This window comes from Tachypleus tridentatus, chromosome 3 (genome assembly GCF_004210375.1).
Source record: "Tachypleus tridentatus isolate NWPU-2018 chromosome 3, ASM421037v1, whole genome shotgun sequence".
Taxonomy (NCBI): Eukaryota; Metazoa; Arthropoda; class Merostomata; order Xiphosura; family Limulidae; genus Tachypleus; species Tachypleus tridentatus.
Window position 1 is genome coordinate 95,209,163 of NC_134827.1, and position 576,716 is coordinate 95,785,878.

General features: G+C 33.7%; 7 protein-coding genes and 1 long non-coding RNA gene across 17 annotated transcripts; 4 read left to right on the top strand and 4 right to left on the bottom strand.

The window, feature by feature from the left end:
- Window positions 1–16,475: 16,475 nt before the first annotated feature.
- LOC143247507 (extracellular matrix protein 3-like) lies at window positions 16,476–138,357 on the bottom strand. Its single transcript, XM_076495750.1, has 9 exons — window positions 133,149–138,357; window positions 86,478–86,567; window positions 29,714–29,860; window positions 25,269–25,499; window positions 21,958–22,083; window positions 20,824–21,072; window positions 20,407–20,556; window positions 17,163–17,373; window positions 16,476–16,615 (listed from the first exon to the last, which is right to left on the bottom strand). The coding sequence occupies exons 1-8, from the start codon at window positions 138,103–138,105 to the stop codon at window positions 17,246–17,248; spliced, it is 6,078 nt and encodes a 2,025-aa protein (XP_076351865.1). The 5' UTR covers window positions 138,106–138,357; the 3' UTR covers window positions 16,476–16,615; window positions 17,163–17,245.
- On the top strand, window positions 112,794–161,212 carry LOC143247509 (uncharacterized). Its single transcript, XR_013026594.1, has 2 exons — window positions 112,794–113,521; window positions 160,470–161,212. It is a non-coding gene; the product is annotated as an uncharacterized LOC143247509 (long non-coding RNA).
- Window positions 147,109–249,686, bottom strand: LOC143247508 (F-BAR and double SH3 domains protein 2-like). 5 transcript variants are annotated; one of them, XR_013026592.1, is made up of 23 exons: window positions 249,535–249,686; window positions 247,584–247,681; window positions 233,716–233,761; window positions 213,384–213,469; window positions 212,010–212,151; window positions 205,204–205,319; window positions 204,363–204,426; window positions 204,074–204,202; window positions 201,503–201,625; window positions 195,424–195,519; window positions 193,741–193,893; window positions 186,968–187,060; window positions 181,322–181,373; window positions 170,389–170,504; window positions 167,199–167,504; window positions 165,280–165,363; window positions 164,149–164,377; window positions 163,365–163,573; window positions 162,684–162,825; window positions 161,738–161,854; window positions 158,574–158,635; window positions 156,436–157,636; window positions 147,109–151,142 (listed from the first exon to the last, which is right to left on the bottom strand). XR_013026592.1 is itself a non-coding variant. In XM_076495754.1 (23 exons), the coding sequence occupies exons 4-23, from the start codon at window positions 233,752–233,754 to the stop codon at window positions 156,530–156,532; spliced, it is 3,465 nt and encodes a 1,154-aa protein (XP_076351869.1). In that variant the 5' UTR covers window positions 233,755–233,761; window positions 234,649–234,811; window positions 247,584–247,681; window positions 247,793–249,285; the 3' UTR covers window positions 147,109–156,529. The 5 variants fall into 5 exon arrangements, 4 of the variants coding, with proteins under 4 accessions (XP_076351869.1, XP_076351866.1, XP_076351868.1 ...); XM_076495754.1 differs by lacking the exon at window positions 249,535–249,686 and adding exons at window positions 234,649–234,811; window positions 247,793–249,285 and having other exon boundaries at window positions 147,109–157,636; XM_076495751.1 differs by having other exon boundaries at window positions 147,109–157,636.
- A 4,983-nt stretch (window positions 249,687–254,669) lies between these two features.
- LOC143247510 (PHD finger protein rhinoceros-like) lies at window positions 254,670–293,680 on the bottom strand. 3 transcript variants are annotated; one of them, XM_076495755.1, is made up of 18 exons: window positions 293,484–293,680; window positions 290,425–290,513; window positions 289,826–289,932; window positions 287,664–287,729; window positions 286,528–286,622; window positions 285,072–285,229; window positions 284,303–284,341; window positions 282,081–282,241; window positions 276,037–276,095; window positions 273,201–273,290; window positions 270,881–271,062; window positions 270,388–270,490; window positions 267,718–267,783; window positions 267,232–267,339; window positions 263,864–264,012; window positions 263,080–263,200; window positions 258,926–259,051; window positions 254,670–258,482 (listed from the first exon to the last, which is right to left on the bottom strand). In XM_076495755.1, the coding sequence occupies exons 3-18, from the start codon at window positions 289,878–289,880 to the stop codon at window positions 256,734–256,736; spliced, it is 3,327 nt and encodes a 1,108-aa protein (XP_076351870.1). In that variant the 5' UTR covers window positions 289,881–289,932; window positions 290,425–290,513; window positions 293,484–293,680; the 3' UTR covers window positions 254,670–256,733. The 3 variants fall into 3 exon arrangements, with proteins under 3 accessions (XP_076351870.1, XP_076351871.1, XP_076351872.1); XM_076495756.1 differs by lacking the exon at window positions 290,425–290,513 and having other exon boundaries at window positions 293,484–293,651; XM_076495757.1 differs by lacking the exons at window positions 289,826–289,932; window positions 290,425–290,513; window positions 293,484–293,680 and adding an exon at window positions 288,000–288,100.
- Window positions 293,681–311,253: 17,573 nt separating this feature from the next.
- Window positions 311,254–374,649, top strand: Sfmbt (Scm-related gene containing four mbt domains). Of its 2 annotated transcripts, none has more exons than XM_076495758.1 (19): window positions 311,254–311,420; window positions 315,427–315,557; window positions 322,207–322,411; window positions 325,525–325,637; window positions 328,468–328,546; window positions 329,517–329,596; window positions 330,425–330,554; window positions 333,626–333,760; window positions 335,176–335,264; window positions 338,070–338,307; window positions 342,704–342,783; window positions 346,829–347,078; window positions 348,767–348,846; window positions 350,922–351,156; window positions 354,895–354,945; window positions 356,879–356,983; window positions 359,221–359,314; window positions 359,865–360,075; window positions 372,182–374,649. In XM_076495758.1, exons 1-19 carry the CDS (start codon window positions 311,405–311,407, stop codon window positions 372,320–372,322), a joined length of 2,463 nt encoding a protein of 820 aa, XP_076351873.1. In that variant the 5' UTR covers window positions 311,254–311,404; the 3' UTR covers window positions 372,323–374,649. The 2 variants fall into 2 exon arrangements, with proteins under 2 accessions (XP_076351873.1, XP_076351874.1); XM_076495759.1 differs by having other exon boundaries at window positions 322,244–322,411.
- Window positions 374,650–375,655: 1,006 nt separating this feature from the next.
- Window positions 375,656–385,495, bottom strand: LOC143247512 (uncharacterized protein F10E9.5-like). The gene is made up of 3 exons (XM_076495760.1): window positions 385,000–385,495; window positions 383,710–383,769; window positions 375,656–376,037 (listed from the first exon to the last, which is right to left on the bottom strand). The coding sequence occupies exons 1-3, from the start codon at window positions 385,493–385,495 to the stop codon at window positions 375,835–375,837; spliced, it is 759 nt and encodes a 252-aa protein (XP_076351875.1). The 3' UTR covers window positions 375,656–375,834.
- An 8,708-nt stretch (window positions 385,496–394,203) lies between these two features.
- RpS3 (ribosomal protein S3) lies at window positions 394,204–404,348 on the top strand. The gene is made up of 5 exons (XM_076495762.1): window positions 394,204–394,359; window positions 396,457–396,681; window positions 398,210–398,304; window positions 400,897–401,084; window positions 404,126–404,348. Exons 1-5 carry the CDS (start codon window positions 394,330–394,332, stop codon window positions 404,296–404,298), a joined length of 711 nt encoding a protein of 236 aa, XP_076351877.1. The 5' UTR covers window positions 394,204–394,329; the 3' UTR covers window positions 404,299–404,348.
- Window positions 404,349–450,050: 45,702 nt separating this feature from the next.
- On the top strand, window positions 450,051–537,067 carry LOC143247514 (rho guanine nucleotide exchange factor osg-1-like). Of its 3 annotated transcripts, XM_076495764.1 has the most exons (4): window positions 450,051–452,653; window positions 490,093–490,170; window positions 510,101–510,283; window positions 536,774–537,067. In XM_076495764.1, exons 1-4 carry the CDS (start codon window positions 452,522–452,524, stop codon window positions 536,777–536,779), a joined length of 399 nt encoding a protein of 132 aa, XP_076351879.1. In that variant the 5' UTR covers window positions 450,051–452,521; the 3' UTR covers window positions 536,780–537,067. The 3 variants fall into 3 exon arrangements, 2 of the variants coding, with proteins under 2 accessions (XP_076351879.1, XP_076351878.1); XM_076495763.1 differs by lacking the exon at window positions 536,774–537,067 and having other exon boundaries at window positions 510,101–510,690; XR_013026597.1 differs by lacking the exons at window positions 450,051–452,653; window positions 536,774–537,067 and adding an exon at window positions 474,402–474,593 and having other exon boundaries at window positions 510,101–510,690.
- The last annotated feature ends 39,649 nt before the right edge of the window (window positions 537,068–576,716 follow it).

Below are 576,716 nucleotides of genomic sequence, written 5' to 3' on the forward strand. Positions count from 1 at the left end.
TTCAACGTTTATGGGACAGTGAACCACAGTACGACAAAAACAGTTCCACTAATACCATAAATATGGGGGAAGAGGAAGTAGAATTATTTTAACAGTCCTACGAAAAGTGGGGCCTAATAGGCCCCAGAGCAACTTGAAAGGTTATTAATATTAGGCTAATAATTTTGTATTTAAATGAAATTGCCAATTAATTCCATTAATGAATGGATTAACGAGATTCCCACTGTCCCTATCTACTATCTAGCGAAACCACAGCCAGGGGAACGGGCTTGGAGAAATAAGGACTAGAAACGTCTTTTCGTAGGAGTGTTAAACAGGGGTGGTTGGGTGGACTCGAGCTCCTACTTTTCTTGTCTTATCGTTCCATTCCTTAGTTATAAAAAGTGTCCATTACTACTGAAAGACGTGCCTCAAAGTACAGTTAGCTTGCTGCGAGTTATTATGGAAAAGCTTTAAAATGAAGGGCACATTCTAACTTATAGGTCGTTACAGGAAAAATAATGAAGTAAAATAACTGTAATGTGTTGATAAATATGCAGGGTATCTAACTTATCGGTCGTTACAGGAAAAATAATGAAGTAAAATAACTGTGATGTGTTGATAAATATGCAGGGTATCTAACTTACAGGTCGTTACAGGTAAAATAACGAAGTAAAATAACTGTAATGTGTTGATAAATATGCAAGATATCTAACTTATCGGTCGTTACAGGAAAAATAATGAAGTAAAATAACTGTGATGTGTTGATAAATATGCAAGATATCTAACTTACAGGTCGTTACAGGTAAAATAACGAAGTAAAATAACTGTGATGTGTCGATAAATATGCAAGATATCTAACTTATAGGTCGTTACAGGTAAAATAACGAAGTAAAATAACTAATGTGTTGATAAATATGCAAGATATCTAACTTACAGGTCGTTACAGGTAAAATAACGAAGTAAAATAACTGTAATGTGTTGATAAATATGCAAGATATCTAACTTACAGGTCATTACAGGTAAAATAACGAAGTAAAATAACTGTGATGTGTTGATAAATATGCAAGATATCTAACTTATAGGTCATTACAGGTAAAATAACGAAGTAAAATAACTGTGATGTGTTGATAAATATGCAAGATATCTAACTTACAGGTCGTTACAGGTAAAATAACGAAGTAAAATAACTGTGATGTGTTGATAAATATGCAGGATATCTAACTTATAGGTCGTTACAGGTAAAATAACGAAGTAAAATAACTAATGTGTTGATAAATATGCAAGATATCTAACTTACAGGTCGTTACAGGTAAAATAACGAAGTAAAATAACTGTGATGTGTTGATAAATATGCAAGATATCTAACTTATAGGTCATTACTGGTAAAATAACGAAGTAAAATAACTGTGATGTGTCGATAAATATGCAAGATATCTAACTTATAGGTCGTTACAGGTAAAATAACGAAGTAAAATAACTGTGATGTGTTGATAAATATGCAGGATATCTAACTTATAGGTCGTTACAGGTAAAGTAACGAAGTAAAATAACTGTAATGTGTTGATAAATATGCAAGATATCTAACTTACAGGTCGTTACAGGAAAAATAACGAAGTAAAATAACTGTGATGTGTTGATAAATATGCAAGATATCTAACTTACAGGTCGTTACAGGTAAAATAACGAAGTAAAATAACTGTGATGTGTTGATAAATATGCAGGATATCTAACTTATAGGTCGTTACAGGTAAAATAACGAAGTAAAATAACTAATGTGTTGATAAATATGCAAGATATCTAACTTACAGGTCGTTACAGGTAAAATAACGAAGTAAAATAACTGTGATGTGTTGATAAATATGCAAGATATATAACTTACAGGTCGTTACAGGTAAAATAACGAAGTAAAATAACTGTGATGTGTTGATAAATATGCAGGATATCTAACTTATAGGTCGTTACAGGTAAAATAACGAAGTAAAATAACTAATGTGTTGATAAATATGCAAGATATCTAACTTACAGGTCGTTACAGGTAAAATAACGAAGTAAAATAACTAATGTGTTGATAAATATGCAAGATATCTAACTTACAGGTCGTTACAGGTAAAATAACGAAGTAAAATAACTGTGATGTGTTGATAAATATGCAAGATATCTAACTTATAGGTCGTTACAGGTAAAATAACGAAGTAAAATAACTGTGATGTGTTGATAAATATTCAAGATATCTAACTTACAGGTCGTTACTGGTAAAATAACGAAGTAAAATAACTGTGATGTGTCGATAAATATGCAAGATATCTAACTTACAGGTCGTTACTGGTAAAATAACGAAGTAAAATAACTGTGATGTGTCGATAAATATTCAAGATATCTAACTTACAGGTCGTTACAGGTAAAATAACGAAGTAAAATAACTGTGATGTGTTGATAAATATTCAAGATATCTAACTTACAGGTCGTTACTGGTAAAATAACGAAGTAAAATAACTGTGATGTGTTGATAAATATGCAAGATATCTAACTTACAGGTCGTTACAGGTAAAATAACGAAGTAAAATAACTGTGATGTGTCGATAAATATGCAAGATATCTAACTTACAGGTCGTTACAGGTAAAATAACGAAGTAAAATAACTGTAATGTGTTGATAAATATGCAAGATATCTAACTTACAGGTCGTTACAGGTAAAATAACAAAGTAAAATAACTGTAATGTGTTGATAAATATGCAAGATATCTAACTTATAGGTCGTTACAGGTAAAATAACGAAGTAAAATAACTGTGATGTGTTGATAAATATGCAAGATATCTAACTTATAGGTCATTACAGGTAAAATAACGAAGTAAAATAACTGTGATGTGTCGATAAATATGCAAGATATCTAACTTATAGGTCGTTACAGGTAAAATAACGAAGTAAAAAAACTAATGTGTTGATAAATATGCAAGATATCTAACTTACAGGTCGTTACAGGAAAAATAACGAAGTAAAATAACTGTAATGTGTTGATAAATATGCAAGATATCTAACTTATAGGTCGTTACACGTAAAATAACGAAGTAAAATAACTAATGTGTTGATAAATATGCAAGATATCTAACTTACAGGTGGTTACAGGTAAAGTAACGAAGTAAAATAACTGTAATGTGTTGATAAATATGCAAGATATCTAACTTATAGGTCGTTACAGGTAAAATAACGAAGTAAAATAACTAATGTGTTGATAAATATGCAAGATATCTAACTTACAGGTCGTTACAGGTAAAATAACGAAGTAAAATAACTGTAATGTGTTGATAAATATGCAAGATATCTAACTTATAGGTCGTTACAGGTAAAATAATGAAGTAAAATAACTGTGATGTGTTGATAAATATGCAGGGTATCTAACTTATAGGTCGTTACAGGTAAAGTAACGAAGTAAAATAACTGTAATGTGTTGATAAATATGCAAGATATCTAACTTATAGGTCGTTACAGGTAAAATAACGAAGTAAAATAACTAATGTGTTGATAAATATGCAAGATATCTAACTTACAGGTCGTTACAGGTAAAATAACGAAGTAAAATAACTGTGATGTGTTGATAAATATGCAAGATATCTATCTAACTTATAGGTCGTTACAGGAAAAATAACGAAGTAAAATAACTGTAATGTGTTGATAAATATGCAAGATATCTAACTTACAGGTCGTTACAGGTAAAATAACGAAGTAAAATAACTGTGATGTGTTGATAAATATGCAAGATATCTAACTTATAGGTCATTACAGGTAAAATAACGAAGTAAAATAACTGTGATGTGTTGATAAATATGCAAGATATCTAACTTATAGGTCATTACAGGTAAAATAACGAAGTAAAATAACTGTGATGTGTCGATAAATATGCAAGATATCTAACTTATAGGTCGTTACAGGTAAAATAACGAAGTAAAATAACTAATGTTTTGATAAATATGCAAGATATCTAACTTACAGGTCGTTACAGGTAAAATAACGAAGTAAAATAACTGTGATGTGTTGATAAATATGCAAGATATCTAACTTACAGGTCGTTACAGGTAAAATAACGAAGTAAAATAACTGTAATGTGTTGATAAATATGCAAGATATCTAACTTATAGGTCATTACAGGTAAAATAACGAAGTAAAATAACTGTGATGTGTCGATAAATATGCAAGATATCTAACTTATAGGTCGTTACAGGTAAAATAACGAAGTAAAATAACTAATGTGTTGATAAATATGCAAGATATCTAACTTACAGGTCGTTACAGGTAAAATAACGAAGTAAAATAACTGTGATGTGTCGATAAATATGCAAGATATCTAACTTATAGGTCGTCACAGGTAAAATAACGAAGTAAAATAACTGTGATGTGTTGATAAATATGCAGGGTATCTAACTTACAGGTCGTTACAGGTAAAATAACGAAGTAAAATAACTGCAATGTGTTGATAAATATGCAGGATGTTTAAAACAGGATCCATTTGTTTTTCACAACTTTCTACCCTATGTGGAAGAAATTCATTGTCCTCATAATTTCTTGAAAAGTGCCACACTTTCTTATACTGTCAATGAGTCCTTGTTATTTTAATGTCCTGTGCCCGTTCATGATATCAAGCAACGAAACTCGGATCAAACTTTGTACCTTTAATAGAGTACTTTATAAAAGTTTTTATGTCGTGTTTGCTGTTTATGTTGGAGGTTGTAATATGCTTATGAATAATGTGTAACAAAGTAAATAAAAATATATCTGGATTTCCCCAAAAACAAAATACCTTAATATTTTCGCAAGGTCACTAATAGGCCATTAAAAATATGTTCTACGCTTTCAACTGTGAGCGTAGAGCAAGCAGTTCATTCTATTTATAGAACACTTGTGTAAATTGAGAGAACTGCTGACTGGCTCGTTTCTCTATAGCAGGGGTTCTTAACCAGGGGTGCCCGCACCCCTAGGGGGTGCGAAGATGATTCCCAAGGGGTGCGAGGATGGCCATGAATAATTAAAGCAAATCTATATTTTTACATAAGAGTATGCTTTACATTTCTCCTAAGAAGAAACATTGAAATTAATTTTTCATTATGTACCCTGAATTTTTGTCTTGAAAAAAGGTATGCTGTATGTATGAAGATTAAAAAAAATTTTTTGATTACATCAACTTTGTATTTTTAGCTTTTTTTATATTTAAGTTTCCAGGGGGTGCGAGAAATGATTACTGATTTGAAAGGGGTGCAAACACTAAAAAAGGTTAAGAACCACTGCTTTATAGTGAACTGTTTACATAATTACCAACGACTGTGTTTGAACTTTGGGGGATCTGACCTGGCCGTTTAGCCAATGTAACACATTAGGTGTCGTTCAAATATCTTAACTATTTGAATCTTGGGGTCTCTGACCTGAACTTTTAGCCAATGTGATATATTTTAGGTCTCGTCCAATTATCTTAATACCTATTTGAATTTTTGGGGTCTCTGACCTGACTGTTTAGCCAATGTAACACATTAGGTGTCGTTCAAATATCTTAATAACTGTATTTGAATCTTGGGGTCTCTAACCTGGACTTTTAACCAGTGTGATATATTTTAGGTGTCGTTCAAATATCTTACCTCTGTTTGAACCTTGAGGTCTGCAACCTGGCCGTTTAGCCAATGTGACGCATTAGGTGTCGATCAAATAAATACCTTAATAACTATTATAAACTACAGGAATTGAAAGCGTATACTAACAAGGTTAAACTGATATTTTTGAGATTAGACTTACGCCAGCTTTTTGTAAAGACAAAAACATTAGATCACACGAAAATGCTTATACCAGTAACTAGATGTGATATGTTGTACCACGACTTACCGTAATACAAACAACTGGATATCCTGGGATTGGACTTACGGCATCGGCAGCATTGTCGTAGTCTTTCAAGGACACAACCACCGGTTTCGATGGGAAAGTGACATCAGCAACAATGTTAACTTCTTGAATGTAAATTATTGCCTTGTTATCCTGTCAAAATCAAAATTTATTAGAACTTAAGATAACAGAAGCATATCATCTAATAACCTCTAGAAAAAGAAAACATTCCATGATGCCATCCAACAACGACAATTACCCAATGATATGTCAAAACATCATCAGTTCGGAGGCACTGATTATAGAAATCATTATCTTGTGAAGATTTGAGAAGAAAACACAGGGGATTGGCGTGGAAAACTCAGGAAATTTGACAACACATGAATCTGATAAGAATAAAACAATTTGACAGGATACAAGGGATTTAAATGGAAATCCAGGGGATCCGACAGGAAACACGGGGGATTTGACGAGTCCTCCTAAACAGACTCACTATTATCATACAGCTTACTAGCTGAAGTATCCGGTGACGGATATTAGATGTCTCCTTTTTGCTTGACGTACCTGTATGTCAGCAATCATGTCTCTGTCTGGTCGAAGATGAACAGTGAAGGCCTCACGGTGTTCCTTTTCTTTACTGTAAAGAATCTCTATCTTTATAATTATCTTGCTTACGTTCTGTCCGAACTCCAGTTCTACAGGAAGAAAATAAAACATCTTCTTAATTTTGTACACTTCTATCTTTTGGTACCAATTTCAAACATACGTTATTGTTATGAGAACCGGATATCTGTATGACCGCTTAAAAACAAACAAAAATAATAACAGGTATGATGTTCGTGACTGATTTAAATATTCGTTACCTTCCACACAGAATTCTGAATTTTAAATGTTCACTTAAACTCGAAGATTTTTTACTTAAAGCCGACGCTGTAACTTAACAATAGACATCCCAGTTTTTACGATTAAACACAGTAAAAAAAAAAAAGTCCAGACTTACCTTTCGAGAAAGGACTGTAGTCTTTACCAGATTTTGCTGAACCATCCTTCGTGTGAACCCTGACATGCGATGATTTACTTAGGTCGCCATTTCGAATCACTGGAACTTCTACCACTGTAACCTCTCCCGGTTGCAGAGGCTCTTTGACGTTATATCTCACCTTTTCGAACTTGATTATAGGTTCTGAAGAAAGAAAATCGAAATATAATTCGTAATTATGTTGCACTAGTTTGGAAACAGATGTTTAAGCTAGAGGTCACACTTGAAACAATATATTCCGTTGGAAGTCAACTTAAAACACTACATATTCGTTTGAGGTCAAACTGAAAACATAATATATTCCATTGAAGGTCAACCTTGAAACATGATATATTCATTTGAGGTTACACTTGAAACATAACATTTCGCTGGAGGTCGAACTTAAAGCATAATATATGCGTTGGAATTCAAATTTAAAACTTAATATATCCGTAATCAAACCTACAATCTAACACTTTCCGTTGGAGATCAATCTTTAAACATAATATATTCGTTTGAGGTAAAAGTTAAAATATAATATAGCCATTTGAAATGTTTGGTTTGTTTTGAAATTTCACGCAGAGCTATACGAGGGCTATCTGCGCTAGCCGTCCCTAATTTTGAAGTGTAAGACTAGAGGGAAGGCAGCTAGTCATCACCACCCACCGCCAACTCTTGGGCTACTCTTTTGCCAACGAATAGTGGGATTTACCGTAACATTATAACGCCCCCACTACTGAAAGGGCGAGCATCTTTGCTATGACAGGGATTTGAAGCCGAGACCCTCATATTACGAGTCAAGTGCCCTAACCGACCTGACCATGCCGGCCCATACCAAATAGGTAACCCTCAGATTACGAGTCGAGTGCCTTAAGCACCTGACCTTGCCGGGTCAAATGTAAAAGGGAGAAACAATTTAGCCGGTGATGTCCAAAATAGACCATTGTATTGTCAATATCACAGAACTATCAGTTTGTTTTGGAATTTCGCACAAAGCTACGCGAGGGCTATCTGTGCTAGCCGTCCCTAATTTAGCAGTGTAATACTAGAGGGAAGGCAGCTAGTCATCACCACCCACCGCCAACTCTTGGGCTACTCTTTTACCAACGAATAGTGGGATTGACCGTCACATTATAACGCCCCCACGGCTGGGAGGGCGAGCATGTTTGGCGCGACTCGGGCGCGAACCCGCGACCCTCAGATTACGAAGCGCACGCCTTAACGCACTAGGCCATGCCGGGCCTCAGAACTATCAGCCTCTTAAAAATAAATAAGAACGACTGTAATAAAGCAAGTGTAACTGATAAAGCATATATGTTATAAAACTAATTTTAACAGAAATCAGATCATTACAAACAATAAGTTCATTATTCACGAATGATCTTTCTTTTCTATTTCAAATATAATATCTTAAGATTTATCTGATACCTTTGACAGTAAAACTCTAATAACAATAACGACCTTTTTCATTTTTTACTGATAGTTGGCAGACGATTCTTTCTGTGTGAAAGGACACCTGGCGGTGAAATTAATTAACCATTACAGTATTCCGAAGCGATAGTTTACTTCCACCCCTCTAAATCAAGTATTCGAACGTTCTCCAGTTTGATTAAATGAACTATAAATACTGAATAATACACAGAAAGTGATCCAGTTTAGCTAAAGAAGGTTCATAATGATTATATTACATAAATTATTTAAAATTGAGAGAATCAGATTAAACAACAGAAAGGATAATCGAACTGTAGGGGCCGGCCCGGCATGGCCTAGCGCGTAAGGCGTGCGACTCGTAATCCGAGGGTCGCGGGTTCGCGCCCGCGTCGCGCTAAACATGCTCGCCCTCCCAGCCGTGGGGGTGTATAATGTGACGGTCAATCCCACTTTTCGTTGGTAAAAGAGTAGCCCAAGAGTTGGCGGTGGGTGGTGATGACTAGCTGCCTTCCCTCTAGTCTTACACTGCAAAATTAGGGACGGCTAGCACAGATAGCCCTCGAGTAGCTTTGTGCGAAATTTCCAAACAAACAAACAAACAAACAAACAAACAAACGAACTGTAGGGGTGACCGCGGTTGGCTGACAATGTTGATAACTTCCACATGTTGAAGATGGTAGCCACCATATTAAGACAATTAACATATTCAAACAACGTCATGTAGTTAGTTACCTTGCACTCGAAAACCTCCGTGATGTGCAGGAATAAAAACTGATATTTTGAAAAACGTAAGCAAATAACATCCTATTGAATATTTTGTTAAGATAATCTAAATTACACAGTACCTGAAAGTGTATTCGTTTAGCTATATTATGATATATGGGTTTTGTTTGATAACCCTGATTGGGAGGGTACACACAAGTAACTTGTACCAAAATTTTTTTTTTTCTAAACGTTGAATTTCAAACTATATTTAAAAGCATTATGGTGATAAACAACTGTTATGTTCCTTTTATTTATATGTGAAATAAAGACATTAATATAAACAAAATGTTGTACTTTTTTAAAATTAAATTTCATCTGAGTTAACTTACTCCAGAACACGTGTCAACTTACCCGAGTATGGAGCAAGTTGACACGTGTTCATTTCTGGATAAATTAGCAGAGTTAATTGATTTTTTGTGTTAGGTAAGAGCGGAATAGTTATGTTGGTATATAAATTTCTTACCTTTATTATACAAATATACATTTAATTTTTTCTAACAATAACTCATACATATCACTAGTGTATCAATACTATAAAAATAGTTGTAACTGAAGGTTTCGAACTTATATTAATACCTGTTTCCTGAAGCATTATTATATTCACCACTACTTGTAATAGGGTATTCACTACGTAAATTAATCTCTTCATTAATTAAGTTTTGTTTGGTTTGTTTTGAATTTCACGCAAAGCTACACGAGGGCTATCTGCGCTAGCAGTCCCTAATTTAACAGTGTAAGCCGAGAGGGAAGGCAGCTAGTCATCACCACCCACTGCCACTCTTGGGCTACTCTTTTACCAGCAAATAGTCACATCATAACGCCCCCACGACTGAAAGGGCGCGCATGTTTGGTGTGACAAGGATTCGAACCCGTTACACTCAGAAATGAGTGCCTTAACCACGTGGACATGCCGGGCTCTTTATTAATTAAAGTACTATTATACCCACCAGTACTGGCGACTAAATATTCAGTATTTAAATTAGTATCTGTTTAATGAAGTACAGTGCTATTATTCACAACAGTACTGGTATCTCAGAGTTTAATACTTAAATTAATATCTGCTGAATACAATACTATTTATTACTCACACCACTACTGCTACTTGAGGATTCATAACTTCGATTAATATATATTTACCAAAGTACTGTTATCTATACCAGTACCGGAAACTAAAAATTCTGTTTACTTTATCCAGACAAATCACGGGTCAAAAGCCATGTCATCGCGTTTGTTGACTTGCAATCGCAATTTTAATGATATAAATTCATGAGATCGAAGTTCAATATGCTTGATATAAAACTGTAGATTATATTTTAAATTTTCATATTACATAATTTATTTTCTTTAATTTAAAATTAACTATTAAAAACGCATCTAAATATCAATTTTGTGTGTCACGAGGTATGTTGAACAACAGTAGTTGAAATTGCATCGTGTTGGTTGAAGGATTTACTATTATATATCTATTTTAATATTGATGTTTAAGTTAAACTTATATTTAGAAATGTATGCAGATTATATTGTTAAACTGTGTTTCAAAGTTTCCGTCTAATCACTAAAGTTGAAGAAGATTCTCTACTGTAATATTGAACAATATACGTGTGTACGTAAACACTAGCGTAGTTTCGGTATTGTTGTGCAGGCTGAAATTTCTAGAAACTCTTAGCGTCCATAAACGTTACCAACGCGACCCATCAAGAGAAGAATAAATTGTTGGTTTGCTACAAATGGTATACTGTAAACCTCGAAAGCTATAGCTGTGATTAACGCATATTAATGGGGAACTTCAAATATTTGACTTGAAACGTTTGTAAATTTTGAGTATTACAGACGGTTTAACTACAGTGGATTCACATCGGGCATTAGTGTTTTTCCGAAAACATTATATAACTTAATCGGTGGAAAAATTTGACGTGAGATCTGCGAAAACAGAAGAATGCCGAGCTAGCTAGCTTCCTGTTAAGTGAATTGTACCTACATCAACACAAAATTAATTCGCTCGTCGTGAACCGTCAACAAGATATCCAGATCAGATAAGACTCATTATTCTTTGTAAGTCTGTAAAATTTTTGTATGGCCTGGCATGGCCAAGCGTGTCAAGGCGTTCGACTCGTAATAAGAAGGTCGCGGTTTCGAATCCCGGTCGCACCAAAAACATGCTCGCCCTCCCAACCGTGGAGGCGTTATAATGTGCTGTCAATCACACTGTTCGTTGGTAAAAGAGTAGCCCAAGAGTTGGCGTTGGGTGGTGATGACTAGCTGCTTTTCCTCTAGTCTTACACTGCTAAATTAGGGACGGCTAGCACAGATAGCCCTCGAGTAGCTTTGCGCGAAATTCAAAAACAAACAAAATTTTTGTATATAAATCATTATTTGTAATAACAATTGTCATAAGTTATTTGTTTGTATATTAACACATATTTGTATTAAGAAGGAAAACTGTGTATCAAACGTGTTAACAAATGTCATTAATTTGATACATTTCAACATTTAATAAACTTCTAAATTTAAATTATCATTTAACTCAGTTTCAGGCATTTACAAATTGTAATATGTAACAATAATCTGGAGGCTCATCCGGGATCAATCGTAATAAGAAACATGTCAAAATAGAAAATTTATTATTTTGTACGAATTAGAAACTCAAATTACCAATATGGAGAAGCTATAACATGCTCCCCAGTGGCTCAGTTGAATGTCTACAGACTTAAAACGCTAAAAACCGGGTTTCGATATCCGTGGTGGGCAGAGCACAAATAGCCCATTGTGTAGCTTAGTGCTTAATTCAAAACAACAACAGCTGTAACATACAAATAAGAATCTTCCATTTTTCCTATTTGCTGAGATATTGCTCATGTACTGAATCAAACCCAGTGACCTCTCGCTAACTTCTTTCCATTTTTGGAAACTGTCCCTAACATAACTTAATTCTATATAAGACATGTGAATAACCAATCGAAAGCTCAGAATGTTCCCCTAGTGGATCTCTCAGCCATTTTCAAATATAACGGCGTCATCTTTCTTCTAAGACAGGGGTTCCCAACCTTTTGGCACTCGTGACCCCTTATCTAAAAGTTTGAAACCCATGTGACCCCCTACTTAGGGCTTACTATCAGCAGCTTAATTTTTCTTTTATTTTCTGTGAAGGAGAGGGAAAGAAACATCTAAAAAATATTTAAAAATTCTGTAATTATTTATTAGCAAATTAAATCACATTGGTCCAACCTGAATTCACAAAAAGAACATATATTTCTTAAAATAATATTAGCATAGTTTTGAACAGCTATCCAACCCAGCTAGTGAGATGCCTGATGTTGCATTTCAGCAGCAGGCTTTGAAATTCGTGGCCGAGCGTTTGTTAGAGCCAGTCTCATGTCATCTCCAACATCCAATCTGTTCCTATTCTTTGTTTTTATATTGACAAGAGTGGAAAATCCTGCCTCACACAAGTAGGTAGAAGCAAATGGAACAAGGACACGTAAAGCTATCATGCTGACTTTGGAGTATGACTGATACATAGCGCACGCACCAGAACTGAGTCACGGATTTCACCTTGAAGAGATCACGAGCTGGAGAGTCGTTCCTTAGATCCAGAAATTCATCTTGGATATTATCTGAGATGCTGGATACATCAAGTTCAGTACAAAATGGGTTCCTTACCAGGGTCTCCTGTTCCTGTGATAGCTCAGGGAAGTAACGCTCGACTTCCTTTTCTAGAGACTGAAGATGTTCGGTAATCTCATCCTTGAAGAACTGATCCAGTTGGATCTGAGACTCATCCGTCACTTCACAAAGTTTTTCAAACATAGCGATGTTTTCAAGATTGGTTTTCCGACGCCAATTCTGCAGTTTGGAAACAAAGGCCCGAAGACTATCTTGAAATCTTAGAATCTAAGATAAACTTTCGTGTTGGTAAGTTAAGTCTTTAGCATGTTGGAAATTTCATATTTTTAGACTCAAATACAGTTTAGTTGCTAAAGTTGATAAATTATAATGGAGTTCTATGGTATCAATGAAGTAATCTATGATTTTTTAGCAATTTAATTCCCAAAAATAACTTCGTTTCACATCCAATAGATGGGAAATTTGTTGAGGCGAAGCACTCTACGACAGGCAGCAAGAGTATAAGAGTCGTAAGTGGAAGAGAATTGTTTATTTTACTTCTTTATTTACTGTTCAAAGTTTTAAAGAAAATAAGTTTAAAAATATGCTTGCAACTAGAAACAATATATAGACATATATAATTTATAATATATAACTTAAATGTGATATATTTTACAAAAAATAGTAGGTCACTTTGTAAAGACTAAAAGTCAATCTTACATTAATGGATACTGTAACAAGAGTGCACGTGCGCCGCGTCATGATTAGTTCTGTATTCTTAGCTAGACACGTTTGAAAGGTCAGTATAACAAACATATACATCTATATCTGTAATGTTATACGATTTAAGCTATTTAGTATAAACATTTATATATCTGTTATAGTTTGTAGCCATTCTAGAACGAAAAAGGCTTATTTCCTAATTTTATACGGTAGTTAAGAGATTGGTCAAATCGATCAAATGTAAAGTTGTTTTTAAGAAATATATAACTATCTGGATATCATAAGGATTTCGCATTTTCATACAACAACTTTAATCATAAAATAAAAATCACTTTGCATGTTGCCTATCCAAAATGCCATAAAAAAAGACATGAGAAAAACAATGCATAACAAACCTTAAGATTTAATAAAAATCCGATGTTTTGCATGTAAAAACATTGCAATGTTTACTGATAAACTGATAAGCTGCCAAATGTCGCTAACATACGTCTAATAATTTAAAAGTTATAATATGAAAAATATAACAAGCATAAAATGGTTACGAGGTCGGTCCCAAGGACCGAACCCGTGCTAAAGAAAAAAAAAGTTGAAAAGAGTAAACAGAATTACTCACTAGTTGCCAATATTGGTACAGAGGTACTAGATTCTCAGTCACCAGTGCTGATGTGTATAATAGCATTTTAGCAAATATAATATTAATATAAGTACTGAATCCATATCCATTTACAAACGTACTATTATACAATCAGTACTAGTAATTGAGGATTTAATCTTTTTTGGAATAATTTGATTTTTAAGATCTTTACTAGCTTGCTTATTACCATCCAATTTTATATTTACAATAAATATTATAATTTACTTTCCTTACATTTTGTCATTTTTACCTGTAAAGTACAAAAGAGCATTTTGGTAAAGATATTAACATGTTTATAATTCAGTGTAATTCACAGGATAATCAAAGACAAAGAGGAAAGAACGCACGCGTTATCTGCTTGTATTTATTTTTAGTCAAAATTCTAGCTCTTCTCAAACCGAATAGAATACAGAGACAGACTTTTGTATGTTGCGAACTGTGGTGTTTGTCCGAGCGTCTGCTTGACGGCCGTTTCCCGCGCAGCGTTTGAAAATCTATGCACGCAGGTAGAGCTCAACGTTCAACAAGCATGAATAATGTTGATGTCAAATTTCATTTCTCAATCAGGATATTCTACACTAAATTGTTACTAATTACCGACAGTAACATTCACGTTTCAAAATGTGACGTAACGTAAACAATAACAATATAGATTTACCGTATGTTATTGTTGAGGGATTGTTAGCATGACTGAAATGTCCAACAATTACTTTTCACAGTAATTGGTTCTGCGTAAAACCAGGAATGCAAATTTTTTTAAAGTCCATAAAATAATTCACATTGATAAATTAACTTAAACTTTTCCCGTCACTGGGGACTGATTGTTTGTTTGTAGAAGATGGATAAATCAAACTAAATTTACTGATTTCTTTCAAGACTTCTGAAACATTAATTAACAAACTGCCCTCTGTTTAAAGTAGTCAAACTCAAGTACTTATATTTTTTTTTTATAAAGAGATTGAGGAAAACTGTAAACAGAGTGCATCTCAGAACGGCTGGTGTGGGTATTAACACTTTTATTGATGTGCAAACAACAACGTTTCGACCTTTCTTGGTGATCTTCAGGTTAAAAGAGTTTGCAACTGACTGTTGCCGGACACATTTCTCAGGAACGAAAGTATAAACGAGTATGGGATTGTAGGGGGCGTAAACATATTAAAGGTTAGGGGTGTTATTTTGTATTTAAAGCTAATTAATGTTTTCTTTGTACTAAACATACGTTTCCAAACTTAGGAAGAATTTTACAATTTTTTTATGATAGACAAGTGATGAACCTTTCAGTCTCGTCGGGTATTAACTTGTAGTCACTGTACGCCACATTGGATATTAAGTAGGCCTAATCTATAAGTTTCAAATGTTAGTATGCATACACGCATGAATACATACACTTTGTGTTATAAATATCTTTGGTTAGTTTCAGATAAGATTTGAAATCAAACTCACGATCTCCTGGGTCCTTTAATCTCATTTTCGTCACATTTTTTGGACCAAGTATAGCTCCGCCTGCCGTTTCACTGGACGGACTCCCCAGCCTCAACCGAAACACTTCTTCTTTCTCGTGAATTGTATCGTTCACCAAGATCACTGTGCAAGGTTTTTCAATCTCACCTAGCGGCAGGTTAATTAAACAATAAAAAAATAAACAGATTTTATTTTTTGATAATAATTCAAACATGCTCCGTGTCTCGGAGACGAAAATTATGATAATTTTATGTTTTTTAACTTTAATTAAATTAAAAAATGTATAAATCTGCATTGATATTAAAATAAAAAAGCAGTCTGACGCGATTTTGCTCTCTTTCTTTATAGCATACGAGTGGAATCAATAGAAAAAATGTTTTTTTAACTTCATAGATGTTTAAATGTTATGTAAGTGCAGTTACGTGATACAGTTAAAAATAGAGCGATTCAGCTGTTATAAAGAACCTATATCACAAAATACAGGGTGGCCCGTAAGTCCCTACCCATCCATATATCTTATGTATCTGTGTGCTGTCCCTCATTCTCGCTACATAATATTATGCGACGCCATGTTCTGTGAGACATTTTCCTCAACATAGCAGGGGTTATTGTTCCAAATGCTGTAGTAACAGCTGCCTTCTACTCATCAAAAGTATTATAACGTTGTTTATAATAACATATGGATGGGTAGGGACTTACGGGCCACCCTGTATAGGAACATTAATTTATTATTCAGCTTTGACTTATTTTGTATTTACACTTGAATAAATTTAGCCTCTCTAAATCGTCTTCACGTCACAGACAAAATTGCATGAAATTTTGTAATAGGACGATTTCTACTCCATTTTAAGATATCGAATGTTTCACACATAAATTCCATTTACCCGGATTTTACTTCGAAGTAGGGTTACCTCACTGATTTCTCTAAGTTATTTGTTACCTGGTTCAAAATACACGAGCGAATAATCAGTGTTAGGTCGTTCGACGAAATCCTTTTCGACTTTGGCAGTGTCCTGGCGTGTGTAGCAACGAACAGTGGTCACATGACTTATGTCTCCGCTACGTGAGATGTAGGCCGTAACGTTTCCATCGTTTTCAAAGGCTACGTACTCTGAATCTTGAAACTGCATCATTGGCACTGGAAGTTGAAATAAGATGTTAATACTTTCTATAAAAGATAAACAAGCTAAGTTCATTGATACATTTATTAATATTTTACTTATTAACAATATGCTTCCCGTCTTATATCATCAGGTGTGGTTGTTGCTTCCGGAAGTGACCAAAAATGTAACCAAGTTCATTGGAACCAGAAGTTTCAAACTGAGCGGCACCTTATAGGAACGTGAAGTAAAAGGCGAAGTCAGAGACCTTTAGGGTTCGAGTATGTATAGACGCTCCTAATTTTAAACTGCTAACTAAACATAATATAGCCAGTCAGAAACACCCGCCGTCATAAAGAATTAGGCCAGCTTTTTGAGTCGAATAATGGTATATACTTCAACTTTTATAAGTCACAGTTACGTCTTGAACCTTGGACTGCTGGGGAACTATTTTTTTCACGCAGATAAAAGTATTAATGCTTTGTTTTGAATTTCGCACAAAGCTACTTAAAACTAGAAAGAATCTCATTATTTAATACGATTGTCGGATTAGATTATATCCTCCGCTAAACTGACACCACTTACAGTCTGAAATCGAATCATTTATCGTCACCAAAGCCTGACTTGGATCTCCCAGCTCTGCATTCATAGGCATGCGCAGAACTAACTCAAAAAGTCTCCGATCCTTCTATGATTGGCTGGCCCAGGTCATCTAGAATGGTCACCCTGAAGGTTTCTAAGGTTACTCCAGGAGGAAAATCCAAAGTCTTTCCGATACCAACGTAATCGTTGCCGGCTGTGATGGAGAAAAGTACAGTATAAATACAAAAACCGTAAACATAATTCAATTTGTTTTTATCACACATAAACATTAGTCAATTTTTTTGTTACACTTAAACTGTAATTCACTCTCAACTTTAATATTTTCTCCCGAAACAACAGGTTGATAACTGTAAGGGACTTTTTATTATATATTTATTTTAATATCGACGTTTGTTTCAGATAAATATATATATATTTAGAAATGCATGTAACTTACACTGTTAAATGTGTGTTGCGACATTCCCGCCTATTCACTAAATTTGTAGAAGATTCTGGAGTGTACGAATCAACAATATATGTTTAACGAGAGCACTAGCGTATCGTCAAGTATTGTTGCGCTAACTGAAATTTCTAGAACCTCATTTAACGTATATAAATTGACGCGCCAAGAGAGAGTATATGTTGTTGGTTTTTTACAGTTAGTATACTATAAACCTCAGAAGCCATAAACGAGAAACTAAAGATATCTTACCAAAAACGTTCATTGGTTTCGAACATTATAAATTTTTTAACTAAAAGGGATTAACATCGGAAGACATTATATAACATCAGCGGTGAAAAATTTGTGTGTGATCAGTGAACAGACATCTAGCTACCAGTTAAGTGAATTGTACCTATATAAATTCAAAATTAATTCGCTCATCGTAAATTGTCAATAAAATATTCAGTTCCAGACCAGCTAGAGTACTTAATGTTGTTGGTAAGTTTGTAAAACTTTTGTATATAAATGAGTATTTATAATAATCGTTATTATAAATTACATTATTGTTTGCATATTTGTGTTAAAGTAAATTGTGTACACCAATATTGTTGGCAAATACCATAAATTCCAAAGTTAAAGTTAAACTTTAACTCAGTTTTAGGCTATTTTAAATCGCAGTACGTAACATAATAAATTGGAGACTCGTCCCAGATAAATCAACACATTACAGTAATCCACTGACAATCAACTATAATATTAATTTCCTATTATAATAACCTTCATATCCGAAATACTTTTAACCCTATTCTATTATAGTAGCCTTCTACAACCATTAAACCACTATATTAACCTATAATATCATCTTATTAGTGACCACAATACTTACTATAGTACGATGAGACTAAATAACCAATGGATAACAAACCGCTAAATTAACATAATATCCATCCTTTCCAGAGGGTCGATGTTTACCAAACCGTTATATTAACATACTATCCATCCTTACCAGAGGGTCAATGTTTACCAAACCGTTATATTAACATACTATCCATCCTTACCAGGGAATTATCTGAACAGAGGGTCGATGTTTACCAAACCACTATATTAACATACTATCCATCCTTACCAGGGAATTACCTGAACAGAGGGTCGATGTTTAGCTGTTTTTAGCTGGTTTAAAAGTCCAAATCCTGGCTAAGATTTAGTTTGTTTTGAGTTTCGCGCAAAGCTACTCAAGGGATATCTGCGCTAGCTGTCCCTAATTTAGCATTGTAAGAATAGAAGGAATGCAGCTAGTCCTCACCATCCACTGCCAACTCTTGGGCTACTCATTTACTAACAAATAGTGGGATTGACCGTACATTATAACGCCCCATGGTTGAAAGGGCGAGCATGTTTGATTTGACGGGAATTTGAACCCGCGACCTTCGGATTACGAGTCGAGTGCCTTAACCACCTGGAGAAAGACTCGCAACTTTAATAATGCGTGTAATAATTTGTAGTGAATTTTCTTTTATTTCAAATAAAATTAAACTGTTTGTTAAGTGCTAAGCTGCATAATATATTAAATGTGCTGCCCCCAACACAGGTATCGAAACTCGGCTTTTAGTGTTAATAGCTTCCAGATAACTGTAATAAATAAATCAATAAATAAAATATATAATTCTGCTCACCGCTTAAGTTCCAATGATACCATTAAAAACAAAAATAGGCCTAACTAGTTGTACGTCGTTTAGTTTTAGATTGGTGTCTAAAGTTATTAAGAACTTCAACAAACCAGTCGTTGTTGTTGTTCAAATGTTTTACTTAAGATTCAGAATCGTCATAACAATCTAAAACGCTTCATAAATTTTGCAAAAAAAGCAATACGTGTATTTGAATGAAGGATAAAATCGTTAAAATATAACAAAGTTAACAGCACTGGTATCCTTAGAATAAATCATTGTTAACCTTTCAAGTTTCACGTGCGGTTATAATAGATAATAAACAAGAAACCTTATCATTTCGAAATCATAAACAAGAGGGAATGTTGAAAAGCCGCGACACTTGACATTATTTTTGGCAGGACTAGAGTAAATTAATCTATTAGGACATGAGTGTGGTAAAATATACTACTCGAAAGGGTTTGATCTCCTGATTCCAAAACTGTAATAACATATGAAATAGGTCAAGAGATGACGGAGGTATGCGTTAAAACTTTGCACTTAAAAATGCAAAGTCGTTTTACAAGCCGTTATGTGGCAGCTAAAACGAAGTACACTAAACACACAAATAACATTAGGTGACTTAAGCCACCGAAATTACTAAGATATTAATAATGAAATAATACACTGTTCTACGAATGATACTTTTTGATGCTGGGTGTACTTGAAACAAAAAGAACTAAAAACTAGAAAAACAAATTCAGCATTCAATGAAAAACGCACTACTTTTAGTGAGTTTACAAAGCGAGAAAATAGAGACATATATTTTGTATCTCTAAAACGTAAAATACGATGATATATTCTATAAGCCAAAACATACTAAATATAAATTTGTCACAACATTATAGATTTGAAGCATATGCTTATTTTCGATTAAAAATAATTCGTATTTTGAATACAAAAGTTATGAATTTGCTTGTGGACAAAATCCTACTTAAATAAGCACATGTACTTCAGTAAATGCATATCTTGTATTAAGTGACGTTAATTTTGTGAAACTTTTTTTTTGTATTCATTTTTAAACATCTCAATTCCCTTAAATTATATAAAATTGCCGCAATTAGGCTTAAAATTATTGTATAATATTTCACCCAAAACTTACCCTCGGCAGAGGGCGGTTCCGAAGGTTTAGAGCGGACCGTTACACTGGCAGGTTTACTGAGATCCGTTCCAGTTCTCCACACTTTCACGTCGAGGTAACCATCGCTTTCATCTACGTAATATTCAGGTTCTCCGAAGTAGAAAAGTGGAGCTAAAAAAAATGTTCTGTCATGAAATTTCTTCTTTGATAAAACAGTTAAAATGCTAGGAGAAAGTTTGTTGTTTTTAAGGGTTAGGAAAGAAACGAAATATAATCTTAAATATGATGACGTTATGTGTTTCAATACTAGCATGCCGTCCCTACGTACATTAACAGCTCCACTCTGTGACGGAATATGTAAACTCCTATGTTATTTTGCAAAATTTCGTGACTCAATATCGTTTGTGTTTTTAGTTTTTATTCAAATATCAGCCATACCGTCGTTATTGTCTGGAACGATGACGATTCTTGTTTCGTTTTGTTCTCCTACTTGGCCTCCCATTGGCAGAGAAAGTCGGATGTTAAATGATTCTTCCTCCTCGAATAGCGAATCGTCTATGATTACCACTCGGCAGAACTGCTGTTCCTGTCCCACTTTGAACCTGATCACGTTCTTGTGGTTCTCTGGTCGACTGATGAAATCGGAGAATGACTGGACGTTAGACGGAATAGTTCCGGTAGCCGTGTCTGGAAGGTTCACATTAACTTTTATTGTGTAATCCGGTCAATAAAATGAAAACACGTTTATTAAAATATTGTATACTATTTAGCTCAGAACACTAGGAATGGAAAAAGAGCAAGCAGTGGATCTGTGAATAATATGACGTTAAAATGAAGAGAAGGAAACTAGAATTTTCAGATGAACATTTTACACACACGTAGGTTAAAGACTAGGTCAGAGAGCCCAAGTATTAAGATACCAGCCGTCCCTAATTTTTAACTACTACGTCTGGATTCCTGGTTACCACTAGAATATGTTACTACAACGTTTTAACCCAACCGAATAAGAGGATTGTTACTTTTATAACGCACCACTGCTGAAAATGCTGAGTATGTCAAGTCTAGAACTCTGAACCCAGTGATTAAAAGTCCTATATTCTAACCACTAAGCCACACCCGATTTTCAAATAGCAATAAAAAGTATTATAAAAGAATACGTTCAAACAAGTATAAGACATTTTTTTATGATTTTTTCTGTGAGTTTTAATCAAATATCTTCCTATTTGATGATTGGATAAAATTAATGTTATTATTACAATGCCATTTAAATGCATAACGACCCATGGTAAAGTACTGGTATATAACAATATTTTCGAATTATAGTACTAATAGTAGTTCTTTCTTTATATCACAATTTCGTCTAAAGCTACACAATAAATTATCTGTGCTCTGCCCACCTTGGCATCCAGATTTTTATGGAACCAGTGTGACATATCTATCTTTGAAAAAGCAACGAAAGTTATACTGGTCTATAAAAAAAAAACTATGATAGAACAGCGTATTTTCCACAGAAGATATAACATAAGTCATTCTTTCTAATACACATTTACATTTTTTTTGGAGTTTTCCTACCTGATTCTGTGGAGCAGACAACCATCATTTCTTTTCTGAGATCACCTGTTCTCTTGATAGGAATCAGTACCTCTCCAACGTCTTCTCTTACGTGATACTCAGGTTCATAAAACTCTACTGTCGACACTGTTATACCAAAATATACAAGTTTTTTTTAATTTTTAAACTGCTATTGTAGGAAACACAACAAAATATAACCACGTGTTTACGAAACACAGGGTATATAGACAAGATATCCCAGAAAACCCTTCTTTCTTTAACTGGTATTGTAGGGTGTGTCTGTGTGTGTATGTGTTTTCTTATAGCAAAGCCACATCAGTCTATCTGCTGAGCCCATCGAGGGGAATCGAGCATGTGATTTTAGCGTTGTAAACCCGTAGACTTACCGCTGTACCAGCGGGGGACGTTACTTTAAGAAACACAACCTGATAAAACAACATGTGTTTATGATCCCAACTCACGGCACACGACCAAAGTATCCTAGAAAATCTTTCTTTAACTGGTATTGTAAGAAACACAAACTAATAAAATCACATGTGTCTACGATTCTCTGAAACCCACGTTATATGACCAAAATATCCTAGAAAATATTTCTTTCTTCAACATGATATAACTACATGTGTTTATGATTTACAAAATATACTAAAAAATCCTTCACTTTTAAATGTTATTTTAAGAAAAACGCCATAATATAATCAATTGCATATCTTCATTTATTTGTGATTCACTGCAACATGGATAACACAATTCAGAATGTGTTAACACTACAAGACACCTTGTGACCCCCATCAGACTACAACAAAAAATTAGACATAGATGACAGAACATAAACAATAGGCCTAGTCACTAAAAATAACTTCGACTTATCCTCAAGAGAGCTATGTAGTTGGACGTCTTGTACACTTTGCACAGTACAACAGCGTACACCAAGGCTCTTATAGGCCTTGATATGCTTTTCAGTGTAAAAAAAAATGTTGTCAAGATGAAGTAATTTACGACATCTATATTCTCAACCTGGGAAACTTTGACGTAGATTTGTAGGCCTGACTTTGATCTTCCGTTTGCAATGTCGAATAATTACTGGCATCTATCGCGATTGCTATTGCTGATTGGATGAGATGAGGATCTTTGGTGTCAAGACCGACTTTTATTCGTATATTTACTTGCATATATTGTCTAATTTGCTCGTAAATTCGTGAAAAATGAACAGAGAACTAGGTACTTGTGTAGCGCAGACCACGTTTATAAGAATAATATTTGCGTCCAATATGGCCGCAAATTGTTGCCTTGTTTACTTTGTTCACGTGACTGTATAACCTTTATAACAAAGCACAAGTAAAAGCCACTGCGAAAACAAAGATAATCGAGTAAAAAAAATCTTAAAGTGTAAATTTTTGGTGCTTCAGACCACAAATCTTGGGCTTAACCACACATTTACTCTCCACGGTCATTCCTTCTGGAATGGGTGTCTATTTAAAAACAATATTAAATAATAATGGTCGTATAGTGTGCGGAGATTTGTTTGTTTTTTTAATTCGCACAAAGCTATTCGAGGGCTATCTGCGTTAGTCGTCCCTAATTTAGCAGTGTAAAACTACAGAGAAGGCAGCTAGTCATCACCACCCACCGCCAACTCTTGGGCTACTCTTTTACCAATGAATAATGGGATTGACCGTCAAATTATAACGCCCTCACGGCTGAAAGGGCGAATGGAGAAGAGCAAACAACTACCGACATTAAACGGCCACTATTAATTCAGATGTGCCCCGTTAACGCAAGTAATTAACTTTTTGTCATAAGCCACTATGGTAGAATAGCTAGATAGAAACCATTCATCAGTCCATGAAGTACCGTTCGTTGATATTAGGGTGGGTAACAAATATCCTAGTCCTATTTTGCCTTTTGGGATACTTTAGGATCCTCCGACTATTACAAATGTTCACAATTCTCGGACTGTGGATACACCTGGATTTGGTGACAATCCTTGCAGACGTTTTTGTTGGACGTTCTACTAGCCAAGACGAAATATAACAATATTTCTCTAACGGTCTTAATTAACTATTTGAGAAGTTTAACAATCACAGCTAGTGATATCAGAAGGGATAATCACTACTGTTTGAAACAAGTGATACCTTCTAGTTGTCTTCATTACAGACCAGATGACCATACAAGGTAGTGTTTTCGCGGAAAATAGAACTCCTGGTCAATTGGCCTGAGTCACAAAACCGTCTTGAAGCTAAGGGCATAATCAGTCTCCAGTGGCCATACATGGATCCCGTCGAACACGTGAGATTCTTACTTCATAGTTTCCGGTGTAAATGTTCCAAAACAAAACTTTGAATTCTTAGTCAGGAGTGGGGTACAATCCCACAGGTCCAGTTTTCAGATATTGTATACAGGAAAGTTACCCGGGTTTCCGCCCTGAACGTTGCAAAGGTCAAATCGACTAAATAATAATGGTAATACATACACTTTCATATTTGTATTTGAAATGACATTCTTTCTATAGTGGACATTTTACCTCACCTCTTTATTTATTGGTAGGCTGCACATATTTTAATTTAATTTTTACGTTCTCAGTGAGTTCTCCAATTTCTAATCTACGATTTACCAATGGTCACCATCTTCTAAACAAACTGTTTCCTCGTGCATTTAATAAACCTTAACAAGTCTTTACATGTAATACTATCCAAGTATTTTGAAGGATAACACAAACACACACACAGCTTTAAAACCTATTTTAAAATATACACTACCTATAAGTGAAACTGAAGCTAAAAAAGGGTACAATATATAAAACAAACCAAGTAGTCAATTAACATACCGACTGTTTTAATTTGGAGTTTTTTTTACTATCAAAGCTTCTGTTAAAATAATGGGTGTTTCAAATAGTTTTGCATCACAACTGTGGTCCCAGAAATCTTAAAAGTTGCTCTAACTTGCACTCGTCTTTCATTAGCAAAATATTGTTTTTGTCAGATTTGATTTACGTGATCTTTAATCTATTAAATAGGATAAAACGTACAAGCGTCAACAAACTTACTTAGAGTTAATTTCTATGTTGCATATATCACCATCTTACTCACCAAACCATGAACTTCTACAAATGAAAATAGCCAAATAAGTCACTGACGGCTACTCGGTGTTAAAACTTTATATTAAGTGAATTTGTTCGTTAGAAAAATTACCAGATACGAATGGTCAGAAATTCGCAATAATTATTCGTTGAAGAGAGTGCACAAAGTGCTTATAACACGTGCTTTTACACGTGGAGTAAATTTCAGTAGAAGATTTTAAATTAAATTTCTCACCGTCCTCTTTATCCAGGATGGTAACTATAGCCTTATCAGGATATTCTATGGCTGCCATCACAGGTTCTTCTAACGATATCTCGAACGTTTCACTGTCTTCAAATAAACTGTCGTTCAGAATTCGAAGTCTCCAATAAGCCTCCGTCTGTCCAGGGCTGAACTGGACTTGTTTGGCGTAATGTTTACCGAAGTCTTCGCCCTCGTTGGCTGTGATGTTTTTTGTCTTCATACCTAAGGCATAAAACATTTGACACTATTGCTCAAGGATAGGCAATTTTAAAACTAAACATTTGAATATTTCAATTATTATACGAAAACAATATTCAAAATGTATAGACCTATCTAAAAATAAACAGATTAAAGATTTTAACACAACTTTACTCAATGAAGACAGACTTTCGTCATGACGAGAAACCCACTTGAAGTAAAAATGTATCTCAATACAGTTGGTATGGGTATTAAAACTTTCATTAAAATAAAGTAGAGAACAACGTTTCGACCTGAGATTAAGATGACCTAAGAAGGTCAAACTTTGTTCTATACTTTATTTTAGTTAAAGTTTTAATACCCATACCAGCTGTATTAAGAATACAAAAACAGACCTTATTAGGTTACATTTCTTAACCACTCTTCAACTTGAATATTCTACTTGACAGCCATGAACTTAAAAATATTCCGTCTCTCAGAGCCATCATATGCGTGTAACCACAAACATGTTCCGAGACACAACGTTTCTTCGTTTTTGGTAGCTGCTTCCGTGTTTCCAGAAGCAAGAATATATGTTTCACGGAGTAAAAGTGACATATACTAAAGTTTTCGGGAAACATTTCGCTACAGGTCAAGGCAGGAGAGACTTCGTTAGCGTGAGTTTACTATGTAATTTTGCAAGATGGCGACTTCAACAGAAGATGGAATGATTAGACGTTCTACTACAGATGATAATTTCTGAAGTACGTTGACAAACCATATCTGTTTGGCACTAAAAACAAGGCAATCATAAGTACAGCAATAACATGATAATTTGTTTAAGACGTGTGACCAGAATGATGAAGTGATACTTGAATGTGAAGTCGTTTTAAGACGTGTGATAAGAATGAATAAGTGTTACTTGAAAACATTTTCAGACATTATTTACTAACAATGTTTGAAAAGAAAATGAAACGTGTCAGGGAAAATTTTTTTTTTTCAGGATGCTGCCCTCTTCTCAAACGGCCCAGCATGGCTAAGCGTGTTAAGGCGTTCGACTCGTAATCCGAGGGTCACGGGTTCGAATCCCGGTCGTACCAAACATGCTCGCCCTTCAGTCGTGAGGGCATTATAATGTGACGGTCAATCCCACTATTCGTTGGTAAAAGAGTAGCCCAAGAGTTGGTGGTGGGTGGTGATGACTAGCTGCCCTCCCTCTAGTTTTACACTGCTAAATTAGGGACGGCTACGCAGATAGCCCTCGTGTAGCTTTGTGCGAAATTAAAAACAAAACAAACCCTCTTCTCAACTGGAATACTCCACTTTTCAACTATTATATTCTGTTTAGTTTTACCATCTTTATTCAAAGCAACAACAGCAGTAAATAAATACAGTAATAAGCATGTCACTTAGAATTATCTAAAACATGGTCGTGCCAGCAGGAGACGAAACAGAAAGTTAACATCCCATCAAAGAATTTGTGTTTTCTTATAGCAAAGCCACATCGGGCTATCTTCTGAGTTCACCGAGGGGAATCTAACCCATCAAAGAAAGAAAGTCTTTATCGTAATAATAATTTAGGAGTAAAATGAGTCTATCAGGTTTTCATTGTTTGTTTGTTTTGGAATTTCACTCAAAGTTACTCGAGGTCTATCTGCGCTAGCCGTCCCTAATTTAGCAGTGTAAGGCGTTCAACTGTAATTTGAGAGTCGCGGGTTCGAATCCCTGTCGCACCAAACATGCTCGCCCTTTAAGCTGTGGGGGCATTATAATGTAATGGTCAATCCCACTATTCGTTGGTAAAAGAGTAGCTCAAGAGTTGGCGGTGATGACTAGCTGCCTTGCCTCTAGTCTTACACTGCTGAATTATGGTCGGCTAGCGTTGATAGCTCTCGTGTAGCTTTGCGCGAAATTCAAAACAAACACACAAACAAAACTTTCAGGTTTTATTGAGTAGGTTTCTCTGTGTTTTAGAAAAGCAGAATCTCAGTAATTCGATTGAATGTCATATGGAATCCTTACGCTTGAGTTTCCTACCGTATACGTCGTTTATACTTTCTTATAAACAAAATATACTGAAATTTAACCCTTATGATATAATCCACCATTAAGTTAATGAAAAACAAGACGCGGAAAATGGCATTAATTAATTTAAGTATATTTAATGCAAAATGAAATAGTTGGTGTGTGGTAGCTAATCGTTTTAAAGTTTACATAAGAACAAAAATACTGCTTGATGTATTGCAGCTACCCAACAAGAAAAAATAGTGTAATGAATCTCTCAAGGTTGACCGCAGCTGTTGGAAAACGTTAAACAGTTACAACGAGGACACGAACAAAACTGAAAGTGATAATAACAGTGCTTGGTTAAACACACAATATTCGTCCATTCGTTAGATAATAACTTACAAAGTTCAACATAATTCGTAGAACTAGAAATATGAATCGGTTTCAAAATATAATCGCTTCGAAGAATAAAGACACACTTAATAATTTTATCAGTATTTCTTTTACTCCGACACGTGTATATAATTTGATCCATGCTTGTAGAAAACCCTAAATTTAACATTCTAGCACAGAACGAACAGTAGTCCTGGTCTAAAAGTGTTAAAGTTTGCGTCTATTTCACCTGTTTCCGGTTAAAATACTATAGGGGAACAATATTCAACCCCATGTGGTTAGTGTTGCGTTTTCTTCTCGCATGAAATCAGTTTAAGTTCTTGATATTTTGTTGTTGTTTCTTAATTAACTATATTTTAATCTGTTGTCAGTTGTGTAAAAATTCAGTAACTCAAAATTCTACTTTGAATATAATAGCTGGAGAGGACTTTTCAATTTAACATTGCTAACCCTACATTTTTCGCTTATTTTGAAATTGTAATTTTCAACCTGAACGACATATTATGCGTATGTCGGCTAAGTAACCAGGTCAAAACATTTTAAAGTTCATGCACTGTTGTTTCTAATTCTAAACAACTGACCACAGGAAATCCACTTACTACCACCCGCAGCCATAATATCTTTGTTCGGCTATTTTGAACCGAATAACGGAAATAAATGTCACTTATATAACAAACCCATTGGCAAAAGCATAAAATGTATTCAGCGGCTTCACGTCTCGAACCTCGGAACATTCGATCAATAACCTAATGCTGTGATGCTATCCAATAGGCCACCTCTAGCTTCTAGCCGGTCTGTTATAATCACACATTGAATGTTTTCTGAAGACGGCTGGTATGGGTATTAGGACTTTAATCAAGATAAATTAGAGATCAATGTTTTGACCTTCTGATGTCATCTTCAGGTCAATAAAGAAAGAGTTTACAAACTCTTTGGTAACCTGAAGATGACATGAAGATGACGTTTTTACTTCAAGTTGGTTTCTCGACATCAAGACGTACATTAAATGTTTCTCAGTTACTCAGATAGCTACAAAAACTCGACCCAAATTCACAAGACGCGTTAATTCAAACTAGTATCAAAAACTACTTCCTTTAGTAGCCAATGAATAAGATACGAAGCAAATTTTGCATCCCGGTTGGGATAAAAAAAGCTGAGCAGTAAGCATAAGTTAGTGAATAAAGACACATCAAGAAACACAAATTTCAATGTGAAACTGTGGTGTCTGTCCGAGCGTTCGCCTGTCTCGCGTTTACGGCGGCGGGTTCTCGCGCTGCGTTTGAAAAGCAGTGCACGCAGGCAAATCTCAACATTCACTTTTGAAAGTACGTTAGAACAGGTATGAATAATGTTGATGCTAAATTTCATTTATAAAGCAGAATATTCTATACTAAATTGTTATTAATTAATTACACTATCATTCATCTTTCAAAGTATGACGTAACGTAAATAATAACAATGTAGATTTGCTGTATGTTATTGTTGAGGGGTGGTTAGCATGATGGAAATGCTCAACAATTACTTTTCACAGTGGGTGGTTTAAGTAGCTCACAGCTTTGGTTCTGAGTGAAGTCAGTAGTGTAACACAATTAGACTTTTTAAATCCATGAAATAATTTAAATTGATTGATTAACTTGGAAGTTTTTCCGTCACTGGGGACGGGTACTTTTGCTTTTATGTTATACTTCACCAGAGAATACGTTTGTTAGTAAATAAGGTATAAAATATAATGGTATTTATTACACTAATTCAAAGATAGTTATGATAAACATTTCAACTTCAATCATAATATATCAAGATAAACGTAATATATAATTCAATGAATATTTGTTAAATCATAAATATATGTTAATACGTACTAACGAAAGACGTCTCTCCTAAATAGCCTCTTCTGTATAGTTTGATATTCAAGTATTTTTCCGTCTCGTTGACTTCGTAAGAGTCGTATTCCAGGGATATCCACGCCCAGTTAAGTTGGAACTTTTGATTCGAAAGTTCATTTTTCCCTGTAAAAAAAAATAAAAAATAAAACTTCACGAAATTTTCGAAAATGTCTAGGTTTGTCTGCTTAATGTTACACACTGGGCTATCTGTTATCCGCCCACAGCGAATCTCAAAACCCGATTTATAGCGTTATAAGCCATCAGACTTGCCACCGAGAAGGGGAACTTTAGCATCGTCAAGTCTATTAACGTATCAAGGGACGGCCTTTAATGTTGCGTTAGTCAATTACCATCAAGTGTTTACAAACAGTTATGAAAAGTCACTTTTCTAATAAAACAGGAAAATACAATTAAATTATATTTGTGTGTTGAACACAAGCTACACAATGGACTATATGAGTTGTGCCTGACGCGGGAATCTAACTTCGAATTTCAGCGTTATAACTGCTCGAAATTACTGGTAATCTACAGTGAGACAAGACAAAAGTAAACAAGCACTTCAAGACATGTTTTGTAATTTTTATAAAATATCTAAAATAAAATTAACATTAATTTAATGATGGAAACTTGTGAGAAGAAACAGCTCAAAAATACCTTTAATAAATTGTTAGCTGTGTAAACTACTCAGAAATTTATCTGTTGAGCATGGTTATTATTGAATCTTGTGCAAAGCTACAAGAGGGCTATCTGTGTTAGCCGTCCCTAATTCAGTAGCAATAGACTAGAGGAAAGGCTGGCAGTCATGACCACCAACTCTTAGGCTACACTTTACAACATTACCACGGTTCGAACCCACGACCAGCAGATTGCTTGTCAAGCACTCTAACTACCTGGTTCATTCGTTTTGAAAAGTATAATTAAAATAGTTAATAAAGTTTGCCTTCGAAATAGTCCCCCCCGCTAGTACAGCGATATGTCTACGGACATACAACACTAAAATCAGGGGTTCGATTCCCCTCGGTGAGCTCAGCAGATAGCCTGATGTGGCTTTGGAACAAGAAAACACACAAACACACACGCTTTCCAAATAATTTTTGGGATATTTTTCATAAATAAAAATTATCTTAGGTCAGTGAGATATGGATAACTAATTTAATTTATTCTAATACTTAACAAATACAAAAAGAAATTAGGCCGGTATTGTTGTTTTGTTAGTTTATAAACTTTTTATTTTTTTATCACAGCCCATGCTAAAATTTAACAAGGGTTAATGTTATATATTTTTTTGTTTTTGTTTTTAATTTCGCGCAAAGCTACACGAGGGCTATTTGCGCTAGCCGTCCCTAATTTAGCAGTATAAGACTAGAGGGAAGGCAGCTAGTTATCACCACCCACCGCCAACTCTTGGGCTACTCTTTTACCAACGAATAGTGGGATTGAGTGATATATTATAAAGGCCACCGTAGCTGAAAGGGCGAGCATGTTTGATGTGACGGAGATTCGAACCCGCCACCCGCAGATTACGAATCGCACGCCTTAACCGACCTGGCCATCCCGGGCCGAGGATGTTTTATCTTTGTTTTAGTGCAATAATGTTCTTGAACTTACCACTGACCACCAGGGGCATGACTCATGCATTTTAACAAACGAATCGATAACTGATTTTCACCATGAACCTAACTGTATGATAAAACATGCATTCTTGGACATTCTTTGTAGAGTACTTTCGACTAGCAGCCATTTCTTTACGAATATTAATCGCTAAATATTGATTATTGTTTCTATTTAAACTGTAGCAAGGGTTCGTTATCAAAAATAAATTATAATGTATATTGAATTACAGCGTGATTTGGAGTTCACTAGTTTATACGATCATTTTGAGTTAATAAGTCCAGTTTTGGTTGCAATGAGAAATAAATATATGTCTAGTTACTGACCACTGAACTTGAAAAGAGATTTCAGTAATGATTATCATTTTTGTCTACGAACAAAAAAAAATTCCATCTTTAATTGACCGTTGTACAGATTCAGCATAAATGACTTGACAAAGAGTGACCTAAATAACGATATTATACGTTATATTACGTTTTATTTGTAAAAGTTGCGAAATCTCAAAAAAAGTTAGCGTGTATAGTTTCTCTTGCTGCTCAAACATGATTCACACTCTTGGACTATACGAGTAACAGCCAACTCCTTTTATTTGATCAGCTAAGAGTTGGCGGAGTGTACTTTTAACTTGCTGCCTTCTACCTTGTATGTCTGTTTAAAATTAGGGATGATAATGTATTTGTATTTTGAATTGATGTAAAGGATAATAAGACTACCTGTACCCTGTCGTCTTTCATCCATACATTATATATCCTTCCATCCACCATCCACAGCATCTGTATCCTGCCATCCATGCTATTTGTATCCTGCCATCCATCATACATGCTCTCCATACCCTACCATCCATGCTATCTATACCCTACCATCCATCATCCATGCTATCTATAGCCTATCATCCAGCATCCATGCTATCTATACCCTACCATCCATCATCCATGCTATCTATAGCCTATCATCCATCATCCATGCTATCTATACCCTACCATCCATCATCCATGCTATCTATACCCTACCATCCATCATCCATGCTATATATACCCTATGATCCATCATCCATGCCATCTATATCCTATCATCCATTGTACATATCTACTCTTTTCACGCATTACATACTTGATACAGTACTAATTAAACTTGGACCCCAAACGTCATCTCGAAATCAAGAAAAACGGCATCACAAAGTCATAAAGAATTCAATCCCTAAATTTAATACAGCGTCAAACCCACTTTAAAATAAAACTACAAATACTTCTGGTGCTTATGGAAGCCTAAACGTGGAGTAACTTTAATTCCTTCTTTAAAACCCACTTTAAAATAAAACTACAAATACTTCAGGTGCTTATGGAAGAAAAAACGTGGAGTAACTTTAATTCCTTCTTTAAAACTCACTTTAAAAGAAAACTACAAATACTTCAGGTGCTTATAGAAGACTAAACGTGGAGTAACTTTAATTCCTTCTTTAAAACTCACTTTAAAATAAAACTACAAATACTTCAGGTGCTTATGGAAGCCTAAACGTGGAGTAACTTTAATTCCTTCTTTAAAACCCACTTTAAAATAAAACTACAAATACTTCAGGTGCTTATGGAAGAAAAAACGTGGAGTAACTTTAATTCCTTCTTTAAAACCCACTTTAAAATAAAACTACAAATACTTCAGGTGCTTATGGAAGCCTAAACGTGAAGTAACTTTAATTCCTTCTTTAAAACCTACTTTAAAATAAAACTACAAATACTTCAGGTGCTTATGGAAGACTACACATTGAGTAACTTTAATTCCTTCTTTAAAACCCACTTTAAAATAAAACTACAAATACTTCAGGTGCTTATGGAAGCCTAAACGTGGAGTAATTTTAATTCCTTCTTTAAAACCCACTTTAAAATAAAACTACAAATACTTCAGGTGCTTATGGAAGCCTAAACGTGGAGTAACTTTAATTCTTTCTTTAAAACCTACTTTAAAATAAAACTACAAATACTTCAGGTGCTAATGGAAGAAAAAACGTGGAGTAACTTCAATTCCTTCTTTAAAACCTACTTTAAAATAAAACTACAAATACTTCAGGTGCTTATGGAAGACTAAACGTGGAGTAACTTTAATTCCTTCTTTAAAACCCACTTTAAAATAAAACTACAAATACTTCAGGTGCTTATGGAAGCCTAAACGTGGAGTAACTTTAATTCCTTCTTTAAAACCCACTTTAAAATAAAACTACAAATACTTCAGGTGCTTATAGAAGACTAAACGTGAAATAACGTTAATTCCTTCTTTAAAACCTACTTTAAAATAAAACTACAAATACTTCAGGTGCTTATGGAAGACTAAACATTGAGTAACTTTAACTCCTTCTTTAAAACCCACTTTAAAATAAAACTACAAATACTTCAGGTGCTTGTGGAAGCCTAAACGTGGAGTAACTTTAATTCCTTCTTTAAAACCCACTTTAAAATAAAACTACAAATACTTCAGGTGCTTATGGAAGCCTAAACGTGGAGTAACTTTAATTCCTTCTTTAAAACCCACTTTAAAATAAAACTACAAATACTTCAGGTGCTTATGGAAGCCTAAACGTGGAGTAACTTTAATTCTTTCTTTAAAACCTACTTTAAAATAAAACTACAAATACTTCAGGTGCTAATGGAAGAAAAAACGTGGAGTAACTTTAATTCCTTCTTTAAAACCTACTTTAAAATAAAACTACAAATACTTCAGGTGCTTATAGAAGACTAAACGTGGAGTAACTTTAATTCCTTCTTTAAAACTCACTTTAAAATAAAACTACAAATACTTCAGGTGCTTATGGAAGCCTAAACGTGGAGTAACTTTAATTCCTTCTTTAAAACCCACTTTAAAATAAAACTACAAATACTTCAGGTGCTTATGGAAGCCTAAACGTGGAGTAATTTTAATTCCTTCTTTAAAACCCACTTTAAAATAAAACTACAAATACTTCAGGTGCTTATGGAAGCCTAAACGTGGAGTAACTTTAATTCTTTCTTTAAAACCTACTTTAAAATAAAACTACAAATACTTCAGGTGCTAATGGAAGAAAAAACGTGGAGTAACTTCAATTCCTTCTTTAAAACCTACTTTAAAATAAAACTACAAATACTTCAGGTGCTTATGGAAGACTAAACGTGGAGTAACTTTAATTCCTTCTTTAAAACCCACTTTAAAATAAAACTACAAATACTTCAGGTGCTTATGGAAGCCTAAACGTGGAGTAACTTTAATTCCTTCTTTAAAACCCACTTTAAAATAAAACTACAAATACTTCAGGTGCTTATAGAAGACTAAACGTGAAATAACTTTAATTCCTTCTTTAAAACCTACTTTAAAATAAAACTACAAATACTTCAGGTGCTTATGGAAGACTAAACATTGAGTAACTTTAATTCCTTCTTTAAAACCCACTTTAAAATAAAACTACAAATACTTCAGGTGCTTATGGAAGCCTAAACGTGGAGTAACTTTAATTCCTTCTTTAAAACCCACTTTAAAATAAAACTACAAATACTTCAGGTGCTTATGGAAGCCTAAACGTGGAGTAACTTTAATTCCTTCTTTAAAACCCACTTTAAAATAAAACTACAAATACTTCAGGTGCTTATGGAAGCCTAAACGTGGAGTAACTTTAATTCTTTCTTTAAAACCTACTTTAAAATAAAACTACAAATACTTCAGGTGCTAATGGAAGAAAAAACGTGGAGTAACTTTAATTCCTTCTTTAAAACCCACTTTAAAATAAAACTACAAATACTTCAGGTGCTTATGGAAGACTAAACGTGGAGTAACTTTAATTCTTTCTTTAAAACCTACTTTAAAATAAAACTAAAATTACTTCAGGTGCTAATGGAAGAAAAAACGTGGAGTAACTTCAATTCCTTCTTTAAAACCTACTTTAAAATAAAACTACAAATACTTCAGGTGCTAATGGAAGAAAAAACGTGGAGTAACTTTAATTCTTTCTTTAAAACCTACTTTAAAATAAAACTACAAATACTTCAGGTGCTAATGGAAGAAAAAACGTGGAGTAACTTTAATTCCTTCTTTAAAACCTACTTTAAAATAAAACTACAAATACTTCAGGTGCTTATGGAAGCCTAAACGTGGAGTAACTTTAATTCCTTCTTTAAAACCCACTTTAAAATAAAACTACAAATACTTCAGGTGCTTATGGAAGCCTAAACGTGGAGTAACTTTAATTCCTTCTTTAAAACCCACTTTAAAATAAAACTACAAATACTTCAGGTGCTTATGGAAGCCCAAACGTGGAGTAACTTTAATTCTTTCTTTAAAACCTACTTTAAAATAAAACTACAAATACTTCAGGTGCTAATGGAAGCCTAAACGTGGAGTAACTTTAATTCTTTCTTTAAAACCTACTTTAAAATAAAACTACAAATACTTCAGGTGCTAATGGAAGAAAAAACGTGGAGTAACTTTAATTCCTTCTTTAAAACCCACTTTAAAATAAAACTACAAATACTTCAGGTGCTTATGGAAGCCTAAACGTGGAGTAACTTTAATTCTTTCTTTAAAACCTACTTTAAAATAAAACTACAAATACTTCAGGTGCTAATGGAAGAAAAAACGTGGAGTAACTTTAATTCCTTCTTTAAAACCCACTTTAAAATAAAACTACAAATACTTCAGGTGCTTATGGAAGACTAAACGTGGAGTAACTTTAATTCTTTCTTTAAAACCTACTTTAAAATAAAACTACAAATACTTCAGGTGCTAATGGAAGAAAAAACGTGGAGTAACTTTAATTCCTTCTTTAAAACCTACTTTAAAATAAAACTACAAATACTTCAGGTGCTAATGGAAGAAAAAACGTGGAGTAACTTTAATTCTTTCTTTAAAACCTACTTTAAAATAAAACTACAAATACTTCAGGTGCTAATGGAAGAAAAAACGTGGAGTAACTTTAATTCCTTCTTTAAAACCTACTTTAAAATAAAACTACAAATACTTCAGGTGCTTATGGAAGCCTAAACGTGGAGTAACTTTAATTCCTTCTTTAAAACCCACTTTAAAATAAAACTACAAATACTTCAGGTGCTTATGGAAGCCTAAACGTGGAGTAACTTTAATTCCTTCTTTAAAACCCACTTTAAAATAAAACTACAAATACTTCAGGTGCTTATGGAAGCCTAAACGTGGAGTAACTTTAATTCTTTCTTTAAAACCTACTTTAAAATAAAACTACAAATACTTCAGGTGCTAATGGAAGAAAAAACGTGGAGTAACTTTAATTCCTTCTTTAAAACCTACTTTAAAATAAAACTACAAATACTTCAGGTGCTTATAGAAGACTAAACGTGGAGTAACTTTAATTCCTTCTTTAAAACCCACTTTAAAATAAAACTACAAATACTTCAGGTGCTAATGGAAGAAAAACGTGGAGTAACTTTAATTCCTTCTTTAAAACCCACTTTAAAATAAAACTACAAATACTTCAGGTGCTTATGGAAGCCTAAACGTGGAGTAACTTTAATTCTTTCTTTAAAACCTACTTTAAAATAAAACTACAAATACTTCAGGTGCTAATGGAAGAAAAAACGTGGAGTAACTTTAATTCCTTCTTTAAAACCCACTTTAAAATAAAACTACAAATACTTCAGGTGCTTATGGAAGCCTAAACGTGGAGTAACTTTAATTCTTTCTTTAAAACCTACTTTAAAATAAAACTACAAATACTTCAGGTGCTAATGGAAGAAAAAACGTGGAGTAACTTTAATTCCTTCTTTAAAACCCACTTTAAAATAAAACTACAAATACTTCAGGTGCTTATGGAAGACTAAACGTGGAGTAACTTTAATTCTTTCTTTAAAACCTACTTTAAAATAAAACTACAAATACTTCAGGTGCTAATGGAAGAAAAAACGTGGAGTAACTTTAATTCCTTCTTTAAAACCTACTTTAAAATAAAACTACAAATACTTCAGGTGCTTATGGAAGACTAAACGTGGAGTAACTTTAATTCCTTCTTTAAAACCTACTTTAAAATAAAACTACAAATACTTCAGGTGCTTATGGAAGACTAAACGTGGAGTAACTTTAATTCCTTCTTTAAAACCTACTTTAAAATAAAACTACAAATACTTCAGGTGCTTATGGAAGACTAAACGTGGAGTAACTTTAATTCCTTCTTTAAAACCTACTTTAAAATAAAACTACAAATACTTCAGGTGCTTATAGAAGACTAAACGTGGAGTAACTTTAATTCCTTCTTTAAAACCCACTTTAAAATAAAACTACAAATACTTCAGGTGCTAATGGAAGAAAAAACGTGGAGTAACTTTAATTCCTTCTTTAAAACCTACTTTAAAATAAAACTACAAATACTTCAGGTGCTAATGGAAGAAAAAACGTGGAGTAACTTTAATTCTTTCTTTAAAACCTACTTTAAAATAAAACTACAAATACTTCAGGTGCTAATGGAAGAAAAAACGTGGAGTAACTTTAATTCCTTCTTTAAAACCTACTTTAAAATAAAACTACAAATACTTCAGGTGCTTATGGAAGCCTAAACGTGGAGTAACTTTAATTCCTTCTTTAAAACCCACTTTAAAATAAAACTACAAATACTTCAGGTGCTTATGGAAGCCTAAACGTGGAGTAACTTTAATTCCTTCTTTAAAACCCACTTTAAAATAAAACTACAAATACTTCAGGTGCTTATGGAAGCCTAAACGTGGAGTAACTTTAATTCCTTCTTTAAAACCTACTTTAAAATAAAACTACAAATACTTCAGGTGCTAATGGAAGCCTAAACGTGGAGTAACTTTAATTCTTTCTTTAAAACCTACTTTAAAATAAAACTACAAATACTTCAGGTGCTAATGGAAGAAAAAACGTGGAGTAACTTTAATTCCTTCTTTAAAACCCACTTTAAAATAAAACTACAAATACTTCAGGTGCTTATGGAAGCCTAAACGTGGAGTAACTTTAATTCTTTCTTTAAAACCTACTTTAAAATAAAACTACAAATACTTCAGGTGCTAATGGAAGAAAAAACGTGGAGTAACTTTAATTCCTTCTTTAAAACCCACTTTAAAATAAAACTACAAATACTTCAGGTGCTTATGGAAGACTAAACGTGGAGTAACTTTAATTCTTTCTTTAAAACCTACTTTAAAATAAAACTACAAATACTTCAGGTGCTAATGGAAGAAAAACGTGGAGTAACTTCAATTCCTTCTTTAAAACCTACTTTAAAATAAAACTACAAATACTTCAGGTGCTAATGGAAGAAAAAACGTGGAGTAACTTTAATTCTTTCTTTAAAACCTACTTTAAAATAAAACTACAAATACTTCAGGTGCTAATGGAAGAAAAAACGTGGAGTAACTTTAATTCCTTCTTTAAAACCTACTTTAAAATAAAACTACAAATACTTCAGGTGCTTATGGAAGCCTAAACGTGGAGTAACTTTAATTCCTTCTTTAAAACCCACTTTAAAATAAAACTACAAATACTTCAGGTGCTTATGGAAGCCTAAACGTGGAGTAACTTTAATTCCTTCTTTAAAACCCACTTTAAAATAAAACTACAAATACTTCAGGTGCTTATGGAAGCCTAAACGTGGAGTAACTTTAATTCTTTCTTTAAAACCTACTTTAAAATAAAACTACAAATACTTCAGGTGCTAATGGAAGAAAAACGTGGAGTAACTTTAATTCCTTCTTTAAAACCTACTTTAAAATAAAACTACAAATACTTCAGGTGCTTATGGAAGACTAAACGTGGAGTAACTTTAATTCCTTCTTTAAAACCCACTTTAAAATAAAACTACAAATACTTCAGGTGCTAATGGAAGAAAAAACGTGGAGTAACTTTAATTCCTTCTTTAAAACCCACTTTAAAATAAAACTACAAATACTTCAGGTGCTTATGGAAGCCTAAACGTGGAGTAACTTTAATTCTTTCTTTAAAACCTACTTTAAAATAAAACTACAAATACTTCAGGTGCTAATGGAAGAAAAACGTGGAGTAACTTTAATTCCTTCTTTAAAACCCACTTTAAAATAAAACTACAAATACTTCAGGTGCTTATGGAAGCCTAAACGTGGAGTAACTTTAATTCTTTCTTTAAAACCTACTTTAAAATAAAACTACAAATACTTCAGGTGCTAATGGAAGAAAAAACGTGGAGTAACTTTAATTCCTTCTTTAAAACCCACTTTAAAATAAAACTACAAATACTTCAGGTGCTTATGGAAGACTAAACGTGGAGTAACTTTAATTCTTTCTTTAAAACCTACTTTAAAATAAAACTACAAATACTTCAGGTGCTAATGGAAGAAAAAACGTGGAGTAACTTTAATTCCTTCTTTAAAACCTACTTTAAAATAAAACTACAAATACTTCAGGTGCTTATGGAAGACTAAACGTGGAGTAACTTTAATTCCTTCTTTAAAACCTACTTTAAAATAAAACTACAAATACTTCAGGTGCTTATGGAAGACTAAACGTGGAGTAACTTTAATTCCTTCTTTAAAACCTACTTTAAAATAAAACTACAAATACTTCAGGTGCTTATGGAAGACTAAACGTGGAGTAACTTTAATTCCTTCTTTAAAACCTACTTTAAAATAAAACTACAAATACTTCAGGTGCTTATGGAAGACTAAACGTGGAGTAACTTTAATTCCTTCTTTAAAACCCACTTTAAAATAAAACTACAAATACTTCAGGTGCTAATGGAAGAAAAACGTGGAGTAACTTTAATTCTTTCTTTAAAACCTACTTTAAAATAAAACTACAAATACTTCAGGTGCTAATGGAAGAAAAAACGTGGAGTAACTTTAATTCCTTCTTTAAAACCTACTTTAAAATAAAACTACAAATACTTCAGGTGCTTATGGAAGACTAAACGTGGAGTAACTTTAATTCCTTCTTTAAAACCTACTTTAAAATAAAACTACAAATACTTCAGGTGCTTATGGAAGACTAAACGTGGAGTAACTTTAATTCCTTCTTTAAAACCTACTTTAAAATAAAACTACAAATACTTCAGGTGCTTATGGAAGACTAAACGTGGAGTAACTTTAATTCCTTCTTTAAAACCCACTTTAAAATAAAACTACAAATACTTCAGGTGCTAATGGAAGAAAAACGTGGAGTAACTTTAATTCCTTCTTTAAAACCTACTTTAAAATAAAACTACAAATACTTCAGGTGCTAATGGAAGAAAAAACGTGGAGTAACTTTAATTCCTTCTTTAAAACCCACTTTAAAATAAAACTACAAATACTTCAGGTGCTTATGGAAGACTAAACGTGGAGTAACTTTAATTCCTTCTTTAAAACCTACTTTAAAATAAAACTACAAATACTTCAGGTGCTTATGGAAGACTAAACGTGGAGTAACTTTAATTCCTTCTTTAAAACCTACTTTAAAATAAAACTACAAATACTTCAGGTGCTTATGGAAGACTAAACGTGGAGTAACTTTAATTCCTTCTTTAAAACCCACTTTAAAATAAAACTACAAATACTTCAGGTGCTTATGGAAGCCTAAACGTGGAGTAACTTTAATTCCTTCTTTAAAACCTACTTTAAAATAAAACTACAAATACTTCAGGTGCTTATGGAAGCCTAAACGTGGAGTAACTTTAATTCCTTCTTTAAAACCTACTTTAAAATAAAACTACAAATACTTCAGGTGCTTATGGAAGCCTAAACGTGGAGTAACTTTAATTCCTTCTTTAAAACCTACTTTAAAATAAAACTACAAATACTTCAGGTGCTAATGGAAGAAAAACGTGGAGTAACTTTAATTCCTTCTTTAAAACCTACTTTAAAATAAAACTACAAATACTTCAGGTGCTAATGGAAGAAAAAACGTGGAGTAACTTTAATTCCTTCTTTAAAACCTACTTTAAAATAAAACTACAAATACTTCAGGTGCTAATGGAAGAAAAAACGTGGAGTAACTTTAATTCCTTCTTTAAAACCCACTTTAAAATAAAACTACAAATACTTCAGGTGCTTATGGAAGCCTAAACGTGGAGTAACTTTAATTCCTTCTTTAAAACCTACTTTAAAATAAAACTACAAATACTTCAGGTGCTAATGGAAGCCTAAACGTGGAGTAACTTTAATTCCTTCTTTAAAACCTACTTTAAAATAAAACTACAAATACTTCAGGTGCTAATGGAAGAAAAACGTGGAGTAACTTTAATTCCTTCTTTAAAACCCACTTTAAAATAAAACTACAAATACTTCAGGTGCTTATGGAAGCCTAAACGTGAAGTAACTTTAATTCCTTCTTTAAAACCTACTTTAAAATAAAACTACAAATACTTCAGGTGCTAATGGAAGAAAAAACGTGGAGTAACTTTAATTCCTTCTTTAAAACCTACTTTAAAATAAAACTACAAATACTTCAGGTGCTTATGGAAGAAAAAACGTGGAGTAACTTTAATTCCTTCTTTAAAACCTACTTTAAAATAAAACTACAAATACTTCAGGTGCTAATGGAAGAAAAACGTGGAGTAACTTTAATTCCTTCTTTAAAACCTACTTTAAAATAAAACTACAAATACTTCAGGTGCTTATGGAAGCCTAAACGTGGAGTAACTTTAATTCCTTCTTTAAAACCCACTTTAAAATAAAACTACAAATACTTCAGGTGCTTATGGAAGCCTAAACGTGGAGTAACTTTAATTCCTTCTTTAAAACCCACTTTAAAATAAAACTACAAATACTTCAGGTGCTTATGGAAGCCTAAACGTGGAGTAACTTTAATTCTTTCTTTAAAACCTACTTTAAAATAAAACTACAAATACTTCAGGTGCTAATGGAAGAAAAAACGTGGAGTAACTTTAATTCCTTCTTTAAAACCTACTTTAAAATAAAACTACAAATACTTCAGGTGCTTATGGAAGACTAAACGTGGAGTAACTTTAATTCCTTCTTTAAAACCCACTTTAAAATAAAACTACAAATACTTCAGGTGCTAATGGAAGAAAAACGTGGAGTAACTTTAATTCCTTCTTTAAAACCCACTTTAAAATAAAACTACAAATACTTCAGGTGCTTATGGAAGCCTAAACGTGGAGTAACTTTAATTCTTTCTTTAAAACCTACTTTAAAATAAAACTACAAATACTTCAGGTGCTAATGGAAGAAAAAACGTGGAGTAACTTTAATTCCTTCTTTAAAACCCACTTTAAAATAAAACTACAAATACTTCAGGTGCTTATGGAAGCCTAAACGTGGAGTAACTTTAATTCTTTCTTTAAAACCTACTTTAAAATAAAACTACAAATACTTCAGGTGCTAATGGAAGAAAAACGTGGAGTAACTTTAATTCCTTCTTTAAAACCCACTTTAAAATAAAACTACAAATACTTCAGGTGCTTATGGAAGACTAAACGTGGAGTAACTTTAATTCCTTCTTTAAAACCCACTTTAAAATAAAACTACAAATACTTCAGGTGCTAATGGAAGAAAAACGTGGAGTAACTTTAATTCCTTCTTTAAAACCTACTTTAAAATAAAACTACAAATACTTCAGGTGCTTATGGAAGACTAAACGTGGAGTAACTTTAATTCCTTCTTTAAAACCTACTTTAAAATAAAACTACAAATACTTCAGGTGCTTATGGAAGACTAAACGTGGAGTAACTTTAATTCCTTCTTTAAAACCTACTTTAAAATAAAACTACAAATACTTCAGGTGCTTATGGAAGACTAAACGTGGAGTAACTTCAATTCCTTCTTTAAAACCTACTTTAAAATAAAACTACAAATACTTCAGGTGCTTATGGAAGACTAAACGTGGAGTAACTTTAATTCCTTCTTTAAAACCCACTTTAAAATAAAACTACAAATACTTCAGGTGCTAATGGAAGAAAAAACGTGGAGTAACTTTAATTCCTTCTTTAAAACCTACTTTAAAATAAAACTACAAATACTTCAGGTGCTAATGGAAGAAAAAACGTGGAGTAACTTTAATTCCTTCTTTAAAACCTACTTTAAAATAAAACTACAAATACTTCAGGTGCTTATGGAAGACTAAACGTGGAGTAACTTTAATTCCTTCTTTAAAACCTACTTTAAAATAAAACTACAAATACTTCAGGTGCTTATGGAAGACTAAACGTGGAGTAACTTTAATTCCTTCTTTAAAACCTACTTTAAAATAAAACTACAAATACTTCAGGTGCTTATGGAAGACTAAACGTGGAGTAACTTTAATTCCTTCTTTAAAACCTACTTTAAAATAAAACTACAAATACTTCAGGTGCTTATGGAAGACTAAACGTGGAGTAACTTTAATTCCTTCTTTCTTTAAAACCTAAAATACTTTAAAATAAAACTACAAATACTTCAGGTGCTTATGGAAGCCTAAACGTGGAGTAACTTTAATTCCTTCTTTAAAACCTACTTTAAAATAAAACTACAAATACTTCAGGTGCTTATGGAAGACTAAACGTGGAGTAACTTTAATTCCTTCTTTAAAACCCACTTTAAAATAAAACTACAAATACTTCAGGTGCTTATGGAAGACTAAACGTGGAGTAACTTTAATTCCTTCTTTAAAACCCACTTTAAAATAAAACTACAAATACTTCAGGTGCTTATGGAAGCCTAAACGTGGAGTAACTTTAATTCCTTCTTTAAAACCTACTTTAAAATAAAACTACAAATACTTCAGGTGCTTATGGAAGCCTAAACGTGGAGTAACTTTAATTCCTTCTTTAAAACCTACTTTAAAATAAAACTACAAATACTTCAGGTGCTTATGGAAGACTAAACGTGGAGTAACTTTAATTCCTTCTTTAAAACCTACTTTAAAATAAAACTACAAATACTTCAGGTGCTTATGGAAGCCTAAACGTGGAGTAACTTTAATTCCTTCTTTAAAACCCACTTTAAAATAAAACTACAAATACTTCAGGTGCTTATGGAAGACTAAACGTGGAGTAACTTTAATTCCTTCTTTAAAACCCACTTTAAAATAAAACTACAAATACTTCAGGTGCTTATGGAAGCCTAAACGTGGAGTAACTTTAATTCCTTCTTTAAAACCTACTTTAAAATAAAACTACAAATACTTCAGGTGCTAATGGAAGAAAAAACGTGGAGTAACTTTAATTCCTTCTTTAAAACCCACTTTAAAATAAAACTACAAATACTTCAGGTGCTTATGGAAGACTAAACGTGGAGTAACTTTAATTCCTTCTTTAAAACCCACTTTAAAATAAAACTACAAATACTTCAGGTGCTTATGGAAGACTAAACGTGGAGTAACTTTAATTCCTTCTTTAAAACCTACTTTAAAATAAAACTACAAATACTTCAGGTGCTTATGGAAGACTAAACGTGGAGTAACTTTAATTCCTTCTTTAAAACCCACTTTAAAATAAAACTACAAATACTTCAGGTGCTTATAGAAGACTAAACGTGGAGTAACTTTAATTCCTTCTTTAAAACCCACTTTAAAATAAAACTACAAATACTTCAGGTGCTTATGGAAGAAACTAAACGTGGAGTAACTTTAATTCCTTCTTTAAAACCACTTTAAAATAAAACTACAAATACTTCAGGTGCTTATGGAAGCCTAAACGTGGAGTAACTTTAATTCCTTCTTTAAAACCCACTTTAAAATAAAACTACAAATACTTCAGGTGCTTATGGAAGCTAAACGTGGAGTAACTTTAATTCCTTCTTTAAAACCCACTTTAAAATAAAACTACAAATACTTCAGGTGCTAATGGAAGCCTAAACGTGGAGTAACTTTAATTCCTTCTTTAAAACCCACTTTAAAATAAAACTACAAATACTTCAGGTGCTTATGGAAGCCTAAACGTGGAGTAACTTTAATTCCTTCTTTAAAACCTACTTTAAAATAAAACTACAAATACTTCAGGTGCTAATGGAAGAAAAACGTGGAGTAACTTTAATTCCTTCTTTAAAACCCACTTTAAAATAAAACTACAAATACTTCAGGTGCTTATGGAAGCCTAAACGTGGAGTAACTTTAATTCCTTCTTTAAAACCTACTTTAAAATAAAACTACAAATACTTCAGGTGCTAATGGAAGAAAAAACGTGGAGTAACTTTAATTCCTTCTTTAAAACCCACTTTAAAATAAAACTACAAATACTTCAGGTGCTTATGGAAGACTAAACGTGGAGTAACTTTAATTCTTTCTTTAAAACCTACTTTAAAATAAAACTACAAATACTTCAGGTGCTAATGGAAGAAAAAACGTGGAGTAACTTTAATTCCTTCTTTAAAACCCACTTTAAAATAAAACTACAAATACTTCAGGTGCTTATGGAAGACTAAACGTGGAGTAACTTTAATTCCTTCTTTAAAACCCACTTTAAAATAAAACTACAAATACTTCAGGTGCTTATGGAAGACTAAACGTGGAGTAACTTTAATTCCTTCTTTAAAACCTACTTTAAAATAAAACTACAAATACTTCAGGTGCTTATGGAAGACTAAACGTGGAGTAACTTTAATTCCTTCTTTAAAACCTACTTTAAAATAAAACTACAAATACTTCAGGTGCTTATGGAAGACTAAACGTGGAGTAACTTTAATTCCTTCTTTAAAACCTACTTTAAAATAAAACTACAAATACTTCAGGTGCTAATGGAACTAAACGTGGAGTAACTTTAATTCCTTCTTTAAAACCCACTTTAAAATAAAACTACAAATACTTCAGGTGCTTATGGAAGACTAAACGTGGAGTAACTTTAATTCCTTCTTTAAAACCCACTTTAAAATAAAACTACAAATACTTCAGGTGCTTATGGAAGACTAAACGTGGAGTAACTTTAATTCCTTCTTTAAAACCTACTTTAAAATAAAACTACAAATACTTCAGGTGCTAATGGAAGAAAAAACGTGGAGTAACTTTAATTCCTTCTTTAAAACCTACTTTAAAATAAAACTACAAATACTTCAGGTGCTAATGGAAGAAAAACGTGGAGTAACTTTAATTCCTTCTTTAAAACCTACTTTAAAATAAAACTACAAATACTTCAGGTGCTAATGGAAGAAAAACGTGGAGTAACTTTAATTCCTTCTTTAAAACCTACTTTAAAATAAAACTACAAATACTTCAGGTGCTTATGGAAGACTAAACGTGGAGTAACTTTAATTCCTTCTTTAAAACCCACTTTAAAATAAAACTACAAATACTTCAGGTGCTAATGGAAGACTAAACGTGGAGTAACTTTAATTCCTTCTTTAAAACCTACTTTAAAATAAAACTACAAATACTTCAGGTGCTTATGGAAGACTAAACGTGGAGTAACTTTAATTCCTTCTTTAAAACCCACTTTAAAATAAAACTACAAATACTTCAGGTGCTTATGGAAGACTAAACGTGGAGTAACTTTAATTCCTTCTTTAAAACCTACTTTAAAATAAAACTACAAATACTTCAGGTGCTTATGGAAGACTAAACGTGGAGTAACTTTAATTCCTTCTTTAAAACCTACTTTAAAATAAAACTACAAATACTTCAGGTGCTTATGGAAGACTAAACGTGGAGTAACTTTAATTCCTTCTTTAAAACCCACTTTAAAATAAAACTACAAATACTTCAGGTGCTTATGGAAGACTAAACGTGGAGTAACTTTAATTCCTTCTTTAAAACCTACTTTAAAATAAAACTACAAATACTTCAGGTGCTTATGGAAGACTAAACGTGGAGTAACTTTAATTCCTTCTTTAAAACCCACTTTAAAATAAAACTACAAATACTTCAGGTGCTTATGGAAGACTAAACGTGGAGTAACTTTAATTCCTTCTTTAAAACCCACTTTAAAATAAAACTACAAATACTTCAGGTGCTTATGGAAGACTAAACGTGGAGTAACTTTAATTCCTTCTTTAAAACCTACTTTAAAATAAAACTACAAATACTTCAGGTGCTTATGGAAGACTAAACGTGGAGTAACTTTAATTCCTTCTTTAAAACCCACTTTAAAATAAAACTACAAATACTTCAGGTGCTTATGGAAGACTAAACGTGGAGTAACTTTAATTCCTTCTTTAAAACCTACTTTAAAATAAAACTACAAATACTTCAGGTGCTTATGGAAGACTAAACGTGGAGTAACTTTAATTCCTTCTTTAAAACCCACTTTAAAATAAAACTACAAATACTTCAGGTGCTTATGGAAGACTAAACGTGGAGTAACTTTAATTCCTTCTTTAAAACCCACTTTAAAATAAAACTACAAATACTTCAGGTGCTTATGGAAGACTAAACGTGGAGTAACTTTAATTCCTTCTTTAAAACCCACTTTAAAATAAAACTACAAATACTTCAGGTGCTTATGGAAGACTAAACGTGGAGTAACTTTAATTCCTTCTTTAAAACCCACTTTAAAATAAAACTACAAATACTTCAGGTGCTTATGGAAGCCTAAACGTGGAGTAACTTTAATTCCTTCTTTAAAACCACTTTAAAATAAAACTACAAATACTTCAGGTGCTAATGGAAGAAAAAACGTGGAGTAACTTTAATTCCTTCTTTAAAACCCACTTTAAAATAAAACTACAAATACTTCAGGTGCTTATGGAAGACTAAACGTGGAGTAACTTTAATTCGTTCTTTAAAACCCACTTTAAAATAAAACTACAAATACTTCAGGTGCTTATGGAAGACTAAACGTGGAGTAACTTTAATTCCTTCTTTAAAACCCACTTTAAAATAAAACTACAAATACTTCAGGTGCTTATGGAAGACTAAACGTGGAGTAACTTTAATTCCTTCTTTAAAACCCACTTTAAAATAAAACTACAAATACTTCAGGTGCTTATGGAAGACTAAACGTGGAGTAACTTTAATTCCTTCTTTAAAACCTACTTTAAAATAAAACTACAAATACTTCAGGTGCTTATGGAAGAAAAAACGTGGAGTAACTTTAATTCCTTCTTTAAAACCCACTTTAAAATAAAACTACAAATACTTCAGGTGCTTATGGAAGACTAAACGTGGAGTAACTTTAATTCTTTCTTTAAAACCTACTTTAAAATAAAACTACAAATACTTCAGGTGCTAATGGAAGAAAAAACGTGGAGTAACTTTAATTCCTTCTTTAAAACCCACTTTAAAATAAAACTACAAATACTTCAGGTGCTAATGGAAGAAAAAACGTGGAGTAACTTTAATTCCTTCTTTAAAACCTACTTTAAAATAAAACTACAAATACTTCAGGTGCTAATGGAAGAAAAAACGTGGAGTAACTTTAATTCCTTCTTTAAAACCTACTTTAAAATAAAACTACAAATACTTCAGGTGCTAATGGAAGAAAAACGTGGAGTAACTTTAATTCCTTCTTTAAAACCCACTTTAAAATAAAACTACAAATACTTCAGGTGCTTATGGAAGCCTAAACGTGGAGTAACTTTAATTCCTTCTTTAAAACCTACTTTAAAATAAAACTACAAATACTTCAGGTGCTAATGGAAGAAAAACGTGGAGTAACTTTAATTCCTTCTTTAAAACCCACTTTAAAATAAAACTACAAATACTTCAGGTGCTTATGGAAGACTAAACGTGGAGTAACTTTAATTCCTTCTTTAAAACCTACTTTAAAATAAAACTACAAATACTTCAGGTGCTAATGGAAGAAAAAACGTGGAGTAACTTTAATTCCTTCTTTAAAACCTACTTTAAAATAAAACTACAAATACTTCAGGTGCTTATGGAAGACTAAACGTGGAGTAACTTTAATTCCTTCTTTAAAACCTACTTTAAAATAAAACTACAAATACTTCAGGTGCTTATGGAAGACTAAACGTGGAGTAACTTTAATTCCTTCTTTAAAACCTACTTTAAAATAAAACTACAAATACTTCAGGTGCTTATGGAAGACTAAACGTGGAGTAACTTTAATTCCTTCTTTAAAACCTACTTTAAAATAAAACTACAAATACTTCAGGTGCTTATGGAAGACTAAACGTGGAGTAACTTTAATTCCTTCTTTAAAACCCACTTTAAAATAAAACTACAAATACTTCAGGTGCTTATGGAAGACTAAACGTGGAGTAACTTTAATTCCTTCTTTAAAACCCACTTTAAAATAAAACTACAAATACTTCAGGTGCTAATGGAAGAAAAAACGTGGAGTAACTTTAATTCCTTCTTTAAAACCCACTTTAAAATAAAACTACAAATACTTCAGGTGCTTATGGAAGACTAAACGTGGAGTAACTTTAATTCCTTCTTTAAAACCTACTTTAAAATAAAACTACAAATACTTCAGGTGCTAATGGAAGAAAAACGTGGAGTAACTTTAATTCCTTCTTTAAAACCCACTTTAAAATAAAACTACAAATACTTCAGGTGCTTATGGAAGACTAAACGTGGAGTAACTTCAATTCCTTCTTTAAAACCTACTTTAAAATAAAACTACAAATACTTCAGGTGCTTATGGAAGACTAAACGTGGAGTAACTTTAATTCCTTCTTTAAAACCCACTTTAAAATAAAACTACAAATACTTCAGGTGCTTATGGAAGACTAAACGTGGAGTAACTTTAATTCCTTCTTTAAAACCCACTTTAAAATAAAACTACAAATACTTCAGGTGCTTATGGAAGAACTAAACGTGGAGTAACTTTAATTCCTTCTTTAAAACCCACTTTAAAATAAAACTACAAATACTTCAGGTGCTTATGGAAGACTAAACGTGGAGTAACTTTAATTCCTTCTTTAAAACCCACTTTAAAATAAAACTACAAATACTTCAGGTGCTTATGGAAGACTAAACGTGGAGTAACTTTAATTCCTTCTTTAAAACCCACTTTAAAATAAAACTACAAATACTTCAGGTGCTTATGGAAGACTAAACGTGGGTAACTTTAATTCCTTCTTTAAAACCTACTTTAAAATAAAACTACAAATACTTCAGGTGCTTATGGAAGACTAAACGTGGAGTAACTTTAATTCCTTCTTTAAAACCTACTTTAAAATAAAACTACAAATACTTCAGGTGCTTATGGAAGACTAAACGTGGAGTAACTTTAATTCCTTCTTTAAAACCCACTTTAAAATAAAACTACAAATACTTCAGGTGCTTATGGAAGACTAAACGTGGAGTAACTTTAATTCCTTCTTTAAAACCCACTTTAAAATAAAACTACAAATACTTCAGGTGCTTATGGAAGAAAAAACGTGGAGTAACTTTAATTCCTTCTTTAAAACCTACTTTAAAATAAAACTACAAATACTTCAGGTGCTTATGGAAGACTAAACGTGGAGTAACTTTAATTCCTTCTTTAAAACCTACTTTAAAATAAAACTACAAATACTTCAGGTGCTAATGGAAGAAAAACGTGGAGTAACTTTAATTCCTTCTTTAAAACCCACTTTAAAATAAAACTACAAATACTTCAGGTGCTTATGGAAGCCTAAACGTGGAGTAACTTTAATTCCTTCTTTAAAACCTACTTTAAAATAAAACTACAAATACTTCAGGTGCTAATGGAAGAAAACGTGGAGTAACTTTAATTCCTTCTTTAAAACCCACTTTAAAATAAAACTACAAATACTTCAGGTGCTTATGGAAGACTAAACGTGGAGTAACTTTAATTCCTTCTTTAAAACCTACTTTAAAATAAAACTACAAATACTTCAGGTGCTAATGGAAGAAAAAACGTGGAGTAACTTTAATTCCTTCTTTAAAACCCACTTTAAAATAAAACTACAAATACTTCAGGTGCTTATGGAAGACTAAACGTGGAGTAACTTTAATTCCTTCTTTAAAACCTACTTTAAAATAAAACTACAAATACTTCAGGTGCTTATGGAGAAAAAACGTGGAGTAACTTTAATTCCTTCTTTAAAACCCACTTTAAAATAAAACTACAAATACTTCAGGTGCTTATGGAAGACTAAACGTGGAGTAACTTTAATTCCTTCTTTAAAACCCACTTTAAAATAAAACTACAAATACTTCAGGTGCTTATGGAAGACTAAACGTGGAGTAACTTTAATTCCTTCTTTAAAACCCACTTTAAAATAAAACTACAAATACTTCAGGTGCTAATGGAAGAAAAAACGTGGAGTAACTTTAATTCCTTCTTTAAAACCCACTTTAAAATAAAACTACAAATACTTCAGGTGCTTATGGAAGACTAAACGTGGAGTAACTTTAATTCCTTCTTTAAAACCCACTTTAAAATAAAACTACAAATACTTCAGGTGCTAATGGAAGAAAAACGTGGAGTAACTTTAATTCCTTCTTTAAAACCCACTTTAAAATAAAACTACAAATACTTCAGGTGCTTATGGAAGACTAAACGTGGAGTAACTTTAATTCCTTCTTTAAAACCTACTTTAAAATAAAACTACAAATACTTCAGGTGCTAATGGAAGAGAAAAACGTGGAGTAACTTTAATTCCTTCTTTAAAACCACTTTAAAATAAAACTACAAATACTTCAGGTGCTTATGGAAGACTAAACGTGGAGTAACTTTAATTCCTTCTTTAAAACCCACTTTAAAATAAAACTACAAATACTTCAGGTGCTTAATGGAAGAAAAACGTGGAGTAACTTTAATTCCTTCTTTAAAACCCACTTTAAAATAAAACTACAAATACTTCAGGTGCTTATGGAAGACTAAACGTGGAGTAACTTTAATTCCTTCTTTAAAACCTTTACTTTAAAATAAAACTACAAATACTTCAGGTGCTAATGGAAGAAAAACGTGGAGTAACTTTAATTCCTTCTTTAAAACCTACTTTAAAATAAAACTACAAATACTTCAGGTGCTTATGGAAGACTAAACGTGGAGTAACTTTAATTCCTTCTTTAAAACCCACTTTAAAATAAAACTACAAATACTTCAGGTGCTTATGGAAGAAAAACGTGGAGTAACTTTAATTCCTTCTTTAAAACCCACTTTAAAATAAAACTACAAATACTTCAGGTGCTTATGGAAGACTAAACGTGGAGTAACTTTAATTCCTTCTTTAAAACCTACTTTAAAATAAAACTACAAATACTTCAGGTGCTTATGGAAGAAAAACGTGGAGTAACTTTAATTCCTTCTTTAAAACCCACTTTAAAATAAAACTACAAATACTTCAGGTGCTTATGGAAGACTAAACGTGGAGTAACTTTAATTCCTTCTTTAAAACCTACTTTAAAATAAAACTACAAATACTTCAGGTGCTTATGGAAGACTAAACGTGGAGTAACTTTAATTCCTTCTTTAAAACCCACTTTAAAATAAAACTACAAATACTTCAGGTGCTTATGGAAGACTAAACGTGGAGTAACTTTAATTCCTTCTTTAAAACCCACTTTAAAATAAAACTACAAATACTTCAGGTGCTTATGGAAGACTAAACGTGGAGTAACTTTAATTCCTTCTTTAAAACCCACTTTAAAATAAAACTACAAATACTTCAGGTGCTTATGGAAGAAAAAACGTGGAGTAACTTTAATTCCTTCTTTAAAACCCACTTTAAAATAAAACTACAAATACTTCAGGTGCTTATGGAAGACTAAACGTGGAGTAACTTTAATTCCTTCTTTAAAACCCACTTTAAAATAAAACTACAAATACTTCAGGTGCTATGGAAGACTAAACGTGGAGTAACTTTAATTCCTTCTTTAAAACCCACTTTAAAATAAAACTACAAATACTTCAGGTGCTTATGGAAGACTAAACGTGGAGTAACTTTAATTCCTTCTTTAAAACCCACTTTAAAATAAAACTACAAATACTTCAGGTGCTTATGGAAGACTAAACGTGGAGTAACTTTAATTCCTTCTTTAAAACCCACTTTAAAATAAAACTACAAATACTTCAGGTGCTAATGGAAGAAAAAACGTGGAGTAACTTTAATTCCTTCTTTAAAACCCACTTTAAAATAAAACTACAAATACTTCAGGTGCTTATGGAAGCCTAAACGTGGAGTAACTTTAATTCCTTCTTTAAAACCCACTTTAAAATAAAACTACAAATACTTCAGGTGCTAATGGAAGAAAAAACGTGGAGTAACTTTAATTCCTTCTTTAAAACCCACTTTAAAATAAAACTACAAATACTTCAGGTGCTTATGGAAGACTAAACGTGGAGTAACTTTAATTCCTTCTTTAAAACCCACTTTAAAATAAAACTACAAATACTTCAGGTGCTAATGGAAGAAAAAACGTGGAGTAACTTTAATTCCTTCTTTAAAACCCACTTTAAAATAAAACTACAAATACTTCAGGTGCTTATGGAAGACTAAACGTGGAGTAACTTTAATTCCTTCTTTAAAACCCACTTTAAAATAAAACTACAAATACTTCAGGTGCTTATGGAAGACTAAACGTGGAGTAACTTTAATTCCTTCTTTAAAACCCACTTTAAAATAAAACTACAAATACTTCAGGTGCTTATGGAAGACTAAACGTGGAGTAACTTTAATTCCTTCTTTAAAACCTACTTTAAAATAAAACTACAAATACTTCAGGTGCTTATGGAAGACTAAACGTGGAGTAACTTTAATTCCTTCTTTAAAACCCACTTTAAAATAAAACTACAAATACTTCAGGTGCTTATAGAAGACTAAACGTGGAGTAACTTTAATTCCTTCTTTAAAACCCACTTTAAAATAAAACTACAAATACTTCAGGTGCTTATGGAAGACTAAACGTGGAGTAACTTTAATTCCTTCTTTAAAACCCACTTTAAAATAAAACTACAAATACTTCAGGTGCTTATGGAAGAAAAACGTGGAGTAACTTTAATTCCTTCTTTAAAACCCACTTTAAAATAAAACTACAAATACTTCAGGTGCTTATGGAAGACTAAACGTGGAGTAACTTTAATTCCTTCTTTAAAACCCACTTTAAAATAAAACTACAAATACTTCAGGTGCTAATGGAAGAAAAAACGTGGAGTAACTTTAATTCCTTCTTTAAAACCCACTTTAAAATAAAACTACAAATACTTCAGGTGCTAATGGAAGAAAAAACGTGGAGTAACTTTAATTCCTTCTTTAAAACCCACTTTAAAATAAAACTACAAATACTTCAGGTGCTAATGGAAGAAAAACGTGGAGTAACTTTAATTCCTTCTTTAAAACCCACTTTAAAATAAAACTACAAATACTTCAGGTGCTAATGGAAGAAAAAACGTGGAGTAACTTTAATTCCTTCTTTAAAACCCACTTTAAAATAAAACTACAAATACTTCAGGTGCTTATGGAAGCCTAAACGTGGAGTAACTTTAATTCCTTCTTTAAAACCCACTTTAAAATAAAACTACAAATACTTCAGGTGCTAATGGAAGAAAAAACGTGGAGTAACTTTAATTCCTTCTTTAAAACCCACTTTAAAATAAAACTACAAATACTTCAGGTGCTTATGGAAGACTAAACGTGGAGTAACTTTAATTCCTTCTTTAAAACCCACTTTAAAATAAAACTACAAATACTTCAGGTGCTTATGGAAGACTAAACGTGGAGTAACTTTAATTCCTTCTTTAAAACCCACTTTAAAATAAAACTACAAATACTTCAGGTGCTTATGGAAGACTAAACGTGGAGTAACTTTAATTCCTTCTTTAAAACCCACTTTAAAATAAAACTACAAATACTTCAGGTGCTTATGGAAGACTAAACGTGGAGTAACTTTAATTCCTTCTTTAAAACCCACTTTAAAATAAAACTACAAATACTTCAGGTGCTTATGGAAGACTAAACGTGGAGTAACTTTAATTCCTTCTTTAAAACCCACTTTAAAATAAAACTACAAATACTTCAGGTGCTTATGGAAGACTAAACGTGGAGTAACTTTAATTCCTTCTTTAAAACCCACTTTAAAATAAAACTACAAATACTTCAGGTGCTTATAGAAGACTAAACGTGGAGTAACTTTAATTCCTTCTTTAAAACCCACTTTAAAATAAAACTACAAATACTTCAGGTGCTAATGGAAGAAAAAACGTGGAGTAACTTTAATTCCTTCTTTAAAACCCACTTTAAAATAAAACTACAAATACTTCAGGTGCTAATGGAAGAAAAAACGTGGAGTAACTTTAATTCCTTCTTTAAAACCCACTTTAAAATAAAACTACAAATACTTCAGGTGCTTATGGAAGACTAAACGTGGAGTAACTTTAATTCTTTCTTTAAAACCTACTTTAAAATAAAACTACAAATACTTCAGGTGCTAATGGAAGAAAAAACGTGGAGTAACTTTAATTCCTTCTTTAAAACCCACTTTAAAATAAAACTACAAATACTTCAGGTGCTTATGGAAGACTAAACGTGGAGTAACTTTAATTCCTTCTTTAAAACCCACTTTAAAATAAAACTACAAATACTTCAGGTGCTAATGGAAGAAAAACGTGGAGTAACTTTAATTCCTTCTTTAAAACCCACTTTAAAATAAAACTACAAATACTTCAGGTGCTTATGGAAGCCTAAACGTGGAGTAACTTTAATTCCTTCTTTAAAACCCACTTTAAAATAAAACTACAAATACTTCAGGTGCTTATGGAAGACTAAACGTGGAGTAACTTTAATTCCTTCTTTAAAACCCACTTTAAAATAAAACTACAAATACTTCAGGTGCTTATGGAAGACTAAACGTGGAGTAACTTTAATTCCTTCTTTAAAACCCACTTTAAAATAAAACTACAAATACTTCAGGTGCTTATGGAAGACTAAACGTGGAGTAACTTTAATTCCTTCTTTAAAACCCACTTTAAAATAAAACTACAAATACTTCAGGTGCTTATGGAAGACTAAACGTGGAGTAACTTTAATTCCTTCTTTAAAACCCACTTTAAAATAAAACTACAAATACTTCAGGTGCTTATGGAAGACTAAACGTGGAGTAACTTTAATTCCTTCTTTAAAACCCACTTTAAAATAAAACTACAAATACTTCAGGTGCTTATGGAAGACTAAACGTGGAGTAACTTTAATTCCTTCTTTAAAACCCACTTTAAAATAAAACTACAAATACTTCAGGTGCTTATAGAAGACTAAACGTGGAGTAACTTTAATTCCTTCTTTAAAACCCACTTTAAAATAAAACTACAAATACTTCAGGTGCTAATGGAAGAAAAAACGTGGAGTAACTTTAATTCCTTCTTTAAAACCCACTTTAAAATAAAACTACAAATACTTCAGGTGCTTATGGAAGCCTAAACGTGGAGTAACTTTAATTCCTTCTTTAAAACCCACTTTAAAATAAAACTACAAATACTTCAGGTGCTAATGGAAGAAAAACGTGGAGTAACTTTAATTCCTTCTTTAAAACCCACTTTAAAATAAAACTACAAATACTTCAGGTGCTTATGGAAGCCTAAACGTGGAGTAACTTTAATTCTTTCTTTAAAACCCACTTTAAAATAAAACTACAAATACTTCAGGTGCTAATGGAAGAAAAAACGTGGAGTAACTTTAATTCCTTCTTTAAAACCCACTTTAAAATAAAACTACAAATACTTCAGGTGCTTATGGAAGACTAAACGTGGAGTAACTTTAATTCCTTCTTTAAAACCCACTTTAAAATAAAACTACAAATACTTCAGGTGCTAATGGAAGAAAAAACGTGGAGTAACTTTAATTCCTTCTTTAAAACCCACTTTAAAATAAAACTACAAATACTTCAGGTGCTTATGGAAGACTAAACGTGGAGTAACTTTAATTCCTTCTTTAAAACCCACTTTAAAATAAAACTACAAATACTTCAGGTGCTTATGGAAGAAAAACGTGGAGTAACTTTAATTCCTTCTTTAAAACCCACTTTAAAATAAAACTACAAATACTTCAGGTGCTTATGGAAGACTAAACGTGGAGTAACTTTAATTCCTTCTTTAAAACCCACTTTAAAATAAAACTACAAATACTTCAGGTGCTTATGGAAGACTAAACGTGGAGTAACTTTAATTCCTTCTTTAAAACCCACTTTAAAATAAAACTACAAATACTTCAGGTGCTAATGGAAAACTACAAAAACGTGGAGTAACTTTAATTCCTTCTTTAAAACCCACTTTAAAATAAAACTACAAATACTTCAGGTGCTTATGGAAGACTAAACGTGGAGTAACTTTAATTCCTTCTTTAAAACCCACTTTAAAATAAAACTACAAATACTTCAGGTGCTTATGGAAGACTAAACGTGGAGTAACTTTAATTCCTTCTTTAAAACCCACTTTAAAATAAAACTACAAATACTTCAGGTGCTTATGGAAGACTAAACGTGGAGTAACTTTAATTCCTTCTTTAAAACCCACTTTAAAATAAAACTACAAATACTTCAGGTGCTTATGGAAGAAAAACGTGGAGTAACTTTAATTCCTTCTTTAAAACCCACTTTAAAATAAAACTACAAATACTTCAGGTGCTAATGGAAGAAAAACGTGGAGTAACTTTAATTCCTTCTTTAAAACCCACTTTAAAATAAAACTACAAATACTTCAGGTGCTTATGGAAGACTAAACGTGGAGTAACTTTAATTCCTTCTTTAAAACCCACTTTAAAATAAAACTACAAATACTTCAGGTGCTAATGGAAGAAAAAACGTGGAGTAACTTTAATTCCTTCTTTAAAACCCACTTTAAAATAAAACTACAAATACTTCAGGTGCTTATGGAAGACTAAACGTGGAGTAACTTTAATTCCTTCTTTAAAACCCACTTTAAAATAAAACTACAAATACTTCAGGTGCTTATGGAAGAACTAAACGTGGAGTAACTTTAATTCCTTCTTTAAAACCCACTTTAAAATAAAACTACAAATACTTCAGGTGCTTATGGAAGTAACTTTAATTCCTTCTTTAAAACCCACTTTAAAATAAAACTAAACGTGGAGTAACTTTAATTCCTTCTTTAAAACCCACTTTAAAATAAAACTACAAATACTTCAGGTGCTTATGGAAGAAAAACGTGGAGTAACTTTAATTCCTTCTTTAAAACCCACTTTAAAATAAAACTACAAATACTTCAGGTGCTTATGGAAGACTAAACGTGGAGTAACTTTAATTCCTTCTTTAAAACCCACTTTAAAATAAAACTACAAATACTTCAGGTGCTTATGGAAGACTAAACGTGGAGTAACTTTAATTCCTTCTTTAAAACCCACTTTAAAATAAAACTACAAATACTTCAGGTGCTTATGGAAGACTAAACGTGGAGTAACTTTAATTCCTTCTTTAAAACCCACTTTAAAATAAAACTACAAATACTTCAGGTGCTTATGGAAGACTAAACGTGGAGTAACTTTAATTCCTTCTTTAAAACCCACTTTAAAATAAAACTACAAATACTTCAGGTGCTAATGGAAGAAAAAACGTGGAGTAACTTTAATTCCTTCTTTAAAACCCACTTTAAAATAAAACTACAAATACTTCAGGTGCTTATGGAAGACTAAACGTGGAGTAACTTTAATTCCTTCTTTAAAACCCACTTTAAAATAAAACTACAAATACTTCAGGTGCTAATGGAAGAAAAAACGTGGAGTAACTTTAATTCCTTCTTTAAAACCCACTTTAAAATAAAACTACAAATACTTCAGGTGCTTATGGAAGACTAAACGTGGAGTAACTTTAATTCCTTCTTTAAAACCCACTTTAAAATAAAACTACAAATACTTCAGGTGCTAATGGAAGAAAAAACGTGGAGTAACTTTAATTCCTTCTTTAAAACCCACTTTAAAATAAAACTACAAATACTTCAGGTGCTTATGGAAGACTAAACGTGGAGTAACTTTAATTCCTTCTTTAAAACCCACTTTAAAATAAAACTACAAATACTTCAGGTGCTTATGGAAGACTAAACGTGGAGTAACTTTAATTCCTTCTTTAAAACCCACTTTAAAATAAAACTACAAATACTTCAGGTGCTTATGGAAGACTAAACGTGGAGTAACTTTAATTCCTTCTTTAAAACCCACTTTAAAATAAAACTACAAATACTTCAGGTGCTTATGGAAGACTAAACGTGGAGTAACTTTAATTCCTTCTTTAAAACCCACTTTAAAATAAAACTACAAATACTTCAGGTGCTAATGGAAGAAAAACGTGGAGTAACTTTAATTCCTTCTTTAAAACCCACTTTAAAATAAAACTACAAATACTTCAGGTGCTTATGGAAGACTAAACGTGGAGTAACTTTAATTCCTTCTTTAAAACCCACTTTAAAATAAAACTACAAATACTTCAGGTGCTAATGGAAGAAAAACGTGGAGTAACTTTAATTCCTTCTTTAAAACCCACTTTAAAATAAAACTACAAATACTTCAGGTGCTTATGGAAGACTAAACGTGGAGTAACTTTAATTCCTTCTTTAAACCCACTTTAAAATAAAACTACAAATACTTCAGGTGCTAATGGAAGAAAAAACGTGGAGTAACTTTAATTCCTTCTTTAAAACCCACTTTAAAATAAAACTACAAATACTTCAGGTGCTTATGGAAGACTAAACGTGGAGTAACTTTAATTCCTTCTTTAAAACCCACTTTAAAATAAAACTACAAATACTTCAGGTGCTAATGGAAGAAAAACGTGGAGTAACTTTAATTCCTTCTTTAAAACCCACTTTAAAATAAAACTACAAATACTTCAGGTGCTTATGGAAGACTAAACGTGGAGTAACTTTAATTCCTTCTTTAAAACCCACTTTAAAATAAAACTACAAATACTTCAGGTGCTTATGGAAGACTAAACGTGGAGTAACTTTAATTCCTTCTTTAAAACCCACTTTAAAATAAAACTACAAATACTTCAGGTGCTTATGGAAGACTAAACGTGGAGTAACTTTAATTCCTTCTTTAAAACCCACTTTAAAATAAAACTACAAATACTTCAGGTGCTTATGGAAGACTAAACGTGGAGTAACTTTAATTCCTTCTTAAAACCCACTTTAAAATAAAACTACAAATACTTCAGGTGCTAATGGAAGAAAAAACGTGGAGTAACTTTAATTCCTTCTTTAAAACCCACTTTAAAATAAAACTACAAATACTTCAGGTGCTTATGGAAGACTAAACGTGGAGTAACTTTAATTCCTTCTTTAAAACCCACTTTAAAATAAAACTACAAATACTTCAGGTGCTAATGGAAGAAAAACGTGGAGTAACTTTAATTCCTTCTTTAAAACCCACTTTAAAATAAAACTACAAATACTTCAGGTGCTTATGGAAGACTAAACGTGGAGTAACTTTAATTCCTTCTTTAAAACCCACTTTAAAATAAAACTACAAATACTTCAGGTGCTAATGGAAGAAAAAACGTGGAGTAACTTTAATTCCTTCTTTAAAACCCACTTTAAAATAAAACTACAAATACTTCAGGTGCTTATGGAAGACTAAACGTGGAGTAACTTTAATTCCTTCTTTAAAACCCACTTTAAAATAAAACTACAAATACTTCAGGTGCTTATGGAAGACTAAACGTGGAGTAACTTTAATTCCTTCTTTAAAACCCACTTTAAAATAAAACTACAAATACTTCAGGTGCTTATGGAAGACTAAACGTGGAGTAACTTTAATTCCTTCTTTAAAACCCACTTTAAAATAAAACTACAAATACTTCAGGTGCTTATGGAAGACTAAACGTGGAGTAACTTTAATTCCTTCTTTAAAACCCACTTTAAAATAAAACTACAAATACTTCAGGTGCTTATGGAAGACTAAACGTGGAGTAACTTTAATTCCTTCTTTAAAACCCACTTTAAAATAAAACTACAAATACTTCAGGTGCTAATGGAAGAAAAAACGTGGAGTAACTTTAATTCCTTCTTTAAAACCCACTTTAAAATAAAACTACAAATACTTCAGGTGCTAATGGAAGAAAAAACGTGGAGTAACTTTAATTCCTTCTTTAAAACCCACTTTAAAATAAAACTACAAATACTTCAGGTGCTAATGGAAGAAAAAACGTGGAGTAACTTTAATTCCTTCTTTAAAACCCACTTTAAAATAAAACTACAAATACTTCAGGTGCTAATGGAAGAAAAAACGTGGAGTAACTTTAATTCCTTCTTTAAAACCCACTTTAAAATAAAACTACAAATACTTCAGGTGCTTATGGAAGACTAAACGTGGAGTAACTTTAATTCCTTCTTTAAAACCCACTTTAAAATAAAACTACAAATACTTCAGGTGCTTATGGAAGACTAAACGTGGAGTAACTTTAATTCCTTCTTTAAAACCCACTTTAAAATAAAACTACAAATACTTCAGGTGCTTATGGAAGACTAAACGTGGAGTAACTTTAATTCCTTCTTTAAAACCCACTTTAAAATAAAACTACAAATACTTCAGGTGCTTATGGAAGACTAAACGTGGAGTAACTTTAATTCCTTCTTTAAAACCCACTTTAAAATAAAACTACAAATACTTCAGGTGCTTATGGAAGACTAAACGTGGAGTAACTTTAATTCCTTCTTTAAAACCCACTTTAAAATAAAACTACAAATACTTCAGGTGCTTATGGAAGACTAAACGTGGAGTAACTTTAATTCCTTCTTTAAAACCCACTTTAAAATAAAACTACAAATACTTCAGGTGCTTATGGAAGACTAAACGTGGAGTAACTTTAATTCCTTCTTTAAAACCCACTTTAAAATAAAACTACAAATACTTCAGGTGCTTATGGAAGACTAAACGTGGAGTAACTTTAATTCCTTCTTTAAAACCCACTTTAAAATAAAACTACAAATACTTCAGGTGCTTATGGAAGACTAAACGTGGAGTAACTTTAATTCCTTCTTTAAAACCCACTTTAAAATAAAACTACAAATACTTCAGGTGCTTATGGAAGACTAAACGTGGAGTAACTTTAATTCCTTCTTTAAAACCCACTTTAAAATAAAACTACAAATACTTCAGGTGCTAATGGAAGAAAAACGTGGAGTAACTTTAATTCCTTCTTTAAAACCCACTTTAAAATAAAACTACAAATACTTCAGGTGCTTATGGAAGCCTAAACGTGGAGTAACTTTAATTCCTTCTTTAAAACCCACTTTAAAATAAAACTACAAATACTTCAGGTGCTAATGGAAGAAAAAACGTGGAGTAACTTTAATTCCTTCTTTAAAACCCACTTTAAAATAAAACTACAAATACTTCAGGTGCTTATGGAAGACTAAACGTGGAGTAACTTTAATTCCTTCTTTAAAACCCACTTTAAAATAAAACTACAAATACTTCAGGTGCTAATGGAAGAAAAAACGTGGAGTAACTTTAATTCCTTCTTTAAAACCCACTTTAAAATAAAACTACAAATACTTCAGGTGCTTATGGAAGACTAAACGTGGAGTAACTTTAATTCCTTCTTTAAAACCCACTTTAAAATAAAACTACAAATACTTCAGGTGCTAATGGAAGAAAAAACGTGGAGTAACTTTAATTCCTTCTTTAAAACCCACTTTAAAATAAAACTACAAATACTTCAGGTGCTTATGGAAGACTAAACGTGGAGTAACTTTAATTCCTTCTTTAAAACCCACTTTAAAATAAAACTACAAATACTTCAGGTGCTTATGGAAGACTAAACGTGGAGTAACTTTAATTCCTTCTTTAAAACCCACTTTAAAATAAAACTACAAATACTTCAGGTGCTAATGGAAGAAAAAACGTGGAGTAACTTTAATTCCTTCTTTAAAACCCACTTTAAAATAAAACTACAAATACTTCAGGTGCTTATGGAAGACTAAACGTGGAGTAACTTTAATTCCTTCTTTAAAACCCACTTTAAAATAAAACTACAAATACTTCAGGTGCTAATGGAAGAAAAAACGTGGAGTAACTTTAATTCCTTCTTTAAAACCCACTTTAAAATAAAACTACAAATACTTCAGGTGCTTATGGAAGACTAAACGTGGAGTAACTTTAATTCCTTCTTTAAAACCCACTTTAAAATAAAACTACAAATACTTCAGGTGCTTATGGAAGTAACTTTAATTCCTTCTTTAAAACCTACTTTAAAATAAAACTACAAATACTTCACTAAACGTGGAGTAACTTTAATTCCTTCTTTAAAACCCACTTTAAAATAAAACTACAAATACTTCAGGTGCTTATGGAAGACTAAACGTGGAGTAACTTTAATTCCTTCTTTAAAACCCACTTTAAAATAAAACTACAAATACTTCAGGTGCTTATGGAAGACTAAACGTGGAGTAACTTTAATTCCTTCTTTAAAACCCACTTTAAAATAAAACTACAAATACTTCAGGTGCTTATGGAAGACTAAACGTGGAGTAACTTTAATTCCTTCTTTAAAACCCACTTTAAAATAAAACTACAAATACTTCAGGTGCTTATGGAAGACTAAACGTGGAGTAACTTTAATTCCTTCTTTAAAACCCACTTTAAAATAAAACTACAAATACTTCAGGTGCTTATGGAAGACTAAACGTGGAGTAACTTTAATTCCTTCTTTAAAACCCACTTTAAAATAAAACTACAAATACTTCAGGTGCTTATGGAAGACTAAACGTGGAGTAACTTTAATTCCTTCTTTAAAACCCACTTTAAAATAAAACTACAAATACTTCAGGTGCTTATGGAAGAAAAACGTGGAGTAACTTTAATTCCTTCTTTAAAACCCACTTTAAAATAAAACTACAAATACTTCAGGTGCTTATGGAAGACTAAACGTGGAGTAACTTTAATTCCTTCTTTAAAACCCACTTTAAAATAAAACTACAAATACTTCAGGTGCTTATGGAAGAAAAACGTGGAGTAACTTTAATTCCTTCTTTAAAACCCACTTTAAAATAAAACTACAAATACTTCAGGTGCTTATGGAAGACTAAACGTGGAGTAACTTTAATTCCTTCTTTAAAACCCACTTTAAAATAAAACTACAAATACTTCAGGTGCTAATGGAAGAAAAACGTGGAGTAACTTTAATTCCTTCTTTAAAACCCACTTTAAAATAAAACTACAAATACTTCAGGTGCTTATGGAAGACTAAACGTGGAGTAACTTTAATTCCTTCTTTAAAACCCACTTTAAAATAAAACTACAAATACTTCAGGTGCTAATGGAAGAAAAACGTGGAGTAACTTTAATTCCTTCTTTAAAACCCACTTTAAAATAAAACTACAAATACTTCAGGTGCTAATGGAAGAAAAACGTGGAGTAACTTTAATTCCTTCTTTAAAACCCACTTTAAAATAAAACTACAAATACTTCAGGTGCTAATGGAAGAAAAACGTGGAGTAACTTTAATTCCTTCTTTAAAACCCACTTTAAAATAAAACTACAAATACTTCAGGTGCTTATGGAAGCCTAAACGTGGAGTAACTTTAATTCCTTCTTTAAAACCCACTTTAAAATAAAACTACAAATACTTCAGGTGCTAATGGAAGAAAAAACGTGGAGTAACTTTAATTCCTTCTTTAAAACCCACTTTAAAATAAAACTACAAATACTTCAGGTGCTTATGGAAGACTAAACGTGGAGTAACTTTAATTCCTTCTTTAAAACCCACTTTAAAATAAAACTACAAATACTTCAGGTGCTAAATGGAAGAAAAACGTGGAGTAACTTTAATTCCTTCTTTAAAACCCACTTTAAAATAAAACTACAAATACTTCAGGTGCTTATGGAAGACTAAACGTGGAGTAACTTTAATTCCTTCTTTAAAACCCACTTTAAAATAAAACTACAAATACTTCAGGTGCTTATGGAAGACTAAACGTGGAGTAACTTTAATTCCTTCTTTAAAACCCACTTTAAAATAAAACTACAAATACTTCAGGTGCTTATGGAAGACTAAACGTGGAGTAACTTTAATTCCTTCTTTAAAACCCACTTTAAAATAAAACTACAAATACTTCAGGTGCTTATGGAAGACTAAACGTGGAGTAACTTTAATTCCTTCTTTAAAACCCACTTTAAAATAAAACTACAAATACTTCAGGTGCTAATGGAAGAAAAACGTGGAGTAACTTTAATTCCTTCTTTAAAACCCACTTTAAAATAAAACTACAAATACTTCAGGTGCTTATAGAAGACTAAACGTGGAGTAACTTTAATTCCTTCTTTAAAACCCACTTTAAAATAAAACTACAAATACTTCAGGTGCTAATGGAAGAAAAAACGTGGAGTAACTTTAATTCCTTCTTTAAAACCCACTTTAAAATAAAACTACAAATACTTCAGGTGCTTATGGAAGACTAAACGTGGAGTAACTTTAATTCTTTCTTTAAAACCCACTTTAAAATAAAACTACAAATACTTCAGGTGCTAATGGAAGAAAAACGTGGAGTAACTTTAATTCCTTCTTTAAAACCCACTTTAAAATAAAACTACAAATACTTCAGGTGCTTATGGAAGACTAAACGTGGAGTAACTTTAATTCTTTCTTTAAAACCCACTTTAAAATAAAACTACAAATACTTCAGGTGCTAATGGAAGAAAAAACGTGGAGTAACTTTAATTCCTTCTTTAAAACCCACTTTAAAATAAAACTACAAATACTTCAGGTGCTTATGGAAGACTAAACGTGGAGTAACTTTAATTCTTCTTCTTTAAAACCCACTTTAAAATAAAACTACAAATACTTCAGGTGCTTATGGAAGACTAAACGTGGAGTAACTTTAATTCCTTCTTTAAAACCCACTTTAAAATAAAACTACAAATACTTCAGGTGCTTATGGAAGACTAAACGTGGAGTAACTTTAATTCCTTCTTTAAAACCCACTTTAAAATAAAACTACAAATACTTCAGGTGCTTATGGAAGACTAAACGTGGAGTAACTTTAATTCCTTCTTTAAAACCCACTTTAAAATAAAACTACAAATACTTCAGGTGCTAATGGAAGAAAAACGTGGAGTAACTTTAATTCCTTCTTTAAAACCCACTTTAAAATAAAACTACAAATACTTCAGGTGCTTATGGAAGACTAAACGTGGAGTAACTTTAATTCCTTCTTTAAAACCCACTTTAAAATAAAACTACAAATACTTCAGGTGCTAATGGAAGAAAAAACGTGGAGTAACTTTAATTCCTTCTTTAAAACCCACTTTAAAATAAAACTACAAATACTTCAGGTGCTTATGGAAGACTAAACGTGGAGTAACTTTAATTCCTTCTTTAAAACCCACTTTAAAATAAAACTACAAATACTTCAGGTGCTTATGGAAGACTAAACGTGGAGTAACTTTAATTCCTTCTTTAAAACCCACTTTAAAATAAAACTACAAATACTTCAGGTGCTTATGGAAGACTAAACGTGGAGTAACTTTAATTCCTTCTTTAAAACCCACTTTAAAATAAAACTACAAATACTTCAGGTGCTTATGGAAGACTAAACGTGGAGTAACTTTAATTCCTTCTTTAAAACCCACTTTAAAATAAAACTACAAATACTTCAGGTGCTATATGGAAGAAGAAAACGTGGAGTAACTTTAATTCCTTCTTTAAAACCCACTTTAAAATAAAACTACAAATACTTCAGGTGCTAATGGAAGAAAAACGTGGAGTAACTTTAATTCCTTCTTTAAAACCCACTTTAAAATAAAACTACAAATACTTCAGGTGCTTATGGAAGACTAAACGTGGAGTAACTTTAATTCCTTCTTTAAAACCCACTTTAAAATAAAACTACAAATACTTCAGGTGCTTATGGAAGACTAAACGTGGAGTAACTTTAATTCCTTCTTTAAAACCCACTTTAAAATAAAACTACAAATACTTCAGGTGCTTATGGAAGACTAAACGTGGAGTAACTTTAATTCCTTCTTTAAAACCCACTTTAAAATAAAACTACAAATACTTCAGGTGCTAATGGAAGAAAAACGTGGAGTAACTTTAATTCCTTCTTTAAAACCCACTTTAAAATAAAACTACAAATACTTCAGGTGCTAATGGAAGAAAAACGTGGAGTAACTTTAATTCCTTCTTTAAAACCCACTTTAAAATAAAACTACAAATACTTCAGGTGCTTATGGAAGCCTAAACGTGGAGTAACTTTAATTCCTTCTTTAAAACCCACTTTAAAATAAAACTACAAATACTTCAGGTGCTAATGGAAGAAAAAACGTGGAGTAACTTTAATTCCTTCTTTAAAACCCACTTTAAAATAAAACTACAAATACTTCAGGTGCTAATGGAAGAAAAACGTGGAGTAACTTTAATTCCTTCTTTAAAACCCACTTTAAAATAAAACTACAAATACTTCAGGTGCTAATGGAAGAAAAAACGTGGAGTAACTTTAATTCTTTCTTTAAAACCCACTTTAAAATAAAACTACAAATACTTCAGGTGCTAATGGAAGAAAAACGTGGAGTAACTTTAATTCCTTCTTTAAAACCCACTTTAAAATAAAACTACAAATACTTCAGGTGCTTATGGAAGCCTAAACGTGGAGTAACTTTAATTCCTTCTTTAAAACCCACTTTAAAATAAAACTACAAATACTTCAGGTGCTTATGGAAGCCTAAACGTGGAGTAACTTTAATTCCTTCTTTAAAACCCACTTTAAAATAAAACTACAAATACTTCAGGTGCTTATGGAAGCCTAAACGTGGAGTAACTTTAATTCTTTCTTTAAAACCCACTTTAAAATAAAACTACAAATACTTCAGGTGCTAATGGAAGAAAAAACGTGGAGTAACTTTAATTCCTTCTTTAAAACCCACTTTAAAATAAAACTACAAATACTTCAGGTGCTTATGGAAGACTAAACGTGGAGTAACTTTAATTCCTTCTTTAAAACCCACTTTAAAATAAAACTACAAATACTTCAGGTGCTTATGGAAGACTAAACGTGGAGTAACTTTAATTCCTTCTTTAAAACCCACTTTAAAATAAAACTACAAATACTTCAGGTGCTTATGGAAGCCTAAACGTGGAGTAACTTTAATTCCTTCTTTAAAACCCACTTTAAAATAAAACTACAAATACTTCAGGTGCTAATGGAAGAAAAACGTGGAGTAACTTTAATTCCTTCTTTAAAACCCACTTTAAAATAAAACTACAAATACTTCAGGTGCTAATGGAAGAAAAACGTGGAGTAACTTTAATTCTTTCTTTAAAACCCACTTTAAAATAAAACTACAAATACTTCAGGTGCTAATGGAAGAAAAACGTGGAGTAACTTTAATTCCTTCTTTAAAACCCACTTTAAAATAAAACTACAAATACTTCAGGTGCTTATGGAAGCCTAAACGTGGAGTAACTTTAATTCCTTCTTTAAAACCCACTTTAAAATAAAACTACAAATACTTCAGGTGCTTATGGAAGCCTAAACGTGGAGTAACTTTAATTCCTTCTTTAAAACCCACTTTAAAATAAAACTACAAATACTTCAGGTGCTTATGGAAGCCTAAACGTGGAGTAACTTTAATTCTTTCTTTAAAACCTACTTTAAAATAAAACTACAAATACTTCAGGTGCTAATGGAAGAAAAAACGTGGAGTAACTTTAATTCCTTCTTTAAAACCCACTTTAAAATAAAACTACAAATACTTCAGGTGCTTATGGAAGACTAAACGTGGAGTAACTTTAATTCCTTCTTTAAAACCTACTTTAAAATAAAACTACAAATACTTCAGGTGCTTATGGAAGACTAAACGTGGAGTAACTTTAATTCCTTCTTTAAAACCCACTTTAAAATAAAACTACAAATACTTCAGGTGCTTATGGAAGCCTAAACGTGGAGTAACTTTAATTCCTTCTTTAAAACCCACTTTAAAATAAAACTACAAATACTTCAGGTGCTTATGGAAGACTAAACGTGGAGTAACTTTAATTCCTTCTTTAAACCCACTTTAAAATAAAACTACAAATACTTCAGGTGCTAATGGAAGAAAAACGTGGAGTAACTTTAATTCCTTCTTTAAAACCACTTTAAAATAAAACTACAAATACTTCAGGTGCTTATGGAAGACTAAACGTGGAGTAACTTTAATTCTTTCTTTAAAACCTACTTTAAAATAAAACTACAAATACTTCAGGTGCTAATGGAAGAAAAAACGTGGAGTAACTTTAATTCCTTCTTTAAAACCTACTTTAAAATAAAACTACAAATACTTCAGGTGCTTATGGAAGACTAAACGTGGAGTAACTTTAATTCCTTCTTTAAAACCCACTTTAAAATAAAACTACAAATACTTCAGGTGCTAATGGAAGAAAAACGTGGAGTAACTTTAATTCTTTCTTTAAAACCCACTTTAAAATAAAACTACAAATACTTCAGGTGCTAATGGAAGAAAAACGTGGAGTAACTTTAATTCCTTCTTTAAAACCCACTTTAAAATAAAACTACAAATACTTCAGGTGCTTATGGAAGCCTAAACGTGGAGTAACTTTAATTCCTTCTTTAAAACCCACTTTAAAATAAAACTACAAATACTTCAGGTGCTAATGGAAGAAAAAACGTGGAGTAACTTTAATTCCTTCTTTAAAACCCACTTTAAAATAAAACTACAAATACTTCAGGTGCTTATGGAAGCCTAAACGTGGAGTAACTTTAATTCTTTCTTTAAAACCCACTTTAAAATAAAACTACAAATACTTCAGGTGCTAATGGAAGAAAAACGTGGAGTAACTTTAATTCCTTCTTTAAAACCCACTTTAAAATAAAACTACAAATACTTCAGGTGCTTATGGAAGACTAAACGTGGAGTAACTTTAATTTTTTCTTTAAAACCTACTTTAAAATAAAACTACAAATACTTCAGGTGCTAATGGAAATAAAAACGTGGAGTAACTTTAATTCCTTCTTTAAAACCTACTTTAAAATAAAACTACAAATACTTCAGGTGCTTATAGAAGACTAAACGTGGAGTAACTTTAATTCCTTCTTTAAAACCCACTTTAAAATAAAACTACAAATACTTCAGGTGCTAATGGAAGAAAAACGTGGAGTAACTTTAATTCTTTCTTTAAAACCCACTTTAAAATAAAACTACAAATACTTCAGGTGCTAATGGAAGAAAAACGTGGAGTAACTTTAATTCCTTCTTTAAAACCTACTTTAAAATAAAACTACAAATACTTCAGGTGCTTATGGAAGCCTAAACGTGGAGTAACTTTAATTCCTTCTTTAAAACCCACTTTAAAATAAAACTACAAATACTTCAGGTGCTAATGGAAGAAAAAACGTGGAGTAACTTTAATTCCTTCTTTAAAACCTACTTTAAAATAAAACTACAAATACTTCAGGTGCTTATGGAAGCCTAAACGTGGAGTAACTTTAATTCCTTCTTTAAAACCCACTTTAAAATAAAACTACAAATACTTCAGGTGCTAATGGAAGAAAAAACGTGGAGTAACTTTAATTCTTTCTTTAAAACCTACTTTAAAATAAAACTACAAATACTTCAGGTGCTAATGGAAGAAAAACGTGGAGTAACTTTAATTCCTTCTTTAAAACCTGCTTTAAAATAAAACTACAAATACTTCAGGTGCTAATGGAAAAAAAAACGTGGAGTAACTTTAATTCCTTCTTTAAAACCCACTTTAAAATAAAACTACAAATACTTCAGGTGCTTATGGAAGACTAAACGTGGAGTAACTTTAATTTTTTCTTTAAAACCTACTTTAAAATAAAACTACAAATACTTCAGGTTCTAATGGAAATAAAAACGTGGAGTAACTTTAATTCCTTCTTTAAAACCTACTTTAAAATAAAACTACAAATACTTCAGGTGCTTATAGAAGACTAAACGTGGAGTAACTTTAATTCCTTCTTTAAAACCCACTTTAAAATAAAACTACAAATACTTCAGGTGCTAATGGAAGAAAAAACGTGGAGTAACTTTAATTCTTTCTTTAAAACCTACTTTAAAATAAAACTACAAATACTTCAGGTGCTAATGGAAGAAAAAACGTGGAGTAACTTTAATTCCTTCTTTAAAACCCACTTTAAAATAAAACTACAAATACTTCAGGTGCTTATGGAAGCCTAAACGTGGAGTAACTTTAATTCCTTCTTTAAAACCTACTTTAAAATAAAACTACAAATACTTCAGGTGCTAATGGAAGAAAAAACGTGGAGTAACTTTAATTCCTTCTTTAAAACCTACTTTAAAATAAAACTACAAATACTTCAGGTGCTTATGGAAGCCTAAACGTGAAGTAACTTTAATTCCTTCTTTAAAACCCAAATTAAAATAAAACTACAAATACTTCAGGTGCTAATGAAAGAAAAAACGTGGAGTAACTTTAATTCTTTCTTTAAAACCTACTTTAAAATAAAACTACAAATACTTCAGGTGCTAATGGAAGAAAAACGTGGAGTAACTTTAATTCCTTCTTTAAAACCCACTTTAAAATAAAACTACAAATACTTCAGGTGCTAATGGAAGAAAAAACGTGGAGTAACTTTAATTCCTTCTTTAAAACCTACTTTAAAATAAAACTACAAATACTTCAGGTGCTTATGGAAGACTAAACGTGGAGTAACTTTAATTCCTTCTTTAAAACCCACTTTAAAATAAAACTACAAATACTTTAGGTGCTAATGGAAGAAAAAACGTGGAGTAACTTTAATTCTTTCTTTAAAACCTACTTTAAAATAAAACTACAAATACTTCAGGTGCTTATGGAAGACTAAACGTGGAGCGACTTTAATTCCTTCTTTAAAACCCACTTTAAAATAAAGCTATAAATACGCCAGGTGCTTCTGGAAGCCTAAACGTGAAGTAACTTTAATTCCTTCTTTAAAACCTACTTTAAAATAAAACTACAAATACTTCAGGTGCTAATGGAAGAAAAAACGTGGAGTAACTTCAATTCCTTCTTTAAAACCCACTTTAAAATAAAACTACAAATACTTCAGGTGCTAATGGAAGAAAAAACGTGGAGTAACTTTAATTCTTTCTTTAAAACCTACTTTAAAATAAAACTACAAATACTTCAGGTGCTAATGGAAGAAAAAACGTTGAGTAACTTTAATTTCTTCTTTAAAACCTACTTTAAAATAAAACTACAAATACTTCAGGTGCTAATGGAATAAAAAACGTGGAGTAACTTTAATTCCTTCTTTAAAACCTACTTTAAAATAAAACTACAAATACTTCAGGTGCTTATGGAAGACTAAACGTGGAGTAACTTTAATTCCTTCTTTAAAACCTACTTTAAAATAAAACTACAAATACTTCAGGTGCTTATAGAAGACTAAACGTGGAGTAACTTCAATTCCTTCTTTAAAACCTACTTTAAAATAAAACTACAAATACTTCAGGTGCTTATGGAAGACTAAACGTGAAGTAACTTTAATTCCTTCTTTAAAACCTACTTTAAAATAAAACTACAAATACTTCAGGTGCTAATGGAAGAAAAAACGTGGAGTAACTTCAATTCCTTCTTTAAAACCCACTTTAAAATAAAACTACAAATACTTCAGGTGCTAATGGAAGAAAAAACGTGGAGTAACTTTAATTCTTTCTTTAAAACCTACTTTAAAATAAAACTACAAATACTTCAGGTGCTAATGGAAGAAAAAACGTTGAGTAACTTTAATTCCTTCTTTAAAACCTATTTTAAAATAAAACTACAAATACTTCAGGTGCTTATGGAGGCCTAAACGTGGAGTAACTTTAATTCCTTCTTTAAAACCCACTTTAAAATAAAACTACAAATACTTCAGGTGCTTATGGAAGAAAAAACGTGGAGTAACTTTAATTCCTTCTTTAAAACCCACTTTAAAATAAAACTACAAATACTTCAGGTGCTTATGGAAGCCTAAACGTGGAGTAACTTTAATTCTTTCTTTAAAACCTACTTTAAAATAAAACTACAAATACTTCAGGTGCTAATGGAAGAAAAAACGTGGAGTAACTTTAATTCCTTCTTTAAAACCTACTTTAAAATAAAACTACAAATACTTCAGGTGCTTATAGAAGACTAAACGTGGAGTAACTTCAACTCCTTCTTTAAAACCTACTTTAAAATAAAACTACAAATACTTCAGGTGCTTATGGAAGACTAAACGTGGAGTAACTTTAATTCCTTCTTTAAAACCCACTTTAAAATAAAACTACAAATACTTCAGGTGCTTATGGAAGCCTAAACGTGGAGTAACTTTAATTCCTTCTTTAAAACCTACTTTAAATTAAAACTACAAATACTTCAGGTGCTTATAGAAGACTAAACGTGGAGTAACTTTAATTCCTTCTTTAAAACCCACTTTAAAATAAAACTACAAATACTTCAGGTGCTAATGGAAGAAAAAACGTGGAGTAACTTTAATTCCTTCTTTAAAACCCACTTTAAAATAAAACTACAAATACTTCAGGTGCTTATGGAAGACTAAACGTGGAGTAACTTTAATTCTTTCTTTAAAACCTACTTTAAAATAAAACTACAAATACTTCAGGTTCTAATGGAAATAAAAACGTGGAGTAACTTTAATTCCTTCTTTAAAACCTACTTTAAAATAAAACTACAAATACTTCAGGTGCTTATAGAAGACTAAACGTGGAGTAACTTTAATTCCTTCTTTAAAACCCACTTTAAAATAAAACTACAAATACTTCAGGTGATAATGGAAGAAAAAACGTGGAGTAACTTTAATTCTTTCTTTAAAACCTACTTTAAAATAAAACTACAAATACTTCAGGTGCTAATGGAAGAAAAAACGTGGAGTAACTTTAATTCCTTCTTTAAAACCTACTTTAAAATAAAACTACAAATACTTCAGGTGCTTATGGAAGCCTAAACGTGAAGTAACTTTAATTCCTTCTTTAAAACCTACTTTAAAATAAAACTACAAATACTTCAGTGCTAATGGAAGAAAAAACGTGGAGTAACTTTAATTCCTTCTTTAAAACCCACTTTAAAATAAAACTACAAATACTTCAGGTGCTTATGGAAGCCTAAACGTGGAGTAACTTTAATTCTTTCTTTAAAACCTACTTTAAAATAAAACTACAAATACTTCAGGTGCTAATGGAAGAAAAAACGTGGAGTAACTTTAATTCCTTCTTTAAAACCCACTTTAAAATAAAACTACAAATACTTCAGGTGCTTATGGAAGACTAAACGTGGAGTAACTTTAATTCTTTCTTTAAAACCTACTTTAAAATAAAACTACAAATACTTCAGGTTCTAATGGAAATAAAAACGTGGAGTAACTTTAATTCCTTCTTTAAAACCTACTTTAAAATAAAACTACAAATACTTCAGGTGCTTATAGAAGACTAAACGTGGAGTAACTTTAATTCCTTCTTTAAAACCCACTTTAAAATAAAACTACAAATACTTCAGGTGCTAATGGAAGAAAAAACGTGGAGTAACTTTAATTCTTTCTTTAAAACCTACTTTAAAATAAAACTACAAATACTTCAGGTGCTAATGGAAGAAAAAACGTGGAGTAACTTTAATTCCTTCTTTAAAACCTGCTTTAAAATAAAACTACAAATACTTCAGGTGCTAATGGAATAAAAAACGTGGAGTAACTTTAATTTCTTCTTTAAAACCTACTTTAAAATAAAACTACAAATACTTCAGGTGCTTATGGAAGACTAAACGTGGAGTAACTTTAATTCCTTCTTTAAAACCCACTTTAAAATAAAACTACAAATACTTCAGGTGCTAATGGAAGAAAAAACGTGGAGTAACTTTAATTCTTTCTTTAAAACCTACTTTAAAATAAAACTACAAATACTTCAGGTGCTTATGGAAGACTAAACGTGGAGCGACTTTAATTCCTTCTTTAAAATTCACTTTAAAATAAAGCTATAAATACGCCAGGTGCTTATGGAAGCCTAAACATTTAGCACAGTTCACACTTTGAGTGAATAAAATCGTTAAAAGCCTCAAACAGTTGTGGCGGGTTGTTTGAAACTGTTTAAATCAGTTCTTTCTGCGCCTCTTCGACTCCATTACAGGACACTATTTATGTGTTTGGTGCATCAACACGTAACACGCAGCACGGCTGTTTTACATTTTAACGTTCTTATGTGTAAATATAACGAAAACGATTTTCACTGAACCCTAGCTCCATTTAACTGGTGTCCATGATCTTACTGCGAGCAGATGACAGTCAGAGCACACCAGATAGTAGTTAATTAGTACGTATTCCAGTTGGTAAATTTATACAGAAACTAAGTCAAGGATAAGTTTGTGGATTTTCAAAATGTATCAAAGATTACTAAATAATGGACATCAGAATAAAAAATGTGTCGTGGGATAGTAAAGAACGTACTTCAGAATCAAGTTTTTTATTATATTGTAGTTTTCGGGTTTTTTTTTTTTTCACATATCCTATCCAATCGATATTATAGTTTGTGTCGTTTTCTCATCCACAACTTCCTGGTACTAAAAATTGATGGTTGCGTTAGGAGATTATTGATTTTTGTTTATGTTTAACTTCGTGTATATGTTTATATTTCACGCAGAGCTATGACGTTCTGCACGTGACAACCACTGGAAGTTTAATATGACAAAATATACGCGAGTGATTTTCAATGAAACGTTTTTACTGACGTTAATAAAGTATGTTGAGTCAACTAGCTTGATTTAATACTCGACACATAAACAGGGGTTTCGTTTTACTAACAACAATAGAACCTAAAGTTTCCATTATATATATATATATATGTACAGTTTAAAGAGTTCTGTAAATTTTAACACCTTCACTGCAAAAATAACTTCAACGTTAATGTGTGATTATACGTTTCTTAGGACTAAATACCCACTTAATGTTCATTCTAGCAAAAAATGGTTGGTTGAGGCTTTATCTGAGCCACAATAAGTTACACGATGTAATATCACAAACACACAGTTGTGTATTGATGATTGGGTAAGGACTAACAAGCATTTCAACGAAAACGGACGAGAATATCAAAATTATTTGTTTGTTTTTGAATTTCGCGTAAAGCCACACGAGGGCTATCTGCGCTAGTCGTCCCTGATTTAGCAGTGTAAGACTAGAGGGAAAGCAGCTAGTTATCAACGCCCACTGCCAACTCTTGGGCTACTCTTTTACCAACGAATAGTGGGATTGACCGTCACATTGTAACGTCCCCACGGCTGAAAAGGCGAGCATGTTTGGTGTGACGGGGATTCGAACCCGCGACCATCGAATTAGGAGTCGAGTGTCTTAACCACCTGGCCATGGCGGGCTAAATATCAAAATATATTTGCGGTAGTTTTTACGCCCTTCGCTGGAATTTTCCTTAATCTATCACTTTTATGCACACCATTTAAGTTACGCGTTATGCAGGCATTATGCATTAGGCAATAAACCCTAGACAAACATAACGTTACTTAATAAAACAGAAGGCCTGATTTACACCATGTGCTGCGGTTAAAAGGTTGTTTCAACGTTGTCATAAACCTCCCTATAAAAATTGTTCCACTGTCATTGGATGACGCTAAACACGGTCTGCACGTTCAACTGTGGGTTCGATGTGTAAGTGACAATAAATCCATTTATTTTGTTCCAAACGGCAATATAAACAATTTATGGTTGTGGATGCTATTGGTTGGATGTCTTCTCTGGTCGGTAGCTAAATTTCGGGGTCGGGGGGTAGTGAATGGAGATACATCTGAATCTGAGAGGCTCCTACTAGTCCCTTCAACCCCTGCCTACATTAGTTCCCCCCCTAATGGTTCAGTAGTAAGTCTCAAGACTTTTAACACTAAATACTGGATTTCAATACCTCTGGTGGGCACAGCACGAATAGCCTATTGTGTAAGTTTGAAGTTTGAGTGTAGTTACACAAAACGAACAACTACATGTTATTTTCATTTATTTCAATACAGAATTCAACTTTACCCTTGACTAATTATAGCTTTAAAATTATGTATTTAGACAATAAAGGAAATACTTGTTTATATGTGTAACTTTCAGATACGTTGCAAGAGGAACACATTTCATTGGCTACTTTGATTTTCAAATCTGCAAATGTAATTTAAAATTGGGTTTAACTGAACTCTTAATCCACACTAACCCAGTGACGTGTCGTGGTTTAACTGAACCCTTAAACCACACTAGTCTAGTGACGTGTTGTGGTTTAACTGAACCCTTAATCCACACTAACCTAGCGATGTGTCGTGGTTTAACTGAACCCTTATTCCACACTAACCTAGCGACGTTTCGTGGTTTAACTGAACCCTTAATCCACACTAACCTAGCGACGTGTCGGGGTTTAACTGAACCCTTAAACCACACTAACCTAGTGACGTGTTGTGGTTTAACTGAACCCTTAATCCACACTAACCTAGTGACGTGTCGTGGTTTAACTGAACCCTTAATCCACACTAACCTAGTGACGTGTTGTGGTTTAACTGAACCCTTAATCCACACTAACCTAGCGATGTGTCGTGGTTTAACTGAACCCTTAATCCACACTAATCTAGTGACGTGTTGTGGTTTAACTGAACCCTTATTCCACACTAACCTAGTGACATATCGTGGTTTAATTGAACCCTTAATCTACGCTAACCTAGTGACGTGTCGTGGTTTAATTGAACTCACAAGCTTCACTGAAAGCTTGACCAAGCAGAGACCCTCTTGTGACTGACAAGTTTCGTAAGTTCAACGCTAATCTTCTGTGTGTTAAGACACTACTGATTGTGGAGAACGATTATCTGTGAAGCATTTCAGTATTTGTGTTCCACTTCTAACATGTACTTAAATGGTATTGTTCTAAAATATTTAAACTAATTTTGTTAAGTATTTAAATGGTACTTAAATAAATTGACTTTTATTAGATATTTCAGTGCCGTATACTATAACACATTTAAAACGTATTTTTGTTATATATTTAAAGTTAAACTAATGTCTGTGTCGACTTTAAACTTTCTTCCAATTAACCAGTGGTAGTGACCCGGCATGGCCAGGTGGGTTAAGGCCTCGTAATCCAAGGGTCGCGGGTTCGAATCCCCATCGCCCCAAACATGCTCGCCCTTTCAGCCGCGGGAGCGTTATAATGTTACGGTCAATCCCACTATTCGTTGGTAAAAGAGTAACCCAAGAGTTGGCGGTGGGTGGTGATGACTAGTTGCCTCCCTCTAGTGTCACATCCCTAAATTAGGGACGGCTAACTCAGATAATCCTCGTGTTGCTTTGCGCGAAATTCGAAAAAAAAAAAAACAAATCAGTGGTATTCGGTAAAAACTTTCGGTTTTAGCCTATAACGTCTTAACTATTGGTACAAACACATGCAATACCCTTGTCAGACCTGACAAGATTATAATGCACGCACTGAACAAGTAATGTTCATGTCTGTGTGTCTCGGCAGGATGCCATAAGAAAGATTTTCAGATCAGCTGGGGCCAACTCGTAAGGAAAAAGATGCTTCTGACAAGGTTTCTACGGCACAGCACGACGTCTGGTTACCTCAAAAATCTATTAAAACTAATCGATGAACTACAACATCTGATTTATTAAGTTCACAGAATGTGCACTTCAAAGTCATTTGTTTATCGAATTGAAAACTCAGATCATTCTTATTAGACAGTAAGGACGTTAAACAATTAAAGCTAGTCATTCTTATTAGATTTTAAGAAAGTTGAACAATAGAAAATCAAGTCATAAGATTCTTATTAAACGTTTGACGAATTTATTATTATATATTTAGTTTAATATTGATATTTGCTTTCGTTAAATATATATTTAGAAATGCATGTAACTTATATTGTGAAATGTGTATTGCGAAATTCCTGCCTAGTTACTGAATTTGTAGAAGATTCTGGAGCGTAAGAATCAACAACGTATGTTTTACGAAAGCATTAGCGTATCTTCAGTATTGTTGCCTTAGCTGAAATCTTAAGAAATTCTTCCCTCAAGCTTATAAAACGTAACCAAGGCGAGGCGCCAAGAGAGAGTATATATATATATATATAATTTAGTCTCCTATAGTTTGTATACTATAAAACTCGGAAACTATAACTTTGATTAACGCTTATTAATCGGGAAACTATAGATATTTTACCAGAAACGTTTATAGATTTCGAACATTATAAACCGTTTACCTTCAGCGAATTAACATCGGACATCAGCATTTTTACGAATATATTATATAACTTAATGGGTGAAAAAATAACGTGTGATCAGCGAAAAGCTAGCTATCTCCCCGTTCAATGAATTGTACCTGTATCAACTCAGAATTAATTCACTCGTTGTGAACCCATAGATAAAATATCCAGCTCTAGCCCAGATAGAATACTCAATATCTTTTGTAAGTTTATAAATATTTTGTACATAATTCATTATTTGTGATAACTATATGTAATAACCGTTATTACAAATTGTATTATTGTCTTTATATTAAAATATCTTTGTGTTAAGAAAGAGATCTGTGTATCAATCTTTTTGGCAAATATAAATTTAATATATATCGACATCTAATTAACTTCTAAATTCAAGTTACAGTTTCAGACTACATGAAATCGTAATACCTAACATAATAAATTGAAAGCTCGTCCGAGATGAATTATAATACTTTACAAACGTTAAGAATAATGAAGAATGGAAAATCAGGTCATTATTATTAAACATTATGGATGTTAAACAATAGAAAATCAGGCCATTATTATTGAACATTATGAATGTTAAACAATAGAAAATCAGGTCATTATTATTAAACATTATGGATGTTAAACAATAGAAAATCAGGTCATTATTATTAAACATTATGGATGTTTAACAATAGAATATCAGGTCATTATTATTAAACATTATGGATGTTTAACAATAGAATATCAGGTCATTGTTATTAAACATGGATCTTAAACAATAGAAAATCAAGTCATTATTATTAAACATTATGGATGTTTAACAATAGAATATCAGGTCATTATTATTAAACATGGATCTTAAACAATAGAAAATCAGGTCATTATTATTAAACATTATGGATGTTTAACAATAGAATATCAGGTCATTATTATTAAACATGGATCTTAAACAATAGAAAATCAGGTCATTATTATTAAACATTATGGATGTTTAACAATAGAATATCAGGTCATTATTATTAAACATGGATCTTAAACAATAGAAAATCAGGTCATTATTATTAAACATTATGGATGTTTAACAATAGAAAATCAAGTCATTATTATTAAACATTATGGATGTTTAACAATAGAAAATCAAGTCATTATTATTAGACGTGAAGGATTTAAACAATGAAAATTAATCACTTGTTAGACATTAAGGACGTTAAACAATAGAAACTGAAGTGATATTTATCAGTCGTCACGGATGTCAAACAATACGTTGTTTTTAAGTACACTAATTTTGTAACGTTATAAATTCCTACTTCTGAAATTAAAGGTATGTAAATGGAGTTAGGTGTGATGTGGTCCTTTTTAGCATTAAGCCAACATAATTCGTATTTTTGGGTATGGGTTCTTACATTTGAACAAAACAATTATTAAAATTATTAGCACAACCAAAGTGGTCAGGTTAGTCAACATCTTTATTAAAACCTCTTAGTCTGTCGTTTGTTTTTATTTGTATTTCTTAATTCTTTTAAGGTATTACAAATTACATTTGAATTTTAGTCTTGTATATTTGAACCACTTCTCAATGGTTCAGTTACATGTCTGTGGACGTAGCACACTAGAAACCCAGTTTCACGACCCATGATAGGCAGAGCACAAATAGTCTCTTCTGTAGCTTTGTGCTTAACTTCAAACACATTTCATTTATTTAAGCAACTTTTTTATCGCTTTTTATCTTAATTTAGTGACTATTTCCTAAATATTTGTAGTCGATTTTACAAACCAAGTGTGTGGATTTGTTTTCTTATAGCAAAGGCCCGGCATGGCCAGGTAGTTAGGGTCTTCGATTCACAATCTAAGGGTCGCGGGTTTGAATCCACGTCGCACCGAACATGCTCGCCCTTTCAGCCGTGGGAGCGTTATAATGTGACAGTCAATACCACTATTTGTTGGTAAAAGAGTAGCCCAAGAGTTGGTGGTGGGTGGTGATGACTAGCTGCCTTCCCTCTTGTCTTACACTACTAAATTAGGGACGGCTAGCGCAGATAGCCCTTGAGTAGCTTTGCGCGAAATTCAAAAATAAACAAACAAACCCTTATAGCAAAGCCACATTGGGCTATTTGCCGAGTTCATCGAGGGGAATCGAATCCCTGATTTTAGCTACATAAGTTATTTGTGCTAACCCTACCTAATTTTCACCTGTTTTTTTTTTTTCTGATATATAACTTTTAGCCAACTTTTCATTTATTGTACACTGTTGACCAAAATATTAAGGCCAATGAACAAAAAAAAATTGCATTTTGCGTTGTTAGACTGAACCACTTATTTGAGTAGAGAGCTTCGAAAGATGAAATTAAGAAAAGGGAAAATAAAAATAAAAAACTTTTCTGGCATTTAATAGGGGAAATGTGAACACTGTGAAATTAGCCTAAATACCAGCTGGTCAAAAGTTTAAGACCATACTGAAACGAAGTCCTAAACAGGGTAGGAAATGCCCAACAAGAGGTCTCAGTAGTGAGTTGCACGACCGTCATTCAGAACAACTGAAAATATTCCCTTTGGCATGGTCGATATAAGCATTTGCAGAAGGCTGGAACGTTATTCCAATTGGTAAAGATGGCTTCACAAAGATCATGCACTGTTTGGAATTGACGTCAATTTCTATAGGCTTCCCTTGTCATCTTCCCCCAAACATTTTCAATGGGGTTCAGTTCGGGCGAACACGCTGGAGGGTCCAAAAGAATCACGTTATTCGCCATGAAAAAGTCCTTTGTCCTGCGGGCATTGTGGATTGCAGCGTTGTCCTGCTGAAAGATCCAGTCATTTCCACACAAGGGAGGGCCTTAAGTCAATAAGGATGCTCTCTCCAACATTCCAATGAAGCCAGCTGCCGTTTGACTCTGCTGTAAAACATGAAGCTCCATTGTTCCATGGAAGGAGAAAGCACCCTATATCATGATGGAATCTCCTCCACTGTGTCGTGTAGAAAATGTCTCTGGTTGGCTATCCTTTTCGTGCTAGTAACGTTGGAAGCCATCTGGACCATCCAGGTTAAATTTTTTCTCATCAGGGAACAAAACTTTCTTCCACTTTTCTACGTCCCATGTTGTTGCTTCTCAGCAAAGTTTAACCGAGCTGTTTCGTTGTGTGGAAGGAGGCGTGGCCTTTGAAGACGTTTATGGTTTTCAAAGCCTTTCTCTCTTGCTGTTTTATTGATCTTAATCTGCATTCTGCGTCCGTAAGGGCCTTAATCTGGTTCGACGATCGGCTGTTGTCTTGCCGGACAACCCGTCGAATTCTCCAGCTCAACGCCAGCGAAATTTTCTTGGACCGACCACTTGAAATTCTCGTTTCGTATCCATCAGCTCTTTTAAGAAATTTCCAACAGCAGTGTTACTACGCCCAGTCTCACCAGCACGTTAAGAGATACCTTGCTTTTGCAGCTCGACAGTTCTGCCGCATTCAAACTCTGTCAACTTTTTAGCTTTTGCCATGTTTTTACCCAATGTAACACAGGAGATGTCAGTGGGAGATGTTGACAACGCAAATGCTTGAACACAAATGACTAAATTTCGTTACGTGTTTACCGATTAACGCTTTGCTTCAGTGTGGTCTTAAATTTTGACCAACTAGTATTTAGGCTAATTTCATAGTGTTGACATTTTCCCCTTTAAATACAAAAAAAAGTGTTTTTTTTTCCTTTTCTTATTTTCATCTTTCGAAGCTCAACTCAAATAAAGTGGTTGAGTCTAACAATGCAAAATGAATATTTTTTCTTTATGTTCATTGGCCTTAAGATTTTGGCCAGCAGTGTATTTGAAACCGAGTACATAATACTTTTATTTAGCCGTCCCCTGGTGAGTCTGTGATAAGTTTGTATTTGTATTTTGAATTTCGCACAAAGCTACTCGAGGGCTATCTGTGCTAGCCGTCCCTAATTTAGCAGTGTAAGGCTAAATGAAAGGCACCTCCGATCCACAGATTGTTATGTTAATCCTAACCCATTCCTGGGCCAAATGTACATTTACATATAATATGTAATATTCCTATTACAAATCTCTAAATTCGTCTCAGGACTACATGAGAACAACCGTCAAACTTAATATGCTGATTTAGATTAGTTTTCTATTTCTACCATTTATTCCTTAAAACAAGGTGGCGCTTTCACAAGACTAACACAAAACATTGCACTTGATCAGTAATACCGTTATAGTGTAAGCACAGATCAGCAACATATTTGTTCTATTTGTTTCTTTCCTTTGCAAAACACAGTTCTCAGTAAGCATTACACTTACTTCATCTATGGAATTACTTACTTACTATAATGACACATTTGTTTCTTTTTTTATGAATAAAAATTACTAAACAGCATTGTAAAAAAACAAAGAACAACGAAAATATCTCACTATTTCCACCCCTTTTCCACCATCTTGAAGATTCTTCTTATTGCACAAACAACAAGGGTGTCTGTGTGTTTATTGTGTTAAGCCTGAAACATTTCTAATAAGGTTATCGCAATGAACACACAGACTTTCTTGTTCTTTGTGCAATAAGAAGGATCATCAAAATGGCGAAAAAGGGGTGGAAATAGTCAGATATTTTCGTAGTTTTGTTTTCTTTCAATACTGTTTAATCATTTATATTTATAAAAAGAGAAAAATGTGTCACTGTGGTAAGTAAGATATCATTTTTCTAAACATCCTAGTTGTGTCAAGTGTGTGGAACAGGGTTAACTCATGCAACTTTGTTAAGCAATCCATTGTAAGTGCATATCCTGAACAGCCCTTTCATATCATCTATATATTTATATATCACACGGCGACGGCTAAACTTGTGTACTTTAGTTTCTCTCAGATATGTCAAAATAAAAATTCGACAATAAAAGTTTTGTAGACGAACGATTTATAATTTCAGAAATCGTGAAGCAAAGAGAAAAAAACAACAACACTGTCATTATTTCAAGACGTTAAAAAAATACAAACAAATGATCTTTTCAAAAATAATTTTGCTTTTCCAACTAATAAAACCAACACAAAAACGATACTTTTTATATTCAAGGGTTAGATATAGGTAATAGAAATCTTAGTAAGACAGCTTAAACGTATGTTACAATAAATAAAGCAGGCCTAACAGTTAATAAAATAAGTAATAATAAAGCAAGTTTAACTCAGTTCTATTAGTTACAAAGTTTTACGTGAAGTGACGTTAATGATTTGGTTTGTTTTGAATTTCGCGCAAAGCTACACATCTGAGCTAGCCGTCCCTAATTTAGCAGTGTAAGAATACAGGGAAGGCAGCTAGTCATCACCACCCACCGCCAACTCTTGGGCTACTCTTTTACCAACGAATAGTGGGCTTAACCTCACATTATAACGTCCCCACGGCTGAAAGGGGCGAGCATGTTTTGTGTAACGGAGACTCGAATCCGCGGCCCTCAGATTACAAGTCGAGTGCCTTAACCACCTGGCCGGCCAGCCGGGCCATGGCGTCAATGAATGTAACTTCATGGTTCACAACCACAATGTCAAGTTGTTAATTTTTTATGTATTACTACAATAAAGCATCTAAAAGAATACTCAATTGAACGGATATCTCCGCCACGCAGCGTCGATCATAGTCGGTCCTAAACAAATACGAAAATATGCTCTTATGTTCGTTGTTCTACATTAACACGAACGATTGCTGACAGAGCAATCCAGAATAATATTTTACATATTTCCACAAAGTTTAATCAAAATCCGATTCTTTTGTTACTGATTTACAGAGAAAGTGTTGTGTGATCCTGTGTTATCAGATAGATATTTGTATCGTGATCTCGTAAGTTGAGTCGTAGTCCAAATGTACACTAGTGTTCGTCGAAATACATTTCGCCACTTTCCAGAAAAATTTGCCACAGGGTTGTTAATATAACCTCCGTCCACCTTAGGTGGTGGATATAATAATACCAGGAACAAAAGCAACAGTTAATGTGACACATTTATACACAACAATTAATGTGACACATTTATACACAACAGTTAATGTAACGCATTTATACACAACAGTTAATGTGACACGTTTATACACAACAGTTAATGTGACACGTTTATACACAACAGTTAATGTGACACATTTATACACAACGTTAGAAACCAATGCAACAGTTAATGTGACACGTTTATACACAACAGTTAATGTGACACATTTATACACAACGTTAGAAACAAATGCAACAGTTAATGTAACACATTTATACACAACGTTAGAAACAAATGCAACAGTTAATGTAATACATTTATACACAACGGTAGAAACAAAAGCAACAGTTAACGTGACACATTTATACACAACGGTAGAAACAAAAACAACAGTTAATGTGACACATTTATACACAACGGTAGAAACAAAAGCAACATTTAAAGTGACAAACTCGTACACAAAACTAAAAGTAACAACACAGTGAGTTATATTTAGTGTAGTGTATTTATGGTCATATAAGATAGGCTTATATAAATGTTTAGAAATGGTTACTAAATGAAAGTAAAAGACAGATGACGTCAGTCAGGTAAAGTTCAAAGTGAACTTTGTATATCTAGTTTATTGAAATATTCATATAAATCTGTTGATACAACGTCTTTAGCCTATTACCAGAATTTTTACAATCTTTTGGCGCCAGTAACCAAGAAAACTAGGACTATCCACAATGTTTATGATCTCGAATATAAACATATGTTTAAGTGACAAATGTGGCTTTCATTGGTATAAAAGCTCTTCATTATCACCCTTTTATATAATGTTTATCTCAACAACTAACAAGACTATTTCATCCAAAAACAAAGTCACTTGTTATTATGGGAAACATTTTGAAATACAAGCCATTACTTATCAACGACTTTTTTCAAGCCAACACTTTTTATAACGCTTTCATCTATAAAAGTAAATAAACAAAATTCTCTCACTTTATTTTGATTACTGCATGTCATCTAAATCATGTTATTCGTGGTCTTGAATTAGCTAATGTCAGCTAGTTATTAAAAGTTACCAACTGCCAGTTAAAACTAAGTTCATCTGAGATCCTGAAATGTGTAACTAAATATACAGTACAATGTATTTGACTGGTTAGATTAGATACTTTGCAATTAAATAAAACATACAATGTATTTGATTGGTTAGGTTAGATACCTTTGCAATTATATATGTAGTGCAAAGTGTTTAATTGGTTAGATATGGTACCTTTGCAACGAAATATATACCGTACGAGATGTTTGATTGGTTAATAATTCACACTTACCTTCATCAACCACTTTGAAGTGAAAGACGTCATTGGTGGCATTCACCAGGCTATCAAGGATGTAATAAATATTCATCTGGTCAATGTCTCCTGGAGAGAAAGAATACATCAGTAAGATGTTTTAGTATGTTTCTAAATAAAAACAAACTTTCATATAGACAGAAAGAAACAAGTTAGATCAATGTGGAAAGTCCTTATGAACGAATGCAACAAACGAATCTTTGTCAAATAATGTTGTCCTTCTTTTACGTTTCTTCGTAGTTGTTTCTCAATATTACCATTAAACATTCCGATTTTTCGATATCAAACATACAGTTATAGGAATTATTGAAGCGAAATTAAAATTAATTTAGTGACGTCACACGCAAAGCTGCATAATAGACTATCACCGGTAGGTGGCAAATTACCACATCCTAACAAGTGAGCTACAATATTTTTATCCTTTTAACCGATTAAGACAGTTAAATTCCCTTGAAACTGATTGTCGAAGTCTACTATATTTCTCTGTACACGACTGTAGCGACAGTTAAACGAAATCGAAAAAACTAATCGTCGGCAGAATGTCTTTACACTTGATCGTTCATTAACAAACTTCACCCTACCTTTGACGTGATCATTAAAAAGAAAGAAAAAAACGTGCACATTCAGGTTTCAGCGCCCCTTCTTTGCCTTTCATGTTCATTTGGACAGTGTCTTCTACATATTTGGCCAATTAAACCAAGTGGGCATTGAAAACATTTGAAAATAAGATAAATTGTAAAATTTTTAACCCTAAACCTTATAAAACATTATTCAATCGTAACATCTTCCACAGCCACTCGACGTAAAAAATAATCATATGGCTTGAATTGTAATTTAATCTTAGAGGGAGTATCTGGAATATGGCGATATGAAGAAAACTCTAAGCATGGTAATCAGACCCCATAATCCACTCTTAGGTTGCGCACTAGCAAAGGGTAGGCGAAAGGGTATTTATCTTCATGATTGATTGTTTTAAGGATTACGCCTCGAGCTATTATTTAGGATTATACAGTTATGATGCCGAAGTGAATAAATTAAAAAAAAACAACATTGTTTGAATTATTACGGAACCCCAAGCAGTCAGTTGTCTTTCATACCTTTGAAAGGCACAGCTGGTAAAACTTATGGTCTTGAAAATACTAAATACGTTTTTTGTTTTTTTAAGTTACAGATTATTAAGGTTCTTCATTTATAATTATAGTTAAATCCCAATTCGCCAATAAAAGTTGTAAGGAAAGGCTAATAGTGTGATGTTTACATAATTAAATTTAACGAAAGTCGTTCGCCTGAGACCTAGCTAAAAAATTTAAGCCGTGCGTCTTGTAAATGCTTTAGAACTAGCAGTTGTAGTTAAATTGGTATATATATATGGGAACAGTGCTTCTTTAAATACAGGATTTATAGAATAATACAAAATAATTCTTGTCGAAGACTTCGAAATCTACTTGCCTACTTGTCTTAGGCCTAACAGTAGTTAAACTCTCATTAAGTATGGCTTATATTCAGTAAACGGATAAATTAGGAATGTAACATTTGAACGTTTTACGTGATGACGAGAAACCCACTTGAAGTAAAAATATATCTGAATACGGCTGTTCCCGCCTCGAGCCGTCTTGAGATAAATTTTTGTGTACTTTCCCCCTTTAGGTTCATTACGGCAAAACTTTACAGTACTTAATACTATCAATAAATAAACTTATTATGTTATTCTGCGTAGTAACGTTAGATATTTTTTATAAATTTTCGTAAACTTTTAATAGATTGTTGTACAAAATGTTTATTAAATTATATTTACACTCGCCTTTTAGTTACATCTATTGAAAAGCATGCACGCATGCGCTTTTAGATCCTAAGGTGCGCGCGCATTTTCAGGACAAACAAGAGCTGAGACATTCCATTACTATAATAAATATTTTATACTGCAGTTGTAATGTGGAGTTAGGACGACTGTGCCAACCGACTTTTAGCGTCTTAGGCCTACAGACTTGCTGCTGAGCCACCGGGACTTACACGAAATATACTTTCATATAGGGGACTTGTTTTGCGTGCTGGAAATACGAGGAAGCGAATATTTTTGTAGAGATGTCACTCTCGTGTAAAATTAAGTTCACCATTCAGTTTTTTACGTCCTATCGAAGATAAATTTAGACACATGAAATGTGTCAGATTGACAACGACAATTCTGAAAGTCACGCAGTTCTGTATTTTCGGTCTTTTTATCAAGAATCCGACTTCTGACATTTACAGGCTTAGCCCTAAAGGGGATTCTTCTTGCTCAACTGATTACCAATTGATAAGATAGAAATCCCACTGTGAAAAAGGTTTACGTTTATATTAGCACCATAATAAACTCTCTTTAAATTAATTTCCAATTAAATACCCATCTTTTTCATAAATCTACTGAGAATCTTCATTTCACTCTCAGTGAAATCTGCAGGAAAAACTTGGACATGATGATGGGACAACATACAATTTGTACCAGAATGATTCACAGAAACATAGCTCGAGACAGAGCGAAAATAAATTCTGTTAATTGTTATTTGCTCTGAGATAAAGTTGTTATTAGCTTTGCTAATATAAACCAGTACCAGTACACACAAGGCACTCTTCCTAGAACTATTAAAAATAAGGCGTTTGACTAATTACGGCATTTATAATCAAGGGAGAAAAACTCACACACACACAAACGCTTAAAAAGTAGAAAGCCGTAAGTAAAATGGCTTATTCTCGTATCGTATCTTAGTGATATATCTGGAACTCAGTAGCGGATTTAAGGTTGTAACGGCCCAGGGGCTAATAATTGTTGCGGGTCCTACATTCCAAGTAATTTTATATAGAATAAAATTATCAATTGCCTCCCATTAAGACCATGGATCCTGTGGCTGAGCCCCTTCTAGCCCCTACCTAAATACGCTACTGCTGGAATTGTTACATTTCTTTTTTATGATAGTTTTCTTTTTAAAAATGAACATAGTAATGTGTAATTTTCTGACACAATTACCAGCCCACATGTGACGCACTAGTTGCTATGATACAACTTTTAAAAAACACTGATATAATTTCGTTTCACGTGCAAACAATACTTGTAGAAAGTTCGAACGGCGTATGAAACTCCACTTTAAGAATACTTGTTGTTTTTTTGGGGTTTTTTTCTCACAGATGTTTTAAACCTTGTCATTTTCATTACTATCGTGGTTTCAAAACAGATAAAATTGTCTTAAAATATTTAATTTGTCATTGAGATGGAACAGAGTTTAGGTAGACTAATTTCAAAAAATGTGTTCTATTTTATTTGAAGCTAGCTGGAGTACCTGTCCCCTGGAAGAAAGTTACCTGATTAGTGAAAGGTTATCTTAGGACACGAAGGTCGCTTCCCTTATATGAATGTAAAAATCGCAAAAGCGCTCATAGAAACTGCAAAACGCAAAATGTGAAACCGCAGCTTCGCATGTATTTCCATATGGATCCAACAAACTTTCGCGCTAAATTTGGTGAAGATCCATCAATAGAGAGCGAAATGGTGTTAAAAAAAAAGAAGACAAAAATGCCCATAAAAACCGTAAAACATAAATTGTTAAACCGAAATTTTGTATGTATTTCTTCCTAGAACCAGTGTATCTCCATACCGAATATGGTGAAGATCCAACCATACGTTGCAAAGTAATTACATGGACATACAATAAACAGTACTATTATATTTACATAGATAAGTAGTTACACGGACGTATAATAAACAGTACTGTTATATTTATATAGAAAAGTAGTTACATGGATATATTTACATAGATAAGTAGTTACATAGACATACAACCGACAACTATTATATTTATATAGACTCTGATATTATTAGTTGGGAGTAACACACAATAGAGCGTAGACTACAGTGTTTGAAATGGTCAGTTGGGAGAAACGCTTCATAGACTCTTGGGAACGATGCCCGCGGACCTTCATGATTAAATTTATTAGTTGGAAGTGACGTTCCGTGGACCCCCGTGTTTAAAATTATTAGTTGGGAGTGGCGCCCATAGACTGTTTTTTCAAACTTAAGAGATGCTGTAAGTTTGTACTTGATTAAATCAAACTTGCGAGTAGTTTCACAGGATTTACCAACCGAAACTGTTAAAAATTTCCGTGATTGCAGTAGAAAATTTAGTTTTCATAACCCAACGATCTTTAGTTTATTTCTTGTTAGGTTGATCGAAAAGTTTAATATTTTAAAGTTATATGAATTTTCTACAGGTTATAACTGGTAGACAAAGCAAAATATAGAGAAATGTGGAAGAAATTTAACAATTTTATGTTGCATTTTCGAGGGTAAAAATATTAACTATAGATAACCAAACGTCATATTATGAAGGTACAAAGAAAAACGTCTTAAAGGGTGAACTTTCGTGCTATTTTTAAAAGTTACACACTTTACTACTTACAATATTACAGATAATGTATCAATCTTCACTGTTGATGCAAATTTAGAAAGATCATTTGTATTCTCAATCAGGTAATATACAAACAAATTGTTTGAAAAAAAATTTAGGGTTAGTTACCATTTTACTTATCACACGCACAAGGAGCATTGAAAGAGCTCACCTGGCGTATATTCCTTTCACAGGCTTAATAGAAGTTGAGCTTGTCGAAGTGAGTTACATGTGTTTGGGCCTTTAATTACTACTGAATGTCATGACGAAATGATATACGGCTGTAGGAACTGTTTGGGTTTATTTAGAATTAAGCACAAAGCTGCACAATGAGTTATCTGTGCTCTACCCGAAACGGGTATCGAAACCTGGTTTCTAGCGGGCCTGTTGGAAGTGTGAGAAGACATTTCTTAATATCGAGAATGTTACGATCCTTATCCAACGTTTAATAGTACATACTCATCGGACGATATACGCCGACGAGTTTCGTACAGATGTTTTAATAAGACTACTAAAAATATTGCTGGTTATATTTGGAAACTTAGTACAGTCAATAATTTTTATATTTACGTTATGTGTTTACATAACACATAGGACGATTTTGTTGCTCAATGATGGTTTCCTGAAATATTTACAGAAACAAAACAACAACAACAACATGTTCATTCGTTGTATCTTTACGTTCGAGGTAAGATACTAAATCCAAGAATGTTTCTATATACAAAGCTGAGTTCATTGTTGATGACAGGACTGGCAGCAGGAATCAATATAATACCTTGGTATTTAGTGCTTACAACCTACAAACATGAGCTAAACAGCCTAGTCAAAAACTTTATAAAGTTCAGGCCTAGCTATCCCTAGTTTAGAATCACTGACCAGGTTTGATTTGGTTTATTTTGAATTTGGCGTAAAGCTACACGAGAGCTATCTGCGCGATCAGCTCATAATTTTGCAGTGTAAGGATAGAGAGAAGGCACTCGACTCGTAGTCCGAGGGTCGCGGGTTAGAGTCCCCGTCACGCCAGATATGTTCGCCCGTTTAGCCGTGGGGGCGTTGTAATGTGACGGTCAATCCCACTATTCGTTGGTAAAAGAGTAGCCCAAGAGTTGGCGGTGGGTAGTGATGACTAGCTGCTTTCCCTCTAGTCTTACACTGGTAAATTAAGGACGGCTAGCGCAGATTAAGAGATTAAGAGAAAGTTTGAACTATATGAATAATTAAAGTTGGCTTAAAATTTAAAAAAAAATATATTTATTTGATAGTTTTAGCTCAAGGGATGGAACAATCCCGATGGAGCATTCGGTTCTTTGTTGTCTCGAAACATTCCTTTATGTTATATTATTTGGTGTTGAGACATCCTATGGTCTGTGTCACCTAATATTAAGACGTTCATTGAACGCGTTTCAGCTGGTACTTTGGTGTTTCGCAGACCCGTGTAAGTGTGTCAAGTGGCAATGACACACTTGGCGCACACGTCTGCGAGTGTCATTTGGTACTGAGACGTTTAGCGAACACGCGTAAGTGTGTCATGTGGTAATGAGACGTTTACCGCAAAACACGTATCATTTAGTGCAATGAGCACAGCCAGAATTTTCTGACGCATAAACAGACGTAAAAAAGAAATGATATAACTGCAAGAATGTTTGATGTAACCTTTTCCTTCAGTTATGTTGAATTATACTTTTAGTTACAAAAAACAGTGTAGAAATATCGTTTGATTAAACGTATCAACGATCGCTTTATTTCCTGTACGCCCGGCACGGCCAGGTGGGTTAAGACGTTCGACTTGTAATTTTAGGTGGGTGGTGATAACTAGCTGCCTTCCCTCTAGTCTTACACTGCTAACTTAGGGACGGCTAGCGCAGATAGCTCTCGAGTAGCTTTGCGTGAAATTCAAAAACAAACAAACATTTCCTATAGTGTTCGTGGCCTGTTGATAGCGTACCCGAGCTATGAATCACGTTTTGCGTCCTATTACTACAAAACGCGCTCCAGAGGAGTGATGCTCGAATATCACTATTCGATCAGACAAAAATAGCCCAAGTGTTTGCGGTGGGTACCGTTTTCCTCTAGTATATCAGTCAAACATTAAGGACGGCTATGCGCATAGAACATAATTGTTGCGTAGATTTATGCTAAATTTCGAAACAAACAAAGAAATTTCATCTCTCAGTAGGGTTAAGGTGGCATCACATTGCATTGCGCCATCCGTCTGATTACAGTGATTCTTTAACGTGATATAAAAAAAAATACAGGATGTTTCCAATCTGGAAATACCCAAGACAGCGACACTGTAGACAGTTTAAAAACTGTATAGTTTATCTCAACTTCTTCATTTCTCTTTTATTAAACATTTTACTGACCCAAGTTACCCACATCTTGCTAGAATTTCTGGCTGTTAACCCAAATTACCCATATCTTGCTAGAATTTCTGGCTGTTAAAATATTTTTAGATGTTCAATCAAAAACCAAAACTGGTAAAGTATTATGATTTAATTATATATAATTCATCGTTAGCAGATGATTATCACGTGATTGCGTTGGTATCTTGTTACAGTATGTTATAACCTTTGCTGTTAATGAACGAAAACAGCATCGTTTTACGAAACGACTTGTGGTGACAGGCACTTAAAGAAATAAGTTCCGTCTAGCTAAGTGTAGCTGCTTTATTTTTATCTATTAATTAATTTCCACGTGGATCTAAACCAGGAACTGCAGCTATACGTTCGATTGTTGCAAGGATGACACAGAAATATGATACGGTTTGGCATTGCGCGTAAAACGAGCCAATAAATGATCAAATTGCAAAATTCGTAAACGTTTTTCTGTATTGCGTGAACTTCGGTAAAGCAAGAACAAACATATACAACACCTGTTACTGAAAACATCCGACAGGAGGAGGATGTACAATACAAAATTACCTGGGAGGAAAGTTTCTTGGTCCTTGTGGTTCCTGAAGAACATGGACGTAACATCTCCAAAACAATCGCCTCTGCTTTTCTACTGTCTTCGCCCAGGTACTAGTTGGCAGCAAAACTAGGACCCCACTCTTCACGCATTATGGAATTTTGGGGGAAGCTTACAAGGTGGCTGCATTGTGTTTTTGGTCAATGAATTCTTTAGGAAGCATGTAAGGTGAGTACAGTGCAACAAACACTAACACTGGGAGTACCCCTGAAGTGCAACATTCACAAGCAAGCATCTACACTAGAAGTCAACCTGCAGTGCAACGTTGATAATAAACCATCAACACTGGGAGTCCACCTGCAGTGCAACGTTCATAAGAAACCATCAACACTGGGAGTCCTCCTGCAGTGCAACGTTCATAAGAAACCACAAACCTCAGGAGTCCTCCAGCAGTGCAACGTTAACAAGCAAGCATCAACAACGAGAATCCTCCAGTAGTGCAACTTCCACAAATAAGAACCAACACTTTGGGCCTCCTATAGATTAACATTAAGGATGTTAGGATGATCAATTGAGAATCTAACTAAAGAAAATTGATTGTATGTTTGAATAAATACTTCGATGAATTTACATAATTTTATTAAATTTATTATAATTTATATACACATACATGTATCTTTATAAATTCACAAATATCTATGCAAAAAAGTCAATGAAAGTACCAGTATGGCGTTAACAAACAAAATTTCTAGTCTTTGTAGTTCATTCTGGAGGTATTTATAAATTCGAATCGAAGTTAAGAAAAAACGACCTTTACATTCCAGATAAATATAAAATAATTTATTTTTTATTTAAATCAACGTTTCGCCTTTGCGGCTTCTTCAAGGTTAATATACATTATAATGAATTAGAAATAATAGAGTCGGAACACAACATAAAAACTTTTCTAGATCGCTTAGCATTTCTTAACAACACATTTATTTTTTCTTAAAAGTGAGAACAAAACAGGTAAACTAAATATTATATATTATTTTTAAAATATTGATTATTTACTTTAAATTAAGTACCATGGTTAACATTCGTGATTCATAAGGCGCCACGGCGCGGCGAAAATGCATTTTACAAAAAAATAAAAATAAAAAAGCGAGAAAATCGTCTGTTTCCCATCTGCTCAACAGTACTAACGTGGGGTGAATAAACCCTATTGAGCTATACTTTAACGAGATAATTAAACACTGTCTGCATGTCAACGTGTTTTTATTATTATTATATAAATAAATTGCATGTAGTACTTCCAATTCCACTGCCTATAAATCTTCTACATACAGAGAGGTTGCTACTAGACAAATATAAAAGACGTCGCATAAAACTCCATAGCGACACTAAATATTTGATCTCTTCCAGAAGTAGGTTACATATGGAATTGAATCAGAACTGGAAATAAAATCAACGCTGTTTGATATTATCGTATAAAAAGCTACGCCAGATTTTCCAAGGGGTCCAAGACGCCCAAATTCTTTTTTTAAATATTTAAACTGCACCGACGCTTACTTGGAGAAGGTGTTCACGAGGTATTTTCCTTGTGGGTTAGTTTTAGGCACGAGTCAAGTCTGTTTAGCGATATGAAGAGTGCTATCCTTGTGCAAAGCTACACAATATGATATCTGCGCTCTATACCCAGAGGGGAATCGAACCTAAAACTTTAGCATGGTAAGTCTGTAAACTTACCGCTGACCCACAAGGGCAATAAATAGAAAAAAAACAGAGCCAGACTGAATAACAAATATATATATTAATTTTGTGTTATTATCACACTAACGGGTAAAGATAAGCCTGTTAATTTTGTGTTATTATCACACTAACAGGTAAAGATAAGCCTGTTAATCTTGTGTTATTATCACACTAACGGGTAAGGATAAGCCTGTTAATTTTGTGTTATTATCACACTAACGGGTAAGGATAAGTCTGTTAATTTTGTGTTATTATCACACTAACGGGTAAGGATAAGCCTGTTAATCTTGTGTTATTATGACACTAACGGGTAAGGATAAGCCTGTTAATTTTGTGTTATTATGACACTAACGGGTAAGGATAAGCCTGTTAATTTTGTGTTATTATCACACTAACGGGTAAAGATAAGCCTGTTAATCTTGTGTTATTATCACACTAACGGGTAAAGAAAAGCCTGTTAATCTTGTGTTATTATCACACTAACGGGTAAGGATAAGCCTGTTAATCTTGTGTTATTATCACACTAACGGGTAAAGAAAAGCCTGTTAATCTTGTGTTATTATCACACTAACGGGTAAGGATAAGCCTGTTAATCTTGTGTTATTATCACACTAACGGGTAAGGATAAGCCCGTTAATTTTGTGTTATTATCACACTAACGGGTAAAGATAAGCCTGTTAATCTTGTGTTATTATCACACTAACGGGTAAAGATAAGTCTGTTAATCTTGTGTTATTATCACACTAACGGGTAAGGATAAGCCTGTTAATTTTGTGTTATTATCACACTAACGGGTAAAGATAAGTCTGTTAATCTTGTGTTATTATCACACTAACGGGTAAAGATAAGCCTGTTAATCTTGTGTTATTATCACACTAACGGGTAAAGATAAGTCTGTTAATCTTGTGTTATTATCACACTAACGGGTAAGGATAAGCCTGTTAATTTTGTGTTATTATCACACTAACGGGTAAAGATAAGTCTGTTAATCTTGTGTTATTATCACACTAACGGGTAAAGATAAGCCTGTTAATCTTGTGTTATTATCACACTAACGGGTAAGGATAAGCCTGTTAATCTTGTGTTATTATCACACTAACGGGTAAAGATAAGCCTGTTAATTTTGTGTTATTATCACACTAACGGGTAAAGAAAAGCCTGTTAATCTTGTGTTATTATCACACTAACGGGTAAGGATAAGCCTGTTAATCTTGTGTTATTATCACACTAACGGGTAAGGATAAGCCTGTTAATTTTGTGTTATTATCACACTAACGGGTAAAGATAAGCCTGTTAATCTTGTGTTATTATCACACTAACGGGTAAAGATAAGTCTGTTAATCTTGTGTTATTATCACACTAACGGGTAAGGATAAGCCTGTTAATCTTGTGTTATTATCACACTAACGGGTAAAGATAAGCCTGTTAATCTTGTGTTATTATCACACTAACGGGTAAGGATAAGCCTGTTAATCTTGTGTTATTATCACACTAACGGGTAAAGATAAGCCTGTTAATTTTGTGTTATTATCACACTAACGGGTAAAGATAAGCCTGTTAATCTTGTGTTATTATCACACTAACGGGTAAAGATAAGCCTGTTAATCTTGTGTTATTATCACACTATCGGGTAAGGATAAGCCTGTTAATTTTGTGTTATTATCACACTAACGGGTAAAGATAAGCCTGTTAATCTTGTGTTATTATCACACTAACGGGTAAAGATAAGCCTGTTAATTTTGTGTTATTATCACACTAACGGGTAAAGATAAGCCTGTTAATCTTGTGTTATTATCACACTATCGGGTAAGGATAAGCCTGTTAATTTTGTGTTATTATCACACTAACGGGTAAAGATAAGCCTGTTAATCTTGTGTTATTATCACACTAACGGGTAAGGATAAGCCTGTTAATCTTGTGTTATTATCACACTATCGGGTAAGGATAAGCCTGTTAATTTTGTGTTATTATTACACTAACGGGTAAAGATAAGCCTGTTAATTTTGTGCTATTATCACACTAACGGGTAAAGAAAAGCCTGTTAATCTTGTGTTATTATCACACTAACGGGTAAAGAAAAGCCTGTTAATCTTGTGTTATTATCACACTAACGGGTAAGGATAAGCCTGTTAATCTTGTGTTATTATCACACTAACGGGTAAGGATAAGCCTGTTAATTTTGTGTTATTATCACACTAACGGGTAAGGATAAGCCTGTTAATCTTGTGTTATTATCACACTATCGGGTAAGGATAAGCCTGTTAATTTTGTGTTATTATTACACTAACGGGTAAAGATAAGCCTGTTAATTTTGTGTTATTATCACACTAACGGGTAAAGATAAGTCTGTTAATCTTGTGTTATTATCACACTAACGGGTAAGGATAAGCCTGTTAATCTTGTGTTATTATCACACTATCGGGTAAGGATAAGCCTGTTAATTTTGTGTTATTATTACACTAACGGGTAAAGATAAGCCTGTTAATTTTGTGCTATTATCACACTAACGGGTAAAGAAAAGCCTGTTAATCTTGTGTTATTATCACACTAACGGGTAAAGAAAAGCCTGTTAATCTTGTGTTATTATCACACTAACGGGTAAGGATAAGCCTGTTAATCTTGTGTTATTATCACACTAACGGGTAAGGATAAGCCTGTTAATTTTGTGTTATTATCACACTAACGGGTAAAGATAAGCCTGTTAATCTTGTGTTATTATCACACTATCGGGTAAGGATAAGCCTGTTAATTTTGTGTTATTATTACACTAACGGGTAAAGATAAGCCTGTTAATTTTGTGTTATTATCACACTAACGGGTAAAGATAAGTCTGTTAATCTTGTGTTATTATCACACTAACGGGTAAAGATAAGCCTGTTAATCTTGTGTTATTATCACACTAACGGGTAAGGATAAGCCTGTTAATTTTGTGTTATTATTACACTAACGGGTAAGGATAAGCCTGTTAATTTTGTGTTATTATCACACTAACGGGTAAAGAAAAGCCTGTTAATCTTGTGTTATTATCACACTAACGGGTAAAGAAAAGCCTGTTAATCTTGTGTTATTATCACACTAACGGGTAAGGATAAGCCTGTTAATCTTGTGTTATTATCACACTAACGGGTAAGGATAAGCCTGTTAATTTTGTGTTATTATCACACTAACGGGTAAGGATAAGCCTGTTAATCTTGTGTTATTATCACACTATCGGGTAAGGATAAGCCTGTTAATTTTGTGTTATTATTACACTAACGGGTAAAGATAAGCCTGTTAATTTTGTGTTATTATCACACTAACGGGTAAAGATAAGTCTGTTAATCTTGTGTTATTATCACACTAACGGGTAAGGATAAGCCTGTTAATCTTGTGTTATTATCACACTATCGGGTAAGGATAAGCCTGTTAATTTTGTGTTATTATTACACTAACGGGTAAAGATAAGCCTGTTAATTTTGTGCTATTATCACACTAACGGGTAAAGAAAAGCCTGTTAATCTTGTGTTATTATCACACTAACGGGTAAAGAAAAGCCTGTTAATCTTGTGTTATTATCACACTAACGGGTAAGGATAAGCCTGTTAATCTTGTGTTATTATCACACTAACGGGTAAGGATAAGCCTGTTAATTTTGTGTTATTATCACACTAACGGGTAAAGATAAGCCTGTTAATCTTGTGTTATTATCACACTATCGGGTAAGGATAAGCCTGTTAATTTTGTGTTATTATTACACTAACGGGTAAAGATAAGCCTGTTAATTTTGTGTTATTATCACACTAACGGGTAAAGATAAGTCTGTTAATCTTGTGTTATTATCACACTAACGGGTAAAGATAAGCCTGTTAATCTTGTGTTATTATCACACTAACGGGTAAGGATAAGCCTGTTAATTTTGTGTTATTATTACACTAACGGGTAAGGATAAGCCTGTTAATTTTGTGTTATTATCACACTAACGGGTAAAGATAAGTCTGTTAATCTTGTGTTATTATCACACTAACGGGTAAAGATAAGCCTGTTAATCTTGTGTTATTATCACACTAACGGGTAAAGATAAGTCTGTTAATCTTGTGTTATTATCACACTAACGGGTAAAGATAAGCCTGTTAATCTTGTGTTATTATCACACTAACGGGTAAGGATAAGCCTGTTAATTTTGTGTTATTATCACACTAACGGGTAAGGATAAGCCTGTTAATTTTGTGTTATTATCACACTAACGGGTAAAGATAAGCCTGTTAATCTTGTGTTATTATCACACTAACGGGTAAAGATAAGAGAAAAAAGTCTGCACATACAATTTCACAACCAAGACAGGAAGCGAGAGTGTATGTAGTTTATAATTCAAAGAAGAATGAAAATACTACAACACTTGTAGATGTTACTGGAAGAGGAAAGGAAAGTACTAATTAATGTTACGAAAGTGTAACAATATATGTGGCTCTTCACTCAAGAAAGAGAGGATATAAGTATATAAGAAAACCTGTAGCTTTCTACATAAAGATAAATAAGTACTACACCACTTGTAAGTAATGTGTACCGTTTATTATTATAAAGGGAGAAACTGACAATATATTCGTTTTCTTTTTTTAGGAGGATCCGGGATGGCCAGGTGGTTAAGGTGCTTGACTCGTAATCTGAGGGTCGTGGGTTCGAATCTCCATCATACCAAATATATTCATAGGAGCGTTACAATGTTACGACCAATCCCACTATTCTTTGGTAAAGGAGTAGCCCAAGAGATGGTGGTGAGTGGTGATGATTAGCTGCTTTCCTTCCGGTCTTACACTGCTAAATTAGAAACGGCTTGAGCAGATAGTCCTCGCGTAGCTTTGCGCAAAATTCAAAAACAAACAAACAATCTTCTAGGAGAAAAACAGAGTATTGGAGTACGTTGAGTATTTTATGCTAGAGACTTTAGTTTTTAAACTTCGCGCAAAGGACTATCTGCGTTAGCTGTCCGTAACATAGCAGTATAAGACTAGAGGAAAGGCAGCTAGTCATCATTACCCACCGCCAACTCTTGGGCTGCTCTTTTACCAACGAATAGTGTGATTGACCGTCACATTATAACGCCCCCAAAGCTGAAAGGGCGAGCATGTGTTCAGGAATATTATATTTAAAAAAAAAACGTGTGATGGAAAATTAAAGATCTCAAAGATGTCTTCTTTACTTCACAATTTCTGTATCCTTACATAGTTGTGCCTGACAATGATGGCATGTTTTATGTAATGAAGTTCAAATCATGTTCTCACTCTGAACGTATAGAGTCGTTTCAAGAAATGTGAAGTTACCAGAGAATAATTCATTTCCAATAGATGGGAGAAGACATCCATCACGTGGGTCCTGTGTGTTGTGTTTCAAGTTCTGCGCACAAGTTATTATGTGTGACATCATTAACTGTCTTCAACACGAGGTTGTTTGAACACATCGGTTATACGTACTGTATATATATATATATATAATAAATAAATAATTTTAAAAGTGTACGCTTGATAAAGTGTTATTATATGATCAGGTTACAAACTCAGATGTGCAGGAATGACTATTTATTTTTTGGAAAAATAACTAAATTAAACCTGACGAATGAAGAAATGCAAAAACAAAGAAGTAAACAAAAACGCTTGTAATCTGGCAAAAAATAAAACAGACCAATTTACTCACTTTAACTTTAATCATGTATATATATATATGTACACACATAGCACTGTGTTGGACAAAGTAAATTAGGTTTCGTAACTGGAATTTTCAATCTGAATTGCTCATTTGGCCCACGACGGCTAAACAACCAGGTCAGAGATCCCTAAGGTTCGGATAGAGCTGTCATTACTCTATGGTCACTGACCAAATCAGTAACCAGCTAACCAAAGAAACTCACTTCTACAAAGACTCTCTTTGGCCTTTTGAACTGTATAGAGGGTGGACTCTTACTTTTACAAAGTGCTCACTGTTGAAAGTGATTAAACTATGTAGTGGAATCAGGTCTCGAACCCTTAGTCCACATATAAGCCACTAAACCATGCTTAGCCCAAAATTCAGTGTTGATAAATATTTACATATATTTTGGAAGTAATTAAGTTGTAGCGAAGACTATCGATGAAGTGGAACTTATATTTTTATCTCAGTTGAGAAATCGTTGAATTTAATCTGGTACTCAAAGCAAATAAGTTATGTAACAGTTAACATTTGTTCTTCACTTTGTTACACTTAGTTGTTTTGAGTGCTTACGTAAAAACAACATAATTATTCACCAACAAGCGTTTAAGCTCTTTATAATATTATAGGAAACATGATATGGTATTGACCATATTGCACGATTCAAAGACAAGCTAAAAAATAAAACATAATGGTGGATTTGAATTTTGCGCAAAGTTACTCGAGGGCTATCTGCATTAGCCGTCCCTAATTTAGCAGTGTAAGACTAGAAGGAAGGCAGCTCATCATCACCACCCACCGCCAACTCTCTTACCAACGAATAATAGGATTGACCATCACATTATAACGTCTCCATGGCTAAAAGGGCGAGCATGTTTGGAGTGACGGGAATTCGAACCCATGACCCTCGGATTAAGAGTCGAGTGCCTTAACCACTTAGCTATTTCGGGCAGAATATAACTACCAATTTTAAAACTCATGTTGAAAACTGGTAATTAAATTAATACTTTACTGTTAAAAAGACATTAATTATTACAATATTAAATGTATTGGAAGTGTTAAAAGAAGTTAAACCAAAATAGTTTCATTTTCGTGTTCCTATTAGGCTTAGAGTGAAAATAACTCTATCTATTATATTTCGTTTTTAATTTTTCTTTATAACTTGTGATAAGTGAAATATTGAAATATTTAAAGCTAATACAAAACAATAAATTTTTCTCTGTAAGTAATAATAATATATTTGTTCTTTTTTTTAATAACATACTATTATGGTACGTGAATGTAACGTTAGTGTCAAAACTATAGAAGAGTTCCAAACTACATGCACTATCAATAGATCCGCAAAACTATACTATGGCTCTAAGTAGATTGTTTAAAATTATTAATAGATCTGCAAAACTAGAGAGAAGCTCCAAATTGGATGTGTAGCATAATGAATAGGTCCTCAAGCCTATGCAGCAGCTCCAAATAGGATATATAACATTATCAAAAGGTCCTCAAAACTATGCAGCAGTTACAAACGGGATATGTAACGTTATAGATTATTCCTTAGAATAAAATAAAAATATTTTATTATGCATTTATGATTTGGCATACACTGCCTTTCCCACGCAAATTAGGGTTAACTTTGTTTCCGAATCTTTACGTGAACCCACTGAATTACAACAGGCCTTCTGCGCATACACCTCACAATAAACTGACAGACTTTAGGTAAACAGTTTAACAAAGCTCGGTTTGGTTTGAATGAGGGCTATCTGCGCTAGCGATCCCTAATTTAACAGTGTAAGACTACAGGAAAGGCAGCTAGTCATCACCACCCGCCGCCAAATTTTGGGCTACTCTTTTTACCAACGAATAGTGGGATTGACCGACACTTTATAACACCCCCACGGCTGAAAGGGCGAGCATGTTTAGTGTGACGGGAACAAAGCCCGGCATTATTACGACCAAATGGAGGTATTTCAATATCACTCCACTAGCTCACGCACGGCTCCAAAGTGCAGCAAGCACTTTTGCGGCAACAGGTCATGAACCGTGAATCTTCAAATTTACAGTCCAAGCATGTTAATCATTAGGCCATGTCTAGCCAATGGAAGTAAGAAAGGACAAAAAAAACAAAACGTGAAATACACTGTAGTTATTATTGTGTTATAACACAAGTCTGTTATACATAGAAAAACTGATAAATTTTGATATATTTTAATCAGACCGGTAAACGTCAATTCCCAGTTGTCCCTCTCAAGAAGAAATAGATACAGGATTAAAAACACACCGTATTTGAGAAATAGAATAACAGTAAGAGATGAAGGAAGATTCTTATGAAAACCAATCTGTTGCTTCAGCTGTTGTAAAGAGCTGACAACAGTAAATATTCGTGGTTGTGTCTTTAAGAATCGTGAATGTTTTGTTCGTTTACTAGTTAACTGGTGTCTCAGTTCAAAGTGCAGGAATTTCCAATCTAACGTATACGTCTGAGGCGGATATTCTGTGGTGTCGTATTTCCGTCTTCGTAATTATGCATATCAATGGTCACTTTTTGTTGTTGTTCTTAGAAATGGTAGCTTGTCATGCGCAATAGAGTACACAAGAAAAAAAATGTCGTGATTAGAAAAACGGACGAGTAAAGGCACGTGACAAAGTTTTTAAAGGGAGCTTCAGTGTCAGTTGCTGACTACTTGATTTCTTTTTGTTTTTTGAATTTTCGCGCTACGCTACTCTGGGGCTGTTTGCGTTAGCCAACCCAAATTTAGCAATGTAAGACTACGAACGTTATTTACGTCACTTAAACTAAACAATGTCTTTCATTTTAAAACATTGCACTGCACTTCAAACATAAACATTTACATAATAGCAAATTATACACCCAGAAAATTGTCATTCATAGAATTCATATGTTGTACGACTTTAATAAAGTCTTATGACCGTAAACTTAATAAACTCTCACTGAAAACAACCTAAAGTTGTCATCTTTTGTCAGTTTTGGAATTTCGCGCAAAGCTACACGAGGGCTATCTGCGCTAGCCGTCCCTAATTTAGGGATATGACACTAGAGAGAAGGCAGCTAATCATCACCACCCAATGCCAACTCTTGAGCTATTCTTTTATCAAAATAGTGGAATTGACTGTCATATTATAATGCCTCCACGGCTGAAAAGTCCAGCATATTAGGTGTGACGGGGACTCGAACCAGCGACCTTCAGATTACGACTCCATTATCTTAACCATCTGGCCAGAATTTGATTTATCAATATTATTTTACAGTTCGAGTGAAAACTAGTAAGCTTGTCTACGACAAATACCACATCTGTTCAGTCATTAACCTTAAAATTCACTATAGAATTTACTGCTTTTTAAAGATTTTTTTGTAAGTCGTTTATATACAAAACCAATTGTGGGTGACATATGCATTAACTCTGTGACTTTGTGTCTTCCGTGGTCATATGTGTTCTTTTTAATTCTGTGATTTTGATTTATTATTGGGCCCCATGTGTGATTTAAATACAAAATTACTCTTTTCACGCAATGTCAGTTCTGCTCGGCTTGGAGAGGTGGGTTAAAGTGTTTGACTCGTAATTTGAGTGTAGCGAGTTCGAATCCCGGTGGCACCAAACTTGCTTGCCCTTTCGGCCGTGGGAGCGTTATAATGTGACAGTCAATCGCACTATTCGTTGGTAAAAGAGTAGCCCAAGAGTTGGCGGTGGATGGTGATGACTAGCTGCTTTCCCTCTAGTCTTATACTACTAAATTAGGGACGGCTAGCGCAGATAGCCCGCGAGTAGCTTTGCGCGAAATTCAAAAATAGAACAATTTAAGTCAGTTCTTAAATGTGAGTGTTATAAAAGGCAACAATAACACTTCTCTCATACAACATGTGAGCCTTTCCCTTTCCCCAGGTTACGGCATGGTTGGTACAGAAACAAGTCTGTAATTTAAGAGTTTACATTTTACGCAGGATAAAATAATAAAGCGCAGATAGCCCTCGCGTAGCTTTGCACGAAATTCAAAACAAACAAACAAACAAACAATCAAATAATGAAGTCCTAAGTTTATTATTCCATCAATGGCATTTCATTTTCTCACAAGATGTACGCAATACTTTAGAGAGGGATTAGTTGTCCCATACGAAGACCGTTATCACAGGCCTTAAATAACAGTTTGAAAAGGAAATTTCTAAGATTTCGAAAACTAGATTCATTTAGAAGCATTCGATTGAAAGTTTCTTCAAAGCAAGTGATTTAGAAACAGGTATTGTGTCTTCTTTAACTGAGAGCAAGAAATGTGAAACACCCAAGCTGTCTTTTGACAAATAAGTCATTAAACCTTTAATAAGCCATTTTATATGCTACATAAGAAAGCCACGTTCATTATTGTCAGAGTATCCACACTTCTCTAAATAAATTTGTTTACGGGAAAATGCTTGGTAATTAGGATATACAAATAGCTCCACTTCACAATACCGAATTGCTATTGGTCCAAAAGATGATGTATTTCTTTGTTGCTAAACACAATAAAAGTGGTTTACGTGAACACTGTCCACAGCGGATATCGAAACCAGATTTTTAGCGTTATAAGCACTCAGACTGACTCCTGATAGCTGGAGACACTCCTTCCACCCATACAAAAAAAAACAACAACATGCTAGAGTCCCCAATCTCACAGTAACAAAAAATACCAATATATTAAGTTATTTATAATTGTTATATTTTTCGAGCACTCCATTTCCAAAGTTTCATTCGACGTTAAGTACATTCAAACGATTCTTCTCATTTTTTGCACACGTAATACCGGACACAGAAATACGAAACCACCGGAATATCCGTGTCAATAATCGAGACTGGCTTTAGAATCAAGGGAAATTCCAGATTTTGAAGTGGAAAACTGATTATAAATAAATCACCAATAAATATACAAAGAACCACACCAAAGGGGAAACTTGAAACATGCTTCACAGATAAAATAATGCATTCTTATTTCTTTCTTAATAAAAGTGTCTTTGTGAGGGAGACATTATCCAGGCTTGTTTAAAAGAACATTCTAAAGTAGCATAATTACTACTACAAACGAATAACAATTTCCTCGTTTTATCACTTTATAATATAATTACTGTCACACAAAAAGTATAATGTTTTATCACTTCATAATATAATTACTGCTACACAAAAGTTATAATTATAATGTGTTATCATTCATAATATAATAGTACCCACTGGTACAGCGTAAGTCTACGGATTTTACAACGCCAAAATCAGCGCTTCGATTCAACTCGATAGATCCAACAGATAGTCCATTGTGACTTTGCTATCAGAAAACACACAATACACAATACATAATTATCTCGTTCTATCACTTCATTTTTTTTTTAATTTCGCGCAAAGCTACACGAGGGCTATCTGCGCTAGCCGTCTCTAATTTAGCAGTGTAAGGGAAGGCAGCTAGTCATCATTGCCCACTGCCAAAACTAGGGCTACCCTTCAGCAACGAATAGTGTAATTGTTCGTAGCTTCATGACGGCCTCACGGCTGAAAGGGCGAGCATGTTTAGTGTGACGGGGATTCGAACAGGTGACCCTCGGATTACGAGTCGAGTACCTTAACCACCTGGACATGCCGGGGCCCGTAAGGAAGAATCCGGTACAGACCCCCTTTTTTTTTTCTAGATATTAAACACTGATCAAAGTAGTAATCAAACGAAAAACAACGTAATGTAACTTTACAAATAATGTTTCACTCAAAACAGATTAAAAACAAAATTTAAAACTTTTTTTTAAACAAAACGTAGCCCAGATTGTTCTATTTCACAACACATTAGTAACGTTTCAAAGCTATAAATGTGTCATCGAAACAAGCCCAGAATTTACGACGGTCAACACAGAGAAAACAAAATGAAATAGAATTTGTCATGCTTCTCATTGTGAAGTCTAAAAATACACGCAGTGTTTATAAGTATTACGTTATCTTGCAGAAACAAAACAAACTAATGCATATGCAAGCGAAGCAAAATATTCACCAAAATAACTAGGCCCGGCATGGCCAAGCGTGTTAAGGCGTTCGACTCGTAATCCGAGGGTCACGGGTTAGAATCCTGGTCGTACCAAACATGCTCGCCCTTTCAGCCGTGAGGGCATTATAATGTGACGGTCAATCCCACTATTCGTTGGTAAAAGAGTAGCCCAAGAGTTGGCGGTGGGTGGTGATGACTAGCTGCCTTCCCTCTTGTCTTACACTGCTAAATTAGGGACGGCTAGCGCAGATAACCCTCGTGTAGCTTTGCGCGAAATTCAAAACAAACAAACCAAAATAACTTGAGATTACGTCATTATGTTTAAGATTTTTTAAAAGAATTATCTGTCTAACCTAAAAATCCTGCCAATAAGATATTCAAAGCAATATGCGTAATACACGAGAAACGCCCCCGAGAGAAAACATGTCACTAATGTGATTACAAACAAACAGACAATTTTAAACATTATGGAGTACAAATGGCGTCCATAAGTGAACACAAAAAAGTAACAGAATATAACATGGTAGCATCCAGTGGATGGCTGTAACATGATCCAACTAGAAACAGTCGAACTATCATCCAGTGGATGACTGTAACACGATGCAACTAGAAACAGTCGAACTATAATACAGTGGATGACTGTAACATGATGGAACTAGAAACAGTCGAACTATAATCCAGTGGATGACTGTAACATGATGGAACTAGAAACAGTCGAACTATAATCCAGTGGATGACTGTAACATGATGGAACTAGAAACAGTCGAACTACCAACTAGTGGATGACTGTGACATGATGGAGCTAGAAACAGTCGAATTACCATCCAGTGGATTACTGTAACATGATGGAACTAGAAACAGTCGAACTACCATCCAGTGTAGGACTGTAACATGATGGAACTAGAAACAGTCGAACTATCATCCAGTGGATGACTGTAACATGATGGAACTAGAAACAGTCGAACTATAATCCAGTGGATGACTGTAACATGATGGAACTAGAAACAGTCGAACTACCAACCAGTGGATGACTGTAACATGATGGAACTAGAAACGGTCGAACTGTAATCCAGTGAATTACTGTAACATGATGGAACTAGAAACAGTCGAACTACCATCCAGTGGATTACTGTAACATGATGGAACTAGAAACAGTTGAACTATAATCCAGTGAATTACTGCAACATGATGGAACTAGAAACAGTCGAACTACCAACCAGTGGATTACTGTAACATGATGGAACTAGAAACAGTCGAACTATAATCCAGTGGATGACTGTAACATGATGGAACTAGAAACAGTCGAACTACCAACCAGTGGATGGCTGTAACATGGTGGAACTAGAAACAGTCGAACTATAATCCAGTGGATGACTGTAACATGATGGAACTAGAAACAGTCGAACTACCAACCAGTGGATGACTGTAACGTGATGGATCTAGAAACAGTCGAACTATAATCCAGTGGATGACTGTAACATGATGGAACTAGAAACAGTCGAACTACCAACCAGTGGATGACTGTAACATGATGGAACTAGAAACAGTCGAACTATAATCCAGTGGATGACTGTAACATGATGGAACTAGAAACAGTCGAACTACCAACCAGTGAATTACTGTGACATGATGGAACTAAAAACAGTCGAACTACCAACCAGTGGATTACTGTAACATGATGGAACTAGAAACAGTCGAACTATAATCCAGTGGATGACTGTAACATGATGGAACTAGAAACAGTCGAACTACCAACCAGTGGATGACTGTAACATGATGGAACTAGAAACAGTTGAACTATAATCCAGTGAATTACTGTGACATGATGGAACTAGAAACAGTCGAACTACCAACCAGTGGATTACTGTAACATGATGGAACTAGAAACAGTCGAACTATAATCCAGTGGATGACTGTAACATGATGGAACTAGAAACAGTCGAACTATAATCCAGTGGATGACTGTAACATGATGGAACTAGAAACAGTCGAACTATAATCCAGTGGATGACTGTAACATGATGGAACTAGAAACAGTCGAACTATAATCCAGTGGATGACTGTAACATGATGGAACTAGAAACAGTCGAACTACCAACCAGTGGATGACTGTAACATGATGGAACTAGAAACAGTCGAACTACCATCCAGTGGATGACTGTAACATGATGGAACTAGAAACAGTCGAACTACCATCCAGTGAATTATTGTAACATGATGGAACTAGAAACAGTCGAACTACCATCCAGTGTAGGACTGTAATATGATGGATCTAAATATAGTCACACTATTATCAAGTGAAGGACCGTAATATGATGGAACTAGAAAGTCATATATTACCACTGTGCATGGCCAGCAAAAGATAGAATCAGTTCTAACTATCTTTGATCTTAGGAAATACCAGAATCCTGTTTTTTGTTTTGAACAAAGTTCCCTCCTGGAAGTCATCCCACATACACGTGCACGTATTAATGATAGCGGTTTACGTTTTTCAAAAGAAACTTTTAATATAAAAAGTTCAAATTAATTAACATCACTAACGAACCTCAAGGGTAAAATGAAATGATTTCACTTTGAATTTGGCGTTACTCAGAAGTTATTAGGACGGTCTGTATAACAAGGTTACTCATATTGTCACCACATAAAGACATGACGTTGGCACCCTCATCCCTTCCTGCGATTGACGTAATATTATTGGATTAGTTTGCGATTTCAGAGAATTAATTTTCACAGACTAAGACTGAAAGACACTAGAAGATGTTTCTGGTAATCTTCCGGTGTTGCAAACTGAAAATAAATGAAAACCAGGAAGATAACGCCAAAAACGTGAGTCTGCGCTAACTGATCTGCACTTCCGTATTGCTTTGTTGACCGCAAAGGAATGAAAAACAACCATAATATTTGGCATGTTTCCAATTTTAAAACACATTCACCTTTGAAGGGAATCTTTTATCACATATAATTATTGCTCTTTTAACGCGTCTTTCAGAAACGATTATATAATTAGCCTTTAAAAAAACCCAATAAGAAACTGGCAGAAGTTCAGAAAAGCATTAACACACAAATACACAACCGTAGTTATAAATCAAACGTGTTGGCAAGCTTACAGAGTTGTCAAGATTTTAAAACTCAAACAACAGTCGCCATTAGCTGTGCATCCCTCGTACGAGGGAATTTTAAAAGCCCATCATGTTACGTTTATTGTAGCTTGGTGTAATCGTTCAATTGATTTTTGTGATTGAACTTAAAACAGAACGCAAGTAGGGTTATTTTACTGAGTTTTTTTTAAGTTTTAAAATTACAACCTGGTTTAACAACCTTGCAAAACTGGGCATAACTTTCAACTTCGACCATTACTATTGTTATATTCCTTCGACATAAAACAAAAACACATTCTCGAAACTTGTGACCATATTAGTCATAAAAGGACTGTTAGATTTTTTAAAGTCACTCAACAAGTGGTCGTCACACTGAGACGATTTGATCACCTTATTTGTAACCTGAAATTGCATGTGATTTGATCATCTCATTTGTAACTTAAGATTAGATGTAGTTTGATAATTTCTTTTGTAATCTTAGATTAGCTGTGATATAATCATTTCCTTTATATCTTAAGATTACATGTGATTTGATCATTCCCTTTGTAACCTAAAATTACACGTGATTTGATCATTTCCTTTGTTACCTAAGATTACACGTGATTTGATCATTTCTTCTGTAACCTAAGATTACACGTGATTTGATCATTTCCTTTGTTACCTAAGTTTACACGTGTTTTGATCATTTCCTTTGTTACCTAAGTTTACACGTGTTTTGATCATTTCCTTTGTTACCTAAGTTTACAGGTGTTTGATCATTTCCTTTGTTACCTAAGATTACACGTGATTTGATCATTTTCTTTGTTACCTAAGATTACACGTGATTTGGTCATTTCTTTTGTAACCTAAGATTACACGTGATTTGATCATTTCTTTTGTAACCTAAGATTAAACATGATTTGATCATTTCTTTTGTAAACTAAGATTACACGTGATTTGATAATTTCCTTCGTAACCTAAGATTACACGTGATTATATCCTTTTCTTTGTTACCTAAGAATACACGTGATTTGATCATTTCCTTTGTTACCTAAGTTTACACGTGTTTTGATCATTTCCTTTGTAACCTAAGATTACACGTGATTTGATCATTTCCTTTGTAATTTAAGATTACACGTGATTTGATCATTTCTTCTGTAACCTAAGAATGCACGTGATTTGATCATTTCTTTTGTAACCTAAGATTACATGTGATTTCATCATTTCCTTTGTAACCTAAGAATACATGTGATTTGGTCATTTCCTTTGTAACCTAAAAATACATGCGTATTGATCATTTCCTTCGTAACCTAAGATTACTTGTGATATCATAATCTCAGTAACGTATAATGGAATGGGATACGATCTTCTGAAAAACTTCAGAACCAGTGGCACGTGACAGCCTCTTTAGTAAATTTAGATTTGTTGAGATGTGATCGTTTTCTCAGTAGTGTTAGAATAAACATAATTTAATCGTCTTTTTACTATCTGTGGACTACATTTTCTACTACTATTAGATATTAGAGTTTATTTGAAAACTTAAGACTAACTTTCCTATCAAAGTTTCTTTGCTAAATGTATTACAATTTCTTTGCTAACTTTAGACTAAATGTATTACAGTTTCTTTGCTAACTTTAGACTAACTGTGATATTACAGTCTCCTGAGTGATTTTAGAGTAAATTTCATATTGCACTCTTCTTGAGAGCTTTAGACTAAATGTTCTATTGTAGTCAGCTCGCCTTAGTAGTCTTAGAACAATGGGATATTATTGTCACCTTAGTAACTTTTGGAGTAAATGTGATATAGTTTCCTTCTTAATTGTTCCCAGCGGCTTATTGGCAAGTCTGAAGGTTTATATCACTAAATTCCGGGTTTTGATATCCGTCGTGGGTACAGCCCGGATAGCCCATTGTGTAGCTTTGTGCTTGATAAACCGAAAAAATCCTTAGCCTACTGTTTGGAGTAACCAATGGGTTGGCGTGCCCGGCCTTTGAATACAGAAGGTTAAAAGTTTGCGTCCCGTTACCACCGAAGTGCCAGCAGCCTTTTTGTGTTTCGTGGATGCGGTCAAATTAGTATTCGATAAAACAATAGTAACCCACAGTCGGCGGTGGGTGCTGTTGATTAATTGCCTTGCCTCCAGTATATCAGCTCAAAAGGAATGGCTAAGTGTTAAAATTCGAAAGGAAATTTCCCATTAAATAGTGATATATTCATCTTCTTGTTATCTTTAGACTAAACGATAGATAAAATCCATTGTAAACGATACACACTGCATCGAGTTGTTACGTTGATATACCGAATTAAGGGAAGTCTAAAGGAGCCACTAACACCACCTAGTGGTACAAGCGAACAAAACACATCTCTTTCACTACCATTGTCACTACTTCTTTTCACTCCTAATTATTCACCTTTTGTTATGGAAGATATTAATTCTTTTTCAGATTAGAGGTGACGAATCTCGATTTGTTCCTGTATTCATTTTTCTATATCCACAACCTACCAATATGTAAATATACGTTCACTACAGAAAAAGCCCCCCAGTGGCTCAGCTTTATGCCTGCGGACTTACAATGCTAAAAACCGGGTTTCGATACCCGTGGTGGGCAGAGCACAGATAGCCCATTGTGTAGCTTTGTGCTTAATTCAAAACAACAACAGCAAAACTACAGAAAAAATGTATTTTTTAAATAAACTAATACGAAATAATTGGTACAATAATACTGTTAGTACGTCGTGAATCTAGTCTTCGTAAAAAATAAATAAATTGTACACAAGATAATATTTAGCAGGTGTGAACTCTAGGACCGCAAAACTGCGTCCCACTCCAAGGCGAAGAACTTGAACTTCTAGACTTCCTGATGCTGGTCGTTTAGGAAACTTTCAGACGGAAACAATCAAGAAAGAACGCACGTGCTCGATAGAATTTATAATCGGCATTTGATTGGCTGGCTACGAGAGAGTGTTTACGTTCCGACCTTCAAGCCAGCTTGAATAAAAACACGACCTCGTCGGGTCATTGGTGTAAACAGGTAAGATTACTTTGTTCTAGAGTTGTGATGTATCGGTCACTAGGTACTGTGACTTAGCATACCACCAAATGTGATCATCGACCTGTCCGTGGCTGCCATTTTTATTTTAGACAGTAACACTGCAAGTGATGGCAACTTTTCGCCTATTTTGAACCCTCTCCCATCGTCCAGTTAAACCACGACTGATTTCCAATATCCTCAGGTTAGTGGTATGCCTGTTTGTATCTGTGATGTTTATCAAGCTATACTTATATTTATACATCAGGGGAGGTGGCTATGTTTATTTGAGTGAGATTTTTAGAAACTAAACAGAAGAAATATATGTTTAAAAATAAATGTTGAGAAGTTTTAAATTGTAGTATTTAACAAATGACAACGTGAGAGAAAGTAAACGTCATATCTTCAACACTAATTTGTAGATAATTAAAACACACTCTGATTTCTCACGAACGCTACTGTAGCTTGTCTCTAAATGATTTTTTTGGTTTGTTTTGAATTTCGCACAAAGGTACACGAGGGCTATCTGCGTTAGCCGTCCCTAATTTAGCAATGTAAGACCAGAGGGAAGGCAATTAGCCATCACCATCCACCGCCAATTCTTGGGATACTTTTTTACCAACGCATAGTGGGATTGACCGTCACATTATAACGTCCCCACGGCTGAAAGGGCGAGCAAGCTTGGTGCGACAGGGATTCGAACCCGCGACTTTCGGATTACGAGTCGAACGTCTTAACACGCTTGGCCATGCCGGGCCCTGAAGATCTTTATTTTATAGAATTCGTAAATGTAATTAAATGGGAACTGGTGAAGTTTTGTTTATATTAGGATTATCTCGTGTGTGTAAAATAAAAGAAAGGTAAACAAAATGGCTGAAACTCTTTAACGCTGCCATTCATACTCTCGTTACGTCAGTAATAGGTGCGCATGCCATGAATCACGAGAAGAATTGTGCATTGTGTACAGTAGAACACAGTATGATATATGAACTTCAAACCGAGAAATAAAAATGTATGTGTTTTAATATAGCGAAGCCACAGCGGATTATCTGCTGAGTCCACCGAGGGGAATCGAACTCCTGATTTTAATGTTGTAAATCCGTAGACTTACCGCTGTACCAGCGGGGAACAGAAATAAAAATATTTGTTAATTCTGGCTTTATTTACTCTTGAAACTGGACACTTTCGAAGACCCTGAAGAAGTGCATAGAGTTTTAAATAAATATTCCACTTTGCAATGCAGTAACAATAATCTTTTGCAACACTAACCCAGCTTATTTGATGAATTTTTATCTGCTGAAGGTCACGCGCCATGTGAATCTCCGCCCTTTGCAAGCAGAGTCTCTGTTTTCTTTCTTGGGAGGAAGTCGGATATATCACATGCCGCGTAATGAGGAAAAACATAAGCCAACAGCACGATAGCATTGACTGTCTTTATAATTAAAACTGGAATTTAGTGTGATACAAGACGGAATATTGTTTGGTGATCTCTGTAACGCACGAAATGCAACAGTTGTTGTTGGTATATGTATATCTCAAGAATATCTGGAAACACGTGTCTTTTATCTCGTGACTAACGGATGCGACAAGCATCCACACCTGCAAGGAAACCTGTTCAAAGGATTGACTTCGCACGTATCAGAACCTTACTTTTAGCATCATAAGGTGCTATATTTAGTGCTGAATCACTGGGAGGGGTCGTCACTCGTTTGTTTGTTTTTTGAATTTCGCGCAAAGCTACACAAGGGCTATAAAGGTAAAAGAGAGTAGTCCAAGAGTTGGTAATGGGTAATGATTACTAGCTGCCTTCCCTCTAGTCTTTCACTGCTAAATTAGGGACGGCGAGCGCAGATAGCCCTCGTGTAGCTTTGCGCGAAATTCAAAACAAACAAATAATAATTTTGATCTAAGTAAACATTTGTTTCTTTTCGATTTGTAAAGAAATCCTTACACGACAGAAAGAAAAAAAGTATATTCTTTTCGAAATTTGCGAAGTTGAATTAAGGGAAGTCCGTTATTAAAACGAAAACAACTTCTGTAGTTTCAATTTGCAAGTCTGTGTTGCGTAATGCTCTCATTTTACATTTTGTTTTTGTCAGCTCCGGCGTGGGCAGGTGGTTAGTGCGCTCCATTTGAAATCTGAGCGTTGCGGATTCGAACCTTTGTGACGCCCAACATTCTCGCCGTTCCAGCCGCCAATTTTAAAACAAATAAACAACTTTTTTTGGTTAGCACTGAAGGTATACGAAATAATGTTGTTTTTTTTTCTCAAAAATGCCTAGCCCGGCATGGCCAGGTAGTTAAGACACTCGACTCGTAATCCGAAGGTCGCGGTTTCGAACCCCCGTCCCACCAAACATGCTCGCCCTTTCAGCTGTGAGGGCATTATAATATTATAGTCAATCCCACTATTCCTTGGTAAAATTTGTGTGTGTGTTTTCTTTTAGCAAAGCCACAAAGGCTATCTGCTCAGCCCACCGAGGGGAATCGAACCCCTGATTTTAGCGTTGTAAATCCGGAGACATACCGCTGTACTAGCGGGGGGCACCTTGGTAAAAGAGTAGCCCAAGAGTTTGCGGTGGGTGGTGATGACTACCTTCCCTCTAGTCTTACATTGCCAAATTATGGACGCCTTGAGCAGTTAGCCATTGTTTAGCTTTGCGCGAAATTCCAAAAAACAAACAAAAATACCTGAAATAAAAGTTTTTCGATAGGAAAAATGATGTATGAATTTTATTCATTTATAAAAGTGTCTCTTAGTATAATAAAATACCTCTTAAACGTAATATTGCGAGCAGGCCTCACGGAAAGATTTTCAGGGATTCGTCAGAATCATCGAGTCATCGCCACCTACCAATTAACAAATGAAATCTTTGTCTCTTGGTGACATTTTCTGATTTCCTGTGGGGCTCGTGAATGTCGTGGTTCATGTTTATTACTGAATGGTTCAAGTTGTGTTTTATCTTGAGCTAGAAAGTGATAGTACGTGAAGAAATCGTAGTTCCATTCTACTTAACGCCTGGTGTCATTCAATGAAGTAAAGATATTATAAAGATATCAAAGTTCCTTAACCTTTTTTCGAAAATGTGTTTTTATGGACGACAGCACTTGACATTTCAAGCAACCGCCATAAAACTGTATAAACTTTAAACGTGGCGTCTATCTCTAATGAAACAAGTTAAGAAAATTAAACAGAGACCATAGTCAAACTGTTGCTTCTTTTGACCGTCATAACAAGATAATGACTTCGAAAAACCCTTGTTTCCTGCTCTACGAAGAAAAACTTATATAGCTGTTTTTTTTTATTCAGAAATGCAGGATGATAATTGCTATCATTTGAGGTATTACTGAAACTCGAATAACATTTTACGTCTATAAGTAGGTCGTGAATGTTTGGTTTGTTCTGAATTTTGCGCAATGCTACACGAGGGTTATCTGTACTAGCCGTCCCTAATTTAGCAGTCTAAGGCTAAATGAAAGACAGCTAGTTACCACCACCGACCGCCAATTCTTGGGTTACTCTTTTACCAACGAATATTTATAATTCATCACAAGTTAGATATTTTTAAATGTCAGTGTTAGTAGTTTAAATTGTATTTCAAAAAAATCAGTTTTGATAAAAATATTATGACAACATTTATTGCCACGCTTAAGAAAAAACAACAACGAAGTTTACATATCAAATTGCTTCTTTCATGGTCATGTTTTCTATTACACACATACTTCAACTAATCTCTGCAGGGGTTGGTTTCTATTGGACTTTCTCCTATATTTATACGTAACACTAATTTTAAAGTGCATCTTAAGGAACGTTATTTACGTCACTTAACCAATAACTTTCATTTTAAAACAGTGCACTACACTTCAAATATTAAGACTTATATCATAGCAAATTATATACCCAGAAAATTGTCATTTATAGAATTCACATGTTTTACGACTTTAACAAAGTCTTATGTCAGTAAACTTAACAAAATTCACTGAACACAACCTAAAGATATCAACTTGAAAAACTCTCACTGGACACAACCTAAAGTTGTCACCTTGATAAACTCTCACTGAACACAACTTAAAGTTGTCACCTTGATAAACTCTCACTGCACACAACCTAAAGTTGTCACCTTGATAAACTCTCACTGGACACAACCTAAAGTTGTCACCTTGATAAACTCTCACTGGACACAACTTAAAGTTGTCACCTTGATAAACTCTCACTGGACACAAACCTAAAGTTGTTACCTTGATAAACTCTCACTGCACACAACCTAAAGTTGTTACCTTGATAAACTCTCACTGCACACAACCTAAAGTTGTCACCTTGATAAACTCTCACTGGACACAAACCTAAAGTTGTCACCTTGATAAACTCTCACTGGACACAACCTAAAGTTGTTACCTTGATAAACTCTCACTGCACACAACCTAAAGTTGTCACCTTGATAAACTCTCACTGGACACAAACCTAAAGTTGTCACCTTGATAAACTCTCACTGGACACAACTTAAAGTTGTCTTCTTTTATTTGTTTTCGAATTTCGCGCAAAGCTACACGATGACTATCTGCGCTAGCCATCCTCAATTTGGCAGTGTAATACTAGAGGGAAGACAGCTAATCGTCACCACTCACTGTCAAGTTTTGGACTAATCTTTTACCAAAATAGTGGAATTTACTGTCACTTAAGTATGTTTCGTTTGATGGAAATTCGAACCCGTGAACTCGTAATGTTGCTCTGCTCAGTGTAATTTAGATAGTACATTATAATGTTATTTAACCTAAATGTAACTGTAATTTGCGTTTTAGGATCTTTAGTTTTGTCCTAAATCAAGCTGTGTATTGGATACGTGCCGACACACAGGAGGCTTTCCGTTTGATATTTATTATTTTGAACCTCAGAAACTAAAGATACTGGTGTTTCAGACCATGCAACAATCAGAAACCATTTTTTACGAGCATTATTCTACTTGTAATGTAGTGTGTGATTTCAGTGTGCTTTAATGGTGAACACATTCACCTCTTATTTTTTCAGAATATCTACTATTTCAGTGTGCTTTACTTAGCAAGTAAAGAAGCTGATAAAGAGCCCCCCCTCCCCGAAAAAAACAAGCTTCTCATAATCGGTATTTGAAGTTTTATATATTGAATTGAGGGAAGAATATTCTTCAACACGTAAACATTTGAATAGGGAAGCAACGAAATTGGTTTGCGCCCCCTTTTTGATTCCTAACTACGTCACTGGCTTTACAGATTAGCATATTCACCTTTCCTTTCCACAAAAAACTCGGTGATTTCACTACGTCCACCTCTTTTATCTTCAAAAAGCTCGTTGTAATCAGCGCGTTCTATCTTTCATCTTTTCATCATTGAAAGTTCAGGGTCGAGTGCGTTCCAATAGCGAACTTTGAGGTCGTGGATGTGTTGTAAGAGCAACAGTCAAATCCCGTTATTCGATTGCAGTATTTCACGAGTCTCTTTTGGGCAGTGTCGATTAGTCGCTTTCCCTCTAGCCTATCACCTCGAAACTAGGAACGAATAACAAAGATAGCCTCAGAGTAGCTTTGCGCAAAATCCCACAAAACATTGTTTAAAAATCTTGCTCCGATGGTAAAAAAGAAACACTTTAAGACGCTTGTCATCACTTATGGAGTTCATTCGGAAAAAACGGGAAAAAATCTGTCGCCATGAATACCACCATTGAAAGATAGAATACAAGTAACAGTTACTTCATATGCGATATGCAATACAACTGCGAGTTTATAGCACAGACGCTAAGACTCTGAACTTTAACCAGTAGCTTATACGTGTTTTACATGTTCTATGTTTCGAGTAACGATTTTACTTTTGTCACTGTGCAAAACTTCTATACTACTATCATCACAACCAAATATATAATAGCACAAGTTAAGTTTCAAAAGGTGGGTGGAAAGCCTTTCCTATTTACCACAAAAAAACAAAACAAAAAACAACCATTCTCAGATACAGTTATTAATTAAATATTGACTGACAGTAAATCCACACGTCATTTCGTGACTGGTAATAGCTCCTTGCAAATTCGTGAATTTCTAAACGACCACGTGCTTTGCAAGAACTGAAAAAACAACAACAAAACAAAACATAATATGTTTTCTTTCTTACTCTGAAGTATGGTCTACTTGAAAGAGCCTAACTGCTAATTGGCCCAAATGTCTTATCGTTAAAAATTGCACGAGAACACGAAGAGTTTTCGCTTCATAAAGGGCCCTTGAAAGTATACGTAACGTTACAAATGCAACTATTTAGAATCCCAGTCTATCTCAGGGCTCGGTTTTAATTCATTCACTTCTGCTCTGGTTTTTATTCTTACTTCTTCGAGGAACAAGTAATTCGTTAATTATAAACAACTTAACAGATTCACATCTTTTACTCACATTAATAACAGCACAAACGTAGTTTCCAGAAAATGTTATATGTTTTCTGGCGCCATTATTTGTTATCTTTATTAGCCTACTCAGAGCGACACAGTTCTATCTTTTATTTACCAGTTCTGTTCATTCATTAAGATGCCAGGATGTAAGAATCTGCCCCAACTGAAACAACCTTGGCAGAGAAAATATACAGTGCAGTGTATTAAAATATATAAGCTAAATGAATTGAACTAAAACCGGACATTTTTTAGGATTTTAACCATATTCTCGCCAAATACTGCAGACTACTGCAAGAAAAAATTACTGTCGGATTGAAAATATGCTTCAAACGAAAATAAGGTAATAACATTTTTAACACTCGTAAGTTTTTACGGTCCCATTACAACACTTGTGTTAAAGTAGTTTTGGTTTAGAATAATGCATAACTGTATGTCAGTGGTATTTTAATTATAACACGCTTTTATTAATAACTTTCCGTGATTACAGTTTCAGTTACCATTTCTATTTAAATTTCTTTTACAGTACTAACAGCATAACACACAGTTGACCAGCTATTTCTGGTTAGGCCTACAAATACAAAACAAGGCTGGTAACAGTATTTTAGAATTAAGCCTCCAGACAAACCGCGAGATTGATTACATAATTAGGGTTAAGTCTACAGAGGCAACACATGACTGAATAATTGGTTTAAGCTAAGCCCTTAGATATAGCTATTTCTGGTTAGGCCTACAAATACAAAATAAAGCTGGTACTAGTATTTTAGAATGAAACCTCCAGACAAACCGCGTGATTGATTATATAATTAGGGTAAAGTCTACAGAGGCAACACGTGGCTGACTAAATGCTTTAAGCTAAGCCCTTAGATATAGCTATTATTAGATATAGTTAGGAATTTCTTACTTAACGTCAATGTTTCATACATTAGTTAGGAACTTCTTACTTAACGTCAATGTTTCATGCATTAGTTAGGAACTTCTTACTTAACGTCAATGTTCCATACATTAGTTAGGAACTTCTTACTTAACGTCAATGTTTCATACATTAGTTAGGAACTTCTTACTTAACGTCAATGTTCCGTACATTAGTTAGGAACTTCTTACTTAACGTCAATGTTTCATACATTAGTTAGGAACTTCTTACTTAACGTCAATGTTTCATACATTAGTTAGGAACTTCTTACTTAACGTCAATGTTTCATACATTAGTTAGGAACTTCTTACTTAACGTCAATGTTTCATACATTAGTTAGGAACTTCTTACTTAACGTCAATGTTTCATACATTAGTTAGGTACTTCTTACTTAACGTCAATGTTCCGTACATTAGTTAGGAACTTCTTACTTAACGTCAATGTTCCGTACATTAGTTAGGAACTTCTTACTTAACGTCAATGTTCCGTACATTAGTTAGGAACTTCTTACTTAACGTCAATGTTTCATACATTAGTTAGGAACTTCTTACTTAACGTCAATGTTCCATACATTAGTTAGGTACTTCTTACTTAACGTCAATGTTTCATACATTAGTTAGGAACTTCTTACTTAACGTCAACGTTTCATACATTAGTTAGGAACTTCTTACTTAACGTCAACGTTTCGTACATTAGTTAGGAACTTCTTACTTAACGTCAATGTTCCGTACATTAGTTAGGAACTTCTTACTTAACGTCAATGTTTCTTACATTAGTTAGGAACATCTTACTTAACGTCAATGTTCCGTACATTAGTTAGGAACTTCTTACTTAACGTCAATGTTCCGTACATTAGTTAGGAACTTCTTACTTAACGTCAATGTTTCATACATTAGTTAGGAACTTCTTACTTAACGTCAATGTTCCGTACATTAGTTAGGAACTTCTTACTTAACGTCAATGTTCCATACATTAGTTAGGAACTTCTTACTTAATGTCAATGTTCCGTACATTAGTTAGGAACTTCTTACTTAACGTCAATGTTTCATACATTAGTTAGGAACTTCTTACTTAACGTCAATGTTTCATACATTAGTTAGGTACTTCTTACTTAACGTCAATGTTCCGTACATTAGTTAGGAACTTCTTACTTAACGTCAATGTTCCGTACATTAGTTAGGAACTTCTTACTTAACGTCAATGTTCCGTACATTAGTTAGGAACTTCTTACTTAACGTCAATGTTTTATACATTAGTTAGGAACTTCTTACTTAACGTCAATGTTCCATACATTAGTTAGGTACTTCTTACTTAACGTCAATGTTCCATACATTAGTTAGGAACTTCTTACTTAACGTCAATGTTCCATACATTAGTTAGGAACTTCTTACTTAACGTCAATGTTCCATACATTAGTTAGGAACTTCTTACTTAACGTCAATGTTCCATACATTAGTTAGGAACTTCTTACCTATATAGAGTGACTAAACTTCTACCCTGTTGTAGTGTTCCCAACGTTAGTTAAGTGTTAAGAATAAAAGAGTTTTCAACAAGTAAATTCGAGACAAAAATTATTTTATCTCGCCGCCATAAACACGTGGCTGATAAAGTTAATCGTGTTATATATAACGCACAGAATTATGATATATTTTTACACTATTTTTTTACACTTTCAACTTACAGAAGAAGGGGCAGACGAGAATAAATAATATAAACATTGCGATACGGTAGATAGGCTTGTCAATTCGTGTGTCTCCCCTCATAATGTTTCCGAAAGTAGAGTACAGAATAGGGTTTCCCTTTCCATATGAGGCACAGAATAGCTCGGATCACCATTGCTGCTACTGACGTAACACCCTTGAAGATTGATTTGTCAGTTGACGACAGTGTAAACATCAATTAAAATATGGTGAACTTTCAAATGGCCATACACATGTGCTCTATTTAAAAACTATAGAGCTATTAAGAGTATGTATATATATATATACACACACACACTTATAAAACGATGAAAATTCTAGAAAATACACTTATTTGAGGAAGTCCAAACTTGCGAAGTCATAGTTTGGGCTCAAAAAGTGTCTGAAAAGAACCAGACGAACTCGTTAATCGAACAGTTTTTTTATATCTCAATTAGACTACAATCATTCTTTTCCTATGTTTAGGTTTCTTAAAAATAAAAATAAAAAAAATATATTTTTTTTAGCAATTCTCAAACGTGGTTACAAGATTACCGCCAATTCTGTTCGGCACCACATGCATGTGTCTGTTTCCACACGTCTTTTATTATTTGTTTTGCAATAACACCATTAGCCTGATATCAAATCTAAAGGTTTTTAAAGCCTAATAACTGAAAGACTGACCTTGAGGACACTTTCCATTCCTTTGGAATCTAAGCCTTTTATGTTTTCGTATCTAATCTCTACAATCGCAAACTTCTTTGAGTGCATACTATTTCAACGATTTTACGACATTTTAGGCATATCCAACTAGTTTCTGCTTAGGCTTAGCGATGAAGCGTCGTTATTTGATATACTTAAATCATGTCAGTAAGTGTAAGTGGTGTCGACGGTTCTTTGTTAGGTTTAAACAGGGCGGTAAAAAATATATTAAAAAATCAACAAACCACACAATGAGCAATAGAACTTCAAAGAAAGCTTGAGGCAACAGTATCCTGAAATTGTTATCGTCACGTCTGTGTCTCTCGAGTTAAGACACTTAAATTTACACTACTTTTGAAGAGCAGCAAAAACTTGTGAAGACGAAAACACTATATGACCTTATACATTAAAATCTATCTAAACTAGCACAGTAACTTAGGTCTGGATTCATTTTTACCATTCAATTTCGACAGTTTCTGAAAAAACAACAACTGTATAACACGGAGTAAAAACACAGACAACTTGGAAAACAATGCGTTCAAACCTAATAAACTGGATAAATATTAATAGGAAAATCGAGTGTAGTCAACTTGCCTCACTTTAATCAGACCGGAAATGGGGGAAAAAAATTAAAATAATAAATAAGTGTCAACTATGATACTTATACGTCTATCGTACAGATTACGTCTAACTGGGAGTTATATAGAATGAAGTCGGTTCCAAACTGGGATCGAAGTACAAAGGTCATTTCTAGCAGCACGAGAGTAACAGCATAGTTAGGTCAAGGTTTCAACGTTAAGCACACTTGGTAAGATAGAAGATCTTCCAGTTTTTGACTTTATAAACAAGTATTTTAGCAAGCAGCTCCCTCATTAGTGATTCCATTGATGAGTAGCCTTGTAAAGTAAAATGTTCTTATATTGTGCAATAAAGAAAAACATTTATTTTGTATATATATTAAAAAAACAGCACAATGATAAATCTTCAGATGTTAATAACAGTTATAATATGTGGATGAGATATCTCTTCAGTGGTCTTAAAATAACCTTTTCTATACCTTTATTTATATATAAAACAAATGCATAAACAGTTTTCCAATAGTTATGGTTCAGTTTGTTTTGAATTTCGCACAAAGTTACACGAGGGCTATCTGCACTAGCCGTTCCTAAGTTAGCAGCATAATACTAGAGAGAAGGCAGCTAGTCATCACCACCCACCGCCAACTCTTGGGCTATTCTTTTACCAACGAATAGTGGGATTAACCGTCACACTATAACGCCCCTACGGCTGAAAAGACGAGCATGTTTGGTGTGATAGGGATTCGAATCTGCGGCCTTCAGATTACGAGTCGAGCGCCTTAACCACCTGGCCATGCCGGGGCCCAATAGTTATAGATTAGGAGAACTGAATATATATTTATATAAATATTTCAATAACGTTTTATTGAAATTAGAAAATAATAATATATTTGTGTTTGAGGATATTGGTTTTCTCAGCTTCAATTGTGATTTCTCCCAGTATCACTTGATAAGACACAAAGGTTCAACTGCCAGATCAGATATTCTTAAAGTTCAAACGTAGATATTCCTAATTTAGAACTGTTAACAGGGAGAAAGTAACCAAGCAGGACTTATGGGAATGACTGTTGTAATTATTACGCTTCTACGACTTAAAAAAAATTAAAAGAGTTCAGCAGCACACTACGTCTCGAACTAATGGCTTCGAGATTTACGTCTGATTCACTAACCACCAGGCCACGCCCAATCCTTCTTAGTTTAATAACTTCCGCTATATATTACTTGTAGAGAATCTTTAGCCAGCTTTAGTTACAACTCACATCAATTTAAATATAAAACAATTATTATAAAATATAAGAGGATAATTCAGTAAAGCTCTAATGTGAATAACGATAATAAAAAAACAACAGCTTTCACTCCATAAAATAGCTAATATTGAATAGCTTAAAGGCTAGACTTAGAGTTAGTACGTAAACGGTTCTTGGTAGTGGTGAACATTTTCTTCCAAAAAGACAGTAGGACGAAACAAGGTTACGACTCAAATTATCACCAGCAGTAAAAAAGCAATTTCTACTTGGTGCAAATGCTGTTGATAATAAAGAACAAACAGTCTTTTCACACATAGCAACAGCGCAATCTAATTCTTAAAAGCCAAAAGCTAAAAAAACAAAAAGGTTTGGTTTGTTTTAAATTTCGCGCAAAACTACACGAGGTTTATCTGTGCTAGCCGTCCCTAATTTAGCAATGTAAGACTAGAGAGAAGGCAACTAGTCATCACCACCCGCCGCCAACTCTTGGGCTATTCTTTTACTAACGAGTAGCGGGATTGACCTTCACATTATACCACCCTCACGACGTTAAAAGGAAGGGGGAAGTTAAGTTAATAAATAATAATTTCAGTTTTCACTAACAAATAATATCTACAAAACAACAGGAGAGAGACAGTCAAACGAGCTGTTTAAACCACTTAATAACAATCTTCGTTCCAAACAATAGGATAACGGTTACTTACACAAACATACACTCAATGAATCTGGGTTACATACAACAAAATCCACGCAGGAACAACGAATTCTAAGACCAAATGCCACCTCAAAATAATAGTTCAATGAACACCGTGAGTGTTACCTTGGTTAACAGGTTTAAGATGTATAGTTTTCTTGTCGTTCTTGTTTTGGTGAGGCCAATGGCTCAAGAAATTGTTTCAATTACTTTATTAGTCCAAGAACATAGGTTTTAGTGCCAGGATTGCTACCCTTTCCGAATACAAATGGAAAACGTAAAGCACTAGCATTTAAAGTGATAAAACTATCGCTTTAAAGACTGTAAGCAGTCAGGGTGTTCTGCAAACACATGGAGAGCATTCAATAGGAAAATAGAAAGTTTAGATTGTATTCATTCGACCAATAGCTGTTAAAATACAGAACGAGACGTAATTAAGTAGTACACATTCAAATAGTAGTTGTTAACCATACAAACAGACAGGTCAAATTATTTAATTTGTATTCATTTAAGCTATAACTATTAACCATACAGAAAGTTAGGGTAAAGTGTTTAGGTGGTATACATTCAATCAATATGTCAGATACCCAAACTTTAGGCTTTAAAATAACTGATGTTTTAAAATTTAGTTTTTGTTCTGCCTAAGAAACAAACAACGCCACATCGCCATGCAAAAATAGTTCATAAACTTATACGTGTTTATATGTGTGTGTTTCCTTATAGCAAAGCCATATCGGGCTATCTGCTGAGCCCACCGAGGGGAATCGAACCCCTGATTTTAGCGTTGTAAATCCGTAGACTTACCGCTGTACTAGAGGGGAGCACGTGTTTATCTAATGTACAGTATTAAATTTATTTAATTTAGTAGGTATTTCGGTTATTTTTATTGTTAAAGATATTTAATATATAATAATAAATGCCTTATGTAGTAATAACTATATTACAACACATTAAGTTCGGCATGACCAGATGAATAAGGCACACGACTCGTAATCTGAGGGTCGCAGGTTTGAATTCCTGTCGCATCAAACAGGCTAGCCCTTACAGCCGTAGCCCAAGAGTTAGCAGTGGGTAGTGCCTTCTAGTCTTGCACTGCTAAATTAGGGAGGAGTAGCGCAGATAGCCCTCGTATAGCTTTGCGCGAAATTAAAAAAGAAACCAAATAACAGATTAAGGTAGATGGTTGACGAAAACAAATTATATGTTAACACGGCGACAATCAAGGGAAAATAATATTTTAATTTACATAAATTATTATTTTATTTCTAGAAACCTAGTGTTTAAATATATAACTAAAAGGAATGCAAGGTTGAAATTACTACACAATAAATAGTTATTAAAACAAGAACTTCCCTAAAATTTTTATAGTCTTCAAACATTGAAAAGTAATCGTAAGACTCAATTATAGCTAACCATAGCTAATTAATCATTTCACACGCCATCTGAGAAGTAAAAGTAAAATGAACAATTAATCTCTTTTCGTTGCTACGAACCCTTAAAATGAAGCATGCGTCGTGTGTGGTTGCTGTCGTTTGGAATTAATCACAAAGCTACACAATGAGCTATCTGTGCGTTGCCCACTACGGGTATCAAAAGCCGGTTTTTAGCACTGTAAGTCCGCAGACATACCGCTGAGCCATTCGGGGCGTTGTGTTTGGTCTTAGTGTTTTAAAATCTTGTTCTTGACCTAGGATATTAATATCACATAGGAAACTACGAACAAAGACGAAGATGGCACGACCCTGACCTATATTGTTAATATAATATAAGTAGCTAAGCATAAAGACGAAGATGACATGACCCTGACCTGGGATATTAATATCACATAGGAAACTACGAACAAAGACGAAGATGGCACGACCCTGACCTATATTGTTAATATAATATAAGTAGCTAAGCATAAAGACGAAGATGACATGACCCTGACCTGGGATATTAATATCACATAGGAAACTACGAACAGAGACGAAGATGGCCTGACCCTGACCTGTAATGACGTTATCCTAAACAAATACGTTTCTTTTATGTTTCTACTTATACATTATAAGAACAAATGAGTGAAAGCATATGAGAATTTGTTATGATATATAAACCACACTAACACTGTTATATCTATTGTCAACGATGCCATAAAGATTAGAATGCAGTGTGTCTTCAGTTGATATTTTTGCTATAAACGATATTTTCGTCCATGACTTTGAGATTCAGTGCAAATAATGGCATAAAATCAATCAGTGACAAAAATATTATGTCGGAAACACTTAAAGTGACAACACAGTTTTGGATTTAAATTTCTTAACTTGGACATAATTTAAACCAACAACACAAAGAGTTGTAGTTTTGGTATTGCTTGACTTGGACGTAATTTAAACCAACAACACAAAGAGTTGTAGTTTTGGTATTGCCTAACTTGGACATAATTTAAACCAACAACACAAAGAGTTGTAGTTTTGGTATTGCTTAACTTGGACATAATTTAAACTAACAACACAAAGAGTTGTAGTTTTGGTATTGCTTGACTTGGACATAATTTAAACCAACAACACAAAGAGTTGTAGTTTTGGTATTACTTAACTTGGACATAACTTAAACCAACAACATAAACAGTTGTAGTTTTGGTATTGCTTAACTTGGACATGATTTAAGCCAACAACACAAAGAGTTGTAGTTTTGGTATTGCCTAAGTTGGACATAATTTAAACCAACAACACAAAGAGTTGTAGTTTTGGTATTGCTTGACTTGGACATAATTTAAACCAACAACACAAAGAGTTGTAGTTTTGGTATTGCTTGACTTGGACATAATTTAAACCAACAACACAAAGAGTTGTAGTTTTGGTATTGCTTAACTTGGACATGACCAACAACACAAAGAGTTGTAGTTTTGGTATTGCTTGACTTGGACATAATTTAAACCAACAACACAAAGAGTTGTAGTATTGGTATTACTTAACTTGGACATAACTTAAACCAACAACATAAACAGTTGTAGTTTTGGTATTGCTTAACTTGGACATAATTTAAACCAACAACACAAAGAGTTGTAGTTTTGGTATTGCTTGACTTGGACATAATTTAAACCAACAACACAAAGAGTTGTAGTTTTGGTATTGCTTAACTTGGACATGACCAACAACACAAACAGTTGTAGTTAAGGTTTTGCTTAACTTGGACATAATTTCAAACGACAACAACAGAGTTTCGGATTATTGTGTTATTTGTCTTGTACTTCATTTAAAATACAAAATAAAACCGTTTGGGGTTTAATATTTCTTTTTTTCAGACCACTCAAAACAGTAACAGTTTTTGGTTCACTGTTTCTTACTTGTTTTTCATCTATAACGTCTTGTTTCGAAATTCACGACGTCCTAAAAATGTACTTTAAACAGACACAGAACTGAATACTATACGATCTTAACGTATAAAGAGATCACGTACTTATTAAATATACATTTTCAAGTTATTCAATTCTAATTACATTACCATAATCACGTGATCGACATAAAAAGGTCACCGACTTAACCTTTCGTGTTGTAGATTGTTGGCAGATTCGGTGATTACTAATACTTTTGAATAGTTAAGTCTCTATGAGTATACACGTACACGTACACTCATATTTATAATAGTAATATCTTAATATTATTTATTTATCCAAATCTGACGAGTGAAGACTAAACTGTTTCCTCAAGGCTTGTGACTGGTGAGAGAAGTGATTCGTCCAACTTGTTAAGTGTGACTAGGAGAACCTGTTGTTTGTAAGATTTATTAACTGTGTAAGTAACGCCATATTTGGTATTATGGCTAGTCAGACACGATCATTTAATGATTCGCTGTCTTCCATCCCACCCTTTTTTATTACGTTTTTCCTTCAGACTTTCAGAGTACAGACAACGCGTAAAAAGAGAATACATGATATGAATCTGAAAATAAACGGAATGGATAACAGATAATGGGTAAAGTAGAGAATACATTATGTGTAAAGAACAGGTAAGGTAGAGAATACATTATGTGTAAAGAACAGGTAAGGTAGAGAATACATTATGTGTAAAGAACAGGTAAGGTAAATAATACATTATAAGTATGTGTAAAGAACAGGGAAAGTGGAGAATACAAAAGACGTTGTCACTTTAGATATAAGACGTACAATATGGATGACATATCACTAAGTTTTGAGGTTGGAAAAAAAGAAAAGAAAGGATTTTTTTGCAAAACCAACAACTTTAGAAAATTATTAATAATATGTATATTATTCAGGAGATACCAAATGGAGGTTTTACCTGCTACCAAACTTCTGTTGAAGTGCCAGACCCCATCTTCTTCAAAATCCCTCAACTGCATCCCTGATCCTCAAGAAGAAGAAAGTTACATCCAGTGTTTGAATCAAATACCAGCATGAGTTTGACCAATAATTATGATTGTTTGCTCACAATGGGCTGAGCAACCTGGTCAGAGACCTCTGTAGTCCATGTATAGTGATCCCTCTTGGAATTGTGAACCAGGAACAAAGCATCCAGTCGGCATCTCCGCCGTCTCAAGCGACTACTCTTAACCAATTAGCGGAGTTTCTTATAATGCATCCAGAGAACGTATGTTAGCACTACGGCTCGAACCCGAGACTCTTGGATCGATATCCGACAAGCCACGATCGGACCCAATAATTAGACATACAAAGGATTGAATAATATTAGGGATAAATACAACAAATGGTTTTACATTAGGCCCCCAGTGGCACGGCGGTATGTCTGCGGACTCACATCATTAAAAACCAGGTTTTGATACCCGTGGTGACCAGAGCACAGATGGTCCATTGTGTAACTTTGTGCTTAATTCCAAACAAAAGTTCTGCATTAAGAGTAGAGATACAATCAGGCACTACTTGCAGAGACCTCATAAAGGTGCAATATTTTCATGTACGAGCGTTAACAAATAGTTCTTTACTTTCAACCATACTTTTAATACACACACTGATTATTGTGAAACTAAATAGTAGAAACTTGTTATTTTTGTTGTTTTTCAACATCAGAGTGCATGGAACGTCAATGACCAAGGCAAGGAGCAAAATTATTGAGCTGTTTTAAGATAAATAATTGAAATTTGACTCTCTTATGGTATATTTGGTTGTATTTTACTGAGCACAAATAGCATAATTTTATATTTCATAGTTCTTTTTGTAACTGATTTGCATAGTCTCTACTTATACCATTCAATTTTAATTCTAGAATTAACAAAGGGGATCTTTTACCGTAAGGCCCCGGCATGGCCAGGTGGTTAAGGCACTCGACTCGTAATCCGAGGGTCGCGGTTTCGAATCACCGTCACACCAAACACGCTCGCTCTTTCAGCCGTGGGGGCGTTATAATGTGAAGGTCAATCCAACTATTCGTTGATAAAATAGTAGTCCAAGAGTTGGCGGTGGGTGGTGATAACTAGCTGCCTTCCCTCTAGTCTTACACTGCTAAATTAGGGACGGCTAGCGCAGATACCCCTCGTGTAGCCTAGCGCGAAATTCAAAACAAACCAAACGTTTACCATACAACAATGTTAACTTAAGATTTTAGAAGCGCTAACTTTTGGGTTATCGCATTTTTTAATTCTTCGTGATTTTTTTTTCCTTTTTTAGAATTATGAACTGATCATAATTGCAAAGTTAATTTGATAGATGATAGGCTTGTCTTAAAGATAACCAGAACCGATTAGGCTTTCGCATGCATTTCCTTATTAAGCTTATTGTAATCTGTGTAGGACTGGGCGCGACTAGTCGTTAACGTAGAGGCTGCTACCAGAGGTCCAATGTTCGAGCTACGACATGCCACTGAGCACGCTCCACATTTTTGGATGTGGACGCAAAATCAAATCAATAGTTAATCCGTTATTTCGTTAAGAGAAACCATGTAGGCGGTGGGTGGTAGTGAATAGTTGCCCTCTCTCTGTTCAACAGTTTTAAATGAGAGATGGCTACGCCCGAACGTTGGAGAATTTAATCTAACCGTTTACCACTCGTGTCTGATTAGATATTGTTGAGAACACAAAACAACATATATTACATACTAACCTATGTCCCCCGCTAGAACTACGGTAAGTCTACGGATTTATAACGCTAAAATTAGAAGTTCGATTCCCTTTGGTGGATTCAGTAGATCGCCCGATGTGGCTTTGCTATAAGAAAACACACCCATCCGCTTTACAGATTAGGCTAATGAGTATTAAATGTGTAAAGTTACACAACAACACATTAATTATTTTGTACTTAACGCCATAATGTGATTTTGATTAATTAATTTTGAATTGTTTGATCAGTTAGAATCTTGTAAAGTCCAACTACAATTTTCATACATAACTTAAGTTATGGTTTAATTTTCATATATAACTCAAGTTATAATTTGTTTTAAATTTCGCACAAAGCTATACGAGGGCTACCTACGCTAATCGTCAATTAATTTAGCAGTTAAATCTAGCGAAAGGGAAGGTAACTACCGTGTTTCTCCGGTAATAAGACCTACCCATAAAATAAGACCTAGTGTGATTTTTGGGGATAGTTTTAATATAAGCCCTACCCTTAAAATAAGCCCTAGTTAAGAGTGGCAGGAAGAGGAAAGAAATAAAAAAAAATTAATTTATTAATTAGTTTAATAGTTAGTTAATTAGTTTGTTTAAGTATTAATCAGTTAGTTTAATAGTTTAATAATAGTTTATTTTAAATGGTTAGTTTAATAGTTTTACTTTGTAACTTCATTTTTTTTAATATATCAAAATAAGACATCCCCCGAAAATAAGCCCTAATGTCATATTTTGGAGTGAAAATTAATATAAGCCCTGTCTTATTTTCGGAGAAACACGGTAGTTGTCACCACCCACCGCCATCTCTTGGGCTACTCTTTTATCAACGAATAGTGGAATTGACTGTCACATCGGGATATCTGCTGAGTCCACCGAGGGGAATCGAACCCCCCTGATTTTAACGTTGTAAATCCGTAGACTTACCGCTGTACTAGCGAGGTAGATATTGTCCCTAAGAGGCAGAGCGGAATATCTGTGGACTTACAACACTACAAATCGGATTTTGATACCAGTGGTGGACAGAGTACTAACAGCCTATTGTGTAGTTTTGTGCTTAACAAAGAAACTCCCTGGTGGATCAGCGCTACGTCTGAGGGCTGAAACTTTAAATATCTGGTTTCAACCTCGCGGAGGGCAGAACACAAATAACCTATTGTGTATCTTTGCCGTTCAAAGCAAACCAATTATAATAGTAAAACAAACAAAATTAAAACACTTCAACAAGTTTGTTTTGCAGATCGTACTTATTACACCTGATAGCATTGTTGGTTTAGTTACTCATACGTCATCAGTGGCACAGTGGTACGTCTGCGAACTTATAACGCTAGAATCCGGGTTTTGATACTCGTGGTAGGTAGAGCACAGATAGCTCATTTTGTTGCTTTGTACTTAATGTCACACAAACAGTCAAACAAAAGATAATGAGACATATGCTTTGTTCTAATATGCGATGTTAGATTAGAAGCTTTTCTAAAGGTTACGACGAGGAAAGGTTGCTGGTGAAAAACCATTTCTGATCTCAATCTGTGCCATTCAATTAGAAAAGTTTTTAAAGGTGGACCTACCTTGAGTGAAGTTGGATATGCTTTCATTTCCCACAGCCTTGTTGATGATGGTCCCATGTTTCGGTGGAACAGTGATGATGTACTCCAGAATGATATTCTGACTGTCTGAATCTTCTGCTCGAAGAATTTTGTTGGTAAAACGGTATCCAAGCTGACCATTGTCCAGTGGATCTATGGATGAAGCACCTTTATTAATCACAATTTGGGGTATACTATTATCGAAAGGAACAATTTCTATTTCTAATGTCTGGGGCTTGCGAGTTTCCTTTACGGTATCGGGATAAACGTAGAAATCCATGTGGGTTCCATCTGTTATGGTGAAAGAAAAACCATCCAGTGTACTCTCGCTTCCATCGTGATGGTAACTAACCTTGTTCTGTCGAAGATCCTCTAATGTAAAAACCTTGATGGGTTGCACTTGGTTATATAAGATTTTACCATGTACCGGGTTCTGGGTGATGGTAAATTTTACCTTTCTATCATCTGTGTCTTTATCTTCCACTTTGACCTCGAATGGAGTAATTAGTTTTTCTCCACCCTCGAGAACTCGAAGTGTATTTAAGAATAGAAGTGGTTTCTTGTTGTCAATGTCACTGATGGAGATTCTAAATGTACGGTAAACAGAGTTATATCCATCAGTTACCTCAAACTCAAAGCTGTCCATTTTGATCTCTTTATCATCTGTGTGCACGTAATAGATCTTGTTTCCAGCGAGGTCTATTTGAGTGAATGATGTTACTGGAACACCTGGGTTTTCTGTAGACTCCAGATGCCCTCTGGTGGGAGATCTGGTTATGGTGAATCTCAGATGTTCATCATCACTGTTGATATCACTGGTGCTAATAACATCTGTTGTCAACGTGACTTTTCCCCCTTCTGGAAGTTCTACACCTTTATTGATAACGTCAGGGAAGATTTGGTCAGCCCCTTCTACCGAAATCCAGAAATATCTGTCAACATACGTGTTGTAGCCATCAGTAATGTCAAACTTGATCAAATCTCGTACACCCTCCCTTCCTGTATGAGTATACATTATAAGATCTTCATCGATATCACCCTGGGTAAAGTTAGACCCTTTCGTTAAGTTAAATAAAGGTAAAAGAGTAAAAGGGTCCAAAATTATCAATTCTCCATGTTTAGGTGGTTGTCTAACTACAAATGTTATATCACTGTCTTCAGTATCTAGATCTTCTGCCTTCAATACTGTGTTTGTAATTATTTTACTTTCACCATCACCAACCTCTAATCCATCATTGATTGCCAAGCGAGGGGTTTCGTCATCAACAGGTAATACTATTACTAGCACCTTCTTGCTGATATTGTGCAGACCATCAGTTAACTCCAACTCCAACACATCTTCTGTTGTTTCAGAATCGTCGTGTTCGTATAAAATGTTTGATCCTAAAGAAATCTGATCCAAGGTGAAGCTGTTTATCTCTTCATCTCCAGTGGCCAGCTGGATAACAATTTTGCCATGTTCTGGCTTAGTTTTCACTCTAAATATTAGTGTATCCTCTGGCACATCCAAATCATCCGCATTTAATATGGGTAGATCAATACTTAGTTTCATACCTTCTTGAACAATAAATTCTCTCATAAATATTTCAGGAATTTCGTCATTGGTGGGTTCAATTTTTATTGAAATGAGTGAGTGTGGGGAAAAGTTTATTCCATCTGAACAGCTAAAAGTCAAACTATCATTAATGGGTTCCACCCTCTTGTGGACGCTCTGAACATAGTTTATGTGATCTCTTTTTATGTCAGAGATTTTGAAAGCAGTCACGGGAATCCCGATTCTTGATTTTTCTGATCCTGGAGCAGGAGATATGTTTTCCACATAACCATGAAGTGGCTGGACTTGGATGGTACACACTATATCATCATCCTTAGTATCAACATCTGCAGCATTCAGATGAAACATTGAAATGGTAGTTTTGTTTGCTTCAGGAACAACTAATTCTGGACCCACAGTTACTTCTGGTGCGACATTGTCAACTGGTTCAATATTCACATCCACTTGAACATAGCTTATTTTATTGCCTCCCAACAACAAATCGTTAGACATATCAGAAACAGACAGCTTAAAAGTATCCATAGTGCTATCTTCTCCAATTTCATCTCCATTATGCACATAAAACACTGTGTTTTTTTCAATGTCTTCTTGAGTAAACTTGTCAGTGCTTATTCCATTCAACTCAATTTTACCCTGTGTTGGAGGATTATCAATGAGGAACGTTATTTTCAAATCGTCAGTATCTGGGTCAGTGGCTTTGATAACTTTATTGGTGATGGGTTTTCTGCCACCTTCCTTCACGTCTATGGAGAGACCAATCGTACCCGGAGTTATCTGTAGAGCTGGTGGTTCATCATCTATGGGTTGAATTTTAATATTGATGGTAATAGGAACCTTGTGAATTCCATCTGAAACTTCAACTTCAAACTTATCGTTGTCTTTCTCAGCACCATTATTGACATAGTTTATTAGTCCGTCAACAATGTCTTTCTTCGTGAAGCTATCTTCATTTTCAAGTTTTACATCTCTAAGGTTTATGTTGCCATTGTTAGGGACTTGTTTAAGAGTAAATGAGATAAAGTTAGGATCGGTATCGACATCATCAGCGTCCAAGACATCAGGACTTAAATTTACAAAACCATTTTCAAATACTTCCAGTCCTTTATTACGAATAATTGGGGGTTTGTTATCCACTGGTAGCAGCCGGATGATAAATATTTGACCTGGAAGAACATTCCCAGCCAAATCTTCTACTTGAAACTCAAACTGAATAATCCTTGGAATGATGCCTTGTTCCACTGATGGTGGACTGTAGGCTATTTTGTGGTGATTTATTTGAGCTTGAGTGAATTCGGTAACTTCTTGGTCAGGTTTTTCTGATAAAACCAGCTTTCCTGAGTCCAACAGGTTATTTGAGTCTGTGTCGTATGGTTTACGGGTGATCTTGTACTTTAGTTTGCGGTCTTTAGTATCAATATCTGTGAAATGAAGATGCATTTTTGTGATGTCAGTGTTCTCAAATTCATCTACTGTCATTTCAAGAGGGGTTCCTGGATAAGGCTCGGGTGGGATTTTATCCAGAGGCATGATCTTTATTAGAAACTCTTTGTCATTAGATTCATTTGGAGGAATATTATCATCTGAAACACGAAATCTTATTCTATCTATGACAGGTTCTGTTTTATGATCACCACTGTGTCTGTACGTTATCCCTCCTTCCAGAAGGTCCTGTTGTGTCCAGGTTGTAATGGGTCTCTCGTACTTCCCATCCACGAATTTCCAGCTTTGAAGGTCATTAGGTACATCAAATTGTATTTTAAAAATTTCCCCTTCTGAAGAAAAGGGTTGTTGCAGTTCATATTTTATTTTGAAATCATCACTGTCAACATCGGTAGCACTAAGTACAAATGGGTTAATTTCTATTTCCTCTCCTTCTGTGATGGTTACTCCAGTGTTCACACTTAATACAGGTGGCTCATCATCATCTGGGTAAATAATTACGGGAAAGAGGAACTCGGCTTGTTTAGTCCCGTCATTCAACATAAATATTATATTATCGCTGTAAGTTTCACTACCATCATGTTGATATGTCACCAAACCGGCATCTAAGTCAGCAGGGGAAAACTGTTTCACTGGACTTCCCATGAACAACAACTGACCATGTCTCAGCCCATCTGAAACTGACACTATGACCTCGTCAATGTTATCTTCATCAGCTATTTCCAGGTTCTTGGAACTCTGTAATCTTCTTGACTGCCCTTCAAACAGCATGAGACCAGAATTTCGTGTGGCCAGAGGAGCTAAGGTATTTTTAGGATGAACCACGATCATCAAACTAAATGGTTCAGAACTCAAACCCTCAGCATCTATCACCTCCATCTTTATATCAAAAGTTCTTTTAATGTTCGAGTCAGAAGCAGGAGGCCTGTAAGCTATCTTCAGATCATTAAGGTCTTTCTGGTAAAAAGACGTAATGGGAACATTTTGGTCATCAGTACTTACAATGTGGCCTTCTCCGTAACCCAAAGGAGACGTGATGTTGAAAATGAGATTATCGGGAGGTGTTTCGAGATCTTGTGCTGAAAGTATTCGACTAGTGATAGCCGTCATTATGAACTGATTTATGTCCAGTAGCAGCATAGAACTGAAATCTGCCTGAGGAGGACTATTGGGATGGCCGTCTTTGATCTTCACTGTTAAATGAAAATATTCCTGTTTCATTAAATTCCCATCAGGATCAGTTACCTCCACCACCATCGGTACGTGATCCTGATTAGGTGAATTATAAACATAAGTATGTTTGTAGCGAATATCAGCCTTCAGAAAGCTGTCACAGTCCTGCATCACTCCGTTAGTGGTGTGGTTCAAGATCTTTCCATACCGAGGTAAACCACTATCTTTGCCGAGTACCGTAACCTTACATTTCTGGTCATTCCGATCGTACGAAAACTGTAAGGCTTTATCGTCAAATGGTGCGCTTATTCCGAGTAGGTTTTCAACGACTATTGGCATGTTTTTGGTAACTACCTCAAGCTGCACGAACAATACCTCGACATGTATTGTAAATGGTACAATTATAGTGTCGTCAACTGTATCATATCGTAATATCAGTTTAACCCTATCCTGGGGAGGTGTGCGGGCACCGAAGTGAAAATACTGCACCTCCTGAACACCAAACTGGCAAGGGAAGTGAGAGGGAACCAGTTTACCTGGCCGTTGGGACAAAGGGTCATTCTGGATAACCGTAACAGTACATCTATCCCCATCTCGGACTTTAATCTTTAGGTCTTTAGTCGGGTCTATAAAGACGGACCTTCCAAAAGCTACCTCGATCCCACTGTTGACTTCGATTATATCCTGTCCAGTAAGAGGAGCATCTGGCTGTTGTCCGTGGGTGCTAACCGAGAGTAAAACGAACGACACAAAGGTCTCTGACCACAACATGATCTCAGATTTAAATATTATCTTATAGGTAGGGATTAGCTATTGCGCTCCTTTCTCGAGTGATCGGTTCACACAGCCAAAGGTTTAGGTCACTCACCGACTTTCACTGTCGTGTATTGGGTGGGCCCTGTGCACGTGGCTTGTTTCCACAAAGTCTTACGTTCAGCCCTTCATCTCTTCACACTAAACAAAACACTGTTCCAGCGGAACCACGCAAACAGTTAAAAACCACAGAACTCGTAAGGTGGCTCTTACCAGCACACTCTCGAACCCGGTTGGCTGCACGCACGATGCGTAACACAGGGTAAGCGATATAGTAGTCCAATGAGAGCCCAAGGAGTCCTATACGCAACATCTGTTCGAAAAATGAAACCTAATTCGTTTCCTGGGAAAATCCGTATTAAAATAAAAGAAAACAAAAAACGCTACATTGAAAATCGGTTCTTAATATTATTTTGTATATTAAATTCTGCGGATTTTATTTTCTTATCTTAAAGACTGGCCCACAAAAATATTCTAAGGAGATAAAAATGAAGTCGAATTTGTAGTTTTGTGATGACGAATTTATACAGATTTGTAGTTTGAAATAAATTAAAATATAGAGACGACCCACGCCTGATTTGAATGTGTGATATAGAGTGCTATACGGATATAAATGTGCTGTTGTAATACAAAGGTGGCCTACACCTGATTGGGACGCATGTTATACAGCGCTACGTGTGTATATATATATATTAACAGTACAAAAATTCGTTATACGATTTATACAGTTTTGTTTTTGGTCGTATTTAAACACATTACACCTTCATCCATTTCATGTGCATGTTCTCATGACAAATATATACTGTGTTTGATTTACCAAACAGGTATTGTTTGTTTGTTTGTTTTGGAATTTCGCACAAAGCTACTCGAGGGCTATCTGTGCTAGCCGTCCCTAATTTAGCAGTGTAAGACGAGAGGGAAGGAAGCTAGTCATCACCACCCACCGCCAACTCTTGGGCTACTCTTTTATCAACGAAAAGTGGGATTAACAGCACATTATAACGCCCCCACGGCTGGGAGGGCGAGCATGTTTTGGCACGACTCGTGCGCGAACCCGCGACCCTGAGATTACGAAGTGCACGCCTTAACGCGCTAGGCCATGCCAGGCTCCACCAAACAGCTAACATTTTCGGTCTTAACCTATATTCTCTGACGAGGTTTGTCTGGCTAACTGTTTTTAAATATAAGCATATTGATTATAAATAATCTATATAATTTTAATTTGTAAAATGAATTGATTAGGAAGTTCCTGTTAATAGATTTTTAAATATAAATATATCGATAAAAATAAACTCATTAACTGTTTTTTTTTTTTATAAAGATATTGATTAGAATTAACCTGGTTAATTGTATTTTATAAAATAAATGGAATGGTTTAGTTGGGATTAGTCTATAAAAATCGCAACGATAATTCTTACATATATATATAACCGTTCACCGCTGGCATCGAACCCGAATTTTACATTATAAGTTTTCAAGTTTATCTCTGAGCTATCGATTGCGTTTTGATAGTGATTGTAATACTTTATTTTAATGAAACAGTTATTGTATGTATTATTTATTAAACAAAAACACCTTAGATCTTCTTTTATTGAGATATTTATTGCACTATTTCGTAAAACATTACTTCAGACCTTCTTCTTTGGAGATATTTATTGCACTATTTAATAACAAAATTATATGGGACCTTCTTTTATTGAGATATTTATTGCACCATTTAGTAAAGCATTACTTCAGACCTTCTTCTTTTGAGATATTTATTGCACTATTTAATAACAAAACTATCTGGGACCTTCTTCTTTTAAGATATTTATTGCACTATTTACAAACAAAATTACCCCAGATCTTCTATTATTGAGATATTTATTGCACCATTTAGTAAAGCATTACTTCAGACTTTCTTCTTTCGAGATATTTATTGCACTATTTAATAACAAAATTATCTGAGACCTTCTTTTATTGAGATATTTATTGCACCATTTAGTCACAAAAACAAACTACTTATTCGAGTTAATTATGGCTTGGATCGTTTTCTATGTTATTTATTTACAACATGTACCTCCATGCTAACAGGAAATTCAGAAAACTGTGGTGACGTCATTGAGAAATGATATGCATTTTAATTAATGTACGAAGAAATTGAAGCTTCATTTGTAACTGAATTCCCTGGAAATTTCCCGTTAAAGCAAACAAGCTTAACTGTGAATCCGTGAGTTCATGGTTTACGTCCCTTTGCTACATACTCCTGCTTTTGCACTCTGAGGTTGTATGGTTAGGTTATGAGAGATGGTCAAATTATAATATTTTATTATAGTAGCTCAACTGTTGCCGATAGGTGCTCTTGACTAACTGTCCTTTTCTCTAGCCTATCACTTGAAATCAGGGACAGAGAGAACAGATTATCCCTCTATAGTGTTGTGTGAATATCCAAAAGAACCGGTTAATAAATCTGAAAAGATTTACTCAAATAACTGATTCATGGGAAAATGACCTCCAGGAAAAACACTATTCAGCCACTTAGGTTGCCTTGTGTCTTTTTACGGAAAAGTAAAACAATTTTTTATGTCACTGATACGGGAACTGCAGTGTATTTTACTCACTACAAATAAATATCATTGATGTTACTAAATTATTATTTCATTATGTTAAGCAAAATTACATTAATATAATTTTTTTTTTCACCACCAAAACAGTAGTTCTGGACTGAAAATCAGAATTTTGGTAATTAGGTAGGGAAATGGTAGCCATTAGCTCCCCAAAATAGTTCGTTTGCTTTGTGTTACAATCACTAATTGTATTCACGATGTTATAAAAAACACGTAGGTTCAAGAATTATTGATAGAAATAAAAAAAACACCTGTAAACCCATAATCATTAATTGTATTTTTTATTTTTATGTGGTTATTTTTTTCAAATTTAAACAATTTTGTTTTAAAGCACACAATATTTGAAAGCTTTGAATAAAACTTTTATTGGATCTAGAATTTAAATACGAAACTAACTTCGAAAATATTATGTCAATATATTAAGTTATATTGAGAAACCACGCCCCATTACAACTTATGACACTCGTGATTCGACAATCCACAGCCATAAGAACCAATTACCTTGGGACTTACTGTAAAGATAATCACCATAGACAAATAAAAATGTTCTTATCACAAATATTTGACAAATATGTTGTTTTGCACGTAGTTTACAGTTTCAGAAAAAATAAAGAACTTTATGCTATAAAGCATTGGACATTTTATATTATTTTTTCACGTATTTAACAGATTTGTGATTGGTCACTTTTTACCTTGATATTCAACTTTGAAACGAAATAAAGTAATGAATAAAATGAGAGTCAATATTTATAAGGGAAAACAGCAAATTTATTTGTGATTTAAAGGACTTAAAAAACTTTTAAAAATATTTTAACCGTGTTTCAAATAACAATCTTTCAAAACCCTACACACTGAGCCGTCTGTACGCTGTCCACCACGGGTATCGAAACTCGGTGTCTAGTGTTATAAAGTCCACAGACATTCCGTTGTGTCATTTGTGGGCAATTTATGATTTTGTGTCAATTATTTCACGTTTATGTGTCAGCTACTACCAACAGTCATACCGCCATCTAATGGCGATAAAACACACTACTAAACTGATGCATGTGTGTTTGTTTTGAATTTCGCGCAAAGCTACTCGAGGGCTATCTGCGTTAGCCGTCCCTAATTTAGCAATGTAAGACTAGAGGGAAGGCAGCTAGTCATCACCACCCACCGCCAACTCTTGGGGGAACTCTTTTGTCAATAGTGGGATTGACCGTCACATTATAACGCCCCCATGGCTGAAAGGGCGAGCATATCTGGTGCGACGGGGATGCGAACCCGCGACCCTCAAATTACGAGTCACACGCCTTAACCCACCTGGCCATGCCATGCCACGATGCATATGTATAACTGGTGTGTAATATGTACAAAAAAATTGCTGTTCTAGAAATACAAAGTGAAACACTGACATTAATCATATTTAATCAAGACTTATAAAAAATAATTTAATATTCTAAACTACAAATTAACAACATACAAAGAAACAACTTGTAACACAACTTTAACATTCAACAATTACTAACTGACCACGTGGTGACCAAAAAATCAACCTATGCTATAAGTTTATTTTTACAGATACTATCTTTTGACCATGTAGCAACCGTGAAGGTCAACCTATGTTATAAGTTTAATATCAGAATTTAATAACTATAAACACATTGTGACCATCAAAATACTTATGCCTCAAGCATACTGTCTACAAATATTAACTTTATTTTAATTCACATTGTGAACGAAAACAATCAGTCATTGTTATAACTTCATATTGTTAGATAACTAACTGTATTTAGTGTTATATATTTATTTTAATATCTACATTTCTTTCAGTTTAATGCATGTAACGTATATTGTTAAATGTATATAGCACAAGTCCCGTCTATTCTCTAACTTTGTAAAAGATTCTCAAGAGTAAGAATCAACATGTATGTTTTATGAAAACATTATCGTACCTTCAAACACTGTTGGTAAGTGAACTTTCTAGAACTTCGCCTAAGATTATAAATCGACGCGTCAAGAATATTGTTTGGTCACTACAATCAATATACTGTAAGCCTCGGAAGCTACAAGTGTGATAAACGCTTACCAATCGAAAAAATAACAGATATATAACCAAGAACCTTCATAGGTTTCGAACATTACGAACCATTCAACTTCAGAGAATTAACTTCGAAAGTTAGTATTTCTACGAAGGCATCGATTAACTGACGCTCTTGGAAGATATTTGAATATTTAAACTTCTGGAAATGGAAGCATAATCATGATACAGTAACAGGATGTAAAATTATAAGTGAAATATTCTGATAAAGGTTTAACGTAACCCCAGTTGTTGGTTTTTCCTTAATACCATCTTTCAAGGGTTAGTTACAATACTGCCTTTACTTTGTCTGTCACATGGATCGTAGCTGGTTTACACATTTATACTATTGACTTTATCACGTGGATCCAATCCAAATTTTGACAGGTATTTCAGTTTGAAAATCGCCAGGATTTTCGTGGAAACTTCGAGAGACAACCGGGGGCGGTCAGAAGTATTCTAGTTCTTTCTTACCCTCTTGCCCCCCGCTAGTACAACGGTATGTCTCCGGATTTACAACGCTAAAATCAGGGGTTCGATTCCCCTCGGTGGGCTGAGCAGATAGCCCTTTGTGGTTTTGCTATACGAAAAACACAAAAACACACACTCTCTTACCCTCCCCACATGGTATAAAAGTAAGGCTGTTCTTAAAAGTTTGTAAGTGTAGGATAGAGGTTGAAAATGTACTTAGTTGGCGAGAGATTAACTTTTGATAACAAAGGTTCATTGAGGTAAACCTGAAAATGTTGGCGCTGCTTAAAAGAATATGGCCCTAGCGGATAACTTCAGAGTAGTTTTGTACATTGATAAGGTTAGTCCAGTCACGTGGATAACAGTAGCCTTTCACATTTATAGCGTTGGCTTTATATAAATCGATACTGTTCCTTAGTGGTTCTAACCTTGAAAGCTAATAACGCTAAAACTTGTGGTTTGATCCTGCGATGGGCAGAGCACAAATAGCCCATTGTCCATTTTTGTACTTAATAATAAACAACTGGTAAGCCTAGTGTACGATTTCTCGGTGAAACACGTGGTGTTCGTTATTTACCCAACGGGTGGGGGAGCTTTAAAAGCTTCTATTTCGCATTGAGCTAAAGGACAATATTGGAGTTTACTACCTCAATCAAACATAATATCACATTTCAATCAAGACGGTCTTAAAATTACAGTTTTTCCCGACTTTTACAACAACAACAACAAAAACTTAACAGGTCCCGGATCTCAGATTCGGAAACATCCAGCATATGTTTAGCACTGAATAAGGTTGGTCCATTGCAAACATTTCATTGGTTAGTTTGTTTGTTTTTTTAATTTCGCGCAAAGCTACATGAGGGCTATCTGCGCTAGCCGTCCCTAATTTAGCAGTGTAAGACGAGAAAGAAGGAAGCTAGTCATCATCACCACCAACCGCCAACTCTTGGGCTACTCTTTTACCAACTAATAGTGGGATTTACCGTCACATTATAACGACCCCACGGCTGAAAAGGCAAACATGTTTGGTGCGAGCGGAATTCGAACCCTGGACCCTCGGATTACGAGTCGAACGCCTTAACCCACCTGGCCTTCATTGGTTAGAGGTGTAGTTCAAGCAATTCCTAATTTTTTCTAACTAAATTAAACGGTATTCTACGTAACATTATATTCTAAACTATATTCTATAAAACACTCGATAACTTACACCGTATCATACATAACATTTCATATTCTTAACGGTACTCAAAAGGTGTGTAAACTTGAAAACTATTGACAGTATACATAAAATTGGGCTGAACTTGACCTTTAGAAACAAGAGATGTTAGAATCAGGTTTAATTTGTGTGCGTACAGTACGTAGAAGACTTAAGCCTAATAATAGTTACAAGAAATGTCAACCAGTCTTAATAAAGGTAAAATTAAAAATAAGATTGAAATAAAACAATGGCAAAAGGTGGTGAGAAATAAGAGAAAAATAATAGTGTGACGTAATATATAGGAAATAATACCAATACAGATAAATTAAAACAAGATTAATATTATTAATCTAAAGTAAGTTTAATTATGAGTTTATTTTGAAAAGCTTTTAAGAGACATAGAAAGGTTAACAATCCTGGGATCGAAATTGATGTCATTTGGTGTTGCAATATTTAATAGTTATCCAGTAAGCTACTTTAACACCACTGTTTCTGTTAGATGTAATATTTGTTTTTTGTTTCTTTTGACTGTTTATTTGTGGTTATTAACCTGTTGACTACCAAGTATTTCAGCTGCTACGGCAACTCCAAACCAAGTTCAAAATACAACTCTAATGCTTCTTCATTTTGTAACCTTTTTCGTGACACCATTTTGGATCGAAAGTGAAACAATATGTAAGTAGGTCAAATGCATGTACGGTGCTAACATCTAGCGTTGAAGTTAGGTATTATTGAGAACAAATTAACTCGTCCGTGGCACTGTGTTACCAACCAGCTTGAACGAGTTATCTCGTCTACGGCACTGAACAGGTTAAACATTCCCGCATAGTTTTTTGTTGTTGTTGTTTGACCTACGTATAACTTACTATTGCAAGAATGACTTCCATCTGGTATCAGCTTAAAGCTGACTTCAGCGTGTACTAAGTGTGAATGCAAAGTTTTATTTCTGATGGAAACAAAGCCATTCTCCAATTTATGTATGACGTGTTAATATGGCGTGTTTGGGATCACATTCAAACAGGGCACTTCATTGATCTTAAATCAGATAGAATTTGTGTCTGAGGATATTCGAACCATTGAATACAACCAGGGCGGGCCCGACATGGCCAGATGGTTTAAGCACTCAACTCGTAATCCGAGAGTGGTGGGTTCAAATCCCAGTCACACCAAACATCTTCACCCTTTCAGCCGTGGGGTCGTTATAATATGACGGTCAATTACACTATTTGTTGTTAAAAGAATAGCCCAAGAGTTGGCGATGACTAGCTCCTTTCCCTCTAGCCTTTGCTAAATTAGGGATGGCTAGCGTATATAGCCCTCGTGAAACTTTACGCGAAATTCAAAAACAAAAACAGAACAAATAAGGTTCTGTTTGGCCGATGTAGGATTTTATTTCCTAATTGTAGAACCCGTGACATAGCCTCAACTGATGTAAATATTCAACTACATTATCGCTGGAATATCCATAGTGGAGAATTAACAGTTGTTACATTGTACTAATCACCGATTAATTTTGTTTTTAAGATATTGTTAAAAATATAAGTTCATGGTTATACATAAAGTTGTTGTGTAAAAATAAATGAAACTTACTTTTAATAAAAATAATCTTTTTCATTTCTTGGATCCAGAAAAAAAAATGAATAGAATAAAATGACAAATTTCTTATAGCCTTGAGTTCTATTAATTTAGACCTAGTATCTAACTTAAGTATTCATTATTAGGCTTACAGAAAAAAACACGATATTTTATTTTAATATTCTTAAGCATGAAGCAGTTCAATTTTAACTCGATTTTTTTCTATTTTTTTTCCTTGTATGAAACAACTTATGAAATTCCCCCCTCATTTTCAGTTCAATTTTTTTGTATCCGTGAATTTCATGAATATATCATGTAAAATGTTAATATATACGAGTACAATAATTTCCTTATTTCAGACCGAGCAAGGCCTAGTTGTAGGCCAACGAGATTTGTTTTCAATATAAAAATACATTTTAAATTTCTGTTGTGATTGAGACACTGGTTATTGGAACTTTCAACCTGAACGGAACATGTGACCCTTGGGCTAAAAAGGGCAGATCAGAAACCTAAGGTTTAAGAACACAAAGTCACATATATTTTAGCGTTATTACAAGCCTTTGATCTGACAACTAGGGACGAATATACCTAAGCCTAAATGGGTATCTAGCCTCAACCGAGTGCAAAACAAAACAAAAATGCCGTTTAGTTTTAAAATTATAATTGCACACAAAAAGGAATATCACAAAGTTTTGATTAATAAAATATATTGTTGTCGTTCAAACTCCCACAAATAACACGGAAAATGTTTAAACGTTAAGGCAAACTTTAACCTAGACTTCCAGTTTCATGAAACACATATTTTTTATTTCAACATATTTATAACCTTTCATTATTAGCAAACAATCGCGATTTAATAGAACACTTATGGTATGACTAAACATAGTTTTCTTTATATCTACTCTAAAAACAAATCAACAAAATTAAACTAAAAACACTTGATGACAACCAATTCAAAAATTAACTTCTAAAAACAATGATTTTAAATTATAAATATAACTTATTGTTATTCCACAGAAAACACTTTAATAAATGTAGAACCAGATGCATCTTAAAAACATATTTCTTTATTTAAGTTTCCACTTTTTTCACCAGTCAAAATTTCCTACAATATGCATATACTAACAATAAAATATCAGAAGTACTTGGAATAAATTGCGATGCGATTTGTAAACGTTAAGCCAGCTTAACAAATTTCTATGAATCGTTAGCCTAACCACACTAACACATTCTGTACTTAAAACTATACAGTTGTATGTCATGTACTGATATATATGTATTTATTTCATTAATACGTCCAATTCTGTATTTCAGATATTTAACACTAGGTAACGCTTTTATTGCGATACATCTTAGTTTCTATTGCTTTTTCTCAAGTCGCGATACTCTCATAGTAAACTGGAGAATGAAAAACATACTTCAAAAATTGTAAGTGTTGCACTAATTTAATTTATTTTTCCTTAAAATAGCCTTAAAAAGATAATTATGTGTACCTAATATCTTCAATTTATATATTGTGGTTTATAATTTTAAGTTTTATACATTGGAGATTTTAAAGACGTTTCTCTCAAGTTCACAGTCCAAACTTTGAATTATGACCAATCTGAGAAGCTTCATCTAGTGGAAATATCTCGAAATAAAACAAAGGTTCCAAAGTAATATTTACTCTGCTATTTTATAGACGCTGAAACTTTAAGACACATTCAAATAATACTTAATAATGAACAAGTCTACATGTGACACAACACTTACACTTGAAACTTCATGATTTACGAATTCACGTACTACTTGGAAACTTTGATCTTTAAGATAAAGCACGTGCGAAATTCAATGGTCACTGTTATTAAACTAAATTCGATATCTACCCAATTGTGTTTATACTTCAAGTCTATTATAAGCTTGTGAAGATATATATGACTTAGAGAAGTGTGTTAAAACACTAGTCCAATTCTTTTACGCTATATCTTAATAAATAACTTTTTATTTTACAGAATATTACACACATCTCTACTTCACATGACACAACGCTACCTATACAGCTTTGCAGGAACTAACAATACAATATGTAAGTTTACTAATAACTGCTTTATGCCTTTGACTTCTCTTCGCTTTTCCTGATTTGTACACGTAAAAACTCTCAGACACGTTAATATGTAAAATTGCAGCAATGAATTGAACAACACATACACACACAAAGATATCATAATCTACACACGAAACTATTGCACCAAGGAATGGTTAACACATCTAGTGAAGAAAGAATATATAAATTTGGCAGAGTGATAACAAACTGTACAACAGGGTAGAAATTGATACGTTTCCTACCACGAAATGCCTGAGAGACAGATTTTAACGAAAGAACAAGTGAAAGCTGTAATTAGGACTGGGTTTGACTTGTACCTTATACAACATCTGATTAGCAAATGTAATTTGGATAAATAAAATTATTAATCGTGCAATAATGACTACAACTTTGAATTTAAGTGACAAACAGTTCAAGGTTTAATAACACAATGTAAAAATTAAATATGATTATTCGTTACAGGTCAGAAAGTTCAGTGTCACGAATCGCGATTTGAAACATTTATCAGAGATCAGTGCTTAGGCTAAAAAAAAATACTTAAGCCTCTCTCTACCAATAAGAACATAACAAGACTGGCTTAAATGCCTTTTATTTTTATTCACCTTACAACTGTTCCCATATAAAGATTAAAAACTACTAAATCATTTAAAATCATTCCAACTTCAAATAGGCTTAAGCTTTCGTTAAAACTTTCATAGGTTGGGAAGAGATTATGGTAAAGCCCACAGGGCCCTTTAAAAATGGTGAAATTATAAATTGGCTTTTTCTCCTTAATCTTATTTACAAACGCAAAGCTTATGGCTTTTAAAAAATGATTTAAACTTTAAACACGCCGTGCATCTTATCTATTCGTCCTAACCCACATAAATTTTAGATAAAAAAAACTTCAAATATTTTAAAGCGCAAAGCACACATTCTGCTATCTCCGCTGTGTCTACCATGATGAATGGAACTCCACATTTTTCTATTATAAGTTTATCGTTAAGCCAACAGAGGGAGATAAATCTCACTGGACAAAAAATATGGAAGCTTCAAATACATTGTATCTCCTTACTCGATCATCCAAAATCCAGAATTTGTTTAAGATAATACAATTAAAATAAAACCAACTGGATCTTTAAAAAAACAATCAGACATTAAACAGGCTATATCCTATTAACCGTGCCATACAACCTGCATAAATAAAGATTACAACTTTGTGTTTAGTATTTGAAATGTAATATTAAACACCTGCAAAACAGTGACAAAACAAATTAAATTTAAATAAACATTCTGCGCATCCATTTCTCAAATTCTGGCGACAAACTTTTAAACGTATCTGGTGTACTTCATAGTTTTAAATCACTACTGTAATATCACAGCATACATAAACCAGACTACGGACAGATTCTGAGTGGGCGAAAAAAGGTCTCCCTTTTAAAAATATTCTGCGACAAGAACAATTTATTATTAAGAAATAACTTTGGTTTTTGTTCGACACTATGTGTCGAATCAGACAAATAATTTACTTTGTCGGTTTTCAGTGGTATCTCGTGACTTTTCACCTTGGTCAAGCTCAGAATTGAAAAGCAGCTTTACTTTTCCTGTATCTACTAACGCTTCTAGGCTTACGTTGATGTAGAGGCACGTTTGATACGAGAAGGAAAGAAGAACAAACAAAAACTGGGGATGTTTCGAAGGTTTCTTTTTATATAATATACAGTGAGACGCTCCCCGCTTGTACAACGGTAAGTCTACGGATCTACAACGCTAAAATCAGGGGTTCGATTCCTCTAAGTGGACTAAGAAGAAAGCCCGATGCAGCTTTGCTATAAAAAGAAAACCACACACACATACAGTAAGACTTTCTTTTTTTTGTTTGCTTGTAGTGTCAATTTCAAGTCTTTTCTGAACGGACTTAAAACAAACCGATAACTGAAGAAGCAATATTTTGTCTTGAATAAATGCTGATTAACTTATCCTCGGTGTTGAAGCGGTAAGTTTACGGGCTTAAAATGATAAAATACGAGGCTCGATTCCTGCAAGGGACAGAGTTAAGATAGTCCACTGTATAGTTTTTCGCTATACAGCAATGTGTAACGAATGATTTAACCTACCTGACCAGATTAGAACTATTTGAAACAGCAAGTCATATACTGTACTAGGTTTCCGAGAATAATTTTAACAAAACTGTTTAATTAGTTATCGAAAATATTCACGAAAAAATGTAAATATATTTCGAAGCCTAATTTCTCGACATCGAGTAGGTTATTGTCTTTAGGAAGACTATCACGTATAATGTTAATAAAAACTAAGTTAGAAACCTAATATTTATCAAAAGAAATTCTATACAACAACAACACGGAAAGCGGCAACAAACAAGCTTATGGATACAAAAGCATGTTGAAGGAAAATTACATTATAATAATAAAGCAAACACCAACAAAAATATGGTTGGGAAACTACAATAGAAGGGTAGGAAATTGAATAATAACATGGCAATCACCAATATATTAAAAATATATTAATGACATTGAAGTAATACATAGAAAACGTAATAAAATGAAGATAATAAAAAATCATAAACGGCACTGAAATAAACAGAAAGAAACAAAATGACATCATAATTAAACAATCAACAACAAACAAAAACTGTTACAAATATTTAACAAAAAGGGAATAAATGACATAAGTCAATCAACAACAATAACTGCTAAAACACCGAAACAGAAGGAAAGAAATGACATCATCATAAGTCAATTAACAACAATAAATGCTAATAACACCGAAATAGAAGGAAACAAATGACATCATCATAAGTCAATTAACAACAAAAGGTCCCATCTAGCATACGCAATTAATATTTACAATACCTTAAATGGAGACTGTTCCAAAGATGTTTATGTATCTACCCATTTGCGTACAACATAATGAATTTATTTAATAAATATTTTAAAGACATATCTTTGGACACTAGCGATTTATTCGCCTCCTCTACTTGTATACGGAGTTGCTGAGACACACCTATAATATGATTAATAGAATAATAAGAGTTCTGTGGAACCAAAATATCAAACAAACCCAAACTATAAATCCACACACATTAACTTTCAAGTTGTGATTGTTTTTATGAAAGGTTAAGTTTTCTTTTTCAATATATACTAATTGTAATAATAATAACAATGATAATAATAATTTGTTTTATTTACAAAGTACCACGGTAAGATATAGTTCTTTTAGTGACAAAGTACCATAGTAAGTCGTAACTGTTTTAGTTACAAGGTACCCCAGTACAACGTAGTTATTTTAGTTACAATGTACCCCAACAAGATGTAGTTCTTTCATTTACAAAGTACCAGAGTGAGACGTAGTTGCTTTAGTTCCAAAGTGAGACGTTGTGTTAGATACAAAGTGGCGTAGCAAGACGTGATTGAAACAAAACATTAGGCTATTCACTTTGCATTAGATACTTGAATTTACTAAAACAGGTCTATTACCATAAAAACAATACAAATTATTCACAATACTTTATGTACACAAAAAAACTTTTACTTATCACTGAGCTAGCAGGAAACCATTGGACACTGGTCAGTTATAGAGTTATAATACAAATAGTTACTATATATTACAAAAGACAACCTAACATCAACAATTTACAATTATTCTGACACTTAGTCAATAAAGGTTTTAACTTAAAAAAGAAAAGGTTTCCAGTCAGGTTAAACAGGTTTTGAACTTGGTTCGCAAAGATAAGTCACCAATATAAGAATAATCAAAAAAGGTCATTTGTCATGACAATAATCAAGAGTTCGATTCCCTATATATTTCATAGTTGGTTATGTTACATAAACCAGTTAAACCACACATAAGTAATTCTTGTGCACTACTGAAGCAGCCAATGACAACAGTACATTTGTACCGTGCCATGTCCACATAGACTGGTCAAGAACACAAATCACTAACTTATATTGCAACAGACACTTCTGACTGAAACAAAAAGTGATGATAATATTTGCAATAGAAAGCCATAGTGCTACTGGCTTATTACTACTTCAGTACAAACATAAACAAAAATGACCACGGCAGCCATCTTTGTATCTTGTCATCAGAAAATGTAAAAAAAAAAATTGTACATTAAACTATGTACAAAAGCAAGGAACTAGTTACATTAATCATATACTTTTTTAACAACTGAATGGGTACAAATATCAAAAAATACATAAACATAACATTCAATAAACAGACACGGATTTGCTGTAGAGAAAAATAAAAGAGGTCTGACTGTATATACGTAAAAATCAGAATGATGGCAACGTCTTGCTAAAGGTTAAACTTCTATATGTATTATTTTTATACAAGAAATGAAGAAAAAACAAGTTTCTTAGTTGGCTACTAGTGACTTAGAAGGATGAGGTGGTACAATGAACAAACCCATTGTTAAGAGGTTCTGGAAGATGTTTCTTAGTTGGCTACTAGTGACTTAGAAGGATGAGCTGGTACAATGTACAAGCCCATTGTTAAGAGGTTCTGGAAGATGTTTCTTGGTTGGCTACTAGTGACTTAGAAGGATGAGGTGGTACAATGAACAAGCCCATTGTTAAGAGGTTCTGGAAGATGTTTCTTAGATGGGTACTAGTGAGTTAGAAGGATGACCTGGTACAATGAACAAGCCCATTGTTAAGAGGTTCTGGAATATGTTTCTTAGATGGGTACTAGTGACTTAGAAGGATGAGCTGGTACAATGAACAAGCCCATTGTTAAGAGGTTCTGGAATATGTTTCTTAGTTGGCTACTAGTGACTTAGAAGGATGAGCTGGTACAATGAACAAACCCATTGTTAAGAGGTTCTGGAAGATGTTTCTTAGTTGGCTACTAGTGACTTAGAAGGATGAGCTGGTACAATGAACAAGCCCATCCTTAAGAGGTTCTGAAAGATGTTTCTTAGTTGGCTACTAGTGACTTACAAGGATGAGCTGGTACAATGAACAAGCCCATTGTTAAGAGGTTCTGGAAGATGTTTCTCAGTTGGCTACTAGTGACTTAGAAGGATGAGGTGGTACAATGAACAAACCCATTGTTAAGAGGTTCTGGAAGATGTTTCTTAGTTGGCTACTAGTGACTTAGAAGGATGAGCTGGTACAATGAACAAGCCCATCCTTAAGAAGTTCTGAAAGATGTTTCTTAGTTGGCTACTAGTGACTTAGAAGGATGAGCTGGTACAATGAACAAACCCATTGTTAAGAGGTTCTGGAAGATGTTTCTTAGTTGGCTACTAGTGACTTAGAAGGATGAGCTGGTACAATGAACAAGCCCATCCTTAAGAGGTTCTGGAAGATGTTTCTTAGTTGGCTACTAGTGACTTAGAAGGATGAGCTGGAACAATGAACAAGCCCATTGTTAAGAGGTTCTGGAAGATGTTTCTTAGTTGGCTACTAGTGACTTAGAAGGATGAGCTGGTACAATGAACAAGCCCATCGTTAAGAGGTTCTGGAAGATGTTTCTTAGTTGGCTACTAGTGACTTAGAAGGATGAGCTGGTACAATGAACAAACCCATTGTTAAGAGGTTCTGGAAGATGTTTCTTAGTTGGCTACTAGTGACTTAGAAGGATGAGCTGGTACAATGAACAAACCCATTGTTAAGAGGTTCTGGAAGATGTTTCTTAGTTGGCTACTAGTGACTTAGAAGGATGAGCTGGTACAATGTACAAGCCCATTGTTAAGAGGTTCTGGAAGATGTTTCTTAGTTGGCTACTAGTGACTTAGAAGGATGAGGTGGTACAATGAACAAGCCCATTGTTAAGAGGTTCTGGAAGATGTTTCTTAGATGGGTACTAGTGAGTTAGAAGGATGACCTGGTACAATGAACAAGCCCATTGTTAAGAGGTTCTGGAATATGTTTCTTAGATGGGTACTAGTGACTTAGAAGGATGAGCTGGTACAATGAACAAACCCATTGTTAAGAGGTTCTGGAATATGTTTCTTAGATGGGTACTAGTGAGTTAGAAAGATGACCTGGTACAATGAACAAACCCATTGTTAAGAGGTTCTGGAATATGTTTCTTAGATGGGTACTAGTGAGTTAGAAAGATGACCTGGTACAATGAACAAACCCATTGTTAAGAGGTTCTGGAATATGTTTCTTAGATGGGTACTAGTGAGTTAGAAAGATGACCTGGTACAATGAACAAACCCATTGTTAAGAGGTTCTGGAATATGTTTCTTAGATGGGTACTAGTGAGTTAGAAAGATGACCTGGTACAATGAACAAGCCCATCGTTAAGAGGTTCTGGAAGATGTTTCTTAGTTGGCTACTAGTGACTTAGAAGGATGAGCTGGTACAATGAACAAACCCATTGTTAAGAGGTTCTGGAAGATGTTTCTTAGTTGGCTACTAGTGACTTAGAAGGATGAGCTGGTACAATGAACAAACCCATTGTTAAGAGGTTCTGGAAGATGTTTCTTAGTTGGCTACTAGTGACTTAGAAGGATGAGGTGGTACAATGAACAAGCCCATTGTTAAGAGGTTCTGGAAGATGTTTCTTAGATGGGTACTAGTGAGTTAGAAGGATGACCTGGTACAATGAACAAGCCCATTGTTAAGAGGTTCTGGAATATGTTTCTTAGATGGGTACTAGTGACTTAGAAGGATGAGCTGGTACAATGAACAAACCCATTGTTAAGAGGTTCTGGAATATGTTTCTTAGATGGGTACTAGTGAGTTAGAAAGATGACCTGGTACAATGAACAAACCCATTGTTAAGAGGTTCTGGAATATGTTTCTTAGATGGGTACTAGTGAGTTAGAAAGATGACCTGGTACAATGAACAAGGGGTTGGTACCTCCTACACAAATCCCTTCATTCACAACAAAAAGTTAAGCATTGGGGAAGAACTAATTTAATGTTTACATATACTATACAAGAAAAAGATTTATTTCAAAATGTACACCTTAAAATGTATTCAGTTACAGCCTTTTCCAACTTCTAACTTTAGATGGTTCAGTCCAGTAATTTTTACAGCTTTATTGTGTTGTGAACATTATATTACATAAATTACATAATATTTAAGATACAAGAATCGTTATGGCATGAACTACATAGATAACAAATACAGCCAACATGAGATAAACATCACTTTTCTAGTGGCATGTATGGCATTAAGTTTTATAAAGACTAGAAAACCTTCTGGTCAATTTAAATTATTTTATACGTGCAAATAGTGCATATTAATCAGTGTCCAGTTTTTGCCATGCTGATTCTACGTATTTTTATATTATGTGATAGTACACACTTCCATACGAATAAACCTCCACATTTGGGAACAGACACAACACTGAAAATACAGTGGAGCGCCATTAAGCCGCGGACCAGTAAACCGCGAAATCGCTTAAGCCGCTGTAGCAAGTCTTGGGAGCGATGTGAGCGAGGATTATCGCGGCTCACCGCTAATTTAATAACGTGTAAAAACGCGGCTTACGAATTTAATCCTGGCTTTATAACTTCAAGGGGATATTTAAAAAGGATTTGCTTTAATTTGGGAAATAAATAAAATATATTACAATACAAATCGACCGTTAATCTACCTTATCCGCTCTCTATGTCAGCTTTATGGAGGCCGCCATTGTTACCGAATCACACCTCTCCATACATTAAAGTTAATCCGCGATAAATCCGTGAAAAAAGTGATCAATAATTAAAGTATTATTTTTAATTCGATAATCCGATATAATGATCACGCAAAGGCCCGGATGAGGCTCCTCGGCGGGGCTGTTGGCGACTTCGGCTTTTCAGTCACAAAGGTTTAAGCCGCGGTTAAGCAGGTTGACCCCCCCCCCCAAATACCGCGGCTTAACGGCGCTCCACTGTACCAGAAATAGTTAATGTGAAACAGGCAGAAGAAGACAATTTCTTTTCCATTAAGAAAGTATTGAAGTTGCTGAAAGGTAACAAAGTGTTACTGCTTGCTATTATTATGCTAGTTTCGGGACTTAAAAGCTTGCAAGTTGTTTACACAATTTCCCACTACAATCACAGTGTCAGGTTCAGTATTTCCCTTTGGCTATTAGGCTGAATTATTTTTAAGCATGAAAATTTCAAGGAATTTAAAAAATGGACCTTTTATCCAACTATGACAAATTCTTGGTATCTATACAGTTTGGCAAAGTTTAAGCCAAGCTCTTATGATTTGATACTATTTAGGCCTAGATTTAAGTGTAATAAAGAGAACTATACAGTCTAAAGTACATAATAACTTTAACATGAAAGGAAATTTATGACCAATCTAAGTGGCTGAGTTGAATAATATGAAATATGCCTACCAATGATATGTAATATTAATACATCAGCTACCAAACATGAAAGGCTTAACATCTTTAGGACTGCTTCACCAATCTTTCTTGTATCTTTTACAGATCAGTTGTTCTCAACAGTGTTGGTTAGTTCACTGGTTACTTGACAGGGTGCACCACCATCTTGTAGAAAGCTTTCACTTTTATATTCCTGAACTTCATTGTCTGCATTCCTGATATTACGATTTACCACTGTTGTAGAATCCATAGGGTCGTCTTGTTCAGCCAGACAAACATCTTCTTTGGTTCTAGAACTCTGTTCTTGGCTAACATCCTGGTCAGTTGTAGAATCTATACAGTCATCTTGTTCTATTGAGGAAATGTCTTCTTCAGTTCTGGAAATCTGTTCTTGACTAACATCCTGGTCAGTTGTACAATTTACATGGTCAAATTGTTGGACTGGGATACTGTCTTCTTCGATCATGAAACTCTTTTCTTGACCAATGTCCTCGTCAGTGGTAGAATCTACAGCTTCATCTTGTCTAATGGGAGGAAGAATGTCTTCTTCAGTTCTAGAACTCTGTTCTTGGGTAACATCCTGGTCAGTTGTACAATTTACATGGTCACATTGTTGAACTGAGATAAAGTCTTCTTCAGTCATGGAACTATGATATTGGCTAACGTCCTGGTCATCTGTAGAACCTATATGGTAATCTTGTCCAATGGGGAAAACATCTTTTTCAAGTCTGGAACTCGGTTCTTGGCTAACATCCTGGTCAGCCGTAGAATCTATACAGCCATTTTGTTCTATTGTGGAAACATCTACTTCAGTTCTGGAACTCTGTTCTTGGCTAACTTCCTGGTCATTTGTAGAATATGTGTGGTAATTTTGATTAATCAAAGGATTGTTTTCTTCTGTTGTGAAATGCTGTACTTGACTTTCTACTTGATCACTTGCAGATTCTATAGGATCATTTTGTTCAGCTGGAGGATTGTCTTCTTTTGTTTTGGAACTCTGTAATTCTACAATGTAATGGTCAGATGTAGATTCTATAGTATCATCTTGTTCAAGAGGAGGGATGTTGTCTTCTATTCTGGAACTCTCTAACTGGTCAATGCCTTGGTTTTCTATGACATATTCCTCAACAATGGCTGGTTGTTGAAGGGGTTTCTGTAACTCCTGAGTGATTGCTTCAAAAGAGTTTTGAAAAGATTCCAGACCTTCGTTTAGCTATATAAAAGACAAAAAAAAATATCACAACAAATATAACCACTAAGTGCAACTGAACGTTTTTGAGTTGAAGGTGCTTAAATGAGTCTGATGAAACCAAATTTATGCCATATATTTCATTCTAATGTACTTATTAATCCATCTAAGTCATTTAACTATTTCAGGCCTAATGGGCTTAGAACGACAGTTTTTTAAATTTCAAACTCACTTTTGATTACTGCATAAACAAACATTTTCTTCATGGAATCCCAAAATAGATGTATTTATTTTACAACAGCAACAACCAAAGAGTATTAGATCCTTGTGCTGCCCTAAGACAACACTGGAAACAACAGTTCAGCTTCTGTCTACCTTATGCTTATAACCACTTTACTGATAGAGACCAAACTTTTTTTCAGTGATTGATTCTCCAGGTATGAAAATCATTATGCCAAACATCACTATATAAATAATTATGTATTAAAACAGATGTGGGTCAGATGTTTCCTGGTAGCCAGTGTCTCTAAACTGTGAATCTCAAAATTCAAAGTTCGCTTCCAGTTGCCATAAAAATGCACCTTACACTTTGGGCATGCTTGTAAAAGTGACAAACATATTTTGTCAGATAAAACTAGCCCAACAGCTGGTGGAGAATGTTATTCACTATTTGCTTTCTCTCAGGTCTATGGGTTCAAAATTAGAGACAGCTAGCTTTGCAAGAAAACTTTAAAATGAGCAACTCAAGAGACCTATGGTATAAATTATTATAAAGCTTTTGTACTATTATGGTAATTATTTGTTGTATCCTTATAATATTACACAGTGCAATAAAAATATCTGCCTTGTCACAATATCAAATTGTAAGATCTTGACTGCAGTTACAAACTTTTGTTAATTAACATCTCTGGATTCATATTTTCATGCTTTTTTTATGTACAACTGTCCAGTTTGTACTTACCACAACACAGCTATCAGGACTGGACACCAAAGGAGCATAACTTTCCAATCCTGGAGAGGAGGCTTGTAAGGAGTAACAGAGAATCAAACACAAACAAGGGATAACAGAAAACAAGTTTGGTCGAAGACACTCGTAGAAAAAGAAAAAGTCCATCAAAACATAACTGTTGCCTCGAAAATTCTAAGTTGGCATAAGTTTTAAGAAACCACAGTTTAAAGTACATGTTGTAATTGAGTCTTCTGAAGGAAGAGAGGGGCGAAAACACAAGTGGAACTAGGAGTTAGTCTTTATGGTTATGGTAATATTAACATATTAGTGAATGAAATTCTCAATTTTTACTGCAAAAGCAGCATTCAAGAGGTGAAGCAACTACCTAGTACAGGGGTTCTCAAACTGAGGACTGCAGTAAAGTATCAGGGGGCTTTAGCAAATACACAACACTGTTAAGGTAGTCAGTAAATACAAATTCATTGGGCAGAGTTCTTAGTCAGGATGTGGAATGTTCTGAGTGAGGCAGTTTGGGAACCCCTGGTGCAGTAGACAATTACTTGGACATTTCAGACAACTTTTCTTAATATTTACAGCAGTCATTAAGCTGTTGAACTTTGTTCATTGATTTGCTGCCTCAATTCATTACCCAAAAAGTCTCTTTGTAAGGTACTGCTACATTGTATCTCAGAACTGCTGGTATGGGTATTAACACTTTTACTAATAAAACAGAGAACAATGTTTTGACCTTCCTAGGTCATCTTTAGGTTAACAAAGAGAGAGTTTGCAGCTTACTATTGTTGGGCACGTCTTGGAGACAAGGGTATAATGGGTAAGGGATTGTAGGAGGCATCGCAGATGGATGCTAGGTTATTAATTATTATAGGTATAAAGGCGTTCCTTTATGTTGGTTTAATTTTGGTTTTAATTGCTGTATAAGTAGGTCTTCTTTGATTTTGTGTCTGTTTATATTTGTTTCCCTACTTGGTATCTGGGTGTTTTCTATGGTTATGTTGTGTTTATTTGATTTGCAGTGTTCAAAAACGTGTGGTGATTTTTTTTTTGTGTTATTTGAATCCAGTTTTCATTTTTCTGCTTGTTTCTCCAATATAGAAGTCGTGGCAATTGTTGCATTGTATTTTATAAATTAGGTTGGTATTGTGTGTATTTCACTGTAATTTGTACCTAGTTTTTGAATAAATTTGATGTTTACTGGAATGTTGCGTTTTGTCACAAGTTTTTTTTTTCCAAATGTTGGTTATTTTTTCACCGATGTCGGGAACATATGGTATGCAGCAGTATAAGGTATGTATTGGTACATTGCTGAGAACACGTTATTGGCCATAAAAGTTGTAGGTTCTTTTAGTGTGTTTGTAGCCACCTAATCATAGATCAAATGTACCTAAAACTGTATGAACAACATTCAAGTTCATACACAGTATTAACTATTTCTGAAGTGCAATATTTTATCTTGACAGAGTATGGCTTTGTTACAGATACTGAATGCTTACTTCATTTTGACTAAGACTTTTTGCCTTAACAAAATATTGTGTACAAGTCACCAACGGCATTATGTTGGAAGCCATTTTCATTTGAAACCATTCCACTGTTTTCAAACTTATAATGTTTATACATGTAGGAGATTTTATGTGCTCAATGAATTAATATTTTAATCACATTTGCTTTCAACAATTCCAAGACAATTCTGTCAAAATCAAAATACAAACCAGTAAATGCTTTTTTATCAGTGGTACAGCTGACTTTAAGACCTGCCATTATCATTTAATATTAATGCATCCAGAAACATAAGATGGTGTTTCTGTTGATACTGTAATGTGAATTTTGTATTACAGGGTGTTCAAAAAGTCCGGAACCAGAAATGATTTGCAGCGCTCTTCTTAATTTCAGATTTTGATGGATTACCATGTTCCCAGGACATCCAATTGGCAGACGGAATCCCCAGGAATGGACCCCCAAGATCTTTGTACTTGACTTCCATGAACTGCTAAAGGTACGTGTGTCAAAAGAGAAAGATCATGGACGTCAAACGTCTGAAACAAAGAATTCATGTAGATAATTGGACTATTAACAATGACAAAAGTATGCTTTGCAGTGTTCAATAACAACAAAAATACTGTCTCTAAATTTTTTAAAGTTACAAGGGGAGCATCTTGAAAACATTCTGTAAAATTCATCGAAATGTCTATGGTTCCAGACTTTGCAGACATTGTGTTTTGCGCTTTTGTGAGATGCTGTAAAGAGACTATGCATTATATTTATGTATTTTGTTATAGAAAAGCCAAATCAGGCTATTTGCTGTGTCCACCAAGAGGAATTAAACTCCTGACTGTAATATTGCAAGTTCTAAGACTTACCACTGTCCCAGTGAGTGACACTAATTTATTGAAAAACTTGTTATTAATAGACTGAGCCCATAATTCAATGAAACCAGTTCAACAGTGAGAATGCTGTTGTGAATAGAAAGAAATCACTGATACCTTTATAAGAACTTTGTCAGGAGCTTTTCTGTATATTTCAAGAGATTATATTCTCAAATAACAAACAGTCAAGTATTCTTTGAATTTAATAACATATTATTTGTATCAATACGAGCTACTGCAATTATAATAATTTTACACTTTTATAAGTTATATCTTTCTGTATTCACTAACATCATCAAAACTGATTCCTTATCAGATGTAGGATTTAAGTATCTTTATACCACATCAAAAAAATCAAGGAATGGTTAATAAAATAAATTTATAAAGGCAACATGTTGCACGAATATCGTAACAGAACAAAACAGAATTTTCAATAGGATGACCAAACTGAGATAAAAAAGCTAAGAGTCTTTGAGACAGAATGAGTACAGATGTGAATCATAGACACTGCAGATAAAGTATGGCAAACAAAATGCATAAATTATTCAAAATACAATAAAGCAAAGTCACCATCAGATCAAAACAAAGAAAATAGGGGTGGGGGGCATACAGACAAAAATAATATAGAAACAAGTCAGTTAACCAAAGTTTGAAAACATTAACCAAAATGGTGACATAAACAGGAGTTTGGTTCATCATAATTATAAACCAATCCAAAAAGAAAATGCTTGTCGCAAACCAGTAGATTGACCCTCACAGAATGTTCCAGAAGACACCAGTAAAGTCTATTCCTACCAGATATTTCCTGTTCACTAGACTCGCTCTCAGAAGCCGAGAACTGACACTTGTACTGCTGCTGCTGACCAGCTGGAAGTTCTAGCTGGAAATCAGGATCATGGTATAAGACGGACACTGTCACGAAGAATGGACATGGAAGAAAGCATTGGTTACAGACAACTGAGAGCACCCACTTTCAGAGCATACACAGTGATTATAAATCTAAATATTGTATCTTCATGATACTGTCAGTATTAATGTTTGACATGACCTACTCTCTTTTAATGAAGTAACTGATATTTGCCTGGAAATCACGCAGAGTTACAGTATACAAGTACTGCTGTATCCAGACAAGCAGATTTAATTTATTTTGTCAATTTCTCACTATCTACATCTGAAAACGAAAATCACAATAGTAAAGTTTTAGTATCTTAATTTACTTTCATTACATTTCATCTCTACAGTGGCAAACAGTTTGTTGGTCAAAATACTCTTTTGCTCAACATGAAATACTGAAGTAGATTTTTTTTTAATAGTAGAGAGTTACAAATTATATAATGGATGATTGGATATCTTAATACCAGGCTTAAAGTTATCACAAATTCATTGCACCAAACAACATCAAAGAAAATTAAAGCACTGCAAGCCCGAGACACGTGTCACGTAAGGGTTTAACCAAAGGTACACAGATTCACAGTAGAGATTATATATAATCTTATGAAAGAAAGTGATTGAAAAATATTTTAAAATCGAAATGAATACAGTATGAAAGAAAATCACAACACAAAATGAAAGCAAATTTTATAACCATCAGATTCATATTTAAAAGCCAAGGATTATTTGTGTTACAAATGTGCTTTGTATGTTGGAAGAGATAGCAGCTATGCACGTACGTTTTAAAACAGTAATAAAAAAGATGTAAACATTACACATGAAGATCTTAAGACAAATCATGAAATTATACCTTTAGATATTGTGCCAGCATCAGTGGTATCGGTTTCTGGAGTTGGTTGCGTCAGAATGACTTGCGCTGGTGGTAACAATAATTGTGGTTTAGGTGGAGTGAAGTTTGGAGGTGGAATACTGTCTGTTGGTGTATCCACATCCTAAAACATCAAAAAATTTTGTGTTTTACAAAACAAGACTGATCTTAAAATATTTGGTAATTTACATGATTCTGTAGATATATAATCTTTCAAAATGCTTGAAAGCAGCACTCAACTGATGAATGACAACACTCATAACTAACAAAAACTGATCGTAGAACTTGTGCTGATCTTAAAATGTGTACCTTAGCTAAACTCTCATTCAGAGAACACTTCAGCCAAGTAACTGCTTATCATGCTACCTACCAAGAGGTAATTTAATATCAACTTACTAAACTATCATTTATGGTACAACTTACTAAAACATAACTAAGTATCAATTTGCTAAAGGTCATTTACCATACAAAATACTAAACTATTTAAAAATGATTTAAGCTAGCCAAAATTCTGTTCCACACAATCTACAAAAAAAAATCACGTGTGTATACTTCAGATCTGGAACCCTAAGAAAAATCACACGAGTTTTCCACATCTGAATCTAGAGAAAAATCAAATGTGCATTTTGATCTGGAACTGTGTGTGTTGAGATTCTTACTTACACTAGGTGTCTGGGATTCTTCATCAGGTTTGATCTCCTTGACGACAAGTGATGGAAATATACCAGAGCGTCCATCGATCTCACCTTCCCACCATCCATCGTCAACGTCATGGACTACTTTTTTTGAGATTCGTATAATCTGTCCCTCTGTGAAACTAAGTTCTTCATCGCACATAGCTTCATAGTCAAACAATGCCTGACAAAACCCCCCTGGAGAAAAAGAAAATTCAATCTTGAAATTTAAACTTCCACTTTGATCGAATATCTAATTATTCCATAATATCTGATAGGTAGGGAGAATTTGTGATGTTAAACCGAATTGTCAAAAATAGTGATAATCTAACTAGGAATTTATTTTTTATAATCAAAGTAACTTTTACAATGATTTCTAAGTTGTTCAAAAGGAAAAGGCTAAAAACAAATAAACTAGAGACCCACAATTGGGTCAACAAATTCAGTAAAATGGCATTTTAGTATGTCCCATGTTAAAACTGGACTGTATCTCTACTAAATGAACCTATTGATATACAAATGGCCAATAAAAAAATATTATAAAAAAACATTATTTAAATCACAACAACTCTAAAACATTGTTACATATGTTACATTATTAGATTCTAAATCACACTAATGTGTAATAAAAACACCTTGTAATTTTTATTTTAACTATTTTCTAGCCATTATATTGTTTACATCATTACAAAGTTATTTTCTAATGAGGAACACTTTACATCACTGATAGGAAAGAGATATTAAATGCCAGTAATGTAGATAATACTATTTACCACCAGGAAGCGATGGAAGACAGTTGTCAGGCTCCTCAAAAGGAGCAACATTGTCAGTGATTCCCTCTATTTGGGTGTTATCAGGTGGTGACGAAAGGGATTCGGACATATAATCAACAGATGAGAAAGATGCTGGTGCTGGCTGAATAGATGATATAAAGTCTTGCTCGTCAGCTATTTCTACGTAGTTCTGAGGAATGTAGCCTTCCTCATTCCTGTAATTCCTTGCCTTGAAAGACCGAGACACAATAGCAATGTTAGCAAACTCTTAACAAAATTAACAAACTTAAATGTGTCAAAATGAAATACTGTACTCTCACCAGTGTCAGGTGGTTAAAACTTTTGTCTTGTAATCCGAGGGTCGCAGGTTCCAATCCCCGTTCCACCAAATATGCTCATCCTTTCATCTGTGGGGGCATTATTATGTGATGGTCAATCCCACTATTCATTAGTAAAATAGTAGCTCAAGAGTTGGAGGTGGGTGTTGATAACTAGCTGCCTTCCCTCTACTCTTTCACTGATAAATTAGGGTTTGCACAAAGCTACATATAGTCCTCATGTAGTTTTGTGCAAAATTTAAACCAAAATTAAATTTAAAAATATTACACATTTTTTATTATGCATCAAGTCAATATTTATAAGACGACTCTAAAAAACCCATAAAAACAGCACTAAGATAGGTACCTGGTTTATATAAGCTCTCCCCCCACCCCCAACTTCTATAACTTCCTGACTTATGCCAGCTCCCATCCTCGTTGCAGCTACCAGTTAATAGAAAAAGAGCAAAAAAAAAAAAAAAAGCCCTCTGTATCAACAAAACTCCTTCATTCCTTACCACCACCCCCTAAAATGGAAAACTTTGTCAACAAGGTTCGAAAATAAACAATAATCTGGCAGTTATCTGTTTTCAACCACGTTTTATTTACATTTTTTGGTTTCTTGATATAAAACGTGGTTGTAAACAGATAACTGCCAGATTATTGTTTATTTTAGAACCTTGTTGATAAAGTTTTCCATTTTTCCTATATACAAGCATAAGTAGCCACTTGTTACAACAACCAATGCATGAGAACAAGAGTCAATTACACACTTCGGGTCACCAAATACTCTGTATACAAGATCGATCCTCACCTTCACCCATCCGTCTCCATCTCCTTCTCCAACTATCCATAGTTCTTCGTGCTCCACAAAATTCAGCTCATCTGGATTTGCAGCCTGTTGGGAAAAGGAATTTTGTGGCATGTTAACTTATGTAAATGTGGACCTGCTGTTTCCATAAGATAAAAGTCACTGTTAACACAAACTGTGGAATATCATGAATTGAAATTTGGTCTCAAATCACCAGATCATTAGGAAGACAGGTCTCACCCTGCATGTTAGAAGACCTAACAGTCCAGCTGAACATTCGTGTTGATTCTTTAAAGAAATACAATAACAACTGAACATTTTTGCAGATCCTTTATTATTCTTAAAATACAAGACTAGGTAATTAGAAAAAGTTCTCATGTGGTTTGGGAAATTACTTTACAGTATGTTAAGTTGGTTAAGAAAGTTTATCTGTTGAAGCACTACATCTGTCATGGCTGTGACGTTAGCTTTCTGTAGTTATTCACGTAAAATCAGAAAATAAATCTATTGTTATGCATTGAAAGCTTAATAAGTCTATGTATTTACTTTTACACCATTAATTTACAGTTCTTAACTCTGTATTTACTTCTTTCCATAATTAACAGTCCTCGACCTTTGTAATTAAGTTTCACCAATGATTACCCCTAACCCTTGTATTTAGTCTTTCATAAGCAATTATCAGTCTTTAACTCTTATTCTCTCCTAAATGTTTACATTCATGTTTATACCAATAATAACACATCACACATTATTATAACCATTTGGAAGATTAATGAGTTTCTAATTCCAAGTTGGTTTGGATTGGTTTTGAATTTCGAGCAAAGCTACACAACAGCTATCTGCATTAGCCATACCTAATTTAGCAGTGTAAGATTAGAGAGAAGGCAGCTAGTCATCACCACTCGCTGCCAATAGCTAATGATATTTAAATTATGGAAATCGGTATGAACGTGTGGCACGGTTTACGTAAATGAACCTTTTTATCGCCCTCACATTCACAGAGAACATGATGCACAGATCTCAATGATGGGGCAAAGTTACATACAGCTACAATGGATGCAATAAAGCAGATGCCAAACTGTTTATAAATACAAGTCTTACACATTTTCACAATTCTGGAAACTAAAACTGAGTGGATAACACTTCAATTTCTGAACACCCATAATTATTCTATCACAGTGGTTCCCAACCAGGGGTGCTCGCACTCCTTGGGAGAGCGAGATAGCGTTTCAGGGGGTGCAAGATAACATTTGTTTTGGCTACCTTCATCTTTATTCTTAAATCACTAATTATTGTGAGGGGTGCAAACACATATTAAAATTTTTATGGGTGTGGGGCATAAAAAAAATTGGGAACCACTGTTCTATCAACTGTATCACAAGCCAAAATATACACGTGACTTGAAAGATTTAAGCTCTAAATACATAAATATAGAACTATAATAAATGACAATAGCCAAGTACATGCAGACAGACGCGTATTTGTTCAACGATGACACTAAAATGAACTGTTAACCCTTATGAAAGCTTTCATTTTTTCTACCATTGTAAATGAAGTCTAGTTGTCTAAGTTAAACAATCAAATCTCATACAAAGCTCCAATATTGTTTTATATCCTTGAATTCATATTTTGTTTAGATTTTACAAGAATATAAAATGTGGTATCTCAAAAGCATGTGGTGCTTTTGTCACAAACGTTCGATAAAATGGCAGATTCCATCACCTTCACAGAGAGAAACTGGGATTTCGACATTTAAACTGACACAATTTTCAGAGTTTTAGTTGTTTAACTGGGAAAAAGCCCCTCAAAATTTAACTTAAAAAGCCGAAAATCCTAAAAAAATCAGATGTAACATGAACATGAGAAAATCAATTCATCCTTCGAAACGAGTCACCTTTTCAAATAATGACGAGTAACCTTACCTCATATGTAAATAAGGCTGAGCACCGGATATTTAAGGTTGGCGAGGATTCAGCTTCTTGTTTGGAAGTTTCGTATTGATAACCAACATTTTGCCCATTTCGAGCTGGGTAGACTAAATTCTCTTCGGAAGCTTCTTCCCCAGTGTCAATAACAGCTTCCTCGTTTCTTTGACTATCAGGTACTGTAGTATCAACCGCAGAGGTGCTCATCATAGTCTGAGACTGAACTGATGTATCTGACATGTCATCATTGAAGTCACTGTCATAGAACGATTCATTTGCTTCACTCGTCGCTTCATCGTAAACCTTATACAATATACATGCAAAAATACATACACAAATAATTAAAATGGGTAAAAAGATCATGTTATCCTTACGGTTTGTGTTAAGATTCACCTTGTAAAACAAGCATTATGATTCACCAAATCCTTAAAAGTGTAAAAGTATGTTATTTCTGACATTAATAATAATGGCGACAACGTTGTAAGAAAAAACTGTATTTTCTGAATGACTTGCGAAGTAAACCTGTATGTCAAAAGGACCAGTACAAGACTTATTCAACAACAATAAGAAATACACGTGGATGCATCGTATAAATAGCATTGTTTCGTTACATGGTCATCTTGTTATAGAGTTGCCACTGCTTCCTCCATTTAACAATTCACATTTTATGTTTTTGCTACAATATTGTTATATTCCTTTACTAAACTCTTTACATAAGGACCTGTTGATCAGTTCGCGAGTCTGAATCCCTTTCACCAACATGAAATGAAGGGTCAGTCTCACTATTCGTTAGTAAAAGAGTAGCCCAAGAGTTGGCGGTGGGTGATAATAACAAGCTGAGCCACTCATTAGAGTGGGCTCATTCATAGATATCTGATAGTTACAAGAAACGTGTTATCACGGGTTGTCCATTCAGTGTTGGCAGAATGGAGATACTGTAATCTTCTTAATGTTCATACAAGGATTCAACGTCCTTTGTATGTCCACTAACATTTGATCTTATTCAAGAAAGAAAATTGTATGTTGGTTTTCCTATAAAACGTTACAAAGGTATATGTTTGGAAATTATATTATAAATAAGTTACAATATAATATGTTTCACACAATAGTGTTCTTCTTTGATCCAAAGCATAATCCAATTTAAATGCTTTATAAAATACTTCACACAACAGTTCATCTATTATCCAACAAATACTCCAACTTTGAACTTAAAATATTTCACACAACAGTTCATCTACCATCCAAAGAATAATCCAACTTCAAACTTAAAATACTTCACACAACAGTTTGTCTATTATCCAAAGAATAATCCAACTTCAAACTTAAAATACTTCACACAACAGTTTGTCTATTATCCAAAGAATAATCCAACCTCAAACTTAAAATACTTCACACAATAGTTTGTCTATTATCGAAAGAAAAATCCAACTTCGAACTTAAAATACTTCACATGACAGTTCATCTATTATCCAAAGAATAATCCAACTTTCAACTTAAAATAATTCACACAACAGTTCATCTGCCATCCAAAGAATAATCCAGCTTCGAACTTGAAATACTTCACACGACAGTTCATCTAACATCCAAAGAATAATCCAACTTTCAACTTAAAATAATTCACACAACAGTTCATCTGCCATCCAAAGAATAATCCAACTTTCAACTTAAAATAATTCACACAACAGTTCATCTGCCATCCAAAGAATAATCCAGCTTCGAACTTGAAATACTTCACACGACAGTTCATCTAACATCCAAAGAATAATCCAACTTTCAACTTAAAATAATTCACACAACAGTTCATCTGCCATCCAAAGAATAATCCAACTTTCAACTTAAAATAATTCACACAACAGTTCATCTGCCATCCAAAGAATAATCCAGCTTCGAACTTGAAATACTTCACACGACAGTTCATCTAACATCCAAAGAATAATCCAACTTTCAACTTAAAATAATTCACACAACAGTTCATCTGCCATCCAAAGAATAATCCAACTTTCAACTTAAAATACTTCACACAACAGTTCATCTGCCATCCAAAGAATAATCCAGCTTCGAACTTGAAATACTTCACACAACAGTTCATCTAACATCCAAAGAATAATCCAACTTTCAACTTAAAATAATTCACACAACAGTTCATCTGCCATCCAAAGAATAATCCAACTTTCAACTTAAAATAATTCACACAACAGTTCATCTGCCATCCAAAGAATAATCCAGCTTCGAACTTGAAATACTTCACACAACAGTTCATCTGCCATCCAAAGAATAATCCAGCTTCGAACTTGAAATACTTCACACGACAGTTCATCTAACATCCAAAGAATAATCCAACTTTCAACTTAAAATAATTCACACAACAGTTCATCTGCCATCCAAAGAATAATCCAACTTTCAACTTAAAATAATTCACACAACAGTTCATCTGCCATCCAAAGAATAATCCAGCTTGAACTTGAAATACTTCACACGACAGTTCATCTAACATCCAAAGAATAATCCAACTTTCAACTTAAAATAATTCACACAACAGTTCATCTGCCATCCAAAGAATAATCCAACTTTCAACTTAAAATACTTCACACGACAGTTCATCTAACATCCAAATGATGATTCAACTTTCAACTTAAAATACTTCACACGACAGTTCACCTGCCATCCAAAGAATAATCCAACTTTCAACTTAAAATACTTCACACGACAGTTCATCTGCCATCCAAAGAATAATCCAACTTTCAACTTAAAATACTTCACACGACAGTTCATCTGCCATCCAAAGAATAATCCAACTTTCAACTTAAAATACTTCACACAACAGTTCATCTGCCATCCAAAGAATAATCCAACTTTCAACTTGAAATACTTCACACAACAGTTCATCTAACATCCAAATGATGATTCAACTTTAGACTTAAAATACTTCACACGACAGTTCATCTAACATCCAAATGATGATTCAACTTTAGACTTAAATACATCACACAACATTTCATCTATTATTGAATAGATAATCCAACTTTAGACTTAAACTACTGCATAAAGATCCAATCATGTTCACAAAAAAGTGGCATTCGTTAATACTCTAAAAAGAAGAAGAATGGTAACAACAAGTGTAAAGAATGAAACAGAATAATGCAAGTGACATGAGGGGGGAATATTATTATATTTACACACTACTCACCTCTGATCGAGATGACCTCTGGCTACTTCTTGATGATCTACTTCCGGTACGACTAAGGTTGTCCTGTGGACCTTGGGATTCGACATCAGCACTCTTCAACCATTCATCCACATTCACTGAAAAATAATAATGTCCATTACAAAAAGTTGGATCTCTGTTTCTGGATAGCTTTCGATTTGTTGAGAATTTTGCGCAAAGCTGCACGAGGGCATTTTACGCTAGCCCTCCTTAATGTAGCAGTGAGAGACTAGAGGAAAGGCAGTTACTGATCACCACCCACCGCCAACTCTTGGGCTACTCTTTTACCAACAAATAATGGGAATTGACTGAAATATTATAACGCCACAAATAACGGGAAGTGACCGTAATATTACAATGTCACAAATAAAGGGAAGTGACCGTAATATTACAATGTCACAAATAATGGGAAGTGACCGTAATATTACAATGTCACAAATAATGGGAAGTGACCGTAATATTACAATGCCCCCACGGCTGGACGAGTGAACATGTTTGGTGAAACGGGATATTCGATCCCGCGACCTTCCTAAAACAGCACTTTGAGTGCAAAAAGGGCTGTTTTACGAATGTTTGTTACATTTTATCACACCGAGCCGTGAACAAAATGTGAGAGCGATGGTTATCTGGAAAACCACATTGCCCCACGATAAAAGCCTAAGAGCTAACTTTAAATAGAAAATCACAATGACCCGTGAAGAAACCTAAGAACTAAGTTCACCCGAAAGGCCACACTGACCTGTGTAGAAAACATGAACGCTAAGCTGCTTCACAGACAAACTCCATCAGATAAAATTATAAGTTTCGGGTCATTCGTGTGTTGCTTCAAATGTCAACTTAGTCATTTGAGGTCATTATATGCTGCTTCAAAAATGTCTATATAACGAGATAATATGTTTCAAATCACTTGAATATTGCTTTATGGAACTACTTAACATCATAAGTTACTATTACGTTTGAGGTCAGAACTTTAAAATGTACGTAATAGATGATATGTTAATAAAAACAGTGGTTATATGACAAAGGTCAGAGGTGGGAAGGACCCTCCAGTGTCCGGAAACTCTTCTTCCACAATTGGATACGTACAATTAATTCCCTTTTACTATATTCTTGGCCACTTCCTTTGACAAATAATTATTTAACAATCAAACTATTTTAACAATAAATGATACAACAATGTAAAAATAAACACAACTCAACAGTAGTTACAACTACAACCGTTTGAAACAATCGTGTGTTTAAAGTTCATAACGTTATTTTAACGTTCAACTTTTCTCTTCCAAGTCGAGTTGTCTTTATACATGTACACGTTAAACATTTCTAAACGTGTTTCTTACATTGCATCTCACTAATGCTGTAATGACATATGACGTCATACTATCTCGCGTTATTTAAGGTCGTTTACAAGTGAGTATTTGTCAGATATCAATTAGCCTATAAAAGACTCTATGCTCTATAATGGCTTTTCACGTTTATGCGTGTCGAGACCCTATTTCCATGACACTAACCAACCTTTCAATGCATCGTTCTACTAGCAATGAATTTTAGGAAAAACCTTTCGTATCAGCATTGCCGGCTGTCCAAATATCTTACATATACACAAGACGAAATGTTTGTTTGTATCCTAACTCCATCGAGCCTATTAGAACAATCTCAACCAAATTTGTGTGTAAACATTACGAACTGTTTTGTAAAACCTGTTGGTGAATTATTCCTAGCCTATTGAGTTAATCTCAGTCTTGGCAGTTTGACGCTTTAGACAATGATAAATGTTCTAATGGATTACGGTTTATTAAACAACCATAATTTTCTCATGGTAAATGAGGGGTAGGATGTTCGAAGGTGGGATTACCTCAAAATCTTTATTTGTTCGTAAATGAATTTATAATTTTTAATTTTGTGATAAAGTTTGCGGTCAAGTTATTACTTTGAAATATATAATTGTCATTAAACGTACGTTGTTTTACTTAAGTTTAAATATTTCAGATAAGCTGACAGGCATTTCAGCTTGTTTATTTACATTAAAACAAAGAACATTGTTTGTGTGTCAGTAAAAATAAAACTGTCATGTTGAATTCTGGTTTGTGCGAGATTTACGTCACAGATTTGTACGTAGAACAGATAAATTACTAGTTCGACTAATGTTAGGGAAAAACACTTGTGAAAGTCAATCGACACAATATCCAATCGTAGTTATAAAACTATTAATCTATATACTTCTGTTTATATATTATCAACTCAAACTGAGTGGAATATGAAATAATAATTATGTGTTTAGCAGATTTTAATTGTGCACTAATATATACAAAAGGAATTTTCCTAGTAATATGTATATTACACGTAACAATATCTGACAGACCTGAATGTTATATTACTTTTCCAAATTATTATTCCAGTATTTAGAATTTTGCGAAGATTTATTACTGGTGTTCTTTCTTTGCATTGACTGAAACGTTACGAAACTAAAAATATCGGTTAACAACTTCCGGTGTTCTAGTTTCAATGCTGCATCACCCAAAAATGTTCGCACGCACGACGTCATTAAAAATATACTCAAAAGCAGGTTTGGTTTGTTTTAAATTTCGCGCAAAGCTACACGAGAACTATCTGCGCTAGCCTCCCAAATTTAGCAAGGTAAGACTACAGTGATGGCAGTTAGTCATTACCATCCACCGGCAACTTTGAACTACTCTTTTACTAACGAATAGCGAGATTGAACGCCACATTATAACACCCCATGACTGAAAGGGCGAGTATGTTTGGTGTGACGAGGATTCTAACCTGCGACCCTCGGATTACGAATCGAGTGCCTTAACCACCAGGCCATGTCGGGCCCTCACAGACAGAAAATCCTAAGACATAATTCTAAAAGTAGGCTAAGTTTGCATTGTCGTTTTACTTAGACTGAAATGTTTACAGTATTAACCACTACATCAGTGGGTTTATAAGTTATCTATATGGAAACCCACACTCCAACTACTTGATCCAATTCTGTTTAACCGAAAAACATCAGACACTACTACGCTCATAGGCCCGGCATGGCCAGGTGGGTTGAGGCGTTCGACTCTTAATCCAGGTTCGGATCCCAGTCGCACCAAACATGCTCACCTTCCCAGCCGTGGGGGCGTTATAAAGTGACGGTCAATCCCACTATTCGTTGGTAAAAGAGTAGCCCAAGAGTTGGCGGTGGGTGGTGATGACTAGCTGCCTTCCCTATGGTCTTACACTGCTAAATTAGAGACAGCTAGCGCAGATAGCCCTCGAGTGGCTTTGCGCGAAATAAAAAAACAAACAACCAAACTATGCTCGTATGGTAACACTATATAACAGGACTACATGATTATTCCAAGAAAGGTGAAATCGCAGTCTGAGAGGTGCAAAAAATATATGTCAATATTCGGAAAGAACGGCCTTCAGAGACAAGGCTGTGAAAACAAAATGAACGTTACATGGGCAGCAGTACTCCTAGTTCATCCCAAACAAAACATAATTCTCTCCTTAAAAAAAACAAAAACATCTTTGTTAGTATAACATTAAAAACGATATCACCCATCTTAGAGGAAGGGGGGATAAAAGAAACTTTGTTTTACTCTGGGAAGTTAAGAACTAACGAGTGTCAAGTATTTAAATATAGTTCACACTTCGTGTTAATGGGCTGTCATCTCTAATTTGACACTAGTGTAATAAACATAAAACGAACTGTAGGACACTGAAGGACACGCAAAAATAACAAATAAAAAACGCTGCATAATACGTTTCGTGTTTCTATGTTTGTACAATTCAAACAACTATCCAACAGTGTAACTCCTAACATAACAGGTGCCGGACACAGTTTATCGTCATGACTAGAAACGGATAACAACATTTGTTGGAAAACGCAAAGCAATATAATGAGCTATCTGCGCTGCACCCAAAGTATCGATACACGTGAAAGCTACATAAGCACTAGCCGCCTCTAATTTTGAACCAAGAGACACGAGGTGAGGTAGCTAGCCAATCGTAGCTACCACTTGCTCTTACGCTGCTCGTATAGAATAGCATAATTTGACTGTCACTCTTATAACGGATCATTCTCGAATTCACTGTTTCCGAGACTAACTATAGTGCCACTTATTTAAAAAATAACGACAAGAAATTTAAATGTCGAGAGCACTATGAAGAATCAGCCATTACAATTTTCCATATCTTTGCATCAAATATTATCAACTTTATACTAATCTATGTCTCACTAAAACCCGAAATTAAAAACACTAAGTTTAACACACTGTCAGCGGTCACGTCGTGTTGTTGTTGTTTTGAATTAAGCACAAAGCTACACAATGGGCTATCTGTGCTCTGCCCACAACGGGTATCGAAACCCGGATTTTAGCGTCATACCGCAGACTTACCGCTGGGCCACTTGGGGGACTACAACGTTTTGTACTGGTGGTGATAGTTTTTACACGAATAACCACGTGAGAATAATAGTTATACAGCTTTTTGAAACATACAAAGTGTTCACTGTAAGGTTTACAAACCGCCACAACCTTGTACGTGAAATGTGACACACCTTTTGTGTATGACATATAACACTTTATTGTACTCTTACAAACATTAATTAGTTAGTTAGTTAGTTATCACCATTAGATTCCATCTAGGAACATAGGGCCGCAATCGCTTGCGGATTCTTCAACAAGTATTTAAGTGAGTAGGTTGTTAGCCCACTGCACCGAGCCGTCCCTAATTTAGCAGTGTAAGACTAGAGGGAAGGCAGCTAGTCATCACCACCCACCGCCAACTCTTGGGCTACTCTTTTACCAACGAATAGTGGGATTGACCGTCACATCATAACGCCCCCACGGCTGGGAGGGCGAGCATGTTTGGCGCGACGCGGGCGCGAACCCGCGACCCTCGGATTACGAGTCGCACGCCTTACGCGCTTGGCCATGCCGGGCCTGTGTGAGAAGGAGAGATAAAAATGACTGAATGGTAAGAAATTAGATACAACATAAACATTAATTACACGTGTATATTTTATTTATCCAATCTAAGTGAAACAATCACTGTCCTGCCGTACTTAGGGAGTGTGGGCCGGTGTTTTATCCACTGTGGTCATCTCAAACTATCTTGAACCAGGCGATCAAAAGACTAATATCTGAAGAAGGCAGTAAATAATATATCGTCTTAGTCTGGTATATTAATGGTAACCCACCTGGCTGTATTTCTTTAGTAATTACCGTGTTATAGATACAACATATCATTGCTAGCAACATACCATTTCCCAATGGTGGTTGAATATTCTTGTCTTCTACAGTTTAAGGTGTTTTTTTTTCTTTAACGGTTTCAACCAGTTTTTCGTTCCGTAATTTGTTTTTTCCATCTAACTTGCAATTACAAATCCTCTGTTTAGGCTGCTTAAAAAATAAAATTGTCGTATTATTTGACTCGATTTCTTTAGAAAAACTGATATCAGTGTTCATCGCAAACAAATCCAGTTCCCCTACAATGCTTCCAATTTTCATTACCCGTTTCCAATTTTGTTGAATTTAATCTCTAACACAGGCGTAAACAGCTCCTAAACTTCTGCACTTTTTCTGCTAGATGTAAAGCCTGCCAAGGGGAAATTTTTATACCAAAGATTTACTTAGCACCAAGAGAAATCAATATTTACAATAAATGTGGTTTTAAGAGACATATCACAGTAATAAAATTGATGTGATTAGAAATTAATTGTGTTCAATGAATTCTGGTTGGAGACACTGTTTAAGTAGATACTGTTCATGACAGACTTTGTTTTCTCAAAGCTAGAAGGTCTTTTTAAGTTTCTTATGCCTGTTTATGGACGTCAAAGTTCCAAATGCATGTTGAACAGTCAAGTTTGGTAGGCTTTGGTTTTCTTTCATTTTTGACGGAATTTTATAGTAGTTTTTTCATAATTACTGAAAGAACCAAAATTACTTCAATTTTTTATTTTTTGCACAGCTTCATATGGATCTAATGTTGTTTCAAACTATCACTGTACACACCTATGCCTCATCTAATTAGAGATACTTCAAAATACGAAAAGATTAAACATGTTAAGAACAAATCTGATATCTCTGATGGACAGCTTCTAAAGACAGAGCTTTCTATGGGGGTCTATCCCCCTCAAAACATTCTGGAAGACACAACCCTGTTCAGTAGAAGGCTTAGACAACATTTTTTTCCGGATCCTATCAAAATCTTGTCTGAACTTCAGCCCCGATGGTAAGAAAAGAGATATGATACCACTCGAATAACCATGAATCACCAATTTTAATATTAAAGTTGGTTTAATGTTTGGTAGAAGTGTTAAAACGAATAGGTAGTATTACAAGTGACACATACACAATACTACGGTGTCCAAGAACTTGACTAAAGTGTAATATTTCATTTCATATCCTTCTGATCCATAGCTAACCAAGAGATGATCCAGGGTTGAAATGAAACAAATTGAACGCGTTTTATTAATTTTCCATTCTAGCCACGGTTACACTGACAAAGCTAATTTACTTGAGAATAATTTATAATAATCCATTACCAATGCAAACGTAAATCAAAGTTGTTAAGTAACTGATAAACCTTAAAGTATATGCTTTCGTTAAACAATACATACAAGTTAATCATTTCATTATCAGAATAAATATGATTGCTTTTTGTTGTTATTAAGCACAAAGCTACACAAAGAGCTCTCTGTGCTCTGCTCACCACGGGTATCGAAACCTGGTTTTTGGCAGTTAAAGTCTGCACACACACTTCTGTGCCACTATGGGGTCTCTAAAATGGCACAAGAGATATTCACTACATACGGGAATTATATACAGTAATAAATACTAATTTTATAAAGAATAGTGTTTGATGTAATTAAATTTAAAAATGTTAAAGAAATGAAATAAGCAGTGGTATGTCTGCCCGTTAAATATATATGTATATATGTGCATATTATATTATACAAATATATGAAAATACATTTGAATAATTGGTCCATACTGGAGAGTATTGTCACTGATCAAAGTCAAACTATATGCTGTAACAAAACTTGGTTTCAAACCAAGGACTAAGTAACACTTTCTAAAAACTGTCAAACATATCCCAGGCTTTTATGGATTGATACACACTCACATACACAGCTTTACACTGAAAGTTTTGAGAGAGAATTTTTGCACAATTACTCAAAGGACAAACTGCACACAGCCATCCAGTATTTTGAATTAATGGAGGTAAGGCAGCTGGTCAACAACATCCACCGCCAACTCTTGGAATACTCTTGTCAGACTGAATAGCGGGGTTTGAACGTCACTCTTATAACTCACCATTGGTTTCAAAGTTTTTTTTGTAGCAATGGGCCACAAACCATGAACTCTCTGTTCCATATTGAAATTAGCTACTTGTTGAACCCTGTCCAGCTCTGCATTTATAAAAAAAAATATTTGATAATGTTTATCTTTAAGCCTACTTCTTACTGTAGTCTAACGAGTCCTTGTCATTAAGACAATTATGGACATCATAAGATTTCTTTGATCAACTATCAGTGGGTTGAACTTCATATGATGGGATTCTGAAAGATTTCCTTCTGTTGGAATATATCCCAACTAAATATCTCTCATCACTATGTGAGCTGCTGGAAAAGGCCTAATTCTTTATGTAAGAAACAAACAGAAAACCAAAACCATAATTGTGGCATGTGTTGTTTGCTATGACAATGATAATGAAGAAAGTTCCAAGTTCTTGAGAGGTGTTAACCTTCAAAGTAACGACTGTTTATCGAGCATTCATTACTGGTTAGGTCGAAATTTTGATTATACTGAGCAGTTTTATGTTTTTGCTTGTTACAAGAATCAGTGTATAGAGTTGGTTTGTTTTGAATTGTGCACAAAACTACACGAGGACTAGCTGTCCCTAACGTAGCAGTGCAAGACTAGAGAGAAGACAGCTAGTCATAACCATCAACTGCCAACTCTTGGGTTACTTTTTTTACCAACGAATAGAGGGATTGATCAAAACATTATTACGCCTACAGCTGAAAGGGCGAGCATGTTTGGTGTGACGGGGATTCAAACCAGTGACCCTCAGATTACAAGTCAAGCGCCCCTAGCCACGACGTGTAATCAGTGTATAGAACTGGTCAAGCAACAGGGTGAAATCCGAGTTCATTTTACTTATTGTAAATAACAATTTCCTACAGTCGACAGTGGAGGTCAGTTATATCACAAGACTGGTGGTACGTTTTGTTCCAAATTTTAATGTATGGTTCATATATCATTAAATACTGATAGTTATAACCAATAGATGTGGGCCTGTACGAAATTTGGTACATATAAATAAATTACGAAACTATGTTTAAAATGACCAAGGATTTTATAGAAACCTATAATTATCTTTTACAAAAATATCCAACATTCGCGTTTTGAACTGCATTATCCAACATTATTAACCACCTGCGTGTACAACAAAATTCTAGTTTTCAAGTATCACACGTGTGTAGACGAGACTATGCCCCACCCCTTCACAACATCCTCTCAATTTATTCGGGGGTGTTAAGAATGAACAAAATGTTCTTATGGGAACTCAAATAAAACCGGTTAGAAACAATAAAGATTTGGTTTTACAACAGGGAGCGTGAAAAGGTTTTCTTGAGTTAGCAACCGTGTAACTGCCATTACTTGGCAAGTCTGCGACCTCGAAAACGTTGACAGTTTAATCAGTATCCCGAAACCGAGTTCTCAACAAAATCTGCGTGTAACGTGACAGCTGTGTAATGAAATAGACACCAGTGATCACCATGTGTCAGCAGTCCTAATATCACTCACCACTGTGGTAGAAACACAGAAGGCTTGTTCACAGAAGGTTTTGGATACAAGTGTAAAGTTAACCCTACAGATAAATACATATGTCAGTTAAATAAATAAAAATATTTTATCTGCTCACATTTTAGGAAACTTGTTAGAGTGTGCGTTTTTTTATCGCAAAGCCACATCGGGCTATCTGCTGAGTCCATCGAGAGGAATCCAACCCGTGATATTAGCGTTGTAAATCCGTAGACTTACCGCTGTACCAGCAGGGGACAGATTTGTTAGAAGTACAACATTTTTTCTCTCTGAGTGTTTACACAGTATCACATAGCGATATTTTTTTCATATTATCGATTAATTCTACCAAATTTACAACTTAGACGTCAATGTCATCTGTTTTATTTTGACATACAATTTCTGCTATCGCAGTAGTTAAAAACAATCTACTTGAGGCTTCATCACATCGATTTCTGTTTCTTTCTGTGAAGTTAAAAAACAATTCGATGACTTCTTGTTTCTTTGCTACACCGATTGGTCGGTGGAACTTCGAAATTTTCTCTGAAGTTGCACTTTGTGAAAAAAATTCGGCAAAGGCTAAGACATTATACTAATATAGGTGTGAAGCCACACCACGTCACTACAGTCCATGTCGCCATGTTCTATCATATTCTAACAAATGACAATCGCACATTTCAATGTTGTACTTCTGCAGCGTAAATTCCACTACAAAACTTCCTATAATGTCCACATTTCACACTGTTTAATACATTACACTAACTTTCCGTTTATACCAGTCGTGCACCGCCCACATTACACGCCAGTTTTAATACAATATACTCAACCTTACGTTCACACCAGTCTTGCACTGCCCACATTACACGCCAGTTTCAATACAATATACTCAACCTTACGTTCACACCAGTCGTGCACTGCCCACATTACACGCCAGTTTTAATACAATATACTCAACCTTAAGTTCACACCAGTCGTGCACTTCCCATATTACACAGCTCAACACTATTTTTTATGTAATTAATTATCTTACCACTAGGGTTTATTACGTTAACAATCACCAACTTGATTGGTTTTCAGTTTTTTGGAATTTCGCGCAAAGCTACTCGAGGGCTATCTGCGCTATCCGTCCCTAATTTAGCAGTGTAAGACTAGAGGGAAGACAGCTAGTCATCACCACCCACCACCAGCTCTTGAGCTACTTTTTTTACCAACGAATAGTGGGATTGACCGTTACATTATAACGCCCCCACGACTGAAAGGGCGAACACGTTTGGTGTTACGGGGATTCGAACCCGCTACCCTCAGATTACGAGTTGAACGCCCTGATCACTTGACCATGCCGGGCCTAATTAAAATAAATGTTGTTAGAACACTAGTTACTAACTTCTATCACTGTAACCGTTTTCTCCAGTAACATGTACTAGTTGTACTACAATAGGAAACAATAATATTACGACGTATTAATAAACCTGACGTATCCATCGTTAATGAAGTATTGTCAATCGTAACATTATAACGCCCCCACGGCTGAAAGGGCGAGCATGTTTGGTGCGACCTGAATTCGAACCCGCGACCCTCGGATTACAAGTCGAACACCTTAACCACCTGGCCATGCCGGGGCCTGTATGTTGAACATTTCTTTTTTGTCATTCAGTAAATGGACAGATTTGATACTTTCTGTTAACGAATTTTTACTTTTAGAGGCAGTTTGCTGTATTCTGTATATCATGTGGCACTTGTACAGGATTGTTAATACGTCATTTCCTGGTTTGTTTGTTTTTTTTAGTATCTCTTCATTTCACCCGACAAAACTGATTCTGTACAACAGATTCAAAGGGAACATTTAATAAAATTAACCTGAATTACTTGCAGGTTTCTCTAATATCCGAAGATATTTTATAATTATTTTTATAACAGAAAAATGTACAGCGACATATTAGAAACAGTAATAATCAACTTTTATAAATAAAGCTGTTTAAGACTTTCTAATTTACAGCCTCTGAGCTCTAACTACAGAACCAAAAACAAGTATGAAAAAATATGCATGTTTCAAAGATTCTCTTAAAATCGACCATTCTACACATATCACAAAAGGACAACTCACAACTTACCTTCGCCTTCTCGCAGGGCTTCTATTCTGGCCTCAGCTTTGGCCTTTCCTATCTAAGACATTAAACATACACAACCATTAACGTAACACACACTTTTTTTTATGAAGTACAGAAGAGATAATTTTAAAAAATACCTTTAATTTATATACCAATGGGTCACATATCACATGCACTATGTCCAGATAATGTGTCCAAATTACCGCTAATGCATTATCCCAAGTTTAGAATATCTTCCCACACACACTGCTCAGTCCCTCCTTCGCGTTGCCTATAATACTCTCATTTCTTCTCAATTTGCCCATACAACCTGCTTCCCTTCACTGTACAGGTTAACTGTCCCATATATAATTGTCCCCGAACAAACTCAACTTATGGGCTCTACAAGCTCTTCCCAGGTCACGTACCCTCCACCTCCACTCGGTTAGATTGCACGTCCCACATCAAACCAGTTAATATTGTATATACAGAGTACGCCTTATATCTTCTAAAATTAGAATAGCGTTTCTTAGAGTATGTTGTTACATTCAAAATGGTGTGTCTTCCGTGTTTACGCAACTATCTCATACTAGTACTTAACTCGTTACTGAGTCGCACACTTCTGTGTTCTACAGCTCATTTTTTATAACTGGATTCGAAATACTGTTCAGAGATAAAACACGAAATCCTTCCTGGTTAGTACTGATATATACACGTTTATTTCTTGCGCTAAGTTACATTTTAAGGTAAAACACGTGTTTCAAAACTGTTTTAACTTAGTCTGACATAATATTGAGTATGCTTTTTTTAGAATCAAACCCAGGTTCTACCTGATTTGGCCCGGCCTCATGGCCAAGTGGTTAAGTTACTCGGCTCGTAATCCGAGGGTCGCGGGCTCGAATCCCCGTCACACCAAACATGCCCACCGTTATATGTGACGGTCAATCCCACTATTCGTTGGTAAAAGTTGGCTCTAGCTACCTTCCCTCTAGTCTTACAATGTTAAATTAGGGGCGACTAGCCCAGATAGCCCTCGAGTAGCTTTGTGCGAAATTCAAAACAAACCATCTGGTTCTGCACGGGGTAAATAAGCAGACGAAACTAAAGCAATACAGTACAATTAAACAGAAATAAGATATTGTTCTCCTTCCAAACCATAGCAGTCAGGCGGCACTGACTGGAAAACAGTTTTGTAGGGTACTTTACATGTTTATTTGTTAAATATATGAAAACTACTATAACGTATCGTTTGTCTTTAACTTGTGAAAGTTTTAGTGTTAAGTCCTGGCGAAAGGTTAGTTTAGTAAAGCAAAACTGGATGTCTGTCCTCAGAGATTTGTCATCATACTTTTATCAGCCCTTAAAACGAAAAGATGAAAACACTGCCCTTTTATGTCAACATCCTAGAATATTAATGACGTGTTTTTATCATCGGTCAAGAATTCAGTTCAACGAACTGGTTCATACAATATCTCTTCCAAAACATATAGTACGTCCACAGAATGAACGGAAGTTTTGTCTCCTCACTTAACCACAACGAGTCATTCTTGCAACTTTGTAGAAAGCGTTTTTCTCAGAAGTGTCAAGTTTCCTTGAACTTTTGGAATGTTGACCATGGGTACATTACACCATTTAAAGTCACGAATAGTGATACACAAAATGGACTGTCAGTTCTCAAGTTGCAAACTGGTGGATTTATCTACTTGTCAAAAGAACTCTTACAGGTGAGGTAAAAGTAGTACGTTATTATGATAAATTTAGGGCTAAAAAATGACCCTAATCTTACTGCAGGCCCTTCATTTACGTTTTACTCTGCCGCTTTGCAAGAAGTCTGACACTTATCAACAGTTAGTACGAAGTAACCCCCTCATTCGTGATGGACTGTAGGGGTCAAGTCTTATAACGAACAATCAATATTTCAGTACAGATTTGTAATACAGAGCACAATCCTCTTACAGTGTCATGGCATGTTCTACAAATCACACAGAACGTCCAAAGATAAAAAAATAAAATTGGTACACCTGAATCATGATAAATTCACTTTCTGCACACCAGGGGTGAACCCTAAACGTGAAATCGGGTAAAGACCGACACAATGGAGTTTGACAAAAGCTAAATCTGCAATAACATTGTTGGTATAAATATTTCCCTTTTAATGTTGTTTTTATTTCAAAAACTATAAATTATTTGGTAAGATATGTTTTTTGGATATTAGCATCTTTTGATAAAAAACATCACCTTGATCTGTCGTGTATCAAACTTATAATGCGCTAAAATAGGAAAAATTTCGGTTTTATTTGTTTGTAATTAAGCACAAAGCTGCACAATGGACTATCTGTGCTCTGCCCACTACGGGTATCAAAACTCTGATTCTAGCATTGTAAGTCTGCACATATGCCGCTGTGCCACTGGGTGACGAAATATTTTGGTTTGGTTTGGTTTGAATTTCGTGCAAAGCTACAAAAGGGTGTGTTGGTGTGTTTTTCTTACAGCTAAGCCACATCGGGCTATCTGCTGAGCCCACCGAGGGGAATCGAGCCCCTGATTTTAACGTTGTAAATCCGGAGACTTACCGCTGTACTAGCGGTGGGCAGCTACAAAAGGGCTATCTGCGCTAGCCGTCCCTAATTTTGCAGTGTAAGACAAGAGGGAAGGTAGCTAGTCATCACCACCAACCGCCAACTCTTGAGATACCCTTTTACCAACGAATAGTGGGATTGACCGTAACATTATAACTCCCCCACGTCCTTAGCTTAACGTTTTTGGTTTTCAACAAGTATAATTATAAGCATGCTACATCATTTATATGCAAAAACGGCTCGTTTGGGTTGAGAAAATATTTTACATAGAAGAGCGAACAACGTTTCGTCCTTCTTCGGTCATCGTCAGGTTCACAAAGAAAGAGATAACTGACCGGAAGCTGACCACATGTTTGAAAGGGGTTGTGTAACTGAGTGTCGGAATGTAGAGGGCGGTATTAGATGCTTGAATATATAATTTTATTTATTTTATTATATTAATATAGGTATAAAGGCGTTCCTTTATATTGGTTTATTTTGGGTTTAAGTTGTTGTATAAGTAAAGCTTCTTTAATTTTGCGTTTGTTTATGTTTATTTCTTTATTTAGTATTTGAGTGTTTTCTATGGTTATGTTGTGTTCATTTGACTTGCAGTGTTCGAAAACGTGTGAAGGTGACGTTTTATGTTCTTTGAATCTGGTTTCCATTTTTCTACTTGTTTCTCCAATATAGAAGTCGTGGCAGTTATCACATTGTATTTTATAAATAATGCTGGTGTTTTATACCTATATTAATATAATAAAATAAATAAAATTATATATTCAAACATCTAATACCACCCTCTACATTCCGACACTCAGTTACACAACCCCTTTCAAACATGTGGTCAGCTTACGGTCAGTTACCTCTTTCTTTGTGAACCTGACGATGACCGAAGAAGGTCGAAACGTTGTTCGCTCTTCTATGTAAAATATTTTCTCAACCCAAACGAGCCGTTTTTGCATAAAAAATTTCTCAACAAGTGGGTTTCTCGGCATGCTGCATCAGTTTGTAAAAAAGCGTTTATACCATAACCGATGTTTCACGCACGCTCTTATGAAGTTCACGTTGAAATCAGTTAGAAAGTGTCTCGACTATCTCATTGAAGCCGGTGTAGATAGCTTGGTTGCTTTGCGCCATAAAACGCCAACCAACCAACTCATTGAAACCGTAATGGAGAATCGTTAGCTTGAACGCAAATAGCTTAGTGTTCTGAAGTAACAGGTCATATTTTATTGAATTTCTTAACACTATAAACTCTTAGTTTAGTTTACTTCATCTAATTACAAAATTTCAATATATATTTTTATTTATTCCATTTTAAATTTCACTGAAAAATATTTAACTTGAATATCATGAGCATTTTTCTTGATAACGTTTAAGGCCACAACTATTATATAGAATATATTATTGAAACGCGTGCGCCATCTATTTATTTTTATATTAACTATTTCTAAAATGCTTTAAGAAACAAAAGTAACTCGTAGTTTTACTCATCAATGAGTATCTACAGTTTAGTTATTTAACTAATACATATTTTTACTGAAATAAGATTAGCAAAATATAACAAAATGTTAAAAGTAAGTAATGCATGTTAAGTTTAGTTTGTGTTTGTTTTAAATTTCGCGCAAACCTACACGAGAGCTATATGCGCCATCATCTCTGATTTAGCAGTGTAAGACAAGAGGGAAGGCAGCTAGTCATTACCACCCAATGACAACTCTTGAGCTACTCTTTTATCAACAAATAGTAGGGCTGACCGTAGAATTATAATGCCCCCACGGCTGAAAGAGCGACCATGTTTGGGGTGATGAGGATTCAAACCCGCGACCCTAAGATTGCGAGTCGAACGCCTTAACCCACCTGGACATGGCGGGCCATTGCTATTAGATTGTAAATAATTTTTATAAAACTTGTTCATAAAACATTTATTTAGATCTGCTTTTGAGAAGGAAAATTACTCATTATTTTCAGTCACATGACAGGAATTCAGCTTGTGTTAATTAAGAAATAGTAATACGTTACTTCATATTACTACAATTACACTATGTAACACAAATTGTGTTCCTGGATAATATGTGTTATTTCTTAACTGCTTACGTTGTAAAAGTACAGAAAGTGACCATTATTCCCTTCAAACTTTGCTTTTGTGACCTGGATAATGAAATTTAGATATTAACCCTATTTTCTGTGTAAAAACGGACAAATTTGCACATTTTCATTTACATAAGGTCTGAATAAAACAACATATGAATCAAGATTTACATGTATTTATACTAAAGTTATACAAAAATGTTTAGAAGTGAGTAGTTTTTCGAGATTTGCGACTGTAATGTAAATCACTTTCACGTATCAGCCACCAAATATAGTCTACCATCATGTTTTCGTTATACGCTCCCAGGTCACAAAAACAAAGTTTGAAGAGAAACATAGGTCATTTTCATTTACTTTAGGCATAAGCAATTGGGAAATAACATTTTCTGTCCAGGAACAAGAAAAAGTAAAAATAATACATAGTGTTATCGACAGAACTCCTAATAACACACATATTCATGCACTAACTTATTTGTGGATCTGTGACCTTTGGTTGAAGGTTCCATTACACACACACACACTACAAAACCATCATTAATATTGTAATTTATGCTACAAATTACTGTTGAAATCTCCTATCTGTTTCATATACAAAACGAATTATTCTACTTAACTATTTTGGTCATTTCTTTCCAAAGAGTCTTGTAACGAGCAAAAACATATGTTGTAATAAGTGGACCACAACAGTATTGAACAGTATAAATACAGATAGTTAACATTAGGATTAAATCCATTGCAACAAGTGGCTTAATAATTTCACAATGTGTTCAGCATCTACAAAACCATCAGGATGCATGAATCATTGCGCAGGGAACGTTTTAAGACATTTCCATAATCCAACAAACAAACAATAACATCTTCAGCTTCGAAAATTTCTCTATATTCAAAAGATTGAAAGCTTTACGTTATTTATGGTATTACAGAATATTCTTTGAAATACAGCTTATACACTTTGCTTTAACTTCATTAAGTATCACACAAATGCATCAACTGTCCAGTTACAAAGTTTTCATCTTACCTCTGTCTTTCGAATCATCTGATGAAGCTCTTCGATTTTCGCTTCTGGATCAATTTCGGTTCCAGTTCTTTCCCCAATTAAAGACACTGAAGACTGAATAGACACAGTTGCTTTGAGTTCTCTTTTTGTTTTATTTTTTACATGTAAAATATTGTGTAATCATATTGATTAGTTACTCATTGTTAAGATTTATACAAACAATGAATCTTCCTACGTGGAACAATACTGTAGGTGTCCTCACTGATTTTTAATCTTCAAATAAACAAGAATTACATATAATTATTAAACCTTTTTTATCATTTTTTGAGAAAATAAATTACAACGTTTAATACTTCTAAGTGCAAATGAAAAAGATATACACAGACTTTACATGCAGAATTAAAGTTACGTGATTTAAACAGTTGATTTTGTAAAACTAATTTAAAGTGATATATAAAGATTTGATGTTGTAAAAATGAATTATGGTAATTCAAACACAGTCAATATTGTAGAACTAAATTAATGTGATGTAGATATAGTTGATACTTTAAGACTAAATTTGTGTGATATGGAGAAAGTTGATGGTAAAGTGCTAAAGTAATGTGATTTGTTTTGTTGTATGGCCAAGAAACACAGAATGACATAGAAGAAACGTGGAATAACATACAAGAAACATGGAATGACATACAAGAAACATGGAATGACATACAAGAAACATGGAATGAAATACAAGAAACATGGAATGACATAGAAGAAACATGGAATGAAATACAAGAAACATGGAATGACATAGAAGAAACATGGAATGACATAGAAGAAACATAGAATGACATACAAGAAACATGGAATGACATACAAGAAACACAGAATGACATACAAGAAACATGGAATGAAATACAAGAAACGTGGAATGAAATACAAGAAACATGGAATGAAATAGAAGAAACATGGAATGACATACAAGAAACACGAAATGACATACAAGAAACATGGAATGACATACAAGAAACATGGAATGACATACAAGAAACATGGAATGACATACAAGAAACATGAAATGAAATACAAGAAACATGGAATGAAATACAAGAAGCATGGAATGACATAGAAGAAGCATGGAATGACATAGAAGAAGCATGGAATGACATAGAAGAAACATGAAATGAAATACAAGAAACATGAAATGAAATACAAGAAACATGGAATGAAATACAAGAAACATGGAATGACATACAAGAAACATGAAATGAAATACAAGAAACATGAAATGAAATACAAGAAACATGGAATGAAATACAAGAAACATGGAATGAAATACAAGAAACATGGAATGACATACAAGAAACATGGAATGACATACAAGAAACATGGAATGAAATACAAGAAACATGGAATGACAGAAGAAACATGGAATGACAGAAGAAACATGGAATAAAATAGAAGAAACATGGAATGACGTACAAGAAACTGAGTCTAGACTGAAAAGTTTTGAAAGGAACTGTTTAAAAATATTAACAAAAATCAGATTGTTTGATAATGTAATAAGTACTACGAGAAAGAAATGGACAACAATAAATCTTATAAAAACCCATGTCGTATAAGTGAAGATACCATGGGCATTTTATGAGAATGACAGAGAATATATGCAAGACAAACGTTGGGTGAATAAGAGAATTAGAAGAAAGTGCTGAGGAAGACCAAGAGATATTTAGCACAGAACCTTACAGAGGGATACAAGAAAGATAGATCTGGACAGAAGACCAAATGCAGTGGAGAGTCTTCATAGGTGCCCTATGGACTACTTGAGGACTGGAAATTAATGTAGTATTACTAAGTACTAATATTGTAGAAATAAATTATGATGGTATCACTACAACTAATATCAGCTAAATTAATGTGACCCAAACTGAAGTGGTATTGTAAAAATAATTTAATTTGGTATCACTGGAGTTGATATTGTATTGTAGAAAAGGTGATTATTACACGTTTGACTTAATAGATAGACCATATTAATTCCAGTATATTTGAACATCTTTACACAACTGATTATAAAGTTAGAAAAAAATAAACTTTAATGACCATATCTCTTATTTCACCAGTTGTCACAAACCATTTTAAAATTTGATATAACATTATTATAATAATAATTCATATATGAATAAAAATAGAAGTTTCTATTGTAAGTATACATGTATTATTACTGGATTTATATACTTTGTAAGCAGGGCAAGTACAGGGTGGTCCAAAAGTTTCTTTTGTATTTTAAAATTTAATAATAAAATAACTAAAGAATTACAACCTCACACTTTTCAATGTGTTGTAGCTCAACTCAAACAATTTTTATTATCATGTTTTATGGTGTGTTTTTTCACTCCAGCGAATAGTGTTAATCCATAAATTGGAAGCCATGCAAGAAAGGTTCAGTGCAATAGATTGGTTGGGATGGCACTATTTCATGGCCTCTGCATGCATCAAACATCACTCCAGTAAATTTATTTCTTTGAGGATTAAGATAATTGTGTATCATATAACATCACAGAGATAAGGAATAACGAATGTCAAGTAACTAAGGGCTAAAATCAAATATCAGTTAAATGTGCTGCGAGTCACTATCATGTAACTAAGGGTTAAAATCAAATATCAGTTAAATGTGCCATGAGTCACTATCAAGTAACTAAGGGCTAAAATCAAATATCAGTTAAATGTGCTGTGAGTCACTATCATGTAACTAAGGGCTAAAATCAAATATCAGTTAAATGTGCCGTGAGTCACTATCAAGTAATTAAGGGCTAAAATCAAATATCAGTTAAATGTGCTGTGAGTCACTATCATGTAACTAAGGGATAAAATCAAATATTAGTTAAATGTGCTGTGAGTCACTATCATGTAACTAAGGGCTAAAATCAAATATCAGTTAAATGTGCTGTGAGTAACTATCATGTAACTAAGGGCTAAAATCAAATATCAGTTAAATGTGCTGCGAGTCACTATCATGTAACTAAGGGTTAAAATCAAATATCAGTTAAATGTGCTGCAAGTCACTATCATGTAACTAAGGGCTAAAATCAAATATCAGTTAAATGTGCTGCAAGTAACTATCATGTAACTAAGGGCTAAAATCAAATATCAGTTAAATGTGCTGTAAGTAACTATCATGTAACTAAGGGCTAAACTCAAATATCAGTTAAATGTGCTGCGAGTCACTATCATGTAACTAAGGGCTAAAATCAAATATCAGTTAAATGTGCTGTGAGTCACTATCATGTGACTAAGGGCTAAAATCAAATATAAGTTAAATGTGCTGCGAGTCACTATCATATAACTAAGGGCTAAAATCAGATATCAGTTAAATGTGCTGTGAGTCACAATCATGTAACTAAGGGCTAAAATCACATCAGTTAAATGTGCTGTGAGTAACTATCATGTAACTAAGGGTGAAAATCAGATATCAGTTAAATGTGCTGCGAGTCACTATCATGTAACTAAGGGCTAAAATCAAATATCAGTTAAATGTGCTGTGAGTAACTATCATGTAACTAAGTGCTAAAATCAAATATCAGTTAAATGTGCTGTGAGTCACTATCATGTAACTAAGGGCTAAAATCACATCAGTTAAATGTGCTGTGAGTAACTATCATGTAACTAAGGGTGAAAATCAGATATCAGTTAAATGTGCTGCGAGTCACTATCATGTAACTAAGGGCTAAAATCAAATATCAGTTAAATGTGCTGTGAGTAACTATCATGTAACTAAGGGTGAAAATCAGATAGTTAAATGTGCTGTGAGTAACTATCATGTAACTAAGTGCTAAAATCAAATATCAGTTAAATGTGCTGTGAGTCACTATCATGTAACTAAGGGCTAAAATCACATCAGTTAAATGTGCTGTAACTATCATGTAACTAAGGGTGAAAATCAGATATCAGTTAAATGTGCTGCGAGTCACTATCATGTAACTAAGGGCTAAAATCAAATATCAGTTAAATGTGCTGTGAGTAACTATCATGTAACTAAGGGTGAAAATCAGATATCAGTTAAATGTGCTGCGAGTCACTATCATGTAACTAAGGGTGAAAATCAAATATCAGTTAAATGTGCTGCAGAGTCACTATCACATATCAGTTAAGTGTGCTGTGAGTCACTAATGGTGCACATGTAAAAATTAACTGACGTATTAATAAAACTATTTGAGATTGGCTGCAAAATGTTGACAAATAATATGGTTGTATTTCCTTAGGTATTTATATATTAAAGTTTAAAGTAGGAAAAATAATTTTGGGTAATCGTCTATAATCAGAACTTTAGGGATCATGCTAACTGTAAAATAGGTTTAGTTTTATCTTTTATAATTATATATTTCTTCAACTGAAAATTAGATATTATGGCTGTTTTCTGTACCATTGAAGCCCAAAAAAATTGAGATATTGAGATTGGTGGATTCTGTCCACCATGTCCACCAGGATTAGTAGAAACGTCAGATGTGACACCTGTTATCATAAATATTTGGTTTTGACTTTCAGGTTCGTCTCCAGTGAAAACAAAATTAAGTGATTTATTTACTTACTGATAAAGAATGGGCAGATGAACACTTATAAATGTTGTTACATTAACGCAATTCTTGCAAAAGAGCAAGAGACTGCAAACATCTATTATTATAAACAAAGGGATCACAAACTGAAATTTATTTGACTTCTTGAATAAACAACTATTATACCCTTGTGTACTATTAAAAGGCCATAAACATCAAATAAATAAATAATGAATTTGTTCCCTACAGAAAAACAAAAGTTAGGGGTAACGTGTGAACAGGAAATTAAGAAAACACATTAAAGTAAGATTTTGAAACTCCTGTGTACTTTTAAATGAGGAGATGTACACCATGACTCAAACCATCAAAGGTCAGCTTATACACAACACATAAAAAAATAACATTTAGAAGTGTACAAATGTAATGTCAGAAAAACACTTAGGTCTTAATAAAATATGATAAAAACCCTGCAGCCCAAATATTTTTAGAAAGTGGACTTTTCTTCTTGAGGGTCAAATTTCAAACAATAATATTCAAAGATCTAACTTTAGTTCCTAGATACAAATATGGAACTGCAGTTAGTAAGTTTAACAATTAACAGTCAGCAGAAAATTAACGTGAAATTCAATAACTACAGAATTTCACTGATTCCTTATACCAGGGGCATGAAACAAATTTACCTTATGAACCACACTCGTGAGTGAGCGACAGTTTGCAGACCAGGTCACTGACTTCTGCTTAACAATTCAGACATCTGTATTCTCAAGATGACTGGTATGGGTAGTAGCACTTTAATAAAATAAAGTACAGAATAATGTTTCAACCTTCTTAGGTCATCTTCAGGTTGACAAAGAGAGTTTGTAACAGACCGTTGCCAGGTCTACGTCTTAGGGATGGGAACAGTAAGTTAAAAAAAAAAAACCTCTTTGTTTACCTGCAGATGACCTAAGAAGGTTGAAACATTGTTCGGTACTTTATTTTATTAAAGTGCTACTACCTATATCAGCTGTCTTGAGAATACATTTTTACTTCAAGTAGGTTTCTCTTCATCACAAACTCAGACACTTATTGGGATATACACAGACTAGTCATTAACTTGTGTCACTAGTTCAAAGCCATAACATCATATAAAGATGCTAACTTTATTATATGATGTGGTTGAGACAAATTAAAGAAAATTAGTACACACCCTGTAAAGCCAGTTAAAATGCTTCCATGGACCAAATGGTTGATGTCCCTGTTTTACACTATGTGATATCAAAAATGAATTATCATGCATTAACTATTTTTAAAATGTACAAAATACAAACAGTTTAGTACAGACTCACCTCTTTACTTGTATTTTCACTTTTATTTTAGATATAATGATCACAAATCAAACTGATTATGAACTGCAGAAATGTTTTAATCAAACAAAACTGTCAAGAGATTTGTTTGCTTGTACACAATTTTAAACAAATACCACATCTCAAGTTCCATTACGAAGATGATACATTTCAAGAGATTTGTTTGCTTGTACACAATTGTAAACAAATACCTTGTCTCAAGTTCCATTACAAAGATGATATATTTCAAGAGATTTGTTTGCTTGTACACAATTGTAAACAAATACCATATCTCAAGTTCCATTACAAAGATGATATATTTCAAGAGATTTGTTTGCTTGTACACAATTGTAAACAAATACCTTGTCTCAAGTTCCATTACAAAGATGATGTATATTAGGTGTAACCAAACAAAGAAAAGACTATAAAATGTATTAACTGGTGATGTATCATGATTTATGGTGGGAACAGAAACAAAATGAACAATACTGATAATACTACAGCATTTTTCTCTCTATCTCCTTCATCATGACACTGGGAACGTACGTTGTTCAACACTGGGAATGTACACTGTTCAACACTGGGAACGTACGTTGTTCAACACTGGGAACGTACGTTGTTCAACACTGGGAACGTACGTTGTTCAACACTGGGAACGTACGTTGTTCAACACTGGGAACGTACACTGTTCAACACTGGGAACGTACACTGTTCAACACTGGGAACGTACACTGTTCAACACTGGGAACGTACACTGTTCAACACTGGGAACGTACACTGTTCAACACTGGGAACGTACACTGTTCAACACTGGGAACGTACACTGTTCAACACTGGGAACGTACACTGTTCAACACTGGGAACGTACACTGTTCAACTATATTTTTAAAAAGAATGAATTAAGTTTTTAGCAAACTTTACTGAGGTTAAAATAACTTACCTTTTCTTTTCCAATGGCTTCACACTGAAGTCTACCCAATTCTTCATAACATTCTCTTAAAGTTCTATTCTCTTTAGCAATACAGGAAGCCCACTTCCTGGCTTCCTTACTCAAGCAAAGACTTGCATTGTTCTCAGTTGAAATCTTGGTCACCTAAGGAATTCAAAATATACAATTGAAGAGGGAAATGTAGCATAAGTCTTAAAGTACACAGACAATTTATTTATTATTACAATAGAAATTGGAGGACAGATGTCACTGAGAAGCTGAAATGAATTGGTGAAACAAAAAATAAACAAGTAACTATTTGTATTTGAAGGGATCTGTGAAGAAAAAAGAATATAGTCCTGGCAAAGTTGCTTTATCTGTGTTGAAAAAGCAAACTGGACTTCAGTATGAGGAAAATACACACTATGGACTGTGGACATAATGAAAATGACAATCTTATAGATTCATCCAAGTGTTTAGCAGGTTACATAATGCTCAGTTGATTGAAATAGATACCACATGGTGCACAGATGATACAAACGTGACATTTTCACTGTCTGTTCAATTGTATCAAGCCAGTAAAATTAAGTACAATGACTTAAATGCCTCTATACATAATTGAGATAATATTAATTGTTTAATATTTTCATACATGTGTGAGCTTTTCCATTACTCTTTCAGAAATAATTCACAAAGAAATTCAGGTTTGAATACATAAGCACATCTGCTATTTGTGAAAACGTTTATTCAAATCCATTAAATCCATCTTTTGCCAAAAAATAAAAATAACTAAAATTAATAAGTTATGTGTCAGAATCAGAGCATTTCAAATGCACAATTTATTTTGTTATATTAAACTTCTAAATCTTTTGCAGGTAAAATTAGTTTAAATCTTCAGGGTAAAATCTATGAACAGTCCAGCAACTTATAAGAGTTTAAAATTCACTTGTATCAATACCTTTTACTTTCCCCACAACGTTTTTCATGGATAAGAGTATTCTACAAAAATTAAAGAGTTGATAAGTTATTTGTCTGTGGAAAAGAGGATTATCTGACAATTATCCAATAAATATCCAAATCTTTCTTTGAAGAAAAGAATTCTCTGAACATTGTCAAATAAACATCCAAGTTCTCTAACAATCATCAAGCAAATATTTGAGTGCTCTGTAGAAAAGAATTATTTGACAATTGGAAAGTCAATATCTGAGTTCTCTGTGAAGAAGAGAATTCTGTGACAATTAGCACATACATACTTAAGTTCCCTTTGAAAATGAGAATTTTCTAGCAATTAGCAAGTGAGTATCCGAGTTATTTGTGGAGAATTGTCTGGCAATTAGCAAATAAATATCTGATTTCTCTGTGAAGAAGGGAATTATGTTACAATTAACACAAAAACATTTGAGCTCCCTTTGGAAAAGACAGCTCTCTGATAATTGGCAAGTAAATTAGAAACCAAAAACCTGTTAAAGGTTTAACTGTTACTTATGAGATTATAACTAGCAAGTGGAACTTATAAAACACAAATGATGAGTGAAACTAAATCAAAAACAACTTAGTAAAACTTTGTCAACATAATTTCTAAGGGTTCTTATTAGTTGTAAATTGTTAATAAATAATAACTTAGTGTGATTATGTAAACATAATTTCTAAATATTTTCAATACTGGAACACTATTTATAAAAGGATTTCACTCACTGTATCTCCATCACAAGGATCAAAACTATATTGGATTAACTTGGACAAAACTGGGTTGTCATTTAAAAAACAGTCCATTGTGTAGTTCTTCGTTACCTGAAACATATTAACTCAATAATTTAAAAACAACTTAATGGAACTGATAAACATACACTTCAGTCTGAGTAAAAACTAATAACCTGATGTGAGCTTCAACAATACTTATGTAATTTTAAAACTGTAATAAACAAATAATAATTTAAAACATTTAAGGTATGTAAAAACACCTTTTACATTGTTATAAGCTACATATTAAAAGTTTCTGGTATGCATACACCTAGTGAATTTTATTAAATGTTAAATAAAAATAACTAGAATTATTAGTTCTTACAAGATGCTTAAGGGTCATTAAGCATCTTAATGATGCTTAATGACCCAGAAAAAAGAGCTTTTCCCAGTTCATGTCATAGGTTTTTTTTTAAAAAAATTCAAGCAAAATCTTCATTTTGATTTATTCAGCCATGCAAAATCCTAAAGCTGTACTCCAAATAGTCTTTTTTAAATATGATTTTTTTTAAGGATTGCCACTCTGAATGGAAAGTCTGACCTTGTTTTTTTATTGCAAATCTGCAAACTGGAGCCTTTGTAAAACAATGTTGCCATTAAATTTATGAATACTGTTCTCTTGTAATGTATCCCAAGAGTAGGGCCAGCAATTTGTTCCATACCCATATCTCTGCAGCCAGTAACTCGTAGTGAGTGCCCACAGATGGCTACAAAGCCAATTTTCCTTTGTTTTTCTGAAATTCTACATTAAATTTTAACTTTAATTGCTCACAGAATGTTCGAATCTGAATGTATGAGTGATCTTTTTGCTTAAATGTTTTCAAAGAAATCTATGACACGAACTGGGAAGCCCTAGATGAGTTGGCATGGAATGATCCATAAGCACTGATCTTTCGTTTTAAAACTGTTCATAGAGTCCATAGGTATTTCTACAAGCTAGAATATTAATGTTCCATAAAGTAACTTTATAAGATAAAATAGTCATTCTACTGCATCCAAAAGTTACATAAATCAAAAACAAATGTTGTAGATTGATATATTATAAATTTCTAAATTAGAATATTCACATCAGTTTACTGTTTTATACAGATCACGTTTTTAAAGTACTGATTAAAATGTAGTCAGACAATTTTAATGAAGGATTCATTAACCCAGTCTTAAAACTTATTAAAATCACTGTATTTAAGTTTTCATTAAACGTTACTACAATCACTGTATTTAAGTTTTCATTAAGAGTTACTAAAAGCACTGTACAAGTTTTCATTCAATGTTACTACAACCACTGTATTTAAGTTTTCATTCAATGTTACTACAACCACTGTATTTAAGTTTTCATTAAGAGTTACTACAACCACTGTATTTAAGTTTTCATTAAAAGTTACTACAACCACTGTATTTAAGTTTTCATTAAAAGTTACTACAATCACTGTATTTAAGTTTTCATTAAGAGTTACTAAAAGCACTGTACAAGTTTTCATTCAATGTTACTACAACCACTGTATTTAAGTTTTCATTCAATGTTACTACAACCACTGTATTTAAGTTTTCATTCAATGTTACTACAACCACTGTATTTATGTTTTCATTCAATGTTACTACAACCACTGTATTTAAGTTTTCATTCAATGTTACTACAACCACTGTATTTAAGTTTTCATTAAGAGTTACTGCAACCACTGTATTTAAGTTTTCATTCAATGTTACTACAACCACTGTATTTAAGTTTTCATTCAATGTTACTACAACCACTGTATTTAAGTTTTCATTAAAAGTTACTACAACCACTGTATTTAAGTTTTCATTAAGAGTTACTACAACCACTGTATTTAAGTTTTCATTAAAAGTTACTACAACCACTGTATTTAAGTTTTCATTCAATGTTACTACAACCACTGTATTTAAGTTTTCATTAAAAGTTACTACAACCACTGTATTTAAGTTTTCATTAAGAGTTACTACAACCACTGTATTTAAGTTTTCATTCAATGTTACTACAACCACTGTATTTAAGTTTTCATTAAAAGTTACTACAACCACTGTATTTAAGTTTTCATTAAGAGTTACTACAACCACTGTATTTAAGTTTTCATTCAATGTTACTACAACCACTGTATTTAAGTTTTCATTAAAAGTTACTACAATCACTGTATTTAAGTTTTCATTAAGAGTTACTAAAAGCACTGTACAAGTTTTCATTCAATGTTACTACAACCACTGTATTTAAATTTTCATTCAATGTTACTACAACCACTGTATTTAAGTTTTCATTCAATGTTACTACAACCACTGTATTTAAGTTTTCATTCAATGTTACTACAACCACTGTATTTAAGTTTTCATTAAGAGTTACTACAACCACTGTATTTAAGTTTTCATTAAAAGTTACTACAACCACTGTATTTAAGTTTTCATTCAATGTTACTACAACCACTGTATTTAAGTTTTCATTCAATGTTACTACAACCACTGTATTTAAGTTTTCATTAAAAGTTACTACAATCACTGTATTTAAGTTTTCATTAAGAGTTACTAAAAGCACTGTACAAGTTTTCATTCAATGTTACTACAACCACTGTATTTAAGTTTTCATTCAATGTTACTACAACCACTGTATTTAAGTTTTCATTAAGAGTTACTACAACCACTGTATTTAAGTTTTCATTAAAAGTTACTACAATCACTGTATTTAAGTTTTCATTAAGAGTTACTAAAAGCACTGTACAAGTTTTCATTCAATGTTACTACAACCACTGTATTTAAGTTTTCATTCAATGTTACTACAACCACTGTATTTAAGTTTTCATTCAATGTTACTACAACCACTGTATTTAAGTTTTCATTCAATGTTACTACAACCACTGTATTTAAGTTTTCATTAAGAGTTACTGCAACCACTGTATTTAAGTTTTCATTCAATGTTACTACAACCACTGTATTTAAGTTTTCATTCAATGTTACTACAACCACTGTATTTAAGTTTTCATTAAAAGTTACTACAACCACTGTATTTAAGTTTTCATTAAGAGTTACTACAACCACTGTATTTAAGTTTTCATTAAAAGTTACTACAACCACTGTATTTAAGTTTTCATTCAATGTTACTACAACCACTGTATTTAAGTTTTCATTAAAAGTTACTACAACCACTGTATTTAAGTTTTCATTAAGAGTTACTACAACCACTGTATTTAAGTTTTCATTCAATGTTACTACAACCACTGTATTTAAGTTTTCATTAAAAGTTACTACAACCACTGTATTTAAGTTTTCATTAAGAGTTACTACAACCACTGTATTTAAGTTTTCATTCAATGTTACTACAACCACTGTATTTAAGTTTTCATTAAAAGTTACTACAATCACTGTATTTAAGTTTTCATTAAGAGTTACTAAAAGCACTGTACAAGTTTTCATTCAATGTTACTACAACCACTGTATTTAAGTTTTCATTCAATGTTACTACAACCACTGTATTTAAGTTTTCATTCAATGTTACTACAACCACTGTATTTAAGTTTTCATTCAATGTTACTACAACCACTGTATTTAAGTTTTCATTAAGAGTTACTACAACCACTGTATTTAAGTTTTCATTAAAAGTTACTACAACCACTGTATTTAAGTTTTCATTCAATGTTACTACAACCACTGTATTTAAGTTTTCATTCAATGTTACTACAACCACTGTATTTAAGTTTTCATTAAAAGTTACTACAATCACTGTATTTAAGTTTTCATTAAGAGTTACTAAAAGCACTGTACAAGTTTTCATTCAATGTTACTACAACCACTGTATTTAAGTTTTCATTCAATGTTACTACAACCACTGTATTTAAGTTTTCATTCAATGTTACTACAACCACTGTATTTAAGTTTTCATTAAGAGTTACTACAACCACTGTATTTAAGTTTTCATTAAAAGTTACTACAACCACTGTATTTAAGTTTTCATTCAATGTTACTACAACCACTGTATTTAAGTTTTCATTAAAAGTTACTACAACCACTGTATTTAAGTTTTCATTAAGAGTTACTACAACCACTGTATTTAAGTTTTCATTCAATGTTACTACAACCACTGTATTTAAGTTTTCATTAAAAGTTACTACAACCACTGTATTTAAGTTTTCATTAAGAGTTACTACAACCACTGTATTTAAGTTTTCATTCAATGTTACTATAACCACTGTATTTAAGTTTTCATTAAAAGTTACTACAATCACTGTATTTAAGTTTTCATTAAGAGTTACTAAAAGCACTGTACAAGTTTTCATTCAATGTTACTACAACCACTGTATTTAAGTTTTCATTCAATGTTACTACAACCACTGTATTTAAGTTTTCATTCAATGTTACTACAACCACTGTATTTAAGTTTTCATTCAATGTTACTACAACCACTGTATTTAAGTTTTCATTAAGAGTTACTGCAACCACTGTATTTAAGTTTTCATTCAATGTTACTACAACCACTGTATTTAAGTTTTCATTAAAAGTTACTACAACCACTGTATTTAAGTTTTCATTAAGAGTTACTACAACCACTGTATTTAAGTTTTCATTCAATGTTACTACAACCACTGTATTTAAGTTTTCATTAAAGTTACTACAACCACTGTATTTAAGTTTTCATTAAGAGTTACTACAACCACTGTATTTAAGTTTTCATTCAATGTTACTACAACCACTGTATTTAAGTTTTCATTAAAAGTTACTACAATCACTGTATTTAAGTTTTCATTAAGAGTTACTACAACCACTGTATTTAAGTTTTCATTCAATGTTACTACAACCACTGTATTTAAGTTTTCATTAAAAGTTACTACAATCACTGTATTTAAGTTTTCATTAAGAGTTACTAAAAGCACTGTACAAGTTTTCATTCAATGTTACTACAACCACTGTATTTAAGTTTTCATTCAATGTTACTACAACCACTGTATTTAAGTTTTCATTAAGAGTTACTACAACCACTGTATTTAAGTTTTCATTCAATGTTACTACAACCACTGTATTTAAGTTTTCATTAAAAGTTACTACAACCACTGTATTTAAGTTTTCATTAAGAGTTACTACAACCACTGTATTTAAGTTTTCATTCAATGTTACTACAACCACTGTATTTAAGTTTTCATTAAAAGTTACTACAATCACTGTATTTAAGTTTTCATTAAGAGTTACTAAAAGCACTGTACAAGTTTTCATTCAATGTTACTACAACCACTGTATTTAAGTTTTCATTAAGAGTTACTACAACCACTGTATTTAAGTTTTCATTCAATGTTACTACAACCACTGTATTTAAGTTTTCATTAAAAGTTACTACAACCACTGTATTTAAGTTTTCATTCAATGTTACTACAACCACTGTATTTAAGTTTTCATTAAAGTTACTACAACCACTGTATTTAAGTTTTCATTAAGAGTTACTACAACCACTGTATTTAAGTTTTCATTCAATGTTACTACAACCACTGTATTTAAGTTTTCATTAAAAGTTACTACAATCACTGTATTTAAGTTCTCATTAAGAGTTACTAAAAGCACTGTACAAGTTTTCATTCAATGTTACTACAACCACTGTATTTAAGTTTTCATTAAAAGTTACTACAACCACTGTATTTAAGTTTTCATTAAGAGTTACTACAACCACTGTATTTAAGTTTTCATTCAATGTTACTACAACCACTGTATTTAAGTTTTCATTAAAAGTTACTACAATCACTGTATTTAAGTTTTCATTAAGAGTTACTAAAAGCACTGTACAAGTTTTCATTCAATGTTACTACAACCACTGTATTTAAGTTTTCATTAAAAGTTACTACAATTACTGTATTTAAGTTTTAATTTCATGCTAAACTGTATTAAAATTAAAACTACTTAAGCTGCAGTCAAACTATTTATTTAACCAATACATTATCTTATGCCTTTTTCATAGTAAGTTGCATACTAGAACTTAACATAAAAGTGTTAATGTTACTTTTTACATTACCTTATTTGCTACATTACTTAAAAGGTAAACTACAATCCTTACACTTTCTGCTTCACTCTGTAAGTAAGAGAATGACGACTGCCACGTAGCACAAGTAAGAAGCTCAGATTGACAAACCAGTTGGACGTATTCTTTGATTTTATCATATATGTTACAGTCCAGGTTCTGCAGAAAGTGTAAAAAATTATAAGGCAAAGACAGAGGTAGTACAATAAATAAACTTATTGACTACATCATTATAACTTAGTTTCAGTTAGGTGGTTAATCTTCTTCCATACTTTTTGCTTGATGTTTTTTTTTCCCTATTCAACTTCTGAAAAAGCACTTACAAGGGAAAAGATATGTCTGAGGATTTAATAAAATACAAAGATAATAGGTTTTTACCTTATCATTTTCAACCACAATTTACACCTACCACTTCCTTCAAAAGGTGAACAATGCAAAAAACAAGGCTTAACACTGAACTAGTTAAAAAGTGATAGTCTGGAAAGACACATGGTAAAAGCACATTACTCAGACAAGTTTACTGTCATTCACAATGTGAAAGGTCTAGAAATGGCACATCTTTTGGCATTGGATCCTAAAAACAACTGATTATGAACCTTCTACAATCACAACTTACAGTGTTTTCTGAACCACAGTTTTGATCTTGATGTAAAAATGTCTCCTTAGACAGGGCTAACTACAATATTACAATATGAATGTTTACATAAAATTTTTCACTAAAGATCCTTCAGTAATGAAGTGTTCCTACGTTCCACTTCAGTAACGAAGTGTTACTACATTCTACTTTAGTAATGACATGTTACTACGTTCTACTTTAGTAATGAAGTGCTACTACGTTCTACTTCAGTAATGAAGTGTTACTACATCCTATTTCAGTAATGAAGTGTTACTACATTCTACTTTAGTAATGACATGTTACTACATTCTACTTTAGTAATGACATGTTACTACATTCTACTTTAGTAATGACATGTTACTACATTCTACTTTAGTAATGAAGTGTTACTACGTTCCACTTCAGTAATGAAGTGTTACTACGTTCTACTTCAGTAATGAATTGTTACTACATTCTACTTCAGTAATGAATTGTTACTACATTCTACTTTAGTAATGACATGTTACTACGTTCCACTTCAGTAATGAAGTGTTACTACGTTCCACTTCAGTAATGAAGTGTTACTACGTTCTACTTCAGTAATGTATTGTTACTACATTCTACTTCAGTAATGAATTGTTACTACATTCTACTTCAGTAATGACATGTTACTACATTCTACTTTAGTAATGAAGTGTTACTACATTCTACTTTAGTAATGAAGTGTTACTACATTCTACTTTAGTAATGAAGTGTTACTACATTCTACTTCATTAATGAATTGTTACTACGTTCTACTTCAGTAATGACATGTTACTACATTCTACTTTAGTAATGAAGTGTTACTACATTCTACTTCAGTAATGTAGTGTTACTACATTCTACTTTAGTAATGAAGTGTTACTACAATCTACTCACTCTAAGTTGTTTATCTTTTTCTGCTATTTAATATTTACTTTAACATCTAATTTATTATGTGACATAGTTTCTAGTATTCTATTAAAACTAGAAAGTTATTAATTTAGCCAAAGGACTTCCTCAGACACCTCTAACACCGAAAATATAAATGTGACTCGGGGTCTAGAAGAATGTTGCTCAACCTTTTCCAATATCATTCTTTCCTCCAAGTTTTTCACAACAGCTCACTTACCCCAGTTCAAAGAAAGACAAAAAATCACTAAACTAAAATGTTAAAATCTTTATTATGACTTAAATATATTTCCAACTACAACTAGACTGAATACAACATAAAATAAATGTACTTATCAAGCTATAAGTAGAATAAGTAATAATAATAATAATAATAATAATAACTGAAGACTATTTTGCTCATGAATAGGTTTTATAATTAATAATACTGATTCACCCCTTGAGTAGCACTGGTCTAGAAAGTGGACCACGTTTCAGTCATATTCTTCTTTATCTAACATTCTATGTTAACCTGAAGATGACCCTAAGAAGGTCAAAACATTGCTCTACACTTTACTGTAATTGAAGTTCTAATACCCATACCAGCCATCTTGAGAATACAAGTCTTATGTATTTTACCTGTTAAAATCCTCAGTGTAAAGAACTGGTCAAAAAAACCATTAAATTAAATCACTCACAGGGAATCCAGCAGTAATTAGATGGATTAACTGTAGTACTGATGATGTATTTATTTATCTGCGTGTGAGTTGTGTGTTATTATGGATCCTATAAGCAAGGAAGTCATGGATCTACATGCAATTTGTTGCATAAATAGTTTAGAAAAAGTTAGAAAAACGTATTTAAAAATCCAATTTATATTTGTATTAATAAATGTGAAGATTGAGTAATATGGCAAAAAATCTGCATAAAAGAAAATTCTGGGCATCTGTTTATATATTTATAATTTTTAGTTGTAAAAGTAAGGGCCTTTTAGAATGTTGGAATGCATCCAAAACTCCTAGCTATGACCATGCAGGTATTATACATATCATAAAATATATGTAGATGTGAACAGTTAAGATAATTTTTTATTCAACCTTTACCTGCATAAGATCTTTGAGGTCAACTTCATAGAATCTGGACAAATGAGCATTAGTAGCCACAAGGGAAAGAATGTAGTCATTACGAGCTTTAGTGGCTTGAATGTCACAAGCATCCTTCTTTGATGAAAGCTGTAAAAATATAATTAATTTAAACTTCAAACATATTACATGAAACTACTGAATATTAAAATATTAAAAAAAATAATATTAAATATGGAGTTTAACAGTGTTTAACAAGCAATTATACAAATTTTACTGAAATTTGAAACTGTAAATAAAATACACTTACTTTAAGATTGTTTTTCTGTGAAGATGAAAATGTCTGAAAAAATTTTCCTTTTTTTTTCTTTAACCTGAAACAACAAGATCATTATTCAGAAGTAATAAAAATAAACACCAATCATGCTCCCACACTGACCCAAGGGAAGGATGTTTCCCATAATCCTTTAAAACAACCAACTTTATTCTAATTTCACCATGTATACAGATTCTTTTATATGTTGCTATAATATGACAATTACATGTCTATTTCTTCACATAAAAAAAACAATCCTATGTAAAAACATATAGACCCTACTTGTTAGATTGAAAACATCACATAAGCTCTGGTTACTTCATATATATGCTTCAAACTCTCTAACCAATACAGGTATAGTAGCTGAGCATTATTCCAAATGGCACTTTTGAAACACCACTGCAGCATGACACACACATACACAGACTTTATTATTGAATACACAATTTCTGTTTGACAAATTAACATACTTTGTACCTAATAGATAAAAACAAATGAGTACCTCTTTATCTGTTCAATATGACTTGACTAAATAAAAATCACTGAAATTACATTTACAGGTATAAATTAATAAACCATGTAATATCACATTTCCTAAATTCTTATGTATATGTAATGACAAAATATAAATCTATGAGGATTTCTCGTTAATATTTTGTTACAAAACAATATTTAGAAAATAATAGTGGGGAAGCTCAATCACAAATATATCCATGGTGTAAAAACTGTTTGTGACATCCAAATATTTTATAATAAAAGCATTTCTAAATATTTTGATCTATGTACTCACATAAGTCAAAAATAAAATCTACACAAAATTAAAAATTATAATTACTTCTCTCCTGCTTCATGAGCCATGTGTTGTTCTTCAGTGTAGAGTTTCTTGGCTTTGTCAGCTTCTTGTGCACTCTGTTGTAACTCCTCGTGCATTTTCCGAATGTCATCAAAACACTAAACAGTGAAACATTATGGTCAGCAAACAACATTGTAGTTTTCTTGATGAAAAACCACATAACAGACTCTCTTTTGCTAAAATTGTAACTAAGACTTCACCAGTGTGGATTGAGATAAGTAGGTGCTTTGTGATACTAAGGCACATCATATGCTTTCTACCTGCTTAAGTTGTGTAGAAATTTTAAGATGTTTTAACCCTTAAGTGGCAGCCATCATCAATTGGTGTCTTCCTAGAAAAAGGTGGCCATCATCAATTTATTTCGTGTTTTGCAGTCAGTACAGTTACCAATAATTGATGATACAAGCTAAAAACATTCATTAGGAAACCTCTCAAACTGCACTAACTGTACCCACTCAAAGCATTGCATCCAAGTTATTTTTTCAGTGTAAGTCATGGAGCAGAAAAGGAAGGATACATCAGCTAAGGGAACAAAACAAAAATGTTTCTCAACAAAAGACAAAACTGAAGTATTAACATGTGATAATTATTACAATAAAGAAGAAAACTTTTCAATCATTAAATTCAATTGTTTCAAGCTCTGAACAGATTTGGATAGTGAATCAGAATCCATTGGCTCTCAATAAGTAAGGTGTCATCATTTTGATACAATTATTCATTCTTTTAACAGTAGAAACACTGGACTCACAGATAAATTTAGGCTCCCAGATGAAAAGAATATGATTTTTTTTACTGCTATACTTGACTATAGTATAATGAGCCATAAAGTGCAAGAAACAAACAGATATCGAGTTTTGTAAATCATTGTATTTCAAATAAAGTGAAAGTAACACTCTCTTTACTTCACGAAGTAAGAAGTGGGAAGATACGACTGTTGAGGAAATGTACACTTTTTGTTATGCTTATGTCACATGTGAAAAAGCATGTGTTGGCTGATTATTAGAAGAATGATCCCCTTACAGGAACTCCAGTTCTTCCAAAATACATTACTCTAGATTAATTCAAGGAGATTCTTAGATATTTGCACTGTGGATGTAACAAAGAACTGCATGCAAATGATCAATTATGGAGAAGTGTTTACAATGGTGAAAAATAAAGCTAAGGAATCTTTTTCTCCATTTAAAAAAGTAGTTACTGATGAATCTTTGATCCTTTTCAAGGGCCACATTGTTTTCAAGCAATACATTCCAAGCAAACGCCATAGACTTAGAAAAAAAATAAAAAAATTTGAATTACGTGATTGTGAGACAGGAATTGCAATAGATATGATAATCTATCCTGCAAGTGATGTAGATGTCCCCAAAGATCCCTGATTAGGATTTTCAGGATCAGTTGTCAAGCAATTGATGAAAGACTACCTTGGAAAAGGTCATATATTATATATTGATAATTATTATACAAGTCTGAAATTATGCAACCTTTTCTTTGAAAATAAGACTTTTTTGTAAAACAGTTAGAACTAATCAGAAGAACATGCCTAAATTTGCACCTCTGAAGAAGAGAGATGTTAAGACCAAGCAGCAAGGCAATGTTTTAGAACTTCAATGGAAAGACAATACAGTACATAAAGGTGAAATGAAATATAGTGGAAAGGATAATAACACAACTAAACAACCCATAACCAAACCTGATATGGTTTTAGATTATACTATAAAAACATGAGGCTAGTTAACAAGAGTGACAGGCAAACTGGACAAATTGATTGTCTTCATAAATATGTGAAGTGATAAAAGAATCTCTTTCTTCACCTAATTGATATCTCAATTTTAAATATTATAACATGTATCTAGAAAACACTGTCAAGAAGTCATCATTGAGACAGTTTAGTTACAATGTAATTTACCAATAACACTGCACATCAATTTGTTTGAAAAGTTTTGCTTCCTGAAAAGTTTTTGCTGATTGTGACAGGTACCTGGTGGGTATGCACAAATATAGGTTTGGTTCTGCTTCATCACGTAGGAACTCTGAGAAATAGACAGTTAACTGCTTACCGGCAATAATGTATTTAATTGCATTTATGTTTCTAATATGCTATTAAGTTCAACATAATTAAAAGTGTTTTGCTCCTGATTTTCGTTTGTATTCAATGTCTGGTGCATCACGTTGCAGTGTCCAACAATAGTCAGCAAGCATTGATGGATTCCAGTTGCCCTGATATCGTTTTTTCATTGTAGCAAAACTGAAGATTACGATGAAATGGTATGTGATGGGCAAATTTGGATGTGATTTTCGTGATCAGTGGCCAAAAATCTATAAGGAACACCCAACAGTGTTCAAGAAGCAAAAATTTGTTGTGCAGTGTTATCGAAAAGGTACAAAAGGGTGACAAAACCTTTCCCAGAAAGACATAGCCTTACTGTTCTTGATAGATCTATTGGAAAAGAAGTATTTTCTGGGCACTTTTTAAAAAGCATTCCATCTTCAAGAGCTAGAAAAATTGGACAAAGACAATGTCACATATATATGCATACAACAAGAAAAGAAAAGAAGCAAAAGATGGTGACCACCCGGTGTAAAGAATGCAGAGTAGCACTGTGCATTGAAGAATGTTTGTGATTTTCATATCCTAAAAAACATCTGATACATTGTGATAAATAAGTCCTTATTATGCTTTTTTCATTTTCTTTCATATTTTGTTTCAAAATTCATAATAAAAATGCTAAAGATTATGTTTAAGTACATTTTTCCCAATTTTTTTACACCTGTGGTGAGCTGCTATCTACAACACACCTGCTGTTTAAAATGTTTTAACTGTTTAGTGTCCATGCTGTAATGGTGACAATGCACGGTTCAGAACATCTTTAAGATCACTTTGTTCTAATTGGTTCATTTCTTTGTTTTCTACATAGGTTGAAGTATGTTCTGCACATGAAAATATTGCAGTAATATACAACATCTAGGATAAAAGGACTGGCAGTGTGACATTCTCTGCTGGCTGATTATAACATTGATTGAATATAACAGATGTCCACTGATGTGAAGGAACATAGGATGTGGCAATACTTTTGACTAGACAAAGAGAACAAATTTATGCATTAATTCAGTTGTGTTTTCAGGTGAGGTTACAGAGCACAGACTTAGTTTGTAGGTCATTGTATTTACTTCAATGAAAGTCCATCCTGAAAGAGAAAAAGCTATGAGACTAAACGCAGTGTAGTAGAAATGACCATCTGTTTGCATCTACAAGTACATATACTGTGGTTTCACTTTACCCAATTTTGTCCAGTTTCATTATTTTACACAGTTCAGTGAAATTATCTGATAAGAACCACTTCTCTTATATCTTAAACAAGCCTGTAATTATTTGCTGATTGATCTTTCTGTTACTTGTCAAGAAACTTACAATTCTTACCTGAAAACATCACAGCTTTAACAAATGTCTTCCAAATTTATTAGTTTCCCAACTAATACTATTTAAAGTTTAACAGTATTTTAATTGAAAGTTTATGATGCTAAGTTACTCTCCAGGTACCCAATATTCACAGATGAATTAATTTTTTAATGGATATCTATTAAATAATTAATTAATTCTGTTGCTAGGTGGTGTTTCAGTCATTGCTAAGCCTTTTTTTTTTTTTGGTATGCAGGCATTCTAGGAATTTTCAACCTTTTTATTTTAATGCACAATTTTTAAACTGGTATATTCTAGGTATGTGTTGATTTTGTTCTTTGTCATTCCTATCAAGATAACCCCTGGTCTATCCATGAAGGAATAGCTGTAATGCTCCATATTGTAAATGAAAATCAACAGTAGCATTCTCCAATAATAAGTCAGATGATATATCAAGGTTAAATTCTCCTTTGTGTTTTAACAAGATTAATCAAAAGCAATGCAGGTGATGCTTGTGTTAACAAAACAGTATTACAGAATTTGGTATATAATACTACGACCTCCTAGACAGCTCTCTCTATCTCTCAAGTTCAAGCCACAAGTTTAATAACTAATGTTTAAGCCTATCATTAAGTAATAGAGCTCCCTAAAGTTTAATAAGTAAAATTAATTAATTCTGAATAAACTTTTTAACAAGTTCTGAGAAGAGTTGACAGAAATTATTCTACAATACACAGGCTATTTTGACTGTGTGTGAGAGTTTAAATAAAGACCATTTTATTGTGTTTTGCATATGTATCCAGATTCTTTCTTCTCCAAGCTTAGTTTCTTAGAAATTCAGAATTATTTTGAACATTATGTTTCAGGCCATTACCATTACACAGTGGACCTACCTTTTGTACCTTCTTCAAAATCAGTTTATCTAACAATATACTACATAACTACATGACAACTAATGTACTTTATATCTTCCAAGTTCCCAAAACATAGCAGAAGTAGTAATTAATTTTAAGAAAAAGCTTTTCTTACTAGTCTCTGTCAAAAAATTAATTTTTCAAAACCTAAAAATATTGTTTAAAACAATAAAACAAAACTCACAGAAACAGACTTTGAGAGTAGAGGAAAATTGTAATAAGTTTTTGTTCATCTTTTATTTACTTCCTTGATTATTTTAATTAGTTTGTTCAGTTGTAATTAAGCAAAAAGCTACAGAAAGTGTTATCTGTGCTCTACCCATCACTGGTGTTGGAAACCTGATTTCTAGAGGTGGGAGTCCACAAATATACCCCTGTGCCAATGGGGAGCATTATACCTGTTGTTTGGTTGGTTCTAGGAATTGTGTTAAATCAAAACAAATGCCAATTTTTGAATTAAAATTTTAAATAGAATTAAAAATGCCAATGGTTCTTAAAAATTTAAAAACACAACTGAGATGGACAGTGTCACATTTGCCAATGACACTGTCCAACATCAGGGGTGAAAACATAGTAAAGACATGTCTAAAATGGTACCATTGCTCATGGTCATAACAACGGCACAATAGTAAAATGTGGGCTATCGTGACTTGAGTGTCACACAGACCACACATTGGTGCATCAGTCCCAGATAAAAGAAAATAATGAGTTAAAAAATTGTGACCAAAGCATAGCCTAGCCAGGACAACTTCCTTTCGACCTTTACAGAAGCAAAACGGCCAAAGAGCAACAGAGGGTTTGACATGGAAAAGCTTGTTATCATGTTGCTCACTCCAAGTCGACTGTCAACTTGCACAGAGCTGAGTCTTGAATAGAGGACTGTAGTCCATGTATGGGACAAGCATAGCAATGATAGCACTGGATCAGACAGACTTAGTTGCAGTATCAGTGAGCTTGTTCCCATGAATACAGATGTGGCCTGGTGTCCAGAAAAATTGGATAAAGTGGATGATAAATAGAAATGGGCCAGTCACTTTAGAATATCAATAAGAATGGGGTGAGAACTAATGTGAAGTGATTCCAGGGCCAATAGAGAGCTAAATGAGTCAATATAAACAGTACAGTTTGTGTACTGCATAACTTCTACATGATCTAGGGCAAGAGAAATGACATATGATCTGGTAGTGAACACAGAAATTGTGGAGGAGATCCTGTGTGTAAACACCAGACCACAACAAACCATGGCAGAATTCACAGTGTCATCTGATTTTGAGCCAACCATATAAATGGGAATGGAAGGATGTTCTGCAAATAGAAGATGATACTTCTAATTGGGAGTATCTGCCTTCTTCAGATGACTCAAAGAAAGGCCACATTTGGGGATTGTAATAAGCCATGATGGGATGGGCTGCCCAGTGGACATAGCAATGTCATCCAAGGACAGACCCAATTCATCCAACTGTGCCTCGATATCAAGGCTAAAAGGAGCAATGTCAGACCAATGTCAACATCATGGCCCACAGAGGAAGAAAAACACAACTCCAGGTGGAATGCTGTGGTAAGGATCACAATTTTAAAACATACAGTAAAGACAGTTGCCAACAGCAGAGGTGTAGAAGAGACTTGGAGAATCACAGAAAGCCCCTGATAGTGAACAGTGTCCAACCTTCAAGGCCAAGGTCCTAGCAAGACCATAAACCAGAGACCCATAGTCCAGTCTTGACTGAATGAGAAAAGGATAGATCTTTAGCAAAGAACATTGATCCACTTCCCAAGAGGTGGAAAAGAGGACACAGAGGATGTTCAATGCCCTTGTACACTTGACACGTAGCTGCCAGATGTGTGAAATGAAAGTCAGCTTACAGTCAAATATAAGTACCAATAACTTTGCCTCGGGAACTAGAGGAAGCACAACTTCTCAGAGACAAAGGTTGGGATTGAGGTGAATATTCCATTATCAGCAGAAGTGCATGCACATGGTTTTAGAGCAAAAGAAGATAAAATATTTTGCTGTGGTCCACTTCAGTAAACAACTGAGGGTAGTCTGTAGCTGCCACTTGATAAATCTCATGCTCAATAACCGACACAAAATGTGGAAGTTGTTGAAAAAAAGAGTCTGTTTGCAACTGTGAGGGGGTGTTGTCCACTGATGGCATTAATCTTTATAATGAAAAGTGTTACAGTCAAGACACAGCCCTGAGGACAGAACAAGAAAATGTTGAACCCATTATATTTGTTAACTACTCACGGAAAGCATTACGGCCTGTACTTCTAAAAAAAGTGAAATTCAGTCCTTGTGGTATACAGAGCTCAAAAAGCCTACTGGGTAGTTTTTTTGCCCCTTACAAACAAAGAAACAGTTAAATGTTTACTTGTATATTTACACTCTACGTACTAATTGGTATACAATTCATTTCTTTTTACAACTTTTTTACATAACTTGAGGGCAAACAAAAGCAATGTAGATGTAAATCTTTTACCTTTTTTGAAATGTGTAGTTTGTTACTTCTTAGCATTTTGGCTTTATCAGATACCTCCTGATATACGTCCACTGCCGCCTGTTTGGCCTGAGCTACTTTGACAATTTCATCCAGTAAGGTCTTCCATATTGTGTACACTGTCCTACAATTCATAAAAGATTAATGTAATTTTTTTTTTTAACTACGAATTATTTAAATAAAAATGTGAATATTCAGTACTGGAATTGATTATGAAAACACAAAGGTAATACACATATAAAACTCACAAACAATGTGTAAATACAACTACACTGTCAATTTATCAGTACTACAACATCTTATTACAGATAACACATACAAGGAAATCAAATACGTTTTACAATACATTAATATTTTGCATGTGCTTTAATGAGAACAGTAAGCCCTGTTTTCATACTGTCATAAGTTTATTAATGTAAGAAATACTGTTTCAAAAGTCCTGTTCAGCCAAGTTTTTTGGCTGTATTTCTACACACATTATACTATAAGCATTAATGTTGGTGTGGTGCTATTTGTTTGTTTAGATTTAAATAAAACAGCCTATCAAAGTATAAGTTATCAACATATGACAGTGCTTTGGTGCAATTCATTTTAATTTCTAAAATTAAAGCAATTTCACAATATTTGCATTTACAACCATTTTATTCCTGACTCCTGTAATTATTTTATATATTATACATTTACCTTTTTCGTTGGCATCAAACATTTAAACTATCAATAAATTCCCCAAGTAAAAAAAAAACATGATTTATTCTAACTGATATAATGCTTTTGATGAAAATCTAAAAACATTTCTTCTCAGTACTTCATACAAAATCAGTACATTTTTTAAAGTTATGATGAATAATTGACAGTTTATAGACATCCACAATTTTTAAAACAAAATATACATTTTTAAAACTTTGAGATCGCAATTTCTATATGTCTTAAGAGCACAAAAATATTTCATTTATTCATATATATATATATAGTAAAGGACTTGTTCAAATATTTTTTTGTTTTTTTTAGAATTTTGCCTGCTGGAGAATTTACAAAGATGACCACTGGCCATCTGAGTTGAAAAACTGACCAACAATTTTACAATCATTTGATCCATCTGATAAAGCCTAGTTTAAGCATAAATTACACTGTGTTGGTCTAATTAGTCTCAAAAGGTCACATAGACTGTTTCCTGATAATATGCAAGAGATGCAAACAACAAAAACAAAATTTAAGATTCTCTGTTTTACAAAACTGATGTTTTTTGTAAATTTAACTTCCCTTTTTTAGCAAATCATTCCAGTGATGATAAACTACGTACTTCATTTACCAAGAAGAGCTGCTGAACCTAGTTAAAAGTAAATCTCAATTACTTACTTTTGCTGACAATTATTTCCATTGTTCATTTCAGAAGCTGCGGGAATCTTCCTTTGCAGAAAACTATTTGCCAATTTTACTAATGCCTGAAAATTATAAAGTATTCAGTACTTAAAAAATTTTGGTGCTTACAATGACAAAAAGTCATTTTTTTCATAATCACCATTTAAAAAGGAAAATTGGGTTTTAAAGTTTATTTTAACATACTGTTATAAAATTAAATATTTTCACTAGTTATGTTTATAATATGGACATTTCTGTATATCTGTACCATTCTTAAAAAAAATATAATGTAATATCATGGAGATGGTCTTAATGTTTGGAAGTCTAGGAAGCAGTTTGAGCTTTATATATACAAGAGGGAATAGGATGAATGATTAATTTCATGAGTTAATGAGTAATCAGTAATCGGGCTTTTGTCAACCTGAAGATGACCAAGGAAGGTCGAAACAACGTTCTCTGCTTATCAACAAAAGTGTTAATAACCATACCAGCTGTTCTGACATACGTTTTTATTTCAAGTGGGTTTCTCATCATCAAGAGGAGATCACTTCAAGACCTGGAGTTCTTTGATACTTAAATTGGATCAGAGCAAAACTTTGTCTGTGAAGATGTGTTATATCTTTAGTACTAAGCTTGTGGTATTCCTCTTACATTCATTAATTACCAAAGAACAATTCATAAAACTACAGGCAACACACCACCACCAATGATATTTGAAAGAGGGCTGATAGTGTATCTTATCAGCAGGTGAATTAAGTTTTTGACTAGTGAAGTCACTTAAGCTATTAGTTGTTTTTTTGTAGTATCATTGCATTTATGTGAGACTGCTGAGTGATAGTCCTCAGAGTTTGGATACAGAGGGTCTGATGGCACTTTCAGTAATATGGTTTATATAATCCAGAAAAACAAAGAGTCACCTAGGGTAGATTGGGAGTCTAAAACTGGGCATACACACACACATATATATATATATATATATATAGAGAGAGAGAGAGAGAAAGAGAAAGCATGTGCAGTAGGTTCATCAGTAGCTTTGGAACTGTATAAACAGGTTACCATCTCACTAGCCCAGAGTCACCTGCCCATTGCCCCAATCCATCCTGGGTAGTAACAGCCAAACATTATCCACCACAACCTTCTTTGAAGTACATCAGCCAAAAAGAGCCAACTTGTTAGTTTCACAGAAGACTTGACATAGGTAAATAATCATTCTGCTTAGGGTTCTTGTCAAAAACACTTGTAATGCACTGTGAAAGATTTACTTGAAGAGAACTCCCCCTGTAACAAGATGACAGAAGACCAGAGATCATTCTATCTATTCACTATAAACTAAGGAAAAGAAACATCACTAAACAAACTTGGCGACAAGACAATTTATGAACAGGAAGAAGTAAACTATTTTTAAAACAAATATTGTGATTCTACATTTAGTTGTATATATTTCAGCAATGAGTCAACAAGTGGATTTATTGGGATTACTAATGTTAGTTGTCTAATTATTTGTTTTTTGAATTTCACAGAAAAGCAAACGAGGGCCATCTGGGCTAACCAACCCTAATTTAGTAGTGTAAGGTTAGAGTCATCACTACTGACTGCCAACTCTTGGGCTCCTATTTTACCAATGAATACAGAGATTGACCATCACATTTTAACACCCCCCACAACTGAAAGAACAGGTATGTTTGGTGATGATGAGGAATCAAAGTTGTAACCCTCAAATTAGGAACTGAGTGCTTTAACCACCAGCCCATGCCTAGCCTGTTAATTTTCAAGTGTGACTTTATTTCTAATTATCAAAATTTAAGCTTAGTGCACTATAGTTTTATTTCTGCAATAGGACTATTCAAGAGATTTCACAATCCAAGAAAAAGGCAGTCTTTTAACCTTTGATTTTAATAATATAAACGTTTGTATAGTTTTTTTTTAACTAGAAGAAAGTTTAAAGTAATAAGTGTGATCCTAATGTCTGAAAATTTCTGCAAAGTTTAAGAGAATCTTTGAGATATTTACATAAAATGAAATATGCTAGAGTGAAGAATTGAATTACCAAGTTTCTTAGTCAGTTAATGCATAATCAGTATATGATTTTGCCAGTAACTTAGTTCATTAGTTCAATGCTTGTGTTTTGATTTTCTATCAAAAATGCTATGACATCAGAAAGCAATGGCAATTGCCATTGAGATGTTGTTTATTTGTGAAGTATGGAAATCATACAGTGTCACTTACATTCATTATGGAATTTAAATTTTGTATGGCTATTTTATAATAAAGCTGCATCGAGCTATCAACAGTCTCTACTGCAGGGAATCATCCCTGGACTTTAGTACTGTAAATCCACAGAGTTCGTTTGTTTGTTTTTGAAGTTCGCACAAAGCTACTCGAGGTCTATCTGTGCTAGCCGTCCCTAATTTAGCAGTGTAAGACTAGAGGGAAGGCAGCTAGTCATCACCACCCACCGCCAACTCTTGGGCTACTCTTTTACCAACAAATAGTGGGATTTACCGGCACATAATAACGTCCTTAAGGTTGAAAAGGCGAGAATGTTTGGTGCGACGGTGATTCGAGCCCGCGACCCTCGGATTACGAGTCGAGTGCCTTAACCACTTGGCCATGCCGGGCCTATCCACAGACTTACTGCTGTGACTTCACGTGACAATAATTGAAAAATATATTGTTTTTGTCAGTTGCACACTTGACCTTGCAGATTATTCTCCATACAAAGTATTTTCTATATCAAAAAATTCCTTAATATTCTCCAACATATTTTATTACTTTTTTAACTAAACCTCCCAGTAAATTTATTTATATAGCAGTCCATTTCTGCAGTATTTATTATTCACTTACTAGTCGATATATATACATACAGGAGTCGCAGTAACAGAAACTCATTTATAGTTTATAGCCTTATGAAAATAAAAAATATAGCATCTTCAAGGATTAGTTTCGAAGAAAAAATTATTGTTTTAAGTGTCTTTCAAAACTACCTAAAACACAAACAAATTTATAAGATTTATTTTAGTTACAACTTTCCTCAACAGATGGAAGAAACATCGAATATGTTATCAGGGCCATTACAAAATTAGTGCAATCCTGTTTTTATTACATTTTGTTTGAGAAATTATTGCTTAGTCAAAGCCTCTTATCGCCTATTTCCCTAGTGAGGCTTAACTTTTACCCGACATTACTCAGTTCCACTCGACGCAACCGGAAAATGATTTAACTTTGTCTTATCTTTTCAGCTCTCAAAATTAGACCGCTCTTCACGGTTGACTTTCACTCAAAAACATAAAGAAACAAAGTAAAAATGAAATAAACAAATCTGACACAAATTATTAAAATAATTCTACGCTATTTAAATAGTCTAACAACTATATAATCAGAAAAAGTCCGCGAACAGCAGGATTTTAAAATCTTTCCATGTTCATCGTATTAGGCTTAATATCATATTTTAAAATAAAAACACGTGTAAATGGTTAAAAGAAAAAATATCTCCCTGTCTTTTAAATGTACGAAACAGAGAACGAATTGTTTCTACAGCAAATACCTAATGTTTCACTTGATTCAGGAGTTTCTTCTGAAGTACAATCTGTGACACAGTGAAACTTGCTAGCTTATTACAGCGCTTTATTTCGTCTTTAAGTCATTTGTCTTCAAAGCTGGATTTTGTCATCTATTTTCTTTCGTCAATATATGTCCATAATTTTTAATATGCCGTGTTTGTATTCTTTTATTTTTGTTCCTTCTATACGCACCTTAATAAGCACGAACCCTGATAGGTTCTATTCAGGTGAAACGACGAGATACGAAATATGTTAAACGGTGCTCAGGGTTTCGTTAAAGGTTTAGGTTCATTCAATGGACAACCGACGCCAATTCTACCAATGAATAAAGCATTAACTACCTACTTCCAGCGACAAACATACGACATAAATAACTAATTAAGACACGAATTATAAACGATTTCAACAACATCACAGTGAGCAAGACAAGACGTCGGATAAACACGTGCACTCTAAGGAAATATGTTGTTTGTTTGAATTAAGAACAAAGCTACACAATGGGCTATCTGTGCTCTGCCCACCACGGGTATCGAAACCCGATTTTTAGCGTTGTAAGTCCACAGACATGGCCCAGCATGGCCAGGTGGATTAAGACGTTCGACTCATAATCTGAGGGTCGCGGTTCGAATCCCGGTTGCACCAAACATGCTCGCCCTTTCAACCGTGGGGGCGTTATAATGTTACGGTCAATCCAACTATTTGTTGGCAAAAGAGTAGCCCAAGAGTTGGCGGTGGGTGGTGATGACTAGCTGCCTTCCCTTTGGTCTTACACTGCTAAATTAGGGACGGCTAACACAGATGGCCTTCGAGTAGCTTTGTGCGAAATTAAAAACAACAACAAACACCACAGACATGCCGCTAAGCCACTGGGGGGCTAAGGAAAGACAAGAACGAGAAAATTATAACCAGCCGCAGCTAAAGAAATGAATTTCATCTTTACACTTGTTTTAAATCTTGATTTAATAATAAATTACCAAATTTTACAATGTAATTGTGCATAGCCAATATGCAGTTTCTAACCTTTTTCTTACATGCTCGCTCTTTCAGCAGTGGGGGCGTTATAATATGACGGTCAATCCCATTATTCGTTGGTAAAAGAGTAGCCCAAGAGTTGGCAGTGGGTGGTGATGACTAGCTGCCTTCTTTCTAGTCTTACACTGCTAAATTAGGAATGGCTAGCGCGGATAGCTCTGGTGTAGCTCTGCGCGAAATGCAAAAAAAAAAAACAAAAAAAAAACGCAAAGATAAAACGTGTTGCCTCATTGCAGTATTTGTTTTTGTCATAGTGTTAAACAAAACAACCTGTATTAAGACAGTGGTAAACAAAATAGTCATTCTATAGTGTAAACCAGTAGTTATATGTTCTAACTGAATTAGTTTCTAATTATACCGTTATTCAGTCAAAGATTAATGAAGATTTTGTTTTATGTAGTCACAAATGAATTCGTTGCTGCAAAAATGTATCTTCCACTTAGGTGTTGTGGATGCATTATAAGGGTAACTGTCAAATCCCACTATCAACCCAAACTAGAGTATCCAAAGAATTGACGGTGAATGTTGTTAATTAGATTTCTCTTATAGCATTTCATAAAGATTTTCAACAAGTAAATCTGATTTATCCTAAATAACGTGTTTTTAAAACTTAAAATCATTTGTATTAACATTAATGGAGGGCGATTAAATTTCTCTAATGTCAGTTTTCATACTACAAAAATACTCCTTAAATCAATTATTAGTGGAAAAGTTTAAAATTCAGTGTTTTCTTTGCAATTAATTGAAATACTGAATAATTAGTGAAGCACGGTTTATAATAGGCCCAACATTCAGTTTGTATGTGTAGAAAGATGGAAGGTGTGATTTTTCATATAACGATGTTGTAAGTGTTGTTTTTACATTGTTTAAAACACGGGCCAGCAAGTATTTTGAAAGTATATTTGTCATTCCCGAGTAGCATAGTGAGTAGCAGTTATCATACTGGTATGATAATATTCACATTGAGTAGCAGTTATACTGATATGATAATATTCACACTGAGTAGCATTTGTCATAGTCATGAGAGTGGATATTCACAATGAGTAGCAGTTATCATACTGATATGATAATATTCACACTGAGTAGCATTTGTAATAGTTATGAGTGAATATTCACACTGAGTAGCATTTTCATAGTTATGAGTGAATATTCACACTGAGTAGCAGTTATCATAGTTATGAGTGAATATTCACACTGAGTAGCATTTGTCATAGTCATGAGAATGGATAGCAGTAGGTATATTTGTTGCACTGGTTGACAGATGCCATAGTTTTCACACTGAGTAAGAGTTATTTAATAAATATTACACCTGCGGCAGTAATCGACGTTAACAACCACTGTTTATGTATTCCTCAAGTAAGGTTTGCCCTATTTATATGCAAAAAACGGCTCGTTTGGGTTGAGAAAATATTTTACATAGAAGAGCGAACAAGAAGGTCGAAACGTTGTTCGCTCTTCTATGTAAAATATTTTCTCAACCCAAACGAGCCGTTTTTGCATATAAATTTCTCAACAAGTGGGTTTCTCGACATCACTGATTAAGGTTTGCCCTGTTCTTTTTGTAGCATTACTTCCATAAAGAGTACTGGTTGGAGTTTTTTATATAACTATATCTGTATTATGGAGTTATTTTTGCACCATTAATGCAGTATATAATTTTAGGGTTAAGCCTAAATCTCTTAAGTTGGTCCATCCTCTTAGGATGTTATTGAATTTTATGGCCTGAAATATCCATAACAGAAAGAGTATTTAATTGATAAGACAGTATATCCTAATCTATGCAACAAAGAATTGGAAGATTAATATATTTAATTATCCAGTTTATCGTGGTTTATTTTAACTTTTTTATCCGAGTTGGTTGCTTGCTCTGATCGAAAGGTATTAGGAATAATTGCTACATTAATACTGTATGAGTTTTCTTATAGCAAAGCTACATGGGGCTATCTGCTGAATCCACCGAGGGAAATCGAACCCCTGATTTTAGTGTTGTAAATCCGTAGACTTACCACTGTACTAGAGGGGGACGCTACATTGCTGATTAATGTAGCAATTGGCATAATACCTTTCAAGGTCAGTTAGGAAATACTGTGTAGTAAATGTTATATCTGTCTGCTAAGTCACTGTTTTCAAGTTTGTTGTCCCCCTAGTAACAGGTTTTAAATTAATGTCATGCGAAAAATAGTTAATCAATTAATTTTTTACATTTAGCTTTTGTAAAAATCATTCAATAGATTAGTTTTTTTTTCACATTTGGCACTTGTAAGGTCGTTGTTAAAAAGTGTCATATCTTTAGATAAATATCAAGTATATGAGTTGTTAAAACATTGGATAAAGCAGTTAAATAGATGTTTTAAGGTTATTACTACAAATTCCAAATTTCTAACCAGTTGTACCCTAATGAGCTTATTTGATGTTCTTACACTTCTTTGTTTTGTCCTTTGGTTTGGTTTGTTTTTGAATTTTGCGCAAAACTACACGAGGGCTTTATGCGCTAGCCGTCCCTAATTTAGCAGTGTTAAGACTAGAGGGAAGGCAGCTAGTTATCGCCACCCACTGCCAACTCTTGGGATATTTTTTTACCAACGAATAGTGGGATTAAGCGAATCATTATTATGCCCCATAGCTGAAAGGACGAGCATGTTTAGTGTGATGGGGATTCAAACCAGCGACCTTCGGATTATGAGTCGAGTGCCTTAACCACCTGGCCATGCCAGGCCTTTACCTATGGGAAACTAACAATCTAATCTCAACAAAAAGATTTAGTTTCTTACAACATACCCTTCTGAGAATCTTATCAAGTATCAGGATAAACACAGCTATTCTTATACGTTGGTTACTTCTTTACGTCTACTTAGACAATCTCACATAGTATTAGTTCGCAATAGTACCCTTTAATTTCGAAGTAATGACTTGAAGTTTCTGAAAATTCATGCTATCAGGGATCAAATATATTTTGCTGAGTTAAGATATTGTTTCTTTCATAAAGAAAAGTCCCCCAAAAATGAGTTTTTATACCGTCAAAAATCTAAAATATCTGTTTAGTGGAATTTCCAGCATTTCACAATTACCAGTAAAGAACTTGTGTGCACGTGTGGCCTCAGAAATTTATACTAGAGTAATACACTGTAACAACGAGTTTCTTTTATTTCGATAGTTCCGCAAACCTACATGAAGACTATATGCTCTAGCCAATCCTAATTTTGAACGATTTCTTGTTAACGCGTAAAGCTACAGTGAGCTGTGTGCTCTGCCCACCGTTTTTAGCGTTATATAAGCTCTCAGGCTTGCAGCTAACTCAACATGGGGAGTGCTAAATGAAATATAACTTCCAAACAGCACCCATCGTCAACGTTTGGGCTACTCTAACTTAATAATAGAATATCACGGTCTTTCTTATAACGTAATTTCACGGGCTAACTTAATAATAGAATATCACGGTCTTTCTTATAACGTATTTTCACGGTCTAACTTAATAATAGGATTACACGGTCTTTTCTTATAAGGCAGCAATAGCCCCCAAAACTGAGTGATTTTGCAGCAATGGGACGCGAACCAGGGACAATCAGATTCATAGACTGGCCCACTAACGACGCACATTATACGTTTTCAAACCATATTATACTTAAAAAATCAATATACTTTAAATACTTTTTGTTTGAAAAATAATAATAGTTCTTTGATGGTAGCAAAACACCCAGGCAAAGTATTATGTGTCCATCTGAGTACTGATCAACAGACTATGGGCAGAGATAATACATAACCTCAAACTATTATAGTTCAGTTCCTGTCTGAAAAATATGTGGGTTTTATGACGAACAACATTAAATCCTGCACATGTTTTTCGTGCTGTACTCTACCAATTACGATTGATCTTGGGAAACGACAAATACGTCCAAATATGATCATTAAAAAACAGTGTAGAGGGCGATATTTCGGAAAATGCTATTTTCTTAATTCAATGCAAAGCTACACGAGGGCTATCTGCGCTAGCCATCCCTAATTTAGCAATGTAAGACAACAGGGAAGGCAACTAGTCATCACTACCTGCCGCCAACTCTTGGGCAACTCTTTTACAAGATGTGTACAACTTATTTTTAGAAATAAATACAACTTATATTGTATGCTCACTAAAAGAAAATGGATAACAGTACAGAAAACGTATGCCTCCGCATACAAGTCATGAGTCATTATACATAACTCAAATACACTGGCATATAAAAAGTCACGTGACATCACTTTCTGGCAGCTTCTACGTAAAAAGCACAAAGCATCTAACGTTAAACCAATTTACTGCACTTGATTTGAGCCAATCACGATGAGTAAACAGATCAAAATAATATTTCACACAGAAACGTCTATATGTATATGTACGTAAGTCAGATACTAAATATGTAGCAAATACGCCTACATATATAGGATCGTGGACAGCTCGCGCGCGCAGAAAAAAAGCAAGAACAATTACTGCAGAACCAATGTTCTTACTCGAGAAGTATTTATGGAATAAACGTCATTTAATTTCACAAACACTCTGATTAGGTTTAACTGTATGGTTTTGAATTTCGCGCAAAGCTACACGAGGGCTATCTGCGTTAGCCGTCCATAATTTTGCAGTGTAAGACTAGACGGAAGGCAGCTAGTCATCACGACCCACTGCCAACTTTTGGGATACTCTTTTACCAACGAATAGTGGGATTGTCCGTCACCTTATAACGCCCCCAGGGCTGAAAGGGCGAGCATGTTTGATGCGATGGGGATTCGAACCCGCGACCATCCGATTACGAGTCGAACGTCTTAACCCACCTGGTAATGCCGGGCCCTCTGATTAGGTAATCCAATAGGCACTACATATACATGCCACTTCTATTCCATGTTTCAACTTTTTTCTATGTGTTTTTATTCTTTTAATAGTTTAAATTCATGATCTGAGCTTTGGCGATTGGATAAAATTTATTTCCACATTTGGATCCTCTGTTTCCACACACTTATTTTTCCATTATTTCTAAGTTCTACAATATAATGCATTTAATAAAACCTCAACGAAGAAACCCTGTGTCAACCAAACCACGTATGGTACTCCACTTCCAGGAACCATACATCCGGTATTTCCTCAACTTTCTTACACATTTTACTAAATACGCGCTATCGTATGAAGAATTCAAATGTGTTCCTTAACCCTAAAACGGAAAAGGACTGAAAAAGATACTATAATTTTGTTTTCAGATAGATGGAGAAGTTTATTTTAAGCAGACATTGCCCGAGGTCCTAATGCTGCTGGAATACATTAATAGACTCTCTCCTTAAGCCTTTAAGCCAGGGGAAACTGCACGGACAATAAAAAGGTATTCTGTCAAAATTACACATATTTCTGAGAACATATGTCAGAAACATTCAGATTCAAAACTGACAAGTTTACAAAAGCCTGCTTCTATCCTTTAGTAAGTTTGTGTTACAATTAGCAGTCTATTTTAGCTATCTAGCTTCCAGTAAACAAGAAGTAACTAGCTCCGCCATAGCTATCCTCTCAAATCTAACCTGCTGGCATAATTAGTTCGTTGAAACGGTTTGATTTGGTTTGAATTTCGAGTAAAGCTACTCGAGGGCTATCTGCGCTAGCCATTCCTAATTTAGCAGTGTAAGACTATAGGGAAAGCAGCTAGTCATCATCACTCACCGCCAACACTTGAGCTACTCTTTTACCAACGAATAGTAGGATTGACCGACACATTATAACGTCCTCACCGCTGAAAGGGCGAGCATGTTTGGTGTGGCAGGGATTCAAACTCGCGACCCTCGGATTACGAGTTAAGTGTCTCAACTACCTGGCCATGCCGGGCATCGTCGAAACGGATTCGAGAAATAGACATCTCGAATGTGTTCTTTATAGGGTTTCGTGTTCTTGTTTTTCTTCATTATTTGAGCCAATGTTCTCTAACGTTATGAAAGACTGCGGAGTGATACCTTAGAAAGTTTCTACACTGGAGAAATACTTACAAAGTAATGCGCCAGAAGAAATTTACTGCAAAGTGACAAAGCATAACAAGTTTCACTTTAGCGAAAACTGTTCACAGAAAGAGGAGTGGTTGGTTGGTTTGGCGTTTTATGGCGTAAAGCAACTAAGCTATCTGCGTCAAACATCCGGTAAAATGTAAAAATTAAAGTAAAATTATTAAAATTCGCAAAAAGGAATCAAAGTAAAACAAAACAAAGTTTAATTTTCGAATTAAAACATAAATAGCGGTAAATCCAATTTTTATATCAAGTTTACAGCAGTAAGAGAGAAACTACAGTAATACAAGTTATAAAGAACTTTCCGTAGCATAATTTTAAATTATTGTAACTCGTCAGGATGACTAACGGGTAAGTTCAAACATCAGCGTCAAACATATGAAGTTGACCATTCCAGTCCTGGTTCGAACTATTTGACGTTATGGGCATTTTCTAATTTCATATCGGACTAGTTGTACTTTAATTCGTAAAATAGAATCATATTTTTAAAAAAAGGTTTGATTTATGAATTAAAAACTTAAATAGCGTTAAAAAAGTTAATGGTCTTTAAAAAACTAAAAACATTTGTAAGGTGGTCAGTGTCACCATCACCAATAACGCTGTCTAACGTTACGGATAAACCTTGGGGCAAAACATGTTTAAAATGGTGTCATCGTTGAGAGACGACAAGGCAATAAAACGTGGTTTATTGTGATTTGAGTGTCACACAGACAACAACACATCGGTGCATCAGTCCCAGATAAAAGTTTGAGTGTCACACAGACAACACATCGGTGCATCAGTCCCAGATAAAAGTTTGAGTGTCACACAGACAACACATCGGTGCATCAGTCCCAGATAAAAGAAAATGATGAGCTAAAAAAAATGTGATCAATGCTTAGTTTAGTTATAACAACTTCCTCTTTCCGATCCTTACGGAAGCAAGACGGCTAAAGTCCAATAGAGGGTGTTTTTTGGAAAAGCTTATTTTTACCTAGCTCACTTCAAGTCGACTGCAAACTGGGACAGGGCCGAGCCTTGAATACAGGACCATAGTCCATGTATGGGAACAGGTGCAGTAGTGATAGCGCTCGAGCAAACGGATTTAGCTGCGGAGTCGGCGAGCTCGTTCCCGCGAAAACCAACGTGGCCTGGCATAAAAAAAAAAAACTGGATAGAGGTAGATGTTAAAGAGAAATGGGCCAGTCAGTTTTGAATATCGGCGAGAAGAGGGTGAGAACCAACGTGAAGCGATCCCAGGGCCAGTAGAGAAGTAAACGAGTATGTATACATAGCGCAATTTGAGTACTGCTTAGTACTGCTTGAGAAATGGCTTATAGTTCAGCAGTAAACGCAAACTGTAGAGGGGGCTCTGTGTGCAACCACCAAACCCACAGTCATCTGAGTTTGAATCATCCATAGAAATGGAAGTAAAAGGATGGTTCGATAAAAATTCAGCAAATAAGACAGTACTTTCAGTCAGGAGTATCTGCTTTACTCAGATGACTTAAAAAAAGATCACATTTGGGGATTGTAATTGCCATGTTGAAATTGGCTGACCAATGGATACAACAATGTCATCCATGGACAGACCCAATTCATCCTATTATGTCTGGATACGAAGGCCAAAAGGAACAATAGCAGATCATCTGTTCCGAAAAAGCATAATCCACCGAGGAAGGAAAACACAACCCCAGGTGGGATGCTTTGGTAAGAACGAAGTTTCAAAGCATACAGTAAAGACAGTTGCAAATGGAGGTTCATGAGACTGGGTACATGCTCTTGAGTGGGGAAGTGTGGAAAGCCCTGGTGCATAGCCATAGACCAGTGATCCATAGTCTAGTTTGATCAAATAAGAGAACAATATATCTTTAGCTTAGAACATTGATCTGCAACACAAGTGATGGGAGAGAAGACATGGAGAATGTTCAGTGCACTTGTACATTTGAATCGTAGCTGCTTGATGTGTGGTACAGGATGTTCTGAAAGTCACTGTGCACTTATACATTTATTAACAGACATGTTTCAATATAGAATATAGGAGGTAAATATGAATGACAATTATAAATAATGTTAAAAATGGCCCCCACTGGCATCAATACAGGCCTGGATCCTTCTTATTTTGTTTCTAAACACCACTATCAGTTGCTGGCTTGAAATAAACTAAATGAATGCTGTTAAAATATGATTACAAAACTGCACAGTGAGTTTCTGAATACCCTGTATAAAGGTCAGGTCACAGTCAAAGATAAGCCCCAAGAACTTTGTTTCAGGGTAGCACAACTTCACTGATACAGAGTTCAGGATCCGGGTGAATACATTGTTCGCAGCAAAAGTGCATGTAAACAGTTTTAGGAAGAGAAAAGTCAAAACATTTTGCTGTGGTACACTTCAATAAACGACTGAGGGCAGTCTATAACTACTGCTCAATATACCCCATGTTTGACGAGTGACATGAGATATGAAAGTCGTCGACATAGAGCCCATTTGCAACAGTAAGAGACTTGTTCAGTGATAGTATTTATCTTTGTACTGAAAAGTGTGACACTCAAAACACAGCTATGAGGGACTCCATGTTCCTCTAGAAAAGAACGGGAAAGTGTCAAACCCACACGAAATTAGAACCACCTGTCAATAAAATACTTTCAGTAAAAATGGACAAACGACCACGTTACCCATATATATGGAGGTCTCGCAAAATGCCATACCTCCATGTGGTATCATAAGCCTTCTCAAAGTAAAAGAATATTGATACAAGATGTTGTTTGAGAAATGCTTCTCTGGTTGACGTTTCAAGTCGAATCAGGTGGTCTGTGGTGGAGCACTGATGTCAGAACCCATGCTAAATGGGCGAGAGTAGGTTGTTTGATTCGAGGAACCAAACGAGATGAGCATTAACCACCCTCTTTAAGGTCTCACACAGACAGCTCGTCAAAGCAATTGGGCGGTAGTTTGAAGGAATCTTGGGATCCTTCTCAGGCTTAGAGAAAGATAAGACAATAGCCTGGCGCCAGGCATCAGGGAAAACCTTCTCCTGCCAGATCCGGTTGAAAACAATCAGAAGAATAACAAGAGAAGCAGGGGATAGATGGAGCAGCATCTCGTTGTGTATATCATCAGGTCCCACCAATATACTGCCAGACAGAGGAAGGGCCAGTTTGAGTTCCACCAGTGCAGAAACAATCAGCTCGAAAGGAAAGAGGTGAACGCTCTGCCAGAGACTTAATGGCTAAGAAGATGAAGGATGAAGTAAAAGTGCTAAATACACAGTAAAAGCTTTCATCAAGAGTATCAGTGATGCTCCAAGTATCAGAGAGCAAGATCTAGAATGGGACAGAATTATATTGCCCACTGACCTTTTGAATTTTGTCCCATGACTTTGGAGCTGGTGGAAGAAGAGATACTGGTTGTGAACTTAATCCAAGATTCCTTCTGGCTTTGAAGTCTTACCCGCCGAGCATGTGCATAGGCCTGCTGGAAAGCAATCTATTTCAGGAGTGTGGAATACCTACGAAAAGTATCCCAGGCCCATTTTTGAGTCTTCTGTGCCATGTGGCAGGCATGATTCTACGATGGACGAGATTATCGTGTAAAATGTGTCAAGGGTTTAGAAATACAGTGAGCAGTTGCCTGTATAATACAGTCAGTCACTACTGCCATACAGTCATCTACTGATGGCTTGCAGTTCCACGAGAACAGTGAAATAGGGCCAGTTGGCTTGATCCAGCTTCCATCAGGGCACACGGGTCAGGTGGCATAGACCACGAACAGTCTCTCTCAGAATTATAGGAAAATGATCACTGCCTCATGGATTCTTGTCAGCCCTTCATGAAATGTGGGAAAATAGTGAAAGGGAGCAAACTGAGAGATTAGTAGCAGTAAAGGACTGACTAGACTAGGTGCATTAAAATAAGTATAAGAGCCAGTACTGAAAAGAGATAGGTTGTGATCTCTCCCATCAATATCAGCACTTCCCCAGAGGGGATGATGTCCATTAAAGTCCCCCATGATTAAAAAGGGAGATGGCAACTGTTCAATGAGAGCATCAAGGTCTGATTGATCACAGGTCTCTTTAGGAGACACACAGAGAGAACAAACAGTTATGGTACGACTCAAGGAAACACGGAGAGCCACGGCCTCCAACGGTGTGTGGAGTGATAAAGCCAGGATGGGCACATGCTGATCAACCAACAGTGCCACCTCTCCATGCACTCGTCCATCACACAACCTGTCATTTTTGTACAAAGAAAACTGCCAAAAGGTGACTGTATCAGCAGGTTTCAGAAATGTTTCCTGCAAGAAAAGGCATACAGGATGGTAGGAAACAATCAGTACTTTGATGCCATCCAGATTAGAATGTAAATCTCGATAGTTCCATTGTATCAAAGTGGCCATTTTTATTTATGTGTACGCGAATGGGGTAGAGAGCCTTTCAATTTTCGACCACGTCTTTTTTATTTATTTTCTTTATTCAAGGGAGGTCTGTCGACCTCCATGGATCCTGCTCTTGGTCGATTGGGCAGGTCTCTGTCGTTGGAAGAGGATTCCAGCAACTAAGGACGTGAACGAATGATAATTTTGCATCTTGTGGCGGGAGAAGATGTACTTGAGGAAATGCCCATACCCGGAACCAAAGAAAGTAGATCTTATGGTTTCTTGGAATGAATGTTAGGGACAGAGATAGGTGTTGATGTTGATTCATCAACTTTTTTAACCATGGAAGACAAAATACTTTTTATGTGGTTTGAGAATGATTCTTTTGTAGGCACAAACAGATCCATCTGCACTCCCACTGCAGTAGTGGAACAAGGTACAGCAGCATACATCAGAGATGGTGCGGTGGACAGTAAATTTCGAGCTTCACAATAAGTAATGTTTTGAATCGTCTTCAAACACTGCACCTCTTCTTCTTCCAACCACTTAGGGCAAGAACAAAAGCAGGACGGGTGAGAGCCATTGAAATTAATGTAATGAGGCTCTGTTTCACACTCATAGGCATCGTGGTCTTTGCCACTGCAAAGAGAGCATGTCAAGGAACCACAACGTGATGTCTTCAAGTGACTGAACTGCTTACACTGGAAATATCTGAGAGGATTTGTAATGTATGGCTGTACCTTGCAATTAAAATAACCTGCCTTGGTGGTGGCAGGTGGACAGGGTGATGTGAATGTTAAAATGAGGACATTAGTCGGCATCATAATTCCATCTTTGCGAGTGGAAATACGCCTCACTGCAGAAACTCCTTGGGCAAAGAAACTAGCAAGAATCTCTGACTCGGGGATGTTCTTCAAATCCCTTTCAACAACAACTCCTCATGACGAATTCAAAGTAGCATGGGGTGTAACCTCAATGGCTATATCCCCAATTGCATTTGAATATAAGATGAATTGACTGTGTTTAGATGTGAATGTTTCCACCAAAATGTCTCCAGAGCAAAGATTGTTGATTGATTTTGGAGAACCAGCAAGTCCCTCTAGTCCCTTCTGAATATAAAGAGATATATTTGCCCTAAAAGTTTGTCTGAAAGAGAATGTAATATAAGAAAATGAGATACAGGTGTTACAGATGTTGAAAGTTGCTGCCCAGAATCCTCAAGGCGTGGTCATTTGCCTATGGACAGTTTTTCACTATTTTATTTTTTATTTGGAGGATTCATAATAAAAAAAAAATTTTGGTGCCCACTGACCCCACCCACCATGAAGCCCTACAAGGGAATGCAACACAATGCCAAACAAGGACACTGCAGCAATGCCATGGTTTCATGAGCACAAAACCCAAACACCGGCAAACACAATGTCCAAAACTCCTGTTGAGAACATCCAACACTGATACTTGGTTGACCATAGCCCAAGTAGACCAGCTGATTAACCCTAGGTGGCCACCCCAAGGCTACCCGTCTACATATATTCAAGGCCAAAGTGGTGTGTTAGGGTTGGACCCCTCAATCACCAGGATCCTCTCTTCCCCTTCACGGGTCACCACGCACAGCAAACACGCGGGTGGATGTTTAGATCCCAGAGGAGGTAAACTGAAAGAACAGAACCTTCCCTGGGAGGTCCCCTCACCACGTACAGGAATCAACACCGATGGGTAAGAGGAGTGAACTGTATGCGCGTTATAAAAGTGACAGTAAATTCATTATTCGTTGACCCTGTAATTGCTAGATGGTTAAGACACTCAACTTGTAATCCGAGAGTTACAGTTTCGAATCTCTGTCGCACCAAACATGTTCGCCTTCTTAGTCGTGGGGGTGTTATAATGTGACGGTCAATTTCAGTATTCATTGGTAAAAGAGTAGCCCAGGAGTTGGCGGTGGGTTGTGATGACTAGCTGCTTTCTTCCCAGTCTTACACTGCTAAATTAGGAACAGCTAGCACAGATAGCCCCCGAGTAGCTTTGCGCGAAATTCAAAGCAAACCTTTATTCGATTTCAAAAAAATTAGCCGTATAACAACCTTCCTTCTGGTCAGCAGGGATTCGGGTCTCTGACCTTCCCGTTTAGTTAATGTTGAAAACACAAACCATACGTGCATATTAAAAATGAAAGGTGTTTATGCTGTATAAATGAGGTATGTTTTATCTAAGCAGCTTTCGAGTTCTAAATTACCAACTGTTCACAAAAATTTAAATATATGAAATAAAAGTTAGAGAAGCTCCTACGCTACAAGACGTGAGGGGAGATATCGCTGATAGCTTACATTCTCCCCACTATTAAGATATGTTGTTTGTTTTTTAACTTCGCGCAAAGCTACATGAAGGCAATCTGCGCTAGTCGTCCATAACTTTGCAGTGTAAGAGACTAGACGGAAGGCAGTCCTCTAGTCATCACAACCCACTGCCAACTCTTGAGATACTCTTTTAGCAACGAATAGTGGGATTGCCCGTCACATTATAATGCCCCCATGGCTGAAAGGGCGAACATGTTTGATGCGATGGGGATTCGAACCCGCGACCCTCGGATTACGAGTCGTGTGCCTTAACCACCTGGCCATCTCGGACCCAAGATACGTTGTTAACGACAATAAAAATAATAGTATTAAGATATTATAATAAAAGCTGATCCTTTCTCTTAATAATTCTAAACCAAATCTTTACTATTCGGGGCTTTTTAAATGGTTTTCCGTTAGATGTCTCTGAAACACTACACAAATAAAATAATGATTATAATAAGTGTCAAAACAATAAAACTAGAGTTGTTCCTTTTTTCTTTTTGTTTGTAACAATAAAAAATCTTTCCAGTTTGAAAGTTCTTTATTTAAGATCGATTCCCACAGATGTCTCTACTTATACTTTTAATTCGACCTAAAGCTTTGTTTTTTTTTATTTTCGCGCAAAGCTACTCGAGGGCTATCTGCGCTAGCCGTCCCTAATTTAGCAATGGGAAGGCAGCTAGTCATCACCACCCACCATTAACTCTTGGGCTACTCTATTACAATGAATAGTGAGATTGACCACACGTTATAATGCCCCACAGCTGTGACGGGGAATCGAACCCGCTACCCTTAGAGATTATGAGTCTAGCGCGCTAACCACATGCCGGACCTTGACCTAAACCAATAGTACAGCTGTAAATCTACCCACAGTTATATGTTCCTTGACCTAAACCAATAGTAGAGCTGTAAATCTACCCAGTTATATGTTCCTTGACCTAAACCAATAGTAGAGCTGTAAATCTACCCACAGTTATATGTTCCTTGACCTAAACCAATAGTAGAGCTGTAAATCTACCCACAGTTATATGTTCCTTGACCTAAACCAATAGTAGAGCTGTAAATCTACCCACAGTTATATGTTCCTTGACCTAAACCAATAGTAGAGCTGTAAATCTACCCACAGTTATATGTTCCTTGACCTAAACCAATAGTAGAGCTGTAAATCTACCCACAGTTATATGTTCCTTGACCTAAACCAATAGTAGAGCTGTAAATCTACCCACAGTTATATGTTCCTTGACCTAAACCAATAGTAGAGCTGTAAATCTACCCACAGTTATATGTTCCTTGATCTAAACCAATAGTAGAGCTGTAAATCTACCCACAGTTATATGTTCCTTGATCTAAACCAATAGTAGAGCTGTAAATCTACCCACAGTTATATGTTCTCATAGTCAAGCGTTTAACAGATTTAATTTTTTCTTTCTTTCTTGTAAAGACATTCCTCCCCAATTCGAGCATTGTCTCCTTAAGGTACTTCTACAATCCTGTTAATAAAATATACTACTACTACCACCTACTAAAGTCCGAGTTTGTTGTTGATAACAAGCCATATTTAACAAAACAGCAAAGTAAAAAAATTAAAAAACCAAACAGCACTTCTATGCTTTCAGCTTCAAAAGTCAAACAACTGCACTCCAGTTTTCGACTTAAAAAAATTTGTTTTAGTTGTATATCGAAAATTATATGTGATACCCAAACAGTCTTTATTTGTACACTGTCGGCGAGTGAGATTAGCTGGTTTTGTATGTAACACATGAAAAAAAGTTGTTATCTCTGTACTTGTATTTGGTATTTTCAACCTGAAAAGCATCTTAAGCATACGTAGACTATATGGCCACATCATAAGGGGCTTCTTGATAAAGTCTAGAAATAATAGGCCTGAGGAAAGACACTCAATAAGCAGCAACTACCACAACAAGAACTGAATATGATCTTCAAACCAAATAACTAGATTGAGGGTTTCCATAACACACATATAGCTGAAAAAATAGAGCATGCTCAGTGGCATCTGGAAATGAGCCTGTTTGTTCCACAGCCCATCATGTTAGCCACTAGGAAAAGTCCAGCCTTCACAGGCACTGAAAGCAGTTTAGCCTAAGTGAGTTATTCATACTTCATTATTAATTGCTTCTGTTGATACAAGTATGTGTTATTATTATCTTAAACTAAACAACATTTAACTTTGTGAAGGAAGATTAGCAGCCTTAATTTTATATGGATTTCATCAGTTATTTTACTCTGCTGAGTTTGTACAAAATCTGTAACATAAACCTTCAGACAGCAAACATGTTTCATTTCTCAACTGTGTAAACATCCAGAACTTGTTAAAAATAATCAGATAACCAAAACGTTTCATTCTGAGAGTTTAGGTTATTGATTACTAAATAATGTCAGAGTATACTGAAAGTAATTCTCACTTGTAAAATGTGTGCATTTATGTTTACATAATTTTTTTACTTTCCTCAACAGCCTTTCAACCAAAACAATTAAAAGTTTAAATTTAACCATGAGATCTCCATAAACACTAAACAATACAAATAATTTTCCAAATAATTATAAGGAAATATACACATATTACTAAAGAAGTTTTGGTGGTTCTCAGACTTGACTGAAATACCCTACTTGATAATTTGTAGAAACATGAAAGAAGCCATCCTAGATAACATTCTGAATTTATATTTTGAAGATGTGAGCCCTCGGATAAGAATCAAAGTGATTTTGGGGCTCTCAGGAATGGATCCATAGGTTCATATTAAAGCTGACATGTAAATATTAGTAATTTTCCAAAACAAGTATCTTCATTTATAGTTCAAAATAACTATTTCCATCAAATTTCCAAAATTTTGTTACCAATTCTTCTTCCTTGGAAGATGGGAGGGGTGAATCAATAGTGTTTTAGAAGCTGTTATGAAACAAGGCAGAAACACTTTCTGTTTAAAAGCATTACGATTGTGAAATTATCACAGAAAACGATCTACTAAGTACAATTAATAATTTACCAGAAATTAGTATACAAAACAAAACACTTGGGCTTACTTGGCCATATTCTTTCTCTATATTTGCTCTTGACTTCATAAAATTCCTGTAAGAAAATAAGAACCACAGAAAAAAAAATTACATTTTCACTCGTAAACTCCCACAAAATAAATAAAAGTTAATATTTTTAACAGGTAAAGAATCTCTGGGCCTCTTAATGAACCAATCCTTGTTGAAGAACAAATTCACAACATATTTTATATTCTGAAGTCAAACATGAAATAATCCACAGAAAAAGAACCACAGAAAAAAAAATTACATTTTCACTCGTAAACTCCCACAAAATAAATAAAAGTTAATATTTTTAACAGGTAAAGAATCTCTGGGCCTCTTAATGAACCAATCCTTGTTGAAGAACAAATTCACAACATATTTTATATTCTGAAGTCAAACATGAAATAATCCGTAAAGAATGAAAATCTAAAGTTCGTTATCAAATAGTCATTCAGGTATAGCAACATAAAAAAAACAATAAAAAAATGTATATGAAAAACAATAATAAAGTATTTCAATTAGGCCTCACAGTTCATTATGTAAAGATAAAAATTACAGATTAAAAAACTTTTGGGAGAATATCAAAATATGTTTTAAAAAAACTTGGATAAAATATTAATTTCATTAAGTTTACAGTAACCCAAAAATGGAATAACATTTACTAAAAAGTCAGAGGTAGATTGGGGATTGAAAATGATTGGGAAAAGCTACTTTCAAACCAGCTCTCCAATGGGGTACTGAGCATTATGCTGCATAGCCTGCAATATGCATGACTACTTTTATTGTAATTTACATATTACACAAAAATGCATTGTGCAAATTTTTACATTTACAATCCAACATTTATTATCCATCTTAGTAAAGTATAAACCTATACCCCCACAAAATTAAACAAACATAAATCCCCACAAAAATAACTTTAAAAGACAATATAATTACCCATGTATCCCTAACAACCCTTTGCTTGTTTGAACTTAAGCATAAAGCTACCCAAAGGGCTGTGTTCTACCCACTACAGGTATCGAAATCTGATTTCTAGTGTTGTAAGTCCACTAGTGTGCTACTGTGTCACTGGGGATTCACCATCCTTTATCGGGAAGCCCTATTTAAAAAAAAAACTTTTTTTTTTAGTTAAACCATCAGTTCAATCCTCAATCCGCCCCTACTTCAAAAGATATCTGGTTGGAAGCTTTGTAGCTTCTAAAGTATACCGATCACTCTGACTGCATGTAAACCATTCTCAAACTGACTTGACAGTTTTGCGACCAAATCATACAGTTTACTCATTTTTTTTATTTTTTACTGAAACTCCGAATTTCAGGATATAATGCTATCCATGTACACAAAATCAAAAACCCGTCCTATAAAACCTGAAAGCAAGGCACGTTTAGTGTCCTCCACGTAAGCTGCCAACATTAAATCAGGTGCAGTTAATTTCGATACATATCTAGTCTCTTTTCACCAAGCTAAATAGCATATAATTGATCGTATGCCTAAGCGGTTGGTTTAGGAAAGATTCTTAGGGTGGGTAGAAACACGTCGTTCAAAGATATAATTACGTTACTAACACCAAATAATAGTGTTTAAATATGCAATGTGACTGTATAATTAAATATTGTGTATTGTCAAATAAACTTAGAATACAGCTACGTTGAGAAATGTCAGAAACTAATAGTACGCCTTTAGGCCTAAATCCTTAAATAATGTTAAGAAAACCACTTTGGACTGCACATGTTTTTAAAATATTTATTTTAATTTGTTCATTACGAATTCCAAATTAGAGCAAGGCCACATTAAGATATCTGCTGGGTCCACCGAAGGAAATCGAACTCCTGATTACGAAATTAATGTCTAGAAAAAATTAGATTTATTGTGTTTTTAAACCGTAACAAAATTACAACTAAGTGAAAACCTAATTTTTGAGAATACAAAATAAAATTTAAGTTTATTTTTAGCAACTGAAAACACTCTGGATAACTTTAATTATTTTACTACAAGACGAATATTTAAAGGAACTTAATCGTGCTTTCTGAGCAATTTCTGCTCTTTCAATGGAAGCACATGTTGGATAAACTTTTAAACCTAGATCGAAGTTAGCGTTTTCAATAACAGATCTCTTTTAGCTGTTCATTTGCTAAATGCCAATGACTCAATGGCTATGATTAAACTCCATGTAGACTGGCCGATAAAATTATGAATGACTTTTTTATTCTTTCACCAACATTTTAGTTGTTGTTTTACGGTCTTTGATCAATCACAGAAAAAAATACGTATAATAATTTTAACAATTAAACATATATCATTACATTTTGGTTTATTCTACATAATATAAATAGATAATCTTAAGATGTATGTATCATGATACATGTATTATATTTTTCATCGGTAGCAATTACTTTATTTTAACAATTTTTTATTATTATTATAAGATTTTAAACTGTTTAAGATGCATAGTCATAAGGAAAGGCTAATCATACTCCTTCCATTAGCAGCACAGTTCAGTTATTAACCTGTAATTAAATTAACTACATAAATGAAAACTAAAAACAACTTGGCTAATTCTGTATACAAGGATATCTAATGTCATAAAACAAATCGTAATAATAACTTGTAACGATTAGAAAACACTGTTCAGTGCTCACAATGCTTAAACTTAAAGCTCGATCCTCGAGGTACATAGCATTCAAAAATAAGTTGATTACCCTCTCGGTTAACGATATTTCGTCAAATGATTTTAGCAAGCTTTGGCAGAAAGGGCACTTTCTCTAAAACAAGTTGTTGTTTTGAATTAAGCACAAAGCTACACAATAGGTTATTACCCACCACGGGTATCGAAACCCAGTTTTTAGCGTTGTGAGTCCGCAGACACGCCGCTGAACCACTGAGGGGGGGGCCTCTGTAACAAGTTTAACAGCAGTGGTACTGAAGGTACCGCAAGTCACTCGAAGGCAAAATCTATGGATGTTTTCAATTATTTGTATAGTACTTAAGACGGCAAGTTTCTACTGCATTTTTTTTTTATCCTAATCAATGGAAACCAAGAGTTGGCAAAACACCAGCCCCTTGCTAACTTATTTTCTTACTGTACTCACTGACAGAAAAACGAGGCTGAATGGATGGCGCACAAAAATTGTCTCTCTTTACATGTACATGCTATTATTCTTATGGATTTTATCACATATATATTAAAGTCTTCTTTAACATACAGAAAAAACACGTATTATAATACAATGAAAAATAAATTACACGTCTAGAAAGATAGTAATAAAAATAAGTAAACTTATTATCGTGGCCTAATCACGTTTTAATTAAAAGAAAACGAAAATGCGAAATATAATCACATACATATTACCTGCGATGTCACAAAGAGTACTTTATTTTTGTATAAAAAACACATAATACCATTTTTCTTTTCATTTTGTGAAAGGAGTGGTCATTTTAAAGCAATTTACGACATAGTATACAGAAATTTAATTTATATTAAAAATATATATTACGTAAAAAGTACAGTGCTCGTACAATCCTTATAATGAGAAATTCTCACGCCCACGGTAATTTTCCAAACCAAGCTACGCCCTTTCACGTTCAATAATTAGTTTTAAAATGATGTGCTGTTTAAACGAACAATTGGTTTGTTTTGATTTCATGCGAAGCTACGAGAGAGCTATCTGCACTAGCCGTCCCTAATTTAGCAGTGCAAGACTAAAAGGAAGGCAGCTTGTCATCACCACCCATCGCCAACTCTTGGGCTACTCTTTTAGCAACGAATAGTGGGATTGACCATAACTTTATAACGTCCCCATGGCTAAGAAGGCGAGCATGTTTGCTGTGATGGGGATTCAAACCTGTGACCTTTGGATTACAAGTCGAGTGCCTTAACCACCTGGTTTATGTCCTTACAAGAAAAAGGTTAAAATGTACATATTGGCTATGTACAATTACATTGTAAAATTTGGTAATTTATTATTAAATCAATGATTAAAACAAGTGTAAAGATGAAATTCATTTCTCCAGCTGTAACTGTTTATTATGCCCCCAAGAATGAGTGTGTTTGGTGTGACAGGGATTCGAATCCGTGGCCCTCGGATTACAAGTCGAGTGCCTTAACCACTTGGTCATGCCAGGCCATTTAAACAAATGAACAATAACCTACAAATAAAATTTACATTGTCTGAGCATATTTTTCTTAAACATTTGCACTTTCTTCATGAAAAATTTTGTGAAATGTCTTAATTACATCTATATCTTCCTATTTATTCATTTGTCTTTTTATCTATTATAGCTATTATAATTATCTCTGTCTTCTATATTTATTTATTCATCTTTCTATATCTAGTAAAATATCCACTGTGCTGTGCATTATTTGTTTGTTGAATTGTGTGCAAAGTTATTCAAGAGGTATTTGGACTATCCATCCCTAATTTAGAAGGAATGGACTAGAAAGAAAGTAGCTAATCAACAACACTCACTGCCAACTTTTGTACTAAATAATACCTCTACGGTCGAAAAAATGAGCATTTTCAATGAAAGAAATCAAACTCGCAACTGATAAATTGGGAGCCCATTTTCCTGACCACTAAGCCAAGCCAGGCCTAAAATTGTATAAATGAAGTATTCTTTGGGCAGTTTGGTTTGAATTTCATGCAAAGCTACATGAGAGATATCTGCACTAATCATCTCTAATTTAGCAGTGATTTACCAGAAGGAAGGCAGTTGGTCATCATCACCCTCCAACAACTTCTGGGCTACTTACTCCTCTACCAACTAGTGGGATTGATCATCACTTTATAATACCCCCATAGCTGAGAAAGTTGGCATGTTTGGTGGGATGGGGATTCGAACCAATGACACTCACTTTGTGAGTCAAGTCCCTAATCACCTGGTCATGCCGGGTCTAATAGTTTGATATTCATACAATTTTGTAAGTATGACTAATAGTATTCTCACTCCAAACATCGAAAATCTACTACACTTATTTGTTGGTTAGTGTATGTCAGCTGTCCAAAAACACTACTTTTTATTGGTAATAACAGACATCTGTAAATTATGAAATATGGTAGTTTCGCTTCAAACCAGCTGTTTTTTGTTTTTTTTGCTTTTTTATTTTTGCCTTGTAACTGGAACTGTGTTCACATGTGATGTTGATTAGATGCTCCAAGTTACTGTGTTCACATGTGACAATGATTAGTTGCTCTAAGTTACTGTGTTCACATGTGACGCTGATTCGTTGCTCTAAGTTACTGTGTTCACATGTGATGCTGATTAGTTGCTCTAAGTTAGTGTTCACATGTGATGCTGATTAGTTGCTCTAAGCTACTGTGTTCACATGTGACACTGAATAGATGCTCTAAGTTACTGTGTTCACATGTGATGGTGATTAGTTGCTCCAAGTTACTGTGTTCACATGTGATGCTGATTTGATGCTCTAAGTTACTGTGTTCACATGTGATACTGATTTGATGCTCTAAGTTACTGTGTTCACATGTGATGCTGATTAGTTGCTCCAAGTTACTGTGTTCACATGTGATGCTGATTAGTTGCTCTAAGTTACTGTGTTCACATGTGATGCTGATTAGATGCTCTAAGTTACTGTGTTCACATGTGATGCTGATTAGTTGCTCTAAGTTACTGTGTTCAAATGTGATGCTGATAAGTTGCTCTAAGTTACTGTGTTCACATGTGATGCTGATTAGTTGCTCTAAGTTACTGTGTTCACATGTGATGCTGAATAGATGCTCTAAGTTACTGTGTTCACATGTGATGCTGATTAGTTGCTCTAAGTTACTGTGTTCACATGTGATGCTGATTAGTTGCTCTAAGTTACTGTGTTCACATGTGATGCTGATTAGTTGCTCTAAGTTACTGTGTTCACATGTGATGCTGATTAGTTGCTCTAAGTTATTGTGTTCACATGTGATGCTGATTAGATGCTCTAAGTTTTTCAAACACTAACATTTCATTTTTCTCAATTAATCAAATCTTCACTGCATTCATTTTTTCTCTGTGTGTTTGTTATTTCTGCCACTAGCCAAGGAAGAGATTTGATAAATTCAGCATAAAACAGCCGTTTACGCTGTTTACATACCACAACTACAACGTTTAAATATTTTATTTTATTAAAAGTATTCAAAAACCTGGGAAAAATAACCCTCCTTTCTTAATCAGGGCATTTGTCATTCTTTCCGTTTTACAGAGCAAATTCTTCCATGCCATTATAGAATGTAAATTTCAACACTACAATAATGCTTCACAGATCCCTGTTGAAAACTGAATGAGCCAGGGTAAGAATACTTATCATTCTTTAGAATTACCATGTACTTGCATCTAGGGCATGTCAAATGAGTTCTGCTTGAATGAATATACTGATAACATTTAGGACCTGAAAAGCTGTCATGGTACCTCATGCAGTGTCTTAACTATACAGGAAGGAGCTAGCACATAGTACTGGTATATGCTTGAAGAAATCACTAACAGCACTCCACAAATAAACCTTGATAAAAAATAGTGTGTTTTTAACACCATATATCAAGTTTTGTTGTCATGCCATGGCCCAAAAAATGTAGCAAATTATCAGTAGAGAAGAGAATTCACACAAAAGCTTTATGTGATGCTGGTTGGACTCTGACAAATTGCTGCAGACTTGAAATGCTCCCCAAACACTGCCAAGTGCACCCTAGATTATGAGACCAAGACAAATAAATCTCAAAATAGGAAAGGAAGAGGCAGAACACATAAACTCAATGATACTAATGTGAAGTACCTTTGTTTATTCAGCCTTTAAGACAGAAGGAAGACTTCCACTGATCTCAAGCATTAGATAAATGACCATGTACCAGATGATAGAAAAGTGTCCAGATCTACAGTATTAAAAAGGCTCAATAAGAATAAAATATTTGGTTATGAAGCAGTAAAAAAACCTTTACTTCAATCTCCAAATATCGTCAAGAGATTGAAATCTGCTAAAAAAAATACAAAAACTGGACGGTTAAATATATAGAAAAGGGTGTTGTGGGAAAATAAGTCCAAATTTGAAATATATGGTTCAAAGCATAGATTGTATGTCCAGCAGAAGAAAGGTGAAAGATACTTTCCTCAGTGTATAGCACCTAGCATGAAACATGGAGAGGGCAGTGCAATAGTTTGGGAAGGGGTGGGAGATTTGCTGAGGCAGTAGGAGATATTTGCAAGATAGATGGAATAATGAACCAGTGCATGTACCATCATACAATTATCTGCTGTGGTTTCCATATTATTAGTAAAGGATTCTACTACCAAAAAGATAAAGACTCCAAGCATTCACCCAATCTATGCAAAAATTACTTAGCTAAGAAAGAAGCTGCTGGAGTCATCCAGGTGATACAATGGTTCCCACAGAGCCTAGATCTGAATGCAATTGAACAACCTGGGATTTGTTAGATAAACAACTTGACAAATCAAAAGTTACTTCCAAAGAAAGTTTATGGGAATGTATTAGAGTAAACTTCCAAAAGACACATGGATTAAATATGTTGTAATAATGCTTGAAAAACTGTCTGCAGCAAAAGGGGAGACACAAAATAGTAACTGTTTGATGAACTCGAGCACTTCCACTTAGTTTATTTTGTACTAAATATGAAGTTTAATAAAATTTTTATGTTTCATCTGCGATATATCTTCCATTGTTCTTTGAAAGTAGCCTAAAATCCAATTTTTGACTTCGTTCTAACACTTTTAACACAGTACTATATATAAATCAATGATAAAGAAATATAGTCATCAATCATGGCTACATCCCATACAGAAATCAACAAAGCATCACATTTTCTTTTACACATTTATATGTTTATGACTTCTAAGTTTTGGAAGTTAGTTTACATTTAAGAATTTCTCAAAAAATCTACAGCAAAATGGGAGACACAAAATAGTAACTGTTTGATGAACTCAAGCACTTCCACTTAGTTTATTTTGTACTAAATATGAAGTTTAATAAAATTCTGATGTTTCATCTGTGATAATTTTCCATTGTTCTTTGAAAGTAGCCTAAAATCCAATTTTTGACTTCGTTCTAACACTTTTAACACAGTACTATATATAAATCAATGATAAAGAAATATAGTCATCAATCATGGCTACATCCCATGTAGAAATCAACAAAGCATCGCTACATTCTCTTTTACACATTTATATGTTTATGACTTCCAAGTTTTGGAAGTTAGTGTACATTTAAGAATTTCTCAAAAACATGGATAAGTGGGTGTTACATATCAGCCAAAAATGAGTTTCATCAACTGAAGTCTCAGAAGTAAACAAACAGAAGAAACAGTTAAAGATGGTGATAACGAACAACTAATTGGTGGCTTTGCAGCTGGGCCAAGAACATCCTTGATTTCCTTTTCTGCTGTTTCTGTTAAGCTGAACACCAAACTAAACATTAAATAAGTAAGAACTAAAAAATTATTCAAATTTAGGTTTCACTTCAGAATTATTAATAATGAGGAATAATGACCATGTGTTGTTCATTCACATATCCTAATTAGTAAAGTTAAAAGGCACTTGGAAACCAAACACCCTGAGAATGTGGATAAAATCACCAAGTTCTCTCCACTGAGATTTCCAATTGACAAGCAAATCAATTGAGAAGGCAAAACAGTTTGTTTGCAAATCAAGTTACTGTTGAATCAAAAACCTTGAAAGCTTCTTTAGAAGTGTCTGACTTGAAGCCATACAATATAGGAAAGACAGTTTTTACTGCTACCATAGAAATGTGAGAGCCCATGCAAGGAAAGAGAGGTAGGACAAGATCCTCATGTCTATTCCTTTATCACGTGGTACTGTTGTGAGACATGTAGATGTAATCTCTGCTGACATAAAAATGCAACCGATAACACACATTGGTATAATTTGATGAAACCACAGATGTTGCAGATTCAGATCAGATTCTGGTATTTGTAAATTACTGTTATGAAAACAAGATGAGTGAGACTTTGTTCTACAAGCACTGAAACAAAAAGCTACAGATGAAGTCATCTTCTCTCTTGTTGATGAGTGTTTCACCACAAAATCTTTCTTGGATTAACTGACTGGGTAAGCACTAAAGGGGCAGCTGCATTTATGAGTAAGAAGTAAAGTGAGTGCTCTTGCTCCAAGTGTATCATCCACACAAAACCATTAGCTTCAAAGAAACTGCAGCTCAAAGCAAACAAAATATTACACAATGTTCTGAATGTTGTGATGAGTGAAATCAACAGGACTCATGTGACATGCTATACACAGAGATGTGTTTGGTTGTCTCACTGGAAGGTAATCTCTCACATTATGAAGACGAATGACAAACTTCACATTTTTTGTTGATGTTTTTAAGACTCCAATCCTACACTACTGGTTTATAGTACTGTGCCACCTGTCTGATATTTTTGATAAACTTAATATCCTTACTTTGTCACTGCAAAGTTGGAATAGCAATATTTTGGACCTGAATGACAAAGTGCTTGTTTTGCTGTGGAATACCCACACTGAGAATAGAAATTAAGAAGTGTTTCCTTGCATCAGGAAATGTTTAGGGAAAAAAAAAGGTTAAATCACTGTCTTATCTTGATGTAGCTTCTATTAATATTGAAATACACCAGTTTCAATTTGTAAATCAAATCCAAGAACCAATAGCAACACAACTTCTCATTTTTCAATGAGAGATCAAGAAAAGCTCACAAAACTATCCAGTGATAAAACGTTTCAGGCAGAGTTCATATAAATTTCTTGGAAACGTTTGGATTTGAGTTCCAAAAGAATACTCTGACCTATCAAGTGAGTGAGTCATCATTTTCTGCTCTGACAGCAATCAGAACAAAACAGTGGTGTCATCTGCAAGGTTAAGGGGAATCTTGGAATAAATCAGCCAAGAACAGGCGTCATCTTGTTGCAAGCCCATTATTTACATTAAATTGGTGAGTAAACTGAAACTGTTTGCCTTATGCTATGTACCATTTTAAGACTTGTTTTATTTTTATATGCAGGGGCACAACAAAACACATGTTTAGAAAAAAGGTTGTCATAAAATGTTAATCATAATTAAATTACATTACAAAGCTAAATATTATTCTTAATATTACACATTCCTACTGAAGGAAAAACCTCTTGAATTGTATTGAGGTTTTCTTCAGTAACCATCAGTGTTTTAATTCAAATGTTTAAAAAAGGTTCTCACAAATTGTGTAGTTAGATATTATACTGAATTTCAACTCACTGAAATTATGGCTTTATTCATTTTGTGTGTGTGTGTATCTATAAAGACTGTCTATAAAACACCAAGTTGGGCTTTCCATGATGGTAATCAATGGTCCAATTGATATAATACCATTTACTAATAAATAAGTTAGGTCTACATGGGATCAAACTAGGTTTTCCATGATGGTAATTGTTAACAAAATTTGTTTAGTATCAGTTACTACCAGTGTTTAACATCTAGTCTGATAATTTTCAACTGCAAATTAGTAGAAAAAAATTGACTCCACTCTTAATCAGAAAAACGTATAATAGTTTGATAAACTTCACAACACACTTTAAAGATGGTTTATTTTCTAGTTTACGAAAAACACTATACTAAAATATATCTAATTTGTAAAGCTATTACTGCTCACATTTTAACTACAGCCTATCAGAACCATTAGGAAATTTCTGTCTACAATAAATTATTATAAAATTTATTTTTACAAACGAATCTTGAAAGGCACACAGTAATATTCAAGAAACATGATGTTTGTAACAAGTGTGACTACCAGCTGGTCTTGACAACATGTTTGTAACAAGTGTGACTACCAGTTGGTCTTGCCAAGACACTTTTTTAAGATAAAACTATTTATCACAACAGAAGATAGATCAATACCACTTTATTACCATTGAACTTTGTCCTGTATATCTTTAGTGACTCAAATGAAGTAATAAAATTGATAAGAAGTTGCTTAAAGTAAATAACAACACCTACGTGTTTTATTCCTAAAAATGCATTTGTTAAGCTTATTCGTACTTTATCTAGAGAGAGGACTAAAAGAAAAGCATTATAACCTATGCACATAACATCACTTGACTAATAAGGAAACATAATTAATTATTAATTGAAATATAAAATATTTAAATCCTCTAAATTACTTCAATTTGGATATTACTGCTCTAAGTAGCTAAAAATGCAAATTGTGGGTCTTTGAGATATTGTGTAAAAATCTTCTGTTCTTGGTAAAAGTGAGGGAAAAAATACAGCTTAAGGTACATTTTCATGGGCATTTTGTATCCCTAATATATTAATAAACACCACCAAAGATTTCTTTCATAAATCAAGATAAGATGACTCAGTTCTAGACTTTTCTTACCAAACAGTAATTTTTTACTTGAAATTTACTATTTTATTTATCTGCACTCAAAACGTTTTACAGAATATATCAGATTCTCACAGTAGCATAAATAGACAATTTCTTCTAAATTTGGTCACAATATCTGTTAAAGAAAAACATTAACTAATTACATATTGTAACTTTTATCACAACCATCTTAACAATACTTGCCCTTTTTTGATGTTACATTTTTAAATTTTTAAAATCAATCCCAAAAACCAATAAAATTAAAACACAAAAAACTAAAATGATTTCTTATGAAACCTAATACAGCCAAAAATATTTACTTCTTATTCTAGTTCAACCAATGGAAGTTAAAAACTGTACTAATCCAAAAGAAATCAGAATCCATAACTTCAAGATTACGCAGAGAGATATACGCTCCTATGTGTAACATACAGAGAGATGCTGGTGTGAAAAATACAAATATATATATATACTTGGATGTGTACTACAGTATATACTGATATATATATATATACTTATACATGTGCAACATAATATAAAGAAATATACTTGTACACAATATAGATATATATGCTTGTATGTAATATACAGATTACACTTGAATAATATACTGTATATACACCTATATGTGTGCAACATAATATACAGAAATATAGTTGTATGTAACACAAAGATATATATACTTATATGTAACATACAGATATATACTTCTTTGAATAATACACTGATACATATACAGGGTGGCCCATAAGTCCCTACCCATCCATATATCTTATGTATCCAGTGTGTCTGTGTGTCTGTCCCTCATTCTCGCTACATAATATTATGCGACGCCATGTTCTGCGAGACATTTTCCTCAACATAGCAGGGGTTATTGTTTCAAATGCCGTGGTAACAGCTGCCTTCAACGCATCATTAGTATTAAAATGTTGTTTATAACAACATATGGATGGGTAGAGACTTATGGGATACCCTGTATATATATACACTCGTATGTGTGCAATATAATATGTGCAATGCTATACTTATAGAGGTATATGACAAGCTTGATTAACCTATTAATCTAAACTATATTTAAATCTATTAATGTAATGAAAATAATTGAGTAACTGAAATCAGTTTTCCAATTATTATTATTTTTTATTATCCCATATATCCAGCAATCAAAATGTTACCATTATGATTTTTCACAGCTATTTTTAATTAATTCAAGTTTTCCCAGTTTAATTGATTAACATAATGACTCATTCAAATAATCAAAATTACAGATTCATAATAGTTATTTTTCACTGTACCAAGAAATTGAAATATTACCATTGTATTTGGTGCAAAGCTTCAAAATAGCTTGTCTGTGGTCTGCCCATGGTAGGTTTCAAAACCCGAAATATGTATTTTAATCAATACACAGAGAGATATGCACTTATATATATATATCACTTATGTACACATAAAAACTTGCATGCTATTCAAAATAATTTATATAACGTAATATTCTGATTAAATCTACAATGGTAAACTTTTTTTTATCTTAAACTTAATGGAAACCTGTATTTCTGTAATTAATTGTTATTTAGACACTTGTAATAACATTCTATTCCCAAGAATGTAAAAAAAATAAATTCTTAACATTTTTTTAACATCACTTAGAGAATAAAATTGTCATTTGAACAATAATTGAATATATTTCCATTTTACATTATACAAAAAAAAAAACAAGTAAATAAATATTTCTCCCTTAAATAATTTTGGCCATTAATAAAAAGATCCCTTATTCCTGTGTATTATTGCAAAACTGAAATAGCTGCGATGCATGCACAGGGGTAGTGCACTGTTTTTATTTTTACATTATACACATCTCTTATGCACATACATTACACACATAATGTAAAGACAATAAGGGACCTGTCGGCCATTAAACTAAATTTTAAAATAAAACACTCAAGTTCAGTCTTAATCCTTCACATATCTATCAATCCTTATAATAAATTCCCTTAAACTGACTGCATCCACCTCATCCGAAGGCAACCCATTCATAACACCAACAACCATTCTTTCAGAAAAACAAACCTGTATTAGCTAAGAATAACTCATATCCTCTTCAAATTTGTATTTGTGTCCCCTAGTCTTACCATTTGAATCTTTAAGTACAAAAACATTCATACATCAACACTATCAATTCTCTTAACAAACTTAAACATCCAACTCAAATCTCCTCTAACTTTTCTTTTTTTCAAAATAACACAATTTCAGAGATACTAACCTATCCTCTATATAACAACCTTTCCATCCCATGCATCGTCCTGGTAGCTTTTCCTCTGAACAATGTTAATATTATTTCCATAAAGCAAATTGAGCATCAGTTACCCTACATTTATTACAATTAGAAGACACCTATTATTTATTTAAACAAACTTTTAGAAGTAAACATAAAAAAATTATGATACCAGAACAGTGAATGTCTGCATATTTCAATTATGATGTTTACTTGCTTTAAGGTGGTTTTAAGACTATCTAAGAAAGTTACAATATTCTGTATTTGATACCTACCTAATATCCTCCAGTAAATCCAAATCTTGCTGATGTTTAGTTTGAAGTTTTGTGATTTGTTCATTGTGAATATTTCGTAGATTTGTAGCAGCTTTAACCTTTATGTGGGGGAAAAAAAAAGAAAGATAAAAATTGACATTATTAGACTTTGAAGATTCAATTTCACAATCATGATAAAACCTGTAGTAAATGTTTAAAGCCTGACTTACATCAATGGGGAAAGAATCCAAACCTTTCAAACCAAGAAAGTTATAACATGTTCCTGACAGCTTTTCAGTATATACTATGTACTTGCACTTTGTTTAAAAGTTATTACAAAAAATTCAAAATTTCACTCAATAAACATATTCTTAGATTCTATGACATTGTCCAAAGGTATGTTGGATACCTTTACACAAACATTATTCAGACCAGATGGCACTGTACAAATCAAAATCTAGTTACACTGATAACCTACAATTTTGCACTACTTAAACTGATGCCTCATTGAATTTTAGTAAGAATTACAGAGTAGTTTTAGAAATCTAACAACAAATATTTACAATACATGGTCTTAACACCTAGGTTAATTTAAACATAAATTACAGTGAGATGTGACACTCAGTTTGTTTTTTTAAATTCTACATCAGAAAATGGAGAAGTTTTAAGTGTCACACGAGATACTTATTGAGACATCAACTCTAGTTTCTTGAATAACTAAATAACTGAAAGCACAAGTTTTACAATTATTCTTTCTCCATACCATTTACAAAGTTAAGCTTTAAATTTCTAAAGTAATTTTTTGTCTATTCTTAAAATAACTGTAAAGTTCTTAGAATAAATAAGTTGCTTATACTGTCCATCAATATTATACAATGTCACATCATTTTCTACATTATTTTGAAACATGTTTCTAGCTTTAGTTATATTTAAACACAAAAGCTGTTTTCAAAACCTATAAAAATCTGGGTATTCTAAGCTTTACTACTCAAAATCTAAAGTCTTTATAAAACCAGAATGCCTATTTGCCAGTATTCTACTTTTAGCTAATTTAATTTAAAAGGTTGCATAAACTGTATAGAACTATTTTTAATGATATTGTTTGATACATAAAGAAAACATAAAATTACCAATTTTACATGTAATTATATCACAAGTCTCAGGTTTTATATTTTCATTTCTATACATGATGCAGAAAATCAATTTTAAGTTTACCACACTTTAATTTCCAGGTTCTAAAATCATTGTGGGTTGTTTTCAATTTTTATTGATATTACTTACATGACTGAGAAAAAAGTATTTTTCCAAAATTAAATGTAATAAAAAGTTGTCAAAACTCTTTAAGTTACAAAAAAATCTTAAGCTTATATCAGAATTACTGTATTTATTCTATAGTAAAAAAAAATTCTTTTTCTTGTTATCTTCATTTTTAACCTAAAAAACAAAGAAAGTCTATAACCCCAGTGCTTTCAAAAGTTAAGCCTCTCTTCAACAGGGGCAAACTTTTAATCTGATATTAAAAAAAACTGGTATCAAATTCCTATCAATATATACTAAATTTAGAAATTAATATTAAAATCAGTTCAGAATTCAAATTATTCATAACTGGCATCAGACCACTGAAATTAAAATACTTCTTTTTGAAAAAATATAACATGGTTTGATATACGAGTTAAATGTATCACACACAAAACGTTAATTTATAAAAGCTAATAATAATGACAAACTAAAACTATACTGCAAGCAAGAGTTAGCGCAATGCTACTAAGAGTTACGGAAAGAAGCACAGTTAGCAGTGCGAGAGTTGCATCATAACGTAAACTGCCGAAAACGTGTTACGTTAAAGTTAGTGCTTCATTTGTAAATTTACAAGTTATAACTTATAAATTGTATCTGTAAATTTGATCATGTTACTTCAAAGTTTCGAATAATTCAAGAATTATGTACGATCTAAAAAATATACGTCATATACCTTTCTTGGAGGTGGCTGCATTTTTTACTGCTTTTATAAACCCTTTTTCCTACTAGATCCTGTACGTCAAACCACAAGAACCACAGGGATTACTACTCTACGACATGATTTCTATCTGTGTCGACATTTGTTTATGTTCGGTAGCGACGTCTAGTGACGTACTGTCTAATGAGTACTTACACATATGATTAATTATAAAATGTCCGATGGAATAGAGTTTACTAAAATCCATCAGATTTATCTATACAGTGCACTACACTGAATAAAAATAATATTCCACTGGAATATGCTCGTAGCAGCATTGTGTGTTGTTGTTTTTTGTTACAAACTTCATACTGTCGTATATCATCAGAAATACTTTAAAAATTATAACGAAAAGATAATAATCTTAACGTTATGGACCGAATAAAGCAAGCTCAAGTTATTTAAAGATGAATTAGAATTATACACGATGTTTCTGTATGAAATATGTGTATAGCATTTAGATATTATTAAGAATATATAAAAAAACGTTGATTAACGGTTCTAGTACTTTTCTGTTATATAAAATTAAAAATGTAATGTAATTGCTGAAATGTAAGCAAACAAGAAAATTTTCCTCATATTTTCCCTACTACCTCCTGCGCATACGACCTGTATCCAGTACTATCCATTTATGATTGGTTTAATATGACTACTCGTTGGTGTAAAGAATTCCCAGTTTTTCAGGATGTTTATGCTGTACTCTTATTATTTCTGTGTTTCGCGTCTTTTAGGTTTGTTTTGAATTTCGTGCAAAGCTACACGAAAGCTATCTGCGCTAGCCATATCTAATTTAATAATGTAAGACTAGAGAGAAAGAGCTACTCATCACCACCTACCGCCAACTTTTGGGATACTCTTTTATCAATCAATAGTGGGATTTACCTAACATTATAGCGCCCCCGCGGCTGACAGAGCGAACATGTTTGGTGCGGTGTCTTAAAGTTGTAGTTCAGTTTTTAAGATAGATTGTTATTAAAATTTAATTAGATCATTGATTTTACCTTTAAATTCACTAGGAACGAATGTTAAACCTGTGGTTATCATAGCTGTTAATCTACCGATAACATTAAGAGAAAGTATGGAAATTCCCAGTCTTTAATTGTTGCTGACAGCTCAGTTGTGATCGCTCTACATCTGTGAGTTGATATTCCAACATCTACCACAGGATATTGACATCGTATTACCTCTTTGTTCTTATGGTACTGTTGGACTGAATTTTGTTTTGGAATTTCGCACAAAGCTACTCGAGGGCTATCTGTGCTAGCCGTCCCTAATTTAGCAGTGTAAGATTAGAGGGAAGGCAGCTAGTCATCACCACCCACCGCCAACTCTTGGGCTACTCTTTTACCAACGAATAGTGGGATTGACCGTCACATTATAACGTCCCCACGGCTGGGAGAGCGAGCATGTTTGGCGCGCCTCGGGCGCGAACCCGCGACCCTCAGATTACGAAGTGCACGCCTTAACGCGCTAGGCCATGCCAGACCCCTGTTGAAGTGAAAATTTTATGCGTATTTGGTGTATCCACAATTGGAAGTTAATCAAGAGTTAGTTAAAGATGACCTTCACAATTTGTTTGACCATAATTCCCATCAGAACAGAGTGACAATTTCACATTCTTCTATTTGATTGGCTAAAGTCAGAGATACGTCGTTTTTGTTGTTGTTGTTCTCTGACTGCACACGTGTGTTCGTGAATTGCTTTAGGTGGATCAATCTTGTCTTGATGCCCGTTAGACCACCTAGGTCGCTAATAACTAAAGTAACGTATAATCTCTAAATTCCAGTTAATTTAAATTCACTCAGCAACAAACCACTAGTCTAAATATCGGTACACATCATACCCCACTAGTAGATCTCAAGACCTAGAACATCCTTTTAACCATATTCTTAATGTCGCGAGAAAAGTCTGAAGAAAACAACGATTTCTGAGCGCCGTGGTTGTCTCTCAAGCCCCTACAGAGACTGTTAAACATATAACCAAAGGTACTGCCAAGTTAGTTTCAATTGTGTCCAGGTCGTCGGACCATTCGTCTTTATTTATCAAATAAAACCTAGTTTATTTCCTATTGTGATGTCTGATAGAAAACAGTGAGTCAAAGATATGTTCTGTGGTTTACTGTAGATAAAATCTAGAACATTGGTACCTTATAATACAGTTGTAAATCCAATGCATGAAATAAACTGCTAGATGACCAAAAATCAAACAACAAAATCTTGTGCAGTTGATTTTCAGAGGAGGTACAAGGTCCATCTTTCAACGTGGCAATTATTTTGATTAAAACATGTCTAAATATATAATTAATTATCATGAGTGCTCAAAGATTAAGCCATCTTCCTTCGAGGTATGTGTGAATTTAAATTATATGAATTAATCTTCTTAGAGGCCAACTGTGAATTATTAGGAATGTTTGTTTTTGAATTTCGCACAAAACTACTCGAGAGCTATCTGTGCTAGCCGTCCCTAATTTAGCAGTGAAAGACCAGAGGGAAGGCAGCTAGTCATCACTACTCACCGCCAACTCTTGGGCTTCTCCTTAATCAACGAATAGTGGGATTGCCGGTAACATTATAACATCTCCACGGCTGAAAGAGCGAGCATGCATGTGGCGACGGGGATGCGAACCCGCGACCCTCAGATTACGAGTCGAACGCCTTAAAACGCTTGGCCATGCTGAGCAAAATTATAAGGAAAAGCTAAGGTCATAAATGAAAATCAAAATTTTAAACGAGGCTTAAAAGCGATAAAAGTAAAGGCAAAGCAACTCCTGAATTTGCAGTGGTGATAGAGAAGAAGAAACGTCGGCTTAGAAAAACCAGCATAACAAACGGGCTATGTTAGTGTCTGGTAGGAAACAATAAACCCAAATGCTGTGGTTGGGATCCACAGATCCAATGTCCGAATTTTTTGTTTGGTGACAAAGAATAAAACCTCGAGAACATTCACTTTCAGAATCGAATGAAAGCCCGACTATTGCCAGGAATAAAGTGATGGTGCTATTCCGAAATCATAGACGATTGTTTTAACAGTTTTACTCAGGAATTGTAAGTGGAAGAAACTAAAACTAGTGGTAGAATTACACCACATTCAAAAAACAACTGCCAAGGCATTGGCCCGGCATGGCCAGTTGGGTTAAGACACTTAAACTCGTAATCTGACGGTCCCAAATTTGAATCCCCATCGCACCAAACATGCTCGATCTTTCAGCCGTGAGGCGTTATAATGTTACAGTCAATCCCACTATTTGTTAGTAAAAGAGTAGCCCCCTTTTCTCATTAAGCTCCCTTACTCTATATACTCATTGTTTCGGGTCATCCATTTCGTTTTCCTGTGCGAACGATGTATAATACAAGGTTATTCGAAGTATGGTGAAATTAGTGTTTCTTATTTCAGTAATCAGGTGACTTATGTATCTGTGGATATCAAACCACAAGAGTAGTGTTAATCGCTCTGAGCAAGTGTGACGTTAATGAAATAATGGTAGATTTATTCAATTTGAAACTGGAGATAAACAGTTACTTAAGTTTACGACCTCAACCCAGATACGAGGGCTGTTCAAAAAATACGCGGACTGACGCCATAAAACAAAATGTACTTTATTTAGAAGTTACAGGTCTGGGACCCCTTCAAGGTACTCTCCTCCCCAACGCACACACTTATCCCAACGGTGTTTCTACTTGTTGAAACAGTCCTGGTACGCTTCTTTTATAATGTCCTCCAGCTCCTTCGTCGCATTTGCCTTAATCTCGGGAATCGTCTCAAATCTTCTTCCTTTCAAGGGTCTTTTGAGTTTGGGGAACATGAAAACATCGCAAGGAGCAAGGTCAGGTGAGTAGGGGGGTTGGGGAAGAACAGTGATCGAGTGTTTGGCCAAAAACGCACGAGTTCTGAGGCACAAATTTCGCAGCTACGCGGTGCATCTTCAATTTTTCGGTCAAAATCTCGTAACAAGATCCAACTGATATCCCAAACTCTTCAGCAAGCTCCCTAACAGTCAGACGTCGATTTGCCCGCACCAGGATGTTGATTTTGTCGACGTGTGGGTCGTCAGTTGACGTGGAAAGACGTCCAGGACGCTCATCATCTTCAATGGACTGTCGACCATCCTTAAAACGTTCATGCCACTTGAAACATGCCGTACGCTTCATAGCAACATCGCCGTAAGCCGTGTTAAGCATAGCAAAAGTTTCAGTCGCAGATTTTCCAAGTTTAACACAAAATTTCACAGCAAGTCGTTGCTCCTTCAGGTCATTCATTCTGAAATCCGCCAAACGAAAAAAATCGCACTTCACTTAAAACCGCATAGCTAATACACAAATGAAGATATCTGCAATCGGGAAATGGCGTCGTAATCAGCTGATCTGTGCGAACCTAGCAACACCAAGCGGATTCCACTGGAACCAACTGGAGCCGCGCAATTCAAACAGTCCGCGTATTTTTTGAACAGACCTCGTAGAGCAACTTCAAACCTGACTCTCCAGTTGAGGGACTTGCCCATTATGGTACATAAAGTATACTTTTACTGTCAGAGAATATTTATTCGGATTTCTAAATCTCTCATTTCTTGCCAAGTCATCGAGTCAAAGGAAATAGAACTATTTTGCAGTAAATAACTTGAATAATCTCTAGTCACTCGGAAGATTTATGTTGTCACTTCTGGAAAATTAGCGTTAACTGAAAATACCATCGCACCTAAGTAGGTTAGTACATTTTAAAACGTAGTTACTCGAATTAAATGGGAAGAATGTGTAAATATTATAACAGGTGTAGTTTATTAAAATTTGCAACTCGTATATATATATATATAAAATTAAAGATATAACTTGCACTACTTAGAACAATGAATTGAGAAAACGTTGCTTTGTGGTACCCCCAATCTTATCCAACATGGTTATCACTCAGGCACACCATGATTTTAAAGTAACAATGTGGCAAAAACAGTAAATTCCTGTATTGACAGCAGAAATTATATAAAGTGGCAACACGTTTTTTATGTAGCAGACTGAAATTTTTGAGTGATGAGTCATAATGGTACGAAATGACAATATGTCTTTGAAATGAAAGTGATGGCAGATGTACATGTGTGAAGATGATACATATCTTTCAAGTGACAGTAGTGACACCTTTAATATTTACTTTAAGTTTTTTTTTGGTTTTACACAATCAACAAAAATACTTTTTTAAATATTTGACAGTAATATCAATTATCGTGGTTGACATTAAAATAGTTCAGTTTGTTTTTTTTTACAATGTCGACCAACCGAAGGTATTATATACAATCAAAAATGGTCAAATTGGTTTTCTAAAATTTAAAACGCAAATTGTTGGGGTCCATTACAACAAAAGTAATCACATTCTTTGTTATTTGTTTTCAATGGATAACTGCATAGAAAATTACACCTTTTTAGAAGTTAAAATTGACACGCAAACTATTTATATTCTAATATATAAACACTTTCAACAAAAAATGCCCATCTTACGTATTCACTACTCAACTTCAGTAAATTCTGGATGCAAATTACACAATACCTTTCAAAGAATTTTAATTTAAAGGAATAATTTCTTTACGACAGAATTATGAGATTTGTGTTGGGTGTAATCAAAATCCTGAAATTCAACTTAAGTTGATAAAATTTTAGTACAAGTCAGTAAAGACCACATTAGTATCTAACAACGTCTCAAAAAATAAAATTCACGTCAACTTTCAGTGGTAGCTTTTGCAATATACGAGACTAACTATTGTAAGAAACTGAGGTAATGTATACGGTTTTTTTGGTTTTCATCATAAGTATCAGTTCGTTAGATTTAACATCAAGTAACTTTTGATATGGTAATAACAAAATCGTTAAGTTTTATCTCAAATAACTCTGCATGTGTTATATTTAATGCTAAACACATAAATTAAGTATCATTATAAACATGTGTTAAATTCATTAACAGAAATAAAGCTAACCTGCGTTGCAAGTTTGTAAAGTATGTACTAAAAAGATCTCCCAGTAAGTTGACAAATGAACATAATTAGGGCTGAGGAAACTGATAAACTGGATTAAAATTATCTGAATAAAACTAAGTAGTACAAACTTTTTTTTTCCCACAAACATGCATATCTGCATAAGCCTAACTGTTAATTTGTGTTTTCACACACATATATACTGGGTTTCAGATTTCAAACAAAATCAACCTAGTTTTTTTGAAACACATAGGATTTAAACTTCTTTGATAGATTGTTTAGGCAGAGTATTCATGATGAAACTTCGTGGGATGGGCGGCAACTACCTGTTGCGGATGACGTTTCAAAAGTCTACTGTCTTTCGTCTTCAAGTCCAAAGACGGAAGACTTCCAAAACGTCGTCCTCTGCACGTGTCTGCACAATAGACAGTTGCCGTCCATTCTATAAATTCATCAGGATTTAAACTATTATACCTCATTCAAAAAATTAAAGTAAACTAGTTATTTAATCCTTTAAACACCATTTTATGAAAACAAAAGCAGTTCAAATGAATCATGTTCTTCACAGAACTTTCTCAAATCTTCTCGTTATAAAAAATTTACTTCGTAATCCCTTATTGGTGCCTTCTGAAAGGTGAGACGTCTTAACATTTCAAAGTAGTAACATAAAACTGGTCAAACTGTTTTGTACACCATATTTGTACAGATGAGTTATGTAAAAAACAGAAAAAGAAAGAGTACAAAACTAAGTAAATAACCAGTAACTTAGTATATATAGTGTTTCAAATTCTATTGCAACAACTATTAACTGAACACTGAATATTGTCCAAAATAAACAGATAAACAACAACAAAAACAACTTATTTTACAAGTACAATTCAGCTCAAATGAATATTAATTACAACAGCATTCTAAACAGGCCAGGTGTGCACTTGTTTACATTTGTATAATACAATATATCACATAGGGAAAAATCTTTATAAGCAATATAGCTGGAAAATATAACAGCACATACTTAACCCTTTAAAATATATAATTCATGAATTTTTACTCTCACAATATAACTAAAACAAGATGGAACATATATTGACAGCTGCTTTAAAAGCAATGCAGATATTTACAAATGCAATTATACCTGGAGACAGAAATGATAATGTATTTAGATATCTTATGGATGTCAGTTCTCATCAACTTTTAAGTAACATGTACAAAGTTCCTAAGCCAGCTAACTCTTGTATCTGGTTTGCATACAAGTTGAGTTTCTAATCTTTACCGAATATTTGTTATTTGCACCATTTTCTTTAGTGCCACAGTCTTCAATGGCTACCCATGGAGGATCAGAAAATGGAGTCTTTTGGTCAGATCGCAGATGGCGATCAGTTCTTTTAGGTGGTGATTGCCAGTCATTTTGTACAACTTTGAAGGCATCAGGTCTTTCATTGTATGTAGAATCTCTTTTCCACCGATGAGAATCAGGATAATTTGGATCCTTGCGAAGTTTAATGACTAGTCTCTTTGACTGGCCTTTCATCTCACCATTCAACAGCTTAGAATGACCATTTACCTCTTGGTTGCCATCCCAGTTTAAAGATGTTCTAATCTGTCGAAAACCAACGTTTGCCAAAAATGACTCTTTTCCTGTTGTGGAAACTTCCGATAGTGGCGATAATGGAGAGTTACTTCTTGTGTTTTCCAACACACCGCTTCCTGATTTAGTCTTTTTAGGTATTCTATATCCACTTAATGACCCTCTAGAAGTTGCTGAATTTGAAAATATGGATTCACAAATTTTTGCACTTTCTTCACGCAACTTTTCTTTCTCAGGTGATTGATATAACGTAGCTTGGTTTTGTAAATGCAACTTATCTTTCTGGGGTATTTTTCCTGAAATTGGTAATTTCTGAGAGTTTTTTGCAGCTAAAGGTATTTTCTCTGAACCTTTGAATTTTGAAGATGGTGACTTTAGTAGGTGTTCAGTTTGTTCATGTATTATATCAACTTCCTTTTTCACTTCTGAAGAAGTAAACCTGTCATTACATTTTATATTTTCAATGTCAGGTATTGTGTCTTTAAGATCATTTTGTATCACAGGCGAAAGGTCAGCTGATTTATCTACATGCTTTGGTTTTTTAAAACTTAATTCTGACAATGATGGGTTAACTTCAACCCTTTGTTCTTCCATTACAGAAGTCTCAAATTCAGACACAGTTTTCAGGATATCTGCAGCTGCCTGACCAAGTTCATTCCCTTTATACTCTCCACCAGATTCTTTTGTAGGAACTTTTGGCCCCGAATCATCATTTATTTCTATCACAGAAAATTTAGCCTCTGATTCGATACCCAGTTCTCCCTCAAAATCCTTTGCAATTTCTTTTGTGCTCACTTCTTCTGCAGATGTTACAACATTCTCAGAAAAGAGAGACTCTGATAAAGAATTGGATGTATTGGTATGCACTGAAACAGTCACATAATCCTGAGCTTTGAGAAAAGGTTTTAGATTACCTGTTATATAATTATCTTCTACTTCCTCGTTTGTTTCACTCTGGGTGTTAAAGACATGAGGTACCATTTCAGATGACGTCTCATGATCTTTACTTTCAGATAGTAGAGATAGCATTCTTTGATAATGGGTTCTCTTGTTGCTCTGTCTTGCAAATTGATTTGTAAGCCTTTCAACAGAGGAAGTTAACCTTTTCTCTTCTAACAGTTTCTCAATAGAATCATAACCAGTTGGACTGAGATTTGATAGCAAAGATATTGTGGAAGGTACAAACTCACTATCTTTAGAGTAAAACTTATCATAGATTGTAGACCCTTGACTGGCTACTATCACATCTTCAATATCTTGGTCTGTAAGACTGAGGGTATCATCAGATAAGGTTTTAGCTTGGGTTCGGAATATTTCTTCTTTTACTTTCAACCAGGAACGGAAGAGTTTTTCTCGTCTATTCACCATATAGCACAAGTTTCTCACCTAGAAAATATCAGTATTAACAACAACAAGTTTAGTGGAGGTAAGTTCATTTATAAGTGCATTGAAACAAACAAGTACAACAGAAATAAATTATGAGTAATAACGATTCATATATTTCTCTCCTAAAAAAACTACTTTAAAGTTAACCATTTTACAAAGTAATTGTAAACACATTAACCAACAACAAAAACATATGTGGTCATGCATGTTTTATTTTAAATTCCAAAATTACCAAGCAGTATTAAATGTCAGAGGCAGAAAAGAAAATCACCAACCTCAAAAAACATCAGTGAATCATACAACAATAAAAAAAATAAATCAGATGCATTTTAAAAACTATTGTAGGCAAAAAAATTTCCTTAAATATTCTCAAACACAAAGTTAAAAAAAACTGCTCGTTGGGCTTTATAAGCGAAAACTGACCAAATGGATCTAATACACACCCGCTCTATGTCTTGTCGCAGCTGAACAAACATTTTCATACATGCATACAGGCTGTCCTCTTGCTCTTTTCCAAAAAGGTTCGACTCTTCTTCTTTCGGGGTTAATAATGGCTTGTTGAATTGAGCCTTGAAACATACAACAAGAGCTTTTATAACTCACAAATAACGTTACCATTATACTTTATAAATAGCTAAACAATTATTTTTAACAGCTTTTCATAAACAATCTCAAATTGTGCATTATGATACTCAAAATTTTAAAAACGTTCCATTTATATCTTGTTTAAAAACCATAATTAACCCTTAACCTCTTGATTCCATAATGAATATCTATAGAAAAACCAAAAACTTAATTTAAATAAAATTATTTTTCTCCACAGCTACTTCAATAAGTTTAAACATTACTCTCGTCAGTAGAGATCGTTCTTTTATATTTCCCAGTTTTGTTAAAAGCTCAAATAACATTATAGTATTTTGAATATTTTTAAGTGTAAAGATTGTAAATCCAGCCAGCATTTTTTTTTAACCTGACTAGGTTTAACAAGTTCAAAGTTCATTTGTAAAAGAAAGAAAATGTCCTGCAATTTCCAAGTTAAAATTCAAGAACAATGAATGTGGTACAAAGCCCTCCCTTGTTTTTTTATGTTTATTAATTTTAGCTGGGGCAGGAGCCAATACTTGCAGTTCAACATTTTGTATTAATTCATGAATATCATACAGCAATGAAATATGACATACAGACTTCAAATTTACTGGTGTGTTTTGGACTTCACATACAGCCTTTTAAACCTTTAACATAAAAGAAATGTGACAGACAAGTCTCCAGAGAATTTATTTTTATCAGTTTTACAAAATTGTAATTCAAATTTTTGCTAATTGACAGTGTTCAGCCTAGAATTAAGTGTTCTTACATTAAAGTTAGTATTGCATAATATCTTCAGGATTATCAACAACTGAAATAAGTTACAATTGTGTGCATTGCCATTTGTAGTGCACACTTTAAGCCACAATATAGTCTACAGTTTTAAACAAACTGTTGGTAACAACGAACTATAGTGATGTTAACTTAAATCAATCCATGGATTCAGTTCTCAGTTCAGTGCTTAAGATGTGACTTTAGCTACAACTGTTTTAAAAATTACTGCAAACCTTAGAAATCATTATAAAATGCCATGTGAATACACTGGAAAAAGGGCACAAACATACTTGTGTTTCGTGCAGCGTCTTTGTGTGCCATTTATTAAAATGTTGAGTTTGACATGCGAGATGCATGTTTTATTTTGCTCACACCTCAACAGTATTTATGTGCAAAATTACAGTGTGTGTCACATGGTAATTTTTTTAAATTGTGGAATCTTGTAAAATATCTTCCTATATGGAGCAAAACCACACAAAACTTGTACATGTAATTCTTTTCACTTTTCCTCCCAAGGATAGTATAAACCCTGCAGGCTCTGGTAGGAAATTATTTTTCCTGTAGGTAATATTAATACAGGTATATGATGTTTCATGTCATCAGATAGTCTTCCTGAGGGATCCTTATGAAGAGCTCTCCTTGTACCCTTCAGATGATGGACTGGTTTCATTCCTCTTCAGTTCCAGCAAACCTTCTAGTAATCCATTCTCTTGCCACAGATAGGACAAACTGCTTATATTTTATGTTGATTCAGAGCTTCATAGGTTATGTACGAACCAAAAATGCCACAGTTATGAATTAATACTCTTTTTTTTATCCATTTCACTGTTTTTCAGAGAACAGTGCAGTATAAGAGGTACTGATTTACACGATCAACACCTTTCATGTGGGAATTGTAATGGAGAACACACAAACAGGTTTTTATTTCTTCTCCAGTTATTCTATTTTTCTTTCTTTTGGTAGAAACAGATGAATCGTGGATGGTTGAAACCATTCACTTCTCTATCTCTGTACATGAAAATAAGAACATCTTTTCTACAAAAATCTGTTTAACCTTTTTTCATTGTTGAAATTTCAGGTTTGCCATCAACCCTTTATTCACCCTGATTGTTACACAGATTCTTGTTTTATATTCTAGGAACAGGTTTACAATGGAAGTACTCTTGTAATAATTGTACTGGTTTTTGTGGTACCTCAATCCAAGATTGGGAGCAAGAACTGAAATGTGGGAATTGTAATGGAGAACATATAAACAGGTTTTTATTTCTTCTCCAGTTATTCTATTTTTCTTTCTTTTGGTAGAAACAGATGAATCGTGGATGGTTGAAACCATTCACTTCTCTCATCTCTGTACATGAAAATAAGAACATCTTTTCTACAAAAATCTGTTTAACCTTTTTTCATTGTTGAAATTTCAGGTTTGCCATCAACCCTTTATTCACCCTGATTGTTACACAGATTCTTGTTTTATATTCTAGGAACAGGTTTACAATGGAAGTACTCTTGTAATAATTGTACTGGTTTTTGTGGTACCTCAATCCAAGATTGGGAGCAAGAACTGAAATGTGGGAATTGTAATGGAGAACATATAAACAGGTTTTTATTTCTTCTCCAGTTATTCTATTTTTCTTTCTTTTGGTAGAAACAGATGAATCGTGGATGGTTGAAACCATTCACTTCTCTCATCTCTGTACATGAAAATAAGAACATCTTTTCTACAAAAATCTGTTTAACCTTTTTTCATTGTTGAAATTTCAGGTTTGCCATCAACCCTTTATTCACCCTGATTGTTACACAGATTCTTGTTTTATATTCTAGGAACAGGTTTACAATGGAAGTACTCTTGTAATAATTGTACTGGTTTTTGTGGTACCTCAATCCAAGATTGGGAGCAAGAACTGAAATAGTTTCTTCCAATCCCCCCCCCCTCACCAATTTAAATTTCCATGTTGTAAATATAACCTGTGTCACTCTCACACACCATTCTCACCAGCAGGCCACACGTAACCATTTTTTCAGTGTTGTGTGTTCATAATCTTAGACAGCCTCTCCATAGAATCATCCTCTCATCCAATGACAACTGTTGCTTTGGTTTGTATAGTGTCCTGAATTTACTGAGGAAATAATCTAGTACTGGTTGAATTTTGGAGAGCCATTTTCTAATTATCACTAAAGTGCCAAAATGTCCAAATTTGTTTTAGCTAATTTTCTGCAGAAATATTGGACTAATCAGAAGAGGACCTGTTAACCAATAATCTTTCCAGTTGTACTTACTTGTCTGTCCCATTAGTAGAACAAGACCTTCGAATTTCCTCATGTCTGTAAATATAACTGCAGACCATGGTAGTCCTTTATATGATATATTTCTCTGTAGTTTAATGTTTGGTAATGACTTGTTTGAAATGTTTTGTCATGAAATGTGTACCTACCATCATCAGACTTGTCACAGCAGCAATACTTTCAGGTTGGAAGGAATTACTGTGACCCCTAAATTTCCTTTAAAACATTTCCAGGTTTTGTAGAATATCCATTTCTGATCAATTACCGTTATCACAATGGGAAAACAAATCACTGACAGGAAGATTTGTAGAATAATCTATGATTCAGGATCATTTGAGAATACAACAATTTTATTTATCTTTGTAGGTCTAACAATAACACTGTAGCTTGAGTCGTTGTCAGCATGATCCACATGTGCATCAGAATGTTCACATAAAAGATCTGACAAATTATCATTAAATAGTAAAGTAATTATCTCATCTTCACTCACCATGTTTTCTATGAGAAGTCACTTATAAAAATATGGGTATTGAAAGCAAGAATCAGAAAAAGAATAACCATCCAGAACAAAAAATAAAATGTGTCCAAATCTTTTCACACTCAGCATGAAACACGTAAACTTGGTCAGTTGAATGAAGTTGTTTTTTTTCTAAGTGGTAGAGCTTTCTTAACACATAACTGATGGGTCAGCAAAAACAACCTCATTCAACTGAAAATTGATTTAGCATTTTTTATAAGTATAGTTAAAAGTTAACTTCTTTCACTGAAACAGCAAAGACATTACACGTGCACACACACAAACACAAAACAAGGACTCTTAACACCACTTTAATGTTCTACTCAGATGTAATTTCTTTGCAGTACACATTGCTGACTTTTACAGTCCTTACTTACCAATCAAGATCAGCCCAGGAGAGAATTTAGGCTAAATGTTTTAGGCGACAAAGCAAAATCTTACCTTTCGTTTTAGTTTCCAGAACTGATAAATAAAATCCACAAGAGATGGGTCAACTTGTAAGAGTTCTGCTGTTTCCTTTGTACTCACATAATTATAAAATTCTGATGATATCTGTTTGATCCTGAAGTGAAAGTAAAGGGTGCCAAAACAAAAAGATGAATTACAAATTATAAAACAGCTTTCTCTTGTGCTGAAAATTTTATTTTAGGTAAAACAACTACCTACACACCCATTTCATCCGGAACATTAGATGATTCTGGAAAAGTTCCTAATTCCTTAAACAGTGTGCGAGTCACAATTATTGTATAACAATGGTATAAAAATAAATGTTAATTGATCATATTTATACATCATTATATGATTACACGCCCATAAACATACATAGAAAATTTGTATAAAGTTTTTGGGTAAACTTTTGACTTAAAACATCAACACTATTTCAAATAATTTAACATCACATAAATATAGGAGACTCTCACAACACAACATGAAAGATTAAGTTAACTTACACAAAAGATAAACTTCTGACCATGTTTCATTAATAAAAACTGATAGGAATGCAAGTCAAAGAACAGTATGTATAAATCTTCACCAATGACTAAATATTCAAATCATAATTAATACCATTCGTATAACAGTTGGTACTTAAGTATGAATGTTACTTAACTTTGCCTAATTACTTCTTGAATTTATTTCTATACATCATTTAATAAATTTTTGTAATTTTGAAATAAAATGGAAGAAAATTCATAAATAAATAAGGTAGTTGAAAAAATAAAAATACTTTTTTTCCCTTGCGTTTTCCCATTCTTCACACGACATTTCAAATTCTTTCCTTGACCTTTGTTTCTTTTCACTCTTCTTCCTTGGACCGTCATTTTCCGAATCTGAAGAATGACTTCCCTTCTTCCGACTGTGCTTCTTACAGTAAGACTGTAAAAAACAAACTAATCAGAATTTGAAACTTTCCCAAACCCAGGACTGTTTTATTTAAAATATAAAAGTTAAAGTAAACATTCTTTGGTAATTTCTCTCACACAGTAGCTTGTGGTCACAATATAACATTCTGGGACATCATGAGACCTATTGGTCCATCTCGGATGGACCATCCTCTGAACTAGCTTCAAACTATTAGTGAATAACTAAAAAAAATCTTAAAAACAGCCCACATAATTCATATATATAAGGTTTCTTTTATTTCTTTTAAGCTTACTTTAATTTACTGTCTCTACAATGTCAGTAGTCAACCTGTTCCAAAGGCTGACCACCCTGTCAGAAAAATAATATGGTCTTAGCTGAAGATGACTAGCAAGCCAAAAGTTATTTGTGTCTCCTAGTCCTGCTATTCTCACACTGTTAAATAGGGGAAAAATATGATACATTAACACTATCAATTCCCTTTACTATCTTAAACACTTCAAACAGATCCCTTCCTAGCTTGTCTTTTTTCAAGAGAAAACGTATGAGAGATTTCAACAATTCCTTGTATGACAACCCCTCCCATCCCAGGCACCATTCTAGTAACCCTTCTCTGAACCCTTTCCAACAATTCAATGCCTTTCCTAAGGTTAGGAGCCCATAATGAGATACAAGCCATCCTTTACCATCCCTCAAGACTCTTACCCCCATCCTAATGTTTTGTTTACCCTTAATGTGTTTAATCTTAACTGTTAAGTTTTATATTTTCAGCTAACATATCCTTTTTTATGTCCTAACTCCGTTTACCAACTTTCTTAATCTTCCATATTATTTTAAATCTCGTTTCATACCAGTCAATTTAAATTTTATTAATTCTATTTCTTATATTATTCATGAGCCAACCTGGTATTTTTACGTGCAGCTACCATTTTCTTTCTATAAGGAATGTGTTCACCTTTGATATTAAAAAAAAAATCTTCAAAAATTTTTTCAAATCTGATTAGCGTCTCCATATACCTCAGCTGTCCAAGTTATAACAAATAATTCTTGTTACATCCCTTTGAAATTTTTAACCAAAACATCTTCCTTATCTTCATATGTAGCAAAACATCCTAATCTAATAGAGCAATAATTACTTGCACCCAGATGTTCTCAGATTTCCATCCTCTTCATCATTTCTACATTAGAAATTAATAACAAGTCTAAAATAACTTTCTGTAATAGATTTTTTGACTAATTGGTGAAGAATGCAATTTTGAACAGTTTCCAAAAACATTTTTTCCTCAAGGTTTAACTCACGTTTCCTAATCAATATGCCTGAAATCTGTCACTAATAATTACGACTCCATTAACAGCCAAACTCTTAATCTTGCTGTAAAGTTTCTCACTAATTTCATCAGTATCATTTACTGGTCTGTAAAAAATTACCAATAAAAGTCTTTTGCTTTCATAGCCACTAAAAGAAATACAAATGGATTCAATCTCCTTACTATTATCTTTAACATCCTCCACTTCTACAAGATTTAACATTCTACACTTAAGACCACTCAACCTATTTAATACTCTATATCTATTAAATAACCTGTATTTTAGAGAAATTTCCAACATCAAAATCATCTACATTTAACCATGTTTCAGTTATTCATATTATATTAAAATCCTCCATTTTCTGCTGCTCTAACACCCACTATTTGATTTCTTATACTTCCAGCATTACAAGAGTAACAATTAAGCCTATCTTTATAGCTACCTCTACACTCATTTCCTGTGCTAAACGTTTCCCTGTCTTATTCTTTTTTGTATTTAATTCTTAGTTTAAAACTACCTTGACATCTGTTTAAATGCCGATCATACATTCCAAAAAGCTACCTTTTTCCATGGAATTGATCCCTTATGTCCAATTAGCCGATCTTCAACAATCTGCTAATATACTACTACTACAACAAAAATACACTGTGTGGTTACCTTTTAAGTTTTTAAATTAACAAAAACAAGACAAACTAGCATTTTCACATCAAAGCAAGGGACCTTTTCCGTGATGACGAGAAAACCCACTTATAGAGGAAAATATACATGCGAAAACAGCTGGTTTGGGTAGAGTTGTTTTTTAAATGTAGAGAAGCAAACAACGTTTTCACCTTCTCTGGTCATTGTTAGGTTCATAAAGAAAGAAAGTGGTAACTGACCAATAGCTGACCAAATGTTTGAAGGGGATTGCTAATTGAGTGTAGGAATGTAGAGGGCATGCTTAGATGTTGGATATATTTATTAATATAGGTATAAAGGTGTTCCTTTGTACAGGTTTATTTTGGGCTTGAGTTGTTGTACAAGAAAGATTTCCTTAATTTTGCGTTTCTTTATTTAGTATTTGGGTGTTTTCTATGGCTATGTTGTGTTTATTTGATTTGCAGTGTTCAAAAACATGTGGTGTCTTTGTGTTCTTTGAATCTGGTTTTCATTTTTCTACTTGTTTCTCCAATACAGAAGTTGTGGCAATTATTACATTGTATTTTATAAATAATGTTTGTGTTGTGTTTGTCAGTGTAGTTTTTATATAGTGTAGACCTTAGTTTTGTGACTGGTTTTTGAGTAAATTTGGTATTAACTGGAATGTTATATTTTGTTACTAATTTTTGCCAAATGTTGGTATTTTTCTGCTGATGTCAGGAATATATGATATGCAGCAGTATATGGTTTCATGATTTTTTAGTTCAAGGGACCTTTTATGGTTACCATCATTCAAGGAGGGATAAGAACCTTTCTTATCTTGTAACTGAGAATATTCAAGTGTCACTGACCACAGTCAGTGTTTGCATGAGTGCACATGTATGAAAACTACAGCTAAGAATGGTGTTTTAAACAAAAAATCTTTCTTTAACTTTACTTTTTTTACAAGATAAAGCATTATAAAACAAGACTGATACAGGTTCTTTAGGCAACTATTCAGGTGTTAAACCTTCTGAAAAACACATCTTATTGGTTTACAGGAAGTCCTGCATATTGCAATATAAGAATGATATTAAAATTTTCTCTATTATTTACAACACTTAAAGAAACAATCAAAATGGTTCACTTTTCTGTGTACAATACACAGGAAACCCGAGCATGGATAAGTAGGGTTAATTACACTATTGATGGTTTTTGTTATATATACTTGAGACTTGTATACTAAACATGTAACCAACAAAGTTATAGCCAAACTGAAACTATCAGTAATTCAAGGATTAAACTCACTCTTAGCTTCACTTCATCTTCATTTCTGTCACCTTCAACAATTGCTTTCATATCAAGATTGTTTTTGAAGGCACAGGTAACATGGTAGGCAGTTTTACAGGTTTTGACCTAAATATACAGATTTACAAAATAAGAAGCAAAGTATTTAATTACACAATAGATTATTAATGTTCACATTATATTAACTCTCAAAAGTTTTCTATGTAATGGGATGTTATAAAAACAGAGAAAAAAATCACAAAAATTAATTAATTACTTTTGGAGGTTTTATATTTATATAATTAAATTATAATAATTACTAAATCATTCACCTGAACCATATCTACCAGACAACATAAAAATGCCTTGTATTTATAAAACTTTTATTAAAGTAAATCAAAGATCCGAACAAAGTAGAATATATTTTTTACACACCATCTGAATGTACACTTATGACAGTAGTCTTAGTCCACTGAAGTGTTATAAAGTTAAAAAAAACAAACTTACTGAGCACTGAATACAGCAACCTCTTCTTTCGTGACAAAAGGAACACACTAAGGACCATCTTCTGGACTATTCAAAAGAAATATTCTACATTTACTAACTGTCACTTACCCCAACAAGTATCATAATATTACTTTACACAACTATGGCTAGCAACGCTTCATAAAAAAAAAAAAACTTTCTTCCACATCAATATTTCATTATACCTACCTATTATATTAAGATATGAGGTTTATAAATATGTCAGTTTAGTGCATTACTAGTGCCGTAGCTCAGTTTTAGCTTTTCATGATGCTTTTCTATTTCTAATAGTTGAAAGTTCACACCTGTGAAACATCTTTAACACTACTAATGATCACATGCTATATTGGTAATCATTCATTAAGGAAATAGTTTGATTTAAAAGTTTTCTAATTACTTACTGTAATTTAAAAAAAAGTATTAAAATGTGTAGTAAGATAAGATAAACATTTAAGTAGCTGCAGGTCTACAGTCAAAATAAATGCTGTGTACCTAACACTAGCTCTTGAAACATCATCATCAGGACAATCACCAGCATGAAGTGGGGAGCTGACCCAACAACCAACAGGATTTCAGCTCTTGCATTCTGCCACCACTGTGCTGAGTATACCAACCCAGTTTGGAGCACCAACACTCTTGACACCATGATTAACAACAGCTTCCAAATCATTACAGTCTGCCTAAAGTCAACCAACGTATCTTGCTGGAACTGACTTCAGAAGAGTAGTTGCCAGCAGAACAAGCAATACAAGTAGACACATTCTAATATCATGGAATAATTTATAAAGTTCACCTGAGCTGCTGGACACTATAGCAGAAACCATGCATGAAGAACAATGGATTTACTACCTCCTGCAAAGACCACACCTGAAGAATTATGAATATCCAACGTCATGCAGAGACCACACCTGAAGAACTATGAATATCCAACCTCCTGCAGAGTCAACATGTGAATAACTATAAACATCCCACCTCCTGCAGACACCACACCTGAAGAACTATGAATACCCCACCTCCTGCAGAGTCAACATGTGAATAACTATAAACATCCCATCTCCTGCAGACACCACACCTGAAGAACTATGAATACCCAACCTCCTGCAGAGTCAACATGTGAATAACTATAAACATCCCATCTCCTGCAGACACCACACCTGAAGAACTATGAATATCCAACCTCCTGCAGAGTCAACATGTGAATAACTATAAACATCCCACCTCCTGCAGACACCACACCTGAAGAATTATGAATACCCAACGCCCTGCAGAGTCAACATGTGAATAACTATAAACATCCCACCTCCTGCAGACACCACACCTGAAGAACTATGAATACCCAACCTCCTGCACAGTCAACATGTGAATAACTATTAACATCCCATCTCCTGCAGACACCACACCTGAAGAACTATGAATACCCAACCTCCTGCAGAGTCAACATGTGAATAACTATAAACATCCCATCTCCTGCAGACACCACACCTGAAGAATTATGAATACCCAACGCCCTGCAGAGTCAACATGTGAATAACTATAAACATCCCACCTCCTGCAGACACCACACCTGAAGAACTATGAATACCCAACCTCCTGCACAGTCAACATGTGAATAACTATTAACATTCCATCTCCTGCAGACACCACACCTGAAGAACTATGAATACCCAACCTCCTGCAGAGTCAACATGTGAATAACTATAAACATCCCATCTCCTGCAGACACCACACCTGAAGAACTATGAATACCCAACCTCCTGCAGAGTCAACATGTGAATAACTATAAACATCCCACCTCCTTCAGACACCAAACCTGAACAACTATGAATACCCAACCTTCTGCAGAAGAACTATGAAGACTGCCTCCATACAAACAAAAGCATGGGCATTACATCAACTTTGGATCCACACTCCCATAAGTATGGAAAAATTTGGAGTACTTGGGAAGCCCTCAACTGCCTATGTTCTCAAGTCAGCAGGTCTAGGGACCACATGATGAAGTTCAGGTCCATGCAGAAAAAACGGAATACCTCATTGTAACCAGTGAACAAGAAATCAAATGTGGACAGCACAGTGAACATGACAAACAGAAATATGACCTGACCAACACACCCACAAGAAACTAGTGATAAATGCAGTCTTTAAATGAATATCTTTCAATACTTAGCAGGATATTTATGTACTGATAATTTGCCAATCGAGTTACCATTCCCAGTTTAGCCAATATGATCATACAGAACAGTTGACTTTAGCAGCTCTCACACCATCATCGCAGGAATCAGAGAGGCCAGTAACATTACAATATCAACATCACAATGACTGGCAAACACATTTTAGAGGTTCACTACACACCTGCATCTCAAACTTTAATATTTAGATATAATATAAGTTTAAACTATTTCAACAATTTCAAACAAATATATTCTAGTACTGGTATTTGTCAAATGTAAAGAAAAATACAAATGTTGAAACTTTCCTCCTGTTCATCTCCAAAGTCTTACCTGATAAAAAGCTGAACACATCAAGTTAGAGTTGCTACAATCTGCCTAAATACATTCTCAGACAGAACCTTATGTTGTAGTATTAATTGTGTCAAAAACTAAATACACAAGACATGCATTGAAATATTTTTTTTAAAAAGTAGGCAAAACTTACTGGGATGTCTGATATATTGGAAAGTGGTTCCATCTTCACAACATCTTTGAACCTAACTTCTGGTATCCAGAGAGCACAACTAACGTGGGCCCATTTCTGATCACTACAAAAAACACTTTGATTTACCATGAAATAGGCAAAAGTTTCTTTCATACACACGTATTTATAAATACATATAAAAACTACATAAAATACAGAGATCTTCAAAGTACTGTTAAAACTTTAATGAACCATCTTAAGTGTTTTCTTTTAGCAAAACTAAATCAGGCTATCTGCTGTGTCCACAAAGGGAAATTGAACACCTGATTACAGCATTGTAAATCAAAAGAATTACTGCTGTCCCACAGGAGACAATTTTACAAGTGCATTTACAAATAATAAAATCCACATAAAATCCACAATCATGTCTACAAGAGATTTCACACAAGTTCAAAATATTTCCTTTTTAGTTCTCTCTCTCTCTCTCCCCTTTAATGCACAAAAATTAACTCACCTTGTGTTCTTCATAGCTCCACCCTTGTTAGGACAAAGAACACATGTTGGCCCAACATTGTGAGTGCATGTTTTACAAAGCCAGCTTCCTTCAGGAATTTTGGTTATTCCATAGCATGCTTGATGCACACAGACGTTACACGAATCACAAAACACCATCTCATTTCCTTCTTCTGAGTCAGGCTAAAGTAACATCACTAATGAGCTAAACGTCTTACATAAATGCTGACATTTAAAGTTTTAAAACTGAAAAACTTTTGACTTAAAAGCACTTCAAGTTGTAAGCAAAAAGTCAAAACAAATATCCTTATTTCATGCTTTCAGTTCAGAAGCTTTACATGTTTGAAGTACCCTGAAAAAAAGTGTGAATCAAGATGAGGCTTAAGATTTTCTGAAAGTTAAGGAATTATAAAAGGTATGGTTAAGAACTATTGTACAGTATTCATAATAACTTCAAATTATTGTTGTTTCTTAATAGGGTAAGAAAATCTTTCTTTTAATCACCACTGACAACTACATTCTATTAATTTAGAATGCACGTACTGATCTATGAAGATTTAACCCTTTCAGCACAGGAACCATCTTTGTAACCACACTGTGTTTCTTACAGTTTTCATGCCATTACTTTGACAGTTATCAGTATATATTACAATGATTTCATATTTTTATTAACCCTTAAGATTTGTTAAATGTTTTTCTTGTCTTTTATTTTCACGTTGCCTATCCAAAATGCAAAGTAACGTTCATTTTAAGATAAATACTTTTATGCATCACAAAATTTTCATATTTAAAATTCAAAATCCTAGTAATGTCCCGATAGTTTAAATATACGTTACTTGAGGAAAAAACACTTCACATTTTATATTACTTTCACCAACAAATCTTTGTATATGGTAGATTTACTGCTGTACCAGCAGGGGACTAGTGCATATCAGAAACTATTTCCAAACACAAAGAGGTGAGCAGGCCCATTTTGTTTCATTCATTAAATGCAGTGATAGCTCAACAAATAAAAAAAGATGGATGGTTTTTATTGTGACTTTTAGCTTTTTAATTCTTTTAATTGGAGTTCCTAATTCATACAAAGCTACAGACTTCATAATTTAACATCACAAACATCTAATTTAGAAACAGTGCTGCATTCAACATATAATGTGACAAAAATCGGTGTTTAAGTGTTTTTAAAATATTCACTTTTCAACTGAGAAATTAAATAATGTATAATATAAAAATTTCAATTGTATTCTACAGCTTGATACCAGATTTAATGAAAAATTCATAAAATAGTTCAATAAAATTTTGAACAAGTCAACAAACAAGATAATGTGGCCTTTCACCTGTGACCTGTCTGGAAAGGGTTAAATGATTTATGCTTCTAATTTTCACATACAATTTAATCAACACAAAATTCAGGAACTTTATGACTTTCACAGATAACCTTCAAAGTTTTAATGAGTCACTAAAGCCAAAAATTAATTTGCTTTATTAATAATATTGTATCAGTGTTACTTATAGTTAGTTATTTTTATTTAAGAAAGATTCTAAGATACCACACTTACAAAAAAAAAAACAACAAAAACTTCACTATTGATCCCACATTTTGCTTAACAAAGTTAGTGTTTTTTGCTTTTAACATGGTTACTTTTAGATAATTCTTGGACTTTTACAGAGGAAGGAGAAAACTTGTGATTAAGTGGCTTTATCTTTCTTTAGCCATAACTTTTACTATTTTTATGCAGCTATTTATTACTAAAAATACTTCTTTGAAGCATTGCTACAGTTGTGTCAAATATCTCAGAGACAATAAGAATAATGACAAAAGTGAGAAATAAACATGTAAGGAAAAATATACACTGACTTTCAAACAACAAATTATTTTGGTTTGTGAAACATGTTCAGACAAGGTTCCAGAATTCCTACAATACAGTAAAATAAATTAAAATTTAACCAACTGTAAGTGAATTAAACTAATCACAATTTTGTTGATTTTCAAGGACAAAAAGCCTTTAATAAAATAAGATTTTCAGGGAACTGAAGTTGTATCAAAATCTGAGGATGTTCAAAGTGGATATAAACTCTGTATATAAGTATTCAAAGTATATTCTAATATTTAAATAAATCCTAATGTATCAATTAAAAACCACAAAAATACAAGAGAAATCATTTTATCTTTTATAATACATATTTTTCTCACTGTATCCTATATTTTCACTCATTTAACAGGATTTTTAGTGTATGGAATAGAAAGTTACAAATTGCATTTTTGTTTCAATATACACCAAAATTTACAAAATTACTACAAGTAATAAAAAAAAACTCACAGATCTACAAACATCACAGATAGCATCTTCATCGTATTCAACATCCAGTCCTTCCTTATTTTTAACAGCTTCTTGAAGATTTTTAAAGCACTAACAAAAAAGGACAGTTATTACTGGAAAGAGTTCAAAGTCTAAAAATAAAGAATTAATAAAATATGCAGTAACAAATATGTAATAAAACTGAACTTTTTTAAAGCTTCAGTGTCACAATGAAAGTTAATAAAACAGAGTTTTGCAGATTATGTTTCATGAGAAATAGGGACTAGGGACTGGCAATTACCTTGACAAAACAATACATAATCAGTTACCTATAAGCAATGATTGCATCACTTAAGTTACTCAAAATAACACATTACTGTCATAAAAAAAATTACTGATCAAAGTTATGTTTCTGATTATAATTGTTTACAATTATTCTAACTATCTAAATTGAAATATTACCTTTATAATTTCTCATTGTTATTATTTCACTTAAGTTTATTCAGATTTTTTACATAATACAAACTACAAAAAAGACTTATTATTTAACTGAACACTAATATCTGGCTTGAACTACTTTAAAGCAATGAGAAGTCGCTTTTTAGTTTGGCATACAAATCCAACCTAATAACACCAATAAGACTTCATTGTTACAAATTGATATAAATCACGCCAAAAGCTCAATTATTATCGATTTATTTCATTAAATTTTATGTATTTTTTACAGTAATAGTTAAATTATTATTTAAAAGATTGTTATTAAAAATACACAGATACCTGGAGATTATTACAGAACTCTCACAATTACCTCTTTCAGCATTTCCTGTTATATACGTACACCTCTAAATAACATTTAAAAATCATATCATAAAGGAAAGTAAATTTATAAATAAAAACAAGGAAGATCTAACTATATTTGCAAAATCTTTTATAACTATGTATTTTAATGTGTAACGTAAATGTTATTATCTTATCAACTATATAGTTTTTCCTTTTATTTTGGAGAATAAATTATCACTTTTCAAAAAGCCTCACTGTATACATTACAGAACTAGTTCTAGTCAGATACAAAGCATTGAAATCAGAAAAGTCTGGCTACAGTCACATGCTACTCTACAGAAATGCTCTCCTAGTAAAAACAGAACATTCTCTATAGTACTGTCAGCCTAGTAAAATCAGAAACCAGTCCTTTCTTTGTAGTTCTGTTTGCCTAGTAAAGACAGAACATTCTCCACATTACACAAAGTTGTTTGATTTATTGATTTCTCAGCATGCATGTGCATTCTAGTTTTCTACCCTGTACTGTTAAAAGCTGTTGCTGTTGTTTTGAGTTAAGCACAAAGCTACACAATGGGCTATCTGTGCTCTGCCCACCACAAGTATCGAAACCCGGTTTTTAGCATTCTAAGTCCGCAAACATACCACTGAGCCACTGGGGTCGTGTTGAAAGCATATTAAACATTGTAATATGTTCTTTCTAAGCTTCCACTCGTAACAATTTCTTACTTAATACTTTTTTATAAAGTTCAATACTTATTTTCATGCTGATGATGTATTTAAAAACATTAACAAGTAGAATATTTTATTGTATTATTATGTTTCACTATTTCTTATAAAACTACAGGATGTTTGGAAAGTCACTGTGCAGATTTGTAATCAGCATTCATTCAGTCTATTTCAAGCCAGCAACTGATAGCAGTGTTTAGAAACAAAATAAGAAGGATCCAGGCCTGTATTGATGCGAACAGGGGGTCCTTTCAACATTTTTTATAATTGTCATTCATATTTACCTCCTGTATTCTATATTGAAACATGTCTGTTAATAAATATGTAAGTGCACAGTGACTTTCCAAACACCTTGTATATTTGCTACTTCATGAATTATTCTAATCTCTGATAAAAAAAAAAGCAGTAAGTATAATTTTCCCAGTAAAATAGTAAATGTGTTTTTCTAACATCAGAATAGATGTATTTTACTGAATTACATGTTACCAATTACACTTTGAAAGTAATCTTCACTAGTTTTATTGCATGAATTCTAGGAACAATTACATTTAATCATGGATTAGTTTATTTAGTAATGATGTACTAAAGTCGTACTTTTAAGTTCTATGTACAAGTATCTTTTGTTTTGGAGTGATTTTTAATAAAAAAAATTTGTTTGTTACATAATAAACATCCCAGGTTTCCATGGTTATCTCAAAATATTTTCTAAACCTTACTAACTATGATTGTTCAATTAGTACTCCTAATTACATCCATGGATATTTTTAAAGATGATGTAAAAGATGACATCCAATAAAACCTAAGAATTTTTAATATTTTTTTCATTTCACAATCGAATACAAAATCATGTTTATCTCCATCAACAAAACTCTGTAGTTTTAGTGTAGTAAATCCGTAAAAACGTTTAAAGAGAAAAAAAGAAGCAGTGTTCATTTTATCTTCATCATATTACAGGTTTTTTTGCAGCTTGTGTTTGATTTTGTTTAAAAAATTTTTTGAAACTACCCATAAACATTTTAGGATTAAATTATGTCAGCTCAATACCCAACATTTTCATCCTAGCTTCATCAGTTTATCACAAACCTTTACATTAAAATAAGCAATTGTGCATTTTACCTGTTAACAAATCTTAGTACATGTTCAGCTCAATACCCAACATGAGAAACTTCATCCAAAAATACTGCTTCATCAGTTTATCACAAACCTTATCCCTGAATTTCAAAATAAGCAATTGTGCATTTTTCCTGAAATCTCACCCACACCTCCAAAACAATCAAAACAGAATAGCTTAAGAAACACAGATTACTACTACTACTAATAATAAAAAAACTAATAAATTTACATACTGTACCTGGTTTTCTAAGTCTTCAATGATATATTCCATTTTTTCTTCATCTACCTGAGGTTGTCCTGTTTACAAACACATTAACATCAACATACAATAGTTATTTAATCACCAAATGTGTAAATAAAAATTAACATTAGTAACAACATTTGCTTCAGGTGATTTTAAATGCATGTTCTTTATCTCCAATACTGCTGATCTTAAAACGGTAATTCTAAGTGGAAGATGTAATATCCGAGTTCAACGATGTGGGTTTATAAGATTCTTATTACTAACCACTGATGAAACAGTGACGTACAAAGACTAACTTTTTTACTGATAAGTGTGAATAAAAGGTTTTGATTTAAAATGAAGACATGTAAAGTTTAAAAGCTCAATAATTTTCAATAAATCTTTCACTTGGTAATCCCATAGTATGAAGGTGTGCATGTGTGTGTGCACACGCTTTCATATAGCAAAGCCACATTAAGCTATCTGTCGAGACAACCAAGGGGAACCGAACCTCTGATTTTAGCATTGTAAATCCATAGACTTAGAGCTGTACCAGCAGGGGACATATGAAAAAGGAACAAATGAAAAACAAACTCTTAGACTAGACTAATTCCTTTCAGTTTTAATTTTGTGAAGACCAATAAATCGTATTCAGTACATTTTGTGCAATTTTCAACTAGTATATAACTATGTGTTACTCATAATATTATCCATCTTGGAAAACACAATTAAATGGACTGAGAAATGCAAACCTGAATTAAGTTTATAAGGATAAGTACACGCTTGTGTAAATTAATTGAAACAAATGGTCATTTTACAATATTTTCAGCATGGTGGTCAGTGTAGGCTTGCTGGACCCGCTGATTTCCTTTAATAGTCATTTTTTCACACAGACGGCATCATTAGCTGTGTTTTGCAGTACAGTCGATCTATTTTTCAGTGTTATTCAGTGACAAGACTCATTTCTTCGTACAGGGTCAACGAAGTCTGCATATTTGCAGATCTCCAGGTGAGAAACTTCGAGAATCTCACATCAATCAGTTTGTAAAACACCCCTTGAAGAAGATGTTTTGGGGCTTTTTCAGCTACTATGGTGTTGGAGGCTTACATATTGTAGAAGGTATGATGCGAGGACCATAGTACATCTTGCTGAAAAATGCCAAATCTGGCTCCGTGTCACACATCGAAACTTGTGAAGAATTTTATCACTACAATGAGAATAAAGGTGCTGGACTGGCCTGGAAACTCTCCAGACTTAAATTCTATTGAAAATCTTTGGGAGATTTGTAAAGAAAGACTTTGGGGAAAAGACTATACTACGAAAGATAAGTTAATTGAGGCCATAATTGAGGTGTGGTACCGCGATCCAAAAATTAGTAAAGATTACAGTCAACTCGTGGACTCGATGCCAAAGCAGATTAATGATCTTCTCAAAAATAAAGGTGGTCAAATCATGTATTAATTTGCAAGTAATTTTTGGATTCTCAGAAATAGAATGCAAAAAACTGAAAAAATCATAATTTTCCATCTTGTTTCAATTAATTTTCACAAGGGTGTACATGCAACTTTATCACATACAGTTTCAATTTTTCATAAATCTACTCATGTTACTGAAGAAATAACTGTCTATGATTTGTTCAAAATAATAAGGAAATATTGCAGAAAAAATGTATGCATTAAGCTTCATAAAACTGTGTACACAGTTTAACACTACAGGCTCAGCTGACTTGACCGAGTTTGTGACCCCAAACTAACCTTTAGTTTTCACATCATAACTTCTGTTTTGCATGTCTTCATGAAATTCCACAAACTTTTATTTAAAAAAAAATAATCAATTTTCAATTAAGTGTTTTTACTCAAAATTCTTTTGACTTTTTGTGACGGACCTGTTGGAAAGCAATGCAGTTTAAAAGCATGGGATACCTATGAAAGGTATCTCAGACCCATTTTTAAGCCTTGTTTGGACATGTGGCAGGTAGGATTTCACCACAGATGAAGATACTGTGGAAGAACTTGTCAAGCTTTTAAAAATACACTGAGCAGCTGCATGGAAAATAAAGACAGTCACTGCTGCTGTCTACAGACGGCAGGATTAAGATCTGAGAGAGTAGTGAAAGAGGCCAGTTAGCCTGGTCCAACTTTCATTGAGGCACGTAGGTCGGGTGACATCAACTATGGCCAGTCTATCTCAAAATGATAAGAAAATTATCACTGCCCCATGGATTACTGTCAACCCTTCAAGAAAAGTAAGATAAAAATGAAAGGGAACAGACAGAGATCAACAGCAGTAAAAAACTGGTTAGGTGTAAGAAGAGAAAATAATCGTGATCTGAGAGCATATACACTATATAACAAAACCTCCCATCCCCATCAGCGCCATGCCAGAGGGGATTATGTCCATTAAAATTCCTCCGGATTAAAAAGGGAGATGGCAACTGCTCAATGAGGGAATTAAGGTCTGCCTGATCATAGGTCTCTTCAGGAGTCAGTTAATATAGTGATGGTACAACCCAAGGAAACATGGATAGCCACAGCCTCTAAGGGTGTATTGAGTGGCAAAGGCAGGGTGTCCACACACACTGATCGACCAGCAGTGGTGCCCCTTCATGCACTTGTGCATCACACAACCTGTCATTTCTGTACAGAGAAAACTTCCAAAAGGTGATTGCATCAGCAGGTTTCAGAAACATTTCCTGTAAGGAGAGGCACACAATATGTTAAGAATAAAATCTTTCATGTAATCTACATTCAAACAAAAACCCTAACAGTTCCAATGTGTCAAAGTAACCATTTTTATTTGTGTGAAGGAGAATGGGGCAGGGAGATCTTCTGTTTTTGACCAATGTTTTTTTTCTTGATTGGATGTAGGTTTATTGAACGCCATGGATCTTGCCCTGAGTCGAGTAGGCAGATCTCTGTCTGTGGACAAGCATTTCAGTGATTGAAGGAAAGAACGAATAATAATTTTGGATCTAGGGCCTGCAGAAGAGGATGGACTCTGAGGAAACACCAAAAATCAAAGGAAGTGGACCTAATCTAGGTAGTCACTGGAAGGAATGGCAGAAACAGAGTTGGAAGTAGACAGATTTGTCAACTCTTTTAACCATGGGGGGCAAAAGACTTCATATGTTTTGCAAATGACTTTGCTGGAGGCACAAAGAGATGTTTTCTCTCCCACTGTGGCAGTGGAACAGAGTGCAGTAGCATATGTCTGATATGGAGTGGGGGACAATAACTTCCAAGGCAGGACATGATGATGTGTCAATATCAGAACATCAGTAGGCATCATAATTACATCATTGTGAGTGGAGATTTGACACACCAAAGAAATGTCTTGGCTGGAGAAACCAGTAAGGATCTCTGATTCGGAAATATTCTTTAAATCCCTCTCAACTATAACTCCTCTAAAATAATTCAAAGTTGCATGGGTAGTGACCTCGAAGGGTATATCCCCAATGACCTTTGATTTCAAGAGGAGTTTGGTATGTTGAGGTGAAGATGTTTCCATTACAATGTCTCCAGAGCATAGCTTCTTTACTGACTTAGGAGATGCAGCAAGTCTGTAATCCCTTTTGAATAATAAAAAAAAAAAAGACATCTGCTCTACAGATTTTTTAGATAAGGAATGCATAATTAGAAATCAGTCACTGTACAACAGAGTTGTCCATGTGTGGTCATTTTCCAATACCGTTTTTTAGTTTTTATTAATTTTTTCTTGAATGGGGGTATAAAAGCAATAAATTTCAGTGCCCAATTACCCCATCATGGAATTCTATGAGGAAATGCATAACAATGCCAAATGAGAACAATGTAGCAACACCAGGGTTTCATGAGCACTATACCCGAATGCTAGCACCAGATGTAAATAACACTCATTAAGAATGTCTAACACTGGTATTCTGTTGACCTTAACCTAAGTGGACCAACCAACTGACCCTGGAGGAGGCCACCCTAAGACTGCCCATCTACAGAAATTCAAGGCCAAAGTGGCGTGTTAAAGTTTGACCCCTCAACCACCAGAATACTTTCTTCCCTTTCACAGATGGCCACGCACAGTAAATACGGGTGGATGTTCAGATCCCAGAGGAGGTAAATTAAAAGTATAGAATCTTCTCTGGGAGGACCCCTCATCACATACAAGAATCTATCTCAAGGGGAAGGCTAAAATGGATATGCTCCAAGGTATAGAATAGTAGAGTACAACATACCATATGCAGACAAACAACTTCAATCAAAAACCGAGCAATATCAGAAACAGAACTTCCAACCCTTGGTAGTAGAAGGGTTCACACCATCTATACCTCAAGGTAAACAAAATGGAAGTATATACCATGGAAATCAATCTATGTAACAGGCATGTGCACAAATCCATGGTCAATCACACATCTGAGAACTAGTCATATGAATGATGGCAGGACTTATCAAACTCAAACTGGTACCCTACTGTGGAACATCAGCCTCCGACAGCAAAAACTCCCCAAGATGGAGCATGAAAACCAAATGCAGTTGAGTCCATTGGAAAGCCAACAATGGAGACAGTGCAACATGTAACTACAAAAACCTTATATATAAAAGCAAGCCACATCTGATTTATTAATGGGTTAATACAATCCAAAAAGTTGTATTTATGAAGCAAATATACTACAAGGAAAACCTATTAACACTGATATAGAACATCCATCTCAACAGCATGTGTGCCAGTGGCCATAATTAAACATCTTTGCTATATGCAGATTTGAGATAGGAAGCATACCTAAACAGGCAATGCTCACCACTGAGCAGAATCCTAATTCTAAATGGGACATGCAGTGGAAGAATATATACACATAAACATAATTCACCCAGTCAGAGCCACACTGAAGTTTGAAAGATAGCAACAGGTTGAATGCTGTACCTCAACAAGGAAGAAACAGTTTCCCAATAAACATATCAGGTGCAGTCCACATAACTGAAGAATTTCCTCTAATGAATGATAGAGGTGAGACGATAGGAAAATAAGGTGTTTGGCTTGATGTGACAACTGGAACACAATTATGGAAAAAAGAGATAGTGAGAAAAAGACTAAATGAATCATTTGAAAAACCAAACTTGGAAGGATAGAAGAAGAAGGGTTATAGAGATGAATGGTACTATGGAATGAAAAAGTATGAATGGGAAACACTAAAGAGCACATACTGAATATAGAATTTTATATGGATGGGATGGGGGATACAGGTGGGGAGAGGAAGGAAGTGAAATTGGCAAAAAGGAAATGTCTCACACAAACCATCAAAATTTTGTGTAGGAAAAACTGATTTGCATAAAGTAGAACGTATGTGGAATGGTAAAAGTACATGAAATATTGATAGCAAACAGACTGATAATGTCCATGGACTAAATAGAAATAAGTCTAAAACATGGAACAAGAGGATGAAGTTCAAATGCAGGGAGTGGAAGACAGTGAAAAGCAATAATGACATTACAATCCAGAAGAAATACAGTACGAGGATGTCTACAAAACCCGAGAGATAACAATATGTAACAGTTAGTCCAGTCCTGACAAAGAGCATCTACTGCCAGGGTTCTGAGGAACTGGAGACCAAAAAGAAATCCTGGTGTGGAAGTAAATTCATCTGATAGTAAAAATAACAGATACAATAGAAAGGTTTTCTTTAAAACATTTAATAATTATCTGGAAGTTATAAAAATTTCACATGTAAAATTTGAAAATTTTCTTATGAATAACGGAATTTTTAATCTTAAAACAAAAATGACTATGCTGTTTGGACAATATTCTGAAAAAACAAATTTACAAGAGAATCTTTAAAATATCTTACTAAATTTTAAAACCAGACTTTGTGTATGAAACCCTTGTAATGTTTACTAACAACCTCCCAAATTTTGTAAACATATGCATACATCATCAAAATTTATAGTTTAATTTCTCTCATGAACACCACCTTTGTGGTTATGAGTTGAATGGATTTCACTCAACCCATAATGAAATGGTTAGACTTAAGCTATTATACTTAGCCATAAATAATTTGCTTTCACCAGTTTATTATTGTAAACAAAAATACCTAATTCATCCAGTTCTTCATTTAATCTTTTCAGCCACTGAACGTCGAGACTGTCCAAATCATAACGACAAACCTTATCAGCCTCAGCAGCAACATTGGTTAGAACGTGAAGGTCATTGGAAAAAAAATGGTCATGCGAACATCTGATGAACTTTTTTGGTCTAATTAGAGAGGGAAACAATTTTATTAATTACTTGCATTTTTAATTACAAATTTTACAAAATAGGTATTTATACCTCAATTTTGTAAACCCCAAATTTCTAATATTAAGTGACAATTTTATTCAAACTCTGTAAAACAGACAGAACCCAAAAGAGATTCAGGCTTCATGAAGCTTTCACTGTACCAAAAAAAAGTAGTTTCCATCAGCCATCCAACAGAGGTAACAACTTGTGACTTGCCTGTTATTGTGATGCAACAATAATTTACAAATTTAGTACATACAATTTGATAAATAAAAGTAACTTAATACATACAAATACAGAATAAATATTAAAATAAAACCACCACTATTAAGTGTATCCAGATGTATTGAAATCGGTCTCACTCATTCCAAAAATATTAGTGAATCTGTTATTTTCTCTAACCAAAAAGTAAAACAAAATCAGAACCCATGTTTGTGAGGAAACACTAGAAAGGGTAGCACTCACCTATAAAACACTCAATTAACATTAAGTCATAAAATAATTCTACTGAACCACATTTCATTAAAAAAAAAAACTGATTACACACACCCACAAACAACTATACAGACTCAATCATGGTCTGCTATGAAACAGTATTTATTAGCTACTAAACAGAATATTTCATTAGCAATTATACAACTGATTAGCTATTAATGCAACATTATTAATAGCATATCATTAGCACAATGTCAGATGTATATTCAAGTGGTTTTAGCAAAATAGATACCCACTGAAGTTTCTTAAAATAAATATACTTTGAGGTCAATTCGAGAGAAGAAAAACTTGAGGAATGGCACACGCACAAATTGGAAGTTGAAACATTAAAGAATAACTGGCATGTGTTACATCAGCTACAATGATGGATAATCTATATTTATATACAGGCAACAAATACAAGTGTCAGAAAAATGTTTTGTTCATAAAAGTTAACTTTACTTGTGACAGCTGTTTTGCAAGTTATTCTCCAAGTTTCCTTACATCTTGGCCAATGGCACTGACTGAGAATTTGCACTATAAATAAGAACTAATTACAAGCATACCTGCACACCTACAACAGTTAGAAAAAGGAAACTACAGAAACTGCTGGACATAGTTAAACAATGGAATAAACATGCACTTCACAATATCTTTAATGATTTACAGAAATTTAGCTGAAATATTACAAAAATTACCAAAAACACTAATTTAAAAAATGTTCTCCTAAAAATAAAAGTAAATTGACACATTATGCTTAACAATTTAAAAAACTTAAACTTAAACTCAGTATACACAACACGAGCCAACAGATTCAAATCACTGAATCAGTTTAGAAATACAGAGCATTAATATAACAGTATGTTGTCTTACCAGTTTGTACACGAAATAAATATTGATAAATTCTGTCCACATTTAACTTCCAAAGAGTAATATTTCTTAGGTTTGAGTGTCAAATTTCCCTAAATTTTCTATTTACAAGAACCCGAGTTTTGTAATTTGAGGCCATCAAGAGACAATGTATTTTTGAACAATAGCTAGTTAGTAAAAAACAGAAATGAATTCATTTTATGTATAAAAAGATATTGAGTTAAATATTTATATTGATTCCAAGAGATTAGTTTTTTTTGCATGAGTGCATGCAAACCAGCTAGCACAAAGAGCACATATAAACTGTTTTTTAGTTATCAAATACCATGTGTTTGAAATGTTTGCATTCATGATGATAACATTTAACTTTCATCAATACAACATCAAACGGGGCATAATACTGAACACTGGGTTTTAAAGGGTTAATATTTATTTCAAGATAATTGAGCTTAAGTTAATTTTTTAAAGCTTTTGCTATTGGAAATAAAATACATCTCTACTCCCAGAAGACACTACGTACCTTCATTTAACAATGTGCGACAGCCATAAACATTTTATTGTAATTCTGAAATACACGGATTGTACATCTTATTAAATAATAAAAATTTACTTGTAGTATTTTAAGCAAATCAAGTACATGTGCATAATTATTTTATTTATATTCTATAAAAAAAATTCAATCTCTTAACTTACAGTTTAAAGTTGAGCACTTTTTCCTTTTTCCTCAGCACCCTGGAAAGCAGTTAATATAAACAGACACTAAGAAGCAATTACCAGTTTGAGGCTTGTAAATTTTTAAACTGAAACTACATTATTCAAATCTTTGTGGCACAACACACACCTTATTCTGACCTTTATACTGATGATATAGTTCTAAATTTGAAGTCTAGAGAGCAGGTAAGTGTTCAATAACGCCATCTTTATTAAGTTATATAATCTAAACATTGAACGTGAAAAGTACAAACAAAATAGGTTACATGGTTATAATGTTATCACAACAAAAATAAATAATCACATCAGATAGCATAAAATTTGAAAAATCAGTTTTTATCCTTTGGTATTAAGAAAGGGAGGCAGATTAAAACATTCCTAATATACAAGGCTATATATTTCAGAGAGCCAACAATTGTGTTTCATTACCATTTCAATAACAATTAGACAAAATAAAACACTTGAAAACAAATTTTCATACAAGTAAACACCACAATCAAAAACACTTAATCGCACCAAGCAATAATTCTGCAAAAAAAAAATGTTCCTTTTATTTTGGAAAACAGTTTTCTTTGTAAAAATAAAAACCATGAAAACTTCCTAATAATTTTTTCATATTATGGCAGATTATTAAAAACTCAGTTTTATTTGAGGGCTTCACTATATTATTATTAGTTAATTCTTAAGGACCTAAAGGAATGTTAGAAACAAGGAAATGTGAATACAAGGAAAAGGACAAAAGATGGCGTACCTTACAGAAGATTCCGGAAGGTTGTCAGGGTTAACAGGTACCTGAACGCCCTTCTCCCATTCTTGTTTCCAAGGGTCTGATATGAACCAGAAATCTTCTGGAAAAAGTTGATCACTGTCTGATAACTTCATTGCACTAATGAGATCTTTTCGAAACAGCTATGTAAATAATAATAACGTGAATATTTTTAACTATATTCCACCTCAGTTTATTAGAAAGTCTAACTAAAGCTATACTTTGAGTACAAAATTTCCAATATATGAAGAAAAAAATTACTACAAATAATCAACTATATAGACAAGATTTTTCCTTGAAATGACATTTAATGTACATATTTTCAGCAATAAGTTTAGTAATTTTTACATGCAATGCAATTGTGTTTTATTTCTATACTTAAATTACAAGTCTATTTAGGGATATTAAATCTGTCTTTTCTTCATCCACTACACAAAACTTTGAGATTTTTAACATGAAATTCTAACTCAAAGTAGTTATCAAAGATTGAAGTACCTATGGTCGTTCACCGAGTTTACTACACATGGTTGTTTTATCAACATCAAATGTTGATTAAGAACACGACATTCAGATGAATACCTGTTTTTCTCACTAGTTTAATTTTAAAACACAACACTCTGGGTTAGTGCACTTGTCAGTTAGGCATGCATTAGCAACTTGATTTACAAAAACAGTGACAAAGAGAAGAAAGAACAAAATATTATGAAATGAATGTGATGGAGAAGATACCCAAGATCTACTATATAAATAGTAACATGTGTAGTTTCATGTTAAATATAAAGGAGATTCCAACAATGACTGATATGAATGTGCAGTGGACTAGTCTACCAATGGTGGATTTTTCATATTTGAGTTTCTTAAAAATAATGCATCTATTTACGTCTCTCAGTCACACATTTTCAACGAAGCTCATTTGTTTAAAAAACTGTATACTAATTTTTGGAAGGAATGTTAATAGCTTGAGGGCATCACTGTTTGCTCCTTAAAACATTTTGGTAACTTCTCTGAAAATATCAATATACTTTGACCCACAAAACCATCCACATGCTGGTCATAAAACACAACCTTAGGGAAATGTTTTTTCCCTACTGATTTAATTTATTTCATACAATAAAATGGTTTCAGACAACAGGGAAACTGTATGGAAAAACTAACAAAAACTTTGCAGCCTGACTGGAGAAGTTGGTGTTAAAAAAAAGGTTTTGAAGATTAATATAATTGGAACATATAAACAATAACTGAAGTTTTTCAAATTTAATCAGCATAGTCCAGATTTGATCAGTAAAGTTCTTAATAACAAGCAAACACATGCATTTTTATGGTTCACATACACTCAGCATCTCAAAATGGACACAGAAATACACAACATGGTTATGATTAATGTTTGTAACTAGTAAGAAATCAAAGCTGAGAAACTCTGGAAAATATACTATTCCCTTACCTCTGCTGGCTTATTATTTCTGAAAGAGCTGTTATAAATCTTGGACATTGATGGTTCCGAAAACTTAAAATTTCCAGTACTTGCACAAAACGGCCCTATATAATATAACAATAAACTCCTTTCAACATTGCAAAGAACTTCACTTACAATGTATTAAATTGTGGGTAATTAAACTAATACACTTTGTCAAAAATATGTTTCATGCATGTGTAACATAAACTAAAAATTTCATAAATTTTCTAGTCTCTGTTTACTGTTTCTCACGATATAAATTCTGCAGGGAAAGAAGATATGAAGTTTGAGGAATCGAGAAGTCCAAAGGAAAACTATCATCCACAACTAATCATTGTAATTCTTGACAAATCTGTTCGACATCCATAGAGTCCGACAATGGCCAGGTGGTTAAGGCACATTAGTCGTAATCCAAGGGTTGCAGGCTCGAATCCCTGTCACACCAAACATGCTCACCCTTTTGGCCGTGAGGGAGTATAATGTGATGGTCAATCTTGTTGGTAAAAGAGTAGCCCAAGAGATTGCAGTGGGTGGTGGCAACTAGCTGCCTTCCCTCTAGTCTTACACTGCTAAATTAGGGATGGCTGCACCCAGATAGCCCTACTGTAGCTCTAAGCAAAATTCAAACCCAACCAATCAACATCCATACCTTATCTGTATCAATACTAGTAACACTTAAAACAAACAAAATTCAACTTCCTTATTTTGTAAAACTATAACAAACATATTTAAAATTATAATTTTTAAAACCATTCTTACAATTAAAAAAAATCCCAAAACTGTTTAATTTTTAATTATTTTTCCCCATGCTCGAACACTTCAGCCACACATTTTCTTCAAATCTTATTCTCCATATTTAGTTAATTTCTTGAGAAAAAGAAATAGATTTGGCACATCACATTGGACACTTTCAAATTCTATCAATTTTTATTTATTTTTTATCAGCATGTCTCAAGGCATAAATTAGTAAAACAAATTATTGCAGTTCAGAAAATGCTAGCTATGATATTATTTGAAGGTTTCATTTCAAATTTTTTTGTAAAAAAATATTAAAAGAAAATAATTTAAAGTATTATAATAACAGATTGAATATCAAAGTTAAACTTGTCACGCACAACCCTTACCTCTGCTGTCTTCACTCTCACTGCATGTACCACTATACAGTTTTCGTCTCTTCTTACCATAGAAAGCTTAAACGTACAAGTACAAAACAGAACGTTAGTGCTTTTAAAATATTATCCATGATGTTAACTACCATTATCAAGAGATTAAAAACTAGTTTCGTTTTTGATACATTAAAGAAATGAGTTTTAGTTCAACCAAAATTTTGCATTGATATGCCTAATTTCAACCACATGATCTCTAACTACAGCTAGTGATATATTATATCTATAAGGGATGTAATAATTTAATTTATTTTGTTTTTCAGATATATTATCCTGTTAACACTTAAAAAGTACCAATTCCATTATTAGTAATGACACTTCATTTGTACACAGTATTCCAGATGAAGACATTCCCAAAGACGCCTGGAAGTTTCAATCAGATTTCAGGAAGTGGAAATGGAGAATGTAAAATGATGGTAAACTGAAACACTGAAAAATTAATAAAGGGTCTAGAATCAAACTTTTGGAAGCTTCATGAAAATCAGAGGTCAAGAGTTTGAAAATTTCATTATCAAAAGACAAATATTTGCCTCCTAACAAACAGTTTTTAATTTCAGTGAACAAACAGCTCAGCTTCCTCATATAAAACTTTAATATATAAATAAAAATGTGCTATTCTCACACCAACCTGATTTCCTTTAGAGTACTTTGTAGAGATCAGAAAACAAGGAATCTTAAGATACTATATCACAGAGTAATGCCAGCCTTTAACTGGAGATTTCCCACAAGAGAGACTGAATACAGGTTTTCAAACAATTATGATCTTTGTTGACCACCATCACAATTAAACCCATTTTACAGTTGAAGAGAAAGTTTAGTTACACTTTCTGGGCTGTCATCATCATTAGTATGTGTACTTACATCATTTCTCAGTTTCTCTCTTTCAAACTGTCATATTATTAAAAAAGTATTAACGTATTAACCTAGAGAACAAAGCTAACAATCTGTGAATTCTCAAAACATCTCTCACAAGGAGTATGCTGAAATAAATTCAATTTAAATCTCAATCTAAATTCTAACTGTCAATCTATTAAGTCTAGTGGAAAGTAGTTTAAAGAAAATGCTATACACACACACACATATGTATACTTTAAACAAAACATGATATAGTTCTCTCTCTCGAAGTACATTTGCCATTCATGAGGCTGAGGGTCAAAGAGACATCATGCTCATGTGACTGTAGAGTTTGCCACTGGATCAGGTAACTATCTATAGTATCCTTCATGTTACAGCAACTTCCACTAATGATTGGAGAATAGATATGCCCACACAAGACAATATTAATTATTCTAGTAGTAATTACACACACAAAAAAAAAACAATTTAAAGTTATATACACTGTCATATGTCTGGTTTTTGCAGCATTTGGTCATAAAAACTTAAGACTACCATATTTTTCAGGCAATATAATCAGAAGTCTGCATTTCAGAGGAATCTCATTTATTCCAAGCATTTCTATGGATGTGTGGTATTTGAGATCCATTTCTCTAGAACTTGTTTTAAAATACAATCACACCATTAAATTTGAGAAAATAACCTTAAAAGTTTCCTGTACCACATCAAAATTTGAGAAAACACCAGTGAAATTGTATAATAGAAATTGCTACCAAAAAAATTATAACTTTATACAAGATGAAAAAAACCACACATACAATAAAACTGCAACAAACCAGGCCCATTATAGACATGAAGAAATGGCTATTGATAAGGTATTGATAAGAGCTAGAACTACAGTCTACTAAATTCAAATAAATATGCTTTAATGGAAGGTCATCTTAAATACTGCCACAAAACTGGTAATTCAATATTGAAAAACAAACAAACTTACTTTCTAAAAGGAGCTTTCCATAAGATTCTTCTACTTGATTGTAAACAGTACAAAATATAAATTATGATACATACACATTATTAAAAAAATATTACTTTATGAACATTGTTTTATCTACTATAAGTGATGGGCATTTTCATCAATTGGGCTACCATATTTCAAAGTCCTAGGTAAGGAAACTCTCCTGTCAACTATATTCTTAGTTTTACAACATCTGAAACTAAAGAGTGGTCTGAATTTTGACATATATTAGTTAAATGATGTAGAGAAATAAACAGATAAATATACTCACTCTGTGAATCATGTTGAACACTACCATTTCTTTTGCCTTTGGAGGCAGAGGCCATCTCAGACTGCAACCACAGACACTACCAGTTGATGTAGTTTAGATGAAATTATCTATAGAAAACACCAAAAATACAGTTGAAATGAAATTACTCCATTTAAGTACATTGCTTCATAAAAATGTACAATTAAGCATTATTATAACTGGATTTCATTAAAAAATTCCAAGTTTAAATAAGTGTTTTTCATAATACTAAGTAGTAGTTAAATTAAAAATTTAACTTTGTTACATCAAATGTCTTCCTCAGATCCACATTTACCATAACAACAAGGAGCCATTTAGTCCATCATAGCTGTCCCTGCATGTCCACCTCCAAGAATGTGAAAAGAACAAACTTCCTCTTTCATATCATCTGCTGTCATGGACATACATATATACGTCCACCTCTAAAACACAACCACAGGAACTTTGTGTTTTGTATCCCTGTGTAATAAGTGATTTATATGACAACCAACTGTTGGTTACTTAGGAATAAGGAAAACCAACGATTCTGGTGAAGGAAATTAAAAGTGCTTTTACCAAACCACTACATCAATTACACACACCTGATAGATTTCTCTCCTGCCCATATAGTCCTAGTATTACACCTCAACCAGAAAGACGTGTCACTGACCTTTATTCTTGCTCTGGTAAGCTGAAAAAGAGCAGAATTTTTGGTAAATCAACTCCGATTGTTTGAACGTTGTGATAATGGCACCTTATGCAGTACAAGTAAAGCATATACAAATGTTGGGAGTTGTGTGATGTGATGAAATTTGTTCCTTCTTCAGACAAGATAGTGATCGAGAATTCCTCACTTTAATTAACTGCTATTGTGTTCATATTCTATGTACCATTTTCCTAACTCTACATTCACACAGACAATGGATAATGTTCATATATTGTCCTGGGAGCTGGTCATGTAAGAGTTACTTGTCATTAGAGGTGGACAATTACTTACCTGTGAGCATCAATTATGCTAATTAAACATTTAGTATAATGACAAGCAAAAATATACAGTTGATCAAAATTAATGTTTCTGAATACTATTTTTGACTATTCTAGTTATCAAAGTTCCACATGGGAATAATCAGTTATTTTAATGTAATGGATTAATACACCCAATAACTAATAAAGGAGAAACTTGACTAATTAAATCAATTTTCATAAGTAAATAAGTGTTGCTATGTACACACGTAAATATGTCAATACACAAGTTTAGATCATTCTGAATTGACAACTCATCACCTGGTAGCAAATAAAAGTGTGTAGAAAAAGAAAGGAAAACTTCATGAACCAGATGCTTGATAACACAGAATTTTAGACTGGATACAGCTATAAACTCTGTTGGACCTTACAAGTTTTGTAAAATATGATTAATCTGAGAATTAATTGTTGTGTTACTGAGTAGATCGTGAGATAGCAAATTCTAATTTCAATTTTTCATAGTTCCTTCATTATTCCTTCTATCATTCAATTAGACTATGAATTTTTAATTGCATTAAAGTGCTAAGTCACCTAATATGAAGAGCACTTTGTTTCAGTGTGTATAAATATTGAGAAACTGACACAAGCTTCCCCTAGCAGTAGTGACAGATGTTAATATTGTGAAAGATTTTGTTGATTTATAGTAATAGCTAGTCACATGAGATGTAATCTTGTGGTCTAGCCAATAAATAAAAAAAAACAACCCTATTTTTGATCTTGAAAATTAGTTTATGCAATACAGTTGGAAAGAATTATTGCTAGTTATACCTCGATACTGAGAAATGTTATTCTCTAGCGAATTAATGTTTTAATTCTTATGGTTCTTCTTCCTAATTCCTCTGATATTTATTGAAATTAATCACAATGAGATTTATGTTACATTGTCTAACATTTGTACCGTCATATCCTCGAAAGGACTTGTTATATTGTCTAACATTTGTACCGTCATATCCACGAAAGGACTTGTTATATTGTCTACCATTTGTACCGTCATATCCACGAAAGGACATTCTTTTGACATAACTTGTATTCCATTCATGCGAACGTTTTATTTTGAATTTCTGTTATATTTTTGTTTGACTCTTAATGTAGCATTTTATTTAAATCATTATATGAATTTGTAATAATTATGAAATGTAATTTATCAGTTGGTGCACATTGTATCAAATATTGTGATAATTTACAAAGTTAGGTTGTTTTTTGGTTCTTTGTCTTCATTTCTTATGTTGATTTTATATTTAGTTGGAAGTTCATTTATGCTTTGTAAATATCCTGTCCCAGTATTTTAAAACTGTGAATACATTCTGCTTATGTTCTAATAAATGCTATTTATAATCCTGGTTTTAATATTTTGATTATTCTTGCTGTAGAATACCAGATTTGTTACAAGCCACAGAAACTTTAACAAAAATAGGGGGCTCATATTGCATAAACACAAGAAAAACCAATGGCCATTTCTAAAATTTGAGCACAGAAGTGGCTGTTAATTGTAGTACAAACCTGAAAAAAAAAGTACATTAACCTAACAGAATTATCAACTTGCTTTTGAATATTCTGCTCTTCACTTACATTTAGTTATGACCTTCATATTGCTTCACATAAGCAAAAAACTAACTGAACAACAAATAAGAGCTACATAAATAAGAAAGAGCAGTATTATAAGTAAATGTTTAAATAATAAAAGCTCATATCATACAACAAATTCATATGAAAGCCATATACAATATAACCAAACTCTTAACTTTGTAGAATTATGACTAAGTTTCAGACATTGAATAGCAGAATATTTGTAAAGATTATTCTAGTATGTATTTAAAGCTCTAAACCTACACTTCTTTTCATGTTGTAAACTGCAAAACAAATTATATAATAATCTTCCAAATTTAATAACAAGGAACACACTTTAAGGGCAACATAAATACAACTCGACTAAATAACAAAATTTTATTCCAAGTTTAACACAGTAACAAATATACATTTCAATAAGAAACCTCTAACCTTTATTCCTCCAATATTAGTAATACTATATTCTATACTAATAATGGATTTTGTATTTGATATCTATACGAGAGTAGATTTTCACTTCATTGGTTTTGTGTTTCATTTCAATGAGTACAACTTCAATGGGATGACCATCATTTGTTATGCATTTTATGACACACAGTATACTTTATAATGTCATACTTTACACCTTCTAAACTGACAGTGTACAAAAAATAAATTAAAACTACATCATCATGGTTGACATTAGCTTGCAAATATCAAACAATTTAAATTAACCGCCAGATGTCACTATAACTGAAACAACACACTTCTGAATATCCTACTTTAGGTCAAGTAATACTTTACTGCCAAAATTATAAAATATATAGATATATACATATATTCTCCGCATATGATTGCTCTAACAATTTATAATAAGCTTACTTTAACAATCAGCTCGAGAGAAAAATAAAACAAAAACTCTTACTGTCGTAGCAAAATTAATCAAGGTCTTAACTTGCACCCAACGGAACAGCAGCCATAAGGCGTAAGCAGTTTGTTCGTGTACATCTTTTAACTTCGAAGTTCAAGTGTTTATGAATACACGAACAACAACCACTATATTTATTCTACATTTACAATATATTTCCCTTACCTTACAAAGTTTCTTCTGTCCAGTTACAACTCAGATGACAAACAGTAAATCGTTAATTTGCACCAACATTTAACCGAAGTGTAAGCTTTAGCGAGACACCTCAATATGATAAACTAACCCTTCTCTTAACTGCTTACCGCCATCAACCGCCAGAGTGTAATTCACGTAGGTCACGTGACATAGACAAGCAATGCTCTGGTTTTCCTATCTTGGATTTCTTCCTGTGGTTTTACGTATAGGTAGCGCTATAATAAGAGTACGTAGTAAAAGAAATATGGATTTCTAAAACAATTATATAGCGATCGCAGAGAAAAACAAGGAAGATATCATATTTTTCAACAAAGCAAATTAATCAAATAAAATTTTGACTTTGTAAAGTTAGAAATTTATTATAACTTGATCTGAATAAATGAATATGCCTGTAAGGAAGAAATGTTAAACAAAAAGTATATAAAAAATTTAGATCTTAAAAAAAAAGAAGAGCTACCTATATTCATTGTCACACTCGTCTAAGGAGAAAATTTTACAGAACATGGGAAGTCAGTATAGAACTGTCCTCCCAAAATTTGGTTCGGATCCGTATTCTGGATCATTGTGAAACATTTGTTTTCTAATAGGGAAATCGGAAGATTACTCAGTTTTCGGTTAATAACTCTGTGAAGTGTGAACGAATTTGTACCAAATGTTATGGGTTTATTAAGATTAAGACCCTTCATCACACTACAAAAAATTATCCGGATCTTTGATCATTTTGGATCTGAGAAGAATTTTCTGAGTTTTTCAAACTTGAAATTTGACGTTATATGTGCAATCTTGAAGAGGAGCGGTGGGGCGAGATTGTGCTATATCTTGATTACTCTTCATTGCGCTCCCTCGCTCGTACAGCAGTGAGCCTACAGATTTACAACGCTAAAATCAGGCGTTCAATTCCTCTCTGCAGGCTCAGAATAAAACACGCATTATTTATTATTGTTGTTGTTTTAATATAACGGTAATAAAATTCAAAATAGTGTAAAAATCATGCAGGTGAAATATACCTGATTAAGTTCGGGATTTTTACGATGGAATACAAATTAAGGATTATAAAAAAAAACAAACGGAAATATAGAAATATACTCTTACGGCGCGAACACCTGGCGTGAAAGGCGTTTATGTGAATGGTTTATATAAATTAATTTTTTGACAAATACGGTGTTTGTTGTATTCCAGCTGACCTGAAGAGTTATGGATTGATCGAAACAAGTCATTAGCAAAGGATATGGTAAATATTATGCAGTTGAAAAAGATGACCATCTAATTTTTAAAGTTATCTATGGGACGAGATAAAGAATGTAGTGTTTAAAATATAATAGGTCTAATACGAATGCCTTACGTCAAGCATAAGTAAAGAAATATATGCTGTAAACAATTCAAATTCAATATAAAAACAGCATTATGGGGTGTATCATTTCATGACTCAGAGTAATTCCAAATCTGTGTGTTACCTAAGTTTTTAGAAAAATATTAAATTTTCATTCGAATCACTGACCTAATTAGCCCCATCAAAGAACAGTGTTGGTTAGGTGGTTACCTGAAGGTAAGGGCCTTTAATCAAACTTATATGGGTTATATACATATTTATATATATAGAAAATTTATAAATGTAGGAAGAAATATAAGCCAGGCAAGCTTGCAGCCAGAGAGGGGCGAACGAACCCTCTATTCCCACCAGAGTTCTGTTAACATTTATTTTTTCCTTTCTTTGATGATAAACACTTATTACATAATTACTTTGTAACACTGTGAATACGTGATAAAAGAATATCTTCAATTTTGTCAGAGAAGAATTTATTACAAATTTTTATTTGTAGTGATAATAAAGGAGTCATAACACATTTTGGATTTTTTTTCTTCCCTGGGTACTAAAATTACGTATGAAATGAGTTCCATTTTGGATCAATAGGAAACTCTCATTTACAGACCTCGCTACAGGTTTGAGTCAAGTTGTATCTCAAAGTTACAGCTACCCTCATCTTTGAATGTGAAATATGTGAATTGCTTGCTATGGATTAGTCTTACATTACCGATTCAACTATGTAAAATTAGATTTAGATAGTGTGACATGTCATTTTGAATGAATTGTTCAATTTGGAATCCAAAATAGGATCCTGAGCTTGGACTCCATCAAGCACCTAAGTGAGACACAACTGAAAGACTGGGATACAATATTAGCTAAGTTACACTAACAATTCAACTCAGTGGAAAAATCAAGCAAACCATCATGTCTAGTGTATGGCTAGTGCATTCTATTCTCTCATGCATACAATCTTTGTCAAATACTTGATAAAGCATATTCGGTAATGGCTTCACTATATCGTGATTACATTCACTGAAAAACTTCCAGGTCAAACAATGAGGTATCATCTATATGTGTTAGAGAAATCAGATGCATTTTCCATTGCAAAAAGGTACGAAGTAAGACCTTCAAACCTACTGCTAGAGAGAAAAAAATCCTGCAATGACGGAGGCTGTGACTGCACTTCAGACAAACTGTACCCCCACCATACTGAGTGACTGCACTTCAGACAAACTGTACCCCCACCATACTGAGTGACTGCACTTCAGACAAACTGTACCCCCACCATACTGAGTGACTGCACTTCAGACAAACTGTACCCCCACCATACTGAGTGACTGCACTTCAGACAAACTGTACCCCCACCATACTGAGTGACTGCACTTCAGACAAACTGTACCCCCACCATACTGAGATCAAGCCATGCTCATCGTCAGCCAGCTACCTATACATCCTAGTGCTGCAATGCAACCACACAGAGTTCCAGTGAATGTGGCTAACAACGCCTCTCCCATATGTTATTCTGGAAGAAAGGATAAAAATTTCTTCTTCAGATGTTGTATATCAGGTCACATTTGAGGGAAATGACCATGCTATGGTTTTAATCAGTTTCTGAACAGGCACAAGAAAACCAAAATAACCCATTCTGTACCAAGCAGCAGAATAGACAAGGTTAATGTATTTGACACGCGGCTCAGTAGGTTCAAGAGAACCAAGAATAAACACTGCCATTAAAGCTCCAAAAACTAACGGAACCCAAGTCTGGCATCACAACTAATTTGAGGGAACACAGTAGATAGTTTGTACTAAAATGTTCGGTAGTCAACACTGCTCTCTTGGAGCTTGGTGGAGCTAGGATACAAGGATAAGTGATGAAGTTACTGGCTCAGAAAGGAGTAGTCGGAATGTTGGTAGGTTTCTCAATACACCAAGCCTTCACTCTACCCAATGGATACCAACTTATTTCTGTCAAATAGTGGTCGACCAAACGTGAATAAAGAGGTAGGTATCTCCAGCTATGTTTAGGATATGTCACTCATAGAATGAAGGTAATCTTCTTCAACCTCAGTTCTGGCATTATCATCATTAGCATAAATATACTGCAGAAATTATCAATCAGGTTCACCTGTACTAAGAAAGAACTAATTTTCCATAGAAGAGTTATTTAACATAAACAGATAGAGACCAGGAGAGACTAACATTATCTCCACGGACACAAATGACGTTCCACCGTTTGTAAAAGATAAAATCTAGTGTCATGTCACATTATTATAAAATTTACATATAGAATTAACATTTTTTGTCCATTAAGTAAGTAGCATTAGCTTAGGCAAACATATATAGGTCAAGATAGAAATGAAATATTAGTGTCATTTTATGATTATGGACGCTCAGCTATCCCGTTGTGCACTGGAATGAGCATTCATGTTGTAATTAAAGTGGAAACAACCAAGACTAGTAGTGACGATAAGATTGTATCTATCACACCTTATCCACATGCGATTTATCGGCTCTTAACACTTCCGAAATTATTGATAAGTACTTGTTAAAAAAGTTAGACCCAAAATAAACTCAATACTTGTTTGCTAAGAATGCTGAAATATCTGTAGTACAAGATAGCTTATTTGGTCAAACAATAGCGAATCACCATCATAAAGATAAGGTGATGCACATCTGATCAAGCATGTAACACATTTATTTCCCTGGAATACTAGGAATGTATCCAATTCTGAGACGTTGCAATTGTTAAAGAAAATGATCGTGAAACTTTTGAAAAGTGCTTGTACATCTCTTGCAGTAATTGTTAGGGAGACGGAAGGAATGCTAAGGTTCTGTGTTGATTCTAGATTGACATGTATAATAACTTGTATTGATGCCCTCATGTTACCATAAATAGATGAAAGCCTGGATGCATTTGAATATTTCCATTGATTCAACACTTGAGGTCTGCCATCTGGATGATGGCAAGTTGAACTGAGTGACGAGAGCGAATCAAAGAATGTTTTGATATGGAACATGATTTGTATGAACTTCAAATCATGTCATTTGGCCTGTGTAAAGCACATGATACTTTTGAGAGATTAGTGGAACCTTGTTTGTTTGTTTTTTGAATTTCGCACAAAGCTACTCGAGGGCTATCTATGCTAGCCGTCCCTAATTTAGCAGTGTAAAACTAGAGGGAAGGCAGCTAGTCATCACCACCCACCGCCAACTCTTGAGCTACTCTTTTACCAACGAATAGTGGGATTGACCGTCACATTATAACGCCCCCACGGCTGAAAGGGCGAGCATATTTGGCGCGACCGGGATGCGAACCCGCGACCCTCAGATTACGAGTCGCACGCCTTAACACGCTTGACTATGCCGGGCCTAGTGGAACCTACAATGAAGAGGCTGCAATGGGAAATCTACCTGATTTACATCAATGATATTTCGTTCTTTGGTCATAAATTTATGTTTATTGCTGAGAACTTGAGATTGGTATTTCAATGGATAAAGAAAGAAAGCTTGAAACCAAAATCTTTTTTACCATCATTCATGTGCACAGAAGTAGAAGTTCTTTCATATCACAGGTATAGATGGACTCTGTTAAGATAAAAAATGTGAAGAGACTGGTATCAACCTGTGATCAAGCTTGAGGTCTGTTGTTTCCTGGTTTTGTATCATATTACTGACAATTTGTGGCCAGCGTCTTCAATATAGCAACATCTTTGTCTGTTTTCATTAAAATTAAGACACACTTTGGGTGGAGAAAATATTGTAAACAAGTATTCTGATCCAGTAATATTGCTTAGTTTGATTGGTTTATTTTGAATTACATGCAAAGCTATTTGAAATGCACAAGCCATCCCATAGTTAGAGGTGATGAACTAGAGAGAAAGTAGCTAGTCAACACCCACTATTCCCTGCCAGTGAATAGTGAAACTGATCACCACATTATAATAGACCTATGGCTGAAATGATGTGTTCAGTGACGGTGAGTCGAAATCGCGACCTGCTGATTACAAGTTAAGTGCCATAGCCACCAGGCCACTAATCTTACTCAGTGAAGAAGCCAGTGTTTTCACAATAAGACAATGGGTTCCTACAAGGCAGTGTTCTCACAGTTCCACTTTTGCGTGAAAGGGCGAAGCTACATCAATAAAGAGTAAATAATTACTTTATGTATATAGACACACAATGTACAACAACAGAAAATGGTTAGGCCCTATTTTACACATACTCCCATCTGGGCTTAGGAAAAATCAAATACAAAAAAAAAAACTATCCATATAATAAATCAATAGTTCTAGTACTATACACTGTGTTACTTATAAACAGGCGATTAAAACAACACAATATAACATTAATCAAATTTGTACAAATCAAAGCCAAAATGTTTATAATGAGTAATCGATTTTTTTTGTTTTGATTTTAAGTCTCAGTGCACATATTTGGGTTTTATTTGACACATGTATTAATATGTATACATGATTTAGTTCATAATTTTTTATGATAGTTACGAGGTCGTTCAATTGGCAGACCTCCACACAGGCTATATAAAATAACATAAAATATAAGGTCTTATTGAAAACAAACGTTTGAAATGTATTTGAGATGTTTGCGACAAATAACAGTTTTTTTTAATCATAACATGAAATCACTTCGCGCTCAGACTAGTAGCCAAACACACTCAATGTTTTCACAAAAAATCTTTAGTAACAATATTCAGTTTAAAAATATGATTTTTATGTACAAAAAACTCGTCTTTACTAATAGTCTGCCAAATTTTGTCAAGATACACATAATGCATCAAAAGTTATAGAGTTAATACTTACGTGTGCAAATGTGTATATGAACTTGTGTGTATTATACGGAACTCGTTAGGAAAGGGTTGAGAAAATATCTAATAAAACTATTTTCTTATTTAAAATGGTTCAACCTGCATGGTTGAAAATATTCCTATCAGTACCAAATAATACAATGGATACACAATGTGTATAAATGTTTTGTTGTGTCAAAGGAACTACCTATAAATTTGGCATACTATTGATGATTTCACCTGCTCATTAATATTTCAACTTCATGAGGTTAAAATATTTATTGCACCATGATAGCGAAAAGCACTTGAATTTTGTTCTTCAAAATCCAGGCTAGAACTATGCTTTTCTGTCTCTAGCCACAGCATGAATCTCTTTAGTACATTTATTAATATTTTCTTCCATGAAAATTCCCTACTTGCGAAATACGTCAACATCAAAATTGAATAATTATGTTAATTGCATTAATTATACATAACAGGTACACTGCTTTTTTCAGAAATTCTTTCCAAGTCATTTATTATAGTTTACCTCACACTCATTTATCTCCATTCCTCATTAGCTTTTTTATTTTCTCTTTGTTTGTTACTGTACTTTTTGTGTAACTGGTATATTTGCATTAATTTGTTTTGAAATCATTCTTGAATAACTCCATTGTAACGTTCTCACAAACGTATAAGATCACATGTGTGTTTGTTTACGTACGTATACTCCTATATTTATATATGTATGCTTGCCACAATTACGCTTTATTAAGTATTATTGTAGTTTCTAAAGTTCATCTTTGGTTACCATATGGAATTCTTAGGTAATATTTGAGACACCTGCAAAAGTCACACTCGGTAGTGGCCTACAGGGGCCGCCAAGCTTTACTCTGTATTTTTCAGTCTTCACAGGATAAATAATTACTGGAAAACTTCAAATAAATTAAGACTTCTTCAAACTAAAAATCTGTTTATCAATATTAAAATTTGTGCTGTTACTATTATGCTCCAATAAACTCTTGATGAAAGCAGAACACTTGTTCATAAACCTGGCGTAGTTTCCAGACAAAACAATGAAATACCTAACAAGTACTGGGTGTCATGCTCTTTAGAGTTTTTACCATTTAGCTAGGCTATGGTAATAACTTTCTCGAAACACCGAACTACGTTTTGTATCATAAAACTTATCCTTTGGCTTGGAAAGCAAAAGTCACAATAATATCCTTTCATTCACTGATTCTTCAGTCACGTGAACGTCTTAAAATCTGTGACTGATTGATAATCCTACTATACATCTTATAGTATCACTCGATAGCTTAGAATATAAGGTTTACAAAACCCTTTCAAACATGTTAACTGTAACTCTAGAAGACTAGCTTTTTTAGTACTATGCATGGTGTGTTTGTGTGTTTTCTCATAGCAAAGCCACATCGGGCTGTCTGATGAGTCCACCTAGAGGAATCGAAGCCCTGATTTTAGCGTTGTAAATCCATAGGCTTACCGCTGTACCAGTGGGGGACATTATCCATGGACTAATCCAGCAAGATTGAAGTTGCTTTTTTGCTATTAAAACATTTCACAACTATATCTAATTGTTGCATAGGAAATTCTGTTTTGGTATACCTATTTTGTCCTGAAAATCACTGCTGGAGACAATCAAGTACTTTCTGAAGGTTGAATGACTCTGTTCTGTAGAAGCTACTGTATATCACACTTGTGACCTCCCTAGTACTCTTTGACCTAAGTGACCACCTGATTCTACAAACATATTGACATGTTCACCTAACAACTCAATGAGTTGCATTAACGTTTTGGGCCAGATCGTCAGCACACTTGTCAACCAATGCTCATCGGTGTCAATAGTCTTGTATTTACTGTGAGTTGAAGAGTTATTGATGCAAATGTAGTTTTACCACAAGCATCAATTACTTTCGCTTCACTTGCTATACCTATGACCATTCCATAATTCAGCTGGACAACTGATCCTAAATAATTACAAAACAATGTTTGGTTTTTATCCCTTATTAGGTGAATCACTGTCCAAGCTTATAGTTCCTGCTTTTTGTATAGAAAACAGTTCATTTCACCAATGCATGATATAACCATATTACCTGGTACCATTACTTTAGACTTTGTTCAGATTAAACTATAGTATCCTTGGAGGTATTACCATTCTCTTCACTACATACACTCACTCTTGGGATAGGTTTTACAAGCATCTGTTACACAGACAAAAGTGAGTGATAAAGTCTACAATATGTGCATCAAAAGAATGCTTATTCCATAATGAAGATTGGACGTTATCACTTTTGTTCTGTGGGTGACGCCTCATAGACCAGAGATATATGTCTCATTAAACATCTATTAATAATTCATTAGCATTTATCAGAATGCAGTTGGTATTCACTGACAGTAGTAATGGTCTTACTCAGAGGGCTTGAAAGATTGTGAAATCCTTGAGGATTCTCCCAACTGGTGTTATCTCGGTTAGTGACTAAGTCTGACTTGAGCTCCAATCGTTTCTCAGAGCATTGTCACAGCATCTAATGCTGATCTTCCGAGACTTGTTAATCTAATGCTCATTATCAATAATCTTACCTACTTTGCTGCTTGCCAGCAAAATGCTGATGTCTTGGGTTAGTTGGCATCTGCTTAACCATTGGCTGAAGAGATATATTTTCCATCTTTGATGTTCTGCAAAGTACAGGCTGTTCTTTTGTCAATGCTCATTAAGTCCACAAATTAAGCAGATACTTTATTATTCCCATTCTGGATAATAAACCTTGCTATCCCATTATAAAACCTATATCGTCTTGCCTACGCACCGTAGATCAATAAGACTGTTTCATATTTCTGTTGTGAAGTACTGTTAACCTTTTTTGGGTTTATTAAGCCACGCTAAAGGCACCTGAGTTTTACCATCCACTGATGGAATTGCCGCTACAGGCTTTTTCGCCACTGATGGCCAGTTTGAGATGACAATTTTAAAATGAGACATGGTTTCTGTGAGTTTGGTAATGCTCTTACTCTCAGGTGCTGTTCCAGCTCACTTGGAAGTCATTCAATGAAATTATCAACCAAGATGCTCCCCCGATCTAAAAAAGTCACTACTGGGTATACTTTCCCATGCAATCAACACGGGTAATCTACATAGATGGCCAATTTCTCAGTGCCAGTCTTCTTCTGCACACAGCTCAGTGAATGATTGATTCTCCACTGGGTCAGTTTGGTGATGCAACTTGCACACAATGATTTTCCAGAAATTTCACTTCTTCTCATACGGCTGTTTGACAATGTTTAGGAACAGACATTTCATAGCCTGATCGTACGTCTATCCATTCCAGGTAGTGATCTGCATGAAGTGTTTCTACAAATGATCCAAGTCCTCTTTCGTTGTTCCCTTGAACATTAGAGGTATCATTTACTTGGCTTCGCTCACAGGATTTTGTTTTCAGTATATTAAAGCCTTTCCTCTCTTCATCACAAGAAATGAGAAGAATAGATGCCATAAACATCTGTGATTCAAGATGGAACTATTCACAGAGACTTCAATACGTCAATGGGTGGTTGATCCCCAGCCCAGGCCTAAAGGGCAAAAAGATATTAATAATGGTTGGTTGTACAACCCCACAAGACTTGGAATATCTCAAGCTGTTGTAAAGGTAATGGGAAACCTTTTCGCATCCAGCCTCTATCCACTTTTCTAGTGGTCTCAACCAGAACTGGGAATTCTATTCTATGATTGGCAATTGCTTGAGGGTACAGTAGAGACTTCCCATGTAATCTTGAACTCACCAGGCACCGAACAAATCCAATTAGCCTGAATCATTCATTCTTCTCTTCAGTTTTTCAGACTGAGTTCATTATACATGAGCAAATTATCTTGGGTCAGCAGCTGAAAACTGACGAATATCATGGACCTTGCAATATTGGCAAAAATCTTATGTCCAGGAGAGGATTTTTTTTAGACTCGACATCTCTCCCATACAACAATTTCTCTCCAACCACATGCTTACACTTTCAGTCTGGAATACTTCTAAATCAAGAAAATGCCACTCTTTTCATTAAAAGTACTCGTCAAACCCTTTAAACTCGAAATATCAAGCAATTCTATCATTTCAGAAACTTCAAAATACACCTTGAAGGGAAAACACTAAAATTTATTCTTCCAATTTACTTGAATATGTGAAGAAAATCTATATTCACACAATTAAATGAAAAATACTGTGTGTGTGTGTGTATCTATGCAGACGAAATAAGCTCATTATTTCAGACTGTACTTATGCTCAAAGCTTTTACTCCTTAGCAGAAACTTATTAAAGAAATCTTTCCTGAATTAAAAAGTTAAACTCGACTTCTTTGTCCAGTCGACAGCATCACTTTATTATCTTTATTCCATCAAAACATATCACAAGTTACGTTTGGGAAAAGTCATAATCCTTTACATTAGCTTGTGAGGGATATTACAGTGTTGATCCTTTTATCCTGGATGCTATTTATTACTGCAATATCCACTCAGGCGTATTAGATATTGCCTACAATAGCTAGCCATCTGATAGGATACAGCCTAATGTGACTTTGTTCTAAAACAAACAAACAAATTATAGATAAAGAAATGAAGCAACGATAACAATGATCTTAAAGATTTTTCTGGACAATGTTGGTGCCATTATGGTACAGAAAGTAAATAATGGGAAGATAAAATATCTCAATATCCCTAAAGCAGGTACAAAATACATGTCTGCAAATCACTCAAGCACATTAATTAATGCAACTAATCACGACTCTGGTTTTATTGAAGAAAGCAATGCACCTAGTGTTGGGCCTTAGCCATACTGAGGCAGAGAAGGCAATTGCCTCCTCGGGTTTTCCTCAAAAGTGGGGAGACTTTTATGAGAAAAATTGCAACAATGAAACAAACGAAATGCCACCAATAGAAAAGCAGATCCAATCAGTCAACAAAAGAGCCCCTTATAAGTAAAAAAAAAAGACCCAGTCAGTTTTTAATTGCTCTTTACATTATGTATTATTTTAAAACTTTCGTACACACAGCCCCAGTTGTTGTTGTTTTTTAAATTAAACACAAAGCTACACAATGGGCTACCTGTACTCTGCCCACCACGGGTATCGAAACCAGGTTTTTAACGTTGTTAGTTCGCAGACATACTGCTGAGCCACTGGGGAGCCATAGCCCCAGTACGGTAGAAACAGTCTCACAAGCCCCCTGGCGGAGGCTGTGCTTAAAAGGGTTAAAAGAGGTCCTCTTTATATTTTAATTTCAAATTCCAACTGATGGAATTTCCTCTTTCCCTTGTACTCAAAATAAATTTGTGTAGTTATACAATGTTCTGCTGTAATTATTTGTTTTATACGAAAAGGGAACTTTTGTGTGACAAAAATTCATTTGGAGAAGAAGGACACTTTGAGAGTTTACCTCCCCGCTTTTTCAGGGCTTGATACGGCCATGGTATTTTATATATCTTATAATAATAATTTTGAATCATTTGAGCGCTGAAAGGTAATACTAAACTAGGGTTAGTTTCAAATAGATACAATTGACTATTTCCTGTGACATTTCATTCTCTTGTAGAGACCATTATAACAAATTATAAATACATAAATACCTTCATCTATGATCATATGAGATTATACATAGTATATCATTAGATTCGTTCACAAATCTATAGTCTCTTTTTTTTCTTCTTATAATTATTTGAGAAGTAATTAGCTCGGAAAATATATTCTCGTTGAGATGTATATTGGTGGATTATAATGATCATTTCTTGAAAATTATGTAAGAAAGTTTGGTTTGATTTTGAATTTCGCGCAAAGTTACTCGACGGCCATCTGCGCTAGCCGTCCCTAAGTTAGCAGTGCAAGGGGCATTATAAAGTGACGGTCAATCACACTATTCTTTGGTAAAAGAGTAGCCCAAGAGTTGGCGGTGGGAAATGATGACCAGCTGCCTTTTCTCTAGTCTTGAACTGCTAAATTAGGGAAAGCTAACGTAGATAGCCCTCGCCCATTCTACAAAGTTTCATCATGAATACTCTTCCAAAATAATATATCAAAGAAGCCCTCGTGCAGCTTTGCGCGAAATTCAAAAAGAAATAAACAAACAATAATAATAAGAAAATCAACAAATTGTTGACAAAAGCCAGAAAACACTAGAATATATTTGCTATGGTTTATACGTTAGTATTTATACTAGGAAGCAAATAAAATATGTGTGTATGCAATACTCCAGTATTTCTATATTACCTAATCAAAAATATAATATTTTACTAATAACATGCAAAATAATTTCTATAGGTTTAAGTCAGTTAATGGAAAGAGAAGTGTGTAGAAGGGTAGTTCAAACTTATAGGGTGAATTCTGTTTACGCAGAATCAAAATGACCCTGGTGTAAAAAATCTCCGAGTAACTAAAAATCTCTTATGGTAAAATTACATCCCTTAGCTTTATGTTTTAAGGGTCCAAAGTGACTTTGGAAATTGTGTATGCGAGTATTGGACATGTTATATAATGCGTAAGTAAGAATACATTTCTTTGTTGGTTAAGACATGTAAGCTGTCTAAGTCACACATAGTTCACTAGGAGAGGTCACTGTATAACGAGTTTTATTCGGTCCTGTCTAATCACCTAATCATTAAGGATCAGTGTATAACGAGTTTCATTCGGTTCTGTCTCATCACCTAACCATTAAGGATCAGTGTATGACGAGTTTCATTCGGTTCTGTCTAATCACCTGACCAATAAGGATCAGTGTATAACGAGTTTAATTCGGTTCTGTCTAATCACCTGACCAATAAGGATCAGTGTATAACGAGTTTAATTCGGTTCTGTCTCATTACCTAACCATTAAGGATCAGTGTATAACGAGGTTCATTCGGTTCTGTCTAATCACCTAACCATTAAGGATCAGTGTATAACGAGTTTAATTCGGTTCTGTCTCATCACCTAACCATTAAGGATCAGTGTATAACGAGTTTTATTCGGTCCTGTCTAATCATTTGACCATTAAGGATCAGTGTATAACGAGTTTCATTCGGTTCTGTCTAATCACCTAACCATTAAGGATCAGTGTATAACGAGTTTCATTCGGTTCTGTCTCATCACCTAACCATTAAGGATCAGTGTATGACGAGTTTCATTCGGTTCTGTCTAATCACCTGACCATTAAGGATCAGTGTATAACGAGGTTCATTCGGTTCTGTCTAATCACCTAACCATTAAGGATCAGTGTATAACAAGTTTCATTCGGTTCTGTCTCATCACCTAACCATTAAGGATCAGTGTATGACGAGTTTCATTCGGTTCTGTCTAATCACCTGACCATTAAGGATCAGTGTATGACGAGTTTCATTCGGTTCTGTCTAATCACCTGACCAATAAGGATCAGTGTATAACGAGGTTCATTCGGTTCTGTCTAATCACCTAATCATTAAGGATCAGTGTATAACGAGTTTCATTCGGTTCTGTCTCATCACCTAACCATTAAGGATCAGTGTATGACGAGTTTCATTCGGTTCTGTCTAATCACCTGACCAATAAGGATCAGTGTATAACGAGTTTAATTCGGTTCTGTCTAATCACCTAATCATTAAGGATCAGTGTATAACGAGTTTCATTCGGTTCTGTCTCATCACCTAACCATTAAGGATCAGTGTATGACGAGTTTCATTCGGTTCTGTCTAATCACCTGACCAATAAGGATCAGTGTATAACGAGTTTAATTCGGTTCTGTCTAATCACCTGACCATTAAGGATCAGTGTATGACGAGTTTCATTCGGTTCTGTCTAATCACCTGACCAATAAGGATCAGTGTATAACGAGGTTCATTCGGTTCTGTCTAATCACCTAACCATTAAGGATCAGTGTATAACAAGTTTCATTCGGTTCTGTCTCATCACCTAACCATTAAGGATCAGTGTATGACGAGTTTCATTCGGTTCTGTCTAATCACCTGACCATTAAGGATCAGTGTATGACGAGTTTCATTCGGTTCTGTCTAATCACCTGACCAATAAGGATCAGTGTATAACGAGGTTCATTCGGTTCTGTCTAATCACCTAATCATTAAGGATCAGTGTATAACGAGTTTCATTCGGTTCTGTCTCATCACCTAACCATTAAGGATCAGTGTATGACGAGTTTCATTCGGTTCTGTCTAATCACCTGACCAATAAGGATCAGTGTATAACGAGTTTAATTCGGTTCTGTCTAATCACCTGACCAATAAGGATCAGTGTATAACGAGTTTAATTCGGTTCTGTCTCATCACCTAACCATTAAGGATCAATGTATAACGAGTTTTATTCGGTCCTGTCTAATCACCTAATCATTAAGGATCAGTGTATAACGAGTTTCATTCGGTTCTGTCTAATCATTTGACCATTAAGGATCAGTGTATAACGAGTTTAATTCGGTTCTGTCTCATCACCTAACCATTAAGGATCAGTGTATAACGAGTTCCATTCGGTTCTGTCTAATCACCTGACCATTAAGGATCAGTGTATAACGAGTTTCATTCGGTTCTGTCTAATCATTTGACCATTAAGGATCAGTGTATAACGAGTTTCATTCGGTTCTGTCTAATCATTTGACCATTAAGGATCAGTGTATAACGAGTTTCATTCGGTTCTGTCTAATCACCTAACCATTAAGGATCAGTGTATAACGAGTTTCATTCGGTTCTGTCTAATCATTTGACCATTAAGGATCAGTGTATAACGAGTTCCATTCTTTGCTTTTATTGTAATAAAATTTGGAGTCACTTTTCTTCATTCATTTATTGTGTGTATAAACCATTCTCGCTGTTTCTGACCACAAATATATAGTGATGCTCCAGTCACAATATTACACACCTTTCAATATCTTGTGTATGGAAGAAATGTTTTGTCAACTGAACTTTAGGGGTTTGGGGCCAACAATAAAACTTTAAAAATGTATTTCATCACTATTTCTAGTCATTACATACGCTCACGTATATACCACGAATCGCAAATCAATCGTATCTAAATTCAGTTAAGAGATTATAGATTTCTGCAAATCCTTAGAGGGAGAGCCCCAAGCTTGCTGCCAAGGTCGTCCAAATATGCGGTCTTTCATCTGTCAACGGCCTGGCATGGCCAAGCGCGTAAGGCGTGCGACTCGTAATCCGAGGGTCGCGAGTTCGCGCCCGCGTCGCGCTAAACATGCTAGCCCTCCCAGCCGTGGGGGCGTATAATGTGACGGTCAGTCCCACTATTCGTTGGTAAAAGAGTAGCCCAAGAGTTGGCGGTGGGTAGTGATGACTAGCTGCCTTCCCTCTAGTCTTACACTGCTAAATTAGGGACGGCTAGCACAGATAACCCTCGAGTAGCTTTGTGCGAAATTACAAAACAAACAAACAAACAAACAATTCATCTGTCAACATGGCTAAAAATACATCTTCAGGATGTGCAGTGGCCCGGCATGACCAGATGGGTTAAGGCGTTCGACTCGTAATCTGAGGGTCACGCGTTCGAGTCCTCGCCACACCAAACATGCTCGCCCTTTCAGCCGTGGGGGCGTTATAATGTAACGGTCAAACCCACTATTCGTTGGTAAAAGAGTAGCCCAAGAGTTGGTGGTGTGTGGTGATTACTAACTGCCTTTTCTCTAATCTTACACCGCAAAATTAGGGACGACTAGTGCAGAAAGCTCTCGAGTAGCTTTGCGCGAATATAATGAAAGCTTTTGTTCAAGAGATATAAATGTCAGCTTCATTCTGTGAAAGATGATTGAGATTCGGCTGAAAACGAAACCAGAACATACACTCGAACAACATAAATCGCAAATGTTATTAGGTTTTCTAATAGTTTAGCAGCTGAAACACAGAGCTGAAGAATTCTACTGACATTTTGTCACCCACTGAGAAAAACTAATAGACCATATATTTCTTGGCGCAAGGGCATCTAAACAATGTTCTGATGTACTTGCTTGTACTATTTCATACAAATATTTAGATTGTCGCTCAAATTACGGAAATTAATTTATGGAAAATCAGAACCTGTAATAGGCTGTAAATCACCAACTCCAGGTACGTATAATGCAATCAGATCCTTCCCTATTGGCCCTGAAAATGCATTTGGGTTAATAGTTGCATCATTGAATGCTTCAAGTAAATGACATTGGGGAAGTTCTTCCATGTGTAGTAAACATCAGCCATTGAAGTAATTTCTTGAGATGAATCTCTAAGCACTGGATTGTTGTGCTATTTGTAACTGTATTTATATTTGTTCCATTAGGTTTTACTCTCAAAATGTGTCAAAATGAACATCATTGGATGTGAAAATAGTTAATTATATTCATCTATTCGGTTAATATTTGAAGTAGAAAGTTAAATTTAACCAAGTACCAGGATCAAGATTATTCAACAACAACTACATGTTCTTACCTAAATGTTGACAGATGACACATTTCTTTTTTCTTGGACTCGAGTTCTGTCTTGCCTTCTTTCAAAGTATAATGAAGATTCTTTTATAGATTGTTTAGGCAGAGTAATCATGATGAAACTTTGCAGAATGGACGTCTACTACCTGTTGCGGAGACACAAGTGTAGAGGACGACGTTTCGAAAGGAAAACGAAAGGCAGAAGACTTTCGAAACGTCGCCCTCAACAGGCAGTTGCTGCCCTTTCTACAAAAGTTTATGATGAAGATCTCTTTGGCCTTGACCTAAAATTTCAAGATCATTGTGGACTCTTAAGATATTGAGCTGGGGCTTCTAAATATTTACAGCATAACTTTCTTCCGAAGGAATAACTGTTTATACCTTCGTCATTTCAAAGTTTAAATTTTTTTAGCCTACACTCGCACCTCCTCAGTGACATAGCGATAAGCATGCGGTCTTCTAACACTAAACACTGGTTTTTGATACCCGTGGTGGGTCCAGCACAGATAGTTTATTTGTTTGTTTTGGAATTTTGCACAAAGCTACTCGAGGGCTATCTGTGCTAGCCGTCCCTAATTTAGCAGTGTAAGACTAGAGGGAAGGCAGCTAGTTATTACCACTCACCGCCAACTCTTGGGCTACTCTTTTACCGACGAATAGTGGGATTGACCGTCACTTTATAACGCCCCCATGGCTGAAGGGGCGAGCATGTTTAGCGCGATCGGGATGCGAACTCGCGACCCTCGGATTACGAGTCGAGTGCCTTAACCACTTGGCCATGCCGGGCCAGCACAGATAGTTCATTATGTAGAGTTGCGCTTAACTACGATCAACCAACCAACAACCCATCCTGATGTATAGCTAGCATGCTTCATAATATATATATGTTGATAACTTTATTATTATATACTTGGGGAATTATTTTACTTTTGTTTTTCTATTTAATTATTGTTTCATAGAAAGTATTTATTGTGTCTATGTTCTTATTTGGTGTTAGTATTTCATATTAACATTTATAATATTTGTATAATGTTTATAAAATCTTATAAGTAAAAAAATCTAGATCATTTGGTGTGTTACATTGCTCGTGTTTGTTTGTTGCTGTTCGCACATTACACAGGACATGTATTTACTATATAGCCCACGCACGTAAACACTCATAGGTTTATTTGAATTTAGTATTTCACATAGTGGACGCTTGAATAGACGTCATACAATGGGCATGCGTATAAGTATCAGCGTGCTTTGTCAAAGGAAACGAAGTAGGCTGTATAGTTGCAAAAACTTGTGTGGTTATTTTAATTTGTAATGTGATTTTTTAAAAATAAACTGATACTGTACAAAGCAAAATAATGATAATTTTCCAGTTTTGAAGATACAGCACCATGTCCTCGAAAGATGGCAAGTTTGTTTTCTTCCTTGTATGCCTGTATATTGTGTTTGTATGAAATTGAATAGTAATCGCTGTTTTCTGGCCAGGGCACAAGGCCTCAGACGTAGTCAGAGTGTAGTTTATCCAAGTGTATAACTAAACGTTGGAGTGCTGCAGTAGGTAACCGTTATGCCTTTTGCACAGGAGCTTTCTGCTTCTGATTTAGTCAATAAATAAATACTTAAATATAAATGAAAGTAAAAAACAGATTTAGTTAACTTAGGTTAAAAAAGTGCATATGTATAATTTCTAAGCTCTTAACATGTAAAAAAAAGAGTAACTAGTACTAGTAGTGCATGTATCGAGTTTGGACATAATAACAAAGAACTAACCATAATAAAATTAGACACATTACCGGAATGAGATAATTAAAAGAATGACATTTTATTAAATTGTGGTTCAGTGAAAGTTCACAGCAGAGTCATGCTAATAAACTACAAATTAATACGTACTTACATTTGAATTAATTGTGTGAGTACTGAGTACCATTAATCATAGTACTAATAGCACTGTTATTATTAGTTATACTAGTACTCGCCAGTATTGGTAACTTAAAATAACCAAATCCAACTATAACAATATTAGGCTAAAAGTTTATTGTTCAGAGCTATAAAGAACAGATTTTATATCAAAATGGCTGATATGGATATTAAAATTTTAATTAAAATACAGAACAATTTTTGACCTCCTTGGGTTATCTTCAGGTTAATAGAGTTGCAAGGGATACATTTTTACTTCAAGTGGGTTTCTCATCATCATTGTGAGATTCTATATCTTTGGGCATGTTTTTTTTAGGCACTTAATACACACATTTTAAGAAAATTACCTGATACAGGATTAAGGATGAGAATGAAATAAAAATTTGGAAAATGAGGATACGTGTTTACATTATGGAATAAAAATTATTAGGAATAAAGCAGTTTTGTGAATGCTGTTAAGTGCTTTTTTTATATCTATCAAAAGTACTATTTATGTAATTTTTAATGAACAAAATTGTATATGAAGGAATAGTAAATTCAGTGGAAAATGATAGGGTATGTACTTCACTGAAATTTATCTACATTTTGGCTTATTCTCGGAAAACATATTCATTTATCTGTATTTATACAGATCCGCCTCAAACCCTGGCTTATTAAATTTTTATGTAAATATTATGACCCATTACTTGTTATTGTCTCTGCAAATATTATGTTTTAATTAAAGATTGGACTAAGTATTTAATTTAAATTTAATTAAAATAGAAGAAGCCAATTCTGTCTGGCCAGAATAGCCTCTCACAGTAACTATTTGTCTTAGAGAGATGTATGTCTAATATAAACATTTTATCCACTGTGGAGGTGTGACTGAGGCTCTTTGTTGAAATGATAACTCCAGTAAACCATTTATCAAAACTGTTTATCCTTTTGAAGCACTTATTTGAATGAATTTAGGTAAATTGTGAAACTCCATAATTTTCTTAAACTTGGAGGTTTTAAATATGCATCTGTTTTTTGGTCTGGTTTGGGATAGTACATACACATAAGCCTAAATCCTGACATTTCCAAGATTTCATTGTCTTACATATTAAAAAGGATACCCAGTCAGCTGGAATTTAAAACGTTTGCCAAGATTAATGTGACATGGTCTGTAATCAAGATGAATAGTTCCAGATATTTAGTTTCAATTCATTGTGCAGCATTAATTTATTGTGATTTGAGTGGGACAGAGCTAGTTTGTTTTCAATGGAAAATTTGATGTTTCTAGCTCACAGTTTTGTACTGTACAAAGGAATGAGCCATATTTAAGCTTTCTTTTTTCCATTGAATTCAGCTTTACTTGTGAAAAATTACGACAGATGTTTCTTTATTCCACCCCCCAAAAAAAGAATCCTTTCCCAAAAGAAAACAAAGATTAATTAAGAAACTTTCTACTTTTCTGTATCAGGAGTGATTCTGGTTGCTATTCAATGAATATGAAGCAGGTAGACAATTTTCATTGTTAATATACGAAGAAAGAAGTGAAAGATACCTCATGTTATTTGTATTACATTACAGAATATACCCATGAAGATGTTGGAAATGATGGTTGATAAAATAGGTTTGATGCCATTTGTACAGATTTTCTGGTAAGGAGAAAACTAAGAGACCAAACTTGTTATAATAAAATTTTACCAGAAATTAAAAATTTGATTGTTGGCACTGATGTAATAGTCGGGCAGAGTGGATCAGTTGCTGATCAGCTAATACATTTAATAATTGATTTAGTTAGAATCTGTGCCAGTGTCTAAATGGACTGCTTAAATATCTGTACCCATAGAATGAACAACATGGTTATATTGAATACGAGATATGTTTATTGAAACCATTTCAGTTTAGGAGAATACTTCTACCTTCTTGACCTGTAAAGAAAATTATATGTCATTACATAATCACAGGTTATTATGAGAAAAGATATGCAATAACATGAGCATTTGTGGAAAGTGAACCTTTCTTCATCAGGAGTAGGTTATTGTATGTTATCCTTCAAGGTTATCTTTACAGACACCAAACCTTAAAAAATAGCAAAAAATTAAATCCAGTAGTGCTGCCTTCCATAACTCGTTCACCCAGAACAATAAAATTGTCCTAATTGAAGCTTAGAACTTGGTTTGTTATCTTCTGGGTATAGCACAAAGAAACTAGGAACTTTTTTTCTTATTTGTCCCCTGCATAATCTTGTAAATTTCAAAACTACATCTCACTCTTATTTTCTAAAGAGAAAATGAGTTTAGAGATTGTGATATATCCCTGGAAGAAAATCTTTCCATACCTGGAATCAACCTTAATGCTTCTCTGAACTGTTTCTTGGATACAGAAAACTGAAACCATATATAGAATACCAGATGAAGCCTAACTAGTGATATGCAAAGATAATTACATCTTTTGACTTGTAGTTAGCATTGAGTACATCTATAAGTAGACCCTAAAATTATTAGCTTTAGTGTTAGTATCAGAGTGCTGCATCACTGGTTTGAGTTGTGATACAAAAGTAGAAAAATGAAAATTTTTCAACTTGTGTAAACAATATTTCCCATGGGATGTTCAGGTTAATTAACAGCCAAGTATCCTATCGACATCCACGTGAAAGGACTAGGCATGTTGATACTAAGCAGGTTTCCACAAGTAGTTATTGGTTGGTACTTTTTAGCTTTTGCTCTGTCTGGTAGTTTCTAAAATACTCATTGAAAGAGGGTTTCAAAAGTCAGTTTTATAGCCAAAGAATGGAGAAATTTGACATGGGTGAGTACATTATCTGAAGCATAGTTAAAGCACTACTTTAAATAAAGCTTTTATCTTTTCACTTGTTATGGAGTTGGAATCCATTAAGGTGACTGTTAAACAGCTTAGAAAATCTGTTTGAAAAGCACAAATCAGTAGAACAACTGTTGATTTGGAAGAAGACCTGAATAAGCTAGAAGGAATTGGTTGTCTGTATGCTTCAGTGAAGATAGAGGTGATCTGTATGGAGTCGTCATTCCACTGGAGGATGAAAACCATGTTATAAACAACTGATTTGTAAATAATTGTAATTAGCAAGAACATTGTTGCCAGTGTGACCAAAGAAAATTTATTCACAACTCAGAAGAAGTGGTTTGTATCATTATGGATGGAAGCGTAGAAAGGAGGAATCGTTATCAGAGAGATACCAATAAATGATATAAATTATCAAGATACTGCAAATGTCAGGAAGTTCAATGAAAATTAAAATACCTTAGGGTGAAACAACTTTAAATTCCAAAAGATCTTTGTACATCCTTACGTGATGTAAAATTGTACTTGTCATTTAAGTGTAAATTGTTTAATGTTACTTTTTTGTTAAATGTATAAAAAATGTGATTTTCTGTGGATTCAGTATTAAAACACAAGGTCTTTTAATTCTCCATGAAATTTTAACTTAAAGGTCTATGTAACTTCTTTTTCCACTTGGTTTGTGAAAGTTAATTTTTTGTTTTTTTAGATGCCGATTACTGGGAATTTGAAGATTCTGTGACTCATACTTTCAGTGAGGAATTTGAGTCCAAACCCTTTGATGGGAGTGATGTTTTGTCGGTGTCAAACAGTTCTTTGTTTTCAAGTTATCGTGGGGATGTAAGTAATGTATTTTGACATTGTACATGAAGAAAGCCTAACTGTAAATGCCTAAGGGTGTAGCACTTAAATTGTTGAGGAATCTTTAATACTAGTATTTTGAAACTCAAGCTATAACAAAAATGATCAGAATATGTAAGTAGGTCATCCAGTTACATGTATTACTAGCCAGTAGGTGTGTTGGCTGTGATAATAGCAGGTGTAATCTGTTAAAAGTGACCATCCTTTTTTAAAATGTATATATGAAAAAATTTCTGAAGTTGTTATTCATTAGCCACATACAGATGTTTGAAAGCATTGACCACTCTCATTCTTTACTTATTAAAAACTTTATGCAGTTTGTGATGATATGAAGTGGTTGGCCAATACCTGTGACATTTAGGAACCATTAATAAACTCTATTAGTCAGTATAGTAGTTTAACACAATGAAGGGTACATAAGTGGATCATAACTCTCTTGACACAAGCAAATGTGGATCAATTTTCAATTTCATTCAAGTAGTGTATTTCATAAATAGATAAATGCATACACTACTTTCACAATGCTTTCAAGGTGAACTGGTTATGCAGTCTTTTCTAAGTAAAACGGAATTGTGTAAAGCTGGTGAAAACTAGTACAAACTTTTAAGTTGTTTCTCACAGATGAAAGCCTTTCTGCCAACATGCATGTTAATTAGCTGGAGGTGAAACATCTGTGATCTAAAATTCTTTTCAGAAATATTTGAATTTCCTGATGAGGTGACAATGAACAATGTGCTTGTCTTTCCTGTAATATTTTTTTATACTGTACATTTCTGTAAAGATTGTTTTAAATGAAAACAAATTGATAAATTTTCCAGATACCAGGTTATTTGTCATAGGTGCCACCTTTAAATATATTTAGGATAAGCAAAATACTGGGGTTGGAGCAGGCCTTTTTTAAGAAGTGATATGAGAAGGCTTCTATCCAATGATTATGAGATGGGTAGGCTATTAAATGTTACTTGTTGCTTGAACTTTTGTAAATGAATATTTAAACAATATACCCAATCCTGATCAGTTGCTATATATTAACAAGATATTACATTAATCCTGAGCTTGGTAAGAAAGAAGCAGAAATTTATAAAGAATAACAAATCTCTTAGGCCATATAATTCTGTAAGAGATTTGAAGGAGGATAAGGATTGGATATGTGAACCACTTTTGTAAGTTTTGAATCATGTGTTGGTACTATGAAATTATAGTTTGTCTATGTTGCTCCATATTTCAAGAGAGGGGATAAATTAGTCCCAGTAATGTTAGACCTATTAGCCTTACGTCAAGGTGGAAATAGTTTTTGAAAGCTAATAAAAGATCTTTTTCCATATCCTTTAATAAAGTTGAAATTTTGTTGAAGTGTCATTGTGGTTTCACTAGGGGAAATCTTGCTTTAGTCTTTTGACATTTCTTCAGGATTTCTGCTCGTGTGGTCCCTGAGACAAAGTTCTTGGGGCTTATCTTTGACCATAAGCTGACCTTTATACCCTTCATCAAGTAGCTATGGGTCAAATGTACAAGAGCACTGAATGTCCTCCATGCCCTCTCTTCCACCACTTGGGGACTGGATTGATGTTCTGTGCTAAAGATATATCGTGCTCTTATTTGATTGAAACTGACTATGGATCACTGGTTTATGGCTTGGCCAGAACCTCAGACTTAAAGATTCTGGACCCCATTTATCATCAAGGTCTTTGGCTTTGCACTGGGACTTTCTGCACTTCCCCAGTTCAGAGCTTGTATCTAGAGTCTCATGAATCTTCTTTGCACCTCTGCCATTTGCAACTGTCTTTACTGTATGCTTTGAAACTTCGTTCCTTACCAGAGCATCCCACTTGGGGTTGCGTTTTCCTTCCTCAGTGAGCCATACTTTTTCAGAACAGATGATCTGCCATTGCTCCTTTTGGCCTTCATATCCAGGTGCAGTTGGATGAATTGAGTCTGTCCTTGGATAACATTGCTGTATCCACTGGTCAGCCCATCCCATCATGGCTTCTTACAGTCCCCAAATGTGATCTTTCTTTAAGTCATCTGAGAAAAGCAGACACCCCCGATTGTAAATACTGTCTGCTATTTGCTAAACATCTTTTGAACTATCTTTTTATTCCTATTTATACAGATGATTCGAAATCAGGTGACTGTGTGGGCTCTGCCATGGTTTGTTGTAGTTTGGTGGTTGCACACAGAATTCCCTCTGCAGCTTCTGTGTTCACTGCTGAACTGTATGCCATTTTTCTTGTCCTGGATCACATAGAAGCTAAGCAGTACTCAAACTGTACTATTTATACTAACTTGCTTAATTCTCTACTGGCCCTGTTTTCACTGTTATTCAAAACCGACTGGCCCATTTCTCTTTAACATCTACTTCTAACAGTTTTTCTGAACACCAGACCACATTGGTATTCACAGGAACGAGCTTGCCCACACCACAGCTAAATTTATTTGCTCTAGCACTATCACTGCTGTGCCTGTTCTGTACATGGACTATGTTCCTGTATTCAAGGTTTAGCTCCGTGCAAGCTGGCAGTTGACTTGGAGTGAGCAAAGTGAAAACAAGCTTTTCAAAATAAAACCCTATATTGGACTTTGCTCGTAGTGTTTCTGTAAGGATCAGAAACAGGAAGTTGTCCTAACTAAACTACGCATTGATCACATTTTTTTTAGCTCATCATTTTCTTTTATCTGGGACTGATGCACCGATGTGTTGTCTGTGTGACACTCAAATCACAATAAACCACATTTTATTGCCTTTTCGTCTCTCAACGATGACACCATTTTAAACATGTTTTGCCCCAAGGTTTGTCCATAATGTTAGTGTTATTGGTGATGGTGACACTGTCCACCTTGGAAATGTTTTTAGTTTTTCAAAGGCCATTTAAGTGTTTTAATTTATACATTAGACCTTTTTTAATGTGATTCCCTTTTAAGAATCACAGTTCATCTAGTTTGATTTGAAATTATAAAATGGCCGTAATGTCAAAATACTCGAGACCAGGACTGGAAGGGTCAACTTCAGGTGATTAACGCTGCTGTTTGAACTACCTGTTAGTCATCTTGGGGAGTTATTATTACAATTTTGCTACAAGTGTTTTAAAACTTTTATTACTTTTTGAAAATGGCCATAAGGTCAAAAAACTCAGAACCAGGACTGTAAAGACTAACTGTTAGTCTATCTGGTGAGTTATGATAATTACAACTTTTATTACTGTAGTTTTCTCTTAATGTTGTAGGCTATATGTAAACATTGGTTTTATGCTATTTATGTTTTTTAAACTTTGTTTTGCTTTACCTTTATTTCCTTTTATGAATTTTACTAAATTTACTTTAATTTTAACTTTTTACCAGATGCTTGGTACGGATAGCCTAGTTGCTTTTGTCATAAAACACCAAATCAACCAACCATTCTGCTTATGTAGATAAGAGTGTGGATGTGTATTTGGTATATCTGGGTTTTCAGAAAGCATTTGACAAATTTCCATAGAAAAGTCTTGCAAAAATATGATCTCTGTAGGTGTGGAGGATAGGTTGAATCATTGGATAGAAAAATGATATCATGGAAGAAAACAGAGAGCTGTTTTAAAGGGAGACCAATCAAATTGTACAAATCTCAAATGTGGGATATTTTAAGACTCATTGTTAGAACTTTTCTTTCTGATGTATGTCAATTACAGAGGAAGAAGTGGTGAACAGATTGTTTAACTTTGCTAGTGATATTAAGATTTCAGATGTTGAGTGAAAAGAAAATGCTGCTGCTTTTTTAGAGGACTTGGATTATTTAATGAGTTGGGTGAATAAATGGAAGAAGTTATTAACTATAATAAATACAAGGTATTGGATGTGGGGTATCATGATTTAAATAGTAATTTTATTGAAATAGTCAAAACAGTGTTGTGGAAGAAAAGGATGTTAAAGTCTTGAATCCAATTGAACGGTGTGTTGTTGATAATGGTATGGTAAATATGGTTTTTGGATGCATCTGCAGAAATATTGAAATACAAGTCTAAAGAGTTAATTTTATTATATAGGTTACTGATTGGGCCAAATCTGAAGTATTGTGTTCTGTCTTGGGCTAGAAAGTCCATTGAATTGTTTTTAAGGATTTAGAGGAGGACTACACCTGGGATGGCAAGGTTGTCATATCACGACAGATTATAATCTCTAAAATTGTTTTTCTTTGAGGTAAAAGAGTTGGAGGGGATGATTTTATTGAAGACTGTTAACCCTTAAACGGTGGGAATGTACTTGGTAGGTGCATCAGTTGATGATGGCCGCTGTTTATGAGCTAAGGGAATTTTTAGTGATGAGCATCTTTTTAAAAATTTTTTGTATTTGATGGTGACAATAGTAGGACTGGGATATGAGTATAAATTTTAGCAGAGTAAAAGTTGTCTTTGGTTAAGATAGTATTATTTTTCTAATTGGATGGTTGGCCTTTTGAAATGGGTTGCCTTCAAACGTGTTACGTTTAAGGGAGTTTAAGGAAATGTTTGATAAATATTTGAATAATAAGGGCTGACTTTGAATATGTTTTATTTTAAAGTTTAGTTTAGCAGATGATATGGCTTAAATGGACTAACAATTTCCTGTTTTGAAATGCAGGAATGTGTGTGTGTGTGTGATGTGATCCTGGTGAAATGTATTTTTTTTCATGAATTCTATCAAAAAAAGGATCAATAGTGTTTTTCTATATATGCAAACTATTCTTAATTGTATCATACATAGTATAAAACTGACATAAGTCATGCTCGACTGTGATAAAGAAAATTGACAAGACATTTCACAGAGAAGGATCAATTTGAACAAATGTTTGATTTGAGCAGTTTTCTTAACTATAACATAAGTTTGTAACATGTTTATTGCTCTTGTTAAGAACTCCATAATTTTCGATAAGTAATTTTGTAAATTTTTTTTTAAAGTTTCATTAATAAATGTATAAATCATGCATAAAAAACTAAATTTAAATAGAGTATTAATCATATTTAGGATAATATCAAATAATATTTTAACTGTCCTTTTCAATAAACATTATTTTCTCAAATATTCATTTTTAAGATGTACCTGATTCTTAGTTTGAATCTTTTAGGTTTTTATAAGCCATTAATATAACCACAAAATGATCCTCTTACATTTATTCATGTTATGTTCCAACTAATTGAAGTCTCCTTATTATGTTCAGAGATTTCTAAGAAGATATCTAGAAGTCTGGAGTTTTAAAAAAAACAACAACAACTTAATTTAAGTTCCAAAACTGATTAAATGAATGCTTTGATAGTAGTAATAATTTAAAATGTCTTTCATTTTATACAGCACGCACAGTGTTACTGTTTCATTAATATCACAATTTGTGGAATAGGCAGGTTTTTAAACATTAATACATCTTCCTCACTGTAGCCTGAACCCAAATATTTGGACCTCAAGAAAATGACATATGACTGCTGTTTATTTACTATTTATTTCAATGCTTTTAAAAAATGTAACTAAAATGAAATTAAACCAGCTTAGGTTTTTCATAGTGCATACACATAAAACTGAGGTTATGTTTTCTGGAAAGAAAATAGGTAAGATTCAGTATGCTTTATTGTTTTGTGTTTCTCAGTTTTTGCTTTCACTATGAACTTTTGGTGGAACATGTAAAACAGTTAAACTAATGGGTAGCTAATTGCACTGTTGAAGTCACCCTTTACCAAATACAACAACTAATCAAACCTTAATTTGTCCTTTCATGGCAGGTGAGATGTATGTTTCCCAATGCTCCCACCCTCTCACATTTCAGTTAGGACAACTGTTTCCCACTATCATTCAAAATTGGTGCATGTGACATGGTGGATGAAAATGAGCAGAGAAGTATATAGTGCCCTCCATCAGGGTTTTCCACTTGACTTTTCAGTAACCAACAAGAGTTTTGAATGGAATGTGCCAGCATTGCTGGTGTAGCAAGTGGTAACCTTAATAACTGTGTAAATATGGTTGAGTTTGAGACTTGGGTAGCTTAGAAGATGAGTTGAGTGATATTCAAATGCGTGATGATGAAGAGTCAATGAGACAAGGATGCCAGCTCTCCATCTTGTCATGAAAGCCAAAATGATGAATCTGGACCAAACAGAGGAAGGCATAAACTATGTCAAGAATGATAAACATTTGTTCAAGTGTGAGAGAGTAGAAGCACTGGGAAGCATATGATTCAGCTTAAGTGAATGGGTTAAATGTAATCCATCATCTGTGTATCCCAACAATAAAAAACTAAATAATTCAAAACTAACAGTACAAAACATTTTAGTGTTATCACTAGCAGCATTGTGTTTGAAGAACAGTCTGTTATAATTCTTTTTGGTGTTCTTTCAAAAGCTGATTATGAATAATAAAACCCTGTTTACTTCAAATACAAACACATTAGTAACCATTATCAATGTTTAGTAAGATGAAAAAGTTCTTTGATTCAGTTTCATTTTGAAGACAAGCTAAGTATTTGTTGTTGTGATAGAAACCAGAATGTTGCTTGTTGGTTGTCTTATCTTGCTGGTTAAATTTATTATCAGCCGTTTCTGACTATCAGGTGTTACATTTTAATTCTTGGCCTGTTCTAGAAGTACAATAACAAATTGTAATGTGTATTAACACTTGTTGTTACACTTAGGAAGGGGATGATAATGACCTAGTAGATTTCTCATCAGTAACCAAAGGACAGAAGAAAACAAAAGCCAAGCCTTTAGCAAGTGGTCCATTTCTTAATTCAAGTAGCGAATGTTCATCTGATAGTGAAAGCAGTAGCCACCAGAGCTCTTCCTCTTTCCAGAATGGTGTAAAACGTCCTGTTCCTCGAATTAGTAAAGATGGCATGGGTAATGATTCTTGAATATTCCAAATTTTGATCACATGCAGTAAAGTGAAGATATGAAAAAAATTGAACGTTCTTTTTATAACAATTTTGTTTATTATTCATTCTTATATCTATTATATGTAAGTTTATAATGAAGTTTTATTTTGGCATTAATCACAATGAAGTTTCCTCCCAAATTTCTGTGCAAAATGCTTAAAAGAATTTTTTTTTCCATTTTAAAAACAAACATATATATAGACACAGAAGTACATCTGTGTACATCTCAAATTAACAAGTTATTAATAAGCTAGTGAAGTGCAGTAAAGTGTTAAAAATAGTGTGTATGTATACATGTAAGCAAGTGACAACTTGATTATTGAATATCAGTTTTATGTGTATTTTAATTCGCTCAGCTTTTAAAGGAAATAACTTATTTTGAGTACAATTGAAATGTGATAAGGTCTAGAAGATGGGAATTAAAGCAAATCCATTCAATTGAAATAAATAATCAAAAAGTTACTATTTCTGTAATTCAAATATACTATGATATGATTGTTTACTCAATATATCCTTTTACCAATTTTTTTCATGAATAGACTAGCACAATGTAATCAAACTGATGACTCATGGGCTGTATCAGGCCTGTGTCTCATTAAATTTGAAATTTATGTAATTTTTTACTTAAAAATAAATTATGACCCTTGAATGTTTCCATTCCCTATAGTCTTGTTTTCCTTAAGTAAAAGGTTTGTCATCTTTTGCACAAAACCATACAGATAAATATTTAATGCTCTTAAGATATGTTTTCAGTGGGTCAGTGGTAAGTTTTCAGGCTTACAGTGCTAAAATCTGAGGTTTGATTCCCCTGGTTGTCCATTGTGAAACTTTAAGGAGACATTTATCCACATTTATATGATTACAATTCTTAATTACAATCAGCTTCCTTGTGTTCATTTACTAAACCATTTACAGACTTGCACTGCTCTGCTGCCAGTTGGTGCTTCTCTTATGCGTGTGTTTTTATTCGTACAAGTAGATCATAATGTGTGTAAGGTTCAAGAAGGGTTTGTGAAACTATATTTAGTATTCAGAACTTCTGATCAAAGTAAAGCAAACAATGTAGACCAAAACTTATGTTTCAAATTGACTGCTTCAATCTGGTATGTGTAATAAAAGACTCGGGCTATTTGTTAACATTCAAGGTTGACCTTTGAATATTTTGCTTTAATATGTGGTGGATGTAATAAATTAAGAAAGTTTTTAAAGGTAGGTTTGGTGAATATTTGAATGACAAGAGCTGTTTTATATGTACATATAGTTAATCTTATGCCTTCGATGGACCAATAAGTCCTTTTGTTGTTCTTAAATGTTGTATTATGTAATATTAATTAAATAATAAAAAAGACATATGTTTTGCAAATTATGACGTGCACTAACATTTTGTTTGCTCCTAATATCCATACAGCTTACTAATACTCAGTTCCTGAATATAATTGTAAGTACTTGTTATACTTGTCCATATGATCCAAACAGCTTATTAATGGTGAAAGTCCTAACTGTAGCTGTAAACACTTGTGAATTAGCAGTAGTGCACAACCAACAATAATAATAGATGAAAATTACAAAATAAAAATAAAAACTAAAAACTACAGAAAGTGTAGTTGTCAACATGGAAAATTATACTACGAAAACATAATATCAATGTAAGAAAATCTCAAACATTGGTGAGTGACTTGTGAAAATTGACTTTTTAACTTTGTTGTTTTATCTAGTTTTGACATCAAAGATAAATGGATTCTGACATGTTAATATTTAGTGTTAGAATTAGCATTGGGAAGATAAAATAATTTTTGTTAACCCCTATATATGGTGAGTTTGTACTATATGAATATAATGCGCATGAATATATTTGGAGAAATTTATTATGGCTATTTACTGTATTAATAAGATGCATACTTATTTATGCATGTATATTACATATTTTTAAAACTTACTAAAATTATGGGGTATAATGGAAAGTATCAAATGATTTAGGGGAAAAAAAAAAGTGTTTATAAGTTAAACTAAGTTAGAAAATGCAGTGGATAGAAGTTGTAGAATATACTCTGAGTAGTATATATATAAACAAGTTGTGGGTACCGAGTCTAAACCCACATGGTCAAATTAAGAAGCAACTAGTCAGGAGAAAGAATAAATTTGAATCTTGAGAACTAACTTGAGTGAATAAAATGTGTTTAAATACATGGATTATTACACTCTAATGTGACTTAATAATAATGGTATAAATAGTGGTGAATAGGAGAATAGTATTATTAAATACTAACTGAAGTAAATAAGAGATTCTACTGTGTTGTGTAATGAGACATTATATAACTAATAGCTAGGGAATGTTTTCCAGACATACTAAAATTAGTGATTTTTTTTCCTCTATAAATAAAATTTAAAATGAAGTATTGATATTTTTGAAGAGGTTGTTATTTTCAGTATATTTCATTGTTTAAATGGTAGAAAGTACAGGGTTTAATTTATTACAGGTGGATAAACTTGTTGTTCAAAATGTGGTAGGAGGAACCTTGTTTGTAAAAAGTGTGAGGGAGTTGAGATCTGTCAGCAACATTTATGATGTAAAATGTTCCTACTTTTAATGGCTTTGAGGTGTAGATATTATAATGTATGTGAAATATATGTATCAGAAAATAGAGAAGTGGCTGCAGATTAAAAGTTTGTTTATTAAACATTTTGACTTGAACATTTGACTTATGTCTCTCATTTCTAAACTCAATGTGCAATATTTAGAGTGAAGCAACTTCTTTTTGTGTGAATTGCAGATGTTGGGTTTGAATAAATACAAATTATTGACTTGGGAGTTTTTAAAACTGCTGTCTACAGATATTTCTTGTATTTAGCCAATTGTATTAATATATTGAAGTAGAAAACTTGTAACATAAAATAATTGATTAAATATGAAACAGTAATAGTTTCAATAATTAATGCTATAAAGTATTGTAATTATTATAGTAATATTATGGTCACCAGGATATTATTTTTTTTGGGGTGATGTGCAAACCAGTATTATATAATACATAACTTTAATCAATGTTGTTATATTTCAAACTTTTTGAACAATTGTTCCAGCTGTGTGTGAGCGTTGTGGAACTGTTGGAGTGAAACATGCATTTTATTCCAAAACAAAAAGGTTCTGTAGTTTGGCTTGTTCACGGGGCTTACCAAAAACCTCAGGCGGAAAGGTAAATGCAAAATGTTATTTTTCCCCAAAATTACCTCATTTTGTTGTTGTACCTGTTTATATCTCATGTGTTCAAGGACTGTTTTCAGTCTAAATTTGTATTGTGCATTATGTATACTGCATCCAAATAAGAAGTGTATGTTTTGAAGTTTAAGACTTACTATCAGCCATAGTTTGTACAAGATGTAATGTTTGTTCTAGGTAGATGTTGGGAAATAAATTGAATTTGCAAGGTTATTGCTGTTGATAAGAAATCACTTCTAGAAGTGTTTGTGTAATAAAATATTTACTTGTTAAGAATGGATTATTCATTATCAGTTCTACATGTAGTTTGTCATTGTCATGGTTAGTGGCATGTACAACTACCCTGAGCTGAACTTTCAATTAGCAATTGATTTTTTAATAATTAGTTACTAGTTTTTATTTGATACACACTGCTATTGAAACTTCACATGCACACATACACATTTATTAAAGAAATTCACATAGAGAAACTAAATTCACTCTGTATTCTCAAGACAAGGAGCCCCTTGTCACTATAGCCATATCTAAATATACTGTAATAAACTTAAGTAAGTGGTCATTAACAGAACCTAAAAAAATAAACTAAGTAAGGGACCAAACTTTAAAAACAAATTAAACACTTGCCTCAGATACAGAAACAGTAACAGAAGAGTGTAGAATTAAAATAAAGGTAGTAATCTACAAAACCAAAAAAAAAAACCCACTATAATACCAGTCTGTTGGGAAGACGTTCCCAAAAATTAAAAAAAAAAAAGGAAACAAAGAGTAATATTCTGTTAAACCACAGAGAAGATGAGAAGACAGGTACTACACAAAGATCAAGTCTAAACCAACTTCTCAAGAAGCTCGAGAAAAACCTTTAATAGAAACATTCAAACAATCAACAAATAGTACACTATAGCAACATTTCATACATCTATGGTTTACCAAGAACCCACAAGTTTGCACCCTCTCTGGTCCAGGTTTTACTGTAGAGATTCACCATGCCAGTCCTTGGCTAGATATTTAGTAGATATAATATCACCATTAATGGGTAAAACATCTTCACATGTTAATGTGTGTGCATGTAAACATGAAATATGATAACATTACAAGGATCAGCTTTGAAATATTTAGCCCTTTCACAAACATACCAACCCTTGGCCACCTGGTGGCATAATGATAAATCTGAAGGCTTATCATTTTAAAACCTGATGTTGTTATCCATGGTTGGCATAACACAGATGCCTCAATGTATAACTTTGTGCTTAACTACAAACAAACAAACAACACCAGACAACTTGAAACTTATAGAATTCTTAAATAATGCACCAAACATACTATCTCCACAACGATAGAATTCTCAACTTTCTGTATGAACACAACCTACTTCCAATTTGGGAGATGGAACAACCAAACAAGAAGATCTAGGAAGAGGCTCATCCCTGTCTCCATTAATCAGGAACCTCTACATTTAACAATTTGAAGTTGATCTTCAAAACAGTCACCCTGTGACCCAAGATAATGGCTTGTCTATGATACATTCTTAATATAGGCTTACATACAGACAAGATTCAAGAATTCATAAACTGTTGAAAAGAACAACATCCTTGCTGCAAAACACAGTAGAAATGAAGAAAGATGATAAATTCTCTATCCTTAACATGATGGTTACACACACTCATGACTAGTACTACGGAAGATCGCTTGAAAAGTACAGATACAGATTACTGCCTCTGCTATATATCCAACCACCCAAACAGTATAAAGAGAGGCATTATAGAATGTCTAACTTTTGGGGAAAAAAACAAGATTTGTAATATCCAAGAAGATAGAAACAAATTGCCAAAACCTTCATTCATATATATTCCTGAAAAACTGAATTAAGAAGAATATAAAATTGATAAAAACTAACAGTCATGTTCCCGTATGTCTCTGAAAAAATAATGCAGATGATGTGTAAACAACATGAAGTCAGAAGGGTATTCAGAAGTTGTAATATGGTATGATCGTAATTATTGCACAGCAAAACATCTAATGACTAAAAAATACTACTTACATTATCCTGTACGAATGTGGGTGTTAGCACGTTGGAGATATGGAAAATGACCAACAAAACCTTAGGGTTAAAAAAGCATAATTAATATAAAATAGTGATCTATTTGCAATTGCTAATTATTGACAGGAAGACAATATGGTAAATTGTGATAAAACTAAAATAATAGAATGCGAAGTGCATTTAAGAAAAATAAATCCTAAACATCCATCTATCTGACGATGCAAACATGCTCTGCCAGTGTAGCATAGATGTTAGCTAAACCTTGGTTTAGCATTTGAAAATGGTAAATTGTAGTTTTAAGTTCAAATGGTTGGAGATCCCAGACAAGCAAATAACGTGCAAGATTTCATTTGAGAAGACCCAGGATGGAAATTTGACCATTATCAACTCGGGAGTAGTCCTTCTGTGTAAACATTAGCTGGTCAACAGTCAAAACATAGTCTAAAACTAGTTAGTGATTTATATTTATTTAAAAACAAATTAGTTACTAATTAACAAGTGGATGTTTGTGACAATATAAGCTATTAACCATGGCAACAATTAATACATGATTACAAGCTGTTTTGTTTTAACGTAGCTTGAAAAATACCTTCTACATGCAAAATTTAAAGACTTAAGGTTTGTGTACATGAAAATATATTTTCACTGGATAATATTGAAGTTATTGAAAGATACTTTTATTCATTTCAAATTATATATTGAAGTATAAATGTTTTCCTTTCAAAACTTTAGCATGATAAAGTATGGACAGAATTTGTTGTATTGTTAGGTTTCTTCAGCTCAAGTCAGTGTGACAAAGAGGCTTCCACCACCACCACCACCACCATTTCTAAACAAGCCCAAATCAGGTAATTAAAGAAAAGCATCAGATTTAGGAATGATCTTACTTGTGTAAGTGTTAAGTGTATGAAAATATCTATCTATCTATGTAATATGTGTGTGTGTGTGTGTGTATTTTTTTTAATCTGAAAGTGTTACAAAATGTAAAATTACTTTTAGAAGTTTAAACTGCTGTATACTAAAGTGTTTCAGTAAAATTTATCTTTCAGAAGCAATGTCTTCTCAAAGAAAAAATATTTGTATATGTCAGACTACCAATGTGGAGCAATTTTGTAACATTTTGCCAAGGGTTCTATAGCATATGGTAGCCTTGGATAATGCATAAGAAACATGGCTAAAAAGGATCAAAATTAGGTTGTTTTTTTATATATGGTACAATGTTCTTATTAACATAGATTATCCCCAAGAATTTAACATTCAGTTTTTTTTAAAACAATTGCCATAATAAGAAATATATATGTCTCTGATTAATGTAAAATTTGAAATAGTTCCACATTTTTCATTACTTTTGCATGAGTTCTCGTGTCTATATAAAAAAGTTTGAGGTTAAAGATGAATTTTAAATTTCATCTCATTTCTCAGAGAATCTTTGATTTATTTAAGTTGCAAAGCTGTATTTTCATATCCTCAGTAGATTTAATAGCTTAAAACTGTCAAGTTATTTGATGCATACAACATAATATTAGAATAAAATTTATAGTTTATTATAATTGGAATGGTTGTGTTTGAGTTCTGGGATTGTATTATTAGTTTGTAAGCCATGAAGAAAACTATATATATGCATTAGAATGAATAAAATCCATCTCATAATTAAGTTTTAACTTTTTCTGTGTGTCAATAAAAGCATATTTAAAAATGTGTTTACTTTATTCTGTTGACCAGTTATAACCAAGTATTTTTCTGTATGAAGTCTGTGAGATAAGCTCTTTTTAAACTGTGGTGTTTGGTTGGTTTATTAGTCAATATTTTTCTACCTAGACCTGACAGGATCATTTGACTGGAAGACATACTTAAACAATCCAGATTTCTCTGCAGCTCCTGTTTCAAGCTTCAAGCATGTGAGTTTCTAATTGTGTGAAACATGTCCAGTATGGTTCTTCTGTAAGATTTTAATATTAAATGATTAGAAACTTGCTAGTCACAGGTAATATAATAAGTGTTTCATGAGGCACGTACACGAGTAGCTCGTGAGTAATATAATTCAATAGATTAACATGAGCTGCATGTTCCCCTTGAGCGATTTACAACTTATAATGGCAATTAGATACAGTTCAAAGGGTAATAAAATTGCTGAAGACAAATGTTTGATTTGTATTTAGAAGGTCTTAGGGATTACACAGAGGAAGTTTGAAATTTTTGATACAAGGAAAAGTATTTGTAATTTTAACTTGAAAATTACTTTGCATATGGAAAATCTATGGTTATAGATAATATATAATTATACATAAGATAGAACTTTTAACTTTTATGGTTATAGATAATATATAATTATATATAAGAGAATTTTTAACAAATTCTGATAAAGAGGATCTGATAGGTGGGTGTGGCAGAAGGGTTCTGATTTTCTGTTCAATAGCTCTATAACCAAACAAAATTGGATGCCATAAAAATTATGGCTTGTATGGACAATGGGAATGAGAAATTTACGTTTAATTTCATACATTTTGGAGGGGTGGTGGATAAAACAGAGTAAATAACTTAAAAACATGTATACTATTGAAATGTGGATTATTGCCCAAAAGTTTATTTTACTAATTGGTATAACTTTAACAAAAACTAGTTTTAATTAAACTTTTGAATCTAAGACACTGAAACAGTAAAGGAAACCATGATGATAGGATTAGTTTGGTGAAATAAATAGTTTTATTTTCTCTTTCATGATCAAGGTGGCATTAGCAGATTGCTGGGATAACATTACTGTTGGAATGAAGATAGAAGTGGAAAATAGAGATTGTGATAATTTTGGAAACCTTTTTCCAAGTTTTTACTGGATTGCAAGTGTTGTAAAAATGGCTGGTGAGTTAATGAATTTTGAGCATAACATAAAGACAAGGATGGAAACAAAAATGTGTTGATTTGTTGCAGCCTTATTACTTAAATATTGGTGGAGTGTTTAACATCAAGAAAATTGGTTTTATGTGGTGAAGGGGTTGTTTGGTTACAGATTACTGTTATAAATCACAGCATTACGAAAGTTAGCCATATGCCTGAAACTGTACTTCACTAAATTGTGAGAAAATTATTTTTCTGGTCACTGGTGGATGTTATTTTAAAAGCCCTAATCAACACCATTTTAATGCTAGCTTTTTTTCATTTAACTTAAAGAAATTTTACTTAATGTTAAATGTGTGGTAACTGAATCCTTTAAGAATTCTTCATTGTTTTTTTTTAGAATTCTTTACTTTATAAAATATGTTAAAAACTTGAAAACCCAAAATTGCAAGCAAATGCATGATGTCTTCATGCAATCCCAAAATGGCAAATTTTGACACCATAAAAATGTGAAAAACACAGAAAAATTAAATACTATCTACATCACTACTTGGAATCTGCAAGAGGGTCCCACGTACGTTTGTAGACATACACATAAATAGTTCATGAAAATAACAAATTGTGCTTTCTCTGCTGAGAAATTGAGCAAAACACAAAAATTCTAAAATTGACTAAATCTCTGTTTGGGACGTGAAAAGTATCTTTGTATCAAATGCAACATAAATTAGCTGAAAGATGGTAAAGTAATTGTCAAAGAAAAACTATATTTTTTGTGTCATCTTGACCCTCCCACATAATTACTGTAAAGGGAAAAGCCCACCATTTTTGTTGTTGATGTGGGAGATCTATATGGAAGTATCTTTGTAATAAATCTCGTGTGCCCCACAGTGGCTCAGTGGTATGTCTGAGGATGTAGAATGCTAAAAACTGGGTTTTGATACCCGTGGTGGGCAGAAGACAGATAACCCATTGAGTAGCTTTGTGCTTAATTCAAAACAGCAACAGCAACAAGTCTCATGTAAATTAATCAAAGTACAGCTAAGTAATTTATCCCAAACTATATAAAGTTATGTGTTTTTGTGAGATCTGATCACCTCCAGAGAGATTCAAAATGGCTAAATCCAACTTCTTATTTGTTAATGTGTTTAGTGCATGAAGATTTATAATTGTGCCAATTTTCATCTTGATTGCTGTAAATATGATCATACAGATCCCCACAAATGTACATTTTTGGACTGTTTGACTTTTGACCCCATAAAATCCTTAAAAAAAACCTAAATCAAACAAATGAAGAAAAGGTGTCTGATTGTGTTAGACTGTGATATGATCCTACAAATTTCAAGTTGATCCATCAAGATATGAAGGAATAGTAGTTGATTGAAAAGTATTTGAAAGAAAAGTGAATGGATAAGAAACAATAAAAAAGCAAAATATGTCTCTCTGTGGAGACATAAATTAGATGCTCCTTTGTTATAAGATTTTTATCACTAAAAACGTAAAGATGTGTTTATAACATGCGTGCCATTTTTCCGCTGAAATGCGGATTTCCGCGGTTTTCAAACGGCCAACGATCACCCATGAGATTTGTGTAAATTTGAGGAGAAAATATGAGCGATTTGGGGGCCGGGTAGGTGGTTTTTGAGGAGAAATCGTATTTTTTCAATGTTTATTGCAGACCGCCATCTTGGAGGCAGTCTCGTTTCGTCTCGTTGCAGGTCTCGTGGTCTGGTATCGTGTGCCTACTAGACGATAAAATATTCTCTATGCTCCAAAGAAACAACAGCAATTGAAATGTTTAAAAGGAAAGATGTTCATTTTGATCCTGTAGACAAGAGAATGTGTAAGGACATCAGATCAGCAGCTTCAAAGTATATCTCAAAGCTGAGAGAGAATCAGAAGAAAAGGGCAGAAAGGCTTGAGGCCTATGGTTCTGTGAAATCTGGCCCAGCCACCTTGGCTAAAGAAAAAGTCCAGAAAGCCGCAGAGGCACAGAGAGCTGCCCATTCAGAGAAGGAGAGAAAAAAAGCTCGGAAGAGAGCACTGGAAACCCTTGTCTCGAAAAAGAGGAAAGTAGTTAAGATTGATTAAAGGAAATTAAGTGATTTGAAATTTGACTGTAATTTATGCAGCAGAGCAGAAGTTGATATCAGTGACTGAAAAACATTTTATTATTATCTGTGGTTTATTTTAAAGCATATCATTAATTTTATTTTGAAGCAATGTCAAAGCTTTCCTTGATTTGCTGTTTCAGTTTGTATTGTGAAAGAATGAAAAATATACTGATATTGAGGTACCAGTAATTTACTGACAAGATTGTATAGATGAACAATTTGAACTGTAGGTAGTCATGATTAGTCAAAAGAGTAATTTTATGTGATTTGAAAATTGTATGGAATATATGCAGCAGAGAAGTAGTTATTGGCAATGACTGTAACACATTTAATTGGCAGCATACCAGTAGTTGATGATGATGATGTTATTGATGACAAAAAGGATAATAATGAAATGATTTGTATTTGAAATATTTACTGAGTTATTTTGGCTTTATTAACTCATATTACTAATATATTTTGATTTAGAAAAAAATTAAACTGAATAAATAGCAAATAAACAATCTTAAATTTCATTTATTTACTTTTTATTTTATTTGTTACTTTTAGATATTTTGATATATCTTCTAAAAAATGAATGCAAATTAAAAGAATAAATCAATCTGCTAAAAACTGTAAATGAAAGTTATAGTTTTTATTAGTACCCCCTAGTCAGGCTCGGCTTCGCCTCGCTGTGGCGCCTCTGGCATCAGGTTATATACCTTTTCATCTTTTTTTCATAAATGTCATTGGCATGCCTGTTATAATTAGTATCATTCATTTAGCCTTAAAATTACTCTAGTGCTCTGCTGGGAAAGCGGCAAGTCTACGGATATACGTACACCACTAAAATCAGGGGCTCAGTTCCCTTTGGCGGACACAGCAGATAGCTTTATGTGGCTTTGTTATAGGAAACACACACACACAGTATTACTCTAATTTGTTAAAATAGATTGAAGTAATGAATACAGATAGTTATAAGAAATAAAGTGTTTTGTTTTGTAGGTTACATGGCTTTACTTCGTTATGAAGGATTTGGTCTTGATGATAGCAAGGACTTTTGGGTAAATCTGTGTTTAGAATCTATCCACCCAGTTGGTTGGTGTGCATCCCAAGGAAAACCATTAATTCCACCTAAAAGTAGGTACATTATGATAATTTATCATACCACAAGTTGTTAACCTTTATTAGCTTGACTGAATTATTTTTATCACTTCTGCACTTCCATTCGTAAAAATTAATAAATCGGAAATGAAACTACAGTGGAACCCTTCTAAGCAGCCACCCCTCAGATTCGGTCACCCCTTGAAAGTGGTCATTCAATCACAGTCGCTTTTTTGTTTACATAATCTCTAATTATGTACAGTGGAATGCCTCTAATCAAGCCAGTTTGTCTCAGTCCCAAAGGAGGCTGCTTTAGAGGTGTTTTATTGTATATTTCAAACACAAGCACTTGCAACATAAAAGCATAATAATCACCGAACCTCAGTATGTATTTTGTAAATTTACAAATGAAATAAAAGCTACTACGTGACAAGTATACACTATACAGTTGCATGACACATTGTAACCATTGGCCTGAAAGAACTTGGATAAATGATAACAGAGAACTGACACATCTAAATAGAAGCTTTTCCTAGTTATTTTGTGAAATGTCATGAGCAGACACCCTTCATCAGTCAGTAAAAACAATGCTGCAGTGGAATTAAGAGCCTGATGTATTTGGTTTCAACACTGAAATCAAGTGGCCAACATTATACTGCTATTAAACTCTGTATACAGTCTAAAAGTATAATGGACAGAAAGTATCAGTATGATATTACCATAATCTGTATTTTATTTAGGCACTAGCAATGTAACTTCATAATGGTACAAATATGTTGCCAAGTTGCTGACCAAGTTTTTTAAAAACAATTGACAAAATATGCTGATAAATTGTCAAAAGGTTTAAAAAAAAGGTAAAAAAAACATATCCACCAAAATGTTTAGTTGCTTTCTTTGTATGTGGAATGTTGTATTTATAGATGAGAAAATAAGTATACAGTTACTGAATCAAAATAGCCATAATTATAGTTTTGTTGAAGAAGTAACAATTGGATACAATTACATAATTTTAGATATGGAATAAGAAAAAAAGAGAAAATTATTTTTTAATTTTTTTTTTAAAACAGTGCCTCTAAACAAACTTTTATAATCTAAAAGATGATACAAATTTGAATTACATAATTTTTTCAAGCACAAACTACATACTGTGAAGAAAGTGTACACCAAATTTCATGTAATAATGTTAAACATTTTAAGTGAGAGAAAAAACAAACTGGGCATACAACTTCACCCTGTTGGTCCTGATGGGGTTATCCTGCTATTTGTTTAAAAATATGTCAGTTTGAGCTTTCTTCTTTACAAAGTAATGAAATTATACCTTTTTTTTATAAATTTACATGTATTTTGTAAAAACTACTTATGACAAGAGTTTATGAAACTTCAAATTTTAAAGTTATCAGTTAATTGAGTTTTTTATTTTTTTTTCCTTATAAACATTTTTTCCCCACCAGCCATTGAACATAAACATGCTGATTGGAAGGAGTTCTTGGTGAAGAGATTAACAGGAGCTAGGACTCTCCCATCAAATTTTCATGCCAAGGTGTGTTTTATAAAATGATGAACCCTTATTAGAAAAACTACCAACTCTAAAATATCTTCAAATGAATAATAATAAAAAGGTGTGTGTGTGACCACTGTATCTCCAAGAGTAAAGAACTTAGAAACATGAAATTTTTCACCCATACTAAGTGGACCCTGAGGGTGTGCACCTAGTTATTATTACTTATCCACATGTAGTATCAGTGCTTACTTGGTTGCTTATATTTCTGTTTTTCACTGAGGCCTCAACTTTCTATAAACTATATGAGCAATGTTATAATGTAACAGTTGTACCATGTATGCGTGCATACACACACACACACACACACAATATGTGTCTTACTGAGTTATGCAACCAAACTTTTTGTAACTGTTGCCTTTAAAATAATTACTTTCAGCTCTTTTGTTATGAAAAGTAGGTAATCATTAAATGTTTAGTTGAAGAAAAATTACATAACAACACCTACATTAAACAATCTTGTATACATAACAACCACCACCCCATATGTTTTAAGCTAATTAGAATAATGACTTCTAATATATATAAAATCCAGTGCATTTGGGTAACAATATGTTCCAGTGATGGATTTTATGTTTGTTGTTTAGCATCAGAAATCTGACCTGATATGATTGTTAGTCTATGTAGTGAAAGTATAAAATAAAATGTATGAGCAACGAACCTGGAAAAATATTTATGGATTTCTTAATTTAGAGTCTCCATTGATTTAAAGAGGTTTGTTTTTTATTAAAAGTGTTCGTAATATAACAGAAAATGCTTTAATTCAGAAATGATTTAAGTGTAAAATGTAATTGATATTTTGACTTTCATGGTAAATTCTATGCACGTGGCTCTAGACTGGATTATCTCACATTGTGTTTTTACTTTAGGTTTATTGATTCATTTTTTAAAAATCAAAACAACATTCACCACACTATAGTGATAATAACTATTGAAGGAGTAAGTTATAAGTCCGTGAAACTAATTCAACTGTAAGAACGTAATGTCATAAATTTATAGACTAGATTTAAAAACTTGTATTTTCTCGAGAATAAAACTGTTGAGTTATAATGGTAAAGTTTGATGATAAAGCAACCAACAAAATTTTGTGTGCATCTGAATTATGTTTTCATGGTAACATAGTCAAACAGATATTTAGTTTTGTTCAAATGTTTTTATGATTATACAGCATTTAGAACTGGTTCTTCAGTTTCTCTTACAACAGTTAACAATGCATTAAAATATTGTTTATACACAAGTATCAGTTATGATGGTGGTTTAGTCTAACCTCATGGTTTGGTTTCCAGATCTAGTTTACTAAAGATTACCTGTGAACTAATCAAACAAAAGTGTGTAATTTCATACACAAATTTTAATAACAAAGTAATAATGATAAAACAAAGTATGAACATGGCTTTTATCAGGTTTGGGATTATCATACCATTACCAATTTTATTGCTATATCAGGAAATTAACAAGACAGTTACTTGTGTTACTTACTCAGATAAGTTGATGTTTATATTAAACATGTTGTGGAAGTGCTGAAAGGATTGTACAGCAAACTAGAATGTTAGAAAAACAAGACCAGAAACTTAATTCACTCCCAGGGAATACAGCGAAGTAAGAACATTGGAAAGTGAGAGTTAGAAGCATTATTGTGTGTGTGGGCAAACGTTTTCCTCAACAAAGGTGGTCTTTTATAGGTTATTTTAATATTTTCAGTCACCTAAAGAACAAACAAGACATTTCAAGTGGCTCTTAACTTCAATGTTGTGAAAATTAACAGAAACATTAATCAGGTATCCATGCTGTAAGCAATATTTTAAACTATAATCCCAATGGTAAGTTTATAACACTTTAATTCATGGTTCAGATTCATGCAGCAAATGGGGTACACATACCTCACTGTGTAGCTTTTGATAAACAGAAATAATTACTTTCAGTTTGAGAATTGTTTTTAGTAGAAGAGGATAAAAAATTAACTTTAACGGAAGTTTCATGCTTCAGATTTTCTTACTCTCGAGTCTTAAAACAAAATTGCTGTTTGAAATTCATATATAGTTTCTCAGATTATTTTATGAGTAACCTGAATAACAGAAGTGTACAGTTATTGGAATTTGCCGTGCCAATCAATTAATTATTAGGCTCATAATTTGATTACCCATAATTAATTTTATATTCTCAAGACCTGAATAGTTTGGATAATATACTTATTAATAATGTTTGGATGTTTGAAAATGGCAATTTAAATTAGTTGATTATAAGCTGAAGAACCTTAAATTCATCAAAGTAATAATGAAGAAACAAAATGGTGGTAATTTCATTACTTTTATAGTTGCAATCAAAAATAGTAATTTTAATTAGTTGGTTATTTTATGTCACTCTAATTGAGTTAATCTTTGCTCATAGGTTGCCTAGTTTTACTAACCAATATATTTTTTTGGAAAGGGCATTAAATTTGGAAGAGAACTCTGGCTGTTTATGTAGAAATGTTTGAAGATTGTACTTAAAATGCTTTTTCCTGCAGAAATAAAGATAAACATTTTATACATCATAAGTGATTATTTCATTATACACACATGCAGTGTAAGAACTCATTTTCAGTAGAAAATATTTCAAAGCAATAGGAACTATTTTTTATTATAGTTCACTTTGTTTATAATATTGATAAGTATATTGTGTAAATACATTTATTTTTTTTATTTTTACCCAACATGAAGTTTACTTGTAATTGAAGACTGTTCATGAATTACCTTAGGCTACAAAGATTCTTGTATTTTAAAGTTTATAGAATTTTTCTGGTTATAGGTTCAAGAAGGATTACGGAGCAAGTTTAGAGTTGGAATGAAACTAGAGGTTGTGGATAAAAATCGTATTTCATCTATTCGTGTGGCCAGAGTTCAGGAGGTTGTGGGTGGACGACTGCATGTTGCTTATGAAGATGCAGAAAAAGGAGATGAAGGGTTTTGGTGTCATGAACGTTCTCCCCTAATCCACCCGATTGGTTGGGCCCAAGTAGTAGGTCATGACTTGAGAGCTACTCTTGGTGAGTATACATTCTTAAGAATAAATTCTTCACTTATGTAATCTTTCACATGTTTTCTCCACAAACAGGCTCAAAACTAGAATTATCGAAAGTAAACATTTTAGATTTGGAGAAACAAAAGCCCATGTGATCTTGAAGTCATTTAAAAATGAATAAACTTTTATTCTAAATTTTGGTATGAATTGTTCTGTATCCAGAGACCTGGACAGCAGTTTAACAATTGAGGCATCATTTTCAAGATATAGAAAACGTAATCAAAAGTTTCATAGGTGATTGATTTGGGGGAAAAAAAGAAAAAAAAAACTGTTGCAGGATTATTCTCTTCCATGATAAATTATTTTAGTTTATAGTAATAAATAAATTCCAAAATAAATTGCAAATAATTTTGCTGCTGAACTTCACATACATAACATGTTTTTTCATATCGTCCTTAAATGGAGTAGTGTGAAACAATTGTTCTTGTGTTACAGAAAATTATTTTGAACGACGTGTAGCTTTTACCTTGAACACCACAATTTTAAAAGAAAAAAAATTCAGTGTTAGTTGGCATGTGATTTTTAAAAAATCAAATATAAATAAATTTTCATTAATATTTCTAACTTATGACTTAAAGAGCTTCACAACTATTATGAAGGCATTCAGTTTAGTAACAGAATAGAAACAGTATAATCCAAGTGCTTTTGAAAGGTGGACCTTTTCTTCAGAGGCAAACAAGTTTAGTAAATAATAATATGCTAATGCTAATTATGATACTTATATGTTTTCAGAAGCATTTTTGAAGGGGCTGGTAAGCTCCTACTGTTTTCATAAATATTTATTATTATACTTTGTGACAATAATTCAAAAATGTGTAATTTTTGTATTTTTGTTAATTATAAATCTTGTAAAATTAATATTTCTCCTCCTACAGTAGAATGTTTTGATTAAGAATGATCTAGGACACTTTTGTATTATGTTAAGACATTTCACCTAACAGCCTTCATCTTAGAAAGAATGATTGTAATAATAAGTTTAGTCCTAAGTTCCACAATCACAGTTACTATAGTAGAATATTGTGAGTGTTTATAAGTGCAAACCAAAAACATTTAACACTTGGCTACATTAATTATATGCTTAATGAGGGTCTGTATCACAATGACATACTTGAGTATTTGTGTATTTATACTGCCCGTGGTAAAGGACAAAAATAGTTTTGATTACTGTATTTACATAGGACATTATTGGCTAACTTGAACCATGCTATTTTCTCTCAGTATTCCCTTGATAAAGATTCATCTTAGTGGTTCCCAACCTGTAAGCTGTGTTAAACATGACGCTGAGTGGTGTGGGTACTGCTCCCAGGTTGTTTCCCTGTGAGTTCAGATAATTTCAATTGGTGCTTTTGCAAATACAATACCATCACTTGTGAAGGATGTTCAAGTTGAGAATGTTACTAAAATGACAATGGGACACACATGTTCACCTCTACAGTGCAATAAACTGACCCTATGTATATATACACACACAAGGTAGGGGATGTTTATCTTGCATATGATATGCATTGTTGGCAACCGCTGCTGAATACGACTTGTACGAAATTTTAGAAATATTGTTAATTACCAATTCAGAATTTTTTTAATTTTATGACACATTAGTGTAATTTTGTTTTAACTGTAATGTCTCTCTTCAGAAGTTATTCATAACTGTTGAAATATTAAGCTTTAGCTAGAGATTTAGGAGTATATTTCCTACAATAATTGTTTCATGTCATTTTTTATGAATAAATAACATTTTAAAATTATCTATTTGAAATCGCTGTGAATATTGGTCTAAAGCAAGTCACTATGAGAGTAAAAACTGTCTTGTACTTCTAATTACTATAAGCTTATTCAAATCCTCCTTTGTCCATCTAAAGTAGTTTATCGAGGTAGTTGCTGTCTTTTATTTACATGACTAATTTATTACCATATATTTTAAATTAATTTAGGACTTTTTAAAATAGTTATATCAGTTACTGCATGAGTTTTTTATTAACATCACCAATTTCAGGTACATAAATTTTAATTATTTGAGGATAGCCTACTTAAAAATTAAGTTTTCTTTGATTCTTTGCTGAATTTACTTTAAACTGGAAGGTGAAATTTTGTTTAATGAAATTTAAGTTCATCCTTAATTTATTAATTAATTGTCTATTAACAAGTTATGTTGCAGGTTCCTTTATACAGATTGTACATTATACAATGACTATTAATTATAAAACTTGATTAAATTACTTTATCTACTAGGAATAATGTGAAAAGTAATGACTTGTTATTGTGAGAAATTGTTTTGTAAACAATCATTAAACTTGTACATTAAAAAAAACCTCTTTATGCTGCTAAGTGTCACAAGTGTGACAGTGGCTAGGGCAAAATGTTGAGATACAGTACAAATCAATGGATTGACAAGACTGCTAATCAGGTAAATCATATATCATTATAAATTTAATTTTATATTCTCATATTATTATGAAATCATAGTCTTGTTTTTTTATTTTAAAATTATTACACTATTACTAAGTTATTAAGGCAACATTACTTAAAGTTTTATTCATTGAGGCAGTACTACATTTACTTAAAAGACCTCTGAATCCAGATTCAAAGCAATGTAAGAAATACTGAAATGGTCAATCTGCCTGTGAACATAGCATTTAGCCGTGGTATTAGGTAAATGGCCTCATTGGTATGAACATGGTAAACTTAATATGGTTGACATATTATAACATATTCTCCTTTGATGTCACTTGAGTTCTTAGAATCAAGTTATGGATTAAATTATATTAATATATTGATAATACAGCTAAGTAGAACAGTTTGAAAATTAATGGCACACTTTTCTACACAAAAAGTTCCCAGCTTAAAATCAGGCATCTTTAGGTTCCTTAAACAGTATGCATAGTGGTATAAGGTAGGTTCCTGTACACTTTGAAAACTCTTGAGTTCTCATAGACCCATGTAATTTCAAGATTTTAAAAACCTTGTTAAATATTTTTCCTAACTTTTGAGAGCCCTTAAAATAAACAGAACTTTAACAAATGTATTCAGAGCTCTATTAGAATATAAGGTATTAACTGTACATTTTTTGGAAGTGTTCATTGCTATCTGGATTTCTGTTTTCCACTTTTCTACCATATAATGTTGTTTTCATTGTTCATATAAGTTAACTGATATGGCAATCAAGGACAAAACCTGGAAGGTCTATTTTAACTGTCAGGTATCTGGATGGAGAAGTACCCTAAATAGTTGTATTTTTCTGAGTGCCATTTTCTCTTGGAAGTTTTGTTTCAAACAGAAATTCTTAAAATGCTAAAACATTACATAGAGCATTTAAACCTGTTTAAATCTGTGATGAATACAATATTTTTACAATTTCTTTAGTGAAAAAGATGCATTTTTGTCTTTGATAACTTGTTAGCTCCAAAAATTAATTCCTTTTCATCCTTGGAAGACCTGGAGTAAAACTTGAAAACTGTTTCAGTGGCAACTAAAGATAATTCTTGACTTGAGTGTTGTTTTTCCATGAGATGTTGGCAATTACTTTAAAAAAAACAAAACAAAAAACACAACACTAGAAAACTTGGAAGTCATTAATAATATAACTAATTAACAGAGAATAGATAGAAAGGAAATTGGAAATTAGGGTAGTTATTTTGAATTACCTTTTGAACAGTCTGTCATTTTAGTAAATGGGAAAGGTGACTTAAGAATGAACTCTTTATTTTAAGATATGAAAAATCATTGTGCATCTAAGTGTTTGTGAACAAACAACTTTTAACAGTTTGTGATGAAACACATGAGGGAATTTAAACATTTTAATACATTATAAACAAAATTCTAAAGATATGCTTGAAATGTTTTAATTATTCCTTAAATATTATATTAGTTGTAGACTATGCACATAGGAAAATGTTTATCACACTTAAAGTGAAAAATAAATATTGTTGAGCATTTTTACTACAATAATTTAAAAAGTATGAATGATTTTAAATATCTGAATGGTTTGACAAACTTGTGTAATTTTTTTTAAAATTAACAATTGTGTAAATGATAATTGTTTTACTTATCCTTACAAATTATTTATCTTAATATGATACAGTATAGGAATGCATCTTATCACTGAGTAGTTTCTTTAATCTGTATTATAAATCTTTAGTAAAAATGATAAATTTAGTAATTGAAACGTAACTTGTGTTAAACGTGAAAATAAAGCTTTAGTGATCAGATATAAACAGGTTATTTCAGTTGGTTTATTTGTCATTTACTGATGATTGCATGTGCGTGGTTTGTAAAATATTCTTTCAAAGTTAATTATTATTTTTGTTGTGTTTAATTCTAGTTACTTTTATGCCATTGTTGATTTGTATCAAATTTATTTCCAGAATATGCAAAAGATTCCTTAAGGAAAACATTACTCAAGAAGTTTGATCCAGATGATGCATCCTGGGATGCTTTTCTTCCTGTGAGTTTAGTTTTTCATCTAAAGATGAGTGATACACCTGATTTAATTTATTAGTAAGAGAGATTTTTATTCTTGTAATTTGAGGATTAGAACATTATTTTGCTGCACTGTACTTGCTCATACTTCTTGAGTTTATTTAAATGAAGAATGACCAAAGATATAATGAATGTAATTAGTGTGAAAATGTAACAGTACCCTTCAAATGTTAAAGTACATGTATTACCATGGTTACATGCAAATAATAAACTCCTGGTATATATCTCAGGTACTTTTAAGTGCATATTACCCACACTTCTGTATAACTCATAAGCGAGTGACAAATATAAATTTTTGGAAGAAAAGTGAAGAATCCTTTTGCATTATGGTAGTAGAATAAAGCTTTCACTAAACTGATTCTGGATTAGAGATGAATAACCCATGCCTACCATTGGTGAATCTACAAGAAGTTTTTCCACCAATCAGAAACGAGGATAAACCAGTCGGTAAGAACACATCCTTCACAATCCACCAGAATAATGTAAAGACAGACAATGCTGTACACACTGACCTGAAGATGAAAAGTGAAAGACTTTCAAAGTGTCATCCTCAGTAGCTGTATTTCTACAACAGGCAGTTGCTGTCAATTAAACTGATTTCACCGTGTTGGCTGTTGAATTTTCTATCAAATTACGAATTCGTCCAGATTACTATAAGTCATTATAAAAATTACTGCCATAAGATATCTGCTGTCATTAGAAAGTTTTATGTCTGAATTCCAACTGAGAGTTTCTAAGTGTGCAGATGAACACAGCAAAAAATGGTTAATCTGTGTCCGAAGCAGAGAAGAAAATCTATGTAAGAGTAGTGGAAACAACATCCAAAATAAAAACAAATTCCAAAAACTAAATAAACTGTGAGTGGTGATCAACATTGGAAGAAGTTCTGAAGGCATGGGTTATATCAGAGAAAGATGTGGACTGTTCAGTATCCATGGCTGACGTGCCTTTGAGTGCAGCAAATTGTGAAGTAGATGTTTATTTCATATTTTACACGACCTTCATAGTGTTTCAAGTTCATGAAATGAGATGGGCTATCTGTTGAAACCAAACACTACCTGTGGACTGAGAAGTTAAAGTTGAAAGCTTCTTGAAGTTTGTTAAAAGCACAAGGCAGATTTGAATATTCATATGCTGTATTTTCTCTGTAACGTGGACAAGGTACCCATCGGTTATGATGCATTGCTGTCAAGGACTGTTGAAATAAAAAAAAGAAAGAAAAGGAACTAAACAATGTTTGGCATCATGACTATGGGACCAAGAAAAACAAATTTCATTGTTGTATTGTTTTGTCTCAGTGAGGGTACCAAAATCAAACAGATGGTTATTTTCAATTGAAAAATACCATCCATCCAAAGAAGTTACCTACTGGAAATTTTGTAAAGGCAAGCAACAAGGATGCAATGGAAAAATTGTCTGAAAACTGCTGGTTGGTAATGACTAGGGTCTTCTTCAACAAAAAGAAATCACTCCTGGTTTTTTGTCTCTATATCAGCCCACAAATGGGACTTCAAGAATAAATCTAAAAAATTGAGTGCTTACAAAAACTATTGCCTCATGAAATTGTCTTAAACAGTATGTTCATGAAAATCTGCAAATGTTGGGAGAAATGGATGGTGGAGGCCCTGCACCTGAGCTGTTTCCCAGGGCTGAGAAGATGGGGACTGTACTTATGTGGGAAGAAACTGTAGGGTTTATTATAGTCATTTCATTATATATGTATGTAAAGTGCAAAAGAACTGTTATTAACTATATTATGCTTCAACTTGCAACAAAAGCTTGTATCTCGTTGATAATTTAAATCAGTCCCCCTGTGGTTATGTCTCATTGTGCAGCCAGTCACAGGTGGAAGGTTACGGAGACACTGAAAGTGAAACTTGTCTTTCGATATGTAACCAATTAGTTAAGTTATAATTGTAAATTTATTCGAAGTTTGGTGAATACAGTCAAATGTATTTGTATTTATACACAGCCTTTTGACCAGAAAATAACTGGGTTGGTAATAAATGTAATAAATGTACTGCATTTGTTGAACAAGAAAACATCAATAAATATTCAGAAAAGAAAATTGGCATTATATAATTTGATAGGGCAATATGAGCTCTATGTTTACAAGTTGATTTACAAAATTTGTGACTGGAATATTAATTTAGACTTGGTTCAAAGAGCAATAAAACAACAGATGTTTGTTAAGAGTTTAAAGTTGTGTAGTTTTATATTTTATATATATATATATATATAATTTAGATTTAATTTTTTTTTATGTGGTGGTTACAAGATTGATCTCGTAGCCCAACCTTGTACATAGTTAGGGTAGAGAAAATAACAGATAAAGTATAAAGTTTTATGAAAGATTACATTTTATAACTACTTATTTAGAAGATTTTAGAGATTGAACACATGAAATCTGAAAATTTTCAGATAAATAAACATATTTTTAATCTTAAGATGAAAATCACTTTGCACTGAGACTAGTAAACGAAACTGCTAAATAAATTCATTGACAAACCTTTATAAAAAATAATTATTTAAAAAAATGTATATTTTTTTGTAATGTTTGCTGAAGGTCTACCATATCTTGTAAAGATCTGTGTGCTGTATTAAAAATTATTCTATGGAAACCGTAATAAGTACAAAATGGTTGGGTTTTGCATGGCCAGGTGGGTTAAGGTGTTCAATTCGTAATCCGAGGGTCGTAGATTCGAATCCTGGTCGCATCAAACATGTTCGCCCTTTCAGCCATGGGGGCGTTATAATGTGACTGTCAATCCCACTATTCATTGGTTAAAGAGTAGCCTAAGAGTTGGCAGTGGGTGGTGATGACTAGCTGCCTTCTCTCTAGTCTTTACTGCTAAATTAGGAACAGCTAGTGCAGATAGCCCTAGAGTAGCTTTGTGCGAAATTCAAAAACAAACAAACAGAATGGTTGATTCAACCAACCCCATGCTGAAAGTGTTAATGACCTCAGGAATAGTTGAAATAGTTTTTTTGTAATATCAATGAAAATCCTGTAAAACTATATTTAATGTCAATATTATGGAAAAGCTCTTGAATGATAAGTTGTTCAATCATCTTACACTTTTAAGCTTTGTCCAAATGTCTTCTACCAAAGAAACTTTAGAATACCATTGTTGCATGATATGCTGGACTTGGAACTTTAAGTCTTGAAATAACTAGACATGTTTTCAGTAGTAAAAATTGAGCTGATATTAAAGATTACTGATTACTAGTGTGAAAGTAATTTTTTTTTCACTTTTTGCAGAATGTGTATAAAAGTTTTCTAACCGTTCTTGCTTTAAAAACCCACATATATAGTCACCGAGAGAATATAAAATCATTTTTATCCTAACACCCTAATATATTATATATGACAGATTTTTTTACAGCAGTAAGGTAACGTATTACTCCAAGAGGTTAATGTTGCTTGCCCTAAAACAAGAATAATTAGTTTGAAAATAATAAAACATCATGGAATGGTTCATTCAAGTCTAAGATTTTAATAAAGTAACCCTGTGGAAGGGTTACTTTAAAATATTAGACTACAACTTTTCAGCTGACTAAACTTTTGAGGAAACAGTGTAAGGAAATAGGAATAATTCTTCAAGTTAATTTTAAAGTTAGGAATTGCTTTTATTTACTTAATTACAAATTGTACAATAGTGTTTTTTAGCATCTTGAAGCTTGTGCTTCCAGCCAAAGTGTGCGTGATCCATGCTCAGTTTTAAAGTAACAGTAATGCCATTATGGAATTATCTGCTAACTTAAAAGAAAAACAGATCAGTATAATATTATGTGACAATCAAAGTTAAGTTTTATAGCTTGAGAATGAAATGCAATATTTGATGGATTGTTAAATAGAATGACAAATTGTGTTTATGAGATATTTAATTTGTGAAGAGACCAAAATGTTGTGTTGCTTGTACATTTTGCTTTCTCTTTGTAGTTAATGTGTGTTTTTTATGTTCCAAATACTGATATTAGTTATATAAGAAATTTAAAATATTTTGCAGGTTAGGAAGCTTTCTTCTGTCTTGAAATTTAAGGAAGGTATGAAGCTGGAAGCTATAGATCCTTTGAACTTGTCCACCATTTGTGTTGCCACAGTTACCAAAGTGTTGAGAAACAACTATCTGATGATTGGTATTGATGGAATGATGGCAGCTAATGGATCTGATTGGTTCTGTTATCACGCTTCCTCACCGTGCATTTTCCCTGTAGGATTCTGTGAACTCAACAACATTGAACTTACACCACCAAGAGGTGAGATTTCTAGTAGTTTTGATAATTACTGGCTCTCATTAATTGTCTTCAAAACTGCTGGCCTTCCACAAGATCCATAAGTTACTTTTACAACTACTTGTATCTTTTACATGGAACACAGTAAAGCTTTTATGAGATACATTTCAAGAGAAAGAGAAATTATTCCAACCATGGAGGACTGCTTGATTATTTATTAATAAGACCTGACATGGCCAGGTGGTTAATGTGCTCAACTTTCAATCTGTGAATCACAGGCCTGATTTCCTGTCACTGAACATTCTATCCCTTTTAGTCATGTGTTTATTGTAACATTACAGTCAATTCTACTGTTGTTTTTTTTTAGTAAAAGAGTTAATTAATAGTTAGCTGTAGATAGTGTTTACAAGGTGCTTTTTTCTCTAGTATTTTACTGCTAAATTAGGGATGGGGTAGTGTGGGGAGCCCTCAAGTAGCTCTGCTTGAAAGTCAAACCAATTGCATATTAATAAAGACCTTTTTTTTCTCTTCTTTTGTGGTTTTACTGAAGTGATATCTAGTTTTATTCTCCCTTTTTTTCATTTTTACTGATGAAAGTTATGGTATTCAGTTTTATTGCTGTTTAAATAGTGTTACTTGATTGGTGTGGCATAGTTGTGACGTGGTAGAACTAACTTGAGGATAAAGTGCATCGTGAGAAACAAGAAAAAGGGTTACTGAGTAGGTATTGTAATCACATTAATTAATTAATTTTATTAGGTCAAACTTCTTTATCTAATTTTATATAAATTTCCTAACTTCATGGCAAAACAGCCATTCAGTCGAAAAAAATTTATAGATATAATTTGAACCTTAATTACAGGAAGAAAAAAAGTGAAATCATAAAAATCCATAAAATAAATCATACTATGTATCTGTGACATTTAAAGATGTACATTATTATTTGTTTTTTCTTCAGTCATACAAAAATAGTTAAACATTGTAAATAAAAAGTATAATCCAAGTTTTATATGAAACATAGAATAAACTTAAAATGATGATTGTCTAAACTTGTAGTGAATAAACCATTTGAATTTAGATTTTTTTTGTCTCTCCTCATGGCATGTGTGTTTTCTTTATTCAGGGTCCACAGCACTAATAATACTGCCTTTAATTGATCCTTGTGTATTTTTGTAATGCTTTAAAAAGTCTTTATTATACAGATTTTGGCTTTGAAGTCTTAAATTTAATTTCTATAAGCATTGATGCCATATTTTTTTTTGTAACTTCAGTTTGTTTCACACAGCACACCTATGCCTAATAGAATTACAGGATTTTGTGTTCATTCAGTCTAGGCCTACATGAAACTACTAGTACTAAATTGAGTTTGTGTTTTTTTTTTTATAGACATGTGTAATGTTGGGGTTGCAAATAGTGGGTTTAGGCCTACTATGCTGTTTGCATATATTGTTTAATGAATTTTTGGAGTTTGAAATTCCACTGGCTTGTTAGAAGAGGTAAATTTCAACATAATAGGTGAATGGATTCTCATTGATACTGCATGAGGAATATTAATGAAAAATACATTATTATCTGATCCAGTATATGGCATATAAATACATGTGTACCAATCTTAAATTTGTTTTTAGTTAGGTCTTCATGAGCTGATAATGCTTGTAACTGCAATTTTTTTTAAATGTGTGTATCTATTCTCTTGCAACTTTTTAATATAGGACATAAAGGAGAGTTCAGATGGTTTGAATATCTTAAGCAGACAAAATCAACTGCAGCTCCTGTTGCTCTTTTTAAAAAAGTAAGAAATTTCAAAATAAATTTTTTTGTTTTTTATGGTTTTGGTTCAACAAATATAGAGCTGAGTAAGAACGTAATACCTTGATAGAAACAGATTTTTAATATGTATGCAAACATTTCATGAAACTAGAAGACTAAGTGCAAAATGAAACAGATTTACAGAATTAGAAATTATCTAACTGCTGGACAATTTAAGGATGTGCAAGAGGTGTACATTCATTTTATCTGTACTTACAGTTTGGTGATTCACTCAGTTAATCTCACAACAAATAATAATTAACATTTCTGTTTTTGGTTATTCTATTTATCTAAGTTGTCAAGATATTACCATTATGATTTTCCATTATTATTTTCAATTAATTCATGTTTTTGTTCAGCTTAAATTATTTGTATTATTACTGTCAAAAATAATCAGCTTATGAAAATTAATGTTCCTAATTATTATTATTTTTAATTATTCTTAACTATCCATGTCTTATATGAGAATAATTAATTATTTGAATGTAATCAACTAGTGAGCCTGACAATTAATTGCTTATCAAATTCCACTAACTGCCTAGTTCACTTTATAATATATAAGTAGCCCTTATGAGCTTAATTTGTTCCATATCAATATGAACATAAAGCCAAACTAGATGTGATTTTTATCAGCTGTAGAATTATTAATATTAAAAAATTTAACTTTTTAAAGACAAGTAATACACTTTTAAGAAACAAACTTGAGAGAGACTTCTTGGTTAAGTAAGCATGTGTTATTCAGTAAAGCATTAGGTATACCGTAATTCTAGTGTCAGTGTGGTATATAGGTACTTAACTGTCTTTTATTGAATTTTCTGTATAATGCATTGTCTTTGTTGTAAGTTTTGTTGTTACTTGATACTGGTACAAAAGCTTGTCAAAAATGAGAGGAAGCCATTATTGAATGATTGATGACAATCATCGAATTCAGCTTAAACAAATTTGTCTACCTCCAAAATGCTTCTACTCTTCACTTATTTCAGGAGTCTCAAAGCAATTGTGTAATCATCACATTTGTAGTCAGAAAACTATGCAGAGAAATGAAATGTTATGATGAAAAAAATACATATGCACTCTGAACGACCCTTGTCGTACCTTTGACCCTTTTCACTGAATTCTAGGTCGCACAGTAGAAAACAAAGTGTAGACATTTTGCAATAGATGTTCAATTCTTTTGACTGTAAAAGATATTTTGTTGTAATAAACGTTTATTCATCTTTTTGTTTCAAGGCCAGATAGACAATACGTGTATAATAATACCAAAACAATATTTATTCAGAACTTACTCTTTAAACACTGATTTGTAACATTAGTAAATTTTGTGCAGCAACTCATTCTCGTAAAGATTCTGAATTAAACTACTGTGCTGTTATATCACCAAAGTTATAAAAAATAAACAATAAGAAAAGAAATCTTTCTAATAAATCAAAATGAATATTGGACATTTAATATAAGCACCATAGTTGTCCTAAGGACAGTCAGGTTGCTAAGCGACGATGTACATGGTTGAATGTTGCCAAAAAAAGGAGTGTCAAAGTATTTTTTGACAGAGTGACGAGGAGAAAAAGCCTTTTATAGTTAGCAATTTATTTGCATATTGTAAATGTTAACAACCACGCTGCTTTCCAGAATATTTATTTGTTGCCTTACTCTGATGTTACTTAACTTACAGTATTGCACCATAATAGGCCCAGAAATTTTTTTACTTTGGGACTGTAAAATTTAAAAAGAGCTTGTTTGGCAGTGATCTCGGTGGATTTGGTTAACTTTCTGGTATTCGTGTATTTGATATAATTTTCATGATTTCAGAACAAAAACACTTAATACATATCTTTCAAACACTTCTTTCATTGACTATTTTGCAGTTTATCAGATTGCTCTCAAATCTCAAGCACTAACTTTATCTCTTTGAGCAGAGTTTTTGTTGCCTTAAATTTAATAATTTTTTTTAGATAAACTCTATTCAGGCAAGTGAAAAATAATCAAAGATAATTATGCAAGTTTTCAAGTCAAACTTGTATCATGAAACATTATGACTTGCAATGTTTTTTTTTTTAGGACATCCCTCCCCATGGCTTTAAGAAAGGAATGTATCTAGAAGCTGTAGATTTGATGGAGCCTCGGTTGGTTTGTGTGGGAACCGTAGCTAACGTCGTTGGAAGACTACTGAGAATTCACTTCAGTGGCTGGGATGACACGTATGACCAATGGTGTGATTGTGAAAGCCCTGACCTTTTTCCTGTGGGCTGGTGTCAGATGGTGGGGTATAGGCTTGAGCCCCCCCATATGCAAAGTAAGTATACTTAACCATATTTGAAATTTAAAACATATTACAAAAAGCAAAGTGTTTGGAGGCACGTTCTGTGTGTGAAGAAAATTTCTTTTGGCTTAACAATTAATGAGAAAATATCTTTTGAAATGCTTTAACTTTTTTAAATTTTTTATCAAGGAATATTAACAACAAAAATGTGGATGATATATCAGGGTACCCAGCCAATCATTCACTGCATTTTAATCATATTAAGTTTCATGATTTATGACATCACTTACTCCTAGCTACATTGTTTACTGAGTTATTAAGTTGAATTCTAAAACACACCTTCCACTCACAGCCATTATTAGACTTCCAGGGTTTCTTCCTTTGCCCATTTAAGTATAGGCCTCATTTTTTTCTTTGCTCCAGTCTCGTGAAACTCTCCATCTATGTCAGTGTGACTTCTATTCTGGTACTGTGTGTGAGAACCTCATTCAGATAATGTTATCACTAATGGGTTTCTCAGTGCTATGATCTTTGAGAAAACTGTTTCCTAGTTGATTTTTCTATAAATAAATTTCATTTAGAAAACCAATTTAAGGTATAAGTACCTGGGCTATTATTTCCAGAATGTAGGCAAATCATGTCTCTCCTGTTCCACCTCTAATATCTATCATCATAGATCACTCTTGGTCAAGATTGTCAATGGTCTTATTTGTAGTGAAATGAAGACATTTCTTTTTGTAGTGTTTTTTTAGAGAGGCCAAAGACTACAACTTAAAGTGATCATCCTAGGCATTCTTCAGAGAATTGATATTCACTTTTTCTCACATATTCTTTTAGTCAGTCTGTTGGCTTTTCCTTCCTCCTGTGGGACAGTGGTGAGTTTGTGGACATGAAATGGTGGGATCTGGGGTTTGATTCCCTATGGTGAACACAGCAGATACCACAATGTTGCTTTGCTGTAACAAAACTAACTTACCTGACTAAAGGTTGTTCTAATCAATTGCAATCAATAGACTTTAAATTAAATAAAAAAAAGGAGGTCACTTTGGAATAAGGTCCCCTGCAATTTAATATCTTCCAGTGGTTCATCGAGGATGTGATCTGTTGGGTTTTTCCCAGCTGGTTTCACACCCTCACTTTACTGAAAGGTCTTAGAGTAAATGTTTTCTCCTCATTTATCGACACTGTGGTTTACCTAGAGAGGTTTACTTTTACTTTTGTTTAGGGTATGAAATACAACATAAACTTTGTAAATGATCTCCTTTTGTTGTGACAATGAAATAGTATTTCTTTTAAATATATCTTAATGTTATCTCATTCTCATTTGTAGACAATCTGTAATTGGTAGTTACATGCTAAGCTCTCTAGATTAAAATTTTAAGTTTTCTTTAGATTTAGTTGGAAAGAAAATGTCTTGTTTAAAAATTAATTAGAAAAAAGTTTTTACTAAAAATAAATGTCAAAGTAAGTTTTACTCTGATATGTAATAACTAAGTAAAAGCAGTGCAGAATCTTTTTGAAATTTCATAATAAACTTAATGTGGTTTTTTTATGCTTTTGATTTAGATAATTAAGAAAAATTGTTCTTTATGTTTTTGATTTTTGAATACTATGAAAAATTATTCACTTATCTGTTGTTTTAAAGGTGCATGAAACTGTTCAGTAATTTTCACTCTAGTTCTCTCAGTGATATGTTAAAATATTTACCATTATAGGAGGGGGTCTTCTACTATTCCTCCTTTTGAAATATTTTCTTTTTGAAAATAAAATGTGTTTTCTTTGCTGATCCTTCTGTTAATTTCTTAAAACCTCTGCAGGCAAATATAATTATGACGTGCCTGTTTAATGTTTTGCATTGACGATTTAGTTTTCGTAAGTTATATAACCTTAACGGGAAAAATAAAAATAAGTGTAACCTCATGAAAAACCTTATTGTATGCTACCCTCAAATGTGTCATTTATGAGGACTGTTTTGTGAAGAAAAAGTGAATATGCCTTTACTTAGTAAATTTATTAGGAAACAGATAATATAATGTTCTTAAAGTTATATTCCTTCCACCCTCCATTATGTTTTTCCAACTTTTTAGTATTTTCAGACATATGTATTCCTTCAAGTTACTCCTTTGGTATAGTTCAGGATTTTGAACACCACAAAATATTCCCTCATTTTAAGTTGCAGATGCATTATAAGAATAACAATCAGTCATGTAGTGTGGGCAATAGGATACTGATGACTGAATACCTTCCCTCTGGTCAGTCGTTTCAACTTGAGGATGGCGGAAGATAGCCAGAGTGGCTTTGTCAAAACTGTAACTACTAGGATTTACAGTTTGTTTCATTATATTAAAAATGATAATAGTATTTATAATTTGTTTTTCAAAATTTTACAAGGGGTTGAAATGTTTTTAAAGGTTTCACATATTTCTTTTTTTTTTGTTAATATCCCTACACTTAAATAATTCACCCAAGTTATTGTGAACAGTATTCATATTGGTCTAAAAAATAAGTGTACCTTTTGTTGCAAAAAACATTTCTTTCAGAGATCTTTCATGACTGAGTTGCATTGGTTGTCATCCCAGAAAATGTACATTTCAGAATATTGTGACAAAAGGTCGTTTGTTTTTAAAACACTCATGCAGAGTTGTTAGCTACTGCTTTTTTGTGATGTTGGTGCTTTTTAATGTTGAATGTTACCTGAATTTAGCTTTTTTTAAGGTTAGAATTTTTTGTCAGAGCTTAGATGAAGTGTTTTATGATATAAAAACTTTATGCAGAATTTTTGGTTTCTTGATGATTTCTTTGACTGTTGAGAAATAAGTATATTAATTAAAAATTGCTTGTAAATGTTTGAATGTTTTGAAAAGTAACTAATAAATAATAAAATTTCAGTGTTATATCTGATCCTAGAGGAATTTATTTGGAACGATTGCTTTGTTTTCCTCTGTGAACTTGTCTTCGTTATGAATTGTTGTCTCAGCTGGATTACTAATTATGTGCTTAATGGACTGAGGGAGCTTTTGAAATGTGCAATTAATATAATTTTTATCTTATAAAAAAAAAAAAATAAAGCTTGTGTTGCACAAGCAACTAATTTTTCACAACATGCGTTGATATTGTGAAAGTTAATTTTCCTGGTAAATGTAGTTTTAAATTAAGTAAATCTTTAAGCAATGCCGCATCAACTGTTATCCAGTAAGCCTTTTTTTGCTGGAAAATTGTTTTTTTTTTCAGAAGTGTTTAGATGTTGCACAGTCTATCTTCCCCTCAGGTTAGGGTAAATGTGAAGGTATAGTTTTAGCATGTTAAAGTGTTATCAAAAGTTTGTTTTTTGTCTTGGATCTTCCTGGACAATTACCATTTCCAGAAAGAAAATTTGTTAAAAATTAAATCAATGACAGAAAAAAAAATATATGTAAAAACGGCTCATTTGGGTTGAGAAAATTTTTTATGTAGAGGAACGAACAACGTTTTGACCTTTGGTCATCGTCAGGTTCACAAAGAAAGAAAGAGGTAACTGACCAGAAGCTTAAAAATTTTTTTCAACCCAAATGAGCTGTTTTTACATGTATATTTTTCTCTACAAGTGGGTTTTCTCAACATCACTGAAATCAATGACAGGTTGATAACTACGATACTGTTAGTTAATTTCAAAACTGATGTATTTTCTTCATGAGTAATGAGTGTTAATGAAATTCACTTGAATGGATGGCATCTGTCTTGCTGAAAGAAATTGAAAATGTAATGGATATTTTGTTTGCACATTAATTTCAGTAGAGGATAAGAAGCGGAAAAAAACCCAGGTATACAAAGGACAGAGAAAAAGTAAGTAAACATTTTGAGTTATTTATAATAGGTAGATAAACTGATTTTCTTCAACTTTTCAGATTATTATAGGAAAATTTAAAGTGGACTTAGTGATACCTTAAACTGTTGGTACTTAATAAAACTGTATAATTACAGAATTGAGGAAAAACAAGAAAGTTTGTTTTACAATAATATATATTGTTTTTTCTATTTTTGCAAGTGTTGTTGGATTAAGTGACAAAGTGTATGTTATCTTTATGCCTTATTGAAGTTAGGACTTGAAGTTCAATAAATATGTATTTAAAAACAGCTGATGTGGGTAGAGAAAGCACTAGTAGAGGAGCCATTTTTAAATGTATAATTTCCTCTACAAGTAGGTTTTCTCATCATCACAGATTATTCAATAAATATGCATCTTCTGACACTTGTTTCTAAAATCTTTTGGGCCTAAAGCTTTAAAATGCCACAGTTGTGAAAATTATCTTTTCTTCCTAAATATTTTGCTACTCTGGTTCTTTTTGTGTATGAAATATCTTCTATTTACTTATTTGGTTGCACACAAAAAAAATTAATCAGGCAAGTCTTTATTTTGTGTGCCACACATTGTTGTGAAAAGACCTGTGATATTGTGGTATTTTGTAAGACAAGAAGAGAAAGCATCATTGTCAAATTCTTGATGTCACATTCTGAAACCATCAGGTAAAATAATGGACGTAGAAAAGTTATCTTTGAACAAAAGGTAATAGTTACACAAAATGTGACACTCCATTTAGTAGTTTCTTTTTAAAGAAAATAGAAATTAATGGTCATTTTTTTAAATAAAATTCTTAAATTTTAGTGTGAAATATTAAAATGGCTCCTGCTAGTTTTCTTGAAGAAACTAATATTTTCTAAACCCACTGTCAACTAGTTTTTCCTTATTTTAAAGTAAAATATAAATACAGAAAGCTAAAATGTCATGAAACATGAGCATTAGTATCAACCATAATATTTGTTTGTTACAAAACATAAGGAAATACAGCAGAAATAAATCAAAGTATATGAATTTGTTTAGAGTTAAAACTATATACTACTTTGTAAATATTACCAAACATATTCATAAAACATATGTAAGGCCAGGAATTCTTGAACCTCATTTGTCCAAAAAAATAAAAATGAACAAACAAAAAAACATCCTACTTTTTTCACATTTATTATTTACATTTAGAATTAACAAGAAAAAAAGGTAAAATTGTCCTTTCTTATAGCAACATAAAACTGTCTTACATTGCTGCTTGGTGGTACTTATGGAACTTTGTTTCCCACTGTGAATCCTGGAACTGCTAAAATATGAATAGTCACACTACTAATTGTCCAATCACAACAAAGTAAGACTAGTCGCACACAATTGCCTGTAAAGCAGACAGTGGTTAATAAAGTTGTTTTCACGTGTTTATCCCATTTAAATTCTCATTCTGTAATTAATTTTATTACACTTTCAAACAAATTAGGATTTTTTGTGACATGATGTGTCTGAATTTGTTTCCATTCAAATATTTATATAAATCAAATGTTCTGCCATATAAGAGTAGGATAACATCAGAAATAAAGATGCCATTATACACTGTTACCATGTGTTTATCTGTTTCATATTTAACCCCATTGAAAACTTTTTCTTGCTGCTAAACTTTAGTGAAAACTGTATAATCTGCATGTGATGAATGAAAGATATCCTTTCTTGGTTGTACAATCCTCTCTATGAAATTATGTTGTTTAAGAATGAATGCCACATTATATATTTTAAAAATATCAACCATCCATGCAATGTTACTAAAAAGAGAGAGAGAGAGAGAGAGAACTTTTTTATACCAGAATTAATAGGGTTTATTAAAATAATATGTTTGCTTTTATTAAAAGTATTATTTTTGTTTGCCTGCAAAATTAAATTTAGAATTGTTTTAATATCCTTTAGAGAAGAAGAGTAAGACTGGGCAGTTCAAAAAAACATTTGGTCATTCGTCACTGTCTTCAAGCTTGTTCCATCTCCACACAAACAAGCAAGAAAGTGATGACACAGGTGAAACACTAGAACTGCTACTGAGTAAAGTTTACTGTCTGGATTAAAACTTGTCCTGTATAACTAAAAATTTGCAACTAATTAGTGACATTAGAAATATTTTAAAATTGGGATTTTTTACGGTGGATATGTTAAGGGTTTATTATTATGTACAGTTTGAAAGTTGTGTGCTTTTTTTTGAAAGCCAGTTGAATGTATTTTTGTGGAAGAACTACAGTGTATTTTCAATAAATAGGCAATGAACAGGTAGACATTTATTCACAGTTTACTGGATGTTTCTCACACACACCATGTGTCATAAATAATGGTTTGTTGCTTTTTATTAATGTTTATACCTTGACAAAATGTTCTTATTTTTTCTGGATGTTCAATAAAACTTGTTTGCATACAATGGACAACAAGTACTTTATCGTAATCAGTTGAGTACTGCAGTTTTGTACTATGTTGGCTTTCATCATTCCAGCTGATTCAGTGGCAGAGAATTTTATTCAAATGAATTTGTTGTTTTAAAGTAAGAAATAATTTGATAATGGTTTTTTTATACATGTAAAAACAGCTGGTATGGGTAGAGAAAACACTATGTAGAGGAGCGAACAACATTTTGACCTTTGGTTATCGTCAGGTTCACAAAGAAAGAAAAGGCTACTGACCGATAGCTGACCACATATTTGAAGGGGTTGTGTTATTGAGTGTAGGAATGTAGAGGGCGTGCTTAGATGTTGGATATATTTATTAATATAGGTATAAAGGTGTTCCTTTGTATTGGTTTATTTTGGGCTTGAGTTTTTGTATGAATACACACTTAATTTTTATAGTCACATTAACTCTATATATCCCAACATTAACTTCACATGTGAAGTGGAAGAAAGCAATCAAATATCATTTCTTAATCTCAAAATTACAAGAACTACTACACAAGTTAAAACAGGAATCCATCGAAAAATCATCTTGGGAGTCAGCACATGAAACAAAACAAAAACTCAACATACTAAGAAACCAAATAAACACAGCCATAAAACTATGCTCATGAGATAAAATTAACAAGGAATTAGACAAAATAAAACAATACTTCATCAACATCAACAAGTTTCCTCCACAAACCGTAGAAAACATTATACACACACACCAAGACAGAAAGCAAAATCAACCAACAAAAGTAAATATATCTCACGAATTAAAAAATCACGAAACCATATACTGCTGCATATCATATATTCCCGACATCAGCAGAAAACTAACCAACACTTGGCAAAAACTAGTAACAAAATATGACATTCCAGTTAATACCAAATTTATTCAAAAACCAGGCACAAAACTGAGGTCTGTATTATGTAAAAACTACACTGACAAACACCACACCAACATTATTTATAAAATACAATGTGATAACTGCCACAACTTCTATATTGGAGAAACAAGTAGAAAAATGGAAACCAGATTCAAAGAACACAAAAAGTCACCTTCACATGTTTTTAAACACTGCAAATTAAATAAACACAACCATAGAAAACACCCAAATACTAAATAAAGAAACAAACATGAACAAATGCAAAATTAAAGAAGCCTTACTTATACAACAACTCAAGCCCAAAATAAACCAATACAAAGGAACACCTTTATATCTATATTAATAAATATATCCAACATTTAAGCACACCCTCTACATTCCTACACTCAATTACACAATTGCCTTCAAACATGTGGTCAGCTATTGGCCAGTAACTCTTTCTTTCTTTGTGAAGCAGACAATGACCAAAGAAGGTCGAAACGTTGTTCACTCCTCTACATAGTTTTTTCTCTACTCATACCAGCCATTTCTACATGGATTGATAATGTTTTCATGTGTGTATATACACGTGCGCACAAGCATGCTTTTGTACAGTTTATAAACAGAAGCCGTTTAGAGAATATTTAAACTTGCAGCTAGATTTGGTGTTTAAAATATGAAACACATTTCCTAGCTCTAATGTTATACCGTGCTCAGCCAAGTTCTGCATTTTAAATCTCATGGTAGCTTTTACTACTACAGCTAGATCAATTGTATCAAATGCCATCCAAATGAGCTGTGAAAGAACACAAATGTATGTATAGAAGAAAAAATTACACTGAATGTTTAGTGTATGAATAGTTCATTATTATTCTTTCATCTACAGCTATCTAGCATACTTTAAGAATTTTGTAACTTACTGCATTCTAGATAAAAAGAATATTCAACTGTAACTTGTGTGTTTCACTAGTTTCATCCACTTCAGACCTTCAAGGAGTTAATTCAAAGACCTCAGTGGATGACAACAAGTGTGCTTCAATTCCACTACTAAGCAGTCTTGGTCGGTGAGTAGTTTATTTCTCGGTTTTAAAATAGTTATTGGTGTTATTGTTGTAATCTTTAAGAATTTGAACGTGAATGTATCATATGATTCAGCTAAAAGACTGGTTGGTTTTTGCTCTTGAACTAGTTGGTTTACTTTTGTTTCTGCTACTATCGAACTATGTAGGTAGATATATTAATTAATTTCCAGTGGAATGTACAAGGATGGATATAAAAATAAAAAATTGCACATGGAAAACTTCCTCCTCTTAAGTGATTTCAGGTTTTTCTTTGGGTGACATTTATAGACACTGGTATGGCAGGTTGGTTTTTGTTATTTCTTCTTTTACTGCTGTCTTGTAACTGAAGTGTGTGTGAAGGGTTGTTGATTTTAATCACGTTCCACTTTAACGTTGAAGTTTTGTGTAAAAAAAATGTTATGTTTGTTGAAGCTAATATTTTTTTTATTGTGAAGATGGTGATTCATTACCATTCATTCATTCACATTTTAAAATGTGAAAAAAATGTTCAGAGAACTTTCAAAACAATAAAAAAATTGTTTTAAATCTTTAGACCACCCTCTACTTCTGTTGGTTCGACCCCTCCGTCCAGACAACATCTTGGCTTTACCTTATCATCATCCAAGGATTCCATAGCAGCACACAGCCTAGCACTCAGTTCCTTACACAGTGAGACCAACCCTGAGGAGTGGGGTGTCTTGGATGTTGCTCAGTTTCTACGAATCAATGAGTGTGGAGCATATTGCCAGGCATTCAGTCAACAGGTACTGTAATGTTGGCAAAGATAAATGTTTTTTGTTTATTCAGAGTTTTAAATATTTTTTTAACTAGAGTAGATGGGTATAGCAGTTAGAGCTGGTCTGTTACTGGAATTTGCTGCTCTATTAATTACATTAAACTAACTTGTTATTCTCGTATGAGACTAATTTTTGTATTTTCAGCCTGTTTTGTGTTATTTAAAGACATTTACAAATTGCTTCACATTTAATGTAATAGTTTCAGGTACAACAATTTGAGTAAAGTTTTTTTTGAACCTTAAACCTTTTTATTTGAAAAAGTATTATTTATGAAAGTTATGTATAAAACATTCATAATTTAATTAAACAACTTTACTATCAACATGTTTTAATGAAATTAGCATTAGAATGCATGTTGTAATTTAAAGTTTTATATTATCAAAGTTACAATTGTTTTATACCAAAAGAAACCTTGAAATAAAATATTTCAGTGTTTTTTGTTGTGGTTTTTAACATTAAGTACGAGCAGTCATAGATGTTAACTTTTTGTCTGTTACTTGAATAAGAGTTCATGTACCATGTACATATGTGTTTAGACTAAATTCTGCTTTTTGTCTGTATTACATGAATAAGAATTCGTGTACCGTGTACATGTGTGTTTAGACTAAATTCTGCTTTTTGTCTGTATTACATGAATAAGAATTCGTGTACCATGTACATATGTGTTTGGACTAAATTCAACTTTTTGTCTGTACTACATGAATAAGAATTCGTGTACCATGTACATATGTGTTTAGACTAAATTCAACTTTTTGTCTGTACTACATGAATAAGAATTCGTGTACCATGTACATGTGTGTTTAGACTAAATTCAACTTTTTGTCTGTACTACATGAATAAGAATTCGTGTACTGTGTACATGTGTGTTTAGACTAAATTCTGCTTTTTGTCTGTATTACATGAATAAAAGTTCATGTACCATGTACATATGTGTTTAGACTAAATTCTGCTTTTTGTCTGTATTACATGAATAAAAATTCGTGTATCGTGTACATGTGTGTTTAGACTAAATTCTAATTTTTGTCTGTATTACATGAATAAGAACTTGTGTACCATGTACATATGTGTTTAGACTAAATTCAACTTTTTGTCTGTACTACATGAATAAGAATTCGTGTACCGTTTACATGTGTGTTTAGACTAAATTCTGCTTTTTGTCTGTATTGCATGAATAAGAATTCGTGTACCGTTTACATGTGTGTTTAAACTAAATTCTGCTTTTTGTCTGTATTACATGAATAAGAATTCGTGTACCGTGTACATGTGTGTTTAGACTAAATTCTGCTTTTTGTCTGTATTACATGAATAAGAATTCGTGTACCATGTACATATGTGTTTAGACTAAATTCTACTTTTTGTCTGTACTACTTGAATAAGAGTTCATGTACCATGTACATATGTGTTTAGACTAAATTCAACTTTTTGTCTGTACTACATGAATAAGAATTCGTGTACCATGTACATATGTATTTAGACTAAATTCTACTTTTGTCTGTACTACATGAATAAGAATTCGTGTACCGTGTACATGTGTGTTCAGACTAAATTCTGCTTTTTGTCTGTATTACATGAATAAGAATTCGTGTACCGTGTACATGTGTGTTTAGACTAAATTCTGCTTTTTGTCTGTATTATATGAATAAGAATTCGTGTACCATGTACATATGTGTTTAGACTAAATTCAACTTTTTGTCTATACTACATGAATAAGAATTCGTGTACCATGTACATATGTATTTAGACTAAATTCTACTTTTTGTCTGTACTACATGAATAAGAATTCGTGTACCGTGTACATGTGTGTTTAGACTAAATTCTGCTTTTTGTCTGTATTACATGAATAAGAATTCGTGTACCGTGTACATATGTGTTTAGACTAAATTCAACTTTTTGTCTCTATTACTTGAATAAGAATTCATGTACCGTGTACATGTGTGTTTAGACTAAATTCTACTTTTTGTCTATTACATGAATAAGAATTCGTGTACCATGTACATGTGTGTTTAGACTAAATTCTGCTTTTTGTCTGTATTACATGAATAAGAATTCGTGTACCGTGTACATGTGTGTTTAGACTAAATTCTGCTTTTTGTCTGTATTACATGAATAAGAATTCGTGTACCGTGTACATGTGTGTTTAGACTAAATTCTGCTTTTTGTCTGTATTACATGAATATGAATTCGTGTACCGTGTACATGTGTGTTCAGACTAAATTCTACTTTTTGTCTCTGTTACTTGAATAAGAGTTCATGTACGTGTGTTTAGACCAAATTCTACTCGTGCAATGATATTAACCCCTTTTTAGTTTAAATTCTTTGTGGTCAATTCAGAGATCACAAAAAAAAAATCCTTGCACCCTAACAGTTGCCATGCCCACTTTTTAACTTGCACATTATTTCAAGCAATATCTAAATATTTGATGGACATGTTTATAATCAATATAAAGAGCACATTTCAAGCTACCATCTTCAGTCGGTTATTTTAAAATTGGTTTACATAATTACCTAGTACATCAATCATTTAAAATTGTTTACTGATTTTTTTTTCTAACCAGCATTTAGTGTTGTTTCTTGCCTAAATATGTGTAATTATTATTTATGTTTCAAAAATTCATATTTGAAATGTTTAATAGTTTTCTTAATGTAACCTAAATTTCACCCTACTCTGCAAGGCTTATGTTGCTATACCAGATGCTAAAATATCTTTGCTTATGATACCATTATCTTACCCACTGCCAACTGTTAATGTTTGTGAATATGAATAATAAGTGGTAAAAGACAGAATAGAATATAACAGGGTAAGTGTTATAAGCCTAACAGATGTGCATAAGACAGTCAAATATTTGCCATTAAAGATAGTCTTTCAACTTAAACCTAATTAGATAACTTGTTATGTGTAATTATCAATATAGACTTGGATATTTTGAACGACATTTTGGATCACGTTATCAAACATTTCGGAAAATTATTTGCTATTAAAGGACAGTCAGAACTGTAAATATATCATCCTGTGATCTGTGTTACTAATATCATTCTGTGTCTTTGTTGTATTAGGTTTTCTTTCATATCTAGAATTACAAAAATGTTTAACACTGGTTCAGGAGTATATTGTAATCATTGTACCCTCAGACATAATTCTCCCTCAGTGTGGATTCCTGTACGTAGTGAGGGGACCTCCCAGGGAAGGTTCTATTCTTTCTGGTTACCTCCTCTGGTATCTAAACATCCACCCACGTGTTTGCCATGTGTTTCAACCCGTGAAGGGGAGGAGAGGATCCTGTTGGTTGAGAGGTCCAACCCTAACACACCACTTTGGCCTTGAATTTCTGTAGACAGGCGGCCTTTGGGTGGCTCCCCTTGGGTCAGTTGGCTGGTCTACTTGGGCTAGAGTCAACCAAGTACCAGTTTTGGAAGTTCTCAACGGGTGTTGTGGACATTGTGTCTAATGCTGGTGTTTGGGTATAGTGCTCACGAAACCCCGGCGTTGCTGCAATGTCCTTGCATGACATTGTAGTGTGTCCCCTCATAGGGCTCCATGGTGGGTGGTGTCAGTGGGTACCGAAATTTTCCTTTTTTCCTATGGGTCCTCCAACAAAAAATTAAAATAAAATAGTGAAAAAACAGTCAGTAGGTAAACGACCATGTCTTGAAGACTCCGAGCAGCAATCTTCAACATCTGTAACACCTGTACCCCATTTTCTTATATTACATTCTCTTTCAGAAAAACCTTTAGGGCAAATGACCCCCATTTTTTATTCAGAAGGGACTAGAGGGACCTGCTGGCTCTCCAAAGTCAGTAAAGAAGATTCGATCTGGAGACATATTGGTTGAAACATCCACATCCCAACACAGTGAACTCCTCTTGAACTCAAAGGCAATTGGAGATGTACCTATTGAGGTTACCCCTCATGCTACTTTGAATTCATCACAAGGAGTTATTGTTGAGAGGGATTTGAAGAACATCCCCGAGTCGGAGATTCTCGCTGATCTCTCCACTCAAGGAGTTTCTGCAGTGAGGCGCATCTTCACTAGCAAAGACGGAGTTACACTGCTGACAAATATCCTCATTTTGACATTTACTTCACCACGTGCACCTGCCACTATCAAGACAGGTTATCTAATTTGCAGGGTTCGGCCGTGCATTCCAAACCCTCTTCGATGTTTCCAATGCCAGAGGTTCAGCCACTCAAGGACATCCTGTTGTGGTTCCCTGATGTGCTCGTTGTGGTGGCAAGGACCATGATGCCTATGAGTGTCACACAGACCCACATTGTGTCAACTGCAATGGTTCCCACCCTTCCTACTTTCGTTCTTGCCCAAAATGGTTGGAGGAAAAAGCGGTGCAGCATTTGAAAATGACTCATAACATTAGTTATCCTGAGTCTCAGAAATTGCTGTCCACCACTTCATCTCGGACATATGCTGCTGCACTTCGTTCCACAACTACAGTTGTGCCTCCAAGAGAATCGTTTTCAAAACAAATGAAAAGCCTTTTGACCTCCATGGTTAAAAAGGTTGATGAATCAACTTCTACACCCATCTCTGTTCCTCCCATAGATTTCAACAAACCCCAAGATCCACATCCTTTGGTTTCAAATACAGGCATTTCTTCAGATACATCTTTTTCTCCCACCCCAAGATGCAAAACAATCATTCGTTCACATTATCAGTCACTGGAATCCCCTTCCAACAACAAAGACCTGCCCAATCGGCCCAGGACAGGATCCATGGAAGTCAATAGACCTCCTACAAATAAGGACAGTAAGGAAAAAAGACGTGGTTGTAAACAGAAGGGTTATCCAGCCACTTTGTCTACCTGTCATTAAAAATGGCCACCTTGATACAATGCAACTGTCGAGGTTTACGTTCTAATCTGGATGACATCAAAACACTGATTGCTTCCTACCATCCTGTATGTCTTTCCTAACAAGAAACGTTTCTGAAACCTGCCGATACAGTCACCTTTCGGCAGTTTTCTCTGCACAGAAATGACAGGCTGTGTGATGGAAGAGTACATGGAGGGGTGGCACTGTTGGTTGATCAGCATATGCCCACCCTGTCTTTGTCACTCAACACACCCTTAGAGGCCATAGCCATCCTTGTTTCCTTGGGTCATACCATCACTGTTTGTTCTCTCTACCTGTCCCCTGGTATGATCAATCAGACCTTGATGCTCTCATTGAACAGTTGCCGTCTCCCTTTCTAATCCTGGGGGACTTTAATGGACATCATCCCCTCTGAGGAAGTGCTGTTATTGATAGGAGGGGTCGCTCTGTAGAGCATATGCTCTCTGATCACAATCTTTCTCTTCTCAACACTGGTTTGCTCCCCTTCATTATTCTCCCATTTTTCATGGAGGGTTGACAATAATTCACTAGGCAGTGATCATTTTCCTATACTTTTGAGAGTGACTGGCCATGGTTGATGCCACCCCAACCTCGTGCCTCGGTGGACGCTGGATCAGGCAGACTGGTCCACTTTCACTGCTCTTGCAGAACTTGATCCTGTCATCGTGAGTCAGCCATCAACAGACGACTGTGTGGCAGTGGTAACTGACTGTATTATACAAGTGGCTGCTCAGTGTATTCCTAAAACCTTGACACGTTTTCCACGATATCCTCTTCCGTGGTGGAATCCTGACTGCCACATGGCATGGAAGGCTCAAAAACGGGCCTGGGATACTTTCTGTAGATATCCCACACTTTTGATCTGCGTCACTTTCCAACAGGCCCGTGCACATTCTAGGTGGGTAAGACGTCAAAGCCACAATGAATCTTGGATTAAGTTTACAACTAGCATATCTTCTATCACCAATTCCAAGGTCATATGGAAAACGATTCGAAAGGTCAGTGGGCTCTACAATTTTGTCCCCCTCTCGATCTTACTCTCTGATGGCCAAGAGGTATTTGATGTCCAGAGCATCGCTGATACTCTAGGTGAAAGCTTTTGCTGGGCATCTAGCACTTCTGCTTGTTCTTCCACCTTCTTGGCCATCAAGACTCAGGCAGAGCGTTCACCTCTTTCCTTTGAACTGACTGTCTCTTTGACTATAATCGTCCCTTTACACTGATAGAATTGAAAATGGACCTTCATCGGTCTGACAGTACATCTGTTGGACCTGATGATGTACACTATGACATGCTGCGCTATCTCTCTCCTCCTTCTCTTGATATTCATCTAATTGTTTTTAACTGGATCTGGCAGGAGAAGGCTTTTCCTGGTACCAGGCTATTATCTTACCTTTCTCTAAGCCTGGGAAAGATCCCAAGATTCCTTCAAACTACCGTCCAATTGCTTTGTAAGACCTTAGAGTGAATTGTTAATGCTTGTCTTGTTTGGTTCCTTGAATCAAACAACCTCCTCTCGCCTACCCAGTGTGGGTTCCAATAACAGTACTTCACCATGGACCACCTAATTCAACTTGAAACATCAATCAGAGAAGCCTTTGCCAAATGACAACATCTTGTATCAATATTCTTTGACATTGATTAGGTTTATGACACAACATGGAGGTATGGCATTTTGCGAGACCTCCATATATATGGGTTACGTGGCCACTTACCCATGTTTATTAAAAATTTTTTAATGGACAGGTGATTCCAAGTTCGTGTTGGTTCGACACTTTCCCGTTCTTTTGTACAGGAACTTGGGGTTCCTCAGGGCTGTGTTTTGAGTGTCACACTTTTCAGTATAAAGATAAATGCCATCACTGAACAACTTCCTCTCACTTGCAAACGGGCTCTATGTCGACGACTTTCACATCTCATGTTAATCATCGAACATGAGATATATTGAGCGGCAACTAGAAACTGCCCTTAATTGTGCACTGAAGTGGATCATGGTGATTGGCTTTAATTTCTCTTTCTCTAAAACCATTTTCATGCACTTTTGCTGCCAACTGGGTATTCACCCTGATCCTGAACTCTGTATTGGTGAAATTTCGCTGCCAATGGTCCCTGAGACCAAGTTCTTGGGGCTTATCTTTGACCGTAAGCTGACCTTTATATCATACTTGAAGCAGCTACGGGTCAAATGCACAAGAGCACTGAACATCCTTTGTGTCCTCTCTACCACCAGTTGGGGAGTGGATTGATATTTTATGTTAAAGATATCGTGCTCTTATTTGATCGAAACTCGACTGTGGATCAGTGGTCTATGGCTCTGCAAGTCCCTCGGCCTTAAAAGATGCTGGACCCCATCCATCATCAAGGACTTTGACTCTGCACTGGGGCTTTCTGCTCCTCCCCAGTTCAAAGCTTATACATAGAATCTCAAGAACCTTCTCTGCACCTTCACTGTTTGCAACTGTCTTTACTATATTCTTCGAAACTTCGTTCCTCACCAGAGCATCCCACTTGGGGATGTGTTTTCCTTCCTCAGTGGGCCATACTATTTCTGAACAGACGATCTGCCATTGCTCCTTTTGGCCTTCGCATCCAGGTGCAATTGGATGAATTGGGTCTGTCCTTAGATAACATTGCAGAATCCACTGGTCAGCCCATCCCACCATGGCCCCAAATGTGACCTTTCTTTTCTTTAAGTCATCTGAGAAAAGCAGATACTCCCAATTGGAAGTACCATCTTTTATTTACTGAACATCTTTCAAACAATCTTTCCATTCCTATTTATACGGATGGTGCAAAATCAGGTAATTCTGTGGGCTCTGCCATGGTTTGTTGCAGTTCGGTGGTTGGGCACAGAATCCCCTCACAGCTTCTGTGTTCAATGCTGAACTGTATGCCATATCTCTTGCCCTGGATCATATTGAAGCTAAAAAGTACTCCAACTGCACTATTTATACTGACTTCCTTAGTTCTCTGCTGGCCTTGGAATCACTTCACGTTGGCTCACACCCTGTTCTCGCTGATATTCAAAACCGACTGGCCCATTTCTCATTAACATCTACTTCTATCCAGTTTTTCTGGATACCAGGCCATGTTGGTATTCGTGGGAATGCGCTTGCAGACGTGGCAACTAAATCTGTCTGCTCTGGCACTATCACCACTGTGCCTATTCCGTACATGAACTATGGTCCTGTATTCAAGGCTCGGCTCCGTGCCAGCTGGCAGTCCACTTGGAGTGAGCAACGCGACAACAATTTTTTCCAAATAAAACCCTATATTGGGTTTTGGCCGTCTAGCTTCTGTAAGGTTCGGAAGGAGGAAGTTGTTCTAACTAGACTGCGCATTGGCCACATTTTTTTACTCATCATTTTCTTTTATCTGAAACTGATGCACCAGTGTGTAGTTTGTGTAACACTCAAATCACTGTGAGCCACATTTTACTTTCTTGCCATCGTTACGACTCTCAATGACGGCACAAGGTTTGTCCATAACATTGGACAGTGTTATTGGTGATGGTGACACTGCCCACCTTAATAAAGTTTTTAGTTTTTTAATGTCATTTAAGTGTTTGATATTTATTAATTACACCTTTTTAATTGTGGTTCCCTTTTAAGAGTCTCAAACTCTCTAGTTCAATTTGAAATTGGAAAATGGCCAGAACATTAAATAACTCAACACCAGGACTGGAAAGGCCAACTTCAGGTGACTAATGCTGGTGCTACTGTTTGAACTACTCGTTAGTCGTCCTGGCGAGTTCTTATTCCAATTTTGCTGCATGTCTTTTAAACTTTTATTACTGTACCCTTTGGTATTGGCCATAATGACACATAACCTGGAACCAGGACTGAAAAGACCAACTTCAGGTGACTGACGGTGGTTCTGGCACTTGCCTGTTAGTCTTCCTGGTGGGTCATGATCATTACCATTCTGCTACAGAAGTTCTTTACAACTTTCTAGATTGGATGTCAACATCGGTTTTATGCAATTTTCTGTTTTTATTTGCTGTTTTCTTTTTACCTTTGTTCACTTTTACAAATTTTACTACATTTACTTTACTTTTACATTTTTACTGGACATTTGGCTACTAATTATTACAATTTTGCTATATGTCTTTTAAACCTTCTGTTATTTTACATTTTGATAATGGCTGCTATGACACACAACCCGGAATCAGGACTGGAAAGGCCAACTTCAGGTGACTGACGGTGGTTCTTGAACTTACCTGTTAGTCTTCCTGGCGGGTTATGATCATTACCATTTTGCTAGAGAAAGTCCTTTACAACTTCTCTTACTCTGCTTTCTCTCTTAACGTTGTAGACTAGGTGTCAACATTGGTTTTATGCTTTTCAGTTTTTCAATGATGTTTTGTTTTACCTTCATTTCCTTTTATGTATTTTACTACATTTAATTTATTTTTACCTTTCTACCGGACATTTGGTGCAGATAGCCTAGCTGCTTTGTGCCATAAAACACTAAATCAACCAACCAACCAACCAGACATAATTCTACTGTTAGCCCTGATTAAGCTATAATGGCAAAGCACTAAAAATGTACCATATTAACTGGAGAGCAAATGTGTTGTTGTTTTTACCAAAATGACTGATAAATGTCACAGCACCCTGCACAACAAGTATAATTATTCTCACCAATCATTGCTTTAAATATTTTAATGTGGTATATGTTTTGTAGAAGAAAGCTGACAGGTTGAACAACAGATTGTAATATAAAGGTTTTATTAATCCGTAAGGCTTTCAGTTGTTTTTGAGATGCTATTGTGTCATTAAACTGAGAAAATGTTTAAAAGTTATGGAATGTAAACTTGTGTAAATATACAACACTGACAATGTGTGTAATAATATGAGCATGAATATGTGGTTCTTGGCATGGTGAAATATCTTGATATATGTTTGGTAGCCAATCTGGTAGAAGTTGACTTGTCTTAATGGCAAGATGAATAACATGTACAATGAATATTATCCAGTTTTTGTTACGTTCTGGTGTTTAGCTCTGGCCGAAGTACAGTATTTGGGGAAAAGATGTAATGTTTTATCACTTGTTATTAAGCACAAGTGAGGAAAAATTTCAGGATATAGTAGGGACTGTATCTCAACACTTTTGCCAATTGACTGATATAACACCCACAAAATAGAGCATGATCTAAAGTATGTACAAAAACAAAAAAGGAAAATGTTAAATATTTTGCTTACATTTCACTGAATGTGTTGTTGCTAGAATACTTTATAAAGCTATCATTACAGTTTTAAAAGTATGTATATAACAGTTATTTAATTTTCATGGAATTATTTTTGTTCAGTCCACGAGATTTTTTTTTTCACCATTAATCTGAAGTGTGCCTGGAGTGATTCCTACTGTATATTTTTCTGTGAATACATACAGGAAATGCAGTATTTATTAAATTCAGAAATACTAGGAATCAATTAGTACCATATTTGACATCTTATTTTTATCAGAAGATATTAAAAGTACATTAAAACTTGGTAAACTTGTGTGTATTATACATACACAATGTACAATTTACAATAATTGTATTAATTGTTAACAGTCATTTGAACTTAGTACTATAAAATAATAATTAACTTAATGTAACATAAACATTAAGAGGTTTTATGAAAAATCCATTGTAAATCCAGTTGTCACCATATAATAATAGATATTGTCTGTGATTAACAGCTCCCAAATGTGTTGAGGATATCCCATCTTCTTAATACTTAATATATATTTACTTGAAGCTTTATTTTCAGAAATTAATGTTGTGAAATTGGGTTATTCATCACAGCTGTTTCACCTAAGAAATGACATGAATTTCAAGAAAACAATTGCAATCATTTTACCATATAGTGATATCCTAATTATGAAATAAGTTATGATTTCTTAAATGAGTTGGATTTTATTTCAAATTGGCCTAGTATCAAGTGTCTTGGATTGTTAATCCTAAGATCAATGGTTTATATCCCACTTCCACAAAAATATGCTTTACACTTTGGGGCTGTGGATGCATCATAAGAATGTGATGGCAGTGTGTGCTATTTATTGTCTTAAATAAGAAAAACTTAGTCCTTCAGTTAAAATTAAAAAATGGCTAACACAGGCAACTCGATGTAGTTTAACACTTATTTCTGAAAAATTATATTGTTTCAAGTATTTGTAGGTCACCTTTAACAATGGTAACAAGTTTAGTCTGTCAACTCTTCAGGTAAACATTAGTTTTACCTTTAAACTTTCAAAAAGATTTAAAACGCGTTGATTTGTTGCTTAAAATTTCAAGTGCAGTGCTTTCCTTATAGCAAATTAACAGTTGGCCAAGTATTGGTCTTTAATTGTGAATTTGGTAAACTTATAAATTATTTGCAACAACTGGTTAAAAACTATTTTTTGCTTCACAAAAACAATGTATATTGATACCTTAATTTTCTAGATAAGTAAAGCTTGCTTGTAATATTTTTTGTAGTCATCTTGTGATTATTTCTAGATAAAAGGCTTTGATGAATAAAGGTATTTTCTGTAATCAAAACATGTGAAATGTTAACCCTTAAATTGTGTTTAAGGTTTATTGATTACTTGACTTGTGAAAGATTCTTTTGAAAAACATCTTAAAATTTTGTATAAAGGTCCTTGACCCTACAGTAATGTAAAAATAAAATGTCCTAGGGTTTTGAGGAGGCCTTCAAAACTGGAGAGAAAGTTCTTTTGTGGCTAAAGAGTTAATTCAAACCAATTTACTTAAACAGCTATAGTTTGCGAAGAACCATTAAAAACAATTAATCTAAAATTCATATTTTTGAAACATTTAACTTTATTACCAGTGAAAAGAGTCTAAAAGATTTTTGACTTACACTGATGTGTTCAAAATTAGTACCCATAGTTATGTTTTCAAAATTTTCACATTAAATCCACAAATGGGAGACCAAAGAGGTTTGAAGCACTCTCAGAGTTGGCTGCACAGACTTACCTAAAATTTCACAAGGGAATGCAAATGGTTGTTAAAAATAAGACGTGAAAACAATTTTTGCTCGATTTCCCATAAAAACTGCATATGTAACTTCTATTATAACTAGTATTTTCTTCATTGCCTACATCTGAGTGGTAAATAATAATATTACTAACACTGTAATTATACTTTTCCACAATTGCAACTTCTGAAATAATTTTTCCTTTTTTTCACTCTGAGATCTTTCTTTTATTTTTATTTTTTTTGTCTGAAATTTCAGAAAATAGATGGAAAAAGACTCCTTAGTTTGACCAAAGATGAGATCTTGGAACTGATTGGAATGAAAGTTGGACCATCATTAAAGATTTTTGACCTTGTTCAGCAACTAAGAAACAAGGTTCAAAAATTCAGGAAAAAATAATTTTAGAAAGGTTTGTGTAAATACATTTCTGTTTTTATAATTTCTTTTGTTTCTTTAGAAAAATATATTTATTCATTTATATGAAGGCAAAAGCTAAAAACTAAAGAATGGCAGTACCTTAATCAAGAACCTATTTTTTGTTTAATAGTTTCACAATATCTCTGAATCATATTCATCATTGTTTTCCATCTTCTCTTTTTTGGCTAACTGTTCTACTTTTAGCTCAATCTTTTAGTTTGCTCATATACCATTAGATGGTACCTTATGTATTTGTTATTATGAGCATAATTTTCTTTAGTTTACCTATTATTTGTGTTTATCTTGAATGCTGAAATATATATTATTTTCATCTGGTACTCTACATAAAATGGATATATATATTCACTTTCAGTTTTATTATTCTCTTATCCTGAATTTATTAGGGTTAACTAATGCCATTGAAATCTGTTATATGGCACTTTTAAGACATGATACTGATGCCCTCTAGTGACTCATACATTTGGTGATAAAATTGAAATAAATGTTAAGTGAGCATAAAAACAATTTGTGATTAAGAAGTCAAAATGCTTAAAAATTTTAAAAGTTTTAAATTAGTTTCTTTGAGGGTGTTGTTTCCAAGAGAATTTAATTGAATGATACATCACTCATTAATTTTGTTCATATCATAAAAAGATGTTAACTTTTTTATGTTGTTTTTTTTGTTTAAAATATGAATCTATGATAAGACATTTCTCCCACTTGAAACTGTTTATCATTTTTCACACTCGCAATCACTTATTAAATGAAATAATTTCTGGTTAAGTGTGTTACATTGCTTCGAAGTTTTAAAAGATGGGGCTGCACAGTTATATATACATAATATTTTAGTAGTGTAGGTCTAAAATGAAACACTGTTGCTGTTTCTTTGAGGCAGTAAAAATTCTTTTTTTAATATGCTATGTGTCCTAAGCATTTTGACATTTAGTAAAATTAAATATAACTCATTTAATCATTTTTAGTTATGTTATTCTGTATCTTAGTGCCTCTGATGGCTGAAACTCTTAACTTATAACTGACTTGTCGGCTAAGTGGTTTCACGTCAAGTGCCTAAGTGGTGCACGCAAGTCCATGATTACACAGTTCTCATAAAATCAGTCTTTTATTAAGGTTTGCTACAAAAGTAGCTGGAGCTTAGTTAGATACATTATCTATACAAGTAAAAACTGAAATATGTAATTTCTTAATTTTATGATCTGGACATTATACTGACCCTGTAGGCCATCTACAACTTGTTTGGTAGTTTTATTTCCTTTTCACGTGCATGCTTCTTTATTATCAAGGATTGTTTTTGAGAATTGTTAATTTTATTTACTGTGACTAGCCTGTTCACAAGCACATTTTTTAATTTAAAATGAAAGCAATGATATATTGTAGTAATACAAGTACAAAACTGAAGTGTTTCTGTGATTCTGAAACTTATATTGTACATATCATAAAAATTGTACTGGAAATTGAGGCTGTTTTTAAACTTTAAAAGTTTATTTACTAAACAGCTTTAATGTGAAGTTCAGAAGTGCAAGGTTTGACAGAATACACTAATTAACTTCATAGATTATAATTTCTAGATTTTTTTTTACATAAAAGCTCATGATTTAAAAAAAAGGTATTGCATGTTGTATATTTTTCGAGTGTGTTGGAACTAAGCTAATATTTATACAGATCTTCTGATGAATATTGTTTTGGAAAGGGCAAATTTGTGCTTTTACCTGAAACTAAAATGGTATTGTGTAATTGAATATATATTATTGAAAGCCTCACAGAAATTTATTTTCTTTTAATAATTTGAGATTTTTAACAATGTAGACTAACCACGATTAAATAAATTTCTGAAAGTTCATACTTTGAATTTTTTTTTCCCTTGGTGTTTATGGGAAAAATATTTTCAGCAGCCATTACTACCATAATTCAATCTTTGCACTCACATAAATATTCTGTTGTTACTCTGGCAAATAAAAGATGGTCTTTCAGGGTTCGATGCATTAACCTAAAAACCATAATCCAATAAATTTTGGCAGAAAAGGAAAAATAAAACAATGTATAAAAGGTAGCAATCTTATGAAATATTTGTGATGAAATAACAGGTGTTATTTCTAAGTTTTATTCCATGTTAATTTAGCATTCATCATTGATATTTTTTAAACACAGTGTGCTAATACATGTATTTTGTTTTTAACTGTTCTTAATAAGGATATTTTGGTTGATGTTAATATTGTGAATTACTTTGAATGTTCCTCCTACTCATTGTTTTTAAAATTTTTCTAGCTGAAATAAAAATGTGGTGGCTCAACTTGATGGATGTCTTTTTTTTTTTTTTCTTAAAACACGTTTTTACACATGCAGTTGTGAGGACAGACCAGTAACCTGCAATATTATTATCACTCTCTTAATTAATAGTACAGGGTGGACAAACCATATAGTTTAAATAATAGTACAAGGTCGAAAACAGAGGGTATTCCTTCCTTACTTCATGTCATGATCTTCCAGACAGTTGTCTACTGAAAGGAAGTAAAAAATGTGCACCACTTTTTTAAATTGTATCTTCACTGATAATAAAATAAATGTGCTGTAATGTTAATTTTTAACAAAGATTTAGTTAGTTCCAAAACTGCCTTTTTTTTTTTTTTCTGATGTAAGACTTGATAAATATATGTTTACATTCATATGGAGACACAAGAACCAAATGAAGTAATCGTTCAGCCTCACCTTTGTACAATGCATTTAGAATTATGCTAATTCAATATCCAAATGCGAGTTAAGGTAAAAAAAAATTTATAAAAGGAGCAGGTCCTAGAACAAGTTGCAAATCCTTTACTATTAGGTCCCAAAAAGGTAAAGAATTATGGTATTTTCAGTGGCAGGCCTTCACCTGTTAAGTAACAGAAGAAAATTTATTTCCACAAGATTTTATCACACTAGCTTTTAAAATTTGAAGAACAGATAATCAGTTGAAATAAAAATTGGAAGGTCTAAAACAAGACAGTAATTTGAATAATTATAAAAACTATTTATTAAATATTAAAAGACTTTTCAGTGGATTACTGTTGACTATTTGGAAGTATACATGTTGTTATGTAAGGTGATTGTGATCTTAAATGTACATCTTACAGAACATTGAACATCTACATAACAGGATTTCCTGTGTAGTTTGTTTGGAGAGTAAGAAAGTAAAATGCGTAATGAATAATTTCATGTTCCCTGCTGGGGACTTTAAAATACGTTTTAGGTTTCAGCAATAAACCTGTGGATATCTATAATATGCCTTTAATAAATTTATAATAATACAATGACAAATACTAATTTATTGCAGCTTTTATTTGCAATATTTATGGACATTAATTCATTTAAAATTGGTAACTTGAAGAATGGTTGCTGCTGTTTCAAACTGATTAGGCAGTAACTTTAGTACAGCAAATATATAAATGTTGTTTTGTAAATCTCAGTATCAAATTTTAATACTTTCCTTTATGTACAAATTACATTTTGAGTGGAATGTTTGGCCATAATTTTGGACATTTTATGTCACAGAATCTGTCAAAAGACAACTGCATTGCAGTTTCCATTCCATGAATTGTTGGCACTGCTTTTCCATAAAGATCTTTCATTTCCTTCGTTCTGTTAGTACTGGACAGGGTCACAGGTGGAAGTTTACTTCGTTGAAATGGACCTGTAACTGACACTAGAGGGAAATTAAATATGCTTATTGTAATAATTTATTGAAACTTATAATTCTATTCTCAAACTAAACATAGTAAAGACCACAGATTGAGTGTCATCACTGTAGAAGTAAGATAACCAATCACTCTTCTCAGTCTAATCAAAACTGTGTTCCCTTTCTATCAAGTGGAATTAACACAGCTGTATGCAGTCACTATTTTTTTAAACTTTCCAGAGGTCAAAATTATTTTACATTACTCAACACAGAGATACTCTCATAAATTACAAATACCAAAAGTCAAACCTCCCTGTGGACATTATTCAAAGGTGAAAGTTCATGATCAGCTACCATCCCACAATTTCATCAGTGAGAAACATCATAAAAGGAAAGCCTCAAATTATCTTATTTTTGACAAGACTTTCAACTGGTGTAAGGTTTAGCAAGGATAATACCAGGAAAAAGAAAGCACTAAGGTTATGTAAGCTGAATGATTGTAAAGCTGGGCAACTAACTTCCATTACCACAAACTAGTATGAAGGTCACAACAGTGGATGAATATCTTCAGCTGTTCCAAGGTACACTGCAAGAAAACGACTTCTGAGGCTACCAAAACAAAACCAGCAAAAAGTACAGCAGATGCAATAACTACCCAGGGAAAGAATCGTATACATTTATATTTGGCTGACTGACTCTTACATTGAGGCAGGTGCCTTATAAAATTTGACTCTCACTGTACTGCAGTACCAACCTGTTCTACCACTGCATGGATAAACTTAAAGTAATATTTTTTGGTTAAAATTAGTTTATTATAAATCTAACATTTTTACTTAAAACTTCAATGAATTCAGTTTAATATAAAGTACATTAAATGAGAAGCTATTAAAACAGCTATTAATTACAACAGAAAAAAATGTAATTTTCCATTTTTAAACATTTCTTTATTAAACATTAAAGGCCCAGCTATGTGATGAAAGACATGAATATGGAATCACCACAAAAACAATATCTTCAGACGCTTCTTTTATACAATTATTGTCCACTGCAGATTTAAAATGGGGGAGGTGGTCAAAACAGTACTTTATATTTTCTGCTGCCTTAAGTCACTCCTGAGGCCTTTCTTACAAGGGCTAAATGTTTGACTTAAAACTACAGAAGTACATTTACATAGTAGTATGTGTCCTACATTCTTACAAATGTTAGCATGTTCCTTCTGAGACTGGTGCCTCCTAACACAAACACAAAATGTTAAGTTTTATATCAAACAGGGAATTTAATATACAAATCAGCACAACTAAAACTAAAAATATTTCTCCACTATTCTTATTAGTTGTATGATTTATTTTCATCCACATCTGACACTAAGACTAAAATCAGTATGATGGAAATTTAAATAACAGAAAAGTTAAAGTTTCTCACAATTTTGTTTGTCTTGTGTACAATTTTAATTTGCATTGTGTGTGTAATATTTCTGGAAAAACAAATATATAATTTTCACTGATTATTAATTATCTACTGTAACATTCATGTTGCAATTGCAGTAATTTAATACTTAGATTGTAAAATTAATGTTCAATCTACTTACTAAGCTACTTGAAATTTCTTACAATTGTAAGTTATTAACTAGTTAGTTGCTTTTTTAATACCTAGGTGACTCTCATTTGCTTATTTTATTTATTAGACAGGCAGGAATGATATTTTAAAATCTCTGGTATGTAAAGTACAACCAGAAGCATCAGATGTAATCTGCATGGAGTAATCTTTTTTTTTCCATATACAGTAAAACTTGTTTAAGGTAGAATCACACAAGACCGAGTAAAATTATGGCTTAAGCAGGTTATCTGACTTACTCAGTGAACATGCATTTTCTTAATTATATATAATTTTTGATCGTAACATTATACTTGCTTAACTTAAGGGAAGTAATGTGTTTGTGAATAAAGTTATTATACTATTTATGCTATATTTATTAGAATAAGAACAAAAACAGACATTCAAAGTATACATAAGCACACAAAATCTTAAATTTATTTGAAGAAAGAGTCCAATTTCAACTGTTTTGTTTATTTAATTGGCTTTCGCTTGCAGTTAAAAGAGAACAATTCTACGGCCTTTTCATGAAGTCCATTAATATAACTTAACACTTGCGATAAAGTAGGAATTTCTATTTCCTCACTGTCTTTTCCATTTTGTTCATCTTCTGAATCTCTTACATTGTTACCATCTTGCAATTCTATTATAGATTTTAAATCAGTTTCTGTTAAAACATTCTTGTCAATGTTCACAAAACTTTCCGTGTTTACAGAATCACCTGCATCAATCTTCTCAATCAGCAACTTAAACCAATAGAAAGGAACACCTTTATACCTATACTAATTAATGACTTAACATCTACCTGCAATGCCCTCCACAATCCCATGCCCATTTATACTCTTATCCCTAAGACGTGTCTGGCAATGGTCAGTTGTAAACTCTCTTTGTTAACCTGAAGATGACCTAGGAAGGTCGAAACATTGTTCTCCCCTTATCAATAACAGTTTTAATACCCATAACAGCCATACATTTGAGATACATTTTTATTTCAAGTGGGTTTCTTGTCATCAAGAAAAAAATAATAACTTGGTGTTGATGGAAGTTATAAAAGCATTCAAATAAGGAGTGCCTCAATGAATGAAAGGCCACTGGAATATTTAGTGGTCTAAGAGCCATTCCATGGGGTAAATCTGAGCAGACTGAGAAGATAGCATCTTGAATGAGGGGAAAAGGGAATACTGTATGTAAATGTATGAGATGTTCAACTTGGTTATCCACTAGCCTGGAAGAAAAAAGCCCACTGAAGATTTCATAGTGGAGTGAGGAAAATCCAGAAAATGGTTGAAGTCGGACAGATCAATCACAAGATACCAGTCCCCAGTCTTTCTGAAGATGAGAAAAAGTTGGGAGTAATATCCTGGAGAAGAAATAATGATAGCTTCTATACCAAGGCTAATATTAGCCTTGAAAAAAATACTGTCTGACAGCATGATGCCAAAGTAAAGGAATAGATACAGGAACTGGAGACAACAGTAATGGAGAGAAGAATCAGAGAAATGGTCTGTCTGACAAAATCTGGATCACCCATAGTTGAACAGTGAGCTCCTAACACAGATAAACAAAATTAAACAAATGCACCCATACTAGGCTGGAAGCGACTGGATAGTCATCAGAACTATTTGCAGCAATGAGTATGACAACAAGTCAAATGACAAACCCCTGGAGTAAGAAACAGGCAATGGGTGGGGGTGAAGAATAGGATACACATATGGTGTGGAAGAAGGCTGAAGCAAATGAGCAACCAAAGAAGAAAGGATTAAGTGTTGCTTTGTGGATTTTGTACATGACTCCAAATGTTCAGGAATATCTCTAAAACAGACCTATAATGAAAATGAGCCAATCATAGGTAATGAAGATTTGTAGGTAGTAGATGAATCTAAGACAAGATAGCATCCCTATCAAGGTGATTCCAATAGCAAAGAAAACACATGTCAAGGAAGATAATCATGCTAAAGTGGAGGAAATGGGTATCCTTCAAAAATTACTCAGTGGATCAGAAGAGAGCCTCAGAAAGGAGGAATACAGATGACAGGTATCACAGGAGAGATGCAAGGATAAGACAAAGGTGGAAAACTGGGCTTGGGATAAATGTATGGGATTTTCAGAATCTGCTTCCCATACAAGCAAAAATAACTCCAGTTGTTGAGAGTCAAGAAAGGGATTATCAGCCTAGTGGTAAGCCAATTCAAAGTTATCTGAAGCCTGTAGTGGATGTGGCATGTTAGAACCTGCCCTCTATTAAGAAACAAAATGCTGAGCATGTACAATGATACCAGAAGAGGAAGGAAGACAAGATAATCAGATAAAGGTGCTGCATGTAACAAGGAAAGAACAGGATCAAATGAAACAAAGGAAACAGATAATGTATAACAGCCCTGATAAATTATGACTGGTTCCTCAGAAGAAACATAGGTGTGCATGGTTTAAGTTGGAGGTGAAAAAGGCTGTCAAAATTCTCCTCATCATGAACAACTCAGGGACAGGAGGAACCTGAACGGTGCCAGGAGAAGAGGTCTCTCTCAGGTAAAGTTCAATCTCTCTGTGACTGATTATAAAAAAAAATCCTCAGCTGAAACTCCCATTCCTGAAGCATGTGTCACAACACTCAAAGTAGTAGTAATGGTAGCTGAAGTTGTGACCCCAAACTGAGATTTCATAATTGACTGTAAACTAGTCAAAATCCAAAAAAACGTTTGAAAAAAAAAACAACAAAGATAAGTTTACTGGGCAATAAACAACAGGAAAACAAAGAAAAAAAAGAGAGAAAGAAATTATCATACAAATTGGCACTAATTTAACAGCTGACAACTGCCTAACAAGAAGTGATAGTTAGATAGAATCAAATAGAGGGAGTAACATGTGTCAGGATGGTGTATTGCATTCCTATAGGTGTTACCTCATGATAATTTACATGTGAAAATGCAGTAAACCATGTTGAATGCAGGGTAGGTGGGAGTTTCAAGGTTAGTGGCATCCAAAAACATATTTCCATATTGAGAGCAGCACTGAACAATACAAAATGTTATGTGAGAGAAGGTAAGGTTCTGTATTGGGAACACTTCCTTAGAAATTTTGTGCCAACTATATATTGTTTACAAGGAGATCATTGCACAGTCTTAGTATGTTACTACAAGCTGTTGTGAAACATGTATATTTACCTAAACCAAATTGCAGATATGTTACAGAGTGACCATCCATGCTGTTGGCACTGCAAATTTTTATAAGTTTTCTATCTGTACATACAATTTCTTTGAATATTTTTAACAAAGATATAGATCACCACATTGAAATATTCATTCATTCATAGACTGAACAGATTTCCTAACCACAAAACTGGAACAGCCTAACTCTTGCTCTTAATTTCAAAATGGACCTCTTTGTACTTTTTCTTAACAGTGATACACAATGATTTGCCACCATGTGATATCAAAGACACAGCTTTGCAAATAATGCACTCAACTTTGTTATCCATATTACCTTGATAAAAAGGTAGTCTGCTTTCAAAGTGCCTGAAAAGAACACTTTCTTTATTTTGACACTATGATAGGTCAAATGTTTACAACAATAAAAATGCTTTATCAAACAATCCCTGATGCTTAACCCCCACTATGCATTCAGCAGTTCCCATAGGCCTACTGCAGTACTACTAACCAAATAAACCTTTACAGACCTGGGGTTCTCACTGTGTACAAATGGAACTTTTGAGAGTTTAGTACCAGAAAGGTACCAGATACAATAATGAGGAAATTAAGTAGGTCCATTTTATTCACAATTTGATATAACTGACAAATTGATGTCTTGAACATAAAATCGAGACATTTTGTGGCACATCCAAATAAATTTTCTCAGAACTCTCTCAGCAAAACCTGGACATCTTGACACACTATTTATTCATGATAGCAGTGGCTGAAAGGTATCACCAGCAAAAGTAACGAATGTTTGCTTCAAGCTACTGGAAAAAAATATTTCATTGTCTTTTGAGGACCATTTACATAAATTCAAGATACTGATTTTACATTTAACTTATTTCAATTTAATAAAAGGCCATTTTACATTGAAATTTAAGTTAATCACAAATTAAGACCTCTCGTAGAATTATTGAAAGGCTTACATGATATAAAAAATTACCAAAGACATAAATTATTAACAACTATTTGTGAGTTATGACCTAAAGTTCTAATATTCTAATATTACCATGTGATACAAGAGAAAATTATTTTGAGATTCTGTCGACTATACTAAAGCTATTTTGATGTGTTACATTTTCCAGTACATCTTAACCTTCCTCTCACTTATTATGTCGTCTTCTTCTGTACTGTCATTAAAAACATTCAAGTCTAGCACAATACTTGAAAAAGAGAAATGATTGTCATATATGGATATAATCTTCAAACACACACTTTTTATTTTGTTTGCACAAATTCTTAAACTATTCTTTGTGCAGAATTTTCCAAACAAATAAAACAAAACCAACGCTTTTGTTTAGAATAACTTGAAGAACTTTTGTTTTGACACTTTTCTACTTTTGGTTATAGAAAAATTACTTATGACAACTAGATAAAGTCATAAAATTCTAAACCCTAAAATATAACTTACAATTAATTTTTGACAAAAACAGTTATTAACATCAATGAAAAGAAATATGTCCATTTTTTTCTGTTGCGAAAACTGTCATAAATTATCATTTAAAATAAATAAAAAATCACACACACACACACACACACACAAATATATAAAGATTATCTCCATAAACAGCCAGTCTTCACTTATGGATATTGAGCAAGATCTGTCCAAACCCATGGGTAAGAAAATCAAGCTTCTGATCCATCAAAGCATTGTTGTTATGTAAACTTATTTTAATGACCCACTTTTAAAGAATGAAGTATTTTGACTGGCACAGAGTATTAAAAAGACAACAGCAACAGTGTAAAATTATTTCTGCCAAATTAAACTGTATTAACTGATATTAGACTTTCAATATTGATTCTTTCTGATGCTGTATATCAATGCCAGTGTTTTCAAACTTCAAATAGCAGTAACTTTCCATCTCAATAAAGTTTCTGCTGCTCTTCACTCTTCATATTACATTAATGTTTTTAAGTGATAACGGAAAATTCAGTATTTTCTTTATTTGTTTCTAATAATTCTCTTAAAATGAAAAAAAATTCTTTCATGAAGTGAATACATGCAAGAACTAAAAAAAACCTTTGAGAGTGAAGTGATAAGCTTTGTTAGGTTATCATCACTTCTGTTTCTTTAATCATTATTTTTGGGTTCTCCCATCAAAAGGCCACATCCTCCAGGGGGAGATATCTGACAGTGTGAAAAATAGTGATCTAGTCCACAAAATATCCTTACCCATTTAGTTTCCATTGAGCTTAGATAAAAACTTCATCCTATACATTCATTGAAAAATAATTTAATGTCTCTTCTTGATTATAATACCAGGCCCCAAAAAAAACTTGTTCTATGAACTCTTCAACCACCCACAAGGCAGTGAGCAAAACCTTTTCATTTTTCTAATTTTTCTGGTAAAACAGATAAATTTCTCTATGCTGAATTACTTATAATGTTCCTACTAACATAAATATACAACACAGACATTTAAAGAAATATCAGATATTCAAGTCAAATATTGCAATAGCAGAATTTTGATTATAAGTACCACAAAAGTAATAAGTAAAATTGGTATTTTTAAATGAAGTAGTTTTAGGTCTGGCCTAATCTAACTTTACTAATATTCAAAAAAATTTGGAATTTAAGTTAATGCTCAATATAAGAAGTAATCATCCACACAGGTAGAAAACAATACCACCAGTAATATAATTAGCCTCACTGCACAAAGTATAGTAGAGGTGGGAAAAGTGGATATAATTTTTCTTTCTTTTAGCAAAATACAACATAAATTTAATAAAAATATATTTTATGATGTAAGGAAAAAAACAACCCAGATAACAGAAAGTAGGACGTCAATTTTAAAGGAACTTGCATTTATAACATTAAACTAACTTTACATTAACTTCTTTCACATTTTTATAAGATTAAAACTTCATATTAACAAAACATTACTGTGTTCCATGAATAGTTATTACAGGGCACCTACTGTTTTCTAAACTCACATACTGCTCCTCTTCAGTGCTGTATTTATCTTTCTTCATTGCTTCTAAAACAAAACAGTGGGACAGGTAAAGAATCAATATGATAGAAGGAGAAATACTTGATTTAACACAAGATTTTTTGTACATAAAATGATTTTCAGATACCTCAAAGCAAGTTTGAGTGCAAATGGTAGGACGAATCTGGTTATTCAAGAAATGGCAAATTGTTAAGTTTAAAACATGAAATAGAGCAACTCACACTTAACTACAAAATTTTCACAACAACAACAAATGCAATTCTTCAGAGTCATAAACCAAAATTAAATAAATACATTTTAAATATGTGCACAAAATATATACAAGTATAAATATTTATATCTTAAGCATTTAGAATGCCATGATTGGAAGACAGACTATAAAAAATATTTTAAATCTGTTTGATGTTATTTTATTTTTAAATTTACATCTAACTAAAAGTTAATCTTGTATTTAAAATTCAGTCTACCTGCACGCTCTTTAATTTATAGTAGAAAACGAGTCAAATAGAAGGGAAATCAAACCATATAAAGTATTTTTATTTTAATATAATACCATTCCAATATGCATAGAAACACATTAAAAATAGTTAAACAATCATAAAGATGCCATTTAGAGTTATTTAAATATTTATTGAAATATTAATATATTTTAAATGCATGACTAAATAACAACTGTTTGGGCATATTTTTTAATAAGGTTTTTTATCACGTGTGTGTTACATAGAGGAAATTTAACGTTTGTTACCTCAGAATTATCTGGTTGCTATGATTTCTAAAAATATGAATTCTTGCTGAGGTGTGTTCAGACTTCAATCATACATAGATGACACAGATTACTGACAGTGTATAAAAACCATTCAACATAACAAGTAACCTATAGCCACAGAGTACCAGATATATTTCTGACAACCTAAAGATGCTACAGAATTTTACTTTACTACAACTTGAATTAAACTTGATAAATTCTAAAAAAAAAAAAGGTTTCTGGGTGACTCAGAAGGGAGTTCTGTAGAATAATTTAATATTATTTAGCATACAATACAGGAAAGAGTCCATATACTTATGAAAAAAACAACTGCATTTACAGAGAATTACTTAAAGTACACAATTCTTACACAGAAAAGTTCTTTATGTATGCAACACACATGAACAATAAATACTACAAAAGGGAACTTGGTGTGTACATGCACTCCATAAATCTGCTTCTTGATTTGGATTTATCAAATATGACACAATCTTACTATTTCTATAACTTACTGAGTTCTTCTCTATGTTTAGCAGAGTGCTCAAAAAATGCAATCATTTCTTCTGTGATCTCCATCTCCAGCTGAGCTTCACTTGCTTTATTTGTTGAAATTTCTTCTGTTTTGATGATTCCTTTAACGACAAGTCCTTGTGATTTTTTTGATTTATTCCATTTTAAGTCAGCCTTGGTGACACGTCTACTCGAGTGACTGTTCCCTCTCCTGGAATATCTTGAATGGTCACAATTTTTCCTGCTTACATCATGATGTTTGTGACAAAACCTTTTCTGTGACTCGGTAGAATCATTAACGTTCCTATGCATATTTCTACAAATCTTTTGTCTTCTTTGATTACATTTATAGCTACGGTTGAACATTCTATAATGACGAAACCACCCAACCATCTGGTTATAGTATTTCCAGTAATGATCATACAAACGATGATGGCTTCTGATATGCTGGATACTAAAACTAGCCATTCCACCAGATGTCCTACGGTCCAGGTGCATCTAAAACCAGATATACAAATATTACACTTTCACATGCTAATATTCATTGTTGAGTCCCTACATAAACTATAATTTTTCACAATACTATTCTTTAACTCACTCAATCCTATAAATGAAATTACCATTCAGAGTATCCATCAACAAGTTATTATAACCATTGACATCAGTATCTTATGTGTTCTGCAATTATTATTAGAAGACTAAAAATATTTATTTACATTTTTTAAACTTAAAATTGTTTGCAAGTTATGCTTGAATTATTTTCACAGTGTCATAATAATTAGCACCATATCTTATAAAATTTACAGTCTAGTCATAAAAAGTGGATGACAGGATAGTTTTGATTAGTTACCAACTAAAGAAACATAAATGTTCTCAAATACTGTCAACATTTAATGGATAAATTGGGATTTTCAGCAGAATGCTGGTAGAGTCTGTTTAAGTTAAAGAGTTAAACAAGGTATTAAATGTTAACATACCATTTTACCAGTGTGCAGACCAAATATGTTATAGTAAACAGTTACATAATACTATTGAAGGTCCAACCATTGAAGATATTTTTAATGATTTACTCATTGTTGTTTATAAATATGACACAAACTAAGAGAAATCACAGTACACAGCAATCTTAACAAAATACAACTTGATATGGCATATATTAAAATACATAAACAAAATGTGTATTACCTGCCAATATATACCACACATATACATGAAAAAAATGAACCCTGGATAACTAAACACCTAAAATATTGAAGAAGCAGGGCATTTAGACACCACTTGTTTACTCACAAAATAAAACAATAATCACAACAGATACGTTCTATGTACGACACAACACAAGTTTAAGCACATAAAAAACCTGTATACATCTAGGCCTAATACATTACCAGTTCAATTTACTTCATTATATGGTAACATATAAAATTACTGGTTATTATTGTACATAACTGGGTTTCATTTTTCTCATCATAAATGATACCATTAAAGAGGAAATAGTTTAGTTTCATACTATTGTGAATGCAAAGGGTTTGAAAATTGAACATATGAATTCAAACCTGTTCTTTAGTCCATTATACGAACTGCATAGATTTAGGCCTACTACATTACCAGTTTAATCTGCTTCATTATATATATATTATCTCTACTGTATGTACTTTAAGTCCTACTTCCTCAATTTTTTCAGTGTCTAGTTATACAGTTGCTGAAAAAACATAGGTTTACCACAAGAAAATTCCTTACATACAATACTGAATGCATAATTCAATTCTATAAGTTGCAATTAGTGTGATAGCTGATACAATTGAAAAACAGGATGCAGACCTTGTGATCAAAACCATGAATATCTAAATTTTATCAAATCACAGAGCCAGAATACACTTCCATAAATAAACATTTCACCAACAACATGCTCACAACTGAGAAATGTTCATTCATAGAGGATAATGACTAGAAACAAAAGCAGTCAACCACTTGGAAACCCTAAACATTTTTGTCTAAATAGATTATTTTCTTTCTTCAAGAATTTAACTCTCTCCAGACTTTTTACTTTTATTTTAACTTACATTTAGTTATCTTTTTATTTATGACACATTAAATTCTTATGAAATAGTTTTAATTTCCAACAAATACTTAACACTGAAAATGCATCACATCCAATTTTCTAACTCTGTGTATATGATTTTCTTGTAAACTTAACAATATGAGAAAGAAAAAAAAATAGAAAAAACCTACTTGCTTATACTTAAACACAAAGTTGCACAATGGGCTATTTGTGCTCTGCCCACCACGGGTATCGAAACCAGGTTTATAGCAGTGTGAGTCTGCAGATATATCACTGTGTTACTGAGGCATTTTGAAGCCTATTTACTTATTTTTGTGTCTCTGTTGCTCATGCAGTTAACTGTATTTTCTTAATGTTTTAATATTACTAACTAACTGGTTTTAATAGTTTTGGATTTCCCAATTTGTTGAACAAATTCCTTAGGTTTCCTATAATTCTGTAAATCCTTGAAAGTTTCTGCAAATCTTCACTCTTTATAAACTTATTGTTTTTATCCCTGATTTTTGCCCGGCATGGCCAGGTGGTTAAGGTATTTGACTCGTAATCTCAGGGTCAGGTTAGAATCCTCATCACACCAAACATGCTCACCCTTTCAGCCATGGGAGCACTATAATGTGATGGTCAATCCTACTCTTAATTTGTAAGAATAGCCCAAGAGTTTGTGGTGGGTGGTGATGATTAGCTGCCTTCCCTCTAGTCTTGCACTGCTAAATTAGGGATGGCTAGCACACATGGCCTTCGTGTAACTTTGCACAAAATTTAAACCAAACAAAACAATCCCCAATTTTCTTATTTATGTCTAATAACCTAATTAGGTTTTGATCTTCCTTGTTATTCTTTTTATCTTTCAGGAACATTTTCTCACAAACTCATATATGAAATATGTCATAAATGAAAACTAACATTGATTTGCCACAAAAAAAATCTTGCCCACCTAATGTATTAACTGTTTTTGAAAATGGTAATTGTTATCATGAATTATAGAAAAGATATGAACTTAATGTACTTAGATTTATATTTTAAAAAAAATTGGTAAAATGCCATACAAGTGTAATCAAACAAAATTACAAAAGCAGGTATTGAAAAAAAACTAGCTAACTGGATTCTGGAATGATTTGATGGTAGGAGGAAAAGGAATACAATCAATCTGGACCATTGTTAACAGTGGAGTGCCTCAAGGATCAGTTCTTGGTTCTTTCATTTTTCTTTACTTATGTAAAGACAGGAACATAATTGGTAATGTCTGCTGACAACATTAAATGCTTGGGTATTTTTAGCTGTATTCAAGAAAATGGTATATTATGTATATTATGCAAATGACTTAATTATAGTAGATGCAATTTATTGCATTTGGATTGACATAACTTGAATAAAAGGTTTAATAGATGACAGTAAGATTATGCATTTGTTTTTTATGGATATTTAGAAAACATATGACAAGGTTCCATATAAAAGGTTTATTACACAAATTATTTATATTCATATAGGAAATAAGATGTCTCATTGGATAATGTCAAAATGTCATTTCTTACTCTTCTTACACCATAGACCATTAAATTATTTAAATGTCCTAATGATATTAATATCTTGGATGTCATTTTCTGTGAGGATGATTCTGCTGTATAATAAAATGGTTCAGATTTGGCAAGTTGGACAAGTAAACAGTAGATAATTGCTAATTATGATAAATGCATGATAATGCACATGAGATACCATAATTGACATTAAATGTTATGGAAGAAAAGGATCTTGGTGTTTTGGCTGATTTGTCCTTTAGGCCTCCCAAGCAGTGTGCTATTTCAAGAAATACAGCAAATACGAGTTTAGGCTGTATTTACAAAAACACTGGATACAAATTTAAAAGAGGTCATCATTTCATTGTCTAGGTCACTGGTTAGGCTACATTTGGAGTATTAGGTTCAGTCTTGGGTTCCTTACCTTAAAAATCCCACTGAATTCTTGGGAAGGGTTCAGAGAAGGACTACTAGAATGATGTCTGGGATGGAAAAAAATTGAAATTGCTTTCTCTTAATAAAATAATAGTAAGAAGGGATCTGATAAGTTGTGTTAGATTATCAATAGAACTAATAGTGTTGATGAATCATTCCTTTTCATACTTAACTGTAAGAATGGTGAGACCAAGGAACATAAATTTAAATGTTTACAGTGTAGGAGTCAGTTTGAAATAAGACATTTTTATTTTTTTAACACAGTGGTTGGAATTTGGAATGAGTTACTTTTCAATGTGGTGGAGGCAGTGGATTGAAGAACATTTAAAGAATTTTGATATGTATTTGAATTATAAGGGCTGATTTACTTTTAGTGGAAGAAACTGCCTAGATGGACCAACGGGTCCCTTGGTGTTCTTGAAGTTTGTTATTATTTATATCCTGAGCTAGTAGCTAACACACAACTATATATATATATTTCATTTGAAACATACTTTACAACCTAAACTGATGTACTATGCAAGTTTGTTCAATTTAAACTCATAAAAGCTAAGTATCTAACTCAATTTAATGTAAACTTTAACTTTTAAGTTTAAATAGAATTCCTATATTTGTAGTTTATAAATAAATATTTAATAAGATTTTAGTTTTACTTTAATATTTAATTTCAAGTAGAATAACTTTAGTTCAAGAAATAACACTTCTGCCTGTTGTTAACGTTGATGTTTAAATTATTTTACTTTATTAACTGCAGTTAATTTATGGACTACCATCAACTGGAGATACTTTGTACAAAGAGGTAGCTTTGAACAAAATTCTAAAATATGATTCAATACATAATCACACTGATTTGGGAAATATTTTTGCATTTAAAGTTATTTCTAGTGTTCTATATTTCTTTTAGCAACCTTATGGAGTTTCCACAGGTTTTAATTTTTTTATGGTTTTGTGAGATTGACATTTATAATGGCTTCCTCCATGTGGTAAAGATATGCAAGCTTGCAAATTTCTGCAGTATTCTAGTAAGTATGATAGCAATGATAGTTTAATTGTATTCAACATGTTGTTAGGGTACCTGTGCTTCAGTGACAGTGTTCAAAGTAACTCCAATACACTTACATTATGGTTTGAATTGTTGTATAAATAGCCTAAGCAGTGTTGATTTAATGTTTGATCATTTTATTGTTAAATTTGTCACTGTTGTTTTTGTTTCATTCTTCAATTTTTGATACTGTTATGTGACAGGATTTAAAATGGCTCACATTAATAAAAGACAACCTGATGCAAGTATAATATCAGTCACAGTTGGAAGGCTAGTTGCTGGAAACTGTGAGGTTAGTAAGAGATGGAAAATTGAGTCCTTGCAAGGCCATGCATGGCTCAGGATTACTCTAGGAACTTTCAGTCATAAGGGTAATGATACACACAATAAAATTTATAAGACACCATTCCATAAGAAGAAGAGATGTGCATGGTCAAGTTCCTAAAATTATTGTTGAGTGGGGCTTTCCTTTTGATCTTCTGAACATTAGATTAGTAGTTAACATGGATTTACAGAAGCAGGGTCAAATGTTTCCCAGTTTCAAAATAATGTACCTAGTTCAGACTGGGCTAAGAGCTTTGTGTAAAGACATCATGAGCAACTGACAACTCGATCATGTTGAAGAGTAAGGGTATTGGAAGCTGATGTAAGACAGTTCTTCAAAGACATGAAGCAAACAATTCAAAATGAAGATGAAACAAAGTTTCCACTGGAGAATATATACATCCCAACACAGTGACACTCAATCACCTATAGTTTCTAGTGCAGTTGTAGGCGTACTAAAATCCATGAGAATTTTTTAACACTAATACATCATTGAAACCATGTAAATATGTTGTTTTAATTTACGTACTTAATATTTAAAGTAACCCTTGTTACAGTATTTCTTTGAATAAATGTTGTAGTATAATATTTGTTCAAAGTAACTCTCAAGCTGGGAGGTAATTTTGAACACTCAGAAAATAACAAAAATAACTACTTGTACCTAAGTTAACATTTTTCATTAAATGGTTATATTGAAAGAACAAAATAGTAACCCATGTTATAACTACTTTTACTAGCATCTTCGAGCTATAAATGCTGCGCACAGAAAAGACAAAGCTGTTCAAAGAAGTCCCGGCTGCCAGTATTGTCACATTTTGAATAATATAAAATATCTTACACAGTTATATACTTACCATCAGTCAAAACATCTTCAATATTTGGTATACAAAAGTTGATTTTTTTTCTTCACAATTTACAATAGTATGCGTCATCTTACGGTGGTTTTAAAATTTAAATGGCGTAATAAATATAAGTATTATATATTATTAGCAAAATAAAATAAAAAGATTAAATGTATATCAGAAGTTTAGAAGGAAGTTATTTAAAAGCATTGTTATATATTTCACTCAAAATTTAACTTATATGTAAGAAAGGCTGTGTTCAGTTTGTTTTAAATTTCGCGCAAAGCTACTCACGGGCTATCTGCGCTAGCCACCCCTAATTTAGCAGTGTAAGACTAGAAGAAAAGCAGCTAGTCATCACCACCCACCGCCAACTATTGGGCTACTCTTTTATAAACGAATAGTGAGATTGAACGTAACTTTATAACGCCCTCACGGTTAAAAGGGACGAGCAAGTTTGGTGTGATTGAGATTCGAACCCACCACCTTCAGATTACGAGTTAAATGGCTTAACCACCTGGCCATGCTGTGTCAAGCACTAATTTTAAATTAGTATACAACTTCATGTCAATTCTATTTTTGGAAGTTTTTGTACGAACAGTAAACTTGTAATTTGACGTACCTACATTGCATTCATTTGGAGTTATTTTCACTAAATATTTCAAATGTTGATTTTAATGTTGAACAATGTTATTTAACCTAAATCTCTGAGTTTTAATAACTTAAATAAATAAGTATTGTTCCAACAAACATTTCGACAAATACATATTTTTGCTCCCATCCTATGAAAATACGTGTTACATAATTATTGCTTGATAAGGAAAAATTAAATTTTGGTATGAAGAAGGGCGAGTCTACCAGGAATAACATGATCACGGACAAACCCTTTAATGGAGAATCCTGCTTACTCATTTTAAGTATTACGATTTAGTTTTTAAGATTTTAAGTTCCTGACTCCCATTACATTCAAGTATTGTTGTTATTATTATCATTTTGGATTGGAATAGTAGTCATACCTTGAAACTTGAACCAGAAAAAGTACATCTAGTTAGTTGAGACTAATGGGATAGGTTTAATAATACTGTGAAATACCATTCGTCACTGCATAAGGAAAATGAAGTAATTTCGTTTTTTTTTGTTTCTTTGTAAGTAGAAGGAATATATAGACTCCTTCTTAAATACAAAAAAGCATATTTCTTTTGTTTTTAAAAACGCTTGACCCCTTCTACACCCAAACTAACTCTTCCATTCTTCAATATAAAAAACAAACTGGAAATGCCATTCGATATAAAAAACTAATGAAGTTCATATTATTTTTCGCGCTAAGAATTGCTTGTTAAATATTACATATTCAATCGTGACAATACTTTTTTAAGTGTGTTATTCCAAGATTCACTTATTTTTTTTCCTTCAGATTAATCAGGTTGAAACTATAGAAATACAGCTAAGAGGAGGATTGCCAACAAACATATTGTAAACAGAAGCCGGATTTCCTTCAATTTTACTAAGTCAGCCGACAAAGAAAGAGATTATAAGAAAAAGGAAACAAAAACACTTTATAACAAACAACTATTGGTTTGTGCTTTTATTAAAGAGAGAGATGTGATGAAGTTAAGCTAAGCTCTCAGCACTTCAAGTTATTTGAGAATATTATGTAATTACGTTTAGTTCAAATTAAGTACAGGATATCCAAAAAGGTTGGAACTATAAAACTTCAATGAATTTTGCAGAACATGCTATTGTAAATAAAAATAAGTATGGAGACGGTATTTCCAATAACTTTGAACTCAGCGAAGCATATTCGCGTTGTGTCAATGATCCGACACCCATTGCTAATTCATTGTTTCAGATATTTTCAATTTATCTCACTCTGGACGGCGTGAATTACATTCGGCAGAAACTTTCTTCTATAATCAACCTTTTCTTTTGCCACGCAGCTGATTTAGCCCGATCTTCTCTTGCTTTGATACGTCATTTTCAGTTACGTATTTGAAATTAACAAAAGCTATAAATCACCTGTTGTTCCACACTTTTTGTATGAACACCCTGCATGTAGAGATTTTGCTCTCAGAACAAAGTTGTTTGTTTTAATTTTGTTATAGATGGATAAAACATGTTCTTATATTGGAAAAACAACAATGAAAATTCTGTCAGAACAGAAGTTCAGTCCATTTGAGTGATGATCTTTCTCTTCATGGTAAAGAATGTGTATCCCTGTGACATCACATGACTCACCAGCAGAAAATACAATTGTTTTTTTCTATAATGATTGCACTCAGGTATTTCAGTTCTTTCTAATAGTGAACACACGCGGTTCCCTGGTTGAATGACCCAGCTTTATGAGTAACTAGGAATAGAGGAACTGAGTGGCTCCATTTACCAATTTTCTTTATTAAGAACAAAGTGTTCAAAATAAAGAGAAATTGTAAAAAAAAATATATATTAACTAAATTATAAGAAACATACGGTATGATATTTATACTACAAAAGTTACCCGAGTTTTATTGTCATCGATGAAGATTTTCAATCTCTACGTATCACTAAGAAAAGGTAGAATATAAGATAAAATTTCGTACGCTATTTGTTCTTTTTATCTGAATCATTACTGAATTAATCTTGGAAATTTCTACGTTACATTAATTAATATTATTTATGATGTCTGTAATCTTTGTTTAATAACTAATGCTTCAACAAAACCAACTAATTTAAAATATTCGATTGTTATGAAACGCGATTAATTGGTTTGTTGTTAAGTGCGAATATACAAGTTGGGTTATTTGAGTTTTCTCCATTGCGGATATCGAAACTCGATTTTTAACTATATAAACTCTTAGACTCATCGCCGAGTCACTGGAAGTGGGCATGTGATGAATATACGTTTTTTGTCTCTTTGACAAATTTGGCATTTAGATATATTTTTATGATAGTAAAAAACACGTTGGAAATAAAGGTTGTTAAATTAGGCTAAAAGTACACAATAATACAAGTTTCTCAACAGGTGGATCTGTTTTCAGAAGGGAATAAAGCTATATTTTCAAATATTTTGCAAAATTTATCACATTTATAATTTGGCCCTCTTGTAGTGGTAACTCTCTTTACATTTAGGTCTAATCATGGCTACTACAATATCGAAGAAGAGGAAGGTAATTTATGTATCTGGTATTTTAAAATCTTCATTTAATACTGAAATATGTGTATAGTTTTAACTGCGTATAATTGGTACTTTAGGTTTATGTAAATATTTGCATTTACAGGTTGTGATCACCTCGATTTTGGATGGATTTCATAACATTCGTAGTATTTTGGAAATGGAACGTATTGCGGTTCCAGCTCTTTGGTAGGCTTAATTAAAACTGAAAGGAGGTGTAGGAAAAATAAGCGTCCTAAACATTAATGCCTTTACATTATTTTTGCGGGACACGTGACTAAAATTTTGATTTAAAATTAAAATTAACGGATTGTCTTCCCGTGGTATTTAAAACTTTGAAGTTCGCTTAACATTTTTTAGCGTTATTCGTATGGCAATATATTGAATTAAAAAATAGTATAAATCGACTTTACACTTTAGCCTTTCACATAAACTTCAACATTTATATAAAAACACCCAACAATAACTATGTTTTATGTAAGGTTCGAATATTTGTTTTTAAAATTATAACAAGGATAAGTCAGTTTTTAAGGAACTAACAAAAAAGATTAGCATGGGCATAGTCTATACAAATTTAGATTGGAATTGAAAGGCTGTTGTATAGGGACAGGTTTTATTTTAAGGTGAGAAAAGATATGATGTTATTGCTAAGGGAATGTAGTATTGATTTTTTTTTTTTCTTTCTTAATGGTGAGGACGTAACAATTGTAAGTGTTTTTTCACTTGCAATTTTAGTTGCACATTTTAACACCTTAAACCCTTGTAATTTCCAATGGATGACTAAAGCCCTGGAACAGCCCTTACTCAAAACATTACAGTATACTGTAGACTTGGTTATGTTCGAACTACACACATAATGTTGACTTGATTATTAATCAAAATCATAGGTAAATTCTTCCATTACAGACTCAGAAATTTGAACCACACAAAAGTATTTTGCAATTTTCTTTTGTTTAAAAAAAGCTTTCAATTTGTACAAGAGGAATATTGATACAATCTACAAAAAAAAAGTTAAATGTTAGGAAAAATTTACTTTTGTGATTATCTGATAATGCTGTTTTAGTCACTACATTTTCTGTCATGGACGAGCTGCATGTCTCTGCTGTTTTTACATGTAAATTTTGTATGGAGTTCTAAGCGTGAATGAGTGTGTATGATAACACAGTATAGTTATGTTTTTCTTTGTAAGTGCGTGGACAGGCAAGCATTTGCAAAAGAAAGGAATGCTGATGAAACAAATATTTAGTGAGATTAATTTTTAGCATAGGTGCTTATGACAATAAAACTAAAATAATATTTTGATTAAACTATTGTATAGTTTTTATAGATTACGAACATTTCTAACATGTTTTGAGAAACATCTGACAAAGTTGTGAAACTTTCATTTACTTTCTTATTCATCAGAAAGTTCTATTTGTTTTATGGGACATTTGTTAATGTACTTTTGCCAAATGGAACTGTTAACAACCCACTGTTAATAGTATAAACAGTGTACGACAGGCAAATGTATAATGTTCAACAGTATCTTCCCTTTCAAAATGGTGGCCCGACATGACCAGGTGGTTAAGGCACTCGACTCATAATCTGAGGGCTGGGGGTTCGAATCCCTCTTCCACCAAACATGCTTGCCCATTCAATTATGGGGGCATTATAATGTGACAGTCAATCCCACTATTTGTTGGCAAAAGAGTAATCCAAGAGTTGGCAGTGGGTGGTCTTCCCTCTAGTCTTACACTGCAAAATTAGGTACAGCTAGCAGATAGCACTCATGCAACTTTGTGAGAAATTCAAACCAACTCAAAATGGTACTTTCATTTTTATATTTTTAATTGAGTTATACTGTTATTTTTTAAATGTTTTCATGAAATAAGTGAGATCGGCAAGATACCCAACTATCTAGTATACTCACTACAAAAACTGAAGTAGTTTCAGTTTTGTAGTGCACTTGCAGGTTTTATTATATGCATTAATTTCTGTAACAAAATTTTTTAGAAGTAATTCTACATTACGTTTTCAGAGATTGGTTTAAATGTTTTCTTAAGATGAAAAGTAAAATTTGAGAGAAGTGGGCTTAAATTACTATTTTTTCTAGTTTGTTGCTGATGGTGTCTTTAAAGCAGAATTGAATGAGTTTCTGCGTCGTGAGCTTGCTGAAGATGGTTACAGTGGTGTAGAGGTGCGGGTCACACCAACTCGCACAGAGATCATCATCTTGGCTACGAGAACACAAAGCGTGCTTGGAGAAAAGGGACGTAGGATCCGTGAGCTAACTTCTGTTGTTCAGAAGCGTTTTAACTTCACTGAGGGTAGTGTGGAGGTAAGTAAAATAAAAAATACATTATTGTTCTTGGTGACGAGAAACCCACTTGAAATAAAAATGTATCTCAGAATGGCTAACCATAGGATTATAATTCTAAACAGTTTTGGTATGTCATTCCATCAAGACAAATTCTGATGAAGTTTTGTTATTTGTAACATCTGGTTAAGGTCAGTTGATGTTCTGTGTAGTGCATCTAAATTTTGGCATCTGTTAAGAAAGTCGTTAGAACATAGTCCCTATTTTTGGTGCAGAGATATTGTTTTTTTTTATCATGTTTTGAAGTGGTTTCTGGATTAAGTGATATGTTCATGTTTTATTGTAGTCATGAAATAATGTGAACATGTTTTTTGTAACAGTGGTACTAAGATTTTCCCATCATTGCAAAACTCAAATTCCAAATAAAGAAGTCTGATAAATGTTGATTTTCTACAATTGTGTTATAAGGAATAAAGATTTAATGTTAAATGATCTTAAAAATTTGAAGTGTCGGAGAAATGTTTTGAAATCTGAGCAGTGATTACTCATTGACTTTTGGCCAGAACAAGTTACCAAAATACAACCTGGTGTCAGTCATGAATGAATGGTTAAATGTAATTTCTTACTCCTTATTGATAAAGATTAGAGTTGATTGTTTTATGACTTTTTGTAATCTTGTTGTTAACAGTATTGTTGGTCATAATGCAAGTAATAATGTCTTGCAAGGTTCAAACATGGGTATTTTTACGTACATATACCAAGCTTGCAGTGTAAAATTATATCTATCGTAAAAGTATAATAAAAATAAAATTGAGAAACAATAAAACTAAATATATTAAAATTTCTAACCACTACTGTTATGAAAATAGCTACAAAGAAAGAGTTTATCTTATGAAATGACAGGACTTTTAACTTTTTCACCAATTTACACTGCTCTAACACTAGTAAAAAATACTTTATTCAATTTATAATTAGTATAATAAACTATCTCTAATTATATTGTAGTAAAATATGAAATTTAATATGAAAATACTAAACATTTAACCATTTCTTGTGTTCATTGTACATAACTTAGTTTTTTTTGTATTGAAATGAGTAAGAAGCTGCAATAGTACACACTGGGTTTGTTACTTGGATGAATTGGATTTACTATAAATCTGTTTTTGCCTTTTCTTAATACTCTTGAATTATCACAATTTTTTGATTACATTTATTTTTAAAAGGTAATTTCATTAGTTGTTTTAAGACTTTTTATAGTTCTTATAAGTGGTAGACTTTTATTTGGCAAATTAAAAATTATGTTCACATATAATTAATTACTTAAGTTTGAAAAAATGAAGACAAGTTTAAAATTTCTTGTATTTCTGCTACTTTTAAATAAGTTTTTGATTTTTCTTAAGATGAAATATTCTTTATTAAACAAGTATATATTGCATTAAAATTTTTCATTACAATCTTAAAGAAGTTGTATCCTATTTAATTTTTTTTCTTAAATGAAACAAACTGTAATATTTAACTATAAAACTTAAAATCTTTTACTTTGCTGTAGTTATATGCTGAGAAAGTTGCTGCTCGGGGACTTTGTGCTATTGCTCAGTGTGAATCCTTGCGTTATAAACTAATTGGTGGACTTGCTGTGAGAAGGTAATGCCATGTTTTGAAATGTTCAATGTGAAAAATACAACTTGCGTAATGTTTAAGAATAATTATTAATTGGTTGATATGAAATGAAATTTGAATTACAGTATACCATGCATGGTGTATTTTTTATACTATATTAAGTATAAAGAATGTTTCTACCATGATTGGTATAAGGTTTCATCAGGTGTTAACCAACCAGTCTGTGATGACTTCATGCAAAGCTTATTTTAGTTTTAACTCTACTATCCTTCTAATATTTAGTAATTAAATGTTGTATGGATTTAACTGTTTTGAATTTGATAAAATAATAGAGAAACTCCTCACTTCTTAGATTAAACACTAACAATTTGAGCCTGGTACTCATAAAAGCAAACTGGCACAGTTTTAACTTTCAGGATACATTTTTGTTACTTTGTTTGGTCTAACAAGTTCATAGTATATCCTAGAATGTGCCTTCACTATTTTGGCACATTTGTGTGTATTAATCGTTAATTAGAACACTCGCATATATGCTGTTCCTACGAAGCTGGTACACAACAAATGGTGTTTTGTGTGTTTACATAAATCTGTTATATCTGTAGATAATGTAATTAATTAACATATGTTGGGAAGTGTTATTTTCAAATGGTAACAGTAATACAAGTATGGATTTTTTTATGAACACAACTGGTGAACGTGACTGCACATATTTCATAAATTGATAGTTCTTTTGTAAGCTGGTTTTTACAACTGAAATGCAATATATTTAATGTATTTAGTTTTTTATAGTGAACATTTTTCAAAGTTAAATTAGTAAAGTTTGAAAACAGTAAAATGCATCTTAACAGTAATATTCTTACCAGCTCTTAAGTTTTAGGACACATCCTTATGATTTCCTTCGTACAATACTTTTTAAACTTGTCTGTGGGTGTTCTACAAATTTTCTAAACATGAAATAAGAACATTTTTGAAAGATTCTTTAACCCTTTCCAGGTGTGACACAAGCCCAAGACCATGCTATGGTGTTTGTTGACTTGTATCTGAACTTTTATTGAACTACAGTTTCATGAATTTATGTAAATAAATTTGGTGTTGAACTGTAGATTATAATTCAAGTTTTATACATTGTTTCTTAATTTTGAATAAACGGTTAAAAAGTCGAACGTCTTGAATGCACCACTGTTAGATTTTTGTGATATTAAAATACCAAGTCTGTTTCATATAAATTAGAAACTCGCATTACCGGTATTGACAAACTAGAATGTAAATTAAGATCTTTATTTTTTCTGTTTTGCAAAGATTTTGCTTATATATTGAATCAAACAGTGGCCCTGCTAACCTTTCTATTTTTGGAAATGATCTTCAATGTGTAATGTATGAATAACCAATTGAAAGCTAAGAATGTCCCCTTGGGATTTTCTCAACCATTTTAATGTGCTAGGTGGTTTTGTTCTTTTGAATCAATGTTTAAAACAAATAGGCTGCGACTTTAGTCTGCTTGAAATTTATTTTTTTATACCGAAGTATAACTCAGTTATTAAGTTTGATAAATTTTGAATTGTATGGTATTATAGTAATTATTATTTTTTATTCAACTATATATATCAAACCTAAAAAAACTTTATGTCCTAAATTTTAAAGGCCTAGCAACCTATGTTAAGAACAACTGAGTACAAAGCTTGTAGCTAAAAGAGATACTTGTTTGCTTTACTTTACTGTCCTATGTTTTAAAAAAAATGTAAACTTATTTCTAAATAATAGTACATAACAATTAAAATGTTACTGTATGTAATAAAATACTAGTCTACTATATCAAAACCAAGGCAGAATCACTTTTATGTTACTGGGTACAGTAACACGAGTGAACGATGTCATTGTAACTTCTGTATTGATACCCAGATACAGCAAAAAAAAAAATGTACAAATGTATAATGTTATGAGATTTAAGCTGTTTAGTCTAAACATATCTTTTTATTTGTTCCCATTTCTAGAATGAATAAAGCATAATTTATATTTTTTCCTAATTTTTTATAGTTGTTATAACAGTAGTCAAATTTACCAAACCTGTACAGAGATTTATTAGTGAAAATAAGTTGTTTTTGTTTCTTAAGAAACATTTTATTAAATATCTGTACATAGACTTTTATGTGAAACTTAAATTTTCTAATTCATAAAAGTAGTTTTAATCTGGAAATGAAAATTACTTTGTGTTGCCTATCCAACATGCAAAAAGAAAAACTGCATAACAAACCTTATGATTTGATAAAATTTGTTTCGTGTATGAAAACAATGCAATGTTTACTCATAAGCTGTTAAATTTCATGGAAATGTGCTTTCTAATTTAAACTTAGCATGAAAACTGTAACAAGCTCATTGGTTACAAGGTTAATTCTGGAGACCAAGCTTGTGCTGATAGTTAAAACTGTGTCAGAACTTTTCTATTTTTCTGTTGAATTCTTCAGTACTTTTAATAAGAGTTATGTGGAAAAGCGATTGAAAAACAAAGGATTGATTGAAGGCCAGTTAATAGTGATAAACTCTTTCAAAATACTGCTGCAAAATTTCTCAATATTATCTTAAAACTTTTTTCAATGTAATTTTTTGATTTGACTATAGAGCCTGTTATGGTGTACTCCGTTTTATCATGGAGAGTGAAGCAAGGGGGTGTGAGGTTGTAGTGTCTGGAAAACTTCGTGGTCAGCGAGCCAAGTCTATGAAATTTGTTGACGGACTCATGATTCACAGTGGAGAACCAACCAATGACTATGTTGAAACAGCAGTACGTCATGTTTTGCTAAGACAAGGTAATTTGTTTTATGCTTAGAAGCCTGAAACTGAAGTGTAAGTAAATAAACAAAGTCGGCAGTTGTCGGATTTAGCAATGATAATGAAATATTAGGTTGTACATCATGTAAATTCAATACTTATATTGTATGAATGTTTGGAATGATTTTAGGATGTAACACTTGCTCTAAATATATATTTTTGAAGATGGGTGTTACATAAGTTTAATTACTAATTAAGGCAACTACTGCCAAGAGCATTATGACACAAAAATCATTTTTCTTTGCTTTATCCACCACCCTTTCAAAATATGTGAAATGTAAATTATTCATTGTCATAATTTTTATGGCCTTTAGTTTTGTTTTGTTAAAGTTACTGAATAGAAAATTACTCCTTTTGCCACACCCACCTGTCATGTCCTCTTTATCAGCATTTCTTAACAGTTCTGTTTTTAATCACATATTTTTATAACCAATAGAAAGCCAAGGTTTTCATCCATCAAATGATGTATAACGTTGGGTTTTGGACGAATAATTGTCAGTTTCACTCGGAGTACAACCTTTGTTCCTTTTATCATATATTTACCTATAACCAATAGAAAGCAAAGGTTTTCATCCATCAAGCGACATATTGTACAAATCGTATTTTCACTGAGCAGTACAGCCCTTGTTCCCTTAAAATTAATGACTAGCTTGAATGAATTTGTAACAGCTATTGTCATAGCTAGAAGGCCAGAAATACTTTGAAAGTTGTATACTTTTTTCATGTTAATTTAATAATGCACCAAAGAACACGGATTAAGTAAAATTATTTAGTGTATTATTACCATTGCTATAAAAACTAGGGTTACATTTGTCAAAAAAATGACAGCAATATAAAGATGATTAACTAGTATATTTCATGTTTATTGTTTATTTGTTATAATTAAAGTAACAAAGGTAAAGCTAATAATTCTAATAAATGTTACACAAGACATGCATGTCAGCAACTTGTGGATAGTGTGACTGGAACTGCATGTGCCTTGAGGCACTTACAACTTATGAAAGTGCAGATGGTGGTCATACACAGTTCAAAGGGCAGTGAAACAAAGTTTAATTATAAATATTTGTGTATTGTTACAAGTTTAATGCTACTTAAGATAAATGAACAGTTTTGTAATAATTTGGAGTATATAGTCTTGCTGGATAAAAACATCTGAAATATATTTAGGTTTTAGGAAATTTGAGATGAAAAGTACTTTTAATCTTAACGTGAAAGTTACTTTGCATGTGGACTGTTTGAAACAAATACTCATATTGATGGAAAATCTTTGTTTTAGTTTATTAAATATTCTTCACTAAAAATGAATTTTTATATATGAGAGACTTGTAATGTTAACTGACAGACTCATATTTTAAGATACACTTTATTGAAAGTTTCAAGTGTTAGATATAAAAATACTTCAAATGAGTACAAATAAGTAATGTGGTCGGTCATACTCACCGCGTCTGTGTTGAGAGGAGGTTTAATTGTTCATTTATGTATTTAAACTTGACAATTTGGAAATGTTACTCATTACAACACATGAAAAACATTTAAACAGCTCTAGAATGAGTTTCGGGGGTGATAAGTTAACTTAAAATAATGAATTTCGTTTTGGGATCATCTACATTTTGTATGCACTGCCACATCGTTGCAAGTAACTATGTGTACAGATAATTTAGTGTTTAAAGATATGAAGCTCATTGGTAGTTCTACGGTTAAAATAAATGTGAATTTGTAGTGTATCAAAGTACATTTTCATCTGAAGTCCTCCATGAGGATTTCTTGAATGAATTGTATGATTAAAATATTTATTTCTGAAGTTACTGTAAATTTTAATATGATTGGAAGAAATTTTAAATACAAAATCCTTAAGGAACATCTGAGGTGAAAATGTTAAGATTTATGAAATAACCAGAAATAGTATTTTATAATTTGCTTCCTGTAGGAAGTTGTTCCATACTTGTCAACATAAATGCCTATGTTTTGTTGTTATTGTTGCTTTATTTATAGGTTTCAACTTTTCCCTATTATCATCAAGAATCTTCACTAATGGTTTTCTTCAGGTCATTTGGTGACCTATAACCTCGTGGTGGGTTTAAGAATGTTGGTAGCTAGCTGGGTTTTTGAGACAGTGGTCTGTTTCATGTGTATCTATTTAACACTCCTACGAAAAGACGTTTCTTGTCCTGATTTCTCCAAGCCCGTTCCCCTGGCTGTGGTTTCGCTAGATAGTAGATAGGGACAGTGGGAATCTCGTTAATCCATTCATTAATGGATTTAAATGGCAATTTCATTTAAATACAAAATTATTAGCCTAATATTAATAACCTTTCAAGTTGCTCTGGAGCCTATTAGGCCCCACTTTTCGTAAGAGTGTTAAGTCTTATCTGTGTTTTTAGAGGCTTGTTTCACTTACCAATTTTATAAAATTACAATAGTAACGGAAATTGAATTGTTATTGTGGGTTTAATACAGTTTTCAGTTACTTTTGAATAAGCAGTCACAAGTATCATTGTCAAAATCTTATTTTGTAAATGTGGACAAAAACTACTCTCTGTATTACACCACTCAGATGACTTTGTAGGTGTGATGGTGAAGTGGATACCATACTATGTAGAGACATTACAGTACAGGAGTGCTATGCTAATTGGTATTGTGGTATCCTCGTGGTAGCTGGAGTTCACATTCGCTGTTTACTTTGGGAAGTGTAAATTTCCAACTGTGCATAACATATTTCTTTGAATTATCTTTGATAATGTGGGATATGGGTAACTTGTTTGTTGATATTTTGTGAACCAAATGTATTGGTGTTAAACGTGTTTCCGGTCGTATGATGGGTAACAATTTCAGCAAAAGTATACTGGATTATCGTATGTAAATATGAGTGTTTATAAAGTATGACTCGTTAAACTATAATGTAACTTGGGACAATCTTCAAAATAAGTTTATTACTTAAAATCATTTCATTCTACATTGTGGTGTCTAAAGTTACCTTTTTGTGATAAAATAAAGTATTAACTATTATTTTCTCTCGTAGGTGTACTTGGTATCAAGGTGAAAATTATGTTGCCTTGCGATCGTAATGGCAAGATTGGCCCTAAACGCCCTCTACCAGATAATGTTACTATAGTAAGCCCTAAAGAGGAAACTGTGCCCCAACAGCCATACAGTGAACAGAAGGGAGAGAAACCTACAATGCCTGCTGTTTAAAAATCGTATTCAACAGAATTTATAGAAAATAAATTTGGCTTGGATATTTCCATACTTGGGAGTGTTGTTATTTAACTGGCAGAAATGTCGCCCAGTGGGGTTGGCTGTTTGTGCTAGTAATTAATAATTGCAGTATTCATACCTCATTGTTTAAAAAAAAAAAAAAGTCAAACATTTTCAAAAACGTTCTTTTTTTCTGGGAAGTACTACACGAGAAGAAATTATCAGATTGCGCTCTTTATATGCAATGCGAGTTCTATAGTACCACATATATAGTAATTACATCGATAAATTTATAATCAAACCTTTGCATACAGTCTCCTAGTGAAAGTCGCGTTCTTGTTATAAAACCCTTATTTAAAATTGTTTTCGTACAAAGAAATTTGTTAGTGTTATTTTTCTGAATGAATCTTGAATAATTTTTGCTCGCCAGCAATACGAAGCGTGAGGTATGCGTATACTAGATTCAATTTTACCTCATCAAGATCTCTGCAACCTGCCTTCAAATAGCCCGGCATGGCCAGGTGGGTTAAGTCGTTCGACTCGTAATCTGAAGGTCACGAGTTCGAATCCCGGTCGCACCAAACGTGGGGGCGTTATAATGTGCGGTCAATCCCATTATTCGTTGGTAAAAAAGTAGTCCAAGAGTTGGCGGTGGGTGGTGATGACTAGCTGCCTTCCCTCTAGTCTTACACTGCTAAATTAGGGACGGCTAGCACAGATAGCCCTCGAGTAGTTTTGCGCGAAATTCAAAAATAAACCTGCCTTTAAATTGAATTCTTTTAGGCAAGATTAGAATAAATTAATCTGTGAAACCTCGAGAGCGATCAAATACGTCAGTCGAAAGGGTTTGACCTCGTGAGTCCGAAAGTGTAATTAGATCCTAAATCTAATTAAGATCCGTCAAAAGATAACGGAGCTATGAGCTAAAAGTTTGTACTTATATAACAAAAACAACTGAGATCCGTTCTACGAGCTGTTCAGCCGCGGCTAAAGACAAAGATACAACATTTAATTAAATGCAAATAATATTTATTCGGAAATTTCATTTATTTTCGTACTTTTTATGTGAGTGCCACATTTAAATACTGTAAGATCAACCTTCTTGGAAACAGTCTCATCATTGTTTATTAACTATCGATATAGTTTTGTGAAGGAATCCATAAAAAAAAAAAACGCTTGAGAACGTTTGCTGTTGAGTATGGTTGGAACACTAAAAGTTAGGCCTATAAAATTGCCTATATGTTGACCTCTATAGTTGTAAACCTTGAATATTTGCTATTAGGCGTAGAGTTATTCGTCAGTTCCAATAGTTTCTTCTTTTCACTAAAAGTTGTATTTTTATAAGGTGAGCAGTTTCTTATGGTGAAAAATCCGCTATTATTTGATACATTCATACCTATGTAAACATGCCAGAAGCTATAGAATTACAGGCTTTTATTATCTTCCTTTGTTTCTTAGTCTTTGGGTAGTGAAAAAGTATAGTATAAGTTATGTCGCTCGCATTTTGTGTCAATATTACAATTAAAAATATTAAATATAAAAGCCATATATAGTAATAAAATATTACAAAATAAAAAATAACGTATGAAAATAATATATAATATAAAAATATTAAACACCAAAAGTAAGGCTTCGAACATTGACATCACTTAAACGAAAAATGCGCTTCTAGCCAGGACTTTTGAATCAAACATAATTACGCATGTGTAAAGTCTTATATTTTACTTTCTCTATTTTAATTTATTTAATTTCAAGTGGTCTGAATCCTATTTCACGAGGTGCCGATCGTTCTGAAAACAAGAACGACAGAAACAACTAAATGAATATATGTATCATTATTATTTTCTATTGACCTTTTAAAAGATGTTCTTGGCAAGATAATTAAATTATAGGTTTTTATTAGCCAGGAGTCTTGAAATCACAAATTTCTGTCTCGTACAAACAGAAATTGTCTTGTATGTTTAGAAATTTGCTATCATGATCAATATCTACTTCCTTTGTCTTTTAACAATGGTTCTGCAGCTGAACTTTCTTCAGATATAAGCCATGGCACTATAACCCTAGTCTTGTGCAATTGTCTACAACCAGTACTTGAATGATAGGTCCATGGTTTTCAAGCGGATTCAAAGCAGATCAAATGAGTAGAAATCCATTGGAGGAGTGTGACAGATATTTATATGATTCCAATGTCTACGACTGTTGATTTCTAAGAATGGATGAAAGAACTTAAGCTTTGGCTTGCTTCATATCTTTGTCTGTTGCCTCTTTAACTTAAATATGCACAGTTTCATCACACTTTTGGGGCTGAGGGTTATTTTTTTAACAATAGCGTTCATTCTGAATGCATTTTTTAAGAGCACGTTGTTGTCTTAAATACTCTTGGCCAAGTTTTTCTGTTTCCGTAGAAAACACTGGTTAATATTTTTGAAATGTTGTATCATTTGACGATTTTTCTTTTAACGGTCTTGACATACTAATTATTCTATTTGGACAAAATGTTTACGTATCACATTTAAGCTGGAATGAAATTTCTAGGCACTTTAGGAAACCACTCAGCGCATACAGGTGCTTGTCTCTCGTGCAACCGTAGTTCTTGAAACCTTGTGAGGACTTAGATTTGCTCCTTTAATGAAAGGTTGTTTCTTGTCTTGTTGTTATTTCTTTAATATATTAAAATTACATTCATAAAATACGTCCTCATCACATGAAAAACAGCCAGATTAACCCATTGACTGCTAAGTACTTCAACTGCTATGGCAACTCCGAACCAAGTTCAAAATACAACTCTAATGCTTCTATATTTTGTAACTTTTTCGTGACGCCATTTTGGATCGAAAGTGAAACAACTTGTGAGTAGGTCAAATGCATGTATGGTGCTGACTTCTAGCGTTGAATTTAGGTACTATTGAAAACGAATTTACTCGTCCGTGGCACTGTGTTACCGATCGGGTTGGACGAGTTATCTCGTCTACGGCACTGAACAGGTTAATGAAAGGAAAAAAAAAACAACAGACGTGAATCTCTTAAGCTCATTGAAATTTTAATCATTAATTTTTGCTGAGAATAAGCTGGTAGTGAATGGGATGATATGTACATGCCTTATAAAAATATTGCCTTTGTATTCCGTTACTAAAGTGTACATTATAGGAATTTGGTATGAAAAGATTAAAGGTATTATACTAATATCGAAAAGGAAAAAAATGTTTCGTGTGTGGGCATTCTGGTTGTCTATCTGGTCGGTGATTTACATATAATTTATTTTTATTTTGTCACCTGTTGCGCATGTTAAGCTACAAATAAAAGAAACGCAAGTTAATTTTTGTTATTTTCTGTTTCATATATACATATATCGAGCTTTATTTGGGATATAGAAGCTTTTAAATGATACATGTTTATAAAATGATTACATTGCTATGTCTGATGCTTTAAACAGTTTCGTGTTCGTGTTTATAGAAACTTTTTGCTTGTGTAATTAAAAACAGCAACAAAGAAACCGACATTTTCCAAACATCTTAACAATATAATAAATTACTATCGTAAGAATCTGCGTAAGGCTTTCTTACTTACACCTCTAACAACTATATCAGTATTTCTAGCTTGCTGTTTTAATTATTTTTCTGAAAGCAAAGGGTCAAAGTGGTAAAAGAAACAGTAAGGTAGCGCCATCTATTACCAGACACTTGGTGATAGCACGAACTCTCGCGCTATCGTTCCTTCCAGGTATCGGACAGAAGGTGTTACGCTGTTAGTTTCAGCACTCAGGGTGTATGTATGTTTGCTTTGAATGATGCGGTAAGATCTTAACTTTACATTTGTCTTGGATAGTTGAGACATGTAACAGGTGTGCAATGAATAAAGAAGTGATGATGTAACCAAGATTAATTACAGTAAGTCACTGTTATCTGACGTGTTTTTGTCCAGTGAACGGAAGGACTGCTATTGGTAAAAACAACCGTTTCTGTTTGTGGGGTTCAGCAAACTAAAGTTTGGGTTCGCCAGCAGCATCAGAAATGTTCTAAGTCAGCAACAACTTAGTTTATGTATCGAAAGGTTAAAGTGTTAGGGTTTATAGAAAAAGGGTCGCTTGCCTCGTTATATTCTTTTTAAAACAGTCATGATAAATGCAAACCAGCAAAATTAGTGGTAAACAGAAAGACTGGTGTCAGTTGCATTGGATATTTTTTGGCGCGCACTTAAAGAAACGTAGGTTAAATTGATAAAACCTATAAGACGAGACGTTATTTTAACTGCCAGAGTAAGTTCTGTGTTGAGAGTAATTCAATATTGTTAACATACTTGGGTAAATGTGTGGACAAGCTTCATGACCGATAGATCAGAAGTATCACTATTCATCTCAGTAAAAGACAGAGCACGAGAGATTAATGCACGAGTAGCAGGGTCAACAGATGGACAACTACGACGTCAGGTTAAGTGTGAGGAAGAAGCGGTCAGAGAGAAAAGGTTGAGAGTGATAGAAAATACACATTTAAAAGTACTCGACTTTGAACGCAAAGAAACGAACGAAAACAGTGGAGGTCCTTTTCGCGTAATCGAAGTACAACAGGCCGAAAATATAAACCATCCGACATGTGTACTGGTCAGACAGCAGGGGAACAACATGAGTGTTTCCACTATAGTAATGTCAGCAAGTGAGCTCGCCTGTCGTCGCACGTGTAGAACTAACTTTCCCCAAGTACCAGAAAGTCAAGAGGAGAGAGAGAGTGGTTATATGAATCATGACAGTCGGAGAAGAAAATCTGCGAAAAAAGATTTTTCATTAAGAGTGCCATCTGGTGTTACAAGATGTGTGGACCAGAATGGTTCAAAAGATATTGAAGAACAAGATTCTTTGGTGTATATTTGTATAGAGTCAAAAAAAGATGTCACACTCAACAGAAGTTCCGAACGTTTTAAACGCCAGGCGCCATCTATGGTTAGTAATAAGAAAAACAGTGATCAAAATAAAGCAGGGAAGCGAAACCGCAGTTCGGAGCAGCTAACATTCACGTGTGTACCAGATAAAGAACGAAACCAGCAGGAGTCTTACCGGGTAAGTTTTACTTTACTTGTAAATGATGATGCACCAGAACTATCCAATAAAACTACTATTCGCAACAACTACAAACCCACAGTAACAGAATGTAAAAGTGAAAGTCACTTAGGATCAGAAAATAATTACGTCACTGACGACGTCCGTTCTCTTTTTCTTAAAGATCCTTCTAGAAAGGCCTCTGTTTGCAAAAATATAGGTATTTCTGTATCAGGATTTAAGGAGAAAGCTGGTGGTAACGAAGAACCTGGAAAAGAACAATATACTTTTAACAAATCATTTGATTTTCATAAATTAGTTCCTCATTCGAAAGAACTGGAAACAATAACAAAGACTAAGCAGCAGATAGATGCCAATCAATCAACTTTAGATAATATACTAAATTCATTGGAAAGAATCTGTGATGAATTTGAAAACACCAATGATGGAACACCTAGAGAGGATTCAGCTATTGGAAACGACCATAATGTTCAGTGCAGTAACTCAAAACAACCAATCACCAGCTCGACATTTCCATCACATAAACCATCTTTTCAACAAGAAAAAACATCCTGTTCTTTTGTTAGCGAATGTAGTGGAGTGTGTAAACACGCTCCTTCGAATAACAAGACAATTTTAAAAAATGATTTGGAGTCCGCTTGTTGCTCAGGGAATTTTTCAAATCCAGACTGCAAATATTGTTCCAAAGAAAAATCTGAGAAGACAAGCAGTTATTCAAAAGTATCTGACGATTTTCTTCGTGAATACTTGAAGTTAGGTTTATCGCTCAAATCGGATCTAACTGTTTCAGAAACTGGTGACAACAAAATTGACCGGTCTTACAATAATAAGTGGTGTAATAATCAAACTTTCTCTGTAGATGAAAGTAGCACATTGACCTCTGTAAGCGAAGTTGAGATGGACAGTCGTAGAAGAGCTGACAGTTTTCGTACATTGAGTTCTGGAAGAAACATTAATAGCAAAGCAATCAAAGCTAATTTTATACCAAAATTCCATGTTACTACATTAACAAAACTTCCTTCCCGTTCAGTAGAACGTAAATTAACGAAGGCACCAAAATCACTGTCTTCCAGTCCTGCTACTTCTAAAACCAATTTTCAGGCAAGACTTGAACCTGAATTGTCAGAAGACTTAACACCTGGTAGAAAAGAAGGTTCTCGACTAGGCAGTAAGGGCAATAGCCGTGATTTGTTGAGGTGTTCACAAAATGACGCCGAAGACGTCCTTACTGGAACAAAAGATATTACACAAATAAATCATATTTCGAATGCTCCAGGACTCCCAAAATATCTTCATTGCAGAAATGAAGAAAATTTTCCGATTGGACCAAAATATTCGGTCACATCTTGCAAGAAGACAAACAGTGATATCAAAGGCTCGTGTAGAGACAGCTTGTCGCTGAGTTATTGTGATGAAAAAATGAAAAGTGTTCAAAGGCAATCAACAAAATTTAAACCTAACATAGGCCTAAGCGACTTCAATCATAATAGTACTGTTGTGTTGACTTCCAACACTAGTCATCAAAGTGAGCAGCACAAGCCTACCTTCACTGCTTCTAGATTAGGCTACAGCTCTATAGATTCAGGTAAAAAATCAGATTGTTTAAAAACAGTGTACAATAAATTCAACAGTTTAAGTGAAATTTCAAATGAAACCAAAATTCGGAGTAACAGTAAAGACATCGGAAAGCTGTGTTTGAATACTTTAAGACATCAAAGAAGCAAAAGCAATCAATTCCACGGAACATTTGAGTCCCGTCGAAATGACCCGTTTTGTCACCTGCACCCTGACACAAGTCATAATTTGTTTCTGCAGTCAAATCAGATGTTTTTACAGAAAAATGAAAACAAAAACCTAAAGCATCAGAAAAAGATACTGAAACATGAAGCTCCGTTGACTATATCCTCTTTCTCTACTTTTAAAGAAATCGAAAATCCAGGGCCTGTTGGAACTTTAGGACTTGTATCTACATTTAATAATGAAACTTTGTCTCTTTCACAGGTAGATGTACCCTCAGAGAATAGTTACATAAATAACCACGACAAGAATGTGAACAGAGAAATTAATTCATTTTATAAAAGCAGTGAAACAGTTCCACAGAGAATTACAAAGCATATTAATGTTTCGAACATAAGAAATAAACCTATAGAGCACAATCTGTTGTTGTCGTCGTGTTTAGAGGGTGAAAAAACTAAGTTTTCAGACGATTATCTTATACATTCAGTAGTGGGTGGCTGTCCACCCTACACACAAGGATACTGTTCTGTCACCACATCTGATCCTAAAACTCACTACTTAAACTCTCCTGTGTTACTTATTCCTAACGAACTAAGGACTCAACAGGGTTTCGGAGCTGAAACCTCCTCTATATTTAGTGCAGCAAGAAAATGCTGGACAGATTTCGGAGACAACACAGCTAGGATTAAACGTGGTTCACGTGAATCGCAGAAAAACATTGGAAAATTCCTGACATATCCACCTTGGCGACAAAATTTCGTTTTAGAAGACAGATTGGCGTTCACTTCTGTCGATAGTGATGGTCTAAAATCTTTGAAGAGTACTCCTTGTCAAAGTCTACATGTTAATAAAATTGATATACGACAAATAAGCGATCCATCTTTGGCAGATAGTTACTTCAGCCACAGTAACAGTACTCGTAATGAAACGAACCAAGAAATTTTGGAAAGAGAAACGGAGGAAAACAGTAACATAGGCGACGAAGACAAAAACCTAATTTTAAAGAGCCTATGCAGTCACCCATGTAAAGAATGTATCAAGCCAGATACTAGTCTGCTAGAAGTAGTAACCACTTTTGCTAGCAGATCAAAATTCTGCGAGTTGGATAGAAAATTAGGAAAATCGCAAATTTTTGGATTACAAGTAGAAGAACCACCCATGGATATATCAGGATCGGAGATGGATCATACAACAAATTATCATGGCAAAAAGAAACAACTTCATCATAATGTTTTCCCACAACAAAGATTGTCACATCGAGATTGTAACCTGAATAAAGAAACATTCACGACTGAAAGTCCAGAACGAAAAATAAGGTTCTTTAAAGAACAAAACAAGGGTGAGAAATTGGGAGAAGAAATAAGAAAATCTTGGGAGAAGCAACAAACAGAACGAGAAACAAAATCTATAGGAGATTTACAATTGCCTTCCAGTAACACTTTGGACACTTACTCTCCACGCAGGGATTTTTTTCGATTCGACAGGTTTTCAACGAACCAATCTTCGGATGACACTACTTTTCGGGGATCTACACCTCCTGACGAGTACATTGTGAAAGGAAAATGGAGTAAAAATGTTCCATTTTTGCAAAGTGTCAGTGAAGACTGCCAGCAATTGTTCACTTCTCCATTTATTAGAAACTCTTCAAATGTTCATTTGCAACAAAGTAACGGAGCTTCTTTGTGCTTTCAAAAAGAGGGTGGCCTTGAGCACGAGTCTTGGAAAACGTCCGAGTTGGTGAGATCAGGTTCCTTACGAAGACATCATGTGAGTAGCAGTTTTGTACTTTGTTTCATAGAATTAAATGATTAATAGATTTTAGGAAATGCATTTGTGTATTTTAAGTACAGGCTTGTGAATAGCACCATGTAACACAAATTTTGTTCCTGGATAGTATGTGTTATTACACTATGTAACACAAATTTTGTTATGTGTTATTACACTATGTAACACAAATTTTGTTATGTGTTATTACACTATGTAACACAAATTTTGTTCCTGGATAGTATGTGTTATTACACCATGTAACACAAATTTTGTTCCTGGATAGTATGTGTTATTACACCATGTAACACAAATTTTGTTCCTGGATAGTGTGTGTTATTTCTTAATTGCTTATGTTGTAAAAGTACGGAAAATGGCCATTATTCCCTTCAAACTTTGCTTTTGTGACCTGGATAATGAAATTTAGATATTAACCTATTTTCTATGTAAAAACGGGCAAATTAGCACATTTTCATTTGCATAAAGCCTGAATAAAACAACACATGAATCAAGATTTACATGTATTTATACTAAAGTTATACAAAGATGTTTAGAAGTGAGTAGTTTTTCGAGATTTGCGACTGTAATGTAAATCACTTTCACGTATCAGCGCCCAAATATAGTATCCCATCATGTTTTCGTTATATGCTCCTTTGTAGCGGCGTTCAAAGTCCAGTATATCTTGGTGTAAGCGCTGGCCCTGCTCCTCTGAGTATGCTCCCATGTTCTTAAATTTATTGAGATGAGCGTCAAAGATATGGACTTTTAGGGACATCCTGCAGTCCATTTTGCCGTAGTTCTTCACCAGATCCTCAACCAGTTCTACATAATTTTCGGCCTTGTGATTGCCCAAGAAGTCCCGAACCACTACAACAAAGCTGCCCCAAACTTTTTTCCTCCCTACTGAGCTTCTTGGGGAATTCTGTGCATTCCAGGATCTTTATTTGTGGTCCAACGAAGACACCAGCTTTGACCTTTGCCTCAGACAGCTCAGGAAAGAAGTCTCGAAGGTACTTGAAGGCTGCAGACTCCTTATCAAGAGCTGTGACAAATTGTTTCATAAGACCCAATTTTATGTGCAATGGTGGGAACAACATCTTCCGGAGGTCCACTAGTGGTTCACACTTGACATTGTGCCTCCACACAGAAAACTCGGTCCGTTGTGGCCAGTGATTCCTGTTGTAGTGCGCTGCGGTGTCCCTGCTGTCCCAAAGGCAAAGATAACAGGGAAACTTGGTAAAGTCTCCTTGCTAAAAGCCTTGACGCTGTTGTATTCATCTTTGAGGTACACCGAACGAGCCAGGGAAAGAAACGGATACTTTTTCCTGTTATGGAGCAGCACAGCTTTGAGGCTTCTGGATGAACCGGCATTAAAGAAGCACCATTTGTTCTGGTTACAGTCAATTCCAATTGCCTCGCACAAACCGGATACATTGTGGCAGAAGCAGAACCCATCTTGACGAATGAAGAAGCTTGAAAAATGTCGGTGACGCTTCCTCTGACTTGTGACTTGCATACTTTCATTCTTGAAAATTCTTGTAAGTTCGAGAAAATTTTCTATCAGCTACTCAGCACTAAATCTACCTGGAATGTTCTTGAAAATGGGTAAATTTGAAAAGTTCATTAGCCAGATTACAAAAGCAAAGTTTAAAGAGAAAAATTGGTCTTTTCCATTTACTTTAGGCATAAGCAATTGGAAAATAACACTTTCTGCCCAGGAACAAGAAAAAGTAAAAATTTTGCTGCATAGTGTAGTCAATCTATTCTAATGTGTCAGAGCCAGTTGTTCAACAATTAACGCATTATAGTTTTTGTTTACAAGCGGACAGCAATGTTTATAATGATCAGAGCTGTGGTACCATGACCTATATGTGAAGAGTGACTCTGTAAAATATTGAATATTTAGTTTTTGAACATAGAACATAATTTATTAATTGGATAAAACCTAACGTTGGAGGTAACAGAAAAATGACATTCAACATAACTACTTTTTTAATTATAAAAAAGTTACTGCTGCTGCCATCTGAGGGTCGCGGGTTCGGATCCCCTTCACCCGTTATGCTAGCTCTTTCAGCTGTGGGGGTGTTATAATACTATTCATTGGTAAAAGGTTACTTGAGAGTTGGCGTGGTCGGTGGTGATAACATACTGCTACTCTTTTGCCAACGAATAGTAGGATTGACCGAAACTTATAACGCCCCCAAGGCTGAAAAGGCGAGTACATTTGGCGTGACGGTGTTGTTTATTTGAATTAAGCACAAAACTATACATCGGACTATCTGTGCTCTGCCTTCCACGGGTCTCGAAATAGGTTTATAGCGAAATAGGAGTCCACTGGGAAGCGAGCCCTTTCTGAACGAATTGTTTGGATATGATGGTTAGGATTAGTCTCATACATGTTATTTTTGGAATTCACTGCGACCTGCATTCAGTATTAACTACTAAGATTAATAATCTATAGCAAATGGTATTTTCAAAAAATAAACGTATAAAAATATTTTCTGTAAAAAAGGAAGCTGTAAGTATACTTTAATACCTTGAACTTCATTATATTTTTCAACATTTTTTTCGCATTTGTAGGTGTTATTGAAATCTAAAAAAAATTTAAAAAATATTCTTTTATTACAGTAAAAGTTGTTTGGAAATTGTTGAAATTAAAAAAAAAGAAAATAGTCCTTGACAAGAATAATAAAAATTAATTACACGTTATGGAATTCGTACTTAGAGTGGAACAGAATTCGTTTGTTTGTGATTGCAAGGAGTGCTATAATAAGCAGTGAGATTAGGTTCTTTACCCCCTAGGTAGTATTTTAATATACTAGTCATCAGCGGAAAAGACATGTGCATACTAATATAATACACGTAAGAAAAATGCCATAATTTGTATTAAACTTTCACTATAGTAGGCCTCTCTGTATCTTACTTCGAAGTGTTTAGATTAAAATAACCTGATTTTTCTCTTCTTTTAATTCGAAAGCCCAGCATGGCCAGGTGGGTTAAGGCGTTCGACTCTTTATCTGAGGGTCGAGGGTTCGAATCCCCGTCGTACCAAACACGCTCCCCCTTTCAGCCGTTGGAGCATTATAATGTGACAGTCGATCCCACTGTTCATTGGTAAAAAAGTATCCCAAGAGTTGGCGGTGGATGGTGATGACTAGCTGCCTTCCCTCTAGTCTTACACTGCTAAATTAGGGACGGCTAGAGCAGATAGCCCTCGAGTAGCTTTGCGCGAAATTCAAAAACAAACAAACAAAATCCTTATTACGTGGTCAAGGTAAAAGCTGACGTTAGGTTTCTAACAGGAGTGTCTCGTGGTCAAGAGATACTGAGTGCTATACTGTAGTATATGTTGTTATGAAACCTTTATTAACATGTCTAAAAGCTGTCTTGCTTAAAGACTAACGTGAGTGTAAAAATGTATTATTAGTAAGACGTTGCACATGTGTTAGACCACGTTTGTGTTGAAAGTAATTGAAAAATTGAGATTAGTTTCATTAGGTTTATTATGTGAAGTTTACAACACTCTTTGTGAAGTGTATATATATAAATATATGTATTCATATAAGTCAAGAATCCCTCCAGTATGCACTACATATATATATATATTCAATTTTCATTACGAATGGGTACATTCCTATTTTGACCACAGTAAATAACAGTATAACAGCCTTACCTAAACATTATATACTGAACTAAAGTAACACTTCATGGGCCCGGCATGGCCTAGCGCGTAAGGCGTGCGACTCGTACTCCGAGGGTCGCGGGTTCGCGCCCCCGTCGCGCTAAACATGCTCGCCCTCCCAGCCGTGGGGGTGTATAATGTGACGGTCAATCCCACTATTCGTTGGTAAAAGAGTAGCCCAAGAGTTGGCGGTGGGTGGTGATGACTAGCTGCCTTCCCTCTAGTCTTACACTGCTAAATTAGGGACGGCTAGCACAGATAGCCCTCGAGTAGCTTTGTGCGAAATTCCAAAACAAACAAACAAAACGTAACACTTCATGACAGAACGTATATAAGATTGTTAATATTTTTATGTAAGTTGGTTCAAAGTCATTTTAATTCGTTTTTTTTCGTTGTTCGTTGTTTTGGAAGGGGGCGGCACTTAGTAAACACAAGCAGTTTCATTCTGTAATAACACATAGTTTCAGAACAGTTTCGGTCAGTAATATTCAATGAGAAACTGAGAAACATCGACGTATCACATTTCGCTGTGCCACTAGGGGCTATTTTTTATGCAGTAGTACTCCTTCCATGATATCCAGATCATCTAGGATCACAACCATTTTTATGCAAATGCTCACTCTATATAGAGTAACGAATATATGAAATTTATTAGTTTGTTTTACCTTTCTACAATTCATTGAGAGGGTTCACAACAATTATATAGTTCGTGACCCTTACAAGCAATGATGGAACTTTTTTTTCTCTCTTGGGTCCTGTAAAGCAGTTTGTACAAATAACAACCAACGTACAGAGCCTGGAGCACTTTACATGACACGCGTGTGATCTGATGTTCCAAACTCGCCAATACAAGTATTGCCAGACGTGCCTTTCGTTACCTTGACCCCTGGCTTTGAAAACCGGTAGCTGCGATGATAAACGCAAAGTTCCGAAATTAATTACGTTCCCTTGAACAATAAAATTTAAATATCTTATTTTCTTGTTGACTTTATAATAACAGTAATAAATGGTTGTCTTGGCAACAAGAATTAAAATAAATAAACAACATCAACAAAACGAAACAAACAAAACATTCTGGTGAAAAAGAGTTGACACATATTGCAGTATATGACAAATATTAAATTTCGGGGTGCGATCCCTGCGGAGGACAGAAGGCAAATAGTCTCCTGCGAAACTTTGCGCTGAATGTGAAAATGAAATTAATAGAAGTGAATATAATCTGGCAAGGTGTGTTATTAAAACCTTTTACAGTTTTAATAGTTTGTTTAAATAACCAAAGGATAGGATATAATAATTTAGAAACAAATAATTAAATTATTTCGTTAATATTTCGTTTGCGCAGTTTAGAACATTTTTCATACTAATTAATTAAGTAAGTAAGTATAGAGTTTTGTTTGTTTATTTGTTTTGAATTTCGCTGCAAAGTTGCTACAATGTAGGAAACAGATTCAACATATCCATTCATGAAATCCTGTGAGTAAGAAAGCGAGCACAAAAATGAAATCGTAATTTATTGTGTATTTAACTTTTAGTTTGGTTTGAATTTCGCGCAAAGCTACTCAAGGGCTATCTACGCTAGCCGTCCCTAAGTTATTAGTGTAAGACTGGAGGGAAAACAGCTAGTCATCACCACTCATCGCCAACTCTTCTGCTACTCTTTTACCAACGAATAGTGGGATTAACCGTCACATTATAGCGCCCCCACGGCTGAAAGAGCGAGCATGTATGGTGTTACAGGGATTTGAACCCTTGACCCTCATATTACGAGTTGAGTGCCTTAACCACCTGGCAATGCCGGGCCTATTTAACCTTTGAGGCTTGACGATGTCAAAGTGAGGAGGTAAATCGTGGTTTGATTATACAGTGATGATCTTTAAGACGATCCACGTGTTTCTTTATTTCTCCATACTTTCAAAAGGCATTCGGAGAATGTAGTTTCTATTCTGTTTCGAAACAAACTTTGAGAGTTGCTGATATGTTCATGAAAAAAAATGAAACCTACTCCTTTATAATACATTAGGCATAACCACTCCTAGCTTTCGACTTTGGTAACAGATGATTGGATGGAACGTGCTGTTTGAACAGCTGGATATAAACAGACTGGAAAACCTGTGTGTGTAGGTTATAAGTTACAAGTCCAATAACAAGCAGTTTAAGTTGTTAAAAGTACCTTGCTAGAGGTCATTAGATGGCTAATCAGCTGAATTGTAAAGGGTACTCGTATCACGTATCATAGGTCTTGGATATAAATGTATGAAATATTTAGTGAAGGTAAAAAACAAAACAAGATAAAATCTTGATATATATTTTAAAATGTTTTACCTCCAGCCAATGAGAAAATATATCATGCAAGAAAAACATCTTCTTTGTTAACAAATAGCTGACACCAGCAGTGAAACATCTGGAAGCACGGTTTTCGAAACACATGTAGCGTATGCTGGGGTTGACCCTAAACTGACCTTTGTAGTACCAATGGGTTATAAACATTTTTCTTCTTACAAATGTATCTTGCTTTGTTTGCATTTTAAAATACATTTAAATCTTGCCATAAAAACTGAAAAAAACAGCTCTTATAGTATTTGTAACTAAATTTAAACAAATGGAAACCTCAGTGGCTGCGGCAGTTAATTCTTTTAGGGAGTATTAAAATATTCTATGAGACCTTATTTTTCCTTTTATCAGGTTTTTATTGTGCGCCAACAATACCTAACGTGAGGTACACGTATACCAAATTAAATTTTGTTACTCATCAGGATCCCTAAGGGTCTACCCTCAAATTGAAATTATTTTATGCAGGATTAGGGTAAATTAATTTAAGACCCTGATCGTGATCAACCAAAGGACTTTTACCTAACCGTTTCTAATTTAGCAGTGTAAGACTAGGGGGAAGGCAGCTAGTCATCACCACCCACCGCCAACTCTTGGGCTACTCTTTTACCAACGAATAGTGGGATTGACCATTACATTTTAACGCCCCCACGGCTGAAAAGGCGAACATGTATGGCGTGACGACGATTTGAACCCTCGACCCTCGGATTACGCGTCGAGTGCCTTAATCATCTGGCCATGCCGGACCCAATTAACCTTTGAGTGTAAAGGTTATTTGACAATCCACATATTTCATGAAAACATTACTTTTTGTGTTAACCACGATGGAACATTAGGAAAACATTTTTATGCTATTTTCGTTTCTGATTTTCTGTGCTTTGGTACATCTGACTATTTTTAATTCATTACAATATTTTTTATAAACTATTTTTGCGATATTAGGTTTACACCTTGTATAACTGCTACATATTTCAAATGACTCAGCTCGAGTACTGGATCTATTTACCCTTATACGAACAAGCTCATGTAGAGAAAGCCAAAATGAAAACGTGTTCAGCGATAGTGACTCAATATCGCATTTAAACTTCTAGAATTATTTTTATGTAAATGGCGCCACTGTACAATATGCTACTTGTACATGTACATTCATTTGAGTGCACAGACAAACCTCACGTGGCCTCGTTCTCTCCTAAAGATGATGGATCGTGCTGTCCGCTGAAACATGCAAAGCGTTTTGATTTTCGATCACTGGTGCGATCATTCACAAGCATAAGATCACACTCGTGATCAAATACACGCGCTTGTTCAAACTAATATTTTTTCGTCAGTGTATATGCTGTGGCATGTAATAAAATAACAAATATGCAAATAGCTATTGTAATGTTTACAGAAGTAATTAATTGTGGCTGTCCTGTACAGTATAGCCCTCTACCCACTCTACACTCTGTATTAAGTTTGCATTTCTCGGTGGGATACAGCGTTAAGTCTAAGCGTTTATAACGCTAAAATCAAGGCTTCGATTCCCGTTGGTGGACAAAACAGATAGCCTAACGTGGCTTTTCTTTAAGTACACATCCATTACGTTTGTAGATTTACGACACTAAAAATTGGATTTCGATAAATGTGTTGGGCAGAACACAGATAGCTACTTATGCAGCGTTTCACTTTAACACTGAATAAACCAATCTGGACCTCAGTAAGTGGCATCTTGTACCACATTTCTCTATATTCTGAAAGCTAAAATATTTAGAACGTTTACTTTTAAAAAGTACCCCTAGTAGCTCAACTGTAAGCTCGAGGGATTTATAACACTATAATTTGTGGTTCGATGACCGGGGTGAGAACATCTCACATAGCTCATTGTGAAACTTCGCGATTAATAACAAACACTTTTTTTTACAAGTATTAGTTTTATGAAAAAGATATAAATTTAAATAAACATTTGAAGACGTAGTTGTAGTTTAGCACAAGGCTAAACAAAGAACTGTCTTTGATATGCCCACTACGGGAACTGAAACCCAGTTTCTAGCGGTATACGTCCATTGACATACCGCCATACCATTGAAGGACATTTTAAGAACTTGAGGCACATTACCTTCGTGAGTGAAAACATTTTCCCGTATTTAACATGCGCAGAGTTTGACTATAAATCTTTTTCCCTTGCCACAGGCAGTCGACTTTCGTCGAGAGAATTTTTGTTTGTTTGTTTTTTGAATTTCGCACAAAGCTACTCGAGGGCTATCTGTGCTAACCGTCCTTAATTTAGCAGTGTAAGACTAGAGGGAAGGCAGCTAGTCATCACCACCCACCGCCAACTCTTGGGCTACTATATTACCAAGGAATAGTGGGATTGACCGTCACATTATGACGCTCCCACGGCTGAAAGGGAGGGAGCATGTTTGGTGTGATGGGGACTCGAACCCGCTACCCTCGTATTGGCCACCAGGAAAGATAAACGAACTCTAATATGCTATTTCACCAGCGACTGTTAATCTATTTGTTTGTTTGTTTTTTGGAATTTCGCACAAAGCAACTCGAGGGCTATCTGTGCTAGCCGTCCCTAATTTAGCAGTGTAAGACTAGAGGGAAGGCAGCTAGTCATCACCACCCACCGCCAACTCTTGGGCTACTCTTTTACCAACGAATAGTGGGATTGACCGTCACATTATAACGCCCCCACGGCTGGGAGGGCGAGCATGTTTTGGTGCGACTCGGGCGCGAACCCGCGACCCTCAGATTACGAAGCGCACGCCTTAACGCGCTAGGCCATGCCAGGCCCTGTTAATCTAATACTGATGAAGTAAATATAAGAAAACTCTTCCAACGTTCATGCAGTTAAAACGTTGACTTTTGAAGTTAAATCTACCACGATAAAGATAGGTTAGAATTTATAATTTTTTTTCGTCTGTGCGTATGTGAATTGTGGTTTAGCAGTCAAAAACATTTTTCTAACGCTTAAAAGTGGGTAACTAAAAGAAGTTAAAAACTACAATTAGAATCCTAGCTGTTAAATACAATTATACCAATGCATCTTTCTGTGTTAGCCTAGATGGTTACAGACAATGTTATTGGTAGGCTGTTTCCTTTTGTGCAATCTACACCCACACTTCGTCACGAGCTGTATAACACTCGTGTAGCGTTGAACGGACGTACACACCCAGAAATTCTTTATTTTAGTTTGGTGGGACGTTGAGTAAAATATTTACTCGTAAAAACTAGTATTTTGTGCGTAGTAATTTTTGTTAAATTTAACTTAATTACAGTAAAAAGAAAGTAGTGTATTTGGTAAATAAAGGTGTATTACATTTCATAACAAAGCATCAATCTTTAATTGCATTTCCTACGTAATCTTAAAATTCGGTTTTTACTCAAGTTCCTTAGAACTTTCACTTTATTCGCAGGCCAAGAACAAAGAGAAGAGAAAAAAAAAACTATTTGAAAGCGTTCGTGGTTTTGAGTCGTTTCTCAGACTTTAACACTGAAAACTATCTGATAAGACGAACTACCTACTTATCGAGCATACATATTCGGGTAAAAGAACGTTTGAACAAAAGAAAGTAATTGGATTTTATAGGTTCACGCTAAAATTTTTACGCGCGGATAGATGCAATGAAAATGCTGCCTTTCCCTAACGATTTCGATGTGTAGATTTACCTGACGCCTCTTATCTGAAATTGAGTTGCTTGCAGCGAATGCGTGACCTAAAATCTGAAAGAAAGACCAGACAGTGACCAAAGGTGCTCTACGTCCGACAAAATTTAAAAGAGGCTAAAAAAGAATGTTTATTATTGTAGCAAATGTTAGTCGACGTTTACTTTGAGCGTAAAAAAATATAATTACAATAAGAATACAAATATTACGTAAATATATTATTGGTTTAGTTTGCGTCAAAATAAAGTTTGGGTTTTATAGTTTTGTAACTGTACAGTTCGTCGAGACCGTTACGAGTTATTTATGCGGAATGCCATTAGCATTATGTTACTACGTTAGTTTTGTTTTTAAATTTCCAGTTTTGTAAGCCCTCGAGCTTACTGTTGAACCACTCAAAAGGGAGATATTATGTAGGTAAAAGCCCAGCATTGCTCGTGATTATTATTTAGTTTTAATCCTAGAATTACCAGGGCGACACATGTGCATCCAACCGGCTTTATAAATACACTTTGCTAACACAAAAAAAGTACTTGAATATCCAAGCCCAATTTAGTTAGTCCCTAATGACATGTAGAAGCAGTGATCTAAGTCCACTTTAGTTACAGGGTCCCTAATGACATGCAGAAGCAGAGATCTAAGCCCACTTTAGTTACATGTTTCCTAATAACATGCAGAAGCACTGATTCAAGCCCTCTTTAGTTACATGGTCCTTAACGACATACAGAAGCACTGATCTGAACTCACTTTAGTTACAGTGTCCCTAATGACATGCCGAAGCAGCGATCCAAGGCTAATTGAGTTACAGGGTTCCTAATTATATACAGAAGTACTGATCCAAGCCCAGTTTAGTTACAGAGTTCCTCCTAATGACATTTAGAAGTACTGATCCAAGACCAATGTTGTTACAGGGTCTCTAATGACATTCAGAAGTATCGACCTAAGAAATAGTAGGGTAATAAAGAAGAAGAAAGAATTATTCATAAAAACGTGTTTCTCTCATCACTTATACAAATATAAGAACACTGATGCTTACGGCATAATTGATTCCTAATCACTGTGTAAATGTGTATAGGAGGTTCCTCATTGGACTTTGAACTTAGGCAGTATGGTAAATTGTAGAGGTTCCCCGCTAAAATCAGGAGTTCGATTCCCCTCTGTTGACACAGCAGTCAGGCAAATGTGGGCTCGCTATAAGAAAACACACAGAATCACAGATAGAAAATGTAATATACAACACCTGACTTACTCATTTTAACACTCAAAAATTAAAACTGGTGTTAGGAGGAAATATTGGTGACACAAAAATTATATTTAGCCGCCCCAGAAATGTTATTGTTGGGGTAACCACCCTTTTGCCATTCCAGGATCGACATTTTTGATGACACATGAGAAGAGGTGAAGTGGTGCAGGAACGAGTGGACAGAGTTTTCCTGTACTTTTTTTCTTTTCTTTTTTTTTCATCCGGAACGCTGTACTACCGCTAGTTTCAACGAATCCTACCTTGCACGATTATGTAGTATATTTATGTTGGCACTATAATATTTTTCTATGACAAATATAGCAGTAATTAGTGAGTTTAATCGCGAGTAAAACGGTATTTGTTATTCACATTTTCTGTGTGGATCATACATAATGAAGATTTTAACCAATTTGTTTGATCAATTCTTTTTTTTTTGTTTGAATTTCGCACAAAGCTACTCGAGGGCTATCTGCACTAGTCGTCCCTAATTTAGCAGTGTAAGACTAGAGGGAAGGCAGCTAATCATCACCACCCACCGCCAACTCTTGGGCTACTCTTTTACCAACGAATAGTGGGTTTGACCGTCACATTATAACGCCTCCACGGCTGAAAGGACGAGCATGTTTGGTGTGGCGGGGACTCGAACCCACGACCTTCAGATTACGTGTCGCACGCCTTAACTCACCTGGCCATGCCGGGCCCCAATTGTTTTTGCTGGCTGTCGTGAAAACAAAACAGAACTGATCAATATTACGAAATATGTGGACCTCACTGATGGTGAACGATAAACAAACCATCTGGTAATTTGAAAGTTAAGAGTGTTGTATCCAAAATGAGAATTCTCCATGTTAAACAGTTCTATTATATTGTTTTAAATTTACCTTAAAAGTACTGTTAATTATGGAACAAACCATTTGTTAGTTCTCAGTTTTCTCGCACAGGTTTAAAATGCAATGTGTGATAATTGGTTAAAAAATCATCTCTATAAACATGGTTAAGATATCAACCTCTGCTACCCTTAGCGTCGAAAACCGGTGTTGCTTGTTTCAGTGCCTCAGAAGGAATTTGTTCTTAACCCGTTCAATGATGCTGATTGCACAATATAGTTAGGACTTGTCTCTCCATCTGTCTGGAGGTTTGCTGATTGCACAATATAATAAAATAATTCTTTCTCCATCTGTCTTGAGTTTTGCTGGTTGCACAAGATAATAAGTAATTCTTTCTCCATTTGTCTGAGTTTTGCTGATTGCACAATATAATATGTAATTCTTTCTCCATCTTGCTGATTTTTCTTTACTAGTTCGTAAGAGCTTTAGAGATATTTGTGAAACTGGGAAACTCATAAAACTTTATACCTGTCAAGAGAAAAAAAGCTTTTAGTTACTTATTTTGTTGTTAAGGTCGTGTTGCTGATGGATAAAGTATAGAACCTAAAAGCTATATTACATTAAGGATATTTGAAAAGTCTTTATTAGCTCACTTCCGTTCTGGAAATTGATGTTTGGTAAGTAACAGGCAGTAACTCGGTCTACACCAGTGTGAACGGTGCACAACGTAAAGTTCAGTAAGCGGGTTTATACCAAAGTGAACGGTGTACAGCGTGAAGCTGAATAAGCGGGTTTACACCAGTGTGAACGGTGCGCAGCGTGAAGTTGAAGTGGATTTACACCAAAACAGGAGGAATAATTTCTGTTGACGCTACCTAGACGTGAAAACGTCGTGTGACCGAGACGTATGAGACGTGAGGTCTGGTCTGCAACTGTATCTTCTAATGTCTCTTTTCTTTTGTTTTCCCTTCTTAGTAAGGATCGTAAGTACTCCAGATGACATACGTTCGTTTTGTAGGCCAAGCACACAGTAGTAAGTTTGTCTCACTCTGTTTGAGAGAATACGAGACTGTTCTGTTTCGTGATACGAGTAACTAAACTGAGTTATATTGTTCCAAAAATGAAGTTTACTTTATACTGTGCGTGTGTGAATGTGTTTTCTATTTTAGCTTCTGTCTCACGTTAACACTTATTTGAAGTACTTACTAACTGGTTCAGTTCAACGTTTTACAATAAGAGCGTCCAAGTTAAGATTCTATCCATCCTACTAATAAACGTTTCACATGCGTTTTACAATGTTATGTATATGCACTAAGTTTGGTACGTTGAGTGACGTAGTTTGTATGTTACTTTGGTTCTTCATTCTGATCGCTATAGCGAGGTTGTTTTCTTTATCAGAAGTTATTAATAGATATTTACATTTACAGACTCGCGAACCCTAGTTCATTCTTATATACGAACTAGTCTTCAGTTAGTATCACTGACTGGCTTAGAGGCGAGTTTAAAGAATGCCAAAACATTACACTGTACAACAATTTTTTAAAAAAGTTTTGCTTCCTGAAAAGTTTTTGCTGATTGTGACAGGTACCTGGTGGGTATACATAAATATAGTTTTGGTTTTGCTTCATCACGTAGGAACTCTGAGAAATAGTCAGTTAACTGTTTACCGGCAGTAACATATTTAATTGCATTCATGTTTCTAATACGCTATTAAGTTCAACATAATTAAAAGTGTTTTGCTTCTGATTTTCGTTTGTATTCAGTGTCCGATGTATCACGTTGCAGTGTCCAACGGTAGTTAGCAAGCATTGACGGATTCCAGTTGCCCTGATATCGTTTTTCCATTGTAGCAATGTCCTGGTGAAACCACGTTTTCGATGAAACGGTACGTGATGGGCAAATTTGGATGCGAGTTTTGTGATCAGCAGTCAAAAATCTATAAGGAACACCCAACAGTGTTCAAGAAGCAAAAACGTTGTTGTGCAGTGGTATCTAAACCACTGACATAATTGGTCTACTTTAAGTGACGTTATAGAAACAGAAAGGACCAATAAACGTGACGGAATATTCAATTAACATACATAGAAAACATTTGCAACATTATACTGTCCGAAGTCCAAAAGCAAGTTTTTCGAAATGAGAAGAATTTATTCGTGGTTGTAGATTTTCGGCATTTACGTTATCAGGAAACGGATGGATTTGTGCTGATATAGTTGTTAGTGTGCACGAGTGCGAATTCGAGGATGTACTGTTCCTACCAGTTGCCGAAAATAAGCGCGTTCCACACTTCGTGGTAGTGCGTGCACTATAAGGATAACAGTCAAATCCCATTATTTGGTCAAACAAAAATACAAGTGTTACCAGAAGATCCCAAAACTTTCTTCTTGTAATCGTCTTTTCTATGAGACAAAACGATCTGCTAGTGCATATTATTGATTAAGTGTTGTTTTTTTTTTTTAATTTGTCTCAAGTTGACGTATACTGGCCTGAAATATCAGGTCATCCCTTAAATAATGTCTGATTTTAGGTTCAGACAAAGAGAAAGGATTTCAAACGCTTTTAATGTTACTTGATCACTAATTTATGTTCCATTTGTATTAATTAATTCCTGCCAACGATTCACAAACTTCTGAATGTCACTTCTATAGAATTCCTGGGGTTTGGAGAAAAAGAAAGTAAAGGGGCTAGTTTTGACATCTTCATGTGTTCCAAGCACTTTTCCATCAAGATTGTCCTGCAAACTTTGGAATAGATGATAATCAGATGGGGCAAGGTCTGAAGAATAAGGAAGATGTGGAAGTTTTTCCCAGTCTTGCTCTTCAGTCTTTGCAGATGTGATCCTAGCTGTATGGGGCCGTGCGTTATCATGGTGTTACACAACATCTTTACGATTGATCAAAGCAGGCCTCTTTTCTTTCAGTGCAACATTCAAGTGCTCTAACTGTTGATAATAGAAGTGTGATGTAATCATTACATTGAGTGGCAGCAACTCAAAGTGGATCACACCACAATATCTTACCAAACGCTTAAAAAGATTTTTCTAGGGTGAAGGTCCATTTTTGGCTGTGATTTAGCCAGTTTTTCTGCACTGAGCCATTGTCTACGGCCATAAACATTTTTATAATATATCCATTTTTCATCTGCAGTCATTAAGCTGTCCAAAAAAGGTGAGTTACATTTACAAGAGTGTAGAAGAGTCCAAATGTCCACCCTTGCTATAAGGTTGACTTCTGTCAAATCATGGTGGACCCATTTTCCAAGATTTGACACCTTTCCACGCTGTTGCAGATGACGGTGAACTGTTGAATGGGTTGAATTAAGCTTCTGTGCTAGTTCAACTGTTACAGCACAATCTTCATCAAGTGTAGCTAGCAGCAAGTCATCATTAAACTCAACAGGATGACCTGAACGTGGCGAATCACTTAAACTGTAGTCACCTGATCTGAACTTCTAAAACCACCTTCGACATTTTCTTTCATTGAGAGACTCCACACCGTAAACACCTTGAATGTTTCTTGTAGTTTGTGCTGCACTATTGCCTTTTTAAACTCATAAAACATTATATGTCTCATGTGCTCCTCAGACACATCCATCTTCACAACGGTTTATCTGATTAATGATCTAAAAAAGTGGAGTTGTTTTAGTTTCTTTTATTTGTCTGAACATTTTTATATATGTCTTTCTACATATTCTAGTCATTAAAGCCTTCGACAAATACAGAAATGATGATGCACTTTCTGAATTAATTTTTCAGACATTACTTATGGGATGACCTGATATATTAACATGAAAATTGGTTCTTACGAAATGTGAGAATTTCAGTCCGTTGTTATGTTTTATTAAAATATGAGACATGCGTCGTTTTATAAATTGTATCAATCTTTCGATAATTCTGATTACAATGTAAGTCATTCATTAATATGAAGCTATTGTCTTCTCAAAGGAATTGTTGTCTAAAAAACAAAAACGTTTCAATTCTAAAGGTTCACAAATATGAATTAACAAACATACTGCTCGAATTTATGATTTGTAGAACAGCGTGACTAACACGTCTGCACTGTAAATCCGAGGATTCATAGTTTGCGTCCAGTTGTTGCAAAAACCAGATAAAGAGAACAGCTGCTCTTCTAATACCAAGCTTAACTTCACAGAATCTTTGATTATAAAACAGTTTGTTTGGGACTGTACTTTACCAAAACACCTTTAACTTGTTTTGATGGTAGTAATGATAACAGGGCATCGAATAAACAGGATAATGGTTTGGCAAGGGATAAAATGTCCCTATACTTCTCACAAGCTGACTTATCGTGGCCTGGTAGTTAGAACACTCGAATCCCTTCTCTGAACGTGCTATTCTTTTCAGTCTTGGGAACGTTATAACGTAACGGTAAATTTCAGTATTTGTTGGTGAAAGAGTTACAAGAGTTGGCGGTGGGTGGTGATGATTAGGCCTTCAACAAACAAGCAAACTTCTCAGATGCATGATTTGCGACATAATTCGAAACAACTTCGATTGTAAAAGGTCTCAAAGTTATAAAGGCATGAAAGAGTGGGTGATAACCGAAATCTCCATTGTTACTAATTAGGGCTGGAGTTCCCCGAAATCGGTAAAACTCAGTAATAAATAGTGAATTGAACGATGTACTGATGTTTACATTTACTTTTGGTATCAAAGTCTGTTACATATAGTTTAAATCGCGTTTTAGTTTAATGCTGTCACGGTGTTCACAAAATCACTGATTTATATCAGAAACTGAACTGTACTTGTCTGTAACATAATCGTGTGTGTTTTTTAAACAACAAAGCCACATCAAGCTATACCGATTGTGTCCACCGAGGGGAATCGAATCCATGATTCTAGCTCTGTGAATCCGAAGATTATCTCTGTTCTGGCATGGCCAGATGGTGAAGGCACTCGACTCGTAATCCGAGAGTTGCGGGTTCGAATTCCCGTCACACCAAACATGCTCACCCTTTCAGCCGTGGGGGGCATTATAATGTGACGATTAGTCCCACCATTCGTTGGTACAAGCGTAGCCCAAGAGTTGGCGGTGGGTGGTGATGACTAGCTGCCTTCCCTCTGGTCTTACACTGCAAAATTAGGGACGGCTATCGCAGATAGCCCTCGTGTAGGTTTGCGCAAAATTCAAAACAAACCAAACCTCTGTCCCACCGGTGGACTCATAGTATAAGCAGCTGTGGGTAAAATAATAAACTGATATTAATTGACAATTGTAATTCTTAGTTTTGGAAAAGTTAATTTCACAAACCGATATACATATTCAGGTGATATATTGAGGTCTTGACTGTTGCTGGCTGTGAGGAAGATGGTCCTGCTTTATGAAAGGACTTAATTATTTTGTCAGTTAATATGCTTGTGTACTTCTGAGAAGCTCCCTGTATAATCCTTCTGTACAGCTCTGGTGGTTTCTTTTGTTTTGCTTTTTTTGTTTAAATTTCGCGCAAAGCTACGTGAGGGCTATCTGCGCTAGCCGTTCTTAATTTCGCAGTTTAAGACTAAAGGGAAAGCAGCTAGTCAAAAGCACCAACCGCCAACTCATGAGCTACTTTAACTAATTAGTTTGTTTGTTTGTTTTTTGAATTTCGCACAAAGCTACTCAAGTGCTATCTGTGCTAGCCGTCCCTAATTTAGCAGTGTAAGACTAGAGGGAAGGCTGCTAGTCATCACCACCCACCGCCAACTCTTGGGCTACTCTTTTACCAACGAATAGTGGGATTGACCGTCACATTATAACGCCCCAAGGCTGAAAGGGCGAGCATGTTTGGCGCGACGGGGATGCGACCCTCAGATTACGAGTCGCACGCCTTAACGCGCTTGGCCATGCCGGGCCAACCGAATAGTTCAATTTAGCCGTACTTTATAACGATATCTAAATGCGTAGCGTGATGTTGCCTCAGTGGAATGTAAACTGGGGGCTTGGGATTAACAATTTGTCACGCTAACCTTTTGGTTACGCCCTGATCAACATACCGGTCGCATAAAAATGTAAATGAAAATCTCCTTGGTTAATGCTGAGCTACTATGAATTTTAAATAGAAAATGAGTGATTTACTGAAATCTTTAAGCCGAGTAATACGACAGGCAAAAAACATGAAATTACTTAATATGATACAATATGTGTAGTCAGGCCTAGCATGGCCAGGTGGTTAAGGCACTCGACTCGTAATCCGAGTCGCACTTTCAATCGTGGAGGTGTTAGAAAGTTACGGTCAATCCCACTATTCGTTAGTAAAAGAGTAGCTCAAGAGTTGGCGGTGATAACTACCTGCCTTCCCTCTAGTCTTACACTGCTAAATTAGGGACGGCTAACGCAGATAGCTGTCGTGTAGTTTTGCACGAAATTCAAAACAAATGAAATACGTGTAGTACGTAGTTTTAGGGTTAAGATGTGTTTTACACGATTGATGTAGTGTTTAGTTCCAGCCACATTTACTGTATGGAATAAAACTTTGTAATATTGATTTTGAAATATGCGCATGCGTCAGCTTCCGGCAAATTAAGCAATTTTATCTTTAAAGAAAACCTGAATGCAGTGAAATTAGTAATCAACAGCGAAATGGATACAGTTTCTATATGGAAGGAAGAAGTTTCGTATTAACTGGTACATTACATTATTTTTGCGTTGGATATTTAACTTTAAAAAAAAATGTTGATTTATGATACGTTCAAATAATATTTAATTGCTATAAGAGGAAAAAGTGGAATCCCTATCCAGAAAGTTGGTTTCTGAGATTGGTAGAAAAACGGCTAAAAATAATCTTTGGGGCTCGGCATGGCCAAGTGTGTTAAGGCGTTCGACTCGTAATCCGAGGATCGCGGGTTCGAATCCCGGTCGCACCAAACATGCTCGCCCTTTCAGCTGTGGGGGCGTTATAATGTGACGGTCAATTCCACTATTCGTTGTCAAAAGAGTAGCTCAAGAGTTGGCGGTGGGTGGTGATGACTAGCTACCTTCCCTCTAGTCTTACACTGCTAAATTAGGGACGGCTAACGCAGATAGCCTTCAAGTAGCTTTGCGCGAAATTCAAAAACCAAAAAATAATCTTTGGTTAAGATTTGCATCGCCTCTAACAATAATTGAGGCCTGGCATGGCCAAGTGATTAGTGCGCTTGACTCGTAATCTTAGGGTTGCGACTTCAAGTCTCTATTAACCAAACATATTCGCCCCTTTCACCCGGGGCGTTATAACGTTTCAGTCAATCCCACTGTTCGTCGGCAAAAGAGTAGTCCAAGAGTTAACGGTGGGTGGTGATGACTAGCTTCCTTCTCGCTAGTATTACACTGCCAAATTAGGGACCATTAGCGCATATTAGTGCAAAATTAAGAAATAAACAATAAGTGAAATACAACGTGAAAGATATCTTTATTTGAGTATATCCTTATTTTACGTTTTCAGTTCATTGTCGACATTCAGTAACATACAGAATTTAATAACTAAAAAGAAAAGAAGGGGTGGATGGGGGTGGAATGTGATTATTTTGATAACAGAACACACTTCTCACACGCCCCTTCCATTCACGCCCGCCCTCTTTACGTATTCAGACTCTAAAGAGATTCTTTAATACCCTGCCTCCCCAAAGACGTGATTGTTAACTGTTTGAAACTTGTTGAAGTTTTGTCATAACTGGCATGCGCTTATAGCATATTGTTTAACCCCAAACAACTGCAACGCCTATTACGTTCCCCGCCTTTTTAATTCTTAGCTGTTCGCGACACCCACCCCTTCCCAATTTTACTACTCCGTTCTACTTTGAGTTGATAAATGAAAGGCAACTAGATTGAAAGCTAACATTCATTCATCACAGTTCGATGTTTTATTTCACCGTCGTTCTGAGGATGTTGTGGTTAATCTTATGTGATTTATGCACATAGATAGGCGGGTTCGAATCCTGGTCGCATCAAACATGCTCGTCCTTTCAGCCGTGGGGGCGTTATAATGTCACGGTCAATCCCACTATTCGTTGGTAAATGAGTAGCCCAAGAATTGGCGGTGGGTGGTGATGACTAGCTGCCTTCCCTCTAGTCTTACACTGCTAAATTAGGGACGGCTAGCGCAGATAGCCCTCGAGTAACTTTGCGTGAAATTCAAAACAAACAAACAAACACATAGATTTGGCCTTGTGTCCATATAATTAACAGATAAGCGTCTTTGCCGCTATCTCGTGTATATAATTCTGTCTTTACGGTACGTTTTTACCTACGTAACAATACGTTTCACGGCGCGTGATTTATAAACGTTCATCAATATAGCTTTACTTATATGTCTCTTAGTTGCTTGTCTTTCTTATTGACCCGTATTGCCGTTTGTTTGCTTATTCGTTCACTAGCTAAAACTATGTAAATTAGACAAACATTTACAGTCGTGAACTTTTGATAATCCACACGTAATAGCCACAGTTATCAGAGGCGTAGCTAGGGTTTTCAGCGCCCGGGCACAAAGTCACTTTTCGCGCCCCATCGTTACACAATTTTCCTAATTATGTAACATCAATTTGGCGCCCCCTCCATCCCCGATGCTGCTCCCGGGGACAGATTTCCCACTTGCACCCCTTAGCTACGCCACTGACAGTTATCACGCGAATGAATAGTGTATAATTTTTCTGAGGGACTGAACCAATCATTCTGTACGTACAGAACAAAATAACTTGGGGTAATCACGATTTGAATCTCAGTTTTTTTTTTCACGTTACGAGATAAAGTCACAATTATTTGAAAATGAAGGGTCGATGTCATAAAATATAATTCTCTATCTTGCTTTGCGCCATCTATTTATCGATTTGTTTTTTATGTTTATTGTAACATGGACATAATGTTAAAAAAATAAAATAAACGAACATCACATAAAAACCTTCTGTTTTGTTTGCAAACAACAAAGTCTTTCTTTCTCAAATCCCTAATTTATTACGTGACATTAGGTGCATATTATAGTACTTCTATATTCAAACAATGAGGTAACCAAGTAACCAGGAAAGCAGCTTTGGCAACCTAAAAACAAAACTTCGGTGTGCTTAGTACCAACAAATTACTGATTGATCAATGTGTATTCGAAGTCGTCGAAATGAGTTTTATTTTCCACCAAACTCTCAAATAAAATAAGAAAACATTAAATAAATGTTTAATATACAAATTAATAATATTGAGTTTGTGTTCCTGTCGCTTGTGAAGACATATCAGGCCAATTCGTTTGTTTGCTTTAGAGCAAAGTTACATTAGCGATCTCCGGATTTAAGCGTTGTTAGATCCGTAAATAAACCGTTGATCCGCCAGGGAATTGTCTGGATATTTCTTACAATTCCTGAATATGTAACATAAAGTTTATTTTTCTGACAAGATGGGTTTCGCGAACCGTACTCTCTGATGTAAGATTATAGCGAATTAAAACTCGATATCTAAACGTAAACGTTTGAATGAGATTGAAACATGCGGATAGTCATTTATACTCCACGTGTGTGTAATGTGATATATGTGTAAACGGATGTTGTTGTTTTTTTATAGCAAAGCCGTATCGGGATAACTGCTGTGTCCACCGAAGACAATCGAACTCCCAACTTTAGCTCTCCCACACCTGGAGATAATGCATGTGTAGAGAAAATATATTATCTAACAACTTAATGTTTACATTTATAGTGTTATTCGCACACACAGACAGATAATATGGCGTTAAGCAATCGCATACAATCTATGGTGTTATGAACACGCTTATAATCTACAGTGTTATATGCACACGCAATATAAAGTAATGTATAAACACACGCAATATACACCATTAAGTACACGCACACAATTACAACGTTATGCACACACGTGTAACCTATTGCGTTGCCTATGCAATCAATGGCGTTACGCACACATTCTATACCGTTATGGGCTCCCGTATGCACATCTAGACGAGAAACCCACTTGAAATCAAAATGTATCTCAGAACGGTTGGTATGGGTATTAACACTTCTATTTATAAGCAGAGAACAACGTTTCAACCTTCCTAGGTCATCTTCAGGGTAACAGAGCGTTACCTCACACACACAATATACAGCATTATGTACAAACACGTACACATACTACAACGTTGTGCCCACAAACACTTCAAGCGTAATATAAACATACACAAATATCTTAGTGGCACAGGTTTTGCAACATACGGTATTTCACCACTTCGAACTCTTCTCTTTGTATTCGACATTCTAGAATATGGTACCTTCTATAATAATGAAGTGCGACATGTCGTAATTTGAAATATTATGAGATTATTACATGTAAAACAACAACTGCATTTCATATATTCAAGTATTAGTTTACTTGTTATTTTAAAACTTCGTAACTATGGTAATACAAATCCATACCGAATATAAGTATGTCGTTATAATACTAAAAATGTGAGTCTGACTTGGGCTAATAGTTAGCGTCTCCAGATTGTCAATCTGAGGATTCAGGGTCAGTCGTCTGTTGCAGTAAGAACGCGCTCCACCTATAAGAGCCATGTGTACACTTTATAGAGTAAAGATCAAATTCCACTAAACGGTAAGCTAAGAGTAGCGAAAAATATGTCTGTGAGTCTGTAATTTTAAATCATCCAGTTACAAGTTAACAGTTTCAAATAAAGAGACTAAATTATTACCACGAGATAAATTGTAGCTATCTGCGCTAGCCGTTCCTAAGTTAACAGTGTAAGTCTAGGGGACGACAGCTAGTCATCACCACCCACCGCCAACTCTTGAGCTACTCTTTTACCAATGGATAGTGGGATTGACCGCACGTTATAACGTCCGCACGGCTGAAAGGGCGAGCATGTTTGGTGTAACGGATATTCGAACCTGCTACTCTCGGAATACGAGTCGAGTGCCTTAATCACCTAGCCATGCTGGGCCTAACTGTAGCTTTATTTGCAAATAAAATCTACCGTATATCAAATAAAAATTCGTTTTATCATTAATATAAAATGAAAACGATAGTGGTTTTCCAAAACAGATTCTTGAAGTGCTCTTGTGGTATTTATTAAACCATCAGAATATTTATCATGAACAATAACAACTGATACCCCTGTATTTGTTTTTAAATGACTTTCCACGAGGTTTATATTTTATTTCTTATTCCCACATATTATATATTTTAACATCAACACCCGATTAGCTCAATCAAGTGTTTTAGCTAAGGTCAACAACACTGTTATGACAAATTCACTTTTGACGATATAATAAGTAATACTTCCACATAAAAATTGCTGAGGTTTTTTTGTATAGATTTTCCATTAAGTAGTCCATACTGATATTCGACAATAAATCAAATTTATTAACAAAATTTCAAGGTCTGGTGTAAATTAGCTTTAATATTTTTGAAAATATGCTCCGTAAGGCTATTGGTTTATAATAACCATCAGGCTGTTGGATGTGAAATGTCGGATTTTTAAAGGAAAACATGAAATAAGTACATCTTTTTGTTGTTTAACTTAGTTAATCAAACCAAACTCCTTTAGACTTATTACACTTCTGTCAATGGGTTGAAAATTTACAAATGTCATATTTAAAGAACTGGACGGCCTTTGATGGAATGAAGTCTTCGAAGGCACTTTCAATTGACCTTTGCTTGCAAACGTTTTTTATCTTTAAAAATATCCAAATGTTGTTTAATTTAGTTAATCAAACCAAACTTCTTTAGATGCATTACACTTCTGTCAATGGGCTGAAAATTTATAAATGTCATATTTAAAGAACTGGACGGCCTTTGATGGAATGAAGTCTTCGAAGGCTATTTCAATGGACCTTTGGTTTGCAAACATTTTCTTTTTCTTTTAAAAATATCCAAATGTTTAAAAAGTGATAATCTGTAGTTGAAAGAATTGGTGGATAAAGTAAAGTTTCAAACTGAAGTTCGATTAGTTTTTGGACAGTAACACGTGGGACATGAGATCGAGCATTGTCATGAAGCAGTATGGGTCAGCTGTGATTGATCATTGCTGGATGTTATCGTGACAACGTTTATTGCATAATTTCAAGTTCACAACAATATTTTTCTGCTGTGATTGTTTCTTCTGCGTTTAAGAATGAATAATGGGTCACACCAGCTTACGACCACTAAGCACTGACCACGAGATTCTCAGGGTGAAGAACTGGTTTTGGTACTTCTTCGTGGTCAAGCCACTCTCTGGATGGTCGTTGATTATCGTAAAGAATCTGTTTTTCATCACAGGTGATAATTCCATAGAGAAAAGGGTCATTTATATTACGAGTAAAGAGAGAGGGCAAATTTCAACTGGTACTGTTTGATGGTTTTCAATCAGTTGGTGAGGTACCCATTTATCGAGTTTTGTCACCTTACCAGTTGCTTCAAGATGTCAAGAAATTGTTGAATAATGAAAACGTTCTCTCACAGTTTGGCAGATATCTGATTCAACTAAGGCCTCCAATTCTTCCTCATTAATGGCTGTCTGATGATATCCCCAAGGCTCATTTTCAAGGCTTGTGACACCAAAGCGAAATCTCAACGCTGTTCTGTTCGCTCATTAGCAGTGCCATCACCAAATGCATGATTGATGTTACGAGCTGCTGTCATCGCATTGTAACCAAGCTTGAACTCGTACAAGAAAATTACACGAATATCGGTTTTAACCATGATAAAAGAAATCAACATAAGTATGATTTAGTTTCTGAAATAAGAAAAATAAAGTGAGCTTGACGTCATTTAAGTAGTATACTATATTATTCTGACAAACTTAGGATAATACTTCTCTTTTATCGAGTTTCAGATTTGCACATGAAAATTCGACATTTCATATGCAACAGCCAAATAATTTTTGTTTTATCTCCTGTTTGTAAAATACTCTTGGTGGTTCATTTCTAACTCTGAAATCTTATAACGCTAAAATTAGGTTTCGATACCCGCAGTAGGCAGAGCACAGATAATTCATTGAGTGGATTTATAGTTCCAACAAACAAACCCCTTTTTAAAGCTTTGGTTTATTTTTCATTTTTTTTCAAAGAATCTGGGAATATTTACATTTCAACGTTTAAATTAAATACGTATGGCAATGAAACGCAATAGTCTGTTTGTTTTTGAATTTCGCACAAAGCTACTCGAGGGCTATCTGTGCTAGCCGTCCCTAATTTAGCAGTGTAAGACTAGAGGGAAGGCAGCTAGTCATCACCACCCACCGCCAACTCTTGGGCTACTCTTTTACCAACGAATAGTGGGATTGACCGTCACATTATAACGCCCCCATGGCTGAAAGGGCGAGCATGTTTGGCGCGACGGGGATGCGAACCCGCGATCCACAGATTATGAGTCGCACGCCTTAACCCATCTGGCCATGCCAGGCTCGCAATGGTCTCCATATTTTTTTTTGTGACTACTAAAGAGAAATTAATAAAAGATTGACAGTTGTTTTATCTCCATGAACTTTAGGCCTAAGCTTATGATGCGTAATTTATGATTAATTATATTTGCTGATTCTCTGATTTTAGGCTTACGAATTCATTTAATTAAGTATACGTATATCACTTACGTTTATATAGGTAGTGTGCGTGTGACTAGAGTAATAAAAATTATGTTAAGACGTTAATAATAATTACTTCGTATTGTATGTTTCTCGTGTGCTGAAAAATGATACGCCCTCAGTGTAAGTTATATTAAGTTTTTCTGTTATTTGTATCCTAATATTTTAAAATGGGTATTAAGCCTGTATGTGTAATATACTTAATATACTTCTGTTTAGGTATTCGTAGTTTAGTTTCTAGGAAGAGATTACCTGTGAAGAACAAAAACGTTCGTCTTTACATGCTTAAACCTTTGAGCTGTAAGACTAATTAACTCATTCAAAACATACTTTGGCTTTTATTAAAGATATAAAAACAAACAAACAAACCAAAAAACTTGGCATGTAAGATAATTACTCGAATAATTCAGCGTCCTCTATCTCATTACGATTTATTTGCGAAATTAATGAAGCGATCGAAGATAGGCTGAATATAATGACTGTATTATTGGAGTTAGTAAGATAAGGACGTTTTATTTTTCTCTTAACAAATGTCATGAAAGAATAAGATAACTCATTTCAACTTTTGTGTTTCGAGGCCTTTCTGCCACAAAATGCAGCGATGAAACGGAAGATTAGCGCCAACCTGATTCAGGATAAATGAGATTAATTAATATTATAGTGGTGCCATGGGTTTTTAGTAAAACCCTATGTATATTAGAGCGCATAACACAACGAATAGTTGATTTTGTTAAGCCAAACAATGTATCACTTACTCTACGCTTAACTCGATATCTCACAAAAACTGTTTTAGGACTGCTGAAATATTAAGTTTACTGTATTATTTTTTGTAGTCTTAAAAATAAGAATTAATAAATATATACTTACAAATGATAGGCTTATTACATATAATTCTATTGATTATTTAAACTTCCTTTGAGACTTAATGTGTAGTTAAAAGTGGAACGATGTATCGGCTATTAATTTTCTTAAGCCTACTTTTGAAAAAGCCGTTAGGCGTGAAGTCAAGGAAAGCAATATTTTTTTCAATAGTGACTGGTTCTTTAACTTCCTATTTTGTTATACATGCTATAAACACTTATACACTATTAAACGTAGTTTGCTAACTGTAACCTTAAACAAATAAGCTAAATATAAAAATCAATTTAGAACATTGTTTTGTCTCCTAAGGTTTGAAGGTAAGATATTTTTATTCAGTAGAATACAGGCCTGGAAAGGAAGATTTTATTGGAGAGAAATTTTATTTTTTTTGGAATTTCGCAAAAAGCTACTCGAGGGCTATCTGTCCTAGCCGTCCCTAATTTAGCAGTGTAAGACTAGAGGGAAGGCAGCTAGTCATCACCACCCACCGCCAACTCTTGGGCTACTCTTTACCAACGAATAGTGGGATTGACCGTCACATTATACACCCCCACGGCTGGGAGGGCGAGTATGTTTAGCGCGACGCGGGCGCGAACCCGCGACCCTCGGATTACGAGTCGCACGCCTTACGCGCTTGGCCTATTGGAGAGAAAACGTATTTATAAGTTTTAGATTAGTATTTGTATACATATATTGTAAGATCCGTTTTTATAAATCGATGATTTCTTATTTCATTTTTCTGATAACAATTTTAGAAATATTGTCTTAAATTTCAAACCAAGTATTGTAAGTTTAGTTAGAACTCTCACATAAGTACTTCGTGTTGCTCTAGCAACAAGTGGTTTTCTCAGCCATTTTTAGTTCCTAGTAGTCAAGAGCTCTTATCTTCTAATAAAACAAATAAAATTAATTTAAACTAATTTTAACAAGTTTCACTGTTTGATTCAGTTCATTTGTAAATTCCAAATTCTGATTAATTTAGGACTTGAAAAAACAATTGCGGATTTCTTGGAAGACAAACCATTTAAAGGGAATTGTATATGAAGGCTCTGATTTCGAAAGATGATGACATATTTGTTACAACTTCACGATAATAATTATAAAAATGCTCTGATATTTAATGATAGAGCTTGACCACATTTAATGATGGAAAGTGATCCTTTTAAAGATGTAACTTAATCACCTTTAATGATGGAGTTTGACTACATTTACTGGAGAAATGTTTAATCGGGTGGAAGAGGTCATCATATTAACTATACAGAGGTAGAGAAGAATTATAGGAACTCAGAGCCTGAGCTGTTTGGTATGAAGTACAAAGCTACACAAAGAGCTATCTGTGCTCTGCCCAGGACGAGTATGAAAACCTGGTTCCTAACAGGTTAAATCCGCAGAAATACCAATGTACCACTGGGGTGCTACAGTCCGGATTAAGATATTATTTGTAATGCGTTGCATAAATTAAACAATACAATTTTCTTAGGAAACCATTCATAAATATAATTCTCATTTAAAAGGAGTATTAATGTCTGAAAGAGAATGTAATGTGTTGCACAAGTACAGTTCGTGCTGGTCTAGCATCACTCGCCAATTTTATCTCCTACTCGCTAGGAGTTCTTATCTTCTGATCAAAATATTGAAATGAATTTAAACTAAGTTTAATAAATTTTTGACTTTTACTATTTAATAATATTTAAAAAGAGATTACAATTTGTGGCGTAATGTAAAAGTCGAACAGTTCTGGTTTATGTGGAGACGGTTCATATCAAGGGTTAGCTCATATTAACCTTTTTTATTTTTTTGTCTTTCTCACCCCCAGCAATCCTTAGATATCGTCCTCTTATAAAATAAAACTCAGAGAGTTTGTTTTAATTTTAACACAGCTAATTTTATTTACGTACGGGGTTTCCTCCGATTTCTGTTACAGTAAAACCAAGTGACTAAAAGTAGCTTTCAAAATTACTTATTATTAACTGTATCTTTACTGGCTTAAAGGTTAACAAAGATATACTAACCGCGAATTTAAAGTAATACATTTAGGAATATGTTTGACAGAAAGTATATGTAAGAGTGTGACAACAGGAATATACTTGTACACGAATAAGGAGAGAAACAAAACAAACTATTTGCTAACACTAAACTCTTACAAATCTTTCCATTTTATTATTTAACTGCTTTGACCGAATGGAAAACGTGCTGGGCTTGGTACTAGAAGGTTCAAAGTTGAAATCGCGATATGTCAATAAACACTTTCAATTGTAGGAGCGTCATAACGATGATAGTTAACCCTACTATTAAAGTAGCAATGATAAGCGACACGAGTAGTTACATTTCCTTTGTTTAGTATTTCTAATTTACTGTTGCTTATTCCTAAATATAGGGTTCTTTGGTGCGACTATTTATTCCGCGTGGCGTGTAAGTGCATCTCGTGTTGAAAACACCAAATATAGGCCTGATTAAGTTTTTAATTGATATACAGTTAATTTATTCAAATATAACAGCGGGATTTTGCCCTCGAAATGAGAATAAGCAGTTTGACATTATAACAAATACGTATGTGAGGCGGCTAGAAGGATATTGCAAAGCAGTGTGTCACTGGCTTTTATTTAAATATTTAACTTTATATCGAAATTAATGTATAAAACAAACTGATTGTTTTTACGACAGCATGGAACTTAGCAGTGAATTATATAACAAAAACACTGCATACACGTCTCCAGAAATCCTTTAGACCATAAACAACAAAAGAAAATTTCAAATTAACTCCATGTTGAAGAAATGTTGTATATCATTTACAAGTGTTTTGTCAATATGTATTATGAATTAACCACGAGATGGGGCTAGTATCACAGTCCGAGCCTCCAAACTATCGAGTAATTGTGAATAATTATTTGTGTATGTGAAATTTAACTAAATCATCAGTTGAATATGTTATTTATTTCATTTTTAATTGGTGTAATATTTAGTGGCTAATAACACAAATTATGGATGCCTCACTGTTATTATGAGACTTGTTATATAATTCTGTCTGTTCTTTATAAAAAAACAAAAACATGTTAATTTTAAAATAAAAATGGTCAGTAACTTAATACACAAAAACAATTTTTATTTTTACCCAAATACGTCATTACTTTCTTTCTCTGAAACGTTAAAAATAGCGAAACTTCTGATTTTTGTATTTTTTATTACTGAATATCGTTTCTGTACACATGTTTATGAGATATGACCGAGTCATTGGGTAGTCCAAATCACTGTTTATTAAAGTTAAAGCTACAAAGTACTATAGAGTTACAGGGTATTTTAAACGATTGTTTAGTAAAGTTAGCTACAACGTACTACAGAGTTACAGGGTATTTCAAGCCACTGTTTAGTAAAGTTAGTTATAAAGTACTACAGAGTTACAGGGTATTTCAAACCACTGTTTAGTAAAGTTAAAGCGATGAAGTACTGCAGAGTTACAGGGTATCACAAACCACTGTTTAGTAAACTTAAAACTAAAAAGTACCACAGAGTTACAGGGTATTTCAAATCACTGTTTATTAAAGTTAATACTATAAAACATCACTGGAAAGCTGCCTAATTCTTCAGTGAAAGAAAATCTATTAAATTGTTAATCTAAGTTTACTTAAGACGTGCCCTGCATCGGTAAGTTGCAAACTCTCTCATTGTTCACCTGAAGATGACCTGGGAAGGTCGAAACTCTGTTCTCTGCTTTATTAGTAAAAGTGTTAATACCCATACCAGCTGTTCTGAGATTTTTATTTTGTGATCCAAGACATCTACAAGACATCTACTTGTGAGATTCTTGCGTGACATTTACCGCACAGTGTACTGTTTTTTTTAATTAAGTGTACAGACCGAATGTCACATGTTTTATGTTATAAGGAGTTTCTTACACGAGATAAATTGGTTGGTAAGATAAACATGATTATGGTGTTGGGTGGACGATGTAATATTTGTAGTTATAAAATATTATCTAGAAGGTTTATCATTCTTTTACATAAGGCGTGGATTGATTTTACAAATCGATGTCTAGAGGTTTACCACACTTTCTGATAAGGTGTTGACTGAATGATGTACTGTCTTATTTTTACAAGGAAATAACCACTCTTTCTGATAAGGTGTTGACTGAATGATATACTGTCTTATTTTTACAAGGAAACGGTTGGGATATTTACTACTGTTTCAAGCAACGTGTTGACAGAGTGTAGTGAGACGGTTTCTGTTTTACAAGGAAATGGCTAAATTGTTTTCCATTATTCCTGGTGAAATATTTAACCATCTCTGCCTCTCTCTTATATTGCACTTGTGGTTCCAAAAGACGATTGGACTGTGAATCCATATAATTTTGAGTTCTTGGGCGCGTTATAAGAATGACAGTCAAATTTCACTATTTGACAGACACGAGTGTCCTTTGTATTGGCAGTGGACGATGTTCACCATTTGCCTCCATCTACTCTGTTAGTTCAGAGTTATGACAGCCATGCGCAGATGGATGTTGTGTAGCGCGAAAACCTGAAGCAAACAAACAAGCAATTAAGAAAGAAAGAGCACATTGTGGTTGCGTGTCAACTAAATTAAACTGAGAACAAGGAAAGTGAGTTATTGTTCTGAGCTTTGCCTCCCACAGTAATTAATCAAAAACATACATAAACACACACACACAACAACAGATTAATCTCAAGATGAAACTGGTGAACTTGACGAAAGAGAACATATTTTTCACGACGCATAATAATTGAACAGAATGCATGCAATGTTTTGGTATAGTTGATATTAATAAAAACAAGGTAATCGATAACGTAAGAACGCAGAAAGAGAAATGTTTGTTTGTTTTTTTTTTAATTTCGCGCAAAGCTACTCGAGGGCTCTCTGCGCCAGCCGTCCCTAATTTAGCAGTATAAGACCAGAGGGAAGGCAGCTAGTCATCACCACCCACCGCCAACCTTTTGGGATACTCTTTTACCAACGAACAGAGGAATGGACCGTTACATTATAACGCCCCCACGGCTGGGAGGGCGAGCATGTTTGGTGCGACCGGGATTCGAACCCGCGACCCTCGGATTACGAGTCAAACGCCTTAACCACCTGGCCATCTAGGGCCTAGAAAGAGAAATATTTAGGTTCAATGCCAGTCAACACAACTACGTTGAACGGCTATTTGAAGCCTCAACTTTCTTGGTAGGTTCTACAAAATATTCGAAATAAAAAGGTATTCATTTCTTTAATGTTTTGCAGTAGTGCAACAAATATATATATATATATATAACTTAATCCATTAAATTAATAGTTAGGCACCTAATTGTAATTGGAACTTTAATTCTAAAAAAAAAAAAAACGTATTTAGGAGAGGATGTTGGTCCGACGAAATGACTAAGAAATATATCTCACATTTCTAAATGCTGTAGTTATACAGTAATTTCCTTGAATTCCATTTTATAAATAATAATCCCCTATGCTGAGTAGAACTATTTTTCCTCGCGTTAACATTTCCTTTATACAAAAAAAGAAATTATCATAGTGATAAATGAATCTCTTGAACATTTTAGTACAATCCTGCTGTTGTGAAAATGTATGTATTACATTTGATGTTTATTTTGGACATTATCTTCGTAATTTTCAAACATTACATCACAAAATAGTTTTGTAAAAATAATACTGCTCATAACAGAGGGTTTTATATTTGACAAAAAAAAATCAACCCGAAAGAACAACAACATGGAAATCAGAGTTTGACTGTAAAGTTACTTTCAATGTACCCATTTCATTGTGGGATCAAGTTTATTTACGTTATGAAAGGGTTTTTCATTATCTACAGCTTGTTGGTGTTATTAATACTATTTCCTTTCACCCGGGCAAGCGTGAGAACATTTTCTCATCAACCTGATATCAACCACCCTAAAATTTTAGTCACCACGGACGACCGGTTTATCTTGAAGCTGTTATAAGATACCTTCTCTCTCTCCTTTATCCGGAGGCCCGGCATGGCCAGGTGGATAAGGCACTCGACTCGTAATATGAGGATCGCGGGTTCAAATCCCTTTCACATCACACATGCTCGCCCTTTCAGCCGTGGGGGCGTTATAATGTGACGGTCATTCTCACTATTCGCTGGTAAAAGAGTAGCTCAAGAGTTATCAGTGGGTGGTGATGACTAGCTACCTTCACTCTAGTCTTACACTGCTAAATTAGCTTTGCGCGAAATTAAAAAAAAAACAAACAAACAAACTCATTCTTTTTTTCCAACTATGCTATCTCTCCCTAGAGTGGCGCGCCGCACAGCGGACAATTGTTGTGGTACTAGTATACTGGTTTCTTTCTCTATCCGTTATATGTACCGATGTTCAAAATTTCACTGGAGAGATGTACAGAGCTTTTTCTCCAGCGGTACAGCGATAAGTCTGCGGACTTACAGCACTAGAAACCGGGTTTCGATACCCTGGTTAGTAGAGCACAAATAGCTCATAATGTAGCTATGTGCTTAACTTTAAACAACAACAACAACAACAACAAAAAAACGTTTTGTTTGTTTGTTGTTAAGCGCAAAACTATGCAATGGGTTACTGTGCTCTGATCACCGCGGAGGTCGAAACCTGAATTTTAGCGTTATAAATCCATCAACTTCCCGCTCAGCTAATAGATCGGGGGTTAAATTTGTTTATGAGTTCAGAACATTTTGTATGAGCAATTCAATTATAAAATATTGTTGGAATGCGGTGAACTGTTGTATGATCTTAGCATTTCATTCAGTTTCTGCTAGCACATCAGTGCATTGTTGTCAGGTTTTTTCAGAGGTTTAGAGAGATTCAGGCCTTTTCCGAGGACCCTGGTTCTTATAATAATAACATTAATAAAAACAAGACGCATGAAAAAAAAGACAATCATTAGTCCAAAACAAAAAGTGAAACGCAATTTGAATATTTTTTGTTGAGTATATATTTATTAACATTATTTAATATTTAATAAATGTTTTTTCTAGCCTTTTCTGTACATAAAAAAAACAGTCGCGAAACTTAGCAAATGTAAAGAAAAACAACAAGCAAATAAATGTCTTAATTTTGAAACTGCTTTTGATTTTAAACCCGGGGCAAATGGCTCTCTTTGCCTCTTCCTCCTCTTACTTGTCCTAATTTTTGTTCCTTTCACACCAAACATGCTCGCCCTTTCAGCCGTGGGGTTGTTATAATGTGACGATCAATCCTACTATTCATTGGTAAGATAGTAACCCAAGAGTTGGCGGTGGGTGGTGATGACTAGCTGCCTTCCCTCTAATCTTGCACTGTTAAATTAGAAACGGCTAGCACAGACAACCTTCATGTAGCGTTGCGCGAAATTCAAAACAAACCAAACCCTAATTTTTGTTAAATCAGTTGGCATAATGGTTGAAAGTGTATTAGAAAATATATGCACACACTTAAAGATAATATAAGATTGTAACATTTTGTAGAGTGGATAAAAATGTTAGCTATCAGACATCATAAAGTAGATGGCCCGTCATGGCCAAGTGTGTTAAGGCATTCGACTCGTATTCCTAGTGTCGCGGGTTCGAATCCCGATCACACCAAACATGCTTGCCCTTTCAGCCGTAGAGGCGTTATAATGTGACAGTCAATCCCACTATTCGTTGGTAAAAGAGTAGCCCAAGAGCTGGCGGTTGGTGATGATGACTAGCTGCCTTCCCTCTAGTCTTACGCTGCTAAATTAGGGACGTCTTGCGCAGATAGCCCTCACAAACAAACAGACAGAAGCATTTTGTAGCAAGGAACATTTAATTGTAACTTTTCATTAAATATATGGAAGCAAATAGTTGAAAGTTATGAAAGTTACTTTACTTTTTCAAATATTATACTGCATTTCATAATAATCATGAAAGTATTTTATTTTATGGATGGAAGTAAATTGTAGAAAATATATTTTTTTTAATTGTTACATTTCTTGCAATAGACGGGAATATAGAGAAGAAAGTTATGTTTATTTTTTCTATTTTATAAACATTATTTCAGCAAATCTTCAGCGTAGGTACAATTGAATGTAATTTAATATAGAATATTTTAAACTTAGTATACCCGAATGAGTTTTAAAATAGACAAATTAATTTCGATCAGTTTTATTTTGAACAGTTTGTGCATTTTTTTTTTTAAATATAAGAACACAATAAGACTTTTTACTGTCTCGATGAATCGTCTGGTATATTTATTTTCCAAGTATTCGTTGCTACAAGGTCGTTTTCTTAAAACATCGAACATAAAGAACGTTCTAGAGAGGCCTGAAAATGATGGAAGCCATATGGATGCTATGTCAGTAGTCCTTGCAAAGAGGAAGGACTGTAAATCCCAACATCTTGGTTGTTTTTTGTCGTTCAAAATCAATTACAGTCTTACTTGCCATTTTGTTATATTGAGCGACATCTATCGTGAAAATATATAACGTACTATTCGGCTAGCGTGATCGTTTTCCATTTAAAGTTCACTTACATCGAACATCCGATAAAGAAAATTGTTGTTTTCTTCTGAACACCCTTCACAACTGATGAGTTTCAGCGCCGCAGTAGTTTTAAAACGAAACGCACAGTCATCAACTATCACTGTCCTGTAATTAATGATTTATTTAGCCACGTGCTAGATCACTTCCAGTAACCGTTATCACGTGGTTTATCTGTAACTTAATCTTTCTTCTGATCTCTGTTGATCCTTTACTGTTCTTGGCAGATGTCCGATCATTGTTGAGCTATGAATGGACTAAACCTAGACAAAGAAAACAAAAACCCAAGGAAAACTCTGAGCTACGTCACACAGTGAAATGTTGCACAAAATGACAGGTTGTTATCAGAGGCAGTTGATGCATAGTTTGGTGTTTTTTGCTAGCCGTCCATAATTTTAAGGTAATATACTAGAGGGAAAGCAATTAGTCATACCACCCACCGCCAATTCCTGGGTAACTATTTACTAACGAGGCCCGGCATGGCCAGGTAGTTAGGGTGCTCGACCCCTAATATGAAGGTCGCGGGTTCGAATCCTCGTCACACCAAACATGCTCGCCCTTTCAGCCGTGGGGGGTTATAATGTGACGATCAATCCCACTATTCATTGGTAAAAGAGAAGCCCAACGGTTGGCGGTGGGTGGTGATGACTAGCTGCCTTACCTCTCGTCTTACGCTGCTGAATTAGGGACGGCTAGCGCAGATAGCCCTCGTGTAGCTTTGCGCGAAATTCAAAGCGTGATTGTTTGTAATCTTATAACTTTCTTACGGTTGTAAGGAGCGAGCATATTCGGTGAGAGGACTCGAACCCACGACCCACAGAATGCGAGTCCAGCAGCCTGACCACTAGGCCATGTCAGGGCTCGTGTACTACCATCATACAAGTTATGTTTCAATCTATATTTGTGTCAGTGATAGCTCTAACGGCCATTTTGTCACGTGTATTGTGGCATTCTTTGTATGATGCGGAAATTAAACATTCAGGTACGAAACACAGACGTATTTGAAAAGCAATAAATGTTAATGAGGGTTGAGGAGGCTCCGAAGTTATTAAATTAATAGAATATATTACAAATGCTACAACACCACCGTTGAGTATACCACATGTAGTGTCTGTACTAAATTAAACGTGCTACGTCAATAGTTCGCGCAAACGTCACTTTCACAACTAGCCTATACTAGTCATACTCGTGTAAATTCAATGTAACACCACTTTTGACGATATACGTCAGCACGGCTACCCTATAGCGAGAAACGTAGACGCTAAATGATCGAAAGTGTGAGTTTCACGTGTACATAAACAGGAATGTGGGCTGTCATATGGATAGTTTGCAAATTATCTAGGAAATGTTCAGTAACGGTAGTGAGTTAAATACAGAAATAAATAAACGGTCCCGTAAATAATTAGTCATGAGAAGCATATCCACCAAAGCCACCACTGCTATAGATCGAACCTGTATTTGTTTAGCTGAATTTCAGTTAGTTTCTATCATATACAGTGTATATACTTTAATTTATAACAGACTAAGAAATGTTACTTCAAACGATTTCGTAATTACTTGTTTCATCGTAAAAGTTACAATTTACTTTTGTGCAGTTGTTGTTTTGAAGTAAGCACAAAGCTACACAATGGGCTATCTGTGCTCTGCCCACCACGAGTATCGAAACCCGGTTTTTAGCGTTGTAAGTCCGCAGACGTACCGCTGAGCCACTGGGGAGCTACTTTTGTGTAACCTATCTAGAAGTCACACCAAGACCTGATTAAGGGTTTTATTGGACCTAAGCTTATAGAGGCCCTCTCGAGACAGGACCTCTACGTGCAATACATTTATAGTTAGAGGTTAAGAGCTAAAGGCCCCCTAATTAGTGTGAGGCCCTGGGCTTCAGCCCGGTACCTCATGCCTGAATCCGGGGTTGGATCACACTATTTATCATCTTAATAAAACGAATAATGCTACACTTCTACTCTTGCTATTATTTAACGTTACAATGATAAAAGATCACAAAATTGTTTATTCAAAAGTCAGAGACAAATCTTTTATTTGTAGTTTTCAAAATGAGCAAGATACTTTTAACAAAACATTTAATACATAGTTTGAGAAAACTAAAATCATATTAAGTATAAATCTTACAAAATGAATTTTTTAGAAGTTCATTTAGTATGTTGTTGTTGCACAACACTATCCAAAGTACTCTCTGGATTCTGCCCACCACGGAGAATCGAACCCCCATTGTAACTCAGTAAATTTACCACTGATCCACCAGGGACTTCACTCACTAGTAATTCGGAGCTCTTGTTGTTTGTTGTCATAAATTTCGTATATATTTGTATATTTGAGGTGAGTCTATGATTTACAACGCTAAAATCAGGGGTTCTATTTCTCCTCCGTGAACTCAGCAGATAGCCTGATGTGGCTTTGCTGTAAAAAAAGTTTTGATCGAATGTGAAGTTTAAACAAAAGGAAATGTGATAAAAAGTTATTTAAGAGAGAAACTTGTAATTATTATAACATTGTTACAATGTGGATCCATCAGGGTAACTATGGTTACGAGCACGCGCATTTGGAATTGCAGAAGCTTATTATACAAAGAAGCTCTTCGAGCAGACAGAAAGAACACTGTTATTCCAGTCGCCAGCCGGTAATATCTAACGTAGCGGACCTTGTTTGGAAGGTCGAAGTTTCGTAAGTTTCGAGTTGAAATACCCTATTGATCGGTATTTTATTTTTGTTTTTCGGAATAATTTAAACCTGCTTAATATTGTGGCGACACTGTATTGATGAGAAAACTGATCATTCACTGCAGTAACTCTTAAATAACTTGAAGAAAAGATAAGGAGTTTTGAAAGTAAAACGGACCCTTCAGTGCATGCTCAATCTTTGAAAATATTTCGCTTTCTGTCATTGGACGATATAATGTCTTGTTTAGTTCAATGTCTTGATTCAGACGGACGTGTCTTATTGTGTGAATTTTAAGTGTTTGCCTCTGATCACCGCAAAATTGCCACACGGTATTTAATCAAATGTGTGCGATGAACAGTTCTGGTGAAATCATATCGTTGTTTTAGAAGCCAGTCTATGTTTTCTTTGCATCGCAAGTTAAAACAGAATATATTGAGCAAATGGTTAATAAGAAAGTTACACTCTTATTTTCACCGAAGCAATATGGCGTTTTACATTTGAAGTGACAAGAAATCCTTAAGTAAGGGATGAATCAAGTTTCTTTGGGTTTCTATACCAGTACGAGATTTTGTATTTAGACAAATAGAAGACATATTAGGTCGTTTGAAGATGTTTTTTGTTTTTTTTTCAACTGACTTATATCCAAGTATCAAGTTATCAAAATTAAATACTGAGGAGTGACTCAGCAGATGATATGCGGGATTTCTCTTGAAAAACACATTTTTGATACACTCCAGCTTTTATTTAAACATTTAACAAGAAACGTTGTGTTGGTACCAGATTTTTGTCAAGTAGACAGTTCGTAATGTGATGCAGAAATGGAGAACGAAAACCAAAGTTGGTGTTTGTAACAGTCTATTCTGAAACGTATAAAAAAAACATCACGAGGAAACTGAAAACATTGACACTACCAGAAGTGTGAATTTCCTATATAGTGTAAAGAGTTGTATTTGTGCAATATCAGAAACTATCTCTGAGATTATTTGTGACAGATTAACATGTACGAAAACCAACTTTGAAGAGTGAATTCTGAAAAGAATTAATTACGAAATGATCCAACCAAAAGTTTGAGAATTCCAAGGAAAATAAAGTAATAACATACTTCTTAGTGTCATTAGGTGTATGAACTTCGCTAACCTTGGCAGGCGATTTATGGACAGAGTTCACGAAACCAAAATACTTGTTGACGTTGTTGTATTCTTTAACCATAAATGGTTGTGCCTGATTTTAAATCGATGGTAAATTTGGTGACCACTAAAATTTATTTAAAAGAATTGCTGCGAGTTTTTTCTCTTAGTTTACTGAAAGAAAACATCAAAAGTTCTATAGGTTTGATCCTGAGTTTTCTCCTGTTCAAAATGATCTCATGTTGTTAGTTTTCAAGCCAGCTATGTCTCATGTCTGTCATGTCCAGTTTTTGTTTGCAGTTAAGTGTATTTAATCTTCTTTATATGTTTCTTTTTCTGAACTAACTTACGAACACTAGTCTTTAACAGAAAAAATCAATAGCTGTGGAGAACAGGAAGAATAATTGATGGATTGGTTGTGTTTATAAACGAGAGGAAAATATTCTGGCGAGTATTTATTAGGCGTTACTTAATACGATTTTATAGTCCTGTTGAGCTATAAACCATGAGATCCTTTTAGTTCTGTTGTTCTCCAACTTTAAGAGAACCTTCGGGCTCTCTTGTATCGTAAACTTTATGAAGTCTTTCTAGTTACTTTGTAACATCAACTCCATGAGGTCTTTTTAATTCTAGTACCATCAGTTCTACTAGGAACTCCCAGTTCTGTTGTACTGCTAACTCTATGATAATGTTTTTAGTTTGGTTGCAACACACATTATACCAGGACATTATGGTTTTGCTACCACCAATTCTACGAAGAATTCTCAGTCTTTTAGTGCTGCCAACTGTACGAGCACTTCTAGTTGTGGAGATCTAATTTTCTGTAGCACCAACACTACGAACCGTTCTGGTGAAGCTATAAGGACGTCTCAGTGTAACCAAAAGTGTAAAGTGAATGGCATAAAATATCTAAACATTTCTCTAATTGACAATCTAAACTCCTTGTTACGTTTTGAAATCTCAACAAATAAATTTCATAGATTTTTTTTTATCCAATACCGAGACCTTTGAAACGATTGCTGATGGAAAGTACTGTAAAAATGTCACTAGATTGACTCTTAACAAACTACAATCCAACAAAAGAAGGTTTCTCTGTCATTTTGAAATAGCATATTGGCTTTATATTCATCTGTGTTACCAAAGAAAACTACTGTTGTTACGGATTATGAATTGAAGCAACTGGATGTCAAGTCCATTTACCAGATTTCAACTACCAAGAATCATCACAAGTGTCATTGCTGTCAAGTTATTGAATAAAACTGAGTTTCTTATAGTGGATGGCTGGCCATGCTGTCCTTTACAAAAAGGTACAGTAAACGAGCAAAAAGTGACCCATGGATTTCGGATCGTATTCGTCGTTACTTCTTCTGTAAGAGGAGATTCACCTTTGGTGCTAACACTCTACTGTTAGAAAATACGGTAATTATTGTATTCATCATTTTTAAACATGATTTAATGTCCGCATAATGTATACAAATTTATCATGAGCAAGCATATTTATCTAGGACTTTCTTTATTATTTCATCAGACATTCTGCTGTTTTGTAGTTGAAACACTCAAATTATCTATTTAATTTTATATTATATATTATTGTTTGAATCCACATATTACAAAGTATTGACTTGTTTTATATTATTTCTGTGGGGTGAGGGGTTGGCGGAAATTAGTGCATTTGGTTGCAATGTTCATAACATTTATGGTTAAGTTATACTTCATGTATTTCATAATACTAGATTGATTATAATTATTTGTAGTTGAACAATTAAACCAATAATAAAGCTCCACAGTGGACTATCTGTGCTCTGCCCACCATGGGTATCGAAACCTGGATTCGAGCGTTGTGAATCTGAAAACATTTCGTTGTGCTGCAGCGGGGATGTTATTAAGAGACCCTGTATCCAACAACTCTATAGACCCACAAGCAAAATAGTTCATAAATAGCTTAAAATGTTTATGGACAAAAGAAAATGTTTTAGGAACTGACGGTCCTTCGAGACATTTTAATCCAATCTTACACAAAGTCTTACTCACTTATCCTTCAAGTCTGGTAATATTAAGTGAGTAATGATACGTGGAGCTATTTATGTTGAACCATCAGATGAGTAACAGCAACGTTTTGTGCTCTTCATGTTGAACAATCAGATGAGTAACAGTAACGTGTTGTGCTCTTCATGTTGAACAATCAGATGAGTAACAGTAACGTGTTGTGCTCTTCATGTTGAACCATCAGATGAGTAACAGTAACGTTTTGTGCTCTTCATGTTGAACCATCAGATGAGTAACAGTAACGTTTTGTGCTCTTCATGTTGAACCATCAGATGAGTAACAGTAACGTTTTGTGCTCTTCATGTTGAACCATCAGATGAGTAACAGTAACGTTTTGTGCTCTTCATGTTGAACCATCAGATGAGTAACAGTAATGTTTTGTGCTCTTCATGTTGAACCATCAGATGAGTAACAGTAACGTGTTGTGCTCTTCATGTTGAACCATCAGATGAGTAACAGTAACGTTTTGTGCTCTTCATGTTGAACCATCAGATGAGTAACAGTAATGTTTTGTGCTCTTCATGTTGAACCATCAGATGAGTAACAGTAACGTGTTGTGCTCTTCATGTTGAACCATCAGATGAGTAACAGTAACGTTTTGTGCTCTTCATGTTGAACCATCAGATGAGTAACAGTAACGTTTTGTGTTCTTCATGTTGAACCATCAGATGAGTAACAGTAACGTGTTGTGCTCTTCATGTTGAACCATCAGATGAGTAACAGTAACGTTTTGTGCTCTTCATGTTGAACCATCAGATGAGTAACAGTAATGTTTTGTGTTCTTCATGTTGAACCATCAGATGAGTAACAGTAACGTGTTGTGCTCTTCATGTTGAACCATCAGATGAGTAACAGTAACGTTTTGTGCTCTTCATGTTGAACCATCAGATGAGTAACAGTAACGTTTTGTGTTCTTCATGTTGAACCATCAGATGAGTAACAGAAACGTGTTGTGCTCTTCATGTTGAACCATCAGATGAGTAACAGTAACGTTTTGTACTCCTCATGTTGAACAATCAGATGAGTAACAGCAACGTTTTGTGCTCTTCATGTTGAACAATCAGATGAGTAACAGCAACGTTTTGTGCTCTTCATGTTGAGCTCCTGAAATGGAAAGAAGAATTTAACTATTATATTTCCAACTTTAAATCATCAGAACAGGTGTATGTTTTGCAACGTGAAGAGTTTTCAGTGGAATACGAAGATATTTAACATGGAAACAACAGTGGCTGTCATAAAATACCCATGTTGACTGACCGGCCAGCAAGCGGAATGGCTGCTTTTACATTACAGGAGCTGCAGCTATTTTATAATTCCAGAAGTACAACCCGCTGAATCTTTGGTTTTCTTAAACACATCTTTATCAAGTGCGTATTATTGGTGCCACGCCCTTTTAACCCATCTGTTTCTACTCTAATGTGCTATGTTGTTGGATGGTTTGCGCCATTAGAAGTTATATTTGTGTTATGTGTCAGTTTTTCGAAGATACTGGAAACCCTGTCCTAAACTCGAGTCTACTTAATGTTTGTTTTGAATTTAGCACGAAGCTACACGAGGGCTATCTGCGTTAGTCGTCCCTAATTTAGCAGTATAAGACTAGATGGAAGGCAGCCAGCTGGTCATCGCCACCAACACCAACTCTTGGGCTACTCCTTTACAAACGAATAGTGGGATTGACCGTAATGTTATAACGCCCCCACGGCTGATAGGGCGAGCATGTGTGGTGTGACGGAGATTCGAACCCAGAGCCCTCAAACTACGAGTCAAGTGCCTTAACCACCTGGCCATCCCGGGGCCAACTTAATATCTGTCACCACTTCTGTGAACTATTTATAAACTTTCTTTCACACACTGGTATCGATATATTGATTAAATATTTCAAACAGACTTTCCCCACTGTTATCTAATATCTTGTTTAGATATTTCATACAAACTTTATACTGTTTTAAATTTCTATTTGTTTCAGATAGACATGACACGATGTCACTGCCACTCAAGTATGACCAACTAACGTTTTACCTCCTCTGTAGATATATATATATAATGTGTAAAGTGATCACAAGAACCTTGCCGGAATCATACCAGACCGTATACCAACAAGAGATTTTTATATTATTCAATGTTTTCGTTAGTATATGATACGGTACTATGCTCTAAATTCGGCCATTCCTGGTACAAGTCGCTAGGCAACACATACTCATTTTCGGTGAAATATTGATACTTTATGACAATCTAGTTTTTCACCCTGGTTTTTCTAACACAACTACATCCTGACCATAATGTGCTTCTCGGCGTTTGCTAAGCCTATTTGCAGCACAGAAACTGTCTCAAGTAATGTATTCTAGTGTCTTTGGACTGATATTTTTATAATAAAAGTGGAACATTCATCTAGAATGGTATTTTATGCGCACTTGGAGTAAACGGAAATCTCTAGAGTATCAGAAATCCCTAGGAATGGATAAAGCTGTTCTTAATTTTCATATAATGATCAGAGATGAGGCAGTCAGCTAACAGCATGGCGTCGCTTTAAGGTCTTCCTTCAGTTTTTATACCGAATAGCAGGTTTGATGGTTATTTTTATAACACGTTCCCAACTATAAAGTAAAAACTATGTTCAAATATATTACTTCTAGAATCTCAAACCTACGAGCGGAACCCCATACATTAACAATTAGGCCTAGCTTTCCAGTCAAAGAAACATGTCTGACGACTAGACTAGAAACGTTATATAAAAAATATTTTGTGCCACACAGCTTTCCGTTGTTTACTCTGTATGGGTCTTAAAATACTCTGGTGGCTTGAACAACTTTAGTTATTCAAATGAGGTGTTATCCTAATCTAAGTTGCCCAAACGATAAATTTCTTGTGTGTGTGTTTGTGTTTTTCTTATAGCAAAGCCACATCGGGCTATCTGCTCAGCCCACCGAGGGGAATCGAACCCCTGATTTTAGCGTTGTAAATCCGGAAACATACCGCTGTACTAGCGGGGGGCAAATTTCTTATGATCAAAGTCTTAACAATGGAGAAGAATAGGCTGGAAACCGACATTTTCATTCGTTTTGTATTTTTGGCAAAGTGCAAGCGTTTCTTTATATATATATATTCTTTCTCTTTTATTAACTTAGTTGTCTAAAATTCTGCGAATTTTTAAAAATATTTCTAGTCCTTAAATTTGTTCTTATGGGGTTGACACTAATGTTCTTGGTTGAAGGGTAGAACAACATTGGAATGTAGATGAACCATATGAGTGATACACATGAATCAACAGTTAATACCCTTGAAGATGAGAACGTTTTTTTATATTAGTGAACATTTCTCTGTCGTTTCAACTTTCTCGTCTGTTTAAGAAGAAGAAAAGATGAGTCCGATGTTTAAATCACTTCAGTCTTTTTCAAGTGCATTTCAACTGATGAATAATTTTAAAAGAAACAACTATATAACTGTCCAGCGCTGAGGTTTATTTAAGAACTGCTAAATTAAAATTAGAGGCTCAGATGACAAAGAGAATCATGACGTATTTGTTAAGTTTGCACAATGACACCATTATGCTTGTATGTACTTTCAACTACCGACTGTATACCATTTATAAATATACAAGTACAAACTTTTATTTCTTGAGAAGGCTTAAGGCAACATTGTAAATATATTAGGTACCGGGTGTGTTAGTATAAGTACAAACCTTTATTTTCTGAGAAAGCTTAAGGCAACATTGTAAATATATTAGATACCGGGTGTGTTAGTATAAGTACAAACCTTTATTTTCTGAGAAGGCTTAAGGCAACATTGTAAATATATTAGGTACCGGGTGTGTTGGTATAAGTACAAACCTTTATTTTCTGAGAAGGCTTAAGGCAACATTGTAAATATATTAGGTACCGGGTGTGTTAGTATAAGTACAAACCTTTATTTTCTGAGAAGGCTTAAGACACTATAAGGGATGTGCCAGGTATCGGTATGTGAATTTGATTACAAGCGTTTATTTCTTGAGAAGTTTTAAGGCAGTAGAGTAGACTTCTGATGAATCCGTATGTCAGTATGAGCAAGAAATATCCTGTCTCGACACGGTTTAAGGAAGTATTTATATGTCAGGGGGTTCAGCTCAGATTTCAAAACTGAGCCATTATTTTGACTATTGCTTACCTTAAAAATTAACAAGACATACAAACAATTGGTCAAACATAATTTGTTAGATTGTTTTTTGTTTTGAATTTCGCGCAAAGCTACACGATGGCTATCTGCACTAGCCGTCCCTAATTTAGCAGTGTAAGACTAGAGGGAAGGCAACTAGTCATCACCACCCACCGCCAACTCTTGGGCTACTCTTTTACCAACGAATAGTGGGATTGGCCATCACATTATAACACCCCCACGACTGAAAGGGCGAGCATGTTTGGTGCGACCGGGATTCGAACCCGCGACCATCGGATTGCGAGTCGAATAATTTGTTAAATTTATAATTCTCTGAATCAGACTATAGTCAATCGAAGTTCAAATGTTAGTCATAAGTTTTTTTACAAACTTAAGAATTATATGTGGGTGACATAGCTTACTTTTTATGTGCAAACATGTATCCCCACCGCTGTGTGGGTCCTACTTCATCTGTCACCTCCAACACCCAGGATAGATTTTATAATCCTGCGTTGTAGCTTATACCCTGAGGTCTTTTCAGTTGATACAACGCTTTCGTTTAATTTGTTTTTGTTTCGGCTTGTTTTTGAGTTAAAGTAACAAATTATATATAAAGTTATATACATTCCCTCAAGGGATCCAGGTCCAGTATAAGACAAGAAAGATAACAATACACCATTTTCAAGCGAAACTACAAATCAAGAAATTGTATACATTTTTATGTAGCCCGGCATCGTCAGATGGTAATGGTACTCGACTCGTAATCTGAGGATAGCGGGTTCGAATCCCTGTCCCATTAAACATACTCACCATTTCAGCTGTCAGGACGTTATAATAATATGGTCAATTCCACTGCTGGCTTGTAAAAAAGAGTAGCTCAAGAGTTGGCGGTGGATAGTGATGACAAGCTGTCTTCACTTTAGTCTTACACTGCTAATTTTGGAACGACTAACGCAGATAGCCATCGTGTAGCTTTTCCCGAAATTCAGAAAACAAACAGCACAACTTGATGTACGTGCTGATAAGAAAACAACGTTTGAATTAAATATTAGTAGTAATGTTGAATGAAAGAGCTGAACTATTAGTAACTCGAATTAATTAACTTTTATAGCTATTTATTTCAAAATAAATAGTTAAATCCTGGATAAAGTTCTGAAAATAAGAAGTGCAAGTTTCAATTATTCTGGGCATAGCGATGTGGGGAATAATCTTACTAAAGGCAAACACAAAAAGTCCTTGTGTAGCTTTGCGTGAAATTCCAAACAAACCGTTTCAAAATCTACAAACGCCAACTAAGCACATTTTCAGAATTTCTTTGACACAAATGACGCCCTTTCAGAGACCAAAGAACCTCTCTATAATGCAAATGGATTGTTAAAGGGAACATTTTGGAGATCTTTATTAACATGTACTAATTTCTCGACGACAATTTTTCCACTGAACATCCCGTCAGGCTACTGGGAGAAGAGCGCCCCCTGGATTCACTGATATTCAAGTAAATGAAGATGAAAATTGTATTTTAAAATAGTCCATAGGGTTTTCATATACTAGTAAACACGGTTTGTCTGTATGAAAGCAAAACTCTATTCAACTGTCTGTTGTGTCCACAACGGCGAATCGATCGAACTCTGGATTTTAGCATTGTAAGTTCTTAAACGTACCGCTATTCCAATGAGTTATAGTAAACACTGAGCTGTTTATTTTATACGTGTATTTTTTTTGCTTTTTATGGTAGAATGCGATGGCGCCACTTGAAATACGTCACGACATCTGATATGTTGAGAAATTTGACAAAATTTTGCTTACAAAACTAGCTCAAACAGTACACGAGAGCTTTTAAAACACGAATTTATGTCATAGTGTGCTAAACGAAATATTTAAATTAATGTTTTATTAATTAATCAGTGACATATTTAAGTCCCCATTTTACGAAGATTCTTCTTTTTGACATATTTTGATGGGTAGTAAACATAAAGGCCCGGCATGGCCCAGCGTGTTAAAGCGTTCGACTCGTAGTCCGAGGGTCGCGGGTTCGAATCCCGGTTGCACCAACATGCTCGCCCTCCTAGCTGTCGGAGCGTTATAATGTGATGGTCAATCCCACTATTCGTTGGTAAAAGAGTAGCCCAAGAGCTCAATTAACAATCAAATAATTATTAGATGCATATAATGCGTTGTTGAGGGTCTGCCTTGTTATATTATGATTAAGTTCATGCCCTTCAAACTTTCACTAATAAGCATCATACACTCAAAATATCGTAAGCAAAAATTGCTAAAACTGCTCTACAACGACAATAGTTATAAACATTAATGGAGACGAAAAACATATCTCATCACTACTACGAAATGTTGGCAAACAGTCAACAGCTGTGTTGAAAAGCATGAAAAAATGCCAACATGAAAGTTTCATGTAGACACTGGCGTTGTTCTTGGCCTGTCTACATGGAGTGTATGGGTAATTGATTCTATTGTACGCAGCCGCTGATGCATATATCTTGTTATTTGACGTGATTTGGTTTGATTTATTTTGTTATGAATTTCGTACAAAGCTATATGAAGGCCATCTACGCTAGCCGTCCCTAAGTTAGCAGTGTAAGACTAGAGGGGCGGCTGCTAGTCATCACCACCCATGACAACTCTTGGGCTACTCTTTTACCAACGAATAGTGGGATTGACCGTAACATTATAACGCCCCCACGGCTGAAAGGGCGAGCATGTTTGGTGCGACAGGAATTCGAACCCACGACCCTCGAATTACGAGTCGAGCTCCGTAACCACCTGGCCATGCCGGGCCGTTATCTGATGTGAAAGATGATGTTCACCTGAGAACCGTTCGACATTTAATCTAGTAGCAGACCTGGAAGTATTATTGAAACTAGCAGAAAAGCAGGGCCATATTAAACTCTGTTTCAAGTGGATACAGTGCCATTATTTAAATGATTGTACAACTGTTGTACAAGAGGCTTTCACACAAATACTTTATAAAATCTTTCAAAGCATCACCTTGCAATCTGAAGGTTACGGGTTCGAATCCCCGTTCCATCAAACATGTTCGTCATTTCAGCCGTCGGGACGTTACTATATGATGGTAAAACCCACTATTCGTTAGCAAAAGAGTATCCCAAGAGTTGGTTGTGGATGGTGATGACTAGCTGCCTTCCCTCTAGTCTTACACTGCTAAATTAAGGACGGCAAGCGCAGAGAGCCCTCGAGTAGCTTTGCGCGAAATTCAAAACAAAACAAAACCATAATCAGCTATCTGTGTTCTGCCCACTACGGGTATCGAAACCCGGTTTCTAGCGTTGTAAGTCCGCAGAAATACCGCTGTGCCATTGGGGAGCAATATAAAGGAAGAAGCAAAACTTAAGCGCAGTGATACTGATGCTAAGTTTCTTCGTTTTGCAGCTTTTAGGACATAAGAAAAACTGCCACTGATTACAAGCATGAGATAAACAACTATGTACCAAATGATAGAAAAGTGTCCATATTTACAATATCAAGAACACTCAACAAGAATGGAATATTTGGTCTCGTGTCACTTTAAGAACATTTATTTCGATTTTCAAATATTGTCAACAGACTGAAATTTGGTAAAAAGTATAAAAACTGGACTGTTGATGATTGAAAAGGGTTTTATGAACGGTTGAGTCCAAATTTGAAAATATTTGTTCAAAGCGTAGGTTGTACGTTCGGCGGAAGAAAGGTGAAAGAAACCTCAATGCATAACACCCACCAAGAAACATGGGAGAAGCGATGTGATGGTTTGGGGATCATTCTTTGTTGGGGCGACAGAAGATATTTACGAAACAGATAAAATAATGAACCAGCGCAAATACCATAAGATACTGATTTGTCAGTATTTGTATTATTGGGAAAGTATTCTACGATCAAGTTGATAATGACCCCAAGCACTCATCCAACCTTTGCAGAAATTATTCACCTAAGAAAGGAGCTGCTGGAGTTATTCAAATAATGCAATGGTCCATATAAAGTCCTGATATCCAGTTGAGCATATCTGGGATTTGATAGATCAAATACTTGAAAAATCGAAAATTACTTTCTAAGCAACTTTACGGGAGTGTATTAGAAACATTTGGAGAAAAATTGAAAAGAATACTTTGGCGAAATATAATGCAACAATGTCTGAAAGAATATCTGCAGTTATTAAAACAAGAGGGACACAAAATATCAACTGAACTGAAGCATTTCCACCAAGTTTCTGTTGAACTAAATATGAATATTAATACAAATTCTGATGTTTCATCTGTGGTTTATCTTCCATTGTTCCTTGAAAGTAGCCTGAAATCTAGTTTTTGACTTTGTTTTAACACTTCAACACAGTACTGTATATACACTAAAAAGTCTATATTTGGATATCCTTGGCAGAGTACAGGTAGCCCATTGTATAGTGTTGTGCTTCACCACAAGCCTAAAAGTACAAAAATGCTGCGTTTTACTATTTCAAGTCTTATTCGAATTAATGTTCTAAACACACAAGCAGCACTATTTTATCTATATACGTGCAGACACCTTTTTTTTTGTCAATATTTGTCCATTATCCTATTATGACGTGAGCCAATAACCACGAGAATGAATTAGGCACAAATGATTTTGATATCCTTTTCCTAAGTGGTCGCATTAAATAATATGTAATCGACTTTTATGTTTCGTGAGAAGAATGCTCATTTCTGTAGTCATGGGATAAACTGGTATAGTTATGCTTGGTTTGGATTTCCTTTTCTTCCTTTGTTTATTACAGTACAAAGTCGTTATCGTCACGTAACGAAAGAAGAGCGATAAAAGATAAGACAGAAACAAATTAGAAACCGAATGGTATTTTAGAAAGCATAGGACGAGAAACAGACAAAAAGTTCTTACTGAAAATGTGACGAAAAACTCTATAAAAAGATTAAGCGAAATAAACTCGGTGAAAAGAAATGAATCAGAGTGAAATAACATTTCTCTTGGAATGGAGTGGTAATTACATTTATATGGTTGCGTGAAGACATTCGTATAAATGTCTTCCAAGCAGGTTAATATTAAAGACAATTTCGCGATTTGAATGGTACATTATGCAACACGTGGGTTAAATGGTCACGTTTTAGGCATAACTGCCCCTAAGTTAGAACTGTTTATCAAAGAAAAGGAAACTAGTCGAAGTAACTGATGTTAACTGAATAGGGATTGACTGTCACAGTTATAACGCTTGACAGCTGAAAATGCAATACATTACGCCTCTAACCTTGGGCCTCTCCATACGTAATTCGGCACGTTAACCATTAGGCCACGTGTGGTTCAAGTAATTTTCTCAGTAACTACTGTATTTTGCATACTATATGGAAATAAATATTTCAACGATGTTATAGTGGAGTTAATTTGGATCTGTTTATTCTTAAAAGTTTTCTATAACCCGTTATAATAATTGTGACTTGAGCCTTAAATATACATAATTCTTGTCAGGCTTCACAGATAGTCCATTGTGTTGTTTTGTGCTTGACTGTTACATTAATATTCAAATCGTGCTTTATGGCAGTTTTGTTTTCATTAGCTGACCAATTTTTAGCATTTTAATTGAGTTTTTCGTATTTTATCTATTTTTTAAATGGACTTCGAACCCTCGACCTTCGGATTACGAGTAGAACGCCTTAACACACTTGGCCATGTCGGGCCCGTTGGTTTCTATTTGTATCAAAAGGGAAACGAGCGAAAGTGTCTTATAAATATATTTCTTGCTTCTTTCGTGTTTAATATGGAATTAACATTTTTAAACATCATTTAAAAAAGAAATAAACTCTCCAAAGAGTGATTAATCGTTCCAAGGCAGAATTTATTACACAAGGTCCGTTCAAAAGTACCTAATTTTATAAAATCTCACATTGTTAGTTGTTCAAAAGATGAACAACTCACTGATTATTCGCTATTCTGTTTCTTCATAATAACCATTTTGATAATAAAAGTAGTGAGATAACGCGCTTAGAATAAAAATACTTGAGATGCATGCATGCAATGTCTTTGAACGTGTTTCAGTAAATATTTGGGCCCAAGGGCAGCTTAGTTATTAGTATATTAGACTGGGTTTCTTACGATCTTGAATTCAAGATGTGATAAGTAGTTATTACCATACTACAGATGCGAGCTCTAATTGGTTGTCTAAGGGCGAGGGGAGGAGTTGACACAATGACGTCATACTTATAGTTTGTCTCACTAAAGGCCATTCTGCTAAGTGTTTCGTGCACAATCATCATAAATGGCCTTGTGATCCTATACTCCTCCTCTAGCAACATGTCTGACCTCTGGTGTTTTTTCGTGAAACTATGAAATCCAAAAGATGCCATGTGGTGCCACTTCATGTGAACTATGACACCATCGTTCCTGGTGTCACTCAGTGAACGTTTCTACTTACCTGAGACAGCCAATCAGTGCACGTGTCTGAAGTATCCCGATAACCGCTATGCTGCTAACAAACTTGGCCGGTACTTTCAGGTGTGAATGCGTTATAAGGGTGACAACCATCCCACTATTCAGTTTGTGAGTGCTGTCGACTGGTTGCTTTCTCTCAGACCTAAATCTTTAGCTCTCTGTGTATATATAATGTCATTAAGAAACTGTAACTAACTCGTTTTTTGTCATTTTTTCTATTATTTGTGAACTTAAATAAACTAATATATATTACTTTAAACTTATTGTCCATATTATTAGTGAAACGTTATCATTATTTTATAGGATAATTAAAAAACACTTAAAGAACAAATATTAATGGACGAAGAAGTTGCTATTTTCACTTATTACTCTGATTTTGTAAAGAAATAGTTCTCAAGTCAAAGGTTTTGTAACTTAACATCATTAAACCAAATGCATCAGGATAGTAGCTTGAACTAAGAACCTGAAGTGAGTTCTAGACGTTGTTAAACAGTACTTTAACACGCATTTACTGATGGACTGGAAAAGGAATTTTTAGTTTTCACATGATCAAAACTCTGACATTTCGCCATACTCACGTCGGGACTCAGTTTGTGTTTGTTGAGCTTGTAGATGTGCATTACGCATATTGAAGGCTTTTGCTGAACAGCGTATTCACATTGTAGAAAGATTTAGATCATTTCGTATTTTCTACCATTTTTGGACAAGATATCGATGGAAGAAGTTTTTATTTGTTTCTTTTGAATTTCGCGCAGAGCTACACAAGGGCTATCTGCGCAAACAGTCGGTAATTTAGCAGTGTAAGACTAGAGGGAAGGCAGCTAGTCATCACCACCCACCGCCTACTCTTGGGCTACTCTTTTACCAACGAATAGCGGGACTGATCGTCACGTTGTAACGCCCCAACGGTTGAAAGGGCGAGCACAGTTTGTTGCGATGGGGATTCGAACCAGCAATCCTCGGATTGGAACAGCGATATTTTACCAGTGCCTTGGTTTATTTAATGTGGTTCATCACACTTTTAACCGTTACACGATTTTGTACTTTTATTTTGAACTTCAAGTGTTAACTAAACTCTAAAGTCCAGTTTTAACGTGTTTAAAGGAAAGCAAGCGTGAAAAATATTTACCACACCATTTCTGACATGAATGTCCAAAACAAATAAACAATCAAAAATAAATTGACGCACGTAAAAAAAAAAATAAAACCAGAGTGGATAGTTTGGTAAGTTTATTATCGGCTTTTGTTTTGTGTAGAATTATAGGAAAATTTCGTTTTTAATTTGTTTTATAGCATCAGTTTGTGACCTAAATATAAAGAGACTTTATTATGATGTTCTTTTGTGCAACCATCATATGATACAAAACGTCGGTTTAAGAAGTTAGGTGTTAGTTACAACTTCAGTAGTTAGGTCTATTTTAATGTGGTATTTCTGTTTCATTAGGGCAACTATCTTTTATTCTACAATGATAACTTTGTAACTGGAACGTTGCGGTCTTCGACACCCATGTACTTCTACTCTTAATTATATTTTTGTTACACACGGCATGCTTGCGAATAAAGGTTAAATTTGATAGGTGGTGTATCTGAACTGCCGTATGGGTTTACTTCCTGTAATACCCGAATAAAGATTAAATCTTATAGGTGGTGTAACTGAGTTGCTGTTTGGGTTTTATTTAATTCGTGAGATATCTGAATAAAGATTAGTTAGTTTGTTGTTGTTGTTTTTTAATTTCGCGCAAAGCTACGCAAGGGCTGTCTGCGCTAACCGTCCCTAATTTAGCAGTGCTAAATTATAGAAAAGGGAGCCAGTCATTACCACCTACCGCCAACTATTGATTGGGGCGTTACAACGTGACGATCAGTCCCACTATTCGTTTGTAAAAGAGTAGCCTAAGAGTTGGCGGTGGGTAGTGATGACTAGCTGCCTTCCTCTGGTCTTTCATTGCTAAATTAGAGACGGCTAGCGCAGATAGCCCTCGTGTAGCTTTACGCGAAATTCTAAAAACAAGCAAACAAAAAACAAACAATCCAAATTTTATGAGCAGCATATTCATGCATGAAATATACTCTGAATTATGAACAAATATTGTGTAGCGGATAGGCAGAGGACTTTAGAAATGAAAGCTAACTCTATGTAACTCAGTTGCCCTTTTCTGTATAGCTCCGAAATTACACCAAATTCATATTCGCAGTTAACGTTAATAAACCTGTTATTAAAGCATTTTCTAAACAGGGTTTTCAAGACTTGTACATGTTTTAAATTGTGCGTTAATTACATAGAGTTATAACGTAATTCATTAGTTAACAAGGGCGCAAAAATGTTCGTCAGAGAAGTTTGGTTTGGTTTTTGGAATTTCGCACAAAGCTACTCGAGGGCTATCTGTGCTAGCCGTCCCTAATTTAGCAGTGTAAGACTAGAGGGAAGGCAGCTAGTCATCACCACTCACCGCCAACTTTTGGGCTCCTCTTTTACCAACGAAATGTGGGATTGACCGTCACATTATAACGCCCCCACGGTCTGGGAGGGCGAGCATGTTTTGGCGCGACTCGGCGCGAACCCGCGACCCTCAGATTACGAAGCGCACGTCTTAACGCGCAAGGCCATGCCAGGCCCTATAGCTTTATGATAAAGCTTCGTTGTGGAAGTTTATTCCGTTTAGTTTTTATGTTTGGCGAACAATTAAATATATGTATACGTCTAGAGTTATTTTAAACAAGCTAAGTTCATTTTTATTTATATTCAAAACAATACGTATTATATTTCTCAGCTAAATAATTTTTATTACCCTAATTTTAGGAATTCTGTTTGCACTAACTTTATCTTACATTAAATTGTCTCGTCTTAAACGTGATAATTTGATCTCATAAATTAGTAAAATTAATTATTTCTGATAAAATAATAATAAAATTTCCCTTTCTGTATCATGATTTTTATTATCTTCTATTATTGTAATTTATATTTAAAAAAAATCATCTCAAGCCCCAGAACTATTAACAGATAAACTTGTCATCATCGGGAACAAAAGTGTTTGTCTCATTCAGGTATTTGCATCTGTTGAATAGATGTTGACTATGATAGTCAAAGTCACTCGTCGTGTGAATCTGAATTTGTGACAGATAGCGCAGATGGCGCTCGTGTAGCTTTCGCGCGAAAAGCACAACAAACCAAATTAACTATCGCGTTCAGCAGCTATTTTAATTTTAACTCCATATTGCCTTGCACGAAGCTCAACTTAACGTAAAATATATAAATCCGAAATAAAACGGAACTGGCGTATAATGGATCACATCGGACGAACGGATCACGCGCTGCAGCTGAATAATATTGAAGGAAAGGGTCACGTGCGATGTATAGAATTATATTCCAGCTTTTCCGATAATAAAGGGTCCTGATCCAGTTTACTTGTAGAGGAGGTGAGGGTATTGTAATTGGGACCGTGCGTCTGTCTGTATTTCCGCACGCGTCCTCTCGAAAACTGATATATCGATGTACTGGAAAATTTTACATAACATGGTAAGTTACTACGGAGCAGTTTCCTCCAACTGTGTTCTGGATCACCTGATTTTTTTTTTTTTATATAATGGGAAGATGGGATATCTTCGCGGTTTTGTGTTCATAACTCTGTAAAGTATGATATCATATGCACCAAATTTCATGGGTACATTACAGTTACATCTTCTCATCACAATACGAAAACTGATCCGGATCGTTGATCATTACGGATCTGAGAAGGATTTTTCTGGGATCTCGAAGGTGAAATTTGACGTTATCCAATATAAACCCAGGCAATATCGAACAGGAGCCAAGGGGTGGCCCCTAGTGGCTCATCGGTACGTCTGCGGACTTACAACGCTAAAATCCGGGTTTCGAAACCCGTGGTGGGCAGAGCACAGATAGCCCATTGAGTAGCTTTGTGCTTAATTCAAAATAACAACAAACAATAACAGCAACGCGGTGAAGGTATGCAATCTCTCTGATTGCTTTTCTTAATAAGACATCTTGAACAAAATTTATCTATAATTCTAAATTCTAACTATAAAAATTTGAACGAATATGCTTAAGCGAAAACTCATCCTCTGATGGTTCAATGGGTACATTTGCAAACTTATATAGAAATTATCACGTTTCGATACCCGCGGTGAACAGATTAAACGTAGTTCATTGTGTAGTTTTGTGCTTAACATCAAACAAAAATAAACGTTCAGTATTATAATACCTCAATATTTATTGAGGGTATTATAAATACAATTATGTGTAAAAGTAAGCGTAGAACATATGTTTCAGTGCAGAATCAAAGGGTTGATATAAAGATGAGTTACGATCAAAATGAATTACAATATAAAATAAGACGAATTACGTTATCGAGAAAGTTTACCTGATGATGATATCTTCAACTATAATTTTGGGGGTGACCTAGTGGTTAGCGAGCCTAGACTGTGAACTCGAAGGTTCAAAGTTCGTGTCCCGATGACACAGTTTTTTTTTTTAATTTCGCGCAAAGCTACATGAGGATTATTTGTGCTAGCTGCCCCTAATTTAGAAGTGTAAGACTAGGGGATTACGAGACGAGAGCCTTATCCACCTGGCCATGCTGGGCCATTAGGGATAACTTTGTGCGGTAATCCTAAAACGAAACAAAATAATATTTTTCTTCTTTATTCTGAGGGCCGGAGGTTCGAATTACCGCCGCGCCAAACATGCTCGCCCTTTCAGCCGTGGGGGCGTTATAATGTGGCGGTCAATCCCACTATTCGTTGGTAAAAGAGTAGCCCAAGAGTTGGCAGTGGGCGTTGATGACTAGTTGCCTCCCCTTTAGTCTTACACTGCTAAATTAAGGACGGCTAGCGCAGATAGCTCTTGAGTAGCTTTGCGCGAAATTCTAAACAAACCAAAACCTTCTTTATTCTTTTGCTATAACCGCCCCCAAGGGCACAGCTGTATGTCTGCGAACTTACAACGCTAGAAACCGGATTTCAATACTCGTGGTGGGCGGTTAAAGCAAAAGAATAAAAAAGAAAAATATTATTTTTCTTCCCTGAAATTTCGAGAGGATAAGGGAGGGAAAATCCCGTAATTGTGCTGTCTGCTCTCTAGTTTCATCTTCTGTATTAATTATATTTGTGAAAATAATGAATGTTTGTTTCTGAAATGCAGCGGTGAGCAGTCAGCTCTGTGTCCACCGCAAGTATCGAACGTCGTATTTTAGCATTATTAGCATGAAAGATCATACCTTTGAAAGCACGAAAACGAGAAAGAATAATATGTTAAAGTTCTTAGGGTAAAACCACCTATGCAAAATACTTTAAAAAACAACATTGAAATTCACATTTTAAAAATATGCGCAATTTCGTTATTTCCTAGCTGGTCCCTAATTCTGTTAGTCAAAATCATTATTGTTAACTAGAATTGAACAAACAACTTCAAATGCAAACAGTTCGCTGATGGCACGTTCTAGAAATTATCGGACAAAAATGTCATTACTTTTTGGTCTTCGAACAGAATATGACATTTACCATTTGGTTTTCGAATATAATAAGACATTATCTTTTAGTCCTGGAAGAGAATATGTCATTGAAATTTTGGTCGTCGAACAGAATATGTCATCACCTTTTGGTCCCCGAACAAAATAGTCATTACTTTTTGGTTCTAAAACAGAATATGTCATTAATTTTTAGTCCTCGAATAGAATATGTCATTATTTTTTAGTCTTCGAACAGAATATGCAATTTATTTTTTGGTCCTCGAACAGAATATGCCATTTATTTTTTGATCCTCGAACAGAATATGCCATTACCTTTTGGTTCCCGAACAGAATAGTCATTACTTTTTGGTTCTGGAACAGAATATGTCATTAATTTTTAGTTCTCGAACAGAATATGCAATTTATTTTTTGTCCTCGAATAGAATATGTCATTATTTTTTAGTCTTCAAACAGAATATGCAATTTATTTTTTGTCCTCGAATAGAATATGTCATTATTTTTTAGTCTTCAAACAGAATATGCAATTTATTTTTTGGTCCTCGAACAGAATATGCCATTTATATTTTGGTCTTCAAACAGAATAAGTCATTATTTTTTGATCCTCGAACAGAATATGCCATTACCTTTTGGTTCCCGAACAGAATAGTCATTACTTTTTGGTTCTGGAACAGAATATGTCATTAATTTTTAGTTCTCGAACAGAATATGCAATTTATTTTTTGTCCTCGAATAGAATATGTCATTATTTTTTAGTCTTCAAACAGAATATGCAATTTATTTTTTGGTCCTCGAACAGAATATGCCATTTATTTTTTGGTCCTCGAACAGAATATGCCATTTATATTTTGGTCTTCAAACAGAATAAGTCATTATTTTTTGATCCTCGAACAGAATATGCCATTACCTTTTGGTTCCCGAACAGAATAGTCATTACTTTTTGGTTCTGGAACAGAATATGTCATTATTTTTTCCATCATTGTAAAGGGTTGTTTGTTTTTGAATTTCGCACAAATTTACTCGAGGGCTATCTGTGCTAGCCGTCCTTAATTTAGCAGTGTAAGACTTGAGGGAAGGCAGCTGGTCATCACCACCCACCGCCAACTCTTGGGCTACTCTTTTACCAACGAATAGTGAGATTGACCGTCACATTATAACGCCCCCACGGCTGAAACGGCGAGCATGTTTGGCGCGACGGGGATGCGAACCCGCGACCCTCTGATTAGGAGTCGCACGCCTTAACGCGCTTGGCCATGCCGGGCCGTGTAAAGAGTTGTTACGTTTTACTGTATATCTATATAAAACCTTTTATTTTGAGAAGCAGCTGCTGTTCACTGTTTTTTTTCATCAGATAGTCTGTCCCACCGGGACTGGCTTTGTTCACTATGTTTGTGCGGTCTTTCTGGGAACACGTTTTGTTTGCACTGGGTTTACCTTTTCATTTTTTATATAGAATCTTAGTAAAGACATGAGTAAGAAATTCTCTCAAAAACTGATAAAATTCAACGTAATATCACGAAGTTAATATACATCCTCGAAACAGACTGCCATGTAAGGGTACATAATATTTAATATACTGTTATGTTACCCCTAGTATCTTAGTTGTATATATTTTTAGTATATTTTATTGCCGGAACATAACACACTTAGTATTATACAATATTTATGAAAACGACATCTCCATGATAGATATTAAACAAGTGGGATTTTAAGGTAAAAGTCACGTGCGATGTGACGTGGAAAATGAAATACACACTTAAAACCTTTAAAATGCCTGCAATTCTCTTTCAAATATTTCTTACAAAACGATAAAACCCATGGGAAAGGAGTTCTGGAGAACTAAATGGGATGGTAAGAAATACCCGACGATTGGTTGGTGTATTTTTTTAACCATGTAATAACAACCCCTATGGTAAGAAGTGTTGCTTTGCAAATACGTATTATTTATATTGTGTACTTTACAGCGCTTTCTAGTATACTATAATAAATTTCTTAAAATGAAATATAGTTTACACAAGTCAAAACATTGTGCAGACCAAATGTATTGGTTGGGTTGCAAATCGAAGATCCGAGACGTGATGACATTGAATAAACCAGTTTACCTTATACATGATCAAAGTAGTTATATTAAAGTAATGAACGTGCTAAATTGTGACGAATTCATTCATACGTTTAGAAGAAACAGCGTATGATTTTTTTATTTCTATATTTCAATGACGTATTAAAAGGTTTTTAACTGTTATCAATTACTATACACTTTAAGAAACCATTATGGTATTTTTCACATTTGGTTTAAAATACATTATTATTATTTTCTTAGGCCTATTATCTGTCCTGATATTTATAATTCATTTTTTTTAAGAATAGAATAAAAAACTAAAACGTGAAATTGTTAGTTACAGTCTACCAGCACACGACTCGTAATCCGAGGGTCGCGGGTTCGAATCCCCGTCGCACCAAATATGCAAGAACTAGCTGCCTTCCCTTTAGTCTTACAGTGCTAAATTAGGGACATCCAGCGCAGATAGCCCTCGTGTAGTGTTGAGCAAAATTCAAAACAAACCAAATCCTTTAGTTAATAAGTTCAAAATTAGCGAAGCGAAATGAGATTTGTGTGTGTATGTACATAAATAACCTTATGCAAATATCGGTGGAGCCACTATTACTGGAAGATCTGGAAGAGTACCTCCGTGGGGGAGTTTTTTAAACGAAACTAAACGATGAGTTTTCCTTTAATAACGTGATACAATATGAAGGCTGCAAAGTTTACTATACTTGGACGACAACAGCCAAGAATGTAGATGGTGATGCATAGAGGTTTTAATCGTCGTAGAGAAATATTGAAAATCTCTACACAGATGCTAAAACTTAATACGATTTTTATTCTTTCACAAGTCAAACGATGGAAGAGAGTCAGTAACTCCGTCACTCAGTTTGGAAATAATGTATTTATACCCGTGTGTTCGAGTTTTCTTATAGCAAAGCCACATTGGGCTATCTGCCGAGTCCACCGAGGGGAATCGAACCCCTAATTTTAGCGTTGTAAATACGTAGACACACCGCTGTACTAGCGGGTGTGTGTGTGTGTGTAGGTGCTTATTTGTTATTTCTTTATTAAGGTTTTATTTGTGTGTTTGTCACCAAGGTTTCTCGAAAACGGCTAAAATGGATTTGCACAAAAATTGGTATAGATTTTGATTAATGACTGGTTAATGTTTAGAGGGTTGTGGTGAAAGGTCAAGGTCACAATATAGTCACGAAATTCCAACACATTCCTGTGTGGTAACATAGGTACCAATTTTCCACACCATTTTTACTCAGTCAAAAATGATCGAATTTTGATGAGATTTGGTTCACGTGTGTTGAAGGTAACTCATTGTTCCGCTGATCCGTGTTCGTTGATGACGACAGACACTTTTTTTTTTTTTGATAACCGGATATAATCAACTCTGCCAGGTGGAGAAACGCGCTCTACCGAGTGTTCATTTAGTTTAGAAATGTTTTTTCGTGAACCAGAAAATAACTTAGCCACTAGAGAAAGAGGCTACCCTCCAAATTCATTAATGAGAATACTATAAAGCGTGAAATCAGTAAGGTTTAAAGTGATTTAACATGAAGTTAGCAAGTTTTGAAATTTAGTTTTTGAGGAGCGAAAGATTGGAGTTCTCGCGATCAATGCAAGAGACACGACATGTTTGGTCCCGGAAAGTTATACGTAGATAACCCCCTGTGGACCTTGGCATGGCCGAGTGCTTATAGCACTTGAATCGCAATCTACAAATCGCAGGTTCGAATCCCCGTCACCGAAAATGCTCGCCCTTTCAACCGTGGGGACGTTATAATGTACCAGTTAATCCCACTGTTCTTTGTAAAGAGAGTTGGTGATGTCGATTAGATGCTTTACATACAGTCTCTCTGCGAAATTAAAACCAAACCAAACTAACCTTGTGTAGCTTTGCACAAACATTTTAATTTCTCAAATAAGCAAACAGCGTTTGTGTTTTTAAGACAATGTTCAATTGGAATGACGGTTGTTTTGCCCCCAGGTACTACAGCGGTAAGCCTACGGATTTACAACGCTAAAATCAGGGGTTTGATTCCACTCGGTGGGCTCAGCAGATAGCCTGATGTGACTTTGCTATGAGAAAAACACACACACGTGTTTCCTTTGTGTGATAGCTCTGGTGTTAAATGTACAGAAAAACAATAAAAGTCTAACGAACTGGATGAGGTTTATTTTGTGTAATATACGCAGACCATATAACAGCTGTTTTTCCTATTATAGTTATCCAACACTTGAAATGAAATAATAAGTTTTACTTCAATTACAGTTTGTTCTGGCCTAGTGGTTAGATTACTCGACTCTAATCTACATGTCGTGAATTCGAACCCCGTCACTGAACATCTTCGCCTTTCTAGTCGTAAAGACGTTATAATGTTACAGTCAATCCCACTTTTCGTTGGTGAAAAAATAGTCCAAGAGTTGATGGTGGTTGGTACTGACTAATTACTTTCCTTGTAGTTTATCACTTCTAAATTAGGGACGATTATCGCGAATCGCCCTCGAGTAGTTTAGCACGAAATTCAATAAGCAAAGCAGTATCAGTTATAGAACCTTTTCCAGCCCCGGTTCTGTACTAATTATACGATTTTTTTACCGCTTCCTGTACACGGAGATATTTTGCTTTGCATTTTGTACTAGAAGTTGTGTTTGTCGAACAGTACGTATATAGGTGGCGCCGCTGTTTACAAAGGTACGAATAAAGTCAACTGAAGTAACAGCGACTATACGTGCACTAATGCAAGACACGACTGTCTAAAGACGCTTAATATTTTAGTCTACTGCAACATTTACATTTGTTGAGTAATTACATTAACTAAACATCAAGTAACTTCAAGAGCGAAGAAATCAGATCTCCAGATACCAGAGCTATGAATGCGCGTTTGTGTGTGTGACAAAACATTACCGTTTGTTCAGACACGTGACGTAGCATTTCTGAATATTTATTTGATATCTATAAATAAACTTGTGAAATATTTTAAGCCTTACTACAATCCTTCTAAATACGTTTGACTAGATATGCATTTGGCGTTACTTGGAAAGGGTTCGACATTGACTTTCTTATGTAGAGTGAAGATTTTTGTTTTTGTATGGCGTAAACGAGTGAGTGATCTAGCGAAACTTTGTTTAATAAGAATCGACAGTAACGCAGAAACGGAATTTGGCGCTGGGGTAGCGAAAACTGGTCACGTGGTCCATACACAGCAAATAATAAAAACTGGTGAGTATCTGATAAGATCCACTGTGTGAAATGATCTGGTAACGAGAGTAGAGCTCGTATTTGTTACCCTAACAGCCTTCCCTTCCTTTTTCAACTTTCATTGCGAATTATTATGTTTCAAGTAGAAGGAAGAAAAATATTAAATATGTTGATTCTATTAAAACGTATATTTAAATCATTTCAAGGTGATTAAATAGTTAATACGCTTACAAACAATTAGTTGGCTTTATTGAAAGATGCCACAGTTAATAGAAATTAACTTAATTAATTAACTAATCTTTCATCAGAATTAAACAGTTGAATTTTGTACGAATAATTCTTAATTATAAAGCGAACCAATTATCCGATAATTTCTATTTTAGCCTAACTTTATGCGGTAATTTTTTGATATAAGTTACAAAATCTTTGTTTGTGTTTTGAATTTCTCGCAAAGCTACACGAAGGCTATCTGCGCTAGCGGACCCTAATTTAGCAGTGTAAGACTAGAGGGAAGGCAGCTAGTCATCACCGCCCACCGCCAACTCTTGGGCTACTCTTTTACCAACGAATAGTGGGCTTGACCGTCACATTATAACGCCCCCACGGCTGAAAGGGTGAGCATATTTGGCGCGACCGGTATGCGAACCCGCGACCCTCAGATTACGAGACGCACGCCTTAACACGCTTGGCTATGCCGGGCACTTGTTTAATAGTCTGTCATTGTTTTGCACCAAAATAATTTTATCTCTGATTCGCTGCTTTAATTAAAAATGTCACAAATATGCTATATAAAAAAGGAAAATGTTTAAAGTGTACGAGGCTGTCTCAAAATGCTCAGAAAAATGTTTTTCAATTAAGAGTTTGGTAAATATAAATGCTGTTTACAGGTCCTTGAAATCAGAATTAGATATAAACAGACGTACGTTATATGTTGTATAGTATAGTAGAGGTGCAGGACGTATTTTGGTTTCTACGTATAAAACAATTTTTTCTTCATTTATGGTCCCTGTTCAGTACTGTATTTAATTGTTTTGTTTTTTAATAGAAGAAATTTCTGCGTATAAAACAACCTTTTCTTACGTTATGGTCCCTGTTCAGTACCATATTTTATTGTTTTTTTATAAGTGAAATTTCTACGTAAAAACAACTTTTCCTTAAGTTATGGTCCCTCTTCAGTACCATATTTCATTGTTTTCTTGTGGGAAAAATTTATACGTAAAATACAACTTTTTCTTAAGTTATGGTCCCTGTTCAGTACCATATTTCATTGTTTTCTTATAGGAGAAATTTCTACGTAAAAACAACTTTTCCTTAAGTCATGGTCCCTCTTCAGTACCATATTTCATTATTTTCTTATAGGAAAAATTTCTACATAAAATACAACTTTTTCTTAAGTTATGGTCCATGTTCAGTACCATATTTCATTGTTTTCTTATAGGATAAATTTCTACGTAAAAACAACTTTTCCTTAAGTTATGGCCCCTCTTCAGTACCATATTCCATTGTTTTCTTATAGGAGAAATTTCTACGTAAAAACAACTTTTCCTTAAGTTATGGTCCCTCTTCAGTACCATATTTCATTGTTTTCTTGTAGGAGAAATTTCTACGCAAAATACAACATTTTCTTAAGTTATGGTCCCTGTTGAGTACCATATTTCATTGTTTTCTTGTAGGAGAAATTTCTACGTAAAATACAACATTTTCTTAAGTTGTGGTCCCTGTTCAGTTCCATATTTTTTTGTTTTTTTATAAGAAAAATTTCTACGTAAAAACAACTTTTCCTTAAGTTATGGTCCCTCTTCAGTACCATATTTCATTGTTTTCTTGTGGGAAAAATTTATACGTAAAATACAACTTTTTCTTAAGTTATGGTCCCTGTTCAGTACCATATTTTATTATTTTCTTGTAGGAAATATTGATATGTAAAATACAACTTTTTCTTAAGCTATGGTCTTTGTTCAGTACCATATTTCATTATTTTCTTAAAGGAGAAATTTCTACGTAAAATGCAACTTTTTCTTAAGTTATGGTCCCTGTTTAGTACGATATTTCATTATTTTCTTATAAGTGAAATTTCTACGTAAAAACAACTTTTCCTTAAGTTATGGTCCCTCTTCAGTACCATATTTCATTGTTTTCTTGTGGGAAAAATTTATACGTAAAATACAACTTTTTCTTAAGTTATGGTCCCTGTTCAGTACCATATTTCATTATTTTCTTATAGGAGAAATTTCTACATAAAAAACAACTTTTCCTTAAGTTATGGCTCCTCTTCAGTACCATATTTCATTATTTTCTTATAGGAAAAATTTCTACATAAAATACAACTTTTTCTTAAGTTATGGTCCCTGTTCAGTACCATATTTCATTGTTTTCTTATAGGAGAAATTTCTACGTAAAAACAACTTTTCCTTAAGTCATGGTCCCTCTTCAGTACCATATTTCATTGTTTTCTTATAGGAGAAATCTCTACGTAAAAACAATTTTTCCTTAAGTTATAGTCCTTGTTCAGTACCATATTTTATTGTTTTCTTGTAGGAAAAATTTCTACGTAAAATACAACTTTTTCTTAAGTTATGGTTCCTGTTCAGTACCATATTTCATTATTTTCTTAAAGGAGAAATTTCTACGTAAAATGCAACTTTTTCTTAAGTTATGGTCCCTGTTTAGTACGATATTTCATTATTTTCTTATAGGAGAAATTTCTGCGTAAAATACAACGTTTTCTTAAGTTATGGTCCCTGTTGAGTACCATATTTCATTGTTTTCTTATAGGAGAATCTACTGCGCTTAGTGTTTACGTTTTTATGGCCCCTATTTCCCCATTTCCCTTTTTTTGTTTTCAGGGGAAATTCCTCTTTCTACATCACTTCGTTATAAGCTGTAACGTAACGGTCCTTAACTCTGACGTATAACGAGGACCACCTGTAAACACATTTTATTTTTAGGATAAATTCAGAATATGTTTATATATGTGTGTGTAATTTGTTTGTAAATAGATTCTCAGTGACTGCTTTATGTGAAGCCCTGAAAAAACTGCTTTGATACTATATTTATAATTCTGAAACTTGTCAGTAAGAGGCGCAAACGTACCATTGAAGGCTTAGAACGCTAAACTCCAGGATTCGATCCATACGATTGGCACAACGTGTTTAAATGCATTTCTAGTCATCCGTAATTTAGCAGTGAAAGCCAAGAGGGAGAAGACAGCTAGTCATCACCACCCACCGCCAGTTCTTGAGGTTACTCTTTTACAAACTAATAGTGGGATTGGCCTTAACATATTAACGCTCCCAGGCGGAAAGGGCGAGGATATTTCATTGGTTTGCTAGTCAAGAACCCTCGTGTAGCTTTGCGCGAAATTAAAGACAAAGCAAACAAACCATACCGGGAGGCTGTGGTTTCGAAAATAATATGGACTCGAGGTTTCGAAGGGAATCATTGCTAAACTTACATGACAGCTTTCTTGATTTTGTACTTTACCATTCAGGTCCTCGATAGTTCTTATGGTTTTCGAGAAGCACTAGCTGTTAAATAGTAAATGTGAGTGTAAGCATGAAACACGTTTGAATATATACACGCAGAACTGGTTCTAATTATTTCAGAAAATGCTTAATATCATCTTGTAAGCAAGGAAAACAAGCCTCAACACTGGATTGGAATATATATTTTTCATTCTTTGTTCAGAAATAATATAAAGACATGAACTACTAACATATCGCGTGTGAATTGAAAAGTCTGATCGCATGATACAGAAATATTGGTGAATCTTTTTATTAGGTTTAACAAAAAGGAAAAAAAAAAAAGAGTTAGAGAACCTTCCTCACAAGTAATTGCGAATTAGAGACGGCTATGTCTGAGTTCGAATGTCTTTAAACTGGCCGTTCAGCTTTCACGTGCGAAATTGTTTTTTGAGTTTCACGCAAAGCTACACGGGGGCTATCTGGGCTAGCCGTTCCTAATTTAGGAGTGTAAGACTGGAGGGAAGGCAGCTTGTCATCATCACCCACCGCCAACTCTTGGGCTACTCTTTTATCAACGACTAGTGGGATTGGCCGTCACGTTATAACGCTCCCACGGCTAAAAGGACGAGCGACGGGGATTCGACCCCGCGACCCTCAGATTAGGAGTCGAGCGCCTTAACCACCTGGTCATGCTGGGCCCACATGCGAAATAAAGTGCTTCATGTGTTGGGTGGAAGCATTGGGTTGGTTTGTTTATCAAAAAACTGCAAAGGCAATATGCTGCCGTCCCTAGTTTCGAACTGACGCTGATATTATATACTAGTGTATAACGGGATTGACCGTCACATTATAAGACCCCTGCAGTTGAAAGGACAAACATATTCGGTGCTGGTTTTTTTTTTATCTTGCGACCTGTAGATTGCATCTCGAGGGCCCTGACAACCAAATCACTGAGTTTTATAAGAATTAACAGCTTTATAAGAACGAATCAAGTGAGGAAAACAAAATAAATTTGTAAAGATATATTACCTGATCAGTTCTGGCGTACCACGTGCATCACTGTAAAACTATACCCTATGAAAATGACGCACGTGGTATGTCAAAACAAGTTGCGTAACAAACTTTATATTTTTTAAATTTTTGTTGTTTTCCTCACTTAAATTGAGCTGATAAAGCTGTTAATGTTAATAAAAAAAATTGTAGTTTTATTTGTGTGTTTGAACTTAAGCACAAAGCTACCCAATGGGCTATATGTGCTCTGCCCACCACGAGTATCGAAACCCGTTTTAAGTGTTGTAAGCCCGCAGACATGCCGCTGTGACATTGAGGGACAATATTTATAAATAACGCAAATAATCAGTTTATATCAGTGAAAACATCCATTGCAGAGGCCTGGCATGGCCAAGCGCGTAAGGCGTGCGACTCGTAATTCGAGGGTCGCGGGTTCGCGCCCGCGTCGCGCCAAACATGCTCGCCTTCCCAGCCGTGGGGGCGTTATAATGTGACGACCATCCCACTATTCGTTGGTAAAAGAGTAGCCCACGAGTTGGCGGTGGGTGGTGATGACTATCTGCCTTCCCTCTAGTCTTACACTGCTAAATTAGGGACGGCTAGCACAGATAGCCCTTGAGTAGCTTTGTGCGAAATTCCAAAACAAAAAACAAAAAAAAAACAATCCATTGCAGTTATTATAGGGTTCTTGTAAATTGAAAAATTACGTTTAGCCCAAAATGAGTTTTTCTATTATAGAGTAGGTTAAGTGTGTGAAATCGGCGACTCCTTGAATATATAAATTTGTTACCAACACTCATATCTGTAACTACTTCATCTTTGGTTCAGTTTAATCGAAACTAGCTTTTTGGCAGACAGTTAAATAAAGAGGTAGATAGAACATCATAAAGTAATAAATTAAAACTATTCTCTAAACTTGTATTGCTTTAAAAATGCTTTAAAAGTAGTTACTAGTTAATCATAGAGTTGGTAGATCCTGCATCTACCAGTGTGACCGAGGTACCCAATCGGCATGAGACAAATTTCTCTTTAATTTAAAAGATTATAACCACTCATTTTCTCTCGTTTCTTTACACAACAAACCCTAAACAAAGCAAGAAGTCGTCGCTAAGATACCAGAAAGCGATCAATCCACCAAATTGTTGATCTTTCTTCTTATCGTTCCAGTTGATACAACTCAACAAATACTTTATTACTTACTTCACTCTAAGCCTAACACCACTTTATCTATGTGCACGATGTTATTATTTAGTCGTAATAACTAGTAGTAATTTTACAAAAATCATAATTATGGTGTCAACGATGTTATCATTACCCCTGAACGACCACCTTTCTTACAGAAGTTTGGTGTTCCTTCAGAAAGCTAAGATACAGGGTGAAAGAGAAATTACCAGCCAATAATCTGAGTGTGCTAACACTCTTTTATGGTATGACACGAAAAAAGGAAAAAGGACATCTCAAATTAAAGCAGAACAAATGTTATCTGGATTTTCTTCTCTACATATCATGAGAAGATATATATATAAACAGTTATCTCGTACGTTCACTCTTTCTCTGGTGTATGTGCTACGCTACTATTCAGATATCCAAAGCTTTCGAAAGTCGAAAATTGACAAATAGCCAAAGTGAAGATTTCCAATTTTTTTCATTATAATTTTCCTTCAGTAGGCCTAGGCCTACCTAGTTCTAGTAATAACTATGATTTTATCTTTATTTGATAGAGCAAAACATAATTCATGATCTTTGATTACCTATTTTATTATTATTCTATGTAAAATTTGTAAAGCTTTAGAACCCATGCACATCATCTTACTGAAACAAGTAAACAAATAAGTATAAGGAAAGCTTATCGTTGAATAAAAAGCTATGTAGGGTTAGCTATTGGACTTGAAAAAGGAACCGTACAAGACAGGGTTGGAAAAGGACATCTCAGTTAATAATCACACGGAAATCTGAGCTGCCTCAAGAGAATTTTCAATAATAAATTATTACTCTATCTTAAAGTAGTTATAAAATTAATATTCTATACGAAAGTAAAAGCTATAATGATAAAAGCTGACGAAAAATGAACCAAATAAGACACGGATAGAAGAGAACATTTCAGCTAATGACCCCATAACTAAACTGTCTCGAAATTTCCACATTACTGGCTTTTTCACTGTCGAAATAAATAGAACCAGGATTTCCAAATGTAAAATGTTACTCTATTTTAAAATTACATTAAAAGTAGTATTATAACATCAACTAAAATAAAGATATACTGATGAAAACTAAGATTCTATTTAAACAACTTGGGACAAGACATTAACGTGTGTATTGTATTTTCCATGTAAAGTAGAGACAGCGTAGTCTGCTATGTGATCGTTAGACAATTATTAAATACGTATAATGATAATAATACATTAACATTAAATAACTGTAATATGTAGAATACTCTATCCTTTTCACCCTGTAAAGTCAATGTCATTATGAAGCCAACTTCTCTCTATGTAATGAAAGTAAAATATAAATCAGTACACATAATACTAAAGTGTATTGCATACTTTCAGTCAGGAGATAAACTGTCACAAAATAACTAATACAAACATTTTGTAAATGTAAAATGATGTAGGGATAGCAATGCCAAAAAGAAAGAAAGGAAGAAGGTAGGAGTGATGAAGATATACACCGGCCATCCCCGTATGACTTTCAATATTAAAATGTAATGTTACACTGCAAAATGAATACTTGACTTTAATATTACTGCAGTTGGATATTATATATTCCTAGCTATTGCTATGCAGTTTATCATAATACCATGGTCATGTCAAGGTTGGCAATGCAGTGTAACTAAGATCCTAGGATTTATATACAAGGAAACCAATCTGAGTTCAAACATGTTTTTATTAGTACAGACGAGCTACGAGTCGGTAAAATTGACCGACTTCGTAATCATTTTATACTCGTGCATTTTTACATATTAAAGTTGAATATTAATATCAAACGTCAGGTCAAAATAACCTATATATATATGTATCATCCATATATTATTGTTTTCGTTCCTTTTGGCACTGCCATCCCTACATCATTTTACATTTACAAAATGTTTTCATTAGTTGTTTTGTGACACTTTATCCTCTGACTGAAAGTTAATGTATTCCACGAATCTGTGCAATAAAAATTAATATTGTCACATTAAACGTTTTGATTCAATAAAAGTATATTAATTAAAAACATTTTTGTCATTCCTTATTCCATATCGATATTTACTGATGCAGACAGTCAAAAAATAAACCATAATCGCGTCGTATATAGACGTTTTTCAAGCTAAAGTTACTATCTCTTCCAAATGTTTAACAGTTTGATTCTCGATGATGTATGTAGTCATAAACGTATTGCAATCCCATCTGTATAACTTTTCAACTCGAATTGTCATATCTTCTAGTTCTGTATCTTTTGAAAAGTTTCACAAATGGATCCTTAATGATGTAGGTAATCAAATATGTATTTTTAATGCCATCTGGATTTTTAAAGCTAGAGATACCACGTGTTCCGGTTCTGTAGCTTTTGAAATACTCAGCCTAAAAAACCTTTCCTCAAGTGAATACTGTAGCAACATTTTTATCTTTACTTAGGTTGTCACTTCATTGTAGCTTCCATCCTGTGATTGAAAAACTAAAAAAATAACGTTGCACTGAATTTACGAAGCAATAATGTTTTGGTTTTTAAATTAATGGTAGTGACTATTGCTCATGAGAACTTACAGACTAAACTTAGTATTATGTATTTTGAAACATCTTTGATATTGGTAGCGGTGTGAAAATGATAATTACCAAGGTTGTAAAGCTGTAATGGATAAAGCCTAACCAAGGATGAAAATTAATAAGGGATTATGTTTAACAAAGAGTGCAAAACGATATAAAATAATGTCTAACCAAGGATTAAAAACAGTAATGAATAATGTCTAACCAAGGATGAAAAACAGTAATGGATAATGTATAACGAAGGGTGAAAAACAGTAACGGATAATGTCTAACCAAGGGTAAAAAAGTAATGAATAATGTCTAACCAAGGGTGGAAAACAGTACTGGATAATGTATAACTAAGGGTAAAAAGGTAATGAATAATGTCTAACCAAGGGTGAAAAACAGTAATGGATATTGTATAACGAAGGGTGAAAAACAGTAATGGATTATGTGTAACCATGGGTAAAAAAAGTAATGAATAATGTCTAACCAAGGGTGGGAAACAGTAATGGATAATGTATAACGTAGGGTGAAAAACAGTAACGGATAATGTATAACCAAAGGTAAAAAAGTAATGAATAATGTCTAACCAAGGGTGAAAAACAGTAATGGATAATGTATAACGTAGGGTGAAAACCAGTAACGGATAATGTATAACCAAGGGTAGTAAAAGTAATGAATAATGTCTAACCAAGGGTGGGAAACAGTAATGGATAATGTATAACGTAGGGTGAAAACCAGTAACGGATAATGTATAACCAAGGGTAGTAAAAGTAATGAATAATGTCTAACCAAGGGTGGAAAACAGTAACGGATAATGTATAACGTAGGGTGAAAACCAGTAACGGATAATGTATAACGTAGGGTGAAAAACAGTAACGGATAATGTATAACCAAGGGTAGTAAAAGTAATGAATAATGTCTAACCAAGGGTGGGAAACAGTAATGGATAATGTATAACGTAGGGTGAAAACCAGTAACGGATAATGTATAACGTAGGGTGAAAAACAGTAACGGTTAATGTATAACCAAAGGTAAAAAAGTAATGAATAATGTCTAACCAAGGGTGAAAAATAGTAATGGATAATGTATAACGTAGGGTGAAAAACAGTAACGGATAATGTATAACCAAAGGTAAAAAAGTAATGAATAATGTCTAACCAAGGGTGAAAAACAGTAATGGATAATGTATAACGTAGGGTGAAAACCAGTAACGGATAATGTATAACCAAGGGTAGTAAAAGTAATGAATAATGTCTAACCAAGGGTGGAAAACAGTAACGGATAATGTATAACGTAGGGTGAAAACCAGTAACGGATAATGTATAACGTAGGGTGAAAAACAGTAATGGATAATGTATAACGTAGGGTGAAAAACAGTAATGGATAATGTATAACGAAGGGTGAAAAACAGTAATGGATAATGTGTAACCATGGGTAAAAAAAGTAATGAATAATGTCTAACCAAGGGTGGAAAACAGTAATGGATAATGTATAACGTAGGGTGAAAACCAGTAACGGATAATGTACAACCAAGGGTAGTAAAAGTAATGAATAATGTCTAACCAAGGGTGGAAAACAGTAACGGATAATGTCTAACCAAGTATGGAAAACAGTAATGGATAATGTATAACCAAGAGTAAAAAAAAGTAATGCGTCATGCCTACCGATAGCCTGATTATTAGTAATTTGCGAGTTCTATTGTTCAGATAACAGAGCGTTCGCAAATGAAAATGTTTATATTCTTACACGTAATTCGTGCAGGGTCTGAAAGATAAAACAAATACATACATGTATGTAGTGCTGGTATCAGTTTTGTAATGTTTTACTAATGAACAGGAACCTTGTTTCAACTTGTGATATCACACTAGTAAACAGAAAGACTGTTTAACTTTGTGATACTAAAACATTCAACAGTTAGCTTGCTTAAGTTTATTGTACCAGCGAGTGGAAGTATCATTTTAATCTATTTTATACGAACAATGAACGTGCATACTGTTTTGTCTTAGAGGATACTTCACAGTCTCTATATTAAATGTTATACATTTCACATATTTCATTACTTTTATACTCAAAGAAAGTTTTGTTTGGTGTTGTTTGACAACACGTGGTCTTCTTGAAAATGACATAACTTGATTATAAAATAAAGAGGAGTAGACTTTAGTTATTTATATTTTACCTTTCTCATGTTTATAGCTAAATGTTTCAAGTACATAAAACATATTTAGTGTCTACATATTTGAATCTTTTGTGGTGCTCAAGATAACTTTAAAGGTGTTTAGAATTGCAGGAGAAGAATATATGGGTTTGAAGCTATGAGGTTGTTTGCTTTGAGAAACTGCAGCAATTATTTTCAGTTGCTGGTATCTAACTTTCATCTTATTATTTCCCGGTTAAACGTTACATTAATAACAAATTATGCTATTTAAATAAATGCTACATTCGAATGTCAGGGTTTTGCTTATACTGTGTTAAGTATATTAGTGACTAGGTGGTTAGGGCCCTCGACTCGTTGCTTGAGGGTCGCGGATTCGAATCCCTCTCACATCAAATATACTCACCATTTCAGCTTTAAGGGCGTTATAATGTTACGGTCAATGCCACTATCCGTTGGAAAAATAGAGTCGCTCAAGAGTTGGCGGTAGGTGGTGATGATTATCTGCCTTCCCCTAGTCTTACATTGCTAAATTAGGGTTGGCTAACGTAGATAGCCCTTGAGTAGGTTTGCACGAGATTCTAAAAACTAACAAACAAGAATATTAGTATGTTTCTTGAACTAGTTGTTACTATTTTTGTTTCGAATATTCGCGCAACGTTACAGAAGAACTATCTTCGCTAACCGTCCCTAATTTCTGGTATTGTGACATGTTACTGCCGGTCATTTAACTACCGTTGTAAATGACTACCGGTACATTTTATTATAGGCAAATAATTATGTTCTCAAAGCAGACCATTTATTAGAACAGTGAACGAATTTCTTCTTTACAATTAGGGTGAACTAATAAAAGAGTCACACTAAACTTGATTAAAAGTAAAATTGAGTTACACAGTAACTAAATAATTTGCTGAGAAAAAACAAGTATCTCAGTGTGTAGCAAATACGAACACTATTATTTATGTTTGCATAAATACAAATTTTATGACGTAAATTTGGTGTTCAGATATTTTGACATGATAGTGGTGACTTTCATAATATTCCGGTAATATAATCCCAAAACATGCAGAAAATCTTAAAATGGAGTAATTAATTGCGACATCCCTCTGCCGGCAGTAAAGGCACTAGCAGTCTATTACTACTGCAGTAGAATGTCTTCAGAACCTTACTTAACATCCAATTGATAGACTAGAAGGAGGGAAACTATTGGACAGAACTCAGCAACAATTTTAGAAAATTTGATCGGATAGTGGGATTTGACTGTCACTCTTATGATGTACGTACTGACCCAAAGTGTTGAACCGATTTTTTTTTTTTTTTTAAAGAGTAGGGGACCGTGAACGTTCGAATTGACAGCCCGGCACGCTAACCACTGGGCAACGCTCAGCTCTTTTACCTTTTGAATTGTTACACCTTTTGTTAGCCTTTCAGAGATCTATATGTATTAGTTAGTAATCTGATTAACGTAACGTTTTTCCACAAAAGGAATATTAATCCCAGACCCATCCGCCTGTGAAAAACTTATGATTACAGATACCGACTACTTCTCTCTCAATAGACTTTTGTTTTAGGAAAGTAAAATAATTTTACTTGCTTCTATCCATAACCCTGGGTTACTTACTATGCAGCGTAAAACTTTAACTCTCTACAGCAGTCCATAACCCTGGGTTACTTACTATGCAGCGTAAAACTCTAACTCTCTACAGCAGTTTTCGTTATCCAAAACCATGAAGAAACTGAAACTAAAACCCAGACAAGGTAAAATAAGGCAAATACTATACAACAGCAATTATTTTTCTGAAAACAAATTTTATAAACAAATACACAAAAAAGGTTGCTGTTTACTTATATTTTATACAACATAATAATAAATCAACTAATTCTAATCGTAAGAAATGTATTCATTTTGTTTGTTTTTGAATTTCATGCAAAGATACACGAGGGCTATCTGCCCAAGCTGTTCTTAATCTAGCAGCGTAAGAATAGAGGAAAGGCAACAAGTCATCATCACTCACCGCCAGCTCTTGGGCTACTCTTTTACCAGCGAATAGTGGGATTGAACATCACATTATTACGCTCCTGTGGCTGAAAGAGCGAGCATGTTTGGCGCGACGGGGATCAAACCTGCGACCCTCAGATTACGAGTCGAGTGCTTTAACTATGTATTGAAGGGCCTAAATAACATCCGTCGTTTGACAGTAAAATATGTTTATTTTCATTGAAATAATAGTTATTTACTTTATTGGCCATTTAACTACATGCTTTGTTTTTACTGCCTTTTTTTCTTTTCGCTGATTTTACTGAGTTATACATTAATATAAGTATAAACACCTCTGATTAATTTTCTTCAGACAGATTTAGTGAGACAGCGAAATCATTTTCTTGTGTGTGAATTACTCTCTTTCTGATTAATAAAACTGAGACATAATTTAACCAAAAAAAGGTTTATTGTTTGTGGATGTAGATACGTTTAGTTTTCCAAAATGTGGTAATACTTAAATGACAATTGAATGTATGTTTTAAATGACAAATCACCGAAATTACTACGTTAGAGTAGAGCCCCGAATAAGAAAAATAAATCGATATGAAAATAATAATGTGCCTTTATTTGTAGCGTCTCCATAGAAACAGGCCTAGTTAAACAAAAACAGAAATGCTGCTGGTGCACGTGCACCGGATGTTGTAAGGACTTCAATGTAGTATTAATTCAGAAAACACAGCACTGATACGGATAACGGACAATAATACGTTAGCATACATCAGGAATAAGTAATTCACAATGGGCTCTTACAAACACAGGTACATTGGCTTATTTGGCACAGTCTAAATGATATTTAACAATTTGCAAACTATACGGAGATAAAGCTGCGTTGTAGTATACATCTTTAATAAAAATGTATTCATGTCTCACATTAAGTCTAGTATAGCCTGATGGGTACTCCACTAGCAATCTACGGGCCGCGGGATCGAAACTCGTCACTGAACAGGTCTGTCCTTTTGTCTTGCAATTCTAGTAAAAAGTAACCTAATTGTCGGCGGCGGATGATGTTGATTAGTTACCTTTCCACTAGTTTTTGCTCTCGGTGGACTTAGCAGAGAGCTCAATGTAACTTTGCTATATGAAAACATACACACACACATACCCCTCTAGTTTATCACTCCAAAATAGCAGATAGCCCCCGAGTAGCTTTGCGCGAAACTAACCAAAGAAACACCATCACTGAGGTAATGAAATTAAAGGATTATTGAAGGATATTCACTGTAAATGCTTCCATGTTTTCAAAACAAGAACAATATTTAACTAATTGCTCCGATAGTCGCGGATTCGAATCATTGTCACACCAAATATGCTCGTCCTTTCAGCCGTGGGGGCGTTATAACATACGACCAATCCCACTATTCGTTGGTAAAAGAGTAGCCCAAGAGTTGGCGGTGGGTTGTGATAACTAGCTGCTTTTCCTCTAGTCTTACACTGCTAAATTAGAAACGGCTAGTGCAGATAGCCCTCGTGTAGCTTTGCGAGAAAATTCAAAAATAAAGAAACTCATTGCTGCTTATGCGACTGAAAGGAAAAATATAGGTCGGTAAAAAAACATTGAACCAGACTGTACTGCTTTTTGTTCGATATGTGGATATCAGTCATTGGGTCAAGTTATTAATACAAATGTATTTAAAACTCATAGAGAGACAAGAACAATATTACTGACACGTATATGACGCCATTTATTTAAAATATACGATTTTTTTTTATTAAATCGTGAAGATATCCTAATAATTGTTTATTTGTTTTTGAATTTCGCGCAAAGCTACACGAGGGCTATCTGCGCTAGCCGCCCCTAATTTAGTAGTGTAAGACTAGAGGGAAGACAGCTAGTCATCACCACCCACCACCAGCTCTTGAGCTACTTTTTTTACCAACGAATAGTGGGATTGACCGTTACATTATAACGCCCCCACGACTGAAAGGGCGAACACGTTTGATGTGACTGGGATTCGAACCCGCTACCCTCAGATTACGAGTTGAACGTCCTGATCACTTGATCATGCCGGGCCTAATTAAAATAAATGTTGTTAGAACACTAGTTACTAACTTCTATCACTGTAACCGTTTTCTCCAGTAACATGTACTAGTTGTACTACAATAGGAAACAATAATATTACGACGTATTAATAAACCTGACGTATCCATCGTTAATGAAGTATTGTCAATCGTAACATTATAACGCCCCCACGGCTGAAAGGGCGAGCATGTTTGGTGCGACGGGGATTCGAACTCGCGATCCTCGGATTACGAGTTGAGTGCCTTAACCCACCTGGTCATGAGTGGCCAATGTCATAATGACCTCACAACATCAACGTAGCTTAGTCATTTAGTCTTAGTTTTGGTCATTTCTAATGTTTTGATAATTATAACTAGGAATTGAAACACCAGTCTAACTACAGTAGAACTGCTGTTATATGTGTGTGTTTATAGTGACCTATTAAACGGATGAAACGTATCGTCTTATTTTGCTGGAATGTGCGGACGACAGCAATCATGCACCGGAATTTAGTTTTCTTACGAATTTAACCCAGAGAAGAGATGGAAATTTGTATTAAGATAGCATCAACAAGTTTGACGAGAAAGCTTCGTCTGTGTTAAAAGGTTCCTCAAACTGTCACACGCCATTATAACCTCTACTACTAAATATGTGATTCCTGATTGCCCCTCTCACCAAGAGGACTTAGAGCGCCATAATTTGGGGGTCGATCCCTGCCTATAATGGACACAACACAGAGGTTCCATTGGGAAGACTTCGTGGTTAATATCGCATGAACAAAGCTCTATGTTTGTCCATATCTGTTATTATATTTTTTGAAAATATATTTTCGTAAACCGAATACAATAATTAAAATTGATTACACATTATCCTAGATTTTATACGTATAGATGAACAATTAAACTTTTAACAAAAAATGCTCAGTAAATTAATACTGCGGTTAACTAGAGTCGTGAAAGGTGAGGTTACCTTTTTTTTATATAAGTTTAGTTTAGTTGGAAATGAGTAAAAAGTCTACAGATGTATGAAGAAAGTTTGACTGTGAAATAGATGTTTTACTTACATTGTAAAAATTATAACACGAAAACCCTTCGAAAATATCACTGGTTGTTTTGTTCATTTCAGGATACCCGGACTCACGTGGTAGGAGAACTTTTTGATACGGAGAAATCTTATGTTGACTCTCTTCAGATACTGGTCAATGTAAGTATCCTGATATCTATGTACAGTGTCCAGTTTCTCATGGTACACAATGTTCAACGTAACTACGTTCATATCTATGTACAGTGTCAAGTTTTACATGATACACACTGTTTGGAAGTAACTACGTTCATATTTATGTACAGTGTCAAGTTTCACATGATACACACTGTTCAACGTAACTACGTTCATATCTATGTGCAGTGTCAAGTTTTACATGATACACACTGTTTGGAAGTAACTACGTTCATATTTATGTACAGTGTCAAGTTTCACATGATACACACCGTTCACTATTTTCGTATTTATATCCAGTGTTAAGTTTCACTCGACACATGCTGTTCAACGTAACTACGTTCATATCTATGTACAGTGTCAAATTTCACATGATACACACTGTTCAATGTAACTACGTTCACATCAAAGTAAGGAATCAAGTTTCACACGATGCACGCTGTTCAACGTAACTACGTTCATATCTAGGTATAGTATCAAGTTTCACATAACTTAGAGCCATTTTCATGTTACGTCAAAATTCCTGGCCAATCATCTGCTATTCCAGGTAAACAATAATTTCTGTAATGTTATTGTTATTAATGTAATTTATCATAAAGTTGAAAATGCATAAACCAGATCATACATGCTCGCCCTTTCAGCCATGGGGGTATTATAATGTGACAATCAATCCCACTATTCGTTGGTAAAAGAGTAGCCCAAGAGTTGGCGGTGGGTGGTGATGACTAGCTGCTTTCCCTCTAGTCTTACACTGCTAAATTAGGGATGGCTAGCGCAGATAGCCCTCGTGTAGTTTTACGCGAAATTCAAAACAAAACAAACAAGCAATACTTCAATAAAACAATACATCTTGCCCTCCGTGATGGATTAATACGCTTTATACACTCAAATAGACCAAAATGTCCTTTCAATTCCAATGAACCAATAAATCCTGCTCTCAGTAAGTTATGCTGTCTAAAGGCCACAGTTTTCCCTCTTTACTGAAACCCTTTCAGTAAGTTCTGCTATTCAAAGGTCACATCTTATCCTTCTTTACTTAAAGGGTTGCAGTAAGTTCTGCTATTCAAAGGTCACATCTTATCCTTCTTTACTTAAAGGGTTGCAGTAAGTTCTGCTATTCAAAGGTCACATCTTATCCTTCTTTACTTAAAGGGTTGCAGTAAGTTCTGCTATTCAAAGGTCACATCTTATCTCTTTACTGTGACCATTTCAATAAGTTCTGCTACCTAAGAGTCACATCTTGTCCTTGTTTCACTAAAAGTCTTTCAATAAGTCTTGCTGTCGACGTGAGACAGTAAGTGCCTTGTTGCATCACAAATAAGGACCTAGTCTGGACACATTATTGGCTTAAGGAAAACTAATACATTATTTAAATACTCTGTCGTCCACAATGAATGAAACTATCGTACTGCCTGCGTTAATAATTGATAATGACAATACTATTGTTTTAAACTTGATCCTGAAAATACTATTGTTGTATAGCAAAGTATGGCATTCCATGAGAACCAGTATATTAGATTAACGTTTTGCCGTCTGAGGTGAATCGAAACTGTCGTGAATACCTAAGTTAACACTTAATACTGGCAATACTATTGTTTCCTTCTTAATACTAACAATACTGATGTTGCATAGCAACAAGAGACCTCTTTGGAATTTCAGTAAAATAACTGTTCCTACAAAACGTACACAAAAGTTGTTTAAACGTTTACACGTTAGGTTATGAAACATTAAAACAAACCGTAGTGCATAAACACGTCTCTCTTTTACTGGATTTGGTCACCCGTTTGGTCGCCACAACTAATCTTTTGCCTTGGAAAAAGCCCTAGGATAAATATTGCTATTATGCTCTGCCTAAAGTGTTTTCGTGTTTCGGTGCTGTAATAATACGTTATAGAATATCTTATGTGACTTTTAATTTCGTGTGGGCTAAACTTAGGATGTGGCTGGTGTGCGATTCAAAGATTTCACGCTTTTAAAAACATAAACAAGTTAAAGTTCTCACTTGAGATGTGTTTGTGGAGGTGTAGCTTTATAAACAAAATGGGTACTGATGCAACGGCATGTGTATGTTAAAAAGCAAACAAACTGTTAAGTTGTACGCGTACCACACGCGTCATGAGGAAATGAGATTTGATGTTGTAATCCCAAATAAAGACCAATTAATTCGTTCAATCGATTAAAATATTATGATAGCCACAATTATACCGCAATTACTGAAAACGTATAACAATATTGTAACACTTTTATCAATCACCACCTCTCAAAAATGTATATATTATTTCTGGCGAGTGTACGATGTTTTCTTTTGAACCGAATATTGTAAAAAAACAACAACTTATTGTTAGGGTAGTGGTTTTCAAATGTGATCTGTTAGTTTTGCATTCAGCGTAAAACATAAAACACCACAACAATGAAGAAAAAGCAATCAAATAAAACAATGTAAAGGAGATGTGGAAACAATAGATAGTCACATAATAATGTCCAAACATTGTACTGAGTAAAATAGTCACATAATAATGTCCAAACATTGTACTGAGTAAAATAGCCACATAATAATGTCCAAACATTGTACTGAGTAAAATAGTCACATAATAATGTCCAAACATTGTACTGAGTAAAATAGTCACATAATAATGTCCAAACATTGTACTGAGTAAAATAGTCACATAATAATGTCCAAACATTGTACTGAGTAAAATAGTCACATAATAATGTCCAAACATTGTACTGAGTAAAGATAGTCACATAATAATGTCCAAACATTGTACTGAGTAAAATAGTCACATAATAATGTCCAAACATTGTACTGAGTAAAATAGTCACATAATAATGTCCAAACATTGTACTGAGTAAAATAGTCACATAATAATGTCCAAACATTGTACTGAGTAAAATAGTCACATAATAATGTCCAAACATTGTACTGAGTAAAATAGTCACATAATAATGTCCAAACATTGTACTGAGTAAAATAGTCACATAATAATGTCCAAACATTGTACTGAGTAAAATAGTCACATAATAATGTCCAAACATTGTACTGAGTAAAATAGTCACATAATAATGTCCAAACATTGTACTGAGTAAAGATAGTCACATAATAATGTCCAAACATTGTACTGAGTAAAATAGTCACATAATAATGTCCAAACATTGTACTGAGTAAAATAGTCACATAATAATGTCCAAACATTGTACTGAGTAAAATAGTCACATAATAATGTCCAAACGTTAAACTGACTAAAGATAGTCACATAATAATGTCCAAACATTGTACTGAGTAAAATAGTCACATAATAATGTCCAAACATTGTACTGAGTAAAGATAGTCACATAATAATGTCCAAACATTGTACTGAGTAAAATAGTCACATAATAATGTCCAAACATTGTACTGAGTAAAATAGTCACATAATAATGTCCAAACATTGTACTGAGTAAAATAGTCACATAATAATGTCCAAACATTGTACTGAGTAAAATAGTCACATAATAATGTCCAAACGTTAAACTGACTAAAGATAGTCACATAATAGTGTCAAAACATTGTACTGATAAGGAACAGTCAAATAATGCAGTCTTAAAACGCTATACTGACCATAGATAGTTACATAATATAGTGTAAATACATTAAAGTTGACGAAAGAAAGTCACCTAAAACTGTATAAATACATTCTACTTATATGTTAGCCATATAAACTGTATAATGACATTTGTTACCATGTTAGTCATATATATATATATATATATATACTATATTCAGTGGAACTGTTCCAACAAAACTGTATATGGAAACTTTATAAACATGTTATTCATATAAACTGTATAAATACATTTGTTACCATGTTAGTCATATATATATATATATACTATATTCAGTGGAACTGTTCCAACAAAACTGTATATGGAAACTTTATAAACATGTTATTCATATAAACTGTATAAATACATTTTGCTGTAACTGACATGTGCGCTGAACCATATTGACACTATTACTGACATATGTGCTTATTCATACTAACACTGTTACTGACATGTGTTTTGAATTATACTGATACTGTTACTGATATGTGTGCTGAATCATACTGACACTGTTACTGACATGGGTGCTGATTGATACTGAGTGTTAATGATATGTGTACTGATTGATACTGAAACTGTTACTGATATGCGTGCTAAATCATTCTGACATTTGCGCTGCACCATAATGACACTGTTACTGACATGTGTGATGAATCATACTGACACTGTACTGACATATGTGCTGATTGCTACTGATTGTTACTAATATGTGTGCTGAATCATACTGACACTGTTACTGACATGTGTGCTGATTGATACTGACACTGTTACTAATATGTGTGATGAATCATACTGACACTGTTACTGACATGTGTGCTGATTGATGCTGACACGGTTACTGATATGTATGCTGTATTACAGTGACACTGTTACTAACATCTAAAACAAACAGTAAAGACAACGTTTGGTAGACTTGTAATGACCAGAACCAGTCAAAGTTACAGTCGTCAGGTTCCTGATAAATATTTGAAAGTGTCGGCTGTTCTCACAGCTAGAGATCCGCATACCGTTGTATGTACGTATTCACACGCTAGGATACATGGACTAGAATACTGATATCAATAATACTTCTAATATTTCTCCTATGTGTGAACGTGTACACTTAATTTCACCGCAGGGGGAAATCGTATATACAGAACAGCTCTATTGTACATTACAGGTGTCGCTGTTACACAAACCACACCACGGCCTATTACTGCTAATAGCTTTTTGTTAATAGGGAACTTTCCCTGTAATTGACAAGCATAATATTCCCTTTGGCTTTGTTTCGGACCTTTTAATGCCTGTTTTATGGACATTAAGTCACCTGGTAGTTATTTTCTCAATAAAATGGATAATTTTGTATGATAATGGATGGATCCACACCCTCCTGATACGGGTGGTTGAGGCAGACAGGGAGTAGGCTTAGCAACAAACACATAAGGGCAGAAATTTTACTGGGGATAGTTGTCTTAGCGTTGAAATAATTAATGATTGGTAATTATTTTTATTACATGGAGTTTCTCTCCACAATAAGCTTATTACATCTTCGTTTTTGTTCTCAAGATATTTATGTTGTCTCTCCTAGGTCAAGAACGGCCTAGGTGGGTAGCATGCCTGGACTGGAATTTCAAGGTTTCATGGTTCTCGACCATTTAACGCAGAAAAGCGCAGCGCAATTTGGAGTGATGGGCGTGTTATAAGAGTGACAGTCAACTCCTATTAGCCGATCCTACGAGTGTTGTTCAAGTGTCGGTGGCCCGGCATGGCCAGGTGCTTAAGGCACTCGACTCGTAATCCGAAGGTTGCGAGTTCGAATCCCCGTCGCACCAAACATATTCGCCCTTTCAGCTGTGGGAGCGCTATAATGTGACGGCCAATCCCACTATTCGTTGGTTAAAGAATATCCCACGAGTTGGCAATGGGTGGTGATGACTAACTGCCTTCTCTCTAGTCTAATTAGGGACGGCTAGCACAGATAGCCCTCGTGCAGCTTTGCTCGAAATTCAAAACAAACCAATCAAGAGTCAGCGCTAGTTCTGCTGATTAGCTGCTTTTCATCTGGTTTATCAGTTCACAATTAAGGCCTGTTGTGCGCAAAAAACCCTTGTGTATCTCTAAGAAAAATATTAAGACACCAAAAAGTAGTGCTGTCACTTTTATCGACTAAAGGTTAACTAATTTACCAGTATACCAAACATATAAACATCTTTGTGTGTATGTTTAAGTATGGATAATTAAAAAAAAAATACAACAATGATAATAAGCTTGATTACAGATAATTAATTATATGTTCGCAGAGAGACAGAATATTTTTTTCTGTTGTTTCGACTTTGTTCTTCCAAACAATTTACTCAACCACTTCTTTTCTTGGCTAGTTGACTCGGAATTTGCTCGGGTCCAACACCTTGATCCAATACGTCCAGATATCTTTTTAATTTTTTTTTTAAATTTAGACCTTTTCAAGGGATTGTATGGGATCAAAGGTCAAACAATCTAAAAGTATATATTTTGTGTTTTTATGCTAACATATTTACAGCAATAATGATGAATATTGGCACACGTACAAATTTTCATGCGCCTAAACATTAACTTAAAAAACACACATTGGATTTGTTTAATTTAAGTCTTTTTAAGGGGTCAGAGCTCACAAAAATTGTAATTTTGAGATTTTGGTCAATTACTCGGCTGTATGTTGACCGACATACATGGGATTTGGTACAAAGCTACTTTTTATAAGTCCCCTACGTATACTTACAAAAATATGAAACATATATAATTTTTGGTTATTTTAGAGGGGTCATAAACGAATCTATAATTATAGGAATTTTTGTCCCGAGTGGTGAAATAAAGTTTTATAATTTTCTGATGTCTGTTTGTTTACATGTGGTAAAAGCAATACAATGTGATATCTGTGCAACTCCCACCACGAGTATCGATGCTCAGTTTCTAGCGTTGTAATTGCATCCAAATACCGCTGTGAAACTTGTGGGAAGGTTTTTCTGATGTCAGAATTTGTTTATGTTGGAACTGAGTGGCGTATACACGTATTCGCCCACGAATACTGGCTCCTGTAATTGTTTGTTTGTTTTTGAATTTCGTGCAAAGCTACACAAGGGCTATCTGCGCTAGCCGTCCCTAATTTAGCAGCGTAATACTAGAGGGAAGGCACCCACTGCCAACTCTTGAGCTACTCTTTTACCAACGAATAGTGAGATTGACCGTAACATTATAATGCCCACACGCCTGAAAGGGCGAGCATGTTTGGTGAGACGGGGATTCGAACCCTCAACCCTCGGATTACGATTCGAGCGCCTTAACCACGTGGGTATGTCGGGCCCGCTACTGTAATTAAACTCAATATTATTTCTGAAGAAAAGCTACTTTGAAATTATCTCTTGTTTTTTTTAACTGTAACAATTGAATTAATACAAATTGTAATTTCTTTTTGTATTATATAGTAAGTGTTTTTAAAAGATAGGTTCAGTACGCAGCGTAACTTTGATGAACGCTGATAAATTGTTTTTTGTTTTTTTGAATTTCGCACAAAGCTACTCGAGGGCTATCTGTGCTAGCCGTCCCTAATTTAGCAGTGTAAGAGTAGAGGGAAGGCAGCTAGTCATCACCACCCACCGCCAACTCTTTTACCAACGAATAGTGGGATTGACCGTCACATTATAACGCCCCCACGGCTGAAAGGGCGAGCATGTTTGGCGCGACGGGGATGCGAACCCGCGACCCTCAGATTATTAGTCGCACGCCTTAACGCGTTTGGCCAGAACGCTGATAAAATCTTCAGCTCAAAATCCACCGTTTGTTGGCTTTTTTTCTCTCTCTAGTGATTTAATGTTTGACAGTTTTAAACCACTTCTCATGCTACACCTGACCAGGTCAGAGACCTTAAGGCTCGGACATAGCCATCCATAGTTTAAAATTTCTGACCAGAGGAATAAGAGCAAATGTAATTAATTACAACTTTAGAAAATACAAATTCGATTAGAAAGTAGCTCCTTATTTAACGAGCACTTATTATATAACAATACTGTTTAAATAAAGTTTAACATCACTATATATCAATGTAACAATTTCGAAAGTTATTGCTTCTCCGATTCAGATTGCATCTTTAATGATTCTAACGCTTGACAAATTAACCCACGTATCGAATTCACCTAAGTAACTCGAATGTTCAGTAGAAATAAATCTACTGTTCTACCCTTAAACTAGCTATGATTAAAAAAAAAAGTATTTCATGATGTCCAGGTTGTTTGTACTGGTACACAAAACTTGCTTCGTACAAATTAACGATACACTGTTGAACGTGTAATGTATTTTAAAGGTCGTATCAATGGCGAAGTTGTTGCCAACGGTAAGTAAACAATAGTCTACCGTGTTTCTACATAATTCCAACATATTAATACTATAATTACACCTTAATGATACTGTGAGTTGGTATATATTATGGAATTGTCGTAATTATATTTCGGTTAGAGCTGTGAATTAACAGCAATTCTTTATGATGTTGCTTTAACTGTCCTTAAAATTATAATAACATGCTGTTTTCATCTTTAGTTTTATATGAATAATTAATAATAGCTCCTTTTATGTGGAGAACTAATACTGGAGTTTTTGAACTTTGTTCTTTTTATCTATGGGTAAATGACATAGCTTCAGCTTTTGTTGTTATTTTTATCTATGGTTATTATGACATTCCCTTAGTTTTGTTCGTTTTATTTATGGTGAAATGACATTGCTTTAGCTTTTGTTTTGCTTTATCTATGGTTAAATGACATTGCCTTAGTTTTGTTCTTTTTTATCTATAATTAAATAACATTGTCTTAGTTTTGTTCTTTTTATTTATGGTGAAATGACACTGCTTTAGCTTTTGTTATTTTTATCTATGGTTAAATGACATTGCCTTAGTTTTGTTCTTTTTATTACGATTAAATGACATTGTTTTAGATTTTGTTCGTTTTATCTGTGGTTAAATGACATTACCTTAGTTTTGTTCTTTTTTTATCTATGGTTAAAAGACATTGCCTTAGTTTTGTTCTTTTTTATCTGTGGTTAAATGACATGCTGTCTGGTCAGTTATGCGACATCCAACGACTGTTTATCTTGGCAACAGTTCTATGGCGTAGTTTCTGTTGTTAAAGGTTCTGTCATATGGCTTTCAGGTTGTTTTCCGTATGTTATCTAGCGCATGAGGACGACAGCTTCCGAGCATTCATTTCGTCCAATAGACGCTACGTCTAACGACTTTATGGAACAGCTTGATTATTCATTTCATTCTTAATTGAGGTGAAAAGTATGTTGGTGAACTCACACTCTATTATAATCGTTCCCAGAAGTAAAACTTTTTTCATTTTGTTTTTGCTGTTATCTGAAGCACATGAAAGACTCTTGGCACTGACATTTGTGTTCATGGATTCTCATCTGCTACAAGGCTCCATTATTTTTTTACACCAACGAGGAAACAATTTATTGCAACACTCTTTCGAGATGGTCCTGGTACCCCAAGTTGATCCACATTTCTTTGTTTTCTAATCCCATTACTTACAAAGGATATCACAGACTTGAAATTTGCGTCTGAAATGGTTGTGATAAACCATTCCTAAAAACAGTGCTTTTGGTACTACCACGCCAAGCATCAAAATTTAGTTACGATACTTACTATTTCACCGCGACTTTGTATTGACTATTTGTCTTGTGACATGCTGATTTACATACTCAAGGTCATTTTAATATAACTTACTGAACCATGTAGTAAAGTTTTCTCAGCTTTTTTAATTAGTCTTTTGCATTATAATAAAATACATTTAGGAATATCAAAATTATTAGGTAGCCAATATCACTCTACCCCAGGATGGAAAAAAATCTGAGCTGGGAATTTCAGTAAAATAATTAGTTCCACATCATATTTTTTGTATGGGCTGCGATTCTGTTACAATAGATGTCTCTGACTTGTTCGCGATAAATTCGAACACTAAGTGGAGAGCACATAATTCATTTGTTTTAAGATAATATATTCAAAACAAGTCAAACATATGCGCAACATTCTTTACAGTAAAGGATGTGGCAGTGGTATCTAAAACTCAAAATAATTCTATTTTTTTGTTAAAAGTCCACACAGGCTAGTTGAAATACTTTAGAACCAAACTGAAAAGACGAATTACATACAATGGTATGCTCGCGGACTTATACTGCTAGAAACTAGGTTTGGATACTCGTGGTGAGAAGATCACAGATAACCCATTGTGTAGCTGTGGGTTTAATTCCAAACAAACAAAATCTGAGGATAGCAGGTTCGAATACCCTTCTCACCAAACATACTTGCATTTTTAGCCGGGGGTTGTTATAATGTGTGGTCAATCCCACTTCGTTTGTAAAAGAGTAGCCCAAGAGTTGGCGGTCGGTGATGATGTGTAGCTTTTTACACTCTTTCACTACTAAATAAATGACGTTTAGCGCAGGTAGCCCTGGTGTAGCTTTGAGCGAAATTTTAAAAAGTATAAACAAAGCCCTCCACTAATACAGCGGTGTGTCTACGAATTTACAACGGAAAAATTGGTAGTTCGATTCCCCTCGGCGGGCTCAGTAGATAGCCTAATGTGGCTTTGCTATAAAAAAAACAATCAAATCAATGAGCTTAAACAAATCCACCACTGGTGGTGCGAATGTGTCACGTTACATTTGTTCATTGTTGCATTCTGTTTCAACAGTTTATAAGACAGCTTGGTAAGTGATTTCTAACAAATTTAAAATACGACAACCGGTTCAGTTCATAACAGAACCAGATCAACAACTCTCCACCCTGATTCGAAATAAATATCTCAAGACAACAACACGCTTTGCTCCTCGCCTTCGATGACTCATTGATAGAATAATAGATTACAATGCTCAGAATCAGGACTTAATAACCGTGTGGGGCAAAACACAGAGAGTTTATTTTGCAGTTTGCGACAAAAACAAATCCCATTTCCATATAGGGTGAACAGGCCCTGAATCATGGATGTGGCAGGAATAACATATCAGTCTTCTTTCAACGAGATGGGTCACACAAGACATTTCTAACGTTTAATACCTTAATAAAGTTTACAGACTTATATAGGTGGTGACCTGTTGTAGCTTTGCTTTATTGGAAATAGAAAAAAAACTCGTGTTTATGTTTTTCTTGTTGCTGTTTTTATACCTTTTAAAAAACTTTACTTGATTTATTTGTAGCTAAGCTACACAACGGGCTATCTGTGCTCTTCCCATGACGAGTATTGAAATCCATTTTCTAGCGTTGTAAGTCAGCAGACGTACCGTTGTAGCACAGGGGAACAGTTTACTTTCATGATGACCACGAAGAAAATAAATTTTCAATAGCTTATTTAAAAACACAGTAGAGATGTGCCAATCATATATTTGTACGGTAGGGCTATGTGAATCACATATAATTATGACAGAGCGACGTGAATCATATACTAATATGATAGACATATGTGAATCATATATTTCCAAGTTATTTATACATTATTGTTCAACACACGCTTCGTCATACAGACTCATAATTAGCATATATAACTTATATAAATCTCACATTAACAATTCCCCATACAGCGCTAATTCCACAAAAATAACAATTAATGTTTTTGTTCCTACAGATGTATAATAACCTAACCCTATGCTATGATATTCACTAACTACCGTGTTTCTCCGAAAATAAGACAGGGCTTATATTAATTTTCACTCCAAAATATGACACTAGGGCTTATTTTCGGGGAATGTCTTATTTTGATATATTAAAAAAATGAAGTTACAAAGTAAAACTATTAAACTAACCATTTAAAATAAACTATTATTAAACTATTAAACTAACTGATTAACTAACTATTAAACTAATTAATAAATTAATTTTTTTTTACTTCTTTCCTCTTCCTGCCACTCTTACCTAGGGCTTATTTTAAGGGTAGGGCTTATATTAAAACTATCCCCAAAAATCACACTAGGTCTTATTTTATGGGTAGGTCTTATTATCGGAGAAACACGGTAGTATTTATGACAATAGGATACACAAATTATGATATTTTCATTCATGCGTCTTAATTTATGAGCACTTGTAAGCCTGACAGATAGATAGATCTAAATACGAGTATTACGTGATATTATTGAAACCTAACCACTGAAAATTCTTGAGTGTGTTTGTGTTGTTTTGTTTATCGTACCATCTGCTGAGTCCACCGAGGGGAACCGAACCCTGATTTTAGCGTTGTAAATCCGTAGATGCTTTATGAATCTTTACGTTTCAGTTTTGACCCGAATCTGTTGATTTGTTTTGTTAGGCTTTCCTAACATTTCGCGATCCCCTCAGTTGCAACTTGTCCGGGTCACCAACAGGGCCCGGGACAATAGTGCCCGCTCGTGTTTTCCCCGACGGTGTGCGTCCATCGAAGAAAAAGAAAAGATTATTTATAACTAATTAAAAAGGTTTTTATAATCTACAGTATCTCATAACAAAATGGTATTGCGTTTCTGTTAACGACAGTTTATATATACGTTTGTAATGGAATTCTCTTTTACTGGTTCACATAAAAACAGAAAAGATTTTTGAAGTTGGGGATTTTAAAAATAATTTGACTGGCGAGTAGTTCAACTGGTCACGTGATACACATTTTAAAATATTGAAGGTGTGGCTACCTAGCAAGTGTTTGAGGCACATTCTCCTGCACGTGCTCATGTAAATCTTATTTCTTCTTTGTTTCTAACTGTTTTCTACTTCGACTCGAATCTTCTGTTAGGAATAACTGAGCGTTTCATCATTCAACTGACCATTAATTTTAATGTAGTCAACTTTGTAAGTGGAGTTGTTTGATAAATGGCCCATCAAAGTTTGAAGTACCTCTAAATGGTGAAGTTTCGAATCTACACGTAAGTAGCAATAATTTGGGAGCGAAAAACTAGCGATATTGGGGTTGAAACACTAGTGACACGTTTCTTGAATATATCGCTATTTAGAAGGATTAGTCCAATCACTAGCAAGTCAGACGCACGTGACTACTTTTTTTTTTTTTTTTTGCAGACGCTGTAATTACTGTGACATAATATCTGACGTGGTTGCCATGATAAATACGTCATATTACACAGATAAAAAGGAAGAAAATAAACGAGCTGAGTAATCGTTCTTATCTAAAAGCGACTGTCACGTCCACGCTTAATTTTCAAAAACGCCGACTGACACTTCAAGAGAAAAATCGCGTGCCACGGGACCGAACTTTAAAGATAACCGTTGTAGCACTAAATAGCTTATTTTGATGGTCTACTGTGATATAAATAGATCTGAGAGAGATTAGGATTTAATTACATGGCAAAAAGATAGTTTAACATCCGTTGCGTGAAGTGATTATTACTATATCATTCAACTCATACAGTAAAAGAAGACAAAAGATTGGCCAGGTGGTTACAGCACTCAAACATGTATTCTAAGGGTTGCGGGTTCAAATCCCCGTAGCACCAAACATGCTCACCCTTTCAGTCGTGGGGGCGTTATAATGTGACGGTTAATCCAACTATTCATTGGTAAAAGAGTGGCCCAAGAGTTTGCGGTGGGTATTGATGACTAGCTGCCTTCCCTCTAATATCACAGTGAAAATTAGGGATAGCTAGCACAGATAGCACTCGTGTAGATTTGGGCGAAGTTCAAACCAAACCAATTCTCTTAATAAATAGGCGGATGTATTTTAAACTTAACCGCTTACGTTATTATTATTTTGAAATTACAGGCACCTACCATTTAAGCAGTCAAACTGTATGCTATTATATACTATATAAATCGTGCACATGTGTGCCTCTCAGTGGCACAGCGGTGAGTCCGTGGACTAATAACGCTAGAAATTGGGTTTCAATACCAATGGTTGGTAGAACACAGAGAACCCAACTTTGTAGCTTTGCGCTTAATTACAGCTAATAAAGTACGGATGTGAATAACTTTCAGAGACAAAAAATACATTGGATATTTATTTAAAAGTATCAATATAACAGTACTGATAGACATACAAATATATAATTTTTATTATATTTTAAACCGAAGGAATTTTCACAGATTTTTGAAGTGAAGTCTTAGGCATTAGTAAATTCGTAAATAATTTACAAGTGAAGTCTTAGATGTACTGGACATGGCCTGTGTTTAGCATGCCGTGGGAATAGGTAGGTTTAGAAGTGAATAAATATGTGAGATGAGTGTGAAAAGGAAAAAGGGAGCAGGTAAGTATGTTAGTGCACTAATAAATGAGTGATTTATTAATGTAAGAACTAAATGAGGTCTGGAGTAAATAAATAAGTAGCTAACTGAGTAAGAGTGAGTGGGTTAGGAAATATGTAAGTTTAGGAGTAAGCAAGTTGGTGACTCAAGTAAGTGAGGGAGCGGATAACTATATTTGAAAGTAAAGAAATAGGTGAGATGTATGTAATGAAGTAAGTCTGTGAGTAAGTAAGTAGCTGGGATAAGTGTGTGATGGAGTAAGTCTGTGAGTAAGTAAGTAGCTGGGATAAGTGTGTGATGGAGTAAGTCTGTGAGTAAGTAAGTAGCTGGGATAAGTGTGTGATGAAGTAAGTCTGTGAGTAAGTAAGTAGCTGGGATAAGTGTGTGATGGAGTAAGTCTGTGAGTAAGTAAGTAGCTGGGATAAGTGTGTGATGAAATAAGTCTGTGAAGTAAAGTAAGTAGCTAGGATAAGTGTGTGATGGAGTAAAGTCTGTAGTAGAAAGTAAAGTAGCTAGGATAAGTGTGTGATGGAGTAAATCTGTGAAAGTAAGTGCGCTGGGATAAGTGTGTGATGAAGTAAGACTGTGAGTAAGTAAGTAGCTGGGATAAGTGTGTGATGGAGTAAGTCTGTGAGTAAGTAAGTAGCTGGGATAAGTGTGTGATAAATGGAAATAAGTCTGTGAGTAGAAGTAGAAGTAAGTAACTAGGATAAGTTGTGTGATGGATAGAAGTCTGTGAAAGTAAAGTAAGTAGCTAGGATAAAGTGTGTGATGAAGTAAGTCTGTGAAATAGAAGTAAGTAGCTGGGATAAGTGTGTGATAAGAAGTAGAAGTCTGTGAGTAAAAGTAAGTAGCTAGGATAAGTGTGATGAAATAAGTCTGTGAAGTAAAGTAAGTAAGCTAGGATAAGTGTGTGATGGAAGTAGAGTCTGTGTGTAGAAGTAAGTAAGCTGAGATAAGTGTGTGATGGAGTAAGAATCTGAGTAAGTAAGTGCTAGGATAAGAGTGTGATAAGAAATGAAGTCTGTAGTAGAAAGTAAGTAGCTAGGATAAATAGAGTGTGTGATGAAGTAAGTCTGTGAGTAGGTAAGTATGCTAGGATAAGTGTGTGATGGAATAAGTCTAGCTGAAATGAAAAGTAAGAAAGCTGGGATAAGTGTGTGATAGATGCGTAAGTCTGTGCAGTAAGTAAGTAGCTAGAGATAAGTGTGTGATGAAATAGAATCTGTGAGTAAGTAAGTAGCTAGGATAAAGTGTGTGATGGAAGTAGAATCTGTAGGTAAGTAAGTAGCTAGGATAAGTGTGTGATGAAAAGTCTCTGCAAGTAAAGTAAGTAGCTAGGATAAGTGTATGATAGAAGTAAGAATCTGTGAGTAAAGTAAAGTAGCTAAGGATAAGTGTGTAGTGATAGAGTAGAATCTGTGAAGTAAGTAAGTAGCTAGGATAAGTGTGTGATGAAATAGAATCTGTGATAAGTAAAGTAGCTAGGATAAGTGTGTGATAAGAGTAAGTCCGTGAGTAAGTAAGTAGCTAGGATAAGTGTGTGATGGAAGTAAGTCTGTGAGTAAAGTAAAGTAGCTAGGATAAAGTTAATGATGGATATAGTAATCTATGAAGTAAGTAAGTAGCTAGGATAAGTGTGTGATAAGAAATAAGTCTATGAAGTAAGTAAGTAGCTAGGATAAGTGTGTGATAGAAATAGAATCTCCTTGAAAGTATAGTAAGTACTAAGGATAAGTGTGTGACAAGAAATAAGTCCGTGAATAGTAAGTAAGTAATAGGATAAAGTGTCAATGATGGAAGTAAGTCTGTGAAGTAAAGTAAAGTAACTAGGATAAGTGTGTGATGTAAATAGAATCTGTGAAGTAAATAAGTAGCTAGAGGATAAGTGTGTGATGGAAGTAAATCTGTGAAGTATAAGTAACTAGGATAAGTGTGTGATAGATAAGTCTGTGAGTAAGTAAGTAGCTTCAGAATAAGTGTGTGATAAGTAGAATCTGTAGCAAGTAAAGTAAAGTATGCTAGGATAAAGTGTGTGATGATAAGAATCTATGAAGTAAAAGTAAAGTAGCTAGGATAAAGTAATGTGATAAATAGAAATCTAGCAAGTAAAGTAAGTAACTTGGATAAGTGTAATTGATAAGTAGAATCTGATAGTAAAGTAGTAACTAGAGATAATTAAGTGATGAGTAAATAGAATCTGTGAAGTGAAAGTAAAGTAGCTAGGATATGTGTGTGATGAGTAAATCTGTAGTAAGTAAGTAGCTAGGATAAGTGTGTGATGGAAGTAGAATCTATTAAATAGCAAATAAAAGTAGCTACTAGAATAAAGTGTGTGATGAGGTAAAGTCTGGAAGTAAGTAAGTAGCTAGGATAAGTGTGTGATAGAAGAATCTATGAAGTAAAGTAAGTAGCTAGGATAAGTGTATGATAGATGGAGTAAGTCTGAAGTAAGTAAGTAGCTAGGATAAGTGTGTGATGGATAGAGTCTGTGATAAAGTAGCTAGGATAAGTGTGTGATGGAAATAGAATCTGTGGAAGTAAATAGTAGCTAGGATAAATTAATGTGATGGAAGTAAGTCTCTGTGAGAGTAAATAAGTAGCTGCTAGGATAAATGTGTGATGGAAGTAAATCTGTGAATAAAGTAAGCCTAGAGAATAAGTGTGTGATAAATAGAATCTGTGTGATAGAAGTAAGTAGCTAGGATAAGTGTAGTAGTGATGGAAGTAAGTCTGTGAGAGTAAGTAAAGTAGCTGGGATAAGTGTGTAATGATGAAGTAGAGTCTGTGAGAGTAAAGTAGCTAGCTAGGATAAAGTGTATGATAAATAAGTCTGTGAAGTAAGTAAGTGCTAGGATAAAGTATGTGTGATAAAATAGAGTCTATGAAAGTAGAAGTAAGTAGCTGGGATAAGTGTGTGATGAAGTAAGTCTGTGAGTAAGTAAGTAGCTGGGATATGTGTGTGATGGAGTAAGTCTGTGAGTAAGTAAGTAGCTGGGATAAGTGTGTGATGGAGTAAGTCTGTGTGTAAGTAAGTAGCTGGGATAAGTGTGTGATGGAGTAAGTCTGAGTAAGTAAGTAGCTGGGATAAGTGTGTGATGAAGTCTGTGAGTAAATAAGTAGCTGGGATGGTAATGTGATGGAGTAAGTCTGTGAAGTAAGTAAATAGCTGAGAATAAGTGTGATGAAGTAAGTCTGTGAGTAAGTAAGTAGCTAGGATAAATGTGTGATAGGTAAGTCTGAGTAAGTAAGTAGCTGGGATAAGTGTGTGATGAAGTAAGTCTGTGAGTAAGTAAGTAGCTGGGATAAGTGTGTGATGAAGTAAGTCTGTGAGTAAGTAAGTAGCTGGGATAAGTGTGTGATGAAATAAGTCTGTGAGTAAAGTAAGTAACTGGGATATGTGTGTGATGGAGTAAGTCTGTGAGTAAGTAAGTAGCTGGGATAAATTAATGTGATGGAGTAGAGATCTGTGTGTAGAAAGTAAGTAGCTAGGATAAGTGTGTGATGGAGTAAGTCTGAAGTAAAGTAGAGTAGCTGGGATAATTAATGTGTGATGAAGTCTGCAGAGTAAGTAAAGTAGCTGGGATAAGTAATGTGATGGAGTAAAGTCTGAGGTAAGTGAGTAGCTGGGATAAGTGTGTGATGGAGTAAGATCTGGCAAGTAAGTAATGCTAGGATAAAGGTGTGTGATGAATAAGTCTAATGAGTAAATAAAGTAGCTAGGATAAAGTGTGTGATGGAAGTAAATCTGTGAAGTAAATAAGTAAGCTGGGATAAGTGTGTGATGGAATAGAATCTGTGTGAGTAAGTAAGTAGCTAGAGATAAAGTGTGTGATAAAGTAAGTCTGTGAGTAGAAGTAAGTAGCTAGGATAAGTGTGTGATGGATAAGTCTGTGAGTAGAAGTAAGTAGCTAGGATAAGTGTGTGATAAGTAAGTCTGTGAAGTAAGTAAAGTAACTGGGATAAGTGTGTGATGAAGAAATAGAGTCTGTGTGAAGTAAGTAAGCAAAGCATAAGTATGTGATGAAGTAAGTCTGTGCAAGTAAATAAGTAGCTGGGATAAGTGTGTGATGGAGTAAGTCTGTGAGTAAATAAAGTAGCTAGGATAAGTGTGTGATGAAGTAGTCTGTAGTAAGTAAGTAGCTAGGATAAGTGTGTGATAAATAAATCTGTGAAGAGTAAGTAAGTAGCTAGGACAAATTAATGTGATAGAAATGAAGTCTGTGAGTAAAGTAAAAGTAGCTAGGATAAAGTGTAATAAGATAAATAGAGTCTGTAGTACTTAAGTAACTAGGATATATGTGTATGATGGAAATAGAATCTGCAGTAAGTAAGTAAGTAGCTAGGATAAAAGTGTGTGATGGAGTAAGAATCTGTGTGTAAAGTAAGTAACTAGGATAAGTGTAATGTGATGGAAAGTAAGTCTGAGTAAGTAAAGTAGCTAGGATAAAGTAATGCTAGAAGTCTGTGAAGTAAGTAAAGTAGCTGGGATAAATGTGTGATGGAGTAAGAATCTAAAGTAAGTAAGTAGCTGGGATAAGTGTGTGATGGAAGTAAGTCTGTGAGTAAGTAAGTAGCTGGGATAAGTGTGTGATGAAGTAAGTCTGTGAGTAAGTAAGTAGCTGGGATAAGTGTGTGATGGAGTAAGTCTGTGAGTAAGTAAAGAGGTGAGGAAAGTATGTGAAGAAGTAAGTCTGAGTAAGTAAATAGGTGAGGAAAGTATGTGAAGAAGTAAGTCTGAGTAAGTAACTAGGTGAGATAAGTATGTGATGGAGTAAGTAAGTCTGAGTAAGTAAATAGGTAAGATAAGTATGTGATGTAGTAAGTCTGTGAGTAAGTAAATAGGTAAGATAAGTATGTGATGTAGTAAGTAAGTCTGTGAGTAAGTAAATAGGCGAGATAAGTATGTGATGAAGTAAGTCTGTGAGTAAGTAAATAGACCAGTGAGAATGTACGTAAATAGGTGATTCAAGTACCTGAGAGAGTAAATAGATACGTATGTGTAGAAATAAGTAAATAAGTAAACGTGAGAGTTAATCGCAGAACATAAGTAATCTAGCTAATGTATTTGGTTGCTGAAGCTTTATCGAAATCACAATTAAAACTGTAATACTCCGGCTTTTATTACAACAAAATGATCATTGATAAATCTCAATACTTTGTAGCTACAATAACAAGCCATGTGTATTCAAAAGAGATGAAAATAATATTTTCCATTGTTCAATTTGTTTTTCTGGTGACATCGGCGACACTGGAGCCACTTTCCACACTTGGCATGGCTCCCCAGGGGCACAGCAGTATTTCTGGGGACTCACATTCATAAGATTCAGGTTTCGATATCCGTGGTGGGCAGAGCACAGATAGCCTGTTGTGTAGCTTTGCGTTTCATTCTATACAAACATATATTTGAATGATATTTTCATTGAAGGCTAAGAGTGGTAAAGTTTTTTACATCTTAACCAAACACACGATAAACATCCACATAGAGTGACTGTGACTGAAAAACATGTTTCAGGGATATTATAAAAAGTGTAATGTGTCTTTTTTATAGATTATTAACTTTTGACGAAACTCTCACTTGTCTTCAACAGCTGATGACATTCGTTTAGAATAATAATTTATAGTAGATTTATTTTATTTTTAATTTCGCGCAAAGCTACATGATGGCTATCTGCGCTAGCCGTCCCTAATTTAGCAGTGTAAGACAAAAGGGAAGGCAGCTTGTCATCACCACCCGCCGCCAACTCTTGGGCTACTCTTTTACCAACGAATAGTGGGATTGACCGTCACATTATAACGCCTCCACAACTGAAAGGAGGAGCATGTTTGGCGCGACAGGGATGCGAACCCGCGACCCTCGGATTGCGAGTCGAGTGCCTTAATCACCTGGCCATGCCGGGCCATTTATAGTTGAACAAAAGTAAATTTTGAAAGATTTATTAACCCGTCATTCGTACAATTCCACACTAACAGTTAACTTTTCGAGGCTTCGTCCATTGAGTTTTCAAGTGTTAAAATACAAACAAAGAGCATATTCGTAGTGAAACAATTTTATTTGTCCAGAAGTGTAGACATTCAATATGTAATTATAATAAAATTAATACATTTTATTTGCAGAAATATATGAAACCTCTTAAAAGTTCTGAGTACATGGGTGTGATAGAACCAAGCCTCGTCAATGACATTTTTCTCCAAATACCAGAAATTCTCGCACATCACGAGAGCTTCTTAGAGAAACTTCGACAGCGTTTGACAAACTGGGATACCAAGCAGAAAGTCGGAGATGTTTTTGTGGAAGCAGTGAGTAACACACATCTTTTACTAGTTGTAATTATATGTAAACAGAGCAAGCTTCAGTTTCTCGCATATTTGTATGAGTAATAACATTTTAATGTGTCATGGCTGATGATTACGTACTATTTTCAGCTGCGGAGTACAACAACAAACACATATAATAAAAACTAATGAATTACAGCAAAGTTGCGTTCTCAAGTTTCAACGTGTATTTTACTTGAGTCTTCATCTGTAAGGTGAGTCTGGGAAATTCTGACCTCTAAGTCCAATCTGATTGTGGCCATGTAACTTTGAACTTTATTTCCAGTTTTGATGTGTAGTTTTGTTCCTATGTTTGTTTCGCCTGGTATTTTATATAAACAAATATTTCAAAATATGGCAACAAATATTACATCCAAATACGTTGTCCTAGATCATTCTCTTGGTCTATGATTATGGAGGTTAAAAGCTCTTACCCTCTTGTTGTATCTCCGTTGAAATGTGGTTATTTCGTAGATATAGATGGTGCCGAAATTTCGTCCATTCTAGGAAGGTTATGTTACAGGACTTTCTGATACGAGTATAAAAACATGCAAAGTACTAAAGTTTTGCATTCCGAAGGAAGAGATGTCTATAGTGTAGATCCCTAGTAGCAAAACGTGAAGAAAAAAAAGATGATTTATGTAGGAAAATGGCAGGATACTTCGACCGGTTGCTACCAATCACTCACCACAGTTACTGAAGAGAGTTAGTGTGTTACAAGAGGTAATCCAAGAACAAGGCAGGATACTCCACGACCAGTTGCAACCAATCACTCAGTACAGTTAGTGAAGAGAGCTAAACAGCTTGTTACAAGAAGTTATATAAACATATGACGTTTTATTGCAACTAAGGTATGCATCTGCCTTGGAACCGTATACAGGCTAATTTGTACACACATTTAAGTTTTCAAAAAAGTGATACAAGCTTCCCACAGAGTATATAGCGAAATAACAGACTAACAATCGGAAGATGCACGAGTAGTAATCATGTGATTAATACATGTATTTAATCTTATTGGACGAAGTACATAGAGCAGATAGTAAACGTCCTGGCAGTTTATTAACGTGATGTTTCTAACATGGTACAAAGCATGTCACGAAAAATTTTCATAATGGTAACTTTAACATTCGGAGAATAGATATAGGGAAAATGTCGATGTTAACTTGTGATTACCACAGATAACTGTACCACGAGGAAGTATCATTATCGTATGTATTGGATATCGATAATGGCTACTCCATATAAACAAACATTTCCTGTCAATTTCCGGTGAGTATCTTTCCACGTGATCAAGTCAACTGTCTGTATCTCCGCAAGATGGAAACAAAGAACATCTTGGAGACATTTTCCCGACAATTCTGTTTCAAATGGGAACTGTACCACAGAACAATAGTCCATAACCTGAGTTACCATACAATGAGAACTGTACCACAGAACAATAGTCCATAACCTGAGTTACCATACAATGAGAACTGTACCACAGAACAATAGTCCATAACCTGAGTTACCATACAATGAGAACTGTACCACAGAACAATAGTCCATAACCTGAGTTACCATACAATGAGAACTGTACCACAGAACAATAGTCCATAACCTGAGTTACCATACAAAACAAGAAGTAATTGTATCGATAGCAGAGATCGTGAACCATCTTCTTTACTTACCAACCAAGTGAAGTGAAACATTACAAAATACCTGTTGTGTTTTATTTAGACTGTTATATGTAAGATTTAAAGCTGGATTATCCATCACATGTTTTAACATAACCAGAACTGAAATGGTGAAGCTTGTTCTGCAGCTAATGTCAGACTCAGACTTTTGGAACATCCGATACACAGCCCGACACGCCAACAACTAGGTCATACCCTAATGGAGGAATTACTTTGGAGTATATGTTTGGTTATTATGAAGTAAAATGAACTTGGACGGCTGATGGCGATAGATAAAATTTAATTTCTTTGTTTATATCTCAAGCTACTGAAACGTTACATAACTCAATTGAAAGAACTGACCATAAATTTGGTGACATTTCTCAATTTTATGTGTGAAATACACAGAAACCCCGAGAAGTAGTAACTGCGATAATCTCAACATTGAGGACATTTACATTTAAATTTTCATTGTGACTAAAATATATTTTATTCAAAACCTTATAATGTACAAAGCTTCGAATTCGCAAGCAATTTTGTGCATAAATAGTTTAGGAAATTGTGTTTAAAGAAACCTATTGGATTCTTACGGATCATAGTCCTAATTCTAATAATTCTAGAATTAATTCTTGGGTTTTGAAGTCGGTGACTCATTGATAACTTTGCAAGCTTACAACGCTAAGAATCTGGATTCAATACCTGCCAGGAACATAGCGACGATAATTCATTATTTAGATTTGCACTTTACAGCAAATGAACGATCAACATGTTTTGTTTACTAATAAAACATAAGATATTGAGTGATAATCACTTTGAGCTCTGAATGTGCTGCGTTCTGTATCGATGCATGAAAAGCTTTTAAAGTTTGTTTGTTTCGAATTTCGCGCAAAGCTACACGAGGGCTATCTGCGCTAGCCGTTCTAATTTGGCAGTGTAAATCTTATCATCATCACCCACCGCTAACTCTTGGTCTACTCTTTTATCGAAGAATAATGAGATTAACCGACACATTATAACGTCCCCACGGCTGAAAGGGCGAATGTGTTCGGTGTGACGGGGATTCGAACTCGCGACCCTCGGATTACGAATTGAGTGTCTTAGCCACCTGGCCATGCCGGGCCAATCTTTAAAAACTATAATAAATTTTCATGGTTGTCCTAAAATCACAAAAACGTTTCGCGACTGTCCCAGACTCAACTTCACGAGACTGTTTCGAAAACAGACAGCCTCTTGCGATTACTTTCTGTAGCGCGAATAAAAAATCCTCCATATACTCTGAATAAAAGTCGAGAGGTACAGCGTTTTAAGGGGTTATTCATGTTTGTTTTTGTTTAACTTGGTTACAACGTTTAGACCACTGGTGGGGCCATCATCAGATAGCTGTCGTCTATTGTGTAAAATACGAGAGCTATCTGCGCTGGCCGTCTCTAATTTAGCAGTGTAAGACTAGAGGGAAGGCAGCTAGCTAGTCATCACCATCTACACCAACTCTTGAGCTACTCTTTTACCAACGAATAGTGGGATTGATTTTAGATTATAATGCTCCTACGGCTGAAAGGGCGAGCATGTTTAGTGTAACAGAGATTCAAATCCGCGACTCTCGTATTACGAGTCGAGTGCCTTAACCACTTGGCCATGCCGGGCCCACTAAATAGATAGCATTGTCCCAGTAAAATCTGCCAGTGTACCATTATAACGTTAAGCCCGTCAAAAATCAAAACACGACAAGTTATAAAACATTACACACTTACCATGTGTATTTATGTAGCAAACAAAAGATCTTTACAACGTTGAAAGTTTCGCTGTGAGTGATAAGATTTCGAAATTTGATACGTCACACACACGTTATTATCAGCAGAGAATTCCAAAACTAAGAAGTTACTAATTCTGTGAAAGCGCCATCTTTTTATTTCCCCCAAGTTAAACAAAAATCAATAACAAAAACAGAGCCATTATTGTTTTCTCTCTGTTCATTGTCTTTCTACAAACGACTCCAGCAATTCTACCCGTGCTTATATGTGTTGAAAAATATTCGTTAAACCCACATACGAAACGAGAAATACAAAAGTCGTTTCAGGTTGTGAATCAAGTGCATAGCGTTAACCAAGAAAGTTTGTTTATTTTTGAATTTCGCACAAAGCTACTCGAGGGCTATCTGTGCTAGCCGTCCCTAATTTAGCAGTGTAAGACTAGAGGGAAGGCAGCCAGTCATCACCACCTACCGCCAACTTTTGGGCTTCTCTTTTACCAACGAATAGTGGGATTGATCGTAACATTATAACGCCCCCACGGCTGAAAGGGCGAGAATATTTGGCGCGACGGGGGTGCGAACCCGCGACCCTCAGATTACGAGTCGCACGCCTTAACACGCTTGGCCATGCCGGGCCAACGAATAAAGTAAAACTTTCTCAAAAAACGAATGCGTCGCAAGTCAGTAGCCTTTTACCTATGATTATATAGCTTTTAATAATATAAGTGTGTGTTTTTGGTAAAAACACAAACAGAAACATCTGTCGTTTTTGTTCAGTATCTGACGTTTACCTTATGTCATTTTTTAAATTAAGGTTAAGCGTCTCACTTTTATTAATTCTATAAGTTTTAAAATATCTGTTTTGTTTCTACTCGTAAAATTACATATTACTTAAAGAAGTCGTCTTTAAAGACATGATGAATTCCTCCGAGTGTTTCTTTCTTGGTAAATATTTCCGTAAATTAATATCTGGTGGCGTCACTTTTATTGGTTAACATGCGGCAACAGTTTGTTTGTTTACATGCCAGACTGATGACTCATAATTTGTATGACGTCATTCTCCCAGCCTGTTCTGCTGCAAAATAGCTTTTCATTGGAGGTTTACTCTACTACTCTCGAAGGTCAGGATTAAATGTAAATTAGTTATTCTGATCTTTTGTTAGTTCAGTTTAGTACGTTTAGATTTTAGGATTTATACAATGAGTAGTTTGGCCAGCATGGCCAGGTGGGTTAAGGCGCTCGACTCGTAATCTGAGGGTCGCGGGTTCGAATCCCCGTCTCACAAAACATGCTTGCCCTTTCAGACGTGGGGACGTTATAATGAAACGGTCAATCTCACTATTCGTTGGTAAAAGAGTAGCTCAAGAGTTGGCGGTGGATAGTGATGACTAGCTGCTTTTCCTCAAATCTAAATTAGGGACGGCTAGCGCAGATAGCCCTTGAGTAGCATTGCGCGAAATTTAAAAACAAACAAACAAACAACGAGTATTTTAAAGGGAAACCGCACTTATACGTTCCGAAAGAGGTCCACTATTGGAAATATTGCTGTGAAATCTTAGAATTTCACTTTTAGAGATTTTTTTCCTAGTTTCATACCCGGACTGCGAATAACATGATTCATAGTTTGCGACCCGTTGTTGCAAAACGTACTCCACTGCTGTAGGAATGACAGACAAGAGTTGGTGGTGAGTTGTTAACTAGCTGCTTGCCTTCTGCTCTGTTGGTTCAACATAAGGAACGGCTTTGCGCAGATAATACTCGAGTATTTTTTGGCGAAATTTTGAAACCGACAAAAGACATAAAATACAAATGTAAAGTAGGGCCCATGTTTATCTTTATTTCAAGTTGCATAATTTTATTTTCAGATAAGCACGTGGCACATGACAACTAATTCGTCATTCATGCATAATCACTCCATATCTTTATGACACATAATCAATTTTCATGTGAAACGTTATCTGTTTTAAACTGGTTAGAGAAACTCCGGTTTAAAGACATCTCTTTAATATATATTCCTTTTTAGCTAGAATAATTTATTATCTTTGTGACGTCATTATTAGTGTTTTTTTTATTGTAAGTGTTCCTGTTTTATACAGGGTAGAAATATACGTGCGTATCGCATTTGTGATTTTGATTGAAGGCAGGGAAATCAGTTAAGATTCTGTATCAGTAAAAAATGTCTACAGGTAGCAATGCACATACACAGACACATACTAACACACAAACGTATATTCAGCCAAACAGGTCAGCAATTTTATGGCACGTGCGTCCATTTCTCAATGTCAACGCCCTTTTCTTTCATATTTTGTTTATTACTGACCTTCCAGTCAGATTCTGTATGGATATTCCTAGTGCATACACGTGTTGACTTAAGAAGGCACTTGGCTGTTGTTGTTTTTTTGTGTGTTCTTACGCGTAGCGGTTGTGTATGTGTGCGTTTTTTTAGGCTTCTTATATGGATCTCACAGGTTCTAAGCTTTTGTTAATCATGAGTCAGCAAACACAAGAGACTATGGATTGTGGAACAGGATATCTGTAACAGAGGGGATTCAACTCTGGCAGATAAGAACGCGCACATATTTGTCGACGTTGTATTCGACTAGTTGGGCGGAGTTGTTTAGAAAATTATTTGTCAAAAGGCCACCGAAACTCATATTCGTTAGTTAATCTGAGAAAATATTAATGTTTTAGAATGTAAAAAAAAAAACCAGACGAAATTTGTGTTGAAAATAAATCGTACGAAATTACGTATTTTATAGAATTTTTGGGAGATATGCCTTCCCCCATGTAAACAACTGGATTTAAACTCGAACAATTGTACGTATTCTACAAAACATTTTACCGAGTAAATAATACAATATTATCATATAGTTAAATACGTGGGTTAAAAATAGTAATATTTTTTAGTTCAGAGATTGTTCAGGCATGTTTCACTTTACGAATTTTATAAGTGTGTTTGAACACAATCATCTACGGGTTTATAAGTAAATATACAAATAATACGTAACAAATGTATTAATTTCACTACACTCAGTTTCTGTAAACAAGTATTAATTTATAAGCAAGTTTTGAATATGTTTTCAACACAATCGGATACTGTAAACAAGTATGGGTTTATAAGCCAATAGAAAATTTGTATTTTAAAAGAAGAACAAATTTCGCGGAAAAGTTTATTAGATATCAAATGGTTTGTCACATACACAAGCCTATTAATCATGGGGAAGGTTGCAATGCTCTCAGTTTTATTGTAAAGATTAGCTTTCATAGGTGGGTCGTTCTTTCACAAAATAGGCCCGGCATGGCCAAGCGTGTTAAGGCGTTCGACTCGTAATCCGAGGGTCGCGGGTTCGAGTCCCGGTCGCACCCAACATGCTTTCCCTTTCAGCCGTCGGGTCATTATAATGTGACGGTCAGTCCCACTATTCTTTGGTAAAAAAGTAGCCCAATAGTTGGCGTTGGGTGGTGATGAGTAGCTGCCTTCCCTCTAGTCTTACACCGCTAAATTAGGGACGGCTAGCGTAGACAGCTTTCGAGTAGCTTTGCGCGAAATTCAAAAACAAAAAACAAACCTTTTACGAAATATCTAAGTGTTGCTACCCTGTTTTGGATAAAATCGAGAAAAAGACACACACGCACACAACGAGAAACACCACTTGTAATTAAATTTTGTTTATCTGACGAAGAGGCCAGTTAACAGAGACGTTTTTCACAGTTCTGGAACTTTCATTTCAACAGATGCTGTACTGTGTGTTCGTGAATTCTGTGTTAGTTTCTGTAATACTTTTTTACCAACTAGGAGTTAAATTAAAACATTTTCCCTATGAGGAGTTACATAGAATTCATTTGTGGTATAAATTCAGTTCTGAAAACTATCCCATCTCTCCCTGAGTGAAAACGGTTTGTTTGTTTGCTTTGAATTTCGCGCAAAGCTAAACGAGGGTTATCTGCGCTAGCCGTCCCTAATTTAGCAGTGTAAGACTAGAGGGAAGGCAGCTAGTCATCACCACCCACTGCCAACTCTTGGGCTACTCTTTTACCAAAGAATAGTGGGATTGACCGTTCTGTTATAACGCCCCCACGGCTGAAAGGGCGATCGTGTTTGGTGCGACGGGGATTCGAACCCGCGATCCTCAGGTTACGAGTCGAACGCCTTAACCCACCTGGCCATGCCGGGCCACCGGAATAAATATTTTCCTGGATATCTGCATGTTGTAAAATCTGGATAGCCGTACGCTCCAGGTTAGGAAGTTTCTCAGGTAACGATGTACTCGAGAATATTTAGTTTTCCAGGTTAATATATTTTCTAGGATAAATAATTTCTTGCATATCTGTATGCTGTGGAGCAGGTAGTTTCTTGGATATCTGTAAGCTGTGGAGCAGGTAGTTTCTTGGATATCTGTATGCTGTGGAGAAGGTATTTTCTTGGATATCTGTATGCTGTGGAGCAGGTAGTTTCTTGGATATCTGTATGCTGTGGAGCAGGTAGTTTCTTGGATATCTGCATGCTGTGGAGTAGGTAGTTTCTTGGATATCTGTAGGCTGTGGAGTAGGTAGTTTCTTGGATATCTGTAAGCTGTGGAGCAGGTAGTTTCTTGGATATCTGTATGCTGTGGAGCAGGTAGTTTCTTGGATATCTGTATGCTGTGGAGCAGGTAGTTTCTTGGATATCTGTAAGCTGTGGAGCATGTAGTTTCTTGGCTATCTGTAAGCTGTGGAGCAAATGGTTTCTTGGATATCTGTATGCTGTGAAGCAGGTAGTTTCTTGGATATCTGTATGCTGTGGAGCAGGTAGTTTCTTGGATATCTATAAGCTGTGGAGTAGGTAGTTTCTTGGATATCTGTAAGCTGTGAAGCAGGTAGTTTCTTGGATATCTGTAATCTGTGGAGCAGGTAGTTTCTTGGATATCTGTAAGCTGCGGAGCAGGTAGTTTCTTGGATATCTGTAGGCTGTGGAGCAGGTAGTTCCTTGGATATCTGTGGCTGTGGAGCAGGTGGTTTCTTGGATATCTGTATGCTGTGGAGCAGATGGTTTCTTGGATATCTGTAAGCTGTGGAGCAGGTAGTTTCTTGGATATCCTGTAGCTGTGGAGCAGGTAGTTCCTTGGATATCTGTAAGCTGTGGAGCAGGTAGTTTCTTGGATATCTGTATGCTGTGGAGCAGGTAGTTTCTTGGATATCTGTAAGCTGTGGAGTAGGTAGTTTCTTGGATATCTGTAAGCTGTGGAGCAGGTAGTTTCTTGGATATCTGTAAGCTGTGGAGTAGGTAGTTTCTTGGATATCTGTAAGCTGTGGAGCAGGTAGTTTCTTGGATATCTGTATGCTGTGGAGCAGGTAGTTTCTTGGATATCTGTATGCTGTGGAGTAAGTAGTTTCTTGGATATTTGTAGGGCTGTGGGTAGGTAGTTTCTTGGATATCTGTGAAGCTGTGGGTAGGTAGTTTCTTGGATATCTGTGGCTGTGGAGTAGGTAGTTTCTTGGATATCTGTAGCTGTGGAGCAGGTAGTTTCTTGGATATCTGTAAGCTGTGGAGCAGGTAGTTTCTTGGATATCTGTATGCTGTGGAGCAGGTAGTTTTTTGGATATCTGTATGCTGTGAAGCAGGTAGTTTCTTGGATATCTGTATGCTGTGGAGCAGCTAGTTTCTTGGATATCTGTATGCTGTGGAGCAGCTAGTTTCTTGGATATCTGTATGCTGTGGAGCAGATAGTTTCTTGGATATCTGTAAGCTGTGGAGTAGGTAGTTTCTTGGATATCTGTATGCTGTGGAGCAGGTAGTTTCTTGGATATCTGTATGCTGTGGAGCAGGTAGTTTCTTGGATATCTGTAAGCTGTGGAGTAGGTAGTTTCTTGGATATCTGTGGCTGTGGAGCAGGTAGTTTCTTGGATATCTGTATGCTGTGGAGTAGGTAGTTTCTTGGATATCTGTATGATGTGGAGCAGGTAGTTTCTTGGATATCTGTATGCTGTGGAGTAGGTAGTTTCTTGGATATCTGTAAGCTGTGGAGTAGGTAGTTTCTTGGATATCTGTAAGCTGTGGAGCAGGTAGTTTCTTGGATATCTGTAAGCTGTGGAGTAGGTAGTTTTTTGGATATCTGTAAGCTGTGGAGCAGGTAGTTTCTTGGATATCTGTATGATGTGGAGCAGGTAGTTTCTTGGATATCTGTATGCTGTGAAGCAGGTAGTTTCTTGGATATCTGTATGCTGTGGAGCAGGTAGTTTCTTGGATATCTGTATGCTGTGGAGCAGGTAGTTTCTTGGATATCTGTAAGCTGTGGAGCATGTAGTTTCTTGGATATCTGTAAGCTGTGGAGCAAATGGTTTCTTGGATATCTGTATGCTGTGAAGCAGGTAGTTTCTTGGATATCTGTATGCTGTGGAGCAGGTAGTTTCTTGGATATCTGTATGCTGTGGAGCAGGTAGTTTCTTGGATATCTGTATGCTGTGGAGCAGGTAGTTTCTTGGATATCTGTATGCTGTGGAGCAGGTAGTTTCTTGGATATCTGTATGCTGTGGAGCAGATAGTTTCTTGGATATCTGTAAGCTGTGGAGCAGGTAGTTTCTTGGATATCTGTAAGCTATGGAGCAGGTAGTTTCTTGGATATCTGTAAGCTGTGGAGTAGGTAGTTTCTTGGATATCTGTAAGCTGTGGAGTAGGTAGTTTCTTGGATATCTGTAAACTGTGGAGCAGGTAGTTTCTTGGATATCTGTATGCTGTGGAGCAGGTAGTTTCTTGGATATCTGTAAGCTGTGGAGCAGGTAGTTTCTTGGATATCTGTAAGCTGTGGAGCAGGTAGTTTCTTGGATATCTGTAAGCTGTGGAGTAGGTAGTTTCTTGGATATCTGTAAGCTGTCGAGCAGGTAGTTTCTTGGATATCTGTATGCTGTGGAGCAGGTAGTTTCTTGGATATCTGTATGCTGTGAAGCAGGTAGTTTCTTGGATATCTGTATGCTGTGGAGCAGGTAGTTTCTTGGATATCTGTATGCTGTGGAGCAGGTAGTTTCTTGGATATCTGTATGCTGTGGAGCAGGTAGTTTCTTGGATATCTGTATGCTGTGGAGCAGATAGTTTCTTGGATATCTGTAAGCTGTGGAGCAGGTAGTTTCTTGGATATCTGTAAGCTATGGAGCAGGTAGTTTATTGGATATCTGTAAGCTGTCGAGTAGGTAGTTTCTTGGATATCTGTAAGCTGTGGAGCAGGTGGTTTCTTGGATATCTGTAAGCTGTGGAGCAGGTAGTTTCTTGGATATCTGTATCCTGTGGAGTAAGTAGTTTCTTGGATATCTGTAAGCTGTGGAGAAGGTAGTTTCTTGGATATCTGTAAGCTGTGGAGCAGGTAGTTTCTTGGATATCTGTAAGCTGTGGAGTAGGTAGTTTCTTGGATATCTGTAAGCTGTGGAGCAGGTAGTTTCTTGGATATCTGTATGCTGTGGAGCAGGTAGTTTCTTGGATATCTGTATGCTGTGAAGCAGGTAGTTTTTTGGATATCTGTATGCTGTGGAGCAGGTAGTTTCTTGGATATCTGTATGCTGTGGAGCAGGTGGTTTCTTGGATATCTGTATGCTGTGGAGCAGGTAGTTTCTTGGATATCTGTAAGCTGTGGAGCAGGTAGTTTCTTGGATATCTGTAAGCTGTGGAGCAGGCAGTTTCTTGGATATCTGTATCCTGTGGAGCAGGTAGTTTCTTGGATATCTGTATGCTGTGGAGCAGGTAGTTTCTTGGATATCTGTATGCTGTGGAGCAGGTAGTTTCTTGGATATCTGTATGCTGTGGAGCAGGTAGTTTCTTGGATATCTGTATGCTGTGGAGCAGGTAGTTTCTTGGATATCTGTAAGCTGTGGAGCAGGTAGTTTCTTGGATATCTGTATGCTGTGGAGCAGGTAGTTTCTTGGATATCTGTAAGCTGTGGAGTAGGTAGTTTCTCGGATATATGTAAGCTGTGGAGCAGGTAGTTTTGGATATCTGTAAGCTGTGGAGCAGGTAGTTTCTTGGATATCTGTAAGCTGTGGAGCAGGTAGTTTCTTGGATATCTGTAAGCTGTGGAGCAGGTAGTTTCTTGGATAACTGTATTGCAGTATAAGTAATTTTTCTGGATGTTTGTTTTGTTTGTTTGTTTAGAATTAAGCACAAAGCTACACAATGGGCTATCTGTGCTTTGCCCACCACGGGTATCGAAACCCGGTTTTAAGTGTGGAAGTCCGCAGACTTCCAGTGGAGAACTTTCTACATGACTGTACGTTGTAGTATTCTGTATAGCTGTCCGCTCCAGAATAAATGAAAAATTTGGATAATTATATTTAACAAAATGTAAGTAGTTTCTGGGTAACTGCATGCTGTAGATCGAATAGTTTCTTGGGTAACAATATGACCCAGAATAACCCAGAATAAAAAGTTTTAACAAATGCACCAAATCACATTTTATCAAATTTCCAATGCTTTAAAAAAATTTTAGATAAAACAATCCAGGTTTCCTGGAATACACAATAATATTGTGATCTGTATTTCTTTACTTACTTCTGATGAGAAAACTATTTTAAAAAGTGATTGTATTCTCCGGTTCAAGCCGGTTTCGATGGAACATCTTCAGTAACCCTGGGTTAAGGTAAAGCTGTTGATTGACTAAGCAAAAATGCTGCTCGATCAACTGACGTTCTTATAAATACATATGACGTTCTTTTAATTTAAAACTTTGAGAGAAAGTCCAAGAAATGTTATTGCAAAGTTAATTTCTTCTTTAAAAGAAACAAACAAAGAATAAAACATCCTGAAATACTATGTTCTACTCCAGTAAAAACAAAAACAAAACAAAAACACTTAGTTGTATTCGTAATTTTTTTACACTTGTACAAAAAATCCATATCAGTTGCACTAAATAAGAGATTTACGGAAAACATAGGTGGTGCTAAGTGGTCAGCTTCACGGGCTGCGGATCGTAAGACCAGAGGTTTTATTCTCTTCACTTATCGTATTGGCAGGGAATGCAGTCTGGTTGTCTTTTGTCTGGTCAGCAGTTCAAATTTAGTAATGGCTAAAGTTGAGCCCTTGGAGTCGTTTTTTATGTGTTTATTTTTAAGACTACATAACGGGCCATTTGTGCTGTGCTCAGCACAGTTTTCGAAACCCAGTTTTTAGCGTTATAAGCCTTTAGACTTATCGTCCCGCCTCTGGAAGGCAGGAGTTGCTGATGTAACCATATAGTCCATGAACTGCATAAGATGATATATGGTGTTTGAAAGGGATCAACACGAGAGTTAATTAGCAGTGTGATGGCTAGATGACGTTTTATTGAACGTTCTGTACAAGTTTGTCAATATTGTGACGTGAAGACTTAAATATTTGATGAGGAATTAATACGAGTAATTAATGTAACGGTTGTATCGGCAAAATGACGTATTTGATGAGGGGTTAGAATAAGCTAATCACATTTCAGAAAACGGCAATGACTTTATGGACAAATAAAAACACTTATTATGATTGTCATCCCAGTGCTAAGCCTAGTTTTTTCTATATAAATTCAAAACGGAACGGGCCCGGCATGGCCAGGTGATTAAGGCACTCAACGCGTAATCTGAGAGTCGCGGGTTCGAATTCATGTCACACCAAACATGCTTGCCCTTTCAGCCGTGGGGGGAGTTATAATGTGACGGTCAATCTCACTATTCGTTGGTAAAAGAGTTGGCGGTGGGTGGTGATGACTAGCAGCCGCCCCTCTAGTCTTACACTGCTAGCTTTGCGCGAAATTCAAAACAAACCAAAACGGAACTAGTGAATATTCTCTACTATGAAATATTAATCAATAAAGAAAAAGCATAAATTTAAAGTGAAACCATACAAGATTGGAGAAAGTTTTTCCTTTCTTCTGTCAACTGCTTCTTTCGATGGTACAAGTAAGTATTTAACCATACGTTTTTTGTTTATAAATTCACGTTTGGTTAGCCTTCGGTACTTTGTTCTAAAATACATAACAATAAATACGGCCTGGCGTATCTTTGCGTTCGATTACCAATCTGCGGGTCGCATGTTGGAATCCCTTTCATCGAAAATTCTCGCCTTTTCAGCTATGGAGGCGTTATACAGTAACAGTCAATCCCGCTCTTCGTTGATAAAAATAGTAGCTCAAGAGTCGGCGGTGGGCGGTAATGACTAGCTGCCTTCCCTCTAGTCTTACACTGCTAAATTAGGGACGGCTAGCGCATATAGCCCTCGAATAGCTATGCGCGAAATGAAATAAAACAAAACAAACCAAAACCGTTTTCAACATTGTCGTATATTGTATGGTCTGGATAGGGGGTTCTTGTTAACCCTTGATACATACTAAAACACTAATAAGACAGTTCTATAAGAAAATTATAAAATAAGGATGGGGTGAACTAATGGTACTGACGATAAAAAAAGATATATGAACTGGAAATATTCATTAGGTGTAGCTTTGCGCGAAATTCAAAATAAACCAAACCGTGATAAATTTGAAATCACTTTAATTATTTGACGTATTGGAATAGATTCAACAAAAAAAAAATCCGAACCACTAACAAATTGCAGAATGGCACGTTAAGTATTTTCTCATATCGATTCTCATTGGCTCCTTCTGTGAACAAAGTATTTCGCGCACTCTCGCAGCAGAAAGGAGGTATCCGGAACGTTTTCATAAGTTGACCAAAGGACACGTAAGTATGTGTGTTGGTTCTGATCTGATTATAATTTATTTTACTTATTGGACTATGGAACAGGTTTTGCTCACCTCATAATACTAGTGTTTGGACGGAAGTGTTCTATGCATCCAGTCTACACGGAATAAACGAACTTAAGCTGACGTGAAAAGAGCTGATGTACAACCGCTCATACTGCTTTTGATTAAATGGAAGACAAGCGATGCATATAAGCAGAATTTAGCTACAAATATATTCGTTACAAAACAGTAAACGTATTTAAATGCGTGTATTTTGAACAAAAGATGACAATCGTCTGAAATAAGGTTTAACTGTAGTGCGTTGAATAAAAGGACCGGCATGGCCAAGTGGGTTAAGGAGTTCGTCTCCCAACCTGAGGGTCGCGAGTTCGAATCCCGGTCGCACCAAACATGTTCACCCTTTCAGCCATGGGGGCGTAATAATGAGACGGTCAATCCCCACTATTCGTTGGTAAAAGAGTAGCCCAAGAGTTGGCGGTGGGTGATGATGACTAGCTGCCTTCCCTCTAGTCTTACACTGTAAAATTAGAAACGGTTAGCGCAGATAACCCTCGAGTAGCTTTACGCGAAATAAAAAAAACAAACAAACCGTTGAATAAAAGAACATTTTATTTCAATGTCAAAGAACTGTTTTTCTCAGCAATTAAATATTTTAGTATTATTTGCCTTTAGATCAACCAAAAGTAAACAATGTCTTATGATCTAAACCACAATGAGTTTTTTTACGTTAATAGGCGCCTCTCTTACAGAATCACGACATTTGACATTTGACATTAGATTTACCCAACAATAGCAAACAAGAGCAAATATCACGTGGCACTAAGCACAAATGTGCTACCAACTGCTGTTGACTGTTTAGTGAGTGAGTGTGTGTGTGTGTTTTTCTTAAATCAAAGCCACATCGGGCTGTCCGCTGAGCCCACCGAGGGGAATCAAACCCCTGATTTTCGCGTTGTAAATCCGTAGACAGACATACTGCTGTACTAGCGGGGGGCCGTCAAGTGAGCGAACAACATCCTGTTTTGAGCTCTATTGTTTCAACAATAAAAACTGCTCGAAATGTTGTAATGGTGCGTGAACTGCTCTTGTGTGGAGTACTATCCTCTTGATTCCTTTAGAATAGTGTATGATGTTCAGAAGGCAGCCAGTTATGCTCATCCCACAATGCTTCTCACCCACCTGTTGCACTATGCAACAGTCCACTGTGGTGTTATTGTCCGGTTTTTGTTTGATGTTATTTCTGTTATATTTCTACAGCCACCATCATCCTTCCCAGCCTGACTGTATACTTTTGGGATGAACTAAAACATTTTTCTCTCCATCTTGATATTCTTCGTAGCTACCAGGTACCACATGGTTACTCTCACAGTAGAAAGTGCCACCAAGGAAAATGTTACCATCAGTTTGTTTGTTTTTGAATTTCGCACAAAACTACTCGAGGGCTATCTGTGCTAGCCGGGTCTGTTACTACTACTTATTAATCGCTATAAATGGCGGAATAAGATTAGACAAACTTGGAAGGTGTAAAAGATAGTTGGTGGTGGTTCTAATGAAATATCAATACACATTGGCTCTGAAATACTTTGAACATATTTGAGGTATAAAGAATTCAATTCCTTTTACTATAGAAAGGAAAACTGCTCCTTAAAAAAGCCCAAAAATACATAAATAGAATAATTATTATGTCTATCAAACGTTTAAAAACCACGAAGATACCCTACTTAGGGGCTTGTACTCACATTTTTTTTCTTGCATCTAATAGCCATACATGTGTCTCAAAGGTACCTATCAATTCCAGGATTAACGGTTAATGTTAATAATAGGTTCTGAATGCCTTCTTTCGCTGTTTTTAGTCGCAGCTCACAAACCATATATCCGACACAAAATAGGCACAATCGACAGCGCCATTTCAGTTTGGCGTCGACTTTTCGTAATATGCTACAGATTTGCTCGTTCATTCACGAAATTAAAGCGGTAACATTGAAACGATTATGAAGTTCGAACCGTTTCTTTAATTCCTTACCCTCGTTTATATTTTTATTTAAGGGTTCCACCAGAGACGAGCTGCTAAAATTAATAAAATTGATTCAGTCATAATAATTAAAATTATGTAGCTCAATTAACTGAATATTTTACATTGGGCACATTTGAAGTTATGCGTCAATAATCTTAAAGAGATCCAGGATTTCTATTAAGGGGGTGTTTGGGGGCTGAAGTTTATCGGAACTTTCTCAGAGACAGCCTGATATTTCTTATAACAGTCATATATGTTGTTGTTTTCCTTTTTTATACCACAGACGATAAATAGTCATGTTTCGTTATCCGTAACACAGATGATAAATATTCATGTTTATTTAATCTGTAGCACAGACAGTAAATATTCGTGTTTTGTTATCCGTAACACAGATGATAAATATTCATGTTTATTTAATCTGTAGCACAGACAGTAAATATTCATGTTTTGTTATCCGTAACACAGATGATAAATATTCATGTTTATTTAATCTGTAGCACAGACAGTAAATATTCGTGTTTTGTTATCCGTAACACAGATGATAAACATTCATGTTTATTTAATCTGTAGCACAGACAGTAAATATTCGTGTTTTGTTATCCGTAACACAGATGATAAATATTCGTGTTTATTTAATCTGTAGCACAGACAGTAAATATTCATGTTTTGTTATCCGTAACACAGATGATAAATATTCATGTTTATTTAATCTGTAGCACAGACAGTAAATATTCGTGTTTTGTTATCCGTAACACAGATGATAAATATTCATGTTTATTTAATCTGTAGCACAGACAGTAAATATTCGTGTTTTGTTATCCGTAACACAGATGATAAATATTCATGTTTATTTAATCTGTAGCACAGACAGTAAATATTCATGTTTTGTTATCCGTAACACAGATGATAAATATTCATGTTTATTTAATCTGTAGCACAGACAGTAAATATTCGTGTTTTGTTATCCGTAACACAGATGATAAATATTCATGTTTATTTAATCTGTAGCACAGACAGTAAATATTCGTGTCTTGTTATCCGTAACACAGATGATAAATATTCATGTTTATTTAATCTGTAGCACAGACAGTAAATATTCGTGTTTTGTTATCCGTAACACAGATGATAAATATTCATGTTTATTTAATCTGTAGCACAGACAGTAAATATTCATGTTTTGTTATCCGTAACACAGATGATAAATATTCATGTTTATTTAATCTGTAGCACAGACAGTAAATATTCGTGTTTTGTTATCCGTAACACAGATGATAAATATTCATGTTTATTTAATCTGTAGCACAGACAGTAAATATTCGTGTTTTGTTATCCGTAACACAGATGATAAATATTCATGTTTATTTAATCTGTAGCACAGACAGTAAATATTCATGTTTTGTTATCCGTAACACAGATGATAAATATTCATGTTTATTTAATCTGTAGCACAGACAGTAAATATTCATGTTTTGTTATCCGTAACACAGATGATAAATATTCATGTTTATTTAATCTGTAGCACAGACAGTAAATAGTCATGTTTTGTTATCCGTAACACAGATGATAAATATTCATGTTTATTTAATCTGTAGCACAGACAGTAAATATTCATGTTTTGTTATCCGTAACACAGATGATAAATATTCATGTTTATTTAATCTGTAGCACAGACAGTAAATATTCATGTTTTGTTATCCGTAACACAGATGATAAATATTCATGTTTATTTAATCTGTAGCACAGACAGTAAATAGTCATGTTTTGTTATCCGTAACACAGATGATAAATATTCATGTTTATTTAATCTGTAGCACAGATAGTAAATATTCATGTTTTGTTATTTATGCCACAGATGTCTGGGCTTTATTGGATTTCAATTCGCAAAGACGTATTTATTTTCAATGGACATTTGCTCTTTTCACATGGAAGCCATAAAAACTGCTATAAACAACATAAGACTGTGCTACGTGGAACACTTACCACAAGTTTCCTTTCCAGGAATTAATGGATAAAGAGTCTTAGCTGTATATGTACTTGTCGACGTAACAAAGACAAATGATGTAAATAACATAGACTAGTCAACCTGCTAACATCACACTGTGTGTAGTTCCAAAGGTACATCAAACTAAAGCTACCAACCCTTTTGGCTAAGCTAATTGTTTAACGTTTACTTATATATATAGAAAGAACAAAGACGTAAACAAATCAATGCATGATGTCTTCAACATCTAAGCCATCGTTGTCCATTTAATAATGATAAATAGTTCAAAATGTATATGTAAAGAAGGAATGATAGTGGTCCTCTGTTTTGGGCGATAATGGATTATAATACAACATTACTATTGAAGCACCCTTTCTAATATTATACTTCATTACAAAGTTAAATCAAACATTATTGTAAATTCAAATTCAGCAGAAACTTGAAAAAGTTTGTCTTCTTCGCCATACAGGAGTAAGATGCAATATAAATATAAATGTTTTTAAATATATGACAACTTTTCAAAGATTGCAGCACTGAACGTAGTCTAGTGATAAACGTTCCGAGACGTGGATCGAAGGATCTATGGTTTGCTTTCTCAAACCTGGAAATATTATTATTGATAAGAATATAACCCAAACCTGGTAATATTATTATTGATAAGAATATAACCCAAACCTGGTAATATTATTATTGATAAGAATATAACTCAAACCTGGTAATATTATTATTGATAAGAATATAACTCAAACCTGGTAATATTATTATTGATAAGAATATAACTCAAACCTGGTAATATTATTATTGATAAGAATATAACCCAAACCTGGTAATATTATTATTGATAATAATATAACTAAAATCTGGTAATACTATTATTGATAAGAATATAACTCAAACCTAGTAATATTATTATTGATACGAATATAACCCAAACCTGGTAATATTATTATTGATAAGAATACAACCCAAACCTGGTAATATTATTATTGATAAGAATATAACTCAAACCTGGTAATATTATTATTGATAAGAATATAACTCAAACCTGGTAATATTATTATTGATAATAATATAACTAAAATCTGGTAATACTATTATTGATAAGAATATAACTCAAACCTAGTAATATTATTATTGATACGAATATAACTCAAACCTGGCAATATTATTATTTATAAGAATATAATTCAAACCTGGTAATATTATTATTGATAAGAATATAACCCAAACCTGGTAATATTATTATTGATAAGAATATAACTCAAACCTGGTAATATTATTATTGATAAGAATACAACTCAAACCTGGTAATATTATTATTGATAAGAATATAACCCAAACCTGGTAATATTATTATTGATAAGAATACAACTCAAACCTGGTAATATTATTATTGATAAGAATATAACCCAAACCTGGTAATATTATTATTGATAAGAATATAACCCAAACCTGGTAATATTATTATTGATAAGAATATAACCCAAACCTGGTAATGTTATTATTGATAAGAATATAACCCAAACCTGGTAATATTATTATTGATAAGAATATAACTTAAATCTGGTAATATTATTATTGATAAGAATATAACTTAAACCTGGTAATATTATTATTGATAAGAATATAACCCAAACCTGGTAATATTATTATTGATAAGAATATAACCCAAACCTGGCAATATTATTATTGATAAGAATATAATTCAAACCTGGTAATGTTATTATTGATAAGAATATAACTCAAACCTGGTAATATTATTATTGATAAGAATATAACTTAAACCTGGTAATATTATTATTGATAAGAATATAACCCAAATCTGGTAATATATTATTGATAAGAATATAACTCAAACCTGGTAATATGATTATTGATAAGAATATAACTCAAACCTGGTAATATGATTATTGATAAGAATATAACTCAAACCTAGTAATATTATTATTGATAAGAATATAACCCAAACCTGGTAATATTATTATTGATAAGAATATAACTCAAACCTGGTAATATTATTATTGATAAGAATATAACCCAAACCTGGTAATATTATTATTGATAAGAATATAAATGTACATCTTTTTAAACTAATTTTTTATTTTACTTTATTAGCTCAAATATCAACTGAGTATACGTTTGACTTCAACTGTGTAGTCAGGCGTGGCTCAATGGGCGTAGTCGCTTTGAAGAACACAACATTTGAGATTGAACTAAGATGCATTGCTGAATACGCTCTACAGTCATCTGTAGAGTCATTACAGAGTGACAGTGAAACCATTATTCGGTTGAGGAGATCCGTGTGGGGAGCGGATACTTCTCATTGTCCATCTTCCTTTAGTTAGCTGCTCTAAATTAGGGATTACCGTGCCTGAATGAACTTTATCGGGGTCACTGATCACTGACCTGGCTGGTTAATCATTTTGTTTAATGACACCTTGTGGTATCTAATATTACTTCATATGCTTTTCTAATATCTTGTACCTTGAGTTTGCCTTGAAATAGCATATAATTTTTATTTTGAAAGACATTCCTCTTTTTTGGTACACTGACCAATGGTTGCAGAAAAACATGCCATATTCGTTTTCGAAACGGATTATTTCCAAAACAATGCTGACATGAATCTCTAACATTAACACCATTGTCTCTCTCGTGTTGTTTTTCTTTTCTTTTTACAAATAAGGCCATTAAAACAATACTCTATACGTATTTCTGACTGTATGAATGCTGAACGTATATTTCACTTGAGCTCTCAGATACAGACTAATCTGGCGATACGTCAGATGACTGTTTGAGTTTCACATGTCGTGAGAGTAAGGATGATTCCGATTTTCCAAGGGACGTGATAGTGAAATCCATCTCACAGGAGCGTCTTATTCAAAGAAGGTTTCTTTGATTGTCTTTGTTACTTCTAGCATTAGGTTCTGCCAATGGTGGCATAAGAAAATATCTGTCACTAGGAAATATTACGGCAGCCAATTGATGGTGACTGGTTTAGAGGGCGGGGGAAGAGTATCCGATAGGTTTTATAAAGAAAATATACAACATAAGCCTGACCATTCCACATTTTAATGTGGTTGTCAGTGTTAAGAGTGAAGAAGGTTTATCTCTGTTGGATATAATCTGTTGAATTCAGTTATCTCTTGGTTGTAGTTTTATTTTTGTAACTGTTATTATTACAGTCAGCTATTTCTAATTATTTTGCATTTTTATTTGTTCTTATTTTGTCTTCTTTCTGGATCTAACCTATCATTATTTATTTCAACTTTTCAATTACTGAAATACCACCAGAGTGTTTAAAAACAGTTGTTTATGGAATGTTTCCATGGTGTCTAGTTAACGATATTACAAGATGTAATATCTTTGAAACTTTTCTCTTTATTCTTGTGTGTGTGTTTGTGTGTGTAGTGTCATGGCTAGAATTTGATGTTATTCTATTTTGTGCCATAAGCTATTTTTACTTAGTACGTTGCGTAACTCAAGCTGATTGAAACTTTTGTAACCCAACATTTCTTCCTTGTAGCGCGACCCAGAATGGTGAGGTGATTAGGGCGCTTGAGTGACAATCAGAAGGTCGCAGATTCGAATCTACGTTCCACCAAACATGCGCACCATTTCAGTTGTGGGAGCGTTATAATGTAACGGTAATTCCAACTATTCATTGGTTAAAGAGTAGCCCAAGAGTTGGCAGTGGATGGTTGGCGCAGATAGCCCTTGTGTAGCTTTGAGCGAAATTCAAAACAAACTGTTAATCCTTTCTTCTCTATACGTGAATAACTAGTTTTATCAAAGTTCAATTGTAGTTCGCTCTTTTACATGGTTTCTACATCGGTTTAAACGCCTGTCCTGAAGTCTCCAAGGTTTGGATATAGTCATCATTAAATCTGAATTACTGACATACAGATAAAGCAAAAGTTAACAGCTACCGCTTTGTCCGGCTTTGAGGGTATATTATGGGACTGAATGTCACTCTTCAAACGCACCCACAGCTGAGAGTGGGGTTAAAGAATATCTACCTTGCATCATTCTAACCGCCGAGTTACACTTTGTCTTCTTATATTTAATTTAAATACAGGTACAAAGGTAATTCAAGTTTGTTTTTACTTTCACGCAAAACTGCACGAGGGCTATCCGCACTAACAATCCCTAATTGAGCAGTGTAAAATAGAGGTCAGGCAGCTAGTCATCACCACCCTTTGCCAAATCTTGGGCAACTCTTTCACCAAAGAATAGTGGGATTGACCGTTATGGCTGAAAGGGCGAGCATGTTTGATTGAGTGGGATTCGAACTCGCAACCCTCAAGTTAAGAGTCGAGCGTTCTAACCACCAGGTTATGCCGCACCACCAGACTGAATCATTGTGAGAGGGACAATAAAGGGAATCGTCGAAATATATTAAGTAAATTGTTTTGGTCAACTTTTGTTGGTGAGGGTGTTTCTGATTATGTATTACGTTTATTTTGTAACTATGCTCATCAAATTTCCAGGATGCTATTGTGTAATGACGACCAAATTATCTATATCGGGTAATGAATTTAGATTGAAGCTCCCGTTATTCGCTCATGTCTGAGTTGTGTCACTGTATATAGTAAGCCTAATTGTCTGTGTAATCTGATTGAACAGTACTTGTGGTTCATTAAAGGTCGACTAGTAACGTGATAAAGAACACTTAAGTAGCTGGATGTGTGCTAAAATAACTACTTGTGGCTTAATGGCCCATTACAACTCCGAATGCAAAACCAAATTACACTTGTTAACCTAAAGGTGGAGGAAAGCGTATAGTAAGATACTGAGAGAGATTTAAAGTGTAAATGTTAATGCATTATTGTCGTTAAAAATATACCAGCCGACTGAATATCAAACAAGTTCTTCTTTCGTACTCCAAACATGTGAATAACTTCATTTAAACAAAGTAACAAAACTTTACTGGCGGTATTTTTGGTTTACCATATTAAAGTTCTGTCTGTGTGTTTGGATTTCGCGCAGAGTTTAGGGTTATCTGCGCTAGCTGTTTATAATTTTGAGCTGATAGACTAAAGGGAAGACAGCTAGTTAACAGCACACAACACGACCAGTGGATTACTCTTGTCGGACTAATCTAACTGTCAATCTTGTAGCGCAACCATAGAAATGACATGCGGAGAGATATTTTTAATTTCTATTAATTTATTCACGGTAATGTCAACGAAAGATAGACTCCAACGTAGTACGCTAAATTGTGTCGCAAAAAATAGGACTTCTTATACGAATTTGACAGTTACTGTATATATGATGATGACAGCTTTAAGCACCTCTATCCTGAGAAATATATGTGTATACATATAAATAAAAAACAGGCTGTCTACTTACTACATTCACTTTAATAAGAGTGAAAGGGTTTATATGTAACCGAGCCGCAGTGTAGAGTGTTACATATCCAAATGAAGAAACTGTGTATTTTTCCATCAATGTTACCGTATTTACCTACATGGACGCAGCCTTAAAAGGTTTGGTTTGTTTTGAATTTCGCGCAAAGCTGCACGAAAGCTATCTGCGCTAGCCGTCCCTAATTTAGCAGTGTAAAATTAGAAAGAAGGCAGCTAGTCATTAACACTCACCTCCAACTCTAGGGCTACTCTTTTACCAACGAATAGTGGGAATGACTGTCACATTGTAACGCCCTCACGGCTAAAAGGACGAGTATATTTGGTGGGACGGGGATTCGAACTCGCAACCCTCGGATTACGAGTCGAGTGCCAAAACCACCTGGCAGGGCCGCTTTAAAAGGAGTCAGAGCCAGTGAACCCCTTGAAATAAGTATAACGACATTACCCATAATGTTGAAGAGAGAAAGAGGCACATCTGATCCTCTTGGGCCTTAAGTGACCAAATCTTCATGCCGAGAAAGAGAGATCCTGCTAATAACATGATACGTGCTTTGTCGTTGTCTTAACATCAAGTTGGTCACCTCCTGCTAATAACACGATACGTGCTTTGTTGTTGTCTTAACATCAAGTTGGTCACCTCCTGCTAATAACACGATACATGCTTTGTTGTTTTCTTAACATCAAGTTGGTCACCTCCTGCTAATAACACGATACATGCTTTGTTGTTGTCTTAACATCAAGTTGGTCACCTGCTGCTAATAACACGATACGTGCTTTGTTGTTGTCTTAACATCAAGTTGGTCACCTGCTGCTAATAACACGATACGTGCTTTGTTGTTGTCTTAACATCTGGTCACCTCCTGCTAATAACACGATACGTGCTTTGTTGTTGTCTTTAGCCCAACTTTAATGTGTGTTTTTTATAATAGTTTAATGCTACTGTGTTTCCGTTATCTTTCCAATATTCCTACTTGACATATTTATATCATTCGTTATAATGTCTTTAGATACAGATCAGAGTGGCAGTTATGTTTAATATCTATGTAAAATGGAATTAGCGGTCAAAAATCGTTATAAAATGAAATTATTATTCCACACATACGACCTGAACAGAGAGCACGAGATTAAAATTGGGAGATGTTTACAGTGACTTTCCCAACAGAGTGAAAAATGTGTGTATGGACTTACACATGCTCCTCGGTGGGACAATGGTAAGCTTATGGACTTACAACACTAAATTTCGGGGTTCGATTTCCCATGGTAAACACAGTAGATAGCCCAATGTATCTTTGTTTTAAAACAAACAAAGGATGTCATATATAGAATATAGTGAATACTGTATGCTTTCTCACACACGAAAGTGAAAAAAATGAAAAATGAAACCGCAAATCAGACTACGGTTCATGTTTAAATTTACTAATAGCGTTAATTTACAAGCCTAATTAAACTAACTTTTCTGTATTTGACAAAATTAAGGGTTTTTAATTATAATATATGTTACATTGAATGACAGCACATCAACAGCGGGTTCGGCATGGCCAGGTGGTTAAGGCACTCGTCTCGTAATCCAAGGGTTCTAATCCCCGCTATACCAAACACATTTGCCCTTTTAGCCGAAGGGGCGTTATAATGTGACGGTCAATCCCACTATTCGTTGGTAAAGAGAAGCCCAAAAGTTGGCGGTGGGTGGTGATGATTATCTGCCTCCCCTTTAGTCTTACACTGCTAAATTAGGGACGGCTAGCGCAGATAGCTCTCGTGTAGCTTTGCGCGAAGTTCAAAACAAACCAAATCAAACATCAACAACGCCACCTTTCCTTTGAACATTTTTCTTGAAAAAATTTCTCTCGCTTTGTTCACACCTACATTAGTTAGGCCTACCTGACTGCATGTAGATTTTGGTTTCTGTTAATAATGTGACATGTAACAGTTAGTAATGGAAATAAATATGGTACCTCAAGCGATGCATATAAAAGAGCAACAGGTAGCTGGTGAACTTTACAAAGTATTATCAAACACAGTAGAAAATAAAAATAAAGGTTCGGCAATGTTCTGGTATCGTATATACGAGTATTTTGCTTTATACAAGCCATTACATCTTGTTTGCGTGCTGCCATACAGTTAATCAATATACTGATCAGATAGCTGCCAGTCGTATCAATTACGTGTAGAACATCGACCTTGTTGACCCGAAATACAGCCGCAAACTTGGACTAATACCCACCTTGCTTCACTCTAAACCGTACAAACACTGACTGCGATACCGTTTCCTCAACCGTCGAACAAACTGGTATTGATTGTTATCGGATAGTTCGGAGTTGGTCTCATGTGTGAAGAGCAAGTATCCTGTTTTGATTATTTCAACATTGGGCTTCTTACCCCTTCTCAGCAATGAATGTTGCCGTAGTATTTCTACTGATTTCTTAACACTTGTTGTGTGATATTTCACTCCTGGAAGCCAAGACTGGGTTACACTACTACTACTGGGCATAGTATTGCTAGTTTTACTTTTACAGGCTTTATATTGCTCTTACACTTTCTTATTAATTGGATGACAGTCATCACATTTCTACAGCTGTTTCCAATATTAACCAAATTAACTTAATACATTTTATTCTTCAAGTTGCGTGTAAACGACAGAGTTTAGTATTCCATATTTCGACATGAGGCAGTATGACCTCACCGGCCACATTTCCTACGGACTTACAACGCTGAAATCAGGGGTTCGATTCCCTTCTGTGGACACAGAAGATAGCCCGATGTGGCTTTGCTGTAAGAAAAACACACATGACACAATACTCGAATAAAGTTAATTAGTTAAATACCAAGGTTAGGCCTTGTCAAGAGGAGGATGAGCGTTAGGCAATACCGTTTGAGTTAATTTTGTAGATTAGACAGTACAATAAGTTATTAATTGTGGTTTACCTCTCTCTTCCCAGGATCTAATTGTCCAAAGTTAGCTCGTAGTTGAGATATTGGCCGCTGTCAGTCAGTATGAACTAATTATAATGTGTGTGTTTTTAGGTCTAACAACGAGAGATTTCTTTTGGACCGGTTGGACATCTCAGACCAATGACCACTGTTACTCTTTTATTCTGAGTTGATGTCGAAGGTTGTTCGATTTTAATTCAAAACGATGATTTTTTCAGAGACGTTGAAACACGGTTATCGCTTTAAAATAACATTGGCAAATAGAGAGCTTATTTATCCTATATTTGAGAAATATACTCATATATATATGTATCTTAAACACACGATAATCATCTACATAGAGTGACTGTAAACATATTTCAGGGATATTATAAAAAGTGTAATGTGTCTTTTTTATAGATTATTAACTTTTGACGAAACTCTCACTTGTCTTCAACAGCTGATGACATTCGTTTAGAATAATAATTTATAGTAGATTTATTTTATTTTTAATTTCGCGCAAAGCTACACGATGGCTATCTGCGCTAGCCGTCCCTAATTTAGCAGTGTAAGACTAGAGGGGAGGCAGCTAATCATCACCACCCACCGCCAACTTTTGGGCTTCTCTTTTACCAACGAATAGTGGGATTGACCGTCACATTATAGCGCCCCCACGGCTGAAAGAGCGAGCATGTTTGGTGTGACGGGGATTCGAATCCGCGACCCTCGGATTGCGAGTGGAGTGCCTTAACCACCTGGCCATGCCGGGCCGGGTTGGTACATAAATAGTGGTGCTGATTGATAACTATTTCCGCAGTTCGGTTTGATATTTGTGGATAATCTAGGTTATGATTATCGGTTATTATACTTACATCCTTTTACGAAAAACAAACGTGGACACATAATAAAAAAACACGTTTTCTGGTTAAACTTGTTTTATTTTTTAATAATATCAGAATTAGAATTAGATTATCTCAAAAAAGTGAAAACATAGATTGTCTAACTGTTGTCATGATTACGTTTTTACTTGCCTGAAGCAAACTCTGATGGAAGAAGACGCACTTTCTATATTACATTACATTATATTACATAACATTATATTGCATAACCTCTCTGAAGTTTCGTTTATTTATAACTAAGAAATTATAATTTGTTATTTTGTTTCGTTCTCTCCTTTGAATATGTATTAAATATGAAACCATGTGTTTTTGTGTATGTATTAAACATGAAACTATGTGTTTTGTGTATGTATTAATATGAAACCATGTGTTTTTGTGTATGTATTAACTTCGGAACCATGTGTTTTTTGTGTATGTATTACAAATGAAACCATGTTTTTGGTGTATGTATTAAATATGAAACCATGAGTTTTGTGTATGTATTACATATGAAACCATGTGTTTTTTGTGTATGTATTAAATATGAAACCACGTGTTTTTGTGTATGTATTACATATGAAACCATGTGTTTTTGTGTATATATTAAAAATGAAACCATGTGTTTTTGTGTATGTATTAAATATGAAACCGTGTGGTTTTGTGTACGTATTACTCACCTTGTATTACTGACGGATAGATTGTCTTATTTTTGTTTGGTTTTACTAGAATTGGATCCAGCATTGTGCTCGTGAAAGTATTCTATTGTTACGTGGTTTGATACCTTACACAACACTTATCAGGTCGTTTGAAATGCATTCCGGGGGCTACATTTCGAACTGGAGAATGCGTCTCTCCTCCCACCCCACATCCCTCCCTCAGAACTGCAGATCCCAACAGAACAAGCACTTACAGTTCGTACCAAATGAAACCAATTAATCCGATTCACTCGTGACATTGCCTGGAGTTAAAATAACCGCAAAAGGAATACCACACCAAGGTTCACAAGCCTAACGTATTTACTTAACATCTCTTAGGAATACCACACCAAGGTTCACAAGCCTAACGTATTTACTTAACATCTCTTAGGAATACCACACCAAGGTTCACAAGCCTAACGTATTTACTTAACATCTCTTAGTTTTTTAATACGCGGCGCAAGATCGAGATGAAACGGAACGTTTGTTCTTGCAGGAGAGCAGTGGTGGTGAGACCATCTTTGTGAATGATTAAAGAAACAGCGTCCAGTTTTCAGGTACTAATTCAGTGGAAGTATACGAAATAATCACTCCGATAAATGTTTATTCCAATAACCGAAATTTCGATTAAATGTAAATGAGAATAGTTTATCTTATTGGCCTGATTCTTTTGTGTTCAAGATGTGGTGTAGTTGTTGATGTGCCCACTACTCAACATTCGAGAGTTCAAGGTTCACATCCCGTTTCGGAACGCACTCACCATTTAGAGTCGTGGACGCTCCATAAGAGTGATGGTCAAATCTCACTAATCAATCGCACAAGAGTAAACGAAGAGTTGGCGGCGGATACTGTTGACTAGCTAGCTGCCTTCACTCTGATCAGTAAGTTGAAGTTTAGGGACAGCTTTCTCCCGCATTCCAGTTTCTTGACACACGCGTTTGTAATCTTAACTTTTGTTTGGTCTCCAACTTTACTATAAACTACATATAAATTGCTTAAACGTTAGAGGTTTAAATAGAAACTGATTGTTTAATATGTTAAAGAGCTCATGACTACTGATTAACTTAGGCCTGATACCTTGAGTTTACATCGCTAGATTCGGACACAATATGTGTGCTTATATGTCCTAAAGATATTATTTTATAATTTTGTATATAAATATAAAGCTTACAGCTCCCTTTACAATAATTATAACTTACGTTTGTCAATTATTCCATTTAGTAATAATAACTCATCAATTCAAGTATTATGAAATATTTTAATTCATTGCGGATTAAAAGTGCCAGAAGTTCTTCGATAGCTTTAGGCTTAACTGTGAATGTTGTGCTTCCGTGCTCTTTTATAACCGTAAACCTGTATCATTTTAAAAATGATTGCGATGCGCAAGCGCAATATGAGGGTCGCGGGTTCGAATCCCTGTCACACCAAACATGCTCTTCCTTTCAGCAGTGTGGATGTTATAATGTGATAGTCAATCCCACTATTCGTTGGTAAAAAGTAGTCCAAGAGTTGGCGGTGAGTGGTGATCACTAGCTGCCTTCCCTCTACTCTTACACTGCAAAATTAGGGTCGGCTAGCGCAGATAGCACTCGTGTAGCTGCGCGAAATTCAAAACTTACAAAAATTAAGTACCATAGAAGCCGAGCTTCCTTGTGGCCATATATTTCCCCATCATAAATCTGTTGTTCTTTTTTAGTTCTCGTTACTTGAATGATTTGTTTTTTATGCCTATTCGGTTTTATATTGTTTTATATTGTTTCGTGACCGCCATAATGTGTGAGAAAAGCGTGGTTAATATTGTTTGTTTGTTTTGAATTTCGCGCAAAGCTACACGGGGTCTATCTGCGCTAGCCGTCCCTAATTTAGCAATATAAGACTATGGGGAAGGTAGCTAGTCATCATCACCCACCGCCAACTCTTGGGCTACTCTTTTACCATGAAGAGTCACATTATAACGCCCCCACGGTTGAAGGGGCGAGCATGTTTGATGTGACGGGGATTCGAACCCGCGACCTTCAGATTACGAGTCCAACGCCTTAATCCACCTGGCCGTGCCGGACAAGATCTTGTGATAAAGAGCACATTTGGATGATAGTTGAGACACTTGCTTCTCCAACACATTCTAAGCCTAAATTGTTACTGAAGTGTAAGCTATTTAAAAGTTGATAGTCGATAGTTCGACCATCGAGTTCATCGTTTGTAGAAAAAAACCCAATAACAAACAAATAACAGTTAAATTATGCTTTAAAGACAGGAGCTTTTTTTTTCAGATATGAGCGACTAAGTTAAAAAATTACATAAAGATGGGTATCATTAGAGAACACACGTCACACTTGGATGTTTAAGATATAATTATGAAGGAATTAGAGTTTAATGGCGAACCGCCAAACCCAAACAGGCGATTCACACTTCTATTCTTTTCACGTATTGCCGTTCAAGTTCCAGCAGAGATGCTACAGTATCCACTACCACTACCTGGAGGCTTAAATTACATTCGTAAGTCAGTTCTCTTTGTTAGAACTTCAACTGAAAATAATCATCTGAAACTGGGCTTGAAAGGCAAACTTCTGGGGAGAGGGAATGAGAAACAAATACTTATAGAACAACAAGAGCGCCACGATACCTGGGTGGTAATAACTAACAATAGAACAACAACAGCGCCACGATACCTGGGTGGTAATAACTAACAATAGAACAGCAACAGCGCCACGATACGTGGGTGGTAATAACTAACAATAGAACAGCAACAGCGCCACGATACCTGGGTGGTAATGGTCAGCAGTTTTCTAATCGTTTTTATACAAAAGGTAAAAAAAATTACATTTTCTCACCTCAGTTGAAGTTTTATATGTATGAGAATGTATAATTTATCTCTCAGTGAATATTGTAAACACAAATATGTAGCCTTGTTTTATGTATTTATTTAATATAGTAAAATGAATCCCTTAAATCCAGTAGGTGCATTGAAAAAATATAAGAAAAACAAACCATCTGACTGTTAGTTTTCAGTATATATTAATTTGTTGTTTTAAGGTTTCTGTCTGATTCACACCCTCACCTACCCATCGTAAGTAGAGTAGCGGTACTTTTGAAGGCTTGTAAGGATGCAATTCGGGGTTTGATTCCTTACCATGAATTATTTAACACAGTCGTTATTTTTGGTTTAACTAAAATAACAAGGATTATTTAATACATTTGTTAGTTTTAGTTACAGTTATAGGGATTGTTTAGCAGAGTGGTTGGATTTATCAAAATAACAAGTATTTTATAGAAATATATATGCAAAAACGGCTCGTTTGGGTTGAGAAAATATATTACGTAGAAGAGCGAACAACGTTTCGACCTTAACCGTTTTTACATATATATTTCTCTACAAGTGGGTTTTCTCGACATCACTGAAGTATTTTTAGAGGCGTGGTTGAACGAAGCTGCAATAACAGGGTTTATTTGTAGAGAGGTTTAGGCTTAGCTTCATTAATGTTGGGGTGTGTAAAACCCATCCTAACAATGCGGTTTTGTTTACAGGGGCTTGAACATTCTATCCTAAACAATACGGTATTGTTTTTAGCGACGTAAAGAAAGCGTCCCAGTAGCGAAGTTTCTTTAGTGTGTTACGAAAACATTATGCTAATAAATCTATTTATTTTACAGTGTCGTGAAGAATTAATCTTAATAAGGATATTTCATATTTATAGATGAGAAGGAAACGTGATAGCAATAATTTTGTTGTGTTTTGTTTCTTCTGTCAATATGTGTTAAGAAATAAATGTTTAAGTATTTCTATATACTCTTCAAACTTGGCAGTTTGCCAAAGTAATTTGCGTGACAATCAAACTTTAGCATCAAGTGAGTTAAACAGATCCGTAGCTTTCCTTTTCCAAAACTTTCGTTATATTCGTAGCCAAGGTTACATCCTATCTGTAACTTACAAAAAGTTATGCAGGATTTAAAGAAACAAGCAGCAAACAATTTAAGTTTTACTAGCTGGCGATCTAAATGAATCGGTACAAGGGTTCTTTGTGACAGCGCATTTTGTCAAAGGTCGATACAGTAATAAATAATCGAAACTCAATAAATGCTCGCTTTGTTTTTCAACCCCGCACGAGAACAAAGACAACATTAATGCTGATAAAGTAAGACAAATTATGTTAATCACTGAACCTTGGCAAATGAAAATACCAGTTCCTCTCTCCCGGCCAGGCCCTGCATGGCCAAGTGGCGACAGACTCTCGACTGGTAGTCCGAGTATGTACATTATACGTAAAAGAGGGTACTAACAGGATACACATACACCGAATGAAACTTTTCGATCTATTCAAAAACTGCCAGCCTATCAACGGCCCAGCATGGTCATGTGGCTATGGCACTCGACTCCCAGTCTGCGATTCGCACGTTCGAATCCAACTCAACCGTGGAGACGTTATAAAGTGACGATCAGTCACACTATTCGTTGGTAAAAGAGAAGCCTAACAGTTGGCGGTGGGTGGTGATGAATAGCTGCCTCTCTTCTGGTCTTACACTTATAAATTAGGGGCAGCTAGTTCAGATAGCCCTCGTGTAGCTTTGCGCGAAATTTGAAACAAATAAATAAGTTTAGTAATATGCCATCTATTGCTAGACCTACAATATATAGCGTAATAAAAACGTATAAAGGTAACTACGCTTAGTATAAGGCAACGACATGAAAAACATTGGAATGAACGGCCTATTTATATAGCGATTGTGTCCCTGTGTAAATGATGAACGTCCGAATTTAAACGAACATGGTCCTTTCCTTTATTTAACCAAGTGCAGAACGTCGTACGTAATAATAACCGAATAATTAAAAATAATCATTTCCTTCTTTACATTGTTGTTGTTGTTAACAACAACGAACTGGTCAATGTGACACCACAGCGATAACTCCATAAACACGAATGTAATAGAATATCACTAATGGTTATTAGTGAACTAACATAAATAATATATTTGATTATAAACTTACTTGTGAGATTCTGTTAAATATTTGGCAACTTCATAATAAAGAATTATTACATAACATTTCGGCTTAGAACAGAGCTTTTGACATTGTAATATAAACTAAAAGTAAGCGAATGTTGTTAAAACCAAAAGTACAATAAAAGTTTCTTTATTTCAATGTAGAATAGCTACTCTTATTTCAATGTAGAATAGCTACTCTTATTTCAATGTAGAATAGATACTCTTATTTCAATGTAGAATAGTTACTCGTATTTCAAGGTAGAATAGTTACTCATATTTCAATGTGAAATAGTTACTCTTATTGCAATGTAGAATAGTTACTCGTATTTCAAGGTAGAATAGTTACTCTTATTTCAATGTGAAATAGTTACTCTTATTTCAATGTAGAATAGTTACTCTTATTTCAATGTGAAATAGTTACTCTTATTTCAATGTAGAATAGTTACTCGTATTTCAATGTAGAATAGCTACTCTTATTTCAATGTAGAATAGCTACTCTTATTTCAATGTGAAATAGTTACTCTTATTTCAATGTAGAATAGTTACTCTTATTTCAATGTAGAATAGTTACTCTTATTTCAATGTAGAATAGTTACTCTTATTTCAATGTAGAATAGTTACTCTTATTTCAATGTAGAATAGTTACTCTTATTTCAATGTAGAATAGCTACTCTTTTTTCAATGTAGAATAGCTACTCGTATTTCAATGTAGAATAGTTACTCGTATTTCAATGTAGAATAGTTACTCTTATTTCAATGTAGAATAGTTACTCTTATTTCAATGTAGAATAGCTACTCTTTTTTCAATGTAGAATAGCTACTCTTATTTCAATGTGAAATAGTTACTCTTATTTCAATGTAGAATAGTTACTCTTATTTCAATGTAGAATAGTTACTCTTATTTCAATGTAGAATAGTTACTCTTATTTCAATGTAGAATAGCTACTCTTTTTTCAATGTAGAATAGCTACTCTTATTTCAATGTGAAATAGTTACTCTTATTTCAATGTAGAATAGTTACTCTTATTTCAATGTAGAATAGTTACTCTTATTTCAATGTAGAATAGTTACTCTTATTTCAATGTAGAATAGCTACTCTTATTTCAATGTAGAATAGCTACTCTTATTTCAATGTAGAATAGTTACTCTTATTTCAATGTAGAATAGTTACTCTTTTTTCAATGTAGAATAGATACTCTTATTTCAATGTAGAATAGTTACTCTTATTTCAATGTAGAATAGCTACTCTTATTTCAATGTAGAATAGATACTCTTATTTCAATGTAGAATAGTTACTCGTATTTCAAGGTAGAATAGTTACTCTTATTTCAATGTGAAATAGTTACTCTTATTTCAATGTAGAATAGCTACTCTTATTTCAATGTAGAATAGCTACTCTTATTTCAATGTGAAATAGTTACTCTTATTTCAATGTAGAATAGTTACTCTTATTTCAATGTAGAATAGCTACTCTTATTTCAATGTAGAATAGTTACTCTTATTTCAATGTAGAATAGTTACTCTTATTTCAATGTAGAATAGCTACTCTTATTTCAATGTAGAATAGCTACTCTTATTTCAATGTAGAATAGTTACTCTTATTTCAATGTAGAATAGTTACTCTTATTTCAATGTAGAATAGTTACTCTTATTTCAATGTAGAATAGCTACTCTTATTTCAATGTAGAATAGTTACTCTTATTTCAATGTAGAATAGTTACTCGTATTTCAATGTAAAATAGCTACTCTTATTTCAGTGTAGAATAGTTACTCTTATTTCAGTGTAGAATAGCTACTCTTATTTCAATGTAGAATAGTTACTCTTATTTCAATGTAGAATAGTTACTCTTATTTCAATGTAGAATAGTTACTCTTATTTCAATGTAGAATAGCTACTCTTATTTCAATGTAGAATAGTTACTCTTATTTCAATGTAGAATAGTTACTCTTATTTCAATGTAGAATAGTTACTCTTATTTCAATGTAGAATAGTTACTCGTATTTCAAGGGAGTATAGCTACTCTTATTTCAATGTAGAATAGTTACTCTTATTTCAATGTAGAATAGCTACTCTTATTTCAATGTAGAATATTTACTCTTATTTCAATGTAGAATAGTTACTCTTATTTCAATGTGAAATAGTTACTCCTATTTCAGTGTAGAATAGTTACTCTTATTTCAATGTAGAATAGTTACTCTTATTTCAATGTAGAATAGTTACTCTTATTTCAATGTAGAATAGTTACTCTTATTTCAATGTAGAATAGTTACTCTTATTTCAATGTAGAATAGCTACTCTTATTTCAATGTAGAATAGCTACTCTTATTTCAATGTAGAATAGCTACTCTTATTTCAATGTAGAATAGTTACTCTTATTTCAATGTAGAATAGTTACTCTTATTTCAATGTAGAATAGCTACTCTTATTTCAATGTAGAATAGTTACTCTTATTTCAATGTAGAATAGCTACTCTTATTTCAATGTAGAATAGTTACTCTTATTTCAATGTAGAATAGCTACTCTTATTTCAATGTAGAATAGTTACTCTTATTTCAATGTAGAATAGTTACTCTTATTTCAATGTAGAATAGTTACTCTTATTTCAATGTAGAATAGCTACTCTTATTTCAATGTAGAATAGTTACTCTTATTTCAATGTAGAATAGCTACTCTTATTTCAATGTAGAATAGTTACTCTTATTTCAATGTAGAATAGTTACTCGTATTTAAATGTAGAATAGTTACTCTTATTTCAATGTAGAATAGCTACTCTTATTTCAATGTAGAATAGCTACTCTTATTTCAATGTAGAATAGTTACTCTTATTTCAATGTAGAATAGCTACTCTTATTTCAATGTAAAATAGCTACTCCTATTTCAGTGTAGAATAGCTACTCTTATTTCAATGTAGAATAGTTAATCGTATTTCAAGGTAGAATAGCTACTCTTATTTCAATGTAGAATAGTTACTCTTATTTCAATGTAGAATAGCTACTCTTATTTCAATGTAGAATAGTTACTCTTATTTCAATGTAGAATAGCTACTCTTATTTCAATGTAGAATAGCTACTCTTATTTCAATGTAGAATAGCTACTCTTATTTCAATGTAGAATAGTTACTCTTATTTCAATGTAGAATAGCTACTCTTATTTCAATGTAGAATAGTTACTCGTATTTCAATGTAAAATAGCTACTCTTATTTCAATGTAGAATAGTTACTCGTATTTCAAGGTAGAATAGCTACTCTTATTTCAATGTAGAATAGTTACTCTTATTTCAATGTAGAATAGCTACTCTTATTTCAATGTAGAATAGTTACTCTTATTTCAATGTAGAATAGCTACTCTTATTTCAATGTAGAATAGCTACTCTTATTTCAATGTAGAATAGCTACTCTTATTTCAATGTAGAATAGTTACTCTTATTTCAATGTAGAATAGTTACTCTTATTTCAATGTAGAATAGCTACTCTTATTTCAATGTAGAATAGTTACTCTTATTTCAATGTAGAATAGCTACTCTTATTTCAATGTAGAATAGTTACTCTTATTTCAATGTAGAATAGCTACTCTTATTTCAATGTAGAATAGCTACTCTTATTTCAATGTAAAATAGCTACTCTTATTTCAGTGTAGAATAGTTACTCTTATTTCAGTGTAGAATAGTTACTCTTATTTCAATGTAGAATAGCTACTCTTATTTCAATGAAGAATAGCTACTCTTATTTCAATGTAGAATAGTTACTCTTATTTCAATGTGAAATAGTTACTCTTATTTCAAGGTAGAATAGCTACTCTTATTTCAATGTAGAATAGTTACTCTTATTTTAATGTAGAATAGCTACTCTTATTTCAATGTAAAATAGTTACTCTTATTTCAATGTAGAATAGCTACTCTTATTTCAATGTAGAATAGCTACTCTTATTTCAATGTAAAATAGCTACTCTTATTTCAGTGTAGAATAGTTACTCTTATTTCAGTGTAGAATAGTTACTCTTATTTCAATGTAGAATAGCTACTCTTATTTCAATGTAGAATAGCTACTCTTATTTCAATGTAGAATAGTTACTCTTATTTCAATGTGAAATAGTTACATCTTATTTCAAGGTAGAATAGCTACTCTTATTTCAATGTAGAATAGTTACTCTTATTTCAATGTAGAATAGTTACTCTTATTTCAATGTAGAATAGCTACTCTTATTTCAATGTAGAATAGCTACTCTTATTTCAATGTAAAATAGCTACTCTTATTTCAGTGTAGAATAGTTACTCTTATTTCAGTGTAGAATAGTTACTCTTATTTCAATGTAGAATAGCTACTCTTATTTCAATGTAGAATACTTACTCTTATTTCAGTGTAGAATAGTTACTCTTATTTCAATGTAGAATAGCTACTCTTATTTCAATGTGAAATAGCTACTCTTATTTCAATGTAAAATAGCTACTCTTATTTCAGTGTAGAATAGTTACTCTTATTTCAGTGTAGAATAGTTACTCTTATTTCAATGTAGAATAGCTACTCTTATTTCAATGTAGAATAGCTACTCTTATTTCAATGTAGAATAGTTACTCTTATTTCAATGTGAAATAGTTACTCTTATTTCAATGTAGAATAGCTACTCTTATTTCAATGTAGAATAGTTACTCTTATTTCAATGTAGAATAGCTACTCTTATTTCAATGTAGAATAGTTACTCTTATTTCAATGTAGAATAGTTACTCTTATTTCAATGTAGAATAGCTACTCTTATTTCAATGTAGAATAGCTACTCTTATTTCAATGTAGAATAGTTACTCTTATTTCAATGTAGAATAGCTACTCTTATTTCAATGTAGAATAGCTACTCTTATTTCAATGTAGAATAGCTACTCTTATTTCAATGTAGAATAGTTACTCTTATTTCAATGTAGAATAGCTACTCTTATTTCAATGTAGAATAGTTACTCTTATTTCAATGTAGAATAGCTACTCTTATTTCAATGTAGAATAGTTACTCTTATTTCAATGTAGAATAGTTACTCTTATTTCAATGTAGAATAGTTACTCTTATTTCAATGTAGAATAGTTACTCGTATTTCAATGTAGAATAGTTACTCTTATTTCAATGTAGAATAGCTACTCTTATTTCAATGTAGAATAGTTACTCTTATTTCAATGTAGAATAGCTACTCTTATTTCAATGTAGAATAGCTACTCTTATTTCAATGTAGAATAGCTACTCTTATTTCAATGTAGAATAGTTACTCTTATTTCAATGTAGAATAGCTACTCTTATTTCAATGTAGAATAGTTACTCGTATTTCAAGGTAGAATAGCTACTCTTATTTCAATGTAGAATAGTTACTCTTATTTCAATGTAGAATAGCTACTCTTATTTCAATGTAGAATAGTTACTCTTATTTCAATGTAGAATAGCTACTCTTATTTCAATGTAGAATAGCTACTCTTATTTCAATGTAGAATAGTTACTCTTATTTCAATGTAGAATAGTTACTCGTATTTCAAGATAGAATAGCTACTCTTATTTCAATGTAGAATAGTTACTCTTATTTCAATGTGAAATAGTTACTCTTATTTCAATGTAGAATAGCTACTCTTATTTCAATGTAGAATAGCTACTCTTATTTCAATGTAGAATAGCTACTCTTATTTCAGTGTAGAATAGTTACTCTTATTTCAGTGTAGAATAGTTACTTTTATTTCAATGTAGAATAGCTACTCTTATTTCAGTGTAGAATAGTTACTCTTATTTCAATGTAGAATAGTTACTCTTATTTCAGTGTAGAATAGTTACTCTTATTTCAATGTAGAATAGTTACTCTTATTTCAATGTAGAATAGCTACTCTTATTTCAATGTAGAATAGTTACTCTTATTTCAATGTGAAATAGTTACTCTTATTTCAAGGTAGAATAGCTACTCTTATTTCAATGTAGAATAGTTACTCTTATTTCAATGTAGAATAGCTACTCTTATTTCAATGTAAAATAGTTACTCTTATTTCAATGTAGAATAGCTACTCTTATTTCAATGTAGAATAGCTACTCTTATTTCAATGTAAAATAGCTACTCTTATTTCAGTGTAGAATAGTTACTCTTATTTCAGTGTAGAATAGTTACTCTTATTTCAATGTAGAATAGCTACTCTTATTTCAATGTAGAATAGCTACTCTTATTTCAATGTAGAATAGTTACTCTTATTTCAATGTGAAATAGTTACTCTTATTTCAATGTAGAATAGCTACTCTTATTTCAATGTAGAATAGTTACTCTTATTTCAATGTAGAATAGTTACTCTTATTTCAATGTAGAATAGCTACTCTTATTTCAATGTAGAATAGCTACTCTTATTTCAATGTAAAATAGCTACTCTTATTTCAGTGTAGAATAGTTACTCTTATTTCAGTGTAGAATAGTTACTCTTATTTCAATGTAGAATAGCTACTCTTATTTCAATGTAGAATACTTACTCTTATTTCAGTGTAGAATAGTTACTCTTATTTCAATGTAGAATAGCTACTCTTATTTCAATGTGAAATAGCTACTCTTATTTCAATGTAAAATAGCTACTCTTATTTCAGTGTAGAATAGTTACTCTTATTTCAGTGTAGAATAGTTACTCTTATTTCAATGTAGAATAGCTACTCTTATTTCAATGTAGAATAGCTACTCTTATTTCAATCTAGAATAGTTACTCTTATTTCAATGTGAAATAGTTACTCTTATTTCAAGGTAGAATAGCTACTCTTATTTCAATGTAGAATAGTTACTCTTATTTCAATGTAGAATAGCTACTCTTATTTCAATGTAGAATAGTTACTCTTATTTCAATGTAGAATAGTTACTCTTATTTCAATGTAGAATAGCTACTCTTATTTCAATGTAGAATAGTTACTCTTATTTCAATGTAGAATAGCTACTCTTATTTCAATGTAGAATAGTTACTCTTATTTCAATGTAGAATAGCTACTCTTATTTCAATGTAGAATAGTTACTCTTATTTCAATGTAGAATAGCTACTCTTATTTCAATGTAGAATAGTTACTCTTATTTCAATGTAGAATAGTTACTCGTATTTCAAGGTAGAATAGTTACTCTTATTTCAATGTAGAATAGTACTCGTATTTCAATGTAGAATAGTTACTCTTATTTCAATGTAGAATAGTTACTCTTATTTCAATGTAGAATAGTTACTCTTATTTCAATGTAGAATAGCTACTCTTATTTCAATGTAGAATAGCTACTCTTATTTCAATGTAGAATAGCTACTCTTATTTCAATGTAGAATAGTTACTCTTATTTCAATGTAGAATAGTTACTCTTATTTCAATGTAGAATAGTTACTCTTATTTCAATGTAGAATAGCTACTCTTATTTCAATGTAGAATAGTTACTCTTATTTCAATGTAGAATAGCTACTCTTATTTCAATGTAGAATAGTTACTCTTATTTCAATGTAGAATAGCTACTCTTATTTCAATGTAGAATAGCTACTCTTATTTCAATGTAGAATAGTTACTCTTATTTCAATGTAGAATAGTTACTCTTATTTCAATGTAGAATAGCTACTCTTATTTCAATGTAGAATAGTTACTCTTATTTCAATGTAGAATAGTTACTCTTATTTCAATGTAGAATAGTTACTCTTATTTCAATGTAGAATAGCTACTCTTATTTCAATGTAGAATAGTTACTCTTATTTCAATGTAGAATAGTTACTCTTATTTCAATGTAGAATAGCTACTCTTATTTCAATGTAGAATAGCTACTCTTATTTCAATGTAGAATAGTTACTCTTATTTCAATGTAGAATAGCTACTCTTATTTCAATGTAGAATAGCTACTCTTATTTCAATGTAGAATAGCTACTCTTATTTCAATGTAGAATAGTTACTCTTATTTCAATGTAGAATAGCTACTCTTATTTCAATGTAGAATAGCTACTCTTATTTCAATGTAAAATAGCTACTCTTATTTCAGTGTAGAATAGTTACTCTTATTTCAATGTAGAATAGTTACTCTTATTTCAATGTAGAATAGCTACTCTTATTTCAATGTAGAATAGTTACTCTTATTTCAATGTAGAATAGCTACTCTTATTTCAATGTAGAATAGCTACTCTTATTTCAATGTAGAATAGTTACTCTTATTTCAATGTGAAATAGTTACTCTTATTTCAATGTAGAATAGCTACTCTTATTTCAATGTAGAATAGCTACTCTTATTTCAATGTAGAATAGCTACTCTTATTTCAATGTAGAATAGTTACTCTTATTTCAATGTAGAATAGTTACTCTTATTTCAATGTAGAATAGCTACTCTTATTTCAATGTAGAATAGTTACTCTTATTTCAATGTAGAATAGCTACTCTTATTTCAATGTAGAATAGCTACTCTTATTTCAATGTAGAATAGTTACTCTTATTTCAATGTAGAATAGTTACTCTTATTTCAATGTAGAATAGCTACTCTTATTTCAAGGTAGAATAGTTACTCTTATTTCAATGTAGAATAGTTACTCTTATTTCAATGTAGAATAGCTACTCTTATTTCAATGTAGAATAGTTACTCTTATTTCAATGTAAAATAGCTACTCTTATTTCAGTGTAGAATAGTTACTCTTATTTCAATGTAGAATAGTTACTCTTATTTCAATGTAGAATAGCTACTCTTATTTCAATGTAGAATAGTTACTCTTATTTCAATGTAGAATAGTTACTCTTATTTCAATGTAGAATATACTCTTAGAATAGCTACTCTTATTTCAATGTAGAATAGCTACTCTTATTTCAATGTAGAATAGCTACTCTTATTTCAATGTAGAATAGTTACTCTTATTTCAATGTAGAATAGTTACTCTTATTTCAATGTAGAATAGCTACTCTTATTTCAATGTAGAATAGCTACTCTTATTTCAATGTAGAATAGTTACTCTTATTTCAATGTAGAATAGTTACTCTTATTTCAATGTAGAATAGTTACTCTTATTTCAATGTAGAATAGTTACTCTTATTTCAATGTAGAATAGTTACTCTTATTTCAATGTAGAATAGTTACTCTTATTTCAATGTAGAATAGTTACTCTTATTTCAATGTAGAATAGCTACTCTTATTTCAATGTAGAATAGTTACTCTTATTTCAATGTAGAATAGCTACTCTTATTTCAATGTAGAATAGTTACTCTTATTTCAATGTAGAATAGCTACTCTTATTTCAATGTAGAATAGTTACTCTTATTTCAATGTAGAATAGCTACTCTTATTTCAATGTAGAATAGTTACTCTTATTTCAATGTAGAATAGTTACTCTTATTTCAATGTAGAATAGTTACTCTTATTTCAATGTAGAATAGTTACTCTTATTTCAATGTAGAATAGTTACTCTTATTTCAATGTAGAATAGCTACTCTTATTTCAATGTAGAATAGTTACTCTTATTTCAATGTAGAATAGTTACTCTTATTTCAATGTAGAATAGCTACTCTTATTTCAATGTAGAATAGCTACTCTTATTTCAATGTAGAATAGTTACTCTTATTTCAATGTAGAATAGCTACTCTTATTTCAATGTAGAATAGTTACTCTTATTTCAATGTAGAATAGCTACTCTTATTTCAATGTAGAATAGTTACTCTTATTTCAATGTAGAATAGCTACTCTTATTTCAATGTAGAATAGTTACTCTTATTTCAATGTAGAATAGCTACTCTTATTTCAATGTAGAATAGCTACTCTTATTTCAATGTAGAATAGTTACTCTTATTTCAATGTAGAATAGTTACTCTTATTTCAATGTAGAATAGCTACTCTTATTTCAATGTAGAATAGTTACTCTTATTTCAATGTAGAATAGTTACTCTTATTTCAATGTAGAATAGTTACTCTTATTTCAATGTAGAATAGCTACTCTTATTTCAATGTAGAATAGTTACTCTTATTTCAATGTAGAATAGCTACTCTTATTTCAATGTAGAATAGTTACTCTTATTTCAATGTAGAATAGCTACTCTTATTTCAATGTAGAATAGTTACTCTTATTTCAATGTAGAATAGCTACTCTTATTTCAATGTAGAATAGTTACTCTTATTTCAATGTAGAATAGCTACTCTTATTTCAATGTAGAATAGTTACTCTTATTTCAATGTAGAATAGCTACTCTTATTTCAATGTAGAATAGTTACTCTTATTTCAATGTAGAATAGTTACTCTTATTTCAATGTAGAATAGCTACTCTTATTTCAATGTAGAATAGTTACTCTTATTTCAATGTAGAATAGCTACTCTTATTTCAATGTAGAATAGCTACTCTTATTTCAATGTAGAATAGTTACTCTTATTTCAATGTAGAATAGTTACTCTTATTTCAATGTAGAATAGCTACTCTTATTTCAATGTAGAATAGCTACTCTTATTTCAATGTAGAATAGTTACTCTTATTTCAATGTAGAATAGTTACTCTTATTTCAATGTAGAATAGTTACTCTTATTTCAATGTAGAATAGCTACTCTTATTTCAATGTAGAATAGTTACTCTTATTTCAGTGTAGAATAGTTACTCTTATTTCAATGTAGAATAGCTACTCTTATTTCAATGTAGAATAGCTACTCTTATTTCAATGTGAAATAGTTACTCTTATTTCAATGTAGAATAGCTACTCTTATTTCAATGTAGAATAGTTACTCTTATTTCAATGTAGAATAGTTACTCGTATTTAAATGTAGAATAGTTACTCTTATTTCAATGTAGAATAGCTACTCTTATTTCAATGTAGAATAGCTACTCTTATTTCAATGTAGAATAGTTACTCTTATTTCAATGTAGAATAGCTACTCTTATTTCAATGTAGAATAGCTACTCTTATTTCAATGTAGAATAGCTACTCTTATTTCAATGTAGAATAGTTACTCTTATTTCAATGTAGAATAGCTACTCTTATTTCAATGTAGAATAGTTACTCTTATTTCAATGTAGAATAGCTACTCTTATTTCAATGTAGAATAGCTACTCTTATTTCAGTGTAGAATAGTTACTCTTATTTCAATGTAGAATAGCTACTCTTATTTCAATGTAGAATAGCTACTCTTATTTCAATGTAGAATAGTTACTCTTATTTCAATGTGAAATAGTTACTCTTATTTCAATGTAGAATAGCTACTCTTATTTCAATGTAGAATAGCTACTCTTATTTCAATGTAGAATAGCTACTCATATTTCAATGTAGAATAGTTACTCTTATTTCAATGTAGAATAGTTACTCTTATTTCAATGTAGAATAGCTACTCTTACTCTTATTTCAATGTAGAATAGTTACTCTTATTTCAATGTAGAATAGCTACTCTTATTTCAATGTAGAATAGCTACTCTTATTTCAATGTAGAATAGTTACTTATTTCTTATTTCAATCTTATTTCAATGTAGAATAGTTACTCTTATTTCAATGTAGAATAGCTACTCTTATTTCAATGTAGAATAGTTACTCTTATTTCAATGTAGAATAGCTACTCTTATTTCAATGTAGAATAGTTACTCTTATTTCAATGTAGAATAGTTACTCTTATTTCAATGTAGAATAGCTACTCTTATTTCAATGTAGAATAGCTACTCTTATTTCAATGTAGAATAGCTACTCTTATTTCAATGTAGAATAGTTACTCTTATTTCAATGTAGAATAGCTACTCTTATTTCAATGTAGAATAGCTACTCTTATTTCAATGTAGAATAGCTACTCTTATTTCAATGTAGAATAGTTACTCTTATTTCAATGTAGAATGTTACTCTTATTTCAATGTAGAATAGTTACTCTTATTTCAGTGTAGAATAGTTACTCTTATTTCAATGTACAATAGCTACTCTTATTTCAGTGTAGAATAGCTACTCTTATTTCAATGTAGAATAGTTACTCTTATTTCAATGTAGAATAGCTACTCTTATTTCAATGTAGAATAGCTACTCTTATTTCAATGTAGAATAGTTACTCTTATTTCAATGTAGAATAGTTACTCTTATTTCAATGTAGAATAGTTACTCTTATTTCAATGTAGAATAGCTACTCTTATTTCAATGTAGAATAGTTACTCTTATTTCAATGTAGAATAGTTACTCTTATTTCAATGTAGAATAGCTACTCTTATTTCAATGTAGAATAGTTACTCTTATTTCAATGTAGAATAGTTACTCTTATTTCAATGTAGAATAGCTACTCTTATTTCAATGTAGAATAGTTACTCTTATTTCAATGTAGAATAGTTACTCTTATTTCAATGTAGAATAGTTACTCTTATTTCAATGTAGAATAGTTACTCTTATTTCAATGTAGAATAGTTACTCTTATTTCAATGTAGAATAGTTACTCTTATTTCAATGTAGAATAGCTACTCTTATTTCAATGTAGAATAGCTACTCTTATTTCAATGTAGAATAGCTACTCTTATTTCAATGTAGAATAGTTACTCTTATTTCAATGTAGAATAGCTACTCTTATTTCAATGTAGAATAGTTACTCTTATTTCAATGTAGAATAGCTACTCTTATTTCAATGTAGAATAGTTACTCTTATTTCAATGTAGAATAGTTACTCTTATTTCAATGTAGAATAGCTACTCTTATTTCAATGTAGAATAGCTACTCTTATTTCAATGTAGAATAGTTACTCTTATTTCAATGTAGAATAGTTACTCTTATTTCAATGTAGAATAGCTACTCTTATTTCAATGTAGAATAGTTACTCTTATTTCAATGTAGAATAGCTACTCTTATTTCAATGTAGAATAGTTACTCTTATTTCAATGTAGAATAGTTACTCTTATTTCAATGTAGAATAGTTACTCTTATTTCAATGTAGAATAGTTACTCTTATTTCAATGTAGAATAGTTACTCTTATTTCAATGTAGAATAGCTACTCTTATTTCAATGTAGAATAGTTACTCTTATTTCAATGTAGAATAGTTACTCTTATTTCAATGTAGAATAGCTACTCTTATTTCAATGTAGAATAGTTACTCTTATTTCAATGTAGAATAGCTACTCTTATTTCAATGTAGAATAGTTACTCTTATTTCAATGTAGAATAGCTACTCTTATTTCAATGTAGAATAGCTACTCTTATTTCAATGTAGAATAGTTACTCTTATTTCAATGTAGAATAGCTACTCTTATTTCAATGTAGAATAGCTACTCTTATTTCAATGTAGAATAGCTACTCTTATTTCAATGTAGAATAGTTACTCTTATTTCAATGTAGAATAGCTACTCTTATTTCAATGTAGAATAGCTACTCTTATTTCAATGTAGAATAGCTACTCTTATTTCAATGTAGAATAGTTACTCTTATTTCAATGTAGAATAGTTACTCTTATTTCAATGTAGAATAGCTACTCTTATTTCAATGTAGAATAGTTACTCTTATTTCAATGTAGAATAGCTACTCTTATTTCAATGTAGAATAGTTACTCTTATTTCAATGTAGAATAGTTACTCTTATTTCAATGTAGAATAGCTACTCTTATTTCAATGTAGAATAGCTACTCTTATTTCAATGTAGAATAGTTACTCTTATTTCAATGTAGAATAGTTACTCTTATTTCAATGTAGAATAGCTACTCTTATTTCAATGTAGAATAGTTACTCTTATTTCAATGTAGAATAGTTACTCTTATTTCAATGTAGAATAGCTACTCTTATTTCAATGTAGAATAGCTACTCTTATTTCAATGTAGAATAGTTACTCTTATTTCAATGTAGAATAGTTACTCTTATTTCAATGTAGAATAGTTACTCTTATTTCAATGTAGAATAGTTACTCTTATTTCAATGTAGAATAGTTACTCTTATTTCAATGTAGAATAGTTACTCTTATTTCAATGTAGAATAGTTACTCTTATTTCAATGTAGAATAGTTACTCTTATTTCAATGTAGAATAGTTACTCTTATTTCAATGTAGAATAGTTACTCTTATTTCAATGTAGAATAGTTACTCTTATTTCAATGTAGAATAGTTACTCTTATTTCAATGTAGAATAGTTACTCTTATTTCAATGTAGAATAGTTACTCTTATTTCAATGTAGAATAGTTACTCTTATTTCAATGTAGAATAGCTACTCTTATTTCAATGTAGAATAGTTACTCTTATTTCAATGTAGAATAGTTACTCTTATTTCAATGTAGAATAGTTACTCTTATTTCAATGTAGAATAGTTACTCTTATTTCAATGTAGAATAGCTACTCTTATTTCAATGTAGAATAGTTACTCTTATTTCAATGTAGAATAGCTACTCTTATTTCAATGTAGAATAGCTACTCTTATTTCAATGTAGAATAGTTACTCTTATTTCAATGTAGAATAGCTACTCTTATTTCAATGTAGAATAGTTACTCTTATTTCAATGTAGAATAGTTACTCTTATTTCAATGTAGAATAGCTACTCTTATTTCAATGTAGAATAGTTACTCTTATTTCAATGTAGAATAGCTACTCTTATTTCAATGTAGAATAGCTACTCTTATTTCAATGTAGAATAGTTACTCTTATTTCAATGTAGAATAGTTACTCTTATTTCAATGTAGAATAGCTACTCTTATTTCAATGTAGAATAGTTACTCTTATTTCAATGTAGAATAGTTACTCTTATTTCAATGTAGAATAGTTACTCTTATTTCAATGTAGAATAGCTACTCTTATTTCAATGTAGAATAGTTACTCTTATTTCAATGTAGAATAGTTACTCTTATTTCAATGTAGAATAGTTACTCTTATTTCAATGTAGAATAGCTACTCTTATTTCAATGTAGAATAGTTACTCTTATTTCAATGTAGAATAGTTACTCTTATTTCAATGTAGAATAGCTACTCTTATTTCAATGTAGAATAGTTACTCTTATTTCAATGTAGAATAGTTACTCTTATTTCAATGTAGAATAGTTACTCTTATTTCAATGTAGAATAGTTACTTATTTCAATTATTACTCTTATTTCAATGTAGAATAGTTACTCTTATTTCAATGTAGAATAGTTACTCTTATTTCAATGTAGAATAGTTACTCTTATTTCAATGTAGAATAGTTACTCTTATTTCAATGTAGAATAGTTACTCTTATTTCAATGTAGAATAGCTACTCTTATTTCAATGTAGAATAGTTACTCTTATTTCAATGTAGAATAGCTACTCTTATTTCAATGTAGAATAGCTACTCTTATTTCAATGTAGAATAGTTACTCTTATTTCAATGTAGAATAGTTACTCTTATTTCAATGTAGAATAGTTACTCTTATTTCAATGTAGAATAGTTACTCTTATTTCAATGTAGAATAGTTACTCTTATTTCAATGTAGAATAGTTACTCTTATTTCAATGTAGAATAGTTACTCTTATTTCAATGTAGAATAGTTACTCTTATTTCAATGTAGAATAGTTACTCTTATTTCAATGTAGAATAGCTACTCTTATTTCAATGTAGAATAGCTACTCTTATTTCAATGTAGAATAGTTACTCTTATTTCAATGTAGAATAGTTACTCTTATTTCAATGTAGAATAGCTACTCTTATTTCAATGTAGAATAGTTACTCTTATTTCAATGTAGAATAGCTACTCTTATTTCAATGTAGAATAGCTACTCTTATTTCAATGTAGAATAGCTACTCTTATTTCAATGTAGAATAGTTACTCTTATTTCAATGTAGAATAGTTACTCTTATTTCAATGTAGAATAGCTACTCTTATTTCAATGTAGAATAGCTACTCTTATTTCAATGTAGAATAGCTACTCTTATTTCAATGTAGAATAGCTACTCTTATTTCAATGTAGAATAGTTACTCTTATTTCAATGTAGAATAGCTACTCTTATTTCAATGTAGAATAGTTACTCTTATTTCAATGTAGAATAGTTACTCTTATTTCAATGTAGAATAGCTACTCTTATTTCAATGTAGAATAGCTACTCTTATTTCAATGTAGAATAGTTACTCTTATTTCAATGTAGAATAGCTACTCTTATTTCAATGTAGAATAGTTACTCTTATTTCAATGTAGAATAGCTACTCTTATTTCAATGTAGAATAGTTACTCTTATTTCAATGTAGAATAGCTACTCTTATTTCAATGTAGAATAGTTACTCTTATTTCAATGTAGAATAGTTACTCTTATTTCAATGTAGAATAGTTACTCTTATTTCAATGTAGAATAGCTACTCTTATTTCAATGTAGAATAGCTACTCTTATTTCAATGTAGAATAGTTACTCTTATTTCAATGTAGAATAGCTACTCTTATTTCAATGTAGAATAGTTACTCTTATTTCAATGTAGAATCAATGTATGAATAGCTACTCTTATTTCAATGTAGAATAGTTACTCTTATTTCAATGTAGAATAGTTACTCTTATTTCAATGTAGAATAGTTACTCTTATTTCAATGTAGAATAGTTACTCTTATTTCAATGTAGAATAGCTACTCTTATTTCAATGTAGAATAGCTACTCTTATTTCAATGTAGAATAGTTACTCTTATTTCAATGTAGAATAGTTACTCTTATTTCAATGTAGAATAGCTACTCTTATTTCAATGTAGAATAGTTACTCTTATTTCAATGTAGAATAGTTACTCTTATTTCAATGTAGAATAGCTACTCTTATTTCAATGTAGAATAGTTACTCTTATTTCTTACTCTTATTTCAATGTAGAATAGCTACTCTTATTTCAATGTAGAATAGCTACTCTTATTTCAATGTAGAATAGTTACTCTTATTTCAATGTAGAATAGTTACTCTTATTTCAATGTAGAATAGTTACTCTTATTTCAATGTAGAATTACTCTTATTTCAATGTAGAATAGTTACTCTTATTTCAATGTAGAATAGTTACTCGTATTTCAATGTAGAATAGCTACTCTTATTTCAATGTAGAATAGTTACTCTTATTTCAATGTAGAATAGCTACTCTTATTTCAATGTAGAATAGTTACTCTTATTTCAATGTAGAATAGTTACTCTTATTTCAATGTAGAATAGTTACTCTTATTTCAATGTAGAATAGCTACTCTTATTTCAATGTAGAATAGTTACTCTTATTTCAATGTAGAATAGTTACTCTTATTTCAATGTAGAATAGTTACTCTTATTTCAATGTAGAATAGTTACTCTTATTTCAATGTAGAATAGCTACTCTTATTTCAATGTAGAATAGTTACTCTTATTTCAATGTAGAATAGCTACTCTTATTTCAATGTAGAATAGCTACTCTTATTTCAATGTAGAATAGTTACTCTTATTTCAATGTAGAATAGTTACTCTTATTTCAATGTAGAATAGTTACTCTTATTTCAATGTAGAATAGTTACTCTTATTTCAATGTAGAATAGTTACTCTTATTTCAATGTAGAATAGTTACTCTTATTTCAATGTAGAATAGTTACTCTTATTTCAATGTAGAATAGCTACTCTTATTTCAATGTAGAATAGTTACTCTTATTTCAATGTAGAATAGTTACTCTTATTTCAATGTAGAATAGTTACTCTTATTTCAATGTACCTTAATAGTAGAATACTCTTATTTCAATGTAGAATAGTTACTCTTATTTCAATGTAGAATAGCTACTCTTATTTCAATGTAGAATAGTTACTCTTATTTCAATGTAGAATAGTTACTCTTATTTCAATGTAGAATAGCTACTCTTATTTCAATGTAGAATAGCTACTCTTATTTCAATGTAGAATAGTTACTCTTATTTCAATGTAGAATAGTTACTCTTATTTCAATGTAGAATAGTTACTCTTATTTCAATGTAGAATAGCTACTCTTATTTCAATGTAGAATAGTTACTCTTATTTCAATGTAGAATAGTTACTCTTATTTCAATGTAGAATAGTTACTCTTATTTCAATGTAGAATAGTTACTCTTATTTCAATGTAGAATAGCTACTCTTATTTCAATGTAGAATAGTTACTCTTATTTCAATGTAGAATAGTTACTCTTATTTCAATGTAGAATAGTTACTCTTATTTCAATGTAGAATAGCTACTCTTATTTCAATGTAGAATAGTTACTCTTATTTCAATGTAGAATAGTTACTCTTATTTCAATGTAGAATAGTTACTCTTATTTCAATGTAGAATAGTTACTCTTATTTCAATGTAGAATAGCTACTCTTATTTCAATGTAGAATAGTTACTCTTATTTCAATGTAGAATAGCTACTCTTATTTCAATGTAGAATAGCTACTCTTATTTCAATGTAGAATAGTTACTCTTATTTCAATGTAGAATAGTTACTCTTATTTCAATGTAGAAATAGTTACTCTTATTTCAATGTAGAATAGTTACTCTTATTTCAATGTAGAATAGTTACTCTTATTTCAATGTAGAATAGTTACTCTTATTTCAATGTAGAATAGTTACTCTTATTTCAATGTAGAATAGCTACTCTTATTTCAATGTAGAATAGCTACTCTTATTTCAATGTAGAATAGCTACTCTTATTTCAATGTAGAATAGTTACTCTTATTTCAATGTAGAATAGTTACTCTTATTTCAATGTAGAATAGCTACTCTTATTTCAATGTAGAATAGTTACTCTTATTTCAATGTAGAATAGCTACTCTTATTTCAATGTAGAATAGTTACTCTTATTTCAATGTAGAATAGCTACTCTTATTTCAATGTAGAATAGTTACCTTATTTCAATGTAGAATAGTTACTCTTATTTCAATGTAGAATAGTTACTCTTATTTCAATGTAGAATAGCTACTCTTATTTCAATGTAGAATAGCTACTCTTATTTCAATGTAGAATAGTTACTCTTATTTCAATGTAGAATAGTTACTCGTATTTCAATGTAGAATAGCTACTCTTATTTCAATGTAGAATAGTTACTCTTATTTCAATGTAGAATAGTTACTCTTATTTCAATGTAGAATAGCTACTCTTATTTCAATGTAGAATAGTTACTCTTATTTCAATGTAGAATAGTTACTCTTATTTCAATGTAGAATAGTTACTCTTATTTCAATGTAGAATAGCTACTCTTATTTCAATGTAGAATAGCTACTCTTATTTCAATGTAGAATAGCTACTCTTATTTCAATGTAGAATACCTTATTTCAATGTAGAATAGCTACTCTTATTTCAATGTAGAATAGTTACTCTTATTTCAATGTAGAATAGCTACTCTTATTTCAATGTAGAATAGTTACTCTTATTTCAATGTAGAATAGCTACTCTTATTTCAATGTAGAATAGAATAGTTACTCTTATTTCAATGTAGAATAGCTACTCTTATTTCAATGTAGAATAGTTACTCTTATTTCAATGTAGAATAGCTACTCTTATTTCAATGTAGAATAGTTACTCTTATTTCAATGTAGAATAGCTACTCTTATTTCAATGTAGAATAGTTACTCTTATTTCAATGTAGAATAGTTACTCTTATTTCAATGTAGAATAGTTACTCTTATTTCAATGTAGAATAGTTACTCTTATTTCAATGTAGAATAGTTACTCTTATTTCAATGTAGAATAGCTACTCTTATTTCAATGTAGAATAGCTACTCTTATTTCAATGTAGAATAGTTACTCTTATTTCAATGTAGAATAGTTACTCTTATTTCAGAATAGTTACTCTTATTTCAATGTAGAATAGTTACTCTTATTTCAATGTAGAATAGTTACTCTTATTTCAATGTAGAATAGTTACTCTTATTTCAATGTAGAATAGTTACTCTTATTTCAATGTAGAATAGTTACTCTTATTTCAATGTAGAATAGTTACTCTTATTTCAATGTAGAATAGCTACTCTTATTTCAATGTAGAATAGTTACTCTTATTTCAATGTAGAATAGTTACTCTTATTTCAATGTAGAATAGTTACTCTTATTTCAATGTAGAATAGTTACTCTTATTTCAATGTAGAATAGCTACTCTTATTTCAATGTAGAATAGTTACTCTTATTTCAATGTGAAATAGTTACTCTTATTTCAATGTAGAATAGCTACTCTTATTTCAATGTAGAATAGTTACTCTTATTTCAATGTAGAATAGCTACTCTTATTTCAATGTAGAATAGTTACTCTTATTTCAATGTAGAATAGCTACTCTTATTTCAATGTAGAATAGTTACTCTTATTTCAATGTAGAATAGCTACTCTTATTTCAATGTAGAATAGTTACTCTTATTTCAATGTAGAATAGTTACTCTTATTTCAATGTAGAATAGCTACTCTTATTTCAATGTAGAATAGTTACTCTTATTTCAATGTAGAATAGTTACTCTTATTTCAATGTAGAATAGTTACTCTTATTTCAATGTAGAATAGTTACTCTTATTTCAATGTAGAATAGTTACTCTTATTTCAATGTAGAATAGTTACTCTTATTTCAATGTAGAATAGCTACTCTTATTTCAATGTAGAATAGCTACTCTTATTTCAATGTAGAATAGCTACTCTTATTTCAGTGTAGAATAGTTACTCTTATTTCAATGTAGAATAGTTACTCTTATTTCAATGTAGAATAGCTACTCTTATTTCAATGTAGAATAGTTACTCTTATTTCAGTGTAGAATAGTTACTCTTATTTCAATGTAGAATAGCTACTCCTATTTCAGTGTAGAATAGCTACTCTTATTTCAATGTAGAATAGCTACTCTTATTTCAATGTAGAATAGTTACTCTTATTTCAGTGTAGAATAGTTACTCTTATTTCAATGTAGAATAATAGCTACTCTTATTTCAATGTAGAATAGCTACTCTTATTTCAATGTAGAATAGTTACTCTTATTTCAATGTAGAATAGTTACTCTTATTTCAATGTAGAATAGCTACTCTTATTTCAATGTAGAATAGTTACTCTTATTTCAATGTAGAATAGCTACTCTTATTTCAATGTAGAATAGTTACTCTTATTTCAATGTAGAATCTTATTTCAATGTAGAATAGCTACTCTTATTTCAATGTAGAATAGTTACTCTTATTTCAATGTAGAATAGTTACTCTTATTTCAATGTAGAATAGCTACTCTTATTTCAATGTAGAATAGCTACTCTTATTTCAATGTAGAATAGCTACTCTTATTTCAATGTAGAATAGTTACTCTTATTTCAATGTAGAATAGCTACTCTTATTTCAATGTAGAATAGTTACTCTTATTTCAATGTAGAATAGCTACTCTTATTTCAATGTAGAATAGTTACTCTTATTTCAATGTAGAATAGTTACTCTTATTTCAATGTAGAATAGTTACTCTTATTTCAATGTAGAATAGTTACTCTTATTTCAATGTAGAATAGTTACTCTTATTTCAATGTAGAATAGCTACTCTTATTTCAATGTAGAATAGTTACTCTTATTTCAATGTAGAATAGCTACTCTTATTTCAATGTAGAATAGCTACTCTTATTTCAATGTAGAATAGCTACTCTTATTTCAATGTAGAATAGTTACTCTTATTTCAATGTAGAATAGTTACTCTTATTTCAATGTAGAATAGTTACTCTTATTTCAATGTAGAATAGCTACTCTTATTTCAATGTAGAATAGTTACTCTTATTTCAATGTAGAATAGTTACTCTTATTTCAATGTAGAATAGCTACTCTTATTTCAATGTAGAATAGCTACTCTTATTTCAATGTAGAATAGTTACTCTTATTTCAATGTAGAATAGTTACTCTTATTTCAATGTAGAATAGCTACTCTTATTTCAATGTAGAATAGTTACTCTTATTTCAATGTAGAATAGTTACTCTTATTTCAATGTAGAATAGCTACTCTTATTTCAATGTAGAATAGTTACTCTTATTTCAATGTAGAATAGTTACTCTTATTTCAATGTAGAATAGTTACTCTTATTTCAATGTAGAATAGTTACTCTTATTTCAATGTAGAATAGCTACTCTTATTTCAATGTAGAATAGTTACTCTTATTTCAATGTAGAATAGTTACTCTTATTTCAATGTAGAATAGTTACTCTTATTTCAATGTAGAATAGCTACTCTTATTTCAATGTAGAATAGTTACTCTTATTTCAATGTAGAATAGTTACTCTTATTTCAATGTAGAATAGCTACTCTTATTTCAATGTAGAATAGTTACTCTTATTTCAATGTAGAATAGCTACTCTTATTTCAATGTAGAATAGTTACTCTTATTTCAATGTAGAATAGTTACTCTTATTTCAATGTAGAATAGTTACTCTTATTTCAATGTAGAATAGCTACTCTTATGTAGAATCAATGTAGAATAGTTACTCTTATTTCAATGTAGAATAGTTACTCTTATTTCAATGTAGAATAGCTACTCTTATTTCAATGTAGAATAGTTACTCTTATTTCAATGTAGAATAGTTACTCTTATTTCAATGTAGAATAGTTACTCTTATTTCAATGTAGAATAGCTACTCTTATTTCAATGTAGAATAGTTACTCTTATTTCAATGTAGAATAGTTACTCTTATTTCAATGTAGAATAGTTACTCTTATTTCAATGTAGAATAGTTACTCTTATTTCAATGTAGAATAGTTACTCTTATTTCAATGTAGAATAGTTACTCTTATTTCAATGTAGAATAGTTACTCTTATTTCAATGTAGAATAGCTACTCTTATTTCAATGTAGAATAGTTACTCTTATTTCAATGTAGAATAGTTACTCTTATTTCAATGTAGAATAGCTACTCTTATTTCAATGTAGAATAGTTACTCTTATTTCAGTGTAGAATAGTTACTTTTATTTCAATGTAGAATAGCTACTCTTATTTCAGTGTAGAATAGTTACTCTTATTTCAATGTAGAATAGCTACTCTTATTTCAATGTAGAATAGCTACTCTTATTTCAATGTAGAATAGTTACTCGTATTTCATTGAAGAATAGCTACTCTTATTTCAATGTAGAATAGTTACTCGTATTTCAATGTAGAATAGCTACTCTTATTTCAATGTAGAATAGTTACTCTTATTTCAATGTAGAATAGTTACTCTTATAGTTACTCTTATTTCAATGTAGAATAGTAGAATAGCTACTCTTATTTCAATGTAGAATAGCTACTCTTATTTCAATGTAGAATAGTTACTCTTATTTCAATGTAGAATAGCTACCTTATTTCAATGTAGAATAGTTACTCTTATTTCAATGTAGAATAGTTACTCTTATTTCAATGTAGAATAGTTACTCTTATTTCAATGTAGAATAGTTACTCTTATTTACCTTATTTCAATGTAGAATAGTTACTCTTATTTCAATGTAGAATAGTTACTCTTATTTCAATGTAGAATAGTTACTCTTATTTCAATGTAGAATAGTTACTCTTATTTCAATGTAGAATAGCTACTCTTATTTCAATGTAGAATAGTTACTCTTATTTCAATGTAGAATAGTTACTCTTATTTCAATGTAGAATAGCTACTCTTATTTCAATGTAGAATAGCTACTCTTATTTCAATGTAGAATAGCTACTCTTATTTCAATGTAGAATAGTTACTCTTATTTCAATGTAGAATAGTTACTCTTATTTCAATGTAGAATAGTTACTCTTATTTCAATGTAGAATAGTTACTCTTATTTCAATGTAGAATAGCTACTCTTATTTCAATGTAGAATAGTTACTCTTATTTCAATGTAGAATAGTTACTCTTATTTCAATGTAGAATAGTTACTCTTATTTCAATGTAGAATAGCTACTCTTATTTCAATGTAGAATAGTTACTCTTATTTCAATGTAGAATCTTATTTCAATGTAGAATAGTTACTCTTATTTCAATGTAGAATAGTTACTCTTATTTCAATGTAGAATAGTTACTCTTATTTCAATGTAGAATAGTTACTCTTATTTCAATGTAGAATAGCTACTCTTATTTCAATGTAGAATAGTTACTCTTATTTCAATGTAGAATACTACTCTTATTTCAATGTAGAATAGTTACTCTTATTTCAATGTAGAATAGTTACTCTTATTTCAATGTAGAATAGTTACTCTTATTTCAATGTAGAATAGTTACTCTTATTTCAATGTAGAATAGCTACTCTTATTTCAATGTAGAATAGTTACTCTTATTTCAATGTAGAATAGTTACTCTTATTTCAATGTAGAATAGTTACTCTTATTTCAATGTAGAATAGTTACTCTTATTTCAATGTAGAATAGTTACTCTTATTTCAATGTAGAATAGTTACTCTTATTTCAATGTAGAATAGTTACTCTTATTTCAATGTAGAATAGTTACTCTTATTTCAATGTAGAATAGTTACTCTTATTTCAATGTAGAATAGTTACTCTTATTTCAATGTAGAATAGCTACTCTTATTTCAATGTAGAATAGCTACTCTTATTTCAATGTAGAATAGTTACTCTTATTTCAATGTAGAATAGTTACTCTTATTTCAATGTAGAATAGTTACTCTTATTTCAATGTAGAATAGCTACTCTTATTTCAATGTAGAATAGTTACTCTTATTTCAATGTAGAATAGCTACTCTTATTTCAATGTAGAATAGTTACTCTTATTTCAATGTAGAATAGCTACTCTTATTTCAATGTAGAATAGTTACTCTTATTTCAATGTAGAATAGCTACTCTTATTTCAATGTAGAATAGTTACTCTTATTTCAATGTAGAATAGCTACTCTTATTTCAATGTAGAATAGCTACTCTTATTTCAATGTAGAATAGTTACTCTTATTTCAATGTAGAATAGCTACTCTTATTTCAATGTAGAATAGTTACTCTTATTTCAATGTAGAATAGTTACTCTTATTTCAATGTAGAATAGTTACTCTTATTTCAATGTAGAATAGCTACTCTTATTTCAATGTAGAATAGTTACTCTTATTTCAATGTAGAATAGCTACTCTTATTTCAATGTAGAATAGTTACTCTTATTTCAATGTAGAATAGTTACTCTTATTTCAATGTAGAATAGTTACTCTTATTTCAATGTAGAATAGCTACTCTTATTTCAATGTAGAATAGTTACTCTTATTTCAATGTAGAATAGTTACTCTTATTTCAATGTAGAATAGTTACTCTTATTTCAATGTAGAATAGCTACTCTTATTTCAATGTAGAATAGCTACTCTTATTTCAATGTAGAATAGTTACTCTTATTTCAATGTAGAATAGTTACTCTTATTTCAATGTAGAATAGCTACTCTTATTTCAATGTAGAATAGCTACTCTTATTTCAATGTAGAATAGTTACTCTTATTTCAATGTAGAATAGTTACTCTTATTTCAATGTAGAATAGTTACTCTTATTTCAATGTAGAATAGTTACTCTTATTTCAATGTAGAATAGCTACTCTTATTTCAATGTAGAATAGTTACTCTTATTTCAATGTAGAATAGTTACTCTTATTTCAATGTAGAATAGTTACTCTTATTTCAATGTAGAATAGCTACTCTTATTTCAATGTAGAATAGTTACTCTTATTTCAATGTAGAATAGTTACTCTTATTTCAATGTAGAATAGTTACTCTTATTTCAATGTAGAATAGTTACTCTTATTTCAATGTAGAATAGCTACTCTTATTTCAATGTAGAATAGTTACTCTTATTTCAATGTAGAATAGCTACTCTTATTTCAATGTAGAATAGCTACTCTTATTTCAATGTAGAATAGTTACTCTTATTTCAATGTAGAATAGTTACTCTTATTTCAATGTAGAATAGCTACTCTTATTTCAATGTAGAATAGTTACTTATTTCTTATTTCAATGTAGAATAGCTACTCTTATTTCAATGTAGAATAGTTACTCTTATTTCAATGTAGAATAGTTACTCTTATTTCAATGTAGAATAGTTACTCTTATTTCAATGTAGAATAGTTACTCTTATTTCAATGTAGAATAGTTACTCTTATTTCAATGTAGAATAGTTACTCTTATTTCAATGTAGAATAGTTACTCTTATTTCAATCTTACTCTTATTTCAATGTAGAATAGTTACTCTTATTTCAATGTAGAATAGTTACTCTTATTTCAATGTAGAATAGTTACCTTCTCAATGTAGAATAGCTACTCTTATTTCAATGTAGAATAGCTACTCTTATTTCAATGTAGAATAGTTACTCTTATTTCAATGTAGAATAGTTACTCTTATTTCAATGTAGAATAGTTACTCTTATTTCAATGTAGAATAGCTACTCTTATTTCAATGTAGAATAGTTACTCTTATTTCAATGTAGAATAGTTACTCTTATTTCAATGTAGAATAGTTACTCTTATTTCAATGTAGAATAGCTACTCTTATTTCAATGTAGAATAGTTACTCTTATTTCAATGTAGAATAGTTACTCTTATTTCAATGTAGAATAGCTACTCTTATTTCAATGTAGAATAGTTACTCTTATTTCAATGTAGAATAGCTACTCTTATTTCAATGTAGAATAGTTACTCTTATTTCAATGTAGAATAGCTACTCTTATTTCAATGTAGAATAGCTACTCTTATTTCAATGTAGAATAGTTACTCTTATTTCAATGTAGAATAGCTACTCTTATTTCAATGTAGAATAGTTACTCTTATTTCAATGTAGAATAGCTACTCTTATTTCAATGTAGAATAGTTACTCTTATTTCAATGTAGAATAGTTACTCTTATTTCAATGTAGAATAGTTACTCTTATTTCAATGTAGAATAGCTACTCTTATTTCAATGTAGAATAGTTACTCTTATTTCAATGTAGAATAGTTACTCGTATTTCAATGTAGAATAGTTACTCTTATTTCAATGTAGAATAGTTACTCTTATTTCAATGTAGAATAGTTACTCTTATTTCAATGTAGAATAGTTACTCTTATTTCAATGTAGAATAGTTACTCTTATTTCAATGTAGAATAGTTACTCTTATTTCAATGTAGAATAGTTACTCTTATTTCAATGTAGAATAGCTACTCTTATTTCAATGTAGAATAGTTACTCTTATTTCAATGTAGAATAGCTACTCTTATTTCAATGTAGAATAGCTACTCTTATTTCAATGTAAATAGCTACTCTTATTTCAATGTAGAATAGCTACTCTTATTTCAATGTAGAATAGTTACTCTTATTTCAATGTAGAATAGCTACTCTTATTTCAATGTAGAATAGTTACTCTTATTTCAATGTAGAATAGCTACTCTTATTTCAATGTAGAATAGTTACTCTTATTTCAATGTAGAATAGTTACTCTTATTTCAATGTAGAATAGTTACTCTTATTTCAATGTAGAATAGTTACTCTTATTTCAATGTAGAATAGCTACTCTTATTTCAATGTAGAATAGCTACTCTTATTTCAATGTAGAATAGTTACTCTTATTTCAATGTAGAATAGTTACTCTTATTTCAATGTAGAATAGCTACTCTTATTTCAATGTAGAATAGTTACTCTTATTTCAATGTAGAATAGTTACTCTTATTTCAATGTAGAATAGCTACTCTTATTTCAATGTAGAATAGCTACTCTTATTTCAATGTAGAATAGTTACTCTTATTTCAATGTAGAATAGTTACTCTTATTTCAATGTAGAATAGTTACTCTTATTTCAATGTAGAATAGTTACTCTTATTTCAATGTAGAATAGCTACTCTTATTTCAATGTAGAATAGTTACTCTTATTTCAATGTAGAATAGCTACTCTTATTTCAATGTAGAATAGTTACTCTTATTTCAATGTAGAATAGTTACTCTTATTTCAATGTAGAATAGTTACTCTTATTTCAATGTAGAATAGCTACTCTTATTTCAATGTAGAATAGTTACTCTTATTTCAATGTAGAATAGTTACTCTTATTTCAATGTAGAATAGCTACTCTTATTTCAATGTAGAATAGTTACTCTTATTTCAATGTAGAATAGTTACTCTTATTTCAATGTAGAATAGTTACTCTTATTTCAATGTAGAATAGTTACTCTTATTTCAATGTAGAATAGTTACTCTTATTTCAATGTAGAATAGTTACTCTTATTTCAATGTAGAATAGTTACTCTTATTTCAATGTAGAATAGTTACTCTTATTTCAATGTAGAATAGTTACTCCTTACAATCTTATTTCAATGTAGAATAGTTACTCTTATTTCAATGTAGAATAGTTACTCTTATTTCAATGTAGAATAGTTACTCTTATTCAATGTAGAATAGCTACTCTTATTTCAATGTAGAATAGTTACTCTTATTTCAATGTAGAATAGCTACTCTTATTTCAATGTAGAATAGTTACTCTTATTTCAATGTAGAATAGTTACTCTTATTTCAATGTAGAATAGCTACTCTTATTTCAATGTAGAATAGCTACTCTTATTTCAATGTAGAATAGTTACTCTTATTTCAATGTAGAATAGTTACTCTTATTTCAATGTAGAATAGTTACTCTTATTTCAATGTAGAATAGTTACTCTTATTTCAATGTAGAATAGTTACTCTTATTTCAATGTAGAATAGTTACTCTTATTTCAATGTAGAATAGTTACTCTTATTTCAATGTAGAATAGCTACTCTTATTTCAATGTAGAATAGCTACTCTTATTTCAATGTAGAATAGCTACTCTTATTTCTTATTTCAATGTAGAATAGCTACTCTTATTTCAATGTAGAATAGTTACTCTTATTTCAATGTAGAATAGCTACTCTTATTTCAATGTAGAATAGTTACTCTTATTTCAATGTAGAATAGTTACTCTTATTTCAATGTAGAATAGTTACTCTTATTTCAATTAGAATAGCTACTCTTATTTCAATGTAGAATAGTTACTCTTATTTCAATGTAGAATAGTTACTCTTATTTCAATGTAGAATAGTTACTCTTATTTCAATGTAGAATAGCTACTCTTATTTCAATGTAGAATAGTTACTCTTATTTCAATGTAGAATAGTTACTCTTATTTCAATGTAGAATAGTTACTCTTATTTCAATGTAGAATAGTTACTCTTATTTCAATGTAGAATAGTTACTCTTATTTCAATGTAGAATAGTTACTCTTATTTCAATGTAGAATAGTTACTTATTTCTCTTATTTCAATGTAGAATAGTTACTCTTATTTCAATGTAGAATAGTTACTCTTATTTCAATGTAGAATAGTTACTCTTATTTCAATGTAGAATAGTTACTCTTATTTCAATGTAGAATAGCTACTCTTATTTCAATGTAGAATAGTTACTCTTATTTCAATGTAGAATAGCTACTCTTATTTCAATGTAGAATAGTTACTCTTATTTCAATGTAGAATAGTTACTCTTATTTCAATGTAGAATAGCTACTCTTATTTCAATGTAGAATAGCTACTCTTATTTCAATGTAGAATAGTTACTCTTATTTCAATGTAGAATAGTTACTCTTATTTCAATGTAGAATAGTTACTCTTATTTCAATGTAGAATAGCTACTCTTATTTCAATGTAGAATAGTTACTCTTATTTCAATAGAATAGTTACTCTTATTTCAATGTAGAATAGCTACTCTTATTTCAATGTAGAATAGCTACTCTTATTTCAATGTAGAATAGTTACTCTTATTTCAATGTAGAATAGCTACTCTTATTTTACTCTTATTTCAATGTAGAATAGCTACTCTTATTTCAATGTAGAATAGTTACTCTTATTTCAATGTAGAATAGCTACTCTTATTTCAATGTAGAATAGCTACTCTTATTTCAATGTAGAATAGCTACTCTTATTTCAATGTAGAATAGTTACTCTTATTTCAATGTAGAATAGTTACTCTTATTTCAATGTAGAATAGCTACTCTTATTTCAATGTAGAATAGTTACTCTTATTTCAATGTAGAATAGTTACTCGTATTTCAATGTAGAATAGTTACTCTTATTTCAATGTAGAATAGCTACTCTTATTTCAATGTAGAATAGCTACTCTTATTTCAATGTAGAATAGTTACTCTTATTTCAATGTAGAATAGTTACTCTTATTTCAATGTAGAATAGTTACTCTTATTTCAATGTAGAATAGTTACTCTTATTTCAATGTAGAATAGTTACTCTTATTTCAATGTAGAATAGCTACTCTTATTTCAATGTAGAATAGCTACTCTTATTTCAATGTAGAATAGTTACTCTTATTTCAATGTAGAATAGCTACTCTTATTTCAATGTAGAATAGCTACTCTTATTTCAATGTAGAATAGTTACTCTTATTTCAATGTAGAATAGTTACTCTTATTTCAATGTAGAATAGCTACTCTTATTTCAATGTAGAATAGCTACTCTTATTTCAATGTAAAATAGCTACTCTTATTTCAGTGTAGAATAGCTACTCTTATTTCAATGTAGAATAGTTACTCGTATTTCAATGTAGAATAGCTACTCTTATTTCAATGTAGAATAGTTACTCTTATTTCAATGTAGAATAGTTACTCGTATTTCAAGGTAGAATAGCTACTCTTATTTCAATGTAGAATAGTTACTCTTATTTCAATGTAGAATAGCTACTCTTATTTCAATGTAGAATAGTTACTCTTATTTCAATGTAGAATAGTTACTCTTATTTCAATGTAGAATAGCTACTCTTATTTCAATGTAGAATAGCTACTCTTATTTCAATGTAGAATAGTTACTCTTATTTCAATGTAGAATAGTTACTCTTATTTCAATGTAGAATAGCTACTCTTATTTCAATGTAGAATAGCTACTCTTATTTCAAGGTAGAATAGCTACTCTTATTTCAATGTAGAATAGTTACTCTTATTTCAATGTAGAATAGCTACTCTTATTTCAATGTAGAATAGCTACTCTTATTTCAATGTAGAATAGCTACTCTTATTTCAATGTAGAATAGTTACTCTTATTTCAATGTAGAATAGCTACTCTTATTTCAATGTAGAATAGTCAGTGTAGAATAGCTTACTCTTATTTCAATGTAGAATAGCTACTCTTATTTCAATGTAGAATAGTTACTCTTATTTCAATGTAGAATAGTTACTCTTATTTCAAGGGTAGAATAGCTACTCTTATTTCAATGTAGAATAGTTACTCTTATTTCAATGTAGAATAGTTACTCTTATTTCAATGTAGAATAGCTACTCTTATTTCAATGTAGAATAGTTACTCTTATTTCAATGTAGAATAGCTACTCTTATTTCAATGTAAGAATAGCTACTCTTATTTCAATGTAGAATAGTTACTTATTTCAGTGTAGAATAGTTACTCTTATTTCAATGTAGAATAGCTACTCTTATTTCAATGTAGAATAGCTACTCTTATTTCAATGTAGAATAGTTACTCTTATTTCAATGTAGAATAGTTACTCTTATTTCAATGTAGAATAGTTACTCTTATTTCAATGTAGAATAGCTACTCTTATTTCAATGTAGAATAGTTACTCTTATTTCAATGTAGAATAGTTACTCTTATTTCAATGTAGAATAGCTACTCTTATTTCAATGTAGAATAGTTACTCTTATTTCAATGTAGAATAGCTACTCTTATTTCAATGTAGAATAGCTACTCTTATTTCAATGTAGAATAGCTACTCTTATTTCAATGTAGAATAGTTACTCTTATTTCAATGTAGAATAGTTACTCTTATTTCAATGTAGAATAGCTACTCTTATTTCAATGTAGAATAGTTACTCTTATTTCAATGTAGAATAGTTACTCTTATTTCAATGTAGAATAGTTACTCTTATTTCAATGTAGAATAGCTACTCTTATTTCAATGTAGAATAGTTACTCTTATTTCAATGTAGAATAGCTACTCTTATTTCAATGTAGAATAGTTACTCTTATTTCAATGTAGAATAGCTACTCTTATTTCAATGTGTAGCTACTCTTATTTCAATGTAGAATAGCTACTCTTATTTCAATGTAGAATAGTTACTCTTATTTCAAGTGTAGAATAGTTACTCTTATTTCAATGTAGAATAGCTACTCTTATTTCAATGTAGAATAGTTACTCTTATTTCAATGTAGAATAGTTACTCTTATTTCAATGTAGAATAGCTACTCTTATTTCAATGTAGAATAGTTACTCTTATTTCAATGTAGAATAGCTACTCTTATTTCAATGTAGAATAGTTACTCTTATTTCAATGTAGAATAGTTACTCTTATTTCAATGTAGAATAGTTACTCTTATTTCAATGTAGAATAGTTACTCTTATTTCAATGTAGAATAGTTACTCTTATTTCAGTGTAGAATAGTTACTCTTATTTCAATGTAGAATAGTTACTCTTATTTCAATGTAGAATAGCTACTCTTATTTCAATGTAGAATAGTTACTCTTATTTCAATGTAGAATAGTTACTCTTATTTCAATGTAGAATAGCTACTCTTATTTCAATGTAGAATAGCTACTCTTATTTCAATGTAAAATAGCTACTCTTATTTCAGTGTAGAATAGTTACTCTTATTTCAGTGTAGAATAGTTACTCTTATTTCAATGTAGAATAGCTACTCTTATTTCAATGTAGAATAGCTACTCTTATTTCAATGTAGAATAGTTACTCTTATTTCAATGTGAAATAGTTACTCTTATTTCAAGGTAGAATAGCTACTCTTATTTCAATGTAGAATAGTTACTCTTATTTCAATGTAGAATAGCTACTCTTATTTCAATGTAGAATAGTTACTCTTATTTCAATGTAGAATAGCTACTCTTATTTCAATGTAGAATAGCTACTCTTATTTCAATGTAAAATAGCTACTCTTATTTCAGTGTAGAATAGTTACTCTTATTTCAGTGTAGAATAGTTACTCTTATTTCAATGTAGAATAGCTACTCTTATTTCAATGTAGAATAGCTACTCTTATTTCAATGTAGAATAGTTACTCTTATTTCAATGTAGAATAGCTACTCTTATTTCAATGTAGAATAGCTACTCTTATTTCAATGTAGAATAGCTACTCTTATTTCAATGTAGAATAGTTACTCTTATTTCAATGTAGAATAGCTACTCTTATTTCAATGTAGAATAGTTACTCTTATTTCAATGTAGAATAGTTACTCTTATTTCAGTGTAGAATAGTTACTCTTATTTCAATGTAGAATAGCTACTCTTATTTCAATGTAGAATAGCTACTCTTATTTCAATGTAGAATAGCTACTCTTATTTCAATGTAGAATAGTTACTCTTATTTCAGTGTAGAATAGTTACTCTTATTTCAATGTAGAATAGCTACTCTTATTTCAATGTAGAATAGCTACTCTTATTTCAATGTAGAATAGTTACTCTTATTTCAATGTAGAATAGCTACTCTTATTTCAATGTAGAATAGCTACTCTTATTTCAATGTAGAATAGTTACTCTTATTTCAATGTAGAATAGTTACTCTTATTTCAATGTAGAATAGTTACTCTTATTTCAATGTAGAATAGTTACTCTTATTTCAATGTAGAATAGCTACTCTTATTTCAATGTAGAATAGCTACTCTTATTTCAATGTAGAATAGTTACTCTTATTTCAATGTAGAATAGCTACTCTTATTTCAATGTAGAATAGCTACTCTTATTTCAATGTAGAATAGCTACTCTTATTTCAATGTAGAATAGTTACTCTTATTTCAATGTAGAATAGCTACTC

Excerpts from the sequence above, each read along its gene's own strand:
- Sfmbt (XM_076495758.1), top strand. Across the intron at positions 335,265-338,069 it reads CATCAAATTTTCATGCCAAG|GTTCAAGAAGGATTACGGAG; the intron begins GTGTGTTTTATA and ends TTCTGGTTATAG. Across the intron at positions 356,984-359,220 it reads GCAAGAAAGTGATGACACAG|TTTCATCCACTTCAGACCTT; the intron begins GTGAAACACTAG and ends GTGTTTCACTAG.
- LOC143247512 (XM_076495760.1), bottom strand. The coding sequence starts at position 385,495 with ATGCACCTGGACCGTAGGACATCTGGTGGAATGGCTAGTTTTAGTATC. Across the intron at positions 383,770-384,999 it reads TAAACATAGAGAAGAACTCA|AAGCAATGAAGAAAGATAAA; the intron begins GTAAGTTATAGA and ends GTTTTGTTTTAG. Across the intron at positions 376,038-383,709 it reads GTATGTGAGTTTAGAAAACA|TGTCAGTTACAGGTCCATTT; the intron begins GTAGGTGCCCTG and ends ATTTCCCTCTAG.
- LOC143247507 (XM_076495750.1), bottom strand. The coding sequence starts at position 138,105 with ATGTTGTGGTCAGAGACCTTTGTGTCGTTCGTTTTACTCTCGGTTAGC. Across the intron at positions 86,568-133,148 it reads CATATCCAACTTCACTCAAG|GAGACATTGACCAGATGAAT; the intron begins GTAGGTCCACCT and ends CTTTCTCTCCAG. Across the intron at positions 21,073-21,957 it reads TGTCTGCTCCACAGAATCAG|ACACGGCTACCGGAACTATT; the intron begins GTAGGAAAACTC and ends TGAACCTTCCAG.
- LOC143247514 (XM_076495763.1), top strand. The coding sequence starts at position 452,522 with ATGCTGTCCTTTACAAAAAGGTACAGTAAACGAGCAAAAAGTGACCCA. Across the intron at positions 452,654-490,092 it reads CTCTACTGTTAGAAAATACG|GATACCCGGACTCACGTGGT; the intron begins GTAATTATTGTA and ends TGTTCATTTCAG. Across the intron at positions 490,171-510,100 it reads CTCTTCAGATACTGGTCAAT|AAATATATGAAACCTCTTAA; the intron begins GTAAGTATCCTG and ends TTTTATTTGCAG.
- LOC143247508 (XM_076495751.1), bottom strand. The coding sequence starts at position 249,555 with ATGCAGCCACCTCCAAGAAAG. Across the intron at positions 233,762-247,583 it reads GATTTACTGGAGGATATTAG|GAATTTTATGAAGTCAAGAG; the intron begins GTAGGTATCAAA and ends ATTTTCTTACAG. Across the intron at positions 187,061-193,740 it reads AAGCCATTGGAAAAGAAAAG|TCTTCAGTGTCTTTAATTGG; the intron begins GTAAGTTATTTT and ends GTGTCTATTCAG.
- RpS3 (XM_076495762.1), top strand. The coding sequence starts at position 394,330 with ATGGCTACTACAATATCGAAGAAGAGGAAG. Across the intron at positions 394,360-396,456 it reads CAATATCGAAGAAGAGGAAG|TTTGTTGCTGATGGTGTCTT; the intron begins GTAATTTATGTA and ends TATTTTTTCTAG. Across the intron at positions 396,682-398,209 it reads TCACTGAGGGTAGTGTGGAG|TTATATGCTGAGAAAGTTGC; the intron begins GTAAGTAAAATA and ends ACTTTGCTGTAG.
- LOC143247510 (XM_076495755.1), bottom strand. The coding sequence starts at position 289,880 with ATGGCCTCTGCCTCCAAAGGCAAAAGAAATGGTAGTGTTCAACATGAT. Across the intron at positions 284,342-285,071 it reads CTTCCGGAATCTTCTGTAAG|GGTGCTGAGGAAAAAGGAAA; the intron begins GTACGCCATCTT and ends ACTGCTTTCCAG. Across the intron at positions 264,013-267,231 it reads AAGATGAAGTGAAGCTAAGA|TCTTACTGTAAGAAGCACAG; the intron begins GTGAGTTTAATC and ends TGTTTTTTACAG.